The sequence below is a fragment of the Eurosta solidaginis genome, chromosome 1 (assembly GCF_040869045.1).
Source record: "Eurosta solidaginis isolate ZX-2024a chromosome 1, ASM4086904v1, whole genome shotgun sequence".
Classification (NCBI taxonomy): Eukaryota; Metazoa; Arthropoda; class Insecta; order Diptera; family Tephritidae; genus Eurosta; species Eurosta solidaginis.
In genome coordinates this window covers 391,144,204-391,590,097 of record NC_090319.1, presented here as the reverse complement: position 1 = coordinate 391,590,097, position 445,894 = coordinate 391,144,204, and the positions used below count along the sequence as shown (strand labels likewise).

General features: G+C 39.0%; 6 protein-coding genes and 2 long non-coding RNA genes across 21 annotated transcripts; 3 read left to right on the top strand and 5 right to left on the bottom strand.

Moving 5' to 3' along the window:
- Positions 1–17,490: 17,490 nt before the first annotated feature.
- LOC137238494 (uncharacterized) lies at positions 17,491–19,091 on the bottom strand. Its single transcript, XR_010949202.1, has 4 exons — positions 18,445–19,091; positions 18,059–18,389; positions 17,850–17,994; positions 17,491–17,786 (listed from the first exon to the last, which is right to left on the bottom strand). It is a non-coding gene; the product is annotated as an uncharacterized lncRNA (long non-coding RNA).
- A 29,872-nt stretch (positions 19,092–48,963) lies between these two features.
- LOC137238488 (lysosomal acid phosphatase) lies at positions 48,964–167,820 on the bottom strand. 3 transcript variants are annotated; one of them, XM_067763539.1, is made up of 7 exons: positions 167,295–167,818; positions 133,354–133,449; positions 89,865–90,053; positions 62,838–62,891; positions 54,320–54,457; positions 49,547–49,948; positions 48,964–49,474 (listed from the first exon to the last, which is right to left on the bottom strand). In XM_067763539.1, the coding sequence occupies exons 1-7, from the start codon at positions 167,442–167,444 to the stop codon at positions 49,310–49,312; spliced, it is 1,194 nt and encodes a 397-aa protein (XP_067619640.1). In that variant the 5' UTR covers positions 167,445–167,818; the 3' UTR covers positions 48,964–49,309. The 3 variants fall into 3 exon arrangements, with proteins under 3 accessions (XP_067619640.1, XP_067619642.1, XP_067619641.1); XM_067763541.1 differs by lacking the exon at positions 133,354–133,449 and having other exon boundaries at positions 167,295–167,820; XM_067763540.1 differs by lacking the exon at positions 62,838–62,891 and having other exon boundaries at positions 167,295–167,819.
- LOC137238487 (putative leucine-rich repeat-containing protein DDB_G0290503) lies at positions 135,075–322,858 on the top strand. Of its 2 annotated transcripts, XM_067763537.1 has the most exons (10): positions 135,075–135,865; positions 246,362–246,434; positions 246,593–246,784; positions 246,880–246,993; positions 309,782–309,938; positions 310,030–310,409; positions 310,485–310,625; positions 310,708–310,772; positions 310,991–311,056; positions 322,030–322,858. In XM_067763537.1, the coding sequence occupies exons 1-10, from the start codon at positions 135,846–135,848 to the stop codon at positions 322,163–322,165; spliced, it is 1,344 nt and encodes a 447-aa protein (XP_067619638.1). In that variant the 5' UTR covers positions 135,075–135,845; the 3' UTR covers positions 322,166–322,858. The 2 variants fall into 2 exon arrangements, with proteins under 2 accessions (XP_067619638.1, XP_067619639.1); XM_067763538.1 differs by lacking the exon at positions 135,075–135,865 and adding an exon at positions 246,048–246,144 and having other exon boundaries at positions 246,217–246,784.
- Flacc (Fl(2)d-associated complex component) lies at positions 204,719–229,486 on the top strand. Its single transcript, XM_067763535.1, has 3 exons — positions 204,719–206,016; positions 227,052–228,475; positions 228,798–229,486. Exons 1-3 carry the CDS (start codon positions 204,845–204,847, stop codon positions 229,454–229,456), a joined length of 3,255 nt encoding a protein of 1,084 aa, XP_067619636.1. The 5' UTR covers positions 204,719–204,844; the 3' UTR covers positions 229,457–229,486.
- On the bottom strand, positions 245,596–306,536 carry Cby (Chibby). 7 transcript variants are annotated; one of them, XM_067763554.1, is made up of 4 exons: positions 272,494–272,702; positions 247,135–247,196; positions 246,494–246,635; positions 245,596–245,985 (listed from the first exon to the last, which is right to left on the bottom strand). In XM_067763554.1, exon 4 carries the CDS (start codon positions 245,968–245,970, stop codon positions 245,632–245,634), a length of 339 nt encoding a protein of 112 aa, XP_067619655.1. In that variant the 5' UTR covers positions 245,971–245,985; positions 246,494–246,635; positions 247,135–247,196; positions 272,494–272,702; the 3' UTR covers positions 245,596–245,631. The 7 variants fall into 7 exon arrangements, with proteins under 7 accessions (XP_067619655.1, XP_067619656.1, XP_067619651.1 ...); XM_067763555.1 differs by having other exon boundaries at positions 246,494–247,196; XM_067763550.1 differs by lacking the exons at positions 246,494–246,635; positions 247,135–247,196; positions 272,494–272,702 and adding an exon at positions 306,431–306,536.
- lsn (vacuolar-sorting protein SNF8) lies at positions 322,240–359,713 on the bottom strand. 3 transcript variants are annotated; one of them, XM_067763548.1, is made up of 4 exons: positions 359,270–359,707; positions 337,044–337,173; positions 336,841–336,987; positions 322,240–322,535 (listed from the first exon to the last, which is right to left on the bottom strand). In XM_067763548.1, exons 1-4 carry the CDS (start codon positions 359,691–359,693, stop codon positions 322,469–322,471), a joined length of 768 nt encoding a protein of 255 aa, XP_067619649.1. In that variant the 5' UTR covers positions 359,694–359,707; the 3' UTR covers positions 322,240–322,468. The 3 variants fall into 3 exon arrangements, with proteins under 3 accessions (XP_067619649.1, XP_067619648.1, XP_067619650.1); XM_067763547.1 differs by having other exon boundaries at positions 322,240–322,512; positions 359,270–359,704; XM_067763549.1 differs by lacking the exon at positions 336,841–336,987 and having other exon boundaries at positions 322,240–322,512; positions 359,270–359,713.
- Positions 359,714–393,970: 34,257 nt separating this feature from the next.
- LOC137238484 (uncharacterized) lies at positions 393,971–395,013 on the top strand. The gene is made up of 2 exons (XR_010949200.1): positions 393,971–394,564; positions 394,619–395,013. It is a non-coding gene; the product is annotated as an uncharacterized lncRNA (long non-coding RNA).
- A 4,245-nt stretch (positions 395,014–399,258) lies between these two features.
- On the bottom strand, positions 399,259–445,667 carry B52 (serine and arginine rich splicing factor B52). 3 transcript variants are annotated; one of them, XM_067763534.1, is made up of 9 exons: positions 445,209–445,463; positions 444,893–445,042; positions 444,727–444,797; positions 444,566–444,670; positions 415,193–415,283; positions 402,250–402,323; positions 401,894–402,181; positions 401,679–401,828; positions 399,259–399,853 (listed from the first exon to the last, which is right to left on the bottom strand). In XM_067763534.1, the coding sequence occupies exons 2-9, from the start codon at positions 445,016–445,018 to the stop codon at positions 399,748–399,750; spliced, it is 1,011 nt and encodes a 336-aa protein (XP_067619635.1). In that variant the 5' UTR covers positions 445,019–445,042; positions 445,209–445,463; the 3' UTR covers positions 399,259–399,747. The 3 variants fall into 3 exon arrangements, 1 of the variants encoding a protein (XP_067619635.1); XR_010949198.1 differs by lacking the exons at positions 399,259–399,853; positions 401,679–401,828; positions 401,894–402,181; positions 402,250–402,323 and adding exons at positions 402,647–402,682; positions 402,798–403,874; positions 403,944–404,598; positions 413,751–414,116 and having other exon boundaries at positions 445,209–445,667; XR_010949199.1 differs by lacking the exons at positions 399,259–399,853; positions 401,679–401,828; positions 401,894–402,181; positions 402,250–402,323 and adding exons at positions 402,647–402,682; positions 402,798–403,874; positions 403,944–404,598 and having other exon boundaries at positions 445,209–445,652.
- Between the last annotated feature and the right edge of the window lie 227 nt (positions 445,668–445,894).

The following is a 445,894-nucleotide window of genomic DNA, read 5'->3' as shown; positions in this document are numbered from 1 at the left end:
ATTTTATTTGATACATCAACTTCCGGCGAAGTACGATTTTGACATTTTCCATCGAATTTACAAAAACAAAGTACATAGAATTTTTATTTATGTTTGTAGGTATCTCACCATGCTGCCACCTTGTATCGTTCCGCCATTGCACGCGCTCTCCCAAAATAGTGTACGTGTGACTCGCTTTCTCGCTCTTACCTATTGTGTTTTCGACATTCCTTCTCGCTCGATGTTATTTACATTTTTAAGGTACTTCATTTGGTATGTTTTCGTTATCGCTAACCAAAACATATGCAACAACAACAACACGGGTAACTGACCTATCGGTTACCTTCTGTCAAATCACTTTTCGGATGAATGAAACGCCACTGATGACCTGACATAAAACTTCTCGCTCTCTGAGAGCGCGTGAAAATGTGCATTTTTTATAACATTGGCCATAGATGCCATTATGCTCAAAATCAAATTTGGGCATTTCAGAATAACTTTGGGGTATTTTGCATCGTAAAGGTTAAATTTATGATTTTCACCGAAAATTTACTCAAGATTGTCAAATGGGATATCAAAAAATTCGAATTTTTGTCAGGCTTACAAATCCGAAGAAAAAAATAACTCCTTTTCACCCGTGGAAAATTTATCAGTGACACCACCTTTCATTGAAGGGCTGCACATGAAACGGGTTTTGGTAGCAACTTCCGATTGATATAAAAGTCAGCTTCTTAGTCTTCGCGTTGATGTAAATGGATGCATAAAGGCCATGCTTTTGTGCATAGTGTACAAGTACAAGTGTGTTGACTTCTTTCTGACAGGCACTCGCTTAAGTGAGCATAACGGGAAAATCTGGGTTGCCATTGTTGTTTCGCTTGAAAACGGTCAATTAGGGTTCTGTGCAGAGACGTAAAAGATTGAAACAGGGTTTATGTAGTCACAAAAGTGTTGCTCCTGTTCCACAGCATTTTAATTTTATATCATGGCGAAAGGTGTTCAGTTCAGAGTTATTGATTTTCATTAAAAGTTTAATTTATTACGGAGGGTTACTCCTTTAAGTGTAAAAAGCAGAGAAAACGTAGTTTTTCAAATTATTGTAAACAATTTTTAATTTCAATTTCTGTACCCAAGTTCATTGTACTTGTGTAACACAAGAATCTGGAGGTCAATTCCTTAACTACGAAAAACTGAAAAATGTACACTTATTGAAAACTCATTTGCACACACAATTTACACCTTGAATTTAGTTGTGTTTTTATGCACAAAATTTTGAAATTAAAAACAAAATTTTCATTTCTCAGAAAAAATAAAGAAAAAACGGCCTAAAGTTAAAAACCCCTATCGAAATACATGTTATGGAATCGCATTTACAAGGGAAGCAGTAAGGAAGGCGGTCGGCATGATGTGGTGGTGCACAGTGGCTAGTCATTGTCGGCTGGGGCGGGTCCTTGCCAACCTTACTGTTCCTGCGCCATAAACAGAAAAAAGTTCCTATCATGCCTATCAAAACGAGCAGCTGTCAAATTCAAAAAAAAAACCTAACAGAAGCGCAGAGACAACTCAAAACGCTTAAAAATTCAAAATAAAACAACATCCGGCCGAACCGGATGTCACGGACAGACCGTTGACATTCAAAATCTAAATTCAAAAAAAATTCAAAAATTTAAAATTCAAAAAATAACCGCAAAAAAAAATTACCGAACCGGAGATGACCGGTTACTAACAGTTTAAATCAAACTCAACAGAAACGCTGAAAAATTAAATAATAACAAAAAAGCTGAAAAAATTAAAAATAAAAAGGAAAAGGGCCGAATATACATAGGGGGCGCCGCGGGTGGTGTTGCGACGTCCGGTGCTTATACCCACCCTCAAATAACCATGGCCACCGACGCACCTAAAATTTCGGTGGCCCCTTACCTGTTTCCCTAAGTGCCTTCTAAATAAATAGCGACGTCAGCATTCCCATTTTATTACAAAATTTATTTACAGCAATTCATTATATATTCCTTACAACCGTTCCGATATTATATTTTAAGTGCTTGTTGCAAACCAAGCTGCCCTTATCTACGAACTTATTCGAAACGTCTAAGAACTTATTTGACACGCTTTAAGGATAGCCCTAAGCAAAAAGAGAAAAAAAATATTTTGTTTGATCGTAGGCTGCTTTTGGTTTTTGATACATTTAGATTAATGTTATTGAAATTGATTTTATTTTATTTTGTTTCAGTTTATTTCATTTTATTTTATTTATTTTACTTTATTCTATTTTAGTTTATTTTAGTTTATCTAATTTTATTTAATTTATTTGTATTCTTATTATTTGTAATCGTTTAGTTTATTAAATTTTGCTTAATTGCATTGTAGTTTATTATAGTTCCTTTTATTTCTGGTATATTTGGTTTATTGGGTGTTCTTTTACACAGGTATGTGTATAGCATGTTATTATTTCAGAAAAAAATTGCCTATATATAATTTTTTTTCCCCTTTTTGTTCCTCAAGTTATCTTAGGTTGCGTGTTTTAATTTATCAGGAATTTTAGTCTTCTAAGCCTGGTTTTCCTAATCCTAATTTCCTTTTTTTTTCTGTTTGTTTGGTTTTGAATTACATTTTCTTATTTCTAACTTAGAATTTTCCTTTTTGGTTAGGATTTAATTAGATTACCTTATGTCATATCTATTTGAAATTATAGTTTTCCAAACTCCAATTTACCTTGGATTGTATTTAGTAAAAATTTTTATTTTTTTCTTTCTAAGTTCCAATTTACGATAATTTCATTCGATTGTATCCAATTACGTTAATTATACTTTTCTCGTATCAGCAAGCTCCTAGCTGATTTAAATTTTCATTTGCATGTGCTACAATAAACTACATTCGAACATTTCTAATATGTGTTGAAATTCCTTTAAACATCTCTAAACTTAGTTGAAATTCTAAACGTGAAAATGTATTAAGATTTAGCACATTTACTAACTTTGTCTTTCCTTTCGGCAAATTTAACAACAATATTTAGCAGTAGGAAAACGCAAAACAAATGTATGTAAATAAATAAATCAACTGGAACTGCGCTCTAGTAGAGTTAAGACTGTAGCATCCTAAATGCGTCAACGCGCGCCAATGTGCAACAATTTTATATGTATGTACTACTTTTATATATATCTATATAACCAAATTCCTAATGTAGTGAAACTAAACGTTAATGTTACTGGGAGCGCGTGTTAAAAGAAAAAAAAAAACACAACTCCTTAAATACTAAAATTCATATTTAAATGTTTAGTTACAACTTATAAACACTCTAAGTATAAATGTATTACCGAAAATATGTAATCATCTAAAAATTTATTTTATTGTGCCTAAAAGCGAGCGTTTATTTTGGGAATTAATATTACTTTCGTTTTGGAACGAACTCACCCATTGCTTTAAACGTTGTCGTTGCAGGTTGGTGTTGGTACTGTCCTTGGTTGTTGCGCTCTGTCTGAGGTGATCAAGTGAACCTGGTGGCAATAGAACTCCGTGTTAACCTTTACGATCCTGATGACTTGGTGATAATTTTGGCGTTCGTTGTGTACTGCTGCTGCGTACTGCTGGCCCGGTAGGCGGGGGTGGTGTTGGAGGCTTTCCCAAAAGTGGTGGTGTACTTCATAACCGTAGGGAGAGGGGTTTATCTTCGGACCCCAAGGATTCTCATCCCCACTAGTCTAGTGCCGTCTGAATCTGAATCGGAATCACTAGTACTTTCCTCGCCAGGTGTGCCTGTGACCCGCCGACCTACTTCAACAGGATATTCCACACGTTGAGTTTGTGCCAATACAACACACCCGTTGTAATGTATATTACCACCCAAAATAGACGAAACGAAAAGAGGTTCGCCGGAATGGACTGTGCCGGTACTTGCGCTATCGATTCTTCCTAGCTTTTTGTTGTAGTATAAAAAACATTAAGTACTAGAACGTAACTTATTTGCGCACAGATAGAATTCTTCTTGCAACCATTTTCGTGATATCTGCTTTTCTCTAATTGTGCAGGTGTAGGAGATATCTTTTTGATTCACACTCGCGTTCTTCACACTTCTCAGCCGGGTTTCGAGCTTCTATTTGAGCGATGTGTGATTTTTATGCAATCGCAGGGCCGCCAAAACTTAGGCTCAAGCAATTGTAGTTTTTTTCTTCGCTCCTTCTAGTAGTGGGTTTCTTTTTTTTTTTTCTTCTTAATTTTTCGTGTCTGGTCGGCGGAAACTCATGGTAGGAAAGAAGAAAGAAATTTTTCTAGTGATGGCCGGTCTATCTTTTTCTCTTTTCGATATTTTTATTTATCGCAACCTTCGCCACACCGCTAGGCGTGTTCCCGTGAACTCGCTCCTAAGTGGATCGCAGCCATAGACCGTAGCAGCAGACCGTAACAAACCGGCTTCGCTTTGGAGACCTGACGATGAAGCGAACAGGAAACCGGGTCATCTGTGGGAAGCTACTGCCAGGGATCTTCGACGACAAGCAACGTGGGGCACGACTCACCCCTGAGATAAGAGTCTCAAAGTCCTACTACGAAGCTAGCCGGGCAACATAGGTCCATCAAAAAAAAGTTAAGTCAAATTTGGGAATTAATTCTGTTTCCTAGTTTAAAAGGGCTTTGCGGCAATTAGACATTTGTTATGGAGAACTCGTCAAAACTCCGAAAGGTTTTAGTGGTTATCGCCCCCACAAAAGGCGAGACAAAAAAAGTATAGACATTTTGATATGGAGAACTCGTCCAAACTCCGAAAGGCTAGTCCGCCTTAAGCGTGGACTGCCAGGGTGTTCACGGTCCTCGGTGAGTACGCGTGTGAACATCCTATGAGGTCAGTGTTCGGGGAGAATACTGGGCGAGATGTCCCCGACCGCCAAAACGCCCGGACAAAAAAAAAAGTCCAATTGGTGGGTATATATAAAAAAAAATCAAATTGTAATTTAGCAAGGAGACGTTTGCTGGTTCATTGTGGACGAATGTCCGAAGCGTGAAAGCGACCTATCAATTTCCCGTTTAGGTCCTCGAGATCATACAATGCGTTGCCTATTTTTCGAAGCACGCGACACTTCAGGTATTTGGGTAGGAATTTGGCATTAATGCCCTGTTTAAAATTACTTAAGGCAAAGTTTCTCCGAAAAACTTCCTGACCTTCCTTATAGTTGACGTGTCTAGAGCGCTTGTTATAGGTGGTTACTCCCCTATCTTTGGCCTGATCTAAATTTCTGCGGATCTGCTCACGAATATTAGTCAACTTGTCAGCTCGGCTTACTACCGTAACCTGGTCTTCTCGAAGGCTGCCGAGTTTCCCTAAAATGTTGTACGTTGAGGCATGCTGGACCATGTTTTGGCCATATAATGCAAAGTATGGAGAACACTGAATCGCCGTATGAAAATCACTTCTCAAAACTGATAAAATTTCGGGTATATGCTTATCCCAATTAGTGTGGTCAGGTTTATCCTTCAGGAAAATCCTAATCTTAGAAACAATTTCTCTATTGACGCGTTCGGATGCGTTCGCTTGGGGAGAATATAGCCCCGTCCTCACGTGCGTCACCCCGTAATTTACTAAAAATTGGTTCATTTCCTTCGAGGCAAACTGTTTACCATTGTCACTGTGAATAAACTCAGGGACCCCTACAGCCGGAAAAATTTCTGACGCGAAGTAATTTATAACGTTAACAGTGGTAGCTCTCTGCATGGGCTTTAGCCAAACGTATTTTGAAAAATGGTCTAGTACTATGAAAAGAAATTGATTTCGCCGTTTAGATCTCGGATACGGCCCTAGAAAGTCGCAATACAACCGCTGAAATGGCCTTTCGGATTCAAAGGTACTCCCTATAGGTGGTCTCGACTGCTGATTGGTGGGTTTTACCGTTTTGCAGGTGTCACAACGCTGGACGTAGCCCTGACGTCCTTAGCCTGCTGCGGCCAGAAGTACTTCTGCCTAACACGTTCTAAGGTTTTCTGCCATCCGCCATGGTAACTCCGGTTAGCGTCATGTGCTAATCTCACTGCTTCCTCAGTCAACCCTTTTGGCAACCATAAACGCCACAGCGAGTCTTCTTCCCCTTCCAACCCCTTACGAAACTTAACTCTTTTGAAGATTACACCGTCTACCACTCGTAAATCCGGAAGTGATTCCTCGTTTTCGGTGACGGTCCGAATTAAGTCTAAATATTCGTTGCTGCAAAATTCGGGAGAGACTAAATCTATTTCTCCGGGCGTGGTAGTGAAAGTTAACTCGTCAACATCAAAACGCGACAGCGCGTCTGGTACTACATTCAGGGTGCCCTTACGATGTTCCATTCTAAAATCGTATCTTTGCAGTAAGAGTGACCATCTCGCCAACCTCCCGCTCAAGTATTTTTGTGTCATCAACCACTTGAGACTGGAGTGGTCCGTAACAATCCGAAAAGGTAATCCTTCGACATAGGGTCGGAAACGCTTCACGCTAATTATGGCTGCAAGACATTCCAGCTCGGTTACTGTATAATTGCGTCGAGCATTATTCAGCTTTTTCGACACGAACGCGATTGGATGCTCAGCGCCGTCATCATCGACCTGGAACAACACTCCGCCAACACCTATTTTGGAAGCGTCGCATTGTATTACTAATTCTTTGGAAAAGTCTGGTTGGACCAAGACAGGCGCCGAACTCAAGGCTACTTTTAGTTTTTCGAACGCCTCTATAGCTTCAGGAGTGAGTTTAAACGGGCCTGCTGACTTGCGGAGACAGTCGGTCAAGGGACCTGCCAAGTCAGCAAAATTGGTAATAAATGCTCGGTACCAATTCGCCATGCCCACAAACCTACGCACTTGCCGAGGGGATTTAGGGATCGGGAAGTTTTGTATTGCTTCTACTTTTCCCGGATCCACTTTCAGACACCCGCTGCCTATCAAGTACCCTAAGTAGCGTATTTCCTTCTGACAAAATTTACTTTTTTCCACATTTATTGTCAGACCTGCATCTCTCAAACAGTTCGCCACTTCCGCTAGCAATTTTAGATGATCCTCAAAATTAGTGCTACATAACATCAGATCGTCCAGGTAGACAAAGACGTTCTCTCGCAGACGCGAAGGGATCGCCTTGTTCATCAGCCTACTCATAGTCTGCGGTCCATTGCACAGACCAAATGGCATCACCTTGAAGTGGTACAGAGGCCTCCCCGGAACTGCGAATGCTGTTTTTTCCTTAGAGGACTCTGTCAATTTGCTCTGGAAGAACGCGTCTTTCAGATCAGTGCCACTAATAAAATGCGTGTCCCTGAGTCTGCTCAATAAGCCGTTGATATGAGGCAGGGGATACGAATCCTTCTTAGTCACCGCGTTGACCTTTCTCGAATCTATGCACAGCCTGACTTTGCCTGGTTTCCGGACCAGTACTACAGGACTACACCACGGGGAGTTGGATTCTTCTATAACTCCTAACTGTAGTAACCTGTCTAGTTCTCTAAAAGCTTCGGCTTGCCTCGGCGGCGAAAGGGGGAAATGCTTGCTTTTTATAGGTACAGCATCACCGGTGTCGATGTGATGCTCCACTAATTTAGTTTGCCCTAGGCCTAACTTCTCGTAGGAAGGAAACGTCTCGATGACTTTTCGCAATTCTGATTTCTGTTCTGGTGACAATTCATGGAGGTTAAGTTCCTCTTCCTTTTCAAGCCTAGTCTCTAAACACTCTACGCTCGGGAATATTTCGGGAGCTAACGCAAATGCTCTCCAAAAATCTACCCCGAAGTATGCTTCTTGGAGCAATGAGGGAACAAGGTAAAAACGAATAATCTTTGTGATATTTTTAAAAGTGACCGGTAGAGATACTGAGCTTAAAATTTTTTGCTTGTTGCCGCCTGCGGTATATACGAACGCATGTAAGGGCTCATATTCGAACCTGTTATCCTTTAGGAATTCTAATCCATTTTTCCCTAAGATGGAGACGTTGGCTCCCGAGTCCAACAACCCTATAAGAAAACTATTTTTAATTTTAGCCTTTACTAGAGACCTTTCGTCCTCTGTAAGCGTTAACGTGGTGGCTTGCAGCAGTCTACGCTCCTGTACTCTCCGGTGGTATCTCTTCCTACACTTCAAAATATTGTCCGATACCGGATATTGGTCAAAAATGGTATGTCTTATTTGTTCATACCTATGCTCCCTTTCTTCTAGGGTTGGGGAAAGTTGCGTTTGGCACGCGACATCCCTATGCTGGCGTCGCAGAATTTTGATTTGCTCGCCCATCGTGAAAGAGGACGTTCGACTCTCGGATTCAGAACTATTCGAATCGTCAGTACTATCGGGGAAGGTTATTATTACAGTCGAGGGTTCTTCTGCCAGGGCACTACTGCACCTCGGAAGCTCACCACCTCCATGCAGAGATTCGCCCTCTGGTTCAGCGCACGGGACGACGCCTCGAGCACTGGCTGATGTGGGAGCTATGAAGCCGAACGAGGTTCCCCCGCCTTCTCGCTCGGGTACTGGTTTCCCTGCCTGCGATGGTCCCTAGGGCATTTAGGAGTGAATACACCCTTATACCCACATTTAAAACAAAAAGGACTTTTTATGGGTTCCTCGCAATATATATAGGAGTGCCCCATTCCCTGGCAATTCCAGCACTGGATTCCCGAGTAGTCTGGTCTTCTGCTGCGTCTATATTCCAGCGCCTCTATCTGGGAATCTATCTCGCCGTCCTCGCCGTCCATCTTCGCGTCCGGGGTTGTCACGCGTGCTTCGCTTACATGCCGTCCTGGGTAAATGGCTCCCAGCAGCTTGCTCTCTTTCAGCACTTGTTCACATCTGCGTGCTACATCGCGTAGATCATGGAGGTTCCTTACGTCCGCGTTAAAAAGCATTAGCTTAAGGCTACTGTTGACGTTCCTTTTTATTATGTCAATCAGTAGAAGCTCTGACATTGGCTCCCTTAAGCGCGCGTTCAAGGAGATTATGTCCGCGTGAAACACGTCATAACACTCACTTGCCTTTTGCTTCCGCATGGAGATCTCCATCATGATCTCGTGGTCCGTTTTCAAAGTGCCAAACTCTCTTTTTAACGAGTAGCACAAAAAGGCATAAGTCGCATTTGGGTTTTGTTTGGTAAATAGCCAGTACCATTCTTCGGCTCGTCCAGAAAGGAACAAGTGGAAGCTGGCCATTATTTGTTCATCCGTGCATTGTCTGCGCTCACACAAGGTGTTCAGTTTAAAAAGAAAATCGGCTACGCTGCCAGTGCCGTCGAATGCGATTTTCCACTCCTGCGGTTTTACTGCTATGCTGCTTGGAGTCGGGTACATTGGCGGTACTACCGATGGCAATGGGTTACGGTCCATCCTACTTGCGTTCCTGTGTTGCTGGTGTGCTTGCTGCGTGGATTCGAGGGCGGCGTTGAGCTGGGCCATGTTGGCTCTAATTGAGCCCATCTCTCTCCGCATTTCCTCCTGCGAAGCCTGAAACAGTTGGTGTAGCACGTCCACCCACGAGCCTCCACGAGTGGCTTCGTCCTGCATTCCTAGGGTGTTCGCCTGATCACTGGTAGCGTCCCCAAAATTTCCAACCTCTTGATTTGGTGGTAAGGCACCAGCTCCATTAAGGCCCCCTCCGAGATAGGTTGGGCCCACTAGGGTCCGTTCCAGGCACCCACGGGTTGGTCTCAACAAGCCCAGCCGCAACACAGGGGCAGTCTCCAGGGGCTTGCCCCTGGGACTGGCTGGGGGTGTTGAGGCCTCCCGTCCATTCTCCCTGGACACCCCTCCTGCCTCCGCCGCAATGGGTGGAGCGGTTTTGAAACCGCTCCCCAGTCTGGTGGGGACAGGAAGGAGTGCCACTCGGAATCCCAGCTCAACCCATCACCCTCCAGGTGGTATTCCAAGCTACCACCTGGGACGTGGGATGAGCTGGGGTCCTCACTACACGCACACACACATTCACCCTGGACGACACAAATTCGGCTAAAGGAAACTAAAAAAACTATTTTGCAAAAAAAACCCAATTTAGCGGACAAAATATTCCTAGCCGACTAACAGACAAAACATCCGGAAACATAAAAACCCCATTACAAAAAAAAATCAAGTGCGTGCAGCACTGCCTCATCGGGTGAAATACAAAAGAAAATCCGGAGACTTGACGTTCAGTCCGTGGTTCCTTCGGCCACTGCCCCCGATGACCAGCCCGGACAACCTGATCCGTCTAACCATCCCACCGCAACGTAGGTGGCAGCTTCTGTGGCTGCGCACTCGGACTGGTGGGATGGTCAACCTCACAGGTTGGCCCGACTGACCCCCGCGGCCAGCGCCTTAGGTGCCACGTTGGGCGCCATCTGTTATGGAATCGCATTTACAAGGGAAGCAGTAAGGAAGGCGGTCGGCATGATGTGGTGGTGCACAGTGGCTAGTCATTGTCGGCTGGGGCGGGTCCTTGCCAACCTTACTGTTCCTGCGCCATAAACAGAAAAAAGTTCCTATCATGCCTATCAAAACGAGCAGCTGTCAAATTCAAAAAAAAAACCTAACAGAAGCGCAGAGACAACTCAAAACGCTTAAAAATTCAAAATAAAACAACATCCGGCCGAACCGGATGTCCGTGACATTCAAAATCTAAATTCAAAAAAAATTCAAAAATTTAAAATTCAAAAAATAACCGCAAAAAAAAATTACCGAACCGGAGATGACCGGTTACTAACAGTTTAAATCAAACTCAACAGAAACGCTGAAAAATTAAATAATAACAAAAAAGCTGAAAAAATTAAAAATAAAAAGGAAAAGGGCCGAATATACATAGGGGGCGCCGCGGGTGGTGTTGCGACGCCCGGTGCTTATACCCACCCTCAAATAACCATGGCCACCGACGCACCTAAAATTTCGGTGGCCCCTTACCTGTTTCCCTAAGTGCCTTCTAAATAAATAGCGACGTCAGCATTCCCATTTTATTACAAAATTTATTTACAGCAATTCATTATATATTCCTTACAACCGTTCCGATATTATATTTTAAGTGCTTGTTGCAAACCAAGCTGCCCTTATCTACGAACTTATTCGAAACGTTTAAGAACTTATTTGACACGCTTTAAGGATAGCCCTAAGCAAAAAGAGAAAAAAAATATTTTGTTTGATCGTAGGCTGCTTTTGGTTTTTGATACATTTAGATTAATGTTATTGAAATTGATTTTATTTTATTTTGTTTCAGTTTATTTCATTTTATTTTATTTATTTTACTTTATTCTATTTTAGTTTATTTTAGTTTATCTTATTTTATTTAATTTATTTGTATTCTTATTATTTGTAATCGTTTAGTTTATTAAATTTTGCTTAATTGCATTGTAGTTTATTATAGTTCCTTTTATTTCTGGTATATTTGGTTTATTGGGTGTTCTTTTACACAGGTATGTGTATAGCATGTTGTTATTTCAGAAAAAAATTGCCTATATATAATTTTTTTTTTCCCTTTTTGTTCCTCGAGTTATCTTAGGTTGCGTGTTTTAATTTATCAGGAATTTTAGTCTTCTAAGCCTGGTTTTCCTAATCCTAATTTCCTTTTTTTTTCTTTTTGTTTGGTTTTGAATTACATTTTCTTATTTCTAACTTAGAATTTTCCTTTTTGGTTAGGATTTAATTAGATTTCCTTATGTCATATCTATTTGAAATTATAGTTTTCCAAACTCCAATTTACCTTGGATTGTATTTAGTAAAAATTTTTCTTTTTTTCTTTCTAAGTTCCAATTTACGATAATTTCATTCGATTGTATCCAATTACGTTAATTATACTTTTCTCGTATCAGCAAGCTCCTAGCTGATTTAAATTTTCATTTGCATGTGCTACAATAAACTACATTCGAACATTTCTAATATGTGTTGAAATTCCTTTAAACATTTCTAAACTTAGTTGAAATTCTAAACGTGAAAATGTATTAAGATTTAGCACATTTACTAACTTTGTCTTTCCTTTCGGCAAATTTAACAACAATATTTAGCAGTAGGAAAACGCAAAACAAATGTATGTAAATAAATAAATCAACTGGAACTGCGCTCTAGTAGAGTTAAGACTGTAGCATCCTAAATGCGTCAACGCGTGCCAATGTGCAACAATTTTATATGTATGTACTACTTTTATATATATCTATATAACCAAATTCCTAATGTAGTGAAACTAAACGTTAATGTTACTGGGAGCGCGTGTTAAAAGAAAAAAAAAAAACACAACTCCTTAAATACTAAAATTCATATTTAAATGTTTAGTTACAACTTATAAACACTCTAAGTATAAATGTATTACCGAAAATATGTAATCATCTAAAAATTTATTTTATTGTGCCTAAAAGCGAGCGTTTATTTTGGGAATTAATATTACTTTCGTTTTGGAACGAACTCACCCATTGCTTTAAACGTTGTCGTTGCAGGTTGGTGTTGGTACTGTCCTTGGTTGTTGCGCTCTGTCTGAGGTGATCAAGTGAACCTGGTGGCAATAGAACTCCGTGTTGACCTTTACGATCCTGATGACTTGGTGATAATTTTGGCGTTCGTTGTGTACTGCTGCTGCGTACTGCTGGCCCGGTAGGCGGGGGTGGTGTTGGAGGCTTTCCCAAAAGTGGTGGTGTACTTCATAACCGTAGGGAGAGGGGTTTATCTTCGGACCCCAAGGATTCTCATCCCCACTAGTCTAGTGCCGTCTGAATCTGAATCGGAATCACTAGTACTTTCCTCGCCAGGTGTGCCTGTGACCCGCCGACCTACTTCAACAGGATATTCCACACGTTGAGTTTGTGCCAATACAACACACCCGTTGTAATGTATATTACCACCCAAAATAGACGAAACGAAAAGAGGTTCGCCGGAATGGACTGTGCCGGTACTTGCGCTATCGATTCTTCCTAGCTTTTTGTTGTAGTATAAAAAACATTAAGTACTAGAACGTAACTTATTTGCGCACAGATAGAATTCTTCTTGCAACCATTTTCGTGATATCTGCTTTTCTCTAATTGTGCAGGTGTAGGAGATATCTTTTTGATTCACACTCGCGTTCTTCACACTTCTCAGCCGGGTTTCGAGCTTCTATTTGAGCGATGTGTGATTTTTATGCAATCGCAGGGCCGCCAAAACTTAGGCTCAAGCAATTGTAGTTTTTTTCTTCGCTCCTTCTAGTAGTGGGTTTCTTTTTTTTTTTTCTTCTTAATTTTTCGTGTCTGGTCGGCGGAAACTCATGGTAGGAAAGAAGAAAGAAATTTTTCTAGTGATGGCTGGTCTATTTTTTTCTCTTTTCGATATTTTTATTTATCGCAACCTTCGCCACACCGCTAGGCGTGTTCCCGTGAACTCGCTCCTAAGTGGATCGCAGCCATAGACCGTAGCAGCAGACCGTAACATACAAACTGGCTTGTTTGTTTTTAATGAACTACGTTGTATTTTTCTTGTATTTCGTTAGTTTTTTTAAATATAGTTCACACACTTACACCAGTACTGAAACCTTATTAAAAAATTACATAAAAAATAAAGTAGTGTCATATAGGAGTTTGATTTGTTTACACTAACAGCACCATTTTATTTGCAGGAGACTTACTTACTTATTTAATTGGCGCTTAACCGTCTAAACGGTTATGGCCGTCCAACAAGGCGCGCCAGTCGCTCCTTCGCTCCGCCAACCGGCGCCAATTGGGCACACCAAGGGAGTTTAAATCGTTTTCCACCTGGTCCTTCCAACGGAGTGGGGGCCGCCCTCTACCTCTGCTTCCATTGGCGGGTTCTAATAGAAACACTTTCTTGGCCGGATCATCATCATTCATTCGGATAACATGACCGAGCCAGCGCAGCCGCTGCGTTTTAATTCGCTGGATTATGTTGATGTCTACGTATAGCTCGTACAGCTCATCATTAAATGTTCTTCGGTACTCGCCAACGCGTAGAGGTCCATAAATATTTCGAAGAACTTTTCTCTCGAACACTCCCAAAGCCGCTTCATCTGCTGTTGTCATGGTCCATGCTTCTGCCCCATATAGCAGGACGGGTACGATAAGTGACTTGTAGAGTATGATATTCGTCCGCCGAGAGAGGACTTTACTTTTCAATTGCCTACCTAGTCCAAAGTAGCATTTATTGGCAAGATTGATTCTTCTTTTTATGCATGAACCTCATGCTGGATATGACCATATTTCGAGCGCCGGCAAAGTCAATCAGCCTCAGTCCGTTAGGAGAAGTTTCATTGTGTAGGCTGAACTTTCCAACTGTAGGGCCAAAAACACCTTCTTTGCCCACCCTGGCGTTAAAGTCACCAAGCACGACTTTTATATCATGACGGGGGCAGCGTTCGTATGTGCGTTCTAACTGTTCATAAAAAGTGTCTTTCACCTCATCTTCTTTTTCCTCGGTCGGAGCATGGGCGCAGATGAATGATATATTAAAAAATTTTGCTTTTATTCGGATAGCGGCGAGACGCTCGTCCACAGGCGTGAACGCCAGCACTTGGCGACAAAGTCTCTCTCCCACCACGAATCCGACGCCGAAACTGCGCTTATTCGTATGGCCACTCCAATAGATGTCACAATTTTTGATCTTCTTTCTTCCTTGCTTCGTCCAACGCATTTCTTGGATGGCGGTGATGTCAGATTTTGCTTTGACGAGGACATCAACCAGCCGGGCATCTGCACCAATCCCATTCAGGGAGCGGCCGTTCCAGGTGCATGCCCTCAATTCATTGTCCTTCAAACGTTTTCCATGGCCGTCATCAATAGAGTGTATTTATCCGAGGCTTGTTGTTATATTTCATTGGAGTATGGTTTTACGTGGCGGGTCCCAAGCCCAGCGCACAACCCGCTCAGCGGGGGTGAAAATATTACTTGGCACATTTATATAGCGAGCCGCTTGCTCCAAGACAGACGCCCGCTTGCAGCCGCACCTAGAGATGTACAGGCGCTGCCGATGAGATCTCCCCCGGCTAGCCCTTAAACCGATTATGTCAGACTGGCCTAGCCAGGTTGTCGCCTTCTCACATTAGCTCACCGCTAAACGGATGTTTAGCGGCTACCCAGAGGATACTTGGCCGCAAGCGACCGGCAGTAGTGAGCTGCTTGAACCGTATGCAAAAGAATCGCTCTGGCCATTCCCAGGTGAATGGCGGTCAGAACCTTTCCCCACTTTCGTGGACTTCTACACACGGCTCCACCCTCCCGGGAGACTTTCACAGCTACAAAAATTAAGGCGGATTTACACAGACGCTTTGGTTGTGTTACATTCATTAATTCATCTGTCGGGCGAAGTATCGAAAAATTTACATAAATGCTTTGGTTGAGTGCCTACGCCTTGACAACGCCATACGAAAAACAATGAAACGCCGCACGTTATCTTTGCTGTGAAGCGACCAAAGCGTTTATATAATTTTGCCCTTATGCATTTGTGTAAACAGCCCTAGAAGTGAAAATTTTCCATGTTACACATGTGCCGCTTTATATTTTGACTCTATTTTAAATAAATTTTGCTTTCCGTATGTTTCCGCATTGTTGCAGGCTACAAATCTTCTAGTATTCTTATTTCCGCTGAAATATATGCAACTATTTCATCCGTAAATACTACAAAGTTTTATTAAAGAATCAAATGCAACTCAGCTTGAAGTACTCTTAAGTACCAAAAATGCAACTCTAGACCTGAGATTTGCATCAGTAGTGGAATTCACTAACTTATAACGATGCGATTTGACGAGATTTTAATTAACGATTTTGTCGCTTGCCCTATCGATTGTGCTATTCACTAACTTAGTTTTAACGACTCGCAATAAATTACATTTAAAATAGTAGAAAGGTGGCAGCACAGCTTAACGAAACCTAAAAAATGCGAAAAGCACAAAAGGAATGCCAAAAATAAACAAATTCCGTATACTAACTGCTTTTAAAAGTTATTATTGTGCAAGTTTTGAGATACAGTTTGCGTTATCAACAAAAGGTAAATAAATGCGGAATTAATTTCATATTTCTCGACATAACAAATTTCTCATATTAAAATAGAATGGCGTCATCAATTAATACCAATCAAAGGAGAAGCCGTAACACAGCCGAGCAGTTAAGTCGAATTGTGGACTTTTTAATGGAAACTCCGGGATTGGCGGGTTATTGATATTGTTTGATAGTGATATTCCCTACAAGAAACGCTGATAGTTTTACTAATACACTCACACTTGTAATTGACAATGCTGATCCTGCGATGACGTAAACATTGATACTTAAATTTATGTATGTTCCTTTGATCGCTCACGCATGTCCGCATGTTCCCAACGACAGCCTATAATCATGAAAAAGGACTCAAACTGGGAAAGCTTCGGACACCTGGTACAGAACAAAAGAACATACAGCAGATACCATTATGCATGTGAGACAGATACATAATTCTCAACGGAATTTTATGTATGCGAGAACAGTTTATCCGATTTAATCATGTTGTCACTACTGACTGTCATATGACAATCAAATTATTATCACGGTTGTTTTGTTATTTTTTAAATTCAGCCATTTTCAACCGAAGAAAACCATATAAAAAATAAGTTTAAAAAATGAAAAAGAGAGCATTTCAAAGCTCCATGCTAAAAGAAAAGAAATCGAAAATAATATTAAAAAATACCAAAAGCTGTCGGAATGTATGGGGCGCACTCAAAAAATTGATACGCGAAAAATAATAGTGGTTAGTGGTGATTCATTTTTAAATGTGTTTCCGCATGAGGAAAGCGCTATTCTGTTGTTTGCGTATGCCATTATCACGTACAAAATTAAAAACGTAATGAAATAAAGTAAATAAAAAGCAAAAAGCATTGTTTCATTTTTGGCGGAATATAACAATTGTCATTTATGATAGTACAACAGTCAAACCTAATATCTACAGTAAACTATCATTTATGACACTTTTTGATAGTTAGTGTCAGCACTGATCCAGGAAAAGGAATGAGAGTGAGCAGTACGGCTATATACTTAATCAGTAGGCGATGTTGGTGTATAAGAAGGAGACCAAAACTCACACGTACACAGTTGTTTACATCACATTTGCGCAAGTCCCCTTAAGTTTGTGATAGAAAGTTTGTATGAGGCGCTGATCGTTAGGTTGACATTGCTGACAATCAGATGATAGTCATATGATAGTCAGTATTCTTGTAGGGTTGTTAAGTTTGACGATACCGAATCGAAGGTTTTACTACCAAAGTAGCTATTTTTTAAAATAAATTCCAAAAGAAATCGATCTATGTAAACGAATGAATGAATTTTTTACATTCAAATAAATGTATTATGTATAAAATTGAGCTGTGTTAAAAACTCATAAGTATTTATTTTAATTTTAAAGGGCACGAAGTTCGTTTTATTGAAATGATATTTTTAAATTTGACTGTTCGGTATGATGGAAGTTTTCGCTACCAAAGTAGACTATAAAATAAAATGTTTGCTTTACATTCCTGTAGATTTTTTTATTTATAAGCTTGTTAAGTCTGTACTTAAGTATATTAATTAGCAATGAGTCGGTCTTGAACACGTTTCGCTATTGAAGAGGGTGCGCCTTGATTAACATTGCTATCACTTGGGCTTTGATCTAAGTATTCAGTGTCAGGCTCGTGTATGGGTTACTTTAATCGGATGTTATGCAACACTGCGCATGCGTTAACTATTCTACCAATAAATCCTGGATAATACAAAAGAGTCCTTTGCTGTGATAGGCATCGCCATGTTCCTTTGAGAACACCAAAAAGTCTCTCGACTGGGTTTCGAGCTTTACACAATGCCTCATTGTACCGAAATTTTGGGCTCCGCTCTGGTTGGTTAGGTAAAGGAGTCATCAGCCAGGGTTCTAAACGGTATCCAGAGTCACCTGCAAGTAGTTTTGTGTGCGATTTTATTTTCTGGGAAATTTCAGTGCATTAAACACACTTACCTATCAAAAACATGTTGCGGCTACCATTTTCAAAATTTCTCTGCATCACTCTCCGTACTGCAGAGGAGCTCCAGATAAATGCATCGTGCCTTGCTCTTGGGAATTTAGCATTGCCATTCAATATCTTTAGGTTGGGGTCACAAATCTGTATATAAAAATATATTATAATCAAAAAAGTACAGTACATTTCTTTGAATTATTGCATTTACCATTTGTACATTTATTGAATGGTATCCATGGTGATTTCATATGCCTCTTCATGATTTCTGGGGCTCATGATCGACACATGAGTGCAATCAATAGCCCCAATAGTACCTCCCATAAATTGTGCAGGTGACGCAGAAAAATTTCTTTCGCAGCTTGCTACTCTATTTGAGTCATTGGAAACTTTACTTTATCGAAAAACAAAGAATGGTTGATAGCATTTGTTACGCGGTGTATACAGCGGCTTACAGACGACTGGCTCATTGATATGCCCCATTGTTCTCCAACAAACCGTTGATAACAACCAGTTGCGAAGAAGCGTAAAGCAGTTAGAACCTGAAATTTTTATAATAGTCTTAAATTGAAAATAATATGAAATCCCATGATTTACCTATGTCTCTGTTGATATCGCAGTTATTCTTGTACCCCTTAATTGACCATCAAGTTGAGAAATAATATCACGAGACAAGTCTTGGGTTAGTCGGTACAGCTTTCGAAACTCCGTTGCATTCAGGTGGAATGGGTTATCTAATCCTCTAAGAAGGCGTCTGTCCACAGGCGATGGCTTCAGTAACTCTTCATCTTGTGATAAAACGTACGCCAAGTACTCAAATACCATTTGATTTATAAATAAAGCAGCTTTTCGTGTTTGAAGGTATTTAATTAAAGCTCCGATTTTCTTTTTTAACTAAAATTGTCAGAAATGTAAATTTCGTGATTTTTAACGCAGCCAATTCACTTGCCGTTTATTTAACGGCACAGCTGATCGTCGATTAACGAATATCGATACAAAATGTTTACTGAATAACGAAATCGTTATAGTTATCGATTCGCAAATAAAGCGATGGCAAATATCGTTAAAAAAGTTAGTGAATTCCACTACAGGTGAGCGAGGCTTTTTGTAGTTTTGACTTTTATCGCTTAGTTGACACACTTGTATAGGTACACTATGTTTTTGTTGAGCGTTGAAACATTCCATTTTTGACAGCTGAGATAAATTGTAGGTATACGTATAGGTTAATGCAACATGTTTAATTAATAGCCTTTTGCGGACCACAACGCATATACTTCACCAAGTGATCTAATTTCGTAATTTCTTATACATTTTTTGCGTTTTTTATTGTATGTGGACATACATATGTATGTGCATAAACGTTTTTGTCGCATCAAAGTGAAAAAAGGGGCTAGCCGTTCATTGTTATCTTCTGGCGGTGCCAGAGCAACAAAGCAAAGCAACGCAATCGAAATATATTATTTCATATTTTTTCACTTATGTACCACAAAATATTTGTACAAAACTTTGCCTTTTTTATAAATTTTAATAAGTTTTTATCAGCTTACTTGCTGATTTAATTGAAAATAATGAAACCGAACGGATTTCTTGGATTTTGTTTTTTTTTGCGTATTTTAGGGAACTCTATAGCCATCTGATTTCAAGACCCATTCTTGGAAACGAATGAAATTTTGTTTACAATTGAATCATGGCGGAACGACACAAGGTGGCGGCATGGAACAGCTGATTATAAACTTTTTTTATGTGATATGAAACATCAACTTCCGGCGCAGTACGATTTTGACATTTTTCCATCGAATTTACAAAAACAAAGTACATGGGATTTTTTATATGTTTGTAGGTATGTCACCATGCTGTCACCTTGTATCGTTCTGCCATGAATTGAATGAACAGACAGCTGATTTCAAGCCCCATTCCTGGAAACGAATTGAGAGAGAATGAAAGTCACTGATGACCTGATATGAAACTTCTCGCTCTCTGAGAGCGCGTGAAAATGTGCATTTTTTATAATATTGGCCATAGATGCCATCATACTCAAAATCAAATTTGGGCATTTCAGAATAACTTTGGGGTATTTTGCATCGTAAAGGTTAAATTTATGATTTTCACCGAAAATTTACTCAAGATTGTCAAATGGGATATCAAAAAACTCGAATTTTTGTCAGAATTACAAATCCGATGAAAAAATAACTCTTTTTCACCTGTGGAAAATTTGCAAACACCCTTCATCGAAGGGCTGCACACGAAACGGGTTTTGGTAGCAACTTTCGATTGATATGAAAGTCAGCTTCTTAGTCTTCGCATTGATGTAAATGGATGCATAAAGGCCATGTTTTTGTGGAGCGTTGCGACATTCCATTTTTGACAGCTGAGATAAATTGTAGGTATACGTATAGGTTAACGCATCATGTTTAATTAATAGGCTTTTTCGGACGACAATGCTACGCCCGCATCTAGTGCCACGGTTACTCAAATCAGCGAGTTGTAACTATTACATTTGAAACGCTCATTACCACATACAAAGCTATTGGCCAGTAGTTTGCGTGTTACGCGTCCCCTATATCGTCGCCAAGCCTAAAAACTACCCTCTGGAAGAAGCTACAGGACTGCCAAAATACTGCGCTCAGAACTGCCACGGGCTGTCTTCGTATGTCCCCAGAACACCATCTACATAATGGTGCGAAAATACTCCCCATCAGGGAGAGAAATGAGATGCTAACCAAACAGTTCCTGTTGAATACCCAGAAACCTGAGTATCCCAACAGACATCTGATTGATGAGCCAATACCGCTTAGGGACTTAAGGAGTCATCTTCGTAAGCATTTTGAGGAAATACGGCACCTGAGAACTCAGCCATATGAAGCAAAACAACACAAGCAGGTCCTTGGTGAACTTCACAAACAGGCGTCGGACCTTTATGCCGGGAATTGCCCGGTGAATCCAGTACTCAGGGAACAGTACCCAAAACTTGCGGAAGAGGAACGCATACTCCCCAGGGAAACGCGAGTCACTCTGGCTCAACTTCATTCTGGATACTGTAACAGGTTAAACTCTTATATATCCAGAATCAACCCCGAGATACTAAATGTATGCCCCGCTTGCAATGTGTCCCCACATGACACCAACCATCTCTTTAATTGTAATGTGGAACCAACGCCTCTAACACCCCTTTCATTATGGTCCACCCCTGTCGAAACAGCAAGTTTCCTTGGACTCCCGTTAGGGGATATTGATGACAATTTGTGATCGGTCGCAGCTATTAGGTGGGGCGAAACATTGCTACAACAACGACAACAAGGCGCTTAAGTTAAATTTTTCAAGCGGAGAGCCATAAGTCAGTGCGTTGAGCTGAACCTTCAGCGTGGATACTCCAATAAATCAATTGTCAAACTCAGTCATACAGTCAGGCCCCACTAAAAGCAATTGGGGCGTTGGAAATAAATTCAGCTCTGGTCCTTGAGTGCATAGAAAAGCTGAATAAATTAGGAGCACACAACGTAGTACTGTTGGCCTGGGTCCCAGGCTATAGGGGAACAGAAGGTAATGAGCAGGCGGACAACCTGGACAGAGAGGCAGCAACTGCACGACCCATCGATTCCGGGCCGATCCTACCTGTTGGCTCACATGTGCATTTATTAGTAGAAAAGAGGGAAAGAGAAAAGAACACTGTCGCAATACTGTTAGGAGGTTATAGCACACGTCGTTACAGAGAAATAATAGGCCTCTCGAAGGAAAACCAAAGAATCCTAACAGTTATTTTACAGGACATTGTAGAACTGAACGTATGCAGAAACTGGGCATACTATCGAATAGTACATGCTGATTTTGTGATCCATATCCGCCTGGAATGCGACGCAATCTCAAGACGTAGGGCTAAGTTTATGGGCCCACCATGGCCAGATCATTTCCACATTCAATCCCTCATGCCAAGAGAACTTCTAGGGTACATCAAGGAAGTAGGCTTGGATGAGGTGCTGTGAAGGAGATGAGGGCTTAATAGACGAGTGGTTGTTGTTGTTGTTGTAAAGTGCTTCGCCCTATCCAATAGGTGCGACCAATCTCAAATTGTCATCAATGTCCTCTAACGGGAGTTCAAAGAAACTGCTGTTTCAACAGGGGTGGACCATAATGAGAGGTGTTAGAGGCGTTGGTTCGACAATACAGTTGAAAAGATGGTTAGTGTCACGTGGGCCACATTGCAAGCGGGACATACATATTGTATGACGGGGTTGATTCTGAATAGGTAAGAGTTTAATCTGTTACAGTATCCAGATCGAAGTTGAGCTAGAGTGACTCGCGTTTCCCTAGGGAGTGTGCGTTCCTCTTCTGGGAAATCTTGTTATTTTCTTTAAGAACTGGATTCGCCGGGCAATTCCGGCATAGAGGTTCGACGCCTGTTTGTGGATATCACTGAGGACGTGCTCGTTCTGTTTTGCACCTCTCTGGATTTTCGGAACAATTGTGGTTGCATGCTCTCCTGATCCTGATCGAACATCACACCCTCATTTTCCTTGACTTGGACAATTAAGTTAATTGTTAATAAAGTTTTAATTGTTCTACAGTCGATAAGCGAGGAAACGATCTTGACTAAAAAACTAATCGTGACATTATTTAATTCTTAGTCACAAAATAGGTTAAGTGATTATGTTGCTATCTCGGTATTAAATATAATATGCACCTTTTTTACTTTCACCAACGATATGTATATGCGATAGATGTTCTGACTCACCAGTCAATTGTTAGTATAACATCACCATATGAATTTTCTCTTGTACAGAGTAACTAATAGCTTCGGCCGCTTTTCCAATTTGATTTTCTACGTACGTATTAATGAACCTGCATACATTCTCTTTCAACTGTAAGTACAAATATAATAATCACGTTATACTAATAAAAACATATTTACGCTTACATCAGATTCCCATTGATCAGTTGGCACATAGTGTACTTATGCACAATGAGCTGGCAGCTGTCAATATATTCAATCGACGGTCTTGTAAATGTTCAGCACTATTTGTTTTTATGAATGCGTGTTCTTTACTCCTGAAGACCTTATTATGATGATTAGTTCTTATACTACACAATCACATATCTTTTTTTGATTTCGAATTCAAAACTCATTGCCTGCATAATATGGCGGTATGGTCTAGAAGGTTTAATATGCTCATGCTAATCTTTCCCGAGATGGTTGGGCTGGTACCTTAATGTTGCTTTATTCCCGGAACGTACCGGATTTGTATTCGGCAAAGGCCATCAACATCGATAACACTCCCTAAAACGTTCGGCTAGCTTCAAAGCAAAGTGAACGTTGGATAGTTGGTCAGGAAGAAGAGTTTAAAGCTTCTCTAGGGAATGTAGTAAATTGAAAAACATATGAAGATTTAAAACGTCAAGAATTGCTGTAAACATTCAAGATTTAACTTTAATGATATTGCTTTTGTGTTATCTATAATACGAGTATTAAATTCCCCGTTCTAAGGTTTTTAGTTAAATTTCTCTAAATTCAGTTTCAATTCTAAGGTATCCAAACAGGTAAGTGGTAGAAATGTTGCGTTTCTTTCTGCTTTCTCTTTGAACACATTTCATAGCCAAGGGAAATTCTGGAATGAACAGCATTAGACTTTGCCATAAATGCCAATATTCACTATTTCATACCTGATAATGTGAACTTTGGCTAAAGAGCACAAACGCCTGTGTTTGTTGTTGTAGCGATAAGGTTGCTCCCCGAAGGCTTTGAGGAATGTTATCGATATGATGGTCCTTTGGCGGATACAGATCCGGCACGCTCCGGTAACACATTAAGGTGCTATCCCGACCATTTCGGGAACGATTTGGTAATTCTTTACGACAGCATGACACTGCTAATACGCTTCCAAAAATATTGAGAGAGGTATCAAAGGATGCGTCTTGGTAATTGTTTACTTTAGCTCACAACTGCAAAAACCCGACTAAAAATATCGGGAGATGTGTCAAAAGACGCGTTTTGATCCCAGGACCACGAATCCGAGAGCGGAAATTCAAAATTTTATTTCTGTCAAAAGTTATTTCCAAAAAAACGAAAAATGGCCCCGGAGCGCTCCGAAACTGGTGGTGGTATCAATAGTATTTTTGCGCAGAACACCTTTCTGCATTGGCGGCCTTCGGGCGCGCTTATAAAAAATTACCCTGGATGGGTCCAACACAACAACAAACACATGAAAATGTTCAATTTCGTTTGCAAATATCTCCGAAACGAAATAAAAATTTTGAATTTGACACCTCGCCTGATATTTTTGGACGAGTTTTAGAGTTGTGAGCTAAAGTAAACAATTACCCGCGTCTTAACATCAGTATTCATAATCCGAAGGCGGAAAATAAAAATTTTAACTCGTTAAAAAGATTTTAACGGAAAACCGAAATAAGACTGGTACCTCCGAAACCGGGGGGTGGTATATATAGTATTTTTGCTTAGAACACCTTTCTGCGTTGGCGGCCTTCGACCGCGCTTATAAAAAATTACCCTGGGTGGGTCCAACACCGGTTAGGAGCCCAAACCTATATCCGCACAAAACACTTATGTTCACAATTTTTTTTGTGGGTACCCCAACATTACAACAATCACATGAAAATCGCCAACTTCAACTATCTCCGGACAGAGATACAATTTTTCTTCTCCGCCTTCGGATTATTCTCGAGATTAATACGCGTATTAGCAGTGTCATGCTGTCGTAAAGAACTACCAACGATTTTTGTGGCCACATTAAACCTTCAGGCCATCCCTATAATCGCAAATTACGCGTGTATATTAGCTTAAAATGAGATAAAACAATATAAATTCACACAAAATAAAATCAAGGTTTTGCGGAATAATTTCTGAACTGTCATTAAAAATGACACTGTCATTTCGATGACAGTATGGAATGTTGGCGGCCACCGTGGTGTGATGGTAGCGTGCTCCGCCTATCACACCGTATGCCCTGGGTTCAACTCCCGGGCAAAGCAACATCAAAATTTTAAAAATAAGATTTTTCAATTAGAAGAAAATTTTTCTAAGCGGGGTCGCCCCTCGGCAGTGTCTGGCAAAAGGCTCCGATTGTATTTCTGCCATGAAAAGCTTTCAGTGAAAACTCATCTGCCTTGCAGATGCCGTTCGGAGTCGGCATAAAACATGTAGGTCCCGTCCGGCCAATTTGTAGGGAAAAATCAAGAGGAGCACGACGCAAATTGGAAGAGAAGCTCGGCCTTAGATCTCTTCGGAGGTTATCGCGCCTTACATTTATTTATTTTATTATGGATTGTTACATGTGTTAGTGGAGAGCGAAAAAAGCTTTGAATGTGTGGGTGAACTAGTTACCACCGTCTACTTCTCTCCTACCTTGCCTAGGAAAACTCTTAGAAAAAATTATTGCTACTAGGCTTTCCTGGTTCCTCCAATTTAATAAGCTCATTCACTCTAATCAGGTTGCATTTAAAAAAGGCCAAAGCACAATTGATGCCCTTCTGTACCTTGACCACTTCATTTGTGATGCTCTATCTAACAAAAACCACGTCTCCCTTCTCTCTCTTGATTTCGAAAAGGCGTTTGATCGTGTTGGCATATACATAGTTCTAAGGCAATTAATTAAATGGAAGGTAGGACCCCGTATTTTTAATTTCGTAAAATCTTTCCTATATAAACGTAAAATCAAAGTTCTTATTTCTGGTTCATCTTCTCCCTCACTTTCCTTAGATAAGGGAACCCTTCAGGGATCACCGCTATCAGTTATTTTGTTCACCATAGTATTTGACGAAATCAGTTCTATCCTATCAAATTTTCCAAGTCTTCCGACCTTAGTTCCATATCCTCTTCCTTTGTAGACGTCCTTTCCAGCTATCCTCATGGTCCCTCTCGTCGTGCGCTTCAATATCGTTCTCTAAATCTATATCATTCCCCATTTGTAGAAAACAAAATTGTAATTTTTCACGAATTTTATTTAATAATGTAAATATTTCATATCCTCCTACACTTAAGTTTCTTGGACTAGGTCTAGATAGTAAGTATGTATTTAAAGATCACTGTCAGTATATAAGAAATAGAATTATTAAAAACTCAAATATTGTTAAGTACCTATTATGTAAGCGCTCGCTCATTGGCCCAGCTCTATTAATTCATGTTGTCAACGCTCTAATACTCTCCGTAATAAACTACGCTATTGAAATTTATGGATAGCACTCAAAGAACCATCTCAAAATTCTTGCTGCCCCGTATCACTCAGCTATAAGAAGATCGCTTCGTGCTTTTCCAACAAACTCTACCCTTGGTTCCAACAATACGCTACAAAATACTTTGTTTTTAACATCATCACTGATCCGATCGCCAAAAATTTAATCAGCTATATAAAAAAGCGCGACTTACGCTAAAACAAACAACTTGCCATTAAAACCACCTAAATTATGGAAACTTTGTCATCCACCATGGTTGATTTCTAAAGAAACTTTTATAGACGATCTAGTTCGCCTACCTTCGCGTTGCCCCACCCTTCGCGAACTAAGAACACAAAACTGAAAGTTAAACATCAACAACATAAAAGGTTTTTAGATCCTCACCTTTTTTTCAAATTATGAGCTTAATAATATTTATTTACATAAATTTATTAATAACTACATACACATACATAATACTTACCTATTCTTACTAATAAAGTAACTAAAATGATAAATAACCTTGAATAAGATGAAAATGAGTCTTAAAGACATTAAAGCAAACTTGCCGATGCCAAGGTTTTTTGTAATTTATATGGTATTGATAATGAACTGGAATTGTGATGCAGGGCTTGCCAAAATCAGGAACCAGCAGATCTTGTATGTGCCTTCGAGATGACAGCATTCCATCCAAAAATAAGAGAAGCCTTGAAATTCTGCTTGCAATGCCCTGCACAACCGCAACTGTGGAATGCTCCTTCAGCACTCTAAGGAGGGTAAAGAGGTGGTTGAGAACAACAATGCCAGAATCTCGCCTTAATGGTAAATAAAGTTTTTTTTAAATATATTTATTGTATTTTTTTTTCAAAGGTTTATGTATGCTGAGTGCTCACAGAAAATTTGGTAGCGGAAAATGATACGGAGTTAAAAGATCTAATTTTAGACGAATTTACAATAAATCCTCGAAGAATTATACTTACTTAGCAGGCTTTCTAATACTCAGAGAATGAGTAATGCAATTTAAAATACATCTCGGTAACTAAATAAAGTATGTGGAAAAATACAATTTTGTTGAATCTGAAACTCACTTCGGGGATCACATTTCTAAAGTAATTACACCTTGTACTGACTATTAAATTAATCTATCTAATTCAACAAAATTTTGAATTACCAGTTCCTAGGCATGGCAGATATTTTAGGGAGCTCTTGATAAATAAATAAAAATTTTAACGGACTGCTAGAGCCCACAGCTGAGTCTATAAAACAGGCTTCGCTTTTACCTAGACGTCATTACTCTTTATACTTATAAATACACTATATATGAATCTGGAATTAAAAAAAAATTGCTCCCCCTTTGTGAAAGGCTGGATACGCCCTTGTCGTTGATATATAAGTAAAGGACTGAAGGTCCTTGAACAATAAAAAAATTAAAGGGCCAACTTGCCCTGAAATGAAACACAGAAAAGTTAGATTTACAGTAATTTATTGAAATAGAACAAGCGGGTTAGTAGTCCACGATGCAACTGCCACTTTGATGCGCGCTGCTTCCTTATATAGAATTGTTGCTCTGCTGCCTTAGGGTGCGCAGTATTTGGTACGCTGGCTTAGGCCCTAGCTCCTCACGGTTGACATGCACTGAGGGCATGTGCAAGTATTTCACAATCGTGTGAAACATTATTTGCTGACGCTACTGTCTGGCCCTGTTGGTATGATTCTTGTTGATCGTGTGAAACATAATTTGCTGACGCTGCTGTCTCGCCCTGTCGGTACGGTTCTTGTTGATGTGCAAGTATTTCACAATCGTGTGAAACATAATTTGCTGACGCTACTGTCTGGCCCTGTTGCTATGGTTCTTATTGCGTAAACATTAGTACGTGGTACCAATCATCAACTTGGTTTCCCACAGGTGTATATATCATTGGCCTTGAATTAGGGAGTTGGGTTGCAAAATGGTATGACTGCAATTATGCTGATACAGCGGCACGCGTACAGGTAGAGTGTGGGAATGGAATGTGTTGGGTGCCGCAGCGTGTTAACTCCTCCCCCTTTAAATATCTGCGTCCCGCAGATTAGATGACGCAGGGGGTTTCTCGATCCTTGGACTAAGTCGGTTCTCGATTTTTATTTCGGGTAAGTGGATCCTTGCTGTGAGTTTCCTCCAGATAAACCAAATTAGTACCATAAGTAGTAGTAGTCTTGATCCCTCGGATAGCATGAACCAATTCGTCTCAGACTTAAGGAGTTTCAATATTTTCAAGTTGTCTATTGTCATTCCATGTACCAGATCGAGGTTTAAAGCCATGGTGTGGTTCGTGACACTAGTTAGGATTGGTGGGAGCACCTGAACTCCTGAGGTTGTAATGCTTGAATATGTCTGGTTGTTGATCACTACCGTCTCATTGTCTACCTGTAGAATATAGGATCCGTTAAGATTAGCAGTGGTTTTACCTGAACTTATGGTGCCAACGAAATTGTCCAGGAAAATTGTATCCTCTTTGATTATTTCGATGGTGGATGCGTTGCTTGTTAGGTAAGGGCAACTTGTTTCTCCGCCCTTGAGGAGGCGCGCCAAACAACCGGCCTCCGGTAATAATTCTAAGGATTTCCTTTCGCATACCATTGCAGAGGATAGGTGCAAGCAATCTCCCTTTATGCCATACGTCTCGCGTTTGCTTGTAAGAATAGTTTTGTAGGCCAATTCTATCCGGTGGCCCCTCCGAATATTAGCTCGTGTGATAAGATGGTTGAATCTTTCTTCAGTGACTTTAGGCAGAGATAAAACATACAGCAATAGCGTGTTGTTAGTGTAGATCGAGGGTTTACTATACTCGATGGCTTCGATGGCATTACTGTAGGGAAGGATGTCGATCTCGCCAACAAGCTGGTTAACTTCTTCTTTGCTTAAAAGATTACTGTTGACGATGCCAGCCTTGGCCATTTGGCAGGCGCGTATCAGCTCATTTATATCTTCCTTAAGGATGGTTATTTTACTTTGGACATCTTGTTCGAGCCTTTCCCTGGTTCTCCGCTCAACGACGTCATTTGTTATCGTCACAATGGTGTTTAAAAATAAATAAATAAATGTAAGGCGCGATAACCTCCGAAGTGATCTAAGGCCGAGCTTCTCTTCCAATTTGCGTCGTGCTCCTCTTGATTTTCCCTACAAATTGGCCGGACGGGACCTACATGATTTTATGTCGACTCCGAACGGCATCTGCAAGGCAGATGAGTTTTCACTGAGAGCTTTTCATGGCAGAAATACACCCGGAGCGATTGCCAAACACTGCCGAGGGGCGACCCCGCTTAGAAAAATTTTCTTCTAATTGAAAAACTTTATTTCTAAAATTTTTGATGTTGCTTTGCCCGGGGTTTGAACCCAGGGCATCCGGTGTGGTAGGCGGAACACGCTACCATCACACCACGGTGGCCGCCGTGGTGTTTAGCTTCTGCAATAATTCGTCAGTTTTCTTGAAGATTGCATTATTTACCTTGTATTGTCTGTTATTATTTTGATTAAGGGAGTTCTCGTTGCTGAGGACCTTATCCCAGTCGGTGGCATCTGGTGATCCAGCTACCCATTTCCAGGCAGACCCTATCCAATTAATGGATCGCTTCGATCTCGCAAGGTTCTGCCCTCTTAGCTCGTTTAAGTGCATGTGAATTCTATTTAGTTGGAACAGTAGTACCTCCGTTGTTGTTGTTGTTTCATTGAGGTTGATTAATAAACGCTCCAGTTGAGCCGTTGCCAAGTCATAGCGCTCCAGATCTATTATGTGAATGAGCTTAAAGTGTCCATCGATGATCCAACCGTACCCATCTCGTATAGAAGCCAATGGTGAGTCTATTTTAAATATCTCATAAGAGTGCGCGGTTGCGCAGAGGCAGATGATATGAATTATATTAATGTTAGTAAAAATTGTATCATCTTAGTGTCTATTTTGCTAAGCTAGTCTATGAAATTTCAAACAGTCGTTCATTCATACAATAAATTTTTTAAGAATATTCTAGGAACTTATCCTAATTCGAGTTGCATAGTGGAAGGTGAATTAGTAAAAGTTTGTGAAGGCTATTATGTTAAGAAGGTTTTTCTATTTCCATTAGTTGGGAACCCAGTAGTGAAGTAGTTGGTTATATTAGTTGCAAGTTTCTAATTCGACTAGTGTTATTGGTTATGGAAAAATTTAGAATTGTTAATTTGTTAGTAAATTTCATGCAAAAGAATTTTTTCTTTTTTTCTTTTTTTGAGAGAGAATCTCCATTCCCCTTCTTTTTTTTATTATATTTTTCTTTTTTTTTTCCTTTTTATTTTATTTTATTTTTTATTTTTTTTTTTTTATTATTATTTTATTTTTTTTTTTTATTTTGGCGTTTCTTTTTACGCATGTTTGCCGCCTTTTTCGCAGCTATTACTTGCATTTATTTTGCAATTTGTATCTTGTGACGCATATTTTTTCATTTGCATTGGAATATAGGTGTTAACTTGACTATGGAAGGTCCGCGTTGATCCCTTTTATTCGTAAGCGTTTATAATTGCAAACGACCTACTCATGGCACGGATGACTTCACGCAAGTAAGCAGAAGATCATTTTGGGGGAATTGAACCCCTCCGAATCAGTTATCCCACACCAGTGAGAAAAAGGGAATTGAACCACTATAACTTCAACGGCTACAGGCGCATTAACGCTCGCATCCGGACCTCCGGATTCTAATGATCTTAAGGTTCTCATTAACCTCTTGACCAATGTTATCTTATACGGTCTTTACATCCACTTTGTGGAATTTTTTCCCCTTTTTGTATATGCCACGAGGAGTGGTGTATAATATTAAAATTTCATTAAGCATTATTTACTCGGCTGATGGAAGGCTCATGTTGATCCCTTTTAGCCTCAAGCGTTAATGATTGCAAATGACCTACTCATGGCACGAGTGGCTTCACATCAACTAAAGCGATAGAGACCTCCTTGTGGAGTTGAACCACTTGATTGGGCTTTTTACACCTTCTCAACTACAAGATAGAACTTGCATCCCGGACCACCGGAAGAGGATCTATGCACGAGTTTGCCTTTTATTTGTTTATTGGCTATAAATAGGCCAACCCCGGATTCAAAGTTTCGGGGCTCTGTACGACGTGCGTTAAGCCTAGAATTCCTTGTTTCCTGCTCATGCAATAGGTTTGTTAATGGTTTAGCTATTTTGGCATAATCCCGAATGAACTTCCGATAGTAGGAGGTCATTCCCAAAAACTTTTTAGATCCTTCAAATTGCATGCTGGCAAAATTAAGTTCATGGTCTCGACCGTTTTGGATCGGGACGAACTCCTTCGGGAGTGATGATGTACCCTAAAAATTCAACCTCAGTCTGCAGGAAATGTGTTTTTTCTAAATTCAATTTAAGGTTGGATCGTAGCAATTGAGAAAATACCATTTCGACATTCTTCAAATGATCATCAACATCCCTACCAAACACAATGATATCGTCTATGTAAACATATCAGATTTTGCCGATATATTGTTTCAATACGTCATCGATCATGCGTTGAAAAATGGCCGCTGCGTTTTTAAGGCCGAAAGGTAATCTCAAAAACTCATACTTTCCGTTCATCTTTGAGAAAGCAGTGTCGGATTCCTTCATGGGGATTTGATGGAACTCAGAAGTCAAATCAATAGTTGTGAAGTAGCGAGAGTTGCCAAGACTACACAAGGTGGCGTTTATATCCGGAATAGGGTAGGTGTCAGGGATCGTTACAGCGTTAAGCCTTTTGTAAACTATCACCATTCGGTACTGTTTCTCCCCATCGGGCTTAGGTTTCTTAGGAACCACCCAAATAGGAGAGTTATATGGGCTCTTGGATGGTCGGATAACTCCTTCTTCTAACAACTCGTACACTTGTCGGTCGACCTCTTCCCTCATACAAGAAGGATAGGGATAGCTTTTGCTATAAATGGGTTCGGGGGTTGTTGTCTTAATTTCAGCTCGTACGCAAGTGTCCACTAATTCCGTCCCGTTAAGGGGTAAGAAAAGATCGCTAAATTTTTCAATAAGGTTACACAATTTCCCTTCTGACTAAGGAGGGAGATCTTTAGACATCGTACAATTCACTTGCGTAGATGTGCGAGCTTTCAATGGAATTTTGTATTTGTTTACTTTCAGGATGTTCGATTTCCTATCAACTATAGCGCCTATATCCCTAAGTGTGTCGTCTCCTATGATCCCGTCAAATGACGTCAATCCTGGGAGCACAAAGAAGGTTGTCTCAGAGTCATTACTTATGTCTTTAAATAGTTTTAAATAAATTTTTTTTTTTATGAGAATATTTCCGCCAGCTGATTTTACGGAGAAAGGGTTTTCGACCGGATTACCTTGCTTTACGACCGTTCGGCTGATGAAATTTTTATTGGCACCGGTGTCGATGAGAAAATCTAGGATGCGGCCGTCAGGGAGTACGTACTCTATGTAAGGTACGCTAGATGGCCGTCGGATAAACAATTCTCCTCCTGTGCATCTTGTGCCTTCTGTAGGTAGTTATTCACTTCGTCGTTGGTGCTTTCTGTTTCTATGTTGAACAGCCTTCGCTGTTTCCGCGGAAGATTGTCTGACTTTACACCTTGTTTAAAAGGATTTGGTCTATTCATATAATTTATCTTACGGGACTGGGTAGTTTCGTCTACGTCCATTTTCTCGATGGGTGGCTGAGAGGTTGTTGGAGGATCTCGTTTAGGTACGGTGTATCCACCTCGTTTTTCAAAGGGATATCGACGCTCCTGGGGACGATATGTCGTCCTAGGTGGTAGCGGAGGTGCCTTGTTGCCCTCTAGGCCATGCATGTGTTCTGGCATGGTGTTCATTGGTGCGATGATGCGATTATTGAATCGCGTAGTATGCACCGTGTAATTTCTTAAGTTTGTATTTTGTAATTCGAGGCACCTTGAATATGCCTCGGGTAGAGTCTTTGGACGCTGAACCAGGAGCATCTTTGAGTAATCGCCATTCAATCCGCGGATGAACACATCCAACGCGCGGCTCCTGTACGTGTCTATAAGTACCCGCACTGTCTCCGGAGAATATTTCTCAGTTTTAAGTTTATTAATTATTAGAGCAAATTGGTGATTCACGGCTCCGAAGAAGTCATCAAGCCGTGAATCCTTTTGAGAGAGTTGGTGGAGTTGGTACTCCAAGGTGCAGATGTCACGCTTGTCCGCATAATGGAGTGATAGACATTCTTTCATGGCGGCCCAGTCAGTGTTAAAAATACTATAGGAAACGAGTGCAGTATCGGCGGGCCCCCGTATCTTTTGGCGAACGTGTTGTAAAATTGCCCGATAGATGGGCTTATTCTTCACTGGCTCGAAGTCCTTAAGGATGCTTTCGACAGCGTGCACCCACGACACAAACATCGTTGGATTACCATTAAAAATTTGTAACTCTTTTACGGAGTCCGGAAGCCTCGAGATATCCTTTAATTCCGCCTCAGTTGCTGGAGCTCGGGGTTGAACAGGAGCTTCTACTGTTTCTCGCACCGGGGTAGCAGCTTCTATCGAAGCGATTCTGCTTTGGAGTATGTCCAAGCACGATACACGCCTCTCCAAACCATTTATTTGGTCCATAAGTGCATTCACGGCACCTGTCAAATTTGTAACTGTAACCTGGAGTGAATCCATCCTGGAAGACGAAAGAGAAGAAATATGGAAACAACAAGAAGTATTACTCACGTAACCAGGATTAGCATTTAATTGTTCACTCTAATTTATAGCCTTTATTTAGCTAATATTTTTCTTTCACTTATTGGCTTTTAATTCCTTTTTTTAAATATAGCTTTAATTTAGCTAATTTTTTCTTTCACTTATTGGCTTTTAATTCTTTTTTTTTTTAAATATAGCTTTAATTTAGCTAATTTTTCCACTTCACTCCAATTCACTTCACTACTGGTCCCTGCTCGGGCGCCAGTAAAGGACTGAAGGTCCTTGAACAATAAAAAAATTAAAGGGCCAACTTGCCCTGAAATGAAACACAGAAAAGTTAGATTTACAGTAATTTATTGAAATAGAACAAGCGGGTTAGTAGTCCACGATGCAACTGCCACTTTGATGCGCGCTGCTTCCTTATATAGAATTGTTGCTCTGCTGCCTTGGGGTGCGCAGTATTTGGTACGCTGGCTTAGGCCCTAGCTTCTCACGGTTGACATGCACTGAGGGCATGTGCAAGTATTTCACAATCGTGTGAAACATTATTTGCTGACGCTACTGTCTGGCCCTGTTGGTATGGTTCTTGTTGATCGTGTGAAACATAATTTGCTGACGCTGCTGTCTGGCCCTGTCGGTATGATTCTTGTTGATGTGCAAGTATTTCACAATCGTGTGAAACATAATTTGCTGACGCTACTGTCTGGCCCTGTTGCTATGGTTCTTATTGCGTAAACATTAGTACGTGGTACCAATCATGAACTTGGTTTCCCACAGGTGTATATATAATTGGCCTTGAATTAGGGTGTTGGGTTGCAAAATGGTATGACTGCAATTATGCTGATACAGCTGCACGCGTACAGGTAGAGTGTGGGAATGGAATGTGTTGGGTGCCGCAGCGTGTTAACTTATATATTAATCCATTTATTAAATGTTATTTTGCAATTTTATTTATGTATATTAACACAGCAATTCTTAAACTTTTAAGAAAGCGGTAGCTTAACTAAATACTGGCTGGCTAGGTGTACATATCCATGTACATATCTACAAATTACTTACGATGTTTTTATTTTGGTATTTCGATTTTCCATTTAGCGTTATTCCAAAGAGAAAAACGCATATGTTTAAAAATTGATGATACATACAATTGCCTTTTGATTCATCTTTAAGCTTTAGAGCGGACACACAACGGTCATATTTCCTAAAACAATAGAAGGATCGTTTCCATAAGGTAAATGCTTTCGAGGTCATCGCCTGCTTCTAGCGTGTTAGGATTGTTATCCTTGAGATTTCTTTTCCTGGGTCGCAGATAAGTGTTGCCCGTGGCCAGGAAATTTATCAATCTGCGCGTACAACATATCCTCTGCCTGCTTGTTTATTTGAAAGATATAGTGCTGACTGAGGTAGGCCGAGATACGGTAAGTACTTTCCAACCCTGTGTCGGTATATTCGGGTTCTGACTTTGTAGAAGTCGCGCATGCTATCCATACATTGACTTTTAATATCGTGTGGCTCTGCGCACTATATACAAGAAGGGTATCTACAATTCAACTTAAACCTTCATTCCTTATATGCGAACGCAAAATTTGTTACAAAACCTATTTCGGACCAGTACCTACAATTTTGTATATCGATTTTTTTAGAAAGAAAGTAAAAAAGCTCAGAATACTTTTGAAAAGGCAGTATCTGTGTAGATACGGTATTTTTGATTAGGAAAATGTTGCAAGTTCACTTGATTTCCAACAATAGTGTAGATACCCACATTTCATTAGGATTTGTGGAAAACATGTGTAGATACTGCAAAAGTGTGAATTTATAACCATTATAACTGTATCTATGTTTGCTATTTTAAAAATATTTTTGCATGAATAAATTCGCATTTTCAAGACGAGTTCGCCTATGTAAATAACTTATTTTCACAAAAAAAAAAAAAAAAATGTAGATACACACATTCGCCACTTTTCAAATCCTCTCTCTGACTTGCAGATTTCTAGTTTGTTGCTCTCCAGTAAGTTGCTACCCCGCTATTTGGGTCCATCTGCTGTAAAGCTTTAGATCAATTTGTCTTGCTATGCGGCTATCCCATCGCGCAGCCCTAGGACTGGCTTCAGTTCCTCACAGCAAGCCTATTGACCTGTCTTCGACCTACATATTTCTATCGTCACACGGTGTTATTCCAAGCTCTCGCTCTCCAAGTTTTTTGGATCGACCACTGCTCCCAAGTGTTGGACAATTCTTAGTGCCGCAAGGTACTGCGAGAGAGCTCTGTTAGAACCTCTGCTCCGCATTCTACTTCTACGTTTCGATTCACCTGCCGTTCCATCACGGAGCACGTCGACTCTCCACTACTTTCGTTCCGAAAGCCCGACGCATCGTTTATAGCGCCTTTGTCTTCCTTGGCTTGCGACTCCGTTTTCCCTCTATCCCTCAATCTCTTCGGACATGAAATCCCGAGGCGTTCATCCTCTTTGTTAACATAAGATTTTGGTGGTACGACCACCTGACCAACAAGGCAGGATCAGCGATCTAATATTAAATATTGGGAACAAACCCGTCCACCACAATTGGAATACAGGCGAATATATCCCTTGGCTGCAAACCATCTAGTAGGCTCGGTGAGCATAACACCCTGGATTAGGGATGTTGGCAGTTCTGATTTTTACATAACTGTTTTCGACAAATAGGTGCCTACCCTCACTAGGGCTTGATTGCATTTTTTTCCGTTCAGAGACTATGTACATATAAAATAGTAAAAGGCATCGCAGAAAATATTAATTTTATTTATAATTTTTTAAACGATACAACTTTTTGTCGACCTGCATAAATAAATATATAGCGCGATAAATTCGAAGAGATTTTAGGTCGAGCTTCTCCCAAATTCCGTCGTGCCCCTTTTTTAATTTTTCCTACAAATTGGCGGGACGAGACCTACATGCATCTTCAAAAAGTCTTCCAACAATACCACCAACTCTGTATCAAAGTTCAGATTATTTAAACATAGAAGTCGGTACCGTGAATAATTCTTGCGATCTGAAGAAGTCAACGGAATAATTCGTCGAGGTCATCAAAAATGCCCTGTTATTTTTCCACGTGATTGTCATGACGAAGCATTTCCTACCTCGTTGTTAAACAGAATCTTGCCAAATGGAGAGAAAGTGGAGCGTGACTGGTTAGTGTGGAGTGCCAGTAGCAATGCTTTTTATTGCCTACCATGTCGTCTGTTAAGCACCAATACTTTAAATCGAGCTAAAATTTATTGTGCGGATATTCGAAATTCCAGGTATGGGAGAAGCTATACGATAAACTGCCAAGGCAGTCGGTTCTATGTACCGGAGCGACTCGGGATTGTTCCCGACCAAGGACTGTCATTTCAGTGTAACCCCACTTAATTTGTTGCGTCCTTCCCACAAATTTTCATCCTCCCAGCAGCTCCTTGCAGCGGGACTGCTCCATATTCTCTTGCTCCGGGAAGGTATCGAATCTAATCCGGGTCCGTCTCCTAACCCCGGTCCTGAGAAATGGTTCTGCTGCGTCTGCCGGAAAATAATCTTTTTAGGACGGTCATACTCTTGTCAGTGTGTCTCGTGCAAGGGATGGTTGCATCGGAGAGGTTGTTCTGGGCTAGATCCCAAAACCCGACGTCCATGTAACTTTTATAATTCTTTTGTGGCTCCTTGCTGTTCACGTCCAAGGGCGTCCCATAGTCTACGCCTTAGCGCCCCCGCTACCTTCCAGCAGCCCCGCTGCTCAGCAAGCCGCAACTAGTACCCACTGCTGCTCGCGCCCCACGGCACCACCAACTCATACCTACAACCTCCGTAGTAGAGTCGGGAGCAATGCCGAGCATCAGTCCCTGTCCCGTCTTCTTCCCCTCTCTTTTCGGGCAGCAATCGTGTAGGTCAGGGAAACAGACTCTTAGTCCCTACCTCCTTTTGCTCCGTTTGCAGCACAGAATATATATGTTTGCGACATCCGTCCTGCCTTGGACGGTACCACTTTCCTAGATGTTCTGGTCTCCGCGACGGCAACCTCCCGACGGGTTTCACAGCGCCATGTTGCCAGGCCGCAAACCCAAACACACCGGGTACCCCAATGCTTCCCCAAGGACGTCCAGTCCCAGGGCCACAACAGCAGTTGCGTCCTAGCCTTTCACAACCCAGGCATAGTCACCCGTCACTTACCCCCAGAGTGACGACGTCTCCCCCGTTGCAATTCAGAATTCTGCAGTTAAACTGTAATGGATTAACTGGGAATATCACGGAGATAGTCGATTTCATGAAGCGGCACAACATCCGCATTGCTGCGATTCAATAGACTAAACTCACAGCAAGATCTGCTCTGCAGACTTGTTCTGGGTATAATGTCCACAGAAAAGATAGCGAGAGCGGAAATAGAGGTGGACTCGCGTTTATCATACACCACTCTATGCAATATCATTTATTTGATCCCGAAATCGGCCGCAGGGGCAGTGTGTTAGAACGTCAAGGCTTATCTGTCCCGTCGATGCAAACTGTAAACGTAAACTGCGTCAACTGGCAGCCGATGGTAATATTGGCATCCGACCACCTGCCTATACTTATTTCGCTCGAGCGTACCGCCGACTTCATCGTCGCAGAAAAACGCACTTTCATAAACTTTAAAAAAGGAAAGTGGGACGAATACAAATAGTTTACAGACAACCCCTTTGCTACCCTCCCTATCCCGACTGATGCTCGCCAAGGGGGGCGTGCTTTCGGCAAGGTCATAGAATCCGCCTGGGCTCGCTTCATTCCGGCCGGCAGAATTCCCGAAATTCGGCCTAACTTTAAGGCGGAGGCCGCAAATTTAGCGAAATAACGTGACCGTATAAGACAGCTCAATCCCGGCGACCCCCAAATAAGGGATATAAACCAACGCATCAGATTGCTTGTGGATGAACACAAGCGGGCGAAATGGGAGGAGCACCTAAGCGGCTGTAACCTCTCTGCCGGTTTAGGTAAGCCATCGGGCATGCTAAACCATCCAAAGCAGTGGGCCCAGACGGCATAGCTATGTCGATGCTTAAAAGCCTAGGGAAAGAGGGTTTCAAATATGTAGCGCATGTCTTCAACCTGTCTCTTTCCGCCTTCGTCATTCCCGAAAAATGGAAAATGGCCAAGGTGGTCCCGTTACTAAAGCCTGAGAAGCCAGCTAACATAGGAGAGTCATATCGCTCGATATCTCTCCTATCGCCAGTAGCCAAGACGCTTGAAGCCATTTTGCTCCCCTACTCCAAGCAAATTTGCTTCAGAAAACTCCATAGCACCACCACCGCGCTAAATGCCAATAGCACCCAGATAAATAGCGGTTTAAAACAAAACCCCCACCATAGAACAGTACTCGTTGCGCTAGACCTATCAAAAGATTTGAAACGGTCAACCATGGCACGTTACTGCAAGACCTGGAACGGTCTACCCTTCCCCCATGTCTTAAAAGGTGGACCGCAAATTATCTGGGTGGTCGGCAGGCATAGGTGCAATTTAGAAACGAAACATCAAAGCCAAGAAGAATTAAACAAGGGGTGCCACAGGGTGGTGTCCTATCCCCACTTTTGTTTAACTTGCACATATCAAAGCTACCTTCGCCACCAGAAGGAGTTACTATCGTTTCCTACGCCGATGACTGCACAATAATGGCCACAGGCACAGGCTCACAGATCGATGAGCTTTGTAACAGAATAAACGGCTACCTCCCTGATCTCACCAGTTTTTTCGCCTCGCGAATCCTGGCATTATCACCGACTAAATCTTCCGCGACCTTATTTACAACATGGACGTCCCAAATGTCGATCATTTTGAACATTCACGTCGATGGCACTACGCTACCGACTATCCTACACCCCAAAATCTTGGGTGTGACGTTTGATCAGGATCTACATTTTGCTGAGCATGCAGCCGCAATTGTACCGAAAATCCAGAGTCGTAATAAAATCCTCAAATCTCTTGCTGGCAGTACTTGGGGAAAAGACAAAAAAACGCTCATTACCACTTACAAAACAATTGGCCAGCCGATTGCATGCTACGCGTCCCCTATATGGTCACCAAGCCTAAAAACTACACACTGGAAGAAGCTACAGGCCTGCCAAAATACTGCTCTCAGAACCGCCACGGGCTGTCTTCTTCTTATGTCCCCAGAACACCATCTACATAATGACGCGAGAATACTCCCCATCAGGGAGAGAAATGAGATGCTAAACAAACAGTTCCAGAAACCTGGCCATCCCAACAGACATCTGATTGATGAGCCAACACCGTCCAGGGGCTTAAGGAGTCATCTCCGTAAGCATTATGAGGAAACACGGCACCTAAGAACTCAGCCGTATGAAGCAAAAAAAAAAAACACAAGCAGGTCCTCAGTGAACTCCACAAACAGGCGTCGGACCTTTATGCCAGGAATGGCCCGGTGAATCCAGTGCTCAAAGAACACTACCCAAAACTTGCGGAAGAGGAACGCATACTCCCCAGGGAAACGGGGGTCACTCTAGCTCAACTTCGATCTGGATAATGTAACAGGTTAAACTCTTACATATCAAGAATCAACCCCGACATACAAAATGTATGCCCTGCTTGCAATATGTCCCCACATGACACCAACCATTTCTTTAATTGTAATATGGAACCAACGCCTCTAACACCCTTCACATTAAGGTCCCCCCTTTTGAAACAGCAAATTTCCTTGGACTGCCGTTAGAGGATATTGATGACAATTTGTGATCGGTCGCACCTATTGGATGGGGCGAAGCACTTCTACAACAACAACAACAACATAAACTGCCATCACACGAAAATACTCAAGATCACATTAAATGTTATATTCATTGCCGATATTTACAAAATCCAATTCAAAAGGAGGCTACAATTGATATCAATGACCAGCTAATCACTGAAACTCAAAAGTGGAAAGAGATTTTATATAGAATTTTTGACACTATTTTATTTTTGGGTGAAAGAGGCCTAGATTTCAAAGGCGAAGGTATATATCTTGGTGAACGAAACGATGGATATTTTTTGGGTATCTAAGATCTCATAAGCCAATATGATCCGATACTTAGTGATCATTGGGAGAAAGTTAGGATTTTACAAGAGCAGCACAAACGTTTACAAGTTCACTATCTTTCCCCAGACATTCAGAACGAGTTTGTAGAAATTTGTGCAAAACACGTGAGGGAAACTATATTAGATCAACGCAAGAAAGCCAAGTATTTTGTAATTATCGTTGATGCTACTCCTAATGCTAGTCACGTTGAACAGACTACGTTCATTTTGCGCTACCTCCATTTCAATTCGAAAGCAACAAATTTTACAATTCAAGAACGGTTTTTGGCTTTCGTGGATTGTAACCAAAAAACTGGTCAGGAAATCGCTGATTTGATATGCCATACTCTAGGTAAACATGAAATCCCATTAAAAGATTACTCGCCTTGTGCAACCCACAGTCTGAATTTATGCTGCAGAATGTTGTACGGCTGCAAGTACTTCCTTCGGAGTTGTACAAACATGTTTTACTATTTTCAGCAGCACTCCACAACGATGGGACATTCTCAAAAAAAATGTACCGAGCTCTCTTCATAGTCTTTCAGCCAAAAGCCAAATTTGACTGCGCAAGCATACGGCGATGTTACCGGCATTCTCAAGTACATCAACAAGTTCGAATGTATCTTGCTGTCCACAATTTGGTTCAAAATACTGATTACCATTAATGAAACAAACGTGGTCCTCCAAGCTAGCGACGCCACCATAGATGTTAAAGTCCGACATCTAGATGCCTTATTAGCTGATTTGAAGTTGATTGCTATTCAATTTAACATCTCGTCAAAGTTTCTGGACATTCGAAAGAGAAAACCCAAAAGACGTTCTGAAGATAATTTAAATGAGATGATTACGGATGATTCAGAGTGTGATTTTAGAAACAATACATTCCTGGTGATCGTTGATTCGGTAATTACTGGACGATTTCCAGCTATGAGAAATTTGAACGAGACATTTTCCTTTTTGTCGGACATTTCTCAAAGCTTAGAATGCGAAATAATTCAGTTGAAACACATTTACGAAGCAAATTTTGATAAAGGTCTGTCACCATTGGAATTGCTAAATGCTATCTATGTTCAAAATCTGTATACAATTTTCCCCAACACAAATGGCTTTACGTATCTTCTGCACTATACCTGTCACTGTAGCTAGTGCAGAACATTCCTTCAGCGTCCTTTCCAGAATCAAACACTTTCATAGATCGTGTTCATCTCAAGAGCGAGTTTCAGGACTTGCCACGCTTTGTGTTGAATCCGTTTTGGCAAGACAGTTAAATTTTGATATTACTATACAAATTTTTGCAGCGAAAAAAGCAAGTAAAGCCACTCTTTGATATCCGAACTTTCGATATTGAATAATTAAAATTTATAATCATCATTAAATTTATCAGAAATGTATTAAAATGTTAACAAATAATTAGAAAAGATTATTTGAAGCAATATGTGGCTGTTAAAATAGAATTTTATTTCTACGTTACAATAAAATAGTATAAATTGTAAATATTCTGTGTTAATTTTATTGTCAGCTCTTAGTCCAAAAATCATTTAGTTGATGTGGGAACATTTTTTTTTGCTGTAGGTAGGTAGGTAGGTGAAATGGCACCGACCCTGGTCGCCCAAGTAGCTATTTAAAGCCGTTTTGATGCCATGTAACTCGTCTAAAAACCTACGGAATGTTACGGTCAATGTATTACAACCAGCCAGAGTTGTTGATAAAATTAAGAATATTGGGGATTGCTATCACAGATAACCCTCTGAGGTCTTCTAGAAACGGGGTTCCAAGGAACCTTAGCCGGGCTCTAGCTAGAGCCGGGTATTTACACATAAAGTGTTCTACTGTCTCCCTGGCATTTGGATCTTTGCAGCTTCTGCAGTAGTCGTTATACGGAACGCCCATCTTTTCCACATGCGTACCTACTGCCCAATGACCGGTGCAGACTACTATCAGTTTGCGTGTGTTAGCCCTGGATTCGTTCAGAAGACTTCTCGTCCTCTTTCCATCATAGTTTGGCCAAATGTATTTTTGATATTGCACAGGTGGTGACAGGCCCGACGAGAGGGGGGGGGGGCTGAGGGGGTCATTTACCCCGGGCCCGGGCTTTGGAGGGGCCCGGGAGTCTCAAAATGCTATCCAAGCTTTTTACCTACAGAAAATAAACAAACCACACCTTTAATCACCTTTCGTAGATAGCAATCATTTTAAATTTCAACAAATTTTATAAGTTGAGGCAGTTAAGCCTTTGCAAATCATAGCCAAGGTTTGAAACAGGCACTAAACGAGTTACTTCGGCTAAATTTGACAGCGGAAACATATGGTGATGTTAATGGAGTTCTTCAATACATCAGCAAGTTTGGATGTATTTTGTTTTCCTCCATTTGGCTCAATATTTTGACAGTTATTAATGAAAGAAACATTATTCTGCAAGCCAGGGATACTACCATCGATGTCGAAGTTATAAACTTAGAAAATTTGATCTCTGATTTAAATCTGATCAGAAATCAATGGGAAAACATTTTATACGAATACAAAACAGTCGCCACTGTATTGGGAATCTAACCAAAGTTTCCTGACGTTCGAAAAAGGAATCGCAAAAGACATTTTTATGAATGTGAAGAGGACGCGATGACCAGCGAAGATGACAAGGCTGATTTCGAAAACAACACCTTTTTGGTGATAGTTGATTCGGTTATTGCAGGTATTATCGAACGATTTGCTGTCATGAAAAATTTGAAGAACACCTTTTCTTTTTTGTGCCAATTTGGATACATAGATTAGGTTTCAATACGAGAAAATGCCGTTCAATTTGTCAGCAAATACAATTCAGACGTTTCCGAGAGTTTAGGAGATGAAATGGTCCACCTGAAGCACATTTACTCAACAAATTTTAACGAAAATCTGTCACCATTCGAATTGTTGAATGTTATCTGTGCTGTAAATGCAGCTACAATTTTTCCTAACATTTGTGTTGCTCTACGTATTTTTTGCACCATACCTGTAGCTATTGTAACAGTAACTGCTGAACGTTCCTTCAGTGTTCTTGCAAGGATAAAGAACTTCCATCGATCTTGTTCAACTCAAGAACGCTTTACAGGACTTGGCATGCTCTGTATTGAAGCACCAACAGCGAGACAGTTGGATTTTGATACTATCATGGATTATTTCGCAGCTGTTAAGGCCAGGAAAGCCCACTTGTGTTAATTAAACTCTTTTAATATACCAAATTACTACCAAAAAATATTTGTATTGCAATTTAAAGAAATTTATTTCGGTAATAGTCTAGTTGAGGGGTCGACTGCTAATACGCGTCAAAAAACATCGAGAGAGGTGTCAAACGACGCGTCTTGACATCAGTATTAATAATCCGAAAGCGGAAAATAAAAATTTTAACGCGTTCAAAAGATATTAACGAAAAACCGAAAAAAGACCCGCGGGTACCTCCGAAACCGGGGGTCGGATCCATAGTATTTTTGCGCAGAACACCTTTCTACGTTGGCGGCCTTCGGCCGCGCTTATAAAAAATAACCCTGGGCTACGCCATGCCAAGTCCGGGTGTGTGGTGTAACCGTGGCTACCGCCACGGTGATGCACAATTTTTTTTGGGGGTACTAACACAACAACAACCACATGGAAATCGCCAACTTCAACTGCAAATATCTCCGGACATGGATAAAATTTTTCTTTTCCGCCATCGGATTAATGTTCTCGAGATTAATACGCGTCTTTTGACACCTCTCTCAATATTTTTGGTAGCGTATTAGCAGTCGACCCCTCAACTAGACTATTACCATTTATTTCATACAGTTAATGCAATATTTAAATAAAACTCTATAAGTAATAAACTGTACTTTTTTTTTCATAAGTTTTCACACCTCTATTCACGAATTTTAAAAAATGTAATATTTTTCGCTATCAACATAATAATTTATTTTCTACAAAAATGAAGAATATGTATATTTCTATGTAAACATACATATTTACTCATATGTTGATCTGTATGAATATGTATGTATATAAATTAAAGTTCCTAACTATATATTCATTGAATAAAATATACATGTATGCATGTATACGCTTAAATATACATGTACATATATACAAATGCATATAAATATGTAAAAGATGGTAATTTTGATTTTGAGAATTTGTTCATTTTAGTATGGGGCCCGTATTTTGTTTACCCCCGGGCCCGAATTTTCCCTCGGCGGCCCTGGGTGGTGGTGTTATTCCACTTTGTTTGTGCTTTCTTCAAGTAGAAGCTTTGGATATTCCCCTTGGCTACTGCTAAGGGTATGCCTACTTCGGCACTGGTTATTTCCTCGTTCACCTCCGATGAGCCCCTGCGTGCTAGCTTGTCGGCCTTCTCGTTACCCTCTATCCCCCTTTGACCCGGGACCCAGATAACGCGTAGTTCTAGATTGGCAGATAACTGGGATATGAGTCGCTTACAAGCCCACACTAATTTTGAGTTAATGTGTGACGAGGAAAGCGCTTTTATCGCTGCTTGGCTATCCGACAGCATGCAAACTTTACCAGCTACATTCAAGCCCTCCAGTAATTTGCAGGCTTGCAAATCGCGAGGATTTCTGCTTGTAACACGCTGCAGTGCGATGGGAGTCTGAATGATGCAGCCAAATCTAGGGACTCAGAAAAGACTCCGATCCCCACTCCCGATTCCATCTTGAAGCCGTTTCTCTTCCACTCGTCCCTGCTTGGAATGGCGGTATTACAACCGTACTCAAACTTCAGTTTGAGAGGGTAGTAATCTGTCTCGGTACTACATGTACCATCTGGAAGTTTCTTTAGGATACTACTATGCCCTTGCTGAGTATCTTTCCAACACCCAGACTCCCAGAGTCTCAGTACGGTTTGTGACGATGTACAAAGTATATGCAAGTCGATCGGAAGCAGGTGCAAAATGGGGTCTAAAGCAGCTGTGGGGCAAGGGCGTCCGGCCCCTATGGCACCAACGCACGCAGTGCGCTGGACTTTTTGCAGGCTGGTGAGATTGTAGCTCTTACTTAGAGCTTCCCACCAGGCTATGGAACTATAGGTAAGCACCGGTCGCACCACCGCCTCGCACATCCAAAGTACCATGCTTGGACTGAGTCCCCAGTTCTTACCAAACATTGATTTGCAGGCATAGAAGGCGATGCAGGCCTTCCGTACCCGCTCTTCGATGTATACTTTCCAATTCAACTTGCAGTCAATTTTTAGTCCCAGATACTTGGTATTCGATGACAGGTTTATTTGCTGGCCGTTTAAGAATGTTAGTCTTAAGGCAGGTGGCTTGTACTTCCTCGTGTCGGGATTTAACCTAAGGCCACATCCCTGTGCCCACCTGCTGAGTTTATCCTAGGCCCTTTCCATGATTTCGCTCATTACGGAGGGAAAAGTACCAGAGACCAAGATCGCCACGTCGTGGGCATACGCCATGATCTTAACCCCCCCCCCCCCTGCGTTAAGTTTTCCTAGGATATCATTTATGGTGATCAACCAAAGCAGAGGTGAAAGCACCCCCCTTGTGTTGTGCTTCTGCATACCTGCTTGCCAACACTACTCCACCTAGCTCTGCTGTTATTTCGCGGTTGCGAAGCAGGGTTGAAATCCAAAGCCGGCTCTTCAACCCCTGCCCTACCGAGGGCAGCCTAAATCGCTTCGGCTCTTGCATTGTTAAACGCGCCTTCCACATCAACAAACGCAGCCAGAGTGAACTGCTTGTGATGAAGGGACTTTTCGACCGTTCGAACTACCTCATGTAGCGCGGTTTCTGTGGATTTCCCTCTCAGGTACGCGTGCTGTGCCGTGGAAAGTGGAGCCTCGCCTAGAAGCTCCCGTATATGTATATCTAGTAGCCTTTCGAACGTTTTCAGAACAAAGGACGTGAGACTTATTGGCCGAAAGTCTTTGGTTACTTCATGCTCCCTTCTGCCGGCCTTAGGGATGAAAACCACCCTTGTTTTCATCCACGATACCGGAATGTTATTGAGACAAATGCATGCCTCGAAGATCTCCTTTAGTTCCATAACCAAAGATTTCTGAGTCTTCTGCAGCATAATACGTAGAATACCATCTCAGCCCGTTGATCTCAGCCGCCGATCCTGCCCATGTTCCATCGGCGCGGTTGACAAATGTCTTGTTTGAATGACTCTAGGCAAGAATCTTTCGCAGCCTGGCTGAGTTTTTTTGATGTAATCCATCAATAATGATTCATGAATGAGACGTCATTGATTCAAGTTAATCAAATGTACTTTTTATAGGGGCCTCGTAAATTGTTTAGTCCGTGGCCCGGATTTTCTCTCTACGGCCCTGCCTACATGTTTTACGCCGACTGCGAACGGCTTCTGCAAGGCAGATGAATTTTCACATAGAAGCTTTTCATGACAGAAATACACTCGGATTGTTTGCCAAATCAAAGGTCAGTTAGAAAAACTTTTCTAATTAAACAACTCGTTTATAAATTTTTGATGTTGCTTTGCACAGGATCTTCGGTGTGGTGTGCGGAACACGTTACCACCAACGACGTCCGCGTCGATCTTCATAATTAATGTGAATTAGGCCCGGTTTTTCAGTGCAAGTTCAACTCAGTTTGTCAGTTAAACTAGGCTTAAACTTATTCTGCAGTTCTTCAGTCTATGTTAACTGAAGTTTAAGTTGAGCTTAAGCGGCCGATCTGGCAGGGTTGAACTCTAGTTAACCTATCAGAGTTATTTGCGTTCGTTCGAAATAGCGTCGAATATACCCAATAACCATTTGGGCTTGAGTATCATTAGAGTTCATGTTCATAACTAAGCATGCTTCTAAAATCTCAAGAGTTGTTTTGAAACAGTGGCTCAACTCGAGAATCATAGCGTACTCAGCAAAAGAGGGAATTTATATAAAGCCAAAAATGCTTTTACTTAAGTTGAAAAAATTTAGTTCCCAACTTGTGGTCATCTAACTGGACTCAAATAAATAAATGTGACGCGATAACCTCCGAAGAGATTTTAGGCTGAGCTTCTCTTCCAACTTGCGTCGTGCTCCTTTTAATTTCCGAAAGGCATCTGAAAGGCAGATGAGTTTTCACTGAGAGCTTTTCATGGCAGAAATACACTCGGAATGCTTGCCAAACACTGCCAAGGGGTGACCCCGCTTATACAAATTTTCTACTAATTGAAAAACCTTGTTTCTAAAATTTTGATGTTGCTTTGCCCGGGGCTTGAACCCAGGATCTTCGGTGTGGAAGGCGGAGCACGCTACCATCACATCACGGTGGCTACCTATATAATTTATTTTTGATTAATTACGCTTCATTACTGCTATCAACCCGCAGTTTATTTCTCACAATAAACATCTGTTGGTTTTGGTGGTACCACCTTGGATATAAACTCGATATGCAGTGTAGGATATCAACTGGAGAAATGTGTTGAATATTCATTTGAGAACTGTACATTTCTCAAAATCTCACGAAATTAGGATAATAATTGGAAAATATTAATGACGTTGGAGATCAACTCGAACACTTTTAGTTTTACAAAATTTTTCAAAGGTTGGATAGTGATTGGAGAATGAAGTTGGTCATAAGAATAATTGAATAATCTAATCTAAATTTCAATACGCATTATACTCAGATGCAACTGAAATATGTGTCTATGTTTCACCTGTCCACTATTCACCGCAACCGATTCAGCTATAGGTTATACACTAACCTGGGTCGATTTGTATGGACGAAAGTTAACCGATATCGCGCCATCGATTTTTCGATATGATTTGGGCACAGAAAAAAAAGTTACACTACGCATACCCAAAAAATTTAGTTTTAGACCTTGTGAAATTTTTTTATTTTTTTTATTTTTTGTTTTTTTTTTTGTTTTTGATTTTTGATGTTTTTTTCATGACCTACTAAAAAAATTTCATATGTATACCCTGTCCGACCCAAAAATATCCGCTAAATATTTTTTTGTTTTTTTTTTTTCAAAAAACTGTTTTTGCAACAGATAAAAACTCCATTCAATAGAGCAGGTAGACGCCGCATATATTTTGAGCGTGGTGATGCTTCAAAATTTCTAATAAAGTTTTCCAGGGAATCTCAACATTGTTATAGTAAACTTTCGTTTATTTTTTATTCAGAAATTCAAAATACAAAGTTAAAAATTTTTATAAAGACATGGAAGAGCTAGTCATATTTTACTTACTCCTAACTTTCAAAAATGGGGGAAAAATACGGCATTACGAGTTATAAAGAAAAGTTCAACTTGTTCGTATTTCGTAAAACTATCAACACAGATTTTTTTTATTTATTTATGTCAAATATGTAAAACAAAAAAGGGCACCAACGGAAAGGTCTCATACACTTCAGAAATACTCCTTTTTCATTTTCTTTTACAGTAAAGTAAATTAAATATAGATGAAAAATGCAAAGCGAAACTAAAGCCAGTTTTTCAAAATAATATCAGTACTACTGCAAGAACAAATAGAAACGTACCAAACGTGCAGTTTGCCCCACCGTGCTATGGTAACCACACTTATCCATGCACACATTTGCTTTTCACTTGTTTGGGGTAGTGCCCATGGCTGAACAAGATACATATATATTTAGCCCTACGCCTTGCAATCGACTTTTGGATTCTCGCAAGTATCATCGTAATTGTCCAATAGCAAACCGTTAAAGGTAGTACTGAACTGCGTAAGCGAACAAGGCGCACTACAATTTGGGATGTGAATTTCTTTAGGAAATTTATCATCGCTGTTGTAATAGTAAACGATCTGTCAAATCAAAATGTACATACATACAAGCATTAATGAAGCTCATGGTAGATATCAATAGTTATAACAAACCTTTACTTCGAAGTCATCTTTGAATAATGAGCTATGGTGCAATTCAAATGATAATGCTGAGGCGTAACTTGGCAATGTATCGGTTTGATCCAGTATATTCAAAGTATTCATAATATTTACTAGTGTTATGTCATGAGCAGAATACAAGAAGATTTTACGATCTGGATTCAAATTCTTTCTTCGTTTATTCTCCATCTTTTTAATAATTTCAGCTAAGAAGGTGCCACCTTTTACTTTTTTCATCAGATTCGTTTCTGTATAAAACGAGTAGCTTCGTGCGGCTAATGCTACCAACTTATCAGGATAGATATTTTCTGTCCAATCGGGTAATACCAGTCCGCCTTCAGCTTCGATTTTCAATGTGGTGTAAAGCAGTTCGACATCAATTAATGTTGATATATTCTACCCAAAAGATACAAGAAAAAAGCTTGGCTGAAAATATTGTGGCGAACTATGCTACTAATAAATAAATGCTCAACAACAATAAAGCAAGCAGCCACACATTTGTACATGTAAACATCAAAACTTACAGTAAAAAGAATATTTAACATACATACATATGTACATGTAGGCAGCAGGCTATGTATAACTAGAAGACAAGTAAATACCGTCTACATAAAGGATAAATAAATAAACAGCTTTACGAGAAGGTTGTTCGTGAAGAGTCTAAACCCTTGGAAAGATATGCGAACGGGGAAACAGAGAGTATAAAAGCAGCGCAAGCTGAGGATGAATCAATCAGGTTCATTTTAAACGCTATAATTGAAGAACGCGAGTATTGTGATTGTGCTACTGCCACAGTAGAGTTGTAAATAAAGGAAATTTTGCCACACTGATTGTTTGGGTTATTTATTCGACAGTTCAGCGATTGAAACGTTAACAGAAGGTGCATAATAATCAGGAATTTCCCAAACTTTCGTTACAGTATTTTGTTATTAAAGACTGTGCCGCCACCATGTTGAAGATAATCTTGTCTGACGAAGATATATTCCAATTTAAAATTTCGCGAAAATTTATTTGAAAATTGTGATATCTTCTGCATAAACGACAAAATTACAGATAGAATGGATCACGTGATGTTTAAAGTAACTATAATGATCTCATCCTGTATCTCTTTCTATCACCCGCTGAAGATAGCCTACCGTATGTATCGCAATATTGAACATCCTGTAAAAACGCTAAAAAGTAGCCATCTTGAACATTCAGTCAGGCAGTTGACGGATAAGATATCGCACTTTGCTTTGTACACAATGATTTATTGGTCAGATATTTTTTTAAAAAGTCCATTAAAAGTGATAGCCAAACGAATTCAAACCTCGAAAGAGGTTTGGCCTTTGAAATTTTGGTTAAAGGTTCTCAGGGAGTTTCCCCACCGAGGATTGATCAGTGCTAATAAAATACATATTTGCATCTTGTTATTGTGGCACCAAAAACGGACATTTGAGTTTTATAAGAGTATTGCCATTTAAAGGAAACAATACGTCTATCGATTTTGGTAGATATTGATTACGTGACTACTTAGATACAACTTTTTATCATAAGGGGGCAGTGCCACGCTATCTTATCAAAATCATTAGTTTATCTCATTTAATGCTTAAATACGTCATTATAAGACAAATCTCATTTTATTTTTTTTATTTTTTACTAAAAACATTTTGTTTTTGCATTTTTATAAAAATTTTCGACTTTGACAAATTTTTTTGAAGCACCCTGTATTTGTGACATTCTGACATTCTTTCATGCAATAAAACTTCAAATAATTAGCTTTCATTTGCATTTAAAATTTTTAAAATATCTCCATCGGTTCAAAAGTTATGATTTTTGCAAAGAAAAAACTCAAAAGGCGCCACTGTGCGTCGTTACTTTATGACCCAAGTAACTAACTTGCTCCTTGAACAGAGAACACTTTTTGGGACTAGGTTTCAGACCAGCACCAGCTATTCTTTGGAAAACCTCCTCCAAGTTCTTTCCCAATACGATGATGTCGTCTAGGTACACTAAGTATATTTTCCAATGTAGTCCTCTCAGTACCTGATCCATGAGTCTCTCAAAAGTAGCTGGTGCATTACATATTCCAAAGGGCATTACTGTCAACTGCCATAGACCATCTCCGAAGCTGTAGGCTGTTTTTTCCTTGTCACCTTCACTTGCCAGTAGCCACTTTTTTAGTCAAGGGTTTTCCCATTTTGTACCAGATAGCGAGTCCAGTGTGTCGTCAATTCTTGGCAATGGGTAGCTATCCTTTTTCGTGACGTCGTTCAACTTCCGGTGCAAAACCTCATTTTTCCATCCTTCTTCTTTACAAGTACTACCGGTTAGCTCCATGGACTAGCTGATGGTTCGATGATGCCGCTGTCGCTCATTTCTTGTATGATCTAACTCACAACTTCCTGTTTCGCTAATGGAACACTACGAGGTGCTTGACGGATAGGCCTCGCTTCTCCAGTGTCAATTTGATGTTTCACAACGTTGGTGCCGCCTGGTTTGGAACCATCCTGGTCAAATATGTTTACGTATTTTAGGAGAAGTTGGTTTGCCTTACTCTGATAGTCTTCCTCTAGCCCCTCCGTCAATGCCATGATGTCATTTGAAAGATCAGTATTACTAGATGAAACGTGCTCCTGGAGCTGTTCACAGTAAATAACTACTTCAGCCTCTTGGCATCTTCCCAAAATAGCTCCTTTGGTCAAATTGAATAGTGACTTGAACTCATTCAGTACTCTTACCGGAATATGTCCATCTTGTTTGTCATAGCCAGGGTTTTTCCTACAAGTACATTCGGTATTGATTTATTTGCTGCCTCGACAACCCACAATTTGTTTGTCCTACAATCTCCATCAACCTTTGCCCAGATCACTACCTTGAATTTTGGTGGTATTTGCTGATTCTCCTCTACCAGCACCCGTTTACTGCTGTAGCTGAAATTAAGTGGCACATCTATGTTCTTATATCGCAGCGTCTTGCTTTGCAGGTCGATCTTGATGCCTTGGTCGATTAGAAAGTGCACTCCAATTATAATTTCATCAACAATCTCTGCCACTATGAAATTTTGTAGTACAGTGACGCTCCCAATTGTGACTTCGCATGCTACTTCTCCAATCCAGTTGTTCACTGTTGTGGTCTTCTTAAACTAAAGCTTAAATACCTGGAAAGGAACAGAACCGTGCCTCTACTACTTCAATCTTGAATGTTATACGGTTCTCCTGCGATTCCAGTTGGGGTGTTATATTTGTCTTCTGATCTTCCAGTTGAGATGACATTTGCGACGACAATTTCTGATGCGATTCCAGTTGAGATGCCATTGTCGACGTTTGAGCAGATATTGCAGCCAGTATCATGTTCAAGTCTGTGCTCGTAACTGTCTGTGATGTTTCATTTTTCTCTTTCATTTTTGTTGTTGCCTCTCCCCCATCAGGTTAAAAGACATACTCCTCAATATTGATTCCTTCCGACCCCATAAACTCTCGTAGTCGTGCCTGAAGTTCGGATTTATTGTCGGTTGTATTCAATCAACGGCTCTCCAACTCGTTCTTCAGTTGCTGGACCTTCAATTCACTTAACTTTGCCATGTCCAAGTTCTATTCGAAATCTTCGGAATTTATTCAACAATTCCTCTTTTGACACCAATTGTAACGATTTTAGGGAAAACCTGGTTACTATACACCTTCTGCTAACGTTCGTATCGCTGAACTGTCGAACAAATAACTCCAATATTCAGTATTGCAATATGGTCCTTATTTAGACCACTTTAAGAGTAGTACAATAATACTTATACTTCACAACTAATAGCGTGTTTAAATCAAACTTATTAGTTATTACTCAGTTTGCGCTGCTTTTATACTCTCTGTTGTCTCGTCCGCATATTTCTCCGAAGGTCTAGACGTTTCACCTTCTAGAACTGTTGTATCTCCTGCTAGGTAATTTAGTTGTATGCGTGTGTATGTGTGAGTAAGAACTTCGGCTGATGACTACATGTGTGTGTGTGTGAGATATCTCCTCGTTGCCTTGTATGAATGTGTGTAAATGATGATTGATGTATTCATGTACACAAGTGTGGCTTCCTTCAATTTTTTTGTTGTTGTGATTATTCAGTGATGCTAATATTCGCCACAATGTCTTAAGTTCTTCTTTTTTACTTTAACATGTATTTACACTTTTTACCAGGATACTACCATAAGTGTTGCGGGTATGCCAATCTACATCCATATGTATTGTGTGTACGTTTGTTCATATGTATGTATATTAGGCTGGGTCGATTTATTAACCGATATCGCACCATCGATTTTTCGATAGGATTTCGGCTCAGGAAAAAAATCCCCTACGCATACCCAAAAAAATCATTTTCGAGCTTGCGAAATTTCATTTTTTTTTTTTACTTTTCTTCGACTTTGATTTTTAAGGTTTTTTTCATGACCTACTAAAAAAATTTCATTTGATTGTAAAATAATAAAAAATATTTTTTTTTTTTTCAAAAAACTGTTATCGACAACGTTTTTAGGGGAAATTTTTGGGTCGAACAGGGTATACATATGAACATTTTTTTAGTAGGTCATGAAAAAACCCTTAAAAATCAAGGTCGAAAAAAAGTAAAAAAAAAATGAAATTTCGCAGGCTCGAAAATTATTTTTTGAGTATGCGCAGAGGAACTTTTTTTTGTGAGCCCAAATCCTATCGAAAAATCGATTGCGCGACATCGGTTAACTTTCGTCCATATAAATCGACCCACCCTAATGTATATATATTTCTGCAATATGTATTAAAAATAATACATACCTTGCCTGAATGTTTCGAAAGCAATTTGAATAGTTCCGCATTTTCTTCATTTATCTTCTTCAGTTCAGGTGGTGGATTTTTATACAATTTCTGCAGAATAGTGTCATATTTCAAGCATGGTTTCTTCATTGCTAAAAGCTGTAAAAGGGAGAAAAATATTTTATATTATTTATTTATTTTTATTTATTTACTAGAGGAAAGGAAGCGCCAATGTGTTTTACCAAAGATAAGGACCACTAGTAAGAACACCTTCGGCTCGCCTTTTTTTGTTTTGTTACATACATCTGAAAGGGAATTACTTAGATTAACTTAAAGCTTATAGATAATTAACTCTAGATAAATTTTTTAAGATTCATAAACCTTAGGAATTCATTAATTTTGTCTATGGATTCAACATCTGGAGTTTATAGCAGGCTGGTAGGATTCATTTTGTCGAATAGGTTTGCTCTGGTTGTAGCGAATTGTTGACATATGTCGAGAAGATGACTCACAGAGTTTGTTTCTGTGTCACAGAAGGGGCACTGTGTCACGCCCATACCCTTGAGAATTTCTCATGTGTAATGACCGTGTGCCCTATGCGTAGTCGAATAAATGCCTTTAAATTACAGCTGACTTTGACCGGAAAAGTAGCCGGTCTTCCGTTGGTGTTTATGTTTGCGTGGTAGTGTGTGAAGTTTTTCCAGTTTTCCGAACTTGTTTTCAGTAACTCCACCTGTGCCAGTCTGACGATGTCTAATTTTAAGATTACGTTTTGTACCATGAGTGGCTCTTTAGCTGCTAGGAGGAGGCCGGCTAAAGCTCACCTTGTCAGATTTAAAAGGAATCTCCAGCTCTCTCGCTATGTTAATGCATCTTCAGATGGTCGATGTACGGGATAACAATTTGTTTTTTCTTACCGCAGAGGTGAGTGATTCATATACCACTGGGTTCTTGCATTGAAAATGCTTGTATATTAATTTCACGGTGTTCTGTCTGGCTCGTTCTTCTACGGTCGCGAGACCTGTTTCTGTGAAAGTACATCGAACTGGAGATGTAGGGAAGGCGCGTATACATCGCCTAACTGCTGTGTGGTATGGTGGTAGTAGTCGTTTGATATTGCTGCGTGCACAGTGCCCGTAGATGTGGATACCGTAGTTGTTGGATGCAGGAGACAGTGTTTCGATGATAGATACTTAATCTATCTATCTATAAATCTTATAAAATAAAGTCGCTAAATGCCATGTATGCACATAATTTCACACAGAATGCTCCGATTTTAAAACGGTTTTTTGCATTTAAAGGCTTAGCTACGTGAGGTGGTACAGTTAATATAATTTGATGGTATATGTTATAGGGGCGTGGAAAATTGCCAAAATAAAAAAAATTACCAAAATGTAGTAAAAAATCATAAAATTTTTGTTTACACAGCTATAACTCATAAACGGAAGGATGGATTTGAAAAATTCTACTTTTCAGTAAAACTTTGAAATATTTACCTTCGTTCTGCATTAAAAAAAATACTTGATTCCTTTCTTATATCAGCCAAATTGTTTAAACAAAAGTAACATTTTTACCAAAAAATTCGTGTTTGTGATTGTTCGGTGTCAACTGAGCGCGCTAATTGCTTTTGAGTGAGGCATGATGCGACACATACGTACATAGCATTCGCTGCGTTATTTAACTTCGGGCGTAGGTTTATAGGTATGTATGAATGTACATATGTATGTACTTTCATATCATATCAGCTTGACATAGGTATGTACATACATATTTATGCAACATAAATGGTTAATTGTTAATGCAACATATATATGGTTAAGAATGCATACATCTATTGAAAAATAATCTTTCGTTAAAAATATTAAACATTTCCTTAAAATTCTTCAAAAAAGTTTTATTTTTTGGTATTTTTGCATGTATCACTATCACTACATATCGAGCTTTAACCGCCGAATTGGTGTAAGGGACAAAATATCGATTTTTTTTATTATCGAAGTCGATAGTGTTTGTTCTGATCTGTCATCTCCGAAAATTTCATAGTTCTATGTTTTACCGTTATAAAGTTATAGCAGAAACAATTTTGGTGTAAATGCGCAATACACTTTGTTTATATTTTTCCATGACCTCACATTGTTACTTACATTAAAAATACATATCTAGTGTGCTTTGTTGCTTACAGCAAAAAATATTTAATTCTAATAAACTAAATGCGCTTCACGGAGATAAGTTATATATAAAATAACATAATAAATAGTTCTTTGTGCGAATAAAGGAAGCTTTTGAACCAGAGGTAATTATTTTGGCTGCAAGCAATAGGAAAAATTATACCTTTCTATTTAGGGCTTAGTAATAAATGAGTTTATCGTTGTTTTCTTTAGTTTGCAAAGATACATGCTCTCGTCCCCTATAGCGAAAGTGAGTCCAATATTTCCATTGATGATGAAACGTGTGTTGGTAATAGGGGTTTTAAAAAGTCAAAACTTATATGAAAAAAACCGCAAAACAAGGGTCGGAAATCCACTGGCGTTAAACCGAACCCCTGTTTGAATAAAAATTGTGGAAACTCATGTGCGGACAAATTTACGGAATCAGATCGTGTGGCAATAAACGAGCACTTCAGGGGTATGGGGAATAAAATAAGGCAGCGGGACTGGATACTTTCATGTACGACACGTAAGTGTATTAAAAGAAGAAAATCCGAAAGTACTAAAAGGAAGTGGAGTTTTGAGTACACAATAAGTTTTAATAATATAAAAGCAAAAGTATGCCAAAAGTTTTTTGTTCACACTCTCAATGTATCTCAAAACATGCTAATCTAAACAACCAAAGAAGCTAACAAAAAATTAAAACCACACAATAAGTCTGATGAAAATAAAGTAGCACTTTTGAAATCTTTTATTACCCAGTTGCCTGCTGTACCTTCACATTACTGTCGTAATAAAAGCAGTAAACTTTATTTACCATCAGAATTCCAAAACATATCAACTCTGTATAAGTATTATTTAAGTCATTTAAGTCACATTAATAAGGAATCATCTAAGTTATCTTTAAGAGTGTTTAGAAAAATTTTTAATACCGACGTTCACATTGGCTTCCAAATGCCCAAAAAAGGTAAATGTGCTTTATGTGAAAAATTTAAGAACTCGGACAGTGAAACTCAGATTATTTTAAGGCAAACGGAAGAATTTCAAAAGCACCTTAAGGATAAAGAAACGTCAAAACAAGTATTTTTAAATGACCAAAAGCCAGGTCGAACAAATTCTTCATTCTTATGTGCGAGCTTTGATTTACAAAAGGTTCTTAATACGCCCCATTCAAAAAGTGTAAATTTGTTTTACTCGAGAAAATACGCCTACTACCAAGAAAGCATTTATGAAAGTGTTACAAAAATGGTTATTGCTTTTTGTGGGGCGAAAAGGACGGAGAACGGGGATGTAATGAGATTTGCACAGTAATTTTTAAGTACTTAAAACTCCTTGATAAAAAAGGAACGTATACCTTTATTAGCCTTTACTGTGACAGTTGTGCAGGACAAAATCGAAACAGAGCCATGCTTGCTATGTTCGCTTTTTTTTTTAAATCCTGTACAAATATAAAAACCCTAAAAATAACCTTTCTGTTACCCGGCCATACCATGATGCCAGTCGACTCTATTCATAGTACGATAGAGTCATTTACGCGCCAAAGAAATATTTGGGCTCCCAGCGAATGGTATACCGTTATTTCCAATTCGAGAACTAACCCAAAAAATTACGAGTGTATAATAATGGAATATTCCGATTTCAAAGACTGGAAAAACTTTGCGCGTACTATGTTCCCTACCTCAACCAAAATAGAATTTAACTCTCTTCGATCTGCTATGTTCCAAAAGGATTCCTCTCTTATGACTTTAAAGCATGGATACTGCAATAACTCACAGATAAAAGAATACAATCTAGCTTCAATGCGTCAATCCAAACGCAATATTTCCATTAGAAACGAAGGACCCCTTTCTCTGTATGATAAGCCCTTGAAAATTTCTTTAAAAAAGTTTAACGATTTAAAAAAACTTTGCGAAAATGGCGCTATACCAAAACAGTTTCACAATGAGTTTTTAAATATGCAACAAAGCGCAACAATTACAGATGAGTTACCTGAAACTGACAAGGTAGATACATTTTAGGTTTTAAATAACAAATAATAAGTTAATTTGTGAATTTCGGATTTTTTGTTTAATTTTGGCTAGCAATTGTTATTTACGGTCCCTGATATGCTTAAATTACGTTTAATGAACTATTCTTAATTTTATAAAATATACTGTAACGTTCTTTGAATGAAATGAAAGTTTATATGTGAAAAAACTTTATGATTATTTTAATGTAAGTAACATAACATTTCAGCAGCAGGTGGTGAGTGTGCCAGCGAAATTGATGTAAGTAACAAAAAACACAACTACGACTTATTTTAGCTACTGAAATTGATTGCGTTATGTACTTAGAGCACAACTAGGGCCGTGTACAAAATTTAGTTCAAATTCTTTGCTTATTAACAGAGATAATTAAAAAAAACCTCCCCCTGTATAATATTTTATTTGTCCCTTACACCAATTTGGCGGTAAAGGCTCGATATTATAAAACAAAGACGCTTTTTCTGTCCCAGTCCCTTTGAATGCTTAAACCTTTAAAACTACGCAACAGATTTTCATGCGTTTTTTTTAATAGATAGAGTGATTGAAGTTTGTAGATTGTATAACATCCATTAAATAGTGGAGAAATACTGTTATTTTTGAAGTTTATAATGTGATGTATCTATATATCTATCTATAAGTCTTATAAAATAAAGTCGCTAAATGCCATGTATGCACATAATTTCACACAGAATGCTCCGATTTTAAAACGGTTTTTTGCATTTGAAAGTTTAGCTACGTGAGATGGTACAGTTAATATCATTTGAAGGTATATATTATAGGGGCGTGGCAAATTGCCAAAATGTAGTAAAAAATCATAAAATTTTTGTTTTCACAGCTATAACTCATAAACGGATGGATGGATTTAAAAAATTCTACTTTTCAGTAAAACTTTGAAATATTTACCTTCGATCTGCATCAAAAAAAAAAATAATTGATTCCTTTCTTATATCAGCCAAATTGTTTAAACAAAAGTAACATTTTTATCAAAAAATGCGTATGTGTGTTTGTTCGCTGTGAACTGTCCGCGCTAATGGCTTTTGAGTGAGGCTTGATGCGACACAACAATACGTACATATCAAAAATTTTTGAATATAAAGATATTGCATGCGCGAACTTCGGTGGAAAGCAGCGGAGCGTTACAAAATTGTAGTAGGTCACTTTCACCACGCCAAAAACTTTAACACAATTTTTAACATAATTTAAGCACGGAAATACACTGATTGGAGTTTTAGTGAGTAAAAGTTAAAATTCTGAACACATTAGCTGAATAAAAAGTGTACAAATAATTGTTAAATAACAAATACAGACAGGGGTAGTTTAACAAATTCTGCTGTGGTAAGTGGTGAATGTGACCTACTAGAATTTTGTGAAGCTTGCCTCACACGATTTTTCGTCTATGCAATGTCTCTATATTATATCGTTTCTGTACATATATAGCATTCGCTGCGTTATTTAACTTGGGGCGTAGGTTTATAGGTATGTATGGATGTACATCACTACATAGTATAAAACAAAGTCGCTTTTTCTGTCCCTATGTCCCTTTGAATGCTTAAACTTTTAAAAATACGCAACGGATTTTGATACGCTTTTTTTTAATAGATAAAGAGTCATTGAAGAGGAAGTAACGGATGAACATATTTGGCTGAAAATTGGTGGAGGGGTAGCTTAGAACCAGGAGACAGACATAGGATAATTTTTATCCCGTTCTGGCTAGGGTCTTGAGATCAAAACGTGGAACTGGGTAATCCTGGGATATGTTTGTACAATATGGGTATCGAATGTAAGCTGTTTATGAGTACTTTGATACGGGGTATTTTTCGTACCCGCGTGTAACTAGGGTCTCGAGATATAAGCGAAAACATGGACGCGGGTACCCCTAGAATGTGTTTATAGAATATGGATAATGAATGAAAGCTGTTTCTGAGTGCTTTAGTACAGGGTAGTTTTCATACCTATTTGTGAAGTGTCTCGAGATATAGGCCAAAACGTGCATCAGGGTAACACTTGGATGTGTTTTTACATTATGGGTATCAAATTGAAGCTGTTGATGAGTGCTTTAGTACAGAGTAATTTTTATATCGCTGGGTGACTAGGGTCTCAAGATATGGGCAAAACCTGGACCCGGATACCCCTAGAATGTGTGTGTAATATGGATATCAAATGAAAGTTGTTGCTGAGAGCTTTAAAGTAATTTTCATTGTGATATTCGATTTAGTTGCATTAACCTGACAAACTGATAAATGTGCATGCGAAGCCGAAATAAAGACATGAATTAATAATACCCACATAACTATTTACATATGTACGTCCTATTCGATTTGCCTGGCAATAAGGGATGAAGAAGAATGGGAAAAACTTGAGAAAAGAGAAAAGATGGAAGGAGAAGGAGACTAAGAAAGAGATAAAGTGAGCCGAAAATAGAGATAGATGAAGCGAAAAGACGGAGTGAGGAGTGAATAAAAGGATTAAGAAAAAGTGCGGAGGGGGAGGGGGGGCAGAGTTAGACGGAAAAAGTTTATTAAAATGTATGGAGATAGACCAAATTTAAGGCAGAACAATGTCTGACGGGTCTGCTAGTCTTATATATAAATAGACAAGATGAAAAAATGTGGAACCGTTTTCTGCTAAACTATAATTCTAAGGTATACAAATTATACATGTATTGATAGGAAATTTTGAGCTGCACAGTTATCCATAAATAAAAAAAAATTGAAAAATCATTTTAATATAAAACATTTAACATAAAAGTCACACCACTACACATGCACTTATATATACGCACCTATTCTATCATAAGCTTTCTCAAAATCTAGACTTGGGACTAAAACGTGATTTTTTATCGCCAGGGCAGTTGTTGCAAAATGTTCGAATACTAGCAGTGCGTCTATTGTTCCTTGACCTTCTTTGAAGGCTACCCTTTTGCTGGTCGATATGACCTTTTGCAAACTACATAATGCGCTTCGCTATGATTTTTTCTATAACTTTACTCAGACAAAGGAGGAGGGATATTGACCCTTAGCCGGCTGGGCATTGATTATCTTTGGGAATCGGAAGGACAATTGAATTTTTCCAAGTATGCGGTAGTTCGCCTTGTTCCAAAATGTTGTTATACAGGTCAATCAATCTAGTTTTTACTCTTTGGGACAACTGTTTCAGCATAGGGTACGAAATGCGATCTCTCCCTGGGGTCTTCCCAAAAGGTTTTTGATGGTTGAGTCGAACTCGAATTCGGTTATGTGAGAGTCAATATGTTTAGATTTAATTTACGGAGAGTCATTTCGGTATTATTTTCCTAATACTGAAGTTTTTTGACATACAAAATATTTATCAAAGTTAGAGTTCCTCAAGTAATTATACCAAAACTCTCCTAAGTGGTTTGCTATTTCTGTCGGGGACCATATTTATCCTTCTGCTATCTCTAACACTTTTATTTTGAGTGGGGTATATGTTCCCGTCAGCATTCTTATATTTGCCGCGGACTTTTGTGGGTCCGACCCTGGAGTTTTTTACTCTGTTAGTTTTTCCAGACTCTCTCTTTGGCCCCTTTTAACTCTCTTTTAAATAACGAATTAGCTTTTTTATATTCTAACAGGTTTTGTGAGGATCTATACCTTCTATAATTGTGCCAGAGGTACTGTTTGTGTTCTCTTGGCGCCTCAAGGTGAGGCGACCGATTTCAGTGTTTTTTTTTTTTTTTTTGTGTGTTTGGGGTACCAAATATGTGCTGCTGTTAGAATTGTTTTTTTCCGAGCAATTGCTTCGATATTTATATTAGGCGAATGTGGGTACTTTTCTAGGATTGCATTGGCCGAGCATTTTATATTATATTTTATATATTTGCATGTACAATTAAAGCAAAATTTAGTTACACCTATAATTGGCACGAATCTCAAATCAAACATCTATAGGCTTACGTAGGCATAAAGGTGGTCCTAATTGATGAAATAAACGATTATTTCCAGTCTCACCCGTTTAAACGATAATACTATGGTCAAAAATGTGTCTGTATGTGTCATGTAAAGCATGGCTTCTCTGAAGGAAATGTTCTTGGACAACCCCTAATACTCGTCGTCGACGCCATTGCTTTAAAACATTTGTGGCTCCTTACAGTTCACGCCCAAAGGCGAACTGCGGCCTCTTTTATGAGCACCTCCGCTCCTTCAACGTCATTAACGTTGTTGCTGGCGCCAAAGGCCGTCTCCTGGAGCAATCCCGAGAACAAGTCCCCCCCCCCCCCCCCCCCCCCCCCCCCATCCTTTTAGGGCACAAGAAATTATTCGAGACAAGATCATAAGCTCCTGGCCACTCACAATTTGGAAGCAGAGAAAAACTATTTCGCACGTTATAGGATTTTTAGTGTTAAAAACTTACCGTATCTTCAGTGCGCGGTATTATATTAACAGCAGCTGGCTGCCATGTAATGGGCTGTGTAGGGAAATAAAAGATATTATTATGAAATTATGTACTTATGTTTGTGGGGAGATTTATAAGCGCGGTATCCACATCGCAATAAATGAAACATTCCATACATCCATTTCATAGTACCCACCCTGCACCCCTTTTTCAAAATATTGTGAGGAATATTAGTAACACTAAGGGGTTCTGTCATCTCTAAGCCTATACTGAGCAATGACTTGTATGCACATAACCAAATTAATCATTATGTCTACACATATGTACGTACACGCAGCGGAGAAGCAACGCACAACCACATGCATATATCTGAGATACACCTCAAAGTATGCAATAATTGCCCAAGTATTACTCAAATATATACGCGCATGGGCTATGATTTGTGCATAACTATAGCTGCAGACATTGGTGCTTTATCGCTAACCGTATCGGTAACCTTATAACAGCTGATTCGACCAACTTTATGGGAATCAATGCAATCGATTATTGGTGCCGCTAAGGTCGTAACCGTATCGTAGCCAACCAATTGGTTTTTGGTTTACCGTCGTAACGATAAACAGCTGATTACGTTAGGGATACGACTACAGCGATACGACATACGGCACCAATGACTCCCGCTTATAGCTGAGAAATTTATAGCTGACAACTAATTAGTAAGTTCTGGAAATAGAAGCGCCTAGAACTATGCCGGCGATGAAACCGGACAGTTTAAAAGCGGCAACAGTTGAGACACGAGAAGTCAGTCTGATTTAAGCAAGCGATTAGTTGCGAAGTATAAGTGTTACTGTGAAGTAATTTAATAATAAAGGCCATTTTTGCATTATTAAATAGTGGAGTTATTTATTCAACAGTTTCACTAAATTCGTTACAATATTTTTTAACAAACGAGCACAAGCTCCCCTATTCCACCGAATTCCAACCTTCGCTAACGCTAAAACTCAATCGCCAAAAATATCTAAAACAGTGACAAGCGTGCAGAAAAGTATGCAAAATTAAATACCTTATGGCCACTACGAAAAGCAACCTAAAGGGCCCATTACTGATACTTAGCGTAGACTTGACTTGACTTGGCGTAAACTTGGCAGCTTAGCCACGATTTCCAAAAATAATATTTGCATAAGGTGCCTACACGGCATGGATAAATGCGAGACAATTAAAAATGTCCCTCACATAAAACATTAGACATCAATTTTTTTTGATTTCCAGCGAGTTACCCGCCACTCGTAACGGACTGGTGGCTCTTATTTATGTATCCTCTTTGGTTTCGCCAAGAAATATACATATAACGAAATTTGTCGTTGTTCGGAGAGGAGGTGTTTTTTAATCGCGCCCTAATTATGTCTTAATCTAATCTAATATCTAATATCTATATTTATATTATAAATGGCAAAGTTTGGATGTGAAGATGTTTGGATGTTTGGATGTTTAGATGTTTGGATGTTTGGATGTTTGGATGTTTGTCCAGACGTTTGTCTTTGTGACTCAATCACGCAAGAACGGCTGGACCGATTTGGATGAAATTTTCCACACATATAGCCAATAGTCTAGAAGGATCTACTAGCTATATATTTTTCAAAAGGGGCGTGGCCTCTGCCCCCTAGGAACAGTTATAATTTAATTATTATATTTTTTCGTTTTTGCGACTAAATCACGCCAGAATGGCTACACGGATTTTGATGAAATTTGGGACACAGACTGTAGTCTACTAGCGAAATTTTGTTCGAACATGGAAAGAGGGGTGGGGTCCCACGACCCCTTCGAGAAATTATTTTTCAAAAATTTTTACACATTATAACTTTACGTATACTGGCCTTCACCAATATCACAGACTCAAGGGGTCAAATAAGTCGAGGGCTTACAAAGTAAGCAGTGACACCCTCCGCCCGCCCCCTTTATCTCCCCCTCTGGTGTAAAATCTATAAATTGTTATAACTCAATATAAATTTTCTCCTAAATCAATAGTTTTTGATATCTGGTACATACAGAACGAGATCTAGACAATTTTGGAGGAACGATCAGTGGTCCTCTCCTCTACTCCCGCCATCCGCCCTCCATCAATTGTTTTTATTAGCACGCTTTTATTAGCTTTACCTGTATGTTTCTATGTAACTTTTTATTCGCTCCAATGCGCCTGCTGCCTTATTAACATGGTTTTATAATTAGCTTCACCTTATTTGTAATCCCGTAAGGGTCATATCGAGACCCTTCCGGGATGATTTCTGTATGGTTTTCGGGATCGGTCCGGGATTACGCCGGGGTAATTTCGGGACTTTTTCGGGACTATTTGGGGATCATTTTGGGACCCTTCCGGGATCATTTCTGTATAGTTTTCGGGATCCGTCCGGGATCCCGTCGGGGTTATTTTGGGACATTTTCGAGACTATTCCGGAATCATTTCGGGACTATTTCGCGATCATTTGGGGACCCTTCCGGCATCATTTCTGGATGGTTTTCGGGATCCGTCCGGGATCCCGTCGGTGTAATCTCGGGATCATTTGCGTAACTTCGAGAGATAAATTCTTGATGCTTTCCGAGATCATTACGGGACTTTTTCGGGGTCAGTTTGGGTCCTTTCCGTAATCATTCCTGGATGGTTTTAGGGATCCGTCCGGGATCCCGTCGGGACCATTTCGGGGCTATTTCGGGATCATTAGGGGTATCTTCCCGCATCATTTCTGCATGGTTTTCGAGATCCGTCCGCGATCCCGTCAGGGTCATTTCGGGACTATTTCGGGATAATTTGGGGTACCTGCCTGCATCATTTCTGGATGGTTTTCGGTATCCGTCCGGGATCCCGTCGGTGTCATTTCGGGACCATTTGGGGTCCATTCCGGCATCATTTTTGGATGGTTTTCGGGATCCGTCCGGGATCCTGTCGGGGTCATTTTGAAACTTTTGCGGGATCATTTGGGGTCTCTTTCGGCATCATTTCTGGATGGTTTTCGGGATCCGTCCGGGACCCTGTCGGGGTTATTTTGGGACTTTTGCGGGATCATTTGGGGTCTCTTCCGGTATCATTTCTGGATAGTTTACGGGATCCGTCCGGGATCCTGTCGGGGTCATTTTGGGACTTTTGCGGGATCATTTGGGGTCTCTTCCGGCATCATTTCTGGATGGTTTCCGGGATCCGTCCGGGACCCTGTCGGGGTCATTTTGGGACTTTAGCGGGATAATTTGGGGTCTCCTCCGGCATCATTTCTGGATGGTTTACGGGATCCGTCCGGGATCCTGTCGGGGTCATTTTGGGATTTTTGCGGGATCATTTGGGGTCTCTTCCAGCATCATTTCTGGATGGTTTACGGGATCCGTCCGGGATCCCGTCGATGTCATTTCGGTACTATTACGGCATCATTTGGAGTATCTTCCGGCATCATTTCTAGATGGTTTTCGGGATCCATCCGGGATCCCTTCGGGGTCATTTCGGAACTTTTTCTCGACTAATACAGGATCATTTGGGGAACCTTTCGGCATCATTTCTGGATGGTTTACGGGATCCGTCCGGGATCCTGTCGGGGTCATTTTGGGATTTTTGCGGGATCATTTGGGGTCTCTTCCAGCATCATTTCTGGATGGTTTTCGGGATCCGTCCGGGATCCTGTCGGGGTCATTTTGAGACTTTTGCGGGATCATTTGGGGTCTCCTCCGGCATCATTTCTGGATGGTTTACGGGATCCGTCCGGGATCCTGTCGGAGTCATTTTGGGACTTTTGCGGGATTATTTGGGGTCTCTTCCGGCATCATTTCTGGATGGTTTACGGGATCCGTCCGGGATCCTGTCGGGGTCATTTTGGGACTTTTGCGGGATCATTTGGGGTCTCTTCCGGCATCATTTCTGGATGGTTTACGGGATCCGTCCGGGATCCTGTCGGGGTCATTTTGGGACTTTTGCGGGATCATTTGGGGTCTCTTCCGGCATCATTTCTGGATGGTTTACGGGATCCGTCCGGGACCCTGTCGGGGTCATTTTGGGACTTTAGCGGGATCATTTGGGGTCTCCTCCGGCATCATTTCTGGATAGTTTACGGGATCCGTCCGGGATCCTGTCGGGGTCATTTTGGGACTTTTGCGGGATCATTTGGGGTCTCTTCCGGCATCATTTCTGGATGGTTTTCGGGATCCGTCCGGGACCCTGTCGGGGTCATTTTGGGACTTTTGCGGGATCATTTGGGGTCTCTTCCGGCATCATTTCTGGATGGTTTACGGGATCCGTCCGGGATCCTGTCGGGGTCATTTTGGGACTTTTGCGGGATCATTTGTGAACTCTTCCGGCATCATTTCTGGATGGTTTACGGGATCCGTCCGGGACCCTGTCGGGGTCATTTCGGGACTATTTCGGCATCATTTGGGGTACCTTCCGGTATCAATTCTAGATGGTTTTCGTGATCCGTCCGGGATCCCGTCGGAGTCATTTCGGAATTTTTTCTCGACTAATACAGGAACATTTGGGGACCCTATCGGCATCATTTCTGGATGGTTTTCGGGATCCGTCCGCGATCCCGTCAGGGTCATTTCGGGACTATTTCGGGATAATTTGGGGTAACTGCCGGCATCATTTCTGGATGGTTTTCGGTATCCGTCCGGGATCCCGTCGGTGTCATTTCGGGACCATTTGGGGTCCATTCCGGCATCATTTCTGGATGGTTTTCGGGATCCGTCCGGGATCCTGTCGGGGTCATTTTGGGACTTTTGCGGGATCATTTGGGGTCTCTTCCGGCATCATTTCTGGATGGTTTTCGGGATCCGTCCGGGATCCTGTCGGGGTCATTTTGGGACTTTTGCGGGATCATTTGGGGTCTCTTCCGGCATCATTTCTGTATGGTTTTCGGGATACGTCCGGGATCCTGTCGGGGTCATTTTGGGCCTTTTGCGGGATCATTTGGGTTCTCTTCCGGCATCATTTCTGGATGGTTTACGGGATCCGTCCGGGATCCTGTCGGGGTCATTTTGGGACTTTTGCGGGATCATTTGGGGTCTCTCCCGGCATCATTTCTGGATGGTTTTCGGGATCCGTCCGGGATCCTGTCGGGGTCATTTTGGGACTTTTGCGGGATCATTTGGGGTCTCTTCCGGCATCATTTCTGGATGGTTTACGAGATCCGTCCGGGATCCTGTCGGGGTCATTTTGGGACTTTTGCGGGATCATTTGGGGTCTCTTCCGGCATCATTTCGGGATGGTTTACGGGATCCGTCCGGGACTCTGTCAGGGTCATTTTGGGACTTTAGCGGGATCATTTGGGGTCTCCTCCGGCATCATTTCTGGATGGTTTTCGGGATCCGTCCGGGATCCTGTCGGGGTCATTTTGGGACCTTTGCGGGATCATTTGGGGTCTCTTCCGGCATCATTTCTAGATGGTTTTCGGGATCCGTCCGGGATCCCGTCGATGTCATTTCGGGACTATTTCGTCATCATTTGGGGTACCTTCCGGTATCAATTCTAGATAGTTTTCGGGATCCGTCCGGGATCCCGTCGGAGTCATTTCGGAACTTTTTCTCGACTAATACAGGATCATTTGTGGACCCTTTCGGCATCATTTCTGGATAGTTTTAGGGATCCGTTCGGGATCCCGACGGGGTCATATCGGGACTTTTTCGGGATAATTTGGGGTACCTGCCTGCATCATTTCTGGATGGTTTTCGGGATCCGTCCGGGATCCTGTCGGGGTCATTTTGGGACTTTTGCGGGATCATTTGGGGTCTCTTCCGGCATCATTTCTGGATGGTTTTCGGGATCCGTCCGGGATCCTGTCGGGGTCATTTTGGGACTTTTGCGGGATCATTTGGAGTCTCTTCCGGCATCATTTCTGTATGTTTTTCGGGATTCGTCCGGGATTCTGTCGGGGTCATTTTGGGCCTTTTGCGGGATCATTTGGGTTCTCTTCCGGCATCATTTCTGGATGGTTTACGGGATCCGTCCGGGATCCTGTCGGGGTCATTTTGGGACTTTTGCGGGATCATTTGGGGTCTCTCCCGGCATCATTTCTGGATGGTTTTCGGGATCCGTCCGGGATCCTGTCGGGGTCATTTTGGGACTTTTGCGGGATCATTTGGGGTCTCTTCCGGCATCATTTCTGGATGGTTTACGAGATCCGTCCGGGATCCTGTCGGGGTCATTTTGGGACTTTTGCGGGATCATTTGGGGTCTCTTCCGGCATCATTTCGGGATGGTTTACGGGATCCGTCCGGGACTCTGTCAGGGTCATTTTGGGACTTTAGCGGGATCATTTGGGGTCTCCTCCGGCATCATTTCTGGATGGTTTTCGGGATCCGTCCGGGATCCTGTCGGGGTCATTTTGGGACCTTTGCGGGATCATTTGGGGTCTCTTCCGGCATCATTTCTAGATGGTTTTCGGGATCCGTCCGGGATCCCGTCGATGTCATTTCGGGACTATTTCGTCATCATTTGGGGTACCTTCCGGTATCAATTCTAGATGGTTTTCGGGATCCGTCCGGGATCCCGTCGGAGTCATTTCGGAACTTTTTCTCGACTAATACAGGATCATTTGTGGACCCTTTCGGCATCATTTCTGGATAGTTTTAGGGATCCGTTCGGGATCCCGACGGGGTCATATCGGGACCATTTGGGGTACCTACCGGCATCATTTCTAGATAGTTTACGGGATCCGTCCGGGACCCTGTCGGGGTCATTTTGGGACTTTAGCGGGATCATTTGGGGTATCCTCCGGCATCATTTCTGGATGGTTTCCGGATCCGTCCGGGATTCCGTCGGCGTAATTTCGGGACTATTAGGGGGTTATTTGGGGACCTTTCCGGCATCATTTCTGGATAGTTTTAGGGATCCGTTCGGGATCCCGACGGGGTCATATCGGGACCATTTGGGGTACCTACCGGCATCATTTCTGGTTGGTTTTCGGGATCCGTCCGGGATCCCGTCGGGATCATTTCGGGACTATTTCGGGATCATTTGGGTACCTACCTTCATCATTTCTGGATGATTTTCGGGATCCGTACGGGATCCCGTCGGAGTCATTTCCGGACTTTTTCGGGATCCGCCCGTGATCCCGTCTGGATCATTTCAGGACTTTTTCGGGATCATTTGGGGTATCTTCCGGCCACTTTTCTAGATGGTTTTCGGTATCCGTCAGGTTATTTCGGGACTATTTGGGGATAACTTGGGAACCTTTCCGGCATCATTTCTGGATAGTTTCCGGGATCCTTCGGGGATCCCGTCAGGGTCATTTCGGAACCCGCGACTAATGCGGGATCATTTGGGGACCCTTTCGCCATCATTTCCGGATGGTTTTCGTGATCCGTCCGGGATACCGTCAGGGTAATTTCGGGACTATTTGGGGATAACTTGGGAACCTTTCCGGCATCATTTCTGGATAGTTTCCGGGATCCGTCGGGAATCCCGTCAGGATCATTTCGGAACTATAAGGGGATCATTTCATTTTTCATCTTTCTTTAAGGGGATCATTTCACCTTCCAGCATCATTTCTGTATACTTTTGGGGATCCGTCCGGGATCCCGACGGGGTCATTTCTGGCCTATTTCGGGATCATTTTGGGGTACCAACCGGCATCATTTCTGGATGATCCGGGATCCGTCCGGGATCCCATCGGGGGAATTTCGGGAATTTTTCGGGATCATTTGGGGTCCCTTCCGGCATCATTTCTGGATCGTTTTCGGGATCAGTCCGAGATCCCGTCGGGTTTATTTTTTTACTTTTTCGGGAAAATGTCAGGGAATTTCGAGACTGTTCTTGGATCATTTGGGGATCCTTCAGGGATAATTTCTGGATGGTTTTAGGGATCCCGTCGGGGTAATTTCGGGACTTTTTCACGACTATTTCGGGGTCAGTTGCCCTTAAAGATCATTTCTGGGTGGTTTTCGGGATCCGTCCGGGATCCCGTCGGGGTTATTTCGCGCCTTTTCGGGACTATTTCGGGATCATTTTGGGACCCTTCCGGGATAATTTCTCTATGATTTTCGGGATGTGTTCGGGATCCCTTCGTAGTTTTTTCGCGACTTTATCTGGGATAAATTGCGGACCCTTTAGAGATCAATTCTGGATGGTTTTCGGTATCAGTCTGGGATCCCCTCAAGGTCATTTCGGGACTTTTTCGGGACTATTTCGGAATCATTTTGGAACCCCTCCGGCATAATTTCTGGGTGATTTTCGGGATCTGTCCGGGATCCCGACGGAGTTTTTTCGGGACTTTTTCCGGACTATTTCTGGATTATTTGCGGACGTTTCAGAGCTCAGTTCTGGATGATTTTCGGGATCTGTCCGGGATCCCGTCGGAGTTATTTCGGGGTAATTTTGGGACCCTTCCAGGATAATTTCTTCATGATTTTCGGGATGGGTCTGAGTTTTTCGTGACTTTCGGGACTATTTCGGGATCATTTGCGGAACCTTCAGAGATCAATTCTGGATGGTTTGTGGACTTTTCCAGGATCATTTGGGGATCCCTCCAGAGTCATTTCTGGATGGTTTTCGGGATCCCGTCAGGGTCATTTCGGGCCTTTTTCGTGACTACTATTTCGGAATCATTTTGGGACTCCTCCGGGATAATTTCTGGGCGATTTTCGGGATTTGTCCGGGATCCCGTCAGAGTTTTTTCGGTACTTTTTCGGACTATATCGGGATCATTTGCGGACCGTTCAGGAATCAAATCTGGATGGTTTTCGGGATCCGTCCGGGATCCCGCCAGCGTCATTTCGGGACTTTTCGTGACTACTTCGGGATTATTTTGGGACCCTTCCGGCATCATTTCTGGATAGTTTTCGAGATTTGTCCAGGATCCCGTCGGCATCATTTCGTGACTATTTGGTGTCATTTAGGGACACTTCCGGGATCATTTTAGGTCTCTTCGAAACCGGTAATTCAGCACACATGGCCGTGGATTTACGGCAAATTATTCGTAATTAAAATTCGGTATGTTTTATCTTTAATATATCACATCTTTTTCGTTCTATTTTTAAATGAATCCTGTAACGAACTATTACAACTATAATTAAAATTTTTGTAATATTTTAACCAACTAAATACCCGAAAAAGCAACACTGCTTTCATTTAAAAACTTCTTTTTGGTTTTAGCTAATTGCAGTTTCACTCCTTTGTTCTATGAGTAGTAATTCTTTCACCCCTGTCATATCAATTAATTTAACTTAGAAACAAAATGTATTTTTTTTAATTCGAAAAAAGTGTATTGTACTATTCATGTAAGCGTGCCCATCAGCTCAGTTAGTTCTTTTTTTTTACTGTATTAAAAAATAAAATACATTGACAGAAAAAATTTTTAAACAGACAACTTGATAAGCAGGCTAACGTGAATAGCACATATATTTTATTTTCTCCTTGCGGACGGGGCCGCGGGTAAAGGCTAGTATATTATAAATGGGAAAGTTTGGATGTTAAGATGTTTGGATGTTTAGATGTTTGGATGTTTGGATGTTTGGATGTTTGGATGTTTGGATGTTTGTCCAGACGTTTGTCTTTGTGACTCAATAACGCAAGAACGGCTGGACCGATTTGGATGAAGTTTTGCACACATATAGCCAATAGTCTAGAAGGATCTACTAGCTATATATTTTTCAAAAGGGGCGTGGTCCCCGCCCCCTAGGAACAGTTATAATTTAATTATTATATTTTTTCGTCTTTGCGCCTGAATCACGCCAGAATGGCTACACGGATTTTGATGAAATTTGGGACACAGACAGTAGTCTACTAGCGACATTTTTTTCGAACATGGATAGAGGGGTGGGGGTCCCACGACCCTTCGAGAAATTATTTTTCATAATTTTTACACATTATAACTTTACGTATACTGGCCTTCACCAATATCACAGACTCAAGGGGTCAAATAAGTCGAGGGCTTACAAAGTAAGCAGTGACACCCTCCGCCCGCCCCCCTTTATCTCCCCCTCTGGTGTAAAATCCATAAATTGTTATAACTCAATCTAAATTTTCTCCTAAATCAATAGTTTTTGGTATCTGGTACATACAGAACGAGATCTAGACAATTTTGGAGGAACGATCAGTGGTCCTCTCCTCTACTCCCGCCATCCGCCCTCCATCAATTGTTTTTATTAGCACGCTTTTATTAGCTTTACCTGTATGTTTCTATCTAACTTTTTATTCGCTCCAATGCGCCTGCTGCGTTATTAACATGGTTTTATAATTAGCTTCACCTTATTTGTAATCCCGTAAGGGTCATATCGAGACCCTTCCGGGATCATTTCTGGATGGTTTTCGGGATCGGTCCGGGATTACGCCGGGGTAATTTCGGGACTTTTTCGGGACTATTTCGGGATCATTTTGGGACCCTTCCGGGATCATTTCTGTATAGTTTACGGGATCCGTCCGGGATCCCGTCGGGGTTATTTTGGAACATTTTCGGGACTATTCCGGAATCATTTCGGGACTATTTCGCGATCATTTGGGGACCCTTCCGGCATCATTTCTGGATGGTTTTCGGGATCCGTCCGGGATATCGTCGGGGTCATTTGGGGACTTTTTAGGGACCATTTGGGGGCTCTTCCGGCATCATTTCTGGATGGTTTTCGGGATCCGTCCGGGATCTCGTCGGGGTCATTTGGGGAATTTTTCGGGATCATTTTGGGGCTCATCCGGCATAATTTCTGGATGGTTTTCGGTATCCGTCCGGGATCCCGTCGGGGTCATTTCGGGACTTTTTCGCGGCTAATACGGGATCATTTGGGAACCCTTTCGGCATCATTTCTGGATGGTTTTCGGGATCCGTCCGGGATCCCGTCGGGGTCATTTCGGGACTTTTTCGCGACTAATACGGGATCATTTGGGAACCCTTTCGGCATCATTTCTGGATGGTTTTCGGGATCCGCCCGGGATCCCATTAGGGTAATTTCGGGACTATTAGGGGATCATTTGGGAACCTTTCCGGCATCATTTCTGGATAATTTTCGGGATCTGTCCGGGATGCCGACGAGGTCATTTCGGGACTATTTCGGGATCATTTGGGATACCTACCGGCATCATTTCTGGATGGTTTTTGGGATTCGTCCCTTTCGGCATAATTTCTGGATAGTTGTCGGGATCCGTTCGGGATCATTTGAGGACCTTTCCGGCATCATTTCTGGATAGTTGTCGGGATCCGTCCGGGATCTCGTCGGGGTCATTTGGGGAATTTTTCGGGATCATTTTGGGGCTCATCCGGCATAATTTCTGGATGGTTTTCGGGATCCGTCCGGGATCCCGTCAGGGTCATTTCGGGGCTTTTTCGGGATCATTTAAGGATGGCTTTCAGGATTCGTCCGGGAACCCGTCAGGGTAATTTCTGGACTTTTCCGAGACTATTTCGGGATCATTTTGGGACCTTCCCAAGATCATTTCTGGATGGATTTCGGGATTTGTCCGGGATGCCCTCAGGGTCATTTTGGGACTATTAGGTGAGCATTTGAGGACCGTTCCGGCATCACTTCTGGATGGTTTTCGGTATCCGTTCAGATTCCCGTCGGAATAATTGCGGGACTTTTCCGGGATCATTGGGGTCCCTTCCAAAATCATTTCTGGATGGTTTTTGGGATTCGTCCGGCATCCCGTCGGGGTCATTTCGGGACTTTTCTCGACTAATACGGGATCATTTGCGGGCCCTTTCGGTATCATTTCTGGATAGTTGTCGGGATCCGTTCGGGATCCCGTCAGGGTCTTTTCGGAACTATTGGGAGATCATTTGAGGACCTTTCCGGCATCATTTCTGGTTAGTTTTCGGGATCCTTTCCGGGTCCCATCAGGGTCATTTCGGGACTTTTTCGGCATCATTTAAGATTGGTTTTCAGGATTCGTCCGGTATCCGTCAGGGTAATTTCTGGACTTTTCCCAGACTATTTCGGGATAATTTTGGGACCCTCCCAAGATCATTTCTGGATGGATTTCGGGATCTGTCCGGGATGCCGTCAGGGTCATTTTGGGACTATTAGGTGATCATTTGTGGACCTTTTCGGCATCACTTCTGGATGGTTTTCGGTATCCGCTCAGGATCCCGTCGGAATTATTGCGGGACTTTTTCGGGATCATTTGGGGTCCCTCCCAAGATCATTTCTGGATGGATTTCGGGATCTATCCGGGATCCCGTCAGGGTCATTTAGGGGTGCGTTCGAGATCCCGTCAGGGTCATTTCGGGACTTCTTCGGGAATATATCGGGATCATTTCTGGATGGTTTATGGGATCCGTCCATGACCCCTTAAGGGTCATTTCGGGACTATTAGGTGATCATTTGAGGACCTTTCCGGCATCACTTCTGGATGATTTTCGGTATCCGTTCGGGATCCCGTCGGAATCAATGCGGGACTTTTACGGAATCATTTGGGATTCCTTCCGGCATCATTTCTGGATGGTTTTCGGGATTTGTCCGGGATCCCGTCGGGGTTATTTCGGGACCTTCTCGGGGCTAATACGGGATCATTTGGGGATCCTCTAGGGGTCGTTTCGTGACTTTTTCTGTATTATTTCGGGATCATTTTGGGACCCTTTCGGCATAACTTCTTGATGGTTTGCCGGATCCATCAGGGTCATTTCGGGACCATTTTGGGATCATTTGGGGACCCTTCCGACATCATTTCTGGATCCGTCCGGGATGCCGTAGGAGCCATTTCTGGATTTTTTGTTACTTTTCCGGGATAGTTTTTGCACCCTTCCGGGATCATTTCTGGATCTGGGCGGGATCCCATCTGGGTCAATTCCGGACTATTTCGGGATCATTTTGGAATCCTTCCGGAATCATTTCTGTATGGTTTTCGCGATCCATCGTGGATCCCCTCGGAGCCATTTCGGAACTTTTTCTGGAGTTAGTCGGGATAATTTAGGGACCCTCCCTGGATATTTTCTGGATGGTTTCTGAGATCCGTCCGGGAGCCCGTCAGGGTAATTTCGGAACTTTTTCGGGACTATTTCGGGATCAATTTGGTACCCTTCAGGCATCATTTCTGTGTGGTTATCTGGATAAGTCTAGAATCGCGTCGTTGTCATTTCGGGTTTTTTGGGACTACTTCGGGAACTTTTGGAAACACTTCCGGGGCGTTTCTGGATGGTTTTCGGGATCCGTCCGCGATAGCGTCGGGGTCATTTCGTGGCTTTTTCTGGATAATTTCGTTATCATTTTGGGATCCTATCAGGTTATCAGCTCATAAAGTTCTTTTTTTTACTCAATTACAAAAATAAAATGCATTAGACAGAAAAAAAATTTTAAACAGATAACTTTATAAGCAGGCTAACGTGAATAGCCCACATATTTCATTTTCTCCTTGCGGACGGGGCCGCGGGTAAAGGCTAGTATATATTATAAAATGGCAATGGATGTTTAGATGTTTGGATGTTTGTCCAGACGTTTGTCTTTGTGACTCAATCACGCAAGAACGGCTGGACCGATTTGGATGAAATTATGCACACATATAGCCAATAGTCTAGAAGGATCTACTAGCTATATATTTTTCCAAAGGGGCGTGGTACCCGCCCCCTAGGAACAGTTATAATTTAATTATTCTATTTTTTCGTCTTTGTGACTGAATCACGCCAGAACGGCTACACGGATTTTGATGAAATTTGGGACACAGACAGTAGTCTACTAGCGAAATTTTCTTCGAACATGGAAAGAGGGGTGGGGGTCCCACGACCCCTTCGAGCAATTACTTTTTAATAATTTTTACACATTATAACTTTACGTATACTGGCCTTCACCAATATCACAGACTCAATGGGTCAAATAAGTCGAGGGCTTACAAAGTAAGCAGTGATCATGAATACGGGATCATTTGGGAACCCTTTCGGCATAATTTCTGAATGGTTTTCGGGATCCGTCTGGGATCTCGTCGGGGTCATTTGGGGACTTTTTCGGGATCATTTGGGGGCTCTTCCGGCATCATTTCTGGATGGTTTTCGGGATCCGTCCGGGATTTCGTCGGGGTCATTTGGGGACTTTTTCGGGATCATTTGGGGGCTCTTCCGGTATCATTTCTGGATGGTTTTCGGGATCCGTCGGGGTCATTTCGGAACTTTTTCGCGACTAATACGGAATCATTTGGGAACCATTTCGGCATCATTTCTGGATGGTTTTCGGGATCCGTCCGGGATCCCATCAGGGTAATTTCGGGACTATTAGGGGATCATTTGGGGACTTTTTCGGGATCATTTAGGGGCTCTTCCGGTATCATTTCTGGATGGTTTTCGGGATCCGTCCGGGATCCCGTCGGGGTCATTCCGGGACTTTTTCGCGACTAATACGGGATCATTTGGGAACCATTTCGGCATCATTTCTGGATGGTTTTCGGGATCCGTCCGGGATCCCGTCGGGGTCATTTCGCGCATTTTTCGCGACTAATACGGGATCATTTGGGAACCATTTCGGCATCATTTCTGGATGGTTTTCGGGATCCGTCCGGGATCTCGTCGGGGTCATTTGGGGACTTTTTCGGGATCATTTGGGGGCTCTTCCGGTATCATTTCTGGATGGTTTTCGGGATCCGTCCTGGATCCCGTCGGGGTCATTTCGGGACTTTTTCGCGACTAATACGGGATCATTTGGGAACCCTTTTGGCATCATTTCTGGATGGTTTTCGGGATCCATCCGGGATCCCGACGGGGTCATTTCGGGAATTTTTCGCCACTAATACGGGATCAGTTGGGAACCATTTCGGCATCATTTCTGGATGGTTTTCGAGATCCGTCCGGGATCCCGTCAGGGTCATTTCGGGACTTTTTTCGGGATAATTTAAGGATGGCTTTCAGGATTCGTCCGGGAACCCCTCAGGGTAATTTCTGGACTTTTCCGAGACTGGATTTCGGCATCTGTCCGGGATGCCGTCAGGGTCATTATGGGACTATTAGTTGATCATTTGAGGACCTTTCCTGCATCACTTCTGGATGGTTTTTGGTATCCGTTCAGGATCCCGCTGGAATAATTGCAGGACTTTTTCGGGATCATTTGGGGTCCCTTCCGGCATCATTTCTGGATGGTTTTTGGGATTCGTCCGGCATCCCGTCGGGGTAATTTCGGGACTTTTTCTCGACTAATACGGGATAATTTGCGGGCCCTTTCGGTATCATTTCTGGATAGTTGTCGGGATCCTTTCGGGGTCCCATCATGGTCATTTTGAGACTTTTTCGGCAACATTTAAATTGGTTTTCAGGATTCGTCCGGGATCCCGTTAGGGTAATTTCTGGACTTTTCCGAGACTATTTCGGGATCATTTTGGGGCCCTCCCAAGATCATTTCTGGATGGATTTCGGGATCTGTTCGGGATGCCGTCAGGGTCATTTTGGGACTATTAGGTGATTATTTGAAGACCTTTCCGTTCAGGATCCCGTCGGAATCATTGCGGAACTTTTTCGGGATCATTTGGGGTCCCTCCCAAGATCATTTCTGGATGGATTTCGGGATCTGTGCGGGATCCAGTCAGGGTCATTTAGGGATGCGTTCGAGATCCCGTCAGGGTCATTTCGGGACTTCTTCGGGACTATATCGGGATCATTTCTGGAAGGTTTACGGGATCCGTCCAGGATCCCTTAAGGGTCATTTCGGGACTATTAAGTGATCATTTGAGGACCTTTCCGGCATCACTTCTGGATGATTTTCAGTATCCGTTTGGGATCCGGTCGAATCATTGCGCGACTTTTTCGGAATCATTTGGGATCCCTTCCGGCATCATTTCTGGATGGTTTTCGGGATTTGTCCGGGATCCCGTCGGGGTTATTTCGGGACCTTTTCGGGGATAATACGGGATAATTTGGAGATCCTCCAGGGGTCGTTTCGTGACTTTTTCTGTTTTATTTCGGGATAATTTGGGTACCCTTCCGGCATAATTTCTTGATGGTTTGCCGAATCCATCAGGGTCATTTCGGGACCATTTTGGGATCATTTGGGGACCCTTCCGAGATCATTTCTGGATCCGTCCGGAATGCCGTAGGATCCATTTCGGGATTTTTTGTTACTTTTCCGGGATAGTTTTTGGACCATTCCGGGATCATTTCGGGATCTGTGCGGGATCCCATCTGGGTCATTTCCGGACTATTTCGGGATCATTTTGGGATCCTTCCGGAATCATTTCTGTATGGTTTTCGCGATCCGTCGTGGATCCCCTCGGAGCCATTCCGGAACTTTTTCTGGAGTATGTCCGGATAATTTAGGGACCCTTCCTGGATATTTTCTGGATGGTTTTTGAGATCCGCCCGGGAGCCCGTCAGGGTCATTTCGGAACATTTCGGGATCATTTTGGAACACCTTCAGGATCATTTCTGTGTGGTTCTCTGGATACGTCTAGGATCGTGTCGTTGTCATTTCGGGTTTTTTTAGGACTATTCCGGGAACTTTTGGAGACCCTTTCTGGGCATTTCTGGATGGTTTTCGGGATCCGTCCACGATTGCGTGGGGGTCATTTCGTAGCTTTTTCTGAATAATTTCGGGATCATTTGGGATCCTATCAGGTTATCAGCTCATTTAGTTCTTTTTTTTACTCAATTACAAAAATAAAATGCATTAGAGAGAAAACAAAATTTTAAACAGAACGCGAATAGCCCATATATTTAAATTTCTCCTTGCGGACGGGGCCGCGGGTAAAGGCTAGTATATTATAAATGGGAAAGTTTGGATGTTAAGATGTTTGGATGTTTGGATGTTTGGATGTTTGTCCAGACGTTTGTCTTTGTGACTCAATAACGCAAGAACGGATGGACCGATTTGGATGAAATTTTGCACACATATAGCCAATAGTCTAGAAGGATCTACTAGCTATATATTTTTCAAAAGGGGCGTGGTCCTCGCCCCCTAGGAGCAGTTATAATTTAATTATTATATTTTTTCGTCTTTGCGACTGAATCACGCCAGAATGGCTACACGGATTTTGATGAAATTTGGGACACAGACAGTAGTCTACTAGCGAAATTTTTTTCGAGCATGGAAAGAGGGGTAGGGGTCCCACGACCCCTTCGAGAAATTATTTTTCATAATTTTTACACATTATAACTTTACGTATACTGGCCTTCACCAATATCACAGACTCAAGGGGTCAAATAAGTCGAGGGCTTACAAAGGAAGCAGTGGCACCCTCCGCCCGCCCCCCTTTATCCCCCTCTGGTGTAAAATCCATAAATTGTTATAACTCAATCTAAATTTTCTCCTAAATCAATAGTTTTTGGTATCTGGTACATACAGAACGAGATCTAGACAATTTTGGAGGAACGATCAGTGGTCCTCTCCTCTACTCCCGCCATCCGCCCTCCATCAATTGTTTTTATTAGCACGCTTTTATTAGCTTTACCTGTATGTTTCTATCTAACTTTTTATTCGCTCCAATGCGCCTGCTGCCTTATTAACATGGTTTTATAATTAGCTTCACGCTATTTGTAATCCCGTAAGGGTCATATCGAGACCCTTCCGGGATCATTTCTGGATGGTTTTCGGGATCGGTCCGGGATTACGCCGGGGTAATTTCGGGACTTTTTCGGGACTATTTCGGGATCATTTTGGGACCCTTCCGGGATCATTTCTGTATAGTTTACGGGATCCGTCCGGGATCCCGTCGGGGTTATTTTGGAACATTTTCGGGACTATTCCGGAATCATTTCGGGACTATTTCGCGATCATTTGGGGACCTTTCCGGCATCATTTCTGGATGGTTTTCGGGATCCGTGCGGGATCTCGTCGGGGTCATATGGGGACTTTTTCGGGATCATTTGGGGGCTCTTCCGGCATCATTTCTGGATGGTTTTCGGGATCCGTCCGGGATATCGTCGGGGTCATTTGGGGACTTTTTCGGGATCATTTGGGGGCTCTTCCGGCATCACTTCTGGATGGTTTTCGGGATCCGTCCGGGATCTCGTCGGGGTCTTTGGGGACTTTTTCGGGATCATTTTGGGGCTCATCCGGCATCATTTCTGGATGGTTTTCGGGATCCGTCCGGGATCCCGTCGGGGTCATTTCGGGACTTTTTCGCGACTAATACGGGATCATTTGGGAACCCTTTCGGCATCATTTCTGGATGGTTTTCGGGATCCCGTCGGGGTCATTTCGGGACTTTTTCGCGACTAATACGGGATCATTTGGGAACCCTGTCGGCATCATTTCTGGATGGTTTTCGGGATCCGTCCGGGATCCCATTAGGGTAATTTCGGGACTATTAGGGGATCACTTGGGAACCTTTCCGGCATCATTTCTGGATAATTTTCGGGATCCGTCCGGGATGCCGACGAGGTCATTTCGGGACTATTTCGGGATCATTTGGGATACCTACCGGCATCATTTCTGGATGGTTTTTGGGATTCGTCCGGGATCCCGTCGTGGTCCTTTCGGGACTTTTTTTCGACTAATACGGGATCATTTGCGGACCCTTTCGGCATCATTTCTGGATAGTTGTCGGGATCCCGTCACGGTCATTTCGGGACCATTAGGGGATCATTTGAGGACCTTTCCGGCATCATTTCTGTATTGTTTTCGGAATCCTTTCGGGATCCCGTCAGAGTAATTTTGGGACTTTTTCGGGGCTAATACGGGATCATTTGGGGATCCTCTAGGGGTCGTTTCGTGACTTTTTCTGTTTTATTTCGGGATCATTTGGGGACCCTTCCGGCATAATTTCTTGATGGTTTGCCGGATCCATCAGGGTCATTTCGGGACCATTTTGGGATCATTTGGGGACCCTTCCGAGATCATTTCTGGATCCGTCCGGGATGATGTAGGAGCCATTTCGGGATTTTTTCTTACTTTTCCGGGATAGTTTTTGGACCCTTCCGGGATCATTTCTGGATCTGTGAGGGATCCCATCTGGGTCATTTCCGGACTATTTCGGGATCATTTTGGGATCCTTCCGGAATCATTTCTGTATGGTTTTCGCGATCCGTCGTTGATTCCCTCGGAGCCATTTCGGAACCTTTTCTGGAGTATGTCGGGGTCATTTGGGGACTTTTTCGGGATCATTTGGGGCTCTTCCGGCATCATTTCTGGATGGTTTTCGGGATCCGTGCGGGATCTCGTCGGGGTCATTTGGGGACTTTTTCGGGATCATTTGGGGGCTCTTCCGGCATCATTTCTGGATGGTTTTCGGGATCCGTCCGGGATATCGTCGGGGTAATTTGGGGACTTTTTCGGGATCATTTGGGGGCTCTTCCGGCATCATTTCTGGATGGTTTTCGGGATCCGTCCGGGATCCCATCAGGGTAATTTCGGGACTATTAGGGGATCATTTGTTGACCTTTCCGGCATCATTTCTGGATAATTTTCGGTATCCGTCCGGGATGCCGACGAGGTCATTTCGGGATTATTTCGGGATCATTTGGGATACCTACCGGCATCATTTCTGGATGGTTTTTGGGATTCGTCCGGGATCCCGTCGGGGTCATTTCGGGACTTTTTCTCGACTAATACGGGATCATTTGCGGACCCTTTCGGCATAATTTCTGGATAGTTGTCGGGATCCGTTCGGGATCCCGTCACGGTCATTTCGGAACTATTAGGGGATCATTTGAGGACCTTTCCGGCATCATTTCTGGATAGTTTTTGGAATCCTTTCGGGATCCCGTCAGGGTCGTTTCTGTTTTTTTTCGGGATCATTTAAGGATGGCTTTCAGTATTCGTCCGGGAGCCCGTCAGGGTAATTTCTGGACTTTTCCGAGACTATTTCGGGATCATTTTGGGACCTTCCCAAGATCATTTCTGGATGGATTTCGGGATTTATCCGGGATGCCCTCAGGGTCATTTTGGGACTATTAGGTGAGCATTTGAGGACCGTTCCGGCATCACTTCTGGATGGTTTTCGGTATCCGTTCAGATTCCCGTCGGAATAATTGCGGGACTTTTTCGGGATCATTGGGGTCCCTTCCCACATCATTTCTGGATGGTTTTTGGGATTCGTCCGGCATCCCGTCGGGGTCATTTCGGGACTTTTTTTCGACTAATACGGGATCATTTGCGGGCCCTTTCGGTATCATTTCTGGATAGTTGTCGTGATCCGTTCGGGATCCCGTCAGGGTCTTTTCGGAACTATTGGGAGATCATTTGAGGACCTTTCCGGCATCATTTCTGGTTAGTTTTCGGGATCCTTTCCGGGTCCCATCAGGGTCATTTCGGGACTTTTTCGGCATCATTTAAGATTGGTTTTCAGGATTCGTCCGGAATCCGTCAGGGTAATTTCTGGACTTTTCCCAGACTATTTCGGGATAATTTTGGAACCCTCCCAAGATCATTTCTGGATGGATTTCGGGATCTGTCCGGGATGCCGTCAGGGTCATTTTGGGACTATTAGGTGATCATTTGAGGACCTTTTCGGCATCACTTCTGGATGGTTTTCGGTATCCGCTCAGGATCCCGTCAGAATTATTGCGTGACTTTTTCGGGATCATTTGGTGTCCCTTCCGGCATCATTTCTGGATGGTTTTTGGGATTCGTCCGGCATCCCGTCGGGTTCATTTCGGGACTTTTTCTCGACTAATACGGGATCATTTGCGGGCCCTTTCGGCATCATTTCTAGATAGTTGTCGGGATCCGTTCGGGATCCCGTCAGGGTCTTTTCGGAACTATAAGGTGATCATTTGAGGACATTTCCGGCATCATTTCTGGATAGTTTTCGGGATCCTTTCGGGGTCCAGTCAGGGTCATTTCGGGACTTTTTCGGGATCGTTTAGAGATGGCTTTCAAGATTCGTCCGGGACCCGTCAGGGTAATTTCTGAACTTTTCCGAGACTATTTCGGGATAATTTTGGGACCTTCCCAAGATCATTTCTGGATGGATTTTGGGATCAGTCCGGGATGCCGTCAGGGTCATTTTGGTATTAGGTGATCATTTGAGGACCTTTCCGGCATCGCTTCTGGATGGTTTTCGGTATCCGATCAGGATCCCCTCGGAATCATTGCGGGACTTTTTCGGGATCATTTGGGGTCCCTCCCAAGATCATTTCTGGATGGATTTCGGGATCTGTCCGGGATCCCGTCAGGGTCATTTAGGGGTGCGTTCGAGATCCCGTCAGGGTCATTTCGGGACTTCTTCGGGACTATATCGGGATCATTTCTGGATGGTTTATGGGATCCGTCCATGACCCCTTAAGGGTCATTTCGGGACTATTAGGTGATCATTTGAGGACCTTTCCGGCATCACTTCTGGATGGTTTTCGGTATCCGTTCGGCATCCCGTCGGAATCAATGCGGGACTTTTACGGAATCATTTGGGATTCCTTCCGGCATCATTTCTGGATGGTTTTCGGGATTTGTCCGGGATCCCGTCGGGGTTATTTCGGGACCTTTTCGGGGCTAATACGGGATCATTTGGGGATCCTCTAGGGGTCGTTTCGTGACTTTTTCTGTATTATTTCGGGATCATTTTGGGACCCTTTCGGCATAATTTCTTAATGGTTTGCCGGATCCATCAGGGTCATTTCGGGACCATTTTGGGATCATTTGGGGACTCTTCCGACATCATTTCTGGATCCGTCCGGGATGCCGTAGGAGCCATTTCGCGATTTTTTGTTACTTTTCCGGGATAGTTTTTGCACCCTTCCGGGATCATTTCTGGATCTGTGCGGGGTCCCATCTGGGTCAATTCCGGACTATTTCGGGATCATTTTGGAATCCTTCCGGAATCATTTATGTATGGTTTTCGCGATCCATCGTGGATCCCCTCGGAGCCATTTCGGAACTTTTTCTGGAGTTAGTCGGGATAATTAGGGACCCTTCCTGGATATTTTCTGGATGGTTTTTGAGATCCGCCCGGGAGCCCGTCAGGGTCATTTCGGAACCTTTTCGGGATCATTTTGGAACACCTTCAGGGATCATTTCTGTGTGGTTCTCTGGATACGTCTAGAATCGTGTCGCTCTCATTTCGGGTTTTTTTGGGACTATTCGGGGAACTTTTGGAGACCCTTTCGGGGCATTTATGGATGGTTTTCGGGATCCGTCCGCGATAGCGTTGGGGTCATATCGTAGCTTTTTCTGGATAATTTCGGGATCATTTGGGATCCTATCAGGTTATCAGCTCATTTAGTTCTTTTTTTTACTCAATTACAAAAATAAAATGCATTAGACAGAAAACACAATTTTAAACAGATAATAAGCAGGCTAACGCGAATAGCCCATATATTTAAAATTTTCCTTGCGGACGGGGCCGCGGGTAAAGGCTAGTAACTAATAATTTTGCAATGTTTTTATGCATGGTGCATAATAAACTGTTTGAGATATTGACTCTTATAATGTGAATAGTTCGTTGTGATCGCAGTGTGTATAAAAAAAAAAAACAAGCAATTTAGTAATTATATCCATTCAGTTGTGCATGGATTTGTCTATTTATTTAATTAAATATGACTTGCCGTTGTGGGACGAAAGTGGAACGTGCTCAGGCCAAAGTGCAGTGCTCTAATTGTAATAAGCTTTTCCACCTACATTGTGTTGGTATGCAACAGTCTGACTCAGAGTACCTTTTGAGTTCAAATACCCCATTTCTGTGCGATGAGTGTAAAGCTGTGCGCCGTTGTTCTCTTCGGTCTCCGCTTAAAAATAATACAACAAGTAATGAGCGCCAATGCAACCAAAACATTGACAATCAATCTCTTGCGTTGTTGATCGATGAGCTCGCTGAAGTTAAAGCTCTTAATTCTAATATTCTGTGTGTGGTTAATGCTGTGAGAGAAGATAATGAATGCCTTCGCAATAAAGTTGAGACTCTTCAAACTGAAATCATTGAATTGCGCTCTATGCTTGCTGAAAATAAATCGATTGTGACGCACTTGCTTTCTGAATTCAGTGAAGTGCGTGGCATTGTTAGTGGCCCTTTGGCCAAAGAGAAGGATAGTGGAAAGGAAATAATTGTGTCTGATGGTAATGGTGTACTCAGTGCAGTCAATACTTCTTATTCTGCAGCTGAGACAGCTTCTGTTCCAACAACAAATATGCCATACGCCTTCGTTGCTGCTTTGTCAACTAGTGTAGTTACTAATACTTCCTCTTCTTATACCTCTTCTTCTGCTTCTACTGGCCAAGAGACAATGCTGCCGTCCCCTCATGTTGCTGCTCCCGCTACTGGTACACCGACTGCGGCGCCAGTGTTTCCAACCCATATGAATGCAACTAATTTAGATGAACCATCTGCAGGTGCTGACAACCAAAGTGATTGGAACACTGTGCGTAAAAAAAAGAGGTCTAATAAAAGCAAAAATAAGTCCTCTGGTTCTAGTACAGCAAATTCTTCCCAAAGCGATTTAAATTCAAATCTGTTGCAAGATTCTGGTAACAATGCTGATTCCAGGGCAAATATCAACGCTAGCCCCCCAAAAAATGCAAACGCTCGGAAATTAATTAAACCCTTAGTTATTATTTCGAGCTCCAGTAATGAGTTACGAGCTGTTGTCAGAAGAAAATGGCTCCATATATCTTCCTTTTCTACTTCAGCAACAGCTGACCAGGTAAAAAAATATATTGCTAGACATACTGGTATGGAAGAAAACTCCATTATTTGCAGTAGTCTTAGCAAGAAAGGTGTGGATCCGAGCTCTTTGAGACACCTTAATTTCAAGTTAGGCGTTAATGCCAACTCATATGCGATGATGTTGCGGCCTGAAATATGGCCTGCAAATATTGTTGTGCGCCCGTTTAAATTCAAGCCAAAAAACGACGAAAACCAACCGATGTCCGACGGCAATCGGTTGGGTTAGATGGAGGAAATAATCACCTAAGATTATATATGCAGAATATGGCTGGTGTTAGAACAAAATCCCAGCTGGTGCGGCTATTTAGCTCCCATGAAGAATATGATGTTTTTGTCTTCATTTAGACGTGGCTAAATGAACATGTTTTTCGCAAAGATAGAAATTCAAACCTTACTGGTTGTGCACGAGGTGGTGGAGTTCTCATTGCGGTACATTCCAAACATCATGCTTCTGAAATCATACTGGAAAATAATAGTGCGCTACTAGACCAGCTATGTGTATGCATTCGAGGCTCATCAGACCCTGTTTTTGTTTGTGCTTCATATATACCGCCCAATAGTAGCTACGACTTATACACTGCACACGTCGATAATATTACGTCACTGGCATTGAACAAAGTTGGTGGTGATCATCTCTGCGTGCTGGGTGATTTTAATCTGGGTAATGTAAAATGGTCACAGACTCTATCAAACTCGGCTTTAATAGCATGTGAGGTCATTGGCTCCAGTGAAATATATTTAATAGATAGTTTTTTAAGTAGAGTTAAGATATTAAACAAATTAATCGTTTTTCAAACAGACTAGGTCGTACTTTGGATTTGATATTTTTATCTAATAATCTAAATTTTTCACTTTTTGAATGTATTTCTCCTATTAAAAAATCCGATTTGCATCATGTTCCATTAGTTCTTGATCTTGAGTTTTATAAATTTGCCGAAGCGAGTACTACCAGCTCTAATTTTGCTTTTACTTTTAAGAGATGTGATTTTTCGAACTTGAACAATCTTTTGATGGAAATAAATTGGGATAATTTGTTTTGCAGTCTTGATACCACTAAAAGGTTTGAGATATTTAAGTCTACTGTTCTGCAAATTTGTAGAAATGTCATTCCCTTGGCTTCCAAAAAGAAGTACAAGGTGCCCTGGCATAATAGAGCCTTGATGAAACTCCGGAATTTGAAAAATAAATTTTCGTAAATTTAAAAGAACTCAAAATCCAACGTTTTTCAACCTGTATAAAGAGTATGATAAGAAATTCGCGTGTCTGGATAAATTCTTACACAGAAATTATATTTTAAATTTTGAGGAAAATCTTAAATCTAACCCAAAATCATTTTGGAACTTTGTCAACTCGAAGAAATCAGTTTCGAATATTCCGTCCTCTCTTTTTCTTGCTGAAGAAACTGTCGATACTCCGGAGGGCGCTGCAAATCTTTTTGCTGAATACTTTATGAACAATTTCACTTCTGACTCTGTCAATCTTGATAATATTACTTTTAATATTCAGGCTTCTATTGACTTCGGTAATGTAGTACTGCCTAAGGAAGATGTTCATAATGGGCTTATTCGGCTTAAGACGTCGACGAGTACCGATATCGATGGGTTCTCTGCAATTTTGTTTAAACAATGTGATTCCCTAGTCTATCCACTGTTGTTAATTTTTAATAATTCGTTATCTACAGGAACTTTTATTGATGCGTGGAAAGTAGCGTTCATTACACCTATTTTCAAGAGCGGCAATAAAAATGATATTACTAATTATAGGCCTATTTCAAAACTTTCCACCATTGCGAAGCTCTTTGAATGTATCATCCAAGATAAATTACGTTTCTGTGTAAAGAATTTTGTGTGTCCAGAGCAGCATGGATTTTTTCCAGGACGTTCAACTGTGTCTAATCTGACTATTTTCTCGGATGACTGCCTCGCAGCTTTTCAGGCAGGATATCAGGTTGACGCTGTGTATACTGACTTTTCCAAGGCATTCGATCGGGTCTCCCATGTTATTTTGATAAAAAAGTTAGCCTGTTTGGGCTTTCGCTCAGTATTTTTGAGTTGGATTGAATCCTACTTCTTTAATCGTCGTTGCATGGTTGTAGTTGATCGTGTTAGGTCTCGTCCATTCGTTGCTTCCTCCGGTGTACCACAAAGTAGTATCCTGGGTCCACTGTTTTTTGTCATGTTTATTAATGATATTCGCTCTTGCTTCTCTAAAGTAAGATTCTTGCTGTATGCAGATGACCTTAAGATATACTTGCCTATTCATAGCCTTCATGATGCGGTATTGTTGCAAGAAGCTTTGGATAAACTTAGTAACTGGTGTAATAATAATCGGTTATCGCTTAACCTAAAAAAGTGCTTTCAAATAACTTTTTCGAAGCGTGTCAACTTGATTGATACCGTGTATCAAATATCAAACTCGCCCCTGTTGCGGGTTAGTGAAATTAAGGACTTGGGAGTAATATTTGACTCAAAGTTTTCGTTTTCAAGTCATATTAATGTGTGCATTACTAAGTCGTATGCCATGCTAGCTTTTGTTAGGCGTCATAGCTTGGGTTTCAGTGACCCGTATACGCTAAAGCTTTTATATTCTGCGTTTGTGCGATCCAAACTTGAGTACGCTTGTTTTATCTGGTCTCCGTATTATTCCTGCCATGTTGCAAGAATTGAACGAATCCAAAAAGTATTCGTACGCTTTGCATTACGCAGTCTGCGCTTCTCGGATCCTATCCCGACTTATACAGCTCGTTGCTTATTGATTAACTTAAAATCATTGCAGGACAGGAAGACAATTTTATCGCTGTCGTTCGTTTTCGATTTGTTACGTGGGGTTGTTGATTGCCCTGTGCTCTTGGAGAGGATTTTCATTAATATACCGGCTAGAGCTCTTCGTGCTTCTGAGTTTTTTCATATTGGTGTTCTCAGGGCTCTTTATGCGCGGAATGCACCAATTACTAGAGCGTTAATTGAGTTCAATAGAATTTCTAAATTTTGTGAGATAGATTTTTCTTGTTCGAAAGATGGCTTTCTGAGTATTTTAAATACTTTTTATAAGTAAGGTAATTTATATTATTATACATTGTTAACTACTTTACACTTTTATAATTAGCCTATAAGATTCTTTTTTAATTGGCTTAAATAAATAAATAAATAAATATGCGTCTAAGTAATTTCATGAGCAACGACCCTGTAAGAATACAGTCGGCTAAATACCAGGGATTACAGCCACTGTATTCAAAAGTTTTTTGAATGGAATTCGCGACTCTATCTGGGCACAAGTGTTCTTTTCCCTTGTTTAGTGTATTCTCTTTAACTTAAATGCACTTTCGATTGGAATATGTTAATTTTAACAAATTTTCTTCTAATGCATTAATGAGTCTGACTTTCTTGTCTTACAGGGAAGTTATGCCACGGAGAGATAAAGAAAATGTTAAAATCACTTGGATGGTACAATTTTTGATACAACACCGTTTTTTGGGCCTTTTTCTTATGATGTGGACGCCGCGCTATACTGAGGGGAAAATGCAGTGATACAGACAATCTGAGTTTGAGCCACCAAAACCCTCTATTAATCCTTTCACTCAAACTTACCAAAAAATTATTGTGATCCAATGGTGGCATAAAACCAGCCAATACACTTTGCGCGCTCATTATACATCGTTCAGCTGCTGAGCTTAGTACATGCACTTGCTGCTGCGTGTAGACTCCATTCGGTGGTAATAAACGATAGTACCGCATTCGTAAGTTTTTGCCCAAATTATAAGCCTGTTGACTACCTTTCTGTCGAAAATACAGAGAAAATTTGAGAACATCTCTTATTATTCTACTTACCGATCCATCTTAATTCTATTAAAGAGGCCGATCTCGACGAAATCTATATCTATAAATCTTATAAAATAAAGTCACTAAATATCGTTGTACGTCCATCACTTAACACAGAATGTCTGATCTGAAAACTTTTCACGGTTCGATTTGTCTGCTTTTCGGTATATGGGTAGCTTTTGACTAGATTGGTATCAACAACACTTTTTTCCGGGAAGTAGACCAGGAACCGACTGGGACTGAGACTTTGACTGGGATTAGGGCTGGGACTGTAACTGGAACTGGGACTGGAAATAAGGGAGAAAAATTTGAAGAACCAAAAGAGAATAAAAGAAGAAGAAAGAGACGGAGAATGAGATAGAATGAGACGAAGTTAGAGGGATAGGAAAAGAAGGAGTGGAAAAGAAGGGAGGGAGAATACGGAGAGGGAGAAAGAGACGCAGAGAACGAGAAGTGCAGAGGGAGGTGTAAATAAAAGGATTAAGAAAAAGGAGGGAGGGCGGGGGCAGAGTAAGATGAAAAACGTCTTAAAATTTTTGCAGGTAGGCGAAAGTTAGGGAAGAAAAGCGTCTGCCGGGTCTGCTAGTACATATATAACAAGTAAAGGTGTCTAAGTTTGGGTGTAACCGAACATTATATACTCAGCGCGACCTTCAATTGTACATTTCATTACAGATAAACTACTTTTCGACATAACACTTGGCACCGTCCGTTTAAAAAAAAGATGTATCCCCATTTCCTCTTACAATAAAACTTGATAAGTGAAATATCATTGATTCAAAACTTTATATTATATTGTTACGAATGTTAGCAAAACTAAGGGGTACTGCCATCTCTATGCCGATGCTAAGCAGTGACGTGAATGCACATCAATAATTTAATAATTTTGTATACACCTATGTACGTACACGCAGCGGAGAAGAGATGCACAAACACATGCAGATATCTTATCTGAGATGCTCCTAAAGGTATGCAATTATAATTGTGGAGTGTCGCTCACACATACAAGCGCATGGGGTATGAGAGAAGCTATAAAAATTATACATCTATAGTTGTAGCTGAGAAATTTATAACTAACTAGTAAGTTCTGGAATTAGGAAAGCCTAGAAATATGCACCGAGGAAAGCAGACAGTATAAAAAGGCGACAACAGTAGAGGCGAGAATCAGTTTCATTGAAGCTATCAGTCGGTTTGGTTATTTAGCAAGCTAGTTGCAAAGTATAAGTGTTATTGTGAAGTACTTTAATAAAGGCCATTTTTCCATTATTCAATATTGGACTTATTTATTCAACAGTTTAGCGATACGAACGTTAGCAGAAGATTGCAAATAAGGGGAATTGCAGTAAATTCGTTACATTATTATAGCTGATAGGTTATAGCTTATTATTCTAGTCTACGACCCTTTTAAACTTGTTTTATATCTAAGTTGCCGTGGTCTTTAACCGATCCCGTTTGGTTGTACAGGTATAAAGGAATCGAGATAGATATAGACTTCCATATATCAAAATCATCAGGATCGAAAAAATATTTGATTGAGCCATGTCCGTCCGTCCGTTAACACGATAACTTGAGTAAATTTTGAGGTATCTTGATGAAATTTGGTACGTAGGTTCCTGAGCACTCATCTCAGATTGCTATTTAAAATGAACGATATCGGACTATAACCACGCCCACTTTTTCGATATCGAAAATTTCGAAAAACCGAAATGGTGCAGTAATTCATTACCAAAGACAGATAAAGCGATGAAACTTGGTAGGTGAGTTGAACTTATGACGAAGAATAGAAAATTAGTAAAATTTTGGACAATGGGCGTGGCACCGCCCACTTTTAAAAGAATTTAGAAGTTTTGTGAGCTGTAATTTGGCAGTCGTTGAAGATATCATGATGAAATTTTGCAGGAACGTTACTCTTACCACTATATGTCTGCTTAATAAAAATTAGCAAAATCGGAGAGCGACCACGCCCACTTTAAAAAAAATTATTTTTTAAAAGTAAAATTTTAACAAAAAATTTAATATCTTTACAGTATATTAGTAAATTATGTCAACATTCAACTCTAGTAATGATATGGTGCAACAAAATACAAAAAATAAAGAAAATTTCAAAATGGGCGTGGCTCCGCCCTTTTTCATTTAGTTTGTCTAGGATACTTTTAATGCCATAAGTCGAACAAAAATTTCCCAATCCTTTTGAAATTTGGTAGGGGAATAGATTTTATTTTCTGTGAAAATGGGCGAAATCGGTTGAAGCCACGCCCAGTTTTTATACACAGTCGTCCGTCTGTCCTTCCGCATGGCCGCTAACACGATAACTTGAGCAAAAATCGACATATCTTTACTGAACTTAGTTCACGTACTTATCTGAGCTCACTTTATCTTGGTATAAAAAATGAACGAAATCCGACTATGACCACGCCCACTTTTTCGATATCGAAAATTACGAAAAATGAAAAAAATTCCACAATTCTATACCAACTACGAAAAAAGGGATGAAACATGGTAATTGGATTGGTTTATTGACGCGAAATATAACTTTGGAAAAAACTTTGTAAAATGGTTGTGACACCTACTATATTAAGTAGAAGAAAATGAAAAAGTTCTGCAGGGCGAAATAAAACACCCTTAAAATCTTGGCAGGTATTAAATATATAAATAAATTAGCGGTATCCAACAGATGATGTTCTCAGTCACCCTGGTCCAAATTTTGGTCGATATCTGGAAAACGACTTCACATATAGAACTACCACCACTCCCTTTTAAAACTCTCATTAATACCTTTAATTTGATACCAATATCGTACAAACACATTCTAAAGTCACCCCTGGTCCACCTTTATCTCGAAAAGGCGTCCACCTATAGATATAAGCCCCCCGCCCTTTTAAAATACTCATTAACACCTTGCGTTTGATACCCATATTGTACAAACGTATTCTAGAGTCACCCCTGGTCCACCTTTATGGCGATATCTCGAAAAGGCAACCACCTATACAACTACCACCACTCCCTTTAAAAACCGTCATTAATACCTTTAATTTGATACCCATATCGTACAAACACATTCTAGAGTCGCCCCTGGTCCACCTTTATGGCGATATTTCGAAACGGCGTCCACCAATAGAACTAAGGCCCACTCCCTTTTTAAATACTCATTAACACCTTTCATTTGATACCCATATTGTACAAACGCATTCCAGAGTCACCCCTGGTCAACCTTTATGGCGATATCTCGAAAAGGCGACCACCTATACAACTACCACCACTCCCTTTTAAAACCCTCATTAATACCTTTAATTTGATACCTATATCGTACAAACAAATTCTAGGGTTACCCCTGGTCCACCTTTATGGCGATATCTAGAAACGGCGTCCACCTATGGAACTAAGGATCACTCCCTTTTAAAATACTCATTAACACCTTTCATTTGATACCCAAATCGTACAAACAAATTCTAGAGTCAACCCTGATCCACATTTATGGCGATATCCCTAAATGGCGTCCACCTATAGAACTATTGCCCACTCCCTCATAAAATACTCTTTAATGCCTTTCATTTGATACACATGTCATACAAACACATTCCAGGGTTACCCAAGGTTCATTTTCCTACTTGGTGATTTTCCCTTATTTTGTCTCCATAGCTCTCAACTGAGTATGTAATGTTCGGTTACACCCGAACTTAGCCTTCCTTACTTAGGTAGGTATTAAAAAGTATTTTAAGAGGGAGTGGGCCATAGTTCTATAGGTGGACGCTATTTAGGGATATCGAGATAAAGGTGGATTAGGGTTGACTCTAGAATTTGTTTGTACGATATGGGTATCAAATGAAAGATGTTAATGAGACTTTTAAAAGGCGTGGGCTTAGTTCTATAGGTGGACGCCTTTTCGATATATCGCCATAAAGGCGGGCCAGGGGGTTGACTCTAGAATTTGTTTGTACGATATGGCTATCAAATGAAAGGTGTTAATGAGTATTTTAAAAGGGAGTGGACCTTAGTTCTACAGGTGGACGCCTTTTCGAGATATCCCCATAAAGGTGGACGAGGGGTGACTCTAGAATTTTTTGTACGATGTGGGTATCAAACGAAAGTTGTTAATGAGAATTTTAAAAGGAGTGGACCTTAGTTCTATAGGTGGACGTCTTTTCGAGATATCGCCATAAAGGTGGACCAGGGGTGACTCTAGAATGCGTTTGTACAATATTGTTATCAAACGAAAGGTGTTAATGAGTATTTTAAGAGGGAGTGGGCCATAGTTCTATAGGTGGACGCCATTTAGGGATATCGCCATAAAGATGGCCCAGGGCTGACTCTAGAATTTGTTTGTACGATATGGGTATCAAAAAAAAAGGTGTTAATGAGTGTTTTAACGGGGAGTGGGCCTTAGTTCTATAGGTGGACGCCTTTTCGAGATATCGCCATAAAGGTGGAACAGGGGTGAATCTAGAATTTGTTTGTACGATATGGGTAACAAATGAAAGGTGTTAATGAATATTTTAAAAGGGAGTGGGCCTTAGTTCTATAGGTGGACGCCTTTTCGAGATATCGCCATAAGGGTGGACCAGGGGTGACTCTAGAATTTTTTGTGTATCAAATGAAAGGTGTTAATGAGTATTTGGGAGTGGGCCTTAGTTCTATAGGTGGACGCCTTTTCGGGATATCGTTATAAAGGTGGACCAGGGTTGACTCTAGAATGCGTTTGTACAATATGGGTATCGAACGAAAGGTGATAATGAGTATTTTAAAAGGTACTGGGCCTTAGTTCTATAGGTGGACACCTTTTCTAGATATCGCCATAAAGGTGGACCAGGGGTGACTCTATAATGTGTTTGTACGCTATGGGTATCAAATTAAAGGTATTAATGTGGGTTTTAAAAGGGAGTGGTGGTAGTTGTATAGTTGAAGGCGTTTACGAGATATCGACCAAAATGTGGACTAGGGTCACCCAGAACATCATCTGTCGGGTACCGCTAATTTATTTATATATCTAATACCACGAGCAGTATTCCTGCCAAGATTTCAAGGGCTTCTGATTTCGCCCTGAAAAACTTTTTCATTTTCTTCTACTTAATATGGTAGGTGTCACACCCATTTTACAACGTTTTTTCTAAAGTTATATTTTGCGTCAATAAACCAATCCAATTACCATTTTCCATCCCTTTTTTCGTATTTGGTATAGATTTATGGCATTTTTTAATTTTTCGTAATTTTCGATACCGAAAAAGTGGGCGTGGTCATATTCCGATTTTGGCCATTTTTTACACCAAGATAAAGTGAGTTCAGATAAGTACGTGACTAAGTTTAGTAAAAATATATCGATTTTTGCTCAAGTTATCATGTTAACGGCCAAGCGGAAGGACAGGCGGTCGGCTGTGTATAAAAACTGAGCGTGGCTTCAACCGATTTCGCCCATTTTCACAGAAAACTGTTATCGTTATAGAATATATGCCCCTACCAAATTTCACAAGCATTGGTAAATTTTTGTTCGACTTATGGCATTAAAAGTATTCTAGACGAATTAAATGAAAAAGGGCGGAACCACGCCCATTTTGAAAATTTCTTTTATTTTTGTATTTTGTTGCACCATATCATTACTGGAGTAGAATGTTGACATAATTTACTAACATACAGTAAAGATATCAAATTTTTTGTTAAAATTCGACTTAAAATTTTTTTTTTTTTAAACTGGGCGTGTTCGCCATCTGATTTTGCTAATTTTTATTTAGCACACAAATAGTAACAGGAGTAACGCTTCTGCCAAATTTCATCATGATATCTTCAACGACTGCCAAATTACAGCTTGCAAAGCTTTTTAATTACCTTATTTTAAAAGTGGGCGGTGCCACGCCCATTTTCTAAAATTTTACTAATTTTCTATTCTGCGTCATAAGGTCAACCCACCTACCAAGTTTCAGCGCTTTATTCGTCTTTGGTAATGAATTATCGTACTTTTTCGATATCGAAAAAGTGGGCGTGGTTGCAGTCCGATTTCGTTCATTTTAAATAGCGATCTGAGATGAGTGCCCGTGAACCCACATACCAAATTTCATCAACATACCTCAAAATTTACTCAAGTTATTGTGTTTACAGACGGACGGACGGATGGACGGACATGGCTAAATAAATTTCTTTTTTCGCCCAGATCATTTTGATATATAGAAGTCTATATCTATCTCGATTAGTTAATGCCTTTACGGATTGCCGTTATGCAAACAAAGTTAATATACTCTGTGAGCTCTGCTCAGCTGAGTATAAAAACGAATAGACAAGAACGAGAAGGGAATATGGAGGATACATTTTATAGTAGAATGGGAGTGGGAGAGCAATTACTTGAACCAAAAATCTTATATTAGGTATAGCGATTCTATATATTTATGAGAAAATTGAGGTGGGAGAGGTAGAGGTATGGAGGTGGAAGTGGGAGTTGGTGGGGGAATTGATAGTGGGAGTGAGAAGGGAATGGGAAGAGGTTTGGGTAATTTTGAGTGCAAATAGGGGATGGACAAGAATAAGAAGGAGAAAACTATATCATAATTAATTGATTGGCTATTAACCGTGCATCATCCCAGCAATCCCTCTTTTGCGCTAACTGATGTCAATTGAAAGCATCAACGAAAGACATGTCTTCTTCCACCTGACTCACCCAACTCAGTGGAGGTCTCCCCTTTCTCTGTCTCCAAACTGCTGTTTCGATTAAAATACTTTCTTGACCGTCTTTGCCCATTCACACAACATGGCATACTCCGCGAAGCGTTAGGTTTTTTATACTATCTACTTATGTGCGTGGAGCTCAAGAAGCTCATCATTCCACCCGCCGTAAACGATTTTGATAATACCCGCCTTGAAAACCAACATCGTGGCCTTCGATATGGTTCCTAGCACTTTAGCCGCAATTACAAGGAGCCATGTTCAAAACATGGTTCAATTGGGCAATCCACATGAGTCTCATATTCATTGTAAAGTTTTATGTTTTAAGTCCTTATAATTTGCCTCTATCAGCAATCTACATATGTAAATGTGACCCGGTCTATGAAAAGGTGCCTTATGACTCAAAAAAGAAATTGCGAGAAACAGTTGTTAAAGATAAACAATGCATTTCTTCAGTTTCTTAGTAGTAGTAATTTTTATTAGTCATAAGCCACCTTTTCATAGACCGGGTCACATATATAAAAATGAGTAGCGGTGCGTTGATTGGTAGTTTTGTGTTTGATTCATTCGTTTTGGTTTAAGGATGGTTTAGAACAACGATCCCTACATGCTTACTTAATTGGCCCTTAACCGTTTAAACGGCAAGACGCGCCAGTCGCTTCTTCTCTGTACCAACCGGCGCCAATTGGTCATACCAAGGGAGTTTAAATCGTTTTCCACCTGGTCCTTCCTGCGGAGGCCACCCTCTACCTCTGCTTCCATAGGCGGGTTCCGATAGAAACACTATTTTGGCCGGAGCGTTATGTTTTATTCGTATAACATGGCCTAGCCAGCGTAGCCGCTGGGTTTTAATTCTAGTCCAGCGAATTAATGATGCCTGCGTAGAGCTCGTACAACTCATCGTTAAATCTTCTTCGGTACTCCCATCGCCAACGCGTAGAGGTCCATAAATCATTTATTGGCAAGGGTGATTCTTCGCTGGATTTCAGAGCTGATGTTGTTCGTTGTATGGCCACTCCAATAGATGTGACGCATTTCTTGGATGGAGGTGATGTCAGATTTTGCGAGCCGCTTGATCCAAGACTGCGCCCTCTTGCAGCCGCACCTGCCGATGGAAGATCCTCCAGCTAGCCCTTAAATCGATTATGTCAGAGCGACCTAGCCAGGTTGTTGCCTTCTCACATTACTCACCACTAAACGGATGGCCGCAAGTGACCGGAAGTAGTGAGCTGCTTGAACCGCGTGCAAAAGAATCGCTCTGGCCATTCCCAGGTGGATGGCGGTCAGAAGCTTCCCCCACTTTCGTGGACTTCTACACAAGGCTCCACCCTCCAACAAGAACAACGATCCCAGGCAATATAAATTTCGTATTGTCTAAAATCCAATATGTTTGGCTCAAACTATGGATATTTGAGTAGGTGTACTTTATATATTTATCTGCATCGAATATTATGGAAAAGTGGACGGTCTCGCGCACCCTATTAAGAAAAATTTAAATCTGCTTTATCTCCGCAATAATTTGAAGTAGGAATTCAATATTTAACATGGAGATTCGATATATGAGGGAATTCAGGGAGTGCGAGTGGTAGTGGGAACGGGAATGGGGTTGGTAGTTTAAGGGAGATAACAAGGGATCGACAAGAATAATTAGAAACAAGTAAGGAAGGTTAAGTTCGGTTGTAACCGAACATTACATACTCAGTTGAGAGCTATGGTGACAACATAAGGGAAAATAACCATGTAGGAAAATGAACCGAGGGAAACCCTGGAATGTGTTTGTATGACATGTGTATCAAATGAAAGTCATTAAAGAGTATTTTATGAGGGAGTGGGCCATAGTTCTATAGGTGGACGCCATTTAGGGATATAGCCATAAAGGTGAATCAGGGTTGACTCTAGAATGCGTTTGTACGATATGGGTATCAAATGAAAGGTGTTAATGAGTATTTTAAAAGGGAGTAATCCTTAGTTCTATAGGTGGACGCCGTTTCGAGATATCGCCATAAAGGTGGACCAGGGGTGACTCTAGAATGTGTTTGTACGATATGGGTATCAAATTAAAGGTATTAATGATGGTTTTAAAAGGGAGTGGTGGTTTTTGTATAGGTGGTCGCCTTTTCGAGATATCGCCATAAAGGTGGACCAGGGGTGACTCTAGAATGCGTTTGTACGATATGGGTATCAAATGAAAGGTGTTAATGAGTATTTTAAAAGCGAGTAATCCTTAGTTCCATAGGTGGACGCCGTTTCGAGATATCGGCATAAAGGTGGACCAGGGGTGACCCTAGAATTTGTTTGTACAATATGGGTATCAAATGAAAGGTGTTAATGAGTATTTTAAAAGCGAGTAATCCTTAGTTCCATAGGTGGACGCCGTTTCGAGATATCGGCATAAAGGTGGACCAGGGCTGACCCTAGAATTTGTTTGTACAATATGGGTATCAAATGAAAGGTGTTAATGAGTATTTTAAAAGCGAGTAATCCTTAGTTCCATAGGTGGACGCCGTTTCGAGACATCGCCATAAAGGTGGACCAGGGGTGACCCTAGAATTTGTTTGTACAATATGGGCATCAAACGAAAGGTGTTAATGAGTATTTTAAAAGGGAGTGGGCCTTAGTTCTATAGGTGGGCGCCTTTTCGAGGTATCGCAATAAAGGTCGACCAGGGGTGACTCTAGACTTTGTTTGTACGATATGGGTATCAAATGAAAGGTGTTAATGAGTATTTTTAAAAGGGAGTGGGTCTTCGTTCTATAGGTGTTCGCCTTTTCGAGATATCGCCATAAAGGTGGACCAGGGGTGACTTTAGAATATGTTTGTACGATATGGGTATCAAATGAAAGGTGTTAATGAGTATTTTAAAAGGGCGTGGGGCTTAGTTCTATAGGTGGACGCCTTTTCGAGATATCGCCATAAAGGTGGACCAGGGGTGACTCTAGAATGTGTTTGTACGATATGGGTATCAAATTAAAGGTATTAATGAGAGTTTTAAAAGGAAGTGGTGGTAGTTGTATATGTGAAGGCGTTTTCCAGATATCGACCAAAATGTGGACCAGGGTGACCCAGAACTTCATCTGTTGGATACCGCTAATTTATTTATATATGTAATACCTGTCAAGATTTTAAGGGTTTTTTATTTCGCCCTGCAGAACTTTTTAATTTTCTTCTACTTAATATGGTAGGTGCCACAACCATTTTATAAAGTTTTTTCTAAAGTTATATTTCGCGTCAATAAACCAATCCAATTACCTCACCATGTTTCATCCCTTTTTTCGTATTTGGTATAGAATTATGGCATTTTTTTCATTTTTCGTAATTTTCGATATCGAAGAAGTGGGCGTGGTCATTGTCGGATTTCGTTCATTTTTCATACCAAGATAAAGTGAGTTCAAGTAAGTACGTGAACTAAGTTCATTAAAGATATGTCGATTTTTGCTCAAGTTATCGTGTTAACGGCCATGCGGAAGGACAGACGAACGACTGTGTATAAAAACTGGGCGTGGCATCAACCGATTTCGCCCGTTTTCACAGAAAACAGTTAACGTCATAAAATCTATGCCCCTACCAAATTTCAAAAGCATTGGTTAATTTTTGTTCGACTTATGGCGTTAAAAGTATTCTAGACAAATTAAATGAAAAAGGGCGGAGCCACGCCCATTTTGAAATTTTCTTTTATTTTTGTATTTTGTTGCACCATATCATTACTGGAGTTGAATGTTGACATAATTTACTTATATACTGTAAAGATATTAAATTTTTTGTTAAAATTTTACTTTAAAAAAAATTTTTTTTTAAAGTGGACGGCGTCCTTCTCCGATTTTGCTAATTTTTATTAGGCGTACATATTATTACCTACCAGTAATAGGAGTAACGTCCCTGCCAAATTTCATCATGATATCTTCAACGACTGACAAATTACAGCTTGCAAAAGTTTTAAATTACCTTCTTTTAAAAGTGGGCGGTGCCACGCCCATTGTCCAAAATTTTGCTAATTTCCTATTCTGCGTCATAAATTCAACTGATTTACCAAGTTTCGTCGCTTTATCTGTATTTGGTAATGAATTATCGCACTTTTTCGGTTTTTCGAAATTTTCGATATCGAAAAAGTGGGCGTGGTTATAGTCCGATATCGTTCGTTTTAAATAGCAATCTGAGATGAGTGCTCAGGAACCTACATACAAAATTTCATCAAGATACCTCTAAATTTACTCAAGTTATCGTGTTAACGGACGGACGGACGGACGGACATGGCTCAATCAAATTTTTTTTCGATCCTGATTATTTTGATATATGGAAGTCTATATCTATCTCGATTCCTTTATATATGTACAACCAACCGTTATCCAATCAAACTTAATATACTCTGTGAGCTCTGCTCAACTGAGTATAAAAATGGAAGAGTAAGTAGAAGAGAATGTGACAGAGAGTGAAAAGGGAAGTGGGGCTTGATTTTAAAGGTAGGTACACCAATTTTTGCCAGTACAAAATTTTTATGCAAATAGCAAAAAGCTCTATCTGACTTTCAAACTAAATTAAACTGATTTTAGAATAAAAAAAAAACTGATTTGAATATACAACGGTATTTTTCATCACCCATTGGGGTACCTTCATGTTGTTCAGTGAAATGAAAAAAATAAAATCAGCTGATGAGATGAGCCAACCATATAATTGAGCCATGGTTAATATCAAAATCCGAATCAATGAAATTTAGTTTTTCTTTAATTTTCGAAGTTTGAGCTTATATGAGAAAATATTATGCGGAAAAAAATACTCAAAATCATTGTGAATTCATACAAATTGCAAATGTTTAAAAAAAAGTTGCACAATAGTAAACAGCCTTGATCGCCTGTTAAATGGCTGTTCGATTCCTTAAATAATTTACTCAATAATGTTTTTCAAACATTTTTGTAGACGACTGGTATATTGCATTATTTACATATTTTACAATGTTTCCTTAATTGGCTGCTCATATTTTCACTATTAACTAGTGTTGGGAACTATCGAGTTATTCGATAGTTCACTCATTTTCATTCATTCGATCGTCTTTTGAAATTCCTTCATTACTAGTTTTTGGTATGAATGATTTGTTCTTTACTATTTTTTCGAATTACTAGTTTCTGGTTGAATGATTCGTTCATTACTATTTTTTCGAATTACTTGTTTTTGGTATAAATGATTCGGTGATTACTATTGAACGAATTTAGGGAAATCCTGGTTATTATACACCTTCTGCTAACATTCGAGTTGCTAAACTGTCGAATAAATAACTCCAATATTCAGTATTGCAAACTGATCTTTATGTAGATTGCTCTGGGAGTACTTCACAATTATACTTCACAACTACTAACTGAATACTGATTCCTCGGTTTTCTCGTTCACCAATTTCTCCTAAAGGCCCAAACACATAATAATAACCTATTTGACGATCCCCATACAAACACATGCAGTCAACTCATCTGTCAGCGCACGATGCTGCAGTTGACTGCATATGTTTGTATGGGGATCTATAGGTTATTCTTATGTGTTCGGGCCTTAAGGTCTAGTCATTTCGCGAAAATGTGTTCGAGAACAGTTGTATCTCATGCTTGGTAACCAACTATATACATGTATAGTTGTAGTTTATGCTTTTCTACTAGCCATATGCGTGTGTATGTGTGAGAATCAACTTCTTTAGCTGATGACTACATATGTGTATTTGAGATATTCTTCGTCGCTATCTATGTAAGTTTGGCTGCTTGTTGTTGTGATTATTTACTAACAGCACAGTGATCCTGATATTCGCCATACTATTTTTTCGAACGGTTGGTTCTATTTAAATTTTTACTGTGCATATATCAGTGATCTCAATTAAAAAGGTATTAAAATAAATTTTAACGCTTAGCATGCTTTATTTTAATCGACAGACGTTCTCAGGGTGGTAATTATTTCAAATTTTTATCTGAGGAAGTGCTTTTAACTATTTAAGTTGTGTAGAGATATATATTGTAACGAATAGTAGCAGCACTAAGGGATACCATCATCTCTAAGCCGATGCTAAGCAGTGACTGGTATGCACATCATAATTCAATCATTATGTCTACACATGTGTGCGTGCACGCAGCGGAGAGGCGGCGCACAAACACATGCAGATATCTTATCTGAGATGCTCCCAAAAGTATGCAATTATAATTGTGCAAGTAATACTTACAAACACACGCGCATGAGCTGTGAGAGAAGCTATAAAAATTGTGCATCTGTAGTTATAGCTGAGAAATTTATAGCAGATAACCAACTAGTAGATTCTGGAAATGGAAGCGCCTAGAAGATGCGAACGAGAAATGATAGAGTATAAAAGGCAGCAACAGTAGAGGCGCGACAATCAGTTTGATTAAAGACGCTACACCGAATACACCGAGAGGGTAAAAATCCAGAGCTTCATAAATGGCATAAGAGATGTGGAAGCGAAACAAGCTACATATGCGACTCCAAAAGTAACATTTGCTGAAACGGTATCGCATGCACTGACTCAGGAAACACCCTCTCTTTTGAGTAAGCCAGCGCACAAAGCTCATCGCGTGGAAGTGGAAAGACCAAACTGGGTAGACACAATTTTGGAAGCACTGAAGGGGTTACAACAGAAAAATGCTGAAGTTATGAAGTGTTTCAAGTGCGGTAACCCAAGTCACATTGCACGTCATTGCAGCATCGGTCCTGGTAGTTCCAACTTGGGTGGCCGTAAACGCAAAGCTGGAGAAGATGAGCAATAGCGCGCCAGATGTAAAAATCGAGAGCTAGCTCCAGCTGTTGAATGTCCTGTGATATCTGTCTCGCAAATTGGAAGAAAATCGAGTAGTCAGAGGGAATGTGGATGGCAAAGAACGTGTACTGACTGTCGATACAGGCGCATCTCATTCCTTGATCCGATCTGATTTGGTCAACAGGAGAGTAAAGCCATTACCTGGAGCAAGATTGCGTACGATTACTGGCGAGTGTAACCAAGTCCAGGGAGAAGTGGTATGTGAAGTCTTAATTTGGGAGGTCATGGTTCTATGCAAATTCGTTGTAGCGGAGATTATTGATGAAGTCATATTGGGAGTGGACTTCTTAGTTGACCATGACATCAGGATCGACATGCAGAGAAGGATTATGCGTTATAAGAACCAGGATATACCACTTAACTTCAGTTTGGCGAAAAGGTACAGTAGTAATCGAGTACTGGTGGAGAAGACTCGACAAAGACCACGAAAGTCAAAGGCAAAGGTTGATGGATCGAATGTGCCAAATAAATCAAAACCAAAAGTACCTGCGAGAAACACTGGCATTGACAAAAACAAATGGACGCACAAAAACGAAGGAACGAATTTTCCAGAAAGAATGCAAGGGTGGTTTTAAGCCAGTGCGCACTACTGTTGTGAAACGTCAAGACGATACTGATGAGACAAAGTGAATCCATCAATATCAAGCTCTGCTAAGTAGTTCTTCATTGGCCAAAGAACAGAGTGTGAGGGAACGGCCCAGGGTAATGAGTAGTAAGATAAAACACTGGCATGACAAGAACCTTAATTCGGAAGGTTCCTTGGAGGGAGATTTGGTTCTGCTATACAACCCTCACCGGCGGAAAGGTGTTCCATCCAAATATCGGTGCAGATGGGAAGGCCCGTACAGAGTTGTGAAGAGGATCAGTGATGTCATCTACCGCATACAAACAATTTGGAAACCATGAAATAGAAGGGTGGTTCAATTGGAGAGAGATATGTCTGATCGAGACGATCAGACTTAGGTGGAGGGCAGTGTAACGAATATTAGCAGCACTAAGGGATACCATCATCTCTAAGCCGATGCTAAGCAGTGACTGGTATGCACATCAATAATTCAGTCGTTATTTCTACACATGTGTGCGTGCACGCAGCGGAGAGGCGGCGCACAAACGCATGCAGATATCTTATCTCAGATGCTCCCAAAAGTATGCAATTATAATTGTGCAAGTATTACTCACAAACATACGCGCATGAGCTGTGAGAGAAGCTATAAAAATTGTGCATCTGTAGTTATAGCTGAAAAATTTATAGTAGATAACCAACTAGTATATTCTGGAAATGGAAGCGCCTAGAAGATGCGAACGAGTAATCATAGAGTATAAAAGGCAGCAACAGTAGAGGCGCGACAATCAGTTTGATTTAAGACGCTATCTGGCGAGCAATAGTAGTGTTATTCTGAAGTACTTTAATAAAGGCCATTTTGCATTATTGAATATTGGAGTTATTTATTCAACAATTTAGCGACACGAACATTAGCAGAAGATTTAGAATAAGCGGAATTGCAGTAAGTTCGTCACAATATATACAATGTGGCGTGGATTGAAGAGATCTTTCGTTTGGGAGTTTTTCACCAAAAAGGGCAATGAAGATAAATGCAATATATGCAAAAAAAATTTGAATTTTCTGGAAACACATCAAATTTAAATAACCATCTCCGCCGTAAGGATCCATAAGGATCCGTCTTCCTCAGAACAAAAGAATGTAACTTTAGGAGAAATAGCGCCTGTAATTTCTGAAGAAGAACGTAGTTCTATGTACTTCTCTTTCGTCAATTACTGCAGTGAGTACAGCGAGCAGTTCCTTAACAGTACCTGTCGAAGACATTTCCAATAGTGGATGCTAGAGGACTGTTCAAACAAAATTATGTTGTTGAAGAATACAGATACAAATTCATTTTCACTCCCCAAATGACATATTGGCCATATGAATTGGTAAGACCAAAAGACCCCAGCGGGTTAGGGGGCTTAGAATATACCCGCGGTAGGAATGCCTGTCGTAAGAGGCGACTAAAATACCAAATTGATTCAAGGGGTTTGCAGCGCAATATATAGCTTCTCCAACCCAATTGTCAACCCCACCTACCCGTGGCGAATCCTGTTTCTTTGACAGCCGAGGATCTGGCGACCCCAAGTAACTTATAGATCTAGGGGGTGGGAGGCCGGTTTGGCCTAGAAGGTTTCATGTATTCGTACCAAATCGTTCCCGAGATGGTCGGGCTAATCCCTTAATGGTGCTTGTTACCGGAACGTCCCGGTTCTGCATCCGGAAAAGGACCATCAACATCGGTAACACTCCCCAAGGCCTTCGGGTGTGTCCTTATAGCTACAAGAACTACCAAAAAACTCAGTGGGTTGCGAACCAAAACCTTTTGCACATCATGCATGCGCTTTGCATAATATGTAACAAAGGCATTTAAATTTAATATTTGCATTATTTCCTTGAAGCAAAATTTACCCCATTTTAGGCCCGGTTTTTCAGTACAAGTTCAACTCAGTTTGTCAGTTAAACTAGGCTTAACCTTATTGTGTAGTTTTTCAGTCTACTTTAACTAAAGTTTAAGCTGAGCTTAAGCGGCCGATCTGGCAGGGTTATCCTCTAGTTAACCTATCATTTATTTTCGCTCGTTCGTAATTGCGTTGAAAATACCCAACAAGCATTTGGGCTTGAATACCATTGGAGCTCATGTTGATGACAAGGCATACTTCTAAAATCTCAAGAGTTGTTTCGAAACAGTGGCTCAACTCGAGAATCCTAGCGTACTCAGCAAAAGAGGGAGTTTTTTATAAAACAAAAAATACTATTACTTAAGTTGAAAAAATTTAATTCCCAACTTGTGGTTCTCTAACTGGATACCACAGTATTTTCACGAAAATAAAATAAAATACATATATATAATTTATTTTTGATTAATTACACTGGATCACAAATTCCAATTTTTTTTTCTGCACCAGAGGCGCCACTATGAAATTCCTATGTAAAATCACCCCTTGATTCCGAAACTCAAGGTTGTAGAGTATCGGTTACTCCGTTTAATGTTTTTATAGAAACGTTGAAGTTTTTAATATTTAAGAAAACTTTTATTTTTGTTAAAATTTTTAAAAGGTAAAACAATTTAATTTTGGTGAATGTAAAAGTAAACTAATAAACTAGATGAAACGTAGTTGGAAATTTCGTTCAGCGATGTTTGGTCATTGCAGCGGCTAGCCATCGCTATCCACACTACAACGCAGTTTACTCAAGTACATCTCCTTTGCTTTAACACAAAGTGCGGCGGGCTTAGCGCCTACCACACACTCTGCATTTAGCTTGGAGATGTTTTTACCGCCGATCGCAGAACGAAATGATGAAGAATTAAGCCGGAGTCATTGGTGCCGTATCGCTGTATCCGTATCCCTAACGTAATCAGCTGTTTATCGTTACGACGGTAAACCAAAACCCAATTAGTTGGCTACGATACGATTACGACCTTAGCGGCACCAATAATCGATTGCATTGATTCTCATAAGGTTGGTCGAATCAGCTGTTATAAGGTTACCTATACGGTTACCGATAAAGCACCAATGTCTCCAGCTTTATGAGTGCGCTTGCTTTTTATACCTTTTCACATGGCAAAATCATTTCTAGAACATTCTGTTATAAAAAGTTATACAAATCAAATTACTCAAGATAAAAAGAGACAACTATAGTACGATACATTTGATAGCGCAAAAGTAATGTCATACTAATGCGGCAGTTACCCACCGACGTGTGCCGTACGTACGGACGTTTGTCGTACGAAGCACGTTTGGCCGAACTCTCAAGCCCGTAGGAATCAATGTGTGCGTCCGTGTACATGTACATAAGATATTTGTGTGTGTATTGTTTACAACAAAGCACTGTTGCCATTGGCCAGTTTGCATGCATGCTTATGGAAACATCAACTTTTTCCAATTTAATTTTTGATATTGTAAAAGGCCGGAATACATATTAAATAAGTATAAATAGATTACATATTTATAATCAGCACTTTTGCATTATTATTTCGAATTATTTTCACAATTTTTCAAACTATAATTAGGTGTTTTTGCATAAAATTGCAAACGGTTAAAAATTGGCGCACAAAAGTTTACTAGGCAACTCTGTCTAGTGAGAGAGCGATCAGCTGACACGTTCTTACGGAAAAAATCAAAATTGTTTTGATTTCTACGTTCCGGGCTACGTACGTACGGGCGTTGCACGTCGGTGAGTTTTCGTTTACATTGCACACTCATAAGATAGGTCGTGTCAGCTGACACGTTTTTTCTACGTACGTTCGTGGGTAACTGCCGCATAAAGCCGGAGTCATTGGTGCCGTAGGTCGTATCGCTGTATCCGTATCCCTAACGTAATCAGCTGTTTATCGTTACGACGGTTAACCAAAACACAATTGGTTGGCTACGATACGGTTACGACCTTAGCGACACCAATAATCGATTGCATTGATTCTCATAAGATTGGTCGAATCAGCTGTTATAAGGTTACCGATACGGTTACCGATAAAGCACCAATGACTCCCGCTTTACTGCCGCATTACTGCCGCATAAGGCATTGCCATAAAAGATACATACAAGGTATTGCCATACAAGGTATTGCCATGCAAGGTATTGTCATATTATATTAAAGAAATATGTTATGCTAGATATTGCTATGTTACAATCTCCCCCTTTGGCGTGACTAAATCGTCCCGAAGGCACGACAAAACTTTTAATTTTTCTTTGGCCTTCCTCGTCTACGTAAAGGTCGCATGGGTGCTGGAGATTCTTCTTGGTTGTTATGATTGTATTTTGTAAGTGATGAAACGTGATATGTTCCTAATGGTAAGTTTAGGTTTTGTTTTGATGCGATTTCATATGAAGATGAACCAACTTTGCGAATGGTAGTATAAGGACCATCTCTTTTTGGAACAAATTTTGATGTTAGGTTCTTTGATGCTTGACTTAAGGTGTGCGTAGTTACAAGTACTTCCGTACCGATATCGAAGTCGTCTTGAGATCGTCTGCGCTGATCAAAATAGGATTTGTTTTTGTCTTGCATATGATGTTGAGTTTCCTTTGCATGTTGTAATTCAACGCTGATTCTTTGAAGATAAGGCGTTATTTGCGGAATAAAATTTTCACATTCCACAATAGTTTTTACGTCATGTTGTACGTCGTCTAGGGTACGCAGCTCTCTACCGAACGTTAGGTATGCAGATGTGAAGCCAGTACTTTGACATTTGGCCGTATTTAATGCGAATCTTATTGCGGGTAGATTCAGATTCCATGTATTGTGCTCATTGCCAACAAGGATAGCTAATTGAGTTTTGATATCTCTGTTCTTACGCTCGACAGGATTAGCTTGCGGATGATAGACAGGTGTGAATTGTTGCTCAATTCCCATACAGTAGGCAACCTTTTGCATTATCGCCGATATGAACTGGACACCGTTGTCAGATTTTAGTCGGCGAGGGATCCCATAGCGAAGAAATATTTCGTCGATTAAAGTTTTTGCACAAATTTCGGCTGTTGCTTCTTTAAGGGCGAAAAGTTTTGTCCAACGCGATGCAACATCCTCTGCTACTAGTATCCATTGAAAACCATCATTTGTTTTTGGCAAAGGGCCAAATAAGTCAACTGCTACAACTTCAAATCGTTGATTACTGCTTGTGGTCTGGAAAAGACCCATTGGTTTTAGATTGGTTGCTTTATATCTTTGGCATTCTATACAGGCTTTAATATGCTTTGCAATATCGGTTCGCATGCTTGGCCAAAAATAGCAATTCGATGAATGCTTCTTTCGACGCTGTAGTGGCCTGCAGTGCTCTCGTCGTGGTATTTCTTGATTAGGTCTGCTCGTTCCTGTTGTGGAACTACCATTTAGGCTTCTTCCCTATCCTCATTTGCATAACAGAATAGGATCCCATCAAAAAGCACGTATCCTCTGTTTGACCAAAAAGTTAAATTATCGTCTTGGGACTCTATTGACGATATAATCTTTTGTATATATTCGTATTTTAACTGCTCATCCCGTATTTCTTTGCTACTTTTTCGGGGAAAATCTACTTGAAAGGCACATATATAATTATGTTCGACTTCAATTTGTGTGTCATCACTTAATGGACGAGATAACATATCAGCTAGAGAATTAGTTTTACCAGGACTGTATTGAACTTTAAAATCGTATTGCTGAATTTGTAAAGCCCATCGTGCTAGACGACCAGAAGGGGATTTGATTGTGAGTAGCCATTTTAAGGGTTGATGGTCTGTAACCAAGATTATTTCGGAACCTTCGATATAGCCACGGAACTTTGAACACTATAGCCAGGGCTTACCGCTCAGTGGTGGAATATTTTCGCTCAGCTGCTGACAACAATCGGCTTGCATATTCAATTGGATGCTCTTTGCTCTCCTCCCCCTGGAGTAAAGCTGCGCCAATAGCGTACACGCTCGCATCGGCCTTTATACAAAACGGCATGTTATCCTGAGCCTGTTTTAATATGGGTGCTGACGTTAAGGCTTGCTTAAGTGATTCAAAGGCAACTTTTTGCCTTTCCGTCCAACACCACTTTACATTCTTTTTCATAAGTTCAGTTAATGGTTTCGAGAGCTCGGCATAGCCAGAAATAAATCTTCTGTACCAAGAACAAGTTTGGACAAATGAAATTAGCTCCTTTACATTTCGCGGCTCTTTTCTTTGGCTAATGGCAGCTGTTTTCTCTTCATCTACACATATGCCGTCGGCCGTAATTACGTGACCTAAATACTTTACGTGTTCATAACAAAACTTACTCTTACTATTATTTACCCGTAGCTTATATTGTTGCAACTTTGAAAGAACAAGATCAAGATCATTGAGGTGCTCATCATATGAAGAGGAGCAAACAATTAGGTCATCAAGGTATATCAACAGTTGAACCTTGGGAATTGAAGCTTTAAACCGGTCCATGAGACGCTGGAAAGTTGCGGGTGCATTACGCAAACCAAATGGCATTCTTCTAAAAAAATATGTTCCAAAAGGGGTAATAAAAGTAGTTTTGTAAGCATCTTTGTTATTCATTTTTATTTGGTAATAACCGCTTTGTAAATCTAGTGTAGACATAAATTTTGTACTCTTTGCGGCATATCATCCATTCTTGGTAATGGATATCTGTCTGGCACAGTTACCGCATTAAATTTTCGATAATCGATACAAACTCGAATTCCGCCAGTTTTCTTTGGCACTATAACGACTGGAGATGCCCATGGTGATTCACCTTCTTCAATTACTCCACTTTCGATCATCTTCTGGACTTCCGCTTTCAATTGATGAGTTTTCGCAAAAGAAAGGCGAAATGGTGGACTAAAAATCGGTTCATGGTCGCTTGTGTCTATTTTGTGCTCAGCGTATGGTGATGGTTCACGTACATTGCCGAATGCTTCTGCATTAGCTTGGAGAATTTCATTTAGTTGTTCCTTTTGTTGCATATTTAGATTAGTACCATCTGTGGGCTTTAGCAATTTAAAATCAATTGAGTATAATCTCATAAAATCGTCATCGTTGTCATCGTATTGTTTGTAAACGAGGCTCGGAAATAGTGTTGGCTCCTTTTGTCTCTGTGGCGTAAACGAATCCGCTGGTAAAGAATCTTTAAATATGGCTTGGATCGAAGTTGGCGAGTAGTCATTTGTCGGTATATTAGGGCCATAACTTTCGAACTCCGTCATGTATGCTTGAGCATTGGGATTTCTAGCTGGTAGTTTTCGTTTGGGAGTAACATTAGCTACTTTCACCACATCTATTACATTAACTGGCGCTTTTTCTACAAAATCGAAGTGCTGCGTGGGGTTATCCTCAAAATACCAGTACCTCTGCCCCATATTGAGTACGATATTAACTTGCTCAAGAAAATCAGCGCCAAGTAACGTGCGGTTGTTATCTGCATCTGGTAATACAATGAATTGTATATTCAAACAGTTGCCAAACAATTTTTTCTCGACACTATACCATCTGCTAGCGCAATATCGCAAGTCACGTTTTGATATATGCAACCCATAAAATCCATAACCCGTTTCAAATTTGCGCTTGCCAGACTAGTACGTGCACCAGTATCAAAATAGGTCTGACCTGGCACACCGAAAAGCTGCACATTAACTATCGGCATATCTCTGCCAATATTTACGGGGGTTATCGCATTAAAGTTTATAGTTCCACTCGAAGAACTTTTATTTTTGTTGCACACTGTACAATTAGCACGCGTCACGCCAGGTGCGTTACACCCGTAGCAAGCAAACTTCGGTTTGGCTACTATTGCTGCGGCGACTTTAGCTGCATTTGTATCAATGTTTTCCGCTTTCTGTTTTTTAAAACAGTTTTCGCGTAAATGTCCCTTTTTGTTACAATATGTACATCGGGGTACTTGCTGTTGTGGCTTTTTAGCACTTTCACGTTCCATTAGTGATAACTCAACTTCTCGTGCATCTTTGAGAAGTTGTTCGTATGTCGTGACCTTATGACGGCTTAAGCCGTGGTTACTCACGAACGTACGTACCAAAAACGTGTCAGCTGACACGACCTATCTTATGAGTGTGCAATGTAAACGAAAACTCACCGACGTGCAACGCCCGTACGTACGTAGCCCGGAACGTAGAAATCAAAACAATTTTGATTTTTTCCGTAAGAACGTGTCAGCTGATCACTCTCTCACTAGACAGAGTTGCCTAGTAAACTTTTGTACGCTAATTTTTGACCGTTTGCAATTTTATGCAAAAACGCCTAATTAAAGTTTGAAAAATTGTGAAAATAATTCGAAATAATTATGTAAAAGTGCTGATTATAAATATTTTATCTATTTATACTTATTTAATATGTATTCCGGCCTTTTACAATATCAAAAATTAAATTGGAAAAAGTTGATGTTTCCATAAGCATACATGCAAAATGGTCAATGGCAACAGTGCTTATCTGTAAACAATACACACACAAATATGTTATGTACATGTACACAGACGCACACATTGATTCCTACGGGCTTGAGAGTTCGGTCAAACGTGCTTCGTACGACAAACGTCCTTACGTACGGCACACGTCGGTGGGTAACTGCCGCATAACTGCCGCATTACTTTTTCACGAATGCTTGCAAGTAAATAACCGAACACCATATCAATTTGGTCAGCTTCGGCTGGACTTTTTGGTTGTTGGGCAAATCATTGTACAGGTCTACAAGTAGGATATGTAGCAGCACGCACATACACAGCCACGCTCACCTGATAAAATGCTTGTTCTTGTTCGTTTTTTTTGTGGATGCTATTTGGCACTGTTGTACTTCTTAGGACAAAAAAAAGTTTAGTAGCTGCTATCGAAAACTGCTTTAAATTTTTTTTCTTATATTACAAAGAAATATACTTATTTACTTTCAAACGAGCACTTAATTACATCTCTCTTTAATAACCATATATTTTGGACAATTTTAATTAACAAATTGTGATACTTTATTACCAGGGACGATTGCTAAAACACGACCAAAACCGTCGGGGGAGGTATTAATAGACGCGTTTTGGCCTCGCTTCCAGTAATTCGAATACCTTTTCTCTTCGGAGTATTGATAACAGGACAAAACGCGTCTATTCATTTTTCTTTCCGCTTTTTTGGACGGGTTATTGCAGTCGACCTCGGTTTCAAACTGTTTTTCGCGGAGAACTTTTGAACGGGTAGAAAAACTTAACTCACGTGTTTGTATTCTTAATTCTGAAATAACTACGCGTCCTCAGATACCCCAATTGAAGACTTTTTTATAATTTTCTGAATTACCCATATGGGTGCACTTAAAATTTCCTTCTAAATTCGTTCAAAAAAATTTACCATCACAGCAACCCATATCTGATATTCCGATCCCTTTTTTGCTTCCCTGTGTCGCTTTCGACGAAGCAACCCCGGTAATTTTGACACTTCGTTCAGTGTCAAAACTCATGTTCCACGCAGGTTCCACTGGTTTCCACGCTAGTTTGACACTGACCGAAGTGTCAAACTGCCGTGTGTTAGAAAGGGAAAGAAATTGTTTCCCTCTCATACATATCATACTTGTAAACCTGTACAATGGGGCAAATAGTGCTCGCTTTTTACGTATGCATGTGTCCGTTGGTTCACTTTTTTGTTGCCTGATTTCAAATATATCGCAATATATTCTCCATGCCGGCTTTGCGGGTGAAAAACTTTCGCGAAGCATGCGAACTACGTCAGCAAAAGTTGATATTTCCTCTTTCACACCACGCCACCATTCCGCTGCGTCTCCCTCGAGCAACATCGGCATACCATTTACTGCGTCGGTGTCATTAATTTTTTCCACCATCTTAAAGGTTGAAATCGCTGCTATAAATTCTTCCACCTTTGCATTTTTTTAATTTTTTTTGTAAAAATATACAAAAATGTGCAATTTGCGAGGAAGGATCTCGAAAACTTTTTATTTTTCTGCAGATTTTTTTTCTCTCTAAGCTATGTTATATTACAAAAAAAATAAGCTTTCATTCAACAAAATCGATGGACTAATACAAAAGTTATAAGCATTCAAGTAAATATATCCATTTAATACTTAAGTACCCTACTGGTACATGTGTGTTAGTATTCGTATATCAGTTAGTTAGCAGGTAGATTTTCGAAGGGTTATTAGATACAAAAAACTGTTAGTGTCGTTTTCTCAAACCCAGGTACATTTCAAGCAAGAGCATTTTTTTAAGACAGGTAGTGTTTTCTTTGTAGAACTAGGGAACCCTTTTGTCTAGGTAGGCTTGAATTTAATTGATCTAAGTATAAATAATAGTACATGCGCCTTGTTCCTTCATAATATCTGCAAGGCTTGCCGGATACTGTTCAGTTTATAATTGCATAACCCGTCATTTACTTAAAAATATAATATGAATAAAAGGGCGCAAGAGTTTGAGTGTACAAATGATCCAGATATGTTCTGTTTCATCTGGGGTCAATTTATCGTTAAAAGGATGCGACTTCTGTTTTCAAATCCTTTGAAAGTTACATGCTATAAGTATTTTGGAATTGAGCCTAAAACAATGAAAAATCATGGACACCGAATACTGTGTGCACGACATGTCGAGTTGAATTGATTTTTCGGAAACCGGAACAAAAACGTGCGTTGTAAAAATTAGGAATTAGCTCTCTTTTAATGCGTAGCTGACTAATTTCTGAAACTATCTATTTAAGCGACATATGAAATTTATTACACCAATGAAGTGGAGGGAACCAACTTGCCATTCAACGGACTGCTATATTTGTACTACAAAAGTACTTGGTGTTGGAAAGTCAAGAAAAGTAAGTAAGTAAGCGAGCGTATCTACAGTGTCATTACCAAAACTAAATTCAACGGAAGCTACATTGCCAGAATCAAAGTTAACTTTAGTTCCGGCTACAGTTTCATTGTCAACAGCAGTATCTGATTACGCGGCATCATGTTGTACTGGATTTCAAATGGGAAACGAAATAAACTCTTTGTCACAAGCACAACTTAATGACTGGATAAGTATTTGGAATTGTCAAAGGAAAAGGCCGAACTACACGCCTCTCGTATGCAACAATTTAAATTTGTTTCATCCGATGTTAAGGTAACATATTATAGAACTAGTCACGAACAATTTTCCATGTACTATACGAAGGAGGACAGTGTTTGTTACTGCAAAGACATTGCTGGTCTATTCAAACAATTTGGTGAACCATATGATTCAAAAGAGTGGCGATTGTTCATAGACAGCAATAAATTAAGTTTAAAGGCCGTATTATTGCATATTGGTAACCAAAAGGCATCTATCCCGATCGCGCATGCAGTAAATACGAAGGAAACGTATGAGATAATGCAAAAATTGCTCAAATTAATCAAATACGAAGAACATGATTGGAAAATATGTGCCGATCTTAAAGTGGTTGGAATGCTATGTGGTCTACAAAAGGGATACCCAAAATACTGTTGCTTTCTATGCAAATTGGATAGCCGAGCTCGTCAAGACCACTCCATCATAAAGGATTGGCCAGAACGAATCGAGTTTCAAGTTGGGGTGGATAACATAAAATACTCCCCACTTATAAAGAAGGAAAAAATAATTCTACGTCCGCTCCACATCAAGCTCGGCCTTATCAAAAACTTTGTCAAGACTTTGGACAAAGAAGGCGAAGCTTTTCATCATTTGAAGACAATTTTCCCAGAGATTTCAGAAGCAAAAATAAAGGAAGGGATTTTTGTGGGACCGCAAATGAGGAAAATGATGACCAATAACCATTTCAAACAACTATTGTTACCAGTGGAGGCAGCAGCGTGGGATTCTTTTGAAAAGGTCGTTACCCCTTTTTTAGGCAAACACAAAAGTCCTAACTACGAGATGACAGTGAACGACTTAATCAAAAACTATGCGGAAATGGGTACATAAAAAAACATATATTAAAAAAATGTGTATGAAAATTTTTAAATTTACATGAGAAGACATATATAGCCCTAATTCTGAATTCATCATCCAGTTCCGAATAAACAAGAACGAGAAAAATGTAAACAAAAAATTTGTTCTGAGTTGAAAGATAAATCCAGCTCAAGAAAATTATATACTAACTAGCAGACCTGGCAGACGTTGTTCTGCCCTAAATTTGGTCTATCTGCATACATTTTAATAAGCTTTTTCCGCCTAATTCTGCCCTCGCCCCTCTACACTTTTTCCTAATCTTTGTATTCACTCCTCCCTCCGTATTTTTCGCTTCATCTATCTCCATCTTCGTCTCATTCTATCTTTTTCAATCTCCTTCTCTCTTTTCTCTCTTTTCTCTTCTCTCAAGTTTTCTCATTCTTTCTTCTTTTTTTTATTTCGTCTTTTCTCACTCTTCTTCATATCTTATTGCCATTCCCAGAGGGTGGTATGTATTTTGTTCCGGTCCCATTCCAAGTCTCAGTCCCAGTCCTACACCTAATCGTAACCCCAGTCCGTCTATGGTCTACTTCCCGGTAAAAAGCATAGTAAATACTAATATAGGCAAATTTATATACCAAATTTCAGGCAAATCGAATAGGACGTATGTAAATAGGTATGTGGGTATTATTAATACATGTCTTTATTTCGGCTTCGCATGCATATGTATTTATCAGTGTTGCCAGGTTGATGCGACTGAATCGAATATCACAATGAAAATTACTTTAAAGCTCTCAGCAACAACTTTCATTTGATATCCATAATACACACACATTCTAGGGGTATCCGGGTCCATGTTTTGGCCTATATCTCGAGACCCTAGCCACCCAGCGGTGTAAAACTTACCCTGTACTAAAGCAGACATCAACAGCTTCAATTTGATACCATAATGTGAAAACACATTCTAGGTGTATCCGGGTCCATGTTTTCGCTTATATCTCGAGACCATAGTCACCCAGCGGTGTAAAACTTACTCTGTACTAAAGCATACAGCAACAGCTTCAATTTGATACCCATAATGTAAAAAACATTCTAGGTGTATCCGGGTCCACGTTTTGGCCTATATCTCGAGACCCTAGACACCCAGCGGCATAAAACTAACTCTGTACTAAAGCACACATCAACAGCTTCAATTTGATATCCATAATGTAAAAACACTATCTAGGCGTTCACGGGCCCACGTTTTGGCCTATATCTCGAGACCCTAGTCACCCAGGGGTATGAAAATTACCCTCTACTAAAGCACTCATCAACAGCTTTCATTTGTTATCCATATTCTATAAATACATTCTAGGGTACCCGGGTCCACGTTTTGGCCTATATCTCGAGACCCTAGTCACCCAGGGGTATGAAAATTACCCTCTACTAAAGCACTCATCAACAGCTTTCATTTGGTATCCATATTCTATAAACACATTCCAGGGGTAGCTGGGTCCACGTTTTGGCCTATATATCGAGACCCTAGTCACCCAGGGGTATGAAAATTATCCTCTACTAAAGCACTCTTCAACAGCTTTCATCTGATATCCATATTGTAACGAATTTACTGCAAATCCTCTTATTTGCAACCTTCTGCTAAGTTCGAATCACTAAACTGTTGAATAAATAACTCCAATATTAAATAATGGAAAAATGGCCTTTATTAAAGTACTTCACAATAACACTTATACTTTGCAACTAGCTTGCTTAACAACCAAACTGACTGATAGCTTAAATGAAACTGATGTTGCCTCTACTGTTGTCGCCTTTTTATACTGTCTGATTTCCTCGTTGCATATTTCTAGGCTTTTCTAATTGCAGAACTAACTAGTTAGTTATAAACAACTGCAACTACAGATGTATAATTTTTATAGCTTCTCTCATACCCCATGCGCTTGTATGTGTGAGCGACACTTCCACAATTATAATTGCATACCTTTACGAGCATCTCAGATAAGATATCTGCATGTGTTTGTGCATCCCTTCTCCGCTGCGTGTACGTACATAGGTGTAGACAAAATGATTAAATTATTGATGTGCATTCACGTCACTGCTTAGCATCGGCATAGAGATGGCAGTACCCCTTAGTGTTGCTAACATTCGTAACACTGCCCTCCACCTAAGTCTGATCGTGCCAATCAGGCAAATCTCTCGATCTAAACGCTGCCAGCCTTTACAAATGGATCACTTTCATTTTGGTTCGTGGTGTACCGATGGTTTGTATGCGGTACACTATATCGTTGATCCGTTTTACGACTTTGTATGGGCCTTCCAAATTGCACTGCAATTTCGGGGTTAAACCTTTTTTCCGTTGTGGGTTGTATAACAGCACCAAATCTCCTTCCTGAAAACCTGCCGAATTAACTGCTTTGTCGTATCTGGATTTCATCTTGTCACTTATAATCTTTGTTCGTTGCCTTATCAGATTGTGTATTTCTCACAGCTCTTCTTCCAATTCACCAGTGGATTTCTTGACATTTCTCTCCGCATCGGCATCTATCCGAAACTCCAAATCAGATGGCAGTCTAAGGTCATTGCCAAAAATTACTTTTGCAGGGGTTTGGCTCGTTGTCTCATGCACTGCTGATCGGTAAGGCATCAAGAATAATGGTATGCGGGTATCCCACTCTTTATGGAACTTGTCCACTACTTTCCTTTAGTGCTCCTCCAATGTTCTATTGAATCGTTCCACCATACCATCGGACTGAGGATGCAATACAGTTGTCCGTGTTTTTCGAATGCCCAATGATTTACACATTTCCTGGAACACAGCTGATTCGAAATTCCTGCCTTGGTCAGAATGTAACTCCATTGGTACACCATACCTTGCAACCCAATTGATTATAAACACTTCTGCTACTGTTTCCGCTTCTTGATTTGGGATTGGGTATACCTCTGGCCATTTACTGAAATAATCCATAACCACCAGTACATATTTGTTTCCGCCGTTGCTAGTAGGAAATGGACCGGCGACTTCCATAGCGATCCTTTCAAATGGCGCACCTGAGTTATATTGCTTCATCTGGCCGTGACTTCGGGTTTTGGGCCGTTTCGCTCTGCTGCAAAACTCGCAGTTCGCAATCCACTAACTGACCGACTGACGGCAACCAACCCAATAGAATCTCTGTTTAATCTTCTCGAGCGTCTTCGTGATTCCAAGATGACCGCTTGGACCATTATGCAGCTCGCTGAGCACGTCAGGAATCCTCTTTCTGGGAACAACTATCAGTTTCTTTTTTCTTTGACCATCCTCACTCTCCCATACTCGATGCAAGCAACCGGATATCAATTCGAAACTGTTCCATTGTGCCCAATATGACTTCGCAATGGGACTCTCTGCTGACATCTCTTCTCTGCTTGGTCTTTCGTTTCGTTCGAGCCCTTGCATAACATGTGACAGATCTCTATCTTCTAGCTGACATTTTCTTAGTTGTTCCTTGTCCCATTCATCCGTACACGTTATAGCCATTAGCCGGACATCTATAATGTCTTCTTTAGCCTCGGCCTTTGAACAGTGCTTGCATTCCAAACTACATGGTCTTCGTGACATTGCATCGGCATTTCTATGGGTACTACCTTTCCGATGTTCAATGGAAAAGTCATAGCTTTGTAGTCGCTCGATCCACCGTGCCAATTGTCCTTCCGGATTACGGAACTGCCTTTTTAACGCTGCGTGATCTGTCCTGACACGGAATCGCTGGCCGTAGAAGTATTTGTGAAAATGTTTAATGCACTCTACCAATGCCAACAGCTCTCTTCGCGTAACGCAGTAGTTCCTCTCTGGTTTTCCAATCGAACGGCTGTAATATGCAACTACCTTCTCCTGTCCATCGACTAGTTGTGATAAAAAGCCTCCTATAGCATATCCACTCGCATCTGTGTCTAGAATAAATGTTGCTTCTGGAATGGGATATTCTAACATTGGGGCAGTGCACAACCGCTCCTTTAATGTTTGGAAAGCCACTTCTTGCTCCTTCTTCCATTCATAAGCTTTATTTTTTCTTGTAAGCACATGGAGGCTATGGGCTACGCTGGAAAAATTTGGTACAAATCGGCGGTAATATGTGCACAGCCCAAGGAAGCTTCTCAATTCATGTAGGTTATGTGGTCTTGGCCAATCCTTTACAGCCTCTATCTTTTCGGTTGCAGTACAGATGCCCTCTGTCGTTACCTTGTGACCCAAATAATTTATTTCCTTTTTAAACAGCGCACACTTTTTGGGACTTAACTTCAGACCAGCGCCAGCTATTCTCTGGAAAACTTCCTCCAAGTTCTTAAGATGTTCATCAAAGTTCTTGCCCAATACGATAATGTCGTCCAGGTACACCAAGCATGTTTTCCAATGTAGACCTTTCAGTACCTGGTCCATGAGTCTCTCAAAAGTAGCTGGTGCATTACAAAGTCCAAAAGGCATCACTGTAAATTGCCAAAGACCATCACCGACACTGAAGGCTGTTTCCTCTTTATCTTCCTCCTTCACCTCATCTTGCCAGTAGCCGCTTTTCAAGTCCAGTGTGGAAAACCATTTCGTACCAGATAGCGAGTCCAGAGTGTCGTCAATTCTTGGCAATGGGTAGCTATCCTTTTTCGTAACGTCATTCAACTTCCGGTAGTCCAAGCAAAACCTCATTTTTCCATCCTTCTTCTTTACAAGTACTACCGGTGAGCTCCATGGACTAGCTGATGGTTCGATGACGCCGCTGTCGCTCATTTCTTGTACGATTTGACTCACAACTTCCCGTTTCGCCAGTGGAACACTACGAGGAGCTTGACGTATCGGCCTCGCGTTTCCAGTGTCAATTTGAGGTTTCACAACATTGGAGCGGCCTGGTTTGGAACCATCCTGGTCAAATATGTTCGCGTACTTTAGGAGCAGTTGTTTTGCCTTACTCTGATAGGTTTCCTCTAGCCCCTGCGTCCATGCCGTGATGTTATTTGAAAGATCAGTATTACTAGATGAAACGTGCTCCTGGAGCTGTTCACAGTTAATAACTACTTCAGCCTCTTGGCATCTTCCCAAAATAGCTCCTTTGGTAAAATTGAATAGTGACTTGAACTCATTGAGTACACATACCGGAATATGTCCATCTTGTTTGTCATAGCCAGGGTTTTTCCTACAAGTATGTAGTATAGTGTGTTTGCTGCTTCGACAACCCACAATTTGTTTGTCCCACAATCTCCATCAACCTTTGCCCAGATGACTGCTTCGGATTTTGGTGGTATTTGCTGACTCTCTTCCACCAGCATTCGTTTACTTCTGTAGCCTCTCTCGTAGCCGAAATTAAGTGGCACATCCATGTTCTTATATCTCATCGTCTTGCTTCGCATGTCGATCTTGATGCCTTGGTCGATTAAGAAGTCCACTCCAATTATGATTTCATCAACAATCTCTGCCACTATAAAATTGTGTATTACCGTGACGTTCCCAATTGCGACTTCATATGATACTTCTCCTAGAACTGTGGTGTCTTCTCCAGTGGATGTACGCAATCTTGCTCCATGCAATGGTCTTATTTTCTTGTTGACTAAATCCGCTCGAATGATGGAATGAGATGCACCCGTATCTACAGTCAGTAAACGTTCCTTTCCATTATGGAGCATTCAATTGAGGGAGCCAGCTGTCGCCCCTTGCGGCTGACTCGCTTTAGTTTAACGATTGAGTGGACTTGGAGATTTGCTCATCTCCTTCAGCTCTGCGTTTACGGCCACCCACATTGTTGGAGCTATTGGGACCGGTGCTGCAATGTCGTGCAATATAACCTGGGTTGCCGCACTTGAAACATTTAATAACTCCGGGATTTTTATGTTGTGATCCCTTCAGTGCTTCCAAAATTGTGTCTACCCAATCTGGTCTTTCCACTTCCACACGATGAGCTTTGTATGCTGGTTTACTCAATAGTGAAGCAGTGTCCTGGGTCAATGCATGTGATACCGTTTCTGCAAATGTTGGCTTTGGGTTTGCGTACGCGGCTCGCTTCGTTTCGACGTCCCGTATGCCATTTATAAAGCTCTGATTTTTTACCTTTTCGGTGTATTCCACTGGTGCGTCAGCATTCGCCAAATGTGCAAGCCTTTCGACATCTGACGCAAACTCCTGCAAAGTCTCATTAGCTTTTCGGTAGCGGTTTTGCAACTCTATTTGGTGTATCTGCTTCCTGTGTTCGCTTCCGTATCGCCTCTCTAGAGCGCTCATCAAAGTTGATCGAGTTCGAGATTGATCCATACATGCATGTAGGAGTACTCGCGATTTTTGCAGGGTATTAACTAGATTTCAGAAATTAATATTAAAATGTTGTCTGATTTTCTGTACACATATAAAAGAAAAGTTGATTTGAAAGACAAATGGATCATTCTTGTGTTACAGTATTTTCTCGGCAAGAGAAATAAAAAGAAGATTGCTCAGTACGTTTGAGGTAGCTGTTTATTTCCCTGCAAAAATCGTTGGATCATGTGGTCCACTGGAGTACTTACCATTGTAGTGCACTGTAATGCAGCAATGGACCATCTCATGTTTCTACACGAACATATTGTAAGCCGATCATTGCTCGTTTTTAACGATTGTAATCACTACATGATGTTTATTGGACCGTGGGTACTCCATGGAGTACTCTGATGTAATGCGGAGCTGGAGTATATGGTCCAGTCCTAGGACATCGCAATGTTAATTGGACCATAGTTTTTGTATGAATTGTGGTTAATTTTGGAGCACTAGGTTGGTCCATAGCGAGTACTCCATACATGCATGCCATGAGTACCCGCGATTTTTGCAGGGTTGTTACTTAGTAATTCTTACGGTTTTACAAAGACTTTTATTTAGCTGTATCAGCAAAAGCAAATACTAAATTATTAAGGCGCGCTGCGCAGCTGACTTGCAAAAAAAAAAAAATAGAATGTAACGGCATGGGCCGAAAAGTATGATGTACATACATATGGGGTATTCCATCCCATTTCGACCAATTTTGAACCCGACCCCTTTAGAATTGACTGACAGTTTTTCTTCTTTTTCTAGCTTACGGAAGACGTTTTTTCAGAAGTTTTTAAAATTTTTTCATCCAACTCAAAAAAAGTTATGAATTTAAAAAAAAAACACCGTTTTTGTTTTCAAAATGCTATAACTTTTTCAAAAATTGACCGTTTGGGATTTTTTTTTTTTTTAATATGTTTTTAAATGTACTTTTCGGAAAAAATTCAAAAAAATGTTTAAAGTTTTTTTTTTGTAATTTTACAGTTTTTCAAGATTTTTTGAATTTCGCCCTTTTTTTCTCATAAAAAACTTCAATCAATTCTGCAATCATCCCCACTAATCCCGGAGTGGGCCGAGAATTTTTTTTTATTTAATTGAAAAAAAAACTGAAATTTTTTTTGTATTTTTTCCGAAAAGTACATTTAAAAACATATTTAAAAAAAATGATCCCAAACGGTCAATTTTTGAAAAAGTTATAGCAGTTTGAAAAAAACACCGTGTTGTTTTTTTAAGCCACCACAAGACACAGCAGGTAGAATTGAAATTGCCCCTACCCAAAAGTTCGACCCAAAGGGGGGGACATCAGAATTCGTTTTAGAGGTATGGTTCCTTCGCCAAAGTTTCTTATTTTGATCCCTAGAATACGATTTTCACAGAGCAATGCGTGATTTTTAAATCGACCCGCACTAATATATACATTGCAGTGCCATCTACTTGCTAAATTTCATATACAGGTTAATGTAACTTAGATTAACATTATTTGCTTCAACACTTTCCCTTGTTAATTAAAGTTAAATAAACGTATAATATTACATAAATAACAACGCCTCTTTCATTTCATATAAGTCCCATCTTCAGTGAAAGAATCTTCAATCGTGTCTTTGGCAACGGTTTAGTCATAATATCTGTTAATTGGTACTCTGTAGAAATTTGTTTAATACCCAATTTGCCTTCTATCACATTTTCTCTTATGAACAAGTGCTTAATATATATGTGTTTCGTTCTACGATGAAATTCCGGGTTTTGAGCCAGTCTTACTGCTGCACAGTTGTCAACTAGGATGACGGGGATATCTATCAGCTTCAACATACCTTTAAAGAGCCTGCTCAACCAAATTGCTTCTTTAGCTCCCTCGTTTGCTGCGATAATTTCTGCTTTAGTTGTGGAAGTGGCCACAATAGCTTGAAGTTGACTCATCCAGGAAATCGCTCCTCCTGCATATTTCACAATGACTCCGGAGGTTGAGCGACCTGTCTTCATGCATCCTCCAAAATCAGCATCACTATAGACTTCCAAAATCCCTACATCTTCATTATGCCGGTAGACTATTCCAAGATCCAGAGTGCCTGCTATGTACCGAAGAACTCTCTTGACTCGTACGATGTCGTCCTGAGTGGGATTTTCTAAGGCTCTGGAAATAAACCCACACTATACGCCAGGTCAGGTCTTGTGCCAAGCATCAGATACATCAGTGCTCCAACAGCTTGACTGTAAGGAAATTTTGTTGCTTTGTCATCTTTCCCTGGTTTGGAAGTTTCTGCGTCTTTGATCATTGGAGTTGAAACTGGTTTACAATCTGAAAAATTGAAACGTTCTATAATTTTCTTTGCATATGATTTTTGACTTATTTTAATAAAATTTTCTTTTTGTTCAATTTCAAGCCCCAAAAAGTAGTTTGCTTCATTTGAGACTATTTTAAACTCTGTTTTCAATTCTCCAATGAAAGTATCCATCTCACGTGGATCTGTTGCGGCTAGGAGACCATCATCTACGTAAATCACAAGTATGAGTTTTTGACCACATCTTTCTCGAACATACAAACATGGATCAGCGCAACTAACTTTGAATCCATACTTTTCAAGAAAAGCTCCGAAACGTTTGTTCCAGCATCTAGGTGCTTGCTTTAGACCATATAGGCTTCTCTGAAATTACATACCTTGTTGGTTCCGTCCTCATACCCCTCTGGCTGTTTCATAAATAGATCTCACTCTATAAAAAGGCTGTTGATACATCAAATTGTGTTAAATGCATTCTCTCACTTGCTGCTATGCTAAGTATTGAACGAATTGTGCTCATTCGCGCTACTGGACTGAAGGTTTCGCTGTAATCGATGCCTTGACGCTGATTGAAGCCCTTAACGACCAACCTTCCTTTATATTTGTCAATGTTTCCATCCGGATTTTTCTTAACTCGGAAGACCCATTTGCATGGAATTGCTCTTGCACCTGATGGCAATTCTGTTAAAGTCCAAGTTTTATTTTCTTTTAACGAGGCAATTTCGCGATCCATGGCTTTCTTCCACTCTACTGAATCCTCACTCTTCAGAGCATTTTCAAAAGTATCAGGTGTTTCTGTCAATTGGTTGTGAACTTCCTCCACAATCATTGCATAATCTTCAAAATGTTTGGGCTGCTTTAAGGCCGATCTCTCCCTCAATATTCTTGGTGTCTGCAGCGCTTGTTCTTCAAAGTCACTTTCTTCATTTCCAGACTGTTCTTCAGCGCCGTTTAGTGGCTCACTGTCATCTTTTTCATCGGTCTTTGTCCCAAAATCGTCGTCACTTTCATCTTCTTGTATTTGATCTTGATCGTCTTCATCAGTGTCCTTCAGTGGCAGCTTGACTACACTTTCACATTCTTTGGGTCTTTCGTGGAATTGAACATCTCTCGATAGGATTACTTTGTTATTGCTCGGAATGTAAATTCGATACCGCTCATCTCCATCATACCCCACTAGGAATCCTTTTTCTGCCTTCTTATCCATTTTCTTTCTCTTCTCAGCTGGTACATGCACATAGCATGAGGACCCAATGATGCGCAAGTGCTTGATTCTTGGTTTCTTCTTCATCCATAGGTCGAAGGGGCTGACTCCTTCTTGTGATGTTTTCCCGGGTCTATTAAGAATGTAAATAGCTGACGTCACTAGCTCCGCCCATAGTGCATCTGGAAATTTAGCTTCACAGTTTGAAAACTTAAATGTTCTTGCCATCTCGACAATCGTTCGATTTTCTCGCTCACTACCGCTATTTTGCTGTGGTGTGTATGGCGCTGTTAGTCTATGTACGATTCCGTTCTCTGCTAGAAGGCTTTTTACTTCTTCGCAATCAAACCCTCCGCCGTTATCACTAAGTAGTTCCTGAATATTGTGCCCAATAGACTTTGCATGTGCTATAAACTGCCTTAAAACAGTTTTCACATCTGATTTTTGTTTAATTGCAAAACCATAACGAAACTTGGTGTAGTCGTCCTTGAAAACAACTAGAAATCGTGCCTTGCTAAACGATTCACAAAATGGGCCTACAATATCAGTGGAAACAAGTTCGCCTGCCTTCTTAACCTTTGCTGCAGTGCCGAACGGTAGACGATGTGCTTTGCCAAAAACACAGGGTTCACATATTTCTCGTTCTAGCTTAACTGTGATGCCCAACGCTCTCTTGAGCATATCTCTTACGTGTCGCCTGTCTTGGTGACCCCACCTCTCGTGATACAACTGCAGCGTCGAGCTTCCTGCTTCAGCAATACTGACTCTCTCTACGTTTTCAGCAATTAATGGTTCAATAGCTGCCTTGTACAGAGTTCCGCCTCTCTCACGATTTCCGCACAGCACCGTTTTCCCATTTACCTCCAGCCAGCATTTGGTTGAAGTCGAGTGAAATCTGCTATTTTCATTTCTGTCTTGAGTTGCTAAAACTGAAAAGAGATTTTTAGAAAATTTTGGAACATACCAGACTTCAGCTAAGGTCATCTTTATTGTGTTGTCTTCAGTAAATGATGTAACTTGAATAGTTCCTTTTCCAACAGCTTTGAGAGCATCTTTTCCAGCGGCGATGATGAGACGGGGATTTCGAAATTTTTGGAACTCGACGAATTGATCAGGGCAGTTCGTTACATGCCTTGTGGCTCCATTGTCAATCCACCATCCCGATAAACTGGTCTCCACTTGATGAATATCTTCACTGATGCTACACAGGGCTACATTGGTAACTAGTGCATTGCTCTGAGGGGCGTTCTTTGGCGGTAGTCCATCAGCAATCCACTTTTTGCACGTGGTTACCCAATGTCCCTTCTTTTTGCAATAGTTAAAAATGTCGTTCCCTTTTGACCTTTGTGATCCTCTTTCTGGCTTAAATTTTCCGCTTTTCGCAAGAAGTGCTTCTCCGGTGATGGCCCCAGTGGCCTTTTTAAAATTTCTTTCGTACATGTATAACTGCGTAATCAGTTCTTCAAACGTTCTTTATTCATTCTTCGACAATAGCATCCAACTGGATCTGAAATTCTCGAAGTCACTAGGCAAAATTTGCAAACTAGAATAAGACCGGGAAGTTCGTTCTCATCTTTTAATCTCAAACCATTATTTAGTTCGTTCCATAGGTTTCTTAACTTAGCAACGTGCGTCGAAACATCTTCGCCATTACTCCAATCAAACGCAAAAAATTCTGTACATATTTTAAACAGTTGATCTTTTGACGATGCTTCGAAATTCAATTTAAGTGCTTCCCACGCCTCGTGCACTGTCTCTTTGTCCATTATTTTCTGATAAACGACATCTGCTACTGAACTCAAAATCATGGATTTTGCATAACTGTTTGCCTTTCGGTACAAATCATTCTCCTGCTTGTGTTTCTTGACTTCACTTTCTGATGCACATTCTTCCAATGGCTGTGGTTTCACCAGTTTGCCGTCAATTGCATCTAGAGCAGCTTCATGGTAATCTAGCAAATCTCGCACCTTCCTTTTCCAGATTGGCTAATCTGCTTCGCCAGTCAGAGGTTTGATGTGTTTTGCCAGTTCCATATTAAAAGAAACAAGTAAGGAAGGTTAAGTTCGGGTGTAACCGAACATAACATACTCAGTTGAGAGCTAAGGTGACAACATAAGCGAAAATCACCATGTAGGAAAATGAACCGAGGGTAACCCTGGAATGTGTTTGTATGACATGGGTATCAAATGAAAGGTATTAAAGAGTATTTTATGAGGGAGTGGGCCATAGTTCTATAGGTGGACGCTATTTAGGGATATCGAGATAAAGGTGGATTAGGGTTGACTCTAGAATTTGTTTGTACGATATGGGTATCAAATGAAAGGTGTTAATGAGTATTTTAAAAGGGAGTGATCTTTAGTTCCATAGGTGGACGCCGTTTCGAGATATCGCCATAAAGGTGGACCAGGGGTGACCCTAGAATTTGTTTGTACGATATGGGTATCAAATGAAAGGGGTTAATGAGCATTTTAAATAGGAGTGGGTTTTAGTTCTATAGGTGGGCGCCTTTTAGAGATATCGCCATAAAAATGGACCAGGGGTGACTCTAGAATGTGTTTGTACGATATGGGTATCAAATGAAAGGTGTTAATGAGTATTATAAAAGGGCGTGGGGCTTAGTTCTATAGGTGGACGCCTTTTCGAAATATCGCCCTAAAGGTGGACCAGGGGTGACTCTAGAATGTGTTTGTGCGATATGATCACATTAAAGGTATTAATGGGGGTTTTAAAAAGGAGTGGTGGTAGTTGTATAGGTGGCCGCCTTTTCGAGATATCGGCATAAAGGTGGACCAAGAGTGACTCTAGAATTTGTTTGTAAGATATGGGTATCAAATGAAAGGTGTTAATGCGTATTTTAAAAGGGAGTGATCCTTAGTTTTTATTTATTTATTTATTACGGCTTTCCTTAGCCTAACTTAAATCTATTTTACATGTTTATAATTGTCTTCTGGACTATGCAATCTAGAATAGTTACATCTATGTCCTACCTTGGAGTACTATGGATGGGAGACTTCCAGATCATGCGAACAAAGTGTTGTGCTTGTGTAGAATGTAGGCATTTTACGCATTTTAGTAAAGCTCGAAAAATATAGTTGGGCAATAAATAAAATGAGGTTCGATTATAGATCTGTAGACGATGATTATATACCTTCTATTTAAATATTTGCAGGTTCGTTGTGTAAAATATAACTTTTTCGCTATTTTTCCTACCGTATAATCCACGTGCTCGTTGAAATTCAGCTTATCATCTATTTTTATTCCCAAGTATTTTATGGTGCTGACTTTTTCAATTAGTTCGTTATTTATATTTAAGTTTTGTAGCTCACTGTTTTGAAAATTGCGTCTAGATATAACCATAAATTTCGTTTTATTGACATTCACTTTTAGTCTGTTTACGCATAACCAACCATATACGCTGTTTTGATCTTCTTGCAGCTTAGCATATATTTCAGTAATATTGTTCCCACTTATCATCAGCAATGTATCATCAGCAATGTATCATCAGCAAACAATTTTATTTCACAGTGCTTAATGGAGCTAGTTATATCATTAATATATATATTGAACAGTATGGGTGCCAGCACAGACCCTTGAGGTAGACCAACAGGTACCTCCCTTTTATCCGATACGGATGTTCCAATCACTGTTCTTTGGTATCTGTTAATTAGGAAGTCTTGAAACCATTTTAGTTCTATACCAGAAACGCCAATGTAAGAAAGCTTTTTCAGCATTAAGTTTTGGTCGATCGTCTCGAATGCACGTTTTAAATCCAAAAACACAGCTAATATGTGTTTTTTCCTGCTTAAGTCTTCTTTCCAGTTAGCTACAACCAAATTCAAAGCACTTTCACAGGAATGTTTCTTTCGAAAACCAGATTGTTGAGGTATAATAATTACATTATCTTCTAAATATTTTACCATCTGATTTTTTACCACTGTTTCCAAAATTTTTTCATCACATTGTAACGTGTTAATAGGTCTTATCTCCTCAGCTTTGCTGGTATTTTTAACTTTTTCTAATGGCACAACTATAGAAGATTTCCATAAACTAGGAACTAGACCTTTATCTAAGCTCTCATTAACAAGTTGAGAATAGAAAAAACCTGTATACGTTATGGAGTCTTTAACGACTCCTTCCGACAAAAGTTTCTTCCCTCCAATTTTATTTTTGAACTTACTTACTATATCAACTATTTCTGAAGTGGATACTTTCTGAAACTTAAAAACATTAGGGCCATTTAGCTCATCTATAGTACCTTCATTACTAAAAGAAGTAGGAATATTCATGTTAATCTCCAATATACTATCAATGAAATAGTTATTCAAAGACTGCGCTATTTCATTTTCCTCTGTGTAGAGTTGGTCGTTTATTTTAATTTTTTTAATACCATCGTTTTCTTTAGCCATGCTTATGGAATTTTTTAAGTTTTTCCACATGACCTTACTATCACCAGCAGTATGGTTGATTTTGTTTTCCATGTACTTGGCTTTTTTTTATCTTAATTAGCCGTTTATATTGGCGTTTTGCACTATAATATGCACTCCATTCTCCAGTGGATAGGCTGATCTTGTAAAGATTTAGCTTACGTTTATTTAAGTTAGCTAGCTCAAAATCATACCACTTGTTCATAAGTTTGACACTGACTTCTTTAGAGTATGTCAGGGTGGTCACTGCGCTTGATAGCGTATTATATAGGAATGTTACCTTATTTTCGATGCTCAGATTTTCAAAGTCAGTGTAGTTAAGCTGTCGTAATTCATTAACAAGGCTGTCGCTTGTATAATTTTCCCAGGAAATTATTGTTCTCTTCGTTCTCATCTGAAATAGTTTATGTAATTTGATTTTGAATTTAATCGTTTCATGATCTGAAATCTGAAACTCTTCTAATTTTAAACATGATATAGAGCTACTATCTGTAAATAACAAGTCGATAGGTGGACGCCTTTTCGAGATATCGCCATAAAGGTGGACTAGGGGTGACTCTAGAATGCGTTTGTACAATACGGGTATCAAACGAAAGGTGTTAATGAGTATTTCAAACGGCGTGGGGCTTAGTTCTATAGTTGGACGCCTTTTCGAGATATCGCCATAAAGGTGGACCAAGGATGACTCTAGACTTTGTTTGTACGAAATGGGTATCAAATGAAAGGTGTTAATGAGTCTTTTTAAAAGGGAGTGGGTCTAAGTTCTATAGGTGGTCGCCTTTTCGAGATATCGCCATAAAGGTGGACCAGGGGTGACTTTAGAATATGTTTGTACGATATGGGTATCAAATGAAAGATGTTAATGAGTATTTTAAAAGGGCGTGGGGCTTAGTTCTATAGGTGGACGTCTTTTCGAAATATCGCCATAAAGGTGGACCAGGGGTGACTCTAGAATGTGTTTGTACGATATGGGTATCAAATTAAAGGTAGTAATAAGGCTTTTAAAAGGGAGTGATGGTAGTTGTATATGTGAAAACGTTTTCCAGATATAGACCAAAATGTGGACCAGGGTGACCCACAACATCATCTGTTGGATACCGCTAATTTATTTATATATATAATACCACGAACAGTATTTCTGCCATGATTTCAAGGGTTTTTTATTTCGCCCTACAGAACTTTTTCATTTTCTTCTACTTAATATGGTAGGTGTCACACCCATTTTATAAAGTTTTTTTCTAAAGTTATATTTTGCGTCAATAAACCAATCCAATTACCATGTTTCATCCCTTTTTTCGTATTTGGTATAGAATTATGACATTTTTTTCATTTTTCGTAATTTTCTATATCGAAAAAGTGGGCGTGGTCATAGTCGGATTTCGGCCATTTTGTATACCAATACAAAGTGAGTTCAGATAAGTACGTGAACTGAGTTTAGTAAAGATATATCGATTTTTGCTCAAGTTATCGTGTAAACGGCCGAGCGGAAGGACAGACGATCGACTGTTTATAAAAACTGGCGTGGCTTCAACCGATTTCGCCCTTTTTCACAGAAAATAGTTAACGTCCTAGAATCAATGCCCCTACCAAATTTCACAAGGATTGGTACATTTTTGTTCGACTTATGGCATTAAAAGTATCCTATACAAACTAAATGAAAACGCCTATTTTGAAATTTTCTTTTACTTTTGTATTTTGTGGCACCATATTATTACTGGAGTTGAATGTTGACATAATTTACTTATATACTGTAAAGATGTTAAATTTTTTGTTAAAATTTGACTTAAAAAAAATTGTTTTTAAAGTGGGCGTGGTCGTTCTCCGATTTTGCTAATTTTTATTAAGCATACATATAGTAATAGGAGTAACGTTCCTGCCAAATTTCATCATGATATCGTCAACGACTGCCAAATTACAGCTTGCAAAAGTTTTAAATTACCTTCTTTTAAAAGTGGGTGGTGCCACGCCCATTGTCCAAAATTTTACTAATTTTCTATTCTGCGTCATAAATTCAACTCACCTACCAAGTTTCATCGCTTTATCCGTATTTGGTAATAAATTATCGCCCTTTTTCGGTTTTTCGAAATTTTCGATATCGGAAAAGTGGGCGTGGTTATAGTCCGATATTGTTCATTTTAAATATCGATCTGAGATGAGTGCTCAGCAACCTACATACCAAATTTTATCAAGATACATACCTCAAAATTTACTCAAGTTATCGTGTTAACGGACGGACGGACATGGCTCAATCAATTTTTTTTTCAATCCTGATGATTTTGATATATGGAAGTCTATATCTATCTCGATTCCTTTATACCTGTACAACCAACCGTTTCCAATCAAAGTTAATATACTCTGTGAGCTCTGCTCAACTGAGTATAAAAATGCAACACGTGGAGAATTCTTATTTGTAGGTTTTTATTCATTTTCTTGTTTTTATAACTTGCGTAAACTGGTACCTTAACCTGTTACAGTATTTTCTCGGCAAGAAAAAGAAAAAGAAGATTGCTTAGTCCGTTTGAAGTAACTGTTTATTTGTTACTTAGTAATTCTTACGGTTTTACAAAGACTTTTATTTAGCTGTCTCAGCAAAAGCAAATACTAAATTATTAAGGTGCGCTGCGCAGCTGACTTGCAAAAAAAAAAAATAGTGTAACGGCATGGGCGAAAAGTATGATGTACATACATATATACATTACAGTGCCATCTACTTGCTAAATTTCATATACAGGGTAATGTAACTTAGATTAACAATATTACAACAATAATACATCCGATCATTGCTCGTTTTTAACGATTGTAACCACTACACAATGTTTATTGGACTGTGGGTACTCCATGGATTACTCTGATGTAATGCGGCGCTGGAGTATATGGTCCGGTCCTAGGACATCGCAATGTTAATTGGACCATATTTTTTGTATGAATTGTGGTTAATTTGGAGCACTCGCTTGGTCCATAGCGAGTACTCCATACATGCATGCATGGAGTACTCGCGATTTTTGCAGGGTAACCGCGAGCAAAAAACAAACCATTCTTCCATTCTCTGGCCATTCGCGACAGCCCTTCTCCCTGTCAGCTATTATTTGACAGGTAAGAATGGCAATCGAGGAATTCACTTGTATGAATTAACAATGCTCAAATGCTTGTTTGATATAAGCAAACAATTTTTAATATTTTTTTTTTATAATGAAATTAAAACAAAAGTATTTTTAAATTTTCTGATAGAAATAACGTTATTATGCAGCCTTCTTTTCTTACCTGTGTCAGAGCTCCAAGGCCTCCAGGCCAATCATGAAGTGCATAAGGATCGTTAGGGTAAAATGAAGTTGGGGTCTTTTCACCATGCCGAAAAACCTATAAATATTAAATAACATGATAATTCATATCATGTAATGTTATAATTAACGCAAACACGCGTGGTAAAAGTCAAATTCTTAAGTTGAGAACTATAATATAATATATGTATATCTTGAGACACACAAATAAAAGCCATTCGGGTTGTTCAAACCTTTATTCATGGAAGTTAATCTCTCGTGTATCGAGAGATATAAAAAATTAAAGGTGCGACGAACCCACTGTTCACCGATACTGATTTATTTAAAACTAAAAACACGAACAACTTCAATTGGACAAATAATAATTTATTGCGTGCCACTTGCACGTCCCAAAATTAACTGAACTAAACATCTGAATTAACTTATTAGCTAACCCATTACTGCTAACTACTTATGCTGAGGTTGCAGTTCCCACATTTCCCAAGTCGGAGGCTTGCGCGTGTAGACAGGAATTGCTTATATAGCAATTCCCATGATTTCAATAATTTCGATGCCTGACCTGTAGTGGAATTCACTAACTTATAACGCTGCTATTTGTCGAGATTTTAATTAACGATTTTGTCGCTTGCCTTATCGATTGTACTATTCACTAACTTAAGGCTTCATTCTGTATTGCGAACGATAGCTCAGACGGACGATTCGCCTCCAAACGATTTCTTCCAGGTAAGTAAATGCGGTATTAATTTCTTTTTTTTTTTCTCTTTTGATATCGCAGTTATTCTTGTACCCCTTAATTGACTACCAAGTCGAGAAATAATATCATGAGCCAAGTCTGGGATTAGTCGGTACAGCTTTCGAAACTCCGTTGCATTCAAGTGGAATGGATTATCTACTTCTCTAAGAATGTGTCTCTCCACTGGCAATGGACTTAGTAATTCTTCATCCTGTGATAAAACGTACGCCAAGTACTCAAATGCCATTTAATTTACAGGCCAACCTAATATAAACGCACGCAAGTCATTTTCTGCCAAAAATGTCTCATGCACATACAAGTTGTATGAGAGCAGCCGAAATTGAATTTGCTGCGTAAAAACCCAACTCGATTTCCAATTTTTGTTCTGCGTGACATTTCGGTTTGACGTTTGCACACATGTTTTACATTGTCGCAACGCATGCCTATTTCGGTTAGGGCAAAAAAGGTGTTTATATGCGTGCACTACGCAAACGCAATGCGTTTTTATTAGGTTGGCATGTTATAAAGCAGCTTTTCGTGTTTGAAAGTATTTAATTAAAGTTCCTATTTTCTTTTTGAACTAAAATTTTCAGAAATATTAATATCGTGATTTTTAACGCAGCCAATTTACTTGCCGTTTATTTAACAACACAGCTGATCGTCGATAAACGAATATCGATATAAAATAGTTACTGAATAACGAAATCGTTATAGTTAGGGAATTCCACTACTGATCGGTGGTTGCGCGTGTGCCGCGTCAGCGAAGTTAGTACCTAAGTGGAACAATACGGTCACATGCCTGGCAACGTGAGTAAAGGGTGCGCCATTGGTCAGTATTGTGATAACAGTAGTGGAATTCACTAACTTTTTTAACCACAGTTGCCATCGCTTTCTTTGCGAATCGTTAACTATAACGATTTCGTTATTCAGTAACTATTTTGTATCGATATCAGTTCAGTTCCATACTCGCAGCAATACGGACGTGTTTTGTAATTGCTTGCTTGCGCTTTTTTGTTTTAATTTTCTAAGTTTTTACATATATACTCCTAAAATGCCGTGTAGTTGTGGTCTTAGGGTTGATCGCACTCAACCAAAGGTTCAATGTGCTAAGTGCTGCAATTTTTTTCATCTGCCTTGTGTGGGTGTGTTGCAGACCGATCTCGACTTTTTAAACGAATCCAATAGTGCTTTTTATTGTAATGCTTGTGCGTGTGAGCGTCGCAGTTCTATTCGCTAACCGCCTCTCTCTCTAAACAATACTTTTTCGAACGAATCGGATGGTGATGCTGTAATCAAAAGCAATAATACTAATAATATGTTCAGGGTCGAATCAATACTTAAGTGCTTAATGAGAGAAATTACTTCGCTAAAGTCTAATAATGCAAAGCTCTTGTGTTTGCTTGAATCGTCGGTAGCTGAAGGTACCCACCTACGTACTCAAGTTAGTGACTTGCAAATTGAGCTTCGCTCTATGTACCAGTCACTGTGTGACAATAACACAGTTTCTAATGAGCTCAGGCACTTAAAAGCTGATATTGCTAAATTTAATGCAGAATTGCCGTTGAATACCTACGCTTTCTCGAATTCTGCTTTTGGCTCTGTTTCTAAACAAACTGTTGCGGAGTGTGCTCATACTGTTGACGGCAGTCCTGACTACAGGGCTGGTGCTGTTGATAATATAAACGCTGCTGCTAACATGAATGAAGTAACATCTAATGTTGCTGGTACCGTTGTCAACATGAATGCTTCTACTGTTGAAATTGTAAGCATTAATACGTTAATACGTTAATACAACTCCTTCTGTACAAAGTAAACGCAACGAAAATTTTAACCGCCGTAAGCCAAATTTTGTTGGATCAAATATAAGTACAGAATTGGGTGTAGTTAGTATAAGTTGGCTGCACTTATCATCATTTCAGCCATCAGTTTCCTCTAACGATATCATTAGTTATCTCGTAAGACATCTGAAGGCTGATAAGTCTAACTTTGCCTGCAAAAGGCTTATAAAAAATGACACTCCGCTTGACTCATTAACAAAAGTCAACTTTAAGCTTGGTGTTACAGAAACACTATATGATGCCGTTTTATCACCAGATTTGTGGCCTGCTGGGGTGAACGTTCGGTCATTTCGTTTTTTTCCCAAAGAGGTAAGGCAATCGAATTGCCCTTAGTTGCCAGTGGCAATACTAATCCTGTCAACAAGCAACTAAATATCTATTTTCAAAATGCTTCTGGCATCAGAACAAAAGCGCATGATGTTAAGTCGCTGAGCTCGCAGTTAGAGTATGATATTTTTGTCATTGTTGAAACTTGGCTGACTCCAGATTTTTTTGATGGCGAATTCTTCGATCCCAATTTGTTTGTCGTTTTCCGTAAAGACAGGGATGCCGAAAAAACTGGGCGTTCTCGAGGTGGAGGTGTACTTATTGCAGCTCAACGCAAGTATAATGCTTCCCTAATTCAGCTTCGCTACTTGACCAACTCTGTGTTAAAGTTAGTGGCTCTACGTACTCCGGCTCTATATTCTTGATGGCATCTTATATTCCGCCGAATAGTTCTGAAGATCTTTATAAAGCTCATGCTGACAATATTTCATCTGTAGTTCTTAATAAGCTTGGTGATAATCATATATGTATTTTAGGTGACTTTAATCTAAGTGATGTCACTTGGTCTCAGGGTTTCTGTGGTTCGGGCCTCATGCCAAATAATATATTGAAGTCCTATGAGACTTATTTTATAGATAACATGCTAAGCTTAAACTTGCTGCAAATCAATAACTTCACTAACAGGCTTGACAGAATATTAGATCTTATATTCCTCAGTGATAATATTAATTTTAACATTTCCGAATGCCATGCACCATTTGCTCCGTCGGATATGCATCACACTACTATTGTTCTTAAACTTGAGTTTTATGTGTTTTGTGTACCCTCTGTAAATGATGATATCGCTTTTAATTTTGCACGGTGCGACATGTCTATACTTAACCATGTTTTCTCGGAAATTAACTGGGTTGATCTTTTTTCCTCCTCAGATATTAGCATTTGCTATGAGATATTTAGATCAACGCTTTTTAATCTATGTTTCAGGCATGTTCCAGTCTTTAAGAAAAAACCGTATAAATTACCTTGGTATTCTAAGCGTTTAAAAAAATTGAAGAATTTCCGAAACAAATACTACAAAAAGTTTAGTCAGACCAAGAATCTGTTCTTTTACGAGAAGTATCAGCAGTACCTAAAGGAGTTTAACTGCTTGGATAAGTTTCTTTACAAAAACTATATTCTTAGCTTTGAGACAAATATTAAGTCCAATCCAAAAACATTTTGGAGTTTTATTAAATCTAAAGGACCTGCTCCTCGGTTCCTGCTTCTGTCTTTTACCAAGATAGTGTAGCTACAAATCCTAATGCGGTAGTGAACCTGTTTGCGGACTATTTTAGTGCCAATTTTGCATCCTATGATGATGCCCCTTCTTTCGACTTTGCATCTGATTTAAATTCTGCTCTGGATTTCGGTTCAATGTCGATTTCATGTGACGAGATCTCAAGTGGTATTAATTTAAAGCAGTCGGTCAAGATAGATTCTGATGGTCTCTCAAGTGCCTTGTTTAAAGGTTGTTCGGCCTTAGTTTTTCCTCATGTCTTTCGGACTTAGAAATTCTGCACAAACCTTTCAACGATTCATAAATGAGATAGTAGGTGACTTAGATTTTGTATATGCTTACATCGACGACTTACTTATTGCAAGTACAGACGAAGAACAACATTTAAAAGATTTACGTATCCTTTTTCAACGCCTCACAGAGTACGGTTTAAACATTAAACCAAGTAAATGTACTTTTGGTGTAACAAATATAGATTTTTTAGGACATGATATTTCTGGAACAGGTATTCGACCTTCCGATGAAAAGGTATCAGCTATTCGCAATTTCGAACGTCCAAAATCAGTTAAACAGGCACAGAAATTTATTGGTATGGTAAATTATTATCATAGATACATTCCAAAATTAGCAGAATTTACAAACAAAATTTATGATCTAATTAACAAAGTAAGTAAGAAACGTGACAAAACTTTGGTATGGGACGAGAATTCGAATGAAGCTTTTGAATGCATTAAAGATAAATTTGCATCTACGATATTGTTAAATCATTTTAACAAAGATGCCAAATTGTCTTTAACAGTAGATGCATCTAATACGGCTATTGGTGGTATTATACAACAAACATATAATAACAAAATTGAACCTCTTGCATTTTTTTTCTAAAAAACTTTCTCCAACCGAAATTAAGTACAGCGCATTTGATAGGGAATTATTGGCAATTTATTTAAATATAAAACATTTTCGATATCTTTTGGAAGGACGACAATTTACAGTTTTTACGGACCACAAACCTTTAACTACAGCTTTAAATTCAAAAACAGAACGGAGTCCCAGACAAACGAGACATTTGGAGTTTATAGCACAATTTACTGATGACATACAATACATTAAAGGAGAATCCAATGTTGTAGCAGATACGCTATCTAGAGCTTTCGAGGTTAATGCAATACACAATACAGAGCTGAATTTCAAAATTTTACAAAGCGAACAACAAAATGACAGAGATTTAAACGAACTAATATCTAAGATACAATTTTTAAATTTGAAGTTAATTAATATACCTATATTAAATTTCAATATTTGGTGTGAAGTTTCTGGAGATACACCTAGACCATTTGTACCGAGTAAATTACGGAAGACGGTATTTGACATGCTGCATGGAATTGCACATCCTGGTACAAGAGCTACACGGCGACTCATAATTAAAAAATATTTTTGGCCTAACATGACTAAAGATATTAATAGTTGGTCAAAAGAGTGTCTTAACTGTCAAAAATCCAAAGTTTATCGTCACACAAAGTCTCCTGTTGTCAAAATTCCCATTCCTAAGAATAGATTTGAGCATATACATCTAGATATAGTTGGACCGTTACTTATTTCGAAGGGACATCGTTTTATTTTAACAATAATTGATAGATTTACTCGTTGGCCAAAGGCATATGCTCTAAAAGATATTTCAGCGCCAACAATTGCGAACAAATTTTTCAAAGAATATATATCTCGTTTTGGAGTTCCATTGAAAATAACCACCGACCAAGGTAGCCAATTCACATCAAAATTGTTTTAAGAGTTAACCAAATTACTCGGTAGTCATCATATTACTACTTCGGCTTACCACCCTCAAGGAAATGGTATGGTTGAAAGGTTTCATAGGCAGCTAAAAGTTACTATAATGGCTAGAGATGGGTCAAAAAATTGGTATGACGAGTTACCTGTCATACTACTTGGGTTGCGATCTATTTACAAAGAGGATATTTCAGCTACACCAGCGGAAATGGTTTTTGGTCAAAATGTACGTTTACCGGGGGAACTTTTTATTCCATCAGCTGAGAATAATTCATCAACTGAAATTTTAAGTAGTTTACGTGAACATTTTCGGAATATTAAATCAAATTTAAGTCATCATAGAAATTGTGATACAGGAATTTATGTTCCAAAAGATCTTCAAACTTGTAAATTTGCATTTGTTCGAGTTATAGATAAACGCTCATTACAGCAACCATATGAGGGACCTTACAAAATTGTGGAAAAAGAAGGAAAATATTTTAAATTGGAAATCAATGATACTATTAAAACTATTCCAATTGACAGATTAAAACCAGCAATAATTGAAACAACACTAACAATACACTTAAAAAGAGAGTTACTTTTAATTTGTTTGATGTTGATTTTTCTTGAAGGGGGAGTATTGTAGAGTTTGTTTATAATTTTAACTTTTCAATATGTTACTTTGTAATTTTGTTATTATTTTTAAATGTATTCATGTATTTTTGGTTTTCAATTTTGAATTTGGTTACTTCAAAAATTTTGATTCTTGTGAAAATTCAATTCTTTTACTAACGATTCAATTAAAAATATATTAATTATTAAATAAAAATAGTTCATTTTTTATTTCAATATTGGAACTACACCGAGGACTGAATGATATGAGGGTGTATAAAAATTTCATATCGCTAACGTTGCGCCTTAGGGTACCAGGGCGAACCCTGTTGTACTGAAGCCCTTATCCCTTTACAATGGACCTCTGGGGGGATGGACCGTTTTTGTCCTATACTCGTGGGACAAAATGAACAATAAAATTTAAGAAAAAAAAACTTTTTTTAAAATTAAGCTTTTATTATTGGTTAAAAAAAGTAACTAAAAAGTAAAAAATAAAATTACAGAAAAAAAACTTTTTTAAAAATAAGCTTTTATTATTGGTTAATAAAATTAACTAAAAAGTAAACAATAAATTGACTCTAAAGAAATATAACACTTTATAAGTTCATTGTAACCTTTAACGATAATTAGGCTTTTCCGTCTGCGACAAAAAAATTCTATATTGTACATAATTATAAATTTTTAACATTAAAACTTTACACCTAAATTAATATCTTACAGTTTATATCACAGTCCTAATTGTTCTAACAAAAGCATGTTACATTGCGATAGCAAGAAAAGGAGATCCTAAATGTTCTTAATTATACCATCAAAATTTAACACGTTTTTTATTAGAACAATTTTGACTGTGATATAAACTGTATGATTTAATAATTTAGGTGTAAAGTTTTAATGTTAAAAATATATAATTATGTGCAATATAGAATTTTTTTGTCGCAGACCAAAAAGCCTAATTATCGTTAAAGTTTACAATGAACTTATAAAGTGTTATATTTCTTAATTTTAATAATTTAAATTTAATTTTATTAACCAATAATAAATATTAACCAATAATAAAAGCTTGTTTTTAAAAAAGTTTTTTTTTCTTTAATTTTATGTTGTATAGGGAGAATGTTTACAACAGTGCTTCGCGAAATTTTGTATGTGAATGGGCAAAGCGTAATAAACTTCAATTTCCAAGTCTGAAGTTCCCTCATATTTACAAACGCAACATCTTGGTTGATTGTGGCGATGTTATTGGAATGCATAAGCTTGTGTTAAACGCATCTATATGAAAAATGTTATTGTACCGCGGCTTTTATTCAAATATTGTCAGCTTATTTATACTAAATTATTCTAAACATATTCTTATATACATATTTACTTTAAGCATAAATACTTACATACATATTTCCCTTAAGCATACATACTTACATACCTACATACAACTCGACACAAAATATGTACCTAGACATCTGTGTTGAGCTGTGATTTCATATTTCATATTTCTTTATTCAGTCTATGATTTACAAAAATCTTACAGACTATATTAAACATTATTAAACATAAGGTTTATTTACAGTAAACTTAATTTAAAATGGAAAATAACATATTTTTAAAACTTCGACGAGATATCGCGAAATCAATACAATAATTATTATTGATTGAGTTAATAGCAATTAGAGCGCGAGTGATCGGGCCATTAAGTGCGTAATTAGATCTAAACTGTTCAATTACAAACATATTATATTGGCGCAAAGTCCGTGATGGAACATAAAAGTTCAAAGACTCTAACAGTATCGGGCAATCAATATTGCCATTGGAAATATCCAGGCATGCTTAACCAACGAAACGATATCATTTCGTTACGACAGGCACGCTTAACCAACGAACCGATATCATTTCGTTACGATAATTAACGTTAATAAACGAAACAAAGTCATTTTGTTTCGTTTATTAACGTTAAGAACGTCAAATTAACGTTAATTTCACGATCTTAACGAAGTCATTTCGTTTCGTTTATTAACGTTGATTATCGTAACGAAATGATATCGTTTCGTTGGTTAAGCATGCCTGGAAATATCATAAATAAACATTATAGATGTAATTAATCTTCTACTTTCTAATGTGTGAATATTAATTAGCTTACACCTAGAGATATATGGAGGAAGAGGCAGATCGAAGTTTATATCGTATAAACAGTACTTCATGAATATTTTTTGCACACGTTCGACTCTCTTATTGTGTACCTCATAATAAGGACTCCATATTATGGAACCATACTCAAGCCTTGACCGCACAAAGGCATTATATAATAGTTTTTTAGTATATGGGTCCTTAAACTCGGATCCATTTCTTTTAATAAAGGCCAGTAAGGAATATGCTTTGGGGATAATAAAATTTAAGTGCTCGGTGAATGTAAAAGACGGATCAAATACAACACCTAAATCCCGAATTTTATTCACCCTAAGCAACGGCTTATTAGAGACATAGTAAGACGAAATTGAAATTTGAAATAAGTTACATTTGTTGGCATTCAGCGCAAGCTTATTTTTACAGCACCACTCATTAAAATTATTTAACTCAGATTGTAGTATGAGAGTATCAGACTCGTTCTTGATTCTGAAAAAAATTTTCAAATCATCAGCGTAAAGGAGATAATTGCATTGCTTGAAACAAGCACTTACATCATTGATAAAGAGAATAAAGAAAATTGGGCCAAGTATACTACCTTGGGGCACACCTGAGGTTGCTACATAAGGCGATGACTTTACGTTGTCAATAACAACAAAATTTATCCTATTGGATAAGTATGAATAAATCCATTGTAAAAATGTTGAGTGGAAACCCATTTTTCGCAATTTAGCCAAGAGAGTTTTGTGCGAAACTCTGTCAAAAGCTTTGGATATGTCCGTATATATGCAGTCAACTTGACAACCATGAGTAAAAGACGAGATGCAGTAATTCGAAAAAACGACCAGATTAGTTACTGTTGAACGCCCCGGAACAAAGCCATGCTGACATGGGCAAATATAACGCTTAACTGCGGACGATAATTTAAACATCACCGTTTTCTCAAAAAGTTTTGAAATCACGGGGATCTTCGATATTGGCCGATAGTTTGTAACGTCAATTTTACTACCACTTTTATGAATAGGTTGAATAAAAGTAGTTTTCCATTCATCCAAAAAGATACCAGACCTTAATGATAAATTAAATATATGCAACAAGGGCTCTGCAACGGAAGCTACACATTGCTTCAGGAAAAAAGATGAAAATTCTTGATAATCACATTGCTTGGAGCTCTTGATCGTCTGAATACTTAAGATAATATCACCAATATCTAGAACTAATGAGGAGAAGTCGAAACAAGACGTTATTTCATTCAACATATCCCCGTCGTCATTCCATAGATCATCAGTAGCAAAGTTTTCTTTAAAAAATTCTGCAAACAAATTGGCTGAATCACTAGACGATGATGAATTCTTGCCCTTGTAAGACACAGACAACGGTATTGTTGAAACCTATTGTTTGGAGCGAATGAAATTCCAAAACGATTTAGGATTCGATTTGATATTATATTCGAAATTGAGAATATATCGATTGTACAGAAACTTATCAAGACAATTAAACTCCTTCGCGTAATTCAGATATTGTTGCTTGACTTCGGGACTTCCTGATTTTTTTAAAAAGTTTATGATATTTATTACGCAAATTTTTTAGAGTCTTTAAGCTTTTGGTATACCACGGCAACTTGTAAACCCTTGCCGGGAAACGAGGAATATTAATATTCATTATTTCCGAGATATTACTTTTGAATAAGTCAAAGCAGTCTGAAAGATTGCGATTATTAAAAAGAGACTGCCAGTCAATATTTGAAATCAAATTATTGATCAAGGCAAAATCACATCGGCTATAATTGAAACCAACTTCATTATTGAGTTTAATATTTCCAAATTCATAAAACTTAATATCCAATATCAATGGTACGTGATGTTTATCAGTATTAGATAACGGGCAGAGAGAACGAATTAAATTATAATTAAGATCATTACTAACAAATATAAGATCGAGGATTTTACCTAGCGTATTTTCAAAATCATTGATTTGAACTAACTGTAAACTATAAAAATTATCAACTAAGTACATTTCACTAGCTTGATTGACGTTAGTAGGTATGAGAGTTTTCTCACCTGGAAGATAATTCCATACGATTTTATTTAAGTTAAAATCCCCTAAAATACAAAATTTAGAATTCAAGTTAGTGCTGAAACATGCATAATATTATTAACGTGATTTTCATAAACACTATCTACACTATTTGGTCGTATATAAGAAACACTGACAAATAGACATCCTGTTTTGCCTTTTATACTGATTATAAGCTGATCAATAGAAGTATCAGCGATATTAAGAGGAACCTCCGAGGTTTGTAGGCTTTTTCTTACAGCAATTAGCACTCCTCCACCTCGACAAAGTCCTGTACTTACACTATCACAATCTTTGCGATATATATTATACAAATTTTTATCAAAAAACGCATTCTGTGGGAAATGCAAGGTCAGCAAATTTGCCGGTATGCAAATTTGGTTTAGTTGAGCGTTGTACACACACCTATATTAAATCGTGTGAATTGCTCTGTCAGCAACAATTAGCAGATACTTTTTTGTGTTGATGAAAATTTAGACTCTTTTTGTGACAGGGTAGCATATTAACTGATTTACTTATTTGGCACTGAAATTGTTGGCTGTTTACACTACATCTCCCTTTTTTCAGAATGCTTATGCATTTGTGCTCAATATTAAGAAGCTTACATAGTTCTTCAAACAAGCTGTTTTTATATCCATATCCCATATCCGTTATTATTGTTTTCATACTTCCATAAATTAAGATGAAATTTTCGAATATGGCTCTGGCTACTGTTTTTGTATAGGAATTGCAAATAAGTATTTAGTCAAATCACATATCAGAGTGACAGCGTATTCGTTTCCATTTAATGATCTTGGCAAAGGTCCAATTGTATCTATTTGTACTGTTTCGAACGCCTTCGGTGGTGTTTCAGTCAAAATCATTGGTTCCTTTAAATTTTTATACATTTTATTCTTATTAAAATTTACGCATTTCTTTATATATTTTCTTGTATGTTTTTTCATATTTTTCCAGTAATATTGTTGTCTTATTTTATTAGTTGTACGATTGATTCCTGGGTGGCCACCATTAACAGGATCATCGTGATATTTTTGAAGAATCTTTTTAATTTTATCATTTTCCGTCACATGCACAACCTCCGGAGTTAATGCAATTGTTAAATTTTTGAGAACTTTGGTACCTATTTCTTTAAATGTGTGTACTCGAGTATAATTAAACAATTTGTCTCCTAAGGACAACTGTATTTTCTTAATTCCCAAATTGCCGGCTTTTTCCATAAGTCTGGTCAATCTTCGCCAATCACAATTTGATTCTCTATAATTATTTCACTACAAATTTTCTTTCAATTTTTGAAATATAATTTCGGAGGATCGAAAACAAGCTGGACTAGTCTTTTTACTTCACATTTATTAAGCGCTTCGTATACTATAGGGTTCTCTTTGTGACTTTTCTTCATTTCTATTACTGTTATTACTGGAATTCTTTTTAGTTTGCGATCTTGTCGTGACTTTCATTATTTTACATGCCTGTACTGACATTTCCTTCAAATCATTGATATCTATTCGTGACAGAGCGTCTGCCACGTAATTTTCCTTTCCGGCTATGTACTCTACCCCAAAGAGATACTCTTTCAAATCTAATCTAATTCTAGTTAATTTAGATGAAGGGTTTGTCATTGAGAATAAATATGTTAAAGGTCGATGATCCGTTTCCACTGTGAATTTTCTGCCATAAACATATGGTCTAAAATATATAATGGCCCAATGTATGGCCGCCAATTCTTTTTCGATCGTGGCTTTATTTATTTCGCCTTTTGTAAATGATCTTGAGGCGTAGGCAATGGGTAATTGTTTTCCTTCATACTTGCGTCAGTTGTAATAAAGAACTTTTTATCAAAATTGGGATATTGTAGGATATTTGGACCAATTAATGCATTTTTTAGGTAGCTAAAAGATTTCTAGCAGTCGTCTGTCCAATAGAAAATTACATTTTTCTTACTAAGTCTTGTTAGATTCCTGGCGTATTCCGCAAAATTTGGTATGAATCTTCTATAATAATTACAAAATACGACAAATCTCTTTGCTTCATCGGCATTTTTGGGAGTTGGGGAATTGGTATCAAAAAGTTTCATAAATTTTGTTTTATTTTTATAAAAGCGGTATTCATGTATAAATTGCCGTGCATCGTGAAATGCCAAATTAAGTGTTGAACATTTGAATATTTGTTTTTTTTGGATATTTCATTTTTGTTCTGTAAAGTATTTGAAAAATAAAATTTCTCTACCTTTGTGGGGGGGGGGGGGGGGGGGGGGGGGGGGGTTTGATATCCCCTATCTCCCACCCCCGTAGATCCGCGCCTGTTTGAGGCCATAAGGAAATCGTTTGAAACAATAAGTATCGTTATCCGCTGTAAAGGATGTGATATCTCTTGACTCTGGGCTGAGTTCTATTTGGTGAAATCCTGACATTAGCCGTGTTTTTTAACACGCGTATATCCGTTTACGCTTAAACTTTATATGGACTGCTAAGCGACAAATCTTAAATACACCTCTGAAATTGCTGCGCATAAATTTTGTCCTACTAAATTTCAATACGCATTATACTCAGATGTAACTGAAATATGTGTCTTTGTTTCACCCTGTGTCCACAATTCATCGCAACTGATTCAGCTATATGTTATACCCTATGGCCATCAGAGCGTTGTGTCTCCGCTTTTCGGTACACCCTGTTGCTGTAGCTAGTTGTTTAACCACAGCCGCTACATGGGTCTCCTAAGCATTATCTAAGCGAGGATAGGCGTTTTCTTTCACGCGCAAACGAAACGTATACGCGTGTAAAAAAAAACACGGCTATTAAATCTAGGCATGAGAAATATTTCGCTCTTCCCGATTGATCCAGAATATCATCTATTCTAGGCAAAGGGAATTTATCAGCTATTAATTTTTTATTTATTTGTTTGAAATCAACAACTAATCTGCACCTTTTTTCTTCTTTGCCCGGAAGAGATTTCTTAGGTACCAATAAAATAGGGCTGTTGTACTCTGAAGTTGAAGGTTCAACAATATCATCTTGCATTAGTTTATTTACTTGTTTATTTATTTCATTCTTATGTGATTGGGGCAGTCTATAATTTTTAATATACACGGGAGTGTTATCTTTCAGATGCCACTTTTGTTTGTAAAAATTGTTGGTCGTGATTGGTTCTGTTAATGTGTTGAGTGATTTACTAGCGAATGGTGGGAAATTTTTATTCCATCTTTCTAACTTTTCTTTGATATTAGCTTTACAGTGAGGTGTTTTTTCAATTATTACATAATCCTCTAAACTTTCTGTTTTGATGTCATAATCTTGAATGATTGCATGTTTATCTGTTGTATTTATTATTCTTATTAAAGCTTGGTTTGAGTTTACTATCGTGTTGGCTACAAAAATGCCATCAGTCAATTCTTGATGAGGTACTAATAGTTCCTTATTGTAACTATTGATATGAACCTGTCTAATTACTTCGGCTCTTGCCGGTATTGTAATGCTATTGATTGTTGGTATATTTGTCATATGTATTACTATATCTTCTGGGGGATCATATGGCCGTAGTATTAGGTTTTCCCCATTTTTATTATAATCTAAAATGCAATTATATTTTTTAATGAAGTCGAGTCCCAAACTTCCATCACATGGGATTGGGAAATTGTCTTTTTCTATGTGAAATTTGTGTCCTATTAAGAGACTATCATCTGTTAGATCTGCTTTTACTGTTCCAAGTGTGCTTGTTATGCCTCTGCCAATACCTTTTAAATCTGTGTAGTTATTTATTGTGACATTACTGTCAGTTTTACCCTTCTTTATTATTGAGATGTCCGCCCCTGTATCTATCAGGAACGTTGAAGCTGACTTATTTAGAATAGTATTGGAAGATATGTAGCTGTTCAGATGCAAGTTGAATGTATATACCTTATTACTGTTAAAATTTACTGTTGGAGTGGAGTTTGCTGGTTTTCCTGTTGGTTTATATTACGGAGATTGCTCGTGTTACTCTGATTAGCATAAGCTTGTGTTAAACGCATCTATATGAAAAATGTTATTGTACCGCGGCTTTTATTCAAACATTGTCAGCTTATTTATACTAAATTATTCTAAACATATTCTTATATACATATTTACTTTAAGCATAAATACTTACATACATATTTCCCTTAAGCATACATACTTACATACCTACATACAACTCGACACAAAATATGTACCTAGACATCTGTGTTGAGCTGTGATTTCATATTTCATATTTCTTTATTCAGTCTATGATTTACAAAAATCTTACAGACTATATTAAACATTATTAAACATAAGGTTTATTTACAGTAAACTTAATTTAAAATGGAAAATAACATATTTTTAAAACTTCGACGAGATATCGCGAAATCAATACAATAATTATTATTGATTGAGTTAATAGCAATTAGAGCGCGAGTGATCGGGCCATTAAGTGCGTAATTAGATCTAAACTGTTCAATTACAAACATATTATATTGGCGCAAAGTCCGTGATGGAACATAAAAGTTCAAAGACTCTAACAGTATCGGGCAATCAATATTGCCATTGGAAATATCCAGGCATGCTTAACCAACGAAACGATATCATTTCGTTACGACAGGCACGCTTAACCAACGAACCGATATCATTTCGTTACGATAATTAACGTTAATAAACGAAACAAAGTCATTTTGTTTCGTTTATTAACGTTAAGAACGTCAAATTAACGTTAATTTCACGATCTTAATGTTAATAAACGAAACGAAATGACTTCGTTTCGTTTATTAACGTTGATTATCGTAACGAAATGATATCGTTTCGTTGGTTAAGCATGCCTGGAAATATCATAAATAAACATTATAGATGTAATTAATCTTCTACTTTCTAATGTGTGAATATTAATTAGCTTACACCTAGAGATATATGGAGGAAGAGGCAGATCGAAGTTTATATCGTATAAACAGTACTTCATGAATATTTTTTGCACACGTTCGACTCTCTTATTGTGTACCTCATAATAAGGACTCCATATTATGGAACCATACTCAAGCCTTGACCGCACAAAGGCATTATATAATAGTTTTTTAGTATATGGGTCCTTAAACTCGGATCCATTTCTTTTAATAAAGGCCAGTAAGGAATATGCTTTGGGGATAATAAAATTTAAGTGCTCGGTGAATGTAAAAGACGGATCAAATACAACACCTAAATCCCGAATTTTATTCACCCTAAGCAACGGCTTATTAGAGACATAGTAAGACGAAATTGAAATTTGAAATAAGTTACATTTGTTGGCATTCAGCGCAAGCTTATTTTTACAGCACCACTCATTAAAATTATTTAACTCAGATTGTAGTATGAGAGTATCAGACTCGTTCTTGATTCTGAAAAAAATTTTCAAATCATCAGCGTAAAGGAGATAATTGCATTGCTTGAAACAAGCACTTACATCATTGATAAAGAGAATAAAGAAAATTGGGCCAAGTATACTACCTTGGGGCACACCTGAGGTTGCTACATAAGGCGATGACTTTACGTTGTCAATAACAACAAAATTTATCCTATTGGATAAGTATGAATAAATCCATTGTAAAAATGTTGAGTGGAAACCCATTTTTCGCAATTTAGCCAAGAGAGTTTTGTGCGAAACTCTGTCAAAAGCTTTGGATATGTCCGTATATATGCAGTCAACTTGACAACCATGAGTAAAAGACGAGATGCAGTAATTCGAAAAAACGACCAGATTAGTTACTGTTGAACGCCCCGGAACAAAGCCATGCTGACATGGGCAAATATAACGCTTAACTGCGGACGATAATTTAAACATCACCGTTTTCTCAAAAAGTTTTGAAATCACGGGGATCTTCGATATTGGCCGATAGTTTGTAACGTCAATTTTACTACCACTTTTATGAATAGGTTGAATAAAAGTAGTTTTCCATTCATCCAAAAAGATACCAGACCTTAATGATAAATTAAATATATGCAACAAGGGCTCTGCAACGGAAGCTACACATTGCTTCAGGAAAAAAGATGAAAATTCTTGATAATCACATTGCTTGGAGCTCTTGATCGTCTGAATACTTAAGATAATATCACCAATATCTAGAACTAATGAGGAGAAGTCGAAACAAGACGTTATTTCATTCAACATATCCCCGTCGTCATTCCATAGATCATCAGTAGCAAAGTTTTCTTTAAAAAATTCTGCAAACAAATTGGCTGAATCACTAGACGATGATGAATTCTTGCCCTTGTAAGACACAGACAACGGTATTGTTGAAACCTATTGTTTGGAGCGAATGAAATTCCAAAACGATTTAGGATTCGATTTGATATTATATTCGAAATTGAGAATATATCGATTGTACAGAAACTTATCAAGACAATTAAACTCCTTCGCGTAATTCAGATATTGTTGCTTGACTTCGGGACTTCCTGATTTTTTTAAAAAGTTTATGATATTTATTACGCAAATTTTTTAGAGTCTTTAAGCTTTTGGTATACCACGGCAACTTGTAAACCCTTGCCGGGAAACGAGGAATATTAATATTCATTATTTCCGAGATATTACTTTTGAATAAGTCAAAGCAGTCTGAAAGATTGCGATTATTAAAAAGAGACTGCCAGTCAATATTTGAAATCAAATTATTGATCAAGGCAAAATCACATCGGCTATAATTGAAACCAACTTCATTATTGAGTTTAATATTTCCAAATTCATAAAACTTAATATCCAATATCAATGGTACGTGATGTTTATCAGTATTAGATAACGGGCAGAGAGAACGAATTAAATTATAATTAAGATCATTACTAACAAATATAAGATCGAGGATTTTACCTAGCGTATTTTCAAAATCATTGATTTGAACTAACTGTAAACTATAAAAATTATCAACTAAGTACATTTCACTAGCTTGATTGACGTTAGTAGGTATGAGAGTTTTCTCACCTGGAAGATAATTCCATACGATTTTATTTAAGTTAAAATCCCCTAAAATACAAAATTTAGAATTCAAGTTAGTGCTGAAACATGCATAATATTATTAACGTGATTTTCATAAACACTATCTACACTATTTGGTCGTATATAAGAAACACTGACAAATAGACATCCTGTTTTGCCTTTTATACTGATTATAAGCTGATCAATAGAAGTATCAGCGATATTAAGAGGAACCTCCGAGGTTTGTAGGCTTTTTCTTACAGCAATTAGCACTCCTCCACCTCGACAAAGTCCTGTACTTACACTATCACAATCTTTGCGATATATATTATACAAATTTTTATCAAAAAACGCATTCTGTGGGAAATGCAAGGTCAGCAAATTTGCCGGTATGCAAATTTGGTTTAGTTGAGCGTTGTACACACACCTATATTAAATCGTGTGAATTGCTCTGTCAGCAACAATTAGCAGATACTTTTTTGTGTTGATGAAAATTTAGACTCTTTTTGTGACAGGGTAGCATATTAACTGATTTACTTATTTGGCACTGAAATTGTTGGCTGTTTACACTACATCTCCCTTTTTTCAGAATGCTTATGCATTTGTGCTCAATATTAAGAAGCTTACATAGTTCTTCAAACAAGCTGTTTTTATATCCATATCCCATATCCGTTATTATTGTTTTCATACTTCCATAAATTAAGATGAAATTTTCGAATATGGCTCTGGCTACTGTTTTTGTATAGGAATTGCAAATAAGTATTTAGTCAAATCACATATCAGAGTGACAGCGTATTCGTTTCCATTTAATGATCTTGGCAAAGGTCCAATTGTATCTATTTGTACTGTTTCGAACGCCTTCGGTGGTGTTTCAGTCAAAATCATTGGTTCCTTTAAATTTTTATACATTTTATTCTTATTAAAATTTACGCATTTCTTTATATATTTTCTTGTATGTTTTTTCATATTTTTCCAGTAATATTGTTGTCTTATTTTATTAGTTGTACGATTGATTCCTGGGTGGCCACCATTAACAGGATCATCGTGATATTTTTGAAGAATCTTTTTAATTTTATCATTTTCCGTCACATGCACAACCTCCGGAGTTAATGCAATTGTTAAATTTTTGAGAACTTTGGTACCTATTTCTTTAAATGTGTGTACTCGAGTATAATTAAACAATTTGTCTCCTAAGGACAACTGTATTTTCTTAATTCCCAAATTGCCGGCTTTTTCCATAAGTCTGGTCAATCTTCGCCAATCACAATTTGATTCTCTATAATTATTTCACTACAAATTTTCTTTCAATTTTTGAAATATAATTTCGGAGGATCGAAAACAAGCTGGACTAGTCTTTTTACTTCACATTTATTAAGCGCTTCGTATACTATAGGGTTCTCTTTGTGACTTTTCTTCATTTCTATTACTGTTATTACTGGAATTCTTTTTAGTTTGCGATCTTGTCGTGACTTTCATTATTTTACATGCCTGTACTGACATTTCCTTCAAATCATTGATATCTATTCGTGACAGAGCGTCTGCCACGTAATTTTCCTTTCCGGCTATGTACTCTACCCCAAAGAGATACTCTTTCAAATCTAATCTAATTCTAGTTAATTTAGATGAAGGGTTTGTCATTGAGAATAAATATGTTAAAGGTCGATGATCCGTTTCCACTGTGAATTTTCTGCCATAAACATATGGTCTAAAATATATAATGGCCCAATGTATGGCCGCCAATTCTTTTTCGATCGTGGCTTTATTTATTTCGCCTTTTGTAAATGATCTTGAGGCGTAGGCAATGGGTAATTGTTTTCCTTCATACTTGCGTCAGTTGTAATAAAGAACTTTTTATCAAAATTGGGATATTGTAGGATATTTGGACCAATTAATGCATTTTTTAGGTAGCTAAAAGATTTCTAGCAGTCGTCTGTCCAATAGAAAATTACATTTTTCTTACTAAGTCTTGTTAGATTCCTGGCGTATTCCGCAAAATTTGGTATGAATCTTCTATAATAATTACAAAATACGACAAATCTCTTTGCTTCATCGGCATTTTTGGGAGTTGGGGAATTGGTATCAAAAAGTTTCATAAATTTTGTTTTATTTTTATAAAAGCGGTATTCATGTATAAATTGCCGTGCATCGTGAAATGCCAAATTAAGTGTTGAACATTTGAATATTTGTTTTTTTTGGATATTTCATTTTTGTTCTGTAAAGTATTTGAAAAATAAAATTTCTCTACCTTTGTGGGGGGGGGGGGGGGGGGGGGGTTTGATATCCCCTATCTCCCACCCCCGTAGATCCGCGCCTGTTTGAGGCCATAAGGAAATCGTTTGAAACAATAAGTATCGTTATCCGCTGTAAAGGATGTGATATCTCTTGACTCTGGGCTGAGTTCTATTTGGTGAAATCCTGACATTAGCCGTGTTTTTTAACACGCGTATATCCGTTTACGCTTAAACTTTATATGGACTGCTAAGCGACAAATCTTAAATACACCTCTGAAATTGCTGCGCATAAATTTTGTCCTACTAAATTTCAATACGCATTATACTCAGATGTAACTGAAATATGTGTCTTTGTTTCACCCTGTGTCCACAATTCATCGCAACTGATTCAGCTATATGTTATACCCTATGGCCATCAGAGCGTTGTGTCTCCGCTTTTCGGTACACCCTGTTGCTGTAGCTAGTTGTTTAACCACAGCCGCTACATGGGTCTCCTAAGCATTATCTAAGCGAGGATAGGCGTTTTCTTTCACGCGCAAACGAAACGTATACGCGTGTAAAAAAAAACACGGCTATTAAATCTAGGCATGAGAAATATTTCGCTCTTCCCGATTGATCCAGAATATCATCTATTCTAGGCAAAGGGAATTTATCAGCTATTAATTTTTTATTTATTTGTTTGAAATCAACAACTAATCTGCACCTTTTTTCTTCTTTGCCCGGAAGAGATTTCTTAGGTACCAATAAAATAGGGCTGTTGTACTCTGAAGTTGAAGGTTCAACAATATCATCTTGCATTAGTTTATTTACTTGTTTATTTATTTCATTCTTATGTGATTGGGGCAGTCTATAATTTTTAATATACACGGGAGTGTTATCTTTCAGATGCCACTTTTGTTTGTAAAAATTGTTGGTCGTGATTGGTTCTGTTAATGTGTTGAGTGATTTACTAGCGAATGGTGGGAAATTTTTATTCCATCTTTCTAACTTTTCTTTGATATTAGCTTTACAGTGAGGTGTTTTTTCAATTATTACATAATCCTCTAAACTTTCTGTTTTGATGTCATAATCTTGAATGATTGCATGTTTATCTGTTGTATTTATTATTCTTATTAAAGCTTGGTTTGAGTTTACTATCGTGTTGGCTACAAAAATGCCATCAGTCAATTCTTGATGAGGTACTAATAGTTCCTTATTGTAACTATTGATATGAACCTGTCTAATTACTTCGGCTCTTGCCGGTATTGTAATGCTATTGATTGTTGGTATATTTGTCATATGTATTACTATATCTTCTGGGGGATCATATGGCCGTAGTATTAGGTTTTCCCCATTTTTATTATAATCTAAAATGCAATTATATTTTTTAATGAAGTCGAGTCCCAAACTTCCATCACATGGGATTGGGAAATTGTCTTTTTCTATGTGAAATTTGTGTCCTATTAAGAGACTATCATCTGTTAGATCTGCTTTTACTGTTCCAAGTGTGCTTGTTATGCCTCTGCCAATACCTTTTAAATCTGTGTAGTTATTTATTGTGACATTACTGTCAGTTTTACCCTTCTTTATTATTGAGATGTCCGCCCCTGTATCTATCAGGAACGTTGAAGCTGACTTATTTAGAATAGTATTGGAAGATATGTAGCTGTTCAGATGCAAGTTGAATGTATATACCTTATTACTGTTAAAATTTACTGTTGGAGTGGAGTTTGCTGGTTTTCCTGTTGGTTTATATTACGGAGATTGCTCGTGTTACTCTGATTAGATGATCTTGACTGACCTCCAAAGTTGCGTCTTGGGAAATTATTATTTTGTCTATTATTATTATATCTGTTAATATTACCGTAATATCATCGGTTTTGGTTACCTCGATAATTATTATTTTGGTAGCTTCTTCGGAAGTTACCCCGGATTACCTTGTGAACGCGTCAGGCGTAACATTGTATTTGGGTTACCCGTGACTTCAGTACAGCTATTCGTGAATTTTGAAATAGCCTCGTTCATAGATGTGAACGTTCCTGCTTGCATTATCAGTTTAACTCTTTCGTCAGCCGAGTTCTTACACATGGCCTTTACAGCTGATTGTGTGGCATATTTGGTTCCCACATCAGGTGCAAGACCGTCGGCAGTGTACTGGTTAGCTGTTTTACTGCGCTGTTGGATGTTGAGGCGTTTTGCCATCAAAACTTCTACAGATTCACCTTTAATTGCTGAACTCAACTTTTGCTTTATTGCTAGTATTGAATTTTCTGTGCTCAAAAGGTTTCTAGCTAATCCCTTGAGCTTAGTTTTTATCATGGAGACTGCTATGGTCTCGTGAGTACCCTTAATTTGTTCTAGGATATCTAGTGCGTCTAAGAAGATATGTAAGTTCTCATGTTTACCATCAAGCTCAGGCAGAATTGACGAAGGCGTTTTTAAGATCTCTACTGTGGTTTGTGCCATTTTGTCTTTTCTTGTTTGGTATTTTGGTGTCTCTATTAAAATTTCTTTTTGTTCCTGTTTTTCTTCTTCTTTTTGTTCTACATCTGGTTCCTCTTCTAAATCGGAGGCTGACTCCAGCAGGAATGTGCTAAAGTCTATTTCCAGTACCTTTTTGAAACTCGTTGGTACTATGAATTCTACATCATATCTTGCCAGTGAGGACACCAATTTGTATCTAACGCTGGAAAAAAATTTGATATGCTTGGTCTTTTCGATTGCCGTCTAGTTTACCATTTAACTGTTGTATTGTTTTTCCTATTTTGTTAAATGCTTTAACTATTATTTTGAGATGCTTTACTACTGTTTCTGCTTTTACTTTTGTCTTTTTATTAATACATTTGTAAGATTTTTCTCCTATCGTTTTTTCTTCTATGAGTAGTTTAACGATATCTTCCCATTTGCCCATTGGGGATATTAGATAGAAAAGTTTGTTAAAAATGCTTTGGGATGAGTAGTGCCTCAGAAACAAATTAATGTAACTAGTTACACAGATAAATAGAAGCATCATGGCATCCTGGGGGTGGGAAAAAATGCTAATTTATGCTTATTTCCTTGTTTTTTATGTTTATTATATCAAGCATTCCAGTTTACTTTTATTATGTTTTCCTTATTTAGTTAGCATTATAAAAGTTATTAATTAAAAGGTTTATTTCCACAAATGTTTGTTCTTAAGGAAAAATACGTTTAATTTAACATTTTTGATATTTCTAATTTTTCTTACAAAATTTTCTGAAAATTTTTTCAAAGGATGAATAGTTAAATACAATTTATTTTTTCTTTTTTAATTATTAAAAGTTAATTCCTATGCTATTTTCTTTTTTTTTTCATTTTGTTTTCTATGCCATTTTGGGCTTAAAACAAATTTTCTATTTTGGAAAAACATCAGAAAACATTACAAAAAAAAAAAATTTCACATTTAAGGAGTTTTATGAAAACGACTTAAGCACTTGACTTTGATTTTGTATGTCCTCTTCTGGGAACATAACTTAGAGGGGTAAAAAACATTATATTTATTTTACAGCAAAAATATAAAATTTATGCTTGTCAATAGGCAGCCGTTAGGTTGCCCGAATATTTTCCTGCTTAGAAATAATGTCTAAAGCGGCAGTTACCCACAAATGTGTGCCGTACGTACGGATGTTTGTCGTGTTTTTATTTTCCTTTGGTTTCGGGGACGGATATAGTTGAAGAAATTAAATTTTTTATTTTTTTCAATAATTGTTTGCTTTTTGTAGCGACGCTCGAAAGTAGCTTCGTGTGCAGATCTTGAGGCCTTGAGAAATTGTAGCTACATGAAATATCTTGCACGCGTCTATGACGCGTAGCCTCGTGTGCACCTTGCCTAAGTGTCAATGAGCGAATGCTTCTTTATTCAAATATTGTCAGCTTATTTATACTAAATTATTCTAAACATATTCTTACATACATATTAACTTTAACCATACATACTTACATACATATTTACGCTTCCCAAGGCAGTCGGTTCTATGTACCGGAGCGACTCGGGATTTTTCCCGACCAAGGACTGTCATTTCAGTGTGACCCCATTTAATTTGTTTCGTCCCTCCCACAAATTGTCATCCTCCCAGCAGCTCCTTGCAGCAGGACTGCTACATATTCTCTTACTCCGGGAAGGTATCGAACCCAATCCGGGTCCGTCTCCTGACCCCGGTCCTGAGAAATGGTTTTGCTGCATTTGCCAGAAAAGAATCTTTTTAGGACGGTCATACTCTGTTCAGTGTGTCTCGTGCAAGGGATGGTTGCATCGGACAGGTTGTTCTGGGCTTGATCCCAAAACCCGACGTCCACGTAACTTTTATAAATCTTTTGTGGCTCCTTGCTGCTCACGCCCAAGGGCGTCCCGTAGTCTACGCCTAAGTGCCCCTCCACTACCATCCAGCAGCCTCGCTGCTCAGCAAGCCACAACAAGTACCCGCTGCTGCTCGCGCCCCACGGCGCCAACAACGCAAACAGCTGATACCACTCATAACTACTACCTTCGTAGTAGAGCTGGTAGCAATGCTGAGCATCAGCCCCTGCCCCCGTCTTCTTCTCCCCCCCCCCCCCCCCCCCCCCGTCTTTTCTGGCAGCAATCGTGCAGGTCAGGGAAACAGACTCTTAGTCCCTCCCTCCGTTTGCACCGTCTGCCAGCACAGAATATATAGGTTTGCGACATCCGCTCAATGCAGCTCCTGCCTTGGGTGGTGCCACTTTCCTAGATGTTCTGGTCTCCGCGACGGCAACCCCTCGACGGGTTTCATCGCGCCATGTTGCCAGGTCGCAAACCCAAATCATCCGGGTACCCCAATGCTTGCCCAAGGGCGCCCAGTCCCAAGGCCACAACAGCAATTGCGTCCTGGCCTTCCACAACCTAGGCGTAGTCACCCGTCACTTACCCCTAGAGTGGCGGCGTCACCCCTCATGCACTTCAGAATTCTGCAGTTAAACTGTAATGGACTAACTGGGAAGATTACGGAGATAGTCGATTTCATGAAGCGGCACAACATCCGCATTGCTGCGATTCAAGAGACTAAACTCACAGCAAGATCTGCATTGCAGACCTGCTCTGGGTATAATGTCCACAGGAAGGACCGCGAGAGCGGAAATGGAGGCGGCCTCGCGTTTATTATACACCACTCTGTGCAATATCATATATTTGATCCTGGCATCGACCGCAGGGACAATGTCTTAGAACGTCAAGGCCTATCTGTCCGGTCAGGCGATGCAAATCTAGAAATCATCAACATCTACATCCCTCCTGTCACCTGTTATCGTCACCGAAAAACGCACTTTCATAAACTTCAAAAAAGGAAAATGGGAAGAATATAAATCTGCAACAGACAGCAGCTTTGCTGCCCTCCCTATCCCGACTGATGCCCGCCAAGGGGAGCGTGCCTTCCGTAAGGTCATTGAATCCGCCTCGGCACATTTCATTCCCGCCGGGAGAATTCCCGAAATCCGGCCCACTTCCCGGCGGAGGCCGCGAGCTTAGCGAGGGAACGCGACCTTATAAGACAGCTTGATCCAGGCGACCCCCAAATAAGGGATATAAACCAACGCATCAGATTGCTTGTGGACGAACACAAGCGGGCGAAATGGGAAGAGCACCTAAGAGGTTGTAACCTCTCTACCGGTGTAGGTAAACTTTGGTCCACCGTAAAGTCCCTATCGAATCCGACTAAGCACAAAGACAAAGTTTCCATCGCCTTTGGCGATAAGGTGCTGTCGGATGCGGAAAAATGCGCGAGCGCTTTCTGCCGACAATATATAATGCATCCTACGGTCGACAAAGATAGACGGAGAGCCAATAGACACGCACATAAACACAAATTCAGCGCGTCACCAATCACCATCACCGCTAGAGAGGTTGAGGACGCCATTGGTCGCGCTAAACCATCCAAAGCAGTGGGCCCAGACGGCATAGCCATGCCGATGCTTAAAAACCTAGGGAAAGAGGGTTTCAAATATTTAGCGCATGTCTTCAACCTGTCTCTCTCCACCTTTGCCATACCCGAGAAATGGAAAATGGGCAAGGTGGTCCCGCTACTAAAGCCTGGGAAACCAGCTAACGTAGGTGAGTCATATCGTCCGATATCTCTCCTATCGCCAGTGGCAAAGACGCTTGAAGCCATTTTGCTCCCTTATTTCCAAGCACATTTGCAGCTAGCCCCTCATCAGCATGGCTTCAGAAAACTTTATAGCACTACCTCCGCGCTAAATGTCATTAGCACCCAGATAAATTGCGGTTTGAATCAATACCCCCGCCATAGAACAGTACTCGTAGCGCTAGACCTATCAAAAGCCTTTGATACGGTCAACCATGGCTCATTACTGCAAGACCTGGAAGGGTCAACCCTCCCTCATGTCTTAAAAGGTGGACCGCAAATTATCTGGGTGGTCGGCAGGCATCGGTGCAATTCAGAAACGAAACATTAAAACCAAGGAGAATTAAACAAGGGGTGCCACAGGGTGGTGTCCTATCCCCACTTTTGTTTAATTTCTACATATCTAAGCTACCTTGACCACCGGAAGGAGTCACAATCGTTTCCTACGCCGATGACTGCACAATAATGGCCACAGGCCCAGGCCCAGAGATCGATGAGCTATGCAATAAAATAAACGGCTATCTCCCTGATCTCTCCAGTTTTTTCGCCTCGCGAAACCTGGCATTGTCACCGACTAAATCTTCCGCGACCTTATTTACAACATGGACGCCCCAAATGTCGACCATATTGAACATCCACGTCGATGGCACTACGCTACCGACTGTCCTACACCCCAAGATCTTGGGAGTGACGTTTGATCAGGATCTACATTTTGGTGCGCACGCAACCGCAATTGTTCCGAGAATTCAGAGCCGTAATAAAATCCTCAAATCCCTTGCTGGCAGTACCTGGGGAAAAGATAAAGAAACGCTCATGACAACATACAAAGCAATTAGCCAGCCGATTACGTGCTACGCGTCACCCATATGGTCGCCAAGCCTAAAAACTACCCACTGGAAGAAACTACAGGCCTGCCAAAATACTGCTCTCAGAATCGCCACGGGCTGTCTTCTTATGTCCCCAGAACACCATCTTCATAATGAGGCGAGAATACTCCCCATCAGGGAGAGAAATGAGATGCTGACCAAACAGTTTCTGTTGAATACCCAGAAACCTGGGCATCCCAACAGACATCTGATTGACGAACCAGCACCGCCTAGGGGTCTAAGGAGTCATCTCCGTAAGCATTTTGAGGAAATACGGCACCTGAGAACCCAGCCGTATGAAGCGAAAAAACACAAGCAGGTCCTTGGTGAACTCCATAGACAGGCGTCGGACCTTTATGTCGGGAATTGCCCGGTGAATCCAGTACTTGAAGAAAAATATCCAGAACTCGCGGAAGAGGAACGCATACTCCCCAGGGAAACGCGTGTCACTCTTGCTCAACTTCGATCTGGATACTGTAACAGGTTAAACTCTTACCTATCCAGAATCAACCCCGACATACAAAATGTATGCCCCGCTTGCAATGTGTCCCCACATGACACCAACCATCTCTTTAATTGTAATGTGGAACCAACGTCTCTAACACCCCTTTCCTTATGGTCCACCCCTGTTGAAACGGCAAGTTTCCTTGGACTCCCGTTAGAGGATATTGATGACAATTTGTGATCGGTCGCGGCTATTAGGTGGGGCGAGCATTGCTACAACAACAACAACAACATACATATTTACCTTAAGCATACATACTTACATACCTACATACAACTCGACACAAAATATGTACCTACAGGTCTGTGTTGAGCTGTGACTTCTGTGGGAAATGCAATGTCAGCAAATTTGCCGGTATGCAAATTTGGTTTAGTTGAGCGTTGTACACACACCTGTATTAAATCGTGTGAATTGCTCTGTCAGCAACAATTAGTAGATGCCTTTTTTGTGTTGATGAAAATTTAGACTATTTTTGTTACAGGGTAGCATATTAACTGATTTACTTATTTGGCATTGAAATTGTTGGCTGTTTACACTACACGAGGTCTTTATAATGCATGTTCTGACTGCACACTAGGGCTCTTTGAGAAAGTCGGCTCCCCCAGCGGGTTAGGGGGTTAGAATATACCCTCGGTAGGTATGCTTGTCGTAAGATGCGACTAAAATACCAAATTCATGTAAGGGGTTTTATAGAGCAACCCCTGTCTGCGGTATGCGAGATGGTCGGGCTAGTACCTTTATGGTGCTTTAGACTGGGCCAATAAAAAGTTGCTAATGTCCGCCCCTAAATTTAAAGATTATGTTGAGGGGGTTTCGGAAAAAAATGTCTTTAATTTTTTTTGATCCTTCGAAATACAGCCGAAAAAGCTTTTTCGTTGTAACTTGGTTATTTGACATCCGATTTTTAAAATTGATATGTCATTATTTTGGCCTTGAGAAGCTTCACATTTCCGTTTAATGTCCTTTTAAGCTATGAAGTAGTTTTCACAAGATTAGGTCAGCTAACAAAATTTTACCCCACGCCCCCCCCCCCCCCCCCCCTAATGTATCTTTTTTCCTTACCAAACGAAAGTACTTAAAAATTCAAGAAAATGTTGCTTTGAAACAATCTTAATAAAATAATAAACAAATAAGTTAAAGCACTTTCAATATTTATTGCAACTGTTATTTTACCCGATTCTTATTATACTTAGACCTGAAACTCATGATATTTTTGAGGGAAAAATTGCAGGGTTTGCATTGAAAAGTTAATAAAGATATGCCAAATATCATGAATAGGGGAAGTCAAAGTAAAGAAGTGAGTCAAACCTGTTGTTTCGTATTTATAATAATAACACTATGCGACAAAATCAACTTTTTTCTGGGTATTGGACAAACCCCACTTTTTCGTAGAGAAGTACTATCTCCGTTTTTCGAACTTAGCCTCCAAAAAATAGATATCGGCTTACCAAGTTCGAAGTTCTAAATTCTACATTTCGAAATTTTATTTTATTTTTTTGTTAACGCATTCAGCAAATTGAAAAAGTAAAAATGTGAGCTTGGTCCGCTCTTTTCCCTTATTTGAAGGGCTGAATTCTTTTTTTGAGAAATTTAGTATAACAGCTGTTATACGAGGTGAAAAGTGAAACTCTGACTTGTATTCAGAAGTTCTGAATACAGCCAGACTCTGACTTCTGACTTTTCACCTCGTATAACAGCTGTTATACTAAATTTCTCAAAAAAAGAATTCAGCTCTGACTTCTGAATACAGCCAGACTCTGACTTCTGACTTTTCAGCTCGTATAACAGCTGTTATACTAAATTTCTCAAAAAAAGAATTCAGCCGTTCAAATAAGGGAGAAGAGCGGGCCACGCCCACATTTTTACTTTTTGAATTTTCTGAACGCGTTAACAAAAAAAATTAAATAAAATTTCGAAATGTAGAATTCCCTAATTCGAACTTCGTAAGCCGATATCTATTTTTTGGAGGCTCAGTTCGAAAAACGGAGATAGTACTTTGTTTACTTAAGCCTCAATCTCTATGAAAAAGTGGGTTTTGTCCAATACCCAGAAAAAAGTTGAATTTGTCGCATAGTGTCATTATTATAAATACGAAACAACAGGTTTGACTCATTAAACTTTGAATTCCCCTATTCATGCTATTCGGCATATCTTTATTAACTTTTCAATGCAAACCCTGCAATTTTTCCTCCAAAAATATCATGAGTTTCAGGTCTAGGTATAAGAATCAGGTAAAATAACAGTTACAATAAATATTGAAAGTGCTATAACTTCTTTGTTTATTATTTTAGTAATATCGTTTCAAAGCAACATTTTCTTGAATTTTTAAGTACTTTCGTATGGTAAGGAAAAAATGATACATTATGGGGTAGGGGGGAGGGGGGTTTGGGGGGTAAAATTTTGTTAGCTGACCTAATCATGTGAAAACGACTTCATAGCTTAAAAGGACATTAAAGGGATGTGAAGCTTTTCGAGGCCAAAATAATGACATATCAATTTTAAAAATCGGACATCAAATAACCAAGTTACAACGAAAAAACCTTTTCGGCTGTATTTCGAAAGATAAAAAAAAAATTAAAAAAAAAAATTTTCCGAAACCCTCTCAACATAATCTTTAAATTTAGGGGCGGACATTAGCAACTTCTTTTTTGTATGGGGCCAACCCAGTGTATGGTGCTTATTACCGCAACTTACCGGATCTGCATCCGGCAAAGGACCATCAACATCGATAACACTCCCCAAGCCCCTTATCACTACAACTACAGCAACAAGAAAGTCGACTTACCCTGCAAAAATTGTTGGATTGTTGTGTTCCATTTTCTTCATGTTGGAGTACTCTAATAATACTCCTTTGCAATGCGTTTGCGGACCACCATCAGCCGATCATTGCTCGTTTTTTAACGACCGTGATCACAACACGATGACGATCGAACAGAGTTGCCAAAAGTAAAATATTGCATACAAATAACTGATAATAACATTTTACTTTGGCAACTCTGATAAAATGCAACAGCGCACTCGTTTTATGTATACATACTATAGTATAGAGAAATACTAGTTTCTTTATTCACGAAAATGCTAAATAACATAAGAATATTCGTAGTATAAAATATAAAAGTTGTATTTCCCCTCTTCATTTACTTTCATTTTAAATTAAATTCACTCCGATAATTCTTTCCGACAACACAATTCCTCTTTAGTACTTTGGCATATGATCCTCTGTGGGTGCTCCATGGAGTACTACAGTGAAAGTACTTTGGAATGTACTCTCACGTATGTACTCTATGGAATACTCACAAACAAAGCGAGAGTGGGATCACCTACTCCTCTCCTAGGACATCGCAATGTTAATTGGAGCACATTTTTTGTATGAATACAGATTAGATTTGGAGCAGTCCTATACTCCCAAAGCAGTATTCCTTACATTATTTATAGAGTACTCGCGTTTTTTGAAGGGTATCCGACTAGAAAGGATGTATGTAGGTACATATGTATTTTCACTTCATATCAGCTTGACGTACATAAATATGTAATTTATACGTGTTAAAGCCCAGTCACATAAAACGTTTAACGCAATATTATTCATGAAGAGGAGATTTCACGTATTTTTATGGAGAACCGCAGATCCATCGACACTGGACCCTCTGAAATGAAAAAGTTGCCATCTTCCAACTTTTGTTGCAAGCAAAACATAAGAAGAATTCGACATTTGCTTTGGCTCAGGGTACTTTCGCACTTTGCAAGTGAAATTATTTTTCCCACTCGAACCGTTTTTCACAATTAAAAACTGCAATTTAACAAATGAATAGAACACAAAATATGTTAGCAAGTATTTTTCTTGTATAGTGAACATGTTTATAACAGTGCTTCGCGTAATTTTGTATGTGAAATAAACTTCTATTGCTAGGTCTGAAGTTCCTTTATATTTACAAACGCAACATCTTGCGTTGTCGTTGCGAACTTACTGGCATGAATAAGATTACATTGAACGCATCCATGCGAAACACTTCATTGTGGCTTTGCGTTTTGTGTTGTAGATCATTGTGAATTCATACAAGTGGCGAATGTTTGAAAAAAAAAACGTTCACAATAGTAAACAGCTTCGATCACCTTTTCAATCAATTTAATTTTTGATTTCAGAAACATTTAATTGGGTTTCTAAGGCCACATTTAGACAATAGAACTATGCAATGATACATATACGCTGGGAAAAACGGCGGACTCGACCCGTTGTAAATCGCATCCACACGAATGGGATAACTCCTTGTTTTTCTGTACTTATTTCGACGGGCATAATATTTATTTGAAAGATACCGTTGTGTGTAAAGCTTATAGCTCATATAAAGTAAAACTTACGTAAGGAATTATTATAGGCCATAAGGTAGAATATAACAACTTTATTGTAAGGTTTACTTACATAAGACCTTATTAAATGAAACTACTTGCTGTATTAGGACCTTTTATATAAGGCTTATATATAGGACACCCAAAATCAAATTAAGGCTTACATAAGCTGTTATAATAACGCGGTTGAATAAGGATTGGTGTACCATAGTATAACCTTATTATAAGTTGTATTGCACATATAAAATATAAGACACCCTCTGACTTCAAATTCCTTTTTTATATTCATAATAACCCATTTCAAAACTTTATTTAACAGGGGGTCACTCATCGGCAGTGATTCGGCCAGCCCAGAAAGTGTCATGAAAATATTTCCTCGCAAAATTCATTTGCCAGATATCGTTTTGAGTCGATATAAAACACATACCAAAAACTTGGAAAAGAGGTTCTCAGATAGTGTTGAATGTAGAGTTTAAATCTTTCATGGGTTCTTTAAAATGACAAAATGTAGATTTTCTTATTAAAAATAATTTATCGGCGTTTTTATTTTGCAAATAAAAAACCATTCACCTTAAACATATTACGAAAACTTATAGACTATAGTGGAGTTTTAGTTATCATGTACCCGTTTTAAATTAAAATAGAGATATCATCTGCTAAGTTTATTTTTTTTATTTTTTATGAAATTGGAGTAAAAACTAATTTATGTAAATTTTTTATTCTGTTATTTTTTTATGAAAAAAATTAATAAAACGTATAGAAAGTTGCCTTAAACTTTTAGCTTCTTTTTTTACCCTCAAACATTTTTATTTCGCCTTTTTTAAGTTTTTATTAGCCGTGTTTTTTAACACGCGCGTATACGTTTCGTTTGCGCGTGTTAAAAAACGCCTATCTTCGCTTAGATAATGCTTAGGAGACCCATCTAGCGGCTGTGGTAAAACAACTAGCTACAGCAACAGGGTGTACCGAAAAGCGGAGACGCAACGCTCTGATGGCCATAGGGTATAACATATAGCTGAATCAGTTGCGATGAATTGTGGACACACATATAATACATAGAATTAGTGTACAGGGTGAAACAAAGACACATATTTCAGTTACATCTGAGTATAATGCGTATTGAAATTTAGTAGGACAAAATTTATGCGCAGCAATTTCAGAGGTGTATTTATAGTTTGTCTCTTAGCAGTCAATATAAAGTTTAAGCGTAAACGGATATACGCGTGTTAAAAAACACGGCTATTATTGTCAATCTAGCCTTTTTTCTGAAAAAGTTCTGGCAACGCTGCTTCTACTACGCAAACATCAGATATATGTAAGGCTGTTAAGCTGTTTATGTTTGCGATATGGGAATGTAGCTAAATTAAAACTTTTAATTGTCACACTGATATTGCTCCAATCACAAAAGTTGTATAGGAGCTACCTTTGATTTGGAGTTCAAAACTCATCGCGAGAGTATTGTTGTGGGGTAACAATTTACAGCCGGGATGGAGTGCTAATACACGTCCAAAAATATCGGGAGAGGTATCAAACGACGCTTCTTGACCTCGGCAACAATAGCCTGAAGACAAAGAAAAGTTTTAACTCTCTCAGGAGATATTTGCAGTTGACGTTTAAAGTGTTCATGTCGTTGTAAGGAGTTCTGCGCAAAAATACTATCATAGTTGGTAGTAATACATTAATGCACCATCCTTCACTCACAGTTGAGTCGTAAAAACTATCAGCCTCACTCAGCTATAGTGGTAGTGAAGCTGAAAAATGTTTCACTAAAATTTAAAAGCTTATTAGTTGTAAAAATATTTTCAGCTTCAGAATACACTAAAATTTTTCCAATATAGTCCTCGTGTTCCAGTGGTACATGAACCAGATACGGATAGAGATTTAACATGCAAATGCAACAACAATGTGAACCATATGGATCACATAGTTGTTGCATTTGCATGTTAAATCTCTATCCATATCTGATTCATGTACGATTGGAACACGAGGTGTGTAATGCTAATGAAAGCGTAGTGCAATCAAAATTTAGTGCACTACCCGCAGCTATGAATACTACGTATTCCAGCCCCTTTTTGTACGAGGTAATTTTTTGGGAATATCTTTTGATAGACGCAAAATTATTTTTTTCCGCCTTGGATTATTAATACCGTCTGACACGTCTCCCGACATTTTTGAACGCGTATAACTTAATTTGAGTGGCAGTGCTTTAACCGTCTTTAGAATGGAGATAATCAGTAAGTAAATGGAGGTATTTATACTGTATCTATCTCTTAAATGTTGTAACACTTACGATGGATATCATTCGTAAATTTCTTAACCCTTGTTCATCATTATTATCACCGAAAACGAAGTATGCCATCATAACGGTACATAGCGCACAGCCCAATATAATAACCGATATTCTGGTGCTGCGTCTCGATTGGCAATCAACATTGACCATCTTGACGTATGAGCTACTTTATGATTTCACACAAATTATTTCGTTTGGTAAAAGTTTCACTGACTTGCCAAGTATTCAAACACAAAAAAACTAATATGTACATGTATGTAGGTACTAATAATAAAACATTTTTTGAGCATATGTACGTATCTAAGTATGTATGTAAATATGCACATGTATAAATAGTTCACACATTTCAATCGTCCACTTTACTTTATTACGTATTTTTATAACATTTTGTATTTATTTTATTTCAAGTTGTTCGCCGGGCTATTTAGCAGAGCCATAGTAAATGTTTACAATGAGCAGGGGTCAATTTCCTAACTATGAAAAACTGAAAAATGTAAACTAATTAACATGGCGGAATGATACAAGGTGGCAGCATGGTAACATACCTACAAACATGAGTAAAAATTCCATGTACTTTGTTTTTGTAAATTCGATGGACAAATGTCAAAGTCGTACTGCGCCGAATCAAATTAAAAAAAGTTTATTATCAGCTGTCCCATGCTGCCACCTTGTATCGCATAGTAAAGGTTTACAAGTATGATATGTATGAGAAGGAAACAATTCCTTTCTCTTTCTAACACACTGCCGTTTGACATTTCGGTCAGTGTCAAACTATTGTGGAACTCAGTGGAACCTGCGTGGAACATGCGTTTGACACTGAACGAAGTGTCAAAATTACCGGTGTTGCTGTCGTGGAAAGCGACGCAGGGAAAAAAAAGAGCGGAAAATAAGAAATGTTTGTTGTGATGGTAAATTTTTTTGAACGAATTCAGTATGAAAATGTAATACACCTATATGGGTCCTACAGAAAATTATACAAAAGTCTTGAATTGGGGTATCTGAGGACGCGTAGTTATTCCAATATTAAGAATACAAACACTGGTGCTAATTTTTTCTACCCGTTCAAAAGTTCTCTGCGAAAAACAGTTTGAAACCGAGGTCGACTGCAATAACCTGTCCAAAAATGTGGAAAGAGAAATGAAAAGACGCGTTTCATCCTGTTATCAATAGTCCAAAGGCGAAAACGTATTCGAATTATTCGAAGCGAGGCAAAAACGCGTGTATTAATACCTCCCCCGATGGTTTTGGTCCTGCTTTAGCAATCGCCCCGGTAATAAAGTATCACAATTTGTTAATTAAAATTGTCCAAAAAATATGTATTTTAAAGAGAGATGTAATTAAGTGCTCGTTTGAAAATATATAAGAGTATTTCTTTGTAATTTTACAATTACATTTTAACGCAGTTTTCGTTAGCGGCTACTAACCTTTTTTTGGACCTAAGAAGTACAACAGTGCCAAATTGCATCCACAAAAAAAACGAACAAGAACAAGTATTTTTTCAGGTGAGCGTTGCTGTGTATGTGCGTGCTGCTACATATCCTACTTGTAGACCTGTACCAAAGAGGATAAATACAATAAGAGCCGTCACTCGTTATTTTGTGGCGAGTATCTCGCTGGAAATTGAAAAAATTGATGCCGAATGTTTTCTGAGAGGGACATTTTTAATTGTCTCGCATTTATCCATGCCGTGTAGGCCCCTTGTGCAACTGTGATTTTTGGAAAAAGAATTAAATAAATTAATTTAATACAGTCGAAAAATAAACACAAATACCCCACGAAAATGTATAGAAGACATTTATAAACATCTCGCCCAAAAAAAAAGTAGCGACTACCTCTCAGTATACATCGAGTAAATGCCAAAAAAATAACGAGTGACGGATCTTATTGTATTTATCCTCTTTGCCTGTACTATGTTGTATCGTTCCGCCATGCTTATTAAAAACTCATTCACACAGAAAATTTACACTTCAAATTTCCATGCGATTCTGTAAAGTATTGTCCATTGTAAATTTTACCAAGTAGCGCAACTAACAGCTGATTTCAAAAAAAAACTTTAGATTATTTAGCTTAAATTTTAGTGAGATAAACCTTACCAATTGATGTATAAATAGAATATATAAGGCGTATTTGTTGTTATATTATTTATTTATATTAAAGTTTTTAACATTTTTTTTTCAACTTTAATTTAAAAATTTCATGCGTTTTTAAAGCATTTTCGTTTCAAACCATGTGCATATACGTTTTGATATTATATTTCATACTCGTTCGTGTTTGCCATTCTCATTGTTTCTAAATTCGTAAACAAGGACTGCAGTTATTCGGTGTGATTTTTCGAAAAAATTTATTATTTTTGTGAAATTTTATACTTAATCTGTGGTATTGTGGTGGTCAAAACGGTTTTATGCAAAAATACTTTGGCTTACAACGCGACAATGTATTTCGCATTGTTTACTATATAGTTTGGCAACTTAAACAGAGGATATGTTGCGAATAGAGTGGAAGGCAGTGGACTAGGCAGTCGAATGTCATAAAATGAAGGAATGGTGTTCGGAGTTTTTTGAAAATTAAAAAAAAAAATTGATAAAAGCTTTAATAAAAATAAAACTACTGTTTTAATAACAACAAAAACGCCTTATATATTCTATGTACATAAATTCGTAAAGATTATCTCACTTTAAAATTTGAGTTAAATAATCTAAAGTGTTGTTTTGAAACTGAGTCGAGAACTGTGCGTGTGAATGTGCGAATTTTCACCGATCAGCTGTTAGTTGCGCTACTTGGTAAAATTTACAATGGTATTTCGTAATGTCAAAGTACTTATATGTGTATGTATTTGATGTGGAAGCTTGCATTTGAGAACACGGTTGCCACCTCAGTCCATTTGAACAAAAAATGGCCCTTTTCAACCCCATATGGTCCGCTGGTCCTTATTTCAATTTTGGTTCTTGTTCGGCACGGATTTGGTACTTTTATTTCTTTTTCACTGAAACAAAAATTCAAAATACTGCTAATAAAATTTTCGGCAAATCTATTACCCACACATAATTTTCAATTTACTTCTGTAAACCCATTATGTACATGTAGCTTATGTTATTAGAAGTTAAGCAACCCTATTGTAAATATTGTAAAACTATCGATATGAAAATAGGGGGAAACCTTGAAAATAAATATTGTGGCCGGCACTTCCGGTAAAGCTAAAGACTAGAAAAGTCGTATTTCAACTTAATCATTTAACATCGTATAAAATAATTGAAAAACCTAACCAATTTACACCTCAATGAAATTCTTACCACGAAAATTGCTCTATCTATAAAATGTAGCAGAACAATGACATTGCACCCGGCAGATAATTTAGGCAAGGCATTAAATAGGGAAGTGTTGAATGTTCTGGCAAAGACATTGTCATTAATTTTTGATGAAACAACGGACTTATCAGAAAAAACACTTGTTTTAATGGTTAGATATTTCGATCGGTATTCAGTTATTACACAGTTGAAACTTTTAAGACGCTTGATTTTTAGTCTGAGTGCCAACTCACACTTACTGAATCTAGGCTCTGGTATGAATTTTAAACTGTTAAGGAAAAAGTAAACATCTATAAAAATAGCATTAACACCACTGCTTAGTTTTATTTACCATTTACTGAGTTTGCCACAACGCAAATTTTTTAACCGTTCTTTAATAAAACCTAACTGCGCTATGCACTTTATTCCATTGCAATCAAGCAAAACTAGGTTCACAACGTTTGGTTGGTGAAAGACATAGACTAATCCTAGAAATGAGAACATATAATACCTAAAGGTGCACTTTATTTTTGTTTGTGCAGTTTGAATTAAAACCAAGTTTCTACTTTATTAAAATTTTGTATATTAAACCATTGAAACATCCCAATTGTTTGTATACCAATAAAATTTGGCCCTTTTTTTTGAGATCTGGTATTTTTTTCGTTGCATTTTGGTCCTAAATGAAAACATGGCGTGGCAACCGTGTGTGACAAGGTTGCATTTTTCAGAACAATTTTTTTTTTAATAATGAAATAGTAGTATGGAAGCGAAAGCAAAGTTTAAAAAACAAAGCATTTTTTGTATGATTTAATCGGGGATTGCCCGTATTGCTTTTTTTTAAATGTATGAACACATTTATTTGAAGCAATTTTTAATTTTATAATTCATTTAATAATTTGGGAAAAATTTAAACAACGTGACATCAGGACGGACAAGGCGATAGCTGTTTCAATTATACCTTGTAAATCTCTTCAAAGCCTTTTCTCCCGGGAGTGGGAGTCGAACCCGCACTCCTACGATAGTTGAAATGGTTACAAACGTATTCAGCGACGTCATGCCTTATTTGTTGTAAAGTTTTTCCCAATTGCCTTCTTTTGCATATATTAATCTTTTACATATTGCATACTTCGTATGCAATTAAGTGTTAAAGCTATGCTTGCTGGTAAGGCTGGTTTTCAAAGAAACTTTGGTATTGTTGCTGTGTTTGTTCTATTTACAACGAATTAACCAATTTTGTCTGTTTGTATGATTTAATCGGGGATTGCCCGTATTGCTTTTTTTTAAATGTATGAAAACATTTATTTGAAGCAATTTTTAATTTTATAATTTATTTAATAATTTGGGAAAAATTTAAACAACGTGACATCAGGACGTACAAGGCGACAGCTGTTTCGATTATACCTTGTAAATCTCTTCAAAGCCATTTCTCCCGGGAGTGGGAGTCGAACCCGCACTCCTACGATAGTTGAAATGGTTACAAACGCATTCAGCTGTCATGCCTTAGTTGTTGTAAAGTTTTTCCCAATTGCCTTCTTTTGCATATTTTAATCTTTTACACATTGCATACTTCGTATTTTTTCTTTGATAATAATCTAAGGGAAGATGCATACGAGGCGTATCTTCATAGCCGCGTATTAGGTACAGCATAAGAAATCTTGAGGCGTAGAAAATCGTAGCTGCATTCCATATTTTGTACGCGTTTACGAAGCTATGTCTCGTGTGTATCTTGCCTAAGTTTAGCTTCTTACGAGATCCAACATTTTTAATTAATAATGATAAATAACACATGAAGCAACTAAGCTTATGGTGACTTTTGAGTGGTTTTGGTACTTGCGTCGCGTCTACATGTGACTTTGAACACACGCGCTTTAATTGCTTCAATCTGTAAACAACGCACCGCCAACGTCAAAGCAAAACACAAATAATTAAAAACTTAAGGTTCTTCCTGAAGTTTCCTGGATTTCTTGAAAAATATAAAAATTTCTATCGCCGTTCAACTAAATAAAAACGTAATTTTGTATTCATGTCGATTTCGTGATCGATCAGGAGAGACGGTGGAACATATCCTCCTGGAACGCGACGAAATCTGAAGAGGGCACAATAGATCAACGGTCGCAGTGCAATCCCCAATAAAATTTCTGTCTATCTTCATGTTATAAAAATAGTTGTATTTCATTTTTCCTCATGTGACAGGGGAACTTTTAACGTCCGTTATTTAAAGTAACCCTTATTTGACGAATCACTGAACGATTTCTTTCAAATAAAGTATTTGTTAACGGCCCCTGGAATTGTTATCTTATATAGCCAAAGAAAGTTATGCATAAGCAAAATTTAGTCAGCACAAAACGAATAGTTAGAGAAAATTTTAAATATAATGCATATGTATAAAATGCATGCAATTTATGAAATCATTTTTATTATATAAAATTAGTTTGACATATCAGATTTGTCAATATTATTTTAGTCCTGCTACTTTAAACACATGTATAATATTTAAGAAGAACATTTAAGAAGTCATTGAGGAATAAGTTCGTAAAAATAAAAAGCATGTTATTGTAAAGTGCATGTGAAGCTCCATTGATAAAATGAGTAATGGAAGGAACATTGGTTTATATATTACATTTTTAAAATGAAAATCTCCTGCTAACAAAGTAATAGAATGAACATTGGTTTGTATATTACGTTTTTAAAATGAAAATCTCCTGCTAAAACAGGAGCAAAACCTAACCACATTTTTTCATTTTCGTACTTAACTACATCCCCTTTTGTGATTCAGGATTTCGGGCAAATTCTGAAAAAACTCCGAACATCAATTCCTTCATTATATGACATTCGAATGACTAGTCCACTGCCTTCCACTCTATTCACAACATAAGCTCTATTTAAGCTGCCAAACTATACAGTAAACAATGGTGTTGTGTACATTGTTTTGCTGCATAGTACAGGCAAAGATGATATTTGGTACAGGTTTATAAGTATGATATGTATGAGAAAGAAACAATTCCTTTCTCTTTCTAACACACCGCCGTTTAACATTTCGGTCAGTGTCAATCTATTGTGGAACTCATTGGAACGTGCGTGGAACATGCGTTTGACACTGTCGTGGAAAGCGACGCAGGGAAACAAAAAAAGGCGCGGACTATCAGATATGGGTTGCAGTGATGGTAAATTTCTTTGAACGAATTTTATTTCAGCGAAAAGATATTTCCAAAAAATCGAAAAATGGCCCCGGAGCGCTCCGAAACCGGGGGTGGGATCCATAGTATTTTTGCGCAGAACACCTTTTTGCATTGGCGTCCTTCGGCCGCGCTTATAAAAAATTACCCTGGGTGGGTCCAACACCAGTTTGGAGACCAAAACTATATCCGCGCAAAACAATTTTACCAACAGTTTTTCTTGTTTTTCTACCCGTTGAAAAGTTTTCCGCGAAACCGAGGTCAACTGCAATAACTCGTCCAAAAATGTGGAAAGAGAAATGAGAAGACGCCTTTTGTCCTGTTATCAATAGTCCAAAGGCGAAAAAGTATTCGAATTATTGGAAGCGAGGCAAAAACGCTTTTATTAATACCTCTCCCGACGGTTTTGGTCGTGTTTTAGCACATATGGATTTTAAAGAGAGATGTAGAAGACAAATGATAGCAATAAATGTCCAGCTCGTAATAAACATTGCAAACGTTGCAATCTACTGCGGCACTTTGCTAAACAATGCAAAACTAGAAATCCAAAAAGACCACTAGACACAACCAATAAGCCCAATCCAAAAAAAAGGAAATTTTCCAATGTGCGTAACATTGAAGACCAATCGGAAAGCGATGATGACTGTAGAGATTTAGAGTGTTTTAGAATTAATGGCAGATCCGAAACAGATGAGGATTTAATCTGTAACGTCGGAGGCATACAAGTTGAAATGGTGATTGACTCCGGGTCGCCAGCAAATTTGTTATGCGAAAATCACTGGAATTTACTTAACTGCAACAAAGCGGTTATGTGGAACGTAAGGTCTCAATCGACGGATAGATTTAGGGCATACGCAACGGATAAGCCACTGAATGTCTTGAAAATTTTTGAGGCCCCTATTAGTGTGGGTAAAAATCGAGAAGTAATGGCTACATTTTATGTTGTCGAGAAAGGCAGTCAATCACTTTTGGGTAAGAAAACAGCAATTCAACTCAACGTTCTAAAACTAGGGTTAGAAGCGTGTCGAGTTGAGACAGTACACCCTTTCCCAAAAATTAAAAATAGACAAATTAAACTATCTATCGACTTAAACGTAAGACCGGTCCAACAGCCAGTGCGACGTGTTCCAGTGGCCGTTGAAGAAAGAGTTGCGGCCAAATTGGAAGAAGCGTGCTGTCGCGATATAATAGAGCCGGTAAAGGGTCCGAGCGCGTGGATTTCACCAATTGTGGTGGTTTTTAAAGAAAATGGGGAGCTAAGACTATGTATCGATATGCGTGTAGTAAACAAGGCAATTTTGCGCGAAAACTACCCTTTACCGACTTTTGAAATGTTCATGACTAAAGCGCGTGGAGCAAAATTTTTCTCAAGACTGGATTTAAAAGATGCATACCATCAGCTTGAATTACATGAATCGAGTCGAGAAATCACGACTTTTATCACTCATAAGGGGTTATTTCGATATAAGCGGCTACTTTTTGGTGTGAATTCAGCACCGGAAATTTTTCAGCGTGTTCTGGCAGAAATACTAGCGCCATGCAAGAACGCGCATAATTATTTAGATGATGTGATAATTTTTGCAAAAACCGAATTGGAACACGATGAAGCAGTTCGAGAAGTTTTAAAGATATTTAAGGACAACGAAGTACTGTTGAACAAAAATAAATGTGTGTATAAAGCTACAGAACTTAAATTTTTGGGACACATATTATCAGGTAACGGCATCAAAGCAGACCCAGAAAAAGTGAAATTAATTTTGAACTTTCGACCACCAGAAACAAAAGAGGAACTAAGAAGCTTCCTGGGGCTTGTAACTTATGTGGGAAAGTTTATTGCCAATTTATCACACATGACAGAGCCGTTGAGAATATTGCTTAAAGCCAACAACAAATTTATATGGTCAAGTTGTCAGGAAAAGGCGTTTGGGGACTTAAAACAGAGATTAGCTCATATTCCGGATCTCTCTTACTTCGACCCTAAAAAGAGAACACAAGTTATAGCGGATGCAAGCCCAGTAGCTCTTGGAGCCGTTTTGATACAATTTAACAGTAACGATGATCCCTAATAATAAGTTTCGCAAGCAAAAGCCTATCAGAGGTGGAGCGGCGCTACTCACAAACTGAAAAAGAGAGCCTCGCTTTAGTATGGGCCGTTGAGAAGTTCTTTTATTACCTGGCCGGATTGGAATTTGACCTCGTCACTGATCATAAGCCCTTGGAGGCGATATTTAAGCCAACCTCAAAGCCTCCAGCGAGAATTGAGCGATGGCCCTTGAGATTACAGGCATTCAAATTCAAAGTCATTTATCGCTCCGGTAAGGAAAATATTGCTGACTCAGTATCAAGACTTTGTAGAATTGGGAAGTGCAATTCGTTCGATGAAGGGGGTGACTACAGTATTTGTCATATAGTTTCCAGCGCTACCCCAATATCTATTCCCCACACGGAAATAGCTAAAGAGAGTGCGGCTGACCACGAGATATCTACTGCCATTACGCACATTAAAATGGATGGGTGGAAAACTAACACCTCCAACTGCTATTATCCGTTTCGGCATGAGCTTTCATCAATAGGCACCGTTTTGTTGCGGGGTACCAGAATTGTGATACCCAAGGTATTACGAAAGAGGGTTCTTCATTTGGCACACGAAGGCCACCCCGGGGAGTCCGCGATGAAGCGTCGCTTGAGGGCAAAAGTATGGTGGCCAGGACTGGATAGAGAAGCTTGTTCGGCTTGCATGTGAAAATATTTAAAAGCTGTTTACTAGTATCAAATCCACCTCGTCCTTCCCCAATGCAGCGACATTCTTTCCCAAATGGGCCATGGCAGTTTGTAGCAACGGATTTGTTGGGTCCTTTCCCAAATGGTTTTGATTGACTATTACTCTCGCTATCAAGAAATAAAATTCCTCGGCTCCATCTCGTCCCAGGCAATAATAACAGCAATGAAAGAAATTTTTGCCAGACTTGGTATTCCAAGGTCATTGAGAACAGATAATGGGAGGCAGTTCATCAGTTCCGAATTTAAAAACTTTTGCGAATGTAATGGAATAACTCTGGTTACAACTCCTCCATACTGGCCACAGGCGAACGGGGAGGTCGAGAATATGAACCGGTCCTTGGTCAAACGTCTGAAAATTGCTAACTTAAATAAATCCAACCCCAAGGAAGAAATACAGAAGTTCATATTGACGTATAATGTAACGCCTCATGGAACTACGGGTCTCACCCCATCAGAGCTGATGTTCAATAGGACGATCCGGGACAAACTTCCGGACATGCGAGATCTGGTGGAAGAAGTTATTGATTCGCCAGCGAGAGATAATGATCTCGTGAATAAACAGAAGGGGCGCTAAACAGTCCACCATAGATGTGGGAGATAAAGTACTCGTGAAAAATGTCATATTTCCATCTAAGCTGACACCAAATTTTGACTTAACGGAATATGAAGTTGTTGGAAGAAATGGCAATGAAGTGGAGCTGCTAGGTGAGGGAAAAAAGATAAAATGGAACGTAAGTCACTGCAAGAAGGTGTTATCAGCTCAATCACCAACGGATGACACCAGCGACCACCACTCAACTATCCTGGACCAATCTCAAGTGGAGCAGGCCGATCCATCGTCAACGAACAATGAACAATGTAGCCAGCCCAACAAGAATGTCGACCAAGGGAATCCGTCTGCCGGTTTAAAGCTGAAACTGAAAAAAAAGGGAGAGATGTGGCAACCCTGCCATGCAAGCGAATGAGAATGTTAACAATGTGACAAGAGAGCGAGGGCGAATCAGCTGATAGATAGCGAAGTGACTTGTGGTTTTTGGTTATGAAATTGTTCTGTATAAAAGTTTATATTATAAAAGTAAATTGTATTAATGAATAAATATCACCTGACTTAATATAGATAACACGCGTTGTTACAGGACCCATATAGGTGTATTACATTTTCATACTAAATTCGTTCAAAACAATTTACCATCACAGCACCCATTTCTTATATTACGCTCTTTTTTTTGTTTCCCTGCGTCGCTTTCCACGACAGCAACACCGGTAATTTTGACACTTCGTTCAGTGTTAAACGCATGTTCCACGCAGGTTCCACTGAGTTCCACAATAGTTTGACACTGACCGAAATGTCAAACGGCAGTGTGTTAGAAAGAGAAAGGAATTGTTTCCTTCTCATACATATCATACTTGTAAACCTTTACTATGAGTCATGTCGGCTGGGCTGGGTTTTTGCCAACCTTGCTATCCTGCGCTATAAGCAGAAAAAATTCCTATAATGCTTTTAAAAAAAAAAATGACAAAGCGCAAAACGCTGTAAATTACTTTAAAACAACATCCGGTCGAACCGGATGTCACGGACAGACCGTTAAATATTCAAAAAGAAATTCAAAAATAAATCAAACGCAAAAAAAATTATCGACCCGGAAATTACCGGTTATACGCTGAAAACCATGGTTCAATTATGTACAGGTTGGCTCATCTCATCAGCTGATTTTATTTATGTCATTGCATTGTCGAAGGGATTGTCAAAAGGAGATGGCAAACTCAAAATGAAACCAACACATTGGCAACATTTTACTTACACATACAAAAACTGCTAAGTGTTATGTTTCCATTCCATACCATTCGCACCAACACTAATACACAGATTTTGACAATTTGAACAGACATATTTTGTTGCTTTACAGATGTGCCAACCTGTATATAGTTGAACCATGCTGAAAACCAAATTTAAAAAAAACTGGAAAGGGGGAAAAACAAAAAGGCTGAAAATTAAAATAAAAAGGCCGATTATATATATAGGGGGCGCCACGGGTGTTGTTGCGACGCCCGGTACATTACCCACCCTCAAAACCATGGCCACCGACGCACCTAGATTTCGGTGGCCCCTTACCTGAAATACCTAAGTGCCTTCTAAATAATTAAGGAAGTCAGCATTCCCATTTTATATGCGTTTATTTACAAGTAGACCTTTAAAATGACCAAGAGCATTGTTCTATTTACAATGACCCAGAGTGACAGCAAGCAACTGACGTACTTATCCACAATGTAGAGCTGGATTTCGATTCGATTTTTAATCGATTCTATCGATATTTTTTTAAGAAGTTAAGAATTGATGTTCTTTTTAGAATAGCTCGATTTTTTTAGCCTTCGAAGTTTTCATCACTTTCCGCCACAATAGGAACAATGGTAAAAGTCTAGTTGAGCGGTCGAGAGAGGTGTCAAACGACGCGTCTTGACATCAGTATTATTAATCCGAAGGCGGAAAATAAACTCGTTCAAAAGATATTAACGAAAAACCGAAAAATTACCATGGGTCCCTCCAAAACGGGGGTGGGATCCATAGTATTTTCGCGCAGAACACCTTTCTGCATTGGGGGCCTTCGGCCACGCTTATAAAAAATTACACTGGGTGGGTCCAACACTAGTTTGGAGACCAAGAATATATCCGCGCAAAACACTTATGTTCACATTTTTTTTTGTGGGTACCACAACATTACAACAACAAGATGAACATCGCCAACTTCAACTGCAAATATCTCCGGACAGAGATAAAATATTTCTTTTCCGCCTTCGGGGTGTCTTTTTACCCCTCTCTCGCTATTTTTGGTAACGTATTAGCAGTCGACCCCTCAAATGGACTTTTACCGGTATAATTTCATATTTATGGATAAAAACGTGCAGAAAATAAATTTTTTGTAATGTTTTATAAATTAAGCTTTATTGGCGCATATTCATAGACCAAATAAAATAGTGTTTAAATTTTCAAAGAGTTCCACTTTTTTAAAAACCCTGAACTATGACTATACGCCATTATGATTGTGTCTATGAGTAAAAGGAGAAATATGCTGAAATTTTATCATCACCAACAATTGGCGCTTAGCCGCCTAGGAGATTTTGGCATTACCTAAGTTGCGCAAGTCAGCCTACCTATCCCGACTTCAACATAACCGACACCAATTGCGAACACCAAGGGAGATCAAGACTTCTTGGTGGAGGTCTTCCGTTTCGTCTATTTCCAAATACGGGTGCCGATAGGAATACTTGCTGTGTCGAAACTTCTTCATGCATTCCCATAACAAGAGCTGTCGGCTTATTTGAAACCTTCTGCTAACGTTCGAATCACTAAACTGTTGAATAAATCACTCCATATTCAGTGGTGCAAACTGGTCTTCATTTAGATTACTTTGGGGGTAGTACTTCAAAATTATACTTCACAACCAATAGCATGCTTAAATCAAAACTGAATAGTTATTACTCAGCTTGTGCTGCTTTTATACTCTCTGTTTCCTCGTTCATCCATTTGTCCTACCCTGCAAAAATCGCGAGTACTCCATGCATGCATTTATGGAGTACTCGCTATGGACCAACCGAGTGCTCCAAAATTAACCACAATTCATACAAAAAATATGGTCCAATTAACATTGCGATGTACTAGGACTGGACCATATACTCCACCTCCGCATTACATCAGAGTAATCCATGGAGTACCCACAGTTCAATAAACATCGTGTAGTGATTACAATCGTTAAACACGAGCAATGATCGGCTTACAATATGTTGGTGTAGAAACATGAGTTGGTCCATTGCTGCATTACAGTGGAGTATAATGGTAAGTACTCCAGTGGACCACATAATCCAACAATGTTTGCAGGGTAGTTATCAGCTATATACATGTATATCTGTAGTCTGTAGTCCACGCCTCTCCCATGGCCATATGCGTGTGTATGTGTGAGTGACTACTTCGGCTGATGACTACTTATTAGGTGAGTGAGATATATCTTCGTCGCTTTCTACATAAGAGTGGCTGCTTTATTGTTGCTGTGCATTTATTTAGTAGCAGCTTAGTGATGCTAATATCCGTCACAGTATTTTGTGTCGTATTCATTTGTTATATTTTTGTTATATAATTCTGAAAAATGTTAGAAGAGTTACCGAGTGGGAACAAAAGAGACGTCACTCGTTACTCGCAGCCATTTGCTCGATGTTTTCTAAGAGGTAGTCGCAGGTTTTTTTTTTTTTGGCGAGATGTGCATAGAATGTCTTCTATACATTTTCGTGGGGTATTTGTGTTTATTTTTCAGACTGTATTTAATTAATTAATTAATTCTCTTTCCAAAAATCGCATTGCGCAAGGTGCCTACACCGCATGGATAAATGCGAGACAATTAAAAATTCCCTGCAAAAATCGCGAGTTCTCCATGCATGCATGTATGGAGTACTCGCTATGGACCAAGCGAGTGCTCCAAAATTAACCACAATTCATACAAAAAATATGGTCCGATTAACATTCCGATGTCCTAGGAGGATCATATACTCCAGCTCAGCATAACATCAGAGTAAACCATGGAGTAGCCACAGTCCAATAAACATCGTGTAGTGATTACAGTCGTTAAAAACGAGCAATGATCGGCTTACAACATGTTCGTGTAGAAACATGAGTTGGTCCATTGCTGCATTACATGGGACTACAATGGTAAGTACTCCAGTGGACTCCAGTGGATGCAACGATTTTTGCAGGGATGTCCCTCTTAGAAAGCATTCGGCATCAATTTTTTCATATCTAGCGAGTTACTCGCCACTTGTAGAAAACTGGTTGCTCTTATCATAATTTATCCTCTCTGATAAGAGACGTCAATCTGCTACTTTTCGGGCGAGATGTGCATAAAATGTCTTCTATACATTTTCCTATGATATTTGTGTTTATTTTTCAGACTGTATTTAATTAATTCTCTTTCCAAAACACAGTTCCATAGATTGTTTGATTTCCAGCGAGTTACTCGCCACTCTTAGCAAACTGGTGGCTCTTATCATAATTTATCTTCTTTGCTCATAACGCATAAGATTGAGCAGGGCCAGATTAACAAGTAGGCAGAATAGGCAGTTGCCTGGGACCCCCATTTTAGGGGGCTCCCGAAAAATGAAAGACTTCTAAATTTTTCTTACAAACATAAAATTGTAGAGAGTGGAAGACAAATATAATCAGAACTGAAAAATAATAATCAAATAAACAAAACTCAATTGACCGCATTCAAAAGGCGACGACCGACGAACTAGACAAGGTTCCTAAAAAGGACATAGAAGCCTTGAACTCTATTTTGACTGCTATGCGTTCAGTGAGTAAGTCATTGCAAAGTGAAAAAGCAGATTTGCAAACGTGTGCTTTTTTGTACGGATCGTTAGAAGCATTGTACAGGTTTACAAGTATGATATGTATGAGAGGGAAACAATTTCTTTCCCTTTCTAACACACGTCAGCATTGTTTACTATATAGTTTGGCAGCTTAATTCGAGGTTATGTTGCGAATAGAGTGGAAGGCACTCGCAGGCCGTGAAAATAGGCACTCGAATGGAGTGGAATGAAGAACAGTAGGAAGACCAGAGTTGCATTGGATCAATCATTGCATCAATATTAAAGATCAATTTAGAAAAAATAATTAAATACTTGAGTATAAGCAAACATTTTCTGTCACTTTCTGCAATTAAGGTGTCCTAGATGCTATATATTCCAAAATTATAACATTTTATGTCTGTTTAAAAATTTAACTTCAATTTCCCTAAGATTTCCGTAATATGGCCATTAGTGATGTTTGTGTGTGTGTGCAAATTTTGAGCGATCAGCTGTTAGTTGCGCTACTTGGTAAAGTTTACAATGCACGTCAGTTTGACACTTCGGTCAGTGTCAAACTAGCGTGGAACCCAGTGGAACCTGCGTGGAACATGAGTTTTGACACTGAATGAAGTGTCAAAATTACCGGGGTTGCTTCGTCGAAAGCGACACAGGGAAGCAAAAAAGGGATCGGAATATCAGATATGGGTTGCTGTGATGGTAATTTTTTTGAACGAATTTAGTAGGAAATTTTAAGTGCACCCATATGGTTCCTTCAGAAAATTATAAAAAAGTCTTCAATTGGGATATCTGAGGACGCGTAGTTATTCCAGTATTAAGAATACAAACACGGGATTTAAGTTTTTCTACCCGTTCAAAAGTTTTCCGCGAAAAACAGTTTGAAACCGAGGTCGACCGCAATAACCCGTCCAAAAAACCGGAAAGAAAAATGAAAAGACGCGTTTTGTCCTGTTATCAATAGTCCAAAGGAGGAAAAGTATTCGAATTATTGGAAGCGAGGCAAAAACGCGTCTATTAATACCTCCCCCGACGGTTTTGGTCGTGTTTCGGCAATCGTTATACCGGTAATAAAGTATCACAATTTGTTAATTAAAATTGTCCAAAACATATGGATTTTATCTATAAGACATTTTATTGTAAACAAGCAAGAACAAGAGAAATTCAGCCCAATTCTAAACGAAAATTCCGTGCGAGTTTTTTCCCTTCTCCCATTCCTGGTATTCTAAATAAGAATTCCTTGTGAGTTTTTTCACTTCTCCCTTTCCTCCTATTCTGAACAATGTTCGAAAAAGCGGAAACCGGTTATGGGAGAAAAGTAGGTATTCAGACCAATTATAAATATTCTCGCGGATTTTTTTATTCCCGCGGAAAAATTCCTCCAATTCTTTTCTCCTAGGGAGAAGAAAAATTGGGGAATAGGAATTTCGAATTTTCGAAGTCAGCTGTTTTGTCAATTGAAATTTCGTTGCGCATTTCTTATTTTGTTTAAAAAATTGAAAAGTTTAATTATTGTTGCGAATTTGTTTGAAATTAAGATATAAGGTATAAACAATGCACATTATTGCATTTCATGTGGTATTCACTGAAATGAGTAATGAATTGGTGCCACAGCAACATCAGAGGAGCATAATAAGAAGATGGCGGGATAACACAAATCCGCCGGAGTTGCCTGCTTTCATTCTGCAAAGCAATTTTCTGGCGGCCACGTTGAGTTGAATTCGTCCTTCGTCATATGCCAAAATCTATTTAAGCCTTATTTAAAAATCCTTGCGCAATTTCTGGATGGCTGCATCAAATATGTATACCAAGAGCTCTACCGTTGCTTATGATATACTTTTCGACTTAAAATAAAGAATATTGTGGTTGTAGTTGTTGTTGTATTAACAGTGAGAATATTGTGGTAGAATGTAAATACATATTTTAGCACAAATTTATACAAATAAGTGTTCTTTCTTAAAAGAACCGATTTCCTTTAACTATTTTGATGCATTCTCTTTAATTTAACCAAGTGAAAAAACTCCTATGAAATGGCAGAGAAATCTCCCTCTCCCTCACATTCATAATACCTACTTTGCTCCCATAACCGGTTTCCGCTTTTTCGAACATTGTTTAGAATAGGAGGAAAGGGAGAAGTGAAAAAACTCACAAGGAATTTTTATTTAGAATAGGAGGAATGGGAGAAGGGAAAAAACCCGCACGGAATTTTGGTTTAGAATTGGGCTGATTATGAATGTGAGGGAGAGGGAGATTTCTCTGCCATTTCATAGACGTTTTTTCACTAGTTAAATTAAAGAGAATGCATCAAAATCGTTAATGGAAATTGTTTATTTTAAGAAAGAACACTTATTTGTACAAATTTGTGCTAAAATATGTATTTACATTCTATCACAATATTCTCACTGTTAATACAACAACAACCACAATATTCTTTATTTAAGTCGAAAAATATATCATAAGCAACGGAAGAGCTCTTCGCATATTTGATGCAGCGATCCAGAAATTGCGCAATGATTTTTTAAGAAGGCTTAAATAGATTTTGGCATATGGCGAAACTCAACTTGACTTGGCTGCCAGAAAATTGCTTTGCAGAATGAATGCAGGCAAGTCCGGCGGATTTGTGTTATCCCGCCGGTCTTCTTCTTATGCTCCTCTGTTGATGATGCTGTGGCACCAGTTCATTACTCATTTCAGTGAATACCACATGAAAAGCAATAATGTGCATTGTTTATACCTTATTTCTTAATTTCAAACAAATTGGCAACAATAATTAAACTTTACAATATTTTAAACAAAATAAGAAATGCGCAACGAAATTTCAATTGACAAAACAGCTGACTTCGAAAATTCGAAATTCCTATTCCCCAATTATTCTTCTCCCTAGGAGAAAAGAATTGGAGGAATTTTTCCGCGGGAACAAAATTCCGCGAGAATATTTAGAATTGGTCTGATTGTTTTTCTTCGTACATGGTTGCTTTTTCCGTACTTCGTCAACTTAAAACAAATTTTATAAAATTATCAAAAAAATTTAAGAAAACATGGAAATTTTTGACACAAACTATATCTCTTGTAAGAATTTACTATAAATTATTTATTCCAATATTTCAACATTTTTTACGCAGTTTTCTTTGGCAGCTAATACGCTTTTTTTGCACCTATGAAGTACAACAGTGCCAAATCATGCCAAATAGCATCCACAAAAAAACGAACAAGAACAAGCATTTTCATCAGGTGAGCGTGGCTGTGTATGTGCGTTCTGCTACATATCCTACTTGTAGACCTGTACAATGGTTAGAAGAGTTTAGTTCATAGTACAGGTCTACAAGTAGGATATGTAGCAGCGCGCACATACACAGCCACGCTCACCTGATAAACTGCTTGTTCTTGTTCGTTTTTTGTGTGGATGCTATTTCGCACTGTTGTACTTCTTAGGTCCAAGAAAAGTGTAGTAGCTGCTAACGAAAACTGTGTAAAATTTTTATTGCAAAATTACAAAGAAATATCCTTATTTACTTTCAAATGAGCACTTAATTACATCTTTCTTTAAAATCCATTTGTTTTGGACAATTTTAATTAACAAATTGTGATACTTTAATACTGGGGGCGATTGCTACGACACGACCAAAACCGTCGAGGGGGTATTAATAGACGCGTTTTTGCCTCGCTTCCAATAATTCCAATACTTTTTCGCCTTTGAACTATAGATAACAGGACAAAACTCGTCTTTTTATTTCTCTTTCCACATTTTTGGACGGGTTATTGCAGTCGACCTCGGTTTCAAACTGTTTTTCGCGGAGAACTTTCGAACGGGTAGAAAAACTTAGCACTCGTGTTTCTATTCTTAATATTAATAATTTTATATAATTTTCTGTAGGACCCATATAGGTGCACTAGATTTTCATACTAAATTCGCTCAAAAAAATTTACCATCACAGCAACCCATATCTGATATTCCGCTCACTTTTTTGTTTCCCTGCGTCGCTTTCCACGACAGCAACCCCGGTAATTTTAACACTTCGTTCAGTGTCAAACGCATGTTCCACGCAGGTTCCACTGAGTTCCACAATAGTTTCACACTGACCGAAGTGTCAAACGGCAGTGTGTTAGAAAGAGAAAGGAATTGTTTCCCTCTCATGCATATCATACTTGTAAACCTGTACTATGGTTTAGTTTCATTCCGTGAACAGTTCAATGATTTCTAGGAAAAAACAAAACAATTATTACCTGGTGTAGGTTACATAGAAATCGTAAAACATACTCGTCGTAGAAAAAAAAAAACAATCTAATGACGGAAATGCTCCAGAAATAGAATTTTCGGCTCGCGATGTTTTGAGGGCAAAAGGTTACCTCGAAATCATCGACAATCTTCACAGTGAAAGTATATGGAAGGTTCGGAGAGATTTGCATTTCTCATCAACTTCTCTCTAAGTCATGGAGAATTTTTCTTTTCCGCCTTCGGATTATTAATACTGATATCAAGACGCGTCGTTTGACACCTCTCTCGATATTTTTGGTAGCGTATTAGCAGTCGACCCCTCACCTAGACTTTTACCGTTATTTTTTATTCTAAAGATTTGGAAAAATTTTTCATTGAAATTAAACAATTCCAAAGTTACGTGACCTCCAGATACACTGATGCACAAAAAACTCATAGTCATTTGTATAAGATTCTAATGGAAGATCAATTAGCCGATGTATTTCCTAACACGAATTTTTTTAAATTTAATGATCACAAATTATTCTGCCGAATGATCCTTCTCGCAATTAAAAGAATCAAAGCTGCTGAGCTACAACGCGACAAGAGCGACTCGAGATATTAGGTATACTTTGCATCGAGTCAGATTTATTGAACAAAATCGATATTGATTATATAATTGATGAATTTACAGAAAACAAATGTAGAAAACGACATGTTTAAAATGTAGATAGTAATTTTATTGATATTATTACATTGTCAATTGTTTTTGTTTTATCGGCCTATTGATAAAGTATTCAAGGTTCGAAACGAGCTCAAGGCCAGAACAATAATTTTTTGTAATAATTATTTTTTTTTTATTATTCTATAATTTAAAAATTTTATTTTGTTTTTTGGAATAGTAAGTAGAAAATTTTTCAGACAACCTGCTATAGCTGCGCAGATAGATCCATTTCGAAGGGTGCTAAGCCTTCATCATCAGTACGCTTTAGGCACGCTGCGCTAACCATTTTGGCTATACAGCGGTGGTTTATTTGACTGATAAATTGCTACTTCTATTCCCCTCTACCAACTATATTTGATCAGCGTTGCGCCATCTGTTGCAAGACACTGATAATGTTGGATTTGTTTATTGTCAATTACTTTGTTTGACATTTCCCAAGTACTCTTGGTTTTATTAACGATTGATTTTGGTTTATCGGCCCATTGATAAAGTATTCACGGTTCGAAACGAGCTCAAGGCCAGAACAATAATTTTTTATAATGATTGTTTTTTTTTTAATTTTTCTATAATGAAACATTTTTTATTTTGTTTTTTGGAATAGCAAGTAGACAATTTTTAAGACAACCTGCTGCGCAGATAGATCCATTTCGAAGGGTGCTAAGCCTTCATCATCAGTACGCTATAGGCACGCTGCGCTAACCATTTTGGCTATACAGCGGTGGTTTATTTGACTGATAAATTGCTACTTCTATTCCTCTCTACCAACTATATTTGATCAGCGTTGCGCCATCTGTTGCAAGACACTGATAATGTTGGATTTGTTTATTGTCAATTACTTTGTTTGACATTTCCCAAGTGCTCTTGGTTTTATATTAACAATTGTTTTTGTTTTATCGTCCTATTGATAAAGTATTCAACGTTCACGAGCTCAAGGCCAGAACAATATTTTTTTTGTAATGATTATTGTTTTTTTAATTTAGTTTTGTACTTACTATTCCAAAAAATAAAGTAAAAATTTTCAATTATAGAAAAATTAAAAAAGCAATAATCATTACAAAAAATTATTGTTCTGGCCTTGAGCTCGTTTCGAACCTTGAATTATTACATTGTGACAATAAAATTTTTATGAAAGATATGTTTGTATTTTTTAATCGAAAAAAGAAGGGAACGGACGTGAAAAAAGGGCCCCGTTGAGGGTTAGCCCGGCCCTGAGATTGAGTAAAACGCTTATATATGAAAAACTGCTTATATGACGGGGCTTTTAAGCTCACGAACTCACAAAAATGAATGTTTTAAACTTTAAATACAACTTTAAAAACTAATGCGTTCAAAATCCCGTTTCAAAAGTAGAAAAGTAATTACCACAAATTTTCAGAAAGATGTTCTTCAAACAAATTCGAACATTCTATAAAATTAATAAATAAATAAGGCACATCTTTAAAAATCTTGTAGACAAAGTGTTTTTCAGTACACGTTAACTTAACGCATTAATATGGAATTCTGACTTGTTATATTAATACAAACATTAAATATAATTTTTAAATATATTCGTTAGTATCGACAGTAATCTTGTACGTACATTCAATAAAATATTCCAAAATATACATATAACATATTCAAATCAATAAGTAGGTACATTCTACTTTGTATGCTCAGCCCGTACATCATTTTTATCTGCTTTAGATTCTGTGTCAGTGGGTTCTTCCACAAAATAATCCTGCTCAAAGATTTCTACTTGACATTTCGACTCGGCCATAAATTTATCATGCGAAGTTTTATGATGCGCATACTTATCAGAATCCCCTACAAGCTCCTGCTCCGCTTCATAGCTTCCATCTTCAATTCGTTCCCGTTTTCGTGGACTAACGGCCTCAACATCCTCTTCAGTGGTTAAATCACAATCCTTCTCCTTAATATAAGTTGGTATATGGTAAGCAATCTTCGTATCAACGTCGTTGTTAGAGAACTGCATTTGATGTTCGAAATCGCTAAGATAATAGACCATACCATACATATCCACCACATATGTGGCCGTATTACAGGCAGCCGTCCATTGTGGTACATATTCGTGAAGATAGGCGCACGAATAAGTTGTAACATCAGGCATCGTCTGTGGTGTACAATAACAACCAGGTCGATAATATTCTATCCCTAACTCTTCAATACTGGGACAGGGTATAACCGAGTGCAAAATCGTCATAGATCTTCGATTGAAGTTTCGTTTTCTTGACATTTCACCCGACTTACAAATTTAGGCTTCCAATTGTTCGGGCGATTCTATGGGCTCCAATTGATTGGCAAAGTTGATGCAAATGCGTAAATAAAAAATGTGCACTTGAAATTGGCGCATCAAATAGAAATTTAAATAGATTTCCAATATCATCAAGTAGAACAATAATTATTTGTTCATTTATATTATATATAGGTATATAAATAAATATATATTTATAAATAAAATAATATCCGAATGCAGTCGAGAATTGACAATAATGGAAAATTTTGAACCTTATTTGCCATAAATTTCGATTTTTCAAAATATTCCTCAAAGCTACTCTACTCTCCAAGAAAAAAAAAACTTTATGACGGTTAAATTTTTTTCATATCTCTCACGGCGAATTCAGTACAAGGTGGTGTTATCAGAATGCAAGGCGAATCTATACAAGGTGATGGTGAACCGAATTCAACTAATTCGCAGTCAAGGCGAATCTATACTAGGTGGTGGCAAAGCGAATTAAACTAATTCGCCGTGCGGAAGAATGTCAAGTCAAAAGAAAATTTTCATTGATTTCGATTAACTGACATGTTGTAGTACAAGGCGTTGTATGGAAAATTATCAAGAAGAAGCAATCAGCTGATGGGATAACACCACCTGTAATGAATTCGCCTTGTTCGCAGTGCAGAAGAAATTTTTTATTGATTTCGATTAACTGACATATTGTTGTACATTACAAGGCAAGGCGAATTCAGTAGAGGTGGTGTTATCCCAACAGCTGATTGCTTCTTCTTGATAATTTTCCATACAAAGCCTTGTACAACAAAATGTCAGTTAATCGAAATCAATGAAAATTTTCTTTTGACTTGACATTCTTCTGAACGGCGAGTTGGTTGAATTCGCTTTGCCACCACCTGGTATGGATTCGCCTTGGTACAAGGCTTTGTATGGAAAATAAACAAGAAGGAGCAATCAGCTGTTGGTACAACACCTGGTAGTGAATTCGCCTTGTCAGAGACGACGTAAAAGTAAAGAAAACCGCCAACAGAACGAATAGTGGCAATCAGTATACCATCAAATCACGGGTAGGTAATTCACCATTGGCGAAATGTGGCATCCAATTCGTCAACTCCAACGCCAGAAAAATTGTATTTTAATATAATAATCACAATTTGACTAATTATTAACGTTTTCAATAGCTTGTGTGTGAAATTTTAACGAAAACAATAGCTTTACCTCTGCGTTATCCCATCATCTGATTGCTTCTTCGTCATATTTTCCAGGCAACGCCTTGGTCATTGCAAACCTTATACGGCAGTTATGCGGCAGTTACCCACCGACGTGTGCCGTACGTAAGGACGTTTGTCGTACGAAGCACGTTTGACCGAACTTTCAAGCCCGTAGGAATCAATGTATGCGTCTGTGTACATGTACATAACATATTTGTGTGTGTATTGTTTACAGATAAGCACTGTTGCCATTGACCATTTTGCATGTATGCTTATGGAAACATCAACTTTTTCCAATTTAATTTTTGATATTGTAAAAGGCCGGAATACATATTAAATAAGTATAAATAGATTAAATATTTATAATCAGCACTTTTACATAATTATTTCCACAATTTTTCAAACTTTAATTAGGCGTTTTTGCATAAAATTGGAAACGGTCAAAAATTAGCGCACAAAAGTTTACTAGGTAACTCTGTCTAGTGAGAGAGCGATCAGCTGACACGTTCTTACGGAAAAAATCAAAATTGTTTTGATTTCTACGTTCCGGGCTACGTACGTACGGGCGTTGCACGTCGGTGAGTTTTCGTTTACATTGCACACTCATAAGATAGGTCGTGTCAGCTGACACGTTTTTTCTACGTACGTTCGTGGGTAACTGCCGCATTACTCACGAACGTACGTACCAAAAACGTGTCAACTGACACGACCTCTCTTATGAGTGTGCAATATAAACGAAAATTCACCGACGTGCAACGGCCGTACGTACGTAGCCCGGAACGTAGAAATCAAAACAATTTTGATTTTTTCCGTAAAACGTGTCAGCTGATCGCTCTCTCACTAGACGGAGTTGTCTAGTAAACTTTTGTTGGCTAATTTTTGACCGTTTGCAGTTTTATGCAAAAACACCTTATTAAAGTTTGAAAAATTGTGAAAATAATTCGAAATAATAATGTAAAAGTACAGATTATAAATATTTAATCTATTTATATTTATTTAATATTAATTCCAGCCTTTTACAACATCAAAAAATAAATTGGAAAAAGTTGATGTTTCCATAAGCATGCATGCAAAATGGTCAATGGCAACAGTGCTTATCTGTAAACAACACACACACAAATTTGTTATGTACATGTACACAGACGCACACATTGATTCCTACGGGCTTGAGAGTTCGGTCAAACGTGTTTCGTACGACAAACGTCCGTACGTACGGCACACGTCGGTGGGTAAATTCCGCTTTAAACAAAGGCCTTGGTACAACATTTTGATTTGACCATAGCGCAACGATACCAGGTGGCAGCATGGAACAGCTGATTATAAACTTTTTTTATTTGATTTGATACATCGAATTTACAAAAACAAAGTACATGGAATTTTTATTTATGTTTGTAGGTATGTCACCATGCTGCCACCTTGCATCATTCCGCTATGGATTTGACACTTGAACTTCCAGCACAGTGTGGTCCATGATAAAAACACTTAAACCACGTTTACACATGTACAAATCTACAACGGTGGCCACCGTGGTGTGGTGGTAGCGGGTTCCGCCAACCACACCGAAGATCCTGAGCTCAGGCTCCGGGAAAAGCAATATCAAAATTTTAGAAACAATATTTTTCAATTAGAAGAATGTTTTCTAAGCGTTGTCGCCCCTTGGCAATGATTTGGCAAGCACTCCGAGTGTATTCCTGTCATGAAAGCTTATCAGTGAAAAGTCATCTGCCTTGCAGATCCCGTTCGGAGTCGGAAAAATTTAAATAAGCACGATGCAAATTGGAAGAGAAGCTCGGCCTAAAATTAATTCGAAGGTTACCGCGCCTTATATTTATTTAATCTACAATAAATTCTCAAAAAATATTCTATGTTCCATTACTAGGGACGATATTATCGATCAAATTTCACGTTTTTCTTTTATTTCTTGTAGAATTGGAAGCACAAAATTAAAGAGAAACGTGAAAATTTAACAGAAAATAATCTAGCTCGCAGGGATGGAACATATGTAAACGAATAGAATATCTATTGACGATTTATTGTAGATTAAGGTATGTGTAAACGTGGTCTATGGACGTTCAAGGTGGCGGCGTTAATGCTTCCATTTTGTCACTCATAATCTTGGTTTGTAGTCTTACAAGATCGGGTATTTCCCACATCTCTTTCTCCAAGACACCAGTGGATTTCTCGGCATTTCTCTCAGCATCGGCATTTATCCCAAACTTCAATCAGCTGACAGTCGAAGGTCATTGCCAAAAATTACCTTTGCACGGGTTTGGCCCGTTGTCTTATGCACTGCCGATCGCTAAGCTATCAAGAAAAATGATATGTGTGTATCCCAATCTATATGGAACTTGTCCACTACTTTCCTTAAGTGCTCCTCTAATATTCTATTAAATCGTTCCGCCATACCATCGGACTGAGGATGCAATGCAGTTGTACGTGTTTTTCGAATGCACAATGTCGTACACATTTCTTGGAACACAGCTGATTCAAAATTTCTACCTGTGTCAGTATGTAGCTCCATTGGTACACAGTACCTTGCAACCCAATTGTTTGTAAACACTTCCGATACTGTTTCCGGTTCCTGATTTGGAATTGCGTATACCTCGGGCCATTTGCTGAAACAATCCATAGCCACCAGTACGTATTTGTTTCCGGTTGCTAGTAGGAAATGGACCTGCGACATCCATGGCGATCCTTTCAAATGGTGGGTCTGAAACATACTGCTTCATCTGCCCATGACTTCGTGTTTTGCGCCCTTTCGCTCTCTGCAAACCTCGCCATTGTAAAGGTCTACAAGTAGGATATGTAGTAACACGCACATACACAGCTATGCTCACCTGATAAAATGCTTGTTCTTGTTCGTTTTTTTTTTTTTTTTTGTGGATGCTATTTGGCACTGCGTAAAATTTTTATTGTTAAATTACAAAGAAATATTCTTATTTACTTTCAAACGAGCACTTAATTACATTTCTCTTTAAAATCCATATGTTTTTGACAATTTTAATCAACAAATTGTGATACTTTATTACCGGGGACGATTGCTAAAACGCGACCAAAACCGTCGGGGGAGGTATTAGTAGACGCGTTTTTGCCTCGCTTCCAATAATTCGTATACTTTTTCGCCTTTGGACTATTGATAACAGGACAAAACGCGGCTTTTCATTTCTCTTTCCACATTTTTGGACGGCTTATTGCAGTCGACCTCGGTTTCAAACTGTTTTTCGCGGAGAACTTTTCAACGGGTAGAAAACCTTAGCACCCGTGTTTGTATTCTTAATACTGGAATAACTACGCGTCCTCAGATACCCCAATTCAAGACTTTTGTATAATTTTTTGTAGGACTCATATAGGTGCACTACATGTTCATAATAAATTCGTTCAAAAAAATTTACCATCGCAGCAACCCTTATCTGATATTCCGGTCCTTTTTTTGTTTCCCTGCATCACTTTCCCCGACAGCAATCTCCGTAATTTTGACACTTCGTTCAGTGTCAAACGCATGTTCCACTGAGTTGCACAATAGTTTGACACTGACCGAAGTGTCAAACGGCATTGTGTAAGAGAGAGAAAGGAATTGTTTCCTTCTCATACATATCATACTTGTAAACCTGTACTATGAACCTGGCAGTTAACAATCCACTCAGTGACCGACTGCCGGCAACCAACCCAATAGAATCCCTGCTAAATTTTCTCGAGCGTCTTCGTGAGCCCCAGAATACCTCCACTTGGACCATTATGTAGCTCGTTGAGAACGCCAGGAATCCTTTTCCTGGGAACAACTATCAGTTTCCTCTTACTTTGACCATCCTCACCCTCCCATACTCGATGCAAGCAACCGGATATGAATTGTAAACTGTTCCACTGTTTCCAATATGACTTCGCAATAGGACTCTCCGCTGACGTCTCCTCTCTATTAGGTCTTTCGTTTCGTTCGAGCCCTTGCATAACATGTGACAGATCTCTATCTTCTAGCTGACACTTTTTTAGTTGTTCCTTGTCCCATTCATGCGCAGACGTTATAGTCATTAGCCGGAGTGTTTGCACTCCAAACTACATGGTCTTCGTGACATTGCATCAACATTTCCATTTCCTTTTCGATGCTTCTGGATTACTGAACTACAGGAGCCATTTCTACGCTGCGTGATCTGTCCTGACGCGGAATCGCTGCCCGTAGAGGTATTTGTGAAAATGTTTAATGCACTCTCCCAATGCCAACATCTCTCTCCGTGTAACGCAATAGTTCCTCTCTGGTTTTCCAATTGATCGGCTGTAATATGAAACTACCTTATCCTGTCCATCGACTAGTTGTGATAAAACGCCTACTATAGCATATCCACTCGCATCTGTATCTAGAATAAATGTTGCTCCTGGAATCGGATATGCCAACATTGGGGCAGTGCACAAACGCTCTTTCAATATTTGGAAACCCACTTCTTGATCCTTCTTCCATTCAAAAGCTTTATTTTTTCTTGTAAGCCCGTGGAGGTTATGGGCTACGCTGGCAAAGTTTGGTACAAATCGGCGGTAATATGTGTACAGCCCATGGAAACTTCTTTATTCATGCAGGTTCTGTGGTCTTGGCCAATCTTTTACAGCTTCTATATTTTCATTCGCAGTGCAGATGCCCTCTGTCGTTACCTTATTACCCAAGTAACTAACTTGCTTCTTGAACAGAGAACACCTTTTGGGACTAAACCCGCACCCACCATCTATTCTTTAGAAAACCTCCTCCAAGTTCTTCAAATGTTCGTTAAAGTTCTTTCCTAATACGATGATGTCGTCTAGGTACACTAAGCATGTTTTCCAATGTACCTAGTCCTTTCAGTACCTGATCCATGAGTCTCTCAAAAGTAGCTGGTGCATTACAAAGTCCAAAAGGCATCACTGTAACTTGCCAAAGACCATCTTCGACGCTGAAGGCTGTTTTCTCTTTGTCTTCTTCCTTCACTTTCACCTCCACTTGCCAGTAGCCACTTTTCAAGTCCAGTGTCGAAAACCATTTCGAACCAGAAAGCGAGTCCAGAGTATCGTCAATTCTTGACAATTGGTAACTATCCTTTTTCGTGACGTCGTTCAACTTTCGGTAGTCCACGCAAAACCAAATTTTTCCATCCTCCTTCTTTACAAGTAGTACCGGTGAGCTCCATGGACTAGCTGATGGTTCGATGGCGCCGCTGTCGCTCATTTCTTGTATGATTTGACTCACAACTTCCCGCTTCGCCAGTGGAACACTACGTGAAGCTTGACGGATCGGCCTCGCATCTCCAGTGTCAATTTGATATTTCACAATGTTGGTGCGGCCTGGTTTGGAACCATCCTGGTCAAATATGTTTGCGTACTTTAGAAACAGTTGTTTTGCCTTACTCCGATAATCTTCCTCTAGTCGGTCCGTCCATGCCATGATTTCATTTGAAAGATCAATCTTGCTAGTTGAAACGTTTTCCTGGAGCTGTTCACAATTGATTACTACTTCAGCCTCTTGGCATCTCCCAAATATAGTTCCTCTGGTCAATTTGAGTGGTGACTTGAACTCATTGAGTACTCTTACCGGGATACGTCCGTCTTGTTTTTTCATAGCCAGGGTTTTTCTTACAAGTACATTCGGTGTTGATTTGTTTGCTGCCTCGACAACCCACAATTTGTTTGTCCCACAATCTCCATCAACCTTGACCCAGATTACTGCTTCCGATTTCAGTGGTATTTGCTGATTCTCCTCCACCAGCACTCGTTTCTGCTGCAGCCTTTCTCGTGGCCGAAATTAAGTGGCACATCCATGTTCTTATATCGCATCATCTTGCTTTGCATGTCGATCTTGATGCCTTGGTCGATTAAGAAGTCCACTCCAATTATGATTTCAACAACAACCTCTGCCACTATAAAATTGTGTAGTATCGTGCCGTTCCCAATTGTGACTTCACATGCTACTTCTCCAATTACCTGGGTGTCCTGTCCAGTGGCTGATCGTAATCTTGTGCCATGCAATGGTCTTATAATTTTGTTGACTATATCCGATCGAATAATGGAATGAGATGCGCCCGTATCTACAGTCAGTAAACGTTCCTTTCCATCCACATGTCCTCCGACAGTAAGATTGCTCGACCTTATTCCAATCTGCGAGATAGAGATTATGGGGTATTCATTTGCGGGAGCCAGCTGTCGCTCCTTGTGGCTGACTCGCTTCAGCTCTGCGTTTACGGCCACCCACATTGTTGGAGCTGTTAGGGTTGGTACTGCAATAACGTGCAATGTGCCCTGGCTTACCACACTTAAAGCATTTGACACTTTTATTGCTTCCAAAATTGTGTTTATCCAGTCTGACCTTTACACTTCCACGCGATGAGCTTCGTATGCGGGCTTACTCAAAAGTGACGCTGTTTCCTGAGTCAGTGCATAGGTAACCGTTTCAACAAATATTGGTTTTGAATCCGCATATGTGGCTCGTTTCGTTTCGACATCCCTTATTCCATTTATAAAGCTCTGAATTTTAACCCTCTCGGTGTATTCCACAGGTGCGTCTACATTTGCGAGATGAGCCAATTTTTCAACATCCGAAGCAAACTCCTGCGAAGTCCCATTAGCTTTTTGGTAGCGGTTTTGCAACTATATTTGATATATCTGCTTCCTGTGTTCGCTTCCGTATCGCCTCTAGAGCGCTCATCAGTGTTTGGTAGTTGTTCCATTCTCCCTCGGGAATATTCTGTAGGATTTCAACAGCAGATCCTTTCAATGCCACGAATAGTGCAGCAACTTTATCTTCAGCATTCCAGATGTTCACTGTTGCGGTCTTCTGAACTTAAGCTTAAACACCTGGAAGGGAGCATAACCATCAAAGGATGGTGTTTTTACCTTTGGATTACTCGGTGAAACTGCTTAGCGATTTAGTTCCAACTCCTGTATACGACCTCTCAATGTTTCAATCTCGGAATCGATTTTGTCCTCGAGTTGTAAAATTCGAGGAAATACGTCCTTCTAGCTCTTCCAGTTGCACAGACATCTGCGATGATATCTGGGCTGAAATTTGCGCCGACATTTCGGATATTCGTGCATTTTGTGCTTCAATCTTCGATGTAATCTGTGTCGACATTTCTGAAATACGCGTTTCTTGTGCTTCAATCTTCGATGTTATACGTGTCTCCTGCGAATTCTGTTGGGATGCCATATATGTCTTCTATTCTTCCAGTTGAGTTTCCATCTTGGATCTTACTGTCGATGTTTGTGCACATATTGCAGGCAATATCAAGTCTGTGCTGGTAACTGTCTGCGATGTTTCGTTTTTCTCTTCCAATGTCAATGTCTCGTCCCTATCAGGATGAAAGACATACTCGTCCACATTAATTCCTTCCGCCTCCATAACCTCTCGTAGTCGTGCTTGAAGTTTGATTTTGTTACCGGTTGTAGTTCCCCAACTCCTACTTCAGTTGCTGGATCTTCAATTCACTTAACTTTGCCATGTCCAATTTCTATTCGAAATCTTCGGATTTATTCAACAATTCCTCTTCTGACACCAATTGTAACGAATATGGGGAAATTCCGCTTACTTGAAACCTTCTGCTAACGTTCGAATCGCTAAACTGTTGTATAAATCACTCCAATTTTGCAAACTGGATTTATTTACATTACTTTGGGTGTAGTACTTCACAATTATACTTCACAACCAATCGCGTGTGTAAATCAAAATTATTCCTGATTTAAGAGCCAATTAATGGTCACTTATAACCATAAAACCATAACCAGATAAAACAGTTTATCGAACCTACCTTATGGAAGTCAATGTAATCGATTAATGGTGCCATATCATAACGCTAACATCATAACCATACCATAACCAACCAATTGGTTTTTGGTTTCTCGCCATATCCATAACCTAAAAATATTTGAGTTGGTGAATTTAATAACTTTTTGTAGATTTTATTCATTGTTTTGGATACGTTATGACTAAGAGACTTATTTTTTGTGGAATATGTTTGTAATTTTTGCGTTTTCTTCATTTTTATTAAATTTTCACTATTTTTAGGTTAAGGCACCATTAATCGATCACATTGGAGATGGTTATGGATATGGGTATGGTTACGACTATGGCGTTAGGGTTAAGGAAGTTTAATTGGCCCTTTATATTTATCCCATTTTGTATGACGCCATTGACCAATTACATTGATTTCCATAACGTTGGTTGGATCAGCTACTTTATATGGATATGTCAACTTTGCCAGAGCTATAAAACGTAACACGGCCATTGTATAGGTTCACAAGTAATACTATGTATCCACGGCACCAAAACAAGTTGATTTCGGAAGATTCTTAATTTCAGCCGAAATTAGCTAATTTCGTTATGTGAAAACTGTCAAACGAAATTAGAAATTCTTCTTAACTTCATCGGCTGGAATGAATGGCTGAATGGCTGGAACAATGCATGTCGCGTAGCAAATAATTCGGATGTGGGATGAACATGAATTGCCAGAAGATTGAAACTATGTTCAAGTTCGTATATTCAAGCTTATTCTAGATTATTCAAGTTTATTTCTGTGTAAAAAAAGGTTATGTAACATTCAAGTTGACAATAAATTAGACACATTACTTACCCCAGTATCTTTCTCCGTCCGTTCGCTACGCGTGGTAATTTTCCAATGACGGAATTTTGTAGATCAATTTATACCGCTCAACGTAACGGAATATGCGAATGACGGAACAAAGAAGAAAGAAATGGGGTGAGCAAAGGACAACTAAACAGAGATGCATTTGTGGTGAAGTATGCATTTGGTAACTTAAGGTTGCCATCTAGTTTACATTTCAAATAATTCAATCTATTACAATGCACAAGAGACAAGTCCATTCCAACCATTTTGAAATTGGCAACAATTCTCAGATTTTGCGCTACGGATTGTCCCAACTGAACATCGGGAACGAGAATGCACTCGGAATTTTTTTTCCACCTGATTGTTTGTGCACGTTCCTTTTGTTATAAACAGATTTTGTCGCATTTTTGAAACCAGTCTTCCAAGCAGTTGTTTTGTATTCACTACCTTGGACCTATATGTAGGGTTCTTAAATTATATTGACTCAATTATTTTTATTTAACTTTGTTATTATGTTACTTTGAACTTTGTAATTTTAATATGTTTTACAATATTTTAATTTTCGTTTTTGGCGATCTTTTTTCTAGCTGGCTTGAGGTCTGAGTTGAAATAAAAACACAAGGGTTTTTTATATATTACCAATATATTTCGATTACACACGGTAATACAAACGTGTAAAAAATTGTTCACCCTGAAGACGATCACCGTGTGTAATCGAAATATATTCTTAATATTTTTTTATTTCAACTCAGACCTCAAGCCAGCTAGAAAAAAGTGATTATTTTAATTTTCAATATTGATTTTTCTATTTTAAAAAAATTTCATTTTATTCAATTTTTAATCATGAAAATATAACATTTTCTTTTAAATAATTTTTGTGCGGACACTATATACGATTAATACAAATAGTTTGAAATTACCATTAGGTAGCAAAAAAGTAGAAGATAAACACAAAAAACTTACGTTTCAAACAATTTTCTTCTAATTCGATACAGCGTCGACAACAAATTTCTATTCGCCTCACAATTAGATACACAACGAAAATTTCGACAGAAATTAGCTGTCATAATACGAATTTGAAATTCGATTTTCGATGTTCGGTAGCCAACGAAGATCGAAGACCGAAAGATGCTAATAATAAGGACCCTTAAGTTTATCTTGAACGTTTTAATTCGGCTGTGGGAAAAAAGCGAAAATAAATGTCATTTGAAATTATTTGAGTATTATTTGAAAATAATACTACCGAGATCAACTTAATTTTAATACCGTGTAGACATAGTGTAAGATATAAATCAGGTTATCCATTCTATTTGTAATTTTGACGTATATGCAGAAGTTATCACACTTGTTTTTTCTAAAATGCTTCCCTTTTCCTGGAAGTACTCAGGGGGTCAAATGAAACTTTTTTCATTTCAAATGAAACTTTTTTCAAGTCAAATGAAACCATACTACTAAGGTAATTGTCAATATATTTATATGGTACTTTATAACGCTATTTATCAAATTTTTCTTTAAGACTACACCTATTTGTAATTAGCCACATTGAAAACAACATTTTTGCCCAAGTTTTCTTTGTGAATCTAAGCTGCAGTTAAGGTCTGCTCAGTTTAACCTTGCCGTGTTATCATTTAAATTTTTTAATAGATAAAGAAGCAGGGTTATATGCTAAGCAACTTATATACTACAGTTTAACCACCCACTGAAAATAAGCACCTATATTTTTACTTGTACCTACTCCTCTAATATATATATAAAGCATATTCTTCTTCTACGTATACTTCGTTAATAACGTAGGAATAAAACAACGTAGAGAAACAGTGTTGCCAGGTTAGCCCTGGCTAGATTTAGCCTTTTTTTTGCCTTTAGGATCGAAATTTTGGGTTTAGCTTCGTGACTTTATTCTAGGCTTTTTTACTCCGAATGTATTTTTAAAAATTTCTAAAATAAAATAGTTTCAATAGTTCCTGTGAACACCTAATACCTAATAATATGAATTCTCTACAAAAGATTAATTCTTCTTCTGCTGAAAATTCGTTGAAAATTTCAAAGTCAGATGTATTTTCTTACTTTGAAAAAGAGAAATATAGTTATTCTTCAAGTCCAATAGTATTAATAGAGCTGCAGTGGCGAAAACTTATAACTATACAATGGAAAAATGTATACTCTACCATGGAATTTTGGTCGGAAGTCCGAGAACATAAAAATGCATTAAACGAACCTCCTTTTTTAGAACTTGTCGAATTCATATTTAGTTTTGTAGTATTACCACTCAGTAACGCGGAGGTTGAAAGGATTTTTAGTGGCATGAAAATTCTGAAAACTATATTAAGGAACAAACAAAAAATTAATATGCTTAATGCGCTGCTTAATATTAGATTCTCGTTAAAACGCTTATCTAAATGTTGCAATGACTTTGAAATTACCGATGATCTCATATCTATGGTAAATAGCCAAACTTTATATCCAGACTTAAGCTCTTCTGATTCTTCAGACGGGGAATATTTTATATAAATAATGAGTTTGTAATATTTTTTTATGCATATACACTAGGCCGGATCGATTTGTGGGGAGGCAAAAAAATCGCCCATTGCTCTGTGAAAATCATATTTTAGGGATCAAAATAAGAAACTTTGCCGAAGGAACCATACCTCTAAAACGAATTATGATGCCCCCCCCCCCCTTGGGTCGTAGGGGAAAATTTTGAAAAATCCCACTTTGAAATGCCTAAGTTTTTTTCTTTTTGGAGTTTATTTTTCTCTTTAGAAATTTATTTAGTCAGAACATATGTAAATGAAAAAATGAATTTAACTTAGTAATAGAAAAGAAATTAAAAAAATGATTAGAAATTAGCGTTTTTACAACCACCTTTTAAAACCAAGGCATCACTGTGATGCATTTGCATGCCTTAAACATAGTTGTGTGGGTTTTTTATTCAACCGTTTTAAAAAATGAAGGTATCACTGTGGCACAATTGCAGATCGTAAAATTGCTTGTGTTGTTTTTTTCTAAGCCACCACAAGACACAGCAGGTAGAATTGAAATTGCCCCTACCCAAAAGTTCGACCCAAAGGGGGGGGAACATCAGAATTCGTTTTAGAGGTAAGGTTGCTTCGGCAAAGTTTCTTACTTTGATCCCTAGAATACGATTTTCACAGAGCAATGAGCGATTTTTAAATCGACCCGCCTCAATATACACATATGCAATCATTTAAAGTAATTCCATGTGCTAGTCAAGGAAAATTTGCCTTATATGTTTTGAAACAGGAAGTTATGCTTAAGTTATGTTTATAAGTTTTTATTTACAAATGTGTAAACTAGATCAAGAATCCGAAAGCGGGAGTTAACTTTTTTTACCCGTTCAAAAGATATTAACGAAAACCCGAGAAAAGACCCGCGGGTACTTCCGAAACCGGGGATGGGATCCATAGTATTTTTGCGCAGAACGCCTTTCTGCGTTGGCAGCCTTCGGCCGCGCTTATAAAAAAAACCCTGGGCTACGCCATTCCAAGTCCGGGTGATGCCCAATTTTTTTTGTGGGTACCACACAACAACAACCACATGAAAATCTCCATCTTCAGCTGCAAATATCTCCGGACAGAGATACAATTTTTCTTGTCCGCCTTCGGATTATTGTTCTCGAGATTAATACGCGTCTTTTGATACCTCACTCGAAAATCTTGGCCTAACTATAGGGTGGGGCCCCTAAACTGCACTACTACCCGATTTTTCGATAATAGCTATTTTTTCCAATTTTCGAGAAAATTATTCCTTTTTGTATCCAATAAACTTTTTTACTCAGTCGGAAAGTAATGCGCCAGTTACTCACGGACGTACTTAGCAAAAACGTGTCAGCTGACACGACCTATCTTATGAGTGTGCAATGTAAACGAAAACTCACCGACGTGCAACGCCCGTACGTACGTAGCCCGGAACGTAGAAATCAAAACAATTTTGATTTTTTACGTAAGAACGTCTCAGCTGATTGCTCTCTCACTAGACAGAGTTGCCTAGTAAACTTTTGTGCGCTAATTTTTGACCGTTACCAGTTTTATGCAAAAACACCTAATTAAAGTTTGAAAAATTGTGAAAATTATTCGAAATAATTATGTTAAAGTGCAGATAATATATATGTAATCTATTTATATTTATTTAATATTAATCCCAGCCTTGTACAACATCAAAAATTAAATTGGAAAAAGTTGATGTTTCCATACGCATGCATGCAAACTGGTAAATGGCAATAGTGCTTTGCTGTAAACAATACACACACAAATATGTTATGTACAGGTACACAGACGCACACATTGATTCCTACGTGCTTGAGGGTTCGGTCAAACGTGTTGCGTACGACAAACGTCCGTACGTAGTCGGTGGGTAAATGGCGCTTAAAGCACACAGATGAGTAGTGATGGACGATATTTCACTATCGATGATTGCATCGCCGCTATCACTATTAAGCGGCAATTACCCACCGACGTGTGCCGTACGTACGGACGTTTGTAGTACGAAACACGTTTGACCGAACCCTCAAGCATTGTGAATGATAACTAAGTGTGATATCTTCTGCATAGACGTCAAAATTCCAAAATGATTGGATCACCTTATTTGTAATTGACTATCGCTATCTCATTCTGCATCTCTTTCTATCACCCGCTGAAGATATGCGCCGCCATATTGAATACCCTGTCAAAACGCTAAAAAGTAGCCATATTGAACATCCTGTCAGGCAGTTGACAGATAAGATATCAGGCATAGTTATCATTCACAATGCCCTCAAGCCCGTAGCAATCAATATGTGCGTCTGTGAAACATCAACTTTTTTCAATTTAATTTTTGATGTTGTAAAAGGCTGGAATTAATATTAAATAAATATAAATAGATTACATATTTATAATCTGCACTTTAACGTAATTATTTCGAATTATTTTTACAATTTTTCAAACTTTAATTAAGTGTTTTTGCATAAAACTGCAATCGGACAAAAATTAGCGCATAAATGTTTACTAGGCAACTCTGTCTAGTGAGAGAGCGATCAGCTGACACGTTCTGACGGAAAAAATCAAAATTGTTTTGATTTCTACGTTCCGGGCTACGCACGTACGGCCGTTGCACGTCGGTGAGTTTTCGTTTACATGGCACACTCATAAGATAGGGCGTGTCAGCTGACACGGTTTTGGTACGTACGTTCGTGAGTAACTGCCGCATTAGTATTAGAATTCCATGCTGAAGGAAAATCGCCAATCGCTATTGGCGATATTTTGCCAGAGGTGATTGTCATTCAAAACAATCGAATGAGGGAAAATCGCCATTCACTGATATATTTGGATTGCAATAGCTATAGCTATTAAAGCCTTCCGCGATTTACAACCAGATTGACTGAATTTTGTGTGTGTTAGTGCAGTCGGGTGGCTTCGAGACACACGTATTTGTTGTCGGCTACACGTTGATGAAAATCAAAAATTTTTGATTGTTTCGTTTGACGCTAGCTTATTTGATAGTCGCGGGGTGTGATTGACAAAACGCAGTGTTGTATTTAGTTTGTGTCGACATTCAAAATGAACAAGTGCGCGGAAGAACAGCAATTCATATTAAAATTTGTTGAAAATTATCAATGTTTAGCAGCTTTATGGAATGTAAAGCTTTTATTATTATTTAATAACATTTTTATTAATTTTTTTATTATTTAATAAAACTGCTGTAGTTGCAAGTAAAAAAAAGTCATCATCCGATGACGGCATATTCACGTCCGAACGCTACGGTTTCTCAATGCAAATGTTGATTGATGGCTTTTTATTTGATAGTCGCGGGGCAAGCGTCAAATACCCGACACGCACACATACAAAAACTCAGTCAATTTGGTTGTAAATCGCGGAAGGCTTTTAGCGATTTGTCAATAGCAGCGATGCAATCACCAATTGCGAAATATCGTTCCATCACTAGTGTATTTATCGGTATTGTTTAATCTCTACTACTTAAACATATTTAACTAGAAATAAAATCCTTGCTGAAAAAAAAAAAACTTACGGAAAAATGGATAAACGTTCAAAAGAAGCTCTGCGTCGGTATAAAAAATCCAGGCAACAGTCTAGCTCAGATAGTTCCAGCAGTTCTGAGTCGGATTCATCGGGGAGCTCATATTCAAGTTCAGATAGCGAACGCCATCGTCGAAAAAAGGTTCGCCAAACAGCTACATCTCGTCGCTCCAGCAGTTCATCTATAGAGGAACGAAGGAAACGTGAAAAGCGGGACCACTGTCAAAAAAAGTTGGAGGCCAAGCGGGTTCATCTTAAACGTAAATTAAAAGAAGCTAAATTGAAGAAAAGAGCGGCGGCTGCTGCTGCAGCACTAAGTGGACACATTGGGCATAGGGCACTGTCGCCCACAACACAAGCAAAATTAAAAAAACTTGCAGAACGAAAGCATCAACGTGCAGCAAGTAAAGAACGTCGGGAACGCGAAAAACACCGTGTGGCTGCTGCTAGAGAGCGCGAGCGCGACCACCATCGTACCGATTCCCGTTCACCAGCTAAAATAACGAAAATCCGTATACACCAAGATGTGAAGAGACAAAAAAGCCCTCCACGTGTGCATCATACAATGATGTCACGTGAAAAGATTATTATACAGACTCGAACACGAGAACGCACCCCTTCTCCCACAATCGAAAGACAGCGCCATGAGCATAAGATGCGACAAGAGGAACAAATAAGGGAGCGAGACAGGCGAGACCGGGAACGTGAACGTGCAGAACGCGAGGCAGCACGGGATAAGGAACGGGCAGAGGCATTAGCACGATGTCAAGAGCGCCAACGTGAAAGGGAGCGTTTAGCTAGAGAAAAACTACGTCGGGAAGATGATGAAAAAAAATATGTTGGTATTAGCGGTGATCGTGGAGAGCGATTATTGCCACGTCCTGCAGAACGTGAATTAGCTATAGCAGCTTCACGGGGTTACAACAGCCGAGAGCATTCCTTGGAGGCTCTAGAGAGGACTCGACATTTAGTAAAACGTGATCTAGATGTTTACGATAGGGATCGAGAATACATTGAAGCCGAAAGACGAAGTTTGCTTAGCCGGGACGATATGCGGCGGGAACGTGAATTTATATCACCACGGCGTCGTGAATTATCTCCAGTTGGTGAACACTATACTGCACGTTTAAGGGATCCACGCGATATTTATGCTGAGGAAGATCGCGACAGGTATTGTAAAATATTTGTGTATAAGTTCAAAAACGAGAAAAGTAAATTTATAATTAGCATTTGTAAATTGGATTCAGAAAACAAAAATTTATAATGAGAAGAGTGAACTGATTTTCCTTATAGATCTGAAAGAAAACGTCTCATTACTAACTTACGTATTCTCAATATAAATTATACTTTCTCTTATACAACAGTTTCTCAATATAAAATTACCTCTTCTCTTTAAGTTTTATGTTTTCTCGTTGCATTTTTCCGCATTCTTGCTAATTCTTTTTTAGTATTTGGTTATAACTTTTTTAATATATAAGTTTTGGGTATTTAAATATATTTGGTTATCGAGTTTCAGAACTCTGGCCAGATAATGTCACAGTACAAGATTTTCGTTCCTTTCGTGCGAACCAGGAGGCCTCCTGATAATAGCCGTGTTTTTTAACACGCGTATATCCGTTTACGCTTAAACTTTATATTGACTGCTACGCGACAAACTATAAATACACCTCTGAAATTGCTGCGCATAAATTTTGTCCTACTAAATTTCAATACGCATTATACTCAGATGTAACTGAAATATGTGTCTTTGTTTCGCCCTCTACACTAATTCTATGTATTCTATGTGTGTCCACAATTCATCGTAACTGATTCAGCTATATGTTATACCCTATGGCCATCAGAGCGTTGCGTCTCCACTTTTCGGTACACCCTGTTCCTGTAGCTAGTTGTTTAACCACAGCCGCTAGATGGGTCTCCTAAGCATTATCTAAGCGAGGATAGGCGTTTTTTTACCCTACAGCCGAAATTCACCGTATCGATAATATTTTAAGCACTGAATTAGTTCAAATTAGTCAATACTATGTATGTTTAAATATAATTCTAGATTTAGTATTCATTTCTAATGATGTTCATCACACTTTGTCGGAATGCACTACGCCAATCTCGCAAACTGATAAACATCACGTCCCTCTTTCTCTGGAGATGGAATTTTATGAATTTGTCGACGTAACTCCTGAGGCTGGTATAAAATTTAATTATAGCGCTTGTGATCTTTTAAAAATAAGGGTTATGAGTTGTATTTGCAGCATGTTCCTATTAAAAAAAACCATTCAAGACACCCTGGCATTCCTAGCGGTTAATGGATTTGAGGAATCTAAACAAAAACAAATTTCGGAAGCTGTACAAAAAACTGGGAATCCAGAGTACCATTCTACATTTCAATACCATTTAAACTTTTTGAATAAGTTTCTGTATAGAGACTACATTTTGAGCTTAGAGAAAAATATAGTTTCGAGCTCGAAGGCTTTCTGGGCCTTTATAAAATCTAAAAAGGCTTCTTCGACAGTTCCAAATAATGTATTCTACACATAGCACATTTTCTAATAGTTCTGTAGATTCCACTAATTTATTTGCTGATTTTTTTTTGGCTCCAAATTTAAATCCGATTTTCCCTCTGATTCAAGTTTTCCTTCCACGAAGGATTCTTCTATTAACTTCGGGCCTCTGCGTGTATCCGTTTCGGATGTTATAAACGGCATAAGGAAGTTTAAGTCGTCAACTAAGACTGACTCTGATGGCCTCGTTCATTTTGCTAAAAACTCACAATCTCAATCATTTTCAACAATTCTCTGGCCACTGGTCTTTTTTTGGATGACTGTAAATTGACAACGGGGTCATCTATATTTAAGGGCGGCAATAAAAATGATGTTCGCAGTTATAGACCGATTTCGAAGCTATCTTCGGTGTCCAAACTTTTTGAAATTACTGTCAATGAAAAATTGTATTTTGCGGTTAAAAGTTAAATCACTATCAACCAACACGCTTTCGTACCAAATCGCTCAACTGTAAGCAACCTAACAGTGTTTAGTGAATACTGCATTTCTGCTTTTCAGAATAGATTTCTAGTTGATGCAATTTATACTGACTTCTCGAAGGCATTCGACAAAGTTTCTCACAGAATAATTTTATTGAAGCTGGCACCCCAGCGGATTAGGGGATCAGAATATACCCGCGGTAGGTATGCCTGTCGTAAGAGGCGACTAAAATACCTGATTCAAGGGGCTGTGTAGCGCAACCCTTCAGGTTGCCAGCGCAATATATAGCTTCTCCAAACCCAATTGTCAACCTCACCTATCCGCGGCGAATCCTGTTTCACTAACAGACGAGGCTATGGCGACCCCAAGCTCCTCATGGAACTTGGGGGTGGAGAGGGGGGAATGACCTGAAGGTTTAATGTGGCCACATAAATCGTTCCCGAGATGGTCGGGCTAGCACCTTAATGGTGCTGTGGTACCGGAGCGTACCGGATCTGTATCCGGCAAAGGACCATCACATCGATAACACTCCCCAAAGCCTTCGGGGAGCAACCTTATCGCTACAACAACAACAACAACAAAATTGAAGCTGGCTGCTATGGGTTTTCACTCTACTTTTTTGATGTGGATTAAGTCTTGCTTATCCAACAGGCGTTGTGTCGTAGACGTTGATAATACCACATCCCGTCCCTTCGTTGCATGCTCAGGAGTCCCACAAGGTAGCACTTGCGGAATATTTGCTGTTATAAAAAGTTCCGTGGACTCTGAACGTCTGCAGTGTCGAAAACTTATGTAGTTTAAATCGTTTATCGTTAAACATTAAAAAATGCTTTCATGAGAATTTTCCAAATCAGTTAATACCCTTCGCACTTGCTATAGTATCGGGGTCTATACATTGCAATCTGTTGAAAAAATCAAGGAGTGTATTTTGACACTAAATTTAATTTCTCTACGCATGTAAACTATGTCCTAACTCCATCTTACACAATACTTGCGTTTATACGTCGTAACTGTTCCGCATTCACTAGCCCCTACACTATGAAGTCACTATATTGTGCCTTTGTCAGATCCAGGTTGGAGTATGCGGCTGTCATATGGAGACCCTACCAAATTGGCCCCTCTAATCGGTTTGAACGTGTTCAGAAAGTTTTTTTACGATTTGCTCTTCAATCTTTAAACTTTTCTGAACCAATTCCTTCGTATGAATCTCGATGCCTTTTAATTGAATTAAACACGCTTGCAAATAGACGATCCATTATATCTTGTTCATTTGTCATTGGCATAAATTCAGCGATTGCCCATCACTTCTTGATAAAATTCAGTTTAATGCACCATGCAGAAACCTGCGACAGTTTGAATCCTTAAAAATTGGGTTTTCCAAAACTATTTATGGTGTAAATGCTCCTGTTGTTGTTGTTGTTGTAGCAGTGCTTCGCCCCACCTAACAGCCGCGACCGATCACAAATTGTCATCAATATCCTCTAACGGGTGTCCAAGGAAACTTGCTGTTTCAACAGGGGTGGACCATAAGGAAAGGGGTGTTAGAGGCGTTGGTTCCACATTACAACTAAAGAGATGGTTGGTGTCATGTGGGGACACATTGCAAGCGGGGCATACATTTTGTATGTCGGGGTTGATTCTGGATAGGTAAGAGTTTAACCTGGTACAGTATCCAGAACGAAGTTGAGCAAGAGTGACACGCGTTTCCTTGGGGAGTATGCGTTTCTTTTCCGCGAGTTTTGGATACTTTTCTTTGAGTACTGGATTCACCGGGCAATTCCCGGCATAAAGTCCCGACGCCTGTTTGTGGCGTTCACCAAGGACCTGCTTGTGTTTTTTCGCTTCATACGGCTGGGTTATCAGGTGCCGTATTTCCTCAAAATGCTTACGGAGATGACTCCTTAAACCCCTAGGCGGTGCTGGCTCATCAATCAGATGTCTGTTGGGATGCTCAGGATTCTGTGTATTCTCCCTGATGGGGAGTATTCTCGCTTCATTATGCAGATGGTGTTCTTGGAAAATAAGAAGATAGCCCGTGGCGATTCTGAGAGCAGTATTTTGGCAGGCCTGTCGCTTCTTCCAGTGGGTAATTTTTAGGCTTGGCGACTATATGGGTGACGCGTAGCACTTAATCGGCTGGCTAATTGTTTTGTATGTAGTCATGAGCGTTTCTTTATCTTTTCCCCAAGTACTGCCAGCGAGGGATTTGAGGATTTTGTTACGGCTCTAAATTCTCGGAACAATTGCGGCTGCGTGCTCACCAAAATGTAGATCCTGATCAAACGTCACACCCAAGATTTTGGGGTGTAGGACAATCGGTAGCGTAGTGCCATCGACGTGGATGTTCAAAACGGTCGACATTTGGGACGTCCATGTTGTAAATAAGGTCGCGGAAGATTTAGTCGGTGATAATGCCAGGTTTCGCGAGGCGAAAAAACTGGAGAGATCAGGGAGGTAGCCGTTTATTCTATTGCATAGCTCATCGATCTGTGGGCCTGGGCCTGTGGCCATTATTGTGCAATCATCGTCGTAGGAAACGATTGTGACTCCTTCCGGTGGTGAAGATAGCTTAGATATGTAGAAATTAAACAAAAGTGGGGACAGGACACCACTTTGTGGCACCCCTTTTTTAATTCTTCTTGGTTTTGATGTTTCGTTTCTAAATCGCACCGATGCTTGCCGACCACCCAGATAATTTGCGGTCCACCTTTTAAGACATGGGGGGAGGGTAGACCCTTCCAGGTCTTGCAGTAACGAGCCATGGTTGACCTATCAAAAGCTTTTGATAGGTCTAGCGCTACGAGTACTGTTCTATGGTGGGGGTTTTGATTTAAACCGCAATTTATCTGGGTGCTATTGGCATTTAGCGCGGTGGTAGTGCTATTGAGTTTTCTGAAGCCATGCTGATGACAGGGTAGCTGCAAATTTGCTTGGAAATAGGGGAGCAAAATGGCTTCAAGCGTCTTTGCTACTGGCGATAGGAGAGATATCGGACGATACGACTCTCCTATGTTAGCTGGTTTCCCAGGCTTTAGTAGCGGGACCACCTTGGCCATTTTCCATTTTTCGGGTATGACAAAGGTGGAAAGAGACAGGTTGAAGACATGCGCCAAATATTTGAAACCCTCTTTCCCTAGGCGTTTAAGCATCGGCATGGCTATGCCGTCTGGGCCCACTGCTTTGGATGGTTCAGCACGACCAATGGCGTCCTCAACCTCTTTAGCGGTGATGGTGATTGGTGACGCGCTGAATTTGTGTATATGTGCGTGTCTGTTGGCCCTCCGTCTATCTTTGTCGACCGTAGAATGCATTATATATTATCGGCAAAAAGCGCTCGCGCATTTTTTCGCATCCGACAGCACTTTATCGCCAAAGGCGATGGAAACTTTGTCTTTGAGCTTAGACGGATTCGATAGGGACTTTACGGTGGAAAGTTTACCCACACCGGTAGAGAGGTTACAACCTCTTAGGTGCTCCTCCCATTTCGCCCGCTTGTGTTCATCCACAAGCAATCTGATGCGTTGGTTTATATCCCTTATTTGGGGATCGCCTGGATCAAGCTGTCTTATAAGGTCACGTTCTCTCGCTAGTTTGCGGCCTCCGCCGGGAAGTGGGGCAGAATTTCGTGAATTCTCCCGGCGGGAATGAAACGTGCCGAGGCGGATTCAATGACCTTGCGGAAGGCACGCCCCTTTGGCGGGCATCAGTCGGGATAGGGAGGGCAGCAAAGAGGTTGTCTGTAAAAGAAAGTGCGTTTTTCTGTGAAGATGAAGTCGGCGGTACGCTCGAGCGAAATAAGTATAGGCAGGTGGGCGGATGCCAATGTTACCATCGGCTGCCAGTTGACGCAGTTTACGAGTTCTGTGCTCACGATTGAGATATCTGGCGAACTGTGACAGCTTCCTACCATACGTGTGAGGGCGTCTCCGTTTATTGTGCAGAACGTCGTTTCTTCTATTTGATCCGCCAACATCTCACCCCTACTGTCCGCCCGCAAATTTGAATGCCATAGATCGGGATGGGCATTGAAATCGCCTAAGATAATGCGATTGTTGCCAGTGAGTAAGGCGCTGATATTAGGGCGGTATCCACTGGGTCAAGAGGTGGCAGGAGGGATGTAGATGTTGATGATTTCTAGGTTTGCATCGCCTGACCGGACAGGCATTGTCCCTGCGGTCGATGCCAGGATCAAATATATAATACTGCACAGAGTGGTGTATGATAAACGCGAGGCCGCCTCCATTTCCGCTCTAGCGATCTTTTCTGTGGACATTATACCCAGAGCAGGTCTGCAATGCAGATCTCGCTGTGAGTTTAGTCTCTTGAATCGCAGCAATGCGGACGTTATGCCGCTTCATGAAATCGACTATCTACGTAATCTTCCCAGTTAGTCCATTACAGTTTAACTGCAGAATTCTGAAGTGCATAGGGGGAGACGTCGCCACTCTGGGGGTAAGTGACGGGTGACTACGCCTGAGGAAGGCTACGACGCAATTGCTGTTGAGGCCCTGGGACTGGGCGTCCTTGGGCAAGCATTGGGGTACCCGGATGATTTGTGTTTGCGACCTGGCAACATCCCCCAGCGGGTAAGGGAGTCAGAATATACCCGCGGTAGGTATGCCTGTCGTAAGAGGCGACTAAAATACCAGATTCAAGGGGTGTGTAGCGCAACCCTTCAGGTTGCCAGCGCAATATATAGCTTCTCCAAACCCAATTGTCAACCTCACCTATCCGCGGCGAGACCAGGCTCTGGCGACCCCAAGCTCCTCATGGAACTTGGGGGTGGGGAGGGAGGGGATGGCCTGAAGGTTTGATGTGGCCACATAAATCGTTCCCGAGATCGTGGGCTAGCACCTTAATGGTGCTGTGGTACCGGAGTGTACCGGATCTGTATCCGGCAAAGGACCATCACATCGATAATACTCCCCAAAGCCTTCGGGGAGCAACCTTATCGCTACAACAACAACAACAACAACCTGGCAACATGGCGCGAGGAAACCCGTCGGGGGGTTGCCGTCGCGGAGACCAGAACATCTAGGAAAGTGGCACCACCCAAGGCAGGAGGTGCATTGGGCGGATGTCGCAAACATATATATTCTGTGCTGGCAAACGGTGCAAACGGAGGTAGGGACTAAGAGTCTGTTTCCCTGACCTACACGATTGCTGCCGGAAAAGAGGTGGGAGAAGACGCGGGCAGGGGCTGATGCTCAGCATTGCTACCGACTCTACTACGAAGATAGTAGTTATGAGTCGTAGCAGCTGTTTGAGTTGCCGTGGGGCGCGAGCAGCAGCGGGTACTTGTTGTGGCTTGCTGAGCAGCGGGGCTGCTGGCAGGTAGTGGGGGCGCTTAGGCGTAGACTACGGGACGCCCTTGGGCGTGAACAGCAAGGAGCCACAAAAGATTTATAAAAGTTACGTGGACGTCGGGTTTTGGGGTCAAGCCCAGAACAACCTGTCCGATGCAATCGGAGCCACTTGTTGTTGACACGCATCGTATTATTATACACAAGTGCCTTCTTAGAGCGATCTAGGGCAAATAAGTCCTTCTTAAGCTGTAGAAGAACTTTTTTTGCAAGCGCTGATGCTCGTCGAGGTCCTTATCAATATAAATAGTTGAGCCAGACAGCTTCTTTGCATTCCCCAAAACTTCCTTCACGATAGAGTGCGATCATTTTTCAAACATTTTGTTCTTCCTTTTTTCAAGCGTGCGTACGCTCAGCGACCAACATTGCTGTACGCTTAGCTACACGAAAATTTCTTGCTTTGTCGCTTTCATGCAGCTGACGCCTCGTATTCAGCTCTCCATTCAAATACATGTGTTCGGCATCAAAGCGTACAAATTTCGCCTGCAGCGTCTATGACGCGTAGCCTCGTGTGCACCTCGCCTTAATTAACAATATGAACCTCCCGAATATTGTGGTTCGTGACACTCGTACCATATTTAAACAAAAAAGCGGTGTGGGTGTCGGTGCTGAGCTGGGATGTTGTTGTTGTTGTTGTAGCAATGCTCGCCCCACCTAATAGCCGCGACCGATCACAAATTGTCATCAATATCCTCTAACGGGAGTCCAAGGAAACTTGCCGTTTCAACAGGGGTGGACCATAAGGAAAGGGGTGTTAGAGGCGTTGGTTCCACATTACAATTGAAGAGATGGTTGGTGTCATGTGGGGACACATTGCAAGCGGGGCATACATTTTGTATGTCGGGGTTGATTCTGGATAGGTAAGAGTTTAACCTGTTACAGTATCCAGAACGAAGTTGAGCAAGAGTGACACGCGTTTCACTGGGGAGTATGCGTTCCTCTTCCGCGAGTTTTGGATAATTTTCTTTAAGTACTGGATTCACCGTGCAATTCCCAGCATAAAGTTCCGACGCCTGTTTATGGAGTTCACCAAGGACCTGCTTGTGTTTTTTCACTTTATACGGCTGGGTTCTCAGGTGCCGTATTTCCTCAAAAAGCTTACGGAGATGACTCCTTAAGCCCCTAGGCGGTGCTGGGTCATCAATCAGATGTCTGTTGGGATACCCAGGTTTCTGGGTATTCAACAGGAACTGTTTGGTCAGCATCTCATTTCTCTCCCTGATGGGGAGTATTCTCGCCTCATTATGCAGGTGGTGTTCTGGGGACATAAGAAGACAGCCCGTGGCGATTCTGAGAGCAGTATTTTGGCAGGCCTGTAGTTTCTTCCAGTGGATGATTTTTAGGCTTGGCGACCATATGGGTGACGCGTAGCACGTAATCGGTTGGCTAATTGCTTTGTATGTAGTCATGAGCGTTTCTTTATCTTTTCCCCAGGTACTGCCAGCGAGGGATTTGAGGATTTTGTTACGGCTCTGAATTCTCGGAACAATTGCGGCTGCGTGCTCACCAAAATGTAGATCCTGATCAAACGTCACACCCAAGATTTTGGGGTGTTGTAGGACATTCGGTAGCGTAGTGCCATCGACGTGGATGTTCAAAATGGTCGACATTTGGGACGTCCATGTTGTAAATAAGGTCGCGGAAGATTTAGTCGGTGATAATGCCAGTTTTCGCGAGGCAAAAAAATTGGAGAGATCAGGGAGGTAGCCGTTTATTCTATTGCATAGCTCATCGATCTGTGGGCCTGGGCCTGTGGCCATTATTGTGCAATCATCGGCGTAGGAAACGATTGTGACTCCTTCCGGTGGTGAAGATAGCTTAGACATGTAGAAATTAAACAAAAGTGGGGACAGGACACCACTTTGTGGCACCCCTTTTTTAATTCTTCTTGGTTTTGATGTTTCGTTTCTAAATTGCACCGATGCCTGCCGACCACCAAGATAATTTGCGGTCTACCTTTTAAGACATGGGGGGAGGGTAGACCCTTCCAGGTCTGGCAGTAACGAGCCATGGTTGACCGTATCAAAAGCTTTTGATAGGTCTAGCGCTACGAGTACTGTTCTATGGTAGGGGTTTTGATTTAAACCGCAATTTATCTGGGTGCTAATGGCATTTAGCGCGGTGGTAGTGCTATTGAGTTTTCTGAAGCCATGCTGATGACAGGGTAGCTGCAAATTTGCTTGGAAATAGGGGAGCAAAATGGCTTCAAGCGTCTTTGCTACTGGCGATAGGAGAGATATCGGACGATACGACTCTCCTATGTTAGCTGGTTTCCCAGGCTTTAGTAGCGGGACCACCTTGGCCATTTTCCATTTTTCGGGTATGACAAAGGTGGAAAGAAACAGGTTGAAGACATGCGCCAAATATTTGAAACCCTCTTTCCCTAGGCTTTTAAGCATCGGCATGGCTATGCCGTCTGGGCCCACTGCTTTGGATGGTTTAGCACGACCAATGGCGTCCTCAACCTCTTTAGCGGTGATGGTGATTGGTGACGCGCTGAATTTGTGTTTATGTGCGTGTCTATTGGCTCTCCGTCTATGTTGTTGTTGTTGTTGTTTTAGCAATGCTCGCCCCACCCAATAGGCGCGACCGATCACAAATTGTCATCAATATCCTCTAACGGGAGTCCAAGGAAACTTGCCGTTTCAACAGGGGTGGACCATAAGGAAAGGGGTGTTAGAGGCGTTGGTTCCACATTACAATTAAAGAGATGGTTGGTGTCATGTGGGGACACATTGCAAGCAGGGCATACATTTTGTATGTCGGGGTTGATTCTGGATAGGTAAGAGTTTAACCTGTTACAGTATCCAGAACGAAGTTGAGCAAGAGTGACACGCGTTTCCCTGGGGAGTATGCGTTCCTCTTCTGCGAGTTCTGGATATTTTTCTTCAAGTACTGGATTCACCGGGCAATTCCCGACATAAAGGTCCGACGCCTGTCTATGGAGTTCACCAAGGACCTGCTTGTGTTTTTCCGCTTCATACGGCTGGGTTCTCAGGTGCCGTATTTCCTCAAAATGCTTACGGAGATGACTCCTTAGGCCCCTAGGCGGTGCTGGTTCGTCAATCAGATGTATGTTGGGATGCCCAGGTTTCTGGGTATTCAACAGAAACTGTTTAGTCAGCATCTCATTTCTCTCCCTGATGGGGACTATTCTCGCCTCATTATGCAGATGGTGTTCTGGGGACATAAGAAGACAGCCCGTGGCGATTCTGAGAGCAGTATTTTGGCAGGCCTGTAGTTTCTTCCAGTGGGTGGTTTTTAGGCTTGGCGACCATATGGGTGACGCGTAGCACGTAATCGGCTGGCTAATTGCTTTGTATGTGGTCAAGAGCGTTTCTTTATCTTTTCCCCAGGTACTGCCAGCAAGGGATTTGAGGATTTTATTACGGCTCTGAATTCTTGGAACAATTGCGGTTGCGTGCGCACCAAAATGTAGATCCTGATCAAACGTCACACCCAAGATTTTGGGGTGTGGGACAGTCGGTAGCGTAGTGCCATCGACGTGGATGTTCAATATGGTCGACATTTGGGGCGTCCATGTTGTAAATAAGGTCGCGGAAGATTTAGTCGGTGACAATGCCAGGTTTCGCGAGGCGAAAAAACTGGAGAGATCAGGGAGATAGCCGTTTATTTTATTGCATAGCTCATCGATCTTTGGGCCTGGGCCTGTGGCCATTATTGTGCAGTCATCGGCATAGGAAACGATTGTGACTCCTTCCGGTGGTGAAGGTAGCTTAGATATGTAGAAATTAAACAAAAGCGGGAATAGGACACCACCCTGTGGCACCCCTTGTTTAATTCTCCTTTGTTTTGATGTTTCGTTTCTGAATTGCACCGATGCCTGCCGACCACCCAGATAATTTGCGGTCCACCTTTTAAGACATGGGGGAAGGGTGGACCCTTCCAGGTCTTGCAGTAACGAGCCATGGTTGACCGTATCAAAAGCTTTTGATAGGTCTAACGCTACGAGTACTGTTCTATGGTGGGGATATTGATTCAAACCGCAATTTATCTGGGTGCTAATGACATTTAGCGCGGAGGTAGTGCTATGGAGTTTTCTGAAGCCATGCTGATGAGGGGCTAGCTGCAAATGTGCTTGGAAATAAGGGAGCAAAATGGCTTCAAGCGTCTTTGCCACTGGCGATAGGAGAGATATCGGACGATATGACTCACCTACGTTAGCTGGTTTCCCAGGCTTTAGTAGCGGGACCACCTTGGCCATTTTCCATTTCTCGGGTATGACAAAGGTGGAAAGAGACAGGTTGAAGACATGCGCTAAGTATTTGAAACCCTCTTTCCCTAGGTTTTTAAGCATCGGCATGGCTATGCCGTCTGGGCCCACTGCTTTGGATGGTTTAGCGCGACCAATGGCGTCCTCAACCTCTCTAGCGGTGATGGTAATTGGTGACGCGCTGAGTTTGTGTTTATGTGCGTGTCTATTGGCTCTCCGTCTATCTTTGTCGACCGTAGGATGCATTATATATTGTCGGCAGAAAGCGCTCGCGCATTTTTTCGCATCCGACAGCACCTTATCGCCAAAGGCGATGGAAACTTTGTCTTTGTGCTTAGTCGGATTCGATAGGGACTTTACGGTGGACCAAAGTTTACCTACACCGGTAGAGAGGTTACAACCTCTTAGGTGCTCTTCCCATTTCGCCCGCTTGTGTTCGTCCACAAGCAATCTGATGCGTTGGTTTATATCCCTTATTTGGGGGTCGCCTGGATCAAGCTGTCTTATAAGGTCGCGTTCCCTCGCTAAGCTCGCGGCCTCCGCCGGGAAGTGGGGCCGGATTTCGGGAATTCTCCCGGCGGGAATGAAATGTGCCGAGGCGGATTCAATGACCTTACGGAAGGCACGCTCCCCTTGGCGGGCATCAGTCGGGATAGGGAGGGCAGCAAAGCTGCTGTCTGTTGCAGATTTATATTCTTCCCACTTTCCTTTTTTGAAGTTTATGAAAGTGCGTTTTTCGGTGACGATGAAGTCGGCAGTACGCTCGAACGAAATAATTATGGGCAGGTGGTCGGATGCCAATGTTACCATCGGCTGCCAGTTGACGCAGTTTACGAGTTCTGCGCTCACGATTGAGATATCTGGCGAGCTATGGCAGCTTCCTACCATACGTGTGGGGGCGTCTCCGTTTATTGTGCAGAACGTCGTTTCGTCTATTTGATCCGCCAACATCTCACCCCTACTGTCCGCCCGCAAGTTTGAATGCCATAGGTCGTGATGGGCATTGAAATCGCCTAAGATAATGCGATTGTTGCCAGTGAGTAAGGCCTCGATATTAGGGCGGTATCCACTGGGGCAACAGGTGACAGGAGGGATGTAGATGTTGATGATTTCTAGATTTGCATCGCCTGACCGGACAGATAGGCCTTGACGTTCTAAGACATTGTCACTGCGGTCGATGCCAGGATCAAATATATGATATTGCACAGAGTGGTGTATAATAAACGCGAGGCCGCCTCCATTTCCGCTCTCGCGGTCTTTCCTGTGGACATTATAACCAGAGCAGGTCTGCAATGCAGATCTTGCTGTGAGTTTAGTCTCTTGAAGCGCAGCAATGCGGATGTTGTGCCGCTTCATGAAATCGACTATCTCCGTAATCTTCCCAGTTAGTCCATTACAGTTGAACTGCAGAATTCTGAAGTGCATGAGGCGTGACGCCGCCACTCTAGGGGTAAGTGAGGGGTGACTACGCCTAGGTTGTGGAAGGCCAGGACGCAATTGCTGTTGTGGCCTTGGGACTGGGCGCCCTTGGGCAAGCATTGGGGTACCCGGATGATTTGGGTTTGCGACCTGGCAACATGGCGCGATGAAACCCGTCGGGGGGTTGCCGTCGCGGAGACCAGAACATCTAGGAAAGTGGCACCACCCAAGGCAGGAGCTGCATTGAGCGGATGTCGCAAACCTATATATTCTGTGCTGGCAGACGGTGCAAACGGAGGCAGGGACTAAGAGTCTGTTTCCCTGACCTGCACGATTGCTGCCAGAAAAGAGGGGGGGAGAAGAAGACGGGGGCAGGGGCTGATGCTCAGCATTGCTACCAGCTCTACTACGAAGGTAGTAGTCATGAGTGGTATCAGCTGTTTGAGTTGTTGGCGCCGTGGGGCGCGAGCAGCAGCGGGTACTTGTTGTGGCTTGCTGAGCAGCGAAGCTGCTGGAAGGTAGTGGGGATACGCTTAGGCGTAGACTACGGGACGCCCTTGGGCGTGAGCAGCAAGGAGCCACAAAAGATTTATAAAAGTTACGTGGACGTCGGGTTTTGGGATCAAGCCCAGAACAACCTGTCCGATGCAACCATCCCTTGCACGAGACACACTGAACAGAGTATGACCGTCCTAAAAAGATTCTTTTCTGGCAAATGCAGCAAAACCATTTCTCATGACCGGGGTCAGGAGACGGACCCGGATTGGGTTCGATACCTTCCCGGAGTAAGAGAATATGTAGCAGTCCTGCTGCAAGGAGCTGCTGGGAGGATGACAATTTGTGGGACGGACGAAACAAATTAAATGGGGTCACACTGAAATGACAGTCCTTGGTCGGGAAAAATCCCGAGTCGCTCCGGTACATAGAACCGACTGCCTTGGGAAGCGCTCTCCGTCTATCTTTGTCGACCGTAGGATTGTCGGCAGAAAGCGCTCGCTCATTTTTTCGCGTCCGACAGCACTTTGTCGCCAAAGGCGATGGGAACTTTGTCTTTGTGCTTAGTCGGATTCGATAGGGACTTTACGGTGGACCAAAGTTTACCCACACCGGTAGAGAGGTTACAACCTCTTAGGTGCTCCTCCCATTTCGCCCGCTTGTGTTCATCCACAAGCAATCTGATGCGTTGGTTTATATCCCTTATTTGGGGGTCGCCTGGATCAAGCTGTCTTATAAGGTCACGTTCTCTCGCTAAGTTTGGGGCCTCCGCCGGGAAGTGGGGCCGGATTTCGGGAATTCTCCCGGCGGGAATGAAATGTGCCGAGGCGGATTTAATGACCTTACAGAAGGCACGCTCCCCTTGGTGGGCATCAGTCGGGATAGGGGGGCAGCAAAGTGGTTGTCTGTAAAGGATTTATATTCTTCCCACTTTCCTTTTTTGAAGTTTATGAAAGTGCGTTTTTCAGTGACGGTGAAGTCGGCGGTACGCTCGAGCGAAATAAGTATGGGCAGGTGGTCGGATGCCAATGTTACCATCGGCTGCCAGTTGACGCAGTTTACGAGTTCTGCGCTCACGATTGAGATATCTGGCGAGCTGTGAAAGCTTCCTACCATACGTGTGGGGGCGTCTCCGTGTATTGTGCAGAACGTCGTTTCTTCTATTTGATCCGCCAACATCTCACCCCTACTGTCCGCCCGCAAGTTTGAATGCCATAGATCATGATGGGCATTGAAATTGCCTAAGATAATGCGATTGTTGCCAGTGAGTATGGCCCTGATATTAGGGTGGTATCCACTGGGGCAACAGGTGGCACGTGGGATGTAGATGTTGATGATTTCTTGGTTTGCATCGCCTGACCGGACAGATAGGCCTTGACGTTCTAAGACATTGTCCTTGCGGTCGATGCCAGGATCAAATATATAATATTGCACAGAGTGGTGTATGATAAACGCGAGACCGCCTTAATTTCCGCTCTCGCGGTCTTTCCTGTGGACATTATACCCAGAGCAGGTCTGCAATGCAGATCTTGCTGTGAGTTTAGTCTCTTGAATCGCAGCAATGCGGATGTTGTGCCGCTTCATGAAATCGACTATCTCCGTAATCTTCCCAGTTAGTCCATTACAGTTTAACTGCAGAATTCTGAAGTGCATAAGGGGAGACGGCGCCACTCTGGGGGTAAGTGACGGGTGACTACGCCTGGGTTGTGGAAGGCCAGGACGCAATTGCTGTTGTGGCCCTGTGACTGGACGTCCTTGGGCAAGCATTGGGGTACCTGGATGATTTGGGTTTGCGACCTGGCAACAGGGCGCGAAGAAAGCCGTCGGGGGGTTGCCGTCGCGGAGACCAGAACATCTAGGAAAGTGGCACCACCCAAGGCAGGAGCTGCATTGGGCGGATGTCGCAAACCTATATATTCTGTGCTGGCAGACGGTGAAAACGGAGGCAGGGGCTAAGAGTCTGTTTCCCTGACCTGCATGATTGCTGCCGGAAAAGAGGGGGGGGGGGAAGACGGGGGCAGGGGCTGATGCTCAGCATTGCTACCAACTCTACTACGAAGGTAGTAGTTATGAGTGGTATCAGCTGTTTGAATTGTTGGCGCCGTGTGGCGCGAGCAGCAGCGGGTACTTGTTGTGGCTTGCTGAGCAGCGGGGCTGCTGGAAGGTAGTGGGGGCGCTTAGGCGTAGACTACGGGACGCCCTTGGGCGTGAACAGCAAGGAGCCACAAAAGAATTATAAAAGTTACGTGGACGTCGGGTTTTGGGATCAAGCCCAGAACAACCTGTCCGATGCAACCATCCCTTGCACGAGACACACTGAACAGAGTATGGCCGTCCTAAAAAGATTCTTTTCCGGCAGATGCTGCAAAACCATTTCTCAGGACCGGGGTCAGGAGACGGACCCGGATTGGATTCGATGCCTTCCCGGAGTAAGAGAATATGGAGCAGTCCTGCTGCAAGGAGCTGCTGGGAGGATGACAATTTGTGGGAGGGACGAAACAAATTAAATGGGGTCAGACTGAAATGACAGTCCTTGGTCGGGAAAAATCCTGAGTCGCTCCGGTACATAGAACCGACTGCCTTGGGAAGCGCTGGGATCGCACTCTATGGTGAAGGAAGTTTTGGTGAATGCAAAGAAGCTGTCTGGCTCAATTATTTATATTGATAAGGACCTCGACGAGCATCAGTGCTTGCAAAAAAAGCTCTCCTACAGCTTAAGAAGGACTTATTTGCCCTAGATCGCTCTAAGAAGGCACTTGTGTATAATAATACGATGCGTGTCAACAACAAGTGGCTCCGATTCTCAGCTGACGATAAGTTAATGTACGGTAACGAGCCGACTGATTCTGTGTTGAAGGAGTATTATGGGAGCGCTATTTCCGATCTTCCAACAAATTTCCCGGACCTGCTCAGGAGATCTTCTACGTCAAAAAACTAGGATTTTTAAGTAGTGGTTATTTAGGTTTAGATCAGACTTTTTCAGTATTTTCCTCAAATGATGTCGATGTATCGTGTTCTAGGGAAGTTTTTGATGATCTCTCGGTTTTGTCATACAATATAGCTAGAGTTGGGATTCTACCGGTTATTTACAATTTTTATGGGTAAATACCAGGAAAATAACCGGAATATTCCTTTTTTGTATCTTTTTTTGGGTATTTACAAATCATTTGAATCGAGTCTGCTTGGAATTATAATTCAACAATTAAATTTATACGTCATATGAAATTAAATAATTTTCGGTTTGATTTTAAACAAACAACCCAGCAAACACTCGGAGTCAACAACTAGTCTGAAAGGAGTTCAAACTTTGGATCGTTTGCACTCGTTATGAGCTCATTTAGGAGCCTGAAGCGAATGCTCTATGACTTTTAGCACGTTCATATTTTGCCTCTAACATAAGTCTTATATAGGCCTCCTTCCGATATCATATATGTATGAGCTTCATTGGCGTCATATACTGCTAATTTTGAGTTCTTTAACGACACTACTTCAGGGCATTTTCGGAAGAATTTTTGACATATATCCGAAGCGGAAAACATAGGGGAGAAAATTGCTGTGATAAAACTCCCATGAAGATAAGATAGAAATGAAATAAGTATTAGTTGAATTAATTATTTATTTGGAATAAATTGGGGCAGAAAAAATTTCTGAGTTTTTATTCCGGAGCTGCCTAGTTTACTGATTTAAATATTTTTCGTTGGTTCATAATTTCATCAAATTGGAGTCATAAAAGGCTCTTAGGTGATAACATTTTTGAGGCTGATATTTTTCACGCATTTCGGACCCATATCGAACTCCAGAACTGTAAGCGCTTCAATAATGTTTATAGGATAAACCCCTAAACATGCGTACGACGCTCATAACTGAAGAATCCGAAACGACTCCAAAATAAGTGGGCAATATAGGAATCAGAAGAGCGTCAAAACACGTAGGAGGGTAAAAGAAAATTTAATTTTTGCCTTTAATTTAACGGCCTAAAAGCTCCTAACCTAGCATTCAAAAATTGTCATTTATCAAATATTTATGTTCGTCAAAGCGATTTTGGAACAAATATTGAAACTTTGTTACAACAATTTTTCATTTTGATACAAAATGGATTACATTTGTACATATTACCCTTGCTATTCTTTTTATACTCAGCTGAGCAGAGCTCACAGAGTATATTAATTTTTTTCGCATAACGGTACCCCGTAACGGCATAATCTAATCGAGATAGATATAGATTCTATATATCAAAATGATCTAGGCGAAAAAAGAAGTTCATTTAGTCATGTCCGTCCGTCTGTCCGTTAACGCTATCTTAATGATATTTGGTATTAAGTTGCTGGGCACTGATCTCAGATCGCTATTTAAAACGAATGAAATCGGACTATAACCACGCCCACTTTTTCGATGTCGAAAAATTCGAAAAACCAAAAACGTGCGATAATTAATTACCAAAGACGGATAATTCATTACCAAAGACGGATAAAGCAATGATTACTTGGACAATGGGCATGGCACCGTTCACTTTTAAAAGAAGGTAATTTAAAAGTTTTGCAAGCTGCAATTTGGCGTTCGTTGAAGATATTATGATGAAATTTGGCAGGAACGTTACTCCTATTACTATTTATGTTCTAAACAAAAATCATCAAAATCGGACGAGGAACACGCCAACATTAAAAAAATTTTTTTAAGTCAAATTTTAACAGCTGAGTATTTAATGTTCGGTTACACCCGAACTTAGCCTTCCTTACTTGTTTTGTATAAGCATCGACGTTTTTCCGCTCATGGTCGCTTCTCGACATTTTTAATGTGACCGCAAAGCTGATACGCTCTGTCCTGGTGCGTCGAACTATATATGCCCCCAATAAGCGCTGACGATGCATAATAAATAGGCCATATATGTGTGAGATAATCAGAGTTTATTAGAGTTAAAAATGACGATGGAGAGTTCCATTAGAGTATAATATGAGCTGTTTAACAGACTTTTAAGACTTACTTCGGACTCTTATTTAGGCTCAAATGATATACGTTAATAGGCTCATATAGGACGACCATTGCAAGTAGGAAAGTACATTGGTTTCGGCCTCCCAAATGAGTGCATACAGACTGTAAACGCTCCAATTTAGATGTTTTTACGACTCTTTTTTGACTTAAAATGTTTACTGGGTAAACTTATACTTTTCCAACGGCATGCATTATTGGCTAAATATTTTTGAAAAACGCTTGATTAGAGATTAAAACTAATTCAAACGATCGTAATGGATAACTACTGACCAATATGGGACAAATTGGGTACATTTTTGATTGAATTTGTGTATTTGTTTTATTATTTATTATTTTTAACCTTCTTTTGGGTAAATATTTGGATATTTACCCATTTTTACCATATACATACATATAACCAATTTACCGGGTATTTACCATTTGGGTATTTACCCCTTTCCCATCTCTAAATATAGCTAACTTGAATAGCAAATTTAAATTTAAGGATGCTTTTAATCACATTCGAAGTTTTGATATTTTCTTTTTATTTGAAACACATGTTTTGGCTGAGGATAGATCAAAGTTCTTTCACCTTTTTAAAGAGTATCAGTTACATTGAATAGATGCAACCAAAGCACAAAAGGTTGGCCGTGCTAGTGGTGGTTGCTTGTTTCGTTTTAAAAGTCGTATTGAATCGCGCTACAGGCTGAAATTCGTCACAGCTTATGGTTGCACATATTTGTCTGTCCATCTAAGTGATGCCGTCTTCTGTTTCATTCCGCAATACTTGAACTGCACGCGGTGGAATGCTGATTTTACATGTCTCCTAAATTTTCTAGAAAATGTCAAACCCAGCTCATTTTGCATTGTTGGTGACCTCAATTGCCGTGTAGGCTCATCCCAAGTAGTAGGAAAGGAAGCATTATCTGAAGTGTCTCATGTTCGTGTCTCACGTGTTTCCAAGGACTCGGTAATAGATAATAAAGGCAAATAAGTTCTTAGTTTGGCTGAAGACTTTGGTGGCGTTTTTTTAAATGGTAGGGTGGATGGAGATCTGAGTGGTGAATTTACTTTTTGCGGCGGGGTTGGCCGCACAGTGATCGATTATGCTATCTGTTCTTTTGATATTTCGGGCCTAATCGATAGTTTTTCTGTAAGATCAAAATACTTCTCAGATCATATGCCGATCGTTATGAAATTCCACGGTCGCGTGTATATTACCGACTATGTCGGGCCTTTATCTTCTGCCAGACTCTCATGGAAACCGCGCATTGCGGAATAATACAAAGAGGCTATCGCTAGTTCCTGCAATAACGGTTATATATACTCCGTGGTACCTATTGATCAGAAAGTGTCTATAATTACCGAAAAAGTCAAGTCGGCAGCACAAATCGCCAAAGGAAACTATCGTTTCTCGCCGAAAAATGAGTGGTTTGACAGTCAGTGCTCAAACTTACGCAGAAAGGTAATGAACGCTTTAGATATACTGAGAAGGATGCCTGGATCCTGAATCCTGGAAATGGTCTTATGACAGCGGAGGCATTGAAATAGTTAACGAATTCAAATACTTAGGTGTTATCCTCACTTGTCAGTTATCTTTTACTAAGCACTTAGATTCAAAGTTGGTGGATGCAAAAAACGCTATTAACGCAACGTGGTTGAGCTACATTAACAACCCCCATATCAGTTTGAGCCAGAAAATAAAAATCTTTGAGGCTGCTTCCAGGTCCATCATGTTTTATGGCGCACAAGTATGGGGAGTCGCCCATTTCGACCAAGTCGAGCAACTCTTTAGATTTTTTATAAAAAGCTGATTTTCCTTCCCTCTAACACGCCAAATTACATGCTGCATCTGGAAACAGGTTTGCAACCCCTATATTTACACACGCTCCGTCTAAACATGCTTTATATTGCTCGTTGTCTCAGAATTACTCATGACACACTACCTCGCATCCTGGCAGTGGAGACAGCTAAGTTTGGGATCTCTTGGGCAAACGTTTCGAAAGAACCCGCTAACAGAGTTAATTTACCTATCATTACGGAATTTTCAATAGCTAATATTCAAGTCTTCACGTCTTCGCTTTTAGATCGCCTTGCTGAGAGTAATACGAGTATGTTTCTAGAAATGGCTCAAAAGTCTACTACCCACAATCTGTACCCTATTTTAGTGCCATTAGAGAGTTCATATTTCACGGATCATTTCACCGCTTATGCCGTTAGTTTAATTCTACGTGCAAGGGGAGGTTTGCTGAACCTAAACGCAAGAGCTTACAAAAACATATCTTCTCCATTTTGCTCAGTGTGTAACTTGCAGGTGGCAGAAGACGCTTATCACTTTATTGGTTCATGTCCTATATATAACAATATCCGTTTGCTCTATTTTGGGGAAAGAACTTTAGATATGGCAAAGGTCATTGCTATTTTAAATGGATATAATTTCGACTCTCTTGCCAAGTTTCTTGCAGACAGCATTAAATTCAGGAACTTAATATTAAACGAATTCTCATAGCTTGTAAGCAATTTATTTAACATGCAATGCGACACGCAACAAATTCTGTTATTGTCGCGATTTTGTACTTTTATTTATTTATTTTATTTATATGTTTGTTCGATTTTCATGGTAGCTTTAGTCATAAGCTGTATTCTGATTTGTTAAAATAAATATATACTACTACTACTAGTCTGTAAGAATCTATGTATTAATTCCAAGACTCAACTTAAATAAATAAATATATGAACAATTCTTTGTAGAACTTATAACCGAACATATATTGAAGAAGCACATCACGTGCGGGAACGAGAAGATCCTTGGAATCACGATATCAGGGAACGCGAAACACATGATCTACATGATAATAGAGATCAGCGTGATACCAGAGATCCTCGCGATTATCGAGAAACGGAACACGAAGTTTATCCTGATGAAAGAGAACGTTTGATACGAAATAGAGAACGCGTACGCGAGGAATGGAAGGGTGATTGGGATAACAACCGGGAGCATGAATGGAATGATACACCCCCTATAACTGGTCGTGGAGGGTTTGTTGGTGGCCCCAAACGAAATTTGCCAGTTATTGGAATTGGACCCAGTGCAGGGCCAGCAAAAATACCACCACGGGAACAACGAGCACCTTCAGAACCAGACTGGGATACAGATGATGTTCAAAAAGGTTCGAGTCAAAATATAAGTAAAACAGAAACGACAATTATACGCGATACGCCAAATTTCGGTATAAAGAGTGGGCAAAGAGATACATGGACTGATCACGATCATCATGATATGCCGCCACAGCGTGAAAAACCTTTACTAACTAACCGTCCCGAGAGTATAGATCGCCGTTGGCAAAATGACTGGCGTGAAGATGAAGAACCAATGCAACGGCCATGTGGTAGCACAGGAAATATTCCCACAATCATACATCACCATCGCACCGAGCGTGGCGGTAGAAATTTTCGAAGAGGCGGTGGGTTTACGGGACCAGATCACTCACAAAACTATAGGTCACACCAACCATCATTAACGGGAATGCCACCTCAATTATCAGGTATTAGTTACCTTGGTGGTAATCCCAGATTTCCAAATAAGAAAATGACTTACACAAATCCAAATCTAATAAAAAACCAACATGCTGCCTTCGCAGCTGCAAAAGCCGCAGCTCAAGCAAGTGCCGTGGCAGCGGCAAGCACAGCTGTTGCTGCGGCTAAAGCAGCAGCACAAAGTGCTGCGAATGCTACAACTAATCCAAGCATATTGGGGCAGGCCAGCAATCTATTACGCCAGCAACATGAAATGTTTTTGATAGATGATAAACCGGAAGCAGGAGAGATTTTCCACGACCATGCCAGTAATAAAACACCGATTATGGGTTTTATTTCTAAAAAATTGAAAAACTTGTCAACACTTGGCAATCCTGTAGTGAGTAGTGGAAGAGTAAGTGGTGAGCTAAGTGAAATAAGTGATAGCGACGATGATATCCTGAATAAGGGAGAGAAAAAATGTCGAACTGAAACTGACGACGACTCGAATCCAAAGCCTGAAATCATTTCCGAACAAGAAGATTTAACACGAAGCATTGATGGCAATGGAATTGTAGATGAGAAACCTGAAGATGATGAGATGCTTGATTTTGAAGAAATTTCCGATGGAGAATTGGAGGAAGATACTCGTAACAAAGGTACCTATATTCTTTTAACATTACATATTGTGAAACGCGGGGATTCGTGCAACCACTTGACGTGTATATAAGAAAATTGTGGTGGGAGAGGCAGAGAGTGGAGAATAGATTAGGCGAAGGATTGGGAGTGAGTGTGAGTGAATTTATTGTATTTGGGAGTGGGAGGCAGATAAATATAATAAGGGAGGGCTAGAAGAAGGATAAATGGAATATTAAGTAGTAAAGAATGTGAAAGAGGCATAACAAAGTCTACGGCTGAGTGGAATATACATATGTACATAAATATATATATATACTCACATACAATTATATATTTTAACAGGTGTTGGTGATGCATTGGGGGTTGATTGGGCTTCACTAATTGCTGAAACAAAACTTCAAGCTGAAAATGCCGCACCTGGATCTACTGAACAATCGACAACTGCAAAGCAGAAATGGCAACCTCATCGTATAATTTTAGATATGGGAATTTCATTAACGATGGCTGGTGAAAACTATGCCAAACAGGTGTTGGCTGAATCTAAACAAAAACTGGCCGAAGAAATAAAAGAAATAAACCAAAAAGTCCCGCTTAAAACTGAAAATGATATAAACATACATGAAAACGTAAAGGAAAATAATGAAAACAAAGGCTCTACGAATAAGGAAAGTACTAAAGAAATAGCCGGGGTCACAATGGAAACAGTTGTCAAGAAAACAATTGAAGAAATCGACGATGTTCCCTTCAACTTTGAACGTTTGCTACCATTAGCTTGCTTACAAGTTGGCGAACGTATGCATCGTTTGCAGCGTCAAAGCCTTATATCAAATGCTTGCGGCAGTCATAGTCGGGCTCTAAGTGCACGCCAGGATCTAAAATTACGTAGACAATTGTGTAATTTACCCGCACGAGAATATGATTTTCCACAACCGTTGCTCATAAATGCTAAATTAAAAGCTAGGGCTCTATCTGTTTTTCAACGTACTTTGGAAGTAAAATAAATAAGTACATGCATACATATTTTAACATAATATATATTTACATATGTATATATCATCTACTTTACCATGAGACAGGCATGTCGCACACCTACCTAGATCAATAGGAATCTAACACAAAAATCTAAAATTTCTAAGTTATTAGTACCTCCGGACTTCCCAATTCAATATCTACCGAACTGTATACTCGATTTACTAATTAATACCTCCACTAATCAGGAAGGGCTTTGTAAAACAACTGGCGTAACTATACCGTCTGGGGCCCGTGGCAAGTTTTGATGGGAAACTATCAATAAAATCGTCACGTTGCACTCAGTTTAATTTAAATAAACTTCGAGATTTTAAACGTATTCAATTACACGTTGTATATGTCCCACTAATGGTCATAGGACTCCTCTCTTAGGCAAGAGAGAAAGGTTTGTAGTCCATGCTAGCCCAATGCGGAGTCCTGAATGCATTTACAATGAAATAAAAATTTAATTTCAATAAGATCTTTATTAAGAAAAATGTTTTTTCGAGATTTCTGTTTCGGAAAAGTGTCTATAACATCATAAAAGTTAAAAAATCGGGCTATATAATTTTCAGTAGACAGAATAGCCAAGTTACGTAACCTTTCTTGTCTCATAGAGTTTGTTAAGAAGGCTTTTATCAATTTTAGTTTTAAAAACGATCTTTCAGCTCTAGCTGAAGTCACAGGAGTTGTAAGAATGAACAGTAATCAGTGCATATTTCAGGAAAGCTGCAAGACATAAAATGATTAATAAATAAGCAATGTCTCTAATACACGACGATTTTTCTATTCCTTTGCCTTTCCCTGTTTTTTTGTTTTATATATCTCAACAAATTCTAGAGCCTTTTTAGTAGATCAGTGCATTTAAAACTTTTAAAGTGGAAGGCGGAAAAACACCAGAATTTGAAACAATTTCATTCATTTCAATATGTTCACTTTGAAAAAACTTTCCGGATCTTGGAGACGCCCATCTTCGCAAAGCTCATCAAAATGGCGTTTTACCATCCTTTGCAAGTTTTAGAAAATTCAGGGGTGATGGACCACATTTCTGCTACACTGTTCACTTCCATTTTTAAATAAAAATCATGGCGATACCTTTCAAATTCGTATACATATACAAATTTTCAAACGTTTTAAGGCATCTGAAAGATCGGCGGCTTTACACTGAAGTGCTTTAGAGGCTGCATCGATTGTAAGTAGGATCTTGCAATGGAAAATCAATAACATAACACAATTTTAGTTTTCGATCTTGTTTTTGAGTAAAACAGCTTTATTTCATCTGATTTGAAATCTAAGGGAATGCTTTCGTAAGCGCATTTTTGACTTCAAAAAACTTTAACTTTAAACCTTTAAAGCAAATCGATATCATAACGTTGTTGTAGCAATAAGGTTGCTCCCCGAAGGCTTTGGAGAGTGTTATCGATGTGATGGTCCTTTGCCGGATACAGATCCGGTACGCTCCGGTAACACAGCTCCATTAAGGTGCTAGCCCAACCATCTCGGGAACGATTTATATGGCCACATTAAACCTTTAGGCCATCCCTCCCTCCCCGTCTGTTAGTGAAACGGGATTCGCCGCTCGAAGGTGAGGATGAAAATTGGGTTTGGAGAAGCTATATATTGCGCTGGCAACCTGAAAAGGTTGCGCTACACAACCCCTTGAATCTGGTATTTTAGTCGCCTCTTACGATAGGCATACCTACCGCGGGTATATTCTAACCCGCTGGGGTACATCATAACGTCCTGCCCATCTATTAGGGTTTAATGTTTTTAATGTTATTAAAGTTGAAGGCTCATTTTCTTTATTAGATACTAGCAGAACCGGCAGACGTTGTTCTGCCCTAAATTTTTGGTCTATCTGCATACATTTTAATAAGCTTTTTCCGTCTAACTCTGCCCTCGCCCCTCTACACTTTACCCTAATCTTTGTATTCACTCCTCCCTCCGTATTTTTCGCTTCATCTATCGCCATCTTCGTCTCATTCTATCTCTTTCTCAGTCTTTTCCTTCTCTCTTTTCTCTTCTCTCAAGTTTTTCTCATTCTTGGTGGTATGTATTTTGTTCCAGTCCCATTCCGAGTCTCAGTCCCAGTCCCACTCCGAGTCTCAGTCTCAGCCTCAGTCCCAGTCCTAGTCCTAATCACAATCCCAGTCCGTCTCTGGTCTACCTCCCGGAAAAAAGCATCGTAAATACTAATATAGGCAAATTTATATACCAAATTTCAGGCAAATCGAATAGGACGTATGTAAATAAGTATGTGGGTATTATTAATTCATGTCTTTATTTCGGCTTCGCATGCATATTTATCAGTTTTGCCAGGTTGATGCGACTAAATCGAATATCACAATGAAAATTACTTTAAAGCTCTCAGCAACAGCTTTCATTTGATATCCATAATACACACACATTCTAGGGGTATCCGGGTCCATGTTTTGGCCTATATCTCGAGACCCTAGTCACCCAGCGGTGTAAAACTTACTCTGTACTAAAGCACACATCAACAGCTTTCATTTGATATCCATAATACACACACATTCTAGGGGTATCCGGGTCCATGTTTTGGCCTATATCTCGAGACCCTAGTCACCCAGCGGTGTAAAACTTACTCTGTACTAAAGCACACATCAACAGCTTTCATTTGATATTCATAATACACACACATTCTAGGGGTATCCGGGTCCATGTTTTGGCCTATATCTCGAGACCCTAGTCACCCAGCGGTGTAAAACTTACTCTGTACTAAAGCACACATCAACAGCTTTCATTTGATATCCATAATACACACACATTCTAGGGGTATCCGGGTCCATGTTTTGGCCTATATCTCGAGACCCTAGTCACCCAGCGGTGTAAAACTTACTCTGTACTAAAGCACACATCAACAGCTTCAATTTGATATCCATAATGTAAAAACACATTCTAGGTGTATCCGGGTCCTAATTTTGGCCTATATCTCGAGACCCTAGTCACCAATAGGTATGAAAACTAGCCTGTACTAAATCACTCATCAACAGCTTTCATTTAATATCCATATTGTATAAACACATTCTAGGGGTGCCCGGGTCCACGTTGTGGCGTATATCTCGAGACCCTAGTCACCAATAGGTATGAAAACTACCCTGTACTAAAGCACTCATCAACAGATTTCATTTGATATCCATAATGTATAAACACATTCTTGGGGTGCCCGGTCCATGCTTTGGCCTATATCTCGAGACCCTAGTCACCCAGGGGTACGAAAAATACCCTGTACTAAAGCACTCATCAACAGATTTCATTTGATATCCATAATGTATAAACACATTCTTGGGGTGCCCGGTCCATGCTTTGGCCTATATCTCGAGACCCTAGTCACCCAGGGGTACGAAAAATACCCAGTATCAAAGTAATCATAAACAGCTTCCATTTGACACCCATACTCTACAAACATATCCCAGGATTACCCAGGTCCACGGTTTGATCTCAAGACCCTAGCCAGAACGGGATAAAAAGTATCTCGTGTCCGTTCCCTGGTTCTGAGCTACCTTTCCACCAATTTTCAGCCAAATCGGTTCATCCGTTCTTAAGTTATGCGTAGTGTAACTAACACCACTTTCTTTTATATACATATTTGAATTTTTTCTAAAAAAAATCATAACTCAAGAATGGCTAAACCGATTTGGGATTTCAAAATCAACTCACCATCACCTCTCCTTCCTGTATCTTTCTTAAAAATTTCATGGCAATCTTTCTATCCGTTCTCGAGCTATGGAGTGACAATCAAAATGTACACTTCTTTTTATATATATAGATAAAACTTGATTAAATATTCCATCTTTTGATACTATGCCCAAAAAAATTATAAATTTGTTGAATTGTTTAAAAAAATTTTGCATATCAATAATCTCTCTCAACTTCTTTTTTTTTGTATGCCTTCATTGTTTTTAAATGTATGAAATCTTTTATTGGAAGAAATTTTTAATTTATTTAATAATTTGCGAAAAATTTTAACAGCGTGACATCAGGACGGGCAAGGCCACATCTATTGTGATAAGTAGCTGAATGCGTTTGTAACACTTCAACCCACTTAATTCATACAAATAGACAACATTGGTAAATTCTTTGTATTTCTATAAATAGAACAAAGCAAATACCATTTCCTTTGAAAACGCCACCTACAAAAAGCATAACTTTAACAAATGATTACATACAAAGCGCTTCCCAAGGCAGTCGGTTCTATGTACCGGAGCGACTCGGGATTTTTCCCGACCAAGGACTGTCATTTCAGTGTGACCCCATTTAATTTGTTTCGTCCGTCCCACAAATTGTCATCCTCCCAGCAGCTCCTTGCAGCAGGACTGCTACATATTCTCTTACTCCGGGAAGGTATCGAACCCAATCCGGGTCCGTCTCCTGACCCCGGTCATGAGAAATGGTTTTGCTGCATTTGCCAGAAAAGAATCTTTTTAGGACGGTCATACTCTGTTCAGTGTGTCTCGTGCAAGGGATGGTTGCATCGGACAGGTTGTTCTGGGCTTGATCCCAAAACCCGACGTCCACGTAACTTTTATAAATCTTTTGTGGCTCCTTGCTGCTCACGCCCAAGGGCGTCCCGTAGTCTACGCCTAAGCGTATCCCCACTACCTTCCAGCAGCTTCGCTGCTCAGCAAGCCACAACAAGTACCCGCTGCTGCTCGCGCCCCACGGCGCCAACAACTCAAACAGCTGATACCACTCATGACTACTACCTTCGTAGTAGAGCTGGTAGCAATGCTGAGCATCAGCCCCTGCCCCCGTCTTCTTCTCCCCCCCTCTTTTCTGGCAGCAATCGTGCAGGTCAGGGAAACAGACTCTTAGTCCCTGCCTCCGTTTGCACCGTCTGCCAGCACAGAATATATAGGTTTGCGACATCCGCTCAATGCAGCTCCTGCCTTGGGTGGTGCCACTTTCCTAGATGTTCTGGTCTCCGCGACGGCAACCCCCCGACGGGTTTCATCGCGCCATGTTGCCAGGTCGCAAACCCAAATCATCCGGGTACCCCAATGCTTGCCCAAGGGCGCCCAGTCCCAAGGCCACAACAGCAATTGCGTCCTGGCCTTCCACAACCTAGGCGTAGTCACCCCTCACTTACCCCTAGAGTGGCGGCGTCACCCCTCATGCACTTCAGAATTCTGCAGTTCAACTGTAATGGACTAACTGGGAAGATTACGGAGATAGTCGATTTCATGAAGCGGCACAACATCCGCATTGCTGCGCTTCAAGAGACTAAACTCACAGCAAGATCTGCATTGCAGACCTGCTCTGGTTATAATGTCCACAGGAAAGACCGGGAGAGCGGAAATGGAGGCGGCCTCGCGTTTATTATACACCATTCTGTGCAATATCATATATATGATCCTGGCATCGACCGCAGTGACAATGTCTTAGAACGTCAAGGCCTATCTGTCCGGTCAGGCGATGCAAATCTAGAAATCATCAACATCTACATCCCTCCTGTCACCTGTTGCCCCAGTGGATACCGCCCTAATATCGAGGCCTTACTCACTGGCAACAATCGCATTATCTTAGGCGATTTCAATGCCCATCACGACCTATGGCATTCAAACTTGCGGGCGGACAGTAGGGGTGAGATGTTGGCGGATCAAAAAGACGAAACGACGTTCTGCACAATAAACGGAGACGCCCCCACACGTATGGTAGGAAGCTGTCATAGCTCGCCAGATATCTCAATCGTGAGCGCAGAACTCGTAAACTGCGTCAACTGGCAGCCGATGGTAACATTGGCATCCGACCACCTGCCCATACTTATTTCGTTCGAGCGTACTGCCGACTTCATCGTCACCGAAAAACGCACTTTCATAAACTTCAAAAAAGGAAAGTGGGAAGAATATAAATCTGCAACAGACAGCAGCTTTGCTGCCCTCCCTATCCCGACTGATGCCCGCCAAGGGGAGCGTGCCTTCCGTAAGGTCATTGAATCCGCCTCGGCACATTTCATTCCCGCCGGGAGAATTCCCGAAATCCGGCCCCACTTCCCGGCGGAGGCCGCGAGCTTAGCGAGGGAACGCGACCTTATAAGACAGCTTGATCCAGGCGACCCCCAAATAAGGGATATAAACCAACGCATCAGATTGCTTGTGGACGAACACAAGCGGGCGAAATGGGAAGAGCACCTAAGAGGTTGTAACCTCTCTACCGGTGTAGGTAAACTTTGGTCCACCGTAAAGTCCCTATCGAATCCGACTAAGCACAAAGACAAAGTTTCCATCGCCTTTGGCGATAAGGTGCTGTCGGATGCGAAAAAATGCGCGAGCGCTTTCTGCCGACAATATATAATGCATCCTACGGTCGACAAAGATAGACGGAGAGCCAATAGACACGCACATAAACACAAACTCAGCGCGTCACCAATTACCATCACCGCTAGAGAGGTTGAGGACGCCATTGGTCGCGCTAAACCATCCAAAGCAGTGGGCCCAGACGGCATAGCCATGCCGATGCTTAAAAACCTAGGGAAAGAGGGTTTCAAATACTTAGCGCATGTCTTCAACCTGTCTCTTTCCACCTTTGTCATACCCGAGAAATGGAAAATGGCCAAGGTGGTCCCGCTACTAAAGCCTGGGAAACCAGCTAACGTAGGTGAGTCATATCGTCCGATATCTCTCCTATCGCCAGTGGCAAAGACGCTTGAAGCCATTTTGCTCCCTTATTTCCAAGCACATTTGCAGCTAGCCCCTCATCAGCATGGCTTCAGAAAACTCCATAGCACTACCTCCGCGCTAAATGTCATTAGCACCCAGATAAATTGCGGTTTGAATCAATATCCCCACCATAGAACAGTACTCGTAGCGTTAGACCTATCAAAAGCTTTTGATACGGTCAACCATGGCTCGTTACTGCAAGACCTGGAAGGGTCCACCCTTCCCCCATGTCTTAAAAGGTGGACCGCAAATTATCTGGGTGGTCGGCAGGCATCGGTGCAATTCAGAAACGAAACATCAAAACAAAGGAGAATTAAACAAGGGGTGCCACAGCGTGGTGTCCTATCCCCGCTTTTGTTTAATTTCTACATATCTAAGCTACCTTCACCACCGGAAGGAGTCACAATCGTTTCCTACGCCGATGACTGCACAATAATGGCCATAGGCCCAGGCCCAAAGATCGATGAGCTATGCAATAAAATAAACGGCTATCTCCCTGATCTCTCCAGTTTTTTCGCCTCGCGAAACCTGGCATTGTCACCGACTAAATCTTCCGCGACCTTATTTACAACATGGACGCCCCAAATGCCGACCATATTGAACATCCACGTCGATGGCACTACGCTACCGACTGTCCTACACCCCAAAATCTTGGGTGTGACGTTTGATCAGGATCTACATTTTGGTGCGCACGCAACCGCAATTGTTCCAAGAATTCAGAGCCGTAATAAAATCCTCAAATCCCTTGCTGGCAGTACCTGGGGAAAAGATAAAGAAACGCTCTTGACCACATACAAAGCAATTAGCCAGACGATTACGTGCTACGCGTCACCCATATGGTCGCCAAGCCTAAAAACCACCCACTGGAAGAAACTACAGGCCTGCCAAAATACTGCTCTCAGAATCGCCACGGGCTGTCTTCTTATGTCCCCAGAACACCATCTGCATAATGAGGCGAGAATACTCCCCATCAGGGAGAGAAATGAGATGCTGACTAAACAGTTTCTGTTGAATACCCAGAAACCTGGGCATCCCAACAGACATCTGATGGACGAACCAGCACCGCCTAGGGGCCTAAGGAGTCATCTCCGTAAGCATTTTGAGGAAATACGGCACCTGAGAACCCAGCCGTATGAAGCGGAAAAACACAAGCAGGTCCTTGGTGAACTCCATAGACAGGCGTCGGACCTTTATGTCGGGAATTGCCCGGTGAATCCAGTACTTGAAGAAAAATATGCAGAACTCGCAGAAGAGGAACGCATACTCCCCAGGGAAACGCGTGTCACTCTTGCTCAACTTCGTTCTGGATACTGTAACAGGTTAAACTCTTACCTATCCAGAATCAACCCCGACATACAAAATGTATGCCCTGCTTGCAATGTGTCCCCACATGACACCAACCATCTCTTTAATTGTAATGTGGAACCAACGCCTCTAACACCCCTTTCCTTATGGTCCACCCCTGTTGAAACGGCAAGTTTCCTTGGACTCCCGTTAGAGGATATTGATGACAATTTGTGATCCGTCGCGCCTATTGGGTGGGGCGAGCATTGCTACAACAACAACAACAACATTACATACAAAGTATGTACTGTGCAAAGAATAAAATATGCAAGGAGTGGGGTTCGAATCCCACTCCCGTTAGAAACAGCTTTGAAGAGATTTACAAGGTGTAATCGAAACAGCTGTCGCCTTGTCCGTCATGTTGTCGTGTTGTTTATAATTTTCCCAAATTATTAAATATCTTTTTGTTTAGTTTGGTTGAAATGCTTAACGATTAACTTGAAATTGTATTCTAGTCTTTAGTTGTTTCATTTTGGATTTTAAGCAGAACTTATAAACATATACTTTTCATATTTGTTTGTTTAATGGTGTGTTCAATTTATATTTATTATTTAAGAATTCATGAGCTTAACACCGGCTTATAACAATTGAATATTCAATTATTACGTTTTTCTAAGAGAAACTCTTTTCTCTTTTATACTTATCAAATAAAATAAAAGACTCAGGTACAATGTAAACAAATATTTTTGATCTCGCGGGATGGATGACATATGTGAACTACAACTTTTCCAACCGTATTTGAGAAAAGTGCAAACAGCAAATTTACAAAATCATCAAAAGTCAAATTTTCTAATTTGTATTATTTTCAAATTGACTTCATATTAGGGGCTTTCATTATAACGCGCTTAAGAAGTTGCGTAACTTGGTATATTTCTCCATAGTACAGGTTTACAAGTATGATATGTATGAGAGGGAAACAATTCCTTTCTCTTTCTAACACACTGCCGTTTGACACTTCGGTCAGTGTCAAACTATTGTGGAACTCAGTGGAACCTGCGTGGAACATGCGTTTGACACTGAACGAAGTGTCAAAATTACCGGGGTTGCTGTCGTGGAAAGCGACGCAGGGAAACAAAAAAGGGAGCGGAATATCAGATATGGGTTGCTGTGATGGTAAATTTTTTGAGCGAATTTAGTATGAAAATCTAGTGCACCTATATGGGTCCTACAGAAAATTATATAAAATTATTAATATTAAGAATAGAAACACGAGTGCTAAGTTTTTCTACCCGTTCGAAAGTTCTCCGCGAAAAACAGTTTGAAACCGAGGTCGACTGCAATAACCCGTCCAAAAATGTGGAAAGAGAAATAAAAAGACGAGTTTTGTCCTGTTATCTATAGTTCAAAGGCGAAAAAGTATTGGAATTATTGGAAGCGAGGCAAAAACGCGTCTATTAATACCCCCTCGACGGTTTTGGTCGTGTCGTAGCAATGCCAAATTGCCCTCTCATATTTCAAAGAGAGTAAATTTTTGTACGAAAAGCCATCTATAGACGAAAAAGCACGCATTTACTTCAACTACGGCTGTTCCAGCAAGTAACAGGAAAGCACCACCTTTGGGATGGTGATTACAACTTAAATTCTTAGGGGTTTGGTCTAAAACTTGCACCGACTATTTATGAGTCATGGTGTACACATCGCACACTCTCACTTTGGGCTGACCGTTTGCTTATGTTGCATATCGGTGTATCAGATGTTTGCAGACAGTGGTCTTTTAAATGCGGAGTTGTACGTCCACCACACAAAGGGTATCCGCTAAAGGAATAACAGCCAAACCCAACTCTGCAATCAAACTTTATGTGTTGAAATAACCTAAGTTTTTAAGGCAGCCATAGTTCAGAAAGTCCCATTTGTCTTGTTTTTTTTTTTTTCAATTTCATATATTACTGGTGCTGTTAGGACTTTACATCATATAGCTCCTTACCAATTTTCATTCTTACATTTGTATGGGAGATGCCACGCCCCTTCTTACTCACCCCTTATTTCCTTAGTGGTGTTACGGATTGATCCAATTTAACTCTTTACGGGATTTCAATGTTCTTGCATGAATACTTCCAGAGTTATGCTGTATCAAACATTCCATTTGTATAGTAGGTGCCACCCCCTTTTTTATATTGAAGTTATGTTTAGCCTATGGCCATCTTTGGAAGGTTTCTAGTGCGTGATTCAAACTTAGTTGTGATCGGTCGATCCGTTTAGGACGCAACTCTATCTATACCTACATACATACATAATTTGAATTTTATATATATAGATAGATAGAAGATGTGGATAGACTGAAGTTAACAAAAAATTTTAACGGCGGAAGATTACTAAACATCCAAAAGGAATAACAGCCAAACAACTCTGTAGTCAAACTTTAGCTGTTATAATAACCTAAGTTTGTACGGCAGCCATTGTTCTGAAAAATCCCATTTTAAGAAGGTGCCACGCCCCCTTTCCCCAATTTCACATTTTACTGGAGGTGTTTGGACCTAACCTCATATAGATCCTTACCGATTTTGACTATCCTACCATTACTACATCCAGAGATATGCAGTATGATGAATTCCATTTATATGGGAGGTGTCACGCCCTCTTCTTGTCGGTGTTAGGGATTGGCCTCATATAACTCCTTACTGAATTTCAATGTTCTAGCATGAATACCTTAAGAGTTATGTAGTTCCAAATATTTATTTTGCATGGGAGGTGCCCAGGCCTGACGAGAGAGGGGGAGGGGGATGGATTCCACCCGGGCCCAGGGTTTCTCAGGGGGCCCGCGATTTAGAAGTACTAAGACATTTTTTTTTTTAATTCAGGAGATTCTTTAGGTGTTCCATGTGCAAATTTTAAGCCGAATTTCAAAAGCAGCGAATATTGATAATGACTTTTTGCCTGGGCCTGAGCAGACAATAAAAACATCAAACAAAAATGTATGTTTAGATGAATCCGAAATCGTAAAGTTTTCGTGGTGACACTGATGAAGGTTCATCTTCAAAAAGTCTTCCAACAGTACCACTCTGTATCAAAGTCCAGATTATTTAAACGACTTCGATATCAGTACCATGAATAATGAGTTTTTGCGATCTGAAGAAGTCAACGAAATAATTCGTCGAAGTCATCAAAAGTGTCCTGTCATGGCCAACCATTTCCTACCTCGTTGTTAAACAGAATCTTGCCAATGGAGAGAAAGTGGAGCGTGACTGGTTAGTGTAATTTGCCAGTAGCAATGCTTTTTATTGCCTACCATGTCGTCTATTAAGCACCAATACTTTAAATCGACCTAAAATTCGTTTTCCTGGCGGATATTCGATATTTCAGGTATGGAAGAAGCTATACGATAAATTGCCGTCACACGAAAATACTCAAGATCACATTAAATGTTATATTCAATGGCGATCTTTACAAAATCTAATTCAAAAGGAGGCTACAATTGATACACTTATCAATGACCAGCTAATCACTGAAACTCAAACGTGGAAAGAAATTTTATATAGAATTTTGGAAACTATTTTATTTTTGGGTGAAAGAGGCCTATATTTCAAAGGCGAAAGTATATATCTTGGTGAACGAAACGATGGACATTTTTTGGGCATCTAAGATCTCATAAGCCAATATGATCCGATACTTAGAGATCATTTGGAGAAAGTTAGGATTTCACAACAGCAGCATAAACTTTTACAAGTTCACTATCTTTCCCCAGACATTCAGAACGAGTTTATAGAAATTTGTGCAAAATACGTGAGGGAAACTATATTAGATCAACGCCAGAAAGCCAAGTATTTTGTAATTATCGTTGATGCTACGCCTGATGCTAGTCACGTTGAACCAGGGGTGCACCTTAACGTTAAGCTAATCGTTTATCAAAAAATTTCCACCGTTTCCGTTGAAACACTTCGAAATATTATCGCTAAAGAAATTATCAAGATAAATTGTATCTCGTTTTTAACCGAAACGAAAAGCTTTCGTTAACGTTAAAAACGTTAACAAAAACGTGATACTTTATGTTTGAATTGTGCTGGCAATGCTATAGCCATGGTGAAGCCGTAAGGTGGTAACAGCAAGCGGACATACACACACAAACTCCATGTAGTTTGTTTGTGTAATTCGTTGGTGGCAATGTCAAAAATACTCTGAGAAATGTTCGTACTGTCAAAATTCATGAGAAAAGTTGCAATCAGCTTGGCCAATGCTTTCACCTTTAATGACTCCGCCATCAATCAGCTTTGAAATTAACATAAACGATTTGATTTCGTTTTGATATGGCAGAAAACGAAACGAAATCATTTCGTTAATTTGACGTTCTTAACGTTAATAAACGAAACGAAATGACTTTGTTTCGTTTATTAACGTTAATTATCGTAACGAAATGATATCGGTTCGTTGGTTAAGCATGCCTGCGTTGAACAGACTACGTTCATTTTGCGCTACCTCCATTTCAATTCGAAAGCAACAAATTTTACAATTCAAGAACGGTTTTTGGCTTTCGTGGATTGTAACCAAAAAACTGGTCAGGAAATCGCTGATTTAATATGCCATACTCTAGGTAAACATGAAATCCCATTAAAAGATTACTCGCCTTGTGCAACCCACAGTCTGAATTTATGTGGTGTTGATGCTGCAGAATGTTGTACGGCTGCAATTACTTTCTTGGACGTTGTACAAAAATGTTTTACTATTTTCAGTAGCAGTCCACAACAATGGGACACCCTCAAAAAAATTTACCGAACTCTCTTCACAGTCTTTCAGAGACTAGGTGGTCGGCTAGAATTGAGGCAATCAGACCATTCGCAAACCATGTTCTAGGATTAGCGCAAGCTCTAAACGCATTACTTAAGCTAAATTTGACTGCGCAAGCATACGGATATATTATCGGCATTCTCAAGTACATCAACAAGCTCGAGTGTATCTTGCTGTCCTCAATTTGGTTCAAAATACTGATTACCATTAATGAAAGAAACGTCGTACTCCAAGCTAGAGACGACAACATAGATGTTGAGGTCCGAGATCTGGTTGCCCCCATAAATTCAGAAAACAAAAATTCGGAAACAGATTTTTTCAGAAAACATTAGTCAGAACCCTTTTTTCAGAAAGCTAAAATTCAGACGTCAAAATTCAGAAATCAATATTCAGAAGTCAAATTTCAGGAGTCAAATTTCAGAAGACAAAATTCAGAAAGTAATCAGACAGCAAAAAAACATAAAATTTTATGCTGTCTGATTATTTTCTGAAATTTGACTTCTGAAATTTTTTTCAGCCTGGAACACAGCAACGTCGAAAGAAGGCATTATATCCAATCGAATTATGGAATATGTATAATATCACCAAATTGGGTGAAGTCCGTTCAAATAATTCTATCGAAAGGTGGCACAACGTCATTCAAAGTGCGTTTGGGACACATGCTAACATATTTAATTTCATAAATAAAATAAAAAACGAACATGTAATAACAGAAACAAAATTGCAGCAATTTTCAGCCGAGCCATATCGGAAACGCAAGATAAAATATAAAGACTTCGTTTTTTTAATATAGTTAATTCATTTGAAAAAGATAAACACCAAAAGATTTATTAATTACATGCTTGCTATTGCACTCAATTTAAAATTTTAGATTTAACAACTTTTTCTTTGTACATAATTCCTTCCAAATAAATGAATGTTTCTGAATTTTGAGAAAAATTTAATGTTTTTTCTGTCGTCTGATTACTTTCTGAAATTTGACTTATGAATTTTCACTTCTGAAATTAGACTTCTGAGTTTTGACCTCTGAATTTTTGTCTTTCTGAAAAAAAGGGTTCTGACTAATGTTTTCTGAAAAAATGTGTTTCTGAATTTTGGTTTTCTGAATTTATAGGTGGCACCCCGACATCTAGATGCCTTATTAGCTGATTTGAAGTTGATCAGGAACCAATGGGAAACAATTTTAAAGGAATGCAAAACAGTTGTTATTCAATTGAACATCTCGCCAAAGTTTCCGGACATTCGAACGAGAAAACCCAAAAGACGTTTTGAAGATAATGGAAATGAGATGATTACGGATGATCCAGAGTCTGATTTTAAAAACAAGGCAAGACAGTTAATTTTGATATCCGAACTTTCAATATTCAATAATTAAAATTTATAATCATCATTATATTTATCAGAAATGTACTAAAATGTAACCAAATAACCAGAAAAGATTATTTGAAACAATATGTGGCTGTTAAAAGAGATTTTTATTTCTACGTTACAGTATAATAGTATAAATAGTAAATATTCTGTGTTAATTTTATTTTCAGCTCTTAGTTCAAAAATCATTTAGTTGATGTTGCAAACATGTTTTTTTTTATGTAATCCATCAATAATGATTCATGAATGAGACGTCGTTAATTCAAGTTAATCAAATGTATTAGTGAATTTAAATTGTTTAGTCCCGTGCCCGGATTTTCTCTCTACGGCCCTGGAGGTGCCACGCCCCTTTCCTATATCGATATTATTTTTAGCCTATGACCATCCTTGGAAGATTTCTAGTGCGTTGTGCAAATTTGGTTTTGATCGGTCGATCCGTTTAGGACGCAACTCGATCCATACCTACATACATACATAATTTTAATTATATATATAGATTTCAATTATTTGACAAAATGTTTACCGCTTTGAAAATAGCGGGGTGAAAAAACGGTGATGAACGAGTTTCTACCGTCATGACGGTTGCTATATTATGTTACGGTGAACTTCACCGTCTTCTTAGTTTCCACATAATTACTTTTACACTGCAACATTTTAACTTTTCGGTTAATTATTGAGCTCAAAGCCCACATACATTTTAAAAAACTTTTTCCGTCTAACTCTGCCCTCCCCCTCTTCACTTTTTCCTAATCCTTTTATTCACTCCTCCCTCCGTCTTTTTCGCTTCATCTATCTCCATTTTCGTCTCATTCTATCACACTCTCAGTCTATCTCTTTTGTTCCAGTCCCAGTCCCAGTCCCAGTCCCACTACGAGTCTCAGTCCCAGTCCTAGTCCTAATCCCAGTCCGTCTCTGGTCGGAAAAAAGTATCGTAAACACTAATATAGGCAAATTTATATACCAAATTTCAGGAAAATCGAATAGGACGTACATATGTAAATAGGTATGTGGGTATTATTAATTCATTGCTCTATTTCGGCTTCGCATGCATATTTATCAGTGTTGCCAGGTTGATGCAACTAAATCGAGTATCACAATGAAAATTACTTTAGAGCTCTCAGCAACAGCTTTCATTTGATAACCATATTACCCACACATTCTAGGGGTATCGAGGTCCACGTTTTGGCCTATATCTCGAGACCCTAGTCACCCAGCGGTATAATATGTTACTCTGTACTAAAGCACTCACCAGCTTTCATTTGATATCCATATTGTATAAACACTGTCTAGGCATTCGCGGGCCCACGTTTTGGACTATATCTCGAGACCCTAGTCACCCAGCGGTATAATATATTACTCTGTACTAAAGCACTCATCACCACCTTTCATTTGATATCCATATTATATAAACACATTCTAGGGGAATCCGCGTCCACGTTTGAACAAAATCGACCGACGCATCTCGTCAAACACCGGCGACGAACTAACACATATTTTAGCCTTTCCTTTTATATACATATATAGATTTTTATTTTTCACACTTCACTATAATATTAAAACGAAATGCAGATTTCTTTGCTTTTGAAATTCGGCTTAAAAATTGCACGTGGAACAACTAAAGCCTCTCCTGAATAAAAAAAAAATGTCTTAGTACTTCTAAATCGCGGGCCCCTCAGAAACCCCGGGTCCGGGGGTAATCTCCGCCACTTTAGGAGTCCATCGGGAACAAACATAGAGACACGTGATTTTTATATATATAGATAATACCACAAAATATATGGTGTTTAATTTATCCTTGCGGCCTAGAGCTCAATAATTAACCGAAAAGTTAAAAAACACTTATAAGGCTATTAACAAAGCCCAAAAACTGCAACACTTTTGACAACGTATTCTACCGCTATATAGCGGCACCGCTTTCGATGTATAAGAACAAATTGTTTCCTCGACTTGATGAATGTATTGTCGATATGAAAAGCTGGTGGATTCTTTAAATTCAACTCTCTAAAATAAGTACATCCATATTCAATATGACACTCTTCATCATGGTTTATGCATATTTATTTAGTTACATATGTACATGTTGACTTAATGGCATTCAATTCCGTGGTCTGCTCAGCTAAAAGGTCCAAAAAGATGTCCATTTTTAAGTGGCACATATTTTTTTCATCCTCCAAAGTCTTAATACGTCGATTTAAACGCATTATATCATCAGTATCGCTTTTTCGCATCGCATGTATCCAAATTCCATCTGCAAAACGCAGTTCCTTGCTTCCCAAATTTAGTGAAATATTTTTGAAATCATTCAGCTCCTCATTAATAGCAGGACTGCCAATATTACAGCGAACCGAACGCATTGGTATCGGTTTTGATTCGAATTTTTTCGCAAATAGCGGCATGACTATGAAGAAAATCTGCCAAATTAATAAGACATTTTTTATAAATACATGTTTGACATAAAATGTTTCCATAACAACGACGTACAAAGCATAAAGCAAAATATTCCCCCATAGGGGGTTGCTTGGCTTAATCTGAACTACATGGGTAGATAATGGATTTTTCCCTATGCGTAGGTACATAGAAGTGACATGATAGTGTTTACGGATATTTTTATTCAAAAAGTTGTGTGAATTGTTTTCCTTTAGCATCCATGCCTCAAATATGCCAACATGCTGCAGGACAAGGACGTCCTTATACCACAAGATGATATGTAAGAAATAAGGTGTCTATATTCAAATAATAATATTCTATAGAAAACAATTTTAGTGAACGCCTTATAAAATATTTTAGGCAAATAAATGAAATCAAGAAGACCTGTGAAAATTTAATCAGTCAAACACAAACTGACTTGGAGCTTTTCAAGGTATGTCAAATGTAGTGCTTAGCGAATAGCCAGGATATGATCGTATTGATTGTACATACATATATATTTTGTTTAAAATATTATTTATCTCATTCATCATTTTGTATTGCGACTTCGAAACTGAATACCATAAATGAAATCCATACGTGTGTATGCAGCATGAGCAACATCAATTAAGAAGTCAAATAGAAGACATATTGGCTGAAAATAAAAAATTAAATATAAAACTGGAACTTCTTAAAACGTCAACGGATCAAAAAACTGGCGACTCTAGAGATGATGCCACGAGGGAAAAGTTAACAAACGATGCGTTACTCAATGTTAAAAAACAAATCGATTTCCTAGAAGCGGTGAGTTAAAGGTTTAATATTCTGTTATACTTAAAATATGTATATACCCACAAACATACATATGTATGTATGTGTACCTTTTACCAATATCCTAGGAAAATAACGAGCTACGATCATTAAATAAGAGCTCTCGGAAAACGATACAAAATCTTGAAAATGAAATACAAAATTACAGAAATCATTTGTGCAAATCAAATACAGTTTCTGAGGTGAGTAAATTCTTAATTTTTCCAGTATGCATCATCTTCAGTATAGTTTAAAAGGCGAGCATATGCATTTTTTTGAAAGAGCCTCTATCATGCACAAGTTTGCTTTCATTTAATGGTTTAAGACTTTATAATTGTTATCACCTCAATTACTATCCCTGGGTGGTTTGGAATCCATGTAGACGATTTTAAGGTACAATAAAAAACTGCAACGAAATGGGTAAAATAAAAATTAAATGGAATTGAAAAAAAAAACATTTCAAGAAAATGGGGGTACCCGATACTAAAATACTAGTACCCTAGTTTCCATTATCGTGGTCTTGGTGGTTTTTCTCCACTGTTATCGAAGTTTCAATATGGCAAGCACTTTCTCATGGCCCTATTACCATCCGCTTTATCAAGCCTGTTCGATAGATATTTCTCAAGGCATTTGATTTACGATGTTGGGTGTGTTGAGAAAAAGTGTACTCTACAGTCTGTAGCGTGTGGAGGACGACAATGTTGTAAGGGCAGGGGTGTGATATTTCTCAAGGTATTTAGTTTGCTACGTGTGGCAGGACGCCACCTGCAATGACGTGGCAATGTTAATGGGGCATAGAATGAGTATAGGCAGAGGTTTTGGCCGCTACAACGGTCGTAAGAATTCTCATGCTTCGTGGCTGAGCTGCAGAACTAAAGGTTTGTTTTCTTTAATACTAATACAAAGATATTTAAAATATTGGGTTAGAAGTAAAAAAAAAAAGATAAAATCGTTAGTACTCCCGTAGGGGTAGAAAAAGGACTTTTCCGACAGTACCCTCAGGCTAACAATGAAGACTGCAATTACGCGTAGTACAAACAGGACTTGTCCAACACTACCCGTTCAGGAATTAATAGTTACAATTGATCTCCCCATAGGACATGATCAAACAAGAGAAATCTCTCCAACCGTGTAAAGAGATGAAAACTGACTATAGTTGCATACTTTTTTATGTATCATCCAAGATATATCCTAGAGTAATCGCATTTTCGGACAAGAACTTTCATTCCTATAGTAATCCCGAAACCCTTAACCCTACAAACCATGGCTACTCACCATCTACCAATTTCATTTTAAATTCAAAAATTGTCACATATTTTTTCAGAAAAAAATATCAACCATCGTATATTAATCGGGTGTTATTAAAATGTGTACTAAAATTTATAAGTGCCTTAAAGGATGTGAAGGTTGCTAACATTTTTATCGACATTTGAGGAGCAAGCTATTGAGCTGATGGTGGTTGTTGTAACCGCATAGACACCCCCACTAGGGTCGGCACCTTTTCGATGGTATGAGGGCTTAACCGAACTCCACAGCGCCGTTCCGCCAATAACTTGACTGTGTCCCAACAGATCCTTCCCGATACCGGGCAAAATTGAGCAGCATTGATGGCCTTACCACAGTAAGGGACGCTGAGCCCGCGTTGTCGGGCAAGTGGTCGTACAACGATATTTTAATGAGAGCGGGAGAACGGAGTCGCAAACCAAGGAAGACAAAAGCGATGCATTGCAATTGGGGAGCGAAAGTAATTGGGAGTCAACGAGCTTCGTGATGAAAGAGTATACAAATCCAAGCGGAGCAGTTGGGCGGAGGAGGGGTACGGAGTAGAGGGAGTAAGAGAGATCTCTTGTAGTACTCTGCATTACTGAGAATGGTCCAACGCATGGGTGCAGTGGTCGACCCAACAGACCTGGAGAGAGCGCTTGAAGTGGGCCCGTGAGGGGGTAGAATTAGATCGAAGGAAGTTTAAGAGGTTTACTGCGAGAAACCCTCGGTACCGCAACCGGTATGAGGAGGAAGCTTCGAGCGGCAGAATGAAGTGACAACGTTCGGCTGAAGGCGATAAGCCTGCTCTCAAAAGGAAAAAGGACCCAGTCCCAGGGCTGCGATGCAAGCCAGCCGCTTAAACAAAACAAGTAGTACAAATGGGCCCTAATAGCGAGTTGTAACTATCTCTAAAGCTGCAAGTCAGAGAAAGGGCATTAACACAACAACAACAACCCCAGCGGGTTAGGGGGTCAGAATATACCCGCGGTAGGTATGCCTGTCGTAAGAGGCGACTAAAATACCAGATTCAAGGGGCTGTGTAGCGCAACCCTTCAGGTTGCCAGCGCAATATACAGCTTCCCCAAACCCAATTGTCAACCTCACCTATCCGCGGCGAATCCTGTTTCACTAACAGACGAGGCTCTGGCGACCCCAAGCTCCACATGGAACCTGGGGTGGGGAGGGAGGGATGGCCTGAAGGTTTAATGTGGCCATAGAAATCGTTCCCGAGTTGGTGGGGCTAGCACCTTAATGGTGCTGTGCTACCGGAGCGTACTGGATCTGTATTCGGCAAAGGACCGTCGCATAGATAACACTCCCCAAAGCCTTCGGGGAGCAACCTTGTCGCTACAACAACAACAACAACGGGACGTTAAAAGTAGCGATGCGCCAACCACGGGGAAATCACGCTACGACTACGGCTTTGTCGGAGGTGTCGAAGAGAGCTTACACTAGGACTCCGGCTGTTGCCGAAAGGTTGAGCGATGTGGCACAGCAGTCACTGACTGTGGCGCTAGATGAGCCTTTTGGATAGAAGACTACTGAAAGGGGGAAGTCTGTAGAAAAGGGAGCTTATTAGCTGAATGCTCAAGATGATGCGGGAACAACACTATTATACCTTACTGTATTATATTATACTATACATATTATATATTTAAGTATGCTGCTTGTATTGTGCAATAAAATACCTATTTTTAATGCGCTTATGTATCTTAAATAATTAATAAATTGAAATTAAACACAGCAAGCCCCTTACAACCTTTGAATCGGCCGGGTGGTACATTGGTGTTATTGTCCTTGAGAAAACAAAAAATATATACTCAGCTGAGCAGAGCTCACAGAGTACATTAATTTTGTTCGCATAACGGTACTCTGTAACGGCATAAACTAATGGAGATAGATATAGACTTCTATATATCAAAATGATCTGAGCGAAAAAAGAAATTCATTTAGCCATGTCTGTCCGTCCGTCCGTAAACACGATAACTTGAGTAAATTTTGAGGTATCTTGATGAAATTTGATATGTAAATTCCTGAGCACTCATCTCAGAACGCTATATAAAATGAACGAAATCGCACTATAACCACACCCACTTTTCGATATCGAAAATTTCGAAAAACTGAAAAAGTGCGATAATTCATTACCAAAGACGGATAAAGCGATGAGACTTGGTAGCTGCGTTGAACTTATGACGCGGAATAGAAAGTTAGCAAAATTTCGGACAATGGGCGTGGGAACGCCCACTTTTAAAAGAAGGTAATTTAAAAGTTTTCCAAGCTGTAATTTGGCAGTCGTTGAAGATATCATGATGAAATTTTGGCAGGAACGTTACTCCTATTACTATATTTGTTCTAAAGAAGAATCAGCAAAATCGGATGACGAACACGCCCACTCTTAAAAAAAAAATTTTAAGCCAAATTTTAACAAAAATTGAATTTCTTTACAGTATATAAGTAAATTGTGTCAACATTCAACGCCAGTAATGATATGGTGGAACAAAATACAAAAATAAAAGAAAATGTCAAAATGGGCGTGGCTCCGCCCTTTTTCATTTAATTTGTCTAGAATACTTTTAATGCCATAAGTCGGAGAAAAATTTACCAATCCTTTTGAAATATGGTAGGGGCATAGATTTTATGACGTTAACTGTTTTCTGTGGAAACGGGCGAAATCGGTTGAAGCCACGCCCAGGTTTTATACACAGTCGTCCGTCTGTCCTTCCGCTCGGCCGTTAACACGATAACTTGAGCAAAAATCGACATATCTTTACTAAACTTAGTACACGTACTTATCTGAACTCACTTTATCTTGGTATAAAAAATGGCCGAAATCCTACTATGACCACGCCCACTTTTTCGATATGGAAAACTTTGAAAAATGAAAAAATACCAATTCTATACCAAATACGAAAAAAGGAATGAAATATGGTGATTGGATTCAGTTTTTGACGCAAAATATATCTTTAGAAAAAACTTTGTAAAATGGGTGTGACACCTACCATATATGTAGAAGAAAATGAAAAAGTTCTGCAGGGCGAAATCAAAAGCCCTTGGAATCATGGCAGGAATACTGTTCGTGGTATTAGATGTATAAATAAATTAGCGATACCCCACAGATGATGTTATGGGTCACCCTGGTACACATTTTGGTCGATATCTCGAAAACTCCTTCACATATACAACTGAGGGCCACTCCCTTTCAAAATACTCATTAACACCTTTCATTTGATACCCATATCGTACAAATACATTCCAGGGTTACCCTAGGTTCATTTTCCTAAATGGTGATTTTCCCTTATTTTGTCTCCTAAACTCTCAGCTGAGTATGTAATGTCTCCTTCTCTGAGCACAGGTATATAAGCTTCTCTATTATTGATAAAAGTGTAAGGGGTGAGGTGGTGCACCAACCCGGAAATGAGGAAGAGCTTGATGAGCTCGTCAATACTTTTAGTCAGCGGTGTAAGTCCCATCAAGAGGATGAGGAAATCGCATAAGCCACCTTGGTGGTCTTCCGACCTGGATAAACTCAGGGAAACTTGCAGAGGGGCTTTTAACAAAGCTAAGCATGACGGCCACGAATCAACGTGGGAACTCTATAAGGCCAACTTAAATTCTTCCAAAAAAGCAACCCAGCGCTCTTCCTGGACAAGCTTCTGTAGCGGGATTGAATCCACATCTGCTGCCTCCCGTTTGAGGAGGGTGCTTGCCAAAACGCAAACGCCATTAGGTTGCATCCAAAAAGGAGATGGTATCTGGACCGTTTCTAGCACGGACACCTTGAACATACTTCTAGATACACACTTTCCAGCATGCGAGGAGGTGTCTGAAATCGTAATCAGCGGAGCTGCACCCTCACAGCAGTTAATTAATGATATTACGGATGATAGAAAGCTAGACTGGGCCCTATCTACTTTTGGGCCCTTCAAATCAGCAGGGCCGGATGGCATCTTCCCGGCCCAACTGCAACACACTGCCGAACTAATAATGGCATGGTTAAGGGTTATCTTTAAAGGCTGCCTAAGTCTTAATTACGTACCCGCTTTATGGAGGGAGGTTAAGGTGGTATTTATACCAAAGGCGGGGAAAGCCTCACTCAAAACCCAATGATTTCAGGCCCATAAGCCTATCCTCTTTTCTCCTTAAGACCTTGGAAAGGCTTATTGAGAATTTTATCAGAAGATCGATAGACCCATCGCTTCTTTCACAAGATCAACATGCGCATCGTAAAGGCAAATCAACCGAAACTGCTCTGCACTCCCTGGTATCTGTCATTGAAAGGTCCATCGACCTCAAAAAATATACACTGGTGGCTTTCTTGGATATAACAGGGGCTATTGGCTTTAACGAATCTGAGCATAGACGCATGTTTAGTTGAGTTTATATACAAACTTCTTACTCGAAGAAAGATTCGCACGGAGCTTGGTGGACATACGATCCAGAGGATGGTAAATAGAGGCACGCCGCAAGGAGGTGCTCTCTCTCCATTGCTCTGGGTGGTGACGGTCAACCAACTACTACAACTCATGGATCTGAGTGGTCATAAGGTGATTGCCTACGCAGAAAATATCTGTCTTGTTATGCGGGGCAAATTTCCTCAGACACTCTGCAATCTAATGGAGACTACTTTATCAACCATTTGTAACTGGGCAAAAAGCTCAGGGCTCGGGGTAAATCCGGATAAAACCCAGCTTGTCCTCTTCACAAGAAGGTACAAAATGCAGAACCTCATACCTCCCAAGGTTGAAGGCGTAAACCTAGTTTTCAGCGATAAGGTGAAGTACCTGGGTGTCATTCTGGAAAATTACTTTGGAGAGACAAAATTGAGGACAGGTTAAAGAAAGCAAGAACTGCGTTGTTTTCTAGCAAAAGGGCAATTGGAGTCTCGTGAGGGTTCCAAAAGTAGTACATTGGATCTATACAGCCATTGTGCGCCCAATTCTATTGTATGGAGCTCTGGTCTGGCGGCCGGCGCTCACAAAGGCCACGAACCTCAAACGCTTACAAAAAGTCCAGAGGAGTTCGGAGCTCTGTATTAGCGGCTCTCTTGTTTCCACTCCCACGGATGACCTCAACACTATTCTGCACCTGCCACCACTGGATTTGGTGGCTAAAGAATTAGCCGTTATCGCGGCCCTACAGATTAGAGAAACTGGTGGCTGGAGGAATGGAGGTGGTTGCCACTCTAATATCTTGAGCACTGAAGTCCCAGTTTCAATACCAGTACTCACTGATTATTGCACTCCCTGCAACATTTTCACTAAGTATTACACAGTGTGCATTCCCACGCGGCAAGAATGGGCGAGCATGCATCATGCTGTTTGTGGTACCATCAACACATTTACTGATGGCTCCAAGCTCGATGAGAAGGCGGGGGTGGTATCTTTTCACTTGACCTGGTACTGGATATCTCCCTCCGGCTTCCTGACCATTGTAGCGTCAAGCGGAAGTCTTAGAAATACGCAGTGCTGTAAATCAGCTGGCACTTGTGCCTAAAGACGGGAGAAGGGTGATAATTTTTTTAGACAGCCAGGCCGCGCTAAAGGTCGATCACTGAATGCCGCATATCTCTTAAAGAGATGGCCCAGCAATTCAGGATTAGCCTTGTATGGGTACCTGGTCAGAGGGGTATTGAAGGCAACTGTGTAGCTGACGAGCTGGCCAGGAAATGTACGACCGCCCACATCCTTCCTGAAAATGACTCGGTAGGTATACCAATGGCCTCTTTCAAGTTCCGTGTGAGCACGGACACTATAGGTAGGATGAATATGCTCTGGTCAGCGCTTCCTACATGCGAGACACCAAAGTTGGTGTGGCCATCCTATGATAAAGGTCGCACTAACAATCTCTTGAACCTGCATAAATCAGGGCTTTCGACTCTGATAAGGGTTCTTACCGGCCACTGCTTCATAGGTACTCACACCGCTAGGATGGGCGTCGTATCACACGTTTATTGCCGTAGCTGCAGATGTATTGAGGAGGAGGAAAGCGTGCAGCACCTGTTGTGTCACTGTCCGGCACTGAGCAAAAGAAGGTTGGCCGCTTTCAGTCAACCATTTTTAACTGATCTCGCGGAGGTTTCTAGGCTCGACATTAGGACGTTAGTTAAATTTATTGTTTCCACAAAGTGGTTTGAACCGCAGCAGCTGTTAGAGCAAGGGTTGATTTAACCGTTTCTAGAGCATCACAATGGACCCATTGGTGGCCTAAGTGTTGGGCTGGGAAGCAGTCTTCTTGCCCCGGTCATTTTAACCTAAACTAACCATAATATTAATAAAAATATTAATACGCTAACAAAATTTCCATACAATCAATTGACAGGCTGTTTCGCATACTTAGCATACGTAAAATCATATAAAAGTTATATGAATCGATTCGTATTGATCAGCCGCAGTGCATAGGCTTATTTTTGATAACAAATATTACTCTATTTGTTTATAATTAAAAGAAAAAGTTTTTTGTAAATTCGAAAATCTGTGCAACTACCGAAATTGCCATCTGTAGGACGCATTATTTTCACATACCCCCCTGAGTAAATAGCTCCAAATTCTCAATTGTTGCGTTCCTCAAATGTTTCATCTCTACATATGTATATATTTGTACACGCCAAACGGTGATAGAACTACTGTTCCGCTCATTTTCTGTTGAAATAAAATATTGTTTCCCATTGTTTCCAATTACCTATATTGGTTTGTACCAAAATCCTTAAAAAATTGTTCTAAAATAATTTTTAGCCCACAAAAAAATTTAAGGAGAAATAATAACTTAACCGGCCTATTTTTTTTTTTGGACAAGTTTTACTTACACGTAAAAGCATAGGTCTTTATTTAACAGATTCTTTGTTTTTCATTTTAGGTACTTTAAAAAAATGAAATCAGAAATAATGAGTCAACTTTTGTTCAAACTCACTAAATTTATTTATTTATAACAATTAATTGCAAATCTAACCCAAAAGTTTGTTGCATTTCCAGATTTTATGCTCATTTTAGATATAGCACGTCTTATAGTGAACAAAAAATAAATAAATTTGCTACAAAGATATTACATTAAAATTTGTATATTGTCTTTTATGCTAATTTATTTTGATATTTCTTATTTTATTTTATTATATTATCTTTTATTTTAACTTAGTTTATTATTATTTAAATGCAACTTGATTGAATCGGAAAATTTCGCGTTGTATATTAAACGAAAAAAAAACGACCTAAAAACGTTTTCGATTTTAGGTCGAAATATTGCATAGGCAGTATATTACCCACTATCTATATATTAATACGCTAACAAAATTTCCATACAATCAATTGACAGGCTGTTTCGCATACTTAGCATACGTAAAATCATATAAAAGTTATATGAATCGATTCGTATTGATCAGCCGCAGTGCATAGGCCTATTTTTGATAACAAATATTATTCTATTTGTTTATAATTAATAGAAAACGTTTTTTGTAAATTCGAAAATCTGTGCAACTATCGAAATTGCCATCTGTAGGACGCATTATGTTCACAAACCCCCCTGAGTAAATAGCTCCAAATTCTCAATTGTTGCGTTGCTCAAATGTTTCATCTCTACATATGTATATATTTGTACACGCCAAATGGTGAGAGAACTACTGCTTCGCTCATTTTCTGTTGAAATAAAATTATGTTTCCCATTGTTTCCAATTACCTATATTGGTTTGTACCAAAATCCTTAAAAAAATGTTCTAAAATAATTGTTAGCGCACAAAAAACTAAAGAGAAGTAATAACTTAACCGGCCTATTTTTTGGACAAATTTTACTTACACGTAAAAGCATAGGTCTTTATTTAACTGATTATTTGCTTTTCATTTTAGGTGCTTTAAAAAAAATTAAATCAGAAATAATGAGTCAACTTTTGTTCAAACTCACTAAATTTATTTATTTATAACAATTAATTGCAAATTTTACCCAAATCTTTTTTGCATTTCCAGATTTTATATTCATTTTAGATATAGCACCTCTTATAGTGAACAAAAAATAAATAAATTTGCTACAAAGACATTACATTAAAATTTGTTTATTGTCTTTTATGCTAATTTATTTTGATATTTCTTATTTTATTTTATTATATTATCTTTTGTTTCAACTTAGTTTATTATTATTTAAATGCAACTTGATTGAATCGGAAAATTTCACGTTGTATATAAACGAAAAAAATGACCCAAAAACGTTTTCGATTTTAGGTCGAAATATTGCATAGGCAGTATATTACCCACTATATTTATTATTAGGCTAACTTTGTTTGATTATATGCCCATTAATCGGATGTTTAGATCCCATAATCCTAATTTGTTTATGGCGCTTAAAATTATGAAATCAATTTTCCTTAAGCACATTTCTTCGTTTTTAACTAAAAGTTCGTGTTTTTGAATTATGACACTATTGAAGTAAATGAGCGATATATGTATATGGGAGATAGAGGCCTACTGGGGAACCGAGCACATAAAACTTACTTCAGTAGCGCCCCAACGGGGATCTCCGGGGTGGTGTGGAAAAACCTATTTTTCAATTTAATGTCAAGTACTTTCACCTTAATTCTATGTCAATTTCTTTTGATTTTAAATATTTTTTATATTTTTGTTTAAGGAGCTCCATACCAAAAGGTTATAATTACATTTGAAAATTTTGTAGAAAATTTAAGAAATGAGTCGCAATCCAGGGACGACAAATACGAATTAAGCGATGCGTCGGACTCGGGGAGCGAGAGTAGTGCTGATTCAATGAACTCCGTGTTGGAGAAGCACACAAATGAAAACGGAGTAGAAGAGTGGAGAAGGGTGCGGAGCAGAGGAAGTAAAAGAGCTCTCTCGCAGTACCGTGCAGCACTAAGAATTGTACAACGCTTGGGAGCAGTGGTCGACCCAACAGAAGTGGAGATCGAGCGCTTGGAATGGGCCCATGAAGCGGTAGAAGTAGGTCGAAGGCAGTTCAAAAGGTTTGCTGCGAGAAACCCTCGGTTCTGCAACCGGTACGAGGAGGAAGAAGCGTCGAATGGCAGAATGAAGAGGCACCGTTCGGCAGAAGGCGACAAGCCTGCTTTCAAGAGGCAGAAAGGACCCAGTCCTAGAGCCGCGAGGCAGGGCAGTCGCATAGACAAGACAAGTAGGCCCAAAGCTGTAAGACAGATGGGTTCCAATAGCGAGGTAGCAACTACCTCGAAAGCTGCCAGTCAGAGGGAAGTTCCAACTACGGAAGTAGGAGATAAGCCAAAGGGAGATAACGCTAAGACTCCGGCTTTCTCGGAGGCGCTAAAGGGAGTTAACGCGAAGACTCCGGTGTTCTCGGAGGTTCCAAAGGGAGATAACACTAAGACTCCTGCTTTTCCCGAGAAGATGAGTGATGTGGCAAAGCAGTCACTGACTGTGGCGCTGGTTGATCGTAGCAGTCCGTTCGGACAAATGACTACTGAAAGGTGGAGATCTGTGGAAAGGGAGTTTATTAGCTTAATGCTTAAGATGATGCGGGAACAGCCAAGTAAGCCCCTTCCAACCTTTGATTCGGGGGGATGGTATAATGGTGTGAAGATGATAGCGTGCGACAACATCGCGAGCTTGCGGTGGCTGGAGGAAGTCGTTCCAAACCTCCAAAGGCAAGGCACGAACGCGCGGTTTGAGGTGGTGGATAAAGCGCAAATCCCCACGGTACCAAAAGTTAAGGTATGGATACCATGCGTGATGAAGTCGGAGGATACACTGCGACTTCTGCAGAATCAGAATCCGAACATACCGACACAGGATTGGAAGGTACTTACTGTATCTCGGCCTACCGAGGATGGTCAGTTCTACATCTTCCAAATAAACAAGCAGGCGGAGGATATTTTGTACACGCAGCTTGGCAAAATGTCCTTTGGCACTGGCAAAATTTACATGCGACTTAGGAAAAGAAGTCCCGAGGATAAAAATCCTAACACGCTGGAAGTGGGCGAAGTCGAAAAGGACCTCAGAAGCCTAAGGGAAAAAAGACAGGTGGAGGTCCCCGACGTCACCACGAACGTGCTAGAAGAGGACCAACCGCTAAATGGTGCTGTGACTCGCACAGAGGAACACACGGCACAACATTCACGAGGGGCTGAAGGGGGCCTCGAATACTCTAAACCAAAAGGGCAAGAGGAGGACGACGACGTCAAGACGAAGGTGCTGGAGGGGGACAAACAGCCCAATGGTGCTGCGAGTCCTACAGATAAACCTCCAACACAGTAAAGTGGCGTCGAGCGAACTCCTCCTAACCCTTGAGGAGGGTTCGTTTGACGTGGCGCTGATCCAGGAGCCGTGGCTCTCATCGGGAGGAAAGGTTTCTGGACTTAGCGCGCGCGGGTTTGGCGTTTACTACGCACAAACGGAAGGACGGGTGCGAGCTGTAGTAATGGTAAGGAAACAGCTGCATTCATATATGCTGCCTAATTACACCACCGAGGATCTCGTAGCGGTGGCCGTTGAGCAAAAGAATAAGCAGGCATTTATCCTGGCGTCCTGCTACATGGCCCATGCTGCGGAGGTTCCACCGATGGAGTGCAAAAGGCTAGTACAGGAGGAAGGGCGCAAAGGGCGGTTGGTCATAGGCGCAGATGCAAATGCGCACCACAATGCGTGGGGAGGAGCAGATACGAACGAGAGAGGCGAATCTCTATTTTGTTACATCCTGCAAACCAATTTGCAGATAGCCAACAGGGGAAATGTTCCTACATACATTGGTCCAACATCCAGCAATGTTCTGGATATTTCATTGAGCTCCGAGCGTGATATATCAAGGTATGATTGGATGGTTCTCGATAGACCATCCTTCTCCGACCATGCGTATATAAGCTTCAGCATCCCACTAAAGAGGGTAGAGAAGGGAGGAACCTTTAGAAACCCTAGGGCAACGAATTGGACTAAATTCCAGAAACATGTAGAAACGAAACTGGGACAACCCAAAGAGGTTGCTAATGCAGAGGAACTGGAGGAGTTGAATGAATTCCTAACAAGGACGCTTATGACTGCGTATAACAAAGCTTGCCCTCTAAGAAGATTCAGAGGAAAAGCAAAGCCGCCATGGTGGAGCAATGAGCTGAGTCTTCTAAGAAGACAGGTAAAAGAAATGTTTAAACTCGCAAAGACCGCGGAAAGCGAAGCGTGTCGGGACGAGTACAGGGATCTACTGAGGATCTACAAGCGTGAAATTACCAGGGCGAAGAGAAACTCATGGAAAAGTTTCTGTACGGACATAGAGTGCTCCAGTGAAACAGCACGGTTGAAAAAAGTCCTAGCAAAGGGAAACATAGTCCAGGGACTAATAAAGAAAGAGAACGGGGAATGGTCACGTGATAGTGAGGAATCCCTTGAGGTGCTTCTCGATACACATTTCCCATCGGGAGACGGTTTAGAAGAACCAGCAGACATCACTCACACTTCGATCACGGAGCTAGTGGTGCCGGGCTTGGTGACCGATACCAAGATCGAGTGGGCAGTGAAGACGTTTTCTAAGTTTAAATCGCCGGGCCCAGATGGTATATTCCCGGCCATGCTACAAGTCTCAAGTAGGGCGGTCGTGGAATGGCTTAAAATAATATTCGATGGGTGCATAAGACTGAATCATGTACCGCACTCTTGGAGAACTGCTCGTGTAGCTTTTCTACTAAAGGCGGGGAAGATCGGTCACGTGTATCCCAAAGACTATAGACCCATTAGCTTAACATCATTTCTGCTCAAAACCTTTGAGAGGCTGATATATGTGTACATAAAGTCCAACGTGGATGAAAAGCTGCTCTCCACAACACAGCATGCGTACACCAAAGGCAAGTCGGTAGACACCGCATTGCATAGGGTGGTAATAAGCATAGAGAAATCCCTGGAATATAAGGAGTATGCTCTAGGAGTCTTCTTGGACATTGCCGGGGCTTTCAATAATGTTGCAAAATGGGCGATTATGGATGGTATTAATTACATTAAAGTACATCCTGCCTTAATCAGATGGATCGGCTGCATGTTAAATTGCAGAAAGATTACATCACAATGGGGATTGTACGAGGCCACGAAATCAGTGGACAGGGGCACGCCGCAGGGAGGGGTGCTATCACCTCTGCTGTGGACACTGGTCATCAACCAACTGCTCAGGCAATTCGATGAGGGACCCGTAAAACTTACGGCTTACGCAGATGACGTTGCAATTGTCATAAGTGGAAAATGCCTTCCAACGATTAGTTCTTTGATGGATCGGGCGCTTCGGGATATTCATACCTGGGCATCTAATGTCGGGCTGAAAGTCAATGCGGAGAAGACGGATATGGTCTTGTTTACAAAGAGGTACAAGGTTCCAAATTGGACCAGGCCTAAGTTAGGAGCGGTGACCTTACAGGAGAAACCTTGCACAAAATATCTAGGAATCATCCTAGACAGTAAGCTGTCATGGAAGCTCAACGTGGAGGAGAGGGTCAAGAAGGCCTCAACGGCACTCTATGCATGTAAAAGAATGCTGGGGTGTACGTGGGGCCTATCGCCCTCTCTTTCTCATTGGGTTTTTACAGCGATTGTAAGCCCTATTCTATACTATGGAGTTCTTGTTTGGTGGAAATCCACACAAAAAACAACATACCTCAAAAAATTAGAGGGGGTATGCAGACTATCGATGCTTTGCATTACGGGAGCCCTGAAAACAACCCCGACGGCTGCACTGTATGCCATTCTGCACATTCCACCTGTAGACCTGGTAGCAAAGAACAAAGCGTTAACGACCGCAACCAGGCTCGATGCTTCGGGGCAGCTTGAGCGCCGACCATATGGCCATAGTAGTATAGCGTCCTCAGTCACAAGACGAACAGACTACATGATTCCCTACCTGCACTTTGAGGGAGATCTTAAGGCCACAATAGAGGTGGACGGTTGGCGCAAGGGTGCGCAAATGGCGGACGAGGCGATACATGTGTACACCGATGGTTCCAAAATAGTGGAAGGAGTAGGGTCTGCGGTATACTGCGCTGATCCGGAATTAAGCAGATCCTACAGGCTGCCGGATTACTGTAGCGTTTTCCAAGCGGAAATATTAGCCGTAACCAAAGCAGTAGAAACCCTGGAAGAGAATAGCTTAAGCTGCAACCGTGTTAACTTTTATATTGATAGTCAAGCAGCAATTAAGGCAATAATCTCGCATAGCACAGCATCTAAATGCGTGTTAGAGTGTAAGCAGTCTCTGGAAAGAATCGGGACAGGGAGAAGCATACATCTATATTGGGTCCCAGGGCATATGGGAATAGATGGGAATGAAAAAGCGGACGAATTAGCTAAAAAGGGCGCATCCCTTGAAGCTTGCTCCGTAGACGTCCCAATTAGATTGGGCGAGATTAAGCGAAGGCGAGAGGTGCACATGATCGACCAAGCAGAAAAGGCGTGGGTTCAAGCGCGGGGCTGTAAAGTGTCGAAGATTATGTGTAGGTCTTACAACCTTAGACTAACACAGTTGCTTCTATCATTAAAAAGAGAGGACTGTAGACTCATGACGGGTATTCTGACTGGACACTGCCTTCTGGCGTCACATGCCTTTAAATTAGGCTTGGTCAGTGATAGCAGGTGTAGGAAGTGCGGGTTGGAGGAGGAAACGATCGAGCACGTTCTGTGCTCGTGCCCTGCACTTGCCAGGCTAAGACTCCAGCTATTAGGAGTGATACAGCTGTCAGATCTAGAAGCAGCAAGTGACTTAAGTCCTAGGAAGCTTCTAGTATTTGCCAAGAGGACGGAGTTATTTTATAACATAGGTCCTGGTTTTTGATAGGGTTTTTCAGTTTGGTCGAAAAAACAAACTTCTGGTAACACTACGGACTCAATCAGTCTATGTGAGGTCCTCATGGACCGGCCAGTTCAACCTACCTACCTACCTAAGAAAATACAATAAAAATTACAATGTCTTAATGAAAAATTTAAGTTGAAAAAAATAAGAGTTGGTCGAATTTCGACCACAGGCGATACTAGTAAAAATAAATTTAAGTTAGCATTGCTCACTAACGCTCTACTTCTTCTGACCGCCACTAGTACTATTGTAAAAAAAAATATTATTTTAAAATGAAATATAATTCTGTGATAATCCAATACTTAAAGGGATTTTCCGTGATTTTTAAAGCTACAATGCCAAAATTTTATATTATCAACTTCGCAAGGTTGACTTAAAAACTCTATTTAACTATTTTTAAAAAGACGGACGTGGCCTACTAGTTGTGTTTTTATTAAAAGCCAACTTTCCTTTTCAAATTTGGTTAATTACCGAGCCCACTTTGTATATAAAAACGAAAAATACAAATACACATACAAATTCGAGATCTATAGCATCTTCCGCTTTTTCCCATGTATTTGGCGATAAAAAAAAAGTACATACATTGTTCATAAAAATACAGTTACACAGTAGTTTCAGATATTAATTAACGGATGCTTTCATATCCAGCTCAAAGTTTAAAGATTAGAAGATCCATAAAGGTACATCACTGTCGCCGGATCGAAAAATGCGGCACAGAGTATAAGAAAAATCTAAAATCTTACCCGAAATTCGGCGAAAGACAGAAGGTTTCAAGCCCGGGTCAAATGTCTGTCCGAAGCAAATGGGCGACCTACCAATGTTCAGAGAGAGCTTAGATTCTAGAGGGAAGTCGTTCACGCCATATTACTCCAAAGCAGCTTAAAAGCACCCAATGGTGATAATGTTCCCCCCGCTCTTTACAATAATTGCTACTGCAATTTGTGGTTATCTAAGGCAATGTTTACACATGGAAATTTACTCCAGTTTACTTACATATGTATATTCACAAGCGTATTCCAGGTACCTACGGGTTTAGCCTAGTTTTAGAAATGAACATTTTCATCATTAATTAATATGAAGCTAATTAATTTCAGATAATTAATATGAAGGAAAAAAAATGTTGCTAAGGAGATTTTGTGAACTAAAAGAGTTTTAAATTCTTCCTACTTGGTACGATAAGGTGTGATATATTTAAAATATATTGGCAGTTCTCCGTGGATCCGCCACTGCAAAGAATACTTATACTTCGATCACGGAGCGGGTTTTGGCGAGCTTAATGACCGATACCAAGATCGAATGGGCGGTGAAGAGTTTCTCTAAGTTTAAATCTCCGTGTCGATGTTATATTCCCTACCATGCTACACATTTTTAGTAGAAGGAGTGTGGAATGGCTTCAAAATACATTGGACGGGTATGAACCCCACTTTTAGAAAACTACTCGTGTAGTTTTTCTACCAAAGGCGGGGAAGATCGGTCATATGTACTACGGACCCTTTAGCTTATAATATCCTCAAAACCTTTGAGATGCTGATAGATATGTACCAAAGTCCAACATGGATGAAAAACAGCAGCGTACGCTACAGGTAACTCGCTAGATACGGCACTGCAGAGGGTGGTTATAAACAAAGAGAAAGGCCGGTAATATAAGAGTATGCCTTTGGAGTGTTCTTAGTTTTTGTCAAAAATGTCTCCAAACAGGCGATCATGGAGGGTTTGTTTCATTTCCGTCTATTCCCATAGGAATGCCCTGGGACCCAATAAAGATGTATTTTTGTCCCTATCCCGATTCTTTTAAGGGTTGCTTACACTGTAACACACTTTCACACTGGCTGTCAATATAAAATTGAAGCAGCTGCAGCTTAAGCTATTTTCTCCAGGGTTTCTAATGCTACTACTTCCACCTGAAAAACACTACAGTGATCTGTCGGTGTACAAGTGTATCGCCTTGTCGGGCATTTGGGCACCCTTGCGCCAACTATCCACCACAATTAGGGCTCGAACGGCCCGTTGGAAGCGCAGGTACGGATTCAGGAAGTCTGTTCGTACAGTAATTGATGAAGCTATACTAAAATGACCTTTATTAAAGTACTTCACAATAACACTCAAACTGTGCAACGAATAGCTTGCTTAATAACCAAACTGATTGATAGCTCAAATGAAACTCTACTATTCAAATAATACTGCTCTTGCTCGCTAGATAGCGTCTTAGTCGAAACTGCTTGACAACTCAAATCAAACTGAATTACTTCTTACTCGCCTGCCCCGCTTTTATAGTTTACGCTGCATACTTCTAGGCCCTTCGATTTCCAGAACTTACTAGTTACTTTCGGCTACAAAATCGCCAGCCACTACGTGCACAAATTATTGCTCTCTCTTGTGACAACTCAGATAAGATATATGCATGTGTTTGTGCATTGCCGCTCCGCTGCTCGTATACGTACAGGGTACATATATGTAGACGCAGTTATTGTTTCGTTTATGTAGATACATAATGATTGAATTATTGATGTGCATTCACGTCACTGGTTAGCATCGGCTTAGAGACGATAGCATCGCTCAGTGCTGCTAACATTCGTTACACTGCCCTCCACCTAAGTCTGATCGTCCCGATCAGACAAATCTCTCGATCTAAACGCTGCTAGCATCGCCAAATGTACCACTCTTCTATTTCGTGATTTCCCAATTGCTTGTATGCGGCAGATGACATCACTGATCGTCTTCACAACTCTGTACGGGCCTTCCCAACTGCTCCGATATTTGGATGAAACACCTTTCCGCCGGTGAGGGTTGTATAGCAGTACCAAATCTCCCGCCAAGAAACCTTTCGAATTATTTTCCTTGTCGTACCTGTGTTTCATCTTACTACTCATTATCCTGGATCGTTCCCTCGTAATCTGTTTCTTGGCCAATGAAGAATTACTTCGCAGAGCTTGCGCTGGACGGATTTCCTTTGCATAATCAGTATCGTTCCGACGCTTCACAACAGTAGTGTGCCTTGGCTTGAAACCACCCTTGCATTCTTTCTTCGTTTTAGTACGTCCGTTAGGGCTTTTCAATGCCAGTGTTTCTCTCACAGGTACCTTCGGTTTTGATTTGTTTGGCCCATTTGTTCCATCAACATTTACCTTTGAATTTCTTGCCCTTCGTTGAGTCTTCTCCACCAGTACCCGATTACTGCTGAACCTTTTTTCCAAACTAAAGTTAAGTGGCACATCTTGGTTCTCATAACGCATCACCCTTCTCTGCATATCGATCTTGATGTCATGGTCAACCAAGAAATCCACTCCCAATATAACTTCATCAACAATCTCCGCCACAACAAATTTGTGTAGGACCATGACCTTCCCAATCAATACTTCACATATCACTTCTCCCTGAACTTGGTTATACTCGCCAGTGACCGTACGCAACTTTGCTCCAGGTAACGGTTTTACTCTCCTGTTGGCCAAGTCAGATCGGATCAAGGAATGAGATGCGCCCGTATCTACAGTCAGTATTCGTTCGTTGCCATCCACATTCCCTCTGACGGTAAGACTGCTCGATTTTATACCAATTTGCGACACAGATATCACAGGGCGTTCAATAGCTGGCTCTAGCTCTCTACCTCTTACTCGCTCTTGCTCATCTCCTCCAGCTTTGCGTTTACGCCCACCCACATTGTTGGAACTATTAAGGCCAAGATCGCAATGACGTGCAATGTGACCGGACTTCCCGCATTTGAAGCATTTGATAACTTTTTCACTCCGCTTTTGCGATCCTTTCAGCCCCTCAAATATTGCGTCTACCCACTCTGGCCTTTCTACTTCCACACGGCGTGCTTTGAAAACTGGCTTACACAGAAGCGACGCTGTTTCCTGAATCAGGGCTTGTGACACCGTTTCTGCGAATGTTGGCTTTGGGTTTGCGTATGTAGCCCGCTTCGTTTCCACATCTCGTATGCCATTTATAAAGCTCTGAATCTTCACTCATTTCGGTGTATTCCACAGGTGCATCCGCATTTGCAAGATGAGCCAATCTTTCAATGTCCGAAGCAAACTCCTGCAAAGTCTCGTTAGCTTTTTGGTAGCGGTTTTGCAATTCTATTTGAAATATCTGTTTCCTGTGTTCGCTTCCGTATCGCCGTTCTACAGCAGCTATCAATGCGTCATAACTGTTCCGTTCGTACTCTGGAATAGTCTGTAAGATTTCGGCAGCTGGTCCTTTCAATGCTACGAAGAGTGCGGCAACTTTATCTTCCACATTCCAGTTGTTCACTGCTGCGGTCTTCTCAAACTGTAGCTTAAAGACCTGGAAAGGAACAGAACCGTCAAAGGATGGTGGTTTTACCTTTGGATTACTCGCTGAAACTGCTGGACGATTTAGTTGTAACTGCTCGATACGTCCTCTCAAAGCATCCACCTCGGCCTCGATTTTATCCTGTCGACCACTGAAGCCTTCATGAAACTGGGTTAGTTTTTCTTCCATATGCGCTTCCAGTTTAGATGATATACGGGTTTCCTGCTCTTCTAGTTGTGTGGAGATCTGAGATGATATCTGTGCTGAAATTTGTGCTGACATTTCCGAAATACGCGTTTCTTGTGCTTCAATCTTTGATGTTATACGTGTCTCTTGTGCTTCAATCTTTGATGTTATATCTGTTTTCTGTTCTTCTAGTTGAGATGACATGTTGGTGGATATTTGCGATGACATTTCTGTTATACGTGCCTCTTGCGCTTCCAGTTGGGATGCCAATTGCGACGACATTGATGCTACTGTCGATGTTTGTGCAGATATTCTCTTCAATTTTTGTTGTCTCCTCGCCATCAAGGTGAAAGACATACTCTTCCACATCAATTCCTTCTGCTTCCATTGCCTCTCGTAGCCGTGCCTGAAATTCGAGTTTAACGCCGCTTGTATTCAATTCACGGCTCTCCAACTCCTTCTTCAGTTGCTGGATCTTTAATTCACTGAACTTTGCCATGTCCTTGTTGTCTTCTGGACTTTATTCAACAATTCCTTTTCTGACACCAATTGTAACGAATTTACTGCAAATCCTCTTATTTGCCCTTTTGCTAAGTTCGAATCACTAAACTGTTGAATAAATAACTCCAATTTGTAATAATGCAAAATGACATTTATTAAAGTACTTCACAATAACACTCAAACTGTGCAACGAATAGCTTGCTTAATAACCAAACTGATTGATAGCTCAAATGAAACTCTACTATTCAAAATAATACTGCTCTTGCTCGCTAGATAGCGTCTTAGTCGAAACTGCTTGACAACTCAAATCAAACTGAATTACTTCTTACTCGCCTGCCCCGCTTTTATAGTTTACGCTGCATACTTCTAGGCTCTTCGATTTCCAGAACTTACTAGTTACTTTCGGCTACAAAATCGCCAGCCACTACGTGCACAAATTATTGCTCTCTCTTGTGACAACTCAGATAAGATATATGCATGTGTTTGTGCATTGCCGCTCCGCTGCTCGTATACGTACATGGTACATATAAGTTAAGTATTCTTTTATTGAGAAATCCAAAAAAATATATTTTTAGGGTCTTTACGACCTTTATTGAGTCACATCAAAAGTATAACTAACTTTACAAAAATCATTAACTTATAACTAAGCTTAATTAATTGGCCGACTCCGCTGGCGTTGCTGCTGCGTTTTGCTATTCCGCGAATTAGCCAACTTTAGTTGCGCATGTTGGGCTTCCTGTTTAAATGAATTGGAGCTTTAATTTGCTGACTTCGCGTCTGGCAATTTTGTGGGAAAGTATTGAACTTCCGCTCTAAATAAATTCAAGCTAATTTTGCTGACATTGCTTCTTGAGCTTTTATGTGAAATATTGTGCAACGAGAGTTGCATATCCGCTTTACCTGTATTTATTATTGCTTATTAATCATTTATTGTTGTAGCAATTGTTAACATATGCCATGTTAACATATATGTAGACGCAGTTATTTTTTCGTTTATGTAGATACATAATGATTGAATTATTGATGTGCATTCACGTCACTGGTTAGCATCGGCTTAGAGACGATAGCATCGCTCAGTGCTGCTAACATTCGTTACAATATGTTCGACCAAGCGGGAAAGGCGTAGACCAAAGCGCGGGCATACAAAGTGTAGAAGATTATTTTTAGATCTTACAACTTTCGACAAACAAAGTTACTCTTATCATTAAAAAAAGGACTTTAGGCTCATGATAGGTATTTTTACTGGACAAGTGTGGTGTGGAGAAGGAACCGATCGAGCACGTTTTGTGCTGTTGTTGTTGTATTAACGATAAAGACACTCTCCGAAGGAAATGGGGAGTGTTATCGATGTTGATGGTCCTTTCCGAATCCGGTACGTTGCGGTTACAAGCACCATTAAGTTACTAGCCCAACCATCTCGGGAACGATTAATATGACCGCATTAAACCTTCTAGGCCAAACCCGCGCCCACCCCCTAGTTCAATGAGGAGTTTTGGGTCGCCAGATCCTCGAATGCTAAATACTTATGTATATGATACATTCATATTTGTGACATGATTATAAAGCTTTGTATTGCGCTTATCGACCCCTTGAAGCGAAGTAGCAACGCCTACCATTATGGACGTGTCACAATGATGTTTTTCATATAGATGCGTTCAACGCAATGTTATTCATGCCAATAACATCGTCACAATCACGCAAGATGTTGAAGGAACTTCAGACTTGGCAATTGAAGTTTATTAAGCCTTGCCCATTCACATATAAAATTTCGCGAAGCATTGTTTACTGTAAACATTCTCAATATACTAGAAAAATGTTGCTAACATATTTTGCATCCTATTCATTTGTTAAATTTTAGTTTTTAACTGTGAAAAATTTAAGAAAAGTACCAAAAGTGGGAAAAATAATTTCACTTGTGTAAAACAGGGTTTGAAAATGCTGAACTAATTTTCAGTATTACAAAATTGCTCGAATTTAAATTTGGAAAATATTTCAGCAACAGAAAAAAGCAAAGCAAGCAAATTTTTTTTTCACTCTTGAAAGGAGCCATATATGTTTTAAAGAAATCGCATCGACAAGTATTAGGGGTTAGCCTAAAACATCGCGTTTTGCATGTGACATATATGTGCCCGTTTTATAAATATGTATTTCTTCGGTAGATGGGGCAGTGCTAGTCTCTAGGACCGAACGAAGGACAGTCTCCACAAGGAGCTACTCATTGTGTGACAAATTTTGAACGATCCGAGAGAAATTGAGCCATGCTACATTGAAATGCCATGCTTTGGTCCCTGAAAAACCCCCGAGTGACTCCAGTACATATACCAAGCTACCGGTGGAGGTGCAGATTTTGTACGTACGTATTTGTCTTTTTTTCAGTAGAAGCATGCGTATATATATATGTGTGTCGGGGGTTAAAACAACATAAAAACAAGTAAGGAAGGCTAAGTTCGGGTGCAACCGAACGATACATACTCAGTTGAGAGCTACGGAGACAAAATAAGGAAAATCACCATGTAGGAAAATGAACCTAGGGTAACCCTGGAATGTGGTTGTATGACATGTGTATCAAATGGAAGGTATTAAAGAGTATTTTAAGAGAGAGTAGGCCATAGTTCTATGGATGGACGCCATTTGGGGATATCGCCATAAAGGTGGACCAGGGCTGACTCTAGAATTTGTTTGTACGATATAGGTATCAAATGAAAGGTGTTACTGAGCATTTTAAGAGGGAATGGGCCTTAGGTCTATCGGTGGACGCCTTTTCGAGATATCGCCATTAAGGTGGACCAGGGGTGACTCTAGAATGTGTTTGTACGATATGGGTATCAAATGAAAGGTGGTAATGAGTATCTTAAAAGAGAGTGATCCTTAGTTCCATAGGTGGACGCCGTTTCGAGATATCGCCATAAAGGTGGACCAGGGGTGACTCTAGAATGTGTTTGCACGATATGGGAATCAAATGAAAGGTGTTACTGAGCATTTTAAGATGGAGTGGGCATTAGGTCTATAGGTGGACGCCTTTTCGAGATATCGCCATTAGGGTGGGCCAGGGTTGTCTCTAGAAAGTTTGTACGATATGGGTATCAAACGAAAGGTGTTACTGAGCATTTTAAGAGGGAGTGGGCATTAGGTCTATAGATGGACGCCTTTTCGAGATATCGCCATTAGGGTGGGCCAGGGGTGACTCTAGAATGTGTTTGTACGATATGGGTATCAAATGAAAGGTGGTAATGAGTATTTTAAAAGGGAGTAATCCTTAGTTCTATAAGTGGACGCCTTTTCGAGATATCGCCATAAAGGTGGACCAAGGGTGACTCTAGAATGTTTGTACGATATGGGTATCAAATGAAAGGTGTTACTGAGCATTTTAAGCGGGAGTGGGCATTAGGTCTATAGGTGGACGCCTTTTCGAGATATCGCCATTAGGGTGGGCCAAGGGTGACTCTAGAATGTGTTTGTACGATATGAGTATCAAATGAAAGGTGGTAATGAGTATTTTAAAAGGGAGTAATCATTAGTTCTATAGGTGGACGCCTTTTCGAGATATCGCCACAAAGGTGGGCCAGGGGTGACTCTAGAATGTGTTTGTACGATATAGGTATCAAATTAAAGGTATTAATGAGGGTTTTAAAAGCGAGTGGCCCTTAGATGTATATGTGACGGCGTTTTCGCGATATCGACCAAAATGTGGACCAGGGTGATCCAGAAAATCATCTGTCGGGTACTGCTAATTTATTTATATATGCAATACCACGAACAGTATTCCTGCCAAGATTCCAAGGGCTGTTGATTTCGCCATATAGAACTTTTTCATTTTCTTCTACTTAATATGGTAGGTGTCACACCCATTTTGCAAAGTTTTTTCTAAAGATATATTTTGCGTCAATAAACCAATCAAATTACCATGTTTTATCCCTTTTTCGTATTTGGTATAGAACTATGGCATTTTTTTCATTTTTCGTAATTTTCGATATCGAAAAAGTGGGCGTGGTTATAGTCGGATTTCGGTCATTTTTTATACCAAGATAAAGTGAGTTCAGATAAGTACGTGGACTAAGTTTAGTAAAGATATATCGGTTTTTGCTCAAGATATCGTGTTAACGGCCGAGCGGAAGGACAGACGGTGGACTGTGTATAAAAAATGGGCGTGGCTTAAACCGATTTCGCCCATTTTCACAGAAAACAGTTATCGTCATAGAATCTATGCCCCTACCAAATTTAAGAAGGATTGGTAAATTTTTGTTCGACTTATGGCATTAAAAGTATTCTAGACAAACTAAATGAAAATGGGCGGAGCCACGCCCATTTTGAAATTTTTTTATTTTTGTATTTTGTTGCATCATATCATTACTGGAGTTGAATGTTGACTTAATTTACTTATATACAGTAAAGATATTAAATTTTTTGTTAAAATTTGACTTTTAAAAAATTTTTTTTTAAAAAGTGGGCGTGTTCTTCATCCGATTTTGCAAATTTTTATTTAGCACATATATAGTAATAGTAGTAACGTTCCCGCCAAATTTCATCATGATATCTTCAACGACTGCCAAATTACAGCTTGCAAAACTTTTAAATTACCTTCTTTTAAAAGTGGGCGGTGCCACGCCTATTGTCCAAAATCTTACCAATTTTCTATTCTGCGTCATAAGGTCTACCCATCTACCAAGATTCATCGCTTTATCCGCCTTTGGCAATGAATTATCGCATTTTTTCGGTTTTTCGAAATTTTCGATATCGAAAAAGTGGGCGTGGTTATAGTGCGATTTCGTTCATTTTAAATATCGTTCTGAGATGAGTGCTCAGGAATTTACATACCAAATTTCATCAAGATACCTCAAAATTTACTCAAGTTATCGTGTTAACGTACAGACGGACGGACGGACATGGCTCAATCAAATTCTTTTTCGATACTGATGATTTTGATATATGGAAGTCTATATCTATCTCGATTCCTTTATACCTGTACAACCAACCGTTATCCAATCAAAGTTAATATACTCTGTGAGCTCTGCTCAACTGAGTATAACAAGAAATACCTACTCGTAGATGAAGGCTATTACGATCAATACATCGTACAATTGTTTGTATATCCCTTTGAAAATCAAATAGTTCTGCTGAAATAGTAAAAAAATTCACTTTTACTTATTTTCAGCAAGTAATTCGAAACCAGAATTTCGGCTGTTAAAAAACTGAAAAATGTTTACTTAAAAATAGTTGATCATTGAATAGCTTCAAAGCACAGTAAAATATTAAAGTTTTTTTTTTCTGCTGACGACGTCAGCTCGCATCCATTCAAGTAATATCTGAAGTAAAATGAACAAAAAAAAAATTTGTTTGCTTTGCTTTTTTCTGTTGCTGAAATATTTTTCAAAATACAAATGTAAGCTGTATACAAAAATTCCAAACCGACAAAAAACTCATTGCTGGTAAAGCAAATGAGTTTAAATTTTACTATTTTTCAGTAAGCAATTCAAACCCTTTGTAAAACACAATATGTATGCAATTGTACATACATATATCAACATTTCAATAACTATGTTTGTAATTTATGTGACATATCTTTTTATACTTTTCTTTGATATTCATTTTTGATATACATACATATGTATGAAAAAATATCATTCATTGGAAATAATTGTAATTAATTAATCAACTTTTATGTATATAAAATAGAATATTAAATAACCAAACCAGAAAACCTTAAAACATCAGGTGTGGGGTGATCCAAGTTCAACGTCATCTCTAAAAGAAAGTTTTGCACAAATTTTAACCGACGCAGGTGTCGAATTTCCGCCCACTGCTACGCTATCGCAAATCAAACGTATACCCGCTGATATAGTTGGCGTTTCAGTTTCCAATTACATTCCTCCCGCTGGTGTGTCTTCCGTTGATGTTACAACTGCTGATGTTTCTGTAGTGATGAGTTTAAACTAAAGTTAAATTTAATTAGAGTTTAACCTTGCCACTTTGTTCGATAACATAAAATTTTGCTGCTCATCTCAACTTAAGCGGCCGAAGTGGCAGGGTTAACATCTAGTGAACTGAAAAACCGGGCATAAGTGTCAATAATATTTCCGCTCCTGGCGTCTCCGTCACTAATATTTGTACTGTTAATGGTGCTATCCCTAAAGTATACGAATTTAGTTCAAGTCGTATATATGTGTGTTTAATATTATCGTTGATCCTGTAGACGAAGAATTATCCTATTTAAGAAAACAATTTGAAGTAGCTACTTCGAAAAAACGTTTGCGTGAATTAGAACAAGCCACATTAATGCCTGCAGCATACACAAGAAATAAAAACAGTTTTTAAACTGTTTTATTTAGCTTGACTTGACAGGCTGCACGGCCGTTGTGAACGAATTTTGTAATTAAAATTTAAGTAACTTCCCGATAAGCTACAAACTTGAACATTTGAATATAGTTCAGAACCCGATGACAATGCAATAATCAGAAAAAGAACCGATAGATGGCCCATGGATCGAAATATTTCCAAAAATCGTATTTGTAGGCCGATTTGGTTCATATTTGGAGCACATAATACATACACAAATAGAAAGCGTCCTATGAAAAAAATCGCCGCTAGGTGGTGCAAGGATCGAGATATTCAAAAAGTCGTATCTGTGGTCCGATTTGGCTCACATTTGGAACACATAATACATACCTACAAGAATACAAATCGACCTATGAAAAAAATCGCCGCAGGTGGCGCAAGGATCGAGATATTAAAAAATCGTATTTGTGGTCAGATTTGGCTTATATTTGGAACATATAATACATGCATGAATAGAAAGCGACATATGAAAAAAATCGCCACCAGGTGGTGCAAGGATCGAGGTATTAAAAATACTCGTATTTGTGGTCCGATTTGGCTCACATTTGGAACAAATATTCCATACAGTCCGGTAGAAGTGACATCAAAATATTGTGGAGTTCGAGGAGGGACAAGCATACGTGGCGCAGAGTCGAGTAAAGTCTTTGGAAGGATTATGTATTGAGGATTTAGATTGTAACAAATTTTCAGGAAAGAGTCCTTGTAATAATGAGTCACAAATGAACTAAATAGAATGGGAAATAAAGGGCAATTAAATAAAGACTAAAAACTTTAAATTTCATTGAACATGCCGTTACAAATTCAGTGGTGATGATATCTGTTCTGTCAGATTTTTTTAAAAAGATTTAGAAGAAATAATACGATGAACGCTGACGACCACTTTCGGTTTTTGAGTTTACGACATTCTCTTACTGGTACAGCAAGGGTATTTCTTTCTACAATATCTGCAATAACATATGAGCAGCTTTATGAGCGGCTTATTAATGAATTTGACAAAAATGTCAGCCGTCAAGATGTATACAAAGTGTGTCAACGACGTATGGGGCAGGGGCGTAGTCAGAAAATTGCCTTGAGGGCTTCAAAAAAACATCTTTTTTTTTCAGTTAAATAAATAAAAAAAATGTTGTCTTTAGCTTTAACATTAAAGTACGTGTATTTAGAATATGATATGAAAAAGGTTACATTAAAAACTCAAGCGTATGCGTCGGCTTTTCTTTGCCATTTCATCTAAAGCTTAATCAACGATAACAATTTGATCAAGGTGGATACTTAGAGCCTCCTGCGATTTACAACCAGATTGACTGAATTTTGTGTGTGTTAGTGCAGTCGGGTGGCTTCGTGCCACACGTATTTGTTGTCGGCTACACGTTGATGAAAATCAAAAATTTTTGATTTTTTCATTTGACGCAAGCTTATTTGATAGTCGCGGGGTGTGATTGACAAAACAGCAGTGTTGTATTTAGTTTGTGTTGACATTCAAAATGAACAAGTGCGCGGAAGAACAGCAGTTCATATTAAAATTCATTGAAAATTATCAATGTTTACCAGCTTTATGGAATGTAAAGCTTTTATTATTCAGACCAATTCTAAATATTCTCGCGGATTTTGTTTATTCCCGCGGAAAAATTCCTCCAATTCTTTTCTCCTAGGGAAAAGAATAATTGGGGAATAGGAATTTCGAATTTTCGAAGTCAGCTGTTTTGTCAATTGAAATTTCGTTGCGCATTTCTTATTTTGTTTAAAAAAATTGAAAAGTTTAATTATTGTTGCCAATTTGTTTGAAATTAAGAAATAAGGTATAAACAATGCACATTATTGCATTTCATATGGTATTCACTGAAATGAGTAATGAATTGGTTCCACAGCAACATCAACAGAGGAGCATAAGAAGAAGGCCGGCGGGATAACACAAATCCGCCGGAGTTGCCTGCATTCATTCTGCAAAGCAATTTTCTGGCGGCCAAGTCGAGTTGAGTTCGCCTTTCGCCATATACCAAAATCTATTTAAGCCTTCTTTAAAAATCCTTGCGCAATTTCTGGATGGCTGCATCAAATATGCGAAGAGCTCTTCCGTTGCTTATGATATACTTTTCGACTTAAAATAAAGAATATTGTGGTTGTTGTTGTATTAACAGTGAGAATATTGTGGTAGAATGCAAATACATATTTTAGCACAAATTTGTACAAATAAGTGTTCTTCCTTAAAATAACCAATTTCCTTAAACTATTTTGATGCATTCCCTTTACTTTAACTAGTGAAAAAACTCCTATGAAATGGCAGAGAAATCTCCCTCTCCCTCACATTCATAATACCTACTTTTCTCCCATAACCGGTTTCCGCTTTTTCGAACATTGTTCAGAATAGGAGGAAAGGGAGAAGTGAAAAAACTCACAAGGAATTTTTATTTAGAATACGAGGAATGGGAGAAGGGAAAAAACTCGCACGGAATTTTCGTTTAGAATTGGGCTGATTATTTAATAAAATTTTTATAAATTTTTTCAGGCATGCTTAACTAACGAAGCGATATCATTTCGTTACGATAATTAACGTTAATAAACGAATCAAAGTCATTTCGTTTCGTTTATTAACGTTAAGAACGTCAAATTAACGAAATGATTTTGTTTCGTTTAACCAACGAAACGATATCATTCCGTTACGATAATTAACGTTAATAAACGAAGCAAAGTCATTTCGTTTCGTTTATTAACGTTAAGCTGGAGTCATTGGTGCCGTATGTCGTATCGCTGTATCCGTATCCCTAACGTAATCAGCTGTTTATCGTTACGACGGTAAACCAAAACCCAATTAATTGGCTACGATACGGTTACGACCTTAGAGCCTTCCGCGATTTACAACCAGATTGACTGAATTTTGTGTGTGTTAGTGCAGTCGGGTGGCTTCGTGACACACGTATTTGTTGTCGGCTACACGTTGATGAAAATCAAAAATTTTTGATTTTCTCATTTGACGCTAGCTTATTTGATAGTCGCGGGGTGTGATTGACAAAACGCAGTGTTGTATTTAGTTTGTGTCGACATTCAAAATGAACAAGTGCGCGGAAGAACAGCAATTCATATTAAAATTTATTGAAAATTATCAATGTTTAGCAGCTTTATGGAATGTAAGGCTTTTATTATTATTAAATAAAATTTTTATTAATTTTTTTATTATTTAATAAAACTGCTATAGTTGCAAGTAAAAAAAAGTTATCATCAGATGACGGCATATTCACGTCCGAACGCTACGGTTTCTCAATGCAAATGTTGATTGATGGCTTTTTATTTGATAGTCGCGGGGCAAGCGTCAAATACCCGACACGCACACATACAAAAATTCAGTCAATCTGGTTGTAAATCGCGGAATGCTTTTAGCGGCACCAATAATCGATTGCATTGATTCTCATAAGGTTGGTCGAATCAGCTGTTAAAAGGTTACCGATACGGTTACCGATAAAGCACCAATGTCTCCAGCTTTAAGAACGTCAAATTAACGTAAATGATATCGTTTCGTTGGTTAAGCATGCCTGTTTCAAACTATGCTGACAAAGCTGATTGTTTTAAGCTGAACGTTTTTAACGTTAACGAAAGCATTTCGTTTCGGTTAAAAACGAGATACAATTTATCTTGATAATTTCTTTATCGATAATATTTCGAAGTGTTTCAACGGAAACGGTGGAAATTTTTTGATAAACGATTAGCTCAACGTTAAGGTGCATCCCTGAATTTTTTTATTCAGCCCTATTCTGCATTTCGACTTGGATTGGAATTTTTTCGATTTGGCAATTTTGGTATTCTGTGTTCCAATCTCTTTCGATCCAACTTCGAATCGTTCGATTTTTTGTATTCTGCATTTCGATCGTAGTTCCGTTTTTCTAAGTTGCAAATTAGTTGGCGGAAAAATATTTTCTTTTTATTTTTTTTATTAATTTATAACAGAATTTTAACAAAAATGTAAGTAAAACTTGTTAAGAAACGTAGAAGGCTTGATGATGATTGTTTTTTATATGTTTCCAGGTCAAAAACAACATGTCGATGTCGAAGTCCTTAGACGTATTTGTCCCGCAAAAGTATCTAACACATACTTGAAAGCATCCTTGTTAAGTCGAAAGTTTTTTTTTGAACCTAGATAAGAAAATATGTCATTAAACTTTACCACTTTTAAGTTCAATTTCTTACAATTCGTCACTCATCTCAAATAGATTACACAAATCTCGCAGTATTTGCCTTTCCATTCTCGTCTGGCCATTTTCGTATGCGTTGCTTTCCAACTCCACAAATAACGCCGCGGCTATTGATTCCATTATAATAGACAGCTATAATTTGTGTCTGTTCGTTGGGTCCAGTTATATGCCAAAGCAAGCTGCCGGCGTAGAGGAAGGTGAAGCGAAAACGTAAACAATCCTTGCGGAAAGAATAAATAAACCTTTATAAAGTAATTTAGGCCAGTGCAATGAAATTAGCATCCTTAAATTCAGAAAATGTCAACTATATTCGTGCAGGAATCCGTTTTAACAAAACTCGGTGGCCACGGCAGGGAATTGGCCAAAAGAACGACAAAAACACACTTACAATTATGAAAGCACTTCACTCAAAAAAATATAACACTGCGGCAATATATTCTATTGTTTTTTTTTGTACAAAATGGCGTGGACAATAAAATATAAACGTTTTTCAGTGTTTTTTTACAAATTTTCTTTAATTTATTTTGTTCCAATGTTCACACATTCCGTACCAACAGCTGATTTCGAAAAATCATTTGCTCTTCCTCTTCTCTTTACGATTCCGTCGTAATGCAGAATACCAAACTTCGATTAAAGCGGAGCGTAGAACGGGAACGTAATCGAAATGCAGAATAGGGGTGATTATCTAATAAAACTGCTGTAGTTGCAAGTAAAAAAAAAGTCATCATCCGATGACGACATATTCACGACCGAACGCTACGGTTTCTCAATTAGTGATGGCTCGATATTTCGCTATTGGTGATTGCATCGCCGCTATCGACAAATCGCTAATAGCTATAGCTATTGCAATCCAAATATATCAGTGATTGGCTATTTTCCTTCATTCGATTCTTTTGAATGACAATCACCTCTGGCAGAATATCGCCAATAGCGATTATAGCGATTGGCGATTTTCCTTCAGCATGGAATTCTAATACTAGAAGCAGCGATGCAATCATCGATAGGGAGATATCGTTCATCATTGCTCATCTGTGTGCTTTACTTTCCGAAACAGCGAACGGAACAAAGCAAACTTGTGCAACAACTAGAACGACGACATTGTGAAGTCGGCTAGAAAAGCAGCCACGTGGTTTGGGTAATTTTTACAGACAAGCGAAAGATCGAACTCAAAAATAATCAACGCAAAGATTAAAGAGACCGCAAGGCACAACTCATTCAAAAGCAATTATCGAAGTGCAGAGGTATATAGAAGAAACTGTAATTGCACGAAAAGTTGATCCTTTTTTATGGTGGAAGAAAAACAATTACAAGTATCCCAATCTATCTCCTATAGCTCGCGAAAAGTTGGGGTGTTTAGGAACATCGGTTCCCTGTGAAAGACTTTTTTCTCAAGCCGGCCTTATTTTAAGCGAGAGAAGAATGCGCTTAGATGATGAAAAGGCTAAAATCCTTATCTTTTTAAACGCCAATCATAAAATATAAAATTCGTTATATTTTGATTTTATATTTAAGTATTTATAATAAAATAATTAATATTTGTCAAAATATTATACAAGCAATATAAGTTTAAACTTTAATTTCATGAAATGTATAAAAGAAATGGAATGACTGAATTTTTTTGTTTTTAATTACACTATGTGACGGCAAATAGACATGGGTCTTTAGACTTGGCCTAAGATTGATTGCCTGTGTTATTCATAAGTTCATACCTCTAGGCAGTAGCCGTTAACAGTTTTATAAAATTTGTGTTTTTGATGGTAAAATAAAAGAATTATAGAAACATATATCACTCGTCTTATTGTAAACAGATTAACTCAAAATTTAAGGTTTTTGGGAGAATGCAATTCAAGATTTGTCATATGGTTTGTATATAGTTGAATTCTCTGGCTAATTTCTAGGGCACTGCAGTGGGTGGCTAATTTTCTGCTAAAGAATATTTTTATAATAGTTTGAAGAATTTGCTATATTTTCCTCTGTATTTTTAATTAAAAATTGATTCACTTTACTGTACAAATTTATGCAGCCAAATACAACTTTCAGAATAAATTCATACGGAGTATTTCTGAATACATCGGTGTAGTATAATATAGTAAATAAATCATGTTTTTATGGTGTTACATATACAGATTTATTTCGGGTTGATTCATCTTACATTTAAAAATCAAAGCATTTTCAATTAACAAAATTATAAAACAAAGATGCATATACATTTATTTCAGCTAGTTTCATCTCATTGAGTGTAATACGAGTCTGAACATATTGTCGTCAGCCAGTTAATAATATATATCATAACATCTCAGAAAATTAGAATTTCACATTACATTAGTTTACAATTAAAGGTACATACTTTTTTCTTTTTATTCCAATTTTGGTTCATATATTCTAATAAAATTTAATTTAGTATAAATTAATGTATAACATTCAATCTACTCTGGTAAAAAGAGTTAAACATTCATTTTTTATATACAAGTATACAAATAATTGCAGATTCGCTTATTAAAGATAAATTAAAGCGATCGCCATAGCTGTAAAAAATAGCCATAGCTGTAAAAAATAGCCATACCTATATTCACTGATAGCTCAAAATCGCTCTTCTGTATGGAATCGCTTGTTGAAATAAATCGATCGCTATAGCTATAAAAAATAGCCGATATTCAAAAATAGCCATATCTATTTTCGCTGATAGCTCAAAATCGCCATATCGTCCATCACTATTCTCAATGCAAATGTTGATTGATGGCTTTTTATTTGATAGTCGCGGGGCAAGCGTCAAATACCCGACACGCACACATACAAAAATTCAGTCAATCTGGTTGTAAATCGCAGGAGGCTCTTAGTGATGCACAGCCATTCAATCGATTTTCACTCATCGTGTTTCTCAAATAGTTTTTAATCAGTCTAAGAGTTGAAAAAGATCTCTCGTTCGTTTCCGTTGTTACTGGAAGCGTACACAAGATTTTCAACAACATGTGAACATTAGGAAGAGCCACAGAATCGCATTCATGTAAAATTAATCATAGATAAATTGATAAAAAAAAAAAACCGAAGTACCTCCTTCAGGAATAAGTAGAATTCATGCTTTTTGAGCCTATGCATGAGATCTAATGTATCTATATATATAAAAATGAAATGATGTTCGTTCCTGTCCATGTTTTGCTGCCGATACGAGGTTAATTTTATTCTTTCTTTTTTCATATAAATATATCATATATATATCAAATAGGGGAAGGTTTTTAGTAAAAAAAATTTAAAAAACTACAAGGGTCTTGAGATATAGGTCAAAACGTGGACCCGGATAACCCTACGATGTGTTTGTATAATATGGGTATTAAATGGAAGCTTCTGATGAGCACTTTAATATGGGGTACTTTTCGTACACCCAGGTGACTAGGGTCTCAATATGTAGGCCAATGTGTGGACCCGGGTACCCCAAGAATGCGTTTATACAATATGGATATCAAATGAAAGCTGTTGATGAGTGCTTTAGTACATTATAATTTTTCGTTACCCTGGATGACTCAGGTATCGAGATATAGGCCAAAACGTGGACTCAGAATGTGTTTAATATGGATATCAAATGAAAGCTGTTGATGAGTTCTTTAGCAGAGGGTAATTTTTATACATCTGGGTGACTAGGGTCTCGCGAAATTGCCCAAAACGTGGATCAGAATTACCTTAGGATGTGTTTTTACATTATGGGTACTATATCAAATTCAACCAGACTAAGTTACGGTCCGAGGATACACTCACTTACGGGATGCAGTGAATAACGATGGAAATGTGGATGACATCGGTAGAATAATCATATTACCAGCAACATATACTGATAGCCCGCGACACATGCATGTATATGGACCGCCGGAACTGTTTATTACTTTTACATGCAATGCGCAATGGAGTGAAATCAAAGACCATTTGTTTCCTGGCCAATCCCCAATTGATCGACACGACATAACTGCACGTATTTTCAAACTAAAACTAAAATCACCTATGGACTTTATTCTCAAACATAGTGTTTGGACAGGTGCGTTGTTATATGTATTCCGTTGAATGGCAAAAGCGGGGATTACCGCACGCACACACATTGATAAAATTACACCGGATCAAATTGATAGTGCGATATCAGCTGAAATACCGGATCAAACGGTTGATCCAGATTTGTTCGAAATCGTTACAAAAAATATGATGAATGTACATGGCGGTGCATTGAATGTGAACTCTCCGTGCATGATTGATGGAAAATGTTCGAAGCAATACCCACGAGCATTTGTTTCAGATACGGTCACAGGTGACGATGGATATCTGGCATATCGTCGTCGATCCACTGATGACAATGGTAAATCAATGATATTTAAGAAGGGAAATCAAAATGTTGAAGTTGACAATCGTTGGATTGTTCCATATTGTGTATTGTTGTCCAAAACATTCAAAGCGCATATTAACGTGGAATACTGTAATTCCGTTAAATCAATTAAATACATTTGCAAATATGTAAATAAAGGAAGCGATATGGCTGTATTCGGTGCAGTCCAAAATGACAACGACGAGATTCAAAAATATCAAATGGGGCGTTATATAAGCAGTAACGAAGCGATATGGTGAATTTTTTCATTCCCAATAAACGAAAGACATCCAATAGTCGTTCATTTAGCGGTTCACCTTGAAAATGGCCAACGCGTTTATTTTACTCCTGAAAATGCTGCGCTTAGAGTGCACCGTCTACAACTTTGACTGCCTTTTTTCATTTACGTCAATCGGACGATTTTGCAAGAACATTGCTATATGCAGAAGTGCCACAATATTTCACATTGGATAAATCCAGGAAAACATTTCAAAGGCGAAAACAAGGAAAACCAGTTCAAGGTCATACTAATGTGTTCTCAACAGATACATTAGGACGCATTTATTCAGTTCATCCAAATAATGCTGAGTGTTTTTACATGCGCGTGTTGTTAATTAAGCTTTAAGAACAATTAATGGTGAATTGTGCGAGGATGATAAGCATTGGGAAGATACGCTTGCCGTTTCAGCTGTAATAGCCAGTCCACATCAAATACGAACATTATTTTTGATAATAATTGCAATGTGCTCCCCATCTAATCCATTGGAATTATGGAATAATTTCAAAGATTATATGGCAGATGATATTTTAAACCAAATGCGTCGAAATACTGCAAATTATGAGTTGGAATTCACATTGGAAATTTACAATGAAGCATTGATAAAGATTGACGACATTTGTTTGTCGATGTCAAACAAATCGTTAGTACAATTGGGCATGCCAGCAGCAAATCGTCCAATGCATGATATGTATCGAGAACTGGAGCGTGAATACCATTATGATTGTAATGAACTAAACACAATTGTAACATCAAATTTAACGAAATTTAATGACCAACAGCAACATGTTTATGATACAATCATGAATAATGTTAGCCAATGTTAACTGGTGGATTGTTTTTCTTAGATGCTCCTGGGGGAACAGGGAAGACCTTTTTAATTTCATTGGTATTAGCAACAATTCGATCAGATAATAACGTTGCATTGGCACTCACTTCTTCCGGAATTGCACATTACTGGTAGGCGGTCGCACAGCACATTCTGCATTAAACGTGCATTCCATGAAAAAGTGGAACTCTGAACTGTTTTACAAATATGCATTTTTTATATATTATTGCACGTACATAGTGAGATTATGTTCTCATCTAAAATAATTTACAAAAGTTGTAGTGAGTATGTCTCATTTTTTGTAAATACCGTTATTTATTGAGAGTAACAAGTCGGATTTTTTCATTAGTCTTTACACAACTTTTTGCGAAGTCGCTGCCTCTATAGAAACTAGATTTCTGTTCTTAGTTATAGTGTATGGTCCGCTGTATTTAACTGCATACTCATTTTTTGGCTAAGTGTTTTTTTGATAAGAAATTAATCATAACGGAAAGGTAAGTTTCGATGACCATACGTGACGCTTAATTTCTTTTTCTATTAATAATTGTAAAATAAGTCGACTATACAAATTGAATTTTTCTATTAACAGCTAACTTTTAGCGGTCTAAAAACTGGTGAAACAATTTTGTTTAAAATCGCTTTGCTTACAGTATATTCTTGGTGATAATAGTGTCTGTACGTGACGCCGAAGAATAAGTTATCTGACATCTTCAACTTTTACTGGCGTTTGTAATTAAAAAAGCCATTTTTGTACTGCAAATCTCAATAACGCAAAAATGAGCGACCAGCAACCATCAACCAGTGCTAGCCGCATGCGAAAATTTTGAGAAAAGCAAAAAGAGAAAGATCCAAACTTTACCGCTAATGAGACTAAAAGATTGCGTGAGCTTCGTAAACGAAAAGCATAAAATCTTTCTGAAGGTGAGTTAAAAGCAATTTCACTTAAGGAAAGGGATAAGAAGAGATTGCAAAGGGCAAAAAAGCGGGTTGAACTTAAAAATCCTACTAATTCTCCTGTAAGTACTGAATCTCCGTACAAGTCGAAACAGACTTTATCTAAAGCTGTTCAAAAGACTCTAAAAGCACTGCCTCAATCACCAAGAAAGAAAAAAGCGGTTGTTACAGAACTAGCGCGTTAAATGAACATTACTCCAGCAGAAAGCCCAAACATTAGCACATCAGGTGACGATACACGTTATGACGATGTGAAAGCATTTTACTATCGCCCGGATATTGTGTATACCTGCCCAGGCGCAAATGATTTCATCGTTGTTTGGGAAAACGGCATTAAGAAGAAGTGTCAAAAGCATTATTTGACTTTGTACCTACGAGAAGCCTTTTTCAAATTTAAAGAATTTTTTCCTAATATCGAAATTGGATTTTCAAAATTTTGTAGCCTAAGACCGAAAAAGGTTTTGCTAATGAAAGACGCACCTTCAGACCAGTGCAAATTTTTAACTCATGAAAATTGTATGTTCAAATTGAAAGGTTTGAAACAAAATTATTGTAACGACTGGTGGACTATGATTTTATGTGATCTTTCTTTGGATTCGAAGTGCTGGAAAAATGAATGTGATACTTGTTCTGATGGCAAAAATATATTAATTTCTATGGAGTACAATCTGTGTATGGAAAGAATGGGAAAAAACTCAGAAAATAAACTACGTTTAGTAAACCACGAAACAAGTTCAAGTGAACTTAAAGAAAAATTTATTGATTCTGTCCATATTATGATGAAGCATGTTAATTTAAAACGAGTTCAAGCCGGTGAATTTCAAAAAGACCAACGCAATGAAAATGTGCGAATCCTTCAAGTTGTTTTTTCGATGTCTTTTGGCTGTGAATACCAGAATGAAGTTCAAAGCGCACTCTGGTCACGAACAAGTGTTCTTTTATTTACTGCTGCAAGTTTTTACAAAGGCAATTGCCAAACATATCTTTTATGCTCAGATGCAAATTCGAAAGACAAGGATACAGTTTTTGTTTTCATAAATAAGTTGTTTGACTTGATGCATAAAAAAATGAAGACTTACCTTCAGCGGAAATTATTTGGAGTGACGGCCCTTCATCGGAATTTAAGAACCGTTATATGGTTAAACTAACATCAATGTTGAGTGAAAAGCACAAAAGGCCCTTTATTGGAAATATTTTGCTACATCGCATTGAAAAGGTGTGATAGACGGAGTTGGCGGAATTATCAAAAGACTGGTAAGAGAGAAAATTAACATGTTGTTGTCCAATCAGCCAAGGACTTTTCTGATTTAGCTTCTCAATTAGTCACAAAAACCCGTGTGATTTATGTGCCATCCTCTCAAATTTATGAAAGGATTAAAAGTGCATCGCTGTGGGACAATGCCAAAGCGATAACTGGAGTTTCCAACTTCCATTTTAATAAAATTGTGAAGAAAGTTGGGGAGTGCAGAAAACATTGCCTTTCCCAAGACAAAACTGTATTTACCTATAGATTTTTACATATATTATAGATTTAAGTTGAACTATGTCCCGTACGTTACGCGACTTGTCTGTAAGTGACAAATATAAAAAAATGTTTTTGAATTTTAAATATGTGTTTTAATTAATATTTTTTTTTCGCTAGTAGCAAGCTTGATTTTTAGTTATAATTTCCTTCGGAGACACTTTTTATGCACCTGTCATATATTCGCTGAAATCTGAATAAAACTATAACGATTTCGAATGTTGGTTGACTTGATGTGCCCCGTACGTGACGTGGGTTGTTTGCATTTTTCTTCAGTATTTCATGACTTTTTTTAAATGTTTCTTGGCACTATTAAAGACTAGTATATAATCTATTAAATTAGAGAAAAAAAGTATATATCTGATAAAACAATTAAGTGCTATATGTAATATAAACCGTAAAATTAGTTGAACTTGTCTGTACGTAACAGTGGAATGCACCTAAAGTTGCCTTTGAATATGCAGGTAAATGAAACACCATATATTTCGAAAACATCTGGAATGGCAAAACTTCTTAAAGTATGTAAGCTCATCGTATGGGACGAGTTTACTATGGCACACAAGAAATCATTGGAAGCACTCGATAGAACTTTGAAACATCTTCGAAGAAGCCAAACAGCCTTTGAAGGTGCCATGATTTTATTGGCTGGAGATTTCAGGCAAACATTACCTGTGATCCCAAAATCCACGGCTGCAGATGAAATCAATGCATGTTTAAAATTATTGTATTTATGGAGACATGTAAACATGCTTATACTTACTACAAACGTACGTGTTCGACTACAAAACGATCCGTCAACAGCTGAATTTTCACAGCAATTACTGAAAATCAGAAATGGCCAAATGTCCGTCGATCCAACAGGAATGGTTACATTGCCTAACAATTTCTGCACTTTTGCACAGTCTAAAGACGCATTGATACAGAGTGTATTTCCAAACATAATTCAACATTAAAAAAACTATGATTGGCTCAGCGAAAGAGCAATTTTAGCTGGGAAAAATAAGGACGTCAATGATATAAATGCAGCTATTCTGGATCAAATACCTGGTGACATAATTGCATATAAGTCAATGGACACTATTACTGATCAAGATGATGTCGTAAATTATCCAACTGAATTCTAAAACTCACTCGAATTGCTAAGCCTATCACCTCATAATTTGTGATTAAAAATTGGAGCACCGATTATTATGCTGCGCAACATTAATGTGCGACGACTTTGCAACGGTACCAGACTCGCTGTGAAGAAGCTAATGGGTAACGTTATCGAAGCAACAAATTTGAAAGGGAAGTACAAAGGAGAAGACGTTTTGATACCCAGAATTCCACTGATTCCGATGGATTTACCATTCGATTTCAAACGTTGGAAGTTCATTATTCGCTTTGCTTTCGCTATGACAATTAATAAGGCGCAAGGACAGTCTCTACAAATGTGCGGTATTAATTTAGAATACCCAATTTTTTCTCATGGACAATTGTATGTAGCTTGCTCACGAGTAGGCAAACCATCATCATTAATCATTTACGCGAAAGATGGAAAACCCAAAAACGTTGTCTACCAAAAAATGTTACAATAAAGTTCGAATGAAATTGTATCAAAGAATTTGCTTTGTTTCGTATTAATTTTATTCTCTTTCAGCAATTCAATGAATTTATCGCCTAGGGAAGCGGCGATGGTACGCTAGTACGTATATAAAATTCAAAAGAAAAAAACTGATCGAATAGAAAAAATTTTATTTAAAAAATCATATCTACATGAAAAAAACACTAATGTGTTTTTTACATTGCAAAATGCGAAAAACACATTATTTTTTCATTTATCAAATAATTTGAATTTTAAATTTTTGAAATGTGTTTTTGACATGAAAAAAAATGTAGATATTGCATTATAATAATGTGTTTTCCACATGGAAAATAATATCAAATTTGCATTATATTTGAAAATAGAAAATGTGTACTTCAAAAAAATGCTGTAAATTTAACATTATTTAAATGATAAAAATATGTGACTTTTCATTCCGATGAATGTAATCGCTGTTGAGGCAAACGAATAAACGCCTGAATTGATAATATTCACGCATGCAATAAGTTGGTTGATTTTAAATCAATGTCGATTATGTTCGTTTAAGCAAGTTGGATCATTGAACATGATCATGTTGCCGTTGTTGCCGAACGTTGTTGTGTTCGATTTTTGCTGTTCTCTGATATGTATGTAGATGGTCGTTAAGCAAATTTACAAGGAAACTTCTTTATGAAATTATAGTAAAAGTTAACATGTACATTTGTATATTTAATAAATTGCAGAATTATTATGAAACAGAATATGATTAAAATATATAAGTGTTCACTTCGTACATACATATGCTTGCATATTAAAAATATAATATCACCAACAAAGTAAATACGTAGCAGAATTATAAAGTAATTTATTAACATAGACATAAAACATCAAATATTTGAATTGTAATGACCCAAAAAATCAAATGATCCGGAGGCAAGGGGGGTTAAACCCCCAAAAACTGCTCCCCCGTCACTACGCCCCTGGTATGGGAAATAAAATTTCCAATACAAACCTACTGTTAAGTGCTCGCACAATCAGTTAGTTGAAAATGTTGGTATCGCGGTATGAAACGAAATATTTAGGTCGTGAAAGCGAAGAAGTGATTATGCTCCCGGTCCAGGAGAGCAAAGGTCATATAAAGCCTAACTGCCCATACCCCATGAGACCAAAAGGATCCTGTTTCCGATGCTGGGAAATGGGTCATGAGTATGGGTTCATGTCCAAATCCCAAGAAAATGTTGGCGAAGCTATGTAGTTAAGCAACAAGTAGCTGCAATTAACGATTTGAAAATGTAGAACGTTATGAAGTAGTAGACGCTGAAGTACGTATTTAATTTCATAATAACGAAAAAAGAGTTTTTAAACAGTATATTTCCCTGTTGTTGTTGTAGGTGTGCTTCGCCCCATCCAATAGGCGCGACCGATCACAAATTGTAATCAATATCCTCTAACGGGAGTGCAAGGAACTTGCAGTTTCAACAGGGGTGGACCATATTAAGAGTTGTTGTCATTGCAAGCAGGACATACATTTTGTATGTCGGGGTTAATTCTGGATAGGCAAGAATTTATGCTGATTAGAGGAATGGCTGGACTGGAGTTGGCTAGCCAAAATACGGAAGTGGTATTAGTACGCTCCAAACTGTCGGCGAACGAGTTACTCTTAACTGTCGGGGATTATCAAATCAAATCAAAGATTCTCTAAAATACACGTTGACTCTAAGTTAACTTTCAAAGAGCACTTCAGAGCGGTGGGAGAGAAAGTTACCAGAGTTAATGGGGCAGTTATGCGAATAATGCCTAACATTGATGGTCCGAGCGAAGCCACATATCAGCTATTGTCCACAGTAACCAGCTCAATAATACTATACGCAGCACCAGTGTGGTGGTAAGTCTCGAGTAAATGACGTTGGATCTTCACGCTAGTCTGGAACGTAGCTCAATGGAACGAACGGAAGCACGGCGAACTGAAGTACCATCTTACGCTGATACTGAGTGGATATGGCGGTTTCAAAGAGGAAAGACTCGCCTTGCATAGAGTCTTTGGTGAGGAACCAACTACAAGAAATTTAGTATCACATATGTATGTGCAACAGGAAAGGGTGCTGGACTGCAGTGAGCAAAATGGCATTTATAGTCATGACACGCCTGATGGATGCCGAGAGGAGCTGAGAGGAAGCGCAGAGAAATGCGCATGCGAAGCACTGGCGATTAAATCGACACTCAGAGTAAATAGCGGGAACCTGGAAGCAGGGACAACAGTAGGCTCTTAAAAAATGAGAAATATGGAACGCCACTCTGAAGTAATGCGAAAGTGGTACGGGGTGCGCGACGGTTCCAAAACGCGGCTGTTTTTTTAGTCTACGGACACACGATTGCTGCGACGGCAGCAATTATGGTGCATTAGGCATTTTTTAGCCCTCCCAAAAAAAAAGTTTTACCTGTTACAGTACCCAGATCGAAGTTGAGCTAGTGTGATGCGCGTTTCCATAGGGAGAGTGCGTTCCTCTTCTGCGAGTTCTGCAATTCCTGGAATAGAGGTCTGACGCCTGGCTTGTGCTTTTTTGCTTTATACGGCTGTGTTCCCAGGTGCCGTATTTCCTCGTAATGATTACGGAGATGACCCCGTAAGCCCGCGGGAGGTGTGGCGTCATCAATGAGATGTCTGTTGGGAAGCCCAGGCTTCTGGGTATTTAACAGAAACTGTTTATTCAGCATTTGATTTCTCTCCCTAATGGGAAGTAGTCTCGCCTCATTGTATAGGTGGTGTTCTGGGGACATAAGAAGACAGTCCGTAGCAATTCTGAAGGCAATGTTTTGGCAGGCCTGTATTTTCTTCCAGTGAGTATCCTTTAGGCTTGGCGACCATATCGGGGACGTGTAGCATTGCTTTGTAAGTGGTAATGAGCGTTTCTTTGTCTTTACCCCAAGTGCTGCTGGCAAGAGATTTGAAGATTTTATTACGGCTCTGTAATTTAGGTACAATTGCGGTTGCATGCTCCCAAAATGTAGATCCTGATCGAACGTCACACCCAAAATTTTTGGGTGTAAGACAGTCGGTATTGTCGAAATTTGCTGTGTCCATGTTGTAAATAAGGTCGCCGATGATTTGGTCGGTGACAATGTCTTGTTTCGCGAGGCGAAAAAACTGGAGAGATCAGGGAGATCGCTGTTTATTTGATTACAAAACTCTTCAATGTGTGGGCCTGTGCCTGTGGACATTATTGTGCAGTCATCGGCGTAAGAAATGATAGTGACTCCTTCTGGTGGTGAAGGGAGCTTCGATATGTAGAAGTTAAACAAAAGCGGGGATAGGACACCACCCCGTGGTACCCCTTGTTTAATTCTTCTTATGGTCCACCATTTGAGACTTGTAGCAAGGGAGGACCCTTCCAAGTCTTGCAGTAACGTGCCGTGGTTGACCGTATCAAAAGCTTTTGATAGGTCTAGCGCAACGAGTACTGTCCTATGGTGGGGTTTTTGATTAAATCCGCAATTTATTTGCGTGTTAATGGCGTTTAGCGCGGTGGTAATGGTATATAGTTTTCGAAAGCCATGCTGATGATTGGCAAGACGCAAATTTGCAGTGAAATAGGGAAGCAGAATGGCTTCAAGTGTATTGGCTACTGGCGATAGGAGAGATATCGGACGATAAGAATTTCCTATTTTAGCTGGTTTTCCAGGCTTTAATAGCGGAACCACCTTGGTCATTCCATTTTTCGAGGTTGACGAAGGTGGACAGGCACCGATTGAAGACATGCTCTAGATTATTAAATCCCGCTTTGCCTAAGTTTTTTAAGCATCGACATGGCTATGCCGTCTGGGCCTATTACTTTGGATAGTTTAGTATGAACGATGGCATCTTCAACCATTTTGGCGGTGATGGTAATTGGGGACGCGCTGTGTTATGCTTATGTGCGCGTCTGTTGGCCCGCCGTCTGGCTTTGTCAACATTGCAACATGCATTAAATATTGTCGGCAGAAACCTCTCGTGCATTTTTTCTCATCCAACAGCACTTTATCGCCAAAGGCGATGGAAATTTTGTCATTGTGTTAAGTCGGGTTCGAAAAGGACTTTACGGTGGACCATAGCTTACCTACACCGGCAGAGAGGTTACAATTCTTTAAGTGCTACTCCCATTTCGCCCGATTGTGTCCATCCACTAGCAATCTGATGCGTTGGTTTATTCAGTGTTTATTCAGCTATTTTCAAACTGTTTATTTTTTCTTATAACCCGTGGTGCTATTTTTCAATTAATCAACTTAAAAAAAAAATGTAAGGCGCGATAACCTCCGAAGAGATCTAAGTCCAACCTTCTCTTCCAATTTGCGTCGTGCTCCTCTTGATTTTCCCTACAAATTGGCCGGACGGGACCTACATGTTTTATGCCGACTCTGAACGGCATCTGCCAGGCAGATAAGTTTTCACTGAGTGCTTTTCATGGCAGAAATACACCCGGAGCGCTTGCCAAACACTGCCGAGGGGCGACCACGCGTAGAAAACTTTTCTTCTAATTGAAAAACCTTATTTCTAAAATTTTCATGTTGCTTTGGGGTGCGAACCCAGGGCATAAGGTGTGGTAGGCGGAGCACGCTACCATCACACCACGGTCAACTTACTCTCGCTAGTTTACTGTCTAATAAATTCCTACAATATGAAAACTTGTTTAAATCTTTCAAATACCCGAACGGCACAACAAACGTAAACATTCCACATAGCAACTGTAATCCTACCAGTGCTTCCTCTAGTGCCCCGGCAGTTGATGCCGTTGCTGAAGTTCCTGCACCCGTAGTTATTTCACCCCCAACTATCGAATTAATAAATCTGGCATCCCCAAGTCCCTTAACAGCTCAGCCATCTTCATCCAAGGTTTCTTTAACAAAACCTAAAAAATCTTCTACAAAAAGTAGTCAGGATCGCCAAAACTCTTCTACGGAATCCGAACCGCCGACTAGTAATCTTATTGTTGTCCTATTAAAAAATCAATTTTTGTGTCAAGATTTGCTAAAGACACTACAGAAGAGGACCTAAAGTCGTACATTAAATATGAAAACGTGACATAATTTTAACTATCCTAGATATATTTCGTCTTTTCGGATTGATGTATCCGCGCACAACATTTTAAAACTATATTAAATAATTCTCTTTGGCCGCCTAGTGATTTTGTGCGGGAATTCAAGCGTAGGCGTAGCACTAATACCCTAAATCTCGCTACACTTCCTCATAACAATATTGTATCAACAAACTGAATGCTAAATCGGCCCTTAACTTGTTTTATCAAAATGTTAGAAGTTTAAACTCTAAACTAACAGAATTGTATTTGAAATCGTGTAATTGCAATTATACCATTATAGCTTTAACTGGCTAAAATCTCATGTATTTAACTCTGAGATTCTTTGCCATAACTACCAAATATACAGAAATGTCCGCTTGAACAGAATTGGAGGTGGAGTTTTGCTTGCGGCACATTCTTCTGTATCTTCATCTGATGTTAATTTACCCGTTATCGTTTCTACAGAAATCAAATGCATTAGAATCAATCTCGGAATTGGTTGTGTCTACATTGCCGTCTGCTATATCCCACCTTCTTCTGATCCTTCGGTGTATATGGATCATATTTCCCTGCTGAAAATTGTTAATTCAATATTAAGCCCATTAATTCGATGATAGGCCTGGGTGACTTTAATCTCCCCGCATACATTATGGACCATATCTGACGAGGATATTGTACCTATTTCTTCATAACTGTGCAACAACTAATTTTTATCCGGAATGACTGAACTTTGCCTTACACAGATAAATATAATTCCTAATATGTTCGGGAGGATCCTTGATTTGGTATTTGTTGACGATACATCAAAATGCACTTTTAGCCAGGGTGAACCTCTAACTGTACCTGAAGACCCTTATCATCCTTCCCTGGAAGTAGCATACGAATTCGAAAGAAATTCTCGGAGTAGCATTGCTACTAAATACGACTCTAGTTTCAGATTTGACTTTTATACCATCATTTACGGTATTTTGGAAAAACACGTACCTTAGCGAAAACGTGTGTCTACCGAACCAGTCCAAATATGGTTCACTAAAGAGCTGAGGTCTTTAAAAAACAGAAAATCGCGCTTCTTCAAAGGTCGGTGTTATTTATACTGATTTCAGTAAAGCATTTGACAAAGTATCCTACTCCTTCCTTATCTACAAGCTGGATCGACCTGGTCTCACCCAGTGAATCTCGTCGTATCTCTGCGGTCGAACGCAAAGTTATTATTAAAAATATTCTTTCAAATATCATCGATGTTCCCTTTGACGTCCCACAGGGCAGTCATCTTGGTCCAATTCTGTTCTTGCTATTTATTAATGATATCTGTACCACTATAAAATATTCCAAAATCTTAATGTATGCCGATGATGTTAAACTAGTTAGATCTTATGCGTCTATCGAAGAACGTCCCTTGCTTGAAGCGGATCTAAACTGCCTAGTTACTTGGTGCAACGTAAATTCAATGCCGCTGAACCTCAATAAATGCAAATTCATGTGCCTCTCTCGAAGATCTTTGCCAGTAGCCTCTTATGTAATTAATAATGTGTGTCTTCTTTCAGTAAACTATTTTGTGGACTTGGGAGTCGCGATAGATACTAAACTTAGTTTCAACCTTTATATTAATGGTACTGTCAATAAGGCTAGAGGTGCTCTTTCATTCGTGAAACGGTGGTCCAAAGAATTTAGTGACCCTTGTGTAACAAAAGCCCTTTACACCAGTTTACTTAGACCGATACTAGAAAAGGGATCAATAGTCTGGAATCCAAAATATTGAGTTCATGCAGATAGACTTGAATCAGTACAAAAGCAATTTCTACTTTTCTCTTTAAGAAATTTTCAGTTGGACTCTGCGTATAATCTTCCCCCTTATGCGGCAGTTACTCACGAACGTGCGTACCAAAAACGTGTCAGCTGACACGACCTATCTTATGAGTGTGCAATCAAAGAGGATAAATACAATAAGAGCCGTCACTCGTTATTTTGTGGCGAGTATCTCGCTGGAAATTGAAAAAATTGATGCCGAATGTTTTCTGAGAGGGACATTTTTAATTGTCTCGCATTTATCCATGCCGATACCCACGAAAATGTATAGAAGACATTTACAAACATCTCGCCCAAAAAAAAAGTAGCGACTACCTCTCAGTATACATCGAGTAAATGCCAAAAAAATAACGAGTGACGGCTCTTATTGTATTTATCCTTTTTGGTGCAATGTAAACGAAAACTCACCGACGTGCAACGCTCGTCCGTACGTAGCCCGGAACGTAGAAATCAAAACAATTTTGATTTTTTCCGTAACTAGACAGAGTTACCTAGTAAACTTTTGTGCGCTAATTTTTGACAGTTTGCAGTTTTATGCAAAAACACCTAATTAAAGTTTGAAAAATTGTGAAAATAATTCCAAATAATTTCGTAAAAGTGCAGATTATAAATATGTAATCTATTTATATTTATTTAATATTAATTCCAGCCTTTTGCAACATCAAAAATTAAATTGGAAAAAGTTGATGTTTCCATAAGCATGCATGCAAAATGGTCAATGGCATCAGTGCTTATCTGTAAACAATACACACACAAATATGTTATGTACATGTACACAGACGCACACATTGATTCCTACGGGCTTGAGGGTTCGGTCAAACGTGTTTCGTACGACAAACGTCCGTACGTACGGCACACGTCGGTGGGTAATTGCTGCTTTATACTAGTAGGTTGAAGCTTTTCAATCTTCCAACTCTTGCAAGTAGTAGAGAAATGCTAGGCGTAATATTTATGGCTAAGCTGCTGAATGGATTGATTTCTAGCCCAATTCTCTTGAACGAAATAAACTTTAACGTCCCATCACGAGTGTCAAGACATTACAAACCTCTTCTTTTGAGGCAGTGTAAAACTAATTTCGAATTCAATGAACCTTTTCGGTGTTTGTGTCATGATTTTAACACTCATTCTAGTTCAATTGATATAACGGATTCACTTTTTACCATAAAGAAAACTGTCCTATCCTATCTTAACTCGTAAAAAAAAACAAATAAAAACAAGTAAGGACGGGACTGTCTTCGGCTGTGCCGAAGACTTCATACCTTTCATGAATGGGGCTGAACAATAATCTTATCCCATTCGTAATCTCCAAATAATCGGCTGTATAAGATAAGAAATATATAGTGAACAGATGTACATACCTAAACGATTTTTAAGATAAATATAAAATAAAAAATAGGTAGGTACTTTGTGTGAGGATGCAAAGTTTCACGTGGTTTGAATGTAAAACCTATGACTACGAATCACGTATCTCAACAATATATGACGTAAACGTAAGTATTTGATGCAATTTTATGAAATTTTAAGCTTCTAGCCGTAAAAAAGGGGCAAAAATGGGGTATATAATATATATACCACTGATCTCTATGATTTTTTCAGACAACAATATAGGCTATATACCATAGCATTTGGTAAAATTTGAAGCTTCTTGCTGTTAAAATGGCTGAAATAGCGAAAATATCTATATTGTAACGAATGTTAGCAGCACTGAGCGATGCTATCGTCTCTAAGCCGATGCTAACCAGTGACGTGAATACACATTAATAATTCAATCACTATGTATCTACATAAACGAAACAATAACTGCGTATACATATATGTACCATGTACGTATACGAGCAGCGGAGCGGCAATGCACAAACACATGCATATATCTTATCTGAGTTGTCACAAGAGAGAGCAATAATTTGTGCACGTAGTTGGGCTGGCGATTTTGTAGCCGAAACAACTAGTAAGTTCTGGAAATCGAAGAGCCTAGAAGTATGCAGCGTAAACTATAAAAGCGTGGCAAGCGAGTAAGAAAAATTCAGTTTGAGTTGAGCTATCAATCAGTTTGATTAAGCACGCGATCTGGCGGCCAATAGTAGAGTTTCATTTGAGTTATCAATCAGTTTGGTTATTAAGCCAGCGAGTAGCAAAGTATAAGTGTTATTGTGAAGTACTTTAATAAAGGCCATTTTTCCATTATTCAATATTGGAGTTATTTATTCAACAGTTTAGTGATTCGAACTTAGCAGAGGATTGCAAATAAGAGGATTTGCGAGTAAATTCGTTACAATTGGTGTCAGAAGAGGAATTGTTGAATAAATTCCAGAAGACAACAAGGACATGGCAAAGTTCAGTGAATTAAAGATCCAGCAACTGAAGAAGGAGTTGGAGAGCCGTGGATTGAATACAAGCGGCGTTAAACTCGAACTTCAGGCACGGCTACGAGAGGCAATGGAAGCAGGAGGAATTGATGTGGAAGAGCATGTCTTTCATCTTGATAGCGAGGAGACAACAAAAATTGAAGAGAAAAACGAAACATCGCAGACGGTTACCAGTACAGACTTGAACATGATTTTAGCTGCAATATCTGCTCAAACATCGACAGTGTCATCTCAACTGGCAGAACAGCAAACATATATGGAATCGCAGGAGAACCGTATAACATCCAAGATGGAAGAGCAGGAGAACCGAATAACATCGAAGATTGAAGCACAGGAAACACAAATTTCTTCACAACTTGAAGAACAGAAGACATATATGGCATCCCAACTGGAATCGCAGGAGACACGCATAACATCAAAGATGGAAGAACAAGAAGAGCGCTTATTACAGGTGGCACAAATGTCTTCACTGTTAGAAGCACAGGAAGCAAGGGTAACATCAAAGCTGGAAGCGCAGGATGCAAAAATCGCTCAATTTCAGGCAGAAGTCGATGATTTGAAGGGTCGTATGGAGCAGTTACAATTAAATCGTCCAGCAGTTTCAGCGAGTAATCCAAAGGTAAAAACACCATCCTTTGACGGTTCTGTTCCTTTCCAGGTCTTTAAGCTACAGTTTGAGAAGACCGCAGCAGTGAACAACTGGAATGTGGAAGATAAAGTTGCCGCGCTCTTCGTCGCATTGAAAGGACCAGCTGCCGAAATCTTACAGACTATTCCAGAGTACGAACGGAACAGTTATGACGCATTGATGGCTGCTGTAGAACGGCGATACGGAAGCGAACACAGGAAACAGATATTTCAAATAGAATTGCAAAACCGCTACCAAAAAGCTAACGAGACTTTGCAGGAGTTTGCTTCTGACATTGAAAGATTGGCTCATCTTGCAAATGCGGATGCACCTGTGGAATACACGGAAAGAGTGAAGATTCAGAGCTTTATAAATGGCATACGGGACGTCGAAAGGAAGCGGGCTACATATGCGAATCCAAAACTAACATTTGCTGAAACGGTATCGCATGCTTTGATTCAGGAAACAGCGTCGCTTCTGTGTAAGCCAGTTTTCAAAGCACGCCGTGTGGAAGTAGAAAGGCCAGAGTGGGTAGACACAATTTTGGAAGCACTGAAGGGATCTCAACAGAAGAAGGCCGGAGTTATTAAATGTTTCAAGTGCGGCAACCCAGGTCACATTGCACGTCATTGCGATCTTGGTCCTAATAGTTCCAACAATGTGGGTGGCCGTAAACGCAAAGCTGGCGGAAATGAGCAAGAGCGAGTAAGAGGTAGAGAGCTAGATCCAGCTATTGAATGCCCTGTGATATCTGTGTCGCAAATTGGCAGAAAATCGAGCAGTCTTACCGTCGGAGGGAATGTGGATGGCAAAGAACGAGTACTGACTGTAGATACGGGCGCATCTCATTCCTTGATCCGATCTGACTTGGTCAACAGGAGAGTAAAACCGTTACCTGGAGCAAAGTTGCGTACGGTCACTGGCGAGTATAACCAAGTTCAGGGAGAAGTGATATGTGAAGTATTGATTGGGAAGGTCATGGTTCTACACAAATTTGTTGTGGCGGAGATTGTTGATGAAGTCATATTGGGAGTGGACTTCTTGGTTGACCATGACATCAAGATCGATATGCAGAGAAGGGTGATGCATTATTATAAGAACCAGGATGTGCCAATTAACTTCAGTTTGGAAAAAGGGTTCAGCAGTAATCGGGTACTGGTGGAGAAGACTCGACGAAGGCCACGAAATTCAAAGGTAAAGGCTGATGGAACAAATGGGCCAAACAAATCAAAACCGAAGGTACCTGTGAGAGAAACGCTGGCATTGAAAAGCCCTAACGGACGTACTAAAACGAAGAAAGAATGCAAGGGTGGTTTCAAGCCAAGGCACACTGCTGTTGTGAAGCGTCGGAACGATACTGATTATGCAAAGCAAATCCGTCCAGCGCAAGCTCTGCGAAGTAGTTCTTCATTGGCCGAGCAACAGAGTGCGAGGGAACGATCCAGGATAATGAATAGTAAGATGAAACACAGGTACGACAAGGAAAATAATTCGGAAGGTTTCCGGGAGGAGATTTGGTACTGCTATACAATCCTCACCGGCGGAAAGGTGTTCCATCCAAATATCGTTGCAGTTGGGAAGGCCCGTACAGAGTTTTGAAGCCGATCAGTGATGTCATCTGCCGCATACAAGCAATTGGGAAATCACGAAATAGAAGAGTGGTACATTTGGCGATGCTAGCAGCGTTTAGATCGAGAGATTTGTCTGATCGGGACGATCAGACTTAGGTGGAGGGCAGTGTAACGAATGTTAGCAGCACAGAGCGATGCTATCGTCTCTAAGCCGATGCTAACCAGTGACGTGAATACACATCAATAATTCAATCATTATGTATCTACATACACGAAACAATAACTGCGTATACATATATGTACCATGTACGTATACGAGCAGCGGAGCGGCAATGCACAAACACATGCATATATCTTATCTGAGTTGTCACAAGAGAGAGCAATAATTTGTGCACGTAGTTGTGGCTGGCGATTTTGTAGCCGAAACAACTAGTAAGTTCTGGAAATCGAATAGCCTAGAAGTATGCAGCGTAAACTATAAAAGCGGGGCAAGCGAGTAAGAAAAATTCAGTTTGAGTTGAGCTATCAATCAGTTTGTTTAAGCACGCGATCTGGCGGCCAATAGTAGAGTTACATTTGAGTTATCAATCAGTTTGGTTATTAAGCCAGCGAGTAGCAAAGTATAAGTGTTATTGTGAAGTACTTTAATAAAGGCCATTTTTCCATTATTCAATATTGGAGTTATTTATTCAACAGTTTAGTGATTCGAACTTAGCAGAGGATTGCAAATAAGAGGATTTGCAAGTAAATTCGTTACAATATATATAAAAAGAAGTGTATATTTTGATTGTCACTCCATAACTCGAGAACGGATAGAAAGATTGCCATGAAATTTTTAGGAAAGATACAGGAAGGAGAGATGATGGTTATTTGATTTTGAAATCCCAAATCGGTTTAGCCATTCTTGAGTTATGATTTTTTTTTAGAAAAATACTATATAAAAGAAAGTCGTGTTAGTTACACTACGCAGAACTCAAGAACGGATGAACCAATTTGGCTGAAAATTGGTGGAGAGGTAGCTTATAACCAGGGAACGGACATACGATACTTTTTATCCCGTTCTGGCTAGGGTCTTGAGATCAAAACGTGGACCTGGCTAATCCTGGGATGTGTTTGTACAATATGGGTATCAAATGGAATCTGTTTATGAGTACTTTGATACTGAGTATTTTTCGTACCACTGGGTGACTCTGGTCTCGAGATATAGGCAAAAACGTGGACCCGGGCACCCCTAGAATGTGTTTATACAATATGGATATCAAATGAAAACTGTTGATGAGTGCTTTAGTACAGGGTAGTTTTTATACATATTGGTGACTAAGGTATCGAGATATAAGGCCAAAACGTGGACCCGGGCACCCCTAGAATGTGTTTATATAATATGGATATCAAATGAAAGCTGTTGATGTGTGCTTTAGTGCAGTAATTTTTATATCGCTGTGTGACTAGGGTCTCGAGATATAGGCCAAAACGTGGACCCGGATACCCCTAGAAGGTGTGTGTAATATGGATAGCAAATGAAAACTGTTGATGTGTGCTTTAGTACAGAGTAATTTTTATATCGCTGAGTGACAAGGGTCTTGAGATATAGGCCAAAACGTCGACCCGGATACCTGTACAATGTATGTGTATTATGGATATCAAATGAAGGCTATTTCTGAAAGCTTTAAAGTAATTTCCATTGTAATATTTGATTTAGTAGCATCAACCTGGCAAAATTGATAAATAAGCATGCGAAGCCAAAATAAAGACATGAATTAATAATAACCACATACCTACATATATATATATGTACCTATGTACGTCCTATTCGATTTGCCTGAAACTTGGTGTATTAATTTGCCTGTATTAGTATTTACGATCCTTTTTTCCGGGAACTAGACCAGACCCCGTATTAGGACCACCCTCTGGGACTGGCAATAAGAGATGAAGGAGAATGAGAAGAACTTAAGAGAAGAGAAAAGAGGGTAGGAGAGGGAGACTGAGAAAGAGATAGAGTGAGACGAAATAGAGATAGATGAATCGAGAAAGACGGAGGGAGGAGTGAATAAAAGATTAAGAAAAATATAAGAGGGGCAGGCAGAGTTAGACGGAAAGAGCTTATTAAGATGTATGCAGATAGACCAAATTTAGGGCAGAACAACGTCTGCCTGGTCTGCTAGTATAAATATATATTGTAACGAATTTACTGCAATTCCCCTTATTTGCAATCTTCTGCCAACGTTCGTATCGCTAAACTGTTGAATAAATAACTCCAATATTGAATAATGAAAAAATGGCCTTTATTAAAATACTTCACAATAACACTTATACTTTGCAACGAATAGCTCGTCCCGATCAGATAAATCTCTGGATCTAAACGTTGCCAGCCTTTCCAAATGGACCACTTTCATTTTGGTTCGTGGTTTACCGATGGTTTGTATGCGGTACACTACATCGTTGATCCGTTTTACAACTTTGTATGGGCCTTCCCAATTACACTGCAATTTCGTGGACAAACCTTTTTTACGTTGTGGGTTGTATAACATCACCAAATCTCCTTCCTGAAAACCTTCCGAATTAATTGCTTTATCGTATCTGGCTTTCATCTTGTCACTCGTAATCTTTGTTCGTTGCCCTATCAGATCATGTATTTTTCTTAGCTCTTCTTTCAAATCACCAGTGGATTTCTTGACATTTTTCTCCGCATTGGCATCTATCCCAAACTTCAAATCAGCAGACAGTCTAAGGTCATTGCCAAAAATTACTTTTGCAGGGGTTTGGCCCGTTCTCTCATGCACTGCTGATCGGTAAGCCATCAAGAATAATGGTATGCGGGTATCCCACTCTTTATGGTACTTGTCTACTACTTTCCTTAAGTGCTCCTCCAATGTTCTATTGAATCGTTCTACCATACCATCTGATTGAGGATGCAATGCAGTTGTCCGTGTTTTTCGAATGCGCAATGATTTACACATTTCCTGGAACACAGCTGATTCAAAATTCCTGCCTTGGTCAGAATGTAACTCCATTGGTACACCATACCTTGCAACCCATTCGTTTGTAAACACTTCTGCTACTGTTTCCGCTTCTTGATTTGGGATTGGGTATACCTCTGGCCATTTGCTGAAATAATCCATAACTACCAGTACATATTTGTTTCCGCCGTTGATAGTAGGAAATGGGCCGGCGACATCCATAGCGATCCTTTCAAATGGCGCACCTGAGTTATATTGCTTCATCTGGCCATGACTTCGGGTTTTGGGCCCTTTCGCTCTGCTGCAAACCTCGCAGTTCGCAATCCACTCAGTGACCGACTGACGGCAACCAACCCAATAGAATCTCTGTTTAATCTTCTCGAGCGTCTTCGTGATTCCAAGATGACCTCCGCTTGGACCATTATGCAGCTCGCTGAGCACGTCAGGAATCATCTTTCTGGGAACCACTATCAGTTTCTTTTTTCTTTGACCATCCTCACTCTCCCATACTCGATGCAAGCAACCGGATATCAATTCTAAACTGTTCCACTGTGCCCAATATGACTTCGCAATGGGACTCTCTGCTGACATCGCCTCTCTGTTTGCTCCTTCGTTTCGTTCGAGCCCTTGCATAACATGTGACAGATCTGTATCTTCTAGCTGACACTTTCTTAGTTGTTCCTTGTCCCATTCATCCGTACGCGTTATAGTCATTAGCCGGACATCTATAATGTGTTCTTTAGCCTCGGCTTTTAAACAGTGCTTGCATTCCAAACTACATGGTCTTCGTGACATTGCATCAGCATTTCCATTGGTACTACCTTTTCGATGCTCAATGGAAAAGTCATAGCTTTGTAGTCGCTCGATCCACCGTGCCAATTGTCCTTTCGGATTACGGAACTGCAGAAGCCATTTCAACGCTGCGTGATCTGTCCTGACGCGGAATCGCTGGCCGTAGAGGTATTTGTGAAAATGTTTAATGCACTCTACCAATGCCAACAGCTCTCTCCGTGTAACGCAATAGTTCCTCTCTGGTTTTCCAATTGAACGGCTGTAATATGCAGCTACCTTCTCCTGTCCATCGTCCAGTTGTGATATAACGCCTCCTATAGGATATCCACGCGCATCTCTACCTAGAATAAATGTTGTTCCTGGAATCGGATATGCCAACAATGGGGCAGTGCACAAACGCTCTTTCGATGTTTGGAAAGCCACTTCTTGCTCCTTCTTCCATTCAAAAGCTTTATTTTTTCTTGTAAGCTCGTGGAGGCTATGGGCTACGCTGGCAAAATTTGGTACAAATCGGCGGTAATATGTGCACAGCCGAAGGAAACTTCTCAATTCATGTAGGTTCTGTAGTCTTGGCCAATCCTTTACAGCCTCCATCTTTTCGTTCGCAGTGCAGATGCCCTCTGTCGTTACCTTGTGACCCAAATAATTTACTTCCTTTTTAAACAGCGATGATGTCGTCCAGGTACACCAAGCATGTTTTCCAATGTAGTTCTTTCAATACCTGATCCATGAGTCCCTCGAAAGTAGCTGGTGCATTACATAGTCCAAAGGGCATTACTGTAAATTGTCAAAGACCATCTCCGACGCTGAAGGCTGTTTTCTCTTTGTCTTCCTCCTTCACCTCCACTTGCCAGTAGCCACTTTTCAAGTCCAATGTGGAAAACCATTTCGTAACAGAGAGCGAGTCCAGAGTGTCGTCAATTCTTGGCAATCGGTAGCTATCCTTTTTCATAACGTCATTCAACTTACGGTATTCCACACAAAACCTCATTTTTCCATCCTTCTTCTTTACAAGTGCTACCGGTGAGCTCCATGGACTAGCTGATGGTTCGATGAAGTCGCTGTCGCTCATTTCTTGTATGATTTGACTCACAACTTCCCGTTTCGCCAGTGGAACACTACGTGGAGCTTGACGGATCGGCCTCGCATCTCCAGTGTCAATTTGATGTTTCACAACGTTGGTGCGGCCTGGTTTGGAGCCATCCTGGCCAAATATGTTCGCGTACTTTAGGGGAAATTGTTTTGCCTTATTCTGATAGGCTTTCTCTAGCCCCTCCGTCCATGCCGTGATGTCATTTGAAAGATCAGTATTACTAGATGAAACGTGTTCCTGGAGCTGTTCACAGTTAATAACTACTTCAGCCTCTTGGCATCTTCCAAAAATAGCTCCTTCGGTCAGTTTGAGTGGTGACTTGAACTTATTGTGTAAAATTACTAGCCCGGATCGGAATAAAATACTTACAATTATGTTTGCTTAGTAAAGCAATGTTTAAGTTGTGTTAGGAGAGGGTAAAAAGTAAATGTAAATGAAATGCTTTTGTGTTAGTGTTAATCACATATCTCATTCTTTATGATTTTCTACACTTATTGAGTACTCTTACCGGAATACGTCCATCTTGTTTTGTCATAGCCAGGGTTTTTCCTACAAGTACCTTTGGTTTTGATTTGTTTGGCCCATTCGTTCCATCAACCCTTGCCCGATCTGCTGGCTTTGACTTTTGTGGGTTTTGTCGAATCTCTTTCAGCAGCACTCGATGGTCAACTAAGAAGTCCACTCCCAATATGACTTCATCAACAATCTCCGCTACAATGAATTTGTGTAAAACCATGACCCTCCCAATTAACACTTCACATATCACTTCTCCCTGGACTTGGTTATACTCGCCTGTGACCGTACGCAACCTTGCTCCAGGTAACGGTTTTACTCTCCTGTTGACGAAATCAGATCGAATCAAGGAATGAGATGCGCCCTTATCTACAGTCAGTACACGTTCTTTGCCATCAACATTTCCTTTGACGGTAAGACTGCTCGAGTTTCTTCCAATTTCCGAGGTAGATATCACAGGACATTCAATAGCTGGGGCAAGTTTTCGTTCTTTACATCTGAATCGCTCTTGCTTATCACCTCCAGCTTTACGTTTACGACCAGCCAAGTTGGAACTACCAGGACCAAGATCGCAATGACGTGCAATGTGACCGGGCTTCCCGCACTTGAAACATTTCCTAAACTCCAGAGTTTTTCTGTTGTGACCCCTTAAGTGCTTCCAAAATTGTGTCTACCCAGTCGGGCCTTTCCACTTCCACGCGATGAGCTTTGTACGCTGGCTTACTCAAAAGTGAGGCTGTTTCCTGAGTTAGTGCATGCGATACCTTTTCAGCAAATGTTAGTTTTGGATTCGCATATGTAGCTCGTTTCGTTTCTACATCTCGTATGCCATTTATGAAGCTCTGGATTTTTACCCTCTCGGTGTATTCCACGGGTGCGTCCGCATTTGCTAGATGGGCCAGCCTTTCGACATCCGACGCAAACTCCTGCAAAGTCTCGTTAGCTTTTTGGTAACGGTTTTGCAATTCTATTTGGTAGATCTGTTTCCTGTGCTGGCTTCCGTACCGTCGTTCTACAGCGGCCATCAATGCCTCATAATTGTTCCGCTCTACTTCGGGATCATCTTTAGGATTTCGGCTGCTGGCCCCTTCAATGCTACGAATACAGCTGCAACTTTATCTTCAGCATTCCAGTTGTTCACTGTTGCGGTCTTCTCAAACTGAAGCTTAAACACCTGGAAAGGAACAGAACCGTCAAAGGATGGTATTTTGCCTTTGGATTACTCGCTGAAACAGCCGGGCGATTAAGTTGCAATTCCTGTATACGACCTCTCAAAGCATCCACCTCTGCCTCGAATTTTTCTTCAAACTGCATTATTTTTGTATCTTGTGCCTCCAGCTTCGATGATACCCTTATCTCCTGCGCCTCCAGCTGCGAGGATATGCGGGCCTCTTGTGCTTTCAACTGCTCAGCCAACTGAGATGTCATATATGTCTTCTGTTCTTCCATTTGAGATGCCATATATGTCTTCTGTTCTTCCAGTTGAGATGAAATTTGCGACGACATTTCTGAAATACGCGTTTCTTGTGCTGCAATCTTGGATGTTATTTCAGATGACATTTCTGCAATACGTGTCTCCTGTGATTCCATCTTGAATGTCATATATGTCTTCTGCGATTCCAGTTGAGATGACATTTCGGTTGATATTTGTGACGACATTTGCTTCAACACTCCTAGTATCGGGTTAGTGTTAACACTTGCCAGTGGATTCGGAGTATCTATATTCTCTTCCATTTTAGTCGCTGGCTCTTCCACATCAGGATAAAAGACATACTCGTCCACATCAATTCCTTGCGACCCCATTATCTCTCGTAGCCGTGCATGAATTTCGATCTTATTGCCGGTTGTATTCAGTCCACGGTTCTCCAAATACATACTTTTTCAGTTGCTGGATCTTTAATTCACTCAACTTTGCCATGTCCAAGTTGTATTCAAAATCTTCGGAATTTATTCAACAATTCCTCTTCTGACACCAGTTGTAACGAATTTACTGGAATTCCTCTTATTTGCAACCTTCTACTAACGTTCGAATCACTAAACTATTGAATAAATAACTCCACTATTCAATAATGAAAAATGGCCTTTATTAACGTACTTCACAATAACACTTAAACTTCGCAACTGGTAGCTTGCTTAATTCAAACTGATTGTCGTGCCTCTACTGTTGCTGCTTTTTATACTCCTCGATTTCCTCGTTCCATACTTCCAGGCGTTTCCAGAATTTACTTAGTTACTGCTATAAAATTATAACTACAGATGCACGTGTATAGCTTCTCGTATGCGCGTGTATATGTGAATGACACTTCCACAGATAATTGCCTACTTTTGGGAGCTTCATTTACTTAGCATCAGACTTGTGATGTGAGTATCACTTAGTGTCACTAATATTCGTCACAATATATACCACCATATATATACTATATATACCACCGATCTCTATGATTTTTTCAGACAACAATATATGCTATATACGTAAGCAACTGGTTAAATTTGAAGCTTCTAGCTGTTAAAATGGGTCTAAAAATGCGAAAATATATATATATATATATACTATATATACCACCATATATATACTATATATACCACCGATCTCTATGATTTTTTCATACAACAATATATGCTATATACGTAAGCAACTGGTGAAATTTGAAGCTTCTAGCTGTTTGTGTCTGAGCAATATTAAACAAAGTTCTAAACTCTTGTTCGGCATTTTCTCTTATCAAGCATAAATCTTTCAAAGTTATATCGACTAAGTTAACTGCTTGTTTTAAGTCAATACTTCGAGTTTGAAGAAATTTACATAAGATATTGGCTTTGCTAAACACTTGATTAACGCATTGCAGAGCAATTACAAACTCACTTTTTTGTATGGCACAATTAAGTAGATTAGCATCTTCAGCAACATTTTTATTATCCCCTGTTTGGATTTGATGCAAAGCCAACAATATCCCATCAAAAAATTCTGTAAAAACAAATACTGAATTATATCTTTCAATCCACCTAGTAGGACACATTTTTTTTAATTTTTTGTGGCCAAAAATCTTTAATTTTTCCAGACACTCCTGTAAAACACTGCCCTTTAGGTGTATTGAAAAAATCATACAATTTACCTACAACAACAAGACAATTTCTTATATACACATTCCCACACGAACTTAAAACGGCGAAGTTTAGCGAGTGCGCTGCACAATGTACATACAAATATTATCGAAAATAAAGATGTTGCAGGGACGAAAAATCGTGTGAAGCAAGCTTCACAAAATTCTAGTAGGTCACATTCATCACTTACCCCAGCAGAATTTGTTAAACTACCACTGTCTGTATTTGTTATTTAACAATTTGTACACTTTTCATTCATCTAATGTGTTCAGAATTCACATTTCTACTCTCTAAAACTCCAGTCAGTGTATTTATGTGCTTAAATTATGTTAAAAATTGTGTTAAAGTTTTTGGTGTGGTGAAAGTGACCTACTAGAATTTTGTTACGCTCCGCTGCTTTCCACCGAAGTTTGTGCCTGCAACATCTTTATTTTCGATAATCTTTGGTACATATAAAGCTTTAGGGTACTTCCTGGAAATGTGAGATTTGTACACCCTTAAATTGCCCACTCATTGATGCAGCACCATCGTACCCTTGGCCGCGCATTTTATTTAAAATATAAAATTATATAAATTCTCTCCAACTCTTCTAAAATTATTTTTGCCATACTCTCTCCTATCAAATCTTTCAGTGGAATGAACTTAAGAAAAACTTCATTAATTTCGTGAATACCATTATCAAAATATTTAACACAGAGTGATATTTGTTCCACACCAGATATATCAGCTGTTTCATCAGAAAGAACGGAGAAATAGTTTGCGGAGTTAAGTTGTTCAGACAAGATTTTTAAAATCAATTTCTCACATATGTCGATAATTTCGTTTTGAATCCTCCAACTTGTGTACATTGCATTACTGCTGCTCTCCGACAACACACTCTTTAAATGTGTATCATACTGCTGTCTGTACTTCAAAAGCTCCCTAAAATTGCCCTCATTTATTGCACTTGCGTCCTCTATACGCCCCCAGTCCCGATGTCCTCTTAGTGCAAGTACTTGTTTTCCACAAAAGAAAACTGTTTCAATGATGGGCCTTAATTTGTTCCGATTTTCTTAAACTTTCTGTTTGGCCATCTTGTCAATCTGATGGCAAACGGGTTCTTGTTGCTTGCTTACTATTTTCTATTTTGCTTTGGGTTTTTTAGAAAAAAATTCAGTCAAATCTAACTGACGCTTCGACATTTTTTTAAATTTAATTGCACCAAAAATTTGACCACCAGCAGCGCCGACAAGAACTGTTTTCTATAGACTGTCAATTATCCACTACTACCAAAGAGGATAAATACAATAAGAGCCGTCACTCGTTATTTTGTGGCGAGTATCTCGCTGGAAATTGAAAAAATTGATGCCGAATGTTTTCTGAGAGGGACATTTTTAATTGTCTCGCATTTATCCATGCCGTGTAGGCCCCTTGTGCAACTGTGATGTTTGGAAAGAGATTTAAATTAATTAATTAAATACAGTCGAAAAATAAACACAAATACCCCACGAAAATGTATAGAAGACATTTACAAACATCTCGCCGAAAAAAAAAGTAGCGACTATCTCTCAGTATACATACATCGAGTAAATGCCAAAAAAATAACGAGTGACGGCTCTTATTGTATTTATCCTCTTTGCTTTGGTGGAACGAATTGGATTATGGTGAATTAAATATTCGTTAAGTGCACATCGTTGGTGAATTATTTTAAATTAAAACAAACCTCAGCTAATATCCACAGCATACTTTTAGGGAAATGTCTCCACACTGCTTGTTTATAAACATAATCAGTAGATGTTGACAAACATTGGCAATGTACATCCACAAATATTCATAGATTTTACAACATGTATTTACACAAATATTTATGCATGTACCATCTTTGATAAAATTATTTTTATTATGGTGTGTTGTCAAATTTTGGGGAGGGGCGAAGGGGAGGGTTAACCCCAAAAACCCCCTTGAGTGCGCCAATGTATAAGTATATAGATAGATTAAATGTCCTTAGAGCACAAACATTAGCATATACATACAAACTTGCCAAAAAATACCACCTTTGTGTAAGAATTACACGAAGCGTTTAAAATTTTTAACGAAAGAATACTTTTCAAACGATGTAAGCATTCTTAACCACTTATTTTGCCAAATACTGATTGAAGAATAAAGATGTTGCAGGGACGAAAAATAGTGTGAAGCAAGCTTCACAAAACCTCTAGTAGGTCACATTCACCACTTACCACAGCAGAATTTGTTAAACTACCACTGTCTGTATTTGTTATTTAACAATTATGTGTACACTTTTTTTCAGCTAATGTATTCAGAATTTTAAATTTTACTCTCTAAAACTCCAATCAGTGTATTTGTGTGCTTAAATTATGTTAAAAATTGTGTTACAGTTTTTGGTGTGGTGGAAGTGACCTACTAGAATTTTGTGAAGCTCCGCTGGTTTCCACTGAAGTTCGCGCATGCAACATCTTTATTCTTCAATTAGTCTTTGATTTTGCTTAACTTGGCAACGCAGCTGACATGAAATGAAAATACATACATACATCCATACATACCTATAAATGTTCTCCCGAAGTTAAATGCCACTAGCGCGAGCTGGCTTTTTTTCACCTTTCGATCTAATTCAACATGTATGCATGTGACGAATAATGTGATGTGGTGAAAGTGCCACTCAAAGTTAGCTTGCTCGTACAGTTGTAAACAAATATTTTGCAATAAAATAATATAGCTACTTTAAACTGAGATAAGCGCTATCCTATCTTTCAAGTTGGATCGAATTGCATACGGTGTGCAAATTTGATTAAAATCGGTTAAGTAGTTTAGGAGTCCATAGCGAACAAGCAACGTGACACGAAATTTATATGTATATATTAAGATGGATAGGAGTTTATGCTCGCCTTTTACCAATATTGTTAGTACAGAGGAGAAAGTTTTGTTTGCTGTAAATAAATCTTGCCCGCCTAGCCAGTTTTCCTTTTTTGTGGTACCTTAGGCCAGTTAGAAACACCAAGTGAGGGCATGTTCTTCTCCACTAGGCCTTCCCAGCTAGAACGGTTCCTTTAATTCGCGTAATATGACCATGTTAACGCAGCGCTATACTTGTACATATACGAATTATATATTTCAGATCAAGCAAAAATATTACACAGCCTTAAAGCTGCTAGAGAGTACAATACAGACTCAGAAGACTGAGATCACAAAGCAAACTCAAGTTATTGAAAATTTGTTCCAGCAAAAGAAACAGCTGAACGAGCATATCAAAAACCTTGAAAAGTCACTGGACGGTAAGTCTGGCTAGCGACTTTTTTCTTAGTGAAGCATTTGGGTAAAATCACGGTAATCGCTTTCATTTATAATTTTTTTTACTTAATAAAGAAAAAGAGCGTAGTCTAAGCAATGCCGGAACGACTGCAACAATTGAAAAACTTAAAGCGAAACTTAACGAATCTACCCGCCGAATCAAAGAATTACAACAATCACTAAAAATGTCAAAAAGCGCGATTGAAGAACGATATGAGAGAGAAAAATGTGCATTACAAAAGGTGCAAGAGGCCTTGGCGATAGCTGAAGCAGCGGTTGCTGATAAGGAAGATGCACAGAAACGAGAACAAGTTGTCAAGGAAGAATGCGACAATTTAGCGTCTACGATTGGCCAAGTAATGGATGAAGCGGCGAAAAGGGTGGAAAAGGACATGGAGGAATTGAGTAGGAAATTCAGCGAAAAGGAACGTAGCCTCTTAGAAACTCAAATTCAGGTAACTCTTTGAGCTATTATAGCAATGTAATTATGTTAATATTCGAAGTATATAATTAAAAAAAAAAAAAACTAGATGAAGGAGGAAATGCAAAATCAAAAAAAATTCAATCAAATTTTAGAAGCACGCTGCAACCGGTTCCAACAAAAATACAAAGGCAGTATAGAAGAGATCGAGAGATTGACCCAACAATTGGAAAGCGCTGTAAAAGCGTTGGTAGGTTATATACATACATCTTCTACACTATCAATACTGCATTTTTATTCACGCTTGTACTCAAAATACATATTTCTATTAGAATGATATGGAGGCGAAGATAACCAAACAGGAAAGTTTATTAAGAGAGCAAAACATAATAATGAAGTAATTAAATAAAAGAGAATATATTAAAGAAATATCATTATATGTGACTCGGTCTATGAAAAGGTGGCTTATGACTCAAAGAACAGCTGTGTACAGCTGTTTCTGGTAAAAAAAACAGCTGTTTCTCGCAATTTCTTTTTTGAGTCATAAGCCAACTTTTCATAGACCGGGTCACATATTATAAACATGTCTAAGTACACTTCATTTCTATTATCCAGGCGTGCCGAGGAAAATGAGCAAGAAATACAGCATTATATGAAAACCAATAAGAAGCTTAAAGAGAAGTGAGTAACAATTTATTTCGAGATAAGAGGTTATACATATATAATATAAAAATAAGTCGGTGAATTTTTTGCTAAGCGCAAAACTCGAGAACGGCTGGGCCAATTTCGCTAAAGGATGGTACTTACAGAGAGAAAAATTATAAAAATTGCCTGAAAAAGTCTAAAAACAACACTTTTGTAGTAAAAGTCATTTAAATTTTTGTTTACGCAGTTTTAACAGAACATATAACAATAGAAAAACGCCAACAGAACGAATAGTGGGAAACAGTAAAGCATCAAATCCGGGAAAGTAATTCACCATTGGCGAAATGTGGCATGAAATTCGTCAATTGCAACGCTAGAAAAATTTTATTTTGATATAATAACCACAATTTAACTATTTTTTAACGTTTTCGATAACTTTTTTGTGAAATTTGTATGAATTAAGCGGGGGTTGCCCTTACTGCTTTAAATGTATGAAAAACATTTATTTGAAGCAATTTTTAATTTATAATTTATTTAATAATTTGTGGAAAATTTAAACAACGTGACATCAGGACGGACAAGGCGACAGCTATTTCGATTATACCTTGTAAATCTCTTCAAAGCCTTTTCTCCCGGGAGTGGGATTAGAACCCGCACTCCTACGATGGCTGAAGTGTGAAATTTTGACGAAAACAATACGTTTTTTCTAATTTTCATGTAGGTAATGTGGTGAACTACCTACCGCTGTGAACTGTCTGAGCAAGCTTGCTTTGATTGGGACATTAGCGTCACATCCATACATACGTAGCATTCGCTAGCGTTATTTTACTTCGGGAGTACATTTATAGGTATGTATGGTTGCATGTATGTATTTTCATTTCATACCAGCTTGGCATATATATGTACATATTGTGACGAATATTAGCAACACTAAAGGATACTATCATCTCTAAGCCAATACTGAGCAGTCACTTGTATCTACATAAACGAATCAATCATTATGTCTACACATATGTACGTACACGCAGCGGAGAGAAACGCACAAACACATGCATATATCTTAGCTGAGATGCTCACAAAAGTAGGCAATCATTTGTGCAAGTATCACTCACATATACACGCGCATATGAGAAGCTATAACGTGCATCTGTAGTTATAGCTGGTAATTTTATAGCTGGTAACTAAGTTAAATTCTAGAAACGCCTAGAAGTATGGGAACGAGGAAATCGAAGAGTATAAAAGAGCAAGCTGAGCAATCACGGAGTCAGTTTGATTTAAGCACGCTATCTGTTGAGAAGTAGAAGTGTTATTGTGAAAATAGTCTAATAAAGACCATTTTGCATAATTGAATATTGGAGTTATTTATTCAGAAACTTAGCGATACGAACGTTAGTAGAAGGTGTGAAATAAGCAGAGTTTCCCAAAATTCATTACAATTGGTGTCAGAAGAGGAATTGTTGAATAAATTCCAGAGTTGCAGAGCACAACAAGGACATGGCGAAGTTAAGTGAATTAAGGATCCAGCAACTGAAAAAGGAGTTGGAGAACCGTGGATTGAATACAATCGGCAATAAGATCGAACTTCAAGCACGGCTACGAGAGGTATTAGAGTTGGAAGGAATTAATGTAGGCGATTATGTCTTTTATCCTGATGTGGAAGAGCCAGCGACTAAAATGTAGGAGAAATAGAGACTCCGAATCCATTGGCAAGTGTTGACACTAAAGCGAAACTAGCAGTGTTGAACCAAATGTCGTCAGAAATGTCATCACAATTGGAATCCCAGGAGAACCGTATAACATCCAAGATTGAAGCCCAGGAAAGACAAATGTCATCTCAACTGTAAGAACAGAAAACATATATGGCATCCAAGATGGAATGACAAGAAACGCGTATTTCAGAATTGTCGACACAGATCACATCCAAGATGGAAACACAGCTAGAATAACAGAAGACATTTATGGCCGAGCAGTTGCAAGCACAAGAGGCTCGCATATCTTCGCAGCTGTCAGAACAGGAAGCAAGGGTATCATCAAAACTAGAAGCTCAGGATGCAAAAATCGCTCAATTTCAGGCAGAAGTCGACGATCTAAAAGGTCGTATGGAGTAGTTGCACCTAAATCTCCCAGCAGTTTCAGCGAGTAATCCAAAGGTTAAAACACCATCCTTTGACGGTTCTGTTCCTTTCCAGCTCTTTAAGCTTCAATTTGAGAAGACGTCAGCAGTGAACAATTGGAATGCGGAAGATAGAGTTGCTGCACTTTTCGTAGCATTGAAAGGACCAGCTGCCGAAATCTTACAGACTATTCCAGAGTACGAATGGAACAGTTATGAAGCATTGATGGCCGCTATCGAGAGACGTTACGGAATTTAATTTAATTTAATTTAATTTAATTTACTTTAATTTATTTATTATTACGGCTGTTTAGGCCTAAAACTTAAACTACTAAGTACAATTCATTATTATATCATTTATTTCTATTGAATATGCTGTTGGAATGCCATGTGATTCCGATCAGCATATTTACTGGCGTAACAAACGGACGAGTCAGTCATTTAAGGAAGGTTGGAAAGGACGCGTTTCCAATCCTCCAGGGCTCCCAGCTTAAGGCAACAACTTTGGAACTTATATTTTTCAATTATATTTGTATTTTAAGCTGTCGGAATGTATTGGTCTCCGATCAACACAGCTAAGCATGTTTTGGATGTTGGAAATTGAAATGTACCCAATCACCCCTCAACTTTGTTTAGTAAAGACGCTGTCGGAACGCATGAAGATTCCGATCAGCACATCTCAAAATATATTGGGAGGTTGAAAAGGACGTGTTTCCAATCCACCCTGCTCCAACTTTTGTTTGACCTTATTTTGGTTACACATCATATAATTTTATTGTTATATTAATGCTGTCGGAATGCGAGTGATCCCGATCAGCAACAGTAAATATAGGCTGAAAATACCGAATTCCAGCGAAATTTGTTGTTGGAACTGTCTGGAGTTACAGGTGGCGACTGATTTTCTTTTCCTTAGGACCGGGTGCATTGTATTTTGCTGTTACCAGTATTACCATTCCCTTTTCGCGCTCCAGTATCGCTATGTCATGTAAAAAATAAAAGAAAAAAAAAAACTTTATCTTATTGGAAGGGTTTTGCAATGCTCCAATAAACTTTTTTTAAAGGTATTGAAGTTATTACTACTTTTTATGTGATTAGGAAGTTCATTGAAATATTTCAGGCCCTTATAAAATATATTTTGCTTGTCCACTTCTGTTTTGAAAAGAGGTAATCTAAAATTATTGTTTTCTCTGATTACGTATGAGTGTGCATCATTTACATATCTAAGCTTTTCGCTGAGGTATGTTGGTAATTTACCGTGCTTAATATTAAATACAAATTTCATACTGTGGTAGAATATGAGCTGTTTTATACTCAACCAGTTTAGTGCTTCTATCATGTTATTAATGGGAGTATCATACCTCATGTTTAATATAAATCTCATAGCTTTATTTTGCATAACTTGTAGCTTATCTACCTGATTTACATTGGCCATAAAGAATATTGTGGGACAATATATGAAATGCGGCTCTATGATGGATTTATACACTTTCAGTTTGTATTTTCTACTGATAAATTTGCATGACCTTTTCCAAAAACCAATTTTCTTGCCTATTTTGGCAACTATATAATCAATATGATCATTAAATTTTAATTTATTATCAATCTGAACCCCTAAGTACTTGAAAGTTTTAACTTCGTTAATGTTTAAGTTCATTATTTTTAGCTCGATATTACAAGATTCCTTATTCATCGCTCTAGATATGACCATAAAATGGGTTTTATTAACATTAAGTTTACGCTTATTGTTACAAAGCCACCTGTATAGGGTGTTCAAGTCTTCCTGCATTTTGCTCCTAGCTAACATGATATCAAGTTCACTTACTTCGAGCAGTGCGTCATCCGCAAACAGCCTTATTTTACTATGTTTTAGCGCCGAAGATATATCATTTATATATATGTTAAATAGGACCGGTGCCAAAACCGATCCTTGTGGCAATCCAATTCCTGTCAATACCTCTTCCGAGACAACCGACTCAATGGCTGTTTTTTATCTTCGGTTACCTAAAAAGCTCTGAAACCACTGCAGCTCGTTGCCCCTAATTCCAATTTTTTCTAATTTTTTAATCATATTTCTGTCTATAGTTTCAAATGCTCTCTTCAAGTCGATAAAAACCGCAAGTATACTTTTCTTTTGATTTAGTTCTTCTTTCCAACTCGATATTACATAATTTAAAGCCGTTTCACAAGAGTGGCCTTCTCTGAAACCGGATTGTTCGTTAATTAGTATTTTATTTATTTCCAAGTAACTTATGAGCTGATCTTTTACTACTGTTTCTAGAATTTTTTCGATATTCGGCAACGTGTTGATCGGTCTCAGATCTTCTGCCTTTAATGAATTTTTTACCTTCTTTATTGGCACTATTGTTGATATTTTCCATGCGTCAGGCACTATTCCCTCTACTAATGATTTATTTATGATATCCGCATAGAAATGTCCTATGTATGACACCGAATCCTTAATTAATCCTTCTGATAGTAAATTTGTTCCTCCGATTTTATTTTTTAACCTTTTAGCTACCAATATGACATCATCAACCGTAACTTCTTGGAATTTCAGACATGTGCTAACCGTGTTTTGCACACTGTCGCCACTATCCAAAGTTTCGATTTCTCGATTTATGTCACCAATACTATCAACAAAGAAGGAATTCAATGCTTGAGCTATATCCTCGGGTGTTTCTTATCTTATACCATCTACAATAAGTTTACTGCTTGCTTGAGGTGTTTCCACATTAATTTCCTATCAGAAGAATTTAAGGCAATATTTTACTCCATATACTTAATCTTTTTAATTTTGATTAGTTTCTTATAATACTTCGCAACCGTATTATATTCCGAAAATTCACCAGATCTTCTGGCTTGTGAGTGCAATTGGATTTTGAATTTGTTAATTTCGGTCAGTTCATGATCGTACCACTTATTTCTCAACCTAACTATCCTGTCTTGTTCTGATGTTAATAAACCCATGCAGTGTGATAAGCAGGTATTTATATATTCAACCGAGTCATTGAGATGCATATTTTTTAATACGCTGAAATCATAGTTTCTTAATAAGTAAATGAGGTTATCAGCAGAATAATTCTTCCAACACATTGTGGGTATCATTCTCCTCAGAGGATTTGAATTACACACTTTGAAAGCAAATGAAATGGTTTCGTGATCAGAAATTCTGTGATTTTCAAGATAAGTACAGGACAGTACATCAGCATTTGCATATAATAGATCCAAGTGATTTAAAAATTCGATATCACTAGAGCTTGGAGAATGGTACAACACACCTATTTGCCATTTAATGTCGAACTTTTTTAATTTAATTATAGCACACCAAACATTTAAATCAATAGATCTATTATACCTGACTTTATACTCGATACCTTTTTTAATAGTAAGACTACACCTCCTGTGTGTCTACTATGAGAATCGCAACGAACCATTGTATAATAAGGAATGTTTATTTCCGCATCACTAACATCCGGTGTTATACATGCTTCTGAACATAGAACGATGATCGAGCATAGGAAACAGATATATCAAATTGAGTTGCAATCGAGACTTTGCAGGAGTTTGCGTCGGATGTCGAAAGGCTGGCCCATCTAGCAAATTCGGTCACACCCGTGGAATACACTGAGAGGGTAAAAATCCAGAGCTTCATAAATGGCATACGAGATGTAGAAACGAAACGAGCTACATATGCGAATGCAAAACTAACATTTGCTGAAACGGTATCGCATGCACTGACTCAGGAAACAGCCTCACTTTTGAGTAAGCCCGCATACAAAGCTCATCGCGTGGAAGTGGAAAGGCCAGACTGGGTAGACCCAATTTTGGAAGCATTAAAAGGAACGCAGCAGAAAAACGATGGTGCCGTCAAATGCTTTAAATGTAGAAAGCCAGGGCACATTGCACGTTATTGCAGTACCAACCCTAACAGTTCCAACAATGTAGGCGGCCGTGTACGTAGACCTGAAGGAATCGTTAAACTAAAGCGATTCAGCCGCAAAGGGCGACAGCTGGCTCCCGCAATTGAATGCCCCATAATCTATATCTCGCCGATTGGAAGAAGGTCGAGCAATCTAACTGTCGGAGGACATGTGGATGGAAAGGAACTTTTACTGACTGTAGATACGGGTGCATCTCATTCCATCATTCGAGCGGATTTAGTCAACAAGAAGATAAGACCATTGCATGGAGCAAGATTGCGTACAGCCACTGGAGAAGACACCACGGTTCTAGGAGAAGTAGCATGTGAAGTCGCAATTGGGAACGTCACGGTAGTACACAATTTTATAGTGGCAGAGATTGTTGATGAAATCATAATTGGAGTGGACTTCTTAATCGACCAGGGCATCAAGATCGACATGCAAAGCAAGACGATGCGATATAAGAACATGGATGTACCACTTAATTTCGGCTACGAGAGAGGCTATAGCAGTAAACGAGTGCTGGTGGAAGAGAGTCAGCAAATACCACCAAAATCAGAAGCAGTCATCTGGGCAAAGGTTGATGGAGATTGTGGAAAAACAAATTGTGGGTTGTCGAAGCAGCAAACAAATCAACACCGAATGTACTTGTAGGAAAAACCCTGGCTATGACAAAACAAGATGGACGTATTCCGGTAAGAGTACTCAATGAGCTCAAGTCACCAATCAAACTGATCAAAGGAGCTATATTGGGAAGATGCCAAGAGGCTGATGTAGTTACTAACTGTGAGCAGCTCCAGGAACACGTTTCAACCAGCAACACTGATCTTTCAAATGACATCACGGCATAGACGGAGGGGCTAGAGGAAAGACTATCAGAGTAAGGCAAAACAACTGCTCCTAAAGTACGCGAACATATTTGACCAAGATGATGGCTCCAAACCAGTCCGCACCAACGGTGTGAAACATCAAATTGACACTGGAGATGTGAGGCCGATCCGTCAAGCTCCACGTAGTGTTCCACTGGCGAAACGGGAAGTTGTGAGTCAAATCATACAAGAAATGAGCGACAGCGACTTCATCGAACCATCAGCTAGTCTATGGAGCTCACCGGTTGCACTTGTAAAGAAGAAGGATGGAAAAATGAGGTTCTGTGTGGACTACCGTAAGTTGAATGACGTTATGAAAAAGGATAGCTACCCATTGCCAAGAATTGACGACACTCTGGACGAAATAGTTTTCCACACTGGACTTGAAAAGCGGCTACTGGCAAGTGGAAGTGAAGGAGGGAGACAAAGAGAAAACAGCCTTCAACGTCGGAGATGGTCTTTGGCAATTTACAGTAATGCCCTTTGGACTATGTAATGCACCAGCTACTTTCGAGGGACTCATGGATCAGGTATTGAAAGGACCACATTGCTAAACATGCTGGGTGTACCTGGACGACATCATCGTATTGGGCAGCGTTGATGAACATCTTAAAAACTTGGAGGAAGTTTTCCACAGAATAGCTGGCGCTGGTCTAAGTCCCAAAAAGTGTGCGCGGTTTAAAAAGGAAGTAAATTATTTGGGTCACAAGGTAACGACAGAGGGCATCTGCACTGCGAACGAAAATATAGAGGCTGTAAAGGATTGGTCAAGACCGCAGAACCTACATGAATTGAGAAGTTTCCTTGGGATGTGCACATATTACCGCCGATTTGTACCAAATTTTGCCAGCGTAGCCCATAGCCTCCACGAGCTTACAAGGAAAAATAAAGCTTTCGAATGGAAGAAGGAGCAAGAAGTGGCTTTCCAAACATTGAAAGGGCGTTTGTGCACTGCCTCAATGTTGGCATATCCGATTCCAGGAGCAACGTTTATTCTAGATACAGTTGCGAGCGGATATGCTATAGGAGGCGTTTTGTCACAACTGGTTGATGGACACGAGAAGGTAGTTGCATATTACAGCCGTTCAATTGGAAAACCAGAGAGGAACTACTGCGTTACACGGAGACAGCTGTTGGCATTGGTAGAGTGCGTTAAACATTTTCTCAAGTACCTCTATGGACAGCGATTCCGCGTCAGGACAGATCACGCAGCGTTGAAATGGCTCTTGCAGTTCCGTAATCCAGAAGGACAATTGGCACGGTGGATCGAGCGACTACAAAGCTATGACTTTTCCATTGAGCATCGAAAAGGTAGTACCCATGGGAATGCCGATGCAATGTCACGATGACCATGCAAGCACTGTTCAAAAGAAGACATTATAGATGTCCGGCTAATGACTATAACGTGTACGGATGAATGGGACAAGGAACAACTAAGGAAGTGTCTGCTAGAAGATACAGATCTGTCACATGTTATGCAAGGGCTCGAACGAAACGAAAGACCAAACAGAGAGGAGATGTCAGCAGAGAGTCCCATTGCGAAGTCATATTGGGCACAGTGGAACAGTTTAGAATTGATATCCGGTTGCTTGCATCGAGCATGGGAGAGTGAGGATGGCCAATGCAAGAAGAAACTGATAGTTGTTCCAAGAAAGAGGATTCCTGACGTGCTCAGCGAGCTGCATAATCGTCCAAGCGGAGGTTATCTTGGAATCACGAAGACGCTCGAGAAGATTTAACAGATATTATATTGGGTTGGTTGCCGTAAGTCGGTCACTGAGTGGAACTGCGAGGTTTGCAGCAGAGCGAAATGGCCCAAAACCCGAAATCATGGCCAGATGAATCAATATGACTCAGGTGCGCCATTTGAAAGGATCGCTATGAATGTCGCAGGTCCATTTCCTACTAGCAACTGCTCAGATGTACTGGTGGTTATGGATTATTTCAGTAAATGGCCAGAGGTATCCCAATCCCTAATCAAGAAGTGGAAACAGTAGCAGCAGTGTTTATAAACAATTGGATTGCAAGCTATGGTGTACCAATGGAGTTACATTCTGGCCAAGGCAGGAATTTTGAATCAGCTGTGTTCCAAGAAAAGTGTAAGAAGTTGGGCATTCGTTATGAAAAAGGCCAATTTCAAAATAGGAAAAGCTTCCTATTTCAGAACTGGTTTGGAGAATCTTTTGCGAAAACGCCTATGAATTTTATAGAATATCTCATATTTCAGTATTAGGTTGAGGAATGGCATATCTTAGATTAAGTTCCAAAAACAACCTATTTCAGCACAAATTCACATCTTAAGAAAGTAGAGCATTCTGTTGTTAAAAAAAAATTCTCAGATACACGTCAAACATTGTTGGGCGCTCATAACTTCAGAGTCCAAAATATGTAAGAAATATGAGCGAGTAAAAGAGTTTGTTTATGACTCCGATATGATGAAAATTATAAGCAATATCCTAGGAAGAAATATTCACATTTAAGCAGTTTCTTTTCTAGGATTTCATTCTTTTTTAGTTATACTTAGAGTATTTGGCATCTAGGTCATATAAATAGAGGGCACGCATTGTGGAAAACTGGGCAGTACCAGCCTCCACTCCCTTCCGCAGACTATTTTCGCAACTTTTCGGGATCTCTTCTTGTCTGCTTGAAAATTATTACGGAACTTTTTTGAAATCATATTCTTATAATTTTGGGATTGTTTTCGGTGTCAATTCGCCTCTTTCTTTCTTTCGAAAAAAACTATTGTTTCGGTAGCATCCCTCGGTTTAAATTTTCTTTTCAAAAATGCCTCCCTTTACAGACATTTCTAACGCGTTAATTGGTTCAGTCGTAGGTGGTTCTGAGGTAGTCACTGCCCTCGGTTAATTAATTTAAAATATAAGTTAGGGGCACATGGTACAAGTGTGGCTCCCAGTTCGGAGGTAGTCACTAAAACTGTCGCTTATTGTCAGTTTCCCATCGTGCGTAGCATACCGCAATATGCACCAATATATTCAACAACTTTATGATGCAAAATAAGAAACTTGGCTTGTTTGTCGCTCCTCATGCAAACACATGCAATCTACTCATTTGTCAACGTACGATGCTGCATCGAAAGTCTAATCTGTTCGGGCCTTTCAATTAAGCTCGTCACAAAACTTTTAATATCAAACTGGAAAAAAGCGACCAGGCTTAACACACTGACATTGTTGTTGTAGCAGTGCTTTGTCCAATCCAATAGGTGCGAGCAATCACAAATTGTCATCAAATGTCCTCTAACAAGAGTCCAAGGAAACTTGCTCTTTCAACAGGGGTGGAAAATAATGGGAGGGATGTTAAAGGCGTTGGTTCCACAATACAGTTTAAAAGATGGTTGGTGTCATATGGGGACACATTACAAGCAGGACATACATTTTGTATATCGGGGTTGATTCTGGATAGGTATAGGTTCTGTATTTCTTCCAGTGAGGAGTCTTTAGGCTTGGCGACCATATCGAGGGCGCGTAGCATGCAATCGGCTGGCCAATTGCTTTGTAAGTGGTAATGAGCGTTTCCTTATCTTTACCCCAAGTACCCCAAGGGGTAAGGCACAGACTACGGGACGCTCTTGGGCGTGAACAGCAAGGAGCCACAAAAGATTTATAAAAGTTACGAGGACGTCGGGTTTTGGGGTCTAGCCCAGAACAACCTGTCCGATGCAACCATCCCTTGCAGGTGACAAACTGACAAGAGTGTGACCGTCCTAAATTCTTTGCCGGCATACGTAACAAAACCATTTCTCAGGACCGCGGTCCGGTGAAGCACCCGGATTGGGTTCGATACCTACCCGAAGCAGGAGAGTATGGCGCAGTCCCGCTGCAAAGATCTGCTGGGAGGATGGGATGCAACAAAATGGTGGGAGGGACGCAACAAATTGTATGGGTTTACACTGAAATGACAGCCCTCGGTCAGGATAAATGCCGAGTTGCTCCGGTACATAGAACCGGCTGCCTTGGGAAGCGTGGTCGTGACATTCCTATTTACATGTATCCTTGATATAAAAACAAGAGCACATGTTCGGTATATTGTTCGGTTTCGGCCGAACTTAAACTCCCTTATTTGCTTATATTTATTTTTATTTTTTTTCAGATATAAACACGCTTTGTCCGATATAACGAAGAAGTTTGAGAGTCAAATTTATCTCCTTCAAAAAGAAAACGCCAACCTTAGAGCTGAAAATCAAGTGATTAAACTGCAAAATAATTATAATTCTGAGGATGATTAACATTTGGATAAAGCCAAAATTACGTTTATCTAGAATTTTGTTTTGTGTAAAAAAATACGTTTAAGCATCTTAAATTTTCCAGTGGGCTTGTATATATGTATGTATATTAAATATTTACTTTAAACAATTTACTCTATTTTTATATTGGTGTAAACATATACATATATGTACATATACATATGTAAATATAAAATAAAATATGCATTGATATTCACGTGCGTTGTGTATTTCGGCCGGGGAACAAACTTGGAAACCAGTAACTAGTTTCTACATCTTGCTCGTCTATCCAACATAATCCCACACTTAGAGTTTTATCCAGGGCTTGTTTTGCACGAAATTCACTCCACCTGTAAGTAAGTAACGTACAGCACTGTAAGTAAAATATAATATTAATGAATAACAAAAAAATTCAAAATACGTCAACTTACATAATTTTGTTACTAAATTTAGTAATTAGCGATTCATTAAGGGCCCATTAGTTTTCAGGGATTTTATTGTATATTAAATATAAGGCGGATGAGGAGAAGTTCTCAGATATGCAACCTCGGCAACGGGTTACAAGGGGTTGTTAAGCGCAATATAAAGCTTCACAGCTTCCCCACCCCAATTGACAACCACACCTACTCGGGGCGAATCCTGTTACAAATATATTGTGGGGAATGTTGGCAATTTCGATGCGTCACTGTGGTGCTAGTAAAGAAATACACAACAACAGCAAAGTAAGCAACCACACAGCGAAGCTAAGAGCGAAGAGATTATTTCACATACCCACATGCAGTCATCACATAAGAGCAGAAGTTATTCTCACACATACACACGCATATAACTAGAAGACGAAAGTGAATACCTGTTACCTAAGACCCTTGGAGAAATATGCGAACAAGGCAACAGAGAGTACAAAAGCACACTTTAACCCACTTAAGTGAAGTACGCGAGTATTGTAAAGTAATACCATAGTGTACCTATACCAAGTGTGTTCACTAAGCGATAAACGTCAAAACTACAAACAGCCTCGCTCACCTGATGGAAATCTCAGGTCTAGAGTCGCATTTTTGGTCTCAACGACAACATTTTTGACTACCAATCGTATGGACTTTTTCAATTTTTCAATCATTCGGAGCATTCGGTAATGGTATCCATTTTGAATTCGCTGTCATTCCGAATCCAGCGAGTGCCTGTCAGAATGCTTGACAGATAAGTCAACACACTTGTACATGTACACTATGAGTAATACTACCGAAGTAGTTGTAAACAAAGAACATTTTGCTATACTGAACATTTGAGTTATATATTCAATTGTTCAGCAATTCGAACTATAACAGAAGGTGCAGAATAATCAGGATTTCCCAAAATTCGTTACAATATGTATCATATCATATCACGTCATTATAAATGTGAAGTTGCATTTTTATTCTGCTGTGTTTATTTTGAGAGTTTTAAAATATGTTACCTAAAACTGTAATAAGTTTGTGACAAAAATACGTGCGAAAACGTAGAGTACATTTTCATTTGGTTTGTTTTGAAAAGTTCAGATTTTGTAAATTTTAAAGTTTTAAATAAATTTTTTATTCACTTTGTGTTCGCCGAGTCATTGTGCATTTGTGTTGTTGCGGTGTCATCCTTGGTTGCAGTTTTGATTGGTATCTCTTCACCTTGCAATTGTTTTTGTGCGCACTATTTTGTTTTCTTGCTATTCACCATTTACTATCTTCGCAGCTGTTTGTGTTGCTTTTTAAATGTCAAGTGACAGTGACTCTAAAACTGCTAGCTACCGCTAAGCTCCTAAACTTTCAGAGTTGCTTATTTATATAACTCTCATTTTCAGTGCTATTTCAACAACTTTTTTTTTATTTTACAAACATATCTTTACTATTTCTATATTCTTATATTTGCCTATTTTTATTATTCAATAAAAAATGACTTGCATTTTCAAAAAGTGTCAGGTAAAAACCGAATCCGAACATATTGTGTCCAGCTGGCTTTAGGATGGGCTCGCCCATGGAAAGTGCGCGGGATTGACTGCTAGAGTTGTTGCCACTGTCAACGATGGGGATGAGGGCGTACGTTGGTCATACAATAAATGCAGATCAACTGAAATCGACCTGTTTAGCAAAACGGAAAAATGCAATCAGTACGATAGTTTGTTCAAATCTTTCAAGTGTTTGGATGAGTTACCGCATTGCTTAGACAGAAATAGAGGCAACGGCGATAATAAACAAGAGTACTCTGACGATTCGCCTAACGCTTTGAACCTTGATCCCGCTCAGAACAATATTTTTGCGAAAGTGTTGAAACTCATAGAATTGGCTTCCCCTAATCCGCAAGCTGTGGTTCAATCCACTTCTAAGGCTGCCGAAAAAACTGTGACTTCTTATTCAGAAGCACCGGCCAAGAAGCTGGTTGTAGTTCCGCTGCAAAAATCGATTTTTGTGTCTCGCTTTGACAAAAACACTTCCGTCGAGGATATAAGGTCTTATATAATTTCGAAAAGTAAGGTTGACGGCATGACTCAAGAAAATTTGAATAAGAAATGCTTCCTGTTTCTTCATTTAGAATTGATGTATGCTCAAAAGATTTTGATAAATTTTGGAGAGCCCTGGGGCCTTTGTGCACGAATTTGTACATAAGACTATTGAGATTACTCAAAATTTAGCAAAAAATTCCTCCTCCCTAAAACTTAATTTAAAATCTTGCTTAAGCATTTACAATCAGAACGTCAGAGGCTTAAATACTAAGTTAACTGACTTATAGTTGAAAACCACTCATTGTACCTATAAAATAATAATTTAAAAAAATTTTAAATAGAACGGTTTTATTGAAAACAATACTTACATTAAGTAATAATAATACTAAAAGTTATGAAATAATTAGCTAGGTCCTAGGTACTAGGTACTAGCCATCACACTCCTCATCAATCTAGGGCGTTGATCAGACAATTAAATAACATTTTTTTTAAATTATTTTACTATACTGAAATTTCACTAGCAAAATTTGAACTTATGTGCTCCAAAGTATTTTGACGTCTCTTCTACCGGGACTTGAATTTTTTACTGAAATTTCACAAACAAACTTTGAACTTATGTGCAAAGTATTTTGATGTCACTTCTACCGGACTGTTTATAATATTTGTGCAATGAGCCAAATCGGACAGACAGGTACGAGTTTTGTGAATATCTCAATTCTTGCGGCACCTAGCGTGAATTTTTTTTACAAAAGCGGTTTCTATTTCTGTATGTCAAATATGTTTTCCAAATATGAGCTAAATCGGACCCCAATACGATTTTTTTGAATATATCGACGATCTCGATATCCCCTATCGGCGATTTTTTCATATGTCGCTTTCCATTCATGTATTTAATATGTATGTGTTCCAAACATGGGCTATATCGGACCCCAACTACGATTTTTTCACTATCTCGATCCTTGCGCCACCTGGCCGCGATTTTTTTCATATGTCGCTTTCTATTCATGTATGTAATATGTGTTCCAAATATAAGTAAACTCGGACCACAAATACGATTTTTTGAAATATTTAGATCCATGCGCCACCTATCGGAGTTTTTTTATCTTATTATTGTATTGTCATCGGGTTCTGAATTATATTCCAAGTTTCAAGCTTGTAGTTTGTCGGGAAGTTACTTAAATTTTAATTACAAAATTGGTTCACAACGGCCGGCCGGCCTGTTAAGTCAAGCTAAATAAAACCGTTTAAAAAATACCTTTAATGTTACTCAACCGCTTGATAGTGCAGAATTTATCAATGCTTGGAAGATTACATTTATTACCTCTATTTTTAAAAGCGGTAACAAGAATGATATTTTGTTTATGACATAGTTTGTGGAGCTATTGATTCCTCTGCATTGCTTGAATGCATTTCATTTCATATCCCAGTCCGAAGCTTGAGGAGTAAAGAGACCTTCTAAGAGCCTTAAGAGAATTTAATTTGTACTCAAGTGCACATTATATTGATTTCTCTCTACCAAAAACTAAATTTAAATTGTTATTAAATAGGATCGTTAATTAATTTGTAACTTAATGTTTTTATTCTGCTTAGTCTGTATTTTCATACATAATTTCATACAGATATTTTCTAGATCTTTTAAATAAATAAATAAATAAAATAAATAATGTTATTGCTTTTACCAAAATATACATTGAAATCATAGTAAACAATGGAAACATGAAACCCAATGTTTCTAATCCCGAAATTTTTTACGATGAGTACAAGGCCTATAGGAATACTCGCTTAAATAGAACCGGGGGTGGTGTTTGGCTAGCTGTACATTATTCAATTCCATCTGAAAATGTTTATTTATCCGGAGTTGATTTCATCGAAGTTTAAATGCATCCTAGTCTTACTAGACTGGGGTCATATTTACTTAGCCGTTTGCTTTATTCCACCGTCTTCTGTTCTATCAGTGTATATGCACCATATATCACTGTTGCAAACTGTGAATTCGATGTTAAAGCCCACGGACTCAATGATTGTATTGGGCGACTTTAACCTGCCACATATATCTTGGAACACCGTTGATCACAATATTGACCCCGTATCATCCAAAGTGTATAACGATGACTTCTTGGATGAAATTACTGATCTCAATCAGATTAACTTCTTTCCGAATAAGTATGGAAAAATCTAAGGCTTACCATTTGTTGACGACATATTTAAATTCCCTATAAATCGGTGTGAACCTCTTGTTTTGCCAGATGGCGTTTACCATCCTTCTCTTGAGATAACTTACGAAATCATAAGCACCGAGGTCGGCTGCACTAATAAAACATGTGTCTTTGCTTTTCCTCAACTAACTTTAACAAATTAAATAAAGAGGTTTCTGAGATAACGTGGCCTCGATATAAAGAGGTTGTAGAGCATAAAAATTTACATTTTAATAAGACCATTTATACTTTATTTCAAAAATATGTGCCCAGACGCATATACTCGTACAATGAACCAGTGCAAAACTGGTTTAAACTCTGATTATGCACAGTACGCTATTTTCCGTCATAAGTATTTTGAACTTAATAAATAGTGCTATAAAGTTTACGTACGTAAAATCAAAAGAAACATTTTTTGCAACCCGAGGTATTTATGATTTCGTAAATTTCAAACGCAGAATTAAGGGGTTTCCTTCTGCCATGAAGTTTAGAAATAGCATTTCTAGCGACAATCAATAGATTGCAAACTTATTGGCTCAATTTTTTCACTGTTATTACTCTGCTGTGGTTGATTCATCACCTACATGTTATCCATATGAACTGCATTCTAAAAAGTCAATATGTTTTTTGTAATTATCTTCTGACAAAAAATAGCTACTATCATGAAATTTGGTATGTGTATAAAATATTTCTTGAGCCTACAATTAAGACTTCGGTTTTTGACCACACTGTACCGAAAGTCCTGTTATATGTACTTACGTTTTTTTGCTGTCATATTAGCTCACTTTCCAAACACTATTTTGTTGGTTACGTTAAATTTTAAGTTATTCAATTATATTTTTCAGATTACATAGGGGCACATTAAAGGCGTATTTATTGTAATTTTTTAGTACGTACATACATTTGAAATTAAAGGAAACTTATACAATCCCAAATTTGAACACAATATATTAAACAGTATTGTTGTAAACAAAATAATTCAGTCATCTTCGCCTGTCTCAGGCAATGTATCTATTATCTTTCCAGTATGGGATAAGCTAATATATTCATAGTGAAATTATTTTGGTATGATATTCTTTTCGCTTTTAGGTCGTTATATTTTGATGATGAAATGTGTAAGAAGTGATCATACAAGGTAACAGGACCCTTACTAAGTATGAGAGAATTTCGTCTTGACCGCACAATTGTACTGAGATCGTATACCTTTTTTTTTGCTATCGTCAAAATAACCATAGTGTAATTTAACCAATGGAGAATTTTTTTCGAAGATAGCGCAACGCAAAGACGTAAACAATATTTTAACTGAAGCTGGAAGCAAAGCTTGAGAAAAGGTTTTCCAATCTTTAAAATCCGAATTATGAATTGAAATGCATGTATAATTTTCTGGTATAGTTCTTGCGTTCGAAATAATTGTATAACATTCACTTGGAGCCCAAACATTTCTATCGCGAATAAAAGACTCAAAAGTGATATGTATGGTGTCCACAGGCATCATGGTATGCCCAGGCAACAGATAAGTTAATTTAATGTGTTTTATGTTAGCAGCCTTCTCTAAGAAATATATTATCATTGCTTGCATAGGTCTGTTCCTGTTCTGCCCAACACAACTTTCACAATATAGACTTATATCACAATGAGTCACCCTTTCATCCACGATATTTAAGTATTGGAAAATTGCACTGGAAATTTCGTTACATCCACGTTTTCCATCCGATTCACCCCATAAAAAGCAATAACGGTTTCTTGTGCCGTTTTCGTAAACGCTTTCATTATAAAAAGCATATTTTCTTGAATAAAAAAGTTTTACGCTTTTTCCGTGTGGTGTATTCAATACTTTCTGAAGGTCGAAGTTGGCGCAGATATACGTCCCATTCTCTTTGCTTTTTCTTTGGTCCTCAGTTTGTTGTAAAAGGTTTTGTGCTTCTCTGTCCGAATTCTTATACCTTTCACAAATAATGCATTTGTCCTTTTTTGGCAAATGGAAGCCTATATGGTATTTATTTTTGAAAATGGTACGAAAAACTCTTAGGGTTAACTTAGCTTGCTCCTGATTTGTATTTATCAAGTGCTGCGTGTAGCACCTATACAAAGTTGGCACGTTTCGAATGTACTGTGGAAGATATAACTTAGTACTTTTGTTCCTACAATAGTGGGAAGGAACTGCTGGTAGGTGTTCAATGAATGATTTCAAAAGAGCCACATTCATTTCGTCAGACTTAATATGGGGAGGAGGTCTTTTTTTTTGGTCAGACAAGAGGTATTTGAAGAGTTATGTTTTTTTCTAACACATATTAACGTGTTTTGGGAAATATTAAGTGTTTTCAGTAAAAACTGCTGACAAATTTTAAAACGCTTTTCGTTATAGGTAATGAAATATGCATAGCTTCACTGTTTTTTAAGGCTATCTGATGTTCTCCTTTGAACGCATTTCCGGGTCATGCACGATAGAAGCGAATCTCTTTGTCGTATCTTGTTGCCCCAAAAGTATTCTTTAGCACCAACCGATCTTGCTCACTAAGCTTTTCACAACACTTTGTTCCACACTTTTTAACTACGCAGGGATTTAGTTTAGCTTCATATAACTTTCGTTTTTTACCCCGAAGTGTTTTAGGAAGTTTTAGTTTCTTCTTGTACCCTATTGTTTCAACGCATATCTCGTTTTCTAATTCCCCAGAATATGTCTTTTCAGACTCAGTATCGCTATATGGCACCAGTGTGTTATTCTTGATCGTTCATTGGTATAAAAACACAGTTTTGTTATTTTATTTTAAAGATAGTATTGTTACGAATATTAGCAACACTAAGGGATACTGCCATCTCTAGGCCGATGCTAAGCAGTGACGCGAATTCACATCAATAATTCAATCATTATGTCTACACATACGCGTGCACGCGGCGGAGAAGCAACGCACAAGCACATGCAGATATCTTATCTGAAATGCTCCTAAAGGTATGCAATTGTGATTGCGGAAGTTTCGCTCACACATACAAGCGCATGGGGTATGAGAGAAGTTATAAAAATTATACATCTGTAGTTGTAGCTGAGAAATTTATCACTAACTAGTAAGTTGTGGAATTAGAAAAGCCTAGAAATATGCAACGAGGAGGTCGGACAGTATAAAAGGGCGACAACAGTGGAGGCGAGAAGTCAGTTTCATTTGAGCTATAAATCAGTTTGGTTATTAAGCAAGCTACTCGTTGCAAAGTATAAGTGTTATTGTGAAGTACTTTAATAAAGGCCATTATTCAATATTGGAGTTATTTATTCAACAGTTTAGCGATACGAACGTTGGCAGAAGATTGCAAATAAGGGGAATTGCCGTAAATTCGTTACAATATAAAATAATTAATCACCTTATTTTGAAAAAGCTCCATATTAAATTAATAAAACCATTTTACTGGATTTCACGAACTTAAGCAGAAATGATTTGTATCAAACTAAAATATATATTTTCGTTTTCAGCCATATTTTTTTCTTTTTGCAAAATGGTTGCTTAAATCATGGATATACAGTATAATTGCAACAAGTGCTTTTGCGAACAATAATAAATATACACGATAAAAGTGAAAATAAACATTGCTCGTAAGATACCACAGAGAAGCATTTTTGAGGTAAGTAGCAATTTTCGGTCACAAAAAAAGTAAACAAACCTCAAAATTCACTTACACTAAAATTTCTTTTTGATTTAGCTTGAGAAGAAGGTGCAAAATAAGCGGAGTTTCACTAAAATCGTTACAATATCGAGCCCTTCCCGCAATTTAAGTGTAACCAACAAAAATACAGATATTAGCTTTTTGCTGAAAACCGATATTTTTGCATGATTTGAATCATCTCACAAATTTTTATAATAGAGAATAGTACCGTTATTCTCTATTATAAAAATTTGTGAGATGATTCAAATCATGCAAAAATATCGGGTTTCAGCAAAAAGCTAATATCTGTATTTTTGTTGGTTACACTTAAATTGCGGGAAGGGCTCGATATTGTAACGATTGTAGTGAAACTCCGCTTATTTTGCACCTTCTTCTAACGTTTGCATCGCTAATTGTTGAATAAATAACTAATGGTCTTTATTAGACTACTTCGAAAGTATTCACAATAACACTTATACTTTGCAACCAATAGCGTGCTTAAATCAAACTGATTTCTGACTACTCAGCTTGGGCTACTTTTATACTCCCTGCCCAAATGTCTAGACGTTTCTTCTGCTAGAATTTTCTACTTGGTTACCAGCTATACGCGTGTGTATATGTGAGTATTACTTCGACCGTTGACTACATCTGTGTGTGAGTTATCTCTTCGTTGCCTTGTATGTATGTGGGTAAATGGTGATTAATGTGTTTATGTAGCTTACTTTAATGTTTTTGTTGTTGTGCATTTACTTAGTAACAGCTTAGAGATGGTAACTAATATTCGTCACAATATGTACCACATTTGTTTCCTGAAGATGTTCTATTATATCTAAATACCCTAAAAAGACCTAATTTGATTCCAACATGTTTTCTTAAAAAATGTGCGGAATACATTATTTATTTATCTGTTTAACCTCTCTTTAAAGCCGCAGTTACCCACGAACGTACGTACAAAAAACGTGTCAGCTGACACGACCTATCTTATGAATGTGCAATGTAAACGAAAACTCACCGACGTTCAACGCACGTACGTACGCAGAGACAGAGGAACGTAGAAATCAAAACAATATTGATTATTTTCCGTAAGGACGTGTCAGCTGATCGCTCTCTCACTAGACAGAGTTGCCTAGTAAACTTTTTTGCGCTAATTTTTGACCGTTTGCAGTTTTATGCAAAAACACCTAATTTAGGTTTGAAAAATTGTGGAAATAATTCGAAATAATTATGTAAAAGTGCAGATTATAAATATGTAATCTATTTATACTTATTTAATATTAATCCCAGCCTTTAACAACATCAAAAATTAAAATAGAAAAAGTTGATGGTTCCATATGCATGCATTCAAACAGGTTGATGGCAACATATTTTTCGTTGCCACTACGGGCATAAATTTCGCTCAAATGTGTGTGCGTACGGCATACGTATACATACGTCGGTGGGTAACTACAGCTTAAAGAATGGCATTTCCCCCGACGGCTTGGAAATAATCTTTTCTTATCCCACTCCATAAAAAAGGAACCAAGGCGTCCACTGAAAACTATCGTGGAATAGCAAAGCTCTTCGCTATCAAACAATTTATTCAAAGAAATCGTTACTAATCACCTTATATTTTCGATTTCGACATTCACAGATAGTCCTTAGCATGGCTTTTGTAGAGGCGAATCAACCACAACCAATTTGCTTGAATTTACAACTCACGTCTTTAATGGGTTTAGAAACAGTTTCACACCGACGTTATGCAACTTATTACTTGTCTATAAACTCGAATTGTTTGACTTTTAACCTGGCCTAACTCGCTGGTTCTCCTCCTATCTTTGCGGCAGAACTAAAAGAGTAATTTTTAAAAATATTTGTACGAATGTCATTGATGTTCCCTCGGGGGTGTCTGAGGGCAGCCATTTTGGTCCCATTCTGCTTTTGCTCTTCGTAAAAAATATTTCCACAGCTATAAAATATTCTAAAATTTTTATGTATGCCGACGACGTACAACTTTTCAAGTCATACGCAGAAGTCATACGGAGAACGTTCTGTACTCCAGTCGGATTTTCCCTCACTATAGCAGGCACCTTGTCGTTGGTATGAGGGCTTAGCTGAACTCCATAGCGCCCGACTATGGGGCTGAGCGGTTTAGGGCCTGCATCTACGCCATTTCGCCTCATAGGAGTGCGGCGGGATGTCGGTGACCAAGAACTGCCAACCCCCATTTATTGTAGTAATTTCGTCTAAATTTGGTAAAACTTTGCTTTTGCAAAGATCGCTCTTTGAGATAACCTCACGGTATATTATGTAATGCAACAAATAAAAATATGACAAAAACGTATATTTTATGACCCTCAAAGCCCTTGAAAAGTCCGAAAAATCGTATATGAAGTATATCAAGTGTATTTAGGTCATGTTATGCAAATGAATAACGATGCTCCCACCGGAAAGTATTCCCGCCGACACCTATTTTGTCAGCAAAGGAAATCAGATACCTGTATTGGGATTAGAACATAGGCGGTGAAGACCAAATGTACTATCCCCCAGCGGGTTAGGGGGTCAGAATATACCCGCGGTAGGTATGCCTGTCGTTAGTGGCGACTAATAAAATACCAGATTCAAAGGGCTGTGTAGCGCAACCCTTCAGGTTGCCAGCGCAATATACAGCTTCTCCAAACCCAATTGTCAACCTCACCTATGCGCGGCGAATCCTGTTTCACTAACAGAAGAGGCTCTGGCGACCCCAAGCTCCTCATGGAAATTAGGGATGGGGAGGGAGGGATTGCCTGAAGATTTAATGTGGTCATATAAATCGTTCCCGAGATGGTCGGGCTAGCACCTTAATGGTGCTGTGTTACCGGAGCGTACCGGATATGTATCCGGCAAAGGACCATCACATCGATAACACTCCCCAAAACCTTCGGGGAGCAACCTTATCGCTACAACAACAACAACAACCAAATCTACTATGCTGCTCCCGATTGGTATAGCAAATGAGTGAAGAATGGCACACTACGCAATGCAGCTGGTAAAATAAATAAATACCCTAGGGTCTAGACCAGGGATGGGCCTATTTTCGGCTCCTAAATCAGTTTCAGTGCACGTGAGTGCTAGGTGTGACGTTTGTATGTTTTGGGGTGTTAGGGGAGTAAAAAAAAACATTGGAAATATCGTACGCCTCGTCCCAAACGTTATTCATCGCAAGAAGGTTGCGGAAACACTAAAAAACTGAAATGAAAATATTCTCTCTCAACCTCGAAAACCAATTCCCAAACTGTGTTGCAATAGTACGAAAACAAAAACATAAATTTTTTGGCAAGAAATACGAAAAACGGAATAACCATAGACTGAAGTTGACTTTATGTTAACCCTAGAATATCATACTTCGTCGAAACGACGACGCATATTTTTGCTTTTGGTTTTTCTCCTTAAATTATATGTTTTTTTTTGCTGATTTTTTGTATAGATAATATTAAAAAGCTAAACTGTTTTTGTCTTATTTCATTAAAATACATTAAAAAGAATTTATTAATACAAATTTAAACATCTTTTTTAAACAGGAGACATCCTTTGTACCCTTTTAAATATTACTGTAGTCGATTCGACGAAGTATGATGTTTACGTATTAAAAATAAGTATGATATTCTAGGGTTAAGCAGCGCATTAATGACATTCATTTCGCCTTCACATACATTTAGTTATATGCAGGCTGATTCATTTTGCAATATAAAAGTATTTAAAAAAGTATTTTTAAAGTACTAGCATTAGAGGAAGTAGTAGTAGAAAAACGTACTAATGCACGTTTCGTATACAATCGTGGGAAAACGAAACCCTTTTCAGACTTGTTGGCAGTGTTGCCGTGAGCCTAGAAAAAAATGTATCAGTTTACAAATAAAAAAAGGTACCAATCGCATAAACAACGACTCATTTTACCAGTTTTATTATAAACATAACTGCTTTCATTTATAAATTTTGAATTATGGAGGAATTTTCAAATTTCTTCAGCTCACATACATATACCGTTAAGTCCACACTGCAAAAATTGTTGGAGCATCTGTTGCATGTATGTTTAATTTACGGCGACCATTTTTCTAATTTTAAAACTTGCTTTGTTTATGATTTGAATAATAAAGGAACTTTTAAAATTACAACTGAAAATTCAGTCCGAGTTGTGAATCACAAAAGCAACATTACATATTTGTGGCCTTTAATGCGAGCGAAACCGCCGGTAAAGGCTAGTGTTTATCCTAAAACGCTTAATAATTTGAACATATTAAGAGCGGTGGCAGCTCTATTTTCCACATTCTCTCTCTTTATCAATCTTATGTGTGTTTGTATATTATTCTCTTCCTGTGTTCTTCGCCCCACGTACCTGCACTTGATCGTCCCTCACCTAGCACTTAAATGTGCAAAGCGTGCCCGTATGAGCAAAAGGCTCATACGAGCCGTTTTGCCCATCGCTAGTCTAGACGATTAAAGTTAATAATGATGAAAAAGAAAGCAAAGAAAAAGTAAACACATTATCCGCTCCAAACTTAAGTTAACGTGCTTTAACGTTTTTTGCGATACTCCAACGCTAATTTTCCGCTCCCCATGCAAACGCATGCTATAAACCAGGTATAGGTAAATTAGAAATGCAGATGTGTAAAGCTCCAAATACACGACACGAACATTTCCGTGAACATTACCGTTATGTCATGTTTCTGCGAGCTTTTCTGTCGTGTATGGTGGTGTTTGCCAGTTCGCGCAAATGTTCGCCAAAAATCAAAATATTTTAACGAACTGTTCGTGCGTGTATGGCGAAATAGCTCATAATCGTAATAATTTCTGAACGGAACAGACGTGCGCGCAAAAGTAAAATGGACAATAAAAAATTTCTAATGTTCGGCCAAAAGTTCGTATGGTGTATGGCCAAAGCTGCGAACAAGATTGCGGAATGTTCGCGGAAATGTTCGTGTCGTGTATTTGGCGCTTTAGTGAGAGCGCAATAATCGCGCACATCACCTGATCAGTGTTGCCAGGTTATGCAAAAAAAAGAAGCTAGATTGGCAAAAAAAAGGTTAGAAAAGGCTAAATTTAGAAAAAAAAGCTAAAAAAGGCCAGAAATTTTTTGGTTAATTCATAAATTTTTTTTTATATTTTAGTTTACACATTTGTAAATAAAAACTTATAAACATAACTTAAGCATAACTTCCTGTTTAAAAACATATCAGGCACATTTTCTTTGACTAGCACATGGAATTACTTTAAATGATTGCATATGTGTATATATGTACATAAAAAAAATATTACAAACTAATTATTTATATAAAATATTCGCCATCTGAAGAATCAGAAGAGCTTACGTCTGGGTATAAAGTTTCGCTATTTACCATAGATATGAGATCATAGGTAATTTCAAAGTCATTACAACATTTAGATAAGCGTTTTAACGAGCATCTAATATTAAGCAGCGCATTAAGCATTTTAATTTTTAGTTTGTTCCTTAATTTAGTTTTCAGAATTTTCATGCCACTAAAAACTCTTTCAACCTCCGCGTTACTGAGTGGTAATACTAAAAAACTAAATATGAATTCGACAAGTTCTAAAAAAGGAGGTTCGTTTAATGCATTTTTATGTTCTCGGACTTCCGACCAAAATTCCATGGCGGAGTGTACATTTTCCCATTGTATAGTTATAAGCTTTGGCAACTGCAGTTCTATTAATGCTATTTGACTTGAAGAATAACTATACTTCTCTTTTTCAAAGTAAGAAAATACATCTGGCTTTGAAATTTTCAACGAATTTTCAGCAGAAAAAGAATTAATCTTTTGTAGAGAACTCATATTATTAGGTATTAGGTGTTCACAGGAACTATTGAAATTATTTTATTTTAGAAATTTTTAAAAATACATTCGGAGTAAAAAAGGCTAGAAAAAAGTCACGAAGCTAAACACAAAATTTCGAGGCTAAAGGCAAAAAAAAGGCTAAATCTATCCTCGAAAAGGCTAACCTGGCAACACTGCACCTGATGCATCGTCTGCGTAGTTCATTCGCTTATTAGCAAGCAGCTATACAAGATCGTTTGTTATTATATTTTTAATGCGCACAATGCAAAAAAAGGTTTATACAATTCAATACATTGTATTTGCGCAAAAGGGTTGGCCAACATTAAATATATTTCGTTTGTGCTCATTGAAAAAACTAACAAACGATCTTTGCTTGTTGCTTGCTAATAACATTCGTCAACATAGCGAGCAACAAACACTATCGATGTTAATGCGCCAAATGCTCAGCGACAACTAAACTAAAGAGAATAAGAATACGTCTGAATTGAGTCTGCACAATTGTGCCATTATTTGCCGATGTCTGCTATAAACTCATCTCAAGATTGTGCTCTTTAGTTAAAACCAAGTTTGGCTCACCCGAGTAGCTCAGTTAGCATTAGTAATGTTATATAGCCCATTTCCGTATTAGAAGCCGCCGTTAATATCCTAGATTCCTCCATGCTAAGTTCGCCTGGTATTGACTGTACCATGTACTTTCCTTTACCTACTTTATGCACCAAAAACCTTTCAAAATAACTTTTTAGATGTGAGGTTAATTTATAAATATTATTCATTCTTACCCGTTACCAAAAATGCTCAACTTTTTTGCGGCCATTAAAATGTCTTCGTTCGTAATTTCTTGATGTACCATACTTTGACCTCTGGCCGATATTAAACGCCTACGTAGCTCGTTGAGTTCCATTAGACCACCTTTTTCGCGCATAGTTTAAAAATTTTACTTAATTTAATACATTTTACACAGGGACAAGTTTGAGTTAAGACCTGTCTGTTAAGTGTTTATTATGAGTGAATTTGGTTGTTCTATACATATGAGCTAAGGTTCACTAAGATTTCGAAACGTTGAGGGAAACATGTAGTGACCTACAAAGCTTATTCAACGGCTTGTTGCTATTGTCTGAGATACTATATTGGATTTTCGGTAGTTAACGAATTTAGAAATTTAGGAATATACTCCTTTGAAATTATTCTCTTCTCGTATTTAAATGTAAAATATAAGTAATTAGTATGAGAAAAGGTTGAGAAAACGGTTGGTCTTATGTACATATGCTTAACCGTTTAGGAGATGCTGATCGTTGCGTAACAAGTCACTCCAGCTAACCCTGTTCGCGATAACCGACGCCAACAGAGGGCATCAAGAGAGATCAACGTCTTCCCCCACCTGCTTCTCCGAACCCAGTGGAGATCTTCCCATAACTTGCCCACACCAGCAAAAACGCTGTAGCTTACATAACCATCATCGTCCAGTTGGAGTATGATAGTTCGTGGAGGCTGAATTTACCGGCTTAACGGCCAAAATCTGCGCCGTGGTGTAGACACTAGGCCTATCCATCAAAAATATTTAAGAAAATTTTTATAAATGGTATCGATTGTCCCTCGGCATTACCTTGGCACTAAAGTTTCGTCCGCCTTAGCAGATAAAGTTTTGGGTCGGCATAAAACATGTGCTTAGGTGAGCCAGTTCGTAGAAAAAGAAATACACGATACGGTTCCCCCCATAAATTCAGAAAACAAAAATTCAGAAACACATTTTTTCAGAAAACATTAGTCAGAACCCTTTTTTCAGAAAGCCAACATTCAGAAGTCAAAACTCAGAAACAAAAATTCAGAAGTAAAATTTCAGAAGTCAAAATTCGGAAGTAAGATTTCAGAAGTCAAAATTCAGAAATCAAATTTCAGAAGTAACATTTCAGAAGTAAAAATTCAGAAAGTAATCAGACAGCAAAAAAACATAAAATTTTGCGCAAAATTTAATATTTTTTTTGCAGTCTGATTAATTTCTGAATTTTGACTTCTGAAATTTTACTTCTAAATTTTGTTCAGCCTGGAACAAAGCAACGTCGAAGGTAGGCGTTATATTCAATCGAATTATGGAATATGTATAATATCACCAAATTGGGTGAAGTCCGTTCAAATAATTCTATCGAAAGGTGGCACAACGTCATTCAAAGTGCGTTTGGGACACATGCTAACATATTTAATTGCATAAATAAAATAAAAAACGAACAGGCAATAATAGAAACAAAACTGTAGCAATTTTCAGCTGGAGGCGAGTCATACCGGAAACGCAAGAAAAAATATAAGGACTTCGTTTTTTTAATACTGTAAATTCAAACGATCGCGGGTTTGAATCGGGCTCAAGGCCTAACCATAATTATTTTATCATTATTATTGTTATGAAAAATGTTTTCTTAATTGAAACAACTAAAATTGTTAATACATCCCAGAGCACGGGAAAAAAGTGTCACTAAATATGACACTATGGCGTCATTGCCATGAAACAAGTCCAATTTTCACATCCATTCTGCAACAGATGTCGCAGTGCTGTGAATGTCAATTGACACGAATTTTGAGAAAAATTTAATATTTTTTCCGTCGTCTGATTACTTTCTGAATTTTGACTTCTGAATTTTGCCTTCTGAAATTTGACTTCTCAAATTTGACTTCTGAATTTTCACTTGTGAAATTTGACTTCTGCAATTTGACTTCTGAAATTTTACTTCTGAAATTAGACTTCTGAGATTTGACTTCTGAGTTTTGACCTCTGAATTTTGTATTTCTGAAGAAAGGGTTCTGACTAATGTTTTGTGAAAAAATGTGCTTCTGAATTTTTGCTCTCTGAATTTATGGGGGCACCACACGATACGTAGCCTTTGAATTTGATGGAAAGCTAGACCTTAATATCTTCGGATATACATATATCACACCAAATTGTTATTATTAGTAGATATGTATCTCTTATGCTTGAAACACCGCGAAATAAACGCGACGAACATCGCCTCGTCAAAAATAGAATCCCCCTAATTACATGAAGGTGAACACAATGAAAGCGAAGAGCGAAATTTACGCACCGCCGGGTCAAAAAACTTTCAAAAAAATTGGGGGGGGGGGGGGGGGGGGGATATCGAAAGACGTGTTTCGGTATCATTATTGATAAACCGCCAACTATTGATTAATATTATTAAAAACTAACAGGTAATAACATAAACATTTGCAAAATTTTAGTTTTTTCAATCAATGTTTTCAACTAACCGGGTACGTGCGCGGTGAAAAATTTAAACGCATGCAAGCTTATGGAAACGTACGTGCGCCGTATACATGTAAACTGTATTTTTAAATTATATAATATTATAGTGTAAATTTTCGTCCTCCGGATTAACACAGCTCTTAACAATTTGGGTATGTTTTAGCAGTCAAATTCTAAAGCAAAGAATTAAAAAAGTTTTAATTATTTTCATCTTTATTTCTAAATATTGGCCACTCTGAATAAAGAGCGTCAATTTCGCCCGGCATTGTGTTTTAAGTAGAAAAAGGTAATAGTCTAGTTGAGGGGTCGACTGCTAATACGCTACCAAAAATATCGAGAGAGATGTCAAACGACGCGTCTTGACATCAGTATTAATAATCCGAAGGCGGAAATGACCCGCGGGTCCCTCCGAAACCGGAGGTGGTATCCATAGTATTTTTGCGCAGAACATCTTTCTGCGTTGGAGGGCTTCGGCCGCGATTATAAAAAATTACCCTGGGTGGGTCCAACACCGGTTTGGAGACCAAAACTATATCCGCGCAAAACACGGATGTTCACAATTTTGTTTGTGGGTACACCAACATTACAACAACCACATGAAAATCGCGAACTTCAACTGCAAATATTTCCGGACAGAGATAAAATTTTTATATTCCGCCTTCGGATTATTGTTCTCGAGATTAATACGCATCTTTCGCCACCTCTCTCGATATTTTCGGTAGTGTATTAGCAGTCGACCCCTCAACTAGACTTTAACCTTTGAAAAATGTCATCGCCCGACGCGGCATATATCGTCGTCGCTCGGCATTGTGTTTCAAACATTACGTACACCTTGGAGGTAATTCGGGGTTTTCTTCTCGTCGCGCAGACCCAGATAAATTTCTAAACAATTTGTTGAAGAAAATTCCTCAGAAGAGGATAGTGGCCTGATGCTTCTTTTTGCGGGAAACCACAATACAATTCTTGAATTGAAAATTCTTGAATGCGGTTGACCGTTGAGATTTCTTTCCCACCAAAAAAAAGTTATTTCCACCAATAAAAAATTTGGTTTTGGATAAAATATCATAATATTAATGTTAGAACGCAAAAATATATGGTAATTCTATACGGCAGTATGACACTGGTAATACGCGTCCAGAAATACCGAGAAAGGTGTCAAAACACTCGTATTGACCTCGACAACAATAATCCGAAGGCGGAAAATAAAAATTTTAGATCATTCAATAGATATTAACGAAAAACTGAAAAATTACCCCGGAGTGCCCCGAAACCGAGGGTGGGATCCATAGTATTTTTGGGCAGAAAACTTTTCTGCATTGGCGGCCTTTGGCCGCGCTTATAAAAAATTACCCTGGGTGGGTCCAACACCGGTTTGAAGACCAAAACTATATCCACGCAAAACACTTATGTTCAAAATTACAACAACCACATGAAAATTTTCAATTTCTTTTGCAATTATCTCTTGACAGACCAAAAACTGTTTACCTCCGCTTTCAGATTCGCAATCCTGGATCCAAAACGCGGTACCCCTCTTGGACGTGTATTAAGAGTGTCATGCTGTCGTATACAATTACCAAATATATAATACTTTGTTATATTTTTGCTATGAAAACAAAACAAAAAAAAAAAAAATTTGAGCGCAGTGCGAAGTTTAAAATTTTGTAAACGTCTTCTGCCTCTTACCGGTTTTACCTTGTAATATTTGTATCATGCTTCATAGTATAGAATAGGGATTACAATCGCTGTAAAACCCAATGAGAAGGAGAGCGCGATAAACCCCACATACACCCCAGCATTCTTTTACATGCATAAAGCTTTTCATCGTTGGACTTTATATACACATCTATCAGTCCCTCAAAGGTTTTGAGCAGAAATGATGTGGCCCGGCGATTTAGAAAACGACTTTACCGCCCATTCGATCTTGGTATCGGTCACCAGCCCCGGCACTACCCGCTCGAAAGACGTGTTTCGGTATCATTATTGATAAACCGCCAACTATTGATTAATATTATTAAAAACTAACAGTTAATAACACAAACATTTGCAAAATTTTAGTTTTTTCAATCAATGTTTTCAACTAACCGGGTACGTGCGCGGTGAAAAATTTAAACGCATGCAAGCTTATGGAAACGTACGTGCGCCGTATACATGTAAACTGTATTTTTAAATTATATAATATTATAGTGTAAATTTTCGTCCTCCGGATTAACACAGCTCTTAACAATTTGGGTATGTTTTAGCAGTCAAATTCTAAAGCAAAGAATTAAAAAAGTTTTAATTATTTTCATCTTTATTTCTAAATATTGGCCACTCTGAATAAAGAGCGTTAATTTCGCCCGGCATTGTGTTTTAAGTAGAAAAAGGTAATAGTCTAGTTGAGGGGTCGACTGCTAATACGCTACCAAAAATATCGAGAGAGATGTCAAACGACGCGTCTTGACATCAGTATTAATAATCCGAAGGCGGAAATGACCCGCGGGTCCCTCCGAAACCGGAGGTGGTATCCATAGTATTTTTGCGCATAACATCTTTCTGCGTTGGAGGGCTTCGGCCGCGATTATAAAAAATTACCCTGGGTGGGTCCAACACCGGTTTGGAGACCAAAACTATATCCGCGCAAAACACGGATGTTCACAATTTTGTTTGTGGGTACACCAACATTACAACAACCACATGAAAATCGCGAACTTCAACTGCAAATATTTCCGGACAGAGATAAAATTTTTATATTCCGCCTTCGGATTATTGTTCTCGAGATTAATACGCATCTTTCGCCACCTCTCTCGATATTTTCGGTAGTGTATTAGCAGTCGACCCCTCAACTAGACTTTAACCTTTGAAAAATGTCATCGCCCGACGCGGCATATATCGTCGTCGCTCGGCATTGTGTTTCAAGCATTACGTACACCTTGGAGGTAATTCGGGGTTTTCTTCTCGTCGCGCAGACCCAGATAAATTTCTAAACAATTTGTTGAAGAAAATTCCTCAGAAGAGGATAGTGGCCTGATGCTTCTTTTTGCGGGAAACCACAATACAATTCTTGAATTGAAAATTCTTGAATGCGGTTGACCGTTGAGATTTCTTTCCCACCAAAAAAAAGTTATTTCCACCAATAAAAAATTTGGTTTTGGATAAAATATCATAATATTAATGTTAGAACGCAAAAATATATGGTAATTCTATACGGCAGTATGACACTGGTAATACGCGTCCAGAAATACCGAGAGAGGTGTCAAAACACTCGTATTGACCTCGACAACAATAATCCGAAGGCGGAAAATAAAAATTTTAGATCATTCAATAGATATTAACGAAAAACTGAAAAATTACCCCGGAGTGCCCCGAAACCGAGGGTGGGATCCATAGTATTTTTGGGCAGAAAACTTTTCTGCATTGGCGGCCTTTGGCCGCGCTTATAAAAAATTACCCTGGGTGGGTCCAACACCGGTTTGAAGACCAAAACTATATCCACGCAAAACACTTATGTTCAAAATTACAACAACCACATGAAAATTTTCAATTTCTTTTGCAATTATCTCTTGACAGACCAAAAACTGTTTACCTCCGCTTTCAGATTCGCAATCCTGGATCCAAAACGCGGTACCCCTCTTGGACGTGTATTAAGAGTGTCATGCTGTCGTATACAATTACCAAATATATAATACTTTGTTATATTTTTGCTATGAAAACAAAACAAAAAAAAAAAAAATTTGAGCGCAGTGCGAAGTTTAAAATTTTGTAAACGTCTTCTGCCTCTTACCGGTTTTACCTTGTAATATTTGTATCATGCTTCATAGTATAGAATAGGGATTACAATCGCTGTAAAACCCAATGAGAAGGAGAGCGCGATAAACCCCACATACACCCCAGCATTCTTTTACATGCATAAAGCTTTTCATCGTTGGACTTTATATACACATCTATCAGTCCCTCAAAGGTTTTGAGCAGAAATGATGTGGCCCGGCGATTTAGAAAACGACTTTACCGCCCATTCGATCTTGGTATCGGTCACCAGCCCCGGCACTACCCGCTCCATGATCGAAGAGTGAGTCCTGTCTGCTGGCTCTTCTAAATCATCTCCCGATGATTTCCACGGTCTTTGCTAGCTTAAACATTTCTATTACCTGTCTTCTTAGAAGACTCAGCTCACTGCTCCACCATGGCGGCTTTGCTTTTCCTCTGAATCTTCTTAGAGGGCAAGCTTTGTTATACGCAGTCATAAGCGGTCTTGTTGGGAATTCACTCCTCCAGTTCCTCCACATTGGCAACCTCTTTGGGTTGTCCCAGTTTTATTTCTACCTGATTCTGGAATTTAGTCCAGTTCCTTGACCTAGGGTTTCTAAAGGTTCCTCCCTTCTCTACCCTCTTCAAGGGGATGCTAAAGCTGATATACGCATGGTCGGAGAAGGATGGTCTATCAAGAACCATCTAATCATACCTTGATATATGACGTTCGGAGCTCAATGTAATATCCAGAACATTGCTGGATGTTGGACCAATGTATGTATGGTTTGCAGGATGTAACAAAATAGAGATTCGCCTCTCTCATTCGTATCTACTCCTCCCCGCGCATTGTGGTGCGCATTTGCATCCACGCCTATGATCAACCGCCCTTTGCGTCCTTCGTCCTGTACTAGCCTCTTGTACTTCATCGGTGGAACCTCCGCAGTATGGGCCATGTAGCAGGAGTCAGGATAAATGCCTGCTTATTCTTCTGCGGAACGTGTAAGTAGGCAGCATTTATGAATGCAGCTGTTTTCTTACAATGCCTGCAGCTCCTACCCTTCCTTCCGTTTGCGCGTAGTAAACGCCAAATGAGTGCCACGGCTCCTGGATCAATCAAGGGTTAGGAGGAGTTCGCTCGACGCCACTTTTGGAGGCTTATATGTAAGACTCTCAGAACCATTGGGATGTTTGCCCCCCTCCAGCACCTTCATCGTACCGTCTTCGTCCTCCTCTTGCCCTTTTGGTTTAGAGCTTTCGAGGCCCTCTTCAGCCTCTCCCACTTCTTGCAAATTACGATTGTTATCCTCGGAACTTCTTTTTCCGGGTCGTACATGCTGTTACCGGATGTTCCTCTGTGCGACCCGCAGCACCATTTGGCTGTTGGTCCGCTTCTTATACCTTCGCGGTGACGTCGGCGTCCACCACCTGCCCTTTTTCTCTTATGCTTTTGAGGCTCTTTTCGCCTTCGCCCACTTCTATCGTGTTAGGATTGTTATCCTCGGGACTTCTTTTCCTGAGCCGCATATAAATTTTGACTGCACCCCAGAACATTTTGCCAAGCTGCGTGTACAATATATCCTCTGCTTGCTTGTTTATTTGGAAGATGTAAAACGGACCCTGCTCCGTAAGCCGAGATACAGTAAATACCTTCCAATCCTGTGTCGGTATATTCGGATTCTGATTTTGCAAATGTCGTAGCGTATCCTCCGACTTGTTGTTGTTGTTGTTGTAGCGATAAGTTTGCTTCCCGAAGGCTTTGGGGAGTGTTATCGATGTAGTGGTCCTTTGCCGGATACAGATCCGGTACGCTCCGGTACCATAGCACCATTAAGGTGCTAGCCCGACCATTTCGGGAACGATTTATGTGGCCACATTAAACCTTCAGGCCATTCCCTCCCTCCCCACCCCCAAGTTCCATGAGGAGCTTGGGGTCGCCAGAGCCTCGTCTGTTAGTGAAACAGGATTCGCCGCGGATAGGTGAGGTTGACAATTGGGTTTGGAGAAGCTATATATTACGCTGGCAACCTGAAGGGTTGCGCTACACAGCCCCTTGAATCTGGTATTTTAGTCGCCTCTTACGACAGGCATACCTACCGCGGGAATATTCTGACCCCCTAACCCGCTGGGGTTGTATCCTCCGACTTCATCACGCATGGTATACATACTTTAACTTTTGGTACCGTGGGGATTTGCGCTGTATCCACCACCTAAAACCGCGCGTTCGTGCCTTGCCTTTGGGGGTTTGGAACCATTTCCTTCAGCCACCACAAGCTCGCGACGTTGTCGCACGCTATAATCTGCACACCGTTATACCCCACCCCCGCATCAAAGGTTGGAAGGCGTTAGCTTGATTGTTCCCGCATCACCTTGAGCATTAAGCTAATAAGCTCCTTTTCTACAGATCTCCACCTTTCAGTAGTCATCTGTGCGAAAGGATTGCTACGATGAACCAGCGCCACAGTCAGTGACTGCTTTGCCACAACACACATCTTCTCGGGAAAAGCTGGAGTCTTAGCGTTATCTTCCTTTGGCTTATCTCCTACATCCGTAGGTGGCACTTCGCCACTCTTGAAGTCCTCCCCTAACCTTCAGCTTTCGAGGTAGTTGCTACCTGTCTATTGGGGCCCATCTGTCCTACAGCTGCACAGCGGAGTACTTTTGAACTGCCTTCGACCTCCTTCTACCGCCTCATGAGCCCATTCCAAACGCTCGATCTCCATTTCTGTTGGGCGACCACTGCTCTTAGGCGTTGGACAATTCTTAGTGTTGCACGGTACTGCGACAGAGCTCTCTTACTTCCTCTGCTACGTACCCTTCTCCCCTCTACTACTCCGTTTTCATGTGTATGCTTTCCAAACACGGAGTTCATTGAATCAGCACTACTCTCGCTCCCCGAGTCCGACGCATCGTTTAATGCGTTTCGGTATCGGGAAGGCTCCGTTCAAATACAGCCGAATTGGCGGCCACCGTGGTGTGATGGTAGCGTGCTCCGCCTACCACACCGTATGCCCTGGGTTCGCACCCCAAAGCAACATCAAAATTTTAGAAATAAGGTTTTTCAATTAGAAGAAAAATTTTCTAAGCCGGGTCGCCCCTAGGGAGTATTTGGCAAACGCTCCGAGTGTATTTCTGCCATGAAAAGCTCTCAGTGAAAACTCATCTGCCTTGCAGATGCCGTTCGGAGTCGGCATAAAACATGTAGATCCCGTCCGGCCAATTTGTAGGGAAAATCAAGAGGAGCACGACGCAAATTGGAAGAGAAGCTCGGCCTTAGATGTCATCGGAGGTTATCGCGCCTTACATTTATTTATTTTGACATCCCCTGGCTGCAAATCGTCCAATAGGCACGGTCCGCATAACTCCCTGCATTAAGGGGTTGGCAGTTCTTGGTCACCGACATCCCGCCGCCCTCCTATGACGCGAAAAGGCGTCGATGCCAGTCCTAAACCGCTCCGCCTCATAGTCGGGCGTTATGGAGTTCGGCTAAGTCCTCACATCAACGACAAGGTGCCTAGTGAGGTAATAACCGCTTAAGTCCTATGTAAGAGTATTAGAGTTGGGCTGTTATTCCTTGGAATCATATGCTATGCGTTGCATACATTTCTGAGCACTTGTTACTGTTTTAAATATTTTTAACACGCTTATAGCTGTGTTTTTTTTTTTTTGCATCTACTTATTTATATACGTTTACGCTTAAACTTTATATGGACTGCTAAGCGTTAAACTTTATCTACTCTTCTGAAATTGCTGCGCATAAAATTAGTACTCCTAAATTTCAATACGCATTATACTCAGATTCAACTGAAATATGTGTCTATTAGCGTTTTCTTTTCTGAAATAAATTGCTGCCTAAGTAAATGATAAAACCTTAAGAGAGTTACTCCTACCCCAGAAAATTTTCAACATTTATAGTGCATGCAAAGAAACCCGTGTAATAGCTGATTTTCACAAACGCGCTGTCAATGATAATAATAATTCATTAGCAATTATTTCCTTCATTTCAATTTTCTTCGCTAAAAATATGTGAAGTTACGAAAATAAATTGTCACGATCAGCTGTTTTAGCTGAGTTGCACTGCCACACCGCCATTTTATGCAGGGTAAAAGTGTAACGCTTTTGCGTTGCGAGCAGGCAACACTTTTCACAAAAGAACGAAATACCCCGTAAAGGCGTTACCTGCTTTTTAGAATAGAACAAAATATAGATCGCGGGTTTGAATCGAGCTCAAGGCCTAACAATAATTATTTTATCATTATTATTGTTATGATAATTGTTTTTTAATTGAAAAAATTATTAAATTAGAATAGAAGAAAGAAAAAATTTAGACAACTGCCAAACCTCGTTGTATAGATCCATTTCGGGAACTGCTAAATTCCTTCATCGGCAACGTTTTGGCGCCCCTGCTATAACCATTCAGCTATCACTGCGGTTTTTTGTTTGACTTCATTATTCCTACTTCTATTCTGGTTCTTGCCAATTGTCCGCTGTGATGGCTGAATGGTTATAGCAGCGGCGCCTAAACGTTGCCGATGAAGGAATTTAGCAGTTCCCGAAATGGATCTATACAACGAGCTTTGGCAGTTGTCTAAATTTTTTCTTTCTTCTATTCTAATTTAATAATTTTTTCAATTAAGAAAAAATTTATCATAACAATAATAATAATAAAATAATTATTGTTAGGCCTTGAGCTCAATTCATACCCGCGATCTTACAAATCAGTAGGCCGATATAACAACAAAAATTGAGAGTACAAAATATATTTACAACCCTTGCACTAGAGATATACGCCGCCTATAAATGCCGCCGCCGCCGCCGATTAGGGTCATTTTTCGCACGCCGCCGCCGAATGTCAAAAATATCGGCGCGGTGGCGGCGGCGGCGGCGTCCGGCGCGTTACTATATTTTCTACTTGTTTAAGACTGTTTAGGCCATTTATTGTTCATGTCGGATATGGTCGAAAGTGGTATCAACGGATGCGCATCACTGCCAGTTATAAGAAACTAATTGCGAAATTTAACTTTTTCTAACTGTTCAAAAGTTATTTAAAAAAACAAGCTTTTCGATGTCAGTAACACCATCACCGATTTCACCAAGTTATTAAAACAAAACACTAAAAGAAAAGTTATATAATAAACTAGCAGAGTACCCGACGTCGTTCGGATATAAATAAAAGCAGTACTATATAGACTAATATATTAGACTAATCCCAACCCCCATTTGTATGGGAGATGCCACGCCCCTTTTTCGCTATCCCCAATTTTTCCCGAGGCGGTAGGGATTAGTCTTATATACCTCCTCACCTAATTTCAGTCGTCTATCTTTAATACTTTCAGATATATTGACAACGAAAAATTCCAGTTGTATGGGAGGTGCCACGTCCCCTTTTTCGTTATACCCAGTTTTTCTGGAGGGGGAGGGATTGGTTTCATATAACCACTCACCTAATTTCAGTCGTCTAGCTTTAATACTTTCAGATATATTGACAACGAAAAATTCCAGTTATATGGGAGGTGCCACGCCCCCTTGCCGAAAACTTTTTTTATATAGCCTACCATAGATTGACGCACTCAGGGTATGTCATGGCAAAATTTCGTTCGATTCCATTCTGCGGTTTAGGCTGCAAGTCCAAACATACAGACATACTTTCACAAATATATAGTAGAGATTTATATGCTCACTTTGCATTTTTTTTTTTTTTTAAATTAATAATGAACAATGAATTCAAATAAAATGACCCAAGGCGTTTCAAATTGTTTTCAAATTGCCCTCAAGTTGTTAAAAAAGCAAAACAGGTGCCGATTTTTTAAAAAAATTTTATATTGCGATTGGCTGAAAGAATAAGCCAAATCAGTGATGCAAAATCCTTTAGGAGGTTCTAGGGGCATAAACACTCCTTTGAACTGATTCTTACCCCATACTTAAGTTGAGGATATATGTACGAATGAGAAGGTTTTGAAAAATCATTTGGGCTTACATTCAAAAATCTATTGTTTATTTGCGAAACTATAAAATAGCGTCTGAAATGTTAATTTTAATTTTCACACTCATCCTTCAACACCCAAGTCTCCCGGTTTGACATAAAGTTGGCGGCTCTATCCAAAACTAGTCCCTTGGAGTGAATCACATTGATTATAGCCTATCAACCAAGTTTAAAAATCACCTACACGTTACGGCTCCTTTTCCAAATGTGAATACGTAGGCACATATATTTACCAGGTCAGGCTTTGTCCTTCGCAAGAACACTCATAGTGGTGAAGCAAAAGCTTTCCCAAGACAGTCGAACTAATGACTGTGTGTGCTATTACCCTAACGTAGTGGACAGTCGAACTAGTCTGAAAACTGAAGCTACGCGGTCATCCATAATGAGCTCTTATATCATAAGGCCGGAAAACAGCAGTAAACATCTTTTAACTTAAAATCGGTCGACTTTCATTCTAAAATATCGTTTTGATTTAACGAAGACTATTGAAAAAAATGATGTGAACACAAACGTCTGCAAACTTTGGTCTACATTTTAAAAATTTTATCCAGGGTCCTTGTAAAATTTTAATTATGTAAATGCGCCGAGTATTTTACGATTTTCTCCGATTACGCAATGACTTCCATGCTTATGATTTCGAAGGCGGCGTCCTTGGCCGAATAGTCACTCCCTAATGTTTCAAGGTGTTTCTCTGGTGTAGCTCGACAGCATAGCGCGACAAAAGCATCCTACACCTAGAGCTTCTAGGAAGGTGACGTCGACGAAGGTATGAGTTCGAAGTCGCAGTCCTATAGCTGGCATATGATGTGAGGGTTAGGAGGCGTGGTAGCGACTGATGGTCGGGATTGCTATTGTTCATACATCGGGAATTGTAGCTCTTAAAAACATCCGAAAAACTGGAGGCGCCCTGTGCCAGGAGAGTCATGAGTATTAATAGACCATTAATAGCAACCGTAAGTCGCCTTTGTGCGTGACCGCAAAGGAGCCACAAATGATTTAAAGAAATAGTGTTGGCGATGATTATTAGGAGTTAACCCTAGGCGAAACTACGCTTTGCACGAGATATGCAAACAAAAGTGTGGATATATTGTGTATCTCTATTTCTTTTCAGCAGACGCAGCACTACCAATTCGAAAAACCCCTGGTTAGGTTCGAAGCCTCTCTGGAGTAAGTGAAGGAGGGGCAATCCCTCCGCAAGGAGCTACTCCTGAAAATTTTTTAATGGTCTGCGAGATCTTGAGGCAAAAACCTCGGATCTTTCCGAAATGGCCAACACGTTGATTTCATTAAATACATACAAACAAAACCTTTCCTAAATGCTATTTTTTTAAATAGAAAAATCAAGCTTTTTAAAGTAAGAATACCGGCGTACGCCGGCGCGCCGCCCACGCCACCGCCGTCGGTATATAATAGAGCCTATGCCGCCGCCGCCGATAAAGTGATCGGCGTAAACCTCTACCTTGCACGGCGTACAAAAAGCACTTTTGCCGGAAACACTTTTGCCGGAAAAGAAAACGCTATATGTATCCCCTCTACAAATGGTGTGTGCCCACTATTTACCGCAACCGATTCAGCTATATGTTATACACAGACATACAACAGAGGTTTCTGTCTCCGCTTTTCGCTACAACATGTTCTATAGCTAGTTGGCGCTAGATGGGTCTCCTAAGCATTATCTAAGTGAGGATATGCATTTTTTTATGCGCAGATGTAGACGAATGTACGTGTAAAAAAAAACACGGCTTATATTAGTTTCACTTGTATGTTGGTATGTTTGTTTATAACTCTCTAGGTTAGACGCGCAAAGGAGAGTTTCAAACAAATAAATATAGTTTAAAAAAACTAAAAAACACGCTTTTAAATAATATCGAACTAAAAAGTCGGGCGCTCGATATTCGAAAAAATATGGCACAAAGCGCCCACGCTTTTTTCACAATAACACTAGTATTTTTCGTTCATCATTGTTTTAAACTAATTTTGAAAATTATTTTTAACTTTTTAGTTCGATATTATTGAAGAGCGTGTATTTTAGTTTTTTTAAACTATATTTATTAGCGATAGAGTTTTAACGTTAGCGAATGATGGAATTCGGGGCAGGTTCGATTCGAGCACAAGGCCAGAACAATAATTTTTATGATAATTATTTAGGGTATTCTCTCTGTCTAGAACCCATACACTAGGAATCCGCGCAAACTTGAATAGAAAATTTATAAATATGACAAATATTTTGAAATGGAATTTTTAATTTAGAAAAAACAACAATTTCCCGTGCGCGACAGTTTTGTAAACATTTTGTATGTATAAAATACATATTTTTCCCTTAGCTTTTGGTGGTAAGAAGAAGAATCATATCAAATATTTATTTCTTGTGTAAGTAGTGCGTTCTCTGAGTGTTGTATAATTGGTCTAGACTGAGAGAATACCCCCATTGCTTTTTTAATTTTTCTATAATTAAAAAAAATTTATTTTATTTTTGCAATAGAAGATAGAATATTTTTCAGACACCTTTTGGTTTGAGATTTGGTTTCGTGGGGTTAGACTTTTCTATCTTTACTAAAGGCAGTTCAAAGTTATTTGTCATGTGTTTCATTTAATTTGTGGTTTTAGTTTCCAATTTTATACCACACAGCTCCACTAGAACAAACATGGTAACACAATAGAGCAGGGGTTTTCAAACTGTGCGTCGCGACCCTTTGGTGGGTCGAGGCGCTCTCTCTCGAGGGTCGCGGAGTAAAAATCAATTCCCAAAATTTCTCAATTGAAGATACGTTGCTCACGATTAAACGGTACATGCTAACAACCACATAAATTAATTTTAAGGTCGTAAATTTTTTCCGTACTACGTATTATTAAACATTTTTATCGGAACCCGCATACGGAAGCAGAGGAAGAGGGCGGCGCCACTCCGCTGGAAGGGCCAGTTGGAAAACGATTTAAACTCCCTTGGCGTGACCAATTGGCGCCAGTTGGCAGAGCGGAGAAGCGACTGGCGCGCCTTGTGGGACGGCCATAGCCGTTTAAACGGTTAAGCGCCAATTAGTAATTTTTTTAGTTTCTTGTTGTGTAATGATCCCGATTTATGAAAAATCATCACACACAGATAAGAGAATGAAAATTAAATGATAATTTTGAGTTATTTTTTCACGACTTATTGACCGAAATCTATTTTTTTAAATATTGATGGCTCTCGAAAGTAAGTGGATTATTTTCATGTGTGAAATAGGGATCATAAATTATTATCACTTTTACAAATAGTTTGGTAAACTTATGTTTTTTGTAGTAAACTCCTATTAAAAAAAATTTTAATACAAGACTTTCATTTTTAGCATACTGTCCACTACAACTCAATTAAATTTTGGTCTGTGTTAAATCTCTGTAGCTAACGATTCACAGGAAGGTTAAAGAATTAAGAATGGATGAGGAGCCATGGAATACGTTGTGGTGATCGATTAAATTACTGTGCACACTATGGGTCGTCGTGAGTTTGTTTCAAGCCCTTGGAAAAGTTACATCAAAATATTTTTCCCTAATAAGGTTGTCGGCCACCGTGGTGTGATGGTAGCGTGCTCCGCCTATCACACCGTATGCCCTGGGTTCAACTCCCGGGCAAAGCAACATCAAAATTTTAGAAATAAGATTTTTCAATTAGAAGAAAATTTTTCTAAGCGGGGTCGCCCCTCGGCAGTGCCTGGCAAGCGCTCCGATTGTATGTCTGCCATGAAAAGCTCTCAGTGAAAACTCATCTGCCTTGCAGATGCCGTTCGGAGTCGGCATAAAACATGTAGGTCCCGTCCGGCCAATTTGTAGGGAAAAATCAAGAGGAGCACGACGCAAATTGGAAGAGAAGCTCGGCCTTAGATCTCTTCGGAGGTTATCGCGCCTTACATTTTTTTATTTTTAATAAGGTTGTCCATCACCCTTGATTTTGAAAGCCTTTCAAGTATATTTTACCTACAAAAATCTTAAAAAATATTCATCCTACTATAACGAATTTTGGGAAATTATGATTATTGTGCGTGTTGAAACCAAACTGATTCATTATCCCCCAACCTGCTCTGCTTTTATACTCTCTGTTACCTCGTTCGCCTTCCTCTCCTATGGTCTAAACTTTTCGCGAACAGCTGCTTATTTATTTCTCCTTTATGTATCTGATATTCACGTTTTGTCTTCTAGTTATATGCGTGTGTATGTATGAGTAATAAATTCTGCTCTTAGCTGATGCCTACATGTACATATGTATGTGAAATATTCTCTTTGCTGTTAGGTTCGCTGTTTACATGTATGTGTGGCTGCTTTCTTTCATGTTTATATGTGCATATGTGTGGCTGGTTGCTTTATTGTTGTTGTGCATTTATTTAGTAGCAGCATTGTGATGAACCGAAATGCTAATGCCCTCCACCTAAGTTTGATTGTCCCGATCAGACAAACTTCTCGATCCAACCTCTGCTAGCCTCTCCAAAGATTGATCTTTCAAATGCCATCACTGCATGGATGGCGGGGCTGGAAAAAGCCCATCAGAGTAATGCAAAACACCTTCTCCTAGAGTACGGAAAGATCTTTGACCAGGATGGTTCCAAATCAGGCGCACCAACATTGTAAAACATCAAACTGACACTGGCGATGCGAGGCCAATCCATCAAGCTCCTCGTAGAGTTACACTGACCAAGCGGGAAGTTGTGAGTTAAATCATAGAATAAATGAGCGACAGCAGCGTAATCGAACCATTAGCATATACATGTAAACATCAAAGCAGGCAGCCACACATAGAGGTGGTGATATTAAATAGTTCCCCGGATATGGTTGAGCTTATACCTTAATGTGGTTGTTGCTGTAGGGATAAGAACACTTCCCGAAGGACTTGGGGAGTGTTATCGATGTTGATGGTCCTTTGCCAGATACAGATCTGGTACGTTCAGGTAACAAGCACCATTAAGGCACCAGCCGACCATTTCGGGAAGTATTTAGTATGACCACATGAAACGTTCAAGGCCATTCCGGCCTCCCACACCTAGATCCATGAGGAAGTTGGTGTCGCCAGCGCCTCGGCTGTTAAAGTAGCAATATTCGCCACGGGTAGGTGAGGTTGACAATTGGGTTGAAGAAGCTATATTTTGCGCTGTCAACCCCTTGAAAGGGTTGCGCTATACAACCCCTTGAATCAGTTTCGTATTGTGAAGAATATTAGCATCACTAAGCTGCTACTAAATAAATGTACAACAGCAATAAAGCAGCCACTCTTATGTAGAAGGCGATTAAGAGATATCCCTCACACACACACATGCGGTCATCAGCCGAAGTAGTTGCTCACACATACACACGCATATGACTATGAGAAACGTATAAACTACAAATATACATGTACCAAGCAGGAGATTCTAGAAGGTGAAACGTCTAGACCTTTGGAGAAATATGCAGACGAGGCAACAGAGAGTATAAAAGCAGCGCAAGCTGAAGAATCAGTATTCAGTTTGGTTGTGCAGTATAATTGTGAAATACTACTCCCAAAGCAATCTAAATAAAGAACAGTTTACAATACTGAATATTGCAGTGATTTATTTAACAGTTTAGCGATTCGAACGTTAGCAGAAGGTTTCAAAGAAGCGGAATTTCCCCAAGATTCTTTACAGTATTTTAGTTGCCTCTTACGGTACCTGCCGCGAGTATATTCTAAGCCCCCTAGCCACGGATCTATATCCAAACCAAAACCTTCGGGGTGTCTTTATCGCTACAACAACAATCACCCAAATATCTTCACTGGTACAACAACAACAGCTCAAAATCTTAGGTGTAGCGTTCGACATAACTCTTATTTTCATGGCACACGCCTCCGAAATTGTTTCTAAGTATAACAAAGCAACAAAATCCTCAAGTCGCTTTCCGGCAGCCCTTGGGAAAGTATATAAAAACTCTGCTAGCATCATACAAAACCATTGGCCGGGTCTAAAGACAGACACTGGAAAGGCCTGCCAAAATACTGCACTCAAAACTACCGTTTTCAGAAATTTGCTTGCCTTACATTATTCAACCCTGGCGGAAGAGGAAAGCAGATTACCAAGGGAGACTTGCCACAACTCCAACAACAACAATAACATGAGTCTGGCCAACTTCGTTCTGGATATTTTATAAGGTTAAAGTCTTACTTGCCTTACAGAAGAGGATAGCAGACTTCAAAGGGAGATACGGGTCTGGCCCAACTTTTCGGGTATTGTATAAGGTTAAACTCTTCATGCCTTGCAGAGGAAAGTAGACTTCAAAGGGAGATACGGGTCTGGCCCAACATGGTTCTGGATATTGTATAAGGTTAAACTCTTACTTGCCTTATAGTAGAGGATAGCAGACTTCAAAGGGAGACACGGGTCTGGCCCAGCTTTTCGGTATATTGTATAAGGTTGAACTCTACAAAGGGAGACACGGGCCTGGACCAACCTCGATCTGGATATTGCATCAAGGGTTACTCTTACTTGTATAGAATGTATGGCATGACCCCAACCATATTTTAAATTGTAATGTGAAGCCTTTAACAGCAGCATCTACATGGCCCAAACCTTTTGAAAGTGCTCTTTTTCTTGGACACCCCTTAAGAGGCTGGTTGGTTGCTGTGATTTCCGGCTGGAGAAACCCGACCAGTGTAGCGCTAGGCGTCATTATGCTGTTGTTGTTGTAGCAGTGCTTCGCCAAATCCAATAGGTGCGACCAATCACAAATTGTCATCAATGTCCTCTAACGGGAGTCCAAGGAAACTTGCTTTTCAACAGGGGTGGACCATAATGAGAGAGGTGTTAGAGACGTTGGTTCCACAATACAGTTGAAAAGATGGTTGGTGTCATGTGGGGACACATTACAAGCAGGACACACATTTTGTATGTTGTTATTGTTGTAGCGATAAGGTTACTCCGCGAAGGCTTTGGGGAGTGTTATCGATGTGATGGTCCTTTGCCGGATACAGATCCGGTACGCTCCGGTAACACAGCTCTATTAAGGTGCTAGCCCGACCATCTCGGGAACGATTTATATGGCCACATTAAACCTTCAGGCCATCCCTCTCTCCTCTTTTCGGTCCATCTTTTAAGACTTTGGTGAGGGAAGGCCCTTCCAGGTCTTGCCGTAACGTGCCATGGTTGACCGTAACAAAAGCTTTTGATAGGTCTAACGCAACGAGTACTGGTCTATGGTGGAGTTTTTGTTTTAATCCGCAATTTATCTGAGTACTAATGGCATTTAGCGCGGTGGTTGTGCTGTGTAATTTTCTGAAGCCATGCTGATGATTGGTTAGTTGCAAATTTGCATTAAAATAGGAAAGCAGAATGGCTTCAATCGTCTTGGCTACTGGCGATAGGAGTGATATCGGGCGATAAAAATCTCCTATGTTAGCTGGTTTCCCAGGGGACCACCTTGGACATTTTATTTTACGGGGATGACAAAGCTGGAAAGGGACAAGTTGAAGACATTTGCTAGATAGTTAAATCCCTCTTTGCCTAGGTTTTTAACCATCGGCATGGCTATGCCGCCAGGTCCCACTGTTTTAGATCGTTTACTACACAACCCCTTGAATCCCTCACGTACGTTCCCCTTCGCGAGCATCAGTCGGGATAGGGAGGGCAGCAAAGCGATTGTCTGTAAAGGATTTGTAGTCGTCCCACTTTCCTTTCTTCAAGTTGATGAAAGTACGGTTCTCTGTAATAATGAAGTCGGCGGTTCGCTCGAGCGAAAGGTGTAAGGCAATGTACCATCGGCTTCCAGTTGACGCAGTTTACCAAACCTGCGCCCACGATGGAAAGATCTGGCGAACAGCTTCCTACCATAAGGTGGGGGCGTCTCCGTTTATTGTGCAGACCGTCGTTTCCTCTATTTGATCCGCCTGCTGTCCGCCTGAAGGTTGGAATGGCAAAGATCGTGATGGGCATTGAAATCGCCTTAGATAATGCGATTATTGCCAGTGTGTAGTGCTCTGATATCAGGGCGATAACCACTTGGGCAACAACTGGCAGGAGGAATGTAGATGTTGATGATGTCTAGGTTTACATCGCCTGACCGGATAGATATGCAGTGACGTTCAAACACTATCCCTGCGGCCGATGTCAGGATCAAATAAATTGTATTACACTGAATGGTGCATGATAAAAGGTGGACCGCAAATTATCTGGGTGGTCGGCAGGCATCGGTGCAATTTAGGAATGAAACATCAAAACCAAGAAGAATTAAACAAGGGGTGCCACAGGGTGGTGTCCTATCCCAACTTTTGTTTAATTTCTAAGCTACCTGCGCCACCAGAAGGAGTTACTATCGTTTCCTACGCCGATGACTGCACAATAATGGCCACAGGCCCAGGCCCATAGATCGATGAGCTTTGCAACAGAATAAACGGCTACCTCCCTGATCTCTCCAGTTTTTTCGCGCCGCGAAACCTGGCATTATCACCGACTAAATCATCCGCGACCTTATTTACAACATGGACGTCCCATATGTCGACCATTGTGAATATCCACGTCGATGGCACTACGATACCGACTGTCCTACACCCGAAAATCTTGGGTGTGACGTTTGATCAGGATATACATTTTTGTGAGCACGCAGCCGCAATTGTACCGAAAATCCAGAGCCGTAAAAATATCCTCAATCCCTTGCTGGCGGTACTTGGGGAAAAGACAAAGAAACGCTCATTACCACATACAAAGCAATTGGCCAGCCGATTGCATGCTACGCGTCCCCTATATGGTCGCCAAGCCTAAAAACCACCCACTGGAAGAAGCTACAGGCCTGCCAAAATACTGCTCTCAGAACCGCTACGGGCTGTCTTCTTATGTCCCCAGAACACCAGCTACATAATGAGGCGAGAATACTCCCCATTAGGGAGAGAAATGAGAAACCTGGGCATCCCAACAGACATCTGATTGATGAGCCAACACCGCCTAGGGGCTTAAGGAGTCATTTCCGTAAGCATTTTGAGGAAACACGGCACCTGAGAACTCAGCCGTAAGAAGCAAAAAGACAGGGATTCAAGGGGTTGTGTAGCGCAATATATAGCTTCTCTAACCCAATTGTCAACCTCACCTTCGGGCGGCGAATCCCGTTTCACTAACAGACGAGGCTCTGGCGACCCCAAGCTCCTCATGGAACTTGGGGGTGGGGAGGGAGGGATGGCCTGAAGGTTTAATGTGGCCATATAAATCGTTCCCGAGATGGTCGGGCCAGCACCTTAATGGTGCTGTGTTACCGGAGCGTATCGGATCTGTATCCGACAAAGGACCATCACATCGATAACACTCCCCAAAGCCTTCGGGGAGTAACCTAATCGCTACAACAACAACAACAACAAGCAAAAAAACACAAGTAGGTCCTTGGTGAACTCCACAAACAGGCGTCGGACCTTTATGCCAGGAATTGCCCGGTGAATCCAGTACTCAAAGAACAGTACCCAAAACTTGCGGAAGAGGAACGCATACTCCCCGGGGAAACGCGAGTCACTCTAGCTCGTTCTGGACAATGTAACAGGTTAAACTCTTACCTATCCAGAATCAACCCCGACATACAAAATGTATGCCCCGCTTGCAATGTGTCCCCACATGACAACAACAACAACCAACCATCTCTTTAATTGTAATGTGGAACCAACGCCTCTAACACCCCTTTCATTATGGTTACCGCTGTTTAAACAGCAAGTTTCCTTGGTTCCCGTTAGAGAAAATTGCTGACAATTTGTGATCGATCGCAACTGTTAGGTGGGGCGAAGCACTGCTACAACAACAACAACAGCAGCAGCGGGTACTTTTTGTGGCTTGCTGAGCAGCAGGGCTGCTGGAAGGTAGTGGGGGGCGTCATTATGAAGCCCGCTAATGGACTTTGATGCTAACCTGAGTGTTTGCACCTATTGAATAGGGCGAAGCATTGTTAACACAATAAAAACAACAACAAGCTTGTGGGCTGTTAGTGTAAAACTATGAGCTTTGCTGTAACCAAATGAGCGACTCATTACTGAAAGCCGAGCCCTAAACTATAGACAAATCTTCAATGACCTCAAACTGAGTAAAATTTTAATCACACAAATATTCGTATACCTGTGTTATGGTTTGATGCCAGGCATACTTCAACTACTTGTACGCCTAGTTCATAATAAAAGTCTCCGATTCCAAGAACACTCCAAAATCCTTTGCCAGTAGCAAGCGGATCAACGCCTATAGCGGCACACATCTCTTGAAATTGCTTCCGAAATTGTGAGTTTTTCCTTATATCTTGTTTGTGTTTAACTGAAAATTCTTCTAATTTTACGCGGAAAACCTCCATTTGTTTGGTCATTTGTTCAAATTGTGATTCCTGCAGATCGGTTCCTTTGTCTTTGTACTTTTCAGCAGTTAACTGCTGCTGTTGTATTGCTCCTAAGCCAGCACGGCGACGCATAATATATAAGATTATCTTTTGACACAATTTTACATTTATTGTAAATATTATGACAAATATGTTCATTAGAGTTGCCTGAAACATATCGGCTCATCAGATATATCGATATTTACTCTTCAACATTTACGTTCCAATGACGCGTGAACCAGATACCAGAGCTGTAAAAAGATTCTGTTTCGTAGCCGCTAATGGCCGTGACAGAATGACATTTTTCATATAGATTCGTTCAACACAAGCTTATGCATTGCAATAATATCGCCACAATCTACCTAGATGTTGCGTTTGTAAATATGAAGGAACTTCATACTTGGCAATTGAAGTTTATTACGCCTTGCCCATTCACATACAAAATTTCGCGAAGCACTGTTATAAGCATTCTCCCTACACAACAAAAATACTTGCTAACATATTTTGTGTCGTAATCGATTGTTATATTGCAGTTTTTAATTGCGAAAAATGTTAGAAAATTTACACCAAACAGTAGGAAAAATAATTTCACTTTCAAAGTGTGCCAACACCCTTAGCCAAAGCAAATGTCAAATTCTTCTTCTTATGATTTGCTTGGAACAAAATTTGGGAGATGGCTACTTTTCAATGTCAGGTGGCGCCAGTGTCGCTCATTCTACCGTTAAAATACGTGAAATCTACTCGTAATGCATAAGCTTGTGTTAAACTCATCTATATGAAAAACTGCTTATGTGTCGGAACTATAAGCCTTTTTAGCAGCCACTTGCCAAATAAAATGAGATACAGTTCGCCAAACCTCTGAAGCAACTTAAACAACACAGCATAAAGAACCGAGCTGGATAAAGCCAGTGTAAATTCTCCGCTGTAAAATCCAAAACGGTTAAGCCAAATAGTAAGGGGTGAAGCTTATGCCAATTGCGTCCAAATAAAAAGCCAAGATTTAATATTTTGTATTATAATTTATTTTACCGCAATCGATGTGACAATGTCGCAGTCCAGCAAGAAAAGAAGAAAGAAAAATCAGCTAAATAGCCAACGTCACCCTAATTACAATATTCGATATTTATACATACATTTCATTGTACATACGTACATATGTACAAACCAATTGTGCAAATCACTTGATTTAAGCGCCAAATACACGACACGAACATTTCCGCGAACATTCCCCTTATGTCATGTTTCTGCGACCTTTTCTGTCGTGTATTATTGTAGTGTTAAAATATTTTAATTTTTGGCGAACATTTGCGCGAACTGTTCGTGCGTATATGGCGAAATAGCTCATAATCGTAGTAATTTCTGAACGGAACAGACGTGCGCGGAAAAGTAAAATGGAAATAAAAAATTTCTGAGTGAATTTATTGAAATGTATAAATCTTTGCCATCATTGTGGCAAGTAAAAAGCAAAGATCATACGAACGTAATTTTTAAAATCATTTTGTGACGTGAATTCCAGTTCTTTAATAAGCTCACTTTGTCCAAGAACTGCTCGTTTTTTAAACCATTCTTTGCACCAAATTCTTTTTTTGCGATCTTCTCTCTTTTTTTACGCTTAATTGCCACAGCGAGCAATATTGCTGCAGCACAATTGTTGTCCGTATTCATCGCTGTCTGAAAGAGAACTAATGTTCGGCCAAAAGTTCGTATGGTGTATGGCCAAAGCTGCGAACAAGATTGCGGAATGTTCGCGGAAATGTTCGTGTCGTGTATTTGGCGCTTTAACGGTCGCCGATTCTTCACTGCACAATACCGTAGATTGCTTATTAGCTGTACCATCAGCTGATGTATCAGTCGGTGACCTACTTTGCTTTGCAATTACAATTTGTCAAAGCAGTTTCTCCCAACTTAGAAGTGGGAGAAGCAACAAAATATTAAAAAATGCATTTATGGATGTATGTATTTAAAGCATATAATAACCATTTAAGTATAGCGGAATTCTTGTGCGTGCAAGTGTTCGGACTTAAGCAAGTGCAAGCAGTGCTATTACTATATAGTACAATTAGGAGTAGATAATATAATTAGAGTAGAATAGTATGTAATTATTTCTTTATTTCTTCAGATTCAATCAATTGAGTGTGCATCCTCTCAGCATTCTTTTACAAATTTGTGATATTTTGGTTTCATATTATAAATCTCCATTCCTGAATGGCTTAAAATACTTTAACTCAAAGCTGAAGTATATGTGTTATTGAGTGGTAAAAAATAATTCAATATAGAGTGTAAATGTGGGAACCATTCCCAATCTTTTATGAATGTAAACTTGAAATGAATGCACACTTTATTTCCATTCAGTACTATATACTTTTTCCCCAAGGTTATTTTTTTGTATACTTTCATTGCCATCAGATATGTTAAATCAATTTAGGAGTTGGGTGCAAAAATGCGTAAAATTGGTCAATAGGAAAAATATCCTTTTCTAATTATTCAAGTAGTTTAATATTTAAGAACTCATGAGGTTAACACAGGCTTATAATTATTGAATATCAATCATTATGTTTGTTTAAGAGAAACTGAAAAAAAAGAAACATATATTGCGATGGTACCATTTCGAAAACAAACAAACAAGTAGTTAATTATAAACCAGGAAAGTCTTAAATCATCTTCATTGTGGCCGAACATAAGACTGATTAGAAATAGTACTTCATAGCAGATTTTGTGTACTTCGTAATTGGGTTGATTTTTTTTTTAATTAATCGTTTGAGATCAAAAAATTTTAGGCTCTTGTGAGTTGATAGGTTTCCTTTTTAGGTAAATCTCGCGGATAACTTGCTTACATAAAACCATAGGGCTCTTGATTATATAAAGTATTCCAAAGACATGAAGAAATAGTCGAATTTGGCTGAAACTTCGAACAGACAATCTATTGCTTTCTTTCTGTATATCAAAATGTTACTACTTATTTTGCTATTGTTGTAGAATGGATTTTGTAAATGAACGCATTGTGCATTGACCAAATAGAGTAAATTATAGATATTTTTGTCGATAATATAACAAAAACAGATACTTGAGTTTAAGTCATTTAAATACATCAAAGTGCATATGTCTATCGGCGATTTCGTTGGAGCTTCCTAATTCCGAGATTTTCGATAAACATATATCTATTTCCATGGCATCGTCCTACGGCGATTCAGGCTTTTTCTATTCACTTGATTCACCTTCCCCGTTTTCCTTTATCTGTTCCACAAAAAAATATGTTCCATTGGGAGAAACTCTTCAGAGGTTATAAATTTCCATCCCCACAAAGAGATTGACTGGCTTCATCGGACTACAGTTTTTTTTATAGCACGGCATTGGTAAAATATTGAAGAATTGTTTTGGTTGAATTCTCTCTTACTTGAGCAGATTTGTATTCAAAGTTAATTTCCTTGCTATCAAAAAGGCTACAACTACCTATAGCCTACTTTAAATGGCTGTAATTACAAACAATTGTGTTTAGAACGATATTTTTCTTAGAAAATAGTATATTCCTATTGCAATTTGCAAACTCACAAACCAGTATAGATACAATATTTGACCATATACCGCTAGGAAGAATATACAGAGGAACTTAAGAGCTTTTACAATGTATTGCCTTTTCTTCAATTATTTAATCACCAATTGAGGACGTGCAAATGTAGGCTAGTACATTTAATGCAAGCCTTTTATGTGACACATTGACAACACTTATTTAGAACGATGACAATTTTTGGAACAGGGATGTTGAAATATTTGTCATTTGCTTTTTTTATTATTAAATTTTTAGGACATTTTCAATAAGAATACTTTTCCAGTTAACTTCTTCGTATTTTATTATCATTTAAATATGGAAAAACTGGTCATCACGGACAATAATTAAATATTAGTGTGGATATTTTGAAGTGGCTTTATTAAATGCAACCATAGACGAATGGATTTGCAACTCTTTAGCCATCATCCGGTGGCAAAATCCTGAGCCAGATAAATAATTTTGCATGTAAATGCAACAACAACGATTTGAGCCAGATAAATCCAGATAGAAGTCTGGTTCAATTTGTGAGCCAAATAATTTGTTAACTACTTCTTTTTAGTTTGGCAACGCTGCCTTTTAAAAACCTACTTTTTCAAGACTAGATGTCGCTGCTTAGCCTTTCGCCGTATGAGTTAAATGAAAAACAGCGGCGACATCTGCCTATCACTTTCACGTGTGCGAAAATTTCACGACATCTGCTTCTCAAGTCTCAATGATTCAGAGCATTCCCGTGAGAATTGAGCGTGAGCCAGAACTGTAAAACTCACTGGATGACGGCATTTGTTTCGAGAGAGCGCTGTCAAATGCACATTTTTGTCAATGATGCCACTCCAAACAAAAATGAATAGATCTGAATACGGGGATTTTAGACATACATTTCGGCGATTATAGTTTCAATCATATAATAAAATGATAGTCGTAAAATATTTATTTCTTTAAACTTATTTTACAATAATACGACTAGTTAGAGTTAAATATGGGGAATATTTAGAATAAGGTGCCACGATTTTCCAACTTTTCTTTTTTCCGAGGGGTGGCGGGGGTCCTAAAAATCACAAAATTATCATTCGCAACTCTAGGAAACTCTTAGTTTATGAAATATAAGCCTTTTAATTTCCAAATTTAGTAAAATTTCACTTAAGTCCTGCACTTAAAATTCGGGTCGCACATGTCGATAGCGGTATCAAAAGACGCGTATTTGCGTCAAGATTCAGAATCCGAAAGCAGAAACTAAATTGTTTATCTCGTTTAAAAGTTATTCGCGGAAAACCCGTCGGTACTATTGTCGCTTTTTTCGTTGTTGCAATTAAACAAATGAAGGTGGTGAATAGTGTTGCCAGCTCCGCAACAATATCTTTTTAACTGCAATTAAACAAATGACGGTGGTGAATAGTGTTACCAGCTCCGCAACAATATCTTTTTATCTTGGTAGAAGATTATAAGGTGGTGACACGTCGACATAAATGCAAACAAACATACACTATCAATGTATTTTGTTTTGTAATTCTCTGAATAATTTGAAATTAATGTATTTAATTGGAACAAAGGCAGAATACATACAATTGTAAAAAAATAATAAAAAAATTGGACTTTATAGAGATTTTTATGCTGATTCCAACGGTAATTCTGCGTAGAACACCTTTCTGCACAGGCGGCCTTCGGCCGCGCTTATAAAAAATAACCCTGGGCTACGCCATGCCAAGTCCGGTTTGTGGTATAACCGTGGCTACCGCCGCGGTGATATCCTTCTGCGTAGTACACCCTCCTGCGCAGCACCCCAAATAATATTAGACTACAATTATTAAAAGTGTTTTACAAAAACAAAATACATTAATAGTGTATATTTGTTTGCATTTATGTCGACGTGCCACCACCTTATAATGTTCTACCAAGATAAAAAGATATTGTTGCGGAGCTGGTAACACTATTCACCACCGTCATTTGTTTAATTGCAACAACGAAAAAAGCGACAATAGTACCGACGGGTTTTCCGCGAATAACTTTTAAACGAGATAAACAACGGATTCTGAATCTTGACGCAAATACGCGTCTTTTGATACCGCTATCGACATGTGCGACCCGAATTTTAAGTGCAGGACTTAAGTTGAAATTTTACTAAATTTGGAAATTAAAAAGCTTATATTTCATAAACTAAGAGTTTCCTAGAGTTGCGGATGATAATTTTGTGATTTTTAGGACCCTCTCTCAGCAAAAGTTTGAAAATCGTGGCACCTTATATAAAATCCAACCCTTAAATATAAACAAATCTAAGTAAAATTTACATTTCGATTAAATTAATTAGTCAAATATTGTAATGCATTTAACTCGCAGTGAAAACCATATATTCTTTTGAAATTTCAGTAAATCGGACCTATGATATAACAGTTAACATTATTTAATGGATAGGGCTTATCCTACATGTCTGACGTTCCAGGTTCTGTGAGCAAAATGGACTGGTTGCATCGGGACTTTATATTTACAAAACCTGTTTTTAGTGATAAACTTTTGAATGGGAAATAATATTTACCCTCCGCCTTCGAACTAATAATATATACACTAAAGCAAGTATTTTTATAATTTTTCCCATAAATTTTGAACGCTATTCTACAGTTGTAGGTCAAACTAAATTTTACCGAAATTTTTGGCCCGTTTTTCGTTTTGGCTGGCATATTTTTTGTTCTGGTACCCGCTTCAGCTGGCGCGAGGGATTTATCTGTGATTGTTGCCAGCAACAACTAGAAGATAAATCCCTCGTGAGAGCGAAAATATGAGAGCGTAAACAAAAGATTCGTAGCAATCTAATCTATGATTCCGGAAAACATTGAAACGCAAAAAAAATATATTTGTTTACAACGAAAAATATCTTGTGCTTTTAGTCATAGATTAATGGATTTGCAACTCTTTGTTTCGAGAGAGCGCTGTCAAAATGCACATTAAGTAGTTCCGGAGAATCGATTTTGTTGTCGTAAATGTCTTTGATAAATACCACAAATTTTCCTTCGAATGTTAAGGCACTGAATATTTAAAATTCTACATCTTAGTGCATAAGATGGCATCGATTCAAAAGTGAACATTCGTCGAAGGGCGAATTTAGTGAATCTCCTTTGAACTCTTTCTAACCGGCTGGAATGTGTTACAAAGTCTGAGTCCCAAATGATGCAGGCATATTCCAAAGTGGATCTTACAAGGCTAATGTAAAGGATGTATATTGGAACGATTTTCCGTCATCCCTTGTCAAATTTGGTTTTGAGACAAACCGGTTTCGGCGTTGTGCCATCATCAGTGTCGATTTTCGTTCTGATCTGTTGTTGTCATTTGTCCTGTATTTATAGTTCGTAGGTATATGAGCAGGTATTGTCAAATTGATGCTTGTGTATATTTAGTTAAGTGTATGTGCTGTGTGTTCGTTCAGAACCGAGGGTGGTTTACTAATCGATTTGTGTGGCTGACTGGGGTAGGTAGAAATCTGTGATTTTAGTCGTTTGACCTTCTTTGTCGGTTTTTTGTTTTGGTGTGTTAATTGTTTTGTGTTTATTTGTTGTTGTGTGTTTGTCTGTCGTACCTGTGTGATTAAGTTGTTTCCTGTAAACAAGTTTTAAAGGCTCGAATATTGTGTCAGAAATTGTGTTTATCTGTTCGTTTATTATTCTACCGTCGAATGTTTTCTGTTTGTAGATTTCCATGTTTTCGAGTACGTTGAGACGTCGGCCCTTTTCTTGTATGTGAAGAACCCTAACTGTTTTATTGATGTTTGCTGGGGAACATTCATTCTCGACCATGTGATTCGCGAAGTTAGACTCGGGTGTAATGTTTGGATTTCGTATTTTTTTGTTGTAATCTCTAATATGTTCTCTGAACCTCGTTCTTATTTGCCGTCCTGTTTGTCCTATGTAACTATGCTGGCATCCGCAGGTAAGCTTGTATATGCCGTGGCTGCTAAACGGATCCTCTGAGTTAATGTTAGTTCTTAGTTTTCGCCCTAGATTGTTCGATGTTTTGAATGCTGTGTTAATGTTGTATTTTTTAAAGAAGTTTGCCAATTTATATGTTGCTTTTCCAGTATATGTCATAGTCGTCCAGCTATTATTTTCCTTTACATTATTTCTTTTTGGTTCTCCATTTGTCCTTCTGAGCTTATCTACTAGTGCTTTTTTATATCCGTTGTTTGCAGCGATATTATATATGACCTCAAGTTCCCTCTTATATGCCTCTTGTGTAAGAGGTGTTCTTTCAAGTCTATGTACCAAGTGCCTTAATGCTGCATTTTTATGATGTTGAGGGTGATTTGAGGTATTGTGTATTATTGTGTCGGTGGCCGTTGACTTTCTATATATGTCATAGTTAAATCTTTTGGCTTCTTTATCAATATTTATCGTGAGGTCTAGATAAAAGACTAGATAAAGACTTTTCAGCGTTAGCGGATCAAAAGTCTTTGGAATTACGTTTGAGAAAGCCGAATTTTTTAATTGGCAGCACTAATTATGTACTCCCTATGAAATTCGAATCTAAGCTTCGAGTCTAAGTATACTCCTAAATCCTTAACAGTAGTTGTACGATTGAATGAGTCGCTATCGTTAAAGTAATAGCTGTTCATTATGCATGCGTTTCTCCGAGTGAATGTGATAATGTTACACTTGGAGAAGTTCAAGAAAAGACCGTTACTATTACACCATTTTATCAATTCCAAGATGTCTTGCTGTAGCTCTATGCAGTCGCTAATGTGTTTAACTCTGTAATAAAGTTTTAGATCATCAGCGTACATCAAGCAACTATAAAATTTAAAACATTGGCAGATATCATTTATAAATAAAGAAAAAAGTAAAGGGCCCAGATGACTACCTTGTGGTACTCCTGATGTAGCGATTATAGGCTTGGAGAGATTGCTGCCGATCTTTACTATTAATTTCCTGTTTTGGAGATACGACTCAAGCCAACTTAGAGCGTTGGAGTGGATTCCGAGTTTCTCGAGTTTATTAAGTAAAAGATTATGATTGAGACTGTCGAAAGCTTTTACGAAATCAGTGTACAGAGTGTCCACTTGTTCGCCGTCCTCAATCGCATTAACCACAAAATTAACAAATATTGTGAGATTTGTGCTGATGGATCTCCCTGGATAAAAACCATGCTGTTGAGGGACAATATAGTTTTTAAAAACTGCAAATAGCTGGTCATTTACAATTTTGTCCAGCAGCTTTGGGATGATGGATAGCTTAGCAATGGGTCGATAGTTGTCTACCTTGTTTCGAGAGCCAGACTTATAAATTGGCGATAAGAATGCCACTTTCCATTCGTCAAGGAAATTACCACATTCAAGGGACTTGTTAAAGATTTTAGTAAGAGGCGGATAGAGTGAAACCGCACAATTCTTTAAGAACAAGGGTGGCAGAAGATCGTATCCAGCCCCCTTAGATACATCAAGGTTCATAAGGGACTCCAGGACTTCTTCCTCTGTAACCGTGAACTGACCAATATTTACAGACTCCACTATGGCAGATGTATCACATGACGTACTAACTGTCCGGAACCTGTTAAATACCGACCCGAAGATGTCGGCAAAGAGCTCACATGCTTCCTGAGTTGAGGAAGCAACTTTGCCTCCGAACTCCATTGATTTCGGCATACCGTTATATTTTCGTTTTGAGTTAACAAAAACCCAAAAAGACTTCGGGTTGGCTTTTATGTTAGTCTCAAGCGAATTAATATATTTATCATGAAGGAACTTGGATAAGCATTCAAATTTCTTCCTGCACTCAGCAAATTTTGCTTCGTCGTCAGCAGAGCCAGTTTTCTTAAATTTTTTATGCGCTTTGTTTCGTTGGTTGTTTAACCTCAAAAGTTCTTTTGTGTACCATGGGAGATTGAAAGATCTCTTTTTTCTGTGGGCTGGGACGTATAAGTTAAGGCTTTCTTCTACTACGCTCTTGAACTTCATATACATATTTGATAAGTCTAATTGCTCAAAGATTAATTCCAATCAATGGAGTCGAAAAACGCATTCAGAGCCGTAAAATTCGCCTTATAAAAATTGAAGTAGTACTTGGGTTCAATGGAGTTATTATCGTATTTATAGAATGAGAACTGGATAGAGATTGCTTTGTGATGAACCGATTCACAGGTGAGTGGCATATCACACTTATAAATATCACAGGTTATATCATTGTTTATAAAAATTAGATCTAACACTCTGTTTAAATCATTTCCAATGTCGTTAATTTGAGATAGGTTAAAGGAGTACAGTGTATCACAAAGTAAGTCCTCGACATCCTTTTTAGATGTAAAGGGGGTTAAAAAGCCGTCATCACGATCGCTCACCCATTGAATAGAACCCAGATTAAAGTCACACAAAATACAGGGCGTTTGGTGAGGTAATAGAGAATCAATAATAAAGCTGATATTATCAATATGTGACTTGTACATTCCATAATTGTTATTTGGTGGGATGTAACTAGCAATAAAGAAAATTTCATTTATACTATCAAGGAACGTTTCTCCTATATTTACAGAAATACAAATTTGCTAAATGTTGGCATCATTAACGTGTAGTTGCACTTCACGACTTGCCAGAGAAGATGCTACAGCCACCAAAATACCGCCCCCTCTTGTTACCCCGGTTGCAGTACTCTGTCCCTTCGATAGACATTATAAAAACGATCAAAAAGCTCTGATGATAAAAAATCTGCAGTTAGCCAAGTTTCCACGAGTATGATGACATCAAAGTCGTGGGTCGCTGCCGATTGAAATAGCTCCTTTGTTTTTGTACGCAGACGACCGGCATTGTGATAATATATTAGGAGCTTTGGATTTGTGATAGGCGCATCACTCACTGTCCTCCCTCTGTCGAGACAAACTTTTGGAAAAACTCAAACGGTCGGATTTTGACATTTGACGACCACAGCCCCGAGTCCATAATTTTTGCTCTATCTGAGGACGGAACTCCAATTTTGAAGTTTACTTTACTTACTGTCTCTACCGCTACATCTTTTTTTATTAATTTATAGCATGATATAGTTTTCTTTGATGCAAGTATGTTTTGCTATATACGTAGTGATGTCAGTAGTTTCTACGGACGGTTTGAACGATCCTACATGAAACCATTCCAGACGAGCAGCGATATCAAGCTCACAACTTGTTCTTGTACCAACAACAACTTTACGTGCATTATTGGTGTTAGCGGCAGCAGAATTATTTTCAAAAGCATTGGCATTGGTATTAGCAGCAGCAGATTTATCACGAGCACGCTCACTGGTGGTAGCGGACGATGACGAAGCGACAGACGCAAATGAAGAAGAGATAGGTGCAGCGGGAGCTGTTGTTGTTGTTGTTAAAGACGATGTGTTATTAGCTGTCTGGACCACTGACCCAGACCGAGAACTGTTGAGGGGAAGAACAGCAGACTGCGAACGTCGAGGAATAGGTGAAGGCGAGAAAGCAACTAAATCTAATGCACCATTGCAATTGTTGTTATTGTTGCTGTTGTTCGAAATGAATGCATATGAATTAACAGCTGTTCTGAGCGCACTTATTTCGGCAGCGAGTACATCAATATTATTATTGTTTTCAGTATTGGCTCTGTTAGATTTTGATTTGCCTTTTCTTTAGCGTTGTTTTTGTTTCGACTCTTCACTTTTTCACTACTCGCTGATGATTTGTTATTTGCAATTGTATTCTTCAAATCATCCAGCTGCATGCACAAATCCTTGAATTTGCCCTCAAATGCGGTCATGATGGCTTCCAGCCCAAGTCTTTGCGAGGCAAGCACGGATTCGAATGCCTTAGATATTTTATCAGGCACATTCACACATTCAGGACACCAATATCGAATGTGGTAGTTAGCCTTAATCATCTTCACGTCGTATTCGGTGATTTGGCCGTCACAACAGGCGCGGTGAAAACGTTTCTTACAGAAGCCACTGCACGGTACCACAAGAGTCATCCATTTTAAACAAATTGATCTTGAACTAGCTGTTGTTGCAATGCAATTCAATTTTTAAAAGCACTAGTTATTATTGTTGCAACGCAATTTAATTTTAAATTCACGATTATCTATTTTACAAGAAAAACGCCAGAGAGCAAAATACGTCCATTAACTTCCGATCAATAGGAAAGATATAACCATATATTTAGCAATTCTCACAATTGTTTGACTCTTTAAATTAATTAATTAAATTTTCAAGTAGACGAGCGCAATATATAAGCAACATGTATGAATTTTTTAGTGATAATTTGTCATGCTTTTGTTGATAATCAACTGAAGAATGCAAATACGACAGAGTTCGAAGTTCATGTGAAAACCAATTAATTTTTTTAATTAGCGTTTGGAGAGAAAAATACATAGGTATGTATGCATAGAACTGCATAAAAGGAGAGGAAAAATTAATTATTATCAGTAGATTTGCAAGATTTTTGTCATTTTCCCTGCATCGCAGTTGTCATTACATTGCGTTAAGAGAGGACATCAACACCTTACTACCCACAGCCACTTAAAATTTTAGTAAATTTTGCTCTTTTCATCACTGTTTCAAATCGTGGAAAGTTATATATCGAGCATTCCATGGAGAATGGTACATTTTAGCAGACTTTCGCATTGCCGGCATTATTAATATTCAATCCCTAGAAGGTTTAATGTGCTTGTTACCGGAACGTAGATAGATAGATAATTTATTGAGGATTGCACAGTGACTTGCACATCTCCTTCACAGCACCTCATCCTAGCCGACTTCCTTTATGAACCCCAGCAGTGTTCTTGGCTTGAGGGATTAAATGTGGGAATGCTCTGGCCATGGTGAGCCCATAAACTTAACCCTACGTCTTGAAATTGCGCCGCAATCTAGAAAGATATGGTCCACCGTCTGCTGATCCATCACAAAATCGGTATGTGTTGTTCGATATTATACCCAGCTTTTGCATGTGACTGTTCAGTCTACAGTGTCTTGTAAGAATAGCCGTTAGGGTTCTTAGGTTATCTTTTTGAGAGGCCTATTAATGCCCTATATCGAGTTGTGCAGTAACCCCCTAACAGTAACTTAGATTGACTCAAGCCTGGCATATTGCGCCAGTGTTCTCTCTTTTCCCTGCCTTCTGCTTATAAATGCCCCTGTGGGCCAACTGACAGGAACGGCTCAGGATCGATGGGTCATGCAGTTGCTGCCTCTCTTTCCGTGTTGTCCGCCTGCTGTTGTTGTTGTAGCAGTGCTTCGCCACATTCAATAGGTGCGACCGATCACAAATTGTCATCAATGTCCTCTAACGGGAGTCCAAAGAAACTTTCTGTTTCAACAGGGGTGGGCCATAATGAGAGGAGTGTTAGAGGCGTTGGTTCCACAATACAGTTAAAGAGATGGTTGGTGTCATGTGGGGACACATTACAAGCAGGACAATGTTTTGTATGTCGGGGTTGATTCTGGATAGGTAAGAGTTTAACCTGTTACGTTATCCAGCTCGAAGTTGAGCTAGAGTGACTACTCTCGTTTCCCTAGGGAGAGTGCGTTCCTCCTCTGCTAGTTTTGTTCTTTGAGTACAGGAATCACCGGCATAGAGGTCCGACGCCTGTTTGTGCAGTTCACTGAAGACATGCTTGTGTTTTTTAGCTTGTTGTTGTTGTTGTTGTAGCGATAAGGTTGCTCCCCGAAGGCTTTGGGGAGTGTTATCGATGTGATGGTCCTTTGCCGGATACAAATCCGGTACGCTCCGGTACCATAGCACCATTAAGGTGCTAGCCCGACCATCTCGGGAACGATTTATGTGGCCGCGTTAAACCTTCAGGCCATTCCCTCCCTCCCTACCCCCAAGTTCCATGAGGAGCTTGGGGTCGCCAGAGCCTCGTCTGTTAGTGAAACAGGATTCGCCGCGGATAGGTGAGGTTGACAATTGGGTTTGGAGAAGCTATATATTGCGCTGGCAACCTGAAAGGTTGCGCTACACAGCCCCTTGAATCTGGTATTTTAGTCGCATCTTACGACAGGCATACCTATCGCGGGTATATTCTGATCTCCTAACCCGCTGGGGTAGGAAAGTTCCGTCGTGTTTTTTGTTGTTGGGTGAGCGGCCAGGCAGCAGCGTGCAACAAATGCACCATTCAGGAGGATACCCTTGCTGAGCCCAGAAAATCTGGGAAAGTTGGATGTACTGGTCGGATGCAGCAAACGAGTATATTCTGTAATAGCATATGATCAACTTGGAGATAACCAAGCGTTTATTTTCCTGTCCAACAGGGAACTGGTTCTAGATCCTGCTGCTAAAGAAGGATAGGCGTAGTCACATCAATTCGTTCCCGGGTTACTCGGGGAAATCAGTTTTAGCAGTACTTTGCACTTTTCATACTGCACGTCCATACAAGAACTTCGGATAATGAGTTAAACAGTTGTTGAATTAAACAGTCATCTGCATTTGTTTGTTTTTGTAGCACGTCTAATTTCCTTCGTAACGTCAATCAATTATCCCTTGTTATAATGTTGTGTTCTCTATGAATGCAACAGCGAATTATCTTCGGGTACCCCTGATTCTAGTTATCTGAAATCTCCTTGAGTCCCTTATGTCTTTAGCCTCTCAGAAAAGAGCTAATTGTGGAGCCCTATTTATAGAACACTTTTCGGGTTAAATATATTAAAAACTTTAATCTATCCTTACTGATATTAGTTTCTTTCTCATTCTAGGTAATTTGATTTTGACAATGTGCGCATAGCAATATTCCAAATATTGCAGCTGTAGCTGAAGGAAGAACATAAATTTGCTCAAATTATAAGAAAACTGCGGCAACTATCCCCCACCTTTTTAGTACCACAGATAAGGCGCTAACAAGCATACTATGGGAAAGGGTCAAGACCAAAGGATCAATATCACCTATAAATCGACTTTGATAGCACGAATTGGGGCTTCTGGTATTATCCCTACAAAACTCATATGGCTGTGCAAACTGATGTTGAACCACCAGCGCAGGAAAAATTGGGCGTCATCACTGAGCTTCGAAAGTTTCAGAGGGCACAGCTATTAATAGACGTTATTGTACTTAATTAGCTTGTACATATCAATATACACATATGTAAAGTACACTAGAGTAATAAGGGAATAATTTAAATTGTAAAAAAACATTGTATATATGAATTATTTATAATTAAATATTATCTGAACATAAAGGACGCGTTTCATTCATGGAAAAAGCGATTTGACAGAAGGTAACCAATACGGGTAACCGATAGGCCAGTTAGCCGTGTTGTTGTTGTTGCATATGTTTTGGTTAGTGATAACGAAAACATAACTGATGAAGTAACTTAAAAATGTAAATAACATCGAGCGAGAAGGAATGTCGAAAACACAATAGGTAAGAGCGAGAAAGCGAGTCACACGTACACTATTTTGTGAGAGCGCATGCGTTACCTTTTTCACGACAGCAATGTAAAAGTCATTAAAACGATAATTGGTGAACAAGTTATTGGTGACGATTAAGTAATCGATTTGGTAACGGGTACCTGTCTTGTAAGGAAGTAGCGACTACCTCTCATCTCTACATCGAATAAATGCCAAAAAAAATAACGAGTGACGGCTCTTATTGTATTTATCCTTTTTGGTTCAACTATATACAGTTTGGCTCATCTGTAAAGCAACAAAATATGTCTGTTCAAATTGTCAAACTCTGTGTATTGGTGTTGGTGCGAATGGTATGGAATGGAAACATAAAACTTAGCAGTTTTTGTATGTGTAAGTAAAATGTTGCCAATGGGTTGGTTTCATTTTGAGTTTGCCATCTCCTTTTGACAATCCCTTCAACCATGCAATGACATAAATAAAATCAGCTGATGAGATGAGCCAACCTGTACATAATTGAACCATGGATTGTTGCCAGCACAAATGTGATATAAATCCCTCGTGAGAGCGCAAAAAATGAGAGTTTCGTCAAGTCATCTTTGAATGCAACCATATGGTATTTGAGCGGGTTTTGTGCATATACGACATTTTTCATAATTGATTGGGACTAGAAAAGTGTGTACACTCAGCAAAGGTTGCAATCATTTGAATGCTTAATGTGTTCAAAAATGTTTGTGTTTCATTCAACTACTTCATTCCTTCTTCGAATGAGTTCAGGAGTGCAGTCTTTTTTCCACTACTGAATGAAGAATGGGTTGACTTTTAAGCCACATTCCTTAACAAGGAATGAATGAATGAAGAGCAAGCATTCTTAAATCAATGATTTTAAATTTCAAATGATTGCACAGTTTTACAGCTCTGCCAGATACGGATAGAAACTTAACATGCAAATGCCAAAGAGGATAAATATCCTTTTTCTCCTCTTTGCCGGCGCCATCTGACGTTTCCAAGCATAACCTTCTTCAGAAAATTTTAACATTTGAGCACAACTTGTGTTGTTTACAGTAACTTAAAAATTGTATCGCAGCGAAAAAATGGAATTAACTCGTGAAAATTTTCGTGCGATGATTTTTTACGACATTCGACGTAGATTATCAAGACAGAAGTGCTTTGAACAACTTACTTCCACTTTTGGTGATGAAGCCCCATCCTTTGCCACTGTGAAACGCTGGTATAACGAATTCCATCGTGGCCGCCGTTCGCTCAGGGACGAAAGTCGTTAAGGTCGTCCAAAATCAATTGTTGTGCAACAAAACATTGACGCTGTGCGTGAACTTATATATCCCTGGGCATTAGTATGACGAGCATCAATAAGATATTGCATGAACATTTAGCTGTGAAAAAAATTTGTTCGCGTTGGATCCCGCCTAATTTGACAAAAGCTCAAAAAGATGGTTGTGTTAATTGGTGCAAAGAAATGCTCAAGAAATACAAACGCGGTGCTTCAAAATCTGTATATAACATCTACACAGGTGACGAATCTTGGATCTATGCGTATGAGCCCGAAACAAAACAGCACTCCACTGTATGGATCTTCCAAGATGAGCCAAATCCGACAAACGTGATTCGTGCGCGAAGCACTTCAAAGCAAATGATCGCCTGTTTCTTCGGTATAACTGGACATGTGGCTACCGTACCATTAGAGCAACGAAGAACGGTGATTTCCAAATGGTACACAACCATTTGTTTGCCAGTAGTGCTTGGTGAAATACGGAAGAAGAAGCGGCAACGCAGAATCATTCTTAATCATGACAATGCCAGCTCTCACACATCGGCTAAAACAACCGTCTATTTGACTGGCCAAAACGTCGAATTAATGAGTAACCCTCCGTACAGCCCTGACTTGGCGCCAAATGACTTTTTTTTTATTTCTGCAAATCAAGAATAAATTGCGTGGCCAACGTTTTTCGGCGCCTGAAGAAGCCGTTTATGCATTTAAAAACCATGTTTTGAAGATACCTCAATCGGAGTGGAAAAAGTGCTACGAAAGTTGGTTTGAACGCATGCAAAAGTATATTGATTATCATGGAGAATACTTCGAAAAACAATAAAGCCATTTTCGATAATAAATTACTGTATTTTCATTATTAGGCTCAAAATATAAAGTGTTAGAGACTCCGCCACCAATAATTTTAATCCCAAAAATGTTAACGTAATATAAGCATACATTTGGTTTTATTTGTCTCTATTGTCAACCCTCGCTCATGTCAGAATGTAAACTTGTTCGAATTGTTTCATCACTAAATTATACGCAGGTACGAGGACACTGATGAATCAGAGGACGAAGGTAGTGTAGAAGCACTAACGGAATGTCGAATTAGGGAATGGGCAGCCGGTGAGGCTCAAGGCGATGTAGGTAGGGATGAGGAAAGGCAATGTAATGGGGCTATAGGTCAGGAAGAAAAGATGCAGGCTCGCACAACTTCTGCGGTGAGTGTTGCCAGTTTGAGACCTGAACAAATAAACGCGAGACATGTGGTGCCAAAGGATCTACCGATCTTTGGTGGCAAGCCAGAAGAATGGCCGCTGTTCCTAATTAACTTTGAGAACTCAACACGTTTGAGTGGATTTAGTCACGACGAAAATCTAATGTGATTGCAACGCGCTTGTAAGTAGCAAGTTGATGATTCCGGCTCTTGCACCGGGGATAATTGCAACTTTACGAATGGTGTTCGGCAAGCCAGAGCAAATAACAAATAGCTTGTTGACTAAGTTACGTGCCTCGCGTCAGTGTAAACAAATTGGATACTTTGGTGGCTTTTGCGTTGGAGGTAAAAAATTTAACGGCGACTATGGAAGCGTCTGGTCTTCATTCGCACATGAATAACCTGCTATTGATACAGGAGCTTATTGAGAAGCTGCTTGCGAAAATGCGCCTTCAATGGGTATTGTTCTCCCGCTCGTACCTAAACGCTACTGTGAAAGCATTTAGTGAGTGGCTTTTTGATTAGGTGAAGCAGCTAGCAGTGTTACCTCTGTTACCTTAACCGCTGGTATGGACACAGAAAAACGTAAGGTTCAGCGCGTGAGCTTTCATACCGAAGATCCAGAGACTAGGCATAAGTCCGTGGGAACAGTAAAACAGAAGCTGGCGTGCCACCTTGTTCGAGGAGCCTCATGCCATCATGAAATGCGATAAATTCAAAAGGCTGAATTACGATGAAAAATGGAACGCAGTGCGTGATGTAAAGCTATGTAGAGTATGTTTGAGAAAGCATGGCATGAAATCCTGCCGTGAACACAGAGAGTGTGGAGTAAATAATTGTAATCGAAGACACAATCCGATGCTTCATAAACCTGATGAAGGAACCGACGATAACGCTGCTGCAGTTGCGTTGGCCACACATTACCAAGAGACGTCGAATACGCTTTAGCGAGTGGTTCCCATAACGATTTATGGAAACGGTGTTTCGGTTGACGTGTACGCATTTCTCGATGATGGACCTGGTCCCACGCTCATAGAAAAGAGCGTATTGCATCAGTTGCAGCTGCAAGGCAAAAAGAAAGATTTATGCCTCAGATGGACAGATGGAACGACACGGGTCGATAAGAATTCAAAGGTGATTGACTTGGAAGTCTCGCAACGTGGTAAGGGTGAGAGGCTTGGGTTACGCAATGTGCACTCTGTAGAAACGCTTGATCTGCCTAAGCAAACACTAAACATAAAAGAACCCTCTGAAAAATATAGACACCTACGTTGAATAACCGTGTAATCATACTTTGAAGTCGTACCACAAGTCATTATCGGAGTGAGTTATAAACATCTAGCGATGCCGCTAAAGTTTGGAAAGGGCAAGGTATGCGAGCCTGCGGCCACTTAAACTCGAATCGGCTGGACTGTGTGTGGCGTTATCAATCGACAGGAGCGCCAGGGAGATTTTAAGCCACAATTTCATATCTGCGAATGTGACGACGACATCGCTCTACATAAATTAGTTACGGAGAGCATATACCAGGAAAAGGAGTGACCAGCTACCCATATTCAGTGAAAATGCAGCAGAAGGTTATACGCGAAAATCAACATTTGGTCGTCAAATTACTATGGAAATCAGAGAACGTTGTAATGCCGGATAATTACGCGATGGCTATGCGTTTGAGAAGAAATTGAAATGCGATTCAGAACTAAAAATGTGCGTTACCAATCAGATAAACACCATGGATGTAAAAGGTTATATACGAAAACTAACTGATAGTGAAACCGCCGAACACCACCCAAGGAGGTGGCATCTACCGATGTTTGTAGTGCGTAACCCAAACAAGCCAGAAAAGATTAGGCTCGTTTGGGACGCAGCCGCGGAATACAAGGATGTTTCGTTGAATTCATGTCTCAATAAGGGCCCAGATCTATTGACCCCGTTGTTTGATATACTAGTGAACTGCCGTGTGTGGCGTTATGGAATATGCGGAGATATCAGTGACATGTTCCATCGAGTCTTCGTAAACAAGGAGGATCAACACGCTCAGCGATTCTTGTTGAGGGACTGCGATGACGAAATGCATTACAGTTTACAAGCTTGCATCCAAGAGCGACAAAGTGTATCCTCGAAAGGCATTATGTTGACGATATGCTAGATGGGGCAAACTCATTGCGAGAAACTATTCAATTAGCTAGGGAGGTACAAGCGATTCACAAGAATGCGAACTTTCATATTCGAGGATGGCTATCGAACTCAAAGGAAGTAGTAAAAGCTTTGGGAGACGCAGGTGCTGTAAGCAATTTTTGTTACTCTGCAAAACGAGTGGAGCAAGTAATCGACGTCAACAAAGTGTTGGGTATGTGGTGGCATACAGATGATGATGTTTTCAGTTACACCCTGAGGTTTACGAAAGCGAATGACGATATTCTTCGCGGGGAAAATATGCTCAAGCCCAAGCCTTTCCCAATGAAATCCAAATACTATCTAAAAATTCCTTAAGCCCATTGCTAAACGCAAGTCCTTTGCGAAAACTCTCACCGTTTCTAGATAAAACCGGCACCTTACGTATGCGCAGCCGTTTAGAAAGAGCGTCATTTATAGGTGATGCTACAAAGAACCCGATTATACTGCCTAAACTAGTAATTTAACTAGGCTCATAGTTGACTGGTACTACCGAAAGTGGAAACATATAAATCACGAAAACCTGATAAACGAACTATTACAGATGTTTTATATACCCGGACTACGACCTCTACTTCGTTCCGTGCGATTTAGTTGCCAACTTTGCAAGAATCTGATGGCAAACCCTCGTCCACCCGAGATGGCCGATTTAACAGAGGAGCGATTGTCTGCATATACGCGACCGTTTACAAATGTAGGAGTGGACTTTTTTAGACCACTACTGGTGACAGTTGGCAGAAGAACTGAAAAACTTTACGGTGTACTCTTTACGTGCCTCACAAGCAGAGCAGTCCATATCGAAATGAGATATAGCCTGACGACTAGCTCTTGTTGTATAGTAGTGCGTAACTTCATCGTACGAAGAGGATCGCCCAGAACATTTTTTAGCGATAACGGGACTAACCTAAAGGCAACTGAAAAAGAGCTTCGTAATGCCTTGTCCCAAGTAAATTTTGAAGATTTAACAGCCGAATTCACCAGCTGTACCACCGCCTGGACATTTATTCCTCCAGCTGCTCCGCATATGGGAGGAGCCTGGGAGCGAGTCGTTCGTTCAATTAAGACCGTTCTGTACCACACAGTAACACACGAAACAAAGCTAACCGACGGAAAGTTATCTAATCTGATGATTGAAGTAGAGAAAATTGTTAGTAGTCGACCACGCACTTATCTCTCGTTATACACCGCACACCAAGAGGCGCTAACGCCAAATCATTTTTTGTTGGGCTCATAATCCGGACCTAAGCCAGTAGGCGAATTCAATCCCACTGATCAATATGTGCGCACATCATGGAGACACTTGCAATACCTCGCTGAACAATTCTGGAAAAGATGGGTTATCGAAGTACTACCACTACTCACTAGAAGAACTAAATGGCATGAAAAAGTGAACCCTATCAACGTTGGTGACGTGGTCGTGATTGTCGATTCGAAACTACCACGGTATACCTGTCCTAAAGGAGTTGTCGTTTCAACCATACCAGCAAGAGATGGTCAAGTAAGAAGCGCTTTAAGCTGCAGACATTGGTGCTTTTCGACCAACCTTATGGGAATCAATGCAATCGATTATTGGTGCCGCTAAGGTCGTAACCGTATCGTAGCCAACCAATTGGTTTTTGGTTTACCGTCGTAACGATAAACAGCTGATTACGTTAGGGATACGACTACAGCGATACGGTATACGGAACCAATGACTCCCCAATAAAAAAAAAATTAAAAATAAACTAAACAAAAATTTTTCAAAAAACAAAGAAACAAAACAGCAAGAAAAAGGGGAGAAGGAAGTTTTTTCTCTTCTAAAAATTAATCAATTAAACGAATGAAAATAAAAATAACAAATGATAATAATAATAAAAAGGAAAATACAGCGAGAAGGTTTAAGGAATATGCAAATCGTATATACCCAAAGGAAGATAATTAATAATAATAATAATGATTAATATTTAATATACAGAAATTTAAGTTGAATAAAATTAATCTCCTTAAATTTAAGTCAAATTGAGCAATATGCCATAGGCGTACGATTTATCATAGCAATAATTTAAGTCAAATCGAGCATATGCCTTAGGCGTACGATTTATTCTAGCAATAATTTAAGTCAAGTCAAGCAATATGCCATGGGTGTACGATTTTAGATATCAGCAATAATTGAGTGTTCATGGTCATTAAGAAAATAAACCCATTTTACAGTCTCCTTGTCTGCATGGCACATGCAGATATCCAAATCCACGATTATTCAACATCCCACTTAATAGCAAAACGGCTCCTCAAAAATCACAGATGGTACTCTCAACTTCATCCATATTATTAACACCCAAACATACAGAAACCTTTTGGAAAATATAACGGTGACCATAGGAAAAAACTTACCACCATCAAATCCTTTATATCCTTCCCTGCACCACGAGGCCCAACATGCTATTGAGATGTTGGAACTCATTGAACCCATCCGAAATACTAAAACCCGAAGATCCCGAGATTTTCTCGGTCCGCTTGGAAATACATAGCGCGAAGCCCCGACCGTGATGACCTCAATATTATAAACTCTAAATTGGGAAAACTTATTATAAACAATAATAAACAAATTATTATAAACACCAAGTAAATAAAATCACTGAAATTACTAACATGCTATAAAAAAGAAAAATTTTATAACAAATGAGGTAGCAAGTAAGCCTCCAAAATAAGCTAAGATTAATCAAAGAAGAAATTGTAAATATTAAGTACGCCATACAATGGGCAAGAATTGAAATTGTAAGTCCAATAATATTAAATAAATTGGAAATTGGTTTAGCTATAGGAGAAATGAATAAAGAACATATGCCATTTGATATTGCCGAAGAGGCATTAGAACCAACTGAAGTAAGTGTACACAGAAATATTTCATCAATTTTATAAATTGTTAAAATACCATTAACCGCCATGGATACATACGAAAATTTAATAATAAAAGCTGCTATAAGGAATAACGTTTTAATAGATCTAAAATATAATAATGTTCTAAAAAATATAAGAAAATAAGCATCTGTAAAGAATTAATAGATTTAAGTAATGATTCTTGTATACCTAAATTAATAAAAAGCCTCAATTCTTCGTGTCGCTTCACCAACTGCCACCACATCCCAAAGGACGAGCTTGTTGCGCCCGGAATGCTTTTTCTAAACAACTACAAAGGCAATATTACCACAAACAACGACGTGAGATACGTGAATGGGACCTACATTGTAAATTTAAATGTAAATGAGACCATTGTAGTCATTGGAAGAACATATAAGAATTTCGAAGCACCCCCTTTAAGGAATAGCACAACCAAATCCAATAGAAGAAAGCCTGACTAAACTTCTGTCATTGGAAGCACTAAGTAAAAATTAATAAATGTAAGGCGCGATAACCTCCGAAGAGATTTTTTATGTGTAGATTTTAGGCTTCTCTACACATAAACAATACCATCGAAATCCAGTCACTCCAAACGGAAAGGGTAATAAACTGATTTTCCTCAGGACTTCCCCTTATAGTAATCATTGTCCTGATGGTTAGTTTTGGCAAATATTGCTATAAAAGGCACAAAATAAATAAGCCGTTAAAACAGCCATCGGAAACTACTGAACAGGCCAATCAAGAAGAAGAGGCTGTTTGAGAAGTTTCCACACCCTCAACAAGAGCGTTTCAAATTTTTCAGATGCTCGGGTACAAGCGTTTTTAAGGAGGGAGGAGTTAACATAACAAACATTCTAAAACCCAGAAATTTATTCTCTCACGCTGATTCAAAGTACCCTGATACAAAGAATGGAATTCTTACACGCGCATTCGTCAAAATTGCTGACTGCATGTCTGGACCAGTGAGCTGCAATTATTCATATTTTAAGGTTATTAGTGGACTACATAGTGTACAAGTACAAGTGTGTTGACTTATCTGTCAAGCATTCTGACAGGCACTCGCTGGATTCGGAATGACAGCGAATTCAAAATGGATACCATTACCGAGTGCGCCGAATGATTGAAAAATTGAAAAAATCGATACGATTGGTAGTCAAAAATGTTGTCGTTGAGACCAAAAATGCGACTCTAGACCTGAGATTTCCATCAGGTGAGCGAGGCTGTTTGTAGTTTTGACGTTTATCGCTTAGTGAACACACTTGGTATAGGTACACTATGGTGGACTAACCAAAAAATGAGTATTGGTGCGTACACAAACAAAGAATATCAAGCACTTATATCAGAGCCGGCCAAAAGTTGCACATTGTGCAATTTGAGTTCGTATTTTCACACAGACACTAACGATGTGCGATCACGATCGTTTGCTTTCGCTTGTCACTCACTAAAATCAACAGTGAATGCAAAAGGAAAAGTCCATGGTACTTTTTGAGCACATAATAAAAACAATATGCTGCAATGTTAAAGTGACTTTTAATACGTTTTAGTTAGTATTATTAAGTTCCTTTGAACATACATATTAATATTGACAATTTAAATATTGATAATTAATTAATTATTAATAAATATTGACAATTTAATATAAGTAACTTTTTATACGTTCTACTTAGTTTTATTAATTTTTATACATTTTTTTTTATTGAATAACTTTATGTTTTGAAAATATATATTTCTATCTTTACATTTACCTTATTTTGTAGTTCTTTCTTAATGAAAAAGTGATTTTTTAAAGTGAATTTTGCATTGAAGAAACACCATACCTTCTTTTATAAAAATTTTTATCTGACTAGCTCGACCTCCACGTTCTTAGTTATATGAATATAAGTAAATATTGTTAGGATTAGCTTGAAATCAAATAACCAGAGTCGTTTTTAATTTCGAACTTCACAGTCCACATTTTCTTTTAGCACACTGTGGGGAGTTGTCACTCAATTTTTACACACACTTATGCAATTGTTTTAGGATTTGTGTGGTCGGCTCTGTAAGACTTATATCCACTAAAACCCATTTACATAGTCATGCTTCGTAAAATGAATAACCGATCATTAGCAACGAAGCAGTTCAGTACTCAATTGTCTTATTGAACAAGAAAGTCAACTGTGTTATACGAAAACACTACAGTGCAATAAAATGAATATAGTCCTATCAGTCTTCTGACGCTAGCAACACAACGATGTACACGAAAATAAACTGAACACAGCGCTAAAGAAAACCCGATAATAAACGAAGTATACAGTGTATTACACACGAAACCATCGTGCTACTGAGTTAAAGCGACAATGATTTCAGTTTATACTCAACATCGTCATTTATGTATGGGACTTATGTGTTGCGGGGCACTCGTATGTATTTTCTATTTTATGTGCTAGTCACTCATAGTATTTTTCTGTACTTGACTAAGTACACATTTAGACACAATTTTTTGGCTCATGACTAAGTGCACTAATTTTATTAGTACTCAAAGCAGATCTCTGGTCTGGAAACCAGATATCTCAAATCAAGGCCATATTTTTAGAACTGCGGCGCAACAACAATATATTCAGCAAGCAGTGACGCGACAGCGAAGATTAGGGAATATAATTAAGTACTTTTCCAAATTGTAAGTCAGTCCTCATTTATTAGCGAAATAAAGAACACGGCCATCAGCCGTAAAAAAATATTTTTTTTAAATAATTTAGCTCGTTCTAAATTAATTTGTATGTGCGTTGTTTTCTCTTCTTCGCTCTTATGGCCGAGCCACTATGGAGTTTTTCATATAGATGCGTTCAACGCAATCTTATGCATTCCAGTAACATTGCCACAATTAATTAAGATGTTGGGTTTGTAAATATAAATGAACTTCAGACTTGGCAATTGAAGTTTTTTTCGCTTTCCCATTCACATACAAAATTTCGCGAAGCACTGTTATAAACATTCTCGCTAAACAAGAAAAATACTTGCTAACATATTTAATGTTCTATTCATTTTATTTATTGCAGTTTTTAACTGTGAAAAATTTTAGAAAAATACCAATAAGAGGGAAAAATAATTTCACTTGCAAGGTGTGAAGCACCCTTAGCCAAATCAAATGTCAAATTCTTCTTATGCTTTGCTTGCAAATTTTGGATGATGGCTACTTTTTCAGATGGCGCTAGTGTCGCTCGATCTGCCGTTCTCCATAAAAATACGTGCAATCTACTCATAATGCTGAAGATTGTAATAAACGGATGTATATGAAAAGCTGCTTATGTGACGGGGCATTTAGCTGTTGTGCATTTATTTACTAGCAGTATAGTGACTTATAGAAACAGCTATTAATCTTCCTGCCCCTGCAAGTAATTTTTATGATCAAATAAGTGAACGGCTTGGTTTCCAGTCTTTTTTTGCTAAGCGAAGTTAGCTTTAATTCTCCTTCTTGGCCAACTAGGCAATTAAAGCCTGTAGACTTTAAATTGTTAATTTTTACTCTCGCTGAAATGAAAATCGAAAACAGCTGGTTCGTTTCGTTATAATTATTTATTATTGTTCGCAAAAATGTTATAGGTTCACAAAAAATGTATTTTTTTCACAGCTAAATTAAAACTATTCGCACAAAATCGTTTAGCGAACTTCGGAAAAAAATGTCTTCTGCTTTGCAGCGGCCAACCATCGCTGTCCACACTACAACCCCAGCAAACACAGTTTCTAACGTTAGAGAAATATTGTAGCTTTACAGTAGTTCTCTAATGCATTTCGAATTGAAAAATAGGTTAGAGAACTAGGTTAGAATTGGACTGTGAAACGATTCCAATAACACTAGAAATGCGATGTTATGATTATTGTCACAGTTATCGATTATTTGCACGACATGATCACCCTGCAAAAATTGTTGGATTACGTGTTCCATTTTCTTCATGTTGGAGTACTCTAACAATCATTGTAAATTTTACCAAGTAGCGCAACTAACAGCTGATCGGTGAAAATTCGCACATTCACACGCACAGTTCTCGACTCAGTTTCAAAAAAAAACTTTAGATTATTTAATTCAAATTTTAGAGTGAGATAATCCTTGCCAATTAATGTATACAGAATATATATGGCGTTTTTGTTGTTATTAAAACAATAGTTTTATTTATATTAAAGCTTTTATCATTTTTTTTTTAACTTTGAAAAAACTCCGAACACCATTCCTTCATTATATGACATTCGACTGCCTAGTCCACTGCCTTCCACTCTATTCGCAACATAACATCTACTTAAGCTGCCAAACTATATAGTAAACAATGCTAACAATACTCCTTCGCAATGCGTTTGCGGACCACCATCAGCCGATCATTGCTCGTTTTTTAACGACCGTGATCACGACACGATGACGATCGAACACATAGTGTACCTATACCAAGTGTGTTCACTAAGCGATAAACGTCAAAACTACAAACAGCCTCGCTCACCTGATGGAAATCTCAGGTCTAGAGTCGCATTTTTAGTCTCAACGACAACATTTTTGACTACCAATCGTATGGACTTTTTCAATTTTTCAATCATTCGGAGCATTCGGTAATGGTATCCATTTTGAATTCGCTGTCATTCCGAATCCAGCGAGTGCCTGTCAGAATGCTTGACAGATAAGTCAACACACTTGTACTTGTACACTATGATCGAACAGATTTGCCAAAAGTAAAATATTCCCTTCAAAAAAGGCGAGTACTCCATAAATAATGTAAGGAATACTCCTTTGGGAGTATAGGAGTGTTCCAAAACTAATCTGTATTCATACAAAAAATGTTCTCCAATTAACATTGCGATGTCCTAGCAGAGGAGTAGGTGATCCCAATCTCGCTTTGTTTGTGAGTATTCCATAGAGTACATACGTGAGAGTACTTTCCAAAGTACTTTCACTGTAGTACTCCATGGAGCACCCTCAGAGGATCATATGCCAAAGTACTAAAGAGGAATTGTGTCGGAAAGAATTATCGGAGTGAATTTAATTTAAAACGAAAGTAAATGAAGAGGGGCAATACAACTTTTATATTTTTTACTACGAATATTCTTGTTATTTAGCATTTGCGTGAATAAATAAACTAATATTTCTCTATACTATAGTATGAATACATAAAACCAGTGCGCATTTTATCAGAGTTGCCATAGTAAAATTTTATTTTCAGTTATTTGTATGCAATATTTTACTTTTGGCAACTCTGTTTATTACGCCTTGCCCATTCTCATACAAAATTTCGGCGAAACACTGTTGTAAACATTCTCCCATGCAACAAAAATACTAGCTAAAGCCGGAGTCATTGGTGCCGTATGTCGTATCGCTGTATCCGTATCCCTAACGTAATCAGCTGTTTATCGTTACGACGGTAAACCAAAACCCAATTGGTTGGCTACGATACGGTTACGACCTTAGCGGCACCAATAATCAATTGCATTGATTCTCATAAGGTTGGTCGAATCAGCTGTTATAAGGTTACCGATACGGTTACCGATAAAGCCACAATGTCTCCAGCTTAACTTATTTTGTGTCGTATTCGATTGTTATATTGCAGTTTTTAATTGTGAAAAATGTTAGAAATGTTACCAAAGTGTAGGAAAAATGATTTCACTTGCAAAGTGTGCCAACACCTTTAGCCAAAGCAAATATCAAATTCTTCTTATGATTTGCTTGGAACAAAATTGGGGAGTTGGCCACTTTTCAATATCAGATGGCGCCAGTGTCGCTAATTCTACCATTCTCCATAAAAATACGTGCAATCTACTCATAATGCATAAGCATGTGTTAAACTCATCTATATGAAAAACTGCTTATGTGTCGGACCTGTTAGTTTCTAGTTTCTTTATTCACGGAAATGCTAAATAACATAAGAATATTCGTAGTATAAAATATAAAAGTTGTATTGCCCCTCTCCATTTACTTTCATTTTAAATTAAATTCACTCTGGTAATTCTTTCCGACACAATTCCTCTTTAGTACTTCGGCATATCATCCTCTTTGGGTGCTCCATGGAGTACTACAGTGAAAGTACTTTGGAAAGTACTCTCACGTATGTACTGTATGGAATACTCACAAAGCGAGAGTGGGATCACCTACTCCTCTCCTAGGACATCGCAATGTTAATTGGAGCATATTTTTGTATGAATACAGATTAGTTTTGGAACACTCCTATACTCCTAAAGGAGTATTCCTTACACTATTTATGGAGTACTCTATAATGAACGACATAAAAATCGCCAAGCGTAATGGATTAAAGATATGAAGCATTTCCAATCAAATATTAATAAAAGAATATTTTATCGGACGGACTTTATTTCAGCCTCCAATTTAATTAATAAGATTTTATAAAAAAATTTTTAATTGTAGAAAGTGATTTTGTCTCTTGTATTTAATAAGACCCATATGGCGCAGATTTTTCTTTTGTTTTTTCTGAAATTAAAATTTTTTTTGTTTTTGAAAATTTGGTTTTTATTTTGAAAAAGTGCACAAATTCAATACATGAAATAAATTTGTTTATGAAAGAAATATAGTAGTCATCTGTTCGCAAATACTTTCCTGCGCTATTTTCATCAGTTTTTTATACTCAGTTGAGCAGAGCTCACAGAGTATATTAAGTTTGATTGGATAACGGTTGGTTGTACATATATAAAGGAATCGAGATAGATATAGACTTCCATATATCAAAATAATAAGGATCGAAAAAAAATTTGATTGAGCCATGTCCGTCCGTCCGTCCGTTAACACGATAACTTGAGTAAATTTTGAGGTATCTTGATGAAATTTGGTATGTAGGTTCCTGAGCACTCATCTCAGATCGCTATTTAAAATGAACGATATCGGACTATAACCACGCCCACTTTTTCGATATCGAAAATTTCGAAAAACCGAAAAAGTGCGATAATTCATGACAAAAGACCTATAAAGCAACGAAACTTGGTAGATGAGTTGAACTTATGACGCAAAATAGAAAGTTAGTAACTTTGGACAATGGGCGTGGCACCGCCCACTTTTAAAAGAAGGTAATTTAAAACTTTTGCAAGCTGTAATTTGGCAGTCGTTGAAAATATCATGATGAAATTTGGCAGGAACGTTACTCTTATTACTATATGTACGCTTAATAAAAATAAGCAAAATCGGAGAAGGACCACGTACACTTTTAAAAAAAAAATTTTTTAAAGTAAAATTTTAACATCAAATTTAATATCTTTACAGTATATAAGTAAATTATGTCAAGATTCAACTCCAGTAATGATATGTTGAAACAAAATACAAAAAAAAAAAGAAAATTTAAAAATGGGCGTGGCTCCGCCCTTTTTCATTTAATTTGTCTAGGATACTTTTAACGCCATAAGTCGAACAAAAATTAACCAATCCTTTTGAAATTTGGTAGGGGCATAGATTTTATGGCGTTAACTGTTTTCTGTGAAAATGGACGATATTGGTTGATGCCACGCCCAGTTTTTATACACAGTCGTCCGTCTGTCCTTCCGCATGGCCGTTAACACGATAACTTGAGCAAAAATCGATATATCTTTACTAAACTCAGTTCACGTACTTATCTGAACCCACTTTATCTTGGTATGGAAAATGAACGAAAACGCGAGTACTCCATAAATAATGTAAGGAATACTCCTTTGGGAGTATAGGAGTATTCCAAAACTAATCTGTATTCATACAAAAAATGTGCTCCAATTAACACTGCGATCTCCTAGGAGAGGAGTAGGTGATCCCACTCTCGCTTTGTTTGTGAGTATTCCATAGAGTACAACAGTGAAAGTACTTTGGAAAGTACTCTCACGTTGTACTCCATGGAGCACCCTCAGAGGATCATATGCCAAAGTACTAAAGAGGAATTGTGTCGGAAAGAATTATCGGAGTGAATTTAATTTAAAATGAAAGTAAATGAAGAGGGGCAAGACAACTTTTATATTTTTTACTACGAATATTCTTATGTTATTTAGCATTTGCGTGAATAAAGAAACTAAAATTTCTCTATACTATAGTATGTATACATAAAACCAGTGCGCGGTTGCATTTTATCAGAGTTGCCATAGTAAAATTTTATTATCAGTTATTTGTATGCAATATTTTACTTTTGTCAACTTTGTTCGATCGTCATCGTGTCGTGATCACGGTCGTTAAAAAACGAGCAATGATCGGCTGAGGGTCATGGTTCAACTATGTACAGGTTGGCTCATCTGTAAAGCAACAAAATATGTCTGTTCAAATTGTCAAAATCTGTGTATTCGTGTTGGTGAGAATTGTATGGAATGGAAACATAAAACTTAGCAGTTTTTGTATGTGTAAGTAAAATGTTGCGTACATAATTGAACCATGGCTGATGGTGGTCCGCAAACGCATTGCATAGGAGTATTGTTAGAGTACTCCAACATGAAGAAAATGGAACATGTAATCCAACAATTTTTGCAGGGTTTAGGAGTATAGGAGTGTTCCAAAACTAATCTGTATTCATACAAAAAATGTTCTCCAATTAACATTGCGATGTCCTAGGAGAGGAGTAGGTGATCCCACTCTCGCTTTGTTTGTGAGTATTAAATAAAGTACATACGTGAGAGTACTTTCCAAAGTACTTTCACTGTAGTACTCCATGGAGCACCCACAGAGGATTATATGCCAAAATACTAAAGAGGAATTGTGTCGGAAAGAATTATCGGAGTGAATTTAATTTAAAATGAAAGTAAATGAAGAGGGGCAATACAGCTTTTATATTTTATACTACGAATATTCTTTTTATGAATATTCTTGTTATTTAGCATTTGCGTGAATAAAGAAACTAATAGTTCTCTATACTATAGTATCCCTGCAAAAATTGTTGGATTACGTGTTCCATTTTCTTCATGTTGGAGTACTCTAACAATACTCCTTTGCAATGCGTTTGCGGACCACCATCAGCCGATCATCGCTCGTTTTTTAACGACCGTGATCACGACACGATGACGATCGAACAGAGTTGCCAAAAGTAAATATTGCATACAAATAACTGATAATAAAATTTTACTATGGCAACTCTGATAAAATGCAACCGCGCACTGGTTTTATGTACACATGCTATAGTATAGAGAAATATTAGTTTCTTTATTCACGCAAATGCTAAATAACATAAAAATATTCGTAGTATAAAATATAAAAGTTGTATTGCCCGTCTTCATTTACTTTCATTTTCAATTAAATTAACTCCGATAATTCTTTCCGACACAATTCCTCTTTAGTACTTTGGCATATGATCCTCTGAGGGTGCTCCATGGAGTACTACAGTGAAAGTACTTTGGAAAGTACTCTCGCGTATGTGCTCTATGGAATACTCACAAACAAAGCGAGAGTGGGATCACCTACTCCTCTCCTAGGACATCGCAATGTTAATTGGAGCATATTTTTTGTATGAATACAGATTAGTTTTGGAACACTCATATACTCCTAAAGGAGTATTCCTTACACTATTTATGGAGTACTCGCGTTTTTTGAAGGGATGTATACATAAAACCAGTGCGCGGTTGCATTTTATCAGAGTTGTCATAGTAAAATTTTATTATCAGTTATTTGTATGCAATATTTTACTTTTGGCAACTCTGTTCGAACGCCATCGTGTCGTGATCACGGTCTTTAAAAAACGAGCAATGATCGGCTGATGGTGGTCCGCAAACGTAAAGCAGTATTGTTAGCGTACTCCAACATGAAGAAAATGGAACACGTAATCCAACAATTTTTGCAGGGTGGCTGATGGAAATTTACATCATAGCCCTCGTGTTCCAATGAAACGTGATCCAGATACGGATAAAGGTTTAACATGCAAATGCAACAACAATGTGACCCATATGGACCAATTTGTTGTTGCATTTGCATGTTAAATTTCTATCCGTATCTGGATCACGCTTCATTGGAACGTAACACGTGTAAAGCAAAATTTCTATCAGGTTGTTAGCAGCGACATGACAAACCTGATTAAAGCTGTAGTCATTGGTGCCGTTTGTCGTATCGCTGTAGTCGTATCCCTAACGTAATCAGCTGTTTATAGTTACGACGCACAGTGTTTCGTGTAGAACAAGCTAGCTGGACAAAAACAAAGTTCTTATTCTAAGAAAAGTGTAATGAAAAATGAAAGAAAACAAACAAAATAACGGGATTTTTGCTTTTTTTTTTATATTTTTGCTCATATATATTGAGTAATTGAAGTAAGAAGGCAGGAGTGGCCGTAAAATGCATTGATTAATTTGCAAAATTCTTGTTGAATAATAAGCTTCATATTTCTTTTAAGTGAACACTTTTATATAATTTTTTGATGGATTCTAAGCTCGAAGGAAAGTAAAATTTTTTAATAGTAATTCTTTCGTAATTAGAGTATTTTCAATATATTTAACATTCCGTTATTAAGAAGAACAGGTATTTTTTCTCTATATTTTTAACTTTAGGGACAAAAAAGTTACATACATCCGCCGACATCCGGGCCAAATTTTACATATGTTATAGTCGCAAGTATTCTCTAATAGTCGAAAGAAAAAACCATTGCAAATTCTTTGCAGATCTATTTTTAATTTTTTTTTGTTGTAGATTTAGTTATCTCTACATATAAAATAGGACGTATGTACGTACCAGCTCCGACGAGATATTTGAACCTTTAAAGCTGATCCACAAACGGCAAAACCAATTCCCAGGTACAGGGAACAAACACGTAAGGTCAACAAGAGCACACCAAAAGCAAAAAGGCGAAGATCACTGACTTCAACCTGCCACAACCTACCGCACCAGTCACCAAGGCATAAAACCAGGTACATACAAAGCAATCCTAATGCAGGTATAACCACACAGGAACGCTACACAAAACAACCCCATTTGGTAGCATCTACGCCAATACCTGAATGTAATATAAATACTGCACAACTGATAACAAATCAGAACGATCAACGACACTTAAGATGGCAGCACAACAATCATCAACAATTCACCCTGTCGGAAAATCAACAACACAAAGCAGTTTAGTTATAACCGTACCAAGAACGGAGTTTTTTGACATTTGGGTTCAACATTCGAAGGAAACCAGATATAAAGAATTATTGAGTTTTGTTGTACTGAGGTACGATTTCAGCGAAGCAGCCGAATATTTAATAAAAAGTTGAAGCTTACAAATATCGGCATATTCGTCGAGGCTGGATCAAAAGTGGAACACTTCTGGAAGACATAAAGAGCGATTTTTGAATAAAAACTCGGAGTGGCTTTCGGGTCCAAACATTTACAATAACGGTGGATTCAAATTTGCCATCAGACCAAACAACCACTTCTTCAGGTAACCCCGGCCCCGGAAGACGAAAGAAGGACTTTGTGAACTGCAGTGAAAAAACCAAACGGCGTCGAGTGGATGACCTCTTGCAATCTAGAAGTCCTGGTGAGTTACTTTATGCGGCAGAAGTATCAACGCGTATGTCCGGCAACAGAAATGTTGCTAACATTATAAAAAAATCACAGGAAACCACTCAAATATCCGGCAAAAAGATGACATGTGAGCCAGATGCAAGATGCTTGAGCAATGTAGGAGCTTAATACTGTTTTCACACAGAAACTTAATGATCTCATTTCACCTGCTAATGAAATCGTAAATTTTTTGCTTTCACACAGAAGTAACTGCTCGATTAGTATGAAGGATGAGACAATCATGGCGGAACGATACAAGTTGGGAGCATGGTGACATACCTACAAACAAAAAAATTCCATGTACTTGTAAATTCGATGGACAAATGTCAAAATCGTACTGCGCCGGTAGTTGATGTATCAAATCAAATAAAAAAGGTTATAATCAGCTGTTCGATGCGGCCACCTTGTACCGTTCCGCCATGCAGACAATGACATTTGCTTTGACAAATGACATTTTTAAGCACTGAACACACCAAAAACTAAGAAGCGGAAACGGAAGTGGAACGCTGCCAACAGAGTTGCATTGTGCTTTTGACTTTATTAGGCATTCGATTAGCTACTAATGAAATAATCACCCCTATTCTGCATTTCGATTACGTTCCCGTTCTCCGCTCCGCTTTAATCGAAGTTTGGTATTCTGCATTACGACGGAATCGTAGAGAAGAGGAAGAGCAAATGATTTTTCGAAATCATCTGTTGGAACAAAATAAATTAAAGCAAATTTGTAAAAAACACTGAAAAACGTTTATATTTTATTATCCACGCCATTTTGTACAAAAAAAGCAATAGAATATATTGCCGCAGTGTTATATTTTTTTGAGTGAAGTGCTTTCATAATTGTAAGTGTGTTTTTGTCGTTCTTTTGGCCAATTCCCTGCCGTGGCCACCAAGTTTTGTTAAAACGGATTCCTGCACGAATATAGTTGACATTTTCTGAATTTTAAGGATGCTAATTTCATTGCACTGGCCTAAAATACTTTATAAAGGTTTATTTATTCCTTCCGCAAGGATTGTTTACGTTTTCGCTTCACCTTCCTCTACGCCGACAGCTTTCTTTGGCATATAACTGGACCCAACGAACAGACACAAATTATAGCTGTCTATTATAATGGAACCAATAGCCGCGGCAATTTGTGGAGTTGGAAATCAACGCATACGGAAATGGCCAGACGAGAATGGAAAGGCAAATATTGCGACATTTGTGTAATCCATTTGAGATGAGTGACGAATTGTAAGAAATTGAACTTAAAAGTGGAAAAGTTTAAAGACTTATTCTCTTATTTAGGTTCAAAAAAAACTATCGACTTAACAAGGATGCTTTCAAGTATGTGTTAGATACTTTTGCGGGGCAAATACGTCCAAGGACTTCGACATCGACATGTTGTTTTTGACCTGGAAACATATAAAAAACAATCATCATCAAGCCTTCTACGTTTCTTAACAAGTTTTACTCACATTTTTGTTAAAATTCTGTTATAAATTAATAAAAAAAATAAAAAGAAAATATTTTTCCGCCAACTAATTTGCAACTTAGGAAAACGGAACTACGATCGAAATGCAGAATACAAAAAATCGAACGATTCGAAGTTGGATCGAAAGAGATTGGAACACAGAATACCAAAATTGCCAAATAGAAAAAATTCCAATCCAAGTCGAAATGCAGAATAGGGCTGAATAATAGATTCGAATTTTGTAGGGAAGATTGAGCTCAATAAGCGTCTTAATGTAGAAAATTGCCTTTATTATTCAATAAGCCGTCTGTGTGAAAATAGTATTAGCATACTACGTAGATGGCAAGTCGACGACTCATGGGTACAAAACGACTCGGAAGTGGAGCATCAAGGCAGGCCATAAGGTTTATCCATCATTTTACAGTCTAAGAAAAGCTAAGGCAGAATGCTATCCAAATGAAATTGATGTGGGTGAAACACGTGCTGAAATTAAAGTCCAGTCCGTATTAGATAAAATGTTGTGCGTTTAGTTTTAGCAAATCAAGAAGTTTTTGTTAGTTTATTACCTACAAACTTGACGTATACTTTAATCAGCAAGTGGGGTTCCGATGGAAGCTCTGGCCATATCACATATAAGCAAAAGTTTACATGCAGTTCTGACACTGATGAGTTTTTGTTTATATTTTCTTTCGTTCCTCTTCAATTACAGGATGAAGAAGGTAACATTGTTTGGCAGAATCCTCGACCTTCTTCTACCATGTATTGTCGTCCAATTAAATTTATTTTTTCTAAAGAAACAAAAGATTTTATTGTTTTTGAAACGAACAAAGTTTGAGAGGAGATAAATGCGTTGTTGCCAACAAAGTACATGCTCGAACAATACGAAGTTTCCGTAAATCACAATATGCTTCTAACAATGATTGACGGAAAAGTTTGCAATGCTTTGACTGAAACTTCTTCCGCACAAAAGTGTTATATTTGTGGTGCCACTCCAAAAGATATGAATAATGAGTTACGGGACTTTACGCCTAACCGAGATAATCTTGGTTTTGGTTTGTCTACTCTCCATGCATGGATAAGATGTTTTGAATGCTTGCCTCACATAAGTTATCGCCTCGAAGTAAAAAAATGGCAGCTTAGGAATGAGGCAGATAAAGAGAGTGTAAAACTACGTTCCAACGAAATCCAGAATAAATTTAAAAGTGTACTTGGATTGATAGTAGATAAACCAAAATCAGGTTCCGGCAATACCAATGACGGCAACACTGCTCGTAGGTTTTTCGAAAATTCTGAGGCTAGTGCTGAGATTACGGGATTGGATGTAACTCATCAAAAGATTCGACACTCTCCTTCGCGCATTAGCATCTGGGTACAATATAAATATCCAAAGATTTGAAAAATTTGCGGTCGAGACTAAAAAACTATACATAGATCTCCATCCATGGTTTAACATGCCTGTTACAGTTCATAAAATCTTAGTGAATAGTATTGATATTATAAAATCAGCAATTTTACCTATTGACTGACTTCAGAAGTCTTAAATTTACTGTCCCCCGATAATGTTGAGGAGTCAATAAATACCCCAGTTGTTTCAAGCTTTCATAGTAGTGTTGCTGATGCTCATGACTATTCCACAAGTGACTCATCGAATGAAAGTGATGATAGCGAATAATAACATAATTATAAAAGATAACCTACCCTATAACTTAAAATCAGCAATTTTACCTATTGACTGACTTCAGAAGTCTTAAATTTACTGTCCCCCGATAATGTTGAGGAGTCAATAAATACCCCAGTTGTTTCAAGCTTTCATAGTAGTGTTGCTGATGCTCATGACTATTCCACAAGTGACTCATCGAATGAAAGTGATGATAGCGAATAATAACATAATTATAAAAGATAACCTACCCTATAACTTTTTGTTGGATCAGGTTTTATTTAATTTAAATCTATTGTCTTTTCTACGTTGTATGATACTTTACTTTTAAGTTTTTGTAATAAGTAATTTTCACTTAATTACTTAAATTATTTACATTTTATTATTATTATTGTAATTCACTTTTACATTCCTGACTGGTACTATAAAATAATTTTGTAAAAATTGTAGTGCCAGGATAAATACTCAAATAAATACAAAATATGTATGTACACATGTACAGTCACTCACATAAATAAGTAGACACCCCTTTTTGGACAATTCTTACAATTTTCGCTTTCGCAAATTTATTTTAACTTATTTCCCATAAGAAAATTTGTCACGATGTATAAAAAAAATAAATTATATTTAAAAAATGTTTGAAAAATTCGACGAATTTTCATAAAAAATTTTAATTTTTTTTTCCGAATTTTTAGAATTTTTTAGAGTATTGAAATTTGTAGTCCATTCAATTTAAGTGCAATAAAGTAATATTCTTTAGTCCTTTAAATTTTTTGGATCTATGTCACTTATTCACATGAGTTACGGTATATGAAATAAGCAAATGTATACATATGAAGTAAAATTTTGGAAAAAAATAAAAAAAAAGAACACATGGCTGAAAAAAATGACGTAGTTGTAATAAATGACTGCATATGAAACGGAAAATCTCATAAAATAATTTTGTCCAGCTAGCTTGTTCTACACGAAACACTGTGCGACGGTAAACCAAAACCCAATTGGTTGGCTACGATACGGTTACAACCTTAGCGGCACCAAAAACCGATTGCATTGATTCTCATAAAGTTGGTCGAACCAGCTGTTATAAGGTTACCGATAAAGCACCAATGTCTCCAGCTTAAACATTTTGTATACGTGTATGGTTTTCCATAGAAATAAAAGGACAAATGTATGCGAGTATATTATGCTGGCTGGCAACAGCACAAAAAAAGCTGCTGGTAACCATAGCAACGAGTTGTTACCATAGCAATTGGCGCGAGCGACGATAGTCGTGCTCACACGTACTTGTTGTCGGCTTCGAGTTGATGAAAATCAAAATTTTTAGATTTTTTCGCTTGACAGCTGGTCTATTTGATCGTGGCCAACGTGATTGACAGGCATTAGTGTATTAGTTTTGTGAGAACATGAAATAAGCAAGTTCGCGGAAGAAAAAGATTTGACGTTGCGGTTTATTGAAACCTACGAATGCCTACCAGCATTGTGGAATGTAAAGTGTGAATTTTTTTTGCGGTTTATTGAAACCTACGAATGCTTACCAGCATTGTGGAATGTAAAGTGTGAATTTTTTATTTTTCTTTCTTTTTTTCCGCCAAAACAACTGCAGTTACAAGCAATAAAAAATCGTCATCCGATGACATGTTTACGTCCGCACGCTACGAATTTTCAATACAAATGGCGCTTGATGCTTGTGCGGTCAAAGAGGATAAATATAATAAGAGCCGTCACTCGTTATTTTTTAGGCATTTACTCGATGTAAACTGTGAGGTAGTCGCTACTTTTGTTTTATGAGGGACATTTTTGAATTGCCTTCCATTTATCCATGCGGTGTTGTCACTTTATGCAAACGTGTTTTTTGGAAAGAGAAATAATTAATTAAATACAGTCGGAAAAATAAACACAAATACCCCATGAAAATGTATAGAAGACATTTATAAACATCTCGCCCAAAAAAAAGTAGCGACTACCTCATAGTTTACATCGAGTAAATGCCTAAAAAGTAACGAGTGATGGCTCTTATTATATTTATCCTCTTTGGAGCGGTGGCCGGACAAGCGACAATCACCCGATACGCACACAACCACTCGTTGTTATGGTTACCAGCAGCATTTTTTGTGCTGTTGCCAGCCAGCATTAGTGATGTCAAAAATTCTGTTAATGTGTTTCCCGTCAGCTCTGTTTAGCAGGGAAACATTTTAAAATGTCAAAAACTAGCCGTGTTTTTTATACACGCGTATACATTTAAGTTTGCGCGTGAAAAAAAAACGCCTATCCTCGCTTAGATAATGCTTAGGAGACCCATCTAGCGGCAATGGTTAAATAACTAGCTACAGCCACAGGGTGTACCGAAAAGCGGAGACACAACCCTCTGATGGCCATAGGGCATAACATATAGCTAAATCAGTTGCGATGAATTGTGGACACACATAGAACACATACAATTAGTGTAGAGTGTGAAACAAAAACACATATTTCAGTTACATCTGAGTATAATGCATATTGAAATTTAGTAGTACACATTTTATGCGCAGCAATTTCAGAGGTGCATTTAAAGTTTGACGCTTAGCAGTCCATATAAAGTTTAAGCGTATAGACGTTTACGTGTAAAAAAAACACGGCTACTGTCAGGCACGTAATTCGATGTAAAATTCCCACCGTTGAGTGGATCAAAACTACTCAACTGTGCGTTCGCAAAATTATCCCTCAACGATTGACCGACCCTTCTGTTCGTTGAAAGCGCTTAATGATAATATGGTTTATGGTTACAAGGTTAAACGTCATAAAATTTAATTATCGTACGATCCTTCCAACAGAAACAAATTTTAGTTTTAGTTAAGGATATATGTATGTATTTGTCCAAAGAGTTTTACAAAGAATTAAATCATATTACAAACGTACGTATTTATCTACGTCTAACCTTTTTCAACTGCATTTCTTACAACACAGGAATGTGTACGTATTAAAACTCTTAACTAACAAAAATATATTTATATATATGTATTACATATATATATATTTTCCCCGTTTTGAATTCCTGGATAAACATGGTTTTCATAAAATTTCCCCGACTCAATGCAATTAAGTGCTAACTTATTGATGCATATTTACTATTGGTTTATGTTTCTTAAAATAAACCGAACTATTACAAATTAAAACTCTTTAATATTTTTTTGTAAAAAGTGTGCCTATGCCCCCTACATGGTTTCATACATAACAGTAACATATTAATACGTAGTTGGAAATGGAGAAGAAAAATTAAATATATATACTTATGTATTGAGGTTTAGGCTAATGTGTTTCTCTATATGATTATTCATCCATACTTTCATTTCTGTCTGCGGAGGCATTTCCATTTTTGGGAGAAATAGAACGGGATCGAAAGCGCGACTTTTTATCTCGCGAAACAGAGCGCTCGCTAAAATCAAGAAAATAAAAGTTTAAAATTAGAGTATTGAATTTGAAGTAATTTTATACAAGTTATTTTTCTAATTATTTGCTTTTTCTGTTTAATTGGAACCCACTCAGCATTTAGGTGATTAAATTTTGAATTCCCCTACATATAAATACAATTTGATTACTCTTTCTGACTAAATAATTAGTTACAATACAATTGAACAAAAGAAATAATCAAATATGAATAATTTTAATGTTCAAAAACTGAAAATAATTTTTCAATTTTTGGGAATCATTTTTGAAGTCCTTTGATGATTAAATTTTAATATTTCATAAAAATCAACAAAAACAATAATCAAATATGAATACTTTTGATGATTAAAAACTGAATATTGTTTTTCAATCATATTTTGGAATCATATTTGAATTAAATGTGTTTACTTTAGGTGATCATAAATTTATAATCATTTTTAATTCAGATTTCTGAATCTTTTATGAATATATTTGACTGAATAATGAATTTTATACTTGTTAAAATTTTACTTTTATTAAAATACTTATTTTTTTGACATACACATATTTTTTCAATCATGAAACTAAGAAAAAATATATAAAAATTTTATTATTTATACAGAAGATATTCATCAAGACACAAAATAATGTAATGCTGCTCGTGACCGAAGATTCCCCCAAACAAATCTCCACCTTCGGCTTCCCAGAAAATACATAATGATTGGACAATACAAAGGTTGTGAGCTATTTGAACCTCAGGTAAGTGAAACTATCTTGACATACCTGGATAAGGCTTCAACATCCCGTATCGTTATCTGTGGTTCGAATAGCTCACTTCCGCATGATTTCTTCCCCTGATGAAATGAGATTATTATATAGTATCTTTTTTTGAATGAGATATGAAGAATAAATGCATGATAATCGCATTCAAAAATTATATGATGAGAAAATGACTGTGAGCAGCAGTCAAATATTAAAAAAAAAAATAAATAAATGTAAGGCGCGATAACCTCCGAAGAGATCTAAGGCCGAGCTTCTCTTCCAATTTGCGTCGTGCTCCTCTTGATTTTCCCTACAAATTGGTCGGACGGGACCAATTGCCGACTCCGAACGGCATCTGCAAAGCAGATGAGTTTTCACTGAGAGCTTTTCATGGCAGAAATACACCCGGAGTGCTTGCCAAACACTGCCGAGGGGCGACCCCGCTTAGAAAAATTTTCTTCTAATTGAAAAATCTTATTTCTAAAATTTTGATGTTGCTTTGCCCGGGAGTTGAACCCAGGGCATACGGTGTGATAGGCGGAGCACGCTACCATCACACCACGGTGGCCGCCCAAATATTACTCTAAAACTATTAAAGCTCAATTTTACAATGATATAAAATATGAATAAAAAGCGTTTCGAAATAGGAATCATAAATGATTATTCAAGAATAATCACATTTAATGTACATTTTACTCCCGACGATACATTAATTTTCAAACAGAATATGCTTTTAAATTTGAACATTTTTAGTCATCTTAGGTATATTGATATTTAAATATTTTTTGACCAAAATTTTTAAAAAATGCTGGCTGGGAAGGTATTAAAAATAAAAATGGTAAAAATGAGATAAAAGCGAACTAAATAAAAGCAAAATATATCTCGTACCTCGTTTTGAGGTATTTTTACATGCAATGTTTATACGATTGCCCTCATCGATTGCTTGAAAATATGCAGAATAAAACCTGCGTAAGTTTTTACCACTTTATTCCATTAATTTCAAAATTAAAATATTTTTATAGAACTATCCGCAGGTTTTATACACATGAGCCGTTAAGCCTGTAGATGCTTACCGTGAACGAGAATCTCTTCGTGATTTAGATCGGGAGCGAGATCGTGACCCGCGCTTTGAATTTGATCGTGAGCGTGACCTAGAATCACGATTAGCAGAGCGAGAACGCGAACGAGATCGCGATTTCGATTTTGATACCACACGCGATTTGCTATATTTATAATAAATGCATGGTTACAATATATACATTTTATATTAGTCCATCAATATACTTACTTTGATCGAGACCGCGTACGTGATTTAACTGGAGACTTCGAATTTGAACGAGATCTAGAGCGACTATGCGATTTTGAGCGTGAGCGTGAAGATCGGCGAGACCTGGACCGTGAGCGCCTACGAGAACGAGACCGTGATCGAGAACTTGAAGATCGTGACCTACCACGCCCACCACCTCGTCCGCCACGACGATCCTCAACTAAGCGTAAGCGACGTCCATTCAAATCTGTATCGTCTAACTTCTCGATTGCAGCCTTCATGTCCGACAATGAAGCAAACTCTACAACACTGATAGCACATAGATTTAAAAATCAGGTGCCATTTAAAAAACAAATTACTAATCGCAAAAGATTTACCCTTCATTTCGGCGTTGTTTATGAGCATCAGCATACGTAACTTCTCCAGCTTGTCTCATGTAGTCTTTCAGATCCTTAACAAAAAACGTTATCAATATTTGTTTAATACCAAAAAAATTAAATTTGATAACAAAACCAACTCAAACTGTTTTCTTAAAACATAATTATGTTGTGTTCAAAAAAGGGATTTCGCTATAATTTGCTGATGTGGCTTGCCAGCGAGTGTTGTAGCAGACCGAAGTTTAGTCCGAGGTGCTAAATCATCTCTGTCAACCCATAATGATCTTGCAGATTATTGTTTAAAGATTCATCCTATTAAAAGTAAGTTCGAAGACAGCATACATATCTCCCTCTCAAGTCAGCCTTGAATAATCTCCAGTACTTAAACAACACTGCATCGGAAAGCTTCGAGCTTCAGCAAATTATATTTTTTCTGTGTATATCCATTGAAAAATTTAACATACAGATAGAAACAAAGTCATCAAAAATTTCTGTTTAGCTAAGGCTTATATAAAAAAATAATACAGTAAAAATATTGCAGCTCTTACTTAATATCACATAAAGCCGCGCTATTATTTGTATAACTTTCAATGCACATATGTATATCAAGTCTCAACCTTTTTGTGACCTCATAAAAATCGGTATTAACGCCGACAAAAACGTTGGATATATCGGCCGGTAAACTGCGTATAGGACGACCCTCATGTCTGTGATAGAATTTTCGCAATTGTGTACAATGATATCCCGCCAAATCGGCACTAATCGAAATTCGCAATTTGAAACTTAGTTCCTTAGGAAAAGTTACTTCCAATGGATACGTCATAATAAGCCTCTCGTTTATCAGAATACATCAACCGAAATATAAGTTGTCATCTTTTTTTGTAAAGTTTTATACGCTTATCTCACGTAGTTATCATTTGTCGCAGACATTACTCTAGCTTGTACGGGCGATATCAATTTGATATTTTAAATACTTCTTGAGAAGAAACATCTGAGCACAAAAGCAGCAAGCAAAAGGGTCACATGTGCGTTAACTCGATATAGTGATTCCGGTTGTAGTGTAAAGCGTACACCGCCGCTTCTTTCATCATGCAAACCAGACAACCACATTGATGGTTTGGATTCGTATAGATCGTTATAAGACATCTGAACTCGGTTTACTCTGCCAGAGTGTGAAAGTATTTGATTCACTGTAAATAAAGGGAAATGTTCAAGCCTCCGGGACGAAGGAATATGGTTGAACTTCTCTCGGCAGTCGCCACCCGTCAGAATAACATGTTGGTTGGCTCATACTCTCTATAGCCTCATATGATCAGAAAGAACTATCAGCGAGCCGGTTGGGTGCGGTTTAATCGACGTCATCGATGATCTGCCACAAGTACCACCTAAGAAGTGGAGTAGACACGACATCTATATATGTATTTGGACAAAGAAAAAAAAAAAACAAAAGCCATCGCCAGAGCATATAGCAAAGTCTGGAAGCATCTTTACGGTACTGAAGACATCAGAAGCGCCATCAAGAGCATTAGAAGCATCAAAAAGCATCATATCGCAGACCATTCGTAATCATGGTTCGTCCGCCACACGATTGGTTGGTACGAGACAGTGGGATTTTTTTGTAATCGCTATAAGGAATTCGGACAGTTGTATAATTAAATGATCTTAATAATTTTACTTTGTAAATAAAAATGTACCTAAATTGAAAAAACGAGCCCACTAATTTTGCCAATCTGACATTTTCCTCTGCACAGTATAACACAACTATGTTTACATCACACAGTCAGGAAAAAGTAACGAATTGAATTTGCTGTTTAGTGGCCCCTTCTTTAGCTAAAGTGTGGCCATTTGAACGGGCTGACATCTGCCACGATTCTTACGACAATGAGATTTACATCAGTTGTAATTCTTGGGCCCTATATTTTGTGCTCCCTCCTTTTTCTTTCATAAAAGTGATGACTCGTTTCTCAAAGAGCGAAAGTTCTAGTAGACCAGAAAGTCTCCAAAATCATCTTACGACTCGTTCTTACGAAACAAAAGAGTAATCTCTAGTAATGTAGGTAGTCTAACTCCAAAACTCAGTATTTATCGCATGCTCGTCTGTCTCTGATTTTGTTTCTCTTTTGGAAGTAGTAGTGAATTTTTTGATCGGGATGAATCATTCATATCTCTCGCTATCTTTCTCCAATACCCGTATGGCGCCTTCGACTAGATGAAATTGTACGGGATCTCGTTTGGACAGACGAGTGGTTGGTTGTTTGCGTTCATTAATCGATCATAGAAATCTTCCCAAGCCTCTTAATTTCATCATTTAACCAAGGTGATGATATGTCAACCCATTAGTGGCCATTTCTTTCGTACAGAAAAAAATAATTTATAGCATAAGCCGATCAGTTTAAGGCTTAACTAAATATACGTATTAATATTTGATCTAATACAATTTATTTTAAAAGTAATTAAGATAAAAAAAAAAAACTTAAGCACTGCCTAACATATTTCCGTTGGTAATAGCGGTCGCGACATTTTAAAATTAATGAATTATAGGGAGCTCTTACTATATTTAAATTTTTTCTATTAATATTGCGATAAAAAAAATCGTCAAATAAAAGGCGCGCTAACCTCCGAAGAGATTTTAGGTTGAGATTCTCTTTCGATTTGCGTTGTCCTACAAATTGGCGACCTACGCCGACTCCGAGTGGAATCTGCAAGGCATATAAAATTTGAAAGAGAAAAATTTCATGACAGAAAAATACTCGTAGTGTTTGCTAAATCACTACCGAGGTCAGACTACGCTTCCAAAAATACGTTACCGCCTCACCACGGCGACCGCCATTTATTTCTTCCCGCTACATTTTAGTGTATCTTGTGCAACATATCTCAACAACTGGTTGTTAAATACGATTGAAATTCCTCCTTTCGTGTGATACCCATATAATACGCAATCCAGATCCAAACTTTGGTCCGTATCACGACAACGAGAGCTAACATAGAATGTTTGGTACCACTGATTTAAATGGACTTGATATATCTGTCGCGTTTCCGTCTTGATTAAAAAAAACTCCGATTTAAAAATAGTGCCTTCAGTATCAAAGAAAATGAGCCAAATTTAACTGTCGGGACACGTTTAAAATGTTAGGTACAAATTAAACCTTTCAACCTTTTTTAATGAAATTTCGGCAGTTTATTATTTAGTTGTTGTTTGGCGGATATACAAAGATTTAAATTTTGTAAAAATGCTAGTTCTGTTATTACAGTCTTTCTACTTGTTATTGTTACTTCCTTATTGCTCCATTTTGTGTTTGTTAAGGAAGAATAACTACGCATGATAAAAACACCTACAAGGTACAAATCAATTGAGCTACACGTCACCATTTTGATCGCCTGGTCTTAAAAACACATACTGGAAAGGCTGCAGGCCTGTCAAAATGCTGCAATCAGAACTGCCACCGGATGTCTCACAAAAGCAAAGCAACAAAGTTGCAGCGGATGGCGGCTATTTTACTTGCGGTGCCCTCCCGTCCACTCCCACCAAAGCTCTTGAAACCATACTTTTTCTTCTCCCCACTTAACGCGGCTGGGCTCAACGCAATCGAACCTTGGAGGGACCGTCGGTTTGGGTATGCCCAGATCCTGAAGCAAGTCCCCGATATATTCTCAAAAGTAGGCCACACAATAACGTCCCATTGCTGGGTCAACAAAATTTCCACAAAGATCTCTGAGAGGAGCGAGTGGGCAAAAATTTCCGTTTTCACGGACGGCTCTAAACTGAACAACAGTTGGCAGTGGAATAGTCTCAAAGAAACTCAATATAAATAAGAGTCCACGTCTACCAGACCACTGCAGTATTCTTCAAGCTGAGCTTATAGCTATCTGGGAAGCTGATCTCCATATAATTAACATGCCGGTGACTAACTCAGTTTCCTGCAATGTAGTGATACAGCGTCACTAGTAGCGTTAAAGTGCAGGGATGCTCTAAACAAGCTAGCTGATAAGGCTACAGTTACATCTATGGAAATTGCGCTGCTGATGAGCTAGCAAGGGAAGGCACCAGCTAGCAAACAATCACCTCTGCTGGCTGGGTGAATCCTCCTCAGTTCACGGAACAAGCTAACGCGAGATGGGCCATGGAAACAACATGTAGGATGTACAGGCAAATCTGGCCCAAGCTGGGCGAAGAGATCACAATCGGTCATATTTCTGAATGGCCTCTCTATTAGCCAATTAGTGGGTATTCTAACGGGTCACTTTCTTATGGGCACCCAACGTGCTCATATGAGCCTCCAAACAAACGACTTCTGCCGCAGCTGCAGGGACGAGGAAGAGATAGAAAGCATAGAGCATTATCTATGCCATTGTCCCGCCCTGTCGAAGACAAGATACCGATGTCTCCAGACACTTCCTTGGGTGCATTGCGGAGCAAATGTAAACGAATGTCTGCACCACATTAGGCAACAGCACTGGCTTTGCTTTGTATTCTACAGAAGGTAAACCACGCTCCTTCGTGGTACCACAACGGCTACAATGGCCTACGTGAGTATCCGCTTGCGCAGCGGAGGCTGCCACTTTAACCTAACCGAATCTCTTTCTCGATAAGAAAAAATCCCCTCTTTTGTCGAGAATGTTATGGGGGTTGCAAGTTGACTGAAATATGTGCTAATTTAATATTTTGGTAAGGCGTAAATATATGTACTAGGGTTGCCAGATTTTTATTTCGAGTTCCCGGGACAAACTCAAATTTGAGCCAAATTCCCGGGATTTTTAAAAATTTCCCGGGACATTTGAAAAATAAAAAACACCTATATAAGGTATGGGTTGCTCATTCGGCGAAATAATTTTTAAATGGAATTAAACTTTTGGTAACATTTTACAAAACGGTGCACCACCTAATTTTAATAAAAAATTATCAAAGGTAGTAAAAAAAAACCGTAAAATGACCCCGAGGGTCCAAAATATACAAAAAAAAAACAACCACATGAAAAGTTTAGCCGATTTTTTGCTTATATCTTTTGATAGAAATAAAAAATTTAAATTTTCGCTTTCGGATTCTAAAAACGGACATCGAGACGCGTTTTTTGATACCACCTTTGATAATTTTTGATAAAAATTAGGTGGTGAACCGTCTTGTAAAACGTTAGCAAATTTTTTAAAGTCATTTATTTATAACAAATATTTTTATGAAACAGGCTAACAATTAACACGTTTACTGTGTTTAATGCGAATTCAATATTTTATGGATTCATTTTTCAAACGTTATTTTAAAACATAACACTTTCCAATAAATAAATAAATAAAATAAATGTAAGGCGCGATAACCTCCGAAGAGATCTAAGGCCGAGCTTCTCTTCCAATTTGCGTCGTGCTCCTCTTGATTTTCCATACAAATTGGCCGGACGGGACCTACATGTTTTATGCCGACTCCGAACGGCATCTGCAAGGCAGATGAGTTTTCACTGAGAGCTTTTCATGGCAGAAATACACCCGGAGCGCTTGCCAAACACTGCCGAGGGGCGACCCCGCTTAGAAAAATTTTCTTATAATTGAAAAACATTATTTCTAAAATTTTGATGTTGCTTTGCCCGGGAGTTGAACCCAGGGCGTACGGTGTGATAGGCGGAGCACGCTACCATCACACCACGGTGGCCGCCAATGTACTTTCCAATGCCAAATGTATATTTGGGTGTGCGAAATGTCAAACATTGGCAATATTCAGAACCACAGAAGGGATGGATTTTTTTCTTTACAGAGTTGCAAGCAATATGCTAATGAGCTGAATACAACCGAAGCCGTCAATATGGCCATATTTCGTATCAGGTTATAATTTATTAATGTTGATATTGTGAAAATTCCGGGACACTTCAAAATTTGTGAAAAATACGTGATGTCCCGGCCAATATGGGACATTTGGCAACGTTAATATGTACATATTTGCGAATAAAATATTTTTTTTGAATTCTGTTTAAGTCAAAGACGTTTCAAATTCAGCTGATTTCCTGATTGCGAATTTCTCCTGGCAAAACTTCCTCCCACAGAAATTTTCTACTTCTCTCAAAATTAAATGCCCTTTTTGTCTCTCAATTTCTTCTACTTTGCAAAATTTTGTACAAACTCTTCGTTTACAACGTTAACAAGTGTCAAAGGCAGTTTACGAGACATGTATATACACCTACGCACATTTTATCTAAGCTATCAAAAATTAAATGTCACGCAGCGCGCCACCCAAGTTTTATCAGACATTTCCTTTACAAAGGCCGAATCTATTGCCATCCAAATTTTTGTGAAGTCTAGGATAAACTTTTTTTTAAATTAATTTTTATAGTATAATTCATCAAACTTAAAAGACTTCTTGGGATTCAAAGAACGAAAGAACAAGTAAAGGTGTCTAAGTTCGGGTGTAACCGAACATTATATACTCAGCGTGAGCTTAAATTCAACATTTCATTTGAGATAAATTACTTTTCTACATAACACGTGGCACCGCCCGTTTAAGAAAAATGTCTCCCCAGTTCCTCTTACAATAAAACTTGATAAGTGAAACGTCATTGTTTTAAAACTATTTTTTGCTAAGTTATAGCTTATTATTCTAGTCTACGACCCTTTTAAACTTGTTTTATATCTAAATTGCCGTGGCCTTTAACCGATCCCGTCCATTTTTACTAGACATATTTTCTGCTATAAGGAAAATATGTGTACCCAATTTTGTTACGATCCGTCAATTTTTCTTCGAGTTGTGGCTCCCGAAACATTGAAAAATGCTTAGACAAAAAAGGGGCGGTTCCACACCCATTTTTTCAAATTTAAGTGTTTTCCAATTTTATGCTATAATTCAATTGAGAAAGTAAAATTGTATTGATACAAAGCTCTTTTTCGCTAAGATATAGCTTATTATTTTCGTCTACGACCCTTTTAAAAATCTTTTATATAAAAGTGGGCGTGGCCCTTAACCGATTTCGTTAATTTTTCTTCAAAGCATTCCTTATATTAAAGGCAAGCTTTCTGCCGAATTTTGTTACGATAGGTTTAACGATTTTTGATTTATGATTTATAATATTTGTAAAATTGATTTTATCACAAGTGGGCGGTGCCACGCCCATTTTAAGAAATTTTTATTTTTTTATTTTTATCAAGTCTCAAATTTCATCATTCTAGGTGTATTATTTACTAAATAATCAGGTTTTTTGTGTTTTCCAAAATGTTATATATATATACAAAGTGGGCGTAGTTATCATTCGATTTCGCTCATTTTCAATTTCTAATCTGGGTCCAGATAAGCTCGTGTACCAAATTTGGTGAAGATATCTCAATATTTACTGAAGTTATCGTGTTAACGAACAGACGGACAGACGGACGGACATGGCTTAATCTAATTTTTTTTCGACACTGATGATTTTGATATATGGAAGTCTATATCTATCTCGATTCCTTTATACCTGTACAACCAACCGTTATCCAATCAAAGTTAATATACCCTGTGTGAAAAGCACGCTGAGTATAAAAATGAAGCCGATTTTCATTACTTGTATTCAATATTTTTTTAATCAATTGAGTGTGTAAGACAAATGAAAGCAACCTATAATGTTTAGAATTAAGGAATTGTACAGAGTTATGCAAAAAAATGATTATAGTTTATTTCTGCTTTTATTTTGATTAATATGGATATACAATATATATCAATGACATATGTGTAGGTAAAAAAATATTTTATCATTATTTATTGCTATTCGTATGCCCGAACTTTATTGGAGATACCAAACATCAAGTTTTATCCGCTTTTAGCGATACTGTTCGCCACATTGTTTTCATTTCCGTAACGGTTTTTGTTGGCTAAGGAAAGCCAAAAGATCCTCCTGGCGAGATTTCTGTAGCAACATGGAAACAGTGTGTGAAGGGAGTAGACTCAGGAAAGTACTTTCCAGATCGGCTAATACAGCCCCAGGATGCTTGCAAAGGCCTGATGGTTCGTGGACCGAAACTGGGGAAGAAACGCTGGATCTACTGCTGGATACACACTTTCCAGAAGCAGCTAGGAACGAACCAAGGGATACACAAAGCTTGACACAAGCAACAGTGCAACCTATACTGCACAACCTAATTACAAGAGATAAGATATCTTGGGCCATCCAATCTTTTGAACCATTCAAAACCTCAGGGCCGGACGAAGTTACACCTATACAACTGCAACAGTCAATGGAATGCAGCACTAGCTGGCTATATGCTATAATAGGAGGTGTCGTGGCACTAAACCACATCCCAAGTATATGGAAAATATCTAAAGTGGTATTTATTCCCAAGGCAGGCAAGGCATGCCACGCGAAGCCTAAGGACTTCAGACCCATCAGTCTATCTTCGTTTCAACTAAAGGTGATGGAAAGGCTGATGGAAATACATATCAGGGAGGCAGTGAATGACCAACTCTCTGAAGCACAACACGCCTATATAAAGGGTAAATCAACCGAAACGGCATTGCACGAAATTACATCGTGAATAGAGAGATCGTTCTCCTTCAAGGAATACTGCCTGGCAACCTTCCTAGACATAGAAGGAGCGTTCAAAAACACTAAACCTGACTCAGTCATTAAGGTACTGAGTGATCTGGACATCGATTCTCAGCTGGTGGGTCTTGTGCACCAATTGCTGCTATGCAGGGTAGTACAGGCAGAACTTGCAAGGGTATCGGTGAGCAGGTTCGTCAGTAGGGGAACTCCCCAAGGCTGAGTCCTATCCCCTCTGCTGTGGGTCTTGGCGGTGAATCAGCTGCTAAGGGACATGGAGGAGGGGAGGGACTGTAAAGCTATAGCATATGCTGACGACCTTGCTTTGGTGATAAGTGGGAAGTTTCCACAAACGCTCTGCGATATGATGCAGGTGGAATTAAGAAGGGTCAAAGCATGGGCCGTTGATAATGGTCTGGGTGTGAACCCAAATAAAACGGAGCTGGTGCTCTTTACGAGGAGGTATAAGATACCACGTCTTTCAACTCCAGTGCTGGCAAACACAGTGCTTAAGGTAAGTCCGCCAACTATCTAGGGCTCACACTTGATAAGAGATTGAACTGGACACAAAACACAACGGAACGTGTCCGTAAAGCCACGGTTGCCCTGTACACATGTAAAGGGGCAATTGGAAGGAAATGGGGTATATCCCCTATGATAGTACATTGGATTTACACGGCCATAGTTAGGCCAATATTGCTATACGGGGTGGCGGTATGGTGGCCCGCCCTGAATAAATCCTCGACGGTTCTTGCTCTTCAAAAGGTGCAAAGATCTGCACTACTATGCATAAGCGGAGCCATTCGCACAACGCCAACGGAGGCTATGAATGTAATACTGAACCTACTACCCATAGATATAGTAGGCATTAAATATGCAGCATGTGCAGCTATCAGGCTGAGGAAACTGACCACATGGTCGCACTGCAAACATACTGAAATTCTCGACAGATTCTGCATACCAGAATGGACAGATTTCTGCAAACCACATACCAACTTTAACAAGGGATACGAGATATTAATCCCTGAGAGGGAACAGTGGGTGAATGACTCTGATTGGCCCACTAACAGCATTCAGATCTACACAGATGGATCTAAACTGGATAGCAGGGTCGGAGGGGGTGTCTATTCGGAACGATTGGGGATACAAAGATCGTTTCGCCTTCCGGATCACTGTAGCGTATTTCAGGCCGAGCTTGCGGCCATACAAGACGCTGTGGACTGCCTTAGGGAGAAGGCAGTCTCTCAGAAACAAATTTATATTTTCTCAGTCAGGCAGCACTGAAAGCCCTTGACTCTGTCACAGATAATTCTGAAACTGTAGTAGGCTGTCGCAGATCACTTAACGTGATGGCTGAACAGTTTACTCTGCATCTGGTATGGGTTCCGGGACATAAGGGCATACCAGGTAATGAGATGGCGGATGAGCTTGCAAGAAAGGGTACATCCTGTGTGTGGTTTCACAATGGGCCTATAAAGGCCTAAGTGTGCCGCTCCAATGTGGACGGCAGCCACTTGAACCTAACCTAACGGTTTTTGTTGGTTTCCCTATCTTCAAAAGCATCAGAGCCCAATTGGTTGCAGCTCAAGCACATTGGGTGGATTCAAGTTTTTCCTTACAATCCACATTGTTATATTCGAACCACTTTTGGTCGCCGCCACAATCCCAATTTGCTGTAGCCAAATCCAGCCAAAATATAGTTGGAGCATTATGACGAAGTAGGATTGGTATTGAACACTCTCTCACGCAAATTTCTGTCTTTGATGTGTTTTCCTAACCAGGAATGACCTGCCAACGGTCTAACGGTTTATTTTCCAAAACTCGTTTCGTCGGCCATAATCACACAAAAATTTGTGTTTGTAAGTTTAGTCTGGTAGAGCTTACGTGCAAGAGAAATGCCTTTTGTCGTAAGTTTTTCATTTTGTCTTGGAACTTATTCTCTTTGTGGTTTTGGCATTTTTGGAAACATCTCTTATTGACAGGGACTGAACATTATTTTCCAACTGAGCACCTGCTTCCTCCTCCTTCACTAAACACCTTGAGGGGCAAAACCGTATATACTGACAATCGTTTTGCTGCCCTCCCTATGCTCGTCATGGAGAACGTGCTCTCCACAAGATCATTCAGTCCGTCTCGTTTTATTCCCGCCGGAATAATCCCGGAAATCCACATTTCCCAGCGGAGGCCGCAACTCTAGCGGGACAACGTGACCTTATAAGACAGCATGACCCGCCGACGGCAAATACGGGATATAAACCAACGCATCAGATTGCTTGTGGATGAACACAATTGATTCAAAGGGTTGTGTTGCGCAACTCTGTTAAGGGGTTGTCAGCGCAATATATAGCTTCTCTAACCCAATTGTCAACCTCACCCACCCGTGGCGAATCCTGTTTCTTTAACAGCCGAGGCTCTGGCGACCCCAAGTTCATCATGAATCCAGGGGGTGGGAGGGCGGTATGGCCTAGAAGTTTTCATGTGGTCATAGCAAATCGTTCCCGTACCTTAAAGGTGCTTGTTATCGGTACGTACCGGATCTGCATCCGGCAAACGACCATCAACATCGATAACACTGCCAAGGGTCCCCAGAACACCATCTACATAATGAGGCGAGAATACTCCCCATTTCGGAGAGAAATGAAATGCTGAACAAACAGTTTCTGTTGAATACCCAGAAACCTGGACATCCCAACAGACATCTGATTGATGAAGAAACACCTCCCAGGGGCTAAAGAGGTCATCTCCGTAAACATTATGAGAAAATACAGCACCTGAGAACACAGCCGTAAGAAACAAAACATCACAAGCAGGGCCGCAGTGTTATCCACAAACAGGCGTCGGATCCCTATTCCAGGAATTGCCCGGCGAATCCAGTTTATAAAGAAAAAAATCCAGTACTCGCAGAAGAGGAACGTACTCTCCCCAGGGAACGCGCATAACTCTAGCCAAACTTCGATCTGGGTACTGTAACAGGTTAAACTCTTACCTATCCATAATCAACCCCGATATACATACCAAATGTATGTCCTGCTTGCAATGTGTCCCCAAATGACACCAACCATCTCTTCAATTGCAATGTGGAACCAACGCTTCTAACACCCCTCTCACTTTGGTCCACCGCTGTTGAAACATCAAGTTCCCTTGGACTCCCGTTAAAGGATATTGATGACAAGTTGTGATCGGTCGCGCCTATTGGATGGGGCGAAGGGCTGCTAGAACAACAACAGCAACAAGGGTAAACCCGTTCTTGGGGCTAACCTTTTGTAAGTAACATTGGAATTATTCGTCCAAATGTGCAATATTTGTTTACGTAGATCTTTCGTGCCCATTTTTCTCGTTGTTGAAGGCTTGAAGCCAAGCGTATATATTATTAAAAGTTTCCTGAAACGTCAATTAAAAATAATTTATTCAAATCGTGCTATGTAATTGCCAAAAAACTTTTAGGGAGATCTGAATTTGCAGAACTTTCTGTACCAGCCTTTAGTAACCACATTCCATTTTTGATGAATGATACCTATACACCCGATTTAATTTTTACGTGCCGGTTATAATTTAGTGCCTACGATTCGTATTAAAACAAGTAAGGAAGGCTAAATTCGGGTGTAACAAACATTACATACTCAGCTGCAAGGTGTACAAAACTTTTAAATTGCCTTCTTTTAAAAGTGGGCAGTGCGACGCCCATTGCCCAAAATTTTACTAATTTTCTATTCTGCGTCATAAGTTCAACCCACCTACCAAGTTTCATCGCTTTATCCGCCTTTGGTAATAAATTATCGCACTTTTTCGGTTTTTCGAAATTTGCGATATCGAAAAAGTGGGCGTGGTTATAGTTCGATTTCGTTAATTTTAAATAGAGATCTGAGATAAGTGCCCAGGAACTTACATACCAAATTTCATTAAGATACCTCAAAATTTAGTCAAGTTATCGTGTTTACGGACGGATGGACGGACGGACGGACATGGTTAAATGAATTTCCTTTTTCGCCCATATCATTTTCATATATAGAAGTCTATATCTATCTCGATTAGTTTATGCCGTTACGGGATACCGTTATGCGAACAAAATTAATATACTCTGTGAGCTCTGCTCAGCTGAGTATAAAAAAAAACAACTACGCTATACATCAACTACTTAAAGTGGATTAGGGATCTGAGTCTACGTTTTAGACAACTTTACTGTATATTTTAGAAAAGTTAATTGACCACTTCAAACCTCAGCATTTCTTCTTTACGTTTTATTACTAGACAACCAAATTACGCTTATGTAATTAAACATTTTGATGAAAAGAACGATCAAAAAGCCAATGAGCATACAGCTTCGGTGTTTCCGTTTGCGAATGAATATCGTTCTAATAAATACAAGTAATTACAGACAGAACTTGTGGAATAAATTTAGCCCCCAACTCTTAAGTCTAAAATAAACTTTTACTTTTACATATTGCATTGTTACATACCTGCCAACTAACACGACTTGATAAATTCTGCACAACTATCCGGTACTCGGTTCGTAAAGGTGGTCCATAACGAGACGACGAATTTTTGTTTCTGAAAATAGTTTGCATTTAAATATTCTAAAGTGTTCGCTTTTAAATTATGAGCAACGCTGTATTATGGACTATATTGGAAGATATTCTGGTGAATTTTAGCATTTCATCACTATGAATCTACTAAATAAATGCACAACAACCATACATGAAAACATCAAAGCAAGAAGCCACACATACATGTAGACAGCAGCTAAGAGCAGAATTTATTACTCACACAAACACACGCATATAACATCAGCGGAATAGGGGGCTTAGAATATACCCGCGGGAGGTATACCCGCGAAATGACGATGCGATGCGATAAGAAACAAAGGCTACTAACAAAATTTTTAGCACTTTCTAAATACTATCGAACCAACGAACGTCTACTATGTATTTATGGAAAGCCACCGCATCCAGCATAAAACTATCAACCATGCTAATTGGCTGCCCCTTGATCAAAGGACGCGAAACGAAATTGACCACGCTATAACCCACGGCAGTCACTTCAGCAGTCTTCGAGATCATGGTATCGGCTATTGCAATTGCTCTCTGTGAGTAGTCTTCGACCTAATAATGTAACCGAGAAGTAGGATCATATTTCTCCTCAGGCTACTAAAATACCAAATTGATTCAAGGGGTTGTGTAGCGCAACCCTCTCAAGGGGTTGCCAGCGCAATATATAGCCTCTCCAACCCAATTGTCAACCTCACCTACCCGTGGCGAATCCTGTTTCATTAACAGTCGAGGCTCTGGCGACCCTAAACTCCCGATGGATTTAGGGAGTGGGAGGGCGGTATGGCCTAGAAGGTTGCATGTGGTCATACCAAATCGTTCCCGAGATGGTGGGGTACCTTTATGGTGCTTGTTAGCAGAACGTACCGGATCGGCATCCGGCAAAGCACCATCAACATCGATAACACCCCTAGGCCAACTAGAAGACAAAACGTGAATATGAGAAACATATAGGAGAAATAAATAAGCAGCTGTTCGAGAAAAGTCTAGGCCTTAGAAGAAATATGCGAACGAGACGACAGAGAGTATAAAAGCAGCGCAAGCTGAGGAACAGTGAGTTAGTACAATTTAAACACACTATTAGTGAAGTACGAGATTCGAACGTTAACAGAAGGTGCATAGTAAACAGAAATGTCCGTTCGTAACAATATGTTTAAGAAGTGCGAGGTATTACTAATATTAATATAAAAATAATTTGGACGGATATAAACCCAAGGAACTTTAGGAGCTTCTCTATGGGGTAATACACCACATCGATGGCATAACACTACCGTGTTACATCCAAAAAATACTGTGTGACAATCGATCTGGATCTTCATTTTGGCGCGCATGCAGCCGATGGAGGAGACGAACCCGATGCGCCAATTGCCGATGATAGAAACTACGTGAAAATGGCAATATCCCGGTTAAAAAATCGCAAGTCGTCAGATAATGACGAACTACCAGCCGAGCTGTTCAAACACGAAGCAAAGAGTTAGTGAAACGCATGCATCAACTCCTATGCAAAATATGATCGGACGAGCGCATGCCTTCACGAGAAAGGGGATCCCGCAAACCGCGCCAATAACCGCAGAATCAGGCTCCTTGAGCAACACCATCAGCTCCAGAAGCATTTGGAAGCACCTCCGTGAGGATACAATATATTATAACAGCGTACAATTAATGGCGTATTAATTAATGATATTGATACAATTGGCCTGAACAAAAGAGCTGCGAGTTCCGCCTTGTCATGATCCCCAAAACCCGTCGTCGCCGTAACTTTTACAAATATTTTGTGGCACCTTGTTATTCACGCCCAAGGGCGACCCGCAGTCTGCAGCTCGGACACACTGTGCCACCAGCTCATACGGCCACTCCTACTTATAACTACAAATTCCGTAGTAGAATATGTAGCAATGTCGAACATCAGCCACTGCCCCCATCTTCATCTCCACCTATTTCCGGCACTAGCACACGAGTAGGTCAGGGAAACAGACTTAGTCCCTACTACCTTGTGCACCGTTTACCAGCACAGAATATATGTTTGCGACATCTGCCCAATGCAGTTCTTGCCTTGGACGGTGCCACTTTCCTAGATGTTCTGGTCTCGGCGACGGCAACACCACGAAGGGCTTCATCACGTCATGCTGCCAGGCAGCAAACCCAAATCTGTAGTAAGAGGCGACTAAAATACCAAATTGATTCAAGGGGTTGTGCAGCGCAACCCCTTCAACCCAATTGTCAAACTCATCTACCAGTGGCGAATCATGTTTCTGTAACAACCGAGGCTCTGGTGACCCAAAGATCCTCATGGGTCTAAGGGTTGGGAGGGCGGGATGGCCTAGAAGGTTTTATGTCGCCATACCAAATCATTCCCGAGATGGTCGGGCTAATACCTTAAAGGTGCTTGTTACCGGAACGTACCGGATCTGCATCCGGCAAAGGACCATCAACACCGATAAAACTCCCCAAGGCCTTGAATGAGTGTGCTCATCACTACAACAACAACGCCAGGCACTCCAATGTTTACCCAGGGACGTGCAGTCCTGGGCCACAACAGCACTAGCGTCCTGGCCTCCCTCAACACTGGCGAAGTCACGCGTCACTTACCCCCAGAGTGACGGGGTCTTCCCCGTTGCACTTCAGAATACTGCAGTTAAACTGTAATGGGTTAACTGGAAAGATCACGGAGATAGTCGATTTTCTGAAGCGGCACAACATCCGCATTGCTGCCATCCAAGAGACTAAGCTCATGGCAAGATCTGCTTTCCAAACCTGCTCTGGGTATAACGTCCATAGAAAAGAACGCGAGAGTAGAAATGGAGGCGGTCTCGCATTTATTACCCACCACTCAGTGCAATATAATCTTTTTGATCCCGACATCGGCCGCAGGGACAGTGTCCTGTAACGTCAAGGCATATCTCGGTCGGGCGATATAAATTTAGAAATCATCAACATCTACGTCCCTCCAGTCCAGTGATTAAATAACTCGCTCCAAGACGAGTTGTGCTTAATAGGGGAGACACGAACCTCTGTGCTACGTGTTGTTTAGTTTTTTTAAACTATATATGTATGTTATTTGTACCGTACTTCTCAAGTTTTTGGATAAAAATATCTCGGTCAAGAAAAAAAACATTTTTTATTTTCTACGGGTTTCCAGCCGTTCACAACGTTTTTGTTGTTATAGCAGTGCTTCGCCCCATCCAATAGGGCCGACTGATCACAAATTGTCATCAACATCTTCCAACGGGAGTCCAAGGAAGCTTGCAGTTTCAACAGGGGTGGATCGCAGTGAAAGGGGTGTAGAGGCGTTGGTTCCGCATTATTAAAGAGATGGGTTGTGTCATGTGGGGACACATTGTAAGCAGAACATACTGTAACGAATTTAGGGAAATGCTGGTTATTATGCACCTTCTGCTAATGTGGGTATCTCTGAACTGTCCAATAAATAACAATACATTATGTATGGCGTTGATTCTGGATAGGTAAGAGTTTAACTTGTTACAGTACCCAGATCGAAGTTGAGCTAGATTGACGCGCGCCTCCCTGGGAAGAGTGCGTTCCCCTTCTGCGAGTTCTGGTTATTTTCTTTAAGAACTGGGTTCGCCGGGAAATTCCTGGCATAGAGGTCCTGTTTGTGGATATCACTTAGGACCTCTTTTTTTTTTTACTTCATACGACTGTGGTTTCAAGTGCCGTATTTCCTCATAATGCTTACGGAGATGACCCCTTGAATTCTTGTTGCCAAAATCGCAGCCAAAAATGAATTTGCCGATGCGAAATGTATGACATTTTCATCAGAATGCAGTCGGTCAGCAATTTCCAAGATTATTTCAACTGTATTCATGGTTGTTTCTGTAGAAAAGCAACGCAATTCTATTACAATTGTTTGGGAACCGCAGACTACTTTGTTCCATCGTAAGAACTACTTGGGAACCTCTGCGATATCGTCATATGTTGGAAGTCATTCAACTCCTTCAACATAACATCATATCGTCGCTGCGCCAACAAATTGAGTTATATGTTTTTTTTCGATTTTTTTTTTATTACATATTTATTTAGCACTATCTGCTAGCCACATTTCTGCATCTGCATTTCTTCTGATATCTTTCTTTGGTTCGAAGTTATCAAAAACAGCTATATGCTCTCAGTACTATAAATGCTCTGTAAAATCAGTTATACATCTACTTGCGTATAATTGTTTTTGATTGCAGGCGAACCTGCTTTTATTTTTGTGTAAAAAAAATTATTTAAAAAAAGCTATGTACATATAGTTCAGTTGTCCCGAAGACTATACATAGATATTAACCATCCTATTATTGAAATCCAAGCTTTAAAACAGGTAAAAAGCCAAAGACTTAAAATAACGCTTTAAATTACCATAATTGTACATTTTTGAACAGTTGAAATGTGGAAAAAATGGGATGCAATCTCAATGAAGAAACCGGCTTATTCGAGGACCTCAACAGTGATAGCGGTCAAAATATGGAAGCAACGGGATGCTTCCTTAACGAAGAGACTGGATTATTTTATATACCAGAGGATAACCCGAAAGATAGCGAAGAAATTGAGTCAGAAGGTAAAATAGGGAAGGGGAAACGAATACAAAAAAATTGGAGATTGAGACTTTTAGGAAAAAAATATGAAGGATTGGAATGGGTAAAAAATGAAAAGAACGATGTTGTATTTATTCAAAAAAAAGGGAAGGGAAATCAGGAAACAAACATGTAAGCACCTGGCAGAAAAAAAAACAGAACGAAGTTTTGTTTGTTCGGCAATAGACGAAGATGCACGAGTATTTTAATTATTTTTGGAGTTTCTTTTTAGTTTTTGGAGTTTCTTTTAAGTTTTTACTTTCATGGGCTGCAAAGAGGGCATATCTTAATGGATTAGTACGAACTCGCAAAATAATCAAGCGAAGCCCTTCCCATAAAAACAAAGAAAAATATTTGGATTTGATTGCTTTTTGACAGCATCTAATGGAAACAAGCTTCGTGTATGTAAAGAGTTTTTTCTAGCTACCTTTGATTTAGACAAAAATGTATTTACTCATTGGGTGGGAACAAATAATACAGTATCCTTGCCAAAAAAGTCAAGACCTTCATCATCTGTATCCGTATCCTTGCCAAAGGAGCCAAGACCAACAAGGTCTGATTCTGTTTTAAGGTGGCTGGATATACTACCAAAGGTACCTAGTCACTATTGCAGAGCAACGTCTAATCGCATTTATATATATATATACATTGCTCATCTTGTTCGGACGTGTTTTACTAATCGCTCTGTGTTTTGTACACTTTATGAGTTTAAAAATAAAATAAAAATGACTAGTCTTTTTTTTTTCGTATTTTCTCTTGGGTAAAATTTAAGAAATAATAAAAAAAGACAAAGTGCAATACTATTAGAGTGAAGGTTGGATAAATTAAATGATACCAATCAAATCATAATTTCTGCACAACAAACATACATTAACACAAACATAAATCAGAGAGTGATAATACTTAATATGCCGTGCAACTGCGGTCAAAAAGTGAATCGTGAGAATCCTTTTTCACCTTGAATGTGTAGGTTTGCTTCAGTGACTTGGATTTTCTGCTCACTTCAGGAAAGCCTTTTTTCTGCAAAGCCTGCTCAGCTGAGAGGCGCTCATCTATACGTTCGCAGCCCCTGTCAACTCTGCCGCTTAAAACAAATAATATATCTGATGTCAGTGAAGATGTGCATAATCCGAAGCATCAAATTGCTTTTCTTGCTAATGAGCTTAGTAAAGTAAGGCAAGAGAATGAACACATTCTGTTACGTATCAATACATTGCACGAAGACAACAAAAATCTACTGCTGAAATCTGATGATCTTATTGCCGAAGTTCGCTCTCAGGTTGATGCTAAAGATTCCGCTCTCTCAACACTAACTATTGAGGTTAAAAATCTTAGTAGCATTGTTGCTAAATTAGCTATTAACCTACCAAAGCAGCCTACAACCGCTGAAATTATTGCTGCGAATGCTGAGAGTGTAAAGCAGGCATGCTTAACCAACGAAACGATATCATTTCGTTACGATAATCAACGTTAATAAACGAAACGAAGTCATTTCGTTTCGTTTATTAACGTTAAGATCGTCAAATTAACGAAATGATTTCGTTTCGTTTTCTGCCATATCAAAACGAAATCAAATCGTTTATGTTGATTATTAATTTCAAACTATGCTGGCAAAACTGATTGATGGCGGAGTCATTAAAGGTGAAAGCATTATCCAAGCTGATTGCAACTTTTCTCATGAATTTTGACAGTACAAACATTTCTCAGAGTATTTTTGACATTACCACCAACGAATTACACAAACAAATTACATAGAGTTTGTGTGTGTATGTGCGCTCGTTGTTGCCACCTTACGGCTTCACCATGGCTATAGCATTGCCAGCACAATTCAAACATAAAGTATCACGTTTTTGTTAACGTTTTTAACGTTAACGAAAGCTTTTCGTTTCGGTTAAAAACGAGATACAATTTATCTTGATAATTTCTTTAGCGATAATATTTCGAAGTGTTTCAACGGAAACGGTGGAAATTTTTTGATAAACGATTAGCTTAACGTTAAGGTGCATCCCTGGTGTAAAGCCAATAAATTCAAAAATAAAGGAAAACATAATTGCAAATGAGTCAGAACCTCAAATGAGCACAAATGATGACGTTACTATTTTGCCTTCCCCTTCTGTCAATGATGTACCTAATGATAGTGAAATGACGTCAACGTCCCAATCTAAAGTGCGTAATGCTGCAGGCACTAAAAATGTTAAGCGTAAGCTAGCAGTGACACCTCATGCTGCGTCGCAAGCCTCTGCTACGCCTACATTTGCATCTGTTGCTAAATCTGCTGTTGCTTCGGTAAATGTACCAGCATCCACAGTGCGCCAAGTAACCCAGCGGGAAATTCAAGCAAAAAGTACTCGAAGGAAATTAAGTAAGCCCATTGTTATTGGTAATTGTAATACCAGCGAGTTAAAAGTAGTTCCAGTTTTCAAGTTTCTGCATATTTCGTCATTTTCGCCTACTATTAAGGAATCTGATATATTATCGTATGTTTCAAGTCATGCTAAAATTGAACCCAATTTATTGATATGTCATACATTGGTAAAGAAAGACATTCCCATAGATAGCTTAACTAAAGTCAATTTCAAGTTGGGTGTTTCGGAATGTTCATTTGATAAGGTGCTTAATCCAGCTATATGGCCTGAATTTGTGAAAATTCGTCCGTTTCGTTTTTTTCACCAAGAAGGTGTATCAACACAACAACGATAACCAGTTCCGTTAATAACAATCCTGCCAAAAAAATAAAAATATATTATCAAAATGTTTCTGGGTGGAGAACCAAATCTAAGCTGCTTTATGCCTTGAGCTCGCACCTGGACTATGATATTTTTGTTCTCGTTGAGACGTGGCTAAACGAGAGTTTCTTTGATAATGAATATTTCGATTCGAATTTATACAATGTGTTTCGAAAGGACCGTGATTATATTAAAACTGGTCACAGTAGAGGCGGAGGTGTTCTTATAGCAGTTAATCGGAAATTTCGCTCGTCACTCGTGACATTAAAGAATGATGATACATTATTGGATCAGCTCTGCGTGGCAGTAAAAGGCGTTTCAAACATTTTAATCTGCGCTTCTTATATACCTCCGACAAGCAACGATATGCTATACCGAGCACATGTGGACAATATTTTAGCAGTAGCATCTAGTCATAATAATGATAGTATCTGTGTCATGGGTGACTTCAATTTGGGAAATATTGTTTGGTCTTATATTGATGATAGTAATGAACTATATGCAAATAACGTAAATAGTATATCTGAATCCTACTTGGTTGATAACTTATCCAGTTGCGGCCTTTCTCAGATAAATGGTTTTCAAAATCGGCTTTCTCGCATTTTTCTTTATTTGAATGCCTTGATCCTTTATCTACTCCTGGTATTCATCATATACCATTCGTTTTAAAGGTCGAATTCTATGAGTTTAATTCGGTTCATTATGATGAACAAGTTACTAATTTCTGCTTCAGTCGAATGGATGCCGATATGGTTAGCCTTGCAGTTGATGCCATTGATTGGAATTCAATATTTTCCAACGTTGATGTTGCCAACTGCTTTGAAATCTTTAAATATAAGTTAGGTGAGATCTGCGTTAAGCATATCCCAATCCTTAAGAAACCCAGATATAAAATACCTTGGTATACAAAACGATTGTTAAAAGTTAAGAATTTAAGAAACAAATATTTCAAGAAGTTTAAATTGTCCAAATCTGTTATATATAAAGACAAATTTCTGTTTTATTCAAGTAAATTTAAATCCATGAACAGGGACTTGAAGCGTAATTATACTCGTAAGTTCGAATCGGATATAAAGCAAAACTCGAAATCATTTTGGAGATATGTCAATTCCAGAAAATCGTGTTCGAGTATACCTTCTGTTGTCTATCTCAATGAGACCAAAGCGCACTCCACTATTGAAGCTGTTAATCTCTTTGCTGATTTCTTCAAGTCAAACTTTGAAGCTGGCACTGATTTTGATCAGGTGTGTTACACGAACATAAATTCCCCAATAAATTTTGGATCGCTAACCCTAACGCTCGCTGATATAGAAGAAGGAATCCGACAACTGAAGATTTCTACTAAAACCGATGTGGATGGGTTGTCTTCATACCTATTAAAAAAATGTTCTGCCCTTGCTTCCCCATTGTTAGTTCTGTTCAATAAATCACTTGAACGAGGAGTGTTTATTGATGCGTGGAAAGTCAGTTCTATCACTCCAGTGTTTAAAAGTGGTAATAAGAACAATATTGCGAATTATCGGCCAATTTCAAAGATATCCTCAGTCTCAAAACTGTTTGAGGCTATAGTTAAAAATAAAATTTATTTTACGGTAAATCACTTGATCTCCGCTCAACAACACGGTTTTGTTAAAGGTCGCTCAACAGTCTCAAACCTCGCCGTATTTTCGGAATACTGCATTTCTGCGTTTCAAAATCGCCTTCAAGTTGATTCAGTTTACACTGACTTTTCAAAAGCTTTTAAAGGTGAACCACACAATTTTATTATTGAAACTGACAGCTCTAGGGTTTCATTCCACTCTTTTAAAATGGCTTGAATCCTATCTCTCCTCTCGTAAATGTGTGGTTACGGTTGATGGGGCATCATCTGATCGTTTCATTGCGACTTCTGGGGTTCCACAGGGTAGCATACTGGGCCCGCTTCTCTTCGTAATTTTCATCAATGATATAACCAACTGTTTCAATTACGCAAATTTTCTTTTGTACGCTGATGATCTTAAGATTTTTTCGACAATTACGAGCAATGAAGACATGGTAAGGCTACAATCTGATATAGACAATGTTGCCGACTGGTGTAAACGTAATAAGTTGAATCTTAATATAAAAAAGTGCTCACATGTTTGCTACTCAAAGTCTCGCTGTCCGTTACCCACATGGTATAAAATCGATGGTCTTCGATTATCCACTTTAAGTGAAATTACTGATCTTGGTGTTGTATTCGATTGTAAATTTCTGTTTCAAACCCATTTGAATTACATAATAGCGAAGGCATATTCAACACTTGCCTTCATCAAACGATTTAGCTCTGATTTTACCGATCCTTACACATTAAAATTGCTATACACCTCTCTTGTGCGGTCTAAATTATAATACGCCGTCTTTATCTGGAGGCCATTCTATAATTGTCACATTACCAGGCTTGAACGTGTGCAAAAAGTTTTTGTTCGCTTTGCCCTACGGTCGTTGCATTTCAACGACCCGATTCCTTCTTACAGTAGTCGCTGTTTGCTCATAAGCCTAAAATCGTTAAACAGCAGACGTTCTATTCTGTCTCTCACCTTTGTTTTTGATTTGATAAGTGGAGCGATTGACTGCCCATTTCTGCTGGCCAGAATTTGTTTCAACATCCCACAGAGGAGTCTACGCAATCACGATACTTTCTGGCTGGACACGGTTAGAACAAATTACGCGTCTAATGCTCCAATTTCAAGAGCTTTAAAAGAGTTTAATATGCTATCAAATCATGTGGGTCTGGACTTTTCCTCCACAAAACATATGTTTAAATCGATATTAAATGACTTATGTACGTAAACTTTTAGGTAACTTTTAGTTTTTACGATTAAATAACTGTGTGTCTATTTTTTTTTTTGTAATCTGTATGAAAATGTTCACATTTTCTAGATTAAAACGAGATAAATAAAAAAAAATAAAAAAAAATATATTTAAATCTAAAACGCATATGCATAAAATATACACTGAATGGTGTAGCAGCAATAAGGAGGTTCCTGTTATGCGAAAAAAGTTTTGTGCAGTTCTAAACTCCAATAAAATATCTATATTCAAGCCCAGGAAGGACCAGTGCGACACTTGTGTTGGATATAAAGAGGGCAATGTTACCGTTTCCAATTATGAATTACATATTGCCAAAAAAATGAAGCTAGGGAAGCAAAAAGTTTGGCTTTAGAAAAGATGTCAGCTGAAACTTTAGTATTGACAATGGACATGCAGAGTGTGTTGCTCTGTCCGAAACTCCTTGTTTCAGAACAATACTATAAAAGGAAGATAGCAGTACATAACTTTTCGATTTATTTAAAAAATACCAAAGATGTATATTTGTACGTATGGCATGAATGCGACGGCGGTGTAACAGCTAACAATATAACGAGTTGTATTTACACTTTTTAAAGGAATATTGCACTTTATATAAAAAAGTGATCATGATATCCGATGGATGCATGTACCAGAACAAAAATAGAATACTTAGCAGTGCCTTAGCAAACCTATCATCAGGAGGTGGCTTGGAAATAGAGCAAACAATTTTAGAAAAAGGGCATACTATGATGGGAGGTTGACAGCGTCCACTCTACATTAGACAGCATGTTTAAGCCACTCATTTATTCACCAATGGACTATGTAAGTCGAATGAGGCAGGCAAGGCCTTCACAACCTTATATTGTTAATTATTTAGAGAACACTTTTTTTTTAAATTATGAAAAAGTTCCAAGTAAGCGTTCAACTATAAGACCAGGTAAAAAATCTGGGGAAGCCACTGTCAGTGATATCAGAGGATTACTTTATATAAATGGCGAAGATAAGTTTAAGTTGCGTCATAACGACTGCTGGGCATCGTTTCCCCAAAAACCACCTGCCTTGCAGAATCAAGATAAACCTAAGTCGTTGTATGATGGGCCAATAAAAATTGACCAATCTAAATACAGTAGCCTACAATCGTTAAAACAATACATGCACAAAGACTTCCATTCATTTTATGATAGTTTACCTCGATAAAAACTTTCTATTAATATTTTATGCAACTGACTATGTTACGCATCTGTTATTAAACTATAAATATATGTTAAGACCCGTATGCATATACGTGCATACATATGTATCTAATAAAAACTGAATTATTTGCTTATTAAAATTATAACCTTAATATTTTGAATTACATTTACAAGAATTAGCGAAGAATTGTATACACATCTTTCACGATTTGTTACCCCCACTAGCAAATTGAAATAATTTGTAAAAAGAGCTATGTGCTGTAAAACGGCGCAAATGCTTCATGCGAAGTGGTTGGTCAAAAAAAGGAAAAAAAATTGCACAAGTCTATTACATATGTGTAGTATCATTAGTTAACAATGCGAACTAGAAAAAATATTCTCTAGGATCACCAGGAAACGGTTTTTTTGCTCTCCTGAAAAGTTGCTGAAAAACGTATAGCTCTTTTTGTTGGCGCAGCGACGATATTTAATACATAATAACTGCATAGCCTACTGAAGCTGTTGAGCGCTCACTAGCATGCATTTGCCTAATAACAAGCGCACATACATATTTACATGTGTATGCCTATCCCTATTTACATACTAGAGTTTACGCCGATCACCTTATCGGCGGCGGCGGCGTAGGCTCTATGATATACCGGCGGCGGCGGCCTACGCCGGTGTTCTTACTTTAAGAAGCTTGATTTTTCTATTTAAAAAAATAATATTTAGGAAAGGTTTTGTTTGTATGTATTTAAGGAAATCAAAGTGTTGGCCATTTCGGAAAGATCCGGGGTTTTTGTCTCAAGATCTCGCAGACCGTTCAAAAATTTTCAGGAGTAGCTCCTTGCTGAGGGGTTGTCCTCGTTCGCTTACTCCAGAGAGGCTAACGCAGGTCTTTGGAATTGGTACTGCTGCGTCTGCTGAAAAGAAATAGAGATACATAAAATATTCACACTTTTGTCCTAATAATCATCGCGAACACAATTCCTTTAAATAATTTGTGGCTCCTTGGTGGCCACGCACAAAGGCGACTTATAAAAAAAAATAAATGTAAGGCGCGATAACCTCCGAAGAGATCTAAGGCCGAGCTTCTCTTCCAATTTGCGTCGTGCTCCTCTTGATTTTCCCTACAAATTGGCCGGACGGGACCTACATGTTTTATGCCGACTCCGAACGGCATCTGCAAAGGAGATGAGTTTTCACTGAGAGCTTTTCATGGCAGAAATACACCGGAGTGCTTGCCAAACACTGCCGAGGGGCGACCCCGCTTAGAAAAATTTTCTTCTAATTGAAAAATCTTATTTCTAAAATTTTGATGTTGCTTTGCCTGGGAGTTGAACCCAGGGCATACGGTATGATAGGCGGAGCACGCTACCCATCACACCACGGTGGCCGCCAAAGGCGACTTACGGTTGCTATTAATGGTCTTTTAATACTCATGACTCTCGTGGTACAGGGCGCCTCCAGTTGTTTCGGCTGTTTTTAAGAGCTATTCCCGATGTGCGAACAGTAGCAATCCCGACCACCAGTCTCTACCACGCCTCCCGACCCTCACACTATATACCAGCACAGAAGTTATAGGACTGCGACTTCGAACTCATACCTTCGTTGACGTCACTTTCCTAGAAGCTCTAGGTGTAGCTCCAAAGAATTTCCAACGGATGCTTTTGTCGCGCTATGCTGCCGAGCTACACCAGAGAAACACCTTGAAACGTTAGGGAGTGACTATTCAGCCAAAGATGCCGCCCTCGAAATCATAAGCAGTCTAAGTGGATGTCATTGCGTAATGGGTGAAAATCGTATAATCTTCGGCGCATCTACATAATTAAAATTTTTCAAGGACCCTGGATAAAATTTTTAAAATGTAGACCAAAGTTTGCAGACGTTTGTGTTCACAACATTGATTTCAATAGTCTTCGTTAAATCAAAACGATATTTTAGAATGAAAGTCCACCGATTTTAAGTTGATAGATGTTAACTACTGTTTTCCGGCCTTATGATATAAGAGCTCATTATGGATGACCGCGTAGCTTCAGTTTTCAGACTAGTTCGACTGTCCACTACGTTAGGGTAGTAGAACACACGGTCCTTAGTTCGACTGTCTTGGGAAAGCTTTTCCTTCACCACTTTGAGTGTTCTTGCGAAGGACAAAGCCTCACCTGGTAAATATATGTGCCTACATATTCACATTTGTAAAAGGAGCCGTAACGTGTAGGTGATATTTAAACTTGGCTATAATCAATGTTATTCACTCCAAGGGACTAGTTTTGGATACCGGGAGACTTGGGTGTTGAAGGATTAAGTGTGAAAATCAAAATTAACATTTCAGACCCTATTGTATAATTTCGCAAATGGACAACAGATGTTTGAATGTAAGCCCAAGTGATTTTTCAAACCCTTATACGTACATATATCCTGAACTTAAGTATGAGGTAAGAATCATTTCAAAGGAGTGCGTATTCCCCTAGAACCTACTAAAGGATTTTGCGTCACTGATTTCGCTTATTCTTTCAGCCAATCGCAATATAATTTTTTTTTTAAATCTGCACCTTTTTTGGTTAATTTGCTTTTTTTAACAACTTGAGGACAATTTGAAAACATGTTCGATTTGGGTAATTTTATTTGAATTCATTGTTCATTATTAATTTTTTGAAAAAAATATGCAAAGTGAGCATATAAATTTATTAGATATATAACTTTTCTATTAGTGTTTTGTTTTAATAACTTGGTTAATTGGATGTTGCAAAGTCCGTGTTAAGCTGGCATCGAAAGCGCCTGTTTTTTTAAATAACTTTTGAACAGTTAGAACGAGTAAAATTTCGCAATTAGTTTCTTATAACTGGCAGTGATGCGCATCCGTTGACACCACTTTCGACCATATCCGACTAATTTTCGATATGAACAATAAATGGCCTAAACAGTCTTAAACGAGTAGAAAATATAGACGCCGCCGCCGCGCCGATATTTTTGACATTCGGCGGCAGCGTGCGAAAAACGACGCTAATCGGCGGCGGCGTTTATCGGCGGCGTATATCTCTAGTACATACAAAGCGAATGCAAGTTCAATGCCAGCAGCATCATACGATTCTACCGTTACGCATTCAATTGTTAAAGTCCGCTTATTGGTTTCAATATTTTCTATTAGTTTATTGTTTCTTTATTTCATTGTTTTCTAATTTCTTTTGTTAAACTCTTTACCTATGTAATTTATTTAATAAGTAAATAGACACCTTTTTTGTAATTGAAATATTAAAGTAAAGTCAGTCAATTTTTTCGCTCATATGCATACCGACGCAGTATTACCGTCGGTAAATCAATAAAAAAGTTAATGCCCCTATTACCGTTTACAACTCAACTCTGATTGGGTTGAAATTTCGCAATTTGGTATTACGGATTACAACTCAACTTGTCAAAAAAATGTCGGTTGAGTTGTCTAGTCTAACAACTTTTTGTGGCATTACCGTTTACAACCTTGTGTTGGTGTAGTTGTCAAAGACGTCAAACTCTTACAACTGATTACTAGCAGTTGTCTCATACAATTTTGCAGTTGTTTTGAAAAAATTTTAAGTTTTAGAAGACGGTTCACCACCTAATTTTTAACAAAAATTTTCAAAGTTGGTATCAAAAGACACGTTTCGACCTCCGATTTAAGAATCCGAAAACAAAAATTAAAAATTTTATTTCTGTCATATCATTTCGGTTCAAATTTTCATGTGGTTGTTGTATTATGCCAGATTTTTTGTACACACTAATGCAGAAAGGTGTTGGATCTACCCAGGGTTATTTTTACAAATCGCGGGCAAAGGCTGCCAACGCAGAAAGATGGTCTGTGCAAAAAAACTGTGCATCGGACCTCATATTTCGGAACCTCTCGGGCCATTTTGTGAGTTTTTGTAAACATCTTTCGACAGAAATAAAATTTTTAATTTCCGCTTTCGAATCCTAAAAACGGAGATCGAAATACGTCTTTTGGTACCCCCTTTGATAAGAGTTAAATGGTGCACGGTCTCATAAAACGTTACCTAATAAAAACAAAAAATTGAAAGCCGATAGTAAAACCTTTTTTAATCAAACAATAAACAACAATTTTGTATGGAAAAACCAACGTTTAAACGAAAGATTACATTGAATAATTTTTTTACTCTATGGAGCGACATTCCGTAGTTGGACGAGGCTGGTCGCAGTTCGGATGAAGCCAAAATAGGTGAAATAATGCGAAAATGAGTCCCATTGATACTAATTACTACTCCTGGGAATCCTTCGCGCAAATATGCTCCTCAATAATACCTAAAACCAGTCCAACACCAAAATCATTTCCACAGCATATTTGGTAGCTGCCGTCAGCAAGGAATCGGAGTGTGGCGCATAATTTTAAAATACGAAGGCGTATGCAGAAATGGTCCTTAATTTTGTTTAGTAATGAGCAAAATGATTCCTTTCAAATCTGCAAAATAACTTCATGAGAAAGCTGATCATTTGTCACTTAAACATTTTCTTACTTGGTGCTTGGTAGTTCCAAGGGATTGGAATGATCACGCGAATGTTTTCCGCATTCGCGACATGTCAATCACCAACATTTTCGCCGTTATAAAATAGATTTTCATATAATCTCCGTTTTGCTTTTATTTCGTAAATGCTTAAATTTCCTCCTCAAATTGTTCAGCTGTTCATTTATCTGTCAAATCATCACTTTCTGAAGTTGGCAACTCAATTCAACTTCAACTGAAATAAGTTGTAATTCGTAATACCAAACAGGAGTTGAGTTGTCTAAATGTTGAGTTGTTTTAATTACAACCCAACTAAGTTGAGTTGTTCACCGTAATAGGGGCATAAAGTCAGCTGAAAATGCTAAGAGTTTTATTTTAAACGGACTTAGTGAAATGGGTTGCTGGAAATTAGCACACGGGCTAAGTATTGTGTTTATTGTTCCATTGTACCATTAAAAAATTTGGTTCTTACGAGCCGGGTCAAGCGGGTTCCGGTCTCTAATATCGATATTTGAAAACTGATTCGCGTGGGAATCAGTCAAGTGCGAACGATAAAAATAACAAAAACTGTGTATTTGCAAAAAACTTTAATATTTCATTTGCAAAAAATCATTTAAAAGCTTGTGAATCGAATCAAGAAAAACTTAATCGGTTATATCAAAAAACTACAGATATAGTGTATTTGAGAAAAAAGATTAAACATTTCATTTTGGAACAAAATATCTAAAAATTAAACTGTGAAAGTGGCGATACTGTCTTATATCTAAATCATTAAACAAATACAAAAGCTGTGTGTTTTATTTGAGAAAAAATTTTACATTTCATTTGTAAATACCTAGTTCATTTGCAAATAGAAAATCATTTGAAACCTTGTAAAATAAATACAAAAAAAGCTGCTTTAAATTGTGAAAGTGGGGAAAAAGTCTTATCTATGGAGATAAAATAGTACAACAATAATTCAATAGTTCATTTTTATATCAAAACGAAAAAAGTTAAGACGTTGCAACATAGAGTCGTTCATTTGAGAAAAAATAACTAACTGCAAATAGGGAAATACCTACTTGAAATTTTTATAAAATATTTAAATTACCAAAATGAATGTTTTGACGAGAAAGCGTGGTTGGGCTAAGGCAAACATATCCCGTGCATATGATGCAACTCAAAATATTGAGGAGACAGTCAACGTGCAGCTCTTGCCAAATCGCTTACAAAAGCTGGAGCTAAGTTTTAGTGAGTTGTCTGAATTGAGCAAGCAGCTCTACGAGTACGAGGATCAAGAAGGGTTCGTAGATCCAGTGCTTTCCTCGAACGCCTAAATGAAACACAACATATTTCGAATATCCACTTACCAAAAATTCAAGTACCAACGTTTTCCGGTAGTTATCAAGATTGGCCCTCGTTCAGATTTATTTACGGGTGCCATCGATCAAAAGAATAATCTAACACCGACGCAAAAATTACATTATTTGAAGTCCTACCTAGCTGGAGAAGCCTTGCAGCTGGTGAAGCATTCGCCGCAGCGCAACCGCAACCAAGTTAACGTGCTTTAAAAAGCTCCACGATAGGTAGAGACAAAAAATGAAAATGAAATCAAGTTAAGTCAATTGTAGTGGTTCACGCGCGCCGGATGCCAATTTAGCTACTCAGCTAAAAGTCGCGATAAAAGTTCTGTGAAATCAATACACATATATTTTAAATAAAGAAAATAGACTAATCACTAAACCTCCTAAAAGGAAATAAAATTTGAGTGTTTTAATTAGTGCGTTTAGGAATATAAATGGAGCTCCCAATGGCGCGTGGCCATTGCCCACCATCACACAGTGCTGAAGTGCAAGGTTCCAAGATGGAGCCTCTTCAATGTGTAACGAAAATAAGACCAAACAAAAGTTGGAGCATGGGTGATTGGAAACACGTCCTTTTCAACCTCTCATTATATGTTGAGCTGTGCTGATCGGAATCTTCATGCATTCCAACAGCGTCTTTACTAAACAAAGTTGAGGGGTGATTGGATACACGTTATTCCCAATTTCCAACATCCAAAGACATGTTAGGTGTGTTGATCGGAGACTAATACATTCCGACAGCTTAAAATACAAATATAATTAAAAAATATAAGTTCCAAATTTTGTTGCCTTAAGCTGGGAGCACTGTAGGACTGGAAACGCGTCCTTTCCAACCTCCCTTAAATGAGTGGCTCTCAGAATTGTCCGTTTGTCACACTAATCACATGGCATTCCAACAGCATATTCCATAGAAATAAGTGATTGTAATAACGAATTGTAGTTATTAGTTAGGTTTTAGGCCTAAACAGCCGTAATAATAAATAAATTTAATTAAATTAAATTATACTGAGCCAATTTAACAGCATTATAATTTTTGTTGTTCTAGGAGGGCATCGTAAAATGAAACGCATTGCTTTGTTTTGTTGTATTTGCATTTCTTTCGGTAACAGAAGGATTGTAGGGCAGTAGATAAAATGTGGTTCAATAATTCAACGATACACCAAAATTTTGTGACGTTGGCTAATATGTTTACATGTTTTGTGAGCAATTTTTCTTTCAATATAGTTTACATGTTCGCCAAAATTTAAGTTATCGTCAATCAAAACTCCTAAATACTTCATTTCTTTTACTTTTTGAATTTCACTGTTTTTTATCTTCAAAGTTATATTGTTTAAATCGTTGTAGCGCACGATGTTCGGATTTTCGCAAAATATCATGAACTTAGTCTTATCAACATTTAACTTCAATTTTCTAAGGCACAACCATTTGTATAGGGAAACAAGATCTTCTTGTATTTTCTGCATAGCACAGTCCGCATACTTATCGCTGATGATGAGCAAAGCATCATCCGCAAAGAAGCGTATTTTAGAATATTTTAAACATCCTTTAATATCATTGATATACAATGTAAATATCGGTGCAAGTACCTAACCTTGTGGCAATCCCCAATATTTACGTCCACAACCGATGAAACTGCTTTTCCGATTATTGGCCTCTACTTTCTTTCACTCAAATAACTTCGGAACCAGTCCAGGACCTTGCCTCTGATGCCAATTTTGGACATAACGTCCAACAATTTCAATCTATCAACTGTTTCGAAGGCCCGTTTCAAGTCTAAGAAGAGAGACACCAAAACTTGTTTGTCCTGATATATTCTCTTTCCATTCTACAATTACCATGTTAACCGCCGTTTCACATGTTGTTCTGGTACAATTACTTTGTTTGTCTAGAAATGCCACCAGTTGATTTTTCACAACTTCCATAATTTTTTCATCTGCGGGTAATGTATTTATTGGGCGTAGCTCCTCCGGTTTCACTGTGCTCTTTACTTTTTCCACGGGTACTACTGATGACACTTTGCAGCAATTACGAACAAAGCCACTGTTATTATTATTATTTATTACGGCCAAAAGGCTTATTCGTAAATTAGAATATATTACAGTTTTTTTTATCTTATAGCTAAGGTTTTACAATATTCATACAATTTTGTTTTAAATACTGCCCTGCTAAACAGAGCTGACGGAAACTCCAACACATTAACAGAATTTTTGGCAACACTAAACACTCGCATAAATTTTTCCTTTTATTCGTATGGAAAACTATGGTGTTTATGTGTATGTATACACGTATACACAATGTTTACATCAGGTTTGTCATGTCGCTTCTAACAACCTGATAGAAACTTTGCTTTACGCTGTGATGTAAATTTCCATCAGCCATATCTGTCAATTGATGCCTCAAATGACTGACAGCTGTATAGCAGGGTGTTATTTGGTTGCAACTTTTTATATACATAGGCAGATCATTGTAACTTTTCAGACCCTTGTAGAAAATGTTCTGTTGATCAATTTCAGTTCTAAACAAGTAAGGAAGGCTAAGTTCGGGTGTAACCGAACATTACATACTCAGTTGAGAGCTATGGAGACAAAATAAGGAAAATCACCATGTAGGAAAATGAACCTAGGGTAACCCTGGAATGTGGTTGTATGACATGTGTATCAAATGGAAGGTATTAAAGAATATTTTAAGAGAAAGTAGGCCATAGTTCTATGGATGGACGCCATTTAGGGATATCGCCATAAAGGTGGCCCAGGGCTGACTCTAGAATTTGTTTGTACGATATGGGTATCAAATGAAAGGTGTTACTGAGCATTTTAAGAGGGAGCGGGCCTTAGGTCTATCGGTGGACGCCTTTTCGAGATATCGCCATTAAGGTGGGCCAGGGGTGACCCTAGAATGTGTTTGTACGATATGGGTATCAAATGAAAGGTGGTAATGAGTATTTTAAAAGGGAATGGGCTTTAGTTCTATAGGTGAACGCCTTTTCGAGAAATCGCCATAAAGGTGGACCAGGGGTGACTCTAGAATATGTTTGTACGATATGGGTATCAAATGAAAGGTGTTAATGAGTATTTTGAAAGGGAGTGATCCTTAGTTCCATAGGTGGACGCCGTTTCGAGATATCGCCATAAAGGTGGACCAGGGGTGACTCCAGAATGTGTTTGTACGATATGGGAATCAAATGAAAGGTGTTACTGAGCATTTTAAGAGGGAGTGGGCATTAGGTCTATAGGTGGACGCCTTTTCGAGATGTCGCCATTAGGGTGGGCCAGGGGTGACTCTAGAATGTGTTTGTACGATATGGATATCAAATTAAAGGTATTAATGAGGGTTTTAAAAGCAAGTGGCCCTTAGATGTATATGTGAAGGCGTTTTCGCGATATCGACCAAAATGTGGACCAGGTGATCCAGAAAATCATCTGTCGGGTACTGCTAATTTATTTATATATGCAATACCACTAACAGTATTACTGCCAAGATTCCAAATGCTGTTGATTTCGCCTTGTAGAACTTTTTCATTTTCTTCTACTTAATATGGTAGGTGTCACACCCATTTTACAAAGTTTTTTCCAAAGTTATATTTTGCGTCAATAAACCAATCCAATTACCATGTTCCATTTTTTTTCGTATATGGTATAGAATTATGGCATTTTTCTCATTTTTCGTAATTTTCGATATCGATAAAGTGGGAGTGGTTTGGTCGGATTTCGGCCATTTTTTATACCAAGATAAAGTGAGTTCAGATAAGTACGTGGACTAAGTTTAGTAAAGATATATCGGTTTTTGCTCAAGTTATTGTGTTAACGGCCGAGAGGAAGGCCAGACAGTGGACTGTGTATAAAAACTGGGCGTGGCTTCCACCGATTTCGCCCATTTTCACAGAAAACAGTTACCGTTAAAGAATCTATGCCCCTACCAAATTTAAGGATTGGTAAATTTTTGTTCGACTTATGGCATTAAAAGTATTCTAGACAAACTAAATGAAAATGGGCGGAGCCACGCCCATTTTGAAACTTTCTTTTATTTTTGTATTTTGTTGCATCATATCATTACTGGAGTTGAATTTTGACTTAATTTACTTATATACAGTAAAGATATTAAATTTTTTGTTAAAATTTGAATTTAAAAAAAATTTTTTTTAAAAAGTAGGCGTGTTTTTCATCCAATTTTGCTAATTTTTATTTAGCACATATATAGTAATAGTAGTAACGCTCCTGCCAAATTTCATCATGATATCTTCAACGACTGCCAAATTACAGCTTGCAAAACTTTTAAATTACCTTCTTGTAAAAGTGGGCGGTGCCACGCCCATTGTCCAAAATCTTACTAATTTTCTATTCTGCGTCATAACGTCAACCCATCTACCAAGTTTCATCGCTTTATTCGCCTTTGGCAATGAATTATCGCATTTTTTCGGTTTTTCGAAATTTTCGATATCGAAAAAATGGGCGTGGTTATAGTCCGATATCGTTCATTTTAAATAGCGATCTGAGATGAGTGCCCAGGAATCTACATACCAAATTTCATCAAGATACCTCAAAATTTACTCAAGTTATAGTGTTAACGGACAGACGGGCGGACGGACGGACGGACATGGCTCAATCAAATTTTTTTTCGATACTGATGATTTTGATATATGGAAGTCTCTATCTATCTCGATTCCTTTATACCTGTACAACCAAACGTTATCCAATCAAAGTTAATATACTCTGTGAGCTCTGCTCAACTGAGTATAAAAACGGCAATTTGAAATTATGTTTGTTCCTCGTATTTATGTTGTGAGTTTGCTCAACTAATGCTATAATTTTATTTAGATACTCAGGCACATTTCCATGTTTGATATTAAATATGAATTTCATGGAGTGGAAAAAAATCTTTTGTTTCACACTTAACCAGTCTAAAGTCTTCAACATGTCAGCCGTTCGTGTATCTCTAGGTTTCTGAAGAATAAATCTCATGCATCTATTTTGAAGCTTTTGGAGCTTGTCTACTTCTTTATCCGATATTATGAATAGAATGGACGGGCAGTACATGAAGTGCGGTTCTATAATTGATTTATATAAAATTATTTTGTACTTTTTTGAATGAATTTAGTTGTTCTCTGCATGACTCCTATTTTATTAGCAACTTTTTTAATGGTATAATTTATATGATCTTCAAATTTGAGTTTATTATCAATTATATCAACACACTCAAAGTATGTTAAACCATATGGACGTATATAAAATTGGTAGTGAAAAATTGATTAAAAAAGTAGTTAAACGAGCATAAACAATTGTTGAATATAGCGAAATTGTGAGATAGAGACTCATCAATCAGATTGAGATATTGTTACGTGAAATAAAGTGAATAAATATTAATTTTAACTAATATATTGAATGCTAATTATAAGAAAGTTAAAAGTGTTCAATATAAACAAATACAGAGCCATATGCAGATAAACAAACGGAAAGGAGCAAAAAAGCTCAATCTCGCCAAAAAATTAGTGTATGTGCAAAATGTAATGGAACAATTAGAGGGGAAAGTGGTATTATGTGCGAAGGTGTGTGCGGCAAAGTATACCATGAGAACATGAAATGCTCTGGAGTGGACAAATACAGTGTGAGAATTATTGGCCAAGAAGACAATAGGATACGATATTTGTGCGATGAATGCATGACATATATACAAAACGTTGACTCAGTGCTACAAGATATACAGATGAATGTGAAAAAAAAAATTACTCAATACTGAATGAGTATAAGCTTGAATTTGAAAATGTGATGAGATAGTCAAAATGAAATAAAAGCATTATTAGAAGCAGTAGAGAGTCGATACACTCAACGCGCTGCGATGATAGAAAAGTCACAAAAACAATTTGAAAAGAACAATTTATATAGTATGGTTGAGGAGGTAAAAAACAAAACTGATCTAATTGGCAAAGACAGTGAAAAAGTGCAAAAATAGTTGAAGAAGTAAAAAAAACAGGCAGAGATGATTGGTAAAGGTAATGAAAAAGTGCATAATGAAATAAAAAAAATAAGCAACAATAATGAAAAGCGAGTGTCATATGTCATATGCAGAGCCTATAAAAAATAAAAATGCAAAGATCGAAGTACTACAGTTGAAACAAGACGTTGCAATAATAGTGAAACCCAAAGCAAAACAAACAATTGAAAAAACAAAGCAAGATTTAAATAATAATGTGGTTCCAAAAAATCTAAAGATATCAAATATCGCAACAAAAAGTAATGGAGTTATGGTAATCCATAGTGAAAATGTTGATGAACGTGAAAAAATAAAAGTAGCTATCGAAAATAATATTGGTAGGGAATATGAAATAAAAGTGCCTGAGTCGATTCGTCCAAGTTTTGTAGCCACTGGCTTGAAATGCAAGTATGATAATGATATGCTAATGACACAATAAAAAAACAAAATACAAATATAAGCAATAGTTCCCTAAAAATTGTTTAAAAAAATTGAGAGAAAACGAAGTAACACAACGGTGCAAGATGTAATTATAGAAATTGATAAAGAAGGTTTTACTAAGATCCTTGCTGCTGAGCATATAAACATTGGATGGGAAAGATTGAGTGTATGATGCGATAAGCGTACTGATGTGCTACAAATGCAAAGGATTCAATCATAGAGCCTCAGACTGCAAAAACGATGAAGCGTGCCATAAATGTCATGGGAAACATAGCTCCAAAACATGTAATGAAACTCCGGTAAAAAACTGCTTAAATTGCATGAATGCAAAAGAAAAGTTGAATTTACAAATAGACATTAATCATGATACATTTGACAGAGAGTGTCCACGTTATGTAAATAAGTTACAAATAAAAAAACAAAGACTCAGGTATTAGCAATTAAAAGATAATGAAGATATTAATTTAAAAGTAAATGTATATACCTCAATACCAATAGCATTACGGCCAACAAAAATGAAGTACAAAGAATGATTGAAGAAGAAATGCCAAATATTATTTTATGTGCCGAGACCCATACCACATTGAATATAAGTGAATCAGAAATAAATATAGTTGGCTATAATCATATTAGATGTGATTCCCATAGCCGACATACAGGTGGTGTCCTAATATATACTCATAAAGCGATCGAATGTATAGTAGTTTACAATAACAGTATAAATAACAACTTATGGTGTATTGTGATAAAAACGCTCAATAATACGATTAAATGGCAAATTGGTTTAGTTTACCACTCTCCAAATTCAAGTGATAATGAGTTTATAAAATATATCGGGGAGATACTGGAAGAATATTTTAGTGAAAATGAAAATAATGTCGTAATTGGCGACTTTAACATAAATGTTGTATACAAAACGGCACTATAAGAAATTAATTAAAATAAAAAAGAAAAAATTTATGGAAAATAAAATAGCGGCAAATTACAATAATCAAAGACTAATGTGGAAATGTCTAAAAGATGCCATAAACTTGAACAGTGACGCATCGCAAATAAAACGCATCGTTATAAATAATATGATCATTGAACAAGACTATGAAATTGCAAGCCAACTAAACCTTTACTTCGTCGAGAGCATAAGAACAATTTGCAATAATATTGATACAACTACACCAGATGAAACCCCAGAGGATAGTATCAGAAGTGTATTTAAATTTAAACAAATAAACGTGGAGCAGCTCATGAGAACAAGTGCGACTTTAAAAAATAAGTACGGAGGAAAAAACTGGTATCTGAAGGTGTATTTAAAGACAGTATGGAATACTTAGGATACGCATAAACGTGTATTATCAATGAAAGCTTTAAAAAGGTGTCGTTCCGACAAGTTGGAAAATCTCAACAGTTGTTGTACCAGTTGAAAAAGTCAAAGGGACAGAAAAACCGGAGGAAATACGGCCCATTAATACGTTGCCCAGCGATGAAAAAATTATAGAGAAAATCGTGAAGGACCAGCTTCTAGGGTACCTGAACAATCAGAAAATTATAATACATGAGCAATCGGGCTTCAGGTCTAAACACTTGTGAAACTGCCCTAAACTTGGTAATAACGGAATGGAAAGAAGCCATGTCAAAAAAACTAATAACAGTTTCGGTCTTCCTAGACCTAAAAAGAGCATTCGAAACAATTGACAGGGTTATCCTGTTGAGAAAGCTAGAAAGAATAGGAGTACGAAATACGGCTCTTGATTGGTTTAAAAGCTACATCACTGGAAGAAAACAAAAAACAGTAATCAGAATGCACAGTCGCCCGAAATTGATGTTGAAATAGGTCTACCACAGGGATCTGTACTTGCAGCAATTTTGTTCATTATTTACATAAACGATATTAAAAACTGTCTTAGCCATTGCAACATACGACTTTTCGCAGATGATGCATTATTGACAATAAGCTGTCCAACGGAGATTGAAGCTGTGACCAAAATGCAAGCGGAGAAAAATAACAGAAGGCAATATTACCCTAAAAATGGCAAATAGTACTATAAAAATGGTTGATGAAATGAAATACCTAGGAGTAATAATTGATGAGAAACTCAAGTTCGATGGGCATCTGAAATATATAGAGGCAAAAATATCAAAAAAAAAATGGATTTATGTTCCGAACGTGCAAGCACGTGAGCAAATGTTACAAAATAATGGTCTATAGGTCTATTGTAGAACCGCACTTCATATATTGCCCTAAAATTTTATTTACGTTAGCTGACTCGAGCATTACAAAACTACAGGTGGAGCAAAATAAAGCTATGCGGTTCATCCTCAAAAAACGATATGACACTCCAATACATGAAATGCTTAATAGCCTAAATTGGCTGAGTGGAAAAAAACTCACTGTTTATTACACTTTAAAATTTATACATAATATCAAACTAGGTAAGCTGCCGACATATTTGAACGACCACGTGTTATATAATAATGAGGTCCATGCTTATCAAACGAGAAATAGAAACAATTTTCATTTGCCAGCTGTAAGATCGGAATTCGACAAAAAAAATATATATTACGATGGAATAAGAGAATACAATGAGCTACCAAATGATATAAAACAATGTCGAAATAGCAATCAATTTAAGAAATTATTGTTCAACTACTGCAAAACAATGCCTTTTAGATAATTTAATGATGTAAACACAAAAATCAATTGCAATAACATAACGAGATCTCATAGATGTAATTTTAGAAAATTAAGAAATTAAGTCTAAAAGACTGTATATAAATAAAATAAATAAATAAATTATTCCTAAGTATTTTATACTGTTAACTCTTTGTATATCATCATTTATTTTTAGCTCGGCTATATCATCCTCATTGATATTCCTCCTTGTTATTATCATATATTTAGTTTTATTAATATTTAGTTTCAGTCTATTACCACACAACCATTTATACAAGTTATTTAGTTCATGTTGCATTTTGGCCAGTGCAGTATTCATATTATTTTCACTTATCATAATTAATGCATCATCCGCAAAAAGTCTATTTTCACAACCTTCGATAGCATTGACGTCATTTATGTATATAAGAAATAATATAGGTGCCAATACCGAGCCTTGGGGTAACCCTATGGGTACCTCTAATTCATCCGACGTCACAGCATTTATAACTGTTTTCTGCTTTCTCTGCTTCAAATAGTTGCGGAACCATTTAAGTTCAATATCAGTTATGCCAGTCCGCTGCATTTTTTTTTATTAATATTACTCTATTCACCCTTTCAAAAGCTCTTTTGAGGTCAAGGAAAACTGAAACCACTACTTTTTTGTTGTTTAGCTCTTCTTTCCAATCAGATATCACCAAGTTCAGCGCTGTCTCACAAGAATTTTTTTTCCTAAATCCTGACTGTTGGTAGACTAGTATATTATTTACTTCAAGATGATTTACCAACTGGTTCTTAACAACGACTTCGAGAATTTTAGCATCACTTGGCAGGGTATTTATGGGCCTAAGTTCTTCAGGTTGCATTGTCTTTTTAACTTTTTCCACAGGTATTATTGTTGAGGTTTTCCACATTTCAGGTACCACACCATCTTCTAAGCTGTTATTGATTATTTGAGCATAGAAATATCCGGTATACGATATACAATCTTTTAGTACACTTTCGGACATAAGTTTTCTTCCACCTATTTTATATTTAAAGTCTTTTAGTTTATTAATAACATCATCGGTGGTAATTTTAGCAAACTTTAATTTTGAATGGACTTGTGTATCCTCTAGTGATACTTGACAGGTTTCTATGTTATTATTAATTTCAAACACACTGTTTACAAAAAATCTATTTAGACCATTTGCCAGATCGGTTTCGTTTTCAAGGGATTCGGGATTCATTAATATCTTTGTAAAATTTATCAAAGTACACCAATGTATATTGGAGAGTGCCATCTGCGAGTTCTGGGTATTTTTCTTTAAGAACTGGGTTCGCCGGGCAAAGAGTCACTGCTCACTTTGTAAGCCTTCGACTTTTTTGACCCATTGAGTTTGTAATATTGGCGAAGGTCAGTAAACTTAACGTTATAATGTGTAAAAATTATTAAAAATTAATCGAAGCTGTCGTGCGACCTCCCCCTTTCCATTTTCGAACATTTTTTAGCTAGTGTCCCAAATTTCATCAAAATTCGTGTAACCTTCTGGCGTGAGTCACAAAGACGAATAAATATTATTAAATTATAACTTTTTCTGGGGGGCGTGGACCTCCCCCCTTTTCAAAGGCATATAGCTAGTAGATCCTTCTAGATTATTGGCTATATGTGTGCCAAATTCCATCCGAATCCGTCAAGCCGTTCTTGCATGATTGAGTCATAAAGGCAAATGTCTGGACATCCAAACATTCGCATTTATAATATTAATAAGATAAGATTATTAATTTTAATTGGCAATAACTTTAAAATAAGAAAGCACCCTTTGTTTGTGGGTTAAAACTTACAAGAGGGTCGACTGCTAATACGCGCCCAAAAATATCAGTAGACATCAAAAGACACTTCAGTATTAACAATCCGAAAGCGGCAAAAAAATATTGGGTCAGTCAAAAGATATTCCCGAAAAACCTAATAATTACATGGACTTCTCCGAAATCGGGGATTGGATCCATAGTATTTTACCGCAGAGCACCTTTGTGCGTTGGCCGCATTCGGCCGCGCGGTAGTAGTGCAGTTTACGGTACCCACCCTAAAGTTGGGCCAAGATTTTCGAGTGAGGTATCAAAAGCCGTGTATTAATCTCGAGAACAATAATCCGAAGGCGGAAAAGAAAAAAATTATCTCTGCCCGGAGATATTTGCAGTTGAAGTTGGCGATTTTAATGTGGTTGTTGTTGTTTGTACCCACAAAAAAAAATTGTGCATCACCGTGGCTACCGCCACGTTATACCACACACCCGGACTTGGCATGGCGTAGCCCAGGGTTATTTTTTATAAGCGCGGCCGAGGCCGCCAACACAGAAAGGTGTTCTGCCCAAAAATACTATGGACCCCACCCCCGGTTTCGGAGGGACCCGCTGGTCTTTTCTCAGTTTTTCGTTAATATCTTTTGAACGGGTAAAAAAAGATAACTTCCGCTTTCGGATTCTTGATCTAGACGTGAATACGCATCTTTTATTACCTCACTCCCTGGCCCAAATTTCGGGTGGTACCGTAAACTGCACTATTACCGGCCGCGCTTATAAAAAATTACCCGGGCTGCTCCACGAAAAGTACACTGCTACAACAACACCAACAATGCTAGTCGAACTCTATTTTGAATCACTACCACGTGTCATACTCCACTTGTATGTTTTTTATTATTTTGCATCGTTAGTAGCTTATTAATGGCGCCAGAATTAAATATTTACCACAATTATACCGAATAACAAAACGACGACCATTTGAACAGCAGTACATTTACAACCCTCCATATTTCTTAGTCAAGCCTGATGTACTCAATTGCGAAATATCACATTTTCTATCACATCTATGTATTGTTCTTAACAATTGTCGGCGCAATTATTCACAGATGTTCAATCTAAATAAATATTCGTCGCCGGTTTATGTTATGGTAAGGGTGCTATGGTATGCCACCAATGTTCCATTACAATGATTTCCATAGGCTTGGCTTGATTAACTGATTTATATGGATATTGATATGGCAAGTTTGCCACGAGCTTAATTTCATTTTTGGTTACATAACTATACCAATGTAAATAGTATGTGACTAAATAGAGTACATTATAATAATACTAACCTATTATCATTGTATCGACCACCTCCACCTCGACGACCATACCTATCATCGTAACGATCTCTGTTGTTGCCGCGAACTGTCCCTCTTGCCGCCTCTACAACCACTCTACAAAACGACAATAAACTATAACAAAATTAATTACGAAAATGCAACCTACCCACCTTTCTCCTAACAGTTCTTTCCCATTTAATTCATATACCGCGTCATCTGCATCTCTGTGGTCTTCAAATTCCTAGTATAGATTAAATATTATGTTTATTTCAACTACGTCAGCACAGTTCGTACACATTGATTACTTTCGTGTTATAAGGCGTTTAAAATACTTACGACAAAACCATATCCGTTTTTTAACAATATATCCCGCGTTCGTCCATAACCTTTAAAGAAGCGCTCCAGGTCTCGTTCTCGAACACCGTACGGAAGTCCGCCAACGTACACTCTTGAGCCAACCATAATTCAAATATTTTTCGTTTAACGCTATATTAAATTGAATAAAAAATCATATCGTAAACACAACTGCGGAGTTGAACAATTGCAAAATAGGCATGTGTTTATTAAATCACAAGATGGCGACCTGCCCATCGCCTAGCGTTGGTGTATTATAAAAAAGCGATTTAGTAAGCAATTAATATGGGTATATTACCTGTGTCACTCTACGGACAATATTTACCAATATTGTTTATATATTTAACAACGCCTCTAATGAAATAACCTTTATTTTAATTATGTGCTGCAAAATAATACTTTTTGATTGTGCAAAGAAGAATACGGATATAACAGTTTTCCACTGAACAGTGTGATTCAAGGCGAATTCAGTACCAGGCATGGTTCAACTCTATGGTTGGCTCATCTCTACAGCAACAGCTTTGTTCAGATTGTCAAAATATGCGTGTTAGTGTTAGACGAATTTAAGAAAACCTTGTCAATGTGCTGGTTGCCTATTGCGTTTGCCATATCCTTTTAACAATCCCTATTCCAGTGAAAAGAAAAAAATAAAATCAGCCAATGAGATAACCCAACTAGTTGCACGGCGATTTTCTTTTAATTTAGTTTAGTATAGTTTAGTTTAGTTTAGGTTAGTATAGTTTAGTTTAGTTTAGTTTAGGTTAGTTTAGTTTAGTTTAGTTTAGTTTAGTTTAGTTTAGTTTAGTTTTGTTTAGTTTAGTATAGTTTAGTTTAGTTTAGTTTAGTTTAGTTTAGTTTATTTTAGTTTAGTATAGTTTAGTTTAGTTTAGTATAGTTTAGTTTAGTTTATTTTTGTTTAGTTTAGTTTATTTTAGTTTAGTTAAATTTAGTTTAGTATAGTTCAGTTTAGTTTTGTTTAGTTTA

Coding starts and splice junctions, on each gene's coding strand:
- LOC137238487 (XM_067763537.1), top strand. CDS start 135,846: ATGCTTCTACTGTTGAAATT. Junction 309,939..310,029: donor CCTTGAAAAGTCACTGGACG/GTAAGTCTGGCT, acceptor TACTTAATAAAG/AAAAAGAGCGTAGTCTAAGC. Junction 310,410..310,484: donor TCTTAGAAACTCAAATTCAG/GTAACTCTTTGA, acceptor AAAAAAAACTAG/ATGAAGGAGGAAATGCAAAA.
- LOC137238488 (XM_067763539.1), bottom strand. CDS start 167,444: ATGGTCAATGTTGATTGCCAATCGAGACGCAGCACCAGAATATCGGTT. Junction 90,054..133,353: donor GCCTTGGAGCTCTGACACAG/GTAAGAAAAGAA, acceptor TATTTTCGACAG/AAAGGTAGTCAACAGGCTTA. Junction 49,475..49,546: donor AAGATGACTTCGAAGTAAAG/GTTTGTTATAAC, acceptor TTGATTTGACAG/ATCGTTTACTATTACAACAG.
- Flacc (XM_067763535.1), top strand. CDS start 204,845: ATGGATAAACGTTCAAAAGAAGCTCTGCGTCGGTATAAAAAATCCAGG. Junction 206,017..227,051: donor GCTGAGGAAGATCGCGACAG/GTATTGTAAAAT, acceptor AATTCTTTGTAG/AACTTATAACCGAACATATA. Junction 228,476..228,797: donor GGAAGATACTCGTAACAAAG/GTACCTATATTC, acceptor ATATTTTAACAG/GTGTTGGTGATGCATTGGGG.
- Cby (XM_067763550.1), bottom strand. CDS start 306,523: ATGGGATATTGTTGGCTTTGCATCAAATCCAAACAGGGGATAATAAAA. Junction 245,986..306,430: donor TAATTGTGCCATACAAAAAA/GTGAGTTTGTAA, acceptor TTAATTTGGCAG/ATTTTCTTCATAGTCATGCC.
- lsn (XM_067763547.1), bottom strand. CDS start 359,693: ATGTTTCAGGCAACTCTAATGAACATATTTGTCATAATATTTACAATA. Junction 336,988..337,043: donor TTGAGCATTTTTGGTAACGG/GTAAGAATGAAT, acceptor TTATTTTGAAAG/GTTTTTGGTGCATAAAGTAG. Junction 322,513..336,840: donor ATGCTAACTGAGCTACTCGG/GTGAGCCAAACT, acceptor ACTTACTTACAG/GTGGAGTGAATTTCGTGCAA.
- B52 (XM_067763534.1), bottom strand. CDS start 445,018: ATGGTTGGCTCAAGAGTGTACGTTGGCGGACTTCCGTACGGTGTTCGA. Junction 402,182..402,249: donor AAACAACGCCGAAATGAAGG/GTAAATCTTTTG, acceptor ATGTGCTATCAG/TGTTGTAGAGTTTGCTTCAT. Junction 401,829..401,893: donor CGTACGCGGTCTCGATCAAA/GTAAGTATATTG, acceptor TTATAAATATAG/CAAATCGCGTGTGGTATCAA.